The sequence below is a fragment of the Lepidochelys olivacea genome (assembly GCF_965140295.1).
Source record: "Lepidochelys olivacea isolate rLepOli2 genome assembly, chromosome: 4".
Classification (NCBI taxonomy): domain Eukaryota; kingdom Metazoa; phylum Chordata; order Testudines; family Cheloniidae; genus Lepidochelys; species Lepidochelys olivacea.
Window position 1 is genome coordinate 24,127,643 of NC_140414.1, and position 487,587 is coordinate 24,615,229.

General features: G+C 40.2%; 3 protein-coding genes across 6 annotated transcripts; 1 reads left to right on the forward strand and 2 right to left on the reverse strand.

The window, feature by feature from the left end:
- Positions 1 to 98,273: 98,273 nt before the first annotated feature.
- On the reverse strand, positions 98,274 to 104,636 carry NKX6-1 (NK6 homeobox 1). Of its 2 annotated transcripts, XR_014711472.1 has the most exons (4): positions 104,052 to 104,636; positions 102,379 to 102,551; positions 99,042 to 99,426; positions 98,274 to 98,924 (listed from the first exon to the last, which is right to left on the reverse strand). XR_014711472.1 is itself a non-coding variant. In XM_084627324.1 (3 exons), the coding sequence occupies exons 1-3, from the start codon at positions 104,614 to 104,616 to the stop codon at positions 99,175 to 99,177; spliced, it is 990 nt and encodes a 329-aa protein (XP_084483450.1). In that variant the 5' UTR covers positions 104,617 to 104,636; the 3' UTR covers positions 98,274 to 99,174. The 2 variants fall into 2 exon arrangements, 1 of the variants encoding a protein (XP_084483450.1); XM_084627324.1 differs by having other exon boundaries at positions 98,274 to 99,426.
- Positions 104,637 to 144,918: 40,282 nt separating this feature from the next.
- On the forward strand, positions 144,919 to 213,671 carry CDS1 (CDP-diacylglycerol synthase 1). 2 transcript variants are annotated; one of them, XM_084625794.1, is made up of 13 exons: positions 144,919 to 145,187; positions 173,173 to 173,300; positions 177,450 to 177,546; positions 187,455 to 187,552; positions 187,749 to 187,888; positions 189,696 to 189,754; positions 195,401 to 195,483; positions 197,971 to 198,058; positions 202,478 to 202,546; positions 203,414 to 203,566; positions 207,303 to 207,422; positions 208,632 to 208,735; positions 210,639 to 213,671. In XM_084625794.1, exons 1-13 carry the CDS (start codon positions 145,131 to 145,133, stop codon positions 210,766 to 210,768), a joined length of 1,326 nt encoding a protein of 441 aa, XP_084481920.1. In that variant the 5' UTR covers positions 144,919 to 145,130; the 3' UTR covers positions 210,769 to 213,671. The 2 variants fall into 2 exon arrangements, with proteins under 2 accessions (XP_084481920.1, XP_084481921.1); XM_084625795.1 differs by lacking the exons at positions 144,919 to 145,187; positions 173,173 to 173,300 and adding an exon at positions 175,142 to 175,162.
- A 4,863-nt stretch (positions 213,672 to 218,534) lies between these two features.
- WDFY3 (WD repeat and FYVE domain containing 3) lies at positions 218,535 to 479,630 on the reverse strand. Of its 2 annotated transcripts, XM_084627016.1 has the most exons (67): positions 479,371 to 479,630; positions 444,887 to 444,980; positions 416,988 to 417,198; positions 409,400 to 409,523; positions 401,504 to 401,613; positions 398,552 to 398,713; positions 395,274 to 395,466; positions 391,519 to 391,705; positions 382,568 to 382,734; positions 378,338 to 378,805; positions 376,854 to 376,955; positions 363,215 to 363,408; positions 355,934 to 356,391; positions 354,249 to 354,332; positions 351,546 to 351,723; positions 349,705 to 349,919; positions 347,540 to 347,652; positions 345,016 to 345,247; positions 340,514 to 340,614; positions 338,710 to 338,928; positions 334,796 to 334,977; positions 331,815 to 332,046; positions 328,472 to 328,632; positions 326,558 to 326,669; positions 325,944 to 326,134; positions 322,683 to 322,835; positions 317,270 to 317,343; positions 317,005 to 317,166; positions 315,348 to 315,442; positions 312,624 to 312,744; positions 310,546 to 310,763; positions 303,134 to 303,369; positions 295,584 to 295,718; positions 291,990 to 292,169; positions 289,254 to 289,487; positions 287,988 to 288,087; positions 284,328 to 284,488; positions 282,451 to 282,680; positions 281,330 to 281,439; positions 271,800 to 271,982; positions 266,079 to 266,236; positions 264,562 to 264,639; positions 262,664 to 262,891; positions 260,327 to 260,380; positions 257,772 to 257,940; positions 256,608 to 256,771; positions 251,685 to 251,833; positions 251,074 to 251,194; positions 250,544 to 250,629; positions 248,910 to 248,990; positions 247,333 to 247,387; positions 246,855 to 246,974; positions 244,844 to 244,961; positions 239,940 to 240,046; positions 238,951 to 239,104; positions 236,363 to 236,454; positions 235,825 to 236,037; positions 233,068 to 233,215; positions 231,530 to 231,684; positions 229,944 to 230,102; positions 227,810 to 227,989; positions 226,438 to 226,620; positions 225,650 to 225,749; positions 223,827 to 224,147; positions 223,044 to 223,155; positions 222,461 to 222,658; positions 218,535 to 221,864 (listed from the first exon to the last, which is right to left on the reverse strand). In XM_084627016.1, exons 3-67 carry the CDS (start codon positions 417,165 to 417,167, stop codon positions 221,744 to 221,746), a joined length of 10,581 nt encoding a protein of 3,526 aa, XP_084483142.1. In that variant the 5' UTR covers positions 417,168 to 417,198; positions 444,887 to 444,980; positions 479,371 to 479,630; the 3' UTR covers positions 218,535 to 221,743. The 2 variants fall into 2 exon arrangements, with proteins under 2 accessions (XP_084483142.1, XP_084483141.1); XM_084627015.1 differs by lacking the exons at positions 354,249 to 354,332; positions 444,887 to 444,980; positions 479,371 to 479,630.
- Positions 479,631 to 487,587: the final 7,957 nt, after the last annotated feature.

Consider the following 487,587-nt stretch of genomic DNA (forward strand, 5'->3'; position numbering starts at 1 on the left):
ATCACAAAACCACTACGCGGTTTGGCACGGTTTCTGTGCTACCATACCAGGACCGGAATTAGCAGAGGTTGTTTGCAGATCAAGAGTGAGGTGTATTGGCAGAACAGCATGAGGAAGCTTTTTGTCTGCCTGTATCATACTTAGTTCAGAATTTTGCTGCTGGTCTGCCATTTAAAAAGAAAAGCGATTTCTTCCCACCTCCATGCCCCCCTTTGTGCATGAACTCTGTATGGTAACATTTGCCTGTATAATCAAGGCTGCAACTCTGCTACAAGCTTGCTTACAGCAGTGTTCTTCCAGTATACATTCCCAGACAACAGCCCCAAGCTGGGGCTAAGAAAGTGGCTATCTACTTCATGAAGGTGAATCCTCTGTCCCTTTAACTCCCATTTTGTTTTCTCTGCTTGGGATCCCAGGATTTTACAGGCAGTCTTTCATATTCTAGTGTGTTTGCCAGATTGTCCCCTCACAGCCTCTAATTGTAGAAAGAACATTGCTAATCAGCTGGAATCCTTGAGTCCCTCTATTTTATTTTCATTCAGTGACATTGACAATTGACCAAAACAGCAACATCTGTTAGTGCAGGAGAGAATATAAGATTGCTAAGTACAGGGATTGTGTGCCTGTGATCTGTGCTGAGCTCTGGCAGTTTCAGAAGCCAATGGGTCATGTAATAATCCTACATAACCACTCCCTTCTAAAAACTAGTTTTCAGAAATCCATAGTTTCCATAGTTTTCAGAAATCTGTTTGTTTTTTTAAAAATGCATTTTCAAAAAACATTGATAAAGGGGGGATGTCCGCAAGGAGATTTGGGTGCAAGATTGAAAGCTATGATATTTCATGATCTATCCATGTCCCCTACATGAAGCAGCCTTAAAGGGAATGGTTTACGGTGCTTAACAGAGGCCTGCTCACCATGGAAAAATCCTACATTAAAAAAGGAGACCTGTGTCTCTCCCTCCCCACAGTTTCACAAACAATTCTCCCAAGATCTGTCCCGTGCCAATAAAACCAGTCATCGTTGATACACTGGCTACTGAGACACTTACCCTGCTCTATCGCCTTTCTGTAGACACCTGCCTGAGCAGCAGACTAAACAAACAGGGATTCTCAACTGCACAAAACTTGGCCTCTTTCACTAGGACTCCCATCTGTTAAAAACCATTGTCTGAGAAAGTGTTCAGCTAGCTGGGGAGGTAGAGCTATTGCACACTGAACTGCCCCCACTCCCCATAAAAAGTCCTCTTTAGCATTTTCTTTTCTCCCCTGTTTTCACTGCCTGATTTATTCATTGGTTTCACCTCTTCTCCCCTCCCCCTTTGGTTCATAAGGAGGGCCTCGTTGTCTTCTGTACCTCGGGGGTCATGTCTTTTCAGTCACTGGGACAATACCCGCTTCTGGCATCTGCTTCCAGATCCAATCAGCCATATTGTGATCACATCCTGCCAGAGAATTGTTCCTCCTTTTGCTCAGCTTTGTTGCCAATTTCATGCCATGTATTGCTCCGTGTTTTGTGCTTCATGAAGCTGTCACTGGCATAAAAGTGGCCTGACCAGGGTCGTAGTAAAAGGGGTGGGAATGAAACATCCACCAAAATGTTGAGCAGGCCACCCACTGGCCGCATGCGTGTGCCCACACACACCCACACAGAGGCATGCAGACACACAGAAACACACACACCATGCTGGGCTAAATGGGCAGCCTACTGAGCTGCTTTAAGCCGCTCTGAAGGAGTGAGAACTCCTACAAGGAACCATGGGGTTTATTAGGGGAAACAAAGATCAAGAGCACCTCATTTTCCTGCTACTTCTACTGGCTCTTTGCCCATCACTTACATCATTTTTATAATACTTAAAACTGAGTGCTAGATGGAATTGATTACAAGGAATGAGAGTCCTCCTCCCTCATTATAAAAGTTGAGTTAAAAATAGTGATTACTGTTCTGATGAGTTCAATTAATTCATGTTTTCAGATACAGAACTACTTTTGAATGTAAGGGGGAAAATAATATCTCAGTTGAAAAACAAAACAAGAAAAAATTGACACCAGTTGTTTGAATCCCTGAGTCCAATATACCAATATCCCTTCTGCTGTGCCACTCAGGGGTTTCAGTGGGATATGTCAGAAATCATAGATCTGCCTTCAGGGAAAGTAAGCTTTAGTGCTGCATTTTATGTCAATAAATATAATTGGCCAAATTTCTCTGCTGGAGTAAATGGATTCTTGCAGGGTGGGGAAGGTGTGGATTGTTTTTGGTTTGTTTTATTGGGGGTGGGGGGAATGAGAGGGTGAGCTAACATTCATTGGATTTTATCCTGTCTTTCTCCATTTGGTGGGTTTCCTGATGGTTCCTAATAGTCTTTCTATCTCCTTCCTTCTAGACCAGCCTCCAAACCTTTGGTTAAAGAGCTCCTCTTTCCTGAACATAAAACTAATCTAAGCAGGGTCAGAAGATTTTTACTCTAAGTCTTCCTCCCTTTTTACTCCTCCACCTCATCTCCTCTCTCTGGGCTAGAAGCTGCGACTCTTATTTAAATTTTGTAACACCTTGCAAGTACCCCTACTGAAACCAGTGGAGCTACATGTGGACTAGGGTACTACTCATTGTGAGTAAGTGGGGCAGAACTGGCCCTTTGCTAAATTACCTCATGTGAGCCAGTTCACCTACAGCTGAAAGTGAGCTGGGAAGCGCAGGTAATCCATGCTTTCCTAAGAAACAAGTGCTGACAGCGACCCTCATGGCACCAACATGAACTCAGCTCAGGATTGCATCCCCTCCATAACGCTTGTCGTTTAAACCTCCTCACAGAGCCAGAGGGCCTGATTCGCTTTTAACTTGCACAAATGTAAATCGGAAGTGGAGTTGTACCAAGGCTTAACTGTTGTAAGACAGAAGAGAAACAGGGCCAGAAGTTGGACTTTCCACAAACACCTGAGACCTTAATCGTGAACCACAGAAGTTAATGGGACTTTTAGGAGGATCAAGCCCTAAGAGACTTAGAAGAACAAGCCTCAGTGATTTCCAATGAGATTTGTGCTCCTAAATCACGTAAGCGCTTTTGAAAATCAGCCAGACTTTAAATCCCTCTCACTGAAACCAGTTTCCTGTCGGTCTGTGGCCACTGGCCACATGAGTCCATCTCTTGCTTTAATTATAGTTCTGGAGGAAAAGAAAAGGCAAACAAATACCAAACTCTCAAAATGACCAGATAAATGATCTACCTTCATGATTCTCACAACTTAATGCCTTTTAAAAGCTGACTGGCAGAGGACGCAATTACTGCAGAAACCTCTGATCTTCTCCACATGCTCAGGATTTCTAATCTTGGTACTGTAGGTTTTATTTATATTTAATAACAGCATTGAACCTGCAGCAGGAGACTTGAGGAGGAGTAGGAGAGTAAGAGACAGCTTTGTGTTCTCTATGTGGGTGTGCATGTGTGTTAAACAATTTCATGGACATCTGTCATGCACAGTTAACTGTGCATTGCTGCATTTTAAGTTGTGGGCCCAGGCTTGGCCGGCAGTGATAAAGTAGCTGGCAGTTTTCAAAAAGCCACTGGATAACAGAGCATGAATCATAAAACACACTACTGTGTAGCAATATCCAAGTTCATTCAATGCAATGAAACCATGCAGAGGACCTTTATTCCCAGCTAATTATGTGGAAACGTCTAAGACAATAAAGCATCTGGTGGTCTTTCTTCCCCATTTCAATTTTTCTCAATATTGTGACAGGGGAAAGCATTGTGCCTTTCCCAGGATAGTTGCTGTGAAGAGGAGTAAAAGCAAGGGTCAGGGAAGAGCAAATAGATGAATTTATAACTTTCTTTTTATTTATTCCTTTCCCATTGTTTCTCTGGAGACTCTTCCTTCACGGCTGTATTTTCAAATCACTATTCTCACTGCACTTAGCCTGAATAACTTTTTTTTTTTTAAATACCACCCAAACTGCCAAGCTCCTCTGTGTTCTCCTCCTTTTCCTTCCCCCCCGATGCTTCCAAGAATCAAAATCCAAGTTTGTGATCTATAGTAAAAAGAAAATAATGGATGAAGTTAAAGTGTGTAGATGCTTTTAAAAAGGAGTCTGTTTAGTTGAGTGGGGAATTTTACCTTTATTTATTGCAAAGGAGGTGTAGGCAATAGTTATCTTTCCATCAAGCACATTTATTACGCACAACAAAGTTGGTAAGTTGCCTGATCAGATGATTCTGAAGAATGACTAAACAAATAATATAAATGTATGCAGTGTTGTTATAGCCGTGTTGGTCCCATGATACTAGAGACAAGGTGTGTGAGGCTAATCTTCTATTGAACTAACTTCCGCTGGTGGGAAAGACAAGCCCTCAAGCTTACACAGAGCTGAAGAAGAGCTTGGAAGCTTGTCTCTCCCATCAACAGAAGTGGTCCAACAATAGACACCACTTCAATCACTTTGTCTCTCCAATATAAATGTGACAATCATTTATTTCTAGGTAGGGAATTACTTCTACACCACAGAATTCCCCCCCTCAAGCTATTTTGTTTGTTGGCTTCAAAGCCTTATGTAGGCACCAAATTGTTGGCTTGATTGTCAGCATAACACTTTCTTGGATCAGATCAGTGAATTTATTATTTTTCCATTCCACCCTAGAGCTATTATGATGAAAGGAGACAAACCAGTCAGATTCAAGCCAGAAGCTAAGCAGCAAAGTGAGAATCTTTTGGGAAGTGAATGATTGTTAAGATATCGTGCTGAAATTAAAAAAACAAGGTAAATTTGAGACCAGTTTGTGTGGTGCTATTGTAATATCACTGTAACAAAACCAGTGATTAGCATCCTAGCCTGGGACTCTGGAGGCCTGGGTTCAATTCCCTACTTGTCCACACACTGTGTGACTTTGGGTAAGTCACTTAGGGCCAATTTTTTAAAGGTATTTAGGCACCTAATGGGCTTTACAAAAGACCCTAGCATCATACCCATTGGTAGACACTTAGATGGTTTTGAAAAATCCCATTAGGTACACAAATAGCTTTAAATCCTGGTCCTTAGTCTCTTGGTACCTCAACTCCCCATCCATAAAATGGGGATAATGAGTTCCCTATGTTGCTGGGCTGTTATGAAGATAAATACATTAAAGGTTGTGAGGCACTCAGATACTTCAGTGGCAAGTACCTGAGCTAGAAAACAAAACTGATGTGCCTCAAACTGCTTAATCAATTGGTTCTTTTTGAAGCATAAATATTATCCCACATTTGTGTAGCGCTTCCTATCTATTTGGGTGACCCCCTCCCACTACCCTAATATCTGAATATCACAAACATCCATGATGTGAACCTCGCAACACAGCTGCAAGGTAGGAAAATACTTTTATCTCCATTTTACAGATGCAGACCAGAGCACAGAGATTAACACTTGACTTGTCCAAGGAAGTTGGGGAATTGAAAACAAATATTTAATTCCAGACTTGCACCTGAACCAAAAGACCGTGTTTCTTGGCTTTCATTATATTCTTCTCTTGCTTTCCCCCCTGCATTTGTCACCCCTTCTCTGGACTCTTGGAAAAACTTGCCTTCTTTCATTTTACCAAGAAACCAGGTTTGCAGCCTACAGACTATACAGCATTCAGATGTGCCATTAGTATTGAGACACCTACTGCAGCCAGATGTCCCTGATAACCTGAAATTGAAAGACTATGCTGAAAACTATATTGAAGATGATATGCCTGGTCCTCTTCTGAACTAAAGAACTTTGCCTCCATTCACAGCTGCCTGGTGCTGACTAAAGAATGGATGTCACGTCAGTGTGGACTGGGGCCTGATTCAAATCCCATTGGGGTCACTGGGAGCTTTTCCATTTACTTCAATGAGCCTTACAGAGCTAAGTGGAGCTGACAGGACTGGCAAAATGCCTGCTGCCTAGATGGATGCCCAAAAGGAGGGAGGGAAGGACCTGACTCACAACGAGAGCTGGAGTTCAGCTGATGGCTCCTGCTTGCTTGCTCTTTGTTTCCTTTCTCTTTCATTTTTCTGTGCCTTTGTCTGGAACTAAAGGTTATAATTGTGGTAAATAGTATGCATGAAGAAGGGTTGGCCTGGCTAAACTGTGACAGGACCGCATACTTGTGGTTTTCAAACTCCCCTACTGAATAACAGAACTGAACTCGTAATATCAACATGATGATGATAATACCTAGCTCTTGTATAGTGCTGTGATGGCATGTGTACCCCAGAGCAGCCCTGAATGGGCTAATGTGGGCCTGAGAGGCCAATTAACATACAAAACTGCACCTGGAGGGAGAGCCAGGCTTAATCTATCATGAAGCCCAGCTGGGCAGGAGCAAGCTGCTTCGTAACTTAGACTAAAGAGAGGAAGTTTGTAGCAGAAGGGGGCTTCAGGAAGAGTCCACAGTCACTTGTCTGGAAATAAAGAGGTAGTGAGGAGGAAGACCTAGGATCCTAGCCAGACTAGGAAAAGGCAGGGAAGAAATGCTGGGCAGCAGGGGAAGCAAACATCCGTGGATGGCAGGGTTGGGTGAGAGCTTTGACAATGGAGTTAAGCCAAGAAAGAAGAGTTAAGCCCAGTAAGGCTAGGAAAACTGTGCTATGGAAGAAGGCCCGGGGAAAGGGAACAATAGAGGGGCCTTCAGGAAGGAACTTGTACCCTGAGACTCTCCCAGGAGAGGAGGAGACGTCTAAAGCAGGCCTGGAAGAAGAGAGGCTCCAGAGAAGAAGCCCTGAGGGTCAGTGGCTTGGTAAAGGCTGGGCCTCCAGGGAGAAAGCTGTGGAGGCAGCCCTGGGTGACAGAGTGAGGAGGAACTCTGCAGAGCCCAGGAGCGGGATGAAGAGTGTGCAGAGGATTGATTCTGAGACAGATAGAGCTTTCTAGTTTCTTTGAGTTGGGACACTAATACCACCCAAGGCAACCAAACTTGGCTGGAGGGCCAAGCCACAGAAGAACCCAGCAAGGGGCAGATGGCCAGTAGGAGGCACTGGACATGAGGACAGCCTGCAACATTGCACCCTGACCCAATGGGGCACTATGGGTGGTGAGTACATGACTTACAAGTGCTTTTCATTATATGTCAAAGCTCTTTGCAAAGGAAGTCAGTACCATGATCCCCATTTTACAGATGGGGAAAACTGAGGCACAGAGCAATGAAAGGTCATGCAGCAGGCCACGGCAGAGCTGGGAATAGTATTCTGGTCTCAGGAATCCCAGCCTAGTTAATCCCATGAATCCCTAGCTTTTAGCTTGGTCATTTTAGCTAAACTCATGTCCCTGCATGGCCTGAGCTTATGAGGACAGGGTAACCCTTGTTCCTTTAGTCAATCGTTAGATAGTTAAATATATAGCTCTCCTGGGATTTTTCAAGACCGCTTTATTAGATAAGCAGCTGAAATCCAACCCTGAACTTGTGTGTCTACTGTCTGCCTCCCTGTTATTCCCCCCTCCCACTGCATACACTTACCTCCACTTCTCCTAGCCTCTATCACAGCTGAACACACCACTGTTTGCTCCATTCCAGAGGACCACCTTCAACTCCTCCCTCTTTGCTACCCCTCACATCCAGGTGATGTCCAAGTCTTGCTGCATTTTCACCCCATTTTCTCTCCACCCGCACTGCCTCTCATTCATGCCTGCCTCATGTCCCATTTTAATTACTGTAATCTCCTCCTCACTGAAGTCCCCAGCACCACACTGTCTATACAGAATGAGCCCCTAAGATCACCTTCCTTATCCAGGGTACCAAGCACATCACCCTCCCTTTGCCTGGCACCTGATAGAATTGTCCTGCTGGGTTGTATCTTGATGGGTGGGGGGTGTATGGGTGAGTTGGTAAGCTGCACCTCTCAATCCTAATTTAAAACAGCCTCTGTCCAATGCTTAAGTTTCACTACAGGAACACTCTAACAACCAGATTTCCAAAGGAGAATACAGCAGCTGCCCATGCAGAAATACTTACTCACGTGGCTCCTCAAAAGCTGCCATTTGCCTATTGGAGATTGTTAGTGAATTGGGAGAATTCACATGCGAGTTCCCTTTGCACGCCCCAGAATCCAGTCAGTACATAGGAATGGTCAGTTTTGTTTGGGTTTTTTAGGAGCATATTGAGTGACTGTGCATTTCTGCTGCTGGCAAACCCATTTCACCCTTTTTTTGCAAATTTGACCCTAAATGTATTAGTGTGTCACCTGTGATCCTCCCCCTGCCCTCTCTGAACATTTAAAGGGGTAGAATTCACGTTTCCTCTTATTTTGCTGTCTGTTCTCCCCCGCTGCCCCCATCTTTCCAAATGAAGAGCTACAATTCTTTACTATGTTATTTCTTGTCACAGAGACTGTGATTCCAATTAGTGTCTGCCTGGGAGGCTTGGGTGTATGAATCCGTTTGTTTGATGGAGCTACTCTCAGGTGATTGTTTCAGGTTAAGATATTTATAAAGCTTTTTGAAACTGTACCAAAGGGAAGTGAAAGCTCCCACATCCTGGACTAAATGAAAATTTCTCCTTTCAGTGGGCCAAAGAAGGCAGGTTGTTCTTAATTAATAGTGACTGAATGCAGAATACCTCTCCAGTGAGTGTACATGTCTCACTTCCACAGCAATCCAATGACAGGCAGCATCATGCTGAGCCTTGTTAACAGGCTCATGGCATTAGGCAATGGAGCACGAGCATATGTAACAGAGAATCTCATTACAATTAACTCCTTCAAGGCAGTGGGCAAACGGATTGGGAAAGATAATGAAGACCTGTGCAGTATGATGCAAAGTAACTTGGGGTTCCTGTAATGGGGGAGTCCTATTGTCACCAGCCTTGTTCCATTATAGGGTGGCATTATCGAATGTACTGTGGGTACACCAAGGACCTGATCCAAAGCCCATTGATGCCACTGCAAAGGCTTCTGTTGACTTCAGGTGGTACCTCTCTGCAAAAGCTGTTCTTTACCCTTAACTTTTCAATGTTTTTTTCCATGTCAATGTCACTTAAAGCCCAGTGCTGTGTTATCAAGCCATGGGAAAATGAGAAGCTCATACTAATGAAATGTAATATAACTCAAACCTTAAACCACTGAAGAAAACAAACTGCAAAAAATAATTGCTGATCTGCACTGCAGCTCTCCCATCCAGTACAGATCTCGCCTATGATCGCAGAATGAGTATAGAGTATGCATCATGGCAGATCTGGTGGAAAATTGTGCCTACAAGTAGAGAAATAATGGTAGACAGGGAGAAAACTTTGTGGAGATACACACTTTGGCCCTGTCTACACATTTGGAAGCCTTTCTATGAGAAGTGGGCTAGAAGGGTGACAAAATGACTTCCAAATGAAGAATAAGAAGGGTCAGCCTCTGCTAGGAAATCATTTTGAAAGAGGTTTTATAGCACAGCTGTGGCCTCTCTGTGTTGGCCAGATAAACCATCTTGGCACCTCTTGAGCAAGAATTGCAGTTGTATAGCAAATATTATTTGTTTAATTTTTCTAGATAGTCACCACCATGGAGCCCATCTGCTCCCACGTAAGTTGAATCAAACTCCCATTGACTTCAGTGATGACTGGGTCTGGGGTTTCCAGACTCAGTTTATACAGGCCTATCAGTCTAGACAACACTTCATATTTAGAAAAGGAGTACTTGTGGCACCTTAGAGACTAACCAATTTATTTGAGCATGAGCTTTCGTGAGCTACAGCTCACTTTATCGGAAGCTCATGCTCAAATAAATTGGTTAGTCTCTAAGGTGCCACAAGTACTCCTTTTCTTTTTGCAAAGACAGACTAACACGGCTGTTACTCTGAAACTTCGTATTTAAACTCTTTCCTTTCAGGCTGGGCTTTGGTTCATTTGCTTTCAGAGCTGAGTTTCATAATTAAATGAAGAACTCCATTCTCCTTGAACTTTCTAGTTGGCTATAACCTTGGGTTCTCTGAATCCTCACTTGCTTTGGTCTTGTCTTTGCCAGTTCTACTAGTAAAAGACCTAGTCGGCTTCTCCCATACACAGATGTGTACTTGTCTCAGAAAATGGGATAAAGCAGAGGTTCTCAGTTGGATTTTGTCTTCTCTCTTTCCCACTTGCTACTCAGAATTCTCCTAATCGTGCCCCGTTAGGTTTCCAGAATAAGTGGATGTACTGCAATTGCAGGTGAAGGCAGAAGCACTCTCCTGTGACCTCATTGTCCTAGCTATTAAAGATAGACAGTTAAGTATTATTGTCCTCAGCATTCTCACCCTGAGACACTCTTCTTCTAACTGCACGGGGGAAGGCGGGTACTTGGACTCTGTCAACACTCTCACAACACAGTTCTGTGTATCATTAATTGTCTCGACTTGCATGATACCGGAATGTTGTGTAATGGTGGATGAGCCATCATGAGTGGTGACCTCTCTGCTCTGCCAATGTCCTTGCTGCCTGCATTCTTAATACCTGCCTTTGGACATTCGCCACATTGGGTACTCTGTAGGATTTTTTTTGACCTGGGAACTAGCTGTTTGGAGTGTGTTTGGTTTTTTTGCTTAACAATCATAGGACTGGAAGGGACCTCGAGAGGTCATCTAGTCCAGTCCCCTGCACTCATGGCAGGACTGTCTTATAGGATGGAGCATGCTAATGGAACATGCTATTGGGCCACAGTGTCATCTCTCTATACGTGCAATGTGGTGCATGCGGATGAAAAGGGAGATTCCTCGGTGCTGGACAGCAAAGATGCTTCTGTGACTTTCACTTCCCTTCCAATAATGTAAGAAATATTAAAAGAACATAGACGTATTTAACAATGGTTAAAAGCCAGGGAATTCTAAGGTAATTTAAAAAAAAATTGATTAAAAAAGCAAAGGGGTTTTGAAGGGAAAATATTGGTACATGAGACATAAATTATTTGTTTTCCAAAAAGTACCTAAACTAGTTCACAGTTTAGTAAATAGCTGTTAATTAGTATATGGTAGTCTCTTGCCTGCTGGAATAACACCAAGCTTTCTTCTGAGTCCTTTAACTACGCTGGTTCTGCGTAGGAGCTCTGCAGGAATACTTTGGGCTTTAAGAGCTGCAGGAGTTCTATAGTCCTTAGAAAATCTGTGTCAGTACACACTGAGGTCAACATTTCTGTAACACGTAATTCCAAACATCCAATATTCAAAGGCACTATTTTTATAGAAGGCTGATGAATAAACTACACTTGGCATTTATGCAAATGCAACATACCTCTTCAAAAAGACATCAGAACACTTTTCAAAAAGTATAAAAGCCTCTTTTTCTTCTAATTCCTATATCTTAAAAACACCATGTCCAATTTATTTCAGTTTTAACTTATTTTTGGCCAAAATATATTCATCCACCCAAGGACCACACATGAGAGGTTTCAGATGGATTGGTTTCCTTCTGGCAAAGTGATGGGATGCCTGGGCATCCCAGTGATCACAATTGGGCCTATAATGGAAAGCTAGGTGAACATTACTTTTGTTTTGAAACCAGATGGCTTCCTCTGTGCCTTAAGAACTCGTGTGGGGTTCTGAAATCCAACAGTGGCTACATCTGACTACCCTAGATGTTATCCTGAGTTTAACAGAGCACCTAGAATGCCTGTAACTTGTCGATGGACTTTTCTGATGTTCCTATTTCTGTAACTTCAAAATATGATTAACTTTGGCAACATTTTGAAGAAGGTTCTCGCAGTTCCCAAAATCAAATGAATAAACCCAATGTGAAGCTTCTAAACCTCCTTGCTATGATATAATCAACACTTCCCAGTTGGGGAACAGGATTTTAAAAATTGTAAATTTCCTGATTTCAGCTATTTAAATCTGAAATGTGAGTGTTGTAATTGTAAAGGTCGTGACCCTAAAGGGAGTTGTGGTGCAGTCGCAAGGTTATTGTAGGTTGGGTTGTAGTACTGCTACCCTTACTGCTGCTGGCGGCGGCTCTGCCTTCAGAGCTGGACGGCTGGAGAGCGACGGCTGCTGGCCAGGAGCCCAGCTCTGAAGGCAGAGCCGCCACCAGCAGCAGCGCAGAAGTAAGGATAGTATGGTATAGTGTTACCACCCTTACTTCTGCGTTGCTGCTGGCAGGGCACTGCCTTCAGAGCTGCGCACCCAGCCAACAGCTGCCACTCTCCAGCCACCCAGCTCTGAAGACAGCACAGAAGTAAGGGTGACAATACCGTGACACCCCCCCACAAATAACCGTGTGACCCCCCCCCCCACGCAACCCACTTTTTGGTCAGGACCCCAATTTGAGAAACACTGGTGTCCCCTGTGAAATCTGTATAGTATAGGGTAAAAGCACACAAAAGACCAGATTTAATGGTGGGAGATCAGATTTCATGGTCCATGACATGTTTTTCATGGCTGTGAATTTAGTAGCTGTAATATTCATAAATGAGACTACTTTGTTAACAAGAGTGTTGTGGGAAGGACATACAATTTGGAGAGAGACTTCAGTTTGTAGACACTGCTGTTATTGTATTTGTTAACTTTACTGTTAGGATTTAGTTTCCTGATGTATCTCAGCTCACATAATAGTCTTTGTACAACTATAATGCGATGCCCTCACATTTCTCTCCTCTCTGCATTCTCTGTTGTTTGTCTCCCACTGTTTTGCTGCTAGAAAGCACTTTGCTCACTCTGTCAGCTACTTACTTATCTCTGGTTTCAGAGTAACAGCCGTGTTAGTCTGTATTCGCAAAAAGAAAAGGAGGACTTGTGGCACCTTAGAGACTAACCAATTTATTAGAGCATAAGCTTTCGTGAGCTACAGCTCACTTCCTCAGATGCATATCGTGGAAAGTCACTTCCTCTTATTTTACTTCTCAGAGTCCTCCACTTTTAAAGGGGTGTGTGGGGGGGTGTGAATTTTTTTCTCTTGCTGCTGCTTTAATAATAATTTTCAGTGTCTCCACTCAGGGATTGTTTTATGGGCTATTCCATGTTGTCTCCTGAAGTAGATTTTTGCATGTTTTTTGTATGTTTCATAAATGTCATCCTTGCTCCTCTTTCCCCATATGTCTCAATTCCACAGTATTCACACAGTCAGAATATTCACTGACTTCAGTGGAATTTTTGTTGGGATAACGACTGCAGAATTGGGTCCTCTGTTTATTTGTATCCCCTTTTCACCCTCTGTTAAAACACTGTGCTTATTTAGCTTTTTATTTCACTCTTACTTTTAACATATTGAGTCAGGGTCTGATTCTGGGGCTGCTCTGTGCATGGAACTCCTGTTTCCCATTGGCTGTTTCTACGCTAGAAGTTTTTTTCTATTCGCCCACCTCTGCACTGGAGCCAATAGTAGCAATATTGAAAGTATTAAAGTAAACAAGTCAGAGGTATTACAACCGATGTGTCACCTACCACTGCTCTGGATAACACAATGGCAAGACCACCATCTGCTACCATTGGGCACAAGTTAGACCTTATTTGCTCTAATACTGTACAAATTCAATTAGCTCCACTTAGCCTATAAGCAACATAGGGAACTATTTAGGTGAGTGTAGGTCTCTCTGCTCATGGGGCTGCTTTGGTAGAGCACTTCTGGTGGGAAGATTGTGCCACCACTCTCATCTCTAAGTAGTCCAAGGAGCCTGTGCAGCAGGCCATGGTGCAGCTCTGTAGGCTAGTACCATGGTAACAGAGCCTGGCTTATATTTTAATACCAATACCTGATCCTATTTGAAAGAAAAAGTAAAACAAGTGTTTGGTTTGAAAAGTGTCACCACACACAGGCAAGGGTTTGGAAGGGTAGAAAGCTCACGGCATTCAGTACCATGCAGTCTGAGTGTAGTGGTACAGAAGTCTACATATCCACACCAGCACTGCATTTTTGAAGGCATGGTTTTAGTCTTGAAATTAAGTGATGCAATTCTGGCTTTCTCAATTGTGCATGGAGAGACCATCCCTGGGCCTCAGTGGCCCATCTGTAAAATGATAAAATATTTGCCTTCTCTCACCCTTTGTCTTGTCTACTTAACCTTTTGGGGCAGGGAAAGTCCCTTTTCTTCTGTTTGTGCAGTAGCTAGCACAAAGGCATCTTGATCTCAGTTGTGGCCTTTAGGTGCCAGTGTACTGCAAGTAGTAGTCATGATTATGGATTGCAAAGAACGTTTTTAAAGGGAAATTGCTCAAACATGTAAGCTTTACTGACATATCAAAAGCAAAGTTAAGTCACAGGCCCTGATTTCTGGCTTACAACAATGTAATTCCACCAGCGTCAGTGACTCCTGATTTGCATACTTCATGCAGCATGTCAGACCCATGCTTCATTTCCTCTCTCTTATCCTTGCTCATGAGGGAATTTATGGGTTCTTTTACCCTCAGCGTTTTGCAGGTAGGGGGCTCTTTTACAGGGCTCTTACACTGTAGAAAGGTTCAATTTGTTTGTCTTTAAATTCTACACAATATTGGCTCTGACTTTCCTCTTCTACCACTGGTGTTTGAATAGTACTTAAGGCCCAGGATTTAACAGACCCCCATGGTGTGATGAATAATACTCCATATCTGGGACTCTTAATAGGTGTGGGGCCTATTCAAACTTGAATAAACCTTTCTAGGTGTTCCTCTTGTCTTCATAGCATGGCAGTCCCCCTTCAACAGGTGACTTTTTCAAGTGAGTATAACAAGGGACTGCATGTCAAAGAGTGGGGTGGAAAATCATGCTCCCCCTCCCATCCTCTGGAAGGAAAGAGGGGGCTAGTTGTAGTCTTCTCCCTCCCTTCCCCCAACCCCCAACCACATACACATCAAGATTGTGTGACTTGGCAATGTGCCAATGGAGGCGAGAGTCTGGCATAGTGAGTGCCCCTGTGTGCGTGGGTAGGGGAGTGAGAATGTGCCATTGTATGTCATGGAGAGGCATATGCACCCCTTGGCATGTGCACCCCTGATTCCCCCATTCCATGCCAAGACAGCTCAATGGGCCCAGAGAATCTGGTCTAGATCATCAACCTAACCTCACTCCTACAGGAGCAGACCAGACCTCTGGCTGGCGCATGCTCCCATCTCACAATCTACCCAAACAGCCGAGGCCTCATCTTGGTTATGGCACACTGAGCAACAATAGAACTGACAAAATCTAGCTCTCTGAAGTATTAGAGTGCTCATTCCCTGCTTCCTTCAGAAGCACCAGGGCAGTCCCTACCCCTTTCCCTTCCCTCTGCATCTGAGCTGCAGAGGGCAGGATTGTGTCCTTCCACAATTACACAGCAGCTGTGGGAAATATTTCATCATGATTTATTTCTATTTATGTATATGACAGTAGTACATAGAGAGGCTCAACGGAGATCAGAGCTTCATTGTGCTGCCCTCCATCACTGACGGACCCTCTCCTTCTAATTTGATTTCAGTGACTTTGGGGCAGAAAGTAAAGTTAGTTAGGTGAGGAGAAGGAGGGGTAGGAAGGACCAAGGGGGAAGAGAAATGAAATCAGGCAGGAAGGTTGCATGGAGTCTTTTATCAGGTACATCTTAGTTTTTCAAGTGCCTATCATATCACGCAAACTGCTCTTGAAGAGCCCTCCATTTACCCTCTCCCCTAATTAAATGTGCACTTCATTAATGTAAATTGGGGTTTTAATGCTCTTGTTGAAATTCTGAAGAAAGTGCTATGGCCTTGCGAAATGCTTAAGCATCATTGCAAATTAGATTAGGGACCAAGAAAGGCAGTAAAATTAGAATGATAATGGTTGATGTGGCTTCCTGACAGGCATGACTATTCAGGGATCAATGGGATGGAGAACAGTTTCCCGAGCCTAAAGTAAAAGGCAGGGACAAACGTCAGCCTACAGATGTGGCTTTTGGAAGCAATTTCAATTAGTTTAATTTGGTAAATGGTGGGGATTTAGAGGCTCTTAGCCAGTCATACAAGACAAGAATACATTGAAATGTTTTTCACTTTTAACATAAAATAGGATTGGCTACATTTGCATTTCTTAAAGCGGTGGGGGGGGTCTCAAGTGTTTTTGCAAACTTAAAGATTTAAAATAGAAATGCTGATTTCTGAGCTCGTTAGACTTTTTTTTTTTTTAAATAAAAAATGGAGGTAGGACCAGCAATTCTCCAGCTCTTCCTTTCTTTCTCGAATTCTCTCCTTAAGAGAGAGATCTGCTTATGGACCAACATCCCCTCCCAAGCACCCCAAAACCCTCAGTTCTCAGAATGATTTATTCTGCAGACCACCAGGAAGGGCTCCATGGACCATAGCTCGGGAAGCACTGATGCAGGGTATTTCTTCCAAGCTCCTTTCATTGCAATGCATGAGAAAATGAAACACAAATGCTTCAAGCATTAAACACGATGATGGGCTTAATCCAAGGCCCATTGAAGTCAATGAAAAAACTCCTGGTGCTATTTTTATTTTACTTAAATTCTTTAGCTTTACACAACTCTGCACAGCATCTGTAAATACGTTGCCCTTAAGATTCACAACAGCTCTGCTAGGCATGTAAGGATTTTTATACTATAGGTTCTATTTTCCAGATTGGTAAACTGAGGCATAGAAAAATGACTTTTCCAAGAATGCACAGCATGTTAGTGCCAGAACTAGGAGGAGGACCTAAAAGTTCTGACTGCTATTCTTACCCCAATCACTAAAAAATGCTATCACATGCTTTCCTGAAAAGCTAATGTCGCAGAATCTAATAGACTGTACATGCAACACACATCTTTGGAGGCTTGAGGTCTGGCAATAGCAACAGCCCGATATTCCATCAGAGGCACATGCATAACTCATTGAGATCAATAGGATTTGCATATGCCAGAGTAGGCTGGTGTAAATTGGTGTGTCTAGCTCCACTGAAGTCAATAGGATCTAGCCTTCAGAATTTAGCTCTCTGCGGGAGTTTGGCTAATAGTAGGTATCGCCCACCAGGCTCCAAGCCTCTCTTGACAAAAGAAATCAGAACGATGAGGATGTTTGCAAGCATTCTAGTCACAAGACTTGTTTCCTATCTGTAATTCTTAACTGAAAATCCTGACTTGCTGGATGCTGACAGTGATCCCTTAGCTTTACCTGAAGACTTCTGCATCTTTCATGAGAGGAGAGGTGGAAGACGAAGCATTGAGAGAAAGTAAATATTACCACCTCCCTTGTGGCTTCTGATACATGTTCAACCTCATGAAAGTCTTCACGTTTTGCCTCACCAATCCATATATTCCTTTTTACAGATTCACTAAACGTTTACTAATGGTCTCACCTCAATCTTTTTAAAGATAATATTACAGGGCTGCAACACTGAAAGAGACAAAGCACTAATTGAAAGTTGATTGTCAAACATCTTGAAACAGACACACACAGCTTAAAAAGAAAAAATGAGATCTTATCATGTGTGTCCAACTTGCCATATCTGACAACTAGTTCTCCCTTTATACAGTAACTTAACATACTAGCCTTTTAACTAAGTTTCAGATTTAGCTTTGGTCTCCAGTTAAAGGAATTAGTTCCCAGAGGACATTTAACCACATCAGCAAAGAGAACCTCCCAGCTGGCAATCTTAGCTCAGGAAAGGCCTGGGTCTAAAACAGCAGTATTTTTGCAGCTCAAGAATGAGATGCATTATCAGCAGAATGAAGGAAACTTGCACAGTGCCTGACTCTAACTAGCGCTATTGGTCTTTCAATTTCATTAGCACTAAATTCACCTTTAAAAAATTTAATTTTTAAAAACTGCTTGACTTGGCAAGGGCACCAGCTAAAAGATCAAGTTACTGTTTGTAAATGCCAGACATGAATTAATTCTGCAGTGCACTTGTTCTCTGACTTTATGAAAACATATCCCAATTATTGACTACCTTTTTTAAGCTTCAGTCCTCTGTCCACAATGAAGCTTCTATCTGGCACAATCAGCTGGCATTCTGAGTCATTTCAAACCTTTTCTTGGGAGCCTCTGGCTGTTGTCATCAAAGTATGTGCAATGAGTTACCAGATGTCTGCTGGCTACTAAGTCAGAAAATAAGGAGTTTATTGGTTGCTTTCTAGGGGCAGTTACTTTCAGGGCAGTTAGGGGAAACCCCAAGAAGGTGGGAATTACATGATCTTATAAGTTTACATTGAGTCAGAAACAGTGACTGATCATGAACTTGGAAAGAAAGTTGACAATAAGGGGGTGGGGGCGGGGTGTTCTCCATTTAGTTTGCATCTTTGAATTATTGAACAATGGAGGCAACTGGGGTTTTGCCCAAGGGCAGGTGCACTGGGTCACCCCCAGAGAGAAAACGGAGATTTAAAAAAAAGAGGCACATGATTTTTTTTTTAAAAAAAGCTTAAAAATATACAGCCTCCAGTTGGTCAGATAGAAAAGAATTTGAATGTGCTGTCTTTTGAGACAGTCACTGTGCTGAAAACCATTGCTACAGAGAGACGAAATAGGTGAACGTAAGCCATATACAACAACCAGCAGGCAGAGCAGATGGAAAAATAAAAGGAGGAAGGGGGCTATTTATCCTCAAGTGTTCTTTACACAAGTGGTAAATAATGTGCTGTTGTACTCTCTCCCCTGCTATCCTAGGATGGTCTGCTCTGCAGGACTGAGGTTCTCTCTTCTATGACTGGATGATTAGGTGTGGCCCTGTGGATCACTCTCACGTATTCAGCTGTTAAAGCAGCTTAAACCTTCATAAGAACATTATCATTTGGGTGCCAATACCAGATTGACCTTTATTCATAAAGTGCAAGTAGTTTGGAAGTAGAACAGATTGGTTGCCAGCGATTGCCTTTTATGTGTAGTTTAGAGGCTTTGATTTCGCTCCCCTTTCTTCCTTTAATCTGACATCACTGGCTTGAATATGTTTGTGCTCTAAGTAAACAAGGCCAAGCCAGGCCTCCCTTTTTGAAGAATAGGTGTGGGTGGTGAGATGACTTTAAAAAGGTTTGCCTTTGGAATTAAATGATTTAAGAATGGATTGGAAACACCAGCCCTGAATGGAACTGTGTGTAGATCTTCAATCTGAACTCCAAATAAGTCCTTAGCGTACCCAGCTATTTAGTGAAAATAGCCACGTACATGGAGAATAAGAATGTAAGGATTTATATTAACTTGCCTGAACTCTTTACTTCATGATATACACAAAAGAGAAACTGAGACATTAAGTATAACAAAAAAGCCAAAGTATTTGAAATTGCATAGAACAGCATTGCCTTGCATTCCTGCTATCTAGAAGTATTATGTTGCTTAGTTAAGTATGATGTGGAAGAGGCTGCTTAATAGAGGGTTTCATTTTGTTGTCCCTAAGGGCATATTTACGTTTACTGAAGTCTCTGACTTTTTAATCATTTTGCGTGGTCATAGGGCCAGGTCATGGCTGTCCCTTATGCAGCTGCCCACGGAGTCTTTGGAAGTCAAAAATACCATCCTGAGTTAACCAAAATTAACGATGACTATTGCAAAACTGATAAACACATTGGCTGGATTGTCAAACAGCCAATGAGAGTTAGGTGCTCAACTCCTATTGATTTTGTATGATTTGGGTGTCTACCTTCTAGAGGCTCCTCTAAAGTTCCAACCTTTAATAATAATTAATACCTACTTGTTATATAGCACTTTGCATCCATAGATCTCAAAGCGCTTTACAAAGCTGCACTTTGGCAGGGCTTGACTGTCTAGGAATTTACATGTGAACGTGCATTCTGCAGACAATGAAACTATTTTAGCGTGACCAGATGTCCTGATTTTATCGGTACAGTCCCAATTTTTGTGTCTTTTTCTTATATAGGCTCCTATTACCCCCCCGTCCCAATTTTTCACATTTGCTGTCTGGTCACCCTAAACTATTTACATGTTTGAAGTTAAGCATGTGCTCAAGTGCCTTATTTCACTCTGTTCTGGTTTAACTCAAACTGTAGGAATTTTTTCTCAGAATAAAATTCTATTTATTCATGCACTTTTGCAATGTTTTGCTCTTTCCAGTGCATCTAAGTGCAGCATCTGCAATTATCTCCAATGGGTTTTAGGTTAGAAAAGTGTCTTCACCACTTTTAACTTACAACTAGCTTTCTTAAGATCATCATTATCAACCCTTCTGACAAAAGCTTTAGGAGTATTGAATAATTTTGCCGAACATTTCATTGCAAGAAGCACATGGTAGCACCTGCCACACTTAAGGTTTGTTTCTGTTATAATCCCTCTATAGCCATGTGTGACGCTCCTTGGGGGTATGCATGGTTGTGAGGCATCTCGCTACCACCCGTTCTTAGTGGGTATAAACCTTGTCTGTGACTGCCAGATGTCAGCTACTGGCCACAGGAGCACAAGTTACTCCCCTCTCAGCCTATGCAGGCTCTGGTCTCTCTTTCAGGCTAGCAATAGGCACCCTCTAACCCCTGCATCATCAGAGCATCCCCCTGTGGTGACCAGCCCCTGCTCCATTGGACACTCACAGAATTTCCAGCTCCTCTGTTCCTAAAGGACCAGTGCACACTAGCTTACCAGTTATACTGCAGGCCAGGGCAAAGATCAGCTTAACACAGGGCATTTCGACTTGCTGTCTCTAAAGAAATCAGTTTGTTTAATGAGGAACAGAGATTCCAATGAGAGGAAGTAGGATTAATGGAAACACAGGGTTGCATATAAAATCATAACATATATTCTAGAGCCTGAACATAACTAACAAGATGCCCCTTTATCTGAAATGCTGCTTACCCAAAGTCCTTCTTTCAGCATTTTTCAGCCAGGATGGCTGAGACTCTCCTTTCACGACACCAAGACCACTGGCAGCTTGACTCCCCAGGTCAAGAATGTCAGAGAATCTCTCTGCACTCTGGGATAAATTAGACAAATCCTTTGTTCTTCCCCTGTAAACAGGGTCCTTTCTCTACCAGTTCTCCAGAACTCCCTGCAATCTTGTCATTTAGCATTTGACTTTGTATGCAAATAAGATTTCCATTGTAAGGGACACAATGGTCAGTTAGGGAGCTAAGGGATTCCCACCTGTCTGGTGGAACCTGTCTTAAGGTATGTTACCTGTAGTTGACCTTCCTTAAACTACAAGGCTTTAAGACATAATTTCCAATGTGTATACATATCTCCTTACATGTTATCTGTACATACATTTCACAAAGAAAATGATCAGTGGGACAGTGGCTTTCAGCAGAAACCTTACATGACACTTTTTGGTGAACTAGAATGTAAACACCAGATCCTAGGGATCCCTGTAACCCTTCTACATACCTCTGCCAGTTGACATCAAGGGGTCCTGGGGTCATACTGGGACTACAGCAAATGCAGCTGAAGTTTAATATTAAAGTATGGGCACAGTCTTCAGTGAGGTTCACTGCCTTTGTTTGGTTTATCAAAGACATGACCATCTAAAAAGTGCAGTGATTGTGTTGCTGACTTTTTTTTAAACAAACAGCTCAACCCAGAACCATTCTGATTAAGTGGAATATAATGTGATTTTTCTCCCTTTGATCCTCCAGTAAATTTTTTTTATTCCACTGTAAAAAAGTTCCTCTATTCCAAACTTTGGAGGGACAAGGGGGAGAGAATGGTTGTATAGTCATTGGTCTTTCTATAAAGCCTCTGCTCCTTATTTTCATTATAGATTCATAGAGTTTAAGGCAATAAGGGACCATTAGATCCTTCAGTAAAACACAGGCCATTAAATTCCACCCGGTTACCCTTGTCCTGAATCTTAGTTTGACTAAAACATGTCTTCTAGAAAGGCCTTTAATCTTAATCTGAAAATCTCAAGAGACGGAGAATACATATCAATTAGCTTTCTAGACCAGCTCTATGATAGTTTCTCTCTTGTTTTGCCTCGCAATGATATAGGAGTGATATTCCTTGCTCCAGAATTCTGTGGACAACTGCACAATGAATTATGAGATACAACCTTGACTCCTACTTTAAACCATAAGTCCTGCCCCTCCTTTCTCACCTCCACACACCCCACTGCTTTCTCAGACCACGTTATCCTCTGCAGATTCTTAACAAGACTGCTGTGAAAAATATTCATTCCACTAAAAGGGTTTTTTTAGAACTGAGGAAATATATCTACCTAGCTGAAGGGAAGGCTTGAATGAACATTTCAAGTCTTACTTGTCACAAGCCATTAGCTGAATTGCCTAAAGAAATCCCCTGACAAGTGTAAGTGCTGGTTGTGTGTTACAGAGCTTCATGATATTGCCCACAAGAAGAAATTCTTTTACAGAAGCCCCTTCTGTTTAATAAAGTGATTTGTTCCAGTAACAGTGATAATAAAATTGCTGAAATGAAACAGGATTGTTCAATGAGGACCTGAATCCAATTTGCTGTACTAGTACGATTACACTTTTATCTCTGTGTTTACTCATTTGTAGAATTGCTACCAGTCTTTTTATATGCAATTAATAGGATTAATGGTTCTCAGACCAGGAAGACACTATCCAGGAGTACAGCACATTAGTTTGCATATCAAAGACATGTTGGCCTCACTCAAGATATCTTGCTAGAGTACAGTGCAGAGTAACATGCTGCTTTCCTCATTACTGTCCATAACCAGTAAGAATGTGTCATGGAAAATTAAATTAGGCCAAGGAGATCTGGTCAGATTCTGTTCTTAGTTAGATCAGTGCAACATCAGTAGAGTCGTTCCAGATTTGTTCCTTTCTGCTGCACCTGAGAGCAGAATATGGCTCATTTTTATTAGCTATTAAAGGGGATAATATATCATTTTGGGAGGAGTGACTGGTTTTTCTTCTGTTTACTCCCATGGAAATTGCCCAGCACAAGACCTAGGAACCCCTTAAGTTTCCAAAAAGTGGAACTCAAGTGGTTCCTAGGCCTTGAGCTATCCTTCTGCACAGGGGTCAGTTTTACCCATGGTGAGTATGAATAATTGTGGGGGGTGGGTGGGTGGGAGAGGTTAAAGGACTTCGCAAATAACCTTTTATGAGAAGGAATTTTGATTGAACAGTATTACGCTGTAAAGTATGACCGTTCTGGTGGCCTCAATGTACATTGGAAGGTTTGGTAGCCTGAAAATGTGCATCAAAACTGCCTAGATGCGGGGAAGGAGACATTGGAGAAAGCTACTGGGTGTATAGGCACAGCTAGAAATGGTCCCATTTGCCCCTTAATCTTTCCCACAAGAGCAGGTAACCGTCAGTTATAGAGAGACAAGGGAACTGTCTCACCTAGGTGTGGACCACTGTTCCCTCTAAGCTGTGAGCATGTGCGCGCGGATACAGATCCTAAACCCCGCGCACACCGTGAAACACCACATGCACAAAAATTTGCACAGAAGTTTTTTGCACACACGGCCTGTCAAAACTTAGAGGGAACGTTGGTGTGGACTTAACCTCCACTGAAGTCAGTGGAAAGACTCCCATTAAATTCAGTGGTGGTGGACCAGACCCATAGGCTGGATGAACTTCCCAGCTGCTGTAAAGTGGTATAACTCCACTAACGTCAATGGAGCTATGTTGATCAGATGGTTGTTGGAGGAGATGATTTGGTCAAATAGGTTGGAGAGCTTTACTGGCTTCAGAAGGCCGAGCAAGAGCAAGCAAAAGTGCAGTATGTTATCCTGTGGCAGGCCCAGGTTTATTAGATTTGTTTCCATAATAAAATGACATTGCATATTCTCCCTGCAAATGCTTGAACTTCAGCTAAGATTGAATTTCTCCAATTTGGGAGCTGGAAGCAGATACACTTCACCTTCCAAGAATGCCAGCAACCTGTGCCAAAGTGTACTTATGTCTATGTTGTGATCCTCATCCAATATCCATTTGCTGGCCCACTCTTTCCAAGCCCAATAGCTATGGGATGGATATTTGAGCATTTAAGTTGGCAGCATTTGGGGCTTGAAAAATGAAAGTAGCTAATCTTATGGTATATTGGCAGAGAAATGGCAGCTCACCCACTCTATAAAGCTTGCTATGAGATTACCTTTGATACAAGACCTTTGTATTCCATCAATCCTTTGAATCCAAGCACAAATGTTTTTAGTTCCTAACGAAGGAATGGAGAAATATTCCAGTTAGTTATTAATATTTACTTATATTCTAATAGCACACTCAGCAAGACAGAATCCCTGCCCCAAGGAGCTTACAAAGTCAGAAAAAGTGAACAGTCCAAGAGCTTCAAGTAACAGACACCAACCTGGAGCTCCGATGGGCTCCTATATTAACCCTGGGTGCATGCATATTTAACTGTCAACTTGACAGGGTAAGCTGTTATCTTTCATAAGCGTACATTTGGGACCATATTTGCAATAGGCCTCCATACCCAGGAGCTGCCATTTAGGTACCTAAATAAGTGGATACATTTGCAAGAGCTCAGCACCAGCAGCTCCTGCTGAGTTCAGTGAGCGCTGTTGAATGCTGAGCACTTTTGAAAACTGCCCATTTCATTTGGGCCCAGAGCTCCAAGGACAGATGTTCAGACATGCTCGGCATTCAGTGGGATTTAGACACTGTGGGTATGTCTACACAGAAAAATAATAATAATCTACACTGGCCTGTGCCAGTCAACTCCAGGCTCAGAGGGATCAGGCTGCCGGGCTGTTTCATTGCTGTATAAACTTCCAGGCTCAGGCTGGAGCCCAAGCTTTGGGACTCTTCCCCCCTCGAAGGGTCCTAGAGCCAGGGCTCCTGCCCAAGCCTGGCAGCGTATTCAGCAATGAAACAGCCCTGCAAGTCCAAGTCAGTTAGTACAGGCCAGTTGTGGGTATCTAGTTGCTGTACAGACATACCTTAAGACACACAGGCCCGTTGGTTCAAACAGGAAAAGGGTTCATTGTTCTTTACAAGCAACTGACTTCACAAACTCACTACTACTAATACTCCACTTTCCCAGCATTTATTCATAAAGGGTAGGATGTGAGGTCTCTACTGAAAGCTTGTAAAGTATCTATTCTCATAATCATTGTGAGATGTGTGTACAGGTAGTGTTTAAGGACTAATGTAACTGTATTGACAATTATGTCCTTATGGTCTTGGAGTGAAAGTGAGTCACTAGGGAATCATGTGTCTTGGTAATGAGGGAGATGTCACCTCTCCCTGGCTAGCCAATTATGTAATGTGTTTCACAATTGTCCACCATTCCAACAACCCAGACAACTCAACGGAAAATCATCAAAGACAAACTATAAACATCAAAACCACTTGGATGTGAAAAGGAATCACATGACAGCAAGGGGAGTGCCGTATCTGTGAATAAAGACAAAAGGCTGATGCAGTATATCTTAGGGGAGAGAAAAACACTTTGTAGCCATTCACTGAGGAGACATCTTGTTGAGCAGGGTGGTGTTCCATAAAAGACAGGATCCTGGTCTCTGGAAACCCAGCCAGCTCTGCAACGCACTGACCTGTGTGTGGGGCGGGGGGAACCTAATTTATTAGATAGGAAATGTAACTATTAATAAGTGTAGGCCATAGTTTGCATTTAATAGTTTTGTTTAGTTTTATAACCATTTGTTTCCATCACTTTCTGTTTATTTCTAGTGGAACCTCTATTCTTTCTTAAACCTTTTGTTCTATTATAAGTACTCACAAATACTGCACGTATTACAGAAGCAGCAATTTAAGGTAAAACTGAGGTACACTGCTCCTTTGGGAGCCGAGGATCTGGGCTTTCTGAGAGTCGCCAGTGTCAGGGACTAGATATCACAGGGCAATGCTTCAAGGAGATGGGATGCACCTCTTGTTAACTTGCAAGGCATAGGCTGGGCTGGCATAGCCAGGAGGAGAGTACTTGAGGGGCTGAAAGGCTGGTGGTATTGGGGACCTAGTACCCAGCTACCATAGGCAAGACTCTCTCTCTCACTAGAAGCAGGACACTTGCAGTCCTGGTTACCCTGAGAACTATCACAGGCACTTAAATGTCTTTGAGGGCCCAGGCCTTAGTGTCTAAAAGTGAGCTGACTTTTTTATATATATAATCTGGCCCTATACATACAATGCAGCCACAAAACAAGACACTCTAATCACAGAGTTGCTTCTGCTATAATTATCCTATACTATGGCTCAAGTTTTTATTCAAACTCATTGTTGGCCTACACTTTTTTAGCAGGGAAACCCCTAAGATGCCCTAAACAGCTTAATATGGTCTCATCCAACTCACTGAAATCAGATTCCCAATGACTTCAGTGGAAGCTGGATTAGTCTAAATTACAAATTCCAAAATATAAAAACTGGGTTTGTGGTAACACAAGATGGGGATGTGCGATCATGCTTCCACAGCCTGGGCTGGCAGAAGATGGGAGTTCTGAGAAGGCAATGTATTCAGCTCTCTGGCAGAAGGAACCAATCAGATGAGCTGCCATTATCCCCCAGTCTCATGCAACATGTGCTTTTTTTCACTCCTCATTTTTCTTAGGCCTTGAACCTGGAATACCCTTTCTCACATGAGTTCTTACGTTGCTGAGTAGTCCTGTTAACCTATGGGACTGCTCACATGAGCTCTCATCAGTAGGGGTTGACAAGGCCATGGCCTCAGCTGTGAAGAAAATTGCTGTGTTTAAAGTCTACAGCTGTGACTTCCAAAAATGACTTGTGATTTTCAGTGCCCAACTTCAGAAGCCTGATTTTCATAAAGCACGCCGCTCACTTTTTTAAAATGTAGAGCCCATTAAGGTATCTAAAGTTGGACAACCAAAATCACTAGTCACTCTTGAAAATCTCGTCCTAACAACCTGCCTAGGCAGTTTAGAAAAAGAGGATTGCTTCAAAAAGCAATAAGGAAACCATGCCAACTTTTTCTACACAGAACTTATCTGATGGTGTGATTATGGAGAGTGGTGGCTTCAGGTAGTGGGCAAATAACTTGCCTGCTATATATTTACTACAAAGATAACTAAATGTTGTAGATGCTAGTTAGCTGCCAATATTTTCACTTGACTTAGTTTCAAGGACCTTAAAAACCTTTAGGCTTCTCTGGCCAAGCAAAGTGCATGAAAACCATGCCAATGCTGGAGTCCTATAACAAGGGCATATTACACAAGAACGATATTTGTTTTTAAAAAAATAAAAGCAATTAATAAAAACATCAGAAGCAGTATTAACTCAATGATGCTGAGGAAAATTCAGCAAGTCCTTAGAGAACAGGCAGAGGATAAAAGAAGGTAGGGAAAGAAACAGAAATCCATTCTTCACATTTTGGCTTGTAAGTATTGCATTCAGTGCCATTCTTTAAACAAATTCCTTCTTAGACCTCAAGCCACAGATTGGCCACTTCAGCTCTATTGATTTTAAACATACCTTTATGATTTGATCAAGCAGTGAAACATAAATATTTTTACTCATGGACAAGGGCAGAAAAAAACCTATTTGAGAAGGTTGATGTAAGTTTCTGAAATAGCCAAAAGGAAAATGTGTATCTGTAAACAAAATACGTATAATAAGTAGCCTTATTATTTCACACCACTAATAATAAAAATAAATCCCTTGATCCACTTTCTCCCTGAATGTATGAAGAAAAAATATGGGCTTTAATACATATCTGTAAGTCTAACGTACCTGGATTCAATTCCTTGCTCTAGCACATATTTTGTGTGTGACCTTGGGCAAGTCACTCTGTGCCTCACTTGCCCACGTGTAAAATGGGGATAATAATCTGTCCTTTCTATCTTCTTTCTCATACTTTTTGTCTGTAGAGCACCTAGGACAATGGGACCCCAATTTTGTTGGGGACCTCTAGATACATAACAGTATTGTGAACCCCAAAGGTTCAAACATCAACAATCACTCCCTACAAATCATGATAGGGACGGCTGTCCACCACTACACTAAGCCCTGTGTCCACCTGGTTAGGGAGCTGAAAGATTAAGTTGAGTAGGGAATTGCCCAGGTTACATTACAATTTGCAAATAGAACATCCTGGATATTTAGCGGGGGGAAGCTATTAGACTATGGGCTCAGGTTTATATGATGCAGCCAGACTTTGTCAGGTGGAAGAACTTGATTTGTTAGTTTTATTGCATTTCTGGCATGGGTTCTAACTTTTAAGTAGAGAGCTTGGTGGGGAAAAGATTTTTATGGCAGGCCACTTCTGAGTTTTGTTTTGAATTGGTTCAGCAATCACTGTCTATGTCAGGGCGCTCAGGCACCACCACTGAGGCTGCATAATAGTCAGAGATCACTTTTTACCATATACTAATTTCAGCTGTTTCTGTGCACTGGTAAAATGATTGCATCTATACCAGCTCATAGAAGTCTGCATGGAATTTCTCCCACAGTGAAAGCATTAGGTAAATCCAGAATGCTACAGAGGCGGAGAATCTATTGGGCCTGGCAGGACTTAAACAGCTCTAGAAGAATGAGAGAGTTTTTCACACTCCATGCTTGTTTGTTTTAGGATGAGTCAGAAGAACATCAGAACCATCTGTTTTCCAGCTACACTGAGATAATGGCTAGTAGACAGTCCCTGAACTCCCAGCTTCTTCACAGAATTCATTGGTTCTCTGTTGAGCCATGGGAAGTGAAGCTTCTGGGCAGGGAGCTGAAATATCTGTTGAAGGCATTCACAGTCTGAGGGCATACAGGCCATGCAAACATACTTAAATAGTATGTAGCTTGTGAGAGAGTCAGCAATTGCAAAGGTTTACCAATGGGCAAACTGGGGCACAAACAATTTTAGGGCCAGATTTTTAAAGGCATTTGAAAGCAATGGGAATTAGGTGCCTAGGTGCTTTTGAAAACTGTATGAGGCACCTATCTTCATCTTTAGAGGCACCTAAATACCTTTAAAAATCTGCCTCTTAGTGACTGGTCTGAGGTCATACAGTGAGCCACTGGCAAATATAGCCCAGGTCACCTGATTCTCTACTTACTGTCCCATCCAGAGTATCCATACTATTCCATGGAGCTTTCGTGAGGTTGGAGAGCAGCAATCTCAAGGTCAGCCCCAAAATTCAAGTTAAACCTACATGGTAACGTGATGTACTGAGCGAGCAAGCCATTGGGATAGGGAGTTGGAGCCTGCTGTCAAGAATTAGCTACATTTATTTTGAATAGTTTGTCCCCTCTCTATTTCTATCACTCCATCAAAGTTGTCAGCCAGCTCCAGGCACATGATTAGATATTCAAAGATTCCAAGCCTAGACTCCTAGGACTAAAAGAGAAAATGGGGAGAGAGACCCACTTTGTGCCTTGACATAATCCTCCCCCTTATCGCATTCTCTCCCAGAATGTGAATAATAATTTGATTGTCCAGCTCCTGAGTGGAAAGATGACACTTTATAAGGGTAAGAATATATGATGCCTAAAAACATGATAATTAGCTGCCTGAATTGGACCTTCTAAGATCTCACTGATTATTAAGCAGCTTGCTCTAGTTTCCCTTTACCTAGCATGGCAGGAATGGATGGTCCACACAAGGTAGGATCAATTGTAAAAAGTGGAATTAGTCATTCTAAATCATGCAGCTGTGGTCGAAGGGAGCTCTTCTAAAAATCATTAAACAATCATGTATTCCTATTGATTTATTCAAAATACCTTGAGGGAAAGCAGATTAAACACAAGGTAAAAGTAAACTAACGCAGATTAAATGGATGAAGGATGGGCTGATAGTTCCCTAGGTAGTTTTTTGTACTAATGAGAGGAAAATTATATGTACACTATTACCAGGATAAAAGGGTCTATTAGAGGTCTTTTGCTTGACATATTTATATATTTCAAATACTAAGTAGCACAGTGAATTAGGTTTACTCTGGACATTTGTTATTTTTATTGCAGCTCCAAGTGATAAACAGGGTTTTCTGTTGAGGGCAGCATGCTGCTTTGCTCAAAAAGCACAGCCCTATTTGCACAGCAAAATACTGAGACCACTACTGCTTATTGGAAATCATTTATTAGCAACCCAAATGCATTTTTATGGCCATCTCTTAAAGTTCACAAACGGTGTTCAGACTGGGGGTGGGAGGCGGGGGCGTGGGGGGGGGGTGTACACACTGTACATAACCCACTTCCTTTGTATTTCGTCTCCCACCTTTTCTTGTGTTAAGCTGAATTCATCCAAAAGCCTCCTGACCAATGAGATAATATGCTGACGACATCCTTTTTTTTTTTTTAACCCTCCACTTACAACACATCTCTGAAACACAATGGAATACTGATTAGATAACATGGTTTGTTAGAACAAAATGAAATTATAAACTTACACAAAATCTTTGCTCAACCACTCCTTGTGTGGAAGAACATCTAGTTCAAACCTTTGAAACGGCAGCATCAGCTATAACTACAAATAGTACTTATTTGCAGCAACTGTATTTAATAAAATCAAACTCCTGCTTTAGTTTAGCCACTTACAGTCTCATAGTTTTTTAAACTCAAACAGAATTTTCACTGGTTGTGTTCTATACATACCCTGATATTTAAATTCCAAACCTACCTGTCTGTTTTTGCAGAGTCTGGTTAAGAAGCTATACAGTTTCTTTGTTCTTCATAGAAGGACAGGTCAACATGACACTGCTTGCAACCTAATTGTTGTATCTACAGTATGTTGTATTTTTCAGCATTGATTATGAGAGTTACAAACTACAACAATCTGTTACAAAAGTAGAAAAACCTTAATGAAAGGAAATGAATACAGTATAGAAAGTAAAATCACCAAAAATGGTTAATCAGAAGTTACGTTTACCAAACATAATGAACACTGTCCTGCTGAATTAATCCACCTGAGTAAAGCCAGGCTAAATACTAATAAAAGTTGTATTTTAGCTCAAATGTTTCCCAGAAGCAAGTGTATGCCTGATTATGATTATCACAATTCATGTGGTGTGGATTAGTTACATAAAAGGTCCTCAAAGAATCAATCCTGAAGCACTTACATGAGAGGAAAGTGATCAGGAACAGTCAGCATGGATTCACCAAGGGAAGGTCATGCCTGACTAATCTAATTGCCTTCTATGATGAGATTACTGGTTCTGTGGATGAAGGGAAAGCAGTGGATGTATTGTTTCTTGACTTTAGCAAAGCTTTTGACATGGTCTCCCACAGTATTCTTGTCAGCAAGTTAAAGAAGTATGTGCTGGATGAATGCACTATAAGGTGGGTAGAAAGTTGGCTAGATTGTCGGGCTCAACGGGTAGTGATCAAGGGCTCCATGTCTAGTTGGCAGCCGGTGTCAAGTGGAGTGCCCCAGGGGTCGGTCCTGGGGCCGGTTTTGTTCAATATCTTCATAAATGATCTGGAGGATGGTGTGGATTGCACTCTCAGCAAATTTGCGGATGATACTAAACTGGGAGGAGTGGTAGATACGCTGGAGGGCAGGAATAGGATACAGAGGGACCTAGACAAATTGGAGGATTGGGCCGAAAGAAATCTGATGAGGTTCAATAAGGATAAGTGCAGGGTCCTGCACTTAGGACGGAAGAACCCAATGCACAGCTACAGACTAGGGACCAAATGGCTAGGCAGCAGTTCTGTGGAAAAGGACCTAGGGGTGACAGTGGACGAGAAGCTGGATATGAGTCAGCAGTGGGCCCTTGTTGCCAAGAAGGCCAATGGCATTTTGGGATGTATAAGTAGGGGCATAGCGAGCAGATCAAGGGACGTGATCGTCCCCCTCTATTCGACATTGGTGAGGCCTCATCTGGAGTACTGTGTCCAGTTTTGGGCCCCACACTACAAGAAGGATGTGGATAAATTGGAGAGAGTCCAGCGAAGGGCAACAAAAATGATTAGGGGTCTGGAACACATGACTTATGAGGAGAGGCTGAGGGAACTGGGATTGTTTAGTCTGCAGAAGAGAAGAATGAGGGGGGATTTGATAGCTGCTTTCAACTACCTGAGAGGTGGTTCTAGAGAGGATGGTTCTAGACTATTCTCAGTGGTAGAAGAGGACAGGACAAGGAGTAATGGTCTCAAGTTGCAGTGGGGGAGGTTTAGGTTGGATATTAGGAAAAACTTTTTCACTAGGAGGGTGGTGAAACACTGGAATGCGTTACCTAGGGAGGTGGTAGAATCTCCTTCCTTAGAAGTTTTTAAGGTCAGGCTTGACAAAGCCCTGGCTGGGATGATTTAATTGGGGATTGGTCCTGCTTTGAGCAGGGGGTTGGACTAGATGACCTCCTGAGGTCCCTTTCAACCCTGATATTCTATGATTCTATGAAAACGTGTGGTATCATTTCTATTTCCTTATTGATTGATTTCTATAGACTGATCCAAACAGCATAAATGTCACACATTGCAACGGAATATAGAATTCAGAATTCACACTGGGGTGGTTAGTTAAGTTTCTTACATAAGTTACAATTAAATTACTTACAGCTACATAAACTGAAGATGTTAGTTAGAGACTTGCTGTGTAAACTGTACATTATCTGTTACATTATAGTATTTTTCAGTCCTCCTCTCATAAAAGATGAAATTTACAGAGAGCCAGAACTAGGCCTATCCATCACATAAGCCCTCCCAATAGGGTAAGTATAGTAAATTTCACCCACGAAATTCAAGAATTATGAATAACAAATACATAAGTTGCCAACCTCTAAAGAAGACTAAGGGCCAAATTCTTACTACTTTGAGGTTTCATAGATGTAATTGAAAGCAGAAATTGGTCCTAAATTTGCCTCAATACAAAGAACTTTGCTTTACATGAAACTATGGCCCCACTGAAGTCAAAGGTAAAATTTCCATATCTCATTACAGTACTATTTTTCTCTTCTGTTAGCAAGAGACTTATTTCCCAGCACCCACCAGCTATATTTGTGACAAAGAATGAGAAAATGGCTCAAGACTTCCAGTGAGAATGGTTGGGGAATGTTCTCTCACACATTTTACCCTCGTCTAAAGCCATTTGGTAACATCATTTCTACGGCTAGTAGAAAAATTTCCACCAACCCTATTTTCTGATTGAAAACTGGGTTTTCATCTCAAGAAATATTTTCATTAAAAGTGTCTGCTTTCCATGGAAAACTTCTGAGTGTTCATTTAAAACTGAAAACTTTTTGGCAGAAAACCAAAACCTTTTTTCAATGCAAAGTTGAAATTTTCCACAGGGCAAGGACGGGAGGGGAACATTTTCTGACCAGCTGTAATTATTTCTCTAAATTTAAACTAAAATCTAAGGCCAGGTCTACATTACAAACCTATAGTGTATAACTGTGTTGTCAGGGATGTGAATTTTTCTCCTCTGAGCGATATAGTTATACCTAGCTTCTCCCGTTGACATAGCTATCGCCTCTCACAGAGGTGGATTAACTCTGCCTATGGGAGAAGCTCTCCCATCTGTGTAGGAACTTCTTCACATGCAGCGGTGCCAAGGCAGCATTTTAAGTGCAGACCTGCCCTAAACCTAATAGTTGGTGAGATGATAAAATGGTAGGGTTCTATAAACATGTGGCATGGGAGTATGGCCTGGTCTACACTAGAAAATTAGATTGGTTTAACTACATTGGTCAGGAGTGTGAAATATCCACACTCTTTTGTTGACCTAGCTTTTGCTCCCAGAGAGGTGGATAGGTAACGCTGATGGCAGCACCCCTCCTGTCGGCATAGATAGTGTCTACACTGCAGCACAACAGCAACACAGCTGTGCCTCTGTAGCATTTAAGTGTAGACGAGCCCTGAATCTTATGCAATATGGACAGAGTAACAGAACAGAGCAGCTGTTGCTGGAGCAATGTGTCTGCCCATCCCAAACATGCCATTGTTTTACCCTGTGTGGTGTTAGATTTTAAGCTCCCTGGGGCAGGAACTTTGTATTCTATATGGGAGCTAAATTGTTGCAGCAGTTACTTGGCAGGGCTGAGGAGTAAGAAGGAATAAAGCCCGTCTTGCTTGGTCCTGCTCAGATGGTGACTACAGCCACAGGGAGGAGAGAGAGAGAGCGCGCTTGACCAGTGCTTCCCACTGCTAGCCAGAGGGCAGGTAGGGAGTGAGAGGAGGACTGACTCCACCCCCATACTTGCTGATGGCTGATCAGGCACACAGTGGGGCACAAACAGCTCTATAGAAGGGGGTGAAATAAATTACTACTTCTGCAGAGCAAGAGGGGAGCAGGGAAGGAGTAGTGACCAATTTGTTGTCTGGTCTGCTCCTAGGGCAGCACAGCTACGCACTGCCCCTAATTCAGGACAGATGTAAAGTTACAATCTAGCTCTGTTCCCTGATGGTTCTTCATAAATATTCATCATAAATATAAAATTATACATAATCCTGTAAAGATGAATAGAGAAGGAAAGGTCTCTGTCGTGAGGATTTTACAATCTAATCTAACACTTTTACAATATGCTAGCATGATTTGTGCTGATTTCTCTAATTTATTCTACCTCATAACCAAGCTCTGGGAAACATGACAAAAGTAAAAATGTATGCAAAACAACTAATATTCCTGTGTATTTAGTGGAAGGCAAAAGCATAATAGACCTATATTCCCTTGTATCCCAGAGCATCTCAGACAGAGACCCAGTTGGAGGTGGGGTGGAATACAGCTTACTTCAGACTGTGAGATATTTAGATGAAATAATCTCCTTTAAAATAACACCAGATATAATCTGGTAATGGTGAAAGGAAAAATAACAGCAGCATTTGTGCAACTCCAAACAGCAACTTAGCCATGAGCACCGCCCCCATTTTGGGGAGTTGTGGGGAAACCAAGCCAGTTTGTAGGTCTAGATTTTTAGTCAGGTGGGGCCATTCTTGGAAGCTGTCCTGCCTGCAAAGAATCGGCTCTATTCACCACTGTTCTTTTTCAGAGCTTTACTGTTCACATTCCCTTAGAAGATCTCAGAGTTGTAAAATAAACACTTTCAAGATTGTTTTCTTAAAGAACTGGTCCAACATTACCTAAAAAAAAAAAAAAAAGCCACTCACTTTCCAGAGCCCTCTGTTCAAAACTGTTGCATTTAACCTGAAACACATCTTCAGTTTTCACTTCTTCAGCTTGCTCATTATTTTTGTTAGCTTAAGGGCTGGTATTTTCCATCAAGTTCCCTCAAATGGCTGTGTTGACCTCCTAAACTCAGCATCTCTGGCATTACTCCGTTGTGAGATATTTATTTATGTATTTAAGATCTGTGTACAGACAGATCGGGACCTTGGATTGCAGGAATTTAGTCAGCAAGCGAGATGTGGTGGCAGCAGCTTGAGCCATCACATGACTACATTCCCTGTGCAACACACAACAGGTATTACCATAAATTAGCAATTACAAAATATCTTAAAGGGGGTCATGCAAAACTTCGTGGCTGGTAGATTAGAATTCAGGATCCCAGGAATTCCTAGACTGAGAAAGTAGAATGAACAATAACAGCCACCAACCACCTTATTCAAATCTAGAGACAAGAAGAAGCAAGAGAAAAAAGGAGGAGTTTGGGGGATAATTAGTCAAAATATGTCAGCAAATCTGTAAAGAGAACAGCATCCCAATGGATCCTGGGATTCACACATCATAAATCACTTGCCTTTATGCAGCCAATCAGAATGCAATCATGCTCAACATTTGAAATTCATTTTTTAAAGGCCAAACTCCATATTAAAATATTTGAAACATGTCATTGCTTTTTAAAAAGTAAAATATATTCCAATTTTAACATAATTTATTACTGTGTCAGTGACGGTAGTTTTGTTTCTCTTGGCTGCTCGAGAGCCAGCCAGCATCAGCTCAGTTTGGTTTTGGTTTTTTCATGAAGCTAGGCTGTAGTCAGAAATTGCCAGATTGGGTTGGACCATTCAGTCAAGAATCCTGTCACCAACAGACCAAAAAAGTTAATTTTCATTTAAGGCTGCAAATTAACATTAAAGCTAACATGAATCACATTTTTAAAAACCTGAGCATTTAAAAGTATAGAAATTAATAGACCTTCCGACACCTTTCCACTCTGAATCATATGCATTTCTACAACCCCTACAAATCACCACCTACCCGCTACATATTACCCACATACCCTCTTCCAGTTGAGCCATTCATTTTGGACAAAAGAGACAAACATCTTTCCTCTTACCCTCCACATACAGAGCAAAGACTCAGACCTCCTCCATACCAAATTTACACTGTGATCATAAGACTGCAACATATCCTATCTTCTTCTCCATGTACAGTCCATTAGCAAGGTCATCCACTGTGAGGCAGAAATCCCACCCAGAAATGGAACAGCCCTGAGTGTATTGTTTATGTAGGTCTCTGAAAGGCAGTTTCAATGAAATGTACTGGTGTTTGTGTTTAAAGTAGAGAAGAGCTTGAAGAATCAGCCACAGGAGGAATTAAATGCAGCAACTGTTTAACAGTGCACAGCAACTTGGCATGTCAAGAAGTAGAGAGGCAGTAAGAGAATGTCATCCAATTAATCAGTTCATAATTAATAATACTTTGCACTTATATAACTGTGACAGGGTCGGACCAGATGGCTAAAGGAGAGTAATAGAAGGCAGATATATTAGCCCTAGGCTAAGTAGGTCCCTTTTCTCTGAGTAAGGTAACAGGGAAGGTTCCAGAACAATCAGGAACCTTCTGGAGACAATTAAGACAGGCTGATTAGAACACCTGCAGCCAATCAAGAAGCTACTAGAATCAATTAAGACAGGCTAATCAGGGCACCTGGGTTTTAAAAAGGAGCTCACTTCAGTTTGTGGTGTGTGTGTGAGGAGCTGGGAGCAAGAGGCACTAGGAACTGAGAGTGAGAATGCAGACTGTTGGAGGACTGAGGTATACAAGCATTATCAGACACAGGAGGAGTCGACCTGGATTGTGAATTCAGAAAAACGGCCAAGCTGAGGGCTGCCGTGAAGCTCCAAGGCGAGCAAATCCGCCAGTAAGTGCAAGACGCACCAAAGTAGAGTAGGAACTTTGTCACAATAACATTTACATTTGCACAACGCACTGTACAAAATTAATTAAAAATTTAATCCAATGGACACTGCAAGGGGAATATGGACATATAAGAGTAGGTAGAATATAGCCAAGATCACTCCGGCTAACCCTACTCTTGTTAAAAGTACAATGGAGATCTCTTTAATGACCCAAAAGCATCAGAACCTTGGTTTTATAACTTTATCTACAATAAGGCACTTTCGCAATAAGGCACTTTCTGCAGCATAGTGTCCCCGCACACCTTGCTGGGTTTTTATGCATGTTCATAGTAATTAGCTCAGCAATGGAATAACAATAGCTGGCAGTTGTTAGAGGTCTGTCATCCAAGTACTGATCTTGTCCGTTCTTGATTTGCTCATGAGATCTGCTAGGGATAGCATCACAAGACTAAGATTGTAGATCATAAAAACTGCCATGTATCCACATAACCAATTTAAAAAAAAATCATATAGTACAATTAACATCAGCTATATTTTCATGCCAAATGCTTCCTCAATCTCTCTCACGACAGCTTCTCCACTTCAGTGTACTGAAATGCCTTTGGGAGAACTGTCACAGCAATGTGAATTATTAGGAAACCTGAAGAATGAGGCTTGATGTTTGAGGGTATATGTTACTCAACATAACGCAGGCAGTAATTCTGTACACCCAGAAGATGTCATCCCAGGGCCTTCCATTGAAAGGTCTTAGGCAAAACTCATATTCATTGACAGGAGGTGTTTTGTGCCTTATGAGTGAGGCAGTAAGTTTGTCACAGCTGTGGATTCAATGACAAAAAACATGATATTTAGGGCTTTTTCATAAAAATGTATGTTTTTTGTCACTCCCACAGCTCCATGAATTTTCACAGATTTAGCCTTCTATGTGACCAGTGTACTGGAGCAGGTTGTTCAAATGGTTTTAAACTATTAAATATTGTTAAATGCTTTAAAATATTTTCATTGTAACACAAAGTAGATTTACTTGACTTTTCTTTTAATTTTCCATGACCATCAACTTGATATTAACTACAAAGTCATATGCCATGATTTTTCCTTTTGGTTAAAAACTAGAATTATGGCTTGTTTGTTTTTTTTTTCCTGTGACAAAGCTATGACTTTTCCCCACATTTGTTTACCATGGTAAACAACCAGACTTACTTATAGTCCATCTTTAGCAGCTACCTTATCAACAGACAGCACAGAACATATTAACAGCATGTTTTTCTCTGAGTTAAAACTGACAAGGCTAGTACTGTCTCTGTGACTGAGTCAGTGCCCGCTTTCCTTCTTATAGATGCTGTTCCTTTCTCAACACATGAGAAATTGAAGGTCCATCCACTCTGGCAGAACAACTATCCCAGTCTAAAAACTGTCCTATAACATCAGAAAATAAAGGAGTCCAATGCCAGAAAGTGTGTGCTGCCCCACCTCCTTATCTAGGTCAGTTTGAAAGAAGGGATGACATGATGCTTCTGGGGGAAATGATCAAACACAGCATGTTTAAATCCATTCAAGGCCTGAGCCAGAGCTTTTTTCTCCATTGACTTCAATGGGCTTTGGATCAGGTCTTTGTCTCTCATGTGGTTGTATGGTTTACTTCTGCCTTGTTGCCAATTTTCATAGATATTTGTGTTTGCATAGTAGTTTATTTTCCCTCTCAGACCATCTTTCCCTGCTACCCTGATCCTGTGGAGTCAGTTGCAATACCAAATGCTAAGATCCATTCATTTCCATAGTTAAAGACACAAACACATAGCTATGATCTCACTGAGATTTAAGAAGCAAAAGCAAACCCTGGCTTGTGTAAGGAACAGAACTAATATTCAAGCAAAACACCTTTAACAATGGCAAAGGAAAGTACTGAAAAAATGACTGGCAAAGTCAATGACTTCTTGTATACATAGGCTGTTGTTTTAAGTTTGTCACTTCACAAACGTCCTTCGTCAAAGTCATTTAACACCTTCTCCTGTTTGAAGGTAAAGACAAGCAAATAAGAGAGTCCCCTTTTTTGATGGAGAGGTAATTCTTAAAGCTCACATTCAACATTCATTGATTTTTGAATTTCCTGCTATAACTTTAATTCCACCTTCTGATATTCAGTCCCACAAACATGATATAAACTAGCTTGGTAGAGGACTAGTTTAGCAATGTTCTCAGTACTGAGTGGAAATGAGGACAGGAGATTGCTGAGGCAGTCGTAGGGGGGAAACAAGAATGGACAGTTAGCCAGTCTAAGCAAAGCACACTGAAAAGGTCAGAGTTGTAGAGAACATCACTGGGTCTAATGTGTAGAGAACATCACTGGGTCTAACGTGGGCATTACCAGTCTGGAGTCCTACCCTCATTACCAAGGCCTAACAAGGACAGAAAAAGCCACAACAGGACACCGTTCCAGTCCTAAAGAGAATTTGAAATTATGCTCATTAAAAGTGTCATCCTGCTCTGTAAAGGGACTCTCTAAAAATATCATAATGGGGTTCCCGATTTCTCTGATCTATATCAAATTTGCATTCAAGTGTAAAGTTTTTTTTTTTTAATAGCTGCCACTCAATACAACCTCAGTCTAGGATCTGAAGGACAAGCTGGATCCTTTTTCTTGCCCACCCATCACACACCTGAGCAAGGGCATATCACAAGGTGCCCCATTATTAGGGACAGGCTTTTAATCTGTGTGACAGTGTTACAAATACTTGTTCCAAAGACCATTGGTTATGTAGGGCTAGACTGTGACTGTACCCAGAGTCCTGAGTACAGCTGATGTCCTGGTTCTCCCCCATGGCTCCAGGGGACAATAATCTGCTGTTGGCCTATACCACGAACAGATTATTTCCTCCTCCTCATTGTATTCACTTCACTAGCCAGTGAGTTGGGGAAGGGAAGCCAGGTTGGGCTCAGATCCCACCCCTCCTTCCTCTGCACATGGACTAGTGACTCAGAGTGGACATGAAAGGGAATGTATGGGCACCTTACACCCTTGTGTTCCTTTGCATGGCAACTCATAGTTTTGCCCATAACATTAGAGTCAAGTAAATAAGGCTAAGCAAAGGTGTGCCGTTCTTCTTACCTGTATCATATTTAAATGGGTATGTGGGTGGGTGACTTTCATCTTTTTTCCAGTGCAGCACAAATTACATGGACATTTCAAGTAATTAAAAATAATAGAATAGGGAACTCGGGAGACTCTGAAGCCAGTTTGCAAAATCTCAGTTCTATTTCAGCCAGGCCGTATATTTTACGTTCATTAAGTTTTAACACCTCCCTGACGCACCTCAGCAGCTTTCATTTTCTCAGAATAAATTGTTAGCATTTGGGGAACGTTGAGCCAGTGCTTCAGGAAACTGGCTGAGAGCATCTTGCTATGAAGGGGCTTTTTTGCCTTTGTAATATAGTTAAAAGGAGAGTACTTGAGGGAGGGGGGATGGGGGGAATGGCTCCAGGAAGTGGATATTTATTTTATCTTATTTCAATTAATTTAGAATGTGCCAGTCTGGTGCTCTGGGTTCATATATGAAACTTAAAATAATAAGGCATACCAATTGGAACCAATGGCCAAAACCAGAACTCCTCCTCAGATCATCCAAACTGAGACTCTCCTATATACTAACACCACCCCACTCAACCCTCTTTTCCAGAAAAAGCCTGCAATGGGAAGAAATGCAAATAGGCAATGAAGATCAGTAAATTAAAGGCTCAGGTGGACCAAGGGGGCAACTAATTTCCAGAGCTTAAAACCCTTCACTAAAAATGCCCACCCCAATTTATCCAGGGTTTAACTGCCTAGAATTCTACTGTGGTGACATTGGGGGAGAGAGGTGGTCTCAGAGAAGCTCAGACCCTAAATCATTTAGGGATTCATAGGTTAAAACCCATTGTGACAGGTTCAGTCACAGAGACCCCCTTGGGACTGTCACCTGATATGCTTAGACTACCTCTGAGTCCGTTTTCTCTGCCAGTTTGGGCATCCAGAACCCTGCCTTGTTGAGCCAGATACGCCAGTCTGCTCCAACACAGACCCAGGGTCTGACCCACCCCTGCCAAAGCTGCAGATTTAACTGAAAATGACTTAGCAAGTGCTCCTGGCTCTAGCACCCAGACACCCAGCTCCCAATGGGATCCAAACCCCAAATAAATCTGTTTTGCTCTGTATAAAGCTTATACAGGATAAACTCATAAATTGTCCACCCTCTATAATACTGATAGAGAGAGATTCACAGCTGTTTGCTCCCCCAGGTATTAATTGCTTACTCTGTGTTAATGAATAAGTAAAAGTGATTTTATTAAGTATAAAAAGTAGGATTTAAGTGGTTCCAAGTAATAAAAAAACAGAACATAGTAAGTTACCAAGCAAAATAAAACAAAACACGCAAGTCTAAGTCTAATACATTAAGAAACTGATTACAGATGAAATCTCACCCCCAGAGATGTTCCCATAAGCTTCTTTCAACGACCAGACTCCTTCCTAGTCTGGGTCCAGCAATCACTCACATCCCCATAGTTACTGTCCTTTGTTCCAGTTTCTTTCAGACATCTCTTGGGAGTGGAGAGGCCATCTCTTGAGCCAGCTGATGACAAAATGCAGGGGTTTCCAGGGCCTTTTATATTCTTTCTCTTGTGGATGGAAACCACTTTGTTCTCCTGTGGAAAATCACAGCAACAAGATGGAGTTTGTAACCACCTGGGCAAGTCACATGTCCATGAATGATTCAGCTTTTTGCAGGCCGACGCCATTGTTTACATGTTAGTTTGAATGTTCCCAGGAAACCTCAGATATGGATTGGCGTCTCCCAAAGACCATTGTCAGTTAATTGTTTCTTGATTGGGCACTTACTGAGAATAGTCCTTTCTCAAGAAGCTGACCAAATGCTTCACTGAGGCTACTTAGAATCAAACATATTGAGATACAGGTACAGAGCCAAAATTCATAACTTCAAATACAAAAATGATATTCATATACAGACAGCATAATCATAACCAGCAAACTACAACCTTTCCATAGACACCCCACTCGGCCTTCTCTGTACAAGACTTAGTGCAACCATAGGAACCTGGTTGCAACAATGATCTATACTGTCACAGTTCATGTCATTAACGTCACACCCATCTCCTGTTTGGAGAGGTACATGCATCACAGTTGACACTAACAGGAATTCTCACTGTCGGTCTCACCGGCGATGCCAAAGACAGGATAGGCAGGGAGACTGATCTCTCCACTGATACCTTGCAAGTCATTCCTTCAGAAGAGAGTTGGGGAATGGTGGGGCAGTGTAAGGAAGCTGACAATACCCGTGCTTCACCTGTGGGATAAACGTCACTTCACTGAAGAATATCATGACACTAAATTGGTTCCAAACCAAAATCGGGTGATACTTTGGTGTTACTGAGTGGTGCTAGAGTGAAAACACAACTTGCACCTTCAAGCTCCTTCCTAGCTTTGCACCTCCCTGCTTGTCCATACTCTATCTTACCCACCCTTCCCGTGACTTTGGCAACACTGCAACCCTCTATTGCCTCACTTGCCCATAGTTCCCATAAATGCAGTCATCCCTTCTTCTAAGACAATCAGTTATGCATGGTATGCCCTCTCCAAACCAGTTCATAAAGCCATTAGCCTGTCCTCCTTCTCAAGTCTCATCTGTACCATCATGCCTTGGATAAACTGCCTGCTGATAATGGCTAAGCAGGATGCCCATTAATGATTCAACTACATTAAAAAAAGACACCTCAAAATTACATGTAGCAAAGTCTACATAACTTTGTGTTCCCATTGTTACTATGCTTGTCCTCCCTGCCTTCTATTCCCTTCACCGTGTGCTATGTATTGTCTTTGTTTAGACTATAAGCAGGGCAAGGAGCATCTTTTATTACACATTTCCACAGTGCCTAGCACAATGGGACACCAATCCCAAACAATCCCCTGGGCAACATATTATCAAGCTGGCTGGAGTGGATCACAACTGTGAGTGCCAACCTCAGGTAGACAGTTACATGCCCGGGCACAAGCCCCAAACTAGTTGTGTGTTCTACAGTTGGATTTCACCAACCAAGTGTGAACTCCTCAAGCACTGTATCAGCCTCAGCTTGGAGGCTTGGCCACTTCAGTCTGTCTTGCCACCCAGTCAAGTGTGCATGTTGTGATAGATGGTCCCTTTCACCAAAAAGCACAATAATATCTAGGTTACTCCCAGTCCCAAAGGACTAGTCACTTACCCCAGGTCAGTTGTACCTCAGATCTCATACCAAAGACAACCCTTGTAGTCAATCCTATAATAGACTGACTAAAGATTTATTAACTAGGAAAAAGAAATGAGTTATTTACAAGTTTAAAGCAAGTAAACATACACACACAAATGAGTTACAGTCTTATGTTTCAAAAGCACTAGAATCTTCTGTAATGTGCAAAATCTATATGTCCTTTAGGGTTAACCCATGCTAAATACCTGGGGATCCCTTGCGTATGCTTAGAAGTCTTGCTGGGAAGGCCAAGCAGCATAAGGATAACAATTTCTTGTTGACAGGGATTTTTATTCCCTTTCCCCAGAGCTCAAACTGATGGGTGAGCATTTGTGCACATCTCCTCCTCAGTGATGTAGAGGAGCAATCAACAAAGTCTTTTGTCCGCTAATGTTGCACAATTGTCTGATGCCAATGGGCCTTCTTTCGTTGGGCAAGAGATAACCCCTCTTCTGGTAAATTAGTATTTCGCAATTAGGAAGGCTTCTCTCCTGACTGTGCTGGCTTCTGGTTTCATAGCAAACATTTTATAGTTACAGAGCAAAAAAATATTACCTTATAACATGAGGTACAGATATTATAAATGAGATTAATGCATACAGCAATTCCCAAGTGTTTCATAAGGTCTAAACACATTCCCATATCTATTTTAACAGTACTAACACACAGGTGAGTCAGACTATTTTCCAGCTATGCATTTGTCAGTGTTCAGCGAGGCCTAGGCCCTTTGGCATGAGCTGACACTTGGTCTGATAGCATCACACACATGTCAATAGTGATATAAATTAATAATAATATACAATAATAAATAGTTATTATTCCCTTCAATAATGGTTGGTAGGTTGATTCCTGACACCCTTTCAATTACAAACACACACACATTCCCAAATGTATCTCTTCCATGAAACACTGTACTATCTGTAGAATTCTTAAATATCTAGCCAAAGTCTAGCTGTGGTGTCAACTTACTCTAGGACCACCTAACCCTTGCAACTGAGTAAATTTTCAGTGTAGATATTCTGGCAGAGACATCAAACATTTTAAGCTAAAAAAATGCCAATAATGCAAGTCAAAACTGGACTTTTCCTGGTGAACCAGTGGTGAATTTAATCCTTAAGTATGTTCCATAGCATTGTTTATTTGTTTCTGAGCCAAGTTCAAGATACAGGTGGATAGCCCTCTCTGCCTTATTGCTTCCTTCAAATCTAGCTGAAATGGCAATGACTCTGACTTAAAGGGTAGAAAAACTATCATTGAGTAGTAGAGTGCACCTTTAGACACTGTCTGATAGATTTTCTAAGTCTCAGAGCCATCATCCTGATGCATATGTCTCTGTCTGGAACTGTATCATTACTGAATCAACAAGACATGACATGATGCAATCTAGTTAGCACCAATATGATCAAATATATTAAAGGCAGGAAAGTGGGGTGTGGGGAAAAGCTGAAGTCACTGATTAAGGCAGGAAGCAAGCATTAATCTCTCAAGAAAAATATATCCTAATACCAAGTACGATTTTGCTGATAAATGAGAGCTTTGTGTTGTTAATAGTGTTAGTTATAATTACATGTGGCTGTGGACTATTGGGGTGGGTATAAGGAGGCTGACGTTGTAGATTTTCTACTCGTACATTCAATACAGTTGTGGCCAAAGCATGCACACCACATCTCTCTCACATGCATCTGAAAGCAGAAGAGATGCTGTATGTCAGAGAAGCTCACGCTGTTTGCCAGAGGTCTTAAGGGGATCTTCTATTTCATTCGGTAGTAATGCCCTTTTTGTTGACAAAAGTAAATTGATGACAGTCAAGAGGGAAGCATTTGGTGGAAAAATTCTGTTGACCCTTCTCAGATTGAATTTGACCACAGAACAGGATACCAGCAGTTGCAGAAATGATAGATTATTGTAATGACCGGCAGAATGGCCTTTTGGCATGTTTAAATGGCAATAAATTTCACCAGGAAGAGGGCAATTTAACTACTTTAGGGCAGCGAGGATCCTCTTTGTTTGAGGTGTAAATAAATTGCGGTTCATTAACAACACACACATTACATGCATGGCGCAATGCAAAAGCCACGAATGTTAATATTTAATTTAATTTAAGCAGATTTGCTTTTCCTGCTTGAGGTTTTCATTCCAGAGTGCAAATTTCCCTGACTTCTGGATGAACATTTTCAGGGGCCCCTTTCACCCCCAAGCTATACAGAGAGAGAGAAGCTGTCTGGTTGTCCCTAATATGGTAGGTTCGACAACAAAGAATAAATATGAAAGTTCAAATCCTCAGGTGGTGTAAATCAGTGTGCTCCATTAGCATCAATTTACACTAGCTGAGGATACGGCCCCAAGTGTATCTCATCAAATACAAGCTGAATTGCCATGAGAAATACTCTTGAGAGAAATTCCACTATCTGTTACACCAGTTTCAGAGTAGCAGCCGTGTTAGTCTGTATCCACAAAAAAGCCAGGAGTACTTGTGGCACCTGCGAGACTAACAAATTTATTAGAGCATAAGCTTTTGTGGGCTACAGCCCACTTCATTGGATGCATTGAATGGAACATATAGTAAGAAGATAGATATATATACACATACAGAGAAGGTGGCATTTGTCATACAAACTGTAAGAGGCTAATTAATTAAGATGAGCTATTATCAGCAGGAGAAAAAGAAACTTTTGTAGTGATAATCAAGATGGCCCATTTAGACAATTGACAAGAAGGTGTGAGGATACTTAACATGTGGAAATAGATTCAATATGTGTAATGACCCAGCCGCTCCCAGTCTCTATTCAAACCCAAGTTAATGGTATCTAGTTTGCATATTAATTCAAGCTCAGCAGTTTCTCCTTGGAGTCTGTTTTTGAAGCTTTTCTGTTGCACAATTGCCACCCTTAAGTCTTTTACTGAGTGGCCAGAGAGGTTGAAGTGTTCCCCTACCAGTTTTTGAATGTTGTGATTCCTGATGTCAGATTTGTGTCCATTTATTCTTTTGCGTAGAGACTGTCCGGTTTGGCCAATGTACATGGCAGAGGGGCATTGCTGGCACATGATGGCATATATCACATTGGTAGATGTGCAGGCGAACGAGCCCCGATGGTGTGGCTAATGTGATTAGGTCCTATGATGGTGTCACTTGTATAAATATGTAGACAGAGTTGGCATCAGGCTTTGTTGCAAGGATAGGTTCCTGGGTTAGTGTTTTTCTTGTGTCTTTTTCTCCTGCTGATAATAGCTCATCTTAATTAATTAGCCTCTTACAGTTTGTATGGCAAATTCTACCTTCTCTGTATGTGTATATATATATATATATATATATATCTTCTTCCTATATGGTCCATTCAATGCATCCGATGAAGTGGGCTGTAGCCCACAAAAGCTTATGCTCTAATAAATTTGTTAGTCTTGAAGGTGCCACAAGTACTCCTGGTTTTTTTGTTACACCAGTGTGAATCCAGAGTCACCTCATTGATTTCAATGGGGTGAGTCCAGATTTATATGGGTGTTAAGGAGAGGAGAATTCAGCCCACTATTTTATCTTAACTCCAAAATTCCCTCTGTCCCTTGCTCATTAATTTGGCACAGTTCTCTGCTGAACTCTGCCATCAGAGAAGCGGGGCAGAGAAAAGTACCCAATGAAGTTTGACATTTCCTCAAAAGTGATTGTATTAAAATCCACTTACATTTACATTGCCCTCTCATTTTGGAATGCTAATAAGTCATCGCTTCATCAAAGTAAAGGGAGTGAAATCTAATTAAGCCAAAGACCAGCTCACGTTGCTGTTAACTGTGTTCCAAAGCATCATTTTAAAAGGTTGCTTTTAAATATGGCCTAAAATGGCAAATTTAACAAAATTTTATTAATAACCCTGTTACTTGGTTGCTTACCTCCATCTGTAAGTTGAGTTTTATTTCTTTATCAAAGATCCAGGGGCAGAGTTTCAGACAGTATCTTTTGGAGCCATGACAATTTACATCAGCTGAGGATCTGACCCTTGGATTAATATTTGAGATATGCCAAAGCAAGAACACTTCACCAAGCCCCATTCCCACCATTCGAAACAACACTGCTTTTGTTTTGCAACACCAGAGCTCAGCTGAGGCGGCTTTTGGAACTCACACTGTTTCAGATCCAAGGAGTACAACTTGTGCAACCCAGGATTTTTTAATTAACCACACTCAAACAGAATCTATTTCACAGTGAATTTTGGATAGTAAATCATTTACATTAGTGCAAAGAATCAAATCAGAATGGTATTTTTTCACACCCCTTTGCACTAGTGCAAATAAGAGTTTACATTTTTTCCAGCAAAAAGGTGTGTGTGTGGTGTGGGGGAGTTTGGACAAAAAATGAGGTGGTTTGAACGTGGCATTTTTTTTTTGCAACAGCTAGTTAACATTGTTAAAATTATTTTTCAGCAAAAGTGTAGCACTTTTTAAAAATACTTTTTGTCATTTTTTAATTGAAAACATCAAAATAGTTATGAAACATTTTCAAAAAAATTGTGGACAATCATTTCAATACCATGCTCAATAAAACAACTGATAATATTATTTTTAAAACATTATGGACAATTGAAAAAAAATGAAAAGTGGTTCAATTTTGGACACTGAAAAATGAGTCTGAAAAATTGATTTTTTTTCCAAAACTGCTTTTGCATTTTTCAACCAGCTCAAGTGTAAATGACTCAAGAAGGTGCAGATCAATGGAAAATCAGGCCCAATTCCTGTAACTGGATAAGAAAAACAAAGTAAATTAACAACAAAAACTAATCAGATTAGCACAATGAACAATTAAACAGGCATAAACAGTTTGTTTTTTCTTTTAAATCAGGCATATGCATTTTCCTATTTTTTTACCTCTTTTTCCTTAACACATATTATTTGCCATCGCTACTGTGAGAAAAATCTGACCCATTTTGCTGATTTCCTCTCTGTCTCTCTTGCATTAAGCTACTTTTTCACTGCAAAAAAAAAATGTCTTTTTACTTTAAGTTAACTATCTTAATGGAAATAAGACACAGATAGTTTTTAACCTTGATGCAGCTCGTCAAGATCACCCCTGTACCCACTCCCCAGAGTTTCATTTCTATCTATTCTAGTCTAGTCTACTCCATTCTGTTCTGTTCAGGTGTTCCTACAGTGATGAGCACAGTACGATCTGAGCACCTTCTAGTAGTGCATTAAGTAATGAGCCTAACATCTGTCACAGATTTAACACGTAGTAGCACAGAAGTATGGGAAAGTGGGTTAGAAAGGCAGGAATGAGATTGTAGTTGAACTGTCTCCTGACCAAGGCAAACTTTTGAGCGGGAAGTAAAATCATAGCTCTGATTAATAGGGTTTCAAGCAGCTACTACATATAGATATATTCTCCCTCTGAGAAAGCCTGCATCTGTACCACCGCCCCTTCTCTCTTAATAGGAATCCACTGTTACAAAGTGTGTTTGGATTGGTAGCGGGGGAGCAGAGGATTGAAAAAGATAATATGTGGGTTGAAAGGCCCAGACTTAATGATGTCATTAGAGTTGGGCATGTGGGGATAACATGCAAGGTTACTTAGATAAGATAAATTTGAAGAGTCAGAACCTCATTTTTTTAACTGGAAGCCAAATGTGAATTCATCAATTTGGGAAGTATTCAGATACAGTCACTTGTATCAGTCTTACAAGCCTGCCTATGTTTTATGGACTGGCTTCCACAAGTGTCCTGGCAGTATCCTTTCCAGATTCCTGAGTAGAACTTTGCAACAACCTAAGTAGAGACTGCCCCAAGAGACTCCAGTGCATTTTGGGAAGGGAACAGCACTTTGGGAGCCTAGTCAGGATGTAAAAACTGTGCAGACACAAAGCTAATTTTTTTTTCTGATCTAGCATTGTATGATCATAATTGTGCATAATATTTCTTCTTTTCTTTTTCTTATCATTACCACAGTATCACCTAGAAAACCCAACCAAGCTCTGGCCCCATTTTGCTAGGCTCTGTAGATACACATAGTAAGAGACAATGCCTGCTCCATAGATCTTAACTCTAAATAGAAAAGGCAGACAGAGGGAGAAAGGAATGAGCATCATTCCCATTTTACAGATGGAGAACTTAAGACACAGAGAGTTTAAATGACATGCTCAGGGTCACACAGGAAGTCTGTGTCAGAGCCAGGAACTGAGTCCAGATGTCTCGAGTCCCAGTCCTGTCCAGGACCTTAGCCACAGGATCATCCTTCCTTGTCATTCTCTCTGTTCCTTTCCTGTTCAGGAGATCTGCCACATTAATCTCTCTAATTAACATGCTTTACCTGTAAAGCCAATAAAACTCTTTAATCATTTAAAAAAAAAAAAAACAACAAACACAAGTCTGAAAACTGAAGATTGCTCTCACAAAACTCCAGTCACTTGATGGCTTATAGTTGGGTGCCTTCTCTATAGTTCCAGTGAGGAAAATCACATTGTTAGACTCACATCTTTTTGTTGCAGTTTAATTTAATTCATTCTCTTTGTGCCTATCAGTCATTAAAGGCTTGTGCCATCTGAAAGGTCAAGAATTTTTATCCTTGATGATGATAACATATGCAACTTAAAAAAAAGAGAAAAATACTTGTATTTGAATTTAATTTTTTTCTTCTCCACATTTCAAGAGAAGAGAATAACTATCCGACATCTGAATATATGTTTTAAAAATCATTTTGTATTAGATTTCTGTCCTGATTCTATTCCATCTCATCTTGAAGTGTATATTTTGTTATTTATTGATGGTTTATATTTATATTAATAATTATTTATATTTGTTATTTATACTTATTGTTTATTTATATTTATAACACACTCATCATACAATATTAACCAAACTATAACATCGACACTGATGGCTGTTTTTTTTTCATTACCCTCTCATAAATATTTCAGATTAGACTGCCCAATTCTCCCATTTTATAAGAGCTTTCAAAAGTGCAATGTTATGAAATACTGTCAATACTGAGTCACATATTCCAAGTGTGGTTTGTTATACCAGTCCATTCTTTTTTACATGTTACATTATAAGCATTTCACACGCATTTATGCACATTATAGAATAATCTATAAAAGTGTCTATAATCAGGTCGCTATCAAATAATTTAAGATTTAATCACTTGCTCAGAAAACTCCTATATGGGGTGGGGGACTGGAAATCATCTACATACTTTTCTGCATGTTGATAAGAATAGAGGTTTTCATTGCAGACTCTGATTTCCTCGACAGTTCTATATCTTAAAATGTTTCAGACATGCTTTTGCTGTGACTTCAGCCTTAGTAACGTAGGAATTGCCATACCGGATCAGATCAGCAGTCCATCTAGTCCAGTATCAGCTACTTCCTAAGAAGATACAAGAAACCCTTCAGTAGACAGTTATGTCCCCAGGGAAAGTTCCTTCCTTACCCCCTCAGTTAGTGATTGGCTTATTCCCTGAGGCATGGGGGTTTATATCCCTTCCAGAAGTCAGTTGTGACTTTCTGAGCTGGGATTATAACCATGGCAGGTTGCTGTCCTGGTCCCTCTCATGGCATTTGCAGATTCAAAGCAGAGGTATCCTCTCCTGACACTGCTTAGCCTGTGTGCAAAATGCTTAGCTTCTAGTTTCAAGAACTGTTCTTTTAAGGTCTACGTTAGGCAGAGGCAGCAGCAGCCCTTATAAATTAGGTTTCCTACCTCTTTCCATGGTATAATACTATACTTCAATTATCATGACACTATCAACTAATCATTTGGGGCCAAATCCTGAGAGGTGCTGGGCACCTGAGACTCCATCCTACTGCCATTAAAGTCAATGGCAAAAATCCCATTGACTTCAGTGGGAGAATGATTGGACCACTGCTGAAATCAGTGAGAGAAGTTTAGCACCACTCCACATTCAGTGTGTTGCACAGATGTCGTTATTAGAATGTGCCAGGAGTATATGTGGTAGTATAGACCAGATGCGTCTTTGCAAATTAATGAAAGGCCTTTTGAAATGCTTTTAAGAAAATGAGAGTTAAGTTCATGCTAATTGCATTAGCCTCTATGGGGAGCCTTATCTCTTTAGGGTCCCATTTTCAGAGGTGCTGAGCAAATCAAGCTGTTTGTGCATCCAAGGTGTATTCAAACAGTTTGTGCATTCCAAAGGAGGGAGGGGGAGAGAGAGAGAGAAAGAAAGAAACCCTTTAAAGTTCATGGGAGTCTTGCCATTGACTTCAAAGAGCTTTGGATCAGGCCCTAAGAGATGAGGAGGGAGAGAGTTAAAAAGAGAAGTGGGGTGAAAGAGGAAGAAAGAATGGAAGAAACATGGGGAGATTCAAGAGAGAAACAAAGCGTTGGATCCTATAAGATGGTCAGCACTTCCTGCAAGGTCCTCAGCCACCACCATTCCAACGGAGGTCAACAGAAGCTGAGGGCATGAGCATCTCTTGGGAGATGCTCAGCATCCTGGAGGATCAGGCCCTGAGAGAAGGAGTGAGAGCAAGAGAAAGATGGAAAGAAGGAGAGCGAAATTCGATGGCTTCTCCATCACCAATGCCACCTTCTTAATCTTTGTCTTGGTCTACTTTCTTTTTTCAGATGGCACTTTGACAGAAGATTAATTCAAGTCAGCTGCTGAAAATAATTATTGCATTATGGGAGCAGTAATCATTATTTAGAACATGATTAAATATGTCTGCATCTATTGACTCTGCCTATGATTTATGTGTTTGTTTAGTCAATAGTCTAATGTAAATGATGTAATTAATTATAGATGGTGGTGTCAGGTCATTGGTAAAAACAATCTGATGAGAACAAGGACTCTGTTTTTTTTTTTCATGACAGACGCAGAGGGGAGGGAGGGAGGGAGGGACGGGCAGAGTTGAGGGAATTCCAGGGGAACTTTTTCATGTGTGAATGGCGGCTTGGCTCTCAATTTGCATGTTGTCTTTCTCTTGTTCAGCATTCGTTTAGAAATTGAAATAACTTGTTAAGCAAAGGGGAAGGGAACACATGATTGCAAAGAGGACACTTGGGACTAGTGACGGCGAACAGCTAAAGAGCCAGCTGCTCCCTAACATGAGAGAGCGTGCCACTATCATTTACCGCTTCATAAAATTAAATGTTTTCCAAATTAAATCAGTAGGCAGCATGCAGGAGGGCCTACTATCTCTAATAACAATTTTTCAATCAATATCAGGGGCCCTGCTGATATAAAATCAGAGCGGAGCAGTGTGGGATTGGCTGTAGGATGGGGGAAGGGAAGAGGTAGGTTGGGGGGGGGAAGGTCTGAGCACTGCAGCTTTCAATCAAACCGAAAGTTAAAAAAAAAACATATATGCATGGTGGATTCTCCATCACTGTGAGTCTATTCCCCATAGATTTTTCTCTTAACTGATAATTCGGTCAGTCACATTCCTCAGAGGGAGGTCATAGGTCACCCCAGCCCCTGTCAGGCCTCAGAGAAACCATTTCCATTTTAATGCCACAGCTATAATCTATCAAAGATGTGATGTACAAGATACAATGAATTTAAGTGGTCTTCATATATCACTGAGCTTTCATGCCTTCACCTGGGTAATAGTCTGAATTACTCTCCCTACCTCACAATCTGTCACCCCCAGTAAAATAACTGCCACACCGGTGTTAATGGCAGGTTTGTCCAAATTGGGGCCATGATAGCCGAAAACATTATACATCATAAACTTTAGCATTCCGTTCTTCGCCTGTAGGCATCAACAGTGTAAAGTTATTCTGTAAATACTTTTACAGAGAGTAATTCTGCTCATGATTTTATTTATATGAGCTAAAATAAATTTAGTTGGGCCAACACAGAAAATGTGTCTGCATGCATGCGCACATGTACACATAGCTGTACAGACATACATGGGCACATATCCATATGCGCGCACACATGCTTACACACACCCGGGTGCGCTCATGCACACACATACATACAAGCATGCACAGTCTTTGACAGAACTATCTGCTTTTCCCTACATTATTTCACTTGGATAGAAATATCCATTAGGAAATAAATTAATTGGAGTTTGCTGGACATGGGGCTTTCCTACCAATTAATCCCTCTTTTTAACTATTTAATTGCAAAAATGGGTTATCCCTGTCCATCAGTATCTAATATCAAACTTACTATCTTTATCAGTATCAACTAATATCAACATGTTGAGATGTTATTTTAGAAAATGATGGGATAACCCAGGCTGCCCCCCCTGGCACTTCCATAGTCCTATGCAAGATAAATTGATCCCAAATTCAGTCTCATACTCTGAGATCCCAGGGTTCTATCGCTAGGGAGATATGCTATGGCAATCCCTCCTATAATTACATATGGATGGATGGATTTGGAGTTCTAAACATTGAATAAGCTCCCATCCCAAGCTCTAGCCAACTTAATGCAGTTCAAAATTTCACAATATCAAAATTTTTCAGTGCCTCCTCTCACACAGTGGACTGGGCAGTTGGCTCTCAAGGGGGAACAAACAGGAACTAAAAATACAATTCTCTCCCTGAGGAATAAGGTAGCTGCTGTTGGATCACAGAAGGCTAGATTGTGTCTATAAAGCAAAGCAATTGCAGAAGCACACTGCCCTAGGGGGAGCACTGAAACATCCCACCTCTACACCCTTTCATGGGATTCAGCTTCCTTCCCTCTCTCTGCACTGACTTCATTTCTTACTCATACCTCCCCACTCTCTCTGAGGCACTGTATGCTCCTAGGGGAGTAGCGCGGAAATACAAACCTAAGGTAGCGTGGGGACTGCAATTTTGCCTTATACTTATCCAACTACGCAGCAGGCTCCTTGCACCACATCCCAACTTTGCAGCCATGTATAGGCCAGGCAGAAACTGTCCCACAGAGAGTATCCCAACATGCGGCTGTGGTTTTGTATCTGATGCTGGAGTTATGTTGCATGCACACCACCGACATCTGTGTACTGAGGATATTTCCAAATATACCATAACGTTTGTTACATTGATTACCACAATGCTGTTTGCTCCTTGTACATACTGTGAATATGGGCCCAGCAATTAAATGTCCCTGAAGTAAGGCAATAAATAAGGTCATTACTGTGAAAGGCCATAACTAGCAAAGACTAGCAAATTCTTTGGTTGAATACATTCCAATATAGTAGGGAGACACTGGGCCAGATCCTCAGCTTGTAAATTGGCATAACACCATTGAAATCAAAGGAATGGTGCCAGTTTACACCAGCTGAGGGTGTCTCTATGGGGGACAATTGCAAAGAGCTGCCAGAAAAGATTCTGTACAGTTTTTAATACTATTTAAGTAAAGGCGTCCTACAACTTTGTTGGTTTTGCTGAAATCCAGCCACCCCAGAAATGATATTATTTAATGTGGGTTTGGGCAGAACATAGAGCTAGAACATAGAGCTGATGCAGTCATCATCTTTATTTCCTGGTCTTAACCACTGGGTGTTGTAGCTGTTTGCTGGTAAACAGTTGCTGAGTTCTAGCCCAGATGTAGCTTAATTTATGTGGTGGATGAAGCCATTCTGATATATGCAGTTTGCAGAGTACTTAGGTATCTTTTCTGATGGAAGATGCTATAAAAATATAAGATTTTACTCTCATCATTTTATTTGTCACTCCATATTGAACTCAACGGTGCTGAGTGCCCTGATCTCCTATTGACTTCAGTGGGAGCCCAAACTGTCACCAGAAATGCTCAGCAACTCATGGGATTGGTCTCATTGTCTTGTGCAGTAATAAGGAATAGCAAATGAGCCAGTGCATTCCATTTTTTAGTAGTGGTTCTATTAAAGGTAAACAGTGCATTGGGCATGCTAAGACACTTCTGCAGTAAGCTCCATTTGTTTCCACTTTATCTGAGCTTCTGTATTGAATGGTAAACCTGAAAGTGACAAATTAAAAATATGCTCCCAGCTAGTCAAAACCAATGAAAGACAAGTTACTATTTGCCTCAGATTGGGGGTGGGGAAGAGAAGGGAAGGCTGGTAGAGTATGTCTTAGGCCAGGAGTAGTCAATTATTTTTTGTAAAGGTCCAAACTTCTTGGTCAAGGTCCAGGATGCAGAGAAAACTAAAAAATAATAATTATGATAATAAGTAAATACATTTTGGGATCTGTTCAAAAGTGTCTGGTGGTCCGGATTTGGCCCACGGTCTGCTTATTGACTGCCTCTGCTTTAGGCTCTCCATTAGCATCTCTGAACTCACGGTGAGAGCCACTAAAACTTAGGAAGTTATAGCTCCCTGGTATTTGGGCTCTATAAAAAAAAAAAAAGACCTTATAAGATGCTTGTATGCCCACTTCTATCTTACTCAAATTGTTTTAGGTGTACAAATATGTATATAGAATGATATATATGCATATGGATATAGATGCATACCAAGATTTTCATTTAATTTCTGGTGCCACACTTGAGACATTTCAAAGGGGCCTGTTTTTTTCAGAAAGTGCTGAGTACCCACTCCATTAAAAACAGGTCAATTTAAAGTGGCTCAAGTTGAGGCACCCAAATTTCCTAGTTACTTTTGAAAATCTTGCAGTATACTTATAATTCCATATTCCCTGGGCCTTATTCTTCCTCACCAACACCAACAGAAATCAGGAGTAACTCCTCTGATATCAATGGGTTTACCAAGATAAAACTAGTGGGAGGGGTGAACCAGGACTATTTCCACTCATATTTATTGACTCCAAGTCCCCCAGAAAGAAATAGGAAATAGAAACAAACTTTGTCTTGTATTAGCTCAAGGCCAGATTCTTAGCCCCTTACTCATACTGTGAAACACCTGATTCCACAAGTAGCCCTAGTGAATTCAAAGGAGCTACTGGTGGAGTAAGTTGCTGTTCAGAATAAGTAAGGGAATCAAAATCCAGCCCTGAGAGCCAACAGCTAACTCAGGAAGAAGAGGGGTGAGGATTTAGTTGGAAAGGCTACTCATGAAGAAACAAACTGGTTTGCATTTCCCCTGATAAACACACAGGTTGACAAAGACAACAGTGTGTGCTGATAAAGATTGGAACTTCCAGACAAAGTTTTTCCTGTGGGAAAAAAACCTTACCTTGTATTTAAAAAAAAAAAAAAGACACATGACTATGCTTCTTATGTGACCCCAATGTTTGCTCACTTTAGAAGTCACAAAGCTCCTCTCAGTCTCTCAGGGTCAAACCTGCAAACAAAAATCAAGCTGGATGCTGTGTTTTCATCCCCACAACTTTTACATAGGCCAGCATTAGATCCTGTTTCCCATTATCTGCAACAATCAAGTATCAAAGAAAATATTTGTTGTAACAAATGTGACTCACGGCTTGACAGATCTAAGACGTCTCTTGTCACAGCTATTTCCAAGATATTTTACATTGCCAATAATGTCAGGAGGTATTTCTGAGTATATAATGTTAGTTAATGTGATTATTGCAGCAGCAAAATAGTGTCAAAGTAAAAGATCCTTTGTAATTCTTTTTTTCCCATAAGTCAGGCTCCAATTTAGTTAAGCACCTACTTAAAATTAAGTACATGGTTTAGTCTTTCCTGATTAGTGATACTTTCCTGAATCAAGGCTTCAGTTTCCTCTGTTACATTCTTTTACAACTAGGATATTATTTACAATAAATTGAACCCTTTTCTCTCTTGACATATGACGCTGATCTATGACTTTGCTTTCATTTTGTCCTGTTAACTAGAAACCCACTTCATCATGAAATATGTTCCTTGTACTTTCACTTATGTAGTGAGTGAAAAGCATTGATAAGCATCATAAATTGTAAAACATTTCTCAAAAGCTTCCTACAGGAGAGGAAAAATAAATGCTAATCAATGGCCACTCACTCGATAAAATATACGCATGATTCATGGAGGAGTACGTGGTGCTGGGCAGTGGAGGGAGCAACCAGCGCCACACCCCGTCTCTATCTTTCTTTCATCTGGACAATGTAGGATGCTGTGGAAAGAGATCCTGTGTCACTGGATTAGGGGATGGTGTGAAATGTAGGATTGTCTCACATCTATCACATCTATCTATCTCACATCCCATTATGCTGTATGCAGTATGGGATTCCAACTGAAATCATATGAACAGTAGTGGACTTCTCCAAGCAGCCCTCCTCAGCATACCTGAATAATTCTGGACAATAAACAACCTGTAGTTCCTGTCAGGGTTGGCCTTTCACCCCCCCCCCCCCCACAGAATTTCAAGTGTAGGTTGTTTCTTTTAAAGTTTTAGGGTTAAACAGACAGATTCACCTGACTGTGTAAACCAGCATCTGCCCGGTTGTGCACCGATGGAGTCTATTCATGCTGCAGCCTCCTGGGTGGAACGCAAAGCTTCCCTGTCGCGGCGGGAACTCTGAGGGATGGTGGCAGTGGGAAACATCGCCTGCTCTCTCCTGGGAATGAATTTCACCTCTAACACCCAGACTCTCAAGGGCACAGGGTGGGACTGTCCAAACCTCCCTGCAGCAGTTCGTTTGAGTCTGCCCCCAAAGTTGCCAATAGACATCTATTTATTTACAACAGTATCATGCTTATGACTAAAAAGTTTGAAAATTAGGAAATTTGGAGTTCAGGTTAAGAGCAAATGTGAAATTCAGGGAACTAGAGCATTCAAAGACCAACATACCAAAAAGTCTAAAAACAGTGTGTTATGGCTCCAACGGCAATTGCAATTCAGCCACCTTTACCTTCACTTGCCCTTCTCATACTGTGGTGAGAGAATCCCACTAGCTGGCCTTCACCCACTATTAATTCTCAGGCAGCCAAAACATTTTTGGTATCCGGAAAACTGAAATTTGCTGTACACAGTGCAATAGAATGAAAAGCCAAGTTTAATCAATACTGTAGATCAAGCCTGTAAATCTTGGCCTTGAGCAAATAGGTTCCCTATAAGCTGTGGGAGGGGGAGGAAAGTTTGCAGAGCAAAGTCTATGGTCAGTTAATCCAAGCATATGTAGAACTATATACAGCCAAAATAATGCTCCTAGAAGCATGGGTTTTACTGCTAATTATGTTACTGGATGAGCAATATAACAGATTCATAAACAGAACTAACTTGGTGCCAAATGATGCCCAATCCAGCGCATTGGTGTGAAGGGAGGGACCCCTTCCCAATCCCTAACCTCCTGCACCAGCCCTGATCCCCCTCCGAACCCTCCCACCCTGAGGTAAAAAGGCACAGCTGGAGGAGAAGCTGGCTAAAGCCCTGCCACTGGCCTGAACCACAGTGCCAGCTCCACAGAGGAGAGCTGTGGGAAATTCCCACCTTAAGGAAGCCCATAAGGACTGCCTATAAAGGCAGTTTGGAAGACTGCCTGGTATGTGCCAGAGAAGCTGAGGGGGAGGCCTAGTTGTGTTTTGTTCTGCCTTTGGGGTTGAATAAACTAGACCCCCGAAGGAGTGCTGTTCAATATACAAGCCTTATTGAACTATTAAAGCCCTCACTCAGGCAAACTGAGGCAGGGACACAAATTTCAGTATGGCGCTGGGATGCCAGGGGGCATTGCAGGGGTGAGGGCCCCCACTACAGTCACACAGATTTAGTTGGGTGTTTTTTCTTCTCTCTTTATAAAACGCACCTATCCTTTAGGAGCCTAAATCCAGGGTCAGCCCAAGACCAAATGGCGCCCCAGGCAAGGAGCATCTTCAGCACTCCCTTCGCCTCCGTTTGTTAAACTTTTGAATACCTTATTTTTTATTGCATTCATAGCCCGTTTCACGTGATGTGTGATTTGCATGTATGATTTATCCCTGTCATATAAGATAATAAATTTTTGCATCCTAGGATCTGTAAATCTGTATTTATTCATGCCATATATAAGCAAATACAGAACACTTGAAACATATTACTTCAGACATTCTATTTTCCCTTTTGTCGCTAACAACAAAAACAGCATCGTAAGGCTGGAATCCTAGCCTGGGTCACCTGCCCCTAAATCCAGCCCTGCCTAAATCCCATTGAGAATCGATGGGATTTACGGTCCTAAATCACTTGTGAAAATGATCCTTAGGCTCCTAAATCAGTTAGGTGTTGCAAAGCTGAGCACAGCAACATCTTAATACCTTTAAAAATCTGTACCTAAAATCCTAAAGGACAACACAATATAAAAATACTTATTATTTAATATTTGATTATGATACCACAGGCGTACAGGGCACTGTACATAGCGAGTAAATACACTGCCCCATTGTCAAATTGTTTACAAACTAAAACATTGATTCTGTAAAGGGATCTGAACTGTTGGACACTTGAGCCCATGCAGAATCCCATTAAAGTCAATTGGACTCCACATGAAGTATGAGGTTCCACTCAGGTGGATGGTTCCCTTTGCAGAATTAGGGTCCAAATTGACTAATAAATACAGCACATTTGAAGAAATAAATATCTTAAGGAGAGGACAGAACACTGAAAGAAGATTACAGAGCTGCTAAGGTGGCATATGATGCATACAGTTCTGAGAGCTATTTTGTTTTAGCTCTAGCTGTAAGTTATATAAAATCTCCAACTCTTGGCTAATGTACAACCTAAAAACACACCAGTGAAGATAATAGCTATAAATACTAGGGCTGCTGGGAGAAACGTCCATGGAACCATATTTCATCAGAATATGCAGTTTTGTCAAAATCAAAATGCTGCATGAAATCAGGTCAGCTTCACCACAACTTCATTTCAGAAGGAAACGGGTGGGGGGGAGGAGTTCCAACAAAGTCAAAACATCCCATTTTGACATTTTTGGAACAAAACGTTTGGATTTTTCATTTTAAAATGACTTTTTGCTCTGAACTTTTATACAAAAGAAAAAAAATCAAATCTATGATATAAAACTTTTTTTAAAATTAAAATGCAACATTAGTTTGTTCCTTTTAATGTTAATTGGCCAAAACAAAACCTTTCAATCAACTCAACTTAAAATGGAAAAACATGTAGGGATTTCCCTTCATGAAGAATTTCAAAATCTGAAAATCATTCAAGAAGTGGAACTTCTGCCCTCCGTGCAGCTCTCATTGATACATAGATAGTCATTTCCTTCCCCATGGATTGTGGACATAGCACAGTTTTATTTTAAATGTTGGTTTTTAAATGCCTGAGAAAATGGGGCAGTCACAGAGCCATGGCTTTAAACAAACTTTATTTGGGCGCTTGACTGCCTGGCAATTGTGGGCAATCATTTTAGCTGTCACAAGGCCTGGAGAAATGTGTGAGATCTCTTCCATGAAATGTTTATATTTCATAAACAAAATGATGTGCTTAACTGTCAGAGCGATGGGAGGGTTCCGGCTAATGCATTTTCCAATGTGTGAGGCAGATTATTAATGCGCTCCAGTAGCTGTTAATTTCAGTTTGCTGGAATGATTTATGGGGAGGTAAAGGAAAGAGACATAATCTAATTGAGATCAGAATCACTGTTCTAGTAGAGGAGCACCAGCATGGACCTCAGCCACAGCAGAATGATTAATATCTAATAAGCAAATAATCCATTAAATTATTATAAACATCACTTTTGACAACTCTTTTGTTGGCAAAGGAAAAAAGCAAACAAACAACCAAAACCTGTGTGAATTTTTCAGATTTTTCTAATGTATTATACAAGGATAAATGTTTGCTTGAGAGGAGGCAGAGGGTATCCTGTTAGGAGAAATCATGTGCCATGATCAATTTTAAGTAAGCAGTGGAAGTATTTATGCTATAATATGAACAACAACTGAACGATCAGAACCAAATCAATCAAAAAGAGAGAGAGAAAATAATCCCTCCTATCTGGAAGCTCCATGGCTCAGTTCTCTGCCTGCAGTTCCCTGACGATTACTGTTCTAGTTAGCAAGACATTCCTATACCTTTTATGCAGTGCTCTTTGTCTGAGAGATGGAGGGATGGGGATGTTCAGTTTCTCTTTATTGCAGACCCTTGTAAGCAGCTGGTGGTTGTGCTTAATCTCACGTCTCTTCAATATGCTGCCATAAACGACTGTATGTGTACATATACCTGCAAACAAACAGTTCCTATCTAGTAAAAAGAAAACACTAGATCCCAGTGTAGCTAAGGAAATGCAGTTGCATGCTTTGGGCCAAATCCTTTTCACCTTCTCCTCAGGAATGTCAGGATTATTCACATTCGTAAGGATTACAGGATTGGCCCCTTGTTCAGGAACTCCAAACATATTACGTCCACTTCTGTCTCTTCCTTGGGTTCACCTCCATTCTATACTGAGTCTGGACCTGATCCTCCCCTGGCATACTCAACATAGCTCCAATTAAATCAATTTACTCCAACTGAGGAGCTGGCCCTCTGTTTTTTATACTAATTGATAGAGCCTTCCCTGTCACTGTAACCCAGCTGTCACAGAGAAAGTCCAAGTCATGTGTGTGCCTGCCTTTATTTCTCCATCTCTCTGTAAAGTTCCTTTGTGATGTCTATTTCTCTTACAAAGTTTGACACTGCATTTTATTCAGGAAGGACCTGATCCAAAGCTAATTGAAGACAATGGGAGTCTATATTTCCTACAAAAAGAAAAGGAGTACTTGTGGCACCTTAGAGACTAACCAATTTATTTGAGCATAAGCTTTCGTGAGCTACAGCTCACTTCATCGGATGCATACTGTGGAAACTGCAGCAGACTTCATATATATACAGAGAATATGAAACAATACCTCCTCCCACCCCACTATCCTGCTGGTAATGCCACAAGTACTCCTTTTCTTTTTGCGAATACAGACTAACACGGCTGTTACTCTGAAATCTATATTTCCTACTTCACCTGTTCTGCTTTCCTCATCTCATAGAGACATGGGACCTCAACAGCTTGCCCTGTTTCTAGTTAGTCCATTAAAAGGGAGCACTTTCATAGTTATGTTTTTGTTTTCATTCTTTGACCACTAAAGTAAAAAGGTGATTGTGTCTATATCCTACTATTAAAAACCCAACTCTTGAGAGGAGAGGAAAGGGGACAGAATAAGTAGACAACGGATTGTGTGAAATTCAGTTCCCTCAACATATCACTTGTCACTTTTGAAAATTCAGACCTCTAGGTTGATAGAGTAGTTTCTATAGAATCCTGTTAAATTACTGTAGAACTCTATTGGTTACATCTAGATAGAAGATGATTTTTTCAAAAGGGTAAGTAGGCCTGATAGAGAAGAGCATTCTGCTAGTGACTAATACATTTGGGAAAACTGTTGAAGAACAGTTTGTCTGTGTGAAAATATGATCCTTGTAATGCTGCCAAGTTTTAGGGGATGATCACTGAGCTGCCTCAAGTTGGTCATGGAAATTAAAATTTCCATTAGGCTGGTGTAATTCATCCACTTTTTATAAGATAACCAATACTGAAATAAGAAGGTAACTTGCTATTTTCCCCCTTTCTTATATCCCCTTGCCTTTTACCCAAACATTGTGTACCTGATAAATTTCCAGGGGCAGAGACTCAGCTGGTATAAGTCATCATCGCTCCAATATCACAGTTTATGCCATCTGAGGAACTGCCCCACAAAGCCATGTACCCTGTGTTAGAAAGGAGAATAGAGAGACTATTCAGCTTTAACAAGAGAGCTGCCTCATGCCAAATTTTCCTTTAAAATCATGCAAAAACCCAAAAAATATAGGGTAGAAATAAGATCAGTAAAGAGCTTAAAACAATCAAGCAGAGAGAAGGTAGCCTAATCCCAACCACAAAAGTGGCCTAATCCCCAGTAAAGGTTAACAAGATAAACAGCAAAATTTTGGTTATTGGTCCAAGCTTCTAGTCTGCTTTACATTAGCCGGATGAATACATTCAAAGAATGAAACACAGGCTTTGGACTAGGGATTAGGAATTACTGTTTAAACTGATATAATTTCACTAGCAAGGAACTTCCTTCCCTTGCACCCCATTAAAAAAGTCATTAGTAATAAAAATAATAAAATTCACACACCTTCTTTCTACCTGTGCAGATAGAACACAGGTACCTCGTGTTCTGCTACCTCGTACTTTGTGCTGAAAGAATCAGTCTTTGAGAGGGGTGGACAAGTAGGGCCTGATCGAAAGTCCACTGAGTTGATGGAATGCCTCCCATTAACTTCAGCGGACTTTGGATCAAGCCAATAGTCACCCCTGTTGACTATTGTCATCCACCGACTTCGAAGAGCAGAAGTGGAATGAGAAGAAGGGAGATAAGACCTCCCGGATCCACATTCCAGTCTTCTCCAATATTTTTTCTCTTCTTCTGTTATTTTTGTAGGGCTGTTGAAATTCAACTGAATGTATGTGACTTGAGTCATGGACTTTCCGTGAAAGCCTTTTCTGTGTTCTACTTACTGCCTTAGAGCAGGCCAAGGATTATGTTTTTCAGGGCTGCACATGAAGTAAGAAATGTGTGGGCCCAGGCATTTCCCTCCCCACCCACCCCAGGGTCCATCCTGCAGTACTATTGGTGGAGCTGTTGCTGCTGGGCCAGATGTGTACACATGGAGATGCTGGATTGGTAAAGCCCTTTGTGAGCAAATAGGGGCCAATCCCTCAAAGTCAATGAAAAGTCTGGTAATATATATCTGAGTCCCCCACTGCTTTTAAGATTGAACTGCTGCCCATTAAAGCATAAGTTTACACATTTTTATGTGGAGATGTTTTCTGAGAATCAAATTTCTCCCTTACCTTGGGTATGTCCCCATGAGATTTTCATTAGTTTTCAGTTGAATATTGAATCCTTGTGTCCCAACAATAATTAGATGCAGACAGTAATAGTTCTCTTGAGGTTAATAAGCAAAATAATTGAGATTTGAGCTCTTTAATGAGCAGCACTGTTAAACATACAAAAATAATGGCATGAATGCCAATAATACACATATTTTCCTCTAAACAGCAGGAGCATGCAGCTGTAATCAGACACTGGAATGATTATTTAAAATCAGACCCTCGCCTTGTTTGGGTTAATTCAGTCTCTGACCCAGTGTGTTGCTCATCCTCATATTAACTCTGAGAAACTTTTTTTAATCATGTGGAATTTCTGTTTATTATTCTGAATGTTGCATTTGGCTCAGTTTAGTGTATTGCAGCATCATACAATCATAGAGGTTACAGCTGGAAAAGACCTACTAAATCATTCAGTCCATTCCTCTGCCAATGCAAGACCATTCTGTGCAATGTATCTTGTAGTGTTTTGTCTAGTCTAATTTTCAAGCCACCATGTGATAGGTGCTATTGGCTGAACGTGAGAGGGGAATTTCAAAGTCTAATAGAGGTGTGAAGTGTCTTTCAGAGAGGGATTAGATGATTCTCGCAGAGCTTTCAGCTAAGCAGTAGGTCACTGGTTCAAATCCAGTCCAGGTTGCTAGTGGCTGAAAGTTGTTGCTATCTGATGACTGTTTTGGTGCACTCTGTGAAATAAGTATGGGGGTTTCGGTTTGGTTCCCCATAAAGAGTGTCCACATAGAAAAACCAACCACCACCATTGGCATTAATTAGCATCCTTTGTAGCAGCCTCACTCAAGAAATCAAGGAGACTGAACTACCCTCTCAGCCCTACATTAGTCCCTCTGGAACATAATGGGTATATTAGCAGATCATGGGGGAACAGAGGACTTCCATCTTCAGGACTTTCAATACACCACCTTGTCATGAGTACTTCATTCCACCTTTAAAAGGTTCAATTCCAACACTGTTGCACATTCAGAGCCAAATCTCACCCTTGGCTCTATGCGGGGCCCCCCCAAAAGTCAAAGGGACCATGCACAGATTTCCAATGGCTGAGGTATTGCTCACATAAAAATGAATTTTATCACTACCCACTACAGGTCCTTTATAGATAACATTAAGACAGGTTTTTCTATTCAAGATCATTATTGTTCCACTCAGACTTGTGATATCGATCAATTTTGTCTTCACTTTGCTGTACCCACAGATCTGAGCTGATGGACAAGACTATAGTGGTTTTAGTACTGAAAATAAGTGTTGGTCCATGCAGACTAAGGTAAGTGTATTTATGCACTAACACCGCTATTGAATGTTGCCCTTGAATGTAGCCTAGTGGTGGGAAAACTTCGCAATGTTTGTAGAGTTCAGGTCCAGTTTGGATAAGCAGCACACAAAAGTGCCAATGTTTATCCAAAGCTTTTACAAACTTTCCAGACCATTGGCATCTGCAAAATATGGCAGGATATCTTTGGACAAAAGGCATTCTTTAGTGTTTTCTGGTAGTATCTCATCCTGGTTTGGCCAGCGGCCAGAAATAATGAGGCTCAGGAAAATGTAAAATAATGAAATACTTCACTGAGGTTTGGTTCTGATTCATTTCTAGAAACGATGGTTCCACTAAATGGGGCATGGGGGTGGAGGGAGGAAAGGGCAGTCTGATTTTTTTCTGTATCAGTTCATCCGATGAAAGGCATTTTATCTCCTACCTATAACCCCCTGAAATGGAAGTATGCTGGGCACAAACTGATTCATAACAAAATGTAGGTGATTTGTGGTCATCAAATATACTTTGCCTGACAATTTTCTACATCCAGTAAACCAGTAGTTCTCAACCAGGTGTATGCATATCTCTGGGGGTACGCAGAGGTCTTTCAGGGGGTACATCAACTCATCTAGATATTTGCCTAGTCTTACAACAGGTTACACAAAAAGCACTAGCGAAGTCAGTACAAACTAAAATTTCATACATATAATGACTTGTTTATACTGCTCGGTATACTATACAATGAAATGTAAGTACAGTATTTATAATCCAATTAATTTATTTTATAATTATATGGTAAAAATGAGAAAGTACGCAATTTTTCAATAATAGTGTGCTGTGACACTTTTGTATTTTTATGTCTGATTTTGTAAGCAAGTAATTTTTAAGTAAGGTGAAACTTGGGGGTATGCAAGACAAATTACACTCCTGAAAGGGGTACAGTAGTCTGGAAAGTTGAGAGCCACTGTGCTAAACCAGTGCTTGTTTTGATTATACATTTATGGTTATCAAGAACAATGCAATGATCTTCAGTTTTCCCAAAGGTGCATATTTCTCTCACTTTTCATTAAATATCCCCTGCTGCACAAGAACCTCAGAGAATGGATGAAGCAAGGACAAACTTCAAGTTATATAAGAAAGCATATCAGAGGCATGAATGGATGTCCATTGGATTTAATTGTTTTAATTTTTAATCCTGATCCTTATAGAAATGCAGACTCTATAATATCAAGTACTAAAGTGATGTTCTCTTCAATTAATTCCTGACATAGAAATGTATGTTTGATTTATAAGTTTCAAGTACACCGAAAGGTAGAATGCTATTTAAAATATTGACCAGATATACAATAATAGCTCTGCAGAATGAATGCATTTCTAAACTAAAACAATATATGAATGCAGCAGAGCTTTCTAAAACAAACTCCTCATCAAAATGGAGGAAAGTCCAATTATTTAATGTTCTCCTGGAATGGTGTGTGGTCCACACAATTGAGAGAGAGGGTAATCAAGTAGTTATAGAGCAGGAGGCTGGGAGAAAGGACTCCTGAATTCTATTCCTAGCTCTGCCACTCACTTCCCCTGTGATGTTGAGCAAATCACTTAAGGCCAACTTTTGAGACGTGGGTGCCTGCAGTCAGGCACCAAAAATCCATATTTGGACACCTGAATAAGTGGCCTAATTTCCAGAGATGCTGAGCACTCATTGAGTTCAGTGGCAGCTGTTAGGACTCGCAGTCTCTGAACCCCTCCCCCCGCCCGTTATTTAGGTATCTAAATATGGTATTAAATGCCTAACTTTTAAGCACACACTTTTGAAAGTTTTGGCCTCAAATTTTTCATGTCTCAGTTCATCCATCGATATAATGTAATAATATTGAACCAGTTCACAAGGTACTTTGAAAACTGATATATTGATATTTGTAAAGTGCTTTGAGGGCCACATATATGAGGCATTATTGTCCTAATCCTGCATCTGTTGAAATGAATAAAAAAATTCTCTGGCTTCAACAGTGTATCAGTGGGCCTTATATAAGTGCAAAATGACATCATCATTGGTTCATCTAGGTATTTCCACTACACAAGTTTGCTAATACTGTCCCTCGTCCCCTGCATTTCTATATTTATATTAGGAAAATGAAGTACACTATTGATGGACATTTCCTCATGAAAAGACAGTTTTGTTCATGTGAGATTTTAAATAATGCCTATGAGTAACTTACACATTGACTTTCAATAAGGATGAGATTCCTAAGTCATTTATTTTCTTTTGAAAAATGTACTCTATAATTTTATCTTAGAAGTTGTTCTTAAGTCACTTAAATGCTTTAAAAATCCTTTCTCTTTGAATTCTATAGCAGGTAAAAAGTTAGAAACAAAAGGTTTCTTAATTAAAAAACACCTTTTTGAACAGTTAAAACTATTAAAAGAATACAGTTTTGGAGTTTGGTGGGTGTCCATGTATCAGATTCAGATTTGCATTATACTCACAAAGACCCCAGTTGACGAAAGCACTTCAGCATGACCTTAACTTCAAGCATGTGATCAAGTCCCATTGTCTTCAATAGGATTATTGAAGTGTTTTCCTGAAGAGGGATACTTTCCTGATTTGTGGCCAAAGAAACTTTTTAATTGATCTTGGAAATAAAACATGGGTTCAGAAATTCACACACTAGAACTTCTGATAGATTTGCCATGTGGGAAAAATTCCATCCTTATTCTAGGAATCTCACACACTATTTTTTTAAATAACCCCATTCTCACCTTAGCGTGTACAGCTCACTAGCACATACACACTGCACCAGGCACCAGGAAATAACACCATTTTCAATCCATAACTACTTTAATTAAAGTTGAATTTGACCTTTAAAATACTAAAAATACAGTTGCTACTAGTATAATTCTTCTTATTCTTAAACTAAACTGTTCCCATTGTAAATTATGGGGCTAACAGCTGGCTTCCAATGAAGTCAACTATTAATTGTATGTTCACTACACTGCCTCGTGTAAATCAATATGAGAAATGAGCAATCTCCTTCTACTATACAGCACAGATATCCACAGTGTGAAGTAATTTAAGGGTGGCTGTCAAATCGCTTGGATTAGGCATCATCCCTCGCTTCTTTACTATAGACATAGTGAAAACAAGAGAATGAAAAAACTTTAACCTAGAGAAAGCTTTCTGTAGTCTATAAATTACAACAGGATGCTCCTGTAGCTGTGACCATGAAACAAAAGCAAGGGTTATTTACACAAATATCTGTGTCATCCATTGTCCGTAAACATGCCATTCTAAGTCTGCTGGCTTTGTTGCCATATATATATCAGGCACATGTGATCCAAATAGACCGTATCCCTGTGGTGAGGAGGCAAGAGGTTTTGAAGTTTAATGCAATGGGTTCTGCTGAAGTCAATGGAGTTACTCCAGGTTTACAGCTGTGTGCATGTGACCAGAATCTGGCCTGCTGTGGTCCATGTGTTCTGTCACTATTTCATGCTTGTGGTTGAATATGTTTTATGTTGTTGTTGTTATAGTGGTAGCACCTAAGGGACCCAGTCATGGGTCAGGCCCCATGGGTCATAGCTGCTGTAACAGAGTGAAGAATCAGGCCCATCGCACTCTGTAGCATGTCTATCCTGAATTTGCAAGGAAGAGGTTACAGGCTAATTATATTACTACATCCAGTGCATTGCAGGCTTTTTCTAAAATGGGCCAACTGCTGAAGTTATAACTCAATTTTCATTCATTCTTTCTGTGGAAGTTTTGCCTGGAGCAAGAGGAAGGCAGGATCCAGACGGGGGCTCTCAGAGTTACAACCTGGCTCCTGTCCTGCTCCCAAGAGTAGCATTGCTACATGCTGCCAGTTCCTCAGGTTACAATCCAGCCCTCTCTTTTTCCTAAATTTAATTCAGTGCCCTGGGCAAAACGTCACAGAAATGTTGCTGCTGAGTCAACATAGTTTTTTCATCAGCCAAGAGCTCCCTGGTCCACTTTCTCAGTTCGAGGAGAAACAAAATATGAGAAAACTGTCAAGTTTCAAGTGAACCATTGTGATGTACCAGAGCATAACTGAATAAACCATGCTTTCCATAGTAGATTGGATTACCTGTATACTGTACAATACATGGGTTAGGAATACAAGCAGTAGGTGCACTCATCTTTTTTTTTTTTTTTTTTTTTTTTTGTGAAATTCATATGTCAAGAAGTCTTTGACAGACATTATTTCCATACTTAAATTGAGCAATGAGTTGAAACTGGCAAAGAGAAAAGGAGGGAGAAGAATATATTCTATAGCTATATCTTTTAAATTGCTTTATCTATTGATAGTTTTGTCCCATGCTAAAAGCAATTTCAACAGTATAGAAAGCACAGCCTGAAAAACTGAGCTCTAATTAAATCAGTAATGTTCCATTATTTCCTGTGAACAATGTGAGTCTAAAGTGATCTTTCCATGGAAAAATTAAATCAAGCTTTATATGAAAGTCTGCTGTTTCATCTGTATTTCATATCCTGTGTGTTCATAACAGCTCTGTGCTGTACATAACAGCATCTTTGCCTCAAAAATAGCCCTAGAAAAAGAATTCCAGAAACCAATTCTGACACCCTGTTTGGAATTTAATTTATGTTGTGAGCTTCTTAATTTTTCCAATACAGTACTAGAATAACATTTAATCTATGAAAAGGTGGTTCACCTATCAGAGATGTAATTAAGGCAGCTGCTAAATTACGAAATAGCCTTTTCTCGGTATTTATTTACAGAGGAACCCACTTGAGCGGTACTCAGTTATAGTGACATTTTTCTTAAGGTTAGTCTGCACTGGGAAACTACATAGTATGAGAATGCATATTGATTGACTAATACTATCTTAACATAACTTGATGTAATCCACTAGCCAGTGCATTCTGTGCCTGATCCACAGAGGATGTACATCTGTTACAGCCCCCAGCTACAGAGTCTGGCTCTTTACCTCAAGCTGTAGCGACTCATGCTTTCTGTTTTGGAGTTCCCTGGTATGTTGGCCAATATGACTGCCATCATATCAGGTTTGAATCCCAGATGAGCCCCACTTATGTGACAGTTCCTATCTTGCTAACATTGCTAACATGCTGGAAATTGAACCGGAGACCTGCTGAGCTGGAAAGCATGAGTTGCTACACTTTAAGATAGACAGCCAAGCTGTCGAGCTGAGAACCTGTAACAGAGTCCTATCCTCTGTGCATCGGGTGCAGAGGGAGATGTGTAATAATGCACGCTGATTAGGGGGTCCTCTTAAGTATTCACTATAGACAAGAGCTGTTCTGTTTAACTGCAGGGTGACACGACAGTCCTTGTCTACACTGAGTGTTTAACATATGTGCTAGTTAATGTGCTCCTACACGACGTCATCATTTTCCAGCTGTACACCAGCCCTTAGAGCAAAGTGGAGTGAAATTCAATATGTTTCAAAGCACGTTTGCTCATTTGAAGCCTTGTCTATACTGGGGATTCCAGACATCAGTGATCAACCATTGATATATTGGCACTGGTGCATACCCCTGTGTGATGGAGTTTACAGACCTCACATTAAGGCTAAGGGAGTGACACAGAAGTACTGGGCCAAGAAGGCCCCACCCTTCAGCTGCTGCAGAGCATGCTCCAAATGGAGAACCTGCTTAACAGGGGACTCAGAGTCAGGCAGGTGGAGAGAGACGGAGACATTGTCTGCAGGAAGGAAGGCGTAGATCCTGGTTTTGAGGCAATTATTCTCAGTGGAATGAGATTTTTTTTTAAATAAATAATAGTGTGTGTTAGTTACCACCTTTCATCCAAGAATTTCAAAGTTCTGTACCCACCTCATTTAATCATCTTGGTAAATGTGTTAGGTAACTAATTAACAGTGTTCCAATTTTATCTACAGGAAAACTGAGCTGTGGTTAAGCAATGTGCTCAAAGTAAAGGAACAAGACAGGCATTATTGGGAATGTAATCTAGGTGTCCTGCCTCCTGCTTTATAAACTAGAGTACAGTGCACATACATAAATTCAATAAGGAAGAAAAAAGTATAATGAAAAACAGAGACACTGACAAACTTCTGTATTCAGTGTCCTGAAGTTGCCCAAGCACGCTTGGTTTGCTAATTCTCCATTTGTGATTCCGCAGAAAAAGGGAAAGAAGGGGGAGTTCACAATTCACAAACCAATTTGTGTTGTTTCTGCAACACTGCAAAAGTGCGACTCATGAATATGCTAATGAAATTGCAATGAGAGTTTTGGCACCATTTCATCACGTCATCTAGATTAGAGAGTAATAATACTATGGCTTTACATGTCTTCAAAAAGTGCTGTGGTGGTGCAAAAAAAATTGATCTGCAATATTTATAATTCAACAAAAATTATACCTGTGCTACCATAAAATAATAATTTTTACGTGTAAGGACTGGTTTAGGGGTTGACCAAAGGGTAAAAAAAGAATTCATATTAAAACCATATTCCATACCACCACCACAAAATCTGTACAAACAGGTAGATTCTTACTTGAACTTTGTACTTGCTCAAGAGAGAAAGAATTCCCCTTTTATTTCTGTGCCGGCTACCTGGATTTTAGGTCTAGCTGCACAGAATTAAGTGGAAAAAAGAACTAGATAAATTAATAGAGGATAAGTCCATCAATGGCTATTAGCCAGGATGGGCAGGAATGGTATCCCTAGACTCTGTTTGCCAGAAGCTGGGAATGAGTGACAGGGGATGGATCACTTGATGATTACCTGTTCTGTTCATTCCCTCTGGGGCATCTGGCATTGGCCACTGTCGGCAGACAGGATGCTGAGCTAGATGGACCTTTGGTCTGACCCAGTATGGCCATTTTTATGTTCTTAGGTTCTTATGACCTACTCAATTGTTTATGCTCCTCCTGGAGTAAATGAGTGGAGAAGGGATGAGGAGGAGTGGAGAATGGGCAGAGCACTGACTCCAACCCTGCTTCTTACTGTCCAGAGTAACAGAGCCAGAACAGGATAGAAGAATATTTACTAGTGGGATAGGCCTGCAGAAAATTATTACACACGCACCCCTGGGGAAAGGAGGAAACAAAGTATGAACTGTGATGCAGTGGAATGTCAGAGATGCAATGCCTCCTGAGGCTACTCCTGGGCTGGTGCAACTAAAGCACCTGCTTTATACAGGGCTGTACCTGAAAGCCAAACATAACCCAAAGTTGGGAGAAGACAGTAGGCTGGACAAACATGCAAGAAATCAGAAAGCTTGTTTCAGAAAACAAGGTACAAGGATGTATAAGAATTACTGAGCCCTTGGTTCTGATTATTATAAGATATTCTTACCTAATTATAAAATGACTTGGATGAAAATTATGACTGGATTAATTGAAGAGGTTGTCAGCACATGTAATCATCTCCCAATAAACACTCTGCTTGGGACTATTCAGCCTCTTGCCCAATCAGATCACTATGTCAGAGCTGTCTCTCTGCCAAACACTACTTACATAAAACAATCCTGTTTAAAAAAAAGGCTAAGATTTTCCAAGATCAGGAACTAAAATTAGGCTTCTAAATCCATATTTAGGCACTAGAAAAGTAGCCTGAATTTCCAGAATGCTGAGCACTCCTCAACAGTGGTGGGGCAAGGTATAAGTAGACTAAGCAATTGCTTAGGGTCCCAAGCAGTTCAAGGGGGCCCTGATTTAGAATTATCCCCAAAATATCATTAATCTTATTTAAGGTGGACTTTTTAACAAGTGTACTAGTATGTGTTTTGTTGGCATGCTTTATGGGTTGTGGAAATAAAGCAATTAGTATTTTAGAGGGTGAGTAAGGGGGCCCCAAAAATATTCCTGCTTAGGTTCCCCAGTGGGCTTGTACCAACTCTGCCAGCATTTCCCACTGAGTCTCCTGTCTTTTGTAAGGTTAGAAAAACTAAAAGTACTTAAATTAAAATCCTTTTGGTAATTTTAAAAATTACTTGCCTGCTCTTTTCACTCCCTCTCTTTCTCCTTTCCTCCCTCACTAGCCTTTCCCTCTTCCCCACCTCACGCTTTCACTCCTTCGTCTGGAGAACCCTGACACCATCACAGGGCCTAATAACATCAGCCACACTATCAGAGGCTCGTTCACCTGCACATCCACCAATGTGATATATGCCATCATGTGCCAGCAATGCCCCTCTGCCATGTACATTGGTCAAACTGGACAGTCTCTACGTAAAAGAATAAATGGACACAAATCAGATGTCAAGAATTATAACATTCATAAACCAGTCGGAGAACACTTCAATCTCTCTGGTCACGCAATCACAGACATGAAGGTCGCTATCTTAAAACAAAAAAACTTCAAATCCAGACTCCAGCGAGAAACTGCTGAATTGGAATTCATTTGCAAATTGGATACTATTAATTTAGGCTTAAATAGAGACTTGGAGTGGCTAAGTCATTATGCAAGGTAGCCTGTTTCCTCTTGTTTTTTCCTAACCCCCCCCCCCCCCGATGTTCTGGTTTAACTTGGATTTAAACTTGAAGAGTGGTCAGTTTGGATGAGCTATTACCAGCAGGAGAGTGAGTTTGTGTGTGTATGGGGGTGGGGGGGATGTGAGAAAACCTGGATTTGTGCAGGAAATAGCCCAACTTGATTGTCATGCACATTGTGTAAAGAGTTGTCACTTTGGATGGGCTATCACCAGCAGGAGAGTGAATTTGTGTGGGGGGGTGGAGGGTGAGAAAACCTGGATTTGTGCTGGAAATGGCCCACCTGATGATCACTTTAGATAAGCTATTACCAGCAGGACAGTGGGGTGGGAGGAGGTATTGGTTCATATTCTCTGTGTATATATAAAGTCTGCTGCAGTTTCCACGATATGCATCTGATGAAGTGAGCTGTAGCTCACGAAAGCTTATGCTCTAATAAATTGGTTAGTCTCTAAGGTGCCACAAGTACTCCTTTTCTTTTTGCGAATACAGACTAACATGGCTGTTACTCTGAAACCTGAACAAGTGTGTAAGAGGAAGTCCCCACTGCTGTTCCCTCAGATGATCAGCAAGAACATGATTTCAAAGCCTATCCAAGATCCATACTGGTTAATGAACCCACACTCTGCCATTTACTGTTGCTTACTCATGCAGTGCCAAGAAATGGTTAGTCAATCAGACTGCTCAAGAACACTCTTGTGACTCTGGCAGACCAGGTGCCTGCTCATGCCAAGGTCCCTGTGCTCCCATATGGACAAAGAGATAGCTGAAATCAGTCTGGCTCGCCTGTGTGCTTGTATTGTTAAAATAGGTATTAGAATTATAAGAATGTCTGTGTTTATATTGTTTAGACTTTATGGAATGCTTGTGAGTTGCTGCCTGCATTAATCTCACTTATAACATCTATAGTGCATATTGATATTTGAGAGTTTGCAATGTAAGCCTCTGTAACTGTAAAACACCTGAGAGGAGAGAGAGACATTAACTAGTGTGTTACATCCTGTCTGACAAGGAAGGCCCATCAACAGCATACAGACTAGAGTGGAACATTAAAGAGGACAAAAGACTTGTTGACAGGTTTCAGAGTAGCAGCCGTGTTAGTCTGTATTCGCAAAAAGAAAAGGAGGACTTGTGGCACCTTAGAGACTTGTTGTTTACTATCCCCACCACACAAAGAAGATGAGTTTTGCAAATAAATTCCTCCCATCAGCTGAGTTTGCAGTTCAAAGCGGAAGGGGGAAAAGGAATAAAAACCCTAACAAGGAGGAACTTTCTCTAATTGCTGCTGGGACTCTGGGGGCACAGCTTCTAGGCATAAGCAAGGGATCTTTAGCTGCTGGTTATCCCTAAGGGACATATAGAGCTTGCTTATTATAGAAGCATTTGAAACTTAAGATTGGAACTCATTTATGTATGTATGTTTACCTGCTTTAACCTTGTAAATAACTCTCTCTTGTTTCCTTTTCCTATATAGTATCTTTAGATAGTTTATTATAGAATTGGCTACGAGTGTTGTCTTTGGTGTGAGATCTAAGGTGCAATTGACCTGGGGTAAGTGACTGGTTCTTTGGGACTGGGAGTAACCTGAATATTGTTGTGATTTGTGGTGTAAGGGACCATCTCTCACAAAGGCAAGCTTGCCTGGGTGGCAAGACAGATCAGAGTACCCCAGGGGACTGTCTGTGACTCCATGTTAAGGCTGTTAGTGCCTGAGCAGTTCACACTTGATAATGAGTTGGTGAAACCTAAGTATAGAACTCACAGCCAATCTGGGGTTTGTGCCCTGGTTCTTAACAGTCACCCTGAGATTGATATTCACACTCTTGAGGCACTGCGGGACAGCTTGACAATTCTAATACAGTACTGCTGTAAGCCTGGAGAGAGTTTGGTGTGAGAACCTCTGGTCAAATCTCAGACACAGAGAGTCTAAGACGCTGTGATAAAATGTGCAGGTCTAACAATAGACTTACATCTGTCTCAAACACAAAGGAGTGTATCAATAAATACAACATCAAGACTGTACAATTAAAATCAGATAATGCAAGTGAAGGTTCTTTCAGCACGCTGCAAATTCTGTATGTTAACTCTGCCACATTTCCTATCCTTTCTACATTGCACAAGGTGGTGAAATATATTTAACAACAAAGGTACAAATCCTGGTCCCACTGAAGTCCATAAAAAAAACTCCCATGGACGTCAGTAGGAGTAGATTTGAGCCTTTAGAAGAAAAACAGAAATAGAAATGATAATGTAGGTCAATCCTGCTCACCTTGCTCACACAAATAGTCCCACAGGGCCAAACTCATCCCTTTTACAACTGCAGGTCAAACAGTCGGGAAATGCAAAAGTTAAATTCCCATAGCAATATTCATTTGGCACATAAAGGCATGGAATTTTTTTCCTAGCCTCCCTTCTTGCACCTTCAATTTGCAGCTGTAAACACCCAATGGAGTTATACCAATGATGTGGTTAGCCCCTTTATTTCAGTGGTGCTACCCCCATGAGCAAGGGAAACTGGAATTGGGCCTCTGAGACAGATTTTTATAGCGTGGCTTCCTTTTTTTGCTCCACAACTTGTGAGTGTGTGCAATGGAGCAAGAGCAATTTATACCAGATGGCATCTAGCAAAAATATGTCTACACCAACATTTTTAAAAGTGATCACTAATTTTGAAGGCAATCCAAAAATTAAGACACCCAGAATCAGTAGTCCCGCTTGAAAATTTGGCCCTAATTTTTAACGCTATTATTCTATTGATTTGTTCAGAGTTAAATAGACATGCAAGCACACAAGACTTAGCATTATAATACTATAATGCTATGTGGCATTATATCTAATGTGCTGTTGTCATATCATTGGAGGTGAAAGGAGTCATAGGCTGAATTCAGAAGTGATATGCAAGGTGATGTAAGTGGAAGCAGGAAAAGCAACTAACTGGAGGATGTGCGAATCTGTAAGTCAAAGCTGTAGCCCCCTCTACTTTAAGTTACATCTTCTTCCTGTCTTTCAGCATATGAGGTGCACCAACTTAGACTACAGGCCTATTTCAGCCATGCTGAGCACCCACACATTAATGGGAGCTGCAGGTGCTCAGCATTTCTGAAAATTAAGCCCTGGAGGCCTGATTCTGATGTCGCTTACATTGGCATAGAAGCCAATGTAGTTACACTGGGCTAAACAAGTGTGTGAGAAGAATCAGGCCATAAGAAACCCTAAAACATACCTAAGACCTATTTACCAATGTGTAATTTACTTCACCTTACCCAGCACTTCTGAATTTGGCCCAAGATTGTGCTCTAGCTGAGCTTCTGATCTGAATAAATCTTTTATGAGCCAAGCAAAATTAACATATTCAGTGTGAAGAGCTGTGTTCAGTTGTTACTGGACACAGTTTATAAGGAGAAAGGTTGGACAATATACTTGCCTGTTCTTTACTTGGGGGTATCTGGGACATCTAATAGAATCATCCTTGGTGGTTTATTTACTAACCAATGTAGTTATTCTTTTCATTACCTCCACAATGTAATAGTTATTTTATGGAAGCTCATTAAATTTAATGAGACGCCACCAGATTTTATTGCCTTCTAATAAAATGCATAGGAGGAGTTGTTTTCTTCCTGATTCATGCAGCTCTAGAGTACCTTTTAAAAAAAAATCGGGTATTCAGCTGTATTGTGAGCAGGGCCCCTGGAATTCACTCTGGTGGTCTCAGTGGAGCTTTAACAATTAACAACCATTCAAATAAAGATGTGTAAAGGGTTATGCTATGTACGTATGTATGTATATATAAAATTTGAACTCCCTCCACATTAACAGTAACATAAACATTTTTTCACCCACGAAAGCTTATGCTCCAATACGTCTGTTAGTCTATAAGGTGCCACCGGACTCTTTGCCGCATAAACATTTTACTCTATCCTGGGGATCATTTCAAGCCAATGGAACAAACAGTTCTGCCAACATTGGAACCAAGTTATATAGGTGTACAGGAGACGCACAGTAAGGTGAGACTTATCAACCAGAGGAAAAATAAGTCACAGATCAGAATCCTCAGCTGGTGTAAGTCGTCATAGTTCCATTGACTTACAATGGTCTATTTGAGGTATTTACTGTCTAGTTTTCCAACAGCACTGAATGCCTCTTGTTAGTGAGGTTGTAGAGAACTTGATCTTTGAAAAATGCAGAAAACTAACAGAAAGAAATCTGGGAAAAAGCACACCCTTCAGCAGCTATGCAACAAAATGGGCATCTATGCTCAGTCACCCTACTGAAAAGTGCTACCACCCAGCAAGATGATTCTATTTAAAATCTACTGAAGGAACAGAATAAGAAATGTTTTCAGTATACTTGAATATAATACAAGCAGATTGACCTAATGAAAGTAGAGAAGTGCAACTTAGGCAAAATCTTAGTCCCAAATTGAAACAATTTATACCATAGAGGTGAAACTTCAGGGCATATGTACGCTTGAAGCTGTAGAAGTAGAATATTGCAGAAGAACTTAGGGGACCCAATCAGAAATCAGCACCCTATTGTGCTAGGGGCTGTACAGATACCCAACAAAAAGATAGTCCCTACCCCAAATAGCATACAGTCTAAGTATGAAAGAAAACACCATAGATGGATATGACAAGGAAACAATGAGAGAATATGATAAGCAGTGATCACAGAACACCAGCTGCTCGTGTATAAAATGATATTATTGTAATGAAGCCTTATGGGGTAATAAGAAAAAAAGTTCTGAAAAAGAAATCCACTTTTCTATTATGACTAATTTTACTGTGAGCTCCAGAAATCAATTTACTGAGACAAAATAGTGATATATATATATAACTGAACTTTACTGATCATGTTGGCAACTGTGTAGCAAAACAACTGAAATTAGGAAGAGAAAACAACTGTACTTAAACGTGCAGTGAAACACTCATATTGATTCCCAGGTGCACAGTCCAAGCAAACTCCTCTCTTTCATATAAAACTGGTTGAATTATCATTGTGTATATATTTTCCAATGAATTTAGCCCTTTTTGCTGATCAGAAATGGTTCACAAGCCAACCCTGATTTCTGCAGATGTGCTTGTTATGTAGGAGTATTCAGCAAATAGTTTATGTGAAGTTTCAACCTATGGGTTATTCCCAAATGTTTGTCTTTTGCTATTCTTTAATCATAGTATGTGATTGGTTGGGTAAGTAACATTGTTATGTTCCTGTTTCCTGGTCAGCTGACTCAGACTTTGTATACGGATAATAATGAGTAGTTATTAATTCAGTATGAACTTGGAAAGACAAAGTCATGCTAAAAATTATTCAACTTTGGGGATTCACATATTTGTGAATTTGGGATTCATAACTTATTCCTGTCCTAATTGGTTCCATACTATTGCTGTGTGATGTTAAAAATTTGCCACCTTTCATCCCAGAGATGGATTCACTTTCTTGATCAGCCCAATCTTGATCCCAGTAAAGTCAATGGCGCAACTCTTGTTGACTTCAGCAGGAGAAGGATGGGACCTAAAATGTTTAAAGTACCTTGGAAGTTCTTTACAATACTTCTGGCTGACAAGTACCATGTATCATGTAAATGTAAGATCATTATCATTGTATGTGAATAATACATCTGATGCAGAAAATCCAAAAACTGCAGTCATAAAAGAAAACAAATGCCTTATTTTTTAATCTGAGTATCTAAAATTAGGCATCTAAATCCACATTTAGACACCTAAATTAAAATGGCCTGATTTTCAGAGATGTAAATGCATTCCGCTCCCATTCACTTCAGTGAGTTGCTTAGCACTCCTCAATATCCTTATTTAGTTGCCTCAATATAGATTTAGATGCCAAACTTTAGGCACAGAAGTTTGAAAATGTTGGCCTGTGTTTTCACATCTGATTGTAACACCTCCTAACTCACAATAACTGTATAAGCGAAAGAACAGACTATGTGACAGAAATTATTATGAAAGGAAATACAAGGGGGAAACTGATGTGAAAATGAGCTTTTAGCTTCATTCTTCTGTGTATTGTTAAACAAGGAGGATTAAGAACAGTTTTAACAGAAGCATCATTTTTAAGATAAGAAAATGGGCCAAATGTTGCATTCACTTATATTAGTGTAAATCAAGAATAACTCCAGTACATTCATTCATTAATTGAGAGCAAGATTTTGTCCAACATTTATATTACTACCTGATCATAAAGGGGGAAGTTAAGAGGTATATAAGACAAACCTGTCCATCCTCATTAGAGTAAAGTTGAGTATAGTCTATTCTTGTTTTAATGCAGTGATCTAATTAACCTTTAGCCAGAATTAAAATGACCTTGATTTGGCCTTGTGACCTCAAATGCTTAATGTAGTTAACTTTAAAGAAGCTTTTTAGGACAGTCATGAGTAGCATCTGTTAAAATGGGCAAAAGGTTGAATCAATTTACTTACATTGCTGGTGCATATGTTGTTTATGTTTTTTTAAAGGGATATAATCTGTAGTTTTATTTTAAATATGACATGAGCATTGTGTTCAAGAAATTATGTATGAAAAATGAGAAGGAAAAATCATTGCTTCAGAATTGTTTGTATTGTCTCTTCTTTTGCGATCTTAGCAATAAGCCTATTTTCTTTTTAATCTTAAATTCTGCCTTATAACAAATATTTTAATGTGTTCTGCATATGCTTTGCCTGTTTTAAGAGTAACACATGAGGTCAACTCCACTTTCATTTGCACCAGTACAGCCCCAATGAGGCCCTGATTCTGGCAAGCACCCATATTTAGGAAGGGCCCTTAAGCATGTCCTTAATTTTAATTTTAAGCTCATGCTTAAATACCATTATTGTGGAAGCAATTTATGCATATGCATAAAGTTAAGCACATGCTTAGGTGTCTTTCTGAATTGGAGCCTCAATGTAATAGAGTTGTACTGGAGAAAGTGAGCAGAATTTAACCAGTACATCACCTATCAGGGGAAAAGCTTACTTGAAAGAAAAATGACATCCCAGTTGTTTTCCCTATTTGATATTTAAGTGTTCAAATGTAATGTACAAAGATCATTTTTATTTGATCATTATTAAGCCACTAATGAGCAGCATAAGCCACATTTATGTTGGGATATTGCCATAGGTAGGGATTGATAACTTACAAACATTGTACAGTACGTTTTAATATTTTTCCAGTCAATACAGATATGGAAGTTTATTGCATATTAAGGTGAGGATGAGGGTAATTAACCTATTTACCAAGGTCATGGTTTATTCTCCAACACTGACAAGTTTCAAATCAAGATTGGCTTTTTTTTTCCTAAAAGATCTGCTCTAGGAATTATTTTGGGGGAATTCTATGGCCAGTGTTGTACAGGAGATCAGAGTAGCTGATCACATGATCCATTCTGGCCTTGGAATCTATAAACAGTATAAGTACAGCAAAGTTTTTCTAACACACAGTTAGTATATTAAGAGGATTGGATTTTTGCAGGAAGAAGGACTGCAGGATTGAGTCCCAGTGGTGAAATTCATTGATGCTCTGAAGGGCTAGAGCGAGGCCTTCTGCTGTACTTAAAGTCTGTATAAGGACTCTGCAGAAGCACTGTGAATAGAACAGTCTCTCAGTCGTGCCCCCTACACACTGCAGTAGGGGTTTCAGCACCAGGCCCACATGGGCGGTGCAGAAGGCTCTAATGGGCCCAGGCCAAGGCATCTATGTTTATGTGCAGATCCAGCAGCCACAGCATCCCATGCTGCTGGTGTGGAAGGGCTGCAGTTCCAGTTGCAGACTGCAAGTTGAAATTGTGGCCTTGAAGGGTGTGGAGGCCTCCCACAATCCACACACACAAAGTCTGAACACTCCAGCTTATGTAAGATTTCATCCTAATATTCTGTCCATACTAGGCTTTTTCTGAAAAGATTCCCACTGTTGATACTATTTCAGAGTAGCAGCCATGTTAGTCTGTATTCACAAAAAGAAAAGGAGTACTTGTGGCACCTTAGAGACTAACCGATTTATCTGAGCATAAAGCTCCACTGGCAGGTGCAAAAGGGAGAGTACTAGCGCGGACATGGCTCCAGGTGGCTATCAGCATTTTAATTGCCAGCTCATGTAAGCCTGCTCAAAGCACCTCTATACTACATGGCAGTAAAAATGCCAGCAGATGCCTTGTTGATACTGCTCTGCACCAGCACTCCCACCACTGGTACCATCAGTGGGGCTACAACTGCATTGTCAACAGGGGGGAGTTTTTAATCGGACAGCTGAGGATAGACAAGGCCAAAGCAAGCCTCAAACACCCTTAATAAAAACATAAAACTATCGCGCCACAGCATGTATTTTATTCAAGATTTGAACAAATGTAGTTTGTTTTAATTACTTATGAGACTAGCCTGCTAATAAAGGTACTGTAGAGAGGCTAAGGCTAAACCCTCCTTTACATTACTCAGGTGAGCAGCCCCATTGGACAGCATCCTGCAAGCCCTCCCACATTCAGAACTTCCATTGCCTTCAGTGGGAATTATATGTCAGAGACTTTGCTGCATCAAGCCCAAACATACACCTAGTTTTGTGTGTAAATGGTTGGGTTACTGGGTTAGTGAAGTTAGAAACTGTTATACACAGTACAGACCTGCATACAAGGATGTATATCTCAAAAGAGAAATATTTGTAAAGTGCTGTAATATATATGTATTAGCCTGTGGGCCAGATACTAAATATATTTGGGCCAGCTGCTATAATATATATACATTGTGTGTATATATATAGAGAGTATATGATATAATATATATATTTGTAACTGTATAGCACCTTACTCAAAAACACAAGCAAGGTACTACTCAGTACAAGGGTAACAGGGATATTAGCCTTTGGGACATATTCTGTTACCCTTGAACTGAGTAGTACCTTGCCTGTGTATTTGAGTAAGGTGCTACAAAGCGGGCCTAATCCTGAGTTCACATACACTGATTTTGCAACATCGTAACTTCATTGCACCTCCTGAGTTGAGTTACTTTTGGTTATTATCAGTTTTAGTGGAATCACAATCAAGCATAGTATGTTTAATGGTAACAGAATCTGACCCAGTAATTTTCAAGTAAAGACCATGCTCATCTTACACCCAAAGAAACAGTACCATGACTGTGAGTTCCTGACATTTTCCATTCAAAATGGAACATTGATTTGCAAAACATGCCAAGTTGCTCAAACCAGTTTATCAAATTTCGGAGGACTTAATCCTGCTTCCATTGGAGCCAATGGCAAAACTCTCATTGACTTCAATGGAGCAAGATGTGCTTGTGTGCATGCAAGCTGAAAGATGAGTTTTGTTCAGTGGCGCTTTGTATAGTAATCATATGAAGATGCATTAAACAGCAACCTACCCATGAATCCTGCAGTCTTTACTCAGGCTAGAGCCACAGGATCTAGTCCTCCATCTAAAAATTCCATCCATGAACTACATACCCACTTCATTAAAAAAAAAAAATACACACACACACACAAACACCACAATGAAATGAGCTCACAAAAAAACAATCCCCATATGCTGTTAATATGTGTTTATAAGAGTTCTTATTTGACAAAATGTCCTCTCATGCTTACATATCCTGCTCCTACTGGAGTAATTGGGAGATTTGTCATTGACTGCAGTGGAAGCAATCTCTTGCCCAAAGCATCTGCTTATAGGAAACATATCCAGATTCTTCCTCTCCTCTGTAATAATTGTTAAGCTATTTAGTCAATATTTGGCATGTGTGTACTTGCCCACATTAGGCAGGACCACTTATGCCTACAATAATCATCTCAGGCCATCACTCTGGCTTCCTGCTTATCTTAGCTAAAATGTTTACATAATTATCTACATTAGCTTCATTCCGGCATCATTTATATCAGTTATTACTTTTAGACTGCAAATTTCACTCTGCCTGTTTTGATGGCCTCCCTCCCCTCCGCCCCCCACTACCAGACCTATTTTTTCAAGTCTATAGGCCTGATCTTTTCTTTTCTCTGCACAGTCAGACCCTAAACGCCAGCTATTTATAGTACATTAACATAGTACATTAACATTTGTAATGTAGCCATTCTTTTACATAATCGATACCATCAAGTCTCTTTTCTTGGGGACCCTCGTGTTTATTTACATTTATTCCACACACGTCAGTTTCCATCACGAGCAAAACCGATTTTCTTGTCCTACATCTGCTCTCAGGATAACCTTAATTCACCATAAATCTCTTTGTATTCGCTACATAGTTAGACCCCAGTTTGTTATGATGCTGTAATCTGAGGTGGTCTGGATCCTTATCTGTAAAACAAGTCTTTAGTGCACTCCAGTGTGAAAGAACAGGATGGTTATGATATTAATTGTTGTTATTATTTACTATTATTTATTTTGCAGCAGTTTCTGTTTATGATGTGATGCATTTGAGCCCAAGCACATTAGGTGCATTATTCATTGGGTACATTTGTCAGAACATGCATGTGTATAAAGAACTAATGATCCATATTAAATTAATGACGCTATAAAAAAGAAAAATACCCCCTACATGCAGCTTATGACGGCAACTCCAGACTTTGATAAACCATAGAAAAGACCTAATCAGATGAAGCATTGGACTGTTCTGTCTCCAAAATTACATTTCTTGATATGTGCTTGTACACAATGTTGGTTTTATTAAAACAAATTAATTCAGTCATTAAGGAATCATACGGCAAGTGTCTCATAAGTCAGGACCTCCAGTGTAACAAATTGATTAAATGACTGTGTAATAGTCTCTTTAAACAAATCTAGTGTAACAAGTTAATAGATCTGCTCAATTACCATGCTGGGGTGATGAGGATGTGGGCAACTCTCTCATTAAATCTAGGAGATTGTTCTCGGGTGTGTGTGTGTGTTGGTTTCTTGTTTATTACCCTTGGAAAATTGATTGCTGATCTGGCAAATAAAATAAAAAACCAGATTTGACGGTCCTGACCTGACAATGTGGGATGCGGAGGGGGAGGTTTATAGAGAAATCTTTTCTTGTCATTCTTGGTGGGGAGGGGGAACCGAGAGGGAAGAACAGCATATCAGAATCGAGGGAGGGATACATTCGGAAAAGAGATCGTAAGTTGTTTTAAAGTTCCCTGGGAGATTCTCTATACCCTTTGGGTTTTGCATCTGTGCCTTTCTTGTAAAGCCAAAAATCTCCACAGTGACCCTCCCTGTGCAATCCAATGAGACAGTTGTGCAGGTTTTACCTTCCTTACGCCTGTACTAACACTCTCTTTCTTCCCAAGTATATAAACTGGAGAGGTTTGTGTGAATGAAACAATTCGCCTGCGGCATGAAATAACAGGTTTCCTTGGGAGGTTAGAGGGGACCGTCCCTAAAACAGCACAAAGATCGCTAGCCTTTTTCCTGGTGTTTGTGGCCCTGTAATAAACACAAAAGCTACTGCATTCCTTAGTTTCTTTATTATTTTCTACCCACGTGCCTCATTTTTAACTCACTTTAGGACTTTCCCAGTAGGGCGGTGGGTCTAAAAGCAGATAACGTTTGTTTAGGTTCTTTGGTAGTGTTAATTGCATTCAGTAGACAGAGGATAGATAGATTGATTGATTCCATTGTTCTCATAGCAAGAGCATTTGGCTTTCCTCCCACAATCAATAAGAGCTGAAATTGACGTTTCTAAAGCTGTTTTTACTAAAAATGTAACGACGACTCCTTATGAATGCTGAAATAATTATCGTGGACAATGAAACGCACTAATGGCACTGGCGAAAACCAGCCGATTATATCCATGGTTCCTCATGACACACTAATCGATTCAATAGTAATATCTGTGTCTGAGTTCTGGGGAACGCCTCTCTTTCACACCATTCCTGCAGAATACAGAGCCATATGGCGGAATCAGAAGGGAAGGTCCCACTGATAAATCGATGGCAGGATCTGGCACAGTTTGGTATTTAGGCAATTTAGGTATTTTGCCAATAATGCAGCTTTGATTCCTTTGACACCCAATCTCCAAAGGCACGGAAAGAAAATCTATTACCCCACTGCCATTTTGTTAAGTGTCTGCTCCCTGTTGTGACCCTGCCACTTTATCTGTTGATTTTTATTTTCTGAGTGCATGTTGCCCATATGTCACTCTAATAGTTGCTATAATTCTTGAGCAATAGGGCTCCTATTTTACTGAGCTGAATTAAAAAGAATGCACTTTAATAAAAACCTGAGCAATACACTAATGGCTTGACATTGATGTATTTGCATAAAGATGAATTATATGGGCTTGCTTGACACGACTTTTAATAAATGATTGAGGAGGTTATTATAGGGATGCACTATGGTGTGTGTTAACAGGTTATTTTAGTACAGCCAGTGCAAAAACTGTGAGCAATATAGTGTGGTGATAGAGATCTTTTACAGGCTCTGGGGTCCTTTTTTCTTAAAAAAACAAAAAAACAAACTTATCTCTTATGACATTTATGGGGATGGCTTTGCCCCTATATCTCAGTCACAAACTGCATTTTATTAACCATTGAGAACATTAACTATGGGTAGAATAGAGAAAAAACAAATATAATTGTTTTATATGTGTGTGTATACGTGTATATGTGCACAGATACACACGTCTTATATGTGCACACACATCTTATACATGTATATGTATACCACATATATACAGAGGGAGATACTGTGTGCTACTAATGTATACAGAGCGACTTGTATAAACTCTAGATAACTAGAGAGAATTTTTCAGCTATGAATAAATAACCCAAGTAGTGCATATGTTCAGATCATAGCTACTTCAAGTGCCAACCATTGGTTGAAAAACCCCTTTGTGCAGCTTTGTCTTCCCTGTAAATACTTTGCTCAGTATATGAGGCAAGTGAATACAAAATCTTTTTCTTTTACTGCAGAACATTCAAACTTAACCATAACATTGTTTTGTTTTAAATACACTATTAACAAACTTGTTCTAAATTGTTATTCAGCTCAGCACACCCGAGCTATTCTCCTTGGTTAGATAAACTCTCGAGAATAAAGATCAGCAAAGTAGTAATACAAGACACGATTTCAAGGAACATTTTGCAGTGTATTTTCCTCTTCACTTGCACTACATAGCAATGCGCAAATGCTCTTTACTCAGGCGAATCTCACACTGAAGGCAGTGGGAATTTTGCCTAAGGACTGCAGGATCGGGCCCAGAAATTGTAACATGCCATGGCTGATTTGTGTGTGTTGTTGTGATGGATGCAGAATTTTCTTTGCTGCTTTTTTTTATTATTATTTCTTTTCAAAAGTGCTACACACCCAACTCACTATAAGTTAGCCTCTGTGTAATTTTGTTTCTTCCCATGGTTGGTGAGCAAGAGATAAAATAAAGAAGGGTGTGAATCAAAGTTTACATTTTCATGATGCCTCACTATATCGTTCTGATATAAATAAATATCGTTCTCATAAATAATATTTGATTGACTGAGGAACCTCTCCCTTGACGCTTCGGCTATGATTGTTCTGGCTCCCAGTAGCTCTGTACCAGCAGCACATCCACTCAGACTGCTACTGAACAGATGTTTGTATCCCTCGCAGAGATTTGTAACTGATGTTCAAGACAGCTGGTAAATGTTGCCAGAAACATGTATCTTAGAAAATACCTATCTGTGCAGAAGGTAGATGCTGAACTGAAATTAGAAAAGAACAGTTACTCTTACTTTTTAATTTGTTTTAAACAACCCTAGCTAGGAAACTGGAATATTCTGCATCTAGATTTCTTTTCTCCTTTGGCCTAAATATGGAAAATGGGAGGGGAGGGCGTATGACTAAAAGCTCTAAATGTGCATTTTAAACTCCGTTTTCTCTGGGGCACTGGGCAACTTTTGACACGATATGCTTATTAAAAATCAAGCAACCAGATGACTGTCAGGGGTATAACGAATGCCTTTAATGAAATGACATCACCCTCGCAAACATGGGAGCCCTGCCACGAATGTGGAGTGTGCTTAATATGTAAGAGTTACAAATTAATATCATAGAAAAGTGATAAATGATAATGGGATTTCAGTAGTTCATAAAAGGCAAACATGCATAAGGAAAGGGCGAATGAGGTCAGCACTCACTGAAATAGTCAGATCTGTCCTACCTTAGTTGTCAATCTAGTCATGTCTTAGAATATCAGCACTCTTTACATATGCATTAACTTTATATATTATATATGCTAAAGGTTATTTGTGAGAGTTGCAATTAGGATAAATGAATGTGAAGGCCTTGTCCTTGGGATTATGAATGCTCTGATTTAAGACTTTGAGATAATACCAAGGCATGCGGTTTAAAAGAGATATATGGCTAATTCATTGTGGCAATATGTTTATTGGATCATTTTGATATTGTGCTGCGCTGCAGCCATAAATGTAACTCTGCCGTCAATTTCGTCTGAATGGAATATTTCACTGTTGTGTTATTCTGACTGGTTCCATGGCTGACCAGCCTCTTTATTTCATGTTTCAGCAGGGGTATATTTAAAATTTCTTGTGATTTACAGTGGAGGAATTATAGAATAGTTTTTCATATCGCTCTTGGGAGGCTACTTTGATATAGCAAGAAGAGGGGAAACTTTGGTCATCTAGATTCATCTTTAATTTTTACATATCAAATATATTAAGAAAATGTATTGAACAAAACATTGTAACGAAACTAAAAATTTCTATCAACCATATTGATGTTAAAAATTCTGTCGAGGGCCTGCGTGTTTTGTGTTCCATTTACTGTGGACCTGAAAGGGCTCCTACAGTAGAGGAAAAACATACGTCGAATCCAGCACAAGCATACAAATTTCAAAGGCCTAATACTGAACTCAAAATGGTGTGTTGTATCTGAGACCAGGATTTGGCTTAATCTAGATTTCCTCGGTTTTAGGAAAGTAAGATTTAAAATTACTTCTCGGCTTGGACTAGCGCTGCTTGTGCTTTGAAACTTGCCCTGTGCCCTTTGCCTCAGGGCAAGCAGGTTTACCTTTTCATTATTCACTTAAAAAATGGCTTTCCAGGAAAAGAAAGAAAGAAAAGCCGATTGTGGGGGCTATTTCTAATTTCTTTTCTTAGATTCCCATTCCCTTGTTTCTCCAGCCTCCTAGATGTAAGAAACCAACCCTTGCCATCAGGGGGCTGGAACAATTTAATAGTGGGGGTGCTGAGAGTCTTTGAATAAAACTGTAATCTCTGGATATGGTGGAAACCATTTCAAGACAGGGGGTTCAGCAGCACCCCTCCTCACCCCTAGTTCCAGTACCTATGCTTGCCATGAGTGGTCTGCCCCTTCCGGTTGAAATCAACCACTCTAGACTTTACAGGTATGCGCTGGTGGGGGGGTGAGAGGTGGGGGAGGGGGCATCCCCACAATTTGTGTGTCAGAGATCGTGTCTAAAATCGTGGATTTTCTGTGAAAAGGCTCCGCTCCTGTATTCCTTGAAATCATGGAGAGCTTGGGGCTCGAAACGAATGCAGATTCGAGTCCCATATCGGGTCAGTTCTCTTTTGTGAATGCCTCTGCCCAGAGGGAATACTGTGTCCCATCCTCACTAATTGGAGTTATACCCTCCCTTGTAGTTCCTTCGGTGTCTGTATCATAACTATGTAAAAGGTCCGAGTAAGGCACTCAGTCAATAAAACGCCATCTGCGGAATAATATTTTGCTCATTTTTAAAACGTCTCTTTCTAGGATTTGCCCATAAAACTATTTATTCTGCAGCAGCCCCCCTTTCAAAGTGAACAGTCATCCTGGGGAGTGTACTCTTGCAACTGTGCGATTTGGAGGATAATAGAGAACAATACAGGCATGGTATAAAAACGTTATTCACAGTGGTGTCAACATTATTTACAGGGCTGGCTGCGTGCAGAGTACAGAGCTTGGATTTTATAGACAGCCTTCCAATGTGTGACAGCTTCACCTTATCTACCCAGAAAGGGACCGAATAAGGATTTAATTAAAGTGAGCGTTATTTATTATTTCCAGCAAAGCCACCCGCGATCCGATCTGAAAAGCGATCGCTTTATTTTTTGACAGCCGTTCACTTTCTCTCCTGGATTTCTAATGTAAACGTTCCCTATCCAGGGGCGAGGATTCCCAGAGAGCGTTTTCCCGATTGCCCACGGTGAGCAGACATGCTAGATAGTATTGCAGTGCTGCATGTCAGGATAGGCTGTCAGGTTACCAGGTTCAACATACCAGAGTTTGGGAATGAAAGTAAATTCTGTATGGGAGATGCTGGAGCCTGGTGCTGACTTACGGCAGTATTAGAGAGAGAGTATTAAAAATGAAATTGAAAGTTGAGGCTGTTAAAATCACAAGTGGCAGATCATATTGACCTCAGTTCAGGAGGTAGGAAAGTGTGGGGCGTGGGGGTCGCTTTTGTTAAGAGGGTAATATGACACCGTTACACATCACTCCAGCCTCCACTCCTTCCACCTAGAGTGGCTACAGCAGGACTCAATGTAATAATAATGGAGTGGCTGGTCATCTCTCCCATTTTTTGTCAGGGAGGAAATGCATTCGGTGTCAGGCAGCCTGTTGGAATTCCGCTAACGGGTCTTGGCAGCTGGCTAGTTGAGAGAGGAAATTGAGCCACTATTAATTGGCTCATATCTTTGATGAGGCACAATTATCTTCCCAGTTGGGGAGGGGTGAAAAAAGCGATCTTTGAATTGTTCTTGCAGATTGTTAAAAGAGGACGTTGGGTTGTAAAGTTAGGAGCAATATATATACAGCCAATATATATAATGGTAATCTTAAGGAAATGCCCTCCGCCCTTCAGAAATACATCCTTGGAATAGTCAAGCATATCTGAAGACCAAAAATTTAACATACCTCCCTTTTTTCTTTTTTGAATGGACTTGCTGGGTATTAGGAATGGAAAGCCTGCATTGTTAAGTAGAGATATTCACGAGAGTGAATCCTTCATTTTTCTCCATTTTTTCCGAAAAGAGCCCCCCAAATGAAATTCGAGTGGGGGGGGGGTCAAGGAAATCCCTCTAAGTCTTTCCAATGCTCACTATGTATTGCATTATACTTATAATTAAAAGCTGGGCGCGTGCGGGAATGATGTGCATTACTTCCAATAGCAATTGAAGATTGTATTTGAAATGGACTGTTTTATGGGCTGAAAAAAATCTGTATACCTTGCCTTCCGTGTCACCCAGACAGAACCGCGGCCATTAAGGTTTCGCAGGGAGCTATTTTTTAATTTTTCTCTTACAAAACACGGAATTTTAGAGCTAAGGAAAGAGAACTTCGTTTATGTCTTTTTTTTGTTTGCTTGCTTCTTCTCACTTATTTTCCATGTGCCTGCTCCTGCTAACTCAACTGCAAAAAGCAAAACAAAACAAAAACCTGGCTTCAAAGGAAGCAGGATCCAACATTATGGGGATGCATTGTATACGTCTACTATTTCGCTCAGTGGTTTGAGCATTATTGGCCTGATAAAACCCAGGGTTGTGAGTTCAATCCTTGAGGGGGCCATTTAGGGATCGGGTCAAACATTGGGGATTGGTCCTGCTTCCAGCAGGGGTTGGACTAGATGATCTCCTGAGGTCCCTTCCAACCCTGATATTCTATGATTCTATGAATTCTCTTCCGCATACAGAGGGGGCCCATCTACTAGACTAGCGGGCAAAAATGAGACGCAAATCAAGTAATGGGGCTTTTTATCCCACCATTAACAGGAGGTTGTACATCCAGAATTACTTTGGAATTGTAATATGCCCACTCCCAGTGAAGTCAGTGGGATCAGCAACTGGCCTGTAATTGCTGTTCACACCCTTTGATTCATTTCTAAAAATTGCACGAACAATAGTTTCGTCCCAGGGAATGTTATTTGGCAGCTCCTGGTTTCTCCTCTTCCTGTAGTACCGTCTTTTGGTGCATTTATTCTCCACTACTCCCAGGAATCGATTAGGGCTGGGAGGTTTAGGTGCTGCCGCCATATTTCCCTACGGAAAACCCATCCTCGGGAAGCTGTCCCAGAGCAGAGACGCACCCCGATCCTTATAGCTTTGTAACTGTATGTTTATTTCTCGTCCTCGGCTATGTCAGGACACGGAAGGAGTTTGCTGATCACAGCAGCAACAGCGAAACATGAGGACCCTTGTGCCCACTGACCTCAATTAGCATATAATGAACATGCTCCTGAAGGCGCTAAGCAACCCGGGCCTTCGTTCCAAATCGATACCCAGCTGTCTTGACTTCTGGGCCGCTGTTCTTCCTAGAGGCGCTCGCACGTCAATGACAAACAGCGTCCTCTGCTGGTAGCCCCATCCCCTGGAGAGGAAAACAAGCTTAAGCACATTTCCCCGCTACTCAGAGGAAGCGAGGGGAAGTTGAAGTTGTTGCTCTTTGAATAGCCACACATTGCAGCAGAGCCTAGCGTTTCTGGTTAAACAATCTGCTTGGACACAAGTTGATACCTTTTGGGATAGCCATTCCTTGTTTCCTAGAAACTCTATGGTCTGTTCCACTGAGAATCTATCCAAAGAGCAACAACTCCTGTGACCGAGCAGGATATTCCAGTGAACCTTGCATTTCCCAAAGAGTAACTTTTCTTTCACTGCGCACCACACAAGGGCTCGTTTGCATTGCGCCCCTATTTTTACTATGAAAAGACAACCCACCTTTCCAGGCTCTCAGCAGGCTGTGCATCCCCATTGGCAATAATGTGAACTTGGCACCGTGCAGGTCAGGAGTAGAGTTTCTTTGGATGACAGGATGAACTGTCCAGAACAAAACATTCGTATAGCGCTTACTCCAGTAATCACTACGTATTCTCATGGCTGCTCAATTCAAAATGACCTGTTGGCCAGTACAACATAGAATCTAGCACAGGAGATATAATATGAAGGACGTAAAATATAACTATAAAGTGCTATTTGGGTCTTACTCCACGAAGCTTTCGCCATTATTTTGCAAATCCGGGAGGCACTGACAGATTTTTCTCTTTGTTTGCGCGGTTTAAGTATAAGAAAATGAGTCACCTCGTTTTCCCTTTAGCCATAGTCTCATCCTCCAAAACATAAGAACGGCCATACTGGGTCAGACCAATGGTCCTTCTTGCCCATCATCCTGTCTTCCGATAGTGGCCAATGGCAGGTGCCCCAAGAGGGAATGAACAGAACAGGTAATCATCAAGTGATGGTAAACAGAGGTTAGGGACACTTCAGAGCATGGTTTTTACCCCATCCCACAATGCCACCGGGACACTTATTAGATAAAGATTGTGATTCGTGTCACCTTCACTTTAATCAAGTAGCTTGTTATTTTATTAACTCCAACAGAGAATGACCTGATCAGTTACGTTGCCCAACTTTAGGGCCAGATTCTGATAACCCATTACTCAGGATGAGTAACACTACTCCAGGTGTAAGCCCATAGAAATCAATGAGACTACTCCTGGAGTAAAGTGCTATTCAAGTTGAGTAAGAGTATCAGATTCTGCCCCTTGGTCTCCAGTGATCCCAAAGCTCCTTTGAGATCAGTGGTCTTCTATATCTCTTTATGCCATGAAAAACCATGGGCTAAGATTCCTTAGGCTTTATTTACCCAACCAAGGCCCTGCCCATGGGCCTACCAGGAGGGAACCCCTGGTCTGTAGTTGACTGTAAAGTTTTACTTCACCCCAAATGTAAACGTTAGGTCCTTCAACCCTGCTCTGTGCCTATGTTTTTAGGGAACCAAGGGCTACATTTTCCCCATCCTGTGCTGTTAAGGACTCCTACCATATGAACTATGGCAATCAAATTCCTAATCTAAACCATTGTTGTATGTGCACCAGGTCCTGAAATGTCAGGTCCATATAACTATCCCATACCACCCATCTTACAGAAGGTGACCCTGGCAGGGAAGGCATCCATCCCATCCCACAATTTAGGATGGGGGGACAACGTCTTTCCCACACTAACTCTGCTCATGGGGCAAAGACTAGGACACAAGTCCCTTTCTACGTACAGTAATCTTGCCTAGCCAAACACCAATCAACCACCGAGCTAGCCAGACTTGATCTGGACAGCAATGCAGAAGGAGTGGGGAAAAGTGACGCGGTAGAACAGAGCTTGGAGGACCAGATACAGCGCAGCCCCGATCCATTGCCCTTCTCACTCTGGCCAGCTAATATCCAGAGATCTGCCAGTCCCGGGGCAAATTCTGGTGCCTCTTGACTGGCTGGTCTGAAGATGGGAAATCTCATTTATTGAATGGGACCAGGCCACTCCCCGTGGAGTGCGAATCAGTCTAGTAGTTGTGATGGATCCTGAACATTGAGAGCCACCTTCCATAGATGCCATTGACTCGAGCTGGACTAGAATTTGTCCTCATTATTACGGGGGTGCTATGATGAAGTCAATACCAAATAACTCCTGAGCGCGGGATGTGTCTCAGCCTCTGATTTTCCGTTTTCATTTCTTTCCCCTAGCCTCCCCCTTGGCACGTTAGTTCCATATAAATATGTATGTTGTCTCCACGGGTGGCAACTACCTCGCACTGGGCTGAGTCCCAAGGCTGAGTCCCGGTCACGAAAACGGGGAGCATCTGTCCAGCCTGGCACAGCTTACAGAGTAGTTTAGACGGAGAGAGATCAAAGCAAAGAGGCCGCTCAGGGGCAAACCTTTTCACCGTGCAGTGTCTTTGCGTGTATGAGATGGGTCAGCTACGTCCGAACCCCTACAAGAACGGAGCGCTAGATGCCCAGAGCGAGGAAAGCACGGTTTTCTCTTTTTGAATTCGCCAGATCACTGGGACGTTTGCTCTTAGCTGTCAGTTCCCATCATAACACGTTTGGGGTTGACAAACAACGTGCCAAGAAGGGGATGCTTGTATTTGCCACTGAAAACTTGCCCAGGTCAGAGGCAGCTGGTTTCACACCTAACGCAAAATGGAACAGACAAGGCCAAAACCTGATCCGTTGTCTGTTCACTCCAGCAGCCCCGTGAAATTGGGGAAACCCAGTCAAGCGAGCGGAGTTTGGCCCACAATTTGAATTATGATTTGCATGCTTCACTCAGGCAGACGTTCCATTGAGTTCAGTGTGAGCTTTGCCTGAAACAAGAATGCAGGATAGGGCCGCCTCACATGGGAATATTTATTTAACATCTATATGTTATTCTAATTTATAACTTTAACTTTTACAGCTATAGGAACAGAGACATACTTATATAAGTTATACAGAAGCATGCTATAGATTTGTTCTATTTTGACAAATATTTTATGACCAAAGAGTAAAATAATGACTTTAGGAAACTACCTTTTCTAATAGACTCTCCAATATATTTCTGAAATAATCTCCATTGTTGCAGATAGCCCTGTATGTTGAATAATAATATTTGCGTTTGTCAGTTCTTAGATCCCGGGGTATATTTCATATTGCTGAGAAAGGCAGCCAGATTACAAACCCATTTTAGGATTTTAACACTAATGATCAGTTTTTCCTGCAGTTTTCCTTATTATCAGTGAGGGGCCTGAGAGCAGACAGATACCCAGGATATACTATGCAACACCTGTGTCTTCTGCGTAAGATTGAGTATTATATGTAAAAGAAAGGGATTTTTTTGTTCGGCTCAGAATATTATCGGTGGGTTATGGTTGTTTGATCAAAATAATACTAATTTCTTCTAGTTCAAAGATTAATTGGAAATTAAGGCATGAGGTTTCCGTTGCGACTTCTCTGGCTGATTTGTAAAATGGTCGTGTTAAAAAGCATGATGGATCCCATCAAATCCTCATGTTAAATAGTGAGAAGTTTATCTCGCAGTATCTTACTCGTCTGCTCTCAGGAGGATACAAATGTCAAAGAATAAGGCAGGGTAAATACTGAAATAACAGACTTTATTTCCCTCCCTCAGAAAAACACACAAGATAGAGAAGCTGGGTTTACATCAAAGGTCGCATTAAAAAAAAAAGTTGTCTGTAGACAAAGCTGTTGAGATTAGCCTGAAATAGGGAGTATAGATTAAATCTGCTATTTATCTCGGTTATTATTATACCGCGCTATTGTCAATGATTAACAAAAGAGTTACTGTCTCTTTAAACTGCCGAGTGCGAGAGTTCCCAAGTGGAATTTCACTCCTTTAGTGTTTGCGATGATGACAAACTCAATGGACAGGGAGATGTTGATCTCCCCTAAATTGACACTGTTTTAATGTACTCATCTACATAGGCTACTTGTCAGGAGCACTGTGCGAGAGGGCCATATTAACACCCCTTATTTCATTATTTATTTAAGTGTTACTTGGGCTGATTGTAATACAATAAATAGATATCCATATAACGCCCAGGTAAAATGTCAAGGAAAGTGAGAAGAGTGGGAAAACAAATGGCAACCGACATATTCATCTGCTCTCAATGGTTGGTGCCTCAATATACCATGAGAGGGGGAGGGAAATATATCTAAACAGGCACATCGTGACCTCTGTCAATCTCTAAAGGAGCTTTCCTCAAACCTCAAATTTTACTGGCTTTAAATTAGCTTAAATTAAACTCTACTTAAATTGAGACTATTCACGTGAGTTGAACCAGCAGGACCTTTCCCCACTGGTGGACAGCGCAAAGACACACTGGCACGTCGTGGAGGTGTTTGGTTTAAGCACGATTCTAGCTTATTTAATTAAGTAACATTCTAACTTGGTGGTTCGATTGCTCTCTTCTGTATGGCAAAGGGAGCGTCTATGCTCTGTTTTCCTGAGATCTATTCAGTGCCGATCACAGATTTTAAAATTTCAGCAGGTGAACTTTAAACCTTATAAAAACCAGTGACATTTATCCCTAGTTGTTAGCTAGGATATTTGTAACAATGATCGTGACATTATTTATTAGCTTTCTTCATAAAAGTCCTCTACTCGATGTGAAGGATGTTTTGCATCCCGCTCTAATCTCCATTTTGTTTTCAAAGCCTTAACCACAAAGAAAAAAGTGAGATCATATGAATAAACTGTTCTTTTCACAAATACCCTAGACAAAACCAAACTAACCAAGCGATCAGAGTTGGGCTTTTTTCCCTATAATTCTAGTTTTATAGTGCCAACTGCAACTGATGGCCAGCTGGGTCTCTGTGTAGAAGTAAATTAACTGGAAAGCCAAAGTCAGTGCTGCAGTCAACTGGAAAAAAAAAAAAGAAAGAAAGAAAGAAACCAGTACAACATGGCCCGCTGTATACAAACCATTGCTCAGTGACACACAAAGTGCGGTATCAAGAGATGTACAAAAGGCGTGTTTTTGTGTGATACAGAATTTTTGCTCTAGGCATATAGAATTAAAACTGCTCTAGCTTTTGAGGGAAAATAGAATCGCCTTGGAAAATAGAATCGCATATTTACAAAATAAAATAAAATGAATCCTGGTCTGGGATTTAATAAACACTTTAAAGCAGAAGCAGTTATCTGAGAAAGAAGTTGATTTATTGAAGCTACTCAAGACTGAGTAAAATGAACAGAATTTAAGACATTTGTGTGGGCATGTAAAAAAGGCAGCGCGAGTTTTGAAATGGTCACACATTTTTCTCTTCCAGATCTGTTGGCTCGGTGTTGTGATATCACTGAACAAGGGGCTTGCATCCAGTCCTAAGAAAGAGTAATATCTGCAACTGTAAAAAATGATCGATACGTTGACAACGGTGAATGGGTGGGTTGTTTGTTTTTTAAATCACCTTGTTTTAAGAATAACTGCAAAACTGAAAGTATTTTGACTTGATGCCCTGTAAACAGCTTAGCGTCTCAGAGTCAGGTTTTGTATACGTTATAAAGGTTTTAGGAAGAAGTGAAAATCTGAAGAGAATGGCAGGTTTATGCTGCAGATCGTGAACCTGCAAGTTTGAAATATTCTGCTTTATCAAAAGAAATATAGGCTCCAAAGTCACCTTTTGGAAGAGCAGAGTGAAATTTAGATGCTATACCTTGGAACCTTATACGCTGGTAAAAGCGTGGTGGGGAAACATTGAGAGAAATAAATGCACCTTATCGTTTATATTTGTAAAAACGTACCGGTACATAAATTCCTCTGGACCCGATCCTAAACGCCTTACTCAGACAAAACATCTACTCAATATACAGAGTCAGGCCCTCTAGAGTTTAAGTGAAGATGTTGCTTCAGGAAAGTGTTGTTTCCCTGCTTTTGTTTAAAAATCAAATACCTCATATAACCGGACACAATAGTAATATTTTTCTAAACTGCAGAATAACTGATTATTTTGCTCAACTCTCAGCGTTTATGTTTGCTTAAATTCAGCCATAAAAGAAATAACAATAGTTATCCACTGTTTAGATATGGAAATGATCATAGCTAAACAACGCGTTTCGATTTAAAACAGTTGTTTCTATATTGGGTCTAATCATTTACTTTAGACCCCTAGCTAGACTCATATTAATCGCTTTCTTCCTGGAAAATAGTGTCTTTCCCATAATAATGTTAACATGTCATCCCTGATAATGGCTTGTGTTGCTTGCTGCTTAAAAAGTTAATACACCCTATATTGGCCTGAGATTAACCTATCTCGGATATATATGGAAATTACGACTTCCTGAATTCTCCAGAGAGGTCCTACAAAAGGAAAAGAGCTCTCGTGAAAAAAAAATACACACCAGGAATAGCAACTTTATATTTTCCAAATAAACCATCGCTTATTTTATTTGTATTACTCTTGAACCTTCTGGAGGAAGTGATATTTTACATAGTTTTTTTTTTTTTAAATGTTCCTGGAAATGAACAAAAGAACCCAAGTTATCTTTTTTCGTACCGTCAGTTTTATTATTTAATCTCTGATGAGATCAGATGATCTGTACCCTTTAGTCGAGGCAACAAACGTCTTTAAATTGGTTTTAATTGATTTATCTTTTTTTTTTTAACAGAAAGTGCATTACATTTAACTGGTCTTGCAAAGGGCTCTTCTCTTTACAAACCGAATTATTTTAATATAAATTAATTAATAAATGTTAAGATGCTAATATATCATCATTATTAGCTTTAAAAAGAAAACAATTTACATTCTATAGTATTCTTTATAATACAAAAGAAAACACACTTTAAATTCAATTACAGCATCTAAATGATTTTTTATATTTTCGACTGAAAGTGGTTGTAACAATTCCCACCAGCTACTTTTAACACGCATTTTATTGGAAATGGGTTAAATTAAAGGAAACTATTTAAATTTGCCCCACCCCCACCGTCCAAAAATAGTATTTAAAAAAATACTAATAAATAGCATTCAGGGCGGGTGCAATTTCAGAATGGGAGGGGGTGTTCCAGCAAAGACTTCGTCATACTTGGCAAAACATCAGTAGACTGTTTGTTTCAAATCTCGTAATAGATGCCCTTAATGGAGGGCCTCAGTTCAAATTAGAAGGGAATCAAGATCTGCAGGAGAAAGTTCAGAATAAGCAGCGAAGGTGGGGGAAGAGACCACAAACTAATCCCAGCATTTATATTCCACAATTCACTATTCAAAAGAACAGATCTTTTTAAAAAGCCAGACAAGGGGGTGGAGGTGGTGGTGGGTAGGACCCAACCCAACCCTTTCTATTAAAAACAAAAGTATTTTACATTTTAAATATTCACAGTAAAGTAACTTCTATAGTCAGTGTGACTCACGATTTATTTACAAAGAGCCTTCAACAGGTTGCTTTAGTCGGCCCAGCAGGAGCTGTGTGGGTGGAAGTAGGTCCCTCCTTTCCCCCTCAGCTGCCCTGGAGTCTGCAAAAGAAGAGGGAGCACTCAGACAGCCCCCCTGCGACCCTACAACAACAGCACCAGCGGCCAAGGGCCAGGCCAGAGGAGCAGGGGGGCTGTTGGGTTTGGATGTTTGTTTACTCGCCGTCTTTTTCTGCCTCTTTCCTCTCCGACAGCTGATAAAGTCTAGAAAAATAGATATGTACAACATCTCAGAAAATAGCAAGTGTCCTCCGAGTCCGCCTGGGCCCCGGCCCCCTCCTCTGAAACCCCTTTAAGAGGAACTCTCGTTCTCAGATGTGTGCAGGAGCAAGCTGCTGCTGCTCGACTTGTGTTTCTTCAGCAGCTGGGTGATTTTCTCGTCGTCCGAGTTAGGGTCCAGAGGCTTGTTGTAGTCATCGTCCTCCTCCTCGTTCTCCGAGGCCCCCTTCAGCCTCTCGGTCTCCGAGTCCTGCTTCTTCTTAGCCGTGGCCATCTCGGCCGCGTGCTTCTTCCGCCACTTGGTGCGCCGGTTCTGGAACCAAACCTGCAGGGGCCCAGCCGCAGCGAACAGAGAGAGAGAGAAGGGGGGAATTACTGACCCGGGGCAGGTCAAAGTCAGCAACCACAGCTGTACTCTGCTTGTGACCCTCAGCGTCACCGGGAGCCTTAGCACCACCCAGGAGCTGCTGGTAGCACCAGACAGCCGGCAGGATTCCTACCAGAGCTCTTGTTATTTCTGCCACCACAAAATTTTTAGCCTCCGTAGCACAGCTGTTACGCCCATGGAGGTACCAGTCTCCCCATCACAGAGTTGTGGTGACTAGTCCTACCATCCACTTATTCGTATTCATACCATGCTGATCACCACTAGCGAACAGTGATTAATATTTGTACCATCGTCAACGTTATTACTACTACCGTGTTATTACCACTGCAGAGGTATTACTAGTCAGTACATAGTATTGTTTTCTTATTTCCATACACCTACTAGTGTTCATCCCATGTGTATAATTACTAACATAGTTATTTATATTCATTCCATAATTATCGTAATAGAATTATCATCAAACATACTATGTGAGTACTACTGTTGTCGCCTTAGTGTTGGTATCTTAGTTATTAATACTATGAAGTTATTGCTACTCTGGAGGGATTAATATCCACACCATAGTTATTACTATTAATCTTACCACAGTGTTATTAGTATCCCTGATATAATAGTTATTACTATGCTATATAATTATTATTGTTATTATACCATAAGGTATTCATAAATAATTATTTTATTACCACAGACACTTAAGTATTCATATAATAGTTATTAATCTAAAATTATAATTATCACCATACAGCTATTGCTACTGGTATTTGTGCTATACTTTTATTATTATTACTACAGATTAATATTCATACCATATCTGTAATTATTAATACTAAGTTACCAGTATGCATATCATACTATTATTGGCTACCATGGTATGCTTAGTATTCATATTGTGGTTATTATCATTATTATTATCATTCTAAGTTATTATAATTATTACTGTAGTGTTGTTATCACCACAGAATTCTTGCTTTTGCTACTGCAGAGTTATTATTGGTAGTTAAAGAATTTTTCAGGGTCCAGGCATATTTCAGTTGCTTTTTGTTCTGATGAAGGAGCATTTTGTGCGGTTTTGGTTCACTTGCTTTTTATTTATTTTATTTTATTTTTATTTTATTTTATGGAGTTTCAAAACGAGCCTTGGAGACTTTTAAACCAACCTTTTCATACTAATGTAGGGCAGGAATAATTTTACTCCTCTTAATTTTCTGTTAAGATCTACATTTCTTCTTTTCCTCCTCTCTTTCCCCTACTATGTTTTTGCCTGTTCAGTTTGTTTAATCAAAACTCAACTAACATGGATCAAACTTGATGGGACACCATCTCCCATGAAAACATATGCGTCTTTATTTAGATGTTGTCTGTAGTCCTAAATGTAATTCAAGTGAAAAGCATGTGTTTCTAATGTTCTAAATTCAAATAGTCAAATAGTAAGAGGTAAAGCTAACTGGTCTCAGAAACTTGCTCTGTGCTGCGTCATCAGGTTAAAAATGCAATTTTTTTATTGCTATGGCTTTAAAAGATGAAATCACATTTATACAATACATTAAAAATAGATTAAAAATTTGTTGTAAAAGAAAGGAACAATTTACAGGTTGTTTGGGTTTTTTCCTCTCTAAAATCCAAGTCACGAATCCTATTATGCAAAACATAATTTCAGTGTCGCAGAACGATTCCTATGCATGGAATGAAAGTGTTCATTTGAAAGGAAACAAATCTAACTACACTTCCAGTACACTCAGTGACTACACAGTACTTTAATCCTGCTCATATGTGACAATAAACATTTTACATTGAATAGTTCTCTAATGTCCCCTCTTCTGTTACATATTTTATCTTAGAAAGGGCAGAGTAAGAGGAGGGGGTTGTTATTTTCATTGTACGGGCTGTAACAATTTATTCACAGCCATTTAGACATATTTACAGTGACAAATGAGGGGCTCCAGATAACTCTGGGAGAATGAGAATCCATAAAGAGGCCCCTTAACACAGAAACTGTTACATTTGTTAAAAAGCAGCATAGAGAATTTATCTTTAAATACAATTCCCTGAACAAGAAACACGCAGTAGCCTGCATTAGCATTTTAACTTATCAAAACCGTATCTGTGTGAAATATTTCAGTGTTTAGCTAAAATAAACAGATTCGGGGAGAGAATGTGTAAACCATCCGATCCACTTTATGCTTGCTAAGCTCAATTCCTTTCCCATTCAAGGCAAGATCTCTAAAGTTTGAACCATTGTAAGCACACTGGATCCCAAACATGCACAAATTTGTGTTTTTGCCCTTAGCCAGAAGAACGATATCACATTTTAACTATTTGTCGTAATCATTTCAACATCTAATGACCAAACATTGCATGGCTACAGGGTCAGAAAATGTATTGTCCAAGTATTAGCCTTCTAACACAGACTACACTTGTTTGTATTTAAGTATTCAACAATATTACTCCTTACCTCTCCCAATTTTATGGCACAGTAAACATAATATTTTGGGGTAATTTTATAAGCATTCCTAATTTTAAATTATTTTAAAATAAATTACGGTTTTAAAAATTATGCCATATTCTCATAAATAACACTATTAATTATAAACTGCAAATAATTGCCAACCTAAGTGCCTTTTTTAATATACTAAAAGGAGCCATCTATGCAACGGATTTAGTTAGCAATAATATTTTGCAATGGCTTTGTTCTGGCAGTAATGGTGTATGTGCAGAGAGCATACGTATCCATTTAAGATTAACCTGATTTCAAAGGCATGCGCCTGATTCCTTTTGTTCATCAATATCTTATATCAGGGCTCCTTTGTATATGTATTTTTCACACTCCGCCCAGTCTCAGCAATGTGTGGGCTTGAGTCTCTTATCTAATGTTTGACATGATCATCTCACCTTGACTTGACTCTCTGTCATCCCCAGTGAATAGGCTAGCCTGGCTCTCTCTGGTCCTGCTAAATATTTGGTCTGCTCAAAAGTCTTTTCCAGGGCGAAAATCTGCTGGCCAGAAAAAGTGGGTCTTGTATGTTTTCTCTTTCCGTCTTTATCCAGCAAAATTGAACCTTGATCTGGAAAAGAATGAATGCATAGACAGATATGTTAATCTGTTCATTTGGAAAAATGCTTAGCTATGAAATTTGCTGTCAAGGGAAAGGTTTTTTGGTTTTTTTTCTATACATGGAGGAACGAATTCCCTATTAGAATGTCGCCAGTTTCAAAGCGATGCATATCTTTTCCTGACGCCCCTTTCTTTAGAGGGTCTAAATTCTGAGCAGGCAAAAATTACTCTCCCACAAAAACGGTAGTCGATAAAAGTAGGTTACTATAAAGGGTTCTTCTTGGGGAAAGTTTGTGTATGACCCAAACTCAAAAAAGGGGAAGGGGGAGGAGGAGTTGAATCAGAGATATTTCAACTTAAAAGTCCTTTTAGGAAAAATAAAATGAGAAAACTGTTTTTGTAAAAACTTCCCATTATTCGTAAGCAATAACTTGACATTTTCAATGCTTTCATAGACACATACACACACCCCAGCTGTGAGTGTCTAAATTGCCAACAAGCCAAATAATGCATGTCATATATTTTCATCATTTAACGTGCTTTCAGGTGTTCAGACAGTAACTGTTTGTTATTGTAAGGATTCTAGTATGCACAATGATCGAAACGGTTTTAGTAAAGCCAACCCTTTCAAATCTAAGCTTGGAACATCACTGTGCTCAGTGTTACAAAAGTAATCAGTAATAAGAAAACCGTTACAGGAACTTGGAAGTGTCGCAGCATCAAAATAAAGAGAGAGAGAAAAGATGAGGCATAAACGTCCCGAGTTTATAAAAGCCTCTCTCTGAAAGGGCAGGGGAAGAAGGGTTTGGCCTTTAAAACTTTTATCCCCGAGAAATCTGGGACACTACAGCTTTTCTTTGCCCTATTAGACACATCTCCTAACTAACCCTTCTAAATTTTTACAGAAGGTGCCTGCAATTAAAGCTGGGAGCAAATGCTAACTGGTATACACCAGAGGGCATTCAGGCAGCATGAAGTAGAAGTAAATAGAAAGTCAGAGATGAAGCAGGAGCAGGAGAAAAAGTAAAGGCAGCAAAAGCAGCACCGTGTTAACTGTACCAAGCACTGAACCAAAATGCAGCTAAGAGGATGGTGTGGTGAGTAAAACAAAAACACCTTGAATCGATTCACCACTGATCATACTACTTCCTACACAAAATCACGGGGGGCAGCATTTCCCCTTCTCACTCCCCCAAATAACAGTGCGATAGGGCGTCGGGGGGGGGGGGTAAAAGGATGCACTGAAGTACAGCAAGCCCTAAATAAGTTCGTTGCCTCTCCCGCTAACCAGCGCCCTGTGGCGTGCATTGCAAGCAACCAAAGTCTGAGCAACAGGACTGAGCGGGAGGCAAGGAATAGGGGGGGGGGGAGGGTGACCCAGGCCGCGCTGGAGCTGCCCCCAGGGCAGGATTCCGGGGGCTGGGATGTCACCCGAACAAGTGGGGGCAATTGCCTATGTTAGGAAAGCAGCCCACCCCCCTCCAGCCACAGCCGGGGCGGCGGTACTCACGGGGGGTGCAGGCGAGGCGCGCGTCTCTCCAGGGCGGACTCTGCATCACCCCGGGCCAGAAGATCGGGGTCCTGCCGGGCAGCTCGGCCAGGGGCTTGGGGTAGCGGCCCACGGCCACGGCGGCGGCGCTGGGGCTGAAGTAGAGCCCGGGGGGCGGCGGCGGGGGGCTGAGGCTGCTGAAGCGGGGCAGGCCGGCCAGGAGGCCGGCGGGGGACGAGGAGGAGCCGGAGGGCGACGCGGAGGCCAGGGCGGCCCCGGCCAGGGGCACGGAGGGCCGGCTCAGGATGTCGTTGATGCCGTGCGGGGTGGCGGCCGAGAGCTGCTGCGGGGGGCTGGCCAGGGCCGGCGGCTTGAGGCCGGCCGGGTTGGGGGAGCCCAGCGGCGGGGACGGGGAGGCCGAGGCGGAGGAGGAGGCGGAGGAGGAGGCCGGCCCGGCGGGCAGCGGGTACGCCGGGTACAGCGGGGTCTTCATCTCGGCCATGCTGTGCAGGGCGGCCAGGGGCGGGCTGCCGAGCAGGAAGGCGCTCTGCCGGGGGCTGCCGTCCATCTGCCCCACCGCCAGCATCGCCGCGCCGCCGGGGGAGGGCAGCGGGGCGCCCGCGGGGGGAGTCCGGGAAGGGGCCGCGGGGGGGGGGTGCGAGGGGAGAAGGGGGGCGGGCTGCTCAGCGGGGGGCTTGTCCCGCTGGGAGGGTGCCGGGGGACAGGGGCGATGTCCCAGCAGAGGGTGCGGGGGCTCCGAAGGCGAGGGCAGGTGCCCTGCGCGGGGGGAAGGACCCGGTGGCGGTACAGAGGGAAGGGGGAGCCGCAGAAGGCGGGGGGGGGCAGTAGGATCTCGAGTGCGGGCGGGGGGGTCTGTAAATGCGAAGGCGAGGACCGCAAAGAAGCAGCAGCAGCAACTCTTCCAAGTTGCTGTGTGTGTCTCTCTCTCTCTCTCTCTCCAAAGAAATGTTCTCCCGTGGTGCAGGGGGGTTTCACAGTCTCTGTCAGCCCCAAAGTCCTGTCTCAGCCTCCCACATACACACACACACACACGGGAGGGAGGGGGAAACAGAGTCCTCCTAGTCCCACAAAATACTTAAAAAAATAAAAAAAAATAAAAAAAACACCAAGCGCCAGCTGGTAGAGAATGAAACCAAGCCACAGATCCCCACTCGGTGCCTGTTTGGTTACGGGAGAGCGGTCAGTTCTCTGGAGCCGCCCCAGCAGCTCCCTGTCCCTTCCTCTCAAGCTGGTGTCCGGAGGATTGTGCCTTCCTCAGCATAAAACATCAAGTCCGAAGGGGTCTTCTGCTCCTCCACTCCGATCCCTGATCTGGATGCTGCATGCAGGAGAGATCCCCTCCTTTCTCCCGAGACATCAATGCCTTCCCATTGCTTCTCTCCCCCTCCCTCCGGTCCCTGACATCTGGTTGTCAAATACAAGTCGGGGGGCTTCAAGGAGAGTCTGGCTCTGGGTTTGCTGCTGCTTCTCTCTTCTCTGTCCCAAGCATCACTTCTGTGACTGTGTCTGGTTTGCGTTCGCGTCTGGATCCTCCTTTATCTCCTTCTCACCTTCCTCTCATCCCCTCCCCTCCCCTCCCCGGACTCCTTTGGCTTGGTTACTTTGGTGTCCTCCTCCCCTCCCAGCTAAAGTCTCTCTCTCTCTCTGTGGCTGGCTCTGACAGTTCACATGAAGCTCTCAAAGGTAATAAAACATTTTCATCACTCTCTGCCTCCTTTAGCTAAGGGGCAAGCCAAGAACTTGGAGAGGCGTCAGTCAGCAGCAGCAATCAGAGGAGGGGCCGAGGCTCACGCCTCCCTACAGGACCCGGCCCATTGTGATGCCCGGAGAACCAGCGCCGAACCCAACCCCCCCGCCCCCCAGTCTGACTGGCTGGAGCGGAGAGGGCTGGCCGAGCCTGCTCATCTGCATAGTGACCGCGGCCTCCGCGGTTATAGGGGCTGGGGAGGGGGCTGGGAGAAAAAACTGCTTGATGATCTGCTGGGGGTGATGGGAGCTGGCAAACAAAACGAAAGGAGTCAATTTGTGCTCAACAAATAGGGGGCTGGGGGAAGCTAAAAGAAAAGGGGGGAACCCAGAAGCAGCCATTTCATTTTGAATATTCCTCTTTCTTTTTCTTTTTCTTTGACAGACTGTCTGGTGAATAAGTAAAACAGACCCAATGGCAAGCAGCAGCAGGCACATCACAGGGTATAGATCCTTCTGAAAGGATTAATTAAGTGCCATATGGGGTCCCCCAGAATCCTGCAAATTAATTTGTTGCTCATTAAACAAACCTATAGATGCCCGAAGCTTCCTCTGAATGAACTCTGCAAAGCCGGAGCCACCCCCCTCACTCCTCATTCAATCGCTTTCATTCAGTGTCACCCTTCCGTTCCTTCTTCCATTTTCACCCTCTCTTGTTTAAGCAGAGGGATCATAATCATCATCATGGATGCGTTTATCCCATATTAGCGGGATAGGAACTCAGCCTGTGTGTATGTGAGAGAGAAGTTTGGCTTCTCTTCCGGATCCCTTTGCTTATACTTTCTTTTCTGATTATTTGTTTATACTTTGGTAAGCAAAATAACACAAGAATCAGATTCTTAAAAAAGCAGCAACAATGCAATATACACAACAAAAACATTTTTTTATCTGCGCCAAGCGGGGGGGGGGGGGTTTAGGAATAAATGAACGTGTGGGTAAGTGAGATGTGTTGTTGGCAATGATCTTGTCCCTTTTTTATTAGAGTTTCTCTTACCTGTGGCTGCTTTCTGTTGAGTCTAAATATGCATTATTATAATTATTTTAGTTAACAATTATCGAATGCACACCAAGGGATTGTTATTTCGGGTCTGCAGAGAAATCGTTATGTCGATACAAAGCAAATCATTGTGAAAACAAACAAAGTGCATATCTAATTGTGAGCCCAAAAGCGGGGTTGTTCTAAAGAATCTGTAGAGGTTAGACCTGGTTTTCCCTGCACCTCCTAAATAACAAAGTGCAGTTTTCTTGGGGGAAACACCGTCAACTTCAGAAGCATCTGGAGAGGGTTTATGAAGCATGCTTTGCCAGAACACTTTTGTTTGTTTGTTTCTGTACCTTTGTGTCGTGTTCTGTACATCAGCACGATTCTATTTTTCTCTAGCTCTCTTCGCATTCTATAACACCTGCTCAGTTTTTCAGATGGTCCATTTTATTTGGTCTCTTCAGGAGTGGCGGTCCAAAGATTTCTCTCCCCAGACTTGCACTCCAGTTATAGTAAGGAGGAAAAACAACAACGCTCTCCAGAACAGATAACTGTACCAGTTACAAGCACGTGTGTGTGTTGGAGTGGGAGGGGGGGTTGCTAAACATGCTCTACAGCCGAACAGTTTAATCAAGCAAAGAATCTGTTTGTTTCCCAGGCGGTGACTGTCCCCTCTGCCGATTGATAGATAATAAACATTTCAGTATTTCAGTTACCAGATCTGCGGGGCTGCATCTTTCTTAAACTTTCTGGTTCGAAGCTCATCAGACAATCTCTGAATCGTGTGAGCTTTCTTCTTCTTTCTTTTCTTTTTGCCAAACACCACTTTCCCCCCTCCGAACCTCAGCTCCTTGTGCCGGGGAGAGGAATTCAGCTGAGCGCCTTATTTTTAAACACCCTCCTCCCACCGCCACAAAAATAATAATAAACCCAGTGGAAACTTGACAGCGCCAGATCCCACATTGTTCTAATTTCACTGAACAACGTCAATATTTTGTTGTTCTTCTCAGTTATCTGGGGCCGAAGAAAGACATTCCCCATCTGCAAACGTTGCCTATGAGCAGAGTCCCATACAAAGACAAACAATAATACATGATCATCCTAAGCCATTTGAAAAAAAAATGCAGCTCCCGTAGTTAATATCTCAAGGATGGAAGAGGAGAAGGCGTGCTCGTTGCAGATCTTGGAGAAGGGGGGTGGGGTGGGGAAGAGAGTTGTTCCAGGGAGTGAGAATATATTCCCTTCTATTTCTGAATAGCCATTATTGTTCGCAATTAATCTGGTTTTATTTGCAAACTAGAGGAAAAAAGAGAAATCAAAATAATACTTGATCCTCAGGAAGATAACGGGTTATTTTATTGCCAGCGCTTGTGTGTCAACCAAACACCCATCTTTACCTAGTTTAATTAAAACAGCCACACTAACTTCAAGTGTGAAAAGATCAGATTTAAGACCTTGGTCTTGTCTGTGTATCACTAGAAGGGGATAGAGCACTTTTCAGACATCAGAAATTATCTTTCAAAGTCCTTAAGAACAGCAAATAAGGACATCTGACAAGAGTAAACATAGAAACAAAACCATGCTTGCCAGGTTTGTATTAAGGTTACATATGAATGACCCCCGCCCCCATACACACACTTCATTTAACTTGTAAAAGTTCAAAAGAAAATCCTAAGGAGTTTAGAATGTGGTCGGGCAACAATTTTTAAAGGGATCTTATATTTTAAAGTAACTGATCTGCATGTTAACTGAAAAAGAAATTAAAGAGGTTTTAGAATTTCAGAGACTGTCAAGCGACCGAAAGAATTAAAAGGTCTGGTTACTTGCAAATCTTCCTTGGAATCTAAAGGAGTTTCTTTGCGAACCATGTATTTTTTTAGAAATCCTAACTGAGGAAATCTGACTACCTACTCACCTCTTCATCCAGTGCTTTTGAATTTCATGAATCAAGGTTGACAAAGACATATCAGTCGGTCGTGGAGAGAAAGAAGCAACTTCATTCGTGACTTATACCTGAGCTTCCCTAAGAACTGGAAAAACAGAGTGCATCTTATGTTTACACCATACCAGACAACGTTTATTCGGAGCAGCTAAACGTATAAACTTTTTGCCATACCCAGAGTAGCTCCTATAGTTACAGCTGTAAGATTTTTCATTTTGGTATGAGAAATACCAAATGTTATTAAGGCTCCTAGGAATGAAATCAAGGTCTAGAAGTTCTTCTAGTGACAGACACGCCCCACTACCTCCTCCCCATGGTGATTGCTTTTACTCAAAGCATCTTTGTGGAACGTTTAATGTATTGCTGTTTGTAAACAGTTTTCATGAGCTGTTTCTGAAGACGATGGGGATATGGTAGAGCCGTTTATATCACAAATACTGTCACACGCTCACATACTGGCGTATTTCAACGAGGAGAAACCTGCAGGTTGCAAAGACACTGAAGGCATGACGGCTCCGTGACAGCCAAATATGGGTGTACACTTTTTGATTTTACTCACCTTTTTGATTCCAGCACTCTGAGACAGTGGCTGAGCAAAAGCGGGTCACTTATTTAATGATTGCAACTCAAAAGTAGGGAGAAAGTAGTCACCATATCTTCTAAACAGCATAAAAAATGGTCCTTAAACTTCTTACAGCCATACATTGTTAAGATGACTTTAATACAGCCTCTGGTAATATATATTAGAGAAACGTGGGAGCTGAAAGGGGGCAAGTGGACATCTTGGAACAAAAGGTGTGGTGTTTCGCCAAACAGGGAATACAGGAGCTCAAGAAGCTATGGAAATCAGGCATTGTAACCCAGAACAAGCGAAGCAAATTACCTGAACAGGAGGAGCTCTGTGTAGCTCGAAAGCTTGTCTCTCTCACAAACAGAAGCTGTCCCAATAAAAGATATTACCTCACCCACCTTGTCTCTCTATTAGAGAAAGTTTATTTTGAATTTCAGATCATCCCCTTGAAGTTGTCAGCTTGCTTAGGCATTCCCTACAGACATAGTAATATACATTTGCTCACAAGGGGCTCCACTGGAGCATTTCAATAAAACGTTTGGAAAATATAATCCATGGTGGAATGAAATTGGCCTTTAGAAAGGGACAGGTTTTAGATAGCGTGGTCTCCAATAAAAAAAAAAGTTCAGTGTAATAGTTCAAGTTCTATATTATCTTCCTTGAAAGGCAAAAATATAATTTTAATTGTAAATTGAGATCAAATATGCATCTTTATTATTTAAATGCTTTTATTGTCATCTTCCTTTGGCGGGGCAAGGGAGGGTAAGGGAAGGCACTAAGCTAAGGAAGCCAACTAAATTCAATTGTTGCCATGGTGGAGTAATAAACGTACCTTATACTAATATCCACATATTTTATTGTTTGAAGAGGAAAGCTGGTTTATGCCTGGGCACACAGTGTAACTTGTATGTTTCTGACAAGCCTCAATAGGAACCAGAATTCTCTTAATCCTGAACTGCTGAGTCCCCCTTGTGGGGAAGCAAAGGAAAACAATTAGTAAGCAATAACAGTGCTTAATGCCTTACAGCTTAGAAGTGTATACAGATATTAACTAATGAAATCCTCACAATATTCCTGTGCAGTAGACTTAGGGTGACCAGATGTCCCGATTTTATAGGGACAGTCCCGATATTTGGGCTTTTTTTTTATATGGGCTCCTGTTACTCCCCACCCCCTGTCCCAATTTTTCACACTTGCTATCTGGTCACCCTAAGTAGGCTGGTAAATGTTATAATAATTAATTTGCAGAAGGTGAAATGGAGACAGACAGGTTTAAGTTAGTCAACAATTGCAAAAGTATCTGCTAACTTTGAATGCCAAACTTCAAGTGCCCAGAGGCTGATTTTCAGAGGTGCTGAGCATCCACAGAGTCCTCTGAGCTACTATTGGAATTGTGGGTGCTCAGCACCTCTGAAGAGCAGACGTAAGGTGGGCATACAGAAACTGAGGCAATGTAGTGAACACTTGAAAATCTGGGCTCAGGATATTTTCCCAAGATCACAGAGCACTTGATTGACGAAGCTAAGACTAGAATACAGGAGTTCCAGGGTTGCAGGACTAGCTTTCCTGCTAACAGAATAAATATGTTCTTTCTGTAGTTCTAAAAGGTTTATATTTCATGTAATTGTGTTACTTTCATTCTAAAGGATTAGAGTTTGTCAAACTGCATTTTTTCCCAAATGTTATTAAATGTCCATGGTCTAAACCAGGAAACTAAATAGGCATTTTTTCTTTCTGTGCTTTGCCATCACCATATGTTCTTCCTTGCAAGTAGTCAGTTACTTTTTAAAAGTGACAGATACCTTTTTGGTGTAGCAGAACTGTAAAACCTGTGAATTATTTGTTGCCTGCCCTAGATACTGAAGACAGCCATGCAAGAGGAACCAAGCCAGGAAATCCTAATATTCTTCTGGGTGCTAATTCCAACTCTTAATCAAGATCTGATTACCAAAAAGGAAGACAGAACATAAAAATGCTATAAAGGTATAAAAATTTTCACTCTTGTCCATAATTCACACTGTAAATGTGTCCATTATGACAGTCACTATAGCAAGAAAATTGTGATGTTGTTGCAAGATTCCCTACAGCAGAACTCCTGCCAATTATGATGAATAATCTAGATCCATATGATAGCTCTATAATGCCCTATAATATCAAGGTACGCTAATTCTTTCCCTGCTTCCTCAAAAACATGGAATGCTGAAGAACACTAAAAGGTAATTAAAAATAGTTAATAGGTTAATCACACTTGGTCTTATATTTATCTAATACAGAATACTGATTCTTTAGTGATGTAGCTCTAAAGCATTATCATGAGCCAAGAAAATGAATCACACATTTAATGGAGATGTGGAAACGGAAATTTTCTTGTAAGATTACAAAATTGTAAGCCAATAATACACTAAAATATAATAAAGTTATCATTAACATTCCATGCATGAATTGCTATCCTGTGTGTCCTTTTTCACTATGTAGATGAAGTTGCTGCAACGTTCTTATATGGGCTGAAAATTATTCAGAATGAAGAAACAAAGGACCAGATTTACCAGTATGCTCTGGCTGCTTTACACCACTCCAGCCCCAGAGAATCTGCCCCCAATTTTTGATAACAGCTAAACTGAGCAGCACCATTTTGTTGGTAAGTTCACTGCAAATCCATGCACCTGTCATTTGGAGTCAAATCCCACAATGTGTGAATCAGGGCTAGTTTAGCCAAAGCTACCCCCCCATTTCACTGGGCTCCCTTGTCTGCAAAGCCCAGACTTCACAACAGAGTCTTCTCTTCAGCATCACTATGTTCCAAATTTCTACTCCATTTGCCTGGGGACAGGTTACTCAGTCCCAGTGGGGTGGGTGAATAGGTATTTTGTCCCAAACTGGAATACACTTGTCGGTGCAGGAAGGTAGGTGAAGTGTTCTTTATGAAAGAATGGGAAAACTTATCTGTGATGTGCCCCAGCCCAGATGTTCAAGTGTCCATAATTTTGGTTGCCCATCTTGAGAGACTTAGGGTCTGATTCAAGAGATAGTAAACACCTGCAACTTACGAAGTTTCAGTACTGGCCCCACGGTTACACATTTTATCCACTAAAACCATACAACTGTTTTTCAAGTTTTAAAAGTACAACCTGGCTTTAAAAATATCTAGCCCTGTTACCTTGATTGTAATGTAGAATTGCCAGTAATTAGTGATTGGGTGAACCCATTAATTTTAATCATTTGGCTTCGGTATTTGGTAAATACAGAATTCAGTTAGCCTGGGGAGGAGCACGAACAAGCAAATAATTGGAAAAAATAGAGTAGGGGAGTAAAGTTGATTTCTTACTTTTCTGGGTGAAAGCTAAGTTGTGGCATTTAGCCATAAGCTTTAAATAGGGTAGTGCAGGGCCATGCCACCCCTTGTAGCCTTGTGTGTCCCTCTGGCCGTGAACATCCCAGCAAGGACAGCACACAAGCTGACCCTTAAAGTCAAGTATAATTGCTCTTGGTGATATTTCCTTCTTCCATATGTCTCATGGGAATGAAATACTGCTGACACTTGAAACTAGGGGTTTACTGGAGACGTTGACCTGAGTATGATATTATGCATTTTCAGAATAAATAAGTAACATAAAAATGATAAGTGATTTCGAATCATAACAACTGAACATTTCCAATCAGTGAGCCAGATCCTATAGCCATTCATTTCCATGGGAATTTGATGCCTAACAGGCTCAAGATTAGGACCAATTTTGAAATCTCTTATGTTATGTAAAGATAAAAATTAACAGTTCACTTTAATTGTCAAATAATTGTGTATAAACAAATATCTAAGTAATTCTAGATGGGGCAGGTAGCGCTGCCTTTTATTAAGGTTGTCTGATGCTTCCCATTATAATAAGATCCTATTTTCAGTTGCTTATAACTTTGCCAAACTTTAAGCGTTCAAGCTGAAATTTTCTGTGCACCGTGTCTCATTTCAGTCAAAATGGTTCATCTATTTCTGAGAACAAGGCTAAGGAAAAATATGCTAGAGTGACTTAGCATGCTTCAGGCTCAAGAGAACAGCAGCAAAGCCAATTCTAGGGAAAGTCTGCTGGGCTGGGCTGTGGTAAGGCCGGGCACCAGAGCTGAGAACAGAGAGCCTGTCTCTCCTGTGCTCTTTCAGTAAGAGAGGGGAGGGTCCCAGGCCCCCAGCTCCCAGGTTCCAGCTGGAGTTCAAATGTCTGCACTGCAATCTTACAGTCCCACAGCCCAAGCCCCGTGAGCTCAAGTCAGGTGTCACAGGGCAGCTGCGTGTTTTTATCTGTGTCTCAGTTCCCCAGCTGTAAAATGGGAATACTATACTTCACACGGTTGTTGTGAAGATAAATTAATGTTTGTGAAGCACTCAGATACATACAATTGTGCACCGTAGACAGTGGCGGATTAGCCACTGGGCTGATGGCGTCCATACCCAGGGGCCCCAGGCAACTGGGGGGCCCTGGAAAAATGGGTGCCCTCACACCCTGGCCCCGCTCCCAGGCAGGAGCGCTGGGCAGGGCGGGGAAAGCCCCTGACCCCTCTCCCTGGCAGCAGTGCCTGTAGGGCAGGGGAAGCCTCCACAGCCCAACCCCACTCCCTGGCAGAATCGTCATCGGGGGAAGACCCTGGCTGAGGCCCTAGTATTGGAGGAGCTCTCACTACCTGCTGCAGCCTCAGGGTTGGGGGATCTCTCACTCCACGCTGCAGCCCTGGGCCATGGCGGGTAAACAGAACTTCTCTAGTTTCGGGCTGCAGTGGCAGGGGCAGAAAGGAGCAAACGGGTTGCAGGGCCACAGTGGGGTGGGGCAGGGACGGAATGGTGTGGGGCCACGGAGGGAAGGGGCAGGGCTGTGGGCGAGGCTGCAGCTGGAAGGGGTGGGGAGGGGCCCCTCACTTGCTCTGACCCAGAGCCCCACAAAACCTTAATCTGCCTCTGACCACAGAAACACCCATGAGGAAATTAATATTTCTATCTTCAGACCAAGGTTTGAATAGTGTGCAGTAAATAAGACCTATGGCTACACACTGAATAATGAGAAGAAAACAAAATATAGAATGGCTGCTCCTTAAGTGAGCACCATCTATCCCGTAGATGCACTGAAGTAGGCAGGAGTTCTGTAAAAAAGATAGTATGTGATAATGTAATTAAAGACTGTGATCATGTAATGAAAGACTGTTTGATAATGTCTATGCACAAGGCAACTGACTTAAGGTTGCACGTGCAACCTTAATTCTGGCATTTTCTAACTTTTGAATACTTCACTTTGCAACATCAATTTCTTTTACTGTAGCTTTTTGAGTGTGATATTGGATATAAATTACAAAACCAAATAAATAGCTGTCAACTCCCACCCCATTGTTTTTACTTTTTCTACAAGACAGTTGATGTCTAAATAATGCATCTTGAATTCTATATGTGAGCCTAATGTGATGGTGTTAAGCATGGAACAACGTAGATTTAAAAAGCCAAAAGTAAAATAATAAAAAAGGAAATGTAATATAAGCACGAAGAAGGTAGTTCTGAGTCCATATACAACAATCAAATAACATATTTTTGTAAAGAGTATTTTTGTTTAATTTTTCGAACAGTGAAACATTTGAAATATCTTCATCGGTATAGAAAGATAGCTATTCTAACATCTTGGTTGGGATTTTCAAAGCAATCTAATTCATTTAAGTAATTAAAAATTAATGGAAGATGTGAGTCTAGATTGTTTTGAAAATTTCAGACCTTGAGTGTTGTTTGTGCACACTGTCATCCTTTATTTTTAAAAAAAAAATCTGCTAAATTTAGTTTTACCTTATTGTTTAATTATTTCTGGGCCTGAGTCTTTATTCCTTGAGGATCCAAATGTTTCTGTGGCTTCTAAGGGAGAATTAGGTCCTCAAGGAATCCAGGACTGGGCTCAGAAATGAATGTTTAAAGTACTCTTCTGTGAGCACACTGATGGCAATTTATTGTTGCAATTTAATAGTTTTATACACAAGATTTAACCTACGGATTTAATGTTCCTCACTCTGTGGCCTAAACTATTTTCTCATTTACACTGGCGCTGAATCCCGAGTAAATCCAATTAAGTCAGTGAAGTTGTCTGGATTTACATCAGGGTAAGCAAGAGTAGAATTTGGCCCACTGTGTATAAAAAAGGAACATTTTATCAGCATGTCACTTTCATTTTTATATGTTGTAGTTTAAGTACTTCCTTCACTTTCCCTAAAATGGGATAAATATATTCATTATGAAGCACAAATATTTTATATAACTTCAGTCATACAGAATGTTTTTTCCTTGTCTGGAGCTTTTTAAATCTTCAGATAGTTCATACATTCTTACTTCGAATAATTACTTACTCCCTCTTTCTTTAATCACTTGTCCTGATCACACCCTCCTGGGGAGAAAACCAGCTGTAGGGGACTAAAAGGGAAGAAATCAGGAGGTTCTCCTTGCAGAGTTTCTCTCCAGTTAGGTTTTCAGGGGAGGGTAGAGTTTGTCTCCCGCATAGAATAAGCTGTAGGGCCTTCTACAAACTCTTTTGATCCCTCGGGATCTGCTGGGTTCATGGGAGATCTGCAAGAGGCTAGGGCCATCCATATGGAGGCCCTTCTCCTTCATACTGCTCTGGGACTGCAATAGTTCATGTCCATCTCCTTGGCAGTGGTCGCCATGCTGCCAGGGCTTCTGCAATTGATGGCTGGATCCATAATCTCTTTAAAGGAGGGGATCCTCAGCAAGAACGTGGGTGTGGGAGAACGGAGCAGGGATACAGCCTCAGGCTCTTTTAGAGGGAGGCACTGGTATTCTAGGCCCAATTCTGGTTTCAGTGGCAGCTGTGGCCTAGTGGAATGTAAAATTGGTCCCTTCAGTCTGTTTTATGGTATTGTATGGTTTTTTATTTTATTTTGTTTTCCATATGCAAAGCACAAAACATGCATGTTCCATCTAGGTGACTTTCATTTTAGAATAGGGAAGATGAAGTAAGAACAAATAGAAGCTCTCCATAAGACAGAAAGCTGGACAGGTCTCACTCTCCTTTTTCTTTCTTTCTTTGTGTTACCGTAGTGCGTCGGAACCCTAATTATGGACCAGGCCCCGACAGTGCTACGTCCAGTACAAACGCAGTACAAAAAAAGACTGTCCTTGTCTCAAAGGACTTGCAATCTAAGTAAAAGGCAAGAGACAATAAAATACCATTTCAGCAGCCAGGCAAATTTCTTACATTTAAAAGTGTAGTATGCAGAAATCAGAATCATAGCTACAAACAGTACCGTGATTCTAAGCAGTGCTTAATTTGTAATGAAAGAGGTGCTGGGGCTCAATCAATTTTTTTACATTCATAACTGGAAGGAAGGAAGCCCAAATGTGCCGGGGCTATGAACTGCCAAGTCTACAGGTTCCAGGGCTCAGCTCTAGCAAGACCTAGCACAAACTAAGCAGTGCTTCTAAGAAGTCTAAAACAAAGAATAAGAAATTGCAAGGCTGTTGAAGGAAATATACATTCGACTATTTTTTTCAGTTCGCCTTGATCTAATTAGTTACACATTCGTCAGCTGAAATCCTGGCTCATTCCAGTGCAACACAGTTAGCTCATTAAAACCATTGTTAATCTTGTGGAAGCTGCAGACATTCAGGCCTTGTTCACACTGTAACTGAAACTGTGGTACAATAACTGTGGTATTACTGCTTATCAAGATTCTGTTTATCTAATATAATTTGAGGATAAAAGATTGCACAACATGCCTATGTCAATTGTTCATAATTACACCTGTTCCTTCATGCTAGTACTGAGTTCTGCGTCAGAAACATTTTCATCTTTAGTTTTCCACAGTATGTATTCAAACATTTCTCTGTAGTTCTGCAGTTGGTATAGAAATAATCAGTTACAATAGAATGTCTCTTTGTTTTGTTAGAAACTTTGGAAAAAAGTTTAAATGATAGTCTCAGGAGACCAATAGAGAAAGTGTGAGAGCGTGTGTGGTTGTTTTTAGAAGTAAACCATTGGCAACTGTGGTTGGGGTATCTACCCCACATAAGGCCTGGAGGGGTTAAAGTGGCTAGGCAGGCCAACTACCTGCCCAGGCTGCACCTGAAGAAGGAGTCAGGGAGCAGGCCACTAACTGAAAATGGGTTCATCTGGGCAGGAACAGGAGGGGCCTGTATAAAGCTCAGGAGCAGTGAGCAGAAAGAGGCTGTAAGGAAGTAGTCTATAATTACTTTCTGGAAGGAGGGAGTTTGAAGCCTTAGCATAAATGTGAATGAGTTACTAACAAAGATCTAGAGGGGTTAAACTAACCAGCATGGACAAGCATATTGGTTATAATTCTGTTATAAAACCACACTATACACTTTCTTATATGTAGATACAGTCATCTACCCAACAATGTTAAAACAAAGCTATAAGAACAATATTGTTCTCCATAATGATCAGGGAAGCCATACTAGAAACCTGCTAGCAACAATCATGCTTAAACATGGTTGTTGCAAGCATGCTTTCACCATAGTGTGGGCAGAGCATGTTAGTATATGTCCTTCAGAGTACTCATCTGGCTATGAATCTGGAAAACACTGGTCTTCTCAAGGTTAACTTCTGCAATGTAGTGTTTTTTTTTTTAAATTGGAAATTCCTGTGCAGAAATTTTCAATTACACTATATATCCCACAAATTTGGGAGTTACATACGGAATATTTTAATTAGAAAGCATAAATTTAAACTAAGCATACCATACCAATTTAAACATAGCATACCAGTTACCCCCTGGAGCCTGGAGCCTGCAATTGCATTCACACAGGCACATTCCCTTCAACAAGGCACTGCATAGATGCCGAAATCTGCCTGTGTGGATGTAAGTATGGACAGGGGTATACACTAGCCTTATTACATGTGCAAACTTCATAAACAAGAATATTAGATACTTTTAGTCCAAAACTCATTTCTCAGTTTACACTGGCTTCACATTAATGGCAAAAATGTACTGTAATTTAAATTACTTAACTGGAACTCTATGTAGTTTCTTTTGTTTGGAAAAAAGATATAGCAGACCATATCTTGCTATCGATCTTTAAGCAGAGCCACATCAAAATCAATGGAGAGTTCTGCTTAGAAATTGTTGGCATGGTGTGGACCTGTGTCAGGCAACTGGAAATCATTAAACTGATGATCTAAGTGGTGTGTGTGTGTGTGGGAGAAGCAGACATCATATGCACTTTTTATGACTTAAAAAAATCATATTTCAGCATTTTCCATCACATTGGGGGCTCTGACAGGGCTGCATTGATTAGAACATTCAGACTAAATCATACAGAAAATTACTAATAGAGGCAGATTTATCTTATATCAGATGAATTCTTAAAGCAAAGAGCCTGTTTTCTTAGTTGCACATTAAGTGTAATATACTAAGAAATGTCAATTGGGTTTTGTTTTATGTATGGTGGGACAGTTGGTATAGATTAAGTCTGTGAAGTTTTAGAATGTTCTCAAGAAAGCAGATGTTACTTTGTAAAATCTCCGAACAGTGGTGCTAGATTTTATCCATTATTCAAAACTATGAATTTCCTTGCAGTTTTATTCCTTGGGTTATCAGTTCCTGAACCATTTGCTGCAAATATTCAGTTTTCAAACTTCAAAATTCACACTTCAATGTTTAGCTATACAAGCCATGTGGTATTATTTTTGTTCCTGGGTACGATGATTTATGTAACCAGCCAACACTTAAATTGTGAATCACAAATTAATATACAAATAGAAATCGGCTTTCAGCAAATATTCAAGGATTTGAGATTAAAATTTCTTTTTTGTACCAATGTTCATGAAGCCTGAGCACTTCAAGTGTAAATGGAAACGTTTCAAACATGGTGGAATTATTTTAAAATTTGAACAATATTCAGTTTTCCTCCGTTATTTATTCAATTATGGGGGTTCTTTATGTCTCAGCAGATACCAGCCAAAATGTTGCACTAGGTTAACAAAAGTCAATCCACATGATTGTTGGCAATTCAATTCAAAAGGCATTCTTCAGACTGAAGCTCCAGTCCATACATGTGCTTATTTTTACTCGTGAGGAGTCCTCAAAGTATGTATGTGATTGCAGGATTGGGACTGATGTATCTTTTCTGATTTGAATTTTTTTTAATTCACTCAACATACCTGGCAAGACAGGGAAGAAAAACTTTATTTTCCTATCTATAATTTTAATACTTTGTTTCTTCATTGTAGAAATAGCCACATAACTCTTAGCAGAACTATTTTAATTCTGTTTAAAATTTTTAACTATATTCAATAGCAGAATTTAGGGATACTCCAAGCCTTTGGCTTCTTTTGTTGTGTCTCATTATTTTACTTATACAGCTCCTAAATGACCTGTGGTGAAATTCACATGTAGGGTGATGTGTCAAAGCAAGGCACCATTTAGCAACGTCACAAAAGGCTGCACTTGGGGGTTGTGGGTAAAGTAGCCATTAAAAGGTACACACTGCAGAAAGGGCATCCCTGAAGGTCTCCCTGCATAGACTGCTACTTAAGACCACACAGGGTTAGACTGGGGACTGGCCAGAGGACAGGGGTACAGATCCATGTGTTCAATGGTCCCATAGCCCTCACGCAGCCGATGAAACTTGGGCATAAGAGACATGATCGCTATTCCAGACCATATGCTGGAATAGCAGTTGTGAAGGGAAGGGGAGCTGTGCAGTGGTCCTGCATCCTTACCTCAGTTTGAGGGCTGGATTCAGACATCCATTCACACAGAGCTTGAATCCTTGAGGTCTATGTGGTTGGAGTAAAATATACTGCATGTACAATTTGCATGATGACTTATTAAAGGCGTACACTCCTCCAGAATAAATTAAGATCTTGGAAATATATTTTATTGCATTTAAAATGTTTGTGGAAATAGCTAAATTTTAACTGAGAAAATAAAATACATTTTATAGCACTTGTAATTTAGTGTATCATTGGGAATTATGGAGGTTCTAGCATTCAGAGATTAATGGAATGCTATATAATTGTTGTAATGGCTCCACCTAGTGAGTATTTTTGTCACTTCCTATAGATTATTTATTTGGTTCTCTGTTTTCTTCAAATTAAATGTATCAAGTTCTTTGATATGTGCAGAGCTTTGACTGGTCAGGCAAAGCATTTACCTCTGCTCTGTGGGGTTTTGATATGAGTTGTAAAAGTAAAGTCCATTGTTTAGGACAGGAAGTAGTGTTGCTATGTTGTATCCTACCTCAGATGTGGGTATATTGCTTTTTAAGCTTATTAAAACAAAAAGTAGGAAAAAAGTATCTTAACCAGCTTAATTCACTTCCACTCTTGATGCTGCCCTGTGTCATAAGGGGCTGCTGTGTCCCAGAGAGGGACTTTATTCCCGGAGGAGGAGATGGTGTTTGCATCATTGTTCTCCACCAAGATATGCCATTGGAAGAGAAGCTTTAAACTGTGGTCAGAACTTTATAGAAGTCTTGCTGGTGGAGGTTGCCTAGGAGACGTATGAATAAATGAATCCTCCAGCATCCCTGGTTGTGTTCCTTCCTCCACTAGTATCACCTACTTTCTGTGTTACGCTGACCAGCTACAGGGCACAAGGGCATGGTACTGACACCTTGTACCATTGCATTATGGGGGTTCTTTATGTCTCAGCAGATGCCAGCCAAAATGTTGTAATAGGTTAACAAAAGTCACCAAGGATTTTTGCCACCAAGCACCAAAGGGGAAGGTTAGTGAGAACTTGCCAACTGTTTGATTTGCTGGGGAAGAAGGGGAAACTGAGGTAGTGGACAGGCCTGAAGTCAGAGTGGGTAATTCCCTCCTACGTGAATCAAAATCAGCTGCTACAACTTGCCAAGTCTTGTGGCTTTTTATTGTGACTCTTGTGTTCTTTCTTAAACTTCCACATTAGTTGAATGACACTGCACGTGACTTTCTCCAGGTGAAATTCTTTCCCCACCTACCTGATCCTCAAAAAAAAAAAAAAATCCATCATTCTGTATTCTCCTTCTCCCCCTTAAAATCCACTCGTTTCATATTATTTTCACCCAAATCCATGCACCCCTCCACACTCACCAGCTTTGATTTCCCTTCATGGTCGTAGCTGCCAAGTTTTGTGCAGCTTTGCATGTGACATTTCTCATAGTTACTGACTTCTCCCTTGGGGTGGCCTGGAGCAGTGGGAAAGAGAGTGGCAGGGAGACTATCCTTTGCTAAAGCCTGGGGTTTTTGTGGGTACCTGTAGAAGGTAGCGAGGAGCTTATTTTAGGTTGTCAGGGGCAGTGTCCCCCATTCTGCCACCACTTATTTGATTTTCTCAGTCTTACGACAAATAGCTTCCCAGTAGGGGGGCATATCTAGGGAGTTCACAGAACTTCCAGGAGGTGTTTGATGAGTGAGGACAGTACATGTAGAGGAAGGAATAGAGCTTTAATGTTGCATGGACTTGGTTTTATCTCTTTATGCTTTCACGCTGAATAATGTTCCCCATTCAGCTCAGTTCCCAGAGGTGTAGCTAAAATGGTGCGAGTGGGGCAGCCATGCCAGGACCCACAAGATTACGACAGCCCAATGAGACAGAGCTGCACTCCAACACTTCACCTGGCGCATGGCATCGCAATGCCACTCACTCAAATTTGGCCCAGCTGAGCCTTCACCAGACAGAGGGACCACCAGGCTAAATGTGACTCCCAGTGCAACCGGCTGCATGGGGAGGTGCCAGTACCACGCAGGGGTGGCCCACTTGCCCCTCTGTTGTGACGGGGGGATGGCAGAGCCAAACTTGAGTGGCATTACAACCTGATGCATGGGGTCACAGCACCACTCACAGCTGGCCTGGTTGCCCTTCCATCATGACAGAGGGTGGGTTAGGCTGAACCTGAGTGGGGCTGTGACCGGGTGCGCCAGGTTGCAATGCCCCTCATCGCTCAAATTTGGCCTGTGTGGTGTGAGTGCGGGCTGGGTGACGGGAGCAAAAGGAGCTGCTGGGTGGCCAGGATTGGGTGCCGCCCTTTCCCAGGATGGGAGCAGAGGGCTGAGTCAAGGGGGTACCAGTGAATGGCCAGGATGGTTCCAGGGGCAGAGGGTGAGCAGCAGGGTGGTGAGATGGTGGTGAGCTATGGGGTGAGCGGAGAGTTTTGGGGAGGTTGGGGTAAGCAAAATTTGACTTTGGGAATCAGGAAAGGGGTCCTTAACCTATTCTGCATCTGGGGCCTGGTGACACCAGTGTCCTGTCCCACCAGGCCCTGTTCTGTCCCTCAACCTCCTGCATTCAAGTCACTGCTTCCTCCATGGTCCAGCAGGGGCCACATTGAGAGCACTGGAGAGACAATCTTCTCCCCTTTCAGATCTGGCACTCCAAGCACCCATGGTGGCTAGCAGGAGCAAATGCAGGGAAATTGCTGCTTCCTCTTGCAGCATGCTAATTGCATGAGCTCCCAGCTGTGCTGCTGGGACACATGATTGGGAGGGGCAGTTGCATGTCATGCCCAATATGTGTGACACACAGGTCTACAGCAAGCTTCTTCCCCTAGATGCTTCTTGGAGGCTTCCCTATCAGACAGTGGTTCTCTGCAACAGCAGTAGCCGTAGTGGCAGATGGGCTTCCAGGCTGGCAGGTCACTGGCTGTGGGGCGCTTGGATGGGTGGGGTCCTCTTTGTTAGTGGATTGAGTGGAAGCCAGGGATGAGTCCTCTTTAGTTCTTGAGGTAGGTGGATCTCTCCTGACTGCTGGCTTTTCCTGGACCTGTGTTTGGAAGTCTGTTAGAGGAGTATGCTTCCCCTTGTTGGATGAGGAAGGGTGGTAACGGAAGAATAAGGTTCTGGGCTCCCTCCTCATACTAATCTTTGTATTCCACGTTGGGGTTAGGCAGACAGTCACTGGTAAGGAGAGAGAGAGAGAGGGTACAGCTGTCTACTGCAAGACAGCAGAAGCTACAGGAAAACCAATCAATCCTGCTGCCTCACCTCTTCCTGATTGTTTATTACTGTAAAACCTTGGCCCCCTTTAGGGTGCAGGTAATACATTGTGTGTCTCTAATGGACTCATAATTATGATGGAAGGGGTGAGTATATAGGAGGAAGGGAGTTCCCTTAGTAGCAACTGAGTGAGAAGCAGCCAGTTCAGTCATAGCCTCAAAAGGGCTGAAAGTGTTGAGCAGAACTAGTGTCTGTATTTTGGGGCAAGCTGCATAACAATTGTTTTTTAATCTTCTTGTGGCTGTACTGATATCTTGTTTGCTGTGATTACACAGGACTACAGAGAGGGACAGTTTAAGAATTTTGGGTATGGTTAGCGAGAAGCTACACATCCACTTCCACAGACACCCTTTATGAAATTGGGGGTGAAGGTCTAGATTAGTAGCAAACAACTTCTCCCATGAATCTCTGTGTGAGGGGGAGAAGCGAAGGAGCAAGTTAACAACTCCTTCACTCATGTAGTGGTGGCCTGTGGAGGGGAGATTTCTAATTTGTTTTGTGTGTTTTGAGCCTTGGTGGTTTGTGTTTTCAAGCTTTCTCTAACTAGGAAGGATAGAAACCTTTTAAAATGAAAGCTTAGGTTCTTGCATAAACATGATTCCAGGAGCCCCAGCCTAAAGAAAAACACCAAATAATACACTTTATTAGAGCCACTGTGATGAGGCGTGCTCCCCAGACTGGCCCTGCAAGAGCTGAATTGGGCCAAGTGGGCCCAATCAGCACATTAGGCTGCAAAAGGGGGAGTTTTAGGCTGGAGGCAGCTAATAAGAAAAGCTCACCTGCGAGAGAAAGGCAGGGCTTCTACAAAAGAGAGGAAATTGGAAGCACAAGGGGCTGTAAGGCAGTAGGCTACAGTCACTTCCCAGGAGGAGGAAGCTTGGGCTGGTAAACCCAGAAAGAGTGGAAGTCAGATAAGTAGGAAGAAGCCCAGGAAAACAGTAGCTAGGGACAGAAGCCTACGAACTTTGGCTGCTTCTTATAGGATTTGTGGGCTGAAACCCAGTGTAGAGGGAAGGCCTGGGTTCCCATATGAGCCATTGGGAATTGGTGCAGCGAATTGGAGATGTCAGACAGACAGCTGGTCCTGAAGGACTTTGAATTTCCCTGGAAGGGGAGGACCTTTGTGACCTGTGCCAAGTCACAAACAGGAAGCTGCAGCTGCAGGAGTGAGAGGGGCCACAGGGTGAAAGATGACCGGTAGATATATGCTGTCCTTCTCTGGTGGTGTGGCAAGAGCTAATGCCAGGAGAAGGTGCCACCAGCGGTAAGTGAACCCTGTGACAGTCAGAAAATGTGTAACTTCTTAGGAATTACTAATGTGTTATCTGTGACAAATTCATTTTGAGGTAAATCCCAGAATACTCATGCAAGTGAACTATAGTCAGAAACTTTTAAGTCTGTGTGAACTGAAGCAATCAAATATTCCTTAAAACTGACACATCATAAGAACTTTCTGGTTTGTGACAAAGCACTGTAATACTTTGCTTAATTATAACCTACTTATTGTCCTTAGTTTATAAAATACACAGCTGAGAATGCCATAATGCTCTTTGCCTTTTCCATGGGGTGAGAGAAGACTGTTTGTGTTTGTTTTTCCAGAAAAACAATCCTGTTCTATTCAGTGGTTTTGGCCACTTACACTTCAGTTGAATTTCTTTCAAAGACTCAAAAGTAATGTTGTAGTTTTTTAAAAACATACCTATTAGTGCCCACTAAAGTTTTTTGTTTGTTTGTTTGTTTTAACTTTTTGAATAATAAAATAATAGACAAAAGCCCAAGCTATGCTCTAAACACTAAATATAAACTTTTTATTGAATTTGATGTGCTAGCTACCTCAGCTAGGTATATTATGAGTAAACATTATGAGGGCTAAAGGCCTTCTTCCCCCCCTCCCCACATACAGGTGGCAAAATGCCCATTGACTTCAGTGGGAGCAAGAATTAGCCTATTAATTATTGCACAAATGAAAAAATTGAACACTCATTTGGCTAGAAGAGACGACTTCTACCAACAGAACATAGAAGATTGTTCCATTAAAGTCTAGTGTAAGAAAGGTATCTGGTATAACTTTGACAATTGCTTTAAGCTGAGCAACTGAAATGGGGTGCCTTAGTCCGATTGAAGTTATGCCAAAGGGATTTCTGTGCACAGCACTAGCAGGATCAGGACTATAAATTGTTACACCAGAGCATTTTGTTTTAGTTTTTATTTACATAATTGGTCATCCTTAACTAAAGTCAGATCACTCCCTCCCAAGATAGAAGACTAAAGTGAGGAGGAGACTCCATGAGGTTACCGTGGAAAGTTTCTCTGACATTGTTCCATCAGGAGTTAGGGGTTCCCCACAACACCGAATGAGTTGCAGGTCCAGGCCCTGCAGATCTTAGGGGATCCACAAATGATGAGGGTCCCATGCTGGCTCTTCTTTCTGGGAAAGATCTATGGAAAGGTCATGGGTTGTGGGGTTTTTTTGTTTTTTTGTTTTTTTTTAAAGCATATTCCGTAGGTGGGTTTTTTACCTATCCTATAGAATTTAATTAAGAATTATAACTTTGCTATGCCATCTCATAGGATGGTTCAAAAACCCCTGGAGAAGGATCTTCTTTCTATAGGACTTTCGACATTCTGTTGGACTCTATTATTTTATTGCTACTGAATTCTATAGGGCTTCTCTAGAATTATGCCTGTTCCCCTTTCTCCATGGCAGTTCTAATGGAACCAGACTGCAGAGTACTCCCTAGCTGTGACTCACTTTACTAGCATGGTGATGCATTGCAGAAAAGGTAGTAGTCTTTTCCTAACTAGTCTCAGCAGGACTGCTATGTGACCCAACCCTTTCAAGAGGGGCCCGCCCCTGGCTTGCTCCATAATGTCACAACCTCTGCAAAAACTGTATTGAGATGGGACAGTGCCATGGACATAGCCGACTTCCCCCTCTTCCATGCAGAATGAGTGGGTTCCATACAGAAGGTGTGGAAGGGTTCTTCTATGTGCAAACACTGGGGCACAATCAGGTGAAGAGTTTTGGGTTTTTTAAACCATTGGAGTTTGAGCCATAAGTTTGTAGCGTTCACTTTAATTTGATTTTCCATGCAGCTATTACACTTCTGGAGATGGTCCAAATTTAATTTTGGTGTCCTTTATTTAAATTAGGCTAAAACCGTAGAAGGGGGACACTTAGCACCCTGGAGAGTTGCAAGATAAATGACAGTATATCAAACAGATGTTTTTATTAAAATAAAAGGATCTGAATGAATAATACAATATACAGTGCATGTCAAATTCTACTGGAAGGGTGTGTTGTGAATTCACTGCATGTCCAGGCAGCCGGAATGAGCAATTTCCAGAATTAATTTCACATCTTACATGAGAAAACAGCAGACTGTTAAATGCCAGTCAGTTGTGAGTCATGTTTTCAGAAACCATGAAATAGCATTGATCGGAGGAAGAGATGGAGGAAAAATGTGTATTACCCAATCACCTTTTATGTGCTGGAAATAGTTAAATAGATATTATACAACAGATAGCTAAAGAAAGAACATCTGAAGAAAACTGTTCATCTGCAGTCAAACTTTCAAAAGTGGCCACTGAGTTGAGATTCTTCACTTCAAACACCTTGACTATGATTTTCTGTAATAGGTAGCATAATACTTCAAACACCCATCCCCCCTCCCGCCAAAAAAAACCCCAAAACCTAAACCAAGATATTTGCCTTAAGAGAACGTTAAGGTTGCAAAGCCACTCAAACTAAGAGATGCCAGAATTAAGGTTACCCATGCATCCTGACCAACATCACGCAGGAAGTCTGTGGCACAAAGCCAGGAATAGAACCCAACTCTCCTAGAACACAGTCCAGTGCCTTAACTATAATAGAATATCCTTTCTCTTCTTGCAACCCACTACCTTGTTCTGTGCTCTGAATGAGGCAGTAAGTCCTGTGATCAGGTAACTAAAGATATCAATGCCCACGTACAAGGAAGCTAAAGTAAGGTTGCATGAATGCAGGGTTCCACCTGCATGAAACAGTTGCAGGATCAGGGCCTAACAGACAAGACTAGTCAAGTACGATATAGCTAAAAAAGATGTGTGGTCACTGCATGGTAAAATGGTGATGCATGGAAATAATTGACTATAATCACTTGAGTGCCTTCTATCGGCCTAGTAAGGGGTGGAAAGAGAGAAACATTGTGACACATTTGCTAAACAAACTCTCACAATCAGTAAAAAGCCTTGGAATTCATCTTACTGAATTTATTGATTTTTAAAAATGTATAGACACTTATCCCATTCCTTGACAAAACACTAAAAGTACAGCAAGACGCATCAGAACTGACACACAAAGTACAAAAAATCCCTAAAAACTGCTCCCCAACACCACCTCTTTGAATACCCATTCAAAAGACTGGCTCCAGTGAGTGTAGGAATCCATCTGCATGCAGCTCCTTCCAGGATGAGGGTCTTATTAATTATGCCAATGGAGGGGACTGGATCTCTTACTATGTTGGTTGTATGATCAGAAAGCAGTCAGTGTCAGGTGCTTCCAGAGCATGTGAATTGAAGTTCCAGGTCATCCATACTTGCATCCAGCATATTTTGGAGCATTTAGTATGTTTTAGATTGTCAAGTGAATAATACATCAGCATTAACTGCTTGTTAGTTTATTGCAGCTGCAATACATCCCACAATATAATCTGAGACAGTGTTTTATGACTAATTTCTGACCGCTATTTTCCCTCACCCCATTTTTGGAATAGAGGGAATCTATTCTCTGTAGGGAATCTGATAGTCCAGAATGATTCCATCTAGTGCAATGTTTTACAGTATTAGTTACATTCAGTACTATCCCAAAGGCATAACATTGCTGTTTCCCTTTCCTCAGATGCAGACATACAACCACATTGCTGCAAGTATAATATAGGTAGCAGTATCCACTTTGGAAAAACTGCACAGCAGATGATATTTGTTGTCTCCACTCTGTGAGTAAGAAGCTGATTTGATTCTATATTTGGGTATTAAGAGGCAGATATTTATATTTAGTGCTTATTTTGAACCAGAGTATGGCCAGCATAGCTGAGATAGATGCCCATAAATTAGAACTTTCCATTCGTAAGAAGAATTATATTAACCTATAATTAGTTAGCCCGATGCCCCTATTTGTATTGATTTTACATAATCACTTCGACACAGGACTTGGGTTTTGTTTTGCCTGCCTACAGAAAATTAGGAGTTTTGTTTAGATAGCATCCTAGGGAGCCAATTTATTTTGATGAGACTTGCATGCCATGCACCACTAACATACATTCTGCTTAAAGTAGTTGCTTCTCTCTTAAATTTTTCACTTTTTGTGGGAGAGGAGATTCTTTCCTTCCTTCAAGGAACCAGCAGAATGGAAAGTATAATTGTTCTGGTGTCTTGAATTAGGGCTGGGGTAAAGCTAATCTCCTGGATCAGTTCGCTTGCTGGCATGTCTTTCAGGACAGAAGCTACTAAAATCATGTGGGGAATTTAAAGACAAGATAGCAACTAGAATTATGTAATTTTTAAGGTCTGATGGACAATAATGCTGATTTAGCATGATAAGTGAGAGGCATGAGCAGTGGTTAAGAGTTTGAGATCTTGATCTTAAACTATTTCATAAGGAGACATAATCAACGTATCTAGAGCTAGATTGTAACTTAGTCATAAGCCCTTTGTGTGGGGGGTTGTGTAGCTTTGCCACCCAGGATTGGCACAGGGAAGGAATCATGGCTCTGAGTCACAATTCCCAGCAGCAAATGTTCTGCTCCTGTACTGGCTCAGGTCTGCTGGCCCGTATATTGTCGGGAGTGAAGGCTCTGCCCAGTTCCCACGTTTTTTTTACCCTTCTCCTCAGAAAAGGAACAGCAGGTGTGTGGTGCCTTCTTAATTATGTCCACTCAGGGCCATGGTCCAGGAAGGCTGTTCAGTAGTGCAAGGGAGGGTTTTACTCTCCATGTGCCTGTGTGGGTGTGCAGTTCAAGGCACAAGCTAGCCCTTAATGTTACTGTACATATGATCTATGTACCTTCTGTCATACACTTAGCTGAACCCTAAAACACTCAGGTCATCCAAAAGACAGGGGAACCTATGTCACATTCCAGATAGTTATTGGAGTTCTAATTAACTTGACAGTCTGCAGAACTTGAGTAACAGAGTGTCACTTTGGATTCCTGTCTGACCAGTTTTACAAGGTATGGTAAGGAAATAAATATGACATCTTGAGATGTGCAGGGCAGTAGTGAGCTCAGGATGAGATGCAGGACGAGCACACCCTCATCTTACATTCTGCTTATTCATTTTTTTTTCCCTCCCTGATACTTCACCTCTCAATGTCCTCTCTTTCTTTCACCAGCTTGTTTAGATTAAAAAAAATCCTAACAAGGTCACTCTAGCTTTTGGTCATGTAATCATATTTCACCCAGTAAGATAACGGACAAGCAATACTATAGGCATGAGAGTGGATGATCAAATTTGGGACAACAGAGACCAGGCGCAGAGTCTGTGCTGGAGCCTCCAGTGTCTTCTACTCTGCTGAAGAAATCTGTACACACAGCATCTCTAGATCTGTCTCTACTCATAAATTAGCTCACTTTCTGATGTCACTGTCACCACTCATTCACTCACATGCTCTCTTGCCCCACCATCATTCATCATTCACTCACCTCCTTTGATTTGCCCCACCACAACTCATTCATTTGCTAGTTTTTTTCCCCAGCCCAACTCCCTTATTTGCTCCTTTTATCATCCCACCTCCCTGTTTTTCTTTTTCTCTTCCTTGCACCCACTCAATCATTCAGCTGAGAAGCCTCTTTCTCCATGTGGCTGCCTGGGAATTTTTTTTTCCCTTGAGCTGAGGAGGACATGGGAGAAATAGGGATTTTCTCTTTTCTGCGGGATGTAGATAGTGGTCTTCATGCAGACTTGGAGAAGAATTATTCTTTTTCCATAACTTTCTGTACACAGACAAACGGGGTCCTTGAAGTTCAGGGATAGGAGTAGGGGCTAGTCATACTCCCAGTGGTCATGTTTCCTAGATCAAAGAGGCATAAATTACATTATTCTGTATCCTTTAATTCCTTTGTGCCCTGTGGGATTCACCCTAACAAAAGGAAGACCGTGTTGCTGCCATTGGTTGTCCTCTGTGTCTTCTGCTGAGGGGAAAAAGCAGTGTCTACTTCTGTCATGCTGTCTTGAGTAGCTCATAACTGCGAATCCCAATCTCAGGTTAGACTGTTAGAAAACAGGGCCAACACCCCAAATTGGTGGTATATTCTATAATTATATTTCATCACACCAGTAACAAATGTGCACTCCTGGATCACTATACGAGTCTTACCTGAGACCCTCCAGCCTGTCTTGCCACCCAGACAAACTGAACTTAGTGATAAAAGGTTATTAAAACCTGTAGCTTACTCCTAACCAAAAAAGGGTCAGTCAATAGATACTCTCAATCCCTCACCAAAGACAATGCTGGCAGCCAATTTCTCTAGTAAACTAACTAAAGGTTTATTAGTTAAGAAAAAGAAATGAGTTATTGAGCAGTTAAAGCAGGTAAAAAACATTAACAGGTGAGGCCAGTGGTGTTTGACGGGCAAAAGTAATCACTGGGATATTGTTGTACCAATAAAATAAAAAACCAGCAGGATCTTATTAAAGGGAAAAAGGCAAAACACCACATTTATTGTGAATACAGAAAGAATCATAGTAAGCAGTTAGTTATAGCTATAACATTCCATTCAATCTCATATTTATTCACACATTCATTCATACAAACACACACACACACATACACACCCACACACAGAGGTTCTGCAAGGTTGTTATCATAGTTACCAGCCTTAGAGTTGCTCATGCCAAGCCACTGGCCAGGTGGCCTGGACATGAGGAGGGAGCAGGGCCTTGTCAGATGCTCATCTGATGCTCCTGGAAGTTGGTTTGCAGAATCAGACCCCAAAGTTCTCACTTTTTAGAGTCTATTTTTATAGGAATTTCTTCCTATGCCAGTCTATGGGAATTGCTTCATCATGCTGTTGCTGAATCAATCAGCAGATAGCACATTCCTGACGGCTCCAAGATGTTATCTTGTTCTTTGGTTCTCCCATTCTTGAGGCTGTTGGGTGGATTCCAGTCTGCCCTCCGGGGGGGGGGGGCGGGATCCTCTGGTTATTTCCACTTGACGCCTTCTTCAGCCGATGGACACTGGATTCTTAGGCTGGCACCTCCCTGATCATTCAGTTATTATCCACACCAAGCATCCATCCACATACATCCTCTATCTCTATTTTAATCACAATGGTTAATACAACAAAAGGGTGGGGAGTCTCTGGGTGCTGTTTCTGTTGTTAGAGTATTGCTTTGAGTCTCTCTCTCTGTGAATTGCTTTGAGAACAGACTCTGTCTTAGAATGCACTAACACAATTAGCAGCTTGCAAGTTTCACACATAGAGGGAGAGAAACAGTACCAAAAACCAAGAGACCTCTTAATTAGTAATACCCTGGAATTTAAACTCTGGGGAATCAAACTCATTTGTGATTTTAATACAGAACTTCTTTAATATGATCCAACATAATCCCCCTTTTGACACTAAGATTTATAATCATCAGTGTCACTTTCTATGTAGCCTATTCAAGAGAAAGTACTGTGAGGCAATTTGAGTTTGTGATTCCAATTCATGCCACATACATGATCCTAGTGATGTATCTTTACTACAAGGTTCTGGGGCAACAGGCAAGGTGAGGCACACCCACTTTTGAGGAGTCCATTCGGTACAACCTCTAGTGTCCAATAGCTTCCCTCCCTCCCCAGCCCACTGGCTCAAGGTCCAGGGTAGCCAAAAGGATCCCATGTGTAATATGGGGAGTGGGTTAACCTTCAATACCTTTGCCTCCAGGGACTGTTGGTGTGCAATTTTGACAACAATTTCTCCCATTAACAAGTCTGGTTTACAATAGTGGAAACATATTGCATCCATTCATATTGATAAGTGTCAAACAATGATCTTTCTTTTTTAACAAATGCATCAAACCCTTAATATTTCCCAATATGACCCAGAACATTTTGTGTTCCAAAGTAGCTAGTGCAAGTATCTGCATTTCAGTGCATCCCATAGCTATGGCTGTGTAGTTTCCTATTTCTAATATTTTTTTTTTCTTATGGATAAGCCATGTGGTAGTATTAAGCCATTACTAAAGATTCCATTGGCCTTTTAGGTTACCCAGACCAATTTGGACCAAGTCTACATTGGCATGTACTTGTTTTTGTATCAGGCTGTCCTGTAGCTGGGACAGAAAGCTTAATTTATTTTTAAGTTCCTGCAGGTCTTCAGTATTTTTTAAACACATAACAGTGCAAGCAACAACACAAAACACAAGACAAAACATAGAACACAATTTCTATTGTGACAGTAGATTCATGGTATTGGGTTGCTTTTCAGCTGGCAGCTTTTCCTGATTTTCTGAAAGACAAAAAGAACATGTTTCTACCCCTTTTGGGGTGGCAGATTATTGCTTAAAATATTTCTTTTACAAATACCCTTGCTGATTGCAGGCAAAACAGAGAAATTGCCCCCATATTTTCCTGTTTTTGTTCTATAGGCAGGCCAGGTTTCAAAGGCTTTTATCTTTTAAGGGTTATGGGGAAATTATCCCACTGTTTAGTCATTAAATCCCTGAGTTTTCCTTCTTATACAGCAGACCAAGTTTATAATGTTTTTCCTGCTGTGTTAAGCTTTAAGTTGTATTTACAGGTAATAACTGAGAAGCATCATTACCATACGACCTTAAAGGATTTTTCCAAAAATCATACACACTATACGTTGTTACAGGGATACTTATTATCATTAAATGTATTAAAATTATCTTGTTATCCCATGCCTTTTATTTAGACAATTTGTTTGCTGACCAGGTATGTCCTTTATCTGCAGCTCCTTTGTGCTGCTAGTTCTTTCCTTCCTTTATCATTTAAGTAATTTGCATTTTCACAGAAACTTCCTGCTTTTGGATTTAAAGCCATCAGCAGCTCAGAGACTCCATCTTAAAAGGGACACAATCAACTTTCACCAGAGTTTTGATTACTTTTAACTTCTGCTTCCAAAACACACAGCAATCTGAAAAAGAAAACCCAACCTATTGTGGCTCCCTTTGGAGCCCTAATAGCATTTTAATTAAGTAGCATGGTATGTTTGCATTTCTTTTGCCCCTTCTACAATATACCCTGCACATGTTCTGGGGCAAATGCACATTCCTTCCATAGTTTAACTTCTATAACATTATCCAGATCCATTTTTACATAAGGTGTCACTATTTCTTTTTTTGCTTACAGAGTTTTCATGTACCTTTATCAAAGTGACAGTCTGATTACTCAGAGCCATTTTAAGACTCAGTGTTTCTAACATTGCTCCTTTTTGTTTTGTGCACCTCACCCCTGCTGTTGCTTCAGAGAGGCACTGTCTTTTTTAATTTTTTTTTTACTACAACTCTCATCTGCTATTTTGTTACAAAAACAAACAAACAAAAAGAATCCAAACTTTTTTTTTTATATTCTCCTGATTTTGACTGCCCTGCTGCAGCCACAACTTAAAAACATTTTAAATTTTGTAAAGCATTGAGTTACCTTTTAAGGGTTAAATGCCAAATCCCAAAGCCAAACAACACTAATTACCTGTGTCTAGCAAAAAGGTCTGTCAGTTTTGCAACTTTAATTAAAGAGTCAAATGGATTTTTAGTGGCATTATTTAAAACAAAAACAAAACTAACTGGTCCTTAGAACTTTACATATTTACACACACACAGACAGATACATACACATTTCCTTTTCCTTAACATCCCTTCCACACTGCTCTGTTTTTTACATCTTACATTCCCTTTATACATTTGAGGCAGTTAAGTTCCAATAGAACCCTCTTATGTTCTTTTAGCAAATTTGACTAAATTGTCCAGTCAAATGATTTTAATCAGATAGTTTATTTTTGCCTGGCTAATTTACAGACATTCCTTTGGAAAAGGGCCCATTTTTCTTTCAGAATGGCTGCAAAGAAACCAAGAATGCTCTAACACTTTTCCTTTTTAACATTTTTGGTTAAAAGTTGTTTGGGTGAAATACAAAGTTTAACTGCTTAATTCCCTCCAGCCTCTGCAGAGTTAACTTTTTTTTTTTTTTTTTTACTCTCTTTTCTCTTTGTAATTATGCCTGGGGGTGCCGTACATAGGACCTTCTCCCCCTTTACCTGCCTCCCTCCAGCCTCTGCAGAGTTAACTTTTTCACTCTTTTTGTATTCCTGGAGTGCCTCTTTCACTATTTTCAGCTGGCTTTGGATATTTGTAGCCAGCACCTTCCAATTGTCTGCTCCCTTTTCCGTTTGTGCCTTTTCCTCTTTACATGAAGACAAGCGGAGGGAAGAATCCTTACATGCCTCCCACAACAACCAAATTGCTGCTGCATCTCTTTTGGCAGCACTAGAAGGTTTGTATATGAGGATATACTGAGCCAATCTATCCTCTAGGTCCGAAATAGTGCAGACATCAGCTAGGGCTTGTTTAGTCCAAGGACTGTGCCCAAATTTTTGAAGGATTTGTTTAAAAGGTGTAATTTCTTTAACAAAAGGTGAGGTTGGAGTTCCTTCTGACTCCATTCCTCCCTCTAGTACTGGCTTACCCTGTTTTCTTTTAAACATCTTAACATGGATATTTCAATCTCTTTGTCACTGCTGGTATTACTTAGCAAGTGACACAGCCTAGATTCTGAAATCATAGCTTAATCTATGCGTTTTTCCCCTGCTACCTTCCCGGAGGCCAGCAGGTCCCCTGCTACCTTCTCAGAGGCCAGCAGGTCCAGTTAACCTATTTCTCCCTGCTACCTTCTCGGAGGCCAGCAGGTCCCCTGCTACCTTCTCGGAGGCCAGCAGGTCCCCTGCTACCTTCTCGGAGGCCAGCAGGTCCCCTGCTACCTTCTCGGAGGCCAGCAGGTCCCCTGCTACCTTCTCGGAGGCCAGCAGGTCCCCTGCTACCTTCTCGGAGGCCAGCAGGTCCCCTGCTACCTTCTCGGAGGCCAGCAGGTCCCCTGCTACCTTCTCGGAGGCCAGCAGGTCCCCTGCTACCTTCTCGGAGGCCAGCAGGTCCCCTGCTACCTTCTCGGAGGCCAGCAGGTCCCCTGCTACCTTCTCGGAGGCCAGCAGGTCCCCTGCTACCTTCTCGGAGGCCAGCAGGTCCCCTGCTACCTTCTCGGAGGCCAGCAGGTCCCCTGCTACCTTCTCGGAGGCCAGCAGGTCCCCTGCTACCTTCTCGGAGGCCAGCAGGTCCCCTGCTACCTTCTCGGAGGCCAGCAGGTCCCCTGCTACCTTCTCGGAGGCCAGCAGGTCCCCTGCTACCTTCTCGGAGGCCAGCAGGTCCCCTGCTACCTTCTCGGAGGCCAGCAGGTCCCCTGCTACCTTCTCGGAGGCCAGCAGGTCCCCTGCTACCTTCTCGGAGGCCAGCAGGTCCCCTGCTACCTTCTCGGAGGCCAGCAGGTCCCCTGCTACCTTCTCGGAGGCCAGCAGGTCCCCTGCTACCTTCTCGGAGGCCAGCAGGTCCCCTGCTACCTTCTCGGAGGCCAGCAGGTCCCCTGCTACCTTCTCGGAGGCCAGCAGGTCCCCTGCTACCTTCTCGGAGGCCAGCAGGTCCCCTGCTACCTTCTCGGAGGCCAGCAGGTCCCCTGCTACCTTCTCGGAGGCCAGCAGGTCCCCTGCTACCTTCTCGGAGGCCAGCAGGTCCCCTGCTACCTTCTCGGAGGCCAGCAGGTCCCCTGCTACCTTCTCGGAGGCCAGCAGGTCCCCTGCTACCTTCTCGGAGGCCAGCAGGTCCCCTGCTACCTTCTCGGAGGCCAGCAGGTCCCCTGCTACCTTCTCGGAGGCCAGCAGGTCCCCTGCTACCTTCTCGGAGGCCAGCAGGTCCCCTGCTACCTTCTCGGAGGCCAGCAGGTCCCCTGCTACCTTCTCGGAGGCCAGCAGGTCCCCTGCTACCTTCTCGGAGGCCAGCAGGTCCCCTGCTACCTTCTCGGAGGCCAGCAGGTCCCCTGCTACCTTCTCGGAGGCCAGCAGGTCCCCTGCTACCTTCTCGGAGGCCAGCAGGTCCCCTGCTACCTTCTCGGAGGCCAGCAGGTCCCCTGCTACCTTCTCGGAGGCCAGCAGGTCCCCTGCTACCTTCTCGGAGGCCAGCAGGTCCCCTGCTACCTTCTCGGAGGCCAGCAGGTCCCCTGCTACCTTCTCGGAGGCCAGCAGGTCCCCTGCTACCTTCTCGGAGGCCAGCAGGTCCCCTGCTACCTTCTCGGAGGCCAGCAGGTCCCCTGCTACCTTCTCGGAGGCCAGCAGGTCCCCTGCTACCTTCTCGGAGGCCAGCAGGTCCCCTGCTACCTTCTCGGAGGCCAGCAGGTCCCCTGCTACCTTCTCGGAGGCCAGCAGGTCCCCTGCTACCTTCTCGGAGGCCAGCAGGTCCCCTGCTACCTTCTCGGAGGCCAGCAGGTCCCCTGCTACCTTCTCGGAGGCCAGCAGGTCCCCTGCTACCTTCTCGGAGGCCAGCAGGTCCCCTGCTACCTTCTCGGAGGCCAGCAGGTCCCCTGCTACCTTCTCGGAGGCCAGCAGGTCCCCTGCTACCTTCTCGGAGGCCAGCAGGTCCCCTGCTACCTTCTCGGAGGCCAGCAGGTCCCCTGCTACCTTCTCGGAGGCCAGCAGGTCCCCTGCTACCTTCTCGGAGGCCAGCAGGTCCCCTGCTACCTTCTCGGAGGCCAGCAGGTCCCCTGCTACCTTCTCGGAGGCCAGCAGGTCCCCTGCTACCTTCTCGGAGGCCAGCAGGTCCCCTGCTACCTTCTCGGAGGCCAGCAGGTCCCCTGCTACCTTCTCGGAGGCCAGCAGGTCCCCTGCTACCTTCTCGGAGGCCAGCAGGTCCCCTGCTACCTTCTCGGAGGCCAGCAGGTCCCCTGCTACCTTCTCGGAGGCCAGCAGGTCCCCTGCTACCTTCTCGGAGGCCAGCAGGTCCCCTGCTACCTTCTCGGAGGCCAGCAGGTCCCCTGCTACCTTCTCGGAGGCCAGCAGGTCCCCTGCTACCTTCTCGGAGGCCAGCAGGTCCCCTGCTACCTTCTCGGAGGCCAGCAGGTCCCCTGCTACCTTCTCGGAGGCCAGCAGGTCCCCTGCTACCTTCTCGGAGGCCAGCAGGTCCCCTGCTACCTTCTCGGAGGCCAGCAGGTCCCCTGCTACCTTCTCGGAGGCCAGCAGGTCCCCTGCTACCTTCTCGGAGGCCAGCAGGTCCCCTGCTACCTTCTCGGAGGCCAGCAGGTCCCCTGCTACCTTCTCGGAGGCCAGCAGGTCTGGTTAACCTAATAGAAATGCCTAGCTCACTAGAGCTGGCGGTGTGCACAGCAATATTTACAATAACTGAGGTTTTTTACCAATATTCCCCCTTTCGCAATTCTCCACCAAAATGTTGTACCAATAAAATAAAAAACCAGCAGGATCTTATTAAAGGGAAAAAGGCAAAACATCACATTTATTGTGAATACAGAAAGAATCATAGTAAGCAGTTAGTTATAGCTATAACATTCCATTCAATCTCATATTTATTCACACATTCATTCATACAAACACACACACACACACACACATACACACCCACACACAGAGGTTCTGCAAGGTTGTTATCATAGTTACCAGCCTTAGAGTTGCTCATGCCAAGCCACTGGCCAGGTGGCCTGGACATGAGGAGGGAGCAGGGCCTTGTCAGATGCTCATCTGATGCTCCTGGAAGTTGGTTTGCAGAATCAGACCCCAAAGTTCTCACTTTTTAGAGTCTATTTTTATAGGAATTTCTTCCTATGCCAGTCTATGGGAATTGCTTCATCATGCTGTTGCTGAATCAATCAGCAGATAGCACATTCCTGACGGCTCCAAGATGTTATCTTGTTCTTTGGTTCTCCCATTCTTGAGGCTGTTGGGTGGATTCCAGTCTGCCCTCCGGGGGTGGGGGGGTCCTCTGGTTATTTCCACTTGACGCCTTCTTCAGCCGATGGACACTGGATTCTTAGGCTGGCACCTCCCTGATCATTCAGTTATTATCCACACCAAGCATCCATCCACATACATCCTCTATCTCTATTTTAATCACAATGGTTAATACAACAAAAGGGTGGGGAGTCTCTGGGTGCTGTTTCTGTTGTTAGAGTATTGCTTTGAGTCTCTCTCTCTGTGAATTGCTTTGAGAACAGACTCTGTCTTAGAATGCACTAACACAATTAGCAGCTTGCAAGTTTCACACATAGAGGGAGAGAAACAGTACCAAAAACCAAGAGACCTCTTAATTAGTAATACCCTGGAATTTAAACTCTGGGGAATCAAACTCATTTGTGATTTTAATACAGAACTTCTTTAATATGATCCAACAATATACGCTATGTAAATTGTGAACTAATAACCCACAACAATCCTTCATTAGTTTTCATGAAGCTTACACATCAAGTAAATTCTCATCTTAATACTAACACACTTCTTCTAATCGAGGGTTAATTTAAGTACAGGGATATACATAATGTAATGGATAGCAATCAACAGGTTATAGATAAATGAAGACCATATCATTCACATTTCCTTTGAACTAAAGTAACATTTGAGTGAATTAGTATACTTAGCATTTCTTTGATATTCACACACAAGTTAAATGGCTTATTGCTTTGACCTTAGGTGGCTGGTCAGCATCACAATTTCTTGCTAAGGCTCCATAGGAGCCTTGATGCTGCAAGTTACTGAGAGTACACTAAAGAATCATCCAGGAATACTGTCCCTAAAACCAGCACTCTGGGAAGGCTATCTCTACTCACTGTGAAGTCAATCGCTATGCCCAGTGCAGCATCGGTATTGTTTTCAATGGTTGGTAGGCTTGGGAGTGATTGTATAACACAAGAAAAATATTTTTTAGAGAGAGATGAATATTTAAATGTGCTTGCATTTTAAGTAGTATTTAAAACTGTGTCTAGGCAAGTAGCCCCATCTTTACCTATTACCAACCTTTTATTTTCTCTAAGAAGTGCTCTAGTTCCGTTAATGGGAGCAGGGTTTATAATGTCGTCTTAAAGTCCTTAGAAGGCTTGCCAGTGACTTCAACAGGACCAAAATGTGGCCCAGAAAAGATTTATGAAAGAATCCAGAAAAGTTACTATTCACTGAAAGGAACCAGACACATACAATGTAAAAAATACATCTGTAGTGAGGGAGCAAGCATACAAGTATACCATGCTTCTGGAACTGAGAGGTGTGTCTGTTGTCTGGACTTAGCTTTTTCCAGTTCCTTCATGGAAAATTAAGGCTCAAAGTACATTCTGTTCAGTGTCCGAGAAACCTCTTATTGCTTTGTGTAAGTTACTGACGGAGAGCACAGATTTGTTCTGGACTTTTAGTTTCTTATACTTTCTAAATATACCATCTATGCAAGATTTTCTATCCTGATTTTTTTTTTCTTTCAGTTAACTTCCTACCATGAGATGGGCAGAACTCCAAGTGCTAAAAGAGGTTTGGCCTCTAAGGGAAAGGGTACCATTGCTATTAGAACCTTCCAACCAGTTCCTCCTTGACTATGGCCAGCGAAGGAGCTTCCCATAGGTGCTGTGCCTCTTCAGTCACCTTTTTAGCTCTTTGATCTATCCAGCTCTGACCTGCTTTTTGTATCTTCTGTTTTCTGCTTTCTGTTTGGGTTTGGTTGGATTTTATTATTATTATTATTATTGTAAATTTTCTTTGGCTTGCTTCTCTAGGTCTGTTCAGCATAAAACCTTTGGTCCCCGAACTCAGGTCTTTCTTCAGAAAGTCATCTTAGTAGTCTAGAGCTTTGTCTCAGCACTGTGACACGACATGTGCTTCAGTGCTTTGAAATGCTGTTCCTCAGTCTTCAGTGCATTTTTGCCTCAACACTTCAGTCTCTCTGCTCTGAAGCCCTTTCCTTGAATCTGCACTTCATTGATTGCTTTGCCATTCTTGAAACAACATACCTGTTTTTCAGGATGTCATCCACCTTGTATAGTGCCCAGGTTGCAAGCAGATATTCAGCATAGAAGAGCACACTTCCCACCTTCTGCCCGGATAGGCAGGGATACCAGATATCCCAAAATAGCACGTGTCATCAAGTGTCATGGGGAATGTCCCACATTCCTCCATAAGGCAATCACAAAGAGATTCCCATGAAGAAAGTTGTGCTATGGAAAATGGCTTCCACCCTGGCAGAGTCTCTTTCCTTGGACAAACATCAAGCACTTGAGTAGATAGTACATACCCTCATGTGCTTAAATTGGCATCAGGTGATAGGTGGTGATAGTGCAAAACCACTGCTTCAGGGCTCGTTGCCTGCAGATCCACCGGGCAGCAGGCCTTTGGATTCCACCAGGAAGCTCAGAAAGAGCTCAGTGAGCTGCCGTAGACCAGAGAACCTCTTTAGGGAACAGAGGTAGGTCTTAATACAAAAGTCCAATATGACAAAGACCAGCAATAATAAAGTTTACATACAAGAAAACATGATTCCTTTGTAGCAAAGTAGGGTTCAGTTTATCTTACCACACAGCGAGGAAGGGCTTAGTTCATCTTTGTACACAGTACGGTTTAGCAGCAAGGTATTCGTAGTACACTCCCAGCAGTTCACTAGCAAAACTGCCTCTGAGTTCTTGCAGACATTTAATAATTGATTCTAGAAAGCAGGCCAGGAAGCCCTGAATCTGAAGCGTGAATGTAATTTCATTTATGAAAATGTTTTCAGTACTTTGGATGTTTGGACAAGCACTCTAGTTTCCCCTCTCCGCAAAATCTAAGAGGGCATTTGAGTTCTGTGTTGCTGCTGTCATGAGCACTTCTCTTTCCATTTGCAAGAGCCCAGTGAAAGTAACTGGAGAAAATATTTAACTTTTTCTTTTAACGACTTGATCCTGTTCCCCCTGTCAACAGAAGTACTACCACCGATGGCAGTGAGAGCAAGGACTGGTCCTTTGCCCAATGATTTCTCCACTTAATTTCAGTGTCTATTGTAGTTTGTGTGTGCAACTGCATTTTTAAGGAACTTCTGGCTACAACCCCTCAGGGATGGCTTTGTGCCTCAGTCCTCTAGTCCTTTTACCTGTTTTTTGTTATGGTACTTCTGACTTTTAAGTTGACAACTGTAATAATGTTACTCCTTTACAGTATTCTTGGTGGCCTTTAATGGCCATCACATGGTTTAGTGATCCTTACAAAGTAAACGGTATTCCCCTTACTCTTCTAACCAACCAAGAATTAGATGGAAAAGGATCTGCTTCTGTTTTAAAATATGTAAATTCACTGACATATGAACAGACTTTATAGAAATGGTGGAATAAATTGGTGGGTTGAGATAAGATTCTCTGTGCTGAAGCCCTCTTTCTTTTCCTCTGGACCCTGTCTTTTTATTGCCTTTTGTCACTCATATTTTATTTTGTGTATAAAAATTAATTTTATTCTCTGTATCAAACTTCTACTGTGATGTTACATAATTTAAAAAAACCCAAACATAAAATAAGAATTTTGCCTTGTAGATGTAGGCAGAGTGGTCAGAGGAAAGGCTGTGTATGGGAACTTAGGGCCACGCTTCCTGACTTCCAAGTAGTTTTAATTATGTTCTAATGAGTCCCCCTGTTTTTAAGCATATGTATACTTCCAGCTTTAACACTCTATCTGGGAACATACTGTAAATTCATTGAATGCAAGGGATGATTACGGAACTCAAACATTCAGACCACTAATTTGCACTATATAAGGATTACAAAAACTTTGCTTGAAACATTTCCTCTTGGCACATACTCAATTACAGTATTACAATTGAGTGGAAGTGTTTTCTCTTATGTACAAGAGGGTTAAAATAATCTCTCATTAAGGACTGCAGAGATGATCCCTAGCTATTGAGGTGCCCCTTCCCTTTTTTTTAAATAAGTTTATGCTTTAGTTATAACTAAGATCTATTTTTCTTTTGTGTTACCTAAGTGTCTTTCCTTGTCATGTATGGTGAAAGAACAAATTTGTGTAACATGCTTGAGCGCACGCTTGATTCATAAAGTTTGCTTTCATTATGCTTGGACATTGTCTTTGGGTTTTAGTCCATAATTCTAGGGTCTTCTCATTAGTGCGTCTTAGATCTGTCTTGGCAGTGAGAAGGCAGGAGGAAACGGCTCCAATATCATTTTGGCCAGTAAGTAGCATAAGAAAAAGATTAGATGATGGGGGGAAAACAATGTCTGTTTCTCACCAAATGAAAGTTCTTAGCTAACCTATTTCTTCCTTTTCCTCATTCCTGGCAAAGCTAGTGAAACTGCAACACCATATCAGGACTCCTGGTGCGAAGTAGTTTAGCCTCCTACAGAGGAGGCAACTGCATTTAAACCTTGTACAGTTGCTTTTGAATGTGTAAGTGCTGAATATTTGTTACCCTGAGGGAATTCTATGAAATGGAAAGGGGAGGGTAAGAATTACTCTTTCTACCTTAAAGTTTTTTTCACCAGTGGAGCAAATAAAAAATAGCTACTAGTAGAGGAGGAAGGGGAATATTCTGCCACTTTCTGTCCTGTACAAAACAGTTTCCATCCATATTCCAGGACATCATCAAAGGTTCTTAACTTCAGACAATCAAAACTCTCTTCCAGACCCTCCTCACATTCTCTCTTGATTTTTGTAACCTGTTCTTCTCTGCCTTGAGTGTGCGTGCTCTCTCTCTCACATCCATCCTATATAAAACATACCTGTTTAGATTATCTTTGTTGTTTGTTTATTGCTCTGATCATATCCTCTTCCTGTTTTTGGAATCTTTCCAGTGGTCCCATTTCACCTCCTCAAGTTTCTTTTCCTCACCTTCCATGCCTGCCCCTGCTTCCTAACTGTCTCTTATGTCACCCTCTGCCACATCCAGTTAGCAAATCATGCCAGTCAGATGTCTTTTGTCATCTTCACTCACAAAGGTCTCTGCTTCTTCTGTGCATACAAGATAGAATAGAACACTTTCTTAAAGGCCAATAATCTCTCCTGCAAGACCCACATGTATCACACTGTCTTTAAGAGATCATCCAATTAAGAAAGGCTAGGGTGCAGGGCAGATGAGAATCAATGACACTTGGCACATGAATATTTGATTATATTCCCTCCCCCTCTTTTGTATGACACTTGTTTTTTCAAATTGTGAGCCCATTTGGGCATGAATAAGTCTTCATTTTGGGTTTGTGTAGCACCTAGCATGATGTGACACTAGTGCACTTAATAAATATTTAAATTACAACGGCTAATCCAGCTTTTCATAGGGACCACATGCAGAATTTCAGTACCTCTCCTAGCAGCTAAAACAGAATTCAGCACTGCAGTAGAAACCTCCATATGTGAATCCCCACTCCACCACTAGAGTTAGAACACCCAGTTGCAGGCAAGCATCCTATTCTGATGTTACGAGAGCTAAGGTAGACAGGAACTGGAGGCGGCCCAGCAGAAATAGTGTTTCAGTTCAAATACGTGTTTAGGGAATAGTTAAAAGCTATATTGATCAGGCAACTGAAAGATGTGTGGCCTGGAGCTGTGCAATGGTTTTTGAGGGATGAGTAGTGTACTTTATAGATTCAATCTGTAATGGCTGTGCTGCTCATACTATAAGAATACTCAGCACTTCTATACACTTTCCATCCAAAAATCTCCTAGCTTCTGTACAAAATGTTTTGGTTTTTTTTTAACATTGGCTACCCTTGTACCAATTTGATTAACAGTGCTAATGAGTTATGCGTATAGCAGTATTTATTCCTCTGCATTAGAAGTGCTACCTGTTCTGATATTTTTCAGGACTCAGTAGGACTGTTATACAAACTGGACACACAGGATGTGAAGTGTCCTCAACTACTATAAGTACTAATGTAATGTTGTCATATTTTAGGCATCATCTTCACTATGAAAAAGTTAAGTATAGTTAACTAATGGGAGTTAAAATCCTAGTGAAGATATGGTAGCTCGTAGTTTCCATATGGCCTGTCAGTGTAAACTAAAGATTTATTGTTTCTTCCTATCTCATCCTGCTAATTCATGTGAAGACTATGCCCTAGGTTCAGTGAGGTAAGAGCCTACTTTCTTGCACAGTAAAAACAGATTGCAGAGGTGCTATCCCTTCCATCTTTGCTGGGATGTTTTGGACACATTCCATGCGGTGGGCACCGGAAACTTATTTGGGGCCGTACATGAGCAAGACGGCAACTTCGGGGGCCTGCTTGCTATCTTGTTGCCGTGTGACGTTTGGCCCCGCTGGCATGAACTCTAAAAGATGCCAACCTTTTCCATGGGGAGCCAGCTGGCCTGCAGCTGGGGCATGAGTGTGGTGGCAGCTTTGTCCCTGCTCCGCCTCTGCTGGGTGGCAGGATGGGAATGTGCCCCTCTATTGCCCCAGCTGTGGGAGGGGGGACAGCCCAGAGGTCTATCAGGAGGAGGAGGACGGCCTCCTAGCCTCTGGCTGCAGCCCCGGCCTAGAGAGCATCCTGAGCTCACGACCCAGCCCATCACCCTTAGCTGGCCACCTCAAGGCCTTCCTGACTGCGCCGGGGCGGAGCTAGGGCCTGGGCGTGGCCTGTGACCTCACACAAGGGGGCGGGGCGGGTCGCGTCGCGCTGGAAGCAGGCTGCAGCCGCTCGCGCGCATAGTCGCGCCCCTCGCCCGCGGTGGCTTGTGCAGCTCCTTGCGCACCTGCGTCGCCGCGCCCCCTCCCCCCGGGACCCGAGGCGGGCGGCGAGCGGCCGAGGCACCCCCCCCCCCGGTGGGGCGGCCGGGGTGTGGTCTGGGGGTGCGGGTCCCCGGCAGTTGGACCCTCCGGCGGCGGCGGCGGCGGCGGCATGGCGGGGCTGAGGAGGCGAGGGGCCGGGCCGAGCAGCGGGAGTGCCGGCGACAAGGTGAGCGTGGGGGCGCGGCCGGCGTGGCGGGACAGGAGGAGGAGGGGCGAGGTGACTCTCTGCGTGGCCTCGGGCCGGCCGGCTCGCGCCCCCCCCCCCAACCCCCGCCCCAAAATCGACATCCCCCTGGCTGCTGCGCCGCCTGGCAGCCACCGCGCCCCTTTCCCCGCCGGCCCTGATGGCTGCGCCGGGAGGGAGGTGTGTGAAAGGGAAGGGGAAGGCCGGTGCAGAGACTGGTTCCTAAACCCCCTCTCCTTGCTCCCCCCCACATCACTCTCTCCTGGGGCGGGTGGAGGAAGAGGAGGAGATTTATCTCCACCCTAACCCCCCCCCCCCGTTATGAAATTGCTGTTCCCTCCTGACAGGGTCACACACTCTAATTTGCCCCAGCTGGCACCTTTCCTTAAAGTCTGGGCGCTGCTGGTGGGGCGGGTAAGGGTTCCCTGCTCTTCCACAGTCCCCTCCCGCCTCTTTCCACACAGGCCCGAGAGGTTGAGAGTAGATTTAAAAGGAGAATATTCAGCTCCTTTCTGGTTCTCTCTCTACCTGCAGTCTTCATTCATTCTGGCGGATTGTTTCCTGCAGTTAATCGCGCCTCCCGCTTCAGTGCATAAAGTAGTTTGGGAGGCATAAACTGCAAATTCAGGGATCTGTTGACCTGGTATGTTGGGAAGGAAGAAAAACATTTACTGCTGAACCTGCCCTAGCTAAAGGTTGTCAGCTCTTCTATGGCAACTCTCTGTATTTTATGGTTTTATAACTCTGATAAACATTTACTTCTGGGGTCTAATGTGACTCACAGTAAAACATTTCTGTTGAGGAAAAAAGTTTTCAAAATACTGAGTATCTATGTAGCAGGTTGTGTTCATTATATCGGCAACTCTTGCCCCTTTTCCCAAAAGATGCAGTTTTGTTCACCACTCTAAAACAGATTTAAAACCAGAATTATTATCATTATGACTAAAATTAAAAGGACACTCTAATTCTGAAAAACATAGATGTGTAAATGCGTTTTTGTCATTTAAAACCGCTTTGGATTTAAACATTCAGTGTTTGAAACCCAAACATCACAGCATTTTTGTAATATATGTGAACTAGAGAGTAAAACTGACTAGTGTTTTTGTTTTCACTTCAGTCACCTTGAACAATATTAGCAAGCAAATCATACAAACAAACAAACCTAACTCATTCAAAAAGAGTCAGTGTCAGGTAGCATAAACTGAAGGTATAAGCCAAGAAGAAAGCTAAATGAAGTAAAGACTTACTGGGGATCTATAGCAATCTGCCCAAAAGGCACGCTCTCATTTTTCTAAACATGCCCAATTCTTTCAGCCTTTTCCCATAGGTCATTTGTTTAAAAATAAACCTCTTATTTTTCTTGCTCTCATCTGGACTCCCTCTGGTTTGTCCACCTCTCCCATAAAGTGTAATGCACAAAACTGGACACAGTGTTCCAGCTGGTTCCTCACCAGTGTCAAGCAGAAGGGAACAGTTACCTCCCATGTCTTAGGTACAACACTACTTTTTGTACTTCCCAGGGTATGTCTACACTACGGAATAAGGTCGAATTTATAGAAGTCGTTTTTTTAGAAATCGGTTTTATATATTCGAGTGTGTGTGTCCCCACAGAAAATGCTCTAAGTGCATTAACTCGGCGGAGCGCTTCCACAGTACCGAGGCTAGAGTCGACTTCCGGAGCGTTGCACTGTGGGTAGCTATCCCACAGTTCCCGCAGTCTCCGCTGCCCATTGGAATTCTGGGTTGAGATCCCAATGCCTGATGGGGCTAAAACATTGTCGCGGGTGGTTCTGGGTACATATCGTCAGGCTCCCATTCCCTCCCTCCCTCCATGAAAGCAAGGGCAGACAATCATTTCGCGCCTTTTTTCCTGAGTTACCTGTGCAGACGCCATACCACGGCAAGCATGGAGCCCGCTCAGGTAACCGTCACCCTATGTCTCCTGGGTGCTGGCAGACGCGGTACGGCATTGCTACACAGTAGCAGCAACCCCTTGCCTTGTGGCAGCAGACGGTACAGTATGACTGGTAGCCGTCATCATCATGTCCGAGGTGCTCCTGGCCACGTCGGCTGGGAGCGCCTGGGCAGACATGGGCGCAGGGACTAAATTTGGAGTGACTTGAGCAGGTCATTCTCTTTAGTCCTGCAGTCAGTCCTATTGAACCGTCTTATGGTGAGCGGGCAGGCGATACGGACTGCTAGCAGTCGTACTGTACCATCTTCTGCCGAGCAGCCATGAGATGTGGATGGCATGCAGTCCTTCTGCACCGTCTGCTGCCAGCCAAAGATGTAAAAGATAGATGGAGTGGGTCAAAACAAGAAATAGACCAGATTTGTTTTGTACTCATTTGCCTCCTCCCCTGTCTAGGGGACTCATTCCTCTAGGTCACACTGCAGTCACTCACAGAGAAGGTGCAGCGAGGTAAATCTAGCCATGTATCAATCAGAGGCCAGGCTAACCTCCTGTGCCTATAAGAACGATAACTTAGGTGCACCATTTCTTATTGGAACCCTCCGTGAAGTCCTGCCTGAAATACTCCTTGATGTAAAGACACCCCCTTTGTTGATTTTAGCTCCCTGAAGCCAACCCTGTAAGCCGTGTCGTCAGTCGCCCCTCCCTCCGTCAGAGCAACGGCAGACAATCGTTCCGCACCTTTTTTCTGTGCGGACGCCATACCAAGGCAAGCATGGAGGCCGCTCAGCTCACTTTGGCAATTAGGAGCACATTAAACACCACACGCATTATCCAGCAGTATATGCAGCACCAGAACCTGGCAAAGCGATACCGGGCGAGGAGGCGACGTCAGCGCGGTCACGTGAGTGATCAGGACATGGACACAGATTTCTCTGAAAGCATGGGCCCTGCCAATGCATGCATCATGGTGCTAATGGGGCAGGTTCATGCTGTGGAACGCCGATTCTGGGCTCGGGAAACAAGCACAGACTGGTGGGACCGCATAGTGTTGCAGGTCTGGGACGATTCCCAGTGGCTGCGAAACTTTCGCATGCGTAAGGGCACTTTCATGGAACTTTGTGACTTGCTTTCCCCTGCCCTGAGGCGCATGAATACCAAGATGAGAGCAGCCCTCACAGTTGAGAAGCGAGTGGCGATAGCCCTGTGGAAGCTTGCAATGCCAGACAGCTACCGGTCAGTTGGGAATCAATTTGGAGTGGGCATATCTACTGTGGGGGCTGCTGTGATGCAAGTAGCCCACGCAATCAAAGATCTGCTGATATCAAGGGTAGTGACCCTGGGAAATGTGCAGGTCATAGTGGATGGCTTTGCTGCAATGGGATTCCCTAACTGTGGTGGGGCTATAGACGGAACCCATATCCCTATCTTGGCACCGGAGCACCAAGCCGCCGAGTACATAAACCGCAAGGGGTACTTTTCGATAGTGCTGCAAGCTCCGGTGGATCACAAGGGACGTTTCACCAACATCAATGTGGGATGGCCGGGAAAGGTGCATGATGCTCGCATCTTCAGGAACTCTGGTCTGTTTCAAAAGCTGCAGGAAGGGACTTTATTCCCAGACCAGAAAATAACTGTTGGGGACATTGAAATGCCTATAGTTATCCTTGGGGACCCAGCCTACCCCTTAATGCCATGGCTCATGAAGCCGTACACAGGCAGCCTGGACAGTAGTCAGGAGCTGTTCAACTACAGGCTGAGCAAGTGCAGAATGGTGGTAGAATGTGCATTTGGACGTTTAAAGGCGCGCTGGCACAGTTTACTGACTCGCTTAGACCTCAGCGAAACCAATATTCCCACTGTTATTACTGCTTGCTGTGTGCTCCACAATATCTGTGAGAGTAAGGGGGAGACGTTTATGGCGGGGTGGGAGGTTGAGGCAAATCGCCTGGCTGCTGGTTACGCGCAGCCAGACACCAGGGCGGTTAGAAGAGCACAGGAGGGCGCAGTACGCATCAGAGAAGCTTTGAAAATCAGTTTCATGACTGGCCAGGCTACGGTGTGAAAGTTCTGTTTGTTTCTCCTTGATGAAACCCCCCGCCCCTTGGTTCACTCTACTTCTCTGTAAGCTAACCACCCGCCCCTCCTCCCTTCAGTCACTGCTTGCAGAGGCAATAAAGTCATTGTTGCTTCACATTCATGCATTCTTTATTCATTCATCACACAAATAGGGGGATGACTACCAAGGTAGCCCAGGAGGGGTGGTGGAGGAGGGAAGGAAAATGCCACACAGCACTTTAAAAGTTTACAACTTTAAAATTTATTGAATGACAGCCTTCTTTTTTTTGGGCAATCCTCTGTGGTGGAGTGGCTGGTTGGCCGGAGGCCCCCCCACCGCGTTCTTGGGCGTCTGGGTGTGGAGGCTATGGAACTTGGGGAGGAGGGCGGTTGGTTACAGAGGGGCTGCAGTGGCAGTCTGTGCTCCAGGTGCCTTTGCTGCAGCTCAACCATACACTGGAGCATACTGGTTTGGTCCTGCAGCAGCCTCAGCATTGAATCCTGCCTCCTCTCATCATGCTGCCGCCATATTTGAGCTTCAGCCCTCTCTTCAGCCCGCCACCTCTCCTCCCGGTCATTTTGTGCTTTCCTGCACTCTGACATTATTTGCCTCCACGCATTCGTCTGTGCTCTGTCAGTGTGGGAGGACAGCATGAGCTCGGAGAACATTTCATCGCGAGTGCGTTTTTTTTTCTTTCTAAGCTTCACTAGCCTCTGGGAAGGAAAAGATCCTGTGATCATTGAAACACATGTAGCTGGTGGAGAAAAAAAAAAGGGACAGCGGTATTTAAAAAGACACATTTTATAAAACAGTGGCTACACTCTTTCAGGGTAAACCTTGCTGTTAACATTACATACATAGCACATGTGCTTTCGTTACAAGGTCGCATTTTGCCTCCTCCCACCGCGTGACTACCCCCTCAACCTTCCCCCCTCCCTGTGGCTAACAGCGGGGAACATTTCTGTTTAGCCACAGGCAAACAGCCCAGCAGGAATGGGCTCCTCTGAGTGTCCCCTGAAGAAAAGCACTCTATTTCAACCAGGTGACCATGAATTATATCTCACTCTCCTGAGGATAACACAGAGAGATAAAGAACGGATGTTGTTTGAATGCCAGCAAACATACACTGCAATGCTTTGTTCTACAATGATTCCCGAGTACGTGTTACTGGCCTGGAGTGGTAAAGTGTCCTACCATGGAGGACGCAATAAGGCTGCCCTCCCCAGAAACCTTTTGCAAAGGCTTTAGGACTACATCTAGGAGAACCGCAAATGCCAGGGCAAAGTAATCCTTTCACATGCTTGCTTTTAAACCATGTATAGTATTTTAAAAGGTACACTCACCAGAGGTCCCTTCTCCGCCTGCTGGGTCCAGGAGGCAGCCTTGGGTGGGTTCGGGGGGTACTGGCTCCAGGTCTAGGGTGAGAAACAGTTCCTGGCTGTCGGGAAAACCGGTTTCTCCGCTTGCTTGCTGTGAGCTATCTACAACCTCCTCCTCCTCATCTTCTTCGTCCCCAAAACCTGCTTCCGTATTGCCTCCATCTCCATTGAAGGAGTCAAACAACACGGCTGGGGTAGTGGTGGCTGAACCCCCTAAAATGGCATGCAGCTCATCATAGAAGCGGCATGTTTGGGGCTCTGACCCAGAGCGGCTGTTCGCCTCTCTGGTTTTCTGGTAGGCTTGCCTCAGCTCCTTCAGTTTCACGCGGCACTGCTTCAGGTCCCTGTTATGGCCTCTGTCCTTCATGCCCTGGGAGATTTTGACAAAGGTTTTGGCATTTCGAAAACTGGAACGGAGTTCTGTTAGCACGGATTCCTCTCCCCAAACAGCGATCAGATCCCGTACCTCCCGTTCGGTCCATGCTGGAGCTCTTTTGCGATTCTGGGACTCCATCATGGTCACCTGTGCTGATGACCTCTGCATGGTCACCTGCAGCTTGCCATGCTGGCCAAACAGGAAATGAGATTCAAAAGTTCGCGGTTCTTTTCCTGTCTACCTGGCCAGTGCATCTGAGTTGAGAGCGCTGTCCAGAGCAGTCATAATGGAGCACTCTGGGATAGCTCCCGGAGGCCAATACCATCGAATTGTGTCCACAGTACCCCAAATTGGAGCCGGCAACGGCGATTTTAAGCGCTAATCCACTTGTCGGGTGGAGTAAGGAAATCGATTTTAAGAGCCCTTTAAGTCGAAATAAAGGGCTTCATTGTGTGGACGGGTGCAGGTTTACATCGATTTAACACAGCTAAATTCGACCTAAAGTCCTAGTGTAGACCAGGGCCCAGAAAGATACTTGTCTTTCGCAAAAGCATCACTTTGACTCATTCAGTTTGTGATCCACTGTCGCCCACAAATCCTTTTCTGTGGTATTGCTTTGTAGCCAATTATTCTCCATTTTGTATTTATGCATTTGATTTTTCCTTTGTAATTGCAATACTCTGTATTTGTAGAGTCAGACGTAGATGTTGAGGTTCAGTACAGAATCTGCTATGCCAGCCCTGCCTTTGGCAGACTGTTTCAGACAGGTGTTCAACAGCCATGACATGAGAACATACACTTACATTTTTAGTTTACAAAGTGGTGGTAATCCCAATTCTCCTTTACGGCTGCGCGACTTGGGTGACCTACAGAAAACTCCCGAAAAACCTGGAACGCCAGCCCCAGCACTTTCTCCGGAAGATCCTCAACATAAACTGGGAGGATTGCTGCACTAATGTCAGTGTCCTCATGGAGGCTGACACCTTCAGTATTGAGGCCCTGATTATCTAGCACCAGCTGAGGGGAGCGGGCACTGTGTGCTCATGGCTACCAAAATAATTGCTTAATAACCCAACTTTCCAAAAGAGAAAGGAAACAGTGAGGCCAAAAGAAACGCTTTAAAGACACCCTTAAGACAAACATCAAGAAATGTGGCATCGACACCACGCGCTGGGAGACAGTAGCCTAGGTCAGGGCTAACTGGTGAAGACTTGTCAGAGAAGGGGCGATCACTTTTGAGGAAAATTGCATTGCCCTGGTCACAGAAAAATGCCAGAAGAGAAAGGACAGATGACTCATGTAGCAATCATGGCCCAACCCTGTCTTACAACATCACCCTCAGTGAGTTTGCGGCTCAAGGATCAGACTCCTCAGTCACCAAAAAAATAAAAACCTGTGGAAGAGATAATCCTTGACCCTGAGGGATTGCTGACGACTCTGTATTTGTGTTTTTTGAATTTCATCTTATTGGTTTCAGACCAATTATCCAATTTATCAAGATAATTTTGAATTCTAATCCAGTCTGTCAAAGTGCATGCAACCCCTTTCATACAGTTAACTGTCCTGGTCCTTGACGTGTTGGTTTGTGTGAAGCAATGAGACCACTTATAGTAGTCGTGCTAATTCAGACAAGTAAAGGTTTGCAGGCCTGTATTTGTAACAGAGGAGGCTTCTTCTGATGCTTTGGTCTGTATATTTAAGCTGTTAGAAACTAGAAAGAAATGGCAAGCTTTTATATTTGTTATTCTGATAGTACCTTATTCTGAAGTCAAGATGTTAAAACTATGTATGTCTGTCCAAATGTATCAGGATATGGCCTGATGTGACTTCTGATTTCTGTGGAATATTAGTAGAAAATAGAAGTGCTGCTGGACATTGGAGCGTAGGACAAGCATTGAAACACTTATGTCTTAATGCTGGTGGAATGGTAATGCTTTAATTTCTTTGTCTTCTAAAATTTATTTTAATCTAAGTAGTTGAAAAATGTCTTGCTTTATTCTGTTTGGTTGAATGATCCTCTTGTTCCCTGAGATGATTTTTGTTGTAAGTTCAGGAGCACTTTATTGTGTCCACAGTACATTCTAGCATTAGCAAAGTGTACAAAGGCCACAACAACGAGAGTATTTCTTGTGTACGCTTCAGTTAGCTAAATGCTTAATGTTGTAGGAAGGGTGCAGGGTATAATAGTTGCACTGCAGGAGTTTTGGGTTTTATTCCTGTATCTGCTACTGAATGTTACTGAGGTATTACCTGCCGAAGGTATTCCTGTCTCTAGAATGGGGAAAATACAGTGGGTGTTGAGATCTAATTAAACGTTCATGAGGTGCTTGATGTCTGCGTCTGTAAGCTTGTCTACACTTGAAATGCTACAGCAGCGCTTCAGTGTAGACGCTACCTACCCTGATGGGAGGGAATTCTCCTGTCTGCATAGGTAATCCACCTCCCCGAGAGGCAGGAGCCAGTTCTATAGAAGAATTTTTTCTGTCATCCTAGCGTTGTCTACTTAGGTCTTCTTAACTGTGTTGCTCAGGATTGTGGATTTTTCACATCTCTGATACGTGGCTGAGTCAATCTAATTTTCTAGTGTAGCACAGCCCTAAATAAGGGAGTGCAGTCCCTAACCTCTGTACTATGGAGAAGGAACTGGGGTGAATTATGAACCTTGCTGTACAGGGTCTGCTTAGCAGATCCCTGTGGCCCCCTAAAATTTGTTTTGGTTAGGGTATTTTATAAAAACAAACAAAAAAAAAACCCCCAACCCAGTTTGCCTCAGGACAGCCAAAGAAGGGCTTGCTTCACTTTACATTTAGCTCCGGTTACTCCACTCTAACTACCCTAGCTCAAGTGAGAGTGTGATTACACTGCCAAACACCACTCAGACTAGACAGAGTAACTGGATTAGCAGAGTGATTCGATTAGCAACTCTGAGTTGTAACTAAAGCTGTTGCATCTCCATTGCATTACTAGCTCCAGCGTCAGCAGCACTTGAGCTTCAACCCAGTCCACCCTGACAGCTTAAAGCACCACTTTAGCTGAGCTAGAGATTGGTGTGGACAGAAGACTGTGTAAGGGCAAAACTAGTGTTTACCGTTCAATCTAACAATACAGTAAAGACAAACACTAATAGGTGCCTCTTGTCCAGAGTCAGGTGTGCAAGTTTGTAGCCTTGTGTGCTTAGATGAAGCTTGGACTCCATCACGACTGTCATTTTTGTCTTTCTGTTATCTGTTTATTGTCACATCCTTCCCTGTGGGGCAGGGACTATGTCACACGGAAAGTCACAGGGTTCAGTTAAGAGAGTCCATGTGGTCCCTTAACCAGGTGGTGGTGAAAGCAGAAGTATGTAACGAAATATATGGCAGCCTGGGCCATGGTAAGCAGGAGAAAGAGGGAGGCACACATTTTTTATGCATGACAGGTTGCATCACCTATAATTTCTGAAATATTCAGAATTCTTGGGTAAAACCTGGAGTTGAGGTTTAAAGACCATCACTCACGTTGATTTTAAAAAAAAAAACACCGAGACTGTTGCAATTTGCACATAATTTCTCTCTCCTCACCCCCAATAACAAAATGTTGGAAAGTTTGGAAATTCAAAGTTAATCCATTTTAAAAAAACATTTAAACCAAAAATACTTGAAAATATGGAAATATTTAGGGTCACCCAAACATCCTTATTGTTACTGTTTCCTCAGCATGGCTATAATCCAGAAACCTTGACAGTATAAGCCACAAATGGCTGTTGGTTGTCTGATCAAATAAGTCCCAAATTAACACAATCTTGTTAGACTACTTTATTGTTGATCTAAGAGGGTTTTCACACTGCCATTGTTTACATTACAACCTTGTGTGACTTCTAACTTCTTTGGGGCCACAAACAGAAAGATTTTCACTTGACCACATTGAATTTTTAAAAAATCATATGTGGGGGAGGAAAGGAGAATCATTTGACCTTGATCTCCTTCCCCATTGCCACCCCCAAGGATACATCACAACTCCCCATCTAATAATAGTTTAAATCAGGGGTTCTCAAACATTCATAGTATAGATTCAAATTTAATAGAGTATCTAGTTAACTACCTCCTCTCCCACTTGTGACTGCCAATCAAATTCTTTGCCATTTATATGCATGTAACATACCTGTAGTAACTACAGCAATTTAATACTAAGAAAACGTTTAACATTTATCTCCTCTTTTAATGTAATCTGTGAACTGGAATTAACAATAGGCTGCACCATGTGACCAGACAGCTTTCTGTGTATCACTAGCAAGTGCTCTGTGGACCACAGTGGGGAACTGCTGTTATAAATAATATGAAAACAAAAGTAATTCTTCATACTTAACCTTGTTTTTATTCACTATGGTTTATTATAGTATAGTTGCTTGTACAAATTGTATCTCTAACGCAAATGTCTATCTTAGACTGTTAGGCAACTGCTAAAATAATTGTTGAGCAAGTCCTGCTACAGAGTGCCATCATACTAGCAAAAATAAATCTACAAACAAAAAATGAAACAGAACAGAAATCTCTGGAGCTTTTTGGACAGTGGTGTTTCTGTGGGAGTTTGGTCTGAGAAGATGGTGGTGATTTTGTGTGTTAAAGGTACAGTGATTTCTTCCAGATGTGTGGCTTTAGTCAGTGCTTGCTGATATCCCGTAACATGAGGGCAGTGCTGACCTAGTTTGACTAAGTTAAAAAGCCAATCTCTAGGGAACATTGGAGCAGCTAGCAGTTAACAGCAGAGTTTCTATGGGACTGCTTCCCCCCCCCCCCCCCCCCCGTCTAGGAATAGAAGACAGTGAAGCGGTGAGGTTACTGAGGCAGCTGTAGAAGTGACCCGAGGAGGACAGGAGACAAAGAAGATGCTTGGGTGCAGAAGCTGTGGGATGCACATCATCCTTGAGTGCATATCGTGATGGAAGCTATGTACGTGTGAAATGTCACCTGGAACAGCTCACGGCAGGGAAGATCCAAGAATTAGAGATGCAGTGGAGATGATGGAATTCAGATAGAGATTTGAAGGTATAATGCAGGAGAGGAGAGCAGAGGTGGTACAGACCTCTGAATATTTGTGGACACCTGGCAAACAAAAGGAACTGGAGGGCATTCTGCCAGAAGAAGAGGGTGATCCGTTGAAGAATGACCCTGAGGACAAAGCAGAGGAAGAGACCAGCTAGTAGTAGTGAAAACCAGTTGAGTAACAGATTTGCTGAACTATTGAATGAGAAGAAACAGGCAGAAGATGGGGTGGTGAGGAAGAAAAACAAGAAAGACAGTCCCTGCAGAAGAGAGGAACACATGATGGAGATACTTGGGGACTGGAGCCCAAGGAAAAATTAGGATGGTGTACAGGGGACTGCAAGAGAGAACATAACACCAAGAAGAATGGGTGCCTCGGGACCCCATAATCAGAATCTGATAGATTGGGGACTCCATACTCGGAAGAGTCAACAGTACTGTCACCAGATCCAAAGAACAGAAGAGTGCTGCCTGTTAGGAGCAAGGATATTAGATGTTGATATGAGGCTGAAAATGATCCTGATGGACGTGAGAGGGGGCAAAAACCCACTGATTGTGCTGCATGTCAGGCTGAATGACACTGATAGATTCCCACATGTATGGGGAGATGTGTATTGAAAACTGGTATTCTGCAATAAAGGCTGTGATAGATTTTGGGAGGGTGGGTGGGGGGAAGAGAACATCCATTGAGATAAATATGGAGTTTACACCTCTGGGGTGTCATTAACCTGAGAACATCCCATTGGGATGAATGGGCCAGATCACACCTCTGTCATCCTTTTATGTTTCAAAGGATTGGGCAGAGTTGCCTCCAGCTAGTAGATAGGCTCCTCACATTCCATGAATTACCACCTTCCCTTATCCTCATGGTGCTTCTGGCCCTACTGGGGCATGGGGGAGCCAGGAGATGGGCAGAGTTGGTAGCATTCCAAGGAAGACTTTTTGTTCTTTCCATACCCCAATAAGTGCCTGCATACTACCACCACTTCCTCAAAAAACAAGGGAAATTCACTCCTTGAAAACTTGATTAATGCAGAGTTAAGATTGACTAGCAATGCCTTGTACCCTTTCAGAATATCCCATGCACCTGAAACCTCTGAAAACCAGAAAATAAAGAGTTAAATTAAAACAAACACATCTGAAAATCAGGAAATGCAATGTTAAGGTAATATATCCGATGCCCTTATCTGTCCAGCTGTGCCTGTCTTCTGATGCTGACAGTAGGCAACCAAAACAAACCGGACATACCCCTAGCAAAATCTGCCATTTTCTGTGTTGTGTTGTATCCAACACAATGCTATACTATCATTCCTCTTCATACACACTTACTGACCCTCACTCTGTGTTACTAAGATTTTTGGGTAGTGAATAGAATAGTGGAAGCCTAGTGCTATCATGCTTCCAAATGCTGCTGAGAGAAAGGCATAGGACCAGGGCCTGTGCTGTGTCTGACAGGAGGCACAGAAGAGAAGGCTCATCCCAAGAAAAGGGGTTTTAAGCATCTTAAATTCTGAGATGCTGCAGGCTGTGGAGCTTTCCCTGAATAAGTTAGAGTGAACCCTGGGAGCTTTAACTTATGACAGCCTTACCTAGCTTCCAGCATAGAGCACTGACCATTTCCTCACAAACTCAGCAGGCCCCTGTGCTGGGGGTTGTGAGGAAAAGTGTGTGTGTGTGTGTGTGGTGAGGTGTGTGTGGCAGGATTTGGAAATCTGGGCTGGATTTGGAGTTAAAATTCCAGATTGCTAATTCAGATTCACTGTCTGTTTCTGGCTTTGACAATAGAAGTAAAGTGACTTCTTCATTGGTAGAACTGAGATAACATTTATGAGGCTATTGAAGATTAATACTCTGAATACAGCTCTCCCAGTGCTGTAAAAAAAACCCACCCCCACGAGGGGAGTAGCTATGGTCTACACTGCCACTTTACAGTGCTGAAACTTGCAATGCTCAGAGGGGTGTTTTTTCACACCTTGAGTGAGAAAGTTGCAGCGCTGTAATGTGGTAGAGTAGATAAGGCCTTACCCTTCAAGGTCAGGTATTCTGTTAATTTTTCAAAACACTCAGGCAGATTATATGGGCTTATCTTTATCACGGACTCTTTTTGTGGGGTTTTAATAGTTAATGGAAGGGGGTTGTGAAAATTTCACTTTGAATAAGGGATTTCCAACCTGAAAAAATTGACCAATGCTATCCTATGATATTACAAAGTCACATCTTAGATCTACACCAAGCGGTATGTTCCCGTAACTATTACGCTCTGCTGAGGCTATTGATCTGATCGTTGTTATAGTCTCTTTCCTGAGAATGCTGAGCCTTTTTTTTAAATGCTGTATTCTTATAAATTATCGCTGAAATTCTAGTGACAGCTGTGTTAAGGTGCTTATTAATTTACCTTTCAATCCTTGTTTCAGTCATAACCTTTTGTAAAGTTTACTTTTCAAGCTGAAACTTTCCAAGATGTCTCTGGTGGGGGGTTTTGAAAGTTAGATTCAAACTATAGTTGAACCCTTCTTGAAAATGAGTGGGAAAACGTTCTCCATTATATTAAAACAAAAGGATCCTTCCAAAACCAGCAACCCTCAAATATGATTTCTTGTAACTTTCTGAACAGCTGTTTTGCTGAAATGGCTGGGGCTAGAATTGAAGCAGTGATTGAAATGGAAGTGTTGACTTTTTCTCATTGGAAAACAACACTGCATGTGTGAAATGTTAGCACTAAGCTCATTCATAAAATGAGCAGCCAAGGGGCATGGTGTTACCTGGTTAATTAGCTGTGTACTGAAAAATGTACTGAAAGAATGCACTAAATGAGGTCTGGTTACACAAGAGCCCTTGTCTCATTCACCCTACATCTTGTACTTAGATGACTTTGTGGGTCACTGTTTACACATGCATTTGCAGAATACTACACCACTATAAGATTGTACACAGGAATTGACCTAAGATTTCTATACTAACCTATACATGAAACACTTCCTTGATTCAGTTATTAAAGGAAAAACTAGTTTGAAAGAGAATTAAGGTGAGCTACCACTTACGTATTTCTCGTAAAGAAGCTTCTGCCTCTGTTCTGCAGCCTTTTTGAGAGAGCATATCTGCCAAGTTCTATACCTTAGTCTTGAGATCTTATAATTCCTCTTAAATGCTTTGTATCACCGGTTGACTTTTCTTAAATATGCCTTTTGAACAATTTTTGCCTGTTTGTGACATTCACAAGTGAATGCAGTGCTTTTGCTACATAGCTATTTATTCAGTTTTGGGCAACATGAATCCAGATTTACATTTAAGAGTCTGTAAATGTGATCCCTCGCTCATTGCCTATGGAATTGCCATTATGTACAACACACTTTTTTGTCTTCTACCACTTCATAGGTTCTGAGCTGATAATTTACTGTTTAGTCGTTTATTATACATTCTGAGAGTTGATCCACAGAGCCAGCTGTCTGCCTCTGACTTAAGAATGTACAACACTCTGCTGGGTAAAAAAAGCTTATTCTAAATCGTTTGAGAATAAAAGCCCACATTAGAAGCAGTAGTGTCCTAATTACTGAAAACATATCGGATCAGCACAGAAGGCAGCTTCTTTAAACATTGGGGTGCATATATAAATTAGAAATGCATTCACCTAACACTTTAGATCAGCGGTGAGCCTGAGAAGGAGCCAGAATTTACCAATGTACATTGCCAAAGAGTCACAGTAATACGTCAGCAGCCCCCCATCCACTCCCCAGCGCCTCCTGCCTGCCGGCAGCCCCCAGCAATCAGCGCCTACTCCTCTCTCCCCCTGCAGTCAGCGGTTTCACGTGTGCAGGAGGCTATAGGGAGAAGGGGGGAGGAGCGAGGGCATGGCAGTCTCAGGGGAAGGGGTACGGGCCTTGGGGGAAGAGGGTGGAGTGGGGGCAGGGCTGGGGGCAGAGCAGGGGGTTGAGCAGTGAGCCACCCCCCAGCACATTGAAAAGTTAGCATCTATAGCTCCAGCCCCAGAATCAGTGCCTAGGTAAGGAGCTGCCTATTAACCTCTGAAGAGCCGCATGTGGCTCTGGAGCCACAGGTTGGCCACCCCGGCTTTTGATTCTAGAGATACCAGAATTATGTTTTGAATTATGGTTGAGATTTTATTAGATGGATGTGGAGGAAGTTTATATAGAATTTAGTTACTATGTTAAATGTTTTTAATAGGACCAAACTAAGCATTCATGTATTGAGTTCAGTACCTTTATAAATGTAGGGTTTTTTTATTTTTTTTTTATTTCTGATTCCCATCTAAGTGTTCCTCCCTTTCTTTAAATTTTATTTTTATTGTACTCTGGATAAAGTGTGTGCGGGACGGAGGGGGAGGGCACCATTAGGTCTTACTCCAGTAAAGAAGCTCTCTCAGGCCTGGTCTACACTGGGGGAGGATCAATCTAAGTTACGCAACTTCAGCTACATGAATAATGTAGCTGAAGTCGACATACTTAGATCTACTTACTGTAGTGTCTTCACTGCGGTACAACTCTTGACGCTCCCCCGTCAACTCCACCTACACTTCTCACTCCGGTGGAGTACCAGAGTCGACGGGAGAGCGCTCTGCAGTCGATTTATTGCGTCTTCACTAGATGCAATAAATTGAACCCCCCTCACGGGATTGATCACTCCGTAGGTAAGTGTAGACATGCCCTCAGTCTCCTCCCAGATCCTGGACTCTTGAAGAGTATGTCAGTGCTACTGATGGGAGATGTGATTTGTGGCACACGTAGCCATACCTGAGCTAGGTGTGTGTGTGTGTGTGTTTTTTTTTTTTAAATAAATAAAAATAGTGGTATAGCTCTGGCTGCATAAGCTAACTCCCCAAGTATGTACCCAGGGTACCAAGTGGGATTGTTCTCAGGCAGGGTGTATTGTTTTGATTTAAAGCAAACAGAAAACCTTAATTTAAATAATCAGTTTTAATCATGTTTTACATTTGTACTTTTCAGTTATTTTCCTAAAGAAAGGTTGATTTGCATTGATAACCATTAAACCGATAGTCAACAAGTACCGTAAGGGAAAGTTGAAAAGAACTTTGAAGAGAGAGTTCAAGCCTTCTGATCGAGGCACAGCCTGTGGACGGTGTGAGGCCGGTAGCGGCCCCCGGCGCGCCGGGACTGGGTCTTCTCGGAGTCGGGTTGCTTGGGAATGCAGCCCAAAGCTGGTGGTAAACTCCATCTAAGGCTAAATACTGGCACGAGACTTTCTATGAAAACATGTTGATTTACAACTAACTTTAGCCTTCACGCTATCGTCCTGGTTAGCAAAAAAACAAAAACACTATATTTGGTTTTGTTTTGTATCTACACACTTACTTAAGCAATTATATAACTTGATACCCATTTATTCAGATTATTAATGTTTATATTCCATTAGTTAGAAAATAGCGAATGATGCATTTCTTATATGTTAGGTTGATTCTTTTTTTTACTTGTGATTTGTGTCAAACTCTGAATGGAAATTAAAATTAAATTTAATGCACAAAACATTTAATTTTTATTAAATAAAACTAAGTCTTCAGGATGCATAAGAAAAAATGTTTATCAAAACAAGTTTTGCATTGAACTGAACATCATTCCTTCAAGATTTTAGAACTAGTAATCTCATTCTCTCTCATGTAGCTTTTTATTCATAGATTAGAAGAGGAAAAATAAGCTTTCCTGTTTTTTGTTTTTTTTTATGCCCATTTGGTTTCTTACCTGTGAATACACTAATCATGAACTGAGCTAGTTGAATAAACTGAAATGAAGTAGATATTCTCTCTGCACCTGCAGAAGAGGCTACTGCTGGCAAAAGCTGGTTTAATACTTCAACAGCCTCTGATTCTAGGCACTTAGTGAGTGACACAAACCATTAAGTTAATGGAACTTTCTTTAAAACTTGGTAGCAAACATACTGCTTAGTATTATTTATATTTATTTTTAACAATTTTAATTAAAAGTTCAGGCCTTAACAAAGGTTAACAATTTTTAATTTAGTTTTACTTGTTTATTTTTAAAAAATAACCTGTATTTAATTTAAGCATATTCATTTTTTTTTTAAAATCTACGCCGTTCTGGAGACTGTACTGCTGCAGTTACACAGCTATTTTTAGCAAGCTAGTACAAGTATGCATACAGATGATGCAGTCACACCTCTTGGTTGCAGGGCAGACACTCTCAGAGAGGAGTCACTTTGGCAGTTGCGAGATTCCCTTTTAAGGAGGTCTGGGTTCTATAACAGGAGTCTACAACTACACTCCATAATGAAAGAGTGGATTAAAAAGTAGAAATATCTACCACCAATAATCCTGACCAAATTGTAGTGACTTCAGACCACAGTTCTTTTAACTCAAAAATGGCAGCCTGCATACCTTACAAACTTAGTTTTTCTGTTCTTCTTTACCAGGACCCCTTCAATTGCCCTGACCTTCACAACTTTTATTTTACAGCCTGGAACTGCAGTCTCAGCCTTTTTAATACATGAATCCTGCTAGGAACTGGGTTAACTTTCTATTAAAATTTCAAAAATCATCCTTGATCTGCACATACAAGAGTGTGGCATGCTTGTTTACTTGGTACATAGATCTATGCCTAAATTCATTTCAGATAGCTTATTAGTGACCATCTCAAGGTAGGGTAAGCACCCATCCTGAATTGGTGTGGGACAGTCCTGAAATACAGAGTTCAAGTCCCAGTCCTGAGATGAATGACTCTGGGACAGCATTTATGCCAGATTCACTGAAGTGCTGCTCTGCACATGCCTGAGGCTCAGGAGTGGTGCCAACTTCTTCCTCGTGCGAGAAAGGGAGAGTGTGAGGTGGGCCTTGGTCCCCCCTTGCCATGAGGTCCGGCTTCCTGCTCATCCTCTTCCCTCCCAAGGCCTTGCCCCCTGTCCAGGCCAGAAACAGGAGATGGACAGTAGTAAGAGCTGCCCAGGGAGCTTGGGCTGCTGTGGGGTGTCCCCTGCTGTGGGGAGCAGGGACACGGGCTGCCCCTGCCTAGGGCAGATAAAGTGTCTGGGGCTCCCCCAATGGCTCGGGCTCCCTGGGCAGCTCTTACCATGGCCTGGTCAGGGTCGTGGGGCAGGGCAACAGAGTGGGCAGGGCTCCTGTATGTGTCCCTGCTTTTGCCTTTTGAAAATGTGGTCACCCTATCTTACGGGAACAATGAAATTAGTGGGAGCTTGGGTTTTCAGTGCCTCTGAAAATCAGACCACTTCTATTTAACACCCCCCCCCCCCTTATTTTTTTAAAGGGGATATGAGGGCAGCACTAGACATGAAACACAGCTGCAGGCATGTGAAGAGGATTTTGTTTAGGATGGAAACATGGACATTAGGAGTTGTCTATGAACTTTCATAGAGACTGTCTAATCTTCACTGATCTGCCAGATAATTGCTCCATGTACCAAGTCATCACTCTTACTAAAACTTTCTCATTCTCGTGTCAGAACAACCATTTCCAGTACAAAATGCTCATTCTTCTGCCTTTGGTTTCCATATCTTCAGTGGCATTGGTATAATCTAGTCTAGCTGGAATGCAGCACCTGAGATCTCCACACACATGGGTTTGTGCTAAAGCTAGAAAAAGCCTCATTTTAACAAGGCATTCCAGTTAACACAGCCATTCTCTCAGACATATTTTCAAGATGCAGGTGACAGTAAGCTATTAAAGAACAGATCCTCAGATTTGTCTCCTAAAATGATTGGGGGAGGATGGATTCAGGACTGAAGGTTATCCTGGGATAAAATATTCATGGAGGTACTCCAAAGGTGGTTCTTGCAAGTTTGGGACTGCTTTTGGAAATCTATAGCCAGAGAGTTGAGATCATCACTAAGAGGGCTGCAAATGAGAAACCATGGTATGGGGCATGGAAAGAGAGAAAACTTTCCCTGTCTGTTGTCTTAGCTCAGGGGTGGCCAACCTGAGCCTGAGAAGGAGCCATAATTTACCAGTGCTCATTTACAAAGAGCCACAGTAATAGCTCCGCAGCTCCCACCCTCCGCTCCCAGAGCCTCCCACCACTCCCAGCCCCGCCAGTTGGCGCCTCCCCCTCCCTCCCTGCACCTCCCGATCAGCTGTTTTGTGGCATGCAGGAGGCTCGGGGGTGGGAGAGGAGCGGGGGCACAGCAGGCTCAGGGGAAGGGGTGGAGTGGGGGCAGGGCCTGTGGCAGAGCTAGGGGTTGATCAGTGAGCACCCCCTGGCACATTGGAAAGGTCCAGGCCTTTCTGAAGAGCCGCATGTGGCTCCGGAGCCACAGGTTGGCCACCCCGTCTTAGCTTGAGTAATGAAATAAAAGCATATTATTAGATCTCTAATATTGTAATCATATGCTAGATAACATTTGATTGTCATCATTTCCAATTTTGAAATGCTAAGGTGCTAGATGGGACTATTAATTACTTTAGCATAATTAAATGATTTGATTTTTTTCCCCCCACCATTTGTCCTCTACACAATAGAAGCAATAAAGCTTTGAAAAAAGCACCCAGAAATGTCAGAGTCAGATAAGCTACAGCCTCAGAATGCAAATTTGCACACTGCTTGTACAGCTTTTTGACATCTATAGCAAGCCACTTTCACAACAAGTATGAATTTGACCAAGATCTTAAAAAAAATACAGCAAAGCATTAATTGCCTGTAACTAGGTAGCCTCTATAAGGCTGTCTGGAGTGGCTCATGACTGAGTGCCAGCCTCAGGGCAGACTGTCAAGAAGCAGAGCACAAACTTCAGACAGATTGTGAGTTCTCTAAATAGATTTCACCAACCAAGTATCAAGTGTGAACTTCTTATGCACTGTAACAGCCTTAACATGGAGTCACAGACAGTCCTCCTGGGCACTCCAGTCTATCTTGCCACCCAGGCAAGCTTGCTTTTGTAATAGATGGTCCCTTACACCAAAAATCATAATATTCAGGTTATTCCCAGTCCCAAAGGACCAGTCACTTACCCCAGGTTAATTGTACCTTAGATCTCTCAGCAAAGACACTGCTTGTAGCTAATCCTATGTTAAATTAACTAAAAGCTTATTTACTAGGAAAAAAGTAATAGTTATTTAGAAGGTTAAAGCAGGTGAAAGTACACATACAAATGAGTTACAGTCTTAGGTTTCAAGCAGTAAAAGAAGCTGCTATAATGTACGAGCTCTGTATGTCACTTTGGGCTAACCTGCGCTAAATAGCTTGGGGATCCCTTCCTTACGCATAGAAATACTGCTTTCTCCATATTCCAAGGAGCATAGTGATCAGGTTTTCTTGGCAGGGATTTTTATCTCCTTCCCCCAGAGCTCAAGCTGATGAGATGGGGGTTTGTGCACTCTCTACTTCATGGGTGTTTTGGGGGAGCAATCTACATAGTCTTTTGTCCACCAGTGTTCCACAAGGGTTTGTCTGATGTCTGTAGGCCTCCTTTTGTTGGGCAGGAGATGACTTTTACTTTTTTAGTAAACTAGTATTTCACCCTTGATAATGCTTCTCTCCTAACAGTGAAGGTTTATGGTTTTAATCTAAACATTTTTATAGTTACAAAGCAAACACTTTAATATTGCCTTAGAACATAGGATACAGCTATTATAAGTGAGATTAATGCATGTAGCAACTTACAAGCATTTCATAAAGTCTAAACACATTCTTACAGCTTAACAGTTGTTTTAACAATATGAAACACATGGGTGAGTCAGACTGGTTTCTAGCTGTGCTTTTGTCAGTGTTCAGTGAGGTCAAGGGGCCTTTGCATGAGCTGGCACCTGTTCTGCCAGCATCACAGCCTCTGTGCTTAATACTTCAGAAAGCTAAGCTTACTGTTTCAACAAACTCAAAATAATGGCTGCTGAACAGTAGGTTTGAGTACTTTTGAAAGAAAAGGCAGGCTAGCACAAGCTCATATCCCAGTTTCCCTTTCAAACAGTGGAAGTAAATTGCCACTTTTCTACACGTACCGCTATTGCAAACAGACTTTATGTAGGAGCAGGGGGAAAAAAACTGGGGGGATAAGAAACTTGAAGCAGTGGAACCACAGACTGCAAGACTATTTGATCAAAGTAGCTACTTTCTTAGCTGAACAGCCCTAGCTACCCGTTTTACCAAAAGTAGTGTAATTCTCTTTATAGAACCTCTGATATATTGGGTCCAGCATTCGGAAGTGAGTCCTCTAAATTCCTGAAAACAAGAGCACGGCTTGATCTAGTAAACTAGGTGTAGGATGCACACTGCATAGTTAATGTTTGCTTGTAAAACACCATGGGTACATGTAGTGTTAGATAATACAGAAAAAATTACCTTTCTGGAGGAGTTTACATTCTTAAATTAGATTTCATTTATCATATTTGTGAGTATCTTATTTTTATTTCATGACTATATTGAAAAGTACACCTTGATTCCTCTTTATGATGCTGAGATTCTCATATGTTAACTTTATTTACCTTCTTGAATACTGTACTTCTCTCGAGTCTCTATCCACCTTACCCGTTAATAGTGTCTTTCAGAGTTTTACTCTTCTCTTCCCAGCATTGTGTTTAACCTTTTTAAAAATTAATTGAAAAACTCTTTACCTAGCAAATGTGAATTGTGGCTTATGTGTTTTTGCTGCAACAGTTAATTGTCTTGCTGCAGAAGCCTTAAGAAAAATGGGTCCCTGAAGTTCTAGATTCCTTTACTTTTTCACTTAAATGACGTGTTGCCTGATTTAAGGAGCTGAAGACAGAGAACATCAAACTTATGAGAGAGATGAGGTGGTGAGGTAATATCTTTTATTGGACCAACTTCTGTTGGTGAAAGAGAGACATTTTGAGCTCCACAAAGCTCTTCTTCAGGTCATGTAATTTTAGTCTTCACAAATTCTGGCAATACTTGCCTTTATTGCTATTCTATTGTAAGGGATGGAGTTCGGACATAACTCAAAGCCCAATCTAATAATAGGGGATGGTTCCACTATCTGGTATCAACACAGACATCCTTTTCCCTTTTTCAAAAGTGACAGACACTTGGGAGCCTACATTTCAGTGAAACTCAGTAGTACTTAGGCTTCTACATGACCTTTGGTAAAGGGACTTAACAAAGCAGCATAGACCAAAGCACACTGTAGAACTTTTAGCGCATGACAACAGGGTCCACATAGACACTTAGGTCATCTCTACACCACAGAGTTAAGTTGACTTAAGTTGCGTCAATAATCATAAAGTCCTGTAATTACATTGCTTGTGCATGTTCACACAACACTCTTTGTGTTGGCAGAGCGCGCCCTCAGTTGGTGTGCTAGCAGTGCACCGCAGGTAGCTATCTCACTGTGCAAATTGTCAACTTCTGCCACTAGGGCTTCTGGGAATGGACCTCAGTGCATCATGGGAGCAGGCTCACTGCCTCATGATACAGTTTTCTCCATCCCATCATTCTGTGGGCTTCTGACTACATTTCGTGCCATTTTTCAACTGCCCCTGTAAACTTTGTGCCCGCCATCTGTGCCTGAAAGCATGGATCCTGCACTGCTCTCCAGTCTTGTGATGAGCATTATGAACATACTGCAGGATCATCCACATTTTTTCATGAGCTGCGAATCTGGAAATGAATCTGTGGTGCCTGCCCTGCTGTGTGCCATAGAAAGAAATAATTCAAGATTAATGTTGGCATTCATGAAGCAGCTGCACGCAGTGGACTGTTGCTATTGGGCTCGGGAAACAAGCACTGAGTGGTGGGATTGGGTCGTGATGCAGGTATGGGATGACAAGCAGTGGCTGCAGAACTTTCGGATGCACAAAGCTGCTTTCCTGGAAATGTGTGCTAAGCTCGCCCCTGCATTGTGGCGCAAGGACACCAGAATGAGAGCTGTCCTCATGGTGGAAAAATGAGTGGCGATTGCTTTGTGGAAGGTGGCAACTCCAGACTGCTACTGGTCAGTTGGGAATCAGTTTGGAGTTGGGAAGTCCACCGTGGGGGTTGCGGTGATGCAAGTGTTCAGGGCCATTAATTACCTCCTGCTGTGAAGGACTGTGACTCTGGGCAATGTGCAGGAACTAGTGGATGGCTTTGCAGCAATGGGATTCCTTAACTGCATCAGGGTGATAGTTGGCACGCATATCCAGGTTTTGGCCCAGACATCTTGTGATGGAGTGTATCAACAGAAAGGGTTACTTTCTGTGGTATTGCAGGCACTGGTGGATCACCGGGGTCGTTTCACTGCTATCAATGCGGGCTAGTCAGGGAAGGCTCATGAGGCATGCATCTTCAGGAACACGAGCCTATACAGAAATCTGGATGCACGGACTTTCTCCCCAGACCAGAAGATTCCAGTAGGTGATGTGGAAGTGCCCATAGTGATCCTGAGAGACCCAGCCTACCCTTTACTCCCGTTGCTCATGAAGCCTTTCACCAGAAACCTTGATAGCAGCAAGGAGTGCTTCAACAACAGGCTCAGCAGGTGCAGAATGACTATAGAATGTGATTTTGGCAGATTAAATGGTCACTGGTGCTGCCTTTTTGGCAGGTTAGACTTCAGTGAAGAAAATATTCCCATGGTCATAGCAGCCTGCTGTACTCTTCCCCCTCGGCTTCAAAAATGTTATGCAAAATTTTCCAAGGTGTGGAGCGTTGAGGTGGATCGCCTAGTGGCTGATTTTGAGCACCCAGACACAGAGGGGCTCAGCCGGGGGGGGGGGGGCATTTTCACAATGAGCCCTAGAAATGTCTTTCAGTAATGAATTCAGGCAGGCATTGTTTACTTGCCATCTTGAATGACCCTTGTACAGATTGCTGCCTGATCCTTAATCATAGTCTGCATATGTGCTGATTTGCCACTGTGTGTGAATTTCTGCTGCACCCACCATGTGTAGGACACACATTAAAGAATGATATTTCTGAGACTATATTTTTATTAAAGAGAAATACACAATTTCCATTTCTGTTTCCTACAAGGGACATGACACTGAGCAGCGCACTCTCAAATGAGGCTCTCACAGCTGTGTGTAAATCCAGCTGTTGTTATGGAACTGGTCCTTAGGGGTGAAGTGCCAGGGGTACTGTGATGGGCTGGGAACATGTCATGAATGTTTGTGGGGAGTTTGGCAAGGGCATGGAAAACAGTTCTGTATGGGCTGCAGGGGGAGTTGAGCACACGTGTTCCAACTGCAGTGAGTCAGGGACCTGAGCGTCTCTGTTTGGTCCTTCATGAGCTTTATCATCCACTCATGCTCCTCTATTATTCACTCCTGCCCTTGTCTCCTTGGCTGTCCTTTCTGAGTTTTTCATTTATTGTCTCTCCACGCTCTGTGCTTGCTACCTGCATGATCGGATTATTGCAGCACTTCTCAAAACATGTCCTCCTTACCCCTCATTCACCTCCTTATCTGACTGAGACGCTCTGCTGGTGTGTAGGAGCTGACCATCAAGGGAATATCTGCAGAAGCCAAAAAAAAAAAAAAGAAAATCAGTATTGAGTACACTCTGTCTTGAATCATAGAGGGTGCTTGTAACTTTTTTCTTGCTTTCCCTTGGCAGGCACGCAGCATGGTGAGAGCATTAAACATGGTGAGTTCTGCCTGGCGGAAAGGTGCACGATGGGACAAAGGATCTGGGTGGTTTCACAAGGGGATCACTACAAGCGCCTAGGGACACTATTCTGAATACTGGCACCATTTTCCACAGGCAAGGGTGATGGAAGCTGATATCTCTATTGAGGGTAACTGATGATGTAAGAATGCATCTCCTGCATGCGTGTAGCTTCAGACCAGGTCCATAGGCTGCTCGTCTGTGTGCTACTTTAGTTTCTACAGAAGTAATTGACGATTGGCATGGCAAAGTTTCATACAATGGGAGAAGAAACAAAACAGCTGTGTCAAGGAACCTTTGTTATAGGATTGCAGAGTATCTTCAGGAAAGTTTCCTAGAGATTTCTATGGAGGATTCCCAGGAGATCCTGGTGTGCATTAACAAACTTTTCTTCAGAACCCCCATTGTGTAGCTGCACGGGGGAATGAGGAACAGATGCAAACAGTACCTAGTGTTGGTAATTTCTATCCCTTTTCCCACGTGCACCATGTAACAAAATAAAGGACACTTGTACTTCATGTTACTGTGCAGTATCAAAGCAAATTGACTACATACCGGAGCTCCCCTCTCCTGCTTCCAGTGCACCAGAGCCAGAGTACTGAGACTGCCTGAACCCCTCTGGAGTTAGAGGTCCTAGCTCACCACACCACTGGACAACCCTGTCATCTGTCCCATAACCTCCTCCAACTAAATCTCCTCGTCCACCACTTGGTTCTCGTGGTTGATTCTGCTGGCTACTGCCTCCAATGTCCCTGAAGTATCCATGGGGCTTGTGGCGGTGGGGTCACTACCGAGGATGGCATGTAGCTCCTTGTAGAAGCCGCATGTTTTCAGTGCTGCACCAGAACAGATGGTTGGCCTTCCTTGCCTTCTGGTACGCCTGTCTCAGGTTCTTGATCTCAGCACAGCATTGCTGCTTGTCCCTTTCATGCCCCTTCTCCTCTATGCCATGAGCAAAGTTCCTACGGCTGGATTGGAGCTGCGACTGGACAGCCTCCTTTACCCACAGATTCAACGGATCCAATAAATTCCGGTGTACTCCAGGCGGGAGTGCGTTTGCTGCGGAAAGCGAGAATGGTCACTGGGAAGATGCTATGTGAACTCTCCATGCTGAGCAAACAGGAAATAGAATTTCAAAATTCTTGGGGCTTTAAAGGGGAGGGGTGCATGCATGTGTATCTGGCTGCAGGGCAGTGGAGTTGAAACTGTGGACCAGAGCGGTCATGATGGGCATTTTGGGATACCTCCTAGAGGCCACTGAGAGCAGTATAAACAAGTGCAGTGTCTGCGTTTCTCTAACTTGGTCACATAAAGGTCTGTGCCGCTCGTTGGTGTGTTTTTATTATGTTGGCATAACAGGAGAGTTTAATCGGCTGGAGGAGCATTGCAGTACGTACGCATCCACCGTTTTGTCGACGTGTTTGATTTTTGTTGACAAAACTGTGTAGTGTGCACAAGGCCTTAGTGCACAGCAAGGTAATGTAACGTAGATTTACACCCCAGTTTGCCGTGGATTAAGTGTTCATATAGAATATCAGGGTTGGAAGGGACCTCAGGAGGTCATCTAGTCCAACCCTCTGCTCAAAGCAGGACCAATCCCCAATTTTTGCACCAGATCCCAAAATAGCCCCCTCAAGGTTTGAGCTCACAACCCTGGGTTTAGCAGGCTAATACTCAAACCCTTGAGCTGTTCCTCCCCCCAAAGGGATATAGACAAGCCCTGTGCCACCTAGGTACTTCTGAAAATGTTAACCTGAGACTAAACCTTTTCTAGTTTTTAAATGCTTTGTTAAAAGTGAACTGCCATGTTTTTGGAAGCTGTAGAGATGGATAAATGAATAACTAAATTGCTATTTGATGAAATGTACACAAGCAGTGATCACTGCAGTTAAAATATTGCCGAAAGCTAGGCAAGTCTGTTCACCTTCAACATAAATTTTAGGACTGACTTGCTAACCTATTATAGAATACTGTAAAGTGGAGAACCCCTCTGATAATTCTGAGAATGTAACCACTTTACACATATATGGGTTCTTTCACAGCGAAGTCTTATAGATTAAAGAACTTGCTTTGGTTATGCTTTTTCTCCACAATAAATCAAGTAACTCCCCCAGAGTAAGAACTACTCTGTTCTGTGGCCTTGGGGTATAGAAAAACATAAACGTTGTTCACAAACATGAAGTAAAACAAACCAAAATCCAGTCAAGAATTATTCCTTAGAAAAGGACTAAACACAAACTGAATAAACATTTGCCAAACATCACTCTGTTATACACTCTTTTGTCTCACCCTTTGACTAATCTACTTAGATTACTAGCTGTTAGGCACTACCAAAATATAAATAAGAAACCTAGTGCAGGTAAGGTGGGTGAGTATATCTTTTATTGGACCCGTTTCTCTTGGTGAGAGAGACAAGCTTTCAAGCTTACACAGAGCTCTTCTGGGACTGACATGGCTACGTAACACTGCTTACAAATCTAGTGCAGGCGTTTAGCAGATAGGGAAAATAATACAATCCTAGGTAATATAACATCACTGGTGAGAGTGGCATGGTAAGGGAACCACCTATTGAGTGGGCAAAGGGTGATGAGGGCTGGTGCTTCGGTTAACTACCACCCTCTCTTTGTAGGGTGGGGAAGGGAAAGGATGGGAAGTTCCTAAACAAGACTGCAGTTAGAACTGAATGGGAAGCCAGATATGACAATGAAGATCTGTGTCAACTGTTCTCCCTCCCTGCAGCTCCAATTTCTCAGCTTTCACTTTCTTCTGCACCACTGAAAAACCTGTCATTGCCAGCATGTGGTTTTTAAACTAAGGTGTTTTTAAGAAATATTTTGGGGTAAGATTGAGGGATCAGAAGGCAATGGGACAAAAGGAGGGTGGGAAAGATTGGTGGAGTTATGAGGTGGGGGAGAGAGGGGAAAATGAAGAGATGGATAGGGGGCGTTAGAAGGTTGGGACGAGAGTGGAGTTTTAAAAAAGGGTAGCTAAACTGAACTATACTTGTTTGATCCCTCTGTTTATGGCATTGGAACAAACCCTAGTTGGCAAAATAGAATCAAAATTGTGTGTAGTTCTTGTAAGTAGCTGACATGAGCGGATGAGGTCAGAAAGATAGCAGGTTCTGAATCTGTTACAGGGGGAAATGCTGAGCTAAAGACTGACCGTGTGCCCTCTGTTTTTGCTGTTGAAGTGGGACTTGCTCCAGTGAAGTAAGGCACCTTGATCCTCGGAGCCGTGGGTAAAGATGTGGATGTTCTTGTAGTATATAAATCCAAATAAATAAGCCACTGCTACTACTGATTCTTTTGGGAAGAATATTGTCTATAGAAAGCTACCCTGTTATCTTGTAAGAAGCTGATTATTCACAGCTGGAGAGTTAGACTGCAAATTTTGCAGTCTATGTAGACGTGTCTGAGAAATTTATGGATACAGAGAGGATGAGACTACTTGAAGGTAGCAGGTACCATCACAGCAAGTGAATAATTTACCTTCTTATGAACTGTATAAGCACATAGTCAATAAGCCAAGTTTCACTCTGCCTAAAAATCTGTAGTTTTGCTGATCTGCCATTTACATTTTCTTAGAAGCAGGTATTTCCATGTCATTAGCCAAATGAATCTTTGAGACTAAGCATATACTACCTTCTGAAAGGTTAAACAATATTCTTTTATATGCTTTGTCGTAGGATGTAGTTTTGGGTGAAAGATGTGGTGATCTAGATCTCAGAAATGGTTCAGATATTCCAGAAGTGTCCCCGTCAACAGACAGCACTCCAGAAATTCTCAAGAAAGCTCTATCCGGCTTGTCTTCCAGGTATGCTAAAATAGGATTCTTAACACATTTGGGTTAAGAGTGTTGAGATAGCTGCTGACTAAAAAATAATTACAGACAAAATTGGAGTCAGTTTTTTATTTAATGAGGGAACATGGTGCCATAAAAATAAATAGTTGTTTTTTGGATTTAGTATTCTGGTATCTGGACTATATTAATGCTTGTGTAACAATTTTCATATAGTTACTGTGCTTTCAAAATATGCTACCCAAAAGTTCTCTAGCTGCACCCATTTTTAAATAACTAAGGTAGCTTTTAAGTTACGATATTTAACGATTATCTGCTGTTGCTCACTATTTTCTATCTTGGTACAACAGCACAAGCGTCAGTAGTTATAAGGGCTGATGTTGCAGGACCTTTATTTATTTATTTATTTATTTTTAAATAAAAGGAGAGCGAGAGAGAGAAATAAGAGGCTTTTGGTTTAATATGTGGATTTGATTTCTGTCACGGTTTAAATCACTAGTCAGGAAAACGGGATTTAATCATGGATTTTTACATAAAAGTGCATTCTTGTTGGTTGGTATAACCTTAATACATATTCTTCACAACTCAGAGTTAGATGTAGGTTTCATTTTTAGAAGGTACACACTATACATTTTTAAAGTGATTTATTTTGAAAACTTTTCAGATTAGTTTTACAACTATATCAGAAAATGAATGATTGTTTGGTTATTTCATTTACCAAAGGTAATTGAAGCAGATATTATGAAGTCATTGGGAGGTGACCTATCTCCACTTCAACAGGTTAATCATTAATATTTGGAGGATTTTCTTGCCATGCTGTATTAGGAGGAGAACATCATCAGATAGCTATTTTAATTGTTTTATTTAACTAAAACAACAATGTTATGTATTCTGGATTTTTTTCTTCAACAGCAAACATATAATATTTTAACAAAACAAGCATATGAATTTTTGAATTTAGTTAAACATTCAAGTTTTTCAAAATCAGGTTTGTTTTTGTTAAAATTGTTTTTAACTAAAATAGTTAAATGACATGTTTATTTTAAAAAACAAAAATTAAATAGACTGTCAGACAGGTCAACATGAGAAACTTAAAATATTGGCTTATTCAGCTAACTAAGTCATTTTCACCTTCATTTTCCTGTTTGTTCATAATCTGGAAAAGAAAAACAAGCTTTCCTGCTTTTTCAGGTCCCAAACGATTTCTCAATTTGGAATGAATTAGTCCAAAGGAAGAAAGTATTCTTTCTATATGGGCAGAAGCAGCTACTACTGTTAAAAGTGAGATTATCACTTCAACAGTCTGAATCCAAGTGCCAATTTCTTTAAAACATCATCGGCAAACATATATTTCTTGGACGGTTCACCCTTAGCTCTGAAGTTTATTATAGTTGGCATTGTGGAGGGTTGATTGCTGAATGTCCATATCATAGCCAACTCCTCTTCTTCAGTAGTTAAGGTTTGACCCTGGTACCGAGTATTGAGAATATTGGCAAGAAAATAAGCTGGAGATAGTGCATGTCCCATTCATTTTTTTAACGCTTGTAATTTAACGCTGTCCTTGCATATTTCTCTTTTTAAGATCTCACTCAGTTCCTTCCAAATTTCAACAGCGTCAGCAATAAAACAGCGATTTCCCTGCATTCTGTTCAAAGCTACAGAAACAGGCTTCAGGGTACTCAGCATGTGTTCAACATTTCTCTTAAGCCCAATGTTGAGAACTTTGGCTGTGACAGAGCCATCTATTTTTTCACGATTTTGTTCACAAACCAGGGTGGATAAAAATCAATGTTGTCGTTTACCCATGTACACCTAGATGTGTAGCAAACTAGTAACTGAGAAACATGACAGGAAGACAAAAGTGTGGCATGTCATGGGTAAGCACTTAGAAACAAATGTTAACCTTATAAAATCAGTTGTTGAATTGGATACTTTTCCTCTAGTCACAGAAGTTCCAGTAAGAGTTGGAGAGAGAGGTGCAGAGAGGCTCATGATGAAATTTCAAGGGTCCTTGTTCAAAAACTGAGTCCCCACCAGATTTATTGTTTGCCCTCTAATTAACTGTAACTTCATTTTTCATTAACCCATTGTCTGGAGTGCCATGTGTTCACATCTTGTTGGCTTCTCTGCTTCTTGTTAAGCAGAATTGACAGAAAGACTTCTCTCTGAAACATGGACACAAACTGAGCACTTCTGAGAGCGGACTGCTAATTTCATTGTACTGCCCTCACAGAATGAACAGGACCAGAACACTAACACTTTCAGGTTCACCTAACTAGGTAAACATCTTGCGGAACAAAGGCCTGTGAACCAGACATGTCCTAACTGGTATTCAGAGAATGGGACATTAGGAATTCTGGCTAATGCATGGATATAAAATGTCCCCTACTCTAGATATTTTTAATCGGTTTTCTGAAGGGCAAGTCCGTGAGTACTCTTTGTAGGCAAAATGCAGTTCCTGATGCTTTTTGAAGAGTGTATTCAAGATTATTTACTGGGATCATATCACTTTTGATTATTAAATATCTTGAGGCAACGCCGCTTGTATCTCACATCATAACCTGTATCCCAATTGGAATTTGAATGTTTTTTACAAGCATCTAGATGAGCTATGATATAAGCCACTGAAATATTTCCCTCCATTTTTATATTTGACCTTTAGAATCTTAGCTATAGATGCTACACCCTCTAGTAAAAGTTGATGAGGTAGCACACTTATCATAATTCTAGATGGTGGGCTAGACTCGCTGGGTTGCTCCCACCTATTTATCAAAGCTGACTTTCTAGATCTACGATGGTCAACAGGTGCTTTTACCCAGGGTGTGGAGCTGGGGCTGGGGCTGGTAAGTGTGTGTGGGGAGGTTGGTTGGTTGGTTTTTTTGTGTGGTGTGTGTTTTTGGTTTTGTGTTTGTTTTTTTTGTCCCATTCACCTTGAGGGAATTCTTAGGAAAACTTCTTTTTAAAAAAAAAAAAAAAAAAAAAGCTTTTGATAGCGATAAGGACATATCACTAAAATGAGCAAAGAGGTCCTTTGCTGTGGTTAATGCAGCAAACGGTACTGAAGTCCTGTTGTAGTGCAGTGGTTCTGCCTTTGTGTAAGTACCCATGGCAACTTCATTTAAGTAGCCTTAATGGGTACTCTTCACTTGCCAATAAATAAAATCCTTTAAAAGTAAATTACACATGTCTAACCCAAACTTAAGGTCAAATTAGATTTTTAAAATTGACTAAGTTGACAGTATCCCTTTAAGTTTAGTCATGTTTGTCTAGAAATTTTGTTACTTGTGCTACAAGATACATGTAAGATTGTTATGAACAAGAGAGTGGAAAGAATTTTTTTTTAATGTGCCTACACTGGGTAAATAGTTGTTTTGGTTTAACCTGTACAGCCAGTTTCCCCTGTTTTTCCTGTGGGTTTTTCATACCATAAAGAAAAGACAAATGCACTAGAAAATAGGACTATAAAACCACTGTTTTTTACAGGGATACTAGCGACTAGGTCTAGTACTGGAAACTTTAACTCATTGTTAAAAATAAGCTGGATTTCAGGCTGACAGTAGTCCTTTACTAATGTTCTACAACAATCTAGTTTTTTAATCCAGTTGCTGAACAACTGTATGAAAAGCAATCTCGATTTTTTTTTTCTTAGACCAGTCTGTTTGAATCCCTTTTAAGAAAAGAATCTTAAGTTTGGAGAAGAATGTTTACATGCTAACAGCAACTTTCCCCTTATGGACCAGATTGTGGCCAGATCCAGTATGGATGTGCAATAGGAGAACGGTAGAAATAGCCTACCCCATCTCCTCCCACATGCATATATGTCAGGGCTGATATTGCAGTCCTAGTGCTCATATGAGCACAGGATTGCTCCCTGCTAGTGCCTCTGTGTGTGGTGGTAGCCACTCCACAAAAGAGTCAGGGCTATTACCTTGGGTCCCTTCTACATCACCCAGCAAGAGCTAGCTTCTGCAAAGAGAAGCATATGCTGCACCACTTCAAAGCTTGTAGCGGTAAGCATGCTACCCATGTTGCCACAATTTGTAAATTGCCTTGTTAATTGTTCAGTTACTAAAGGAAATACTTACTATAAAAGATATCTATTACTATGAAGAGACTGTTAACTGTACTGTTTTCTTTAATTGTCCTAATATGTTTTCTTTGCAGATGGAAAAACTGGTGGATTCGTGGAATTTTAACGTTAGCTATGATATCATTATTTTTCCTGATCATATATCTTGGATCATTTATGCTGATGCTTCTTGTAAGTTTTCTAAAAACGTTTTCCTATGTCAGACTTACTCACCCTTTTTGTTGATCATAATACATAAAATGAATATGAAGGCAAATTATATAGAACTTTCAAATTGGTGAGCAATTTACCTTGTATTGAAGTGAATTAGTACTTGTGAAAGGTATGGGATTGACATTCACACACAGCTTTTAGGGACTGCTGGCTTTGTTGGTACTTCTATGTACTGTACGTTTCAAGACTTCTGTAATTTAATGTAAAATAAAATAATGACTCTCTAGTCCTTTTTGTTCTAGAGATCCTTGAAAATGGGACTGAAACTATGACAATAAATTTCCACTTCTAAAATTTATAGATCATTCTCGGCCCTCCTTTAACATGATTTTCCATCTCCTCATACAGAGTGGCCTGCTTTTCAGAAGTCATTGGATGTCCTATACTAAGCTTGCCAGAGTTGACGACCCTAAAGAAAACATTAACTTTGAAATCTTACTTGAATGAGCTGATTTTTGTTCCTTGACACTGTCTCAGCTAGGATAGTTCAATAAAGTATTTATCTGGTTCACTTTTTTTCTGTGAAGTTCTAAAATAATTAGATTTGTGGAAATGTATTTAACATCTCTTTTTAGGGTGTCATAATTAATAAACTGTTGGTTTAGTTCACTTCAGATTTTCTAGAAAAAGTTCACTGTTGCCTCAGTAACATACTTTAGGTTATAGGGAAGTCAGTATCAGGATTATAACAAACTCAATTGAAACTTTATTTATGGTATGACTGCCATTGCTCCATATGCATACAGAGACCATATTTTAAGGCATGTGTGCAAACAGGTAGGATTAAGGATACCTAAATTAGGTATTTCTGACTTCTGAGTGTTTTGACCTTATAACTCCCCTAACACATTTTTTCTCCTTATAGAATATACACAAGGGGTACAATCAATGGATTGTATATTCATGCAGTTTTTGAAAAAATTTTTGTAGAGAGCTATGCCTAGGTAGGGAGCCTAGGTAGGGAGCGTCGAATCGTGGAAGTCAACGAATGGCTACGCAGATGGTGTCGGAGAGAAGGCTTTGGTTTCTTTGACCATGGGATGGTGTTCCATGAAGGAGGAGTGCTGGGTAGAGACGGGCTCCATCTTACGAAGAGAGGGAAGAGCATCTTTGCCAGCAGGCTGGCTAACCTAGTGAGGAGGGCTTTAAACTAGGTTCACCGGGGGAAGGAGACCAAAGCCCTGAGGTAAGTGGGAAAGCGGGATACCGGGAGGAAGCACAGGCAGGAATGTCTGTGAGGGGAGGGCTCCTGCCTCATACTGGCAATGAGGGGCGATCAACAGGTTATCTCAAGTGCTTATATACAAATGCACAAAGCCTTGGAAACAAGCAGGGAGAACTGGAGGTCCTGGTGATGTCAAGGAACTATGACGTGATCGGAATAACAGAGACTTGGTGGGATAACTCATATGACTGGAGTACTGTCATGGATGGTTATAAACTGTTCAGGAAGGACAGGCAGGGCAGAAAAGGTGGGGGAGTAGCACTGTATGTAAGGGAGCAGTATGACTGCTCAGAGCTCCGGTACGAAACTGCAGAAAAACCTGAGTGTCTCTGGATTAAGTTTAGTAGTGTGTGCAACAAGAGTGATGTAGTGGTGGGAGTCTGCTATAGACCACCGGACCAGGGGGATGAGGTGGATGAGGCTTTCTTCCGGCAGCTCACGGAAGCTACTAGATCGCATGCCCTGATTCTCATGGGTGACTTTAATTTTCCTGATATCTGCTGGGGGAGCAATACAGCGGTGCATAGACAATCCAGGAAGTTTTTGGAAAGCGTAGGGGACAATTTCCTGGCGCAAGTGCTAGAGGAGCCAACTAGGGGGGGTGCTTTTCTTGACCTGCTGCTCACAAACCGGGTAGAATTAGTGGGGGAAGCAAAAGTGGATGGGAATCTGGGAGGCAGTGACCATGAGTTGGTTGAGTTCAGGATCCTGACGCAGGGAACAAAGGTAAGCAGCAGGATACGGACCCTGGACTTCAGGAAAGCAGACTTCGACTCCCTCAGGGAACGGATGGCCAGGATCCCCTGGGGGACTAACTTGAAGGGGAAAGGAGTCCAGGAGAGCTGGCTGTATTTCAAGGAATCCCTGTTGAGGTTACAGGGACAAACCATCCCGATGAGTCGAAAGAATAGTAAATATGGCAGGCGACCAACTTGGCTTAATGGTGAAATCCTAGCGGATCTTAAACATAAAAAAGAAGCTTACAAGAAGTGGAAGGTTGGACATATGACCAGGGAAGAGTATAAAAATATTGCTCGGGCATGTAGGAATGTTATCAGGAGGGCCAAATCGCACCTGGAGCTGCAGCTAGCCAGAGATGTCAAGAGTAACAAGAAGGGTTTCTTCAGGTATGTTGGCAACAAGAAGAAAGCCAAGGAATGTGTGGGCCCCTTACTGAATGAGGGAGGCAACCTAGTGACAGAGGATGTGGAAAAAGCTAATGTACTCAATGCTTTTTTTGCCTCTGTTTTCACTAACAAGGTCAGCTCCCAGACTGCTGCGCTGGGCATCACAAAATGCGGAAGAGATGGCCAGCCCTCTGTGGAGATAGAGGCGGTTAGGGACTATTTAGAAAAGCTGGACGTGCACAAGTCCATGGGGCCGGACGAGTTGCATCCGAGAGTGCTGAAGGAATTGGCGGCTGTGATTGCAGAGCCACTGGCCATTATCTTTGAAAACTCGTGGCGAACCGGGGAAGTCCCGGATGACTGGAAAAAGGCTAATGTAGTGCCAATCTTTAAAAAAGGGAAGAAGGAAGATCCTGGGAACTACAGGCCAGTCAGCCTCACCTCAGTCCCTGGAAAAATCATGGAGCAGGTCCTCAAAGAATCAATCCTGAAGCACTTGCATGAGAGGAAAGTGATCAGGAACAGCCAGCATGGATTCACCAAGGGAAGGTCATGCCTGACTAATCTAATCGCCTTTTATGATGAGATTACTGGTTCTGTGGATGAAGGGAAAGCAGTGGATGTATTGTTTCTTGACTTTAGCAAAGCTTTTGACACGGTCTCCCATAGTATTCTTGTCAGCAAGTTAAGGAAGTATGGGCTGGATGAATGCACTATAAGGTGGGTAGAAAGCTGGCTAAATTGTCGGGCTCAACGGGTAGTGATCAATGGCTCCATGTCTAGTTGGCAGCCGGTATCAAGTGGAGTGCCCCAAGGGTCGGTCCTGGGGCCGGTTTTATTCAATATCTTCATAAATGATCTGGAGGATGGTGTGGATTGCACTCTCAGCAAATTTGCGGATGATACTAAACTGGGAGGAGTGGTAGATACGCTGGAGGGGAGGGATAGGATACAGAAGGACCTAGACCAATTGGAAGATTGGGCCAAAAGGAATCTGATGAGGTTCAATAAGGATAAGTGCAGGGTCCTGCACTTAGGACGGAAGAACCCAATGCACAGCTACAGACAAGGGACCGAATGGCTAGGCAGCAGTTCTGCAGAAAAGGACCTAGGGGTGACAGTGGACGAGAAGCTGGATATGAGTCAGCAGTGTGCCCTTGTTGCCAAGAAGGCCAATGGCATTTTGGGATGTATAAGTAGGGGCATAGCGAGCAGATCGAGGGACGTGATCGTTCCCCTCTATTCGACATTGGTGAGGCCTCATCTGGAGTACTGTGTCCAGTTTTGGGCCCCACACTACAGGAAGGATGTGGATAAATTGGAGAGAGTCCAGCGAAGGGCAACAAAAATGATTAGGGGACTGGAACACATGAGTTATGAGGAGAGGCTGAGGGAGCTGGGATTGTTTAGCCTGCAGAAGAGAAGAATGAGGGGGGATTTGATAGCTGTTTTCAACTACCTGAAAGGGGGTTCCAAAGAGGATGGCTCTAGACTGTTCTCAATGGTAGCAGATGACAGAACGAGGAGTAATGGTCTCAAGTTGCAGTGGGGGAGGTTTAGATTGGATATTAGGAAAAACTTTTTCACTAAGAGGGTGGTGAAACACTGGAATGCGTTACCTAGGGAGGTGGTAGAATCTCCTTCCTTAGAGGTTTTTAAGGTCAGGCTTGACAAAGCCCTGGCTGGGATGATTTAACTGGGAATTGGTCCTGCTTTGAGCAGGGGGTTGGACTAGATGACCTTCTGGGGTCCCTTCCAACCCTGATATTCTATGATTCTATGATTCTATATTCTTGGCCTGAATTAAGGCTGAATTTTTGCTGCCTTAGCAGTGCAAATAGTCATACAAGCCATCCTAAAAGTTGCATTTGTGATTACCCTTTCTGTGCTGTGTAAGGGATGTGTAGATGGCAAAGTGTGGATCCTTGACTGTTACAGTAGTCCCAGTGGGTGGCTGTGGCTGGCATTGTCTAAAGCAGCTCCCTTAGTTTGTTCTAAATTATGCCGGGGAACATTTTGGCCCCAGGTCAGAGAAGTGAGAAGGTGGATTAAAACCACCTTTCCTCTTCGCTCTCCTCAACTGCATCAAGTTTGGACTTGGCTTAGCTGAGAGAGAATCCGACTGATAATGTTTTTCTCATCTCCCATTGTATCATGCCCTCAGTTTGTTGCTCTGTTTTAACCATTCATATTATATTTCTTCCTGTCCTTCTTTTCTCTTATAGGCATCCAGCATCTTTTTAATTATTGTGCATAATATATTTTTATAATAGATTTTACGTTCTCTTTCACCTTAGTGTCTTCTACCCTCCACTCCCTTTCATTTAGTTTATGTCAGACATCCCTGAAATATTCTTCTATGGCTGCAAGAGCTGCTGTAAGTGCATCTGGATAATACCACTGTCACTTATAAACAGTTGTTACTGGTTTGGAGAGGAATTTGATAGCTGTGTATGAAAGGTTAAATATTGAAAGATGTTACCTGAAACTAAGGTCTGATTCACCAGCAAGTGGTATCTCTTTAGTGCTTGAGATTTCAAGTCTTCTCTATTGAGAATTGTGCTCACAGTTTAGTCCTCCTCTCAAAGCTGCCTTGTTGTAAGGTTAAGTTTTGTTAACTATTCTTCAGGAAACATGTAACTATGTCCATGGTCATCTTTAAAGCTTTAACACAGTACATTGAGGTCTAAAAGCATGGGCAGCTACAGCTTGACCTAAAAGAACAGATCCATTAGCTTGCAGGCAATAGCAATCTCAAACTTTTATATGTGGTACAGCTACTGAAGGTCTTCTAAGAGCACTGATGAGACAGACTGTTGGAGTATGTCAAGTAAGCATCTTTAGAAACTGAAGGAAGCTTTGAAATCTCAGTGCAATTTCTGTTGTTTGCATGTAGAAATTTCTTTTTTGTACCATGACTTCTTAGAATCCTAAAGGATTTGTATGTCGAGAGTGTCTGAAGCCCTCTTCATAATGAACTACTTTAGATCAACATGTGGGATTTTCAGGCTCAGAGTTGGCTTACCTCAGCTTCTATTGAAAAATCAGAGATTTACTTGAGATGTCATGAAGGTAATTATGGCTGAGTAGGGTTGACACACTAGGAGAATGTACAATATGTGTTTGAGAGTCTTTCTGAGGAGGTGGGTGAGATTTTGATGTATGCAGATGTATAGTTTTACATTGTGTTTTGGGGTGTGTTTTAAATTTATTGTCCCTTAGCAACCCTAACTGGTTTTTAGTGTGTCTGAATATTATTTTATTTGGAAGCTTGCTTTTCTCGTGTTTAGTAACTTTTTTCTAACAACTGTTAGTTGCCAAACTTTATAAAATGCAGAATGCATTGGATCAGTTTTTAAGGCAAAGTGGTTAAGTTAGTGTTTTCATTAATTCGTAACTTCCAATATCTTTCTCTTCTCCATGATCATTCAGGTAAAACTTTGTTCCATGTACTGTGTACATAGATAGTTTTTGAAAATAGGCCCTAAAAGATGAGCCATTTTGTTTCACTACACTCCCACCCATTATCTATTGCTTCAGGTCATAGAGTTGTCCCTCAAGGAATATTTTTCTTCTTTGTACAGCATTGTACAATTGGTTAAGTGTATGATGGGTTTTCGCTTTCTTTTGAAGCATCAAGTGTGGCCTCCTGAGAGAGTTCTTTATATAGGCATGTTATGGCAGTCACCTCTAAAATAAACAAATACATTTTACTCTAGCTTTGAAACATGCCTGGTCTTACTCAAAGCTGTATCAGTGTCCTCTACAACCTTGCAATAGAGCAGTAGACACTGAGTGCTTCTCTTCTGTCTTATCAAACTAAATTTAGGTTAACCAATTTATTTGAGCGTAAGCTTTCGTGAGCTACAGCTCACTTCATCGGATGCATACTGTGGAAACTGCAGAAGACATTATATACACAGAGACCATGAAACAATACCTCCTCCCACCCCACTCTCCTGCTGGTAATAGCTTATCTGAAGTGATCAGTCTCCTTACAATGTGTATGATAATCAAGTTGGGTCATTTCCAGCACAAATCCAGGTTTTCTCACCCTCCGCCCCCCCCCACACAAACTCTCTCCTGCTGGTAAAAGCCCATCCAAAGTGACCACTCTCCTTACAATGTGTATGATAATCAAGGTGGGCCATTTCCAGCACAAATCCAGGTTTTCTCACCCTCCGCCCCCCCCACACAAACTCACTCTCCTGCTGGTAAAAGCCCATCCAAAGTGACCACTCTCCTTACAATGTGTATGATAATCAAGGTGGGCCATTTCCAGCACAAATCCAGGTTTTCTCACCCTCCGCCCCCCCCCACACAAACTCACTCTCCTGCTGGTAAAAGCCCATCCAAAGTGACCACTCTCCTTACAATGTGTATGATAATCAAGGTGGGCCATTCTGGATTTGTGCTGGAAATGGCCCACCTTGATTATCATACACATTGTAAGGAGAGTGGTCACTTTGGATGGGCTTTTACCAGCAGGAGAGTGAGTTTGTGTGTGGGGGGGCGGAGGGTGAGAAAACCTGGATTTGTGCTGGAAATGACCCAACTTGATTATCATACACATTGTAAGGAGATTGATCACTTCAGATAAGCTATTACCAGCAGGAGAGTGGGGTGGGAGGAGGTATTGTTTCATGGTCTCTGTGTATATAATGTCTTCTGCAGTTTCCACAGTATGCATCCGATGAAGTGAGCTGTAGCTCACGAAAGCTTATGCTCAAATAAATAGGTTAGTCTCTAAGGTGCCACAAGTACTCCTTTTCTTTTTGCAAATACAGACTAACACGGCTGTTACTCTGAAACCTAAATTTAGGTTGAGCAGTCATGCCACAAAACTCTTTGGAAAATATCTTTCAACCCCGCTCTCCCCCCAAAGCTGCAGTTTTCTTTTAATCATCTTTTAGAAAGCCTGGAAAATAAAAAACAGAAGTTCCATGTATATCAGTAATGAATCCAAATATTCTAATATTTTTGGTCAGAAGAAATTTTCCACTTTACAGTGGAAGAAAACAAGTAATGCTCAATGGTTATCTATTAGTTTTTTGTGGGGGTCCGTGAAGAAGGTGTTTTTTTGGAATGTGTATAACAGAGCCTGGAGATGCATACATTTGAAATGCTATACTATGGACTTTTGAAGAAATTAACCCAGGTGTTGACAGTGGTATCCCAAGTGTAGACAGTGTTCCAGCAGCTTATGGCGTTTTTAACACAGTACAGTTAAATCTGTTGAAAATCATCTTTAATTTACCTGATAGTAAAAATGGTCTGGTCGAAGGAGCTTTATGTACTCTTACAGGCAGATGTTTAAAAGTGATATTTAATAGTTCAAATGACAACTTCCCTGTGTAAATATGCAACTTTCAGATTATCTTCAGTCTTTAACAGTATATATGTGTTTCAGTTTTTTGTTACGATGCAAACATTATTCATTAGAAAAAATTGGTAAATATAACTTTTCCAACCATGAGAAGTAATAGCCTGGTATATCATTATGAACAATTGAAATGGGGTAATAATTGTACCCATTAATTCCTTTGAATTTGACCCTAAATAAATGTGTCTAGCTGTCCAGAAAAGTTGTGTGTGTGTGGCGGGGGGGAGGGACGGACCTGTTTTGAAACCTCTACGGAAGGTGTGACACGTAGTGACCCATTGGAATGTTGTGTTATCAGTATTATCATATCCTATATTTACATCTCGTAGATACTGTTTTTCCTCTAGTTTCTAGAAAAGGGGATCTGTAAATGCTATAATTCATTCTTTTAATGAATGGAGTTTCTTTCTTGTAATAACTACTTTGAGTGTAGTCGTCATCTTTGCATACGTGTTGATTTTTTCCTTTGAGTGTTCTCACACTATGCTGATAGGGTTATAATGAGGAAGGAAAAATAACTGATTGTTTTGCCACATGGTTTGGTATATTTACCTTTTGAGACATGCATGACACAGGCTTAACTGACAAGCCTTGAAGCAAAAAGTAACCGTATGAACTTATTCACGTGTTACACCACACAGCAGAAGTTTCAAGGCTCAGATCTTTTCACAATGTTATAAAGTGTGTAGAGAAACTACATTTGATTGACCACATATTCTAGCATCTGTTTTATAAAGAAAAATGGCTCATGCAGTGGAAAGACTGACAATTTTATTTCCAACAGAGGAGGAGAGAAATGTTTAAATTTTAACAGAGGTTGTGAGGTCAAAGATTTACTTGCTTAGTAGGGCTTAAAGTGTGTGGAGGGTTTGAGAGGAGTGGTATCAAAATATTTAAAAGTTTAGAGGGTAAACATTGAGGTTCTGTCTGTACTGTGAAAAAGCAACAAGTTAGTTAACATGTTTTTAACTATCATGACGTTAAATACAATGTTAAATATGACAACAAACGTTAGCCATGACCAGCTAACACACTTTAAACAAGTGTTGTCCACACTAAGACATAATTGTTTAACGTTGTGTTAGTTAAAATGTCATATGTGTGTTACCAATTTATGCTTTTGCCAAGTGTAAACAAAGGTATATGTTTACACATTAAGGAAGACAGCGTAGATCTGTTCAGCTTGTAATATTCTCTTAGTAGCCGGAAAGTCCTAGAAATGTAGGGTGTGTCTACACTGCACATGTAGGCTCTTTCCCTGGTTTTAGCCTTAGCCTCTCTGCTGTCTACATAGAAAAAATTCTGATCTGGGTTTTTAGGGCTAGCTTATCTGGATGGGGGTGTGGGTTACAATGGGGTTCCACTTTAACTCTGGCTGGAGCTCTCCTACTTTGCAATGAGGACACAGGCTAAATCACTCAGGTACTGATAGTCTCCAGTGTCTTCCTATGATCCTTCCTATAGGACAGAGAAGGTCACCTGCAACTGGTGCAATTGACTGGGGAAAAACAGTGACCCTAGGTGTCTCTGCATAAAGAAGATATGCCCCCAGACACACATGGGTGGATGCAGAGACAGTGAGGACACAGAATTAACTCTGGTAGGGCTTTGCAATGGGGATGCTAGTATGTGAGATAGGCTAACCCATGTTAACTGTGTAGCATAGACACAGATGTCCAACTCTTATTGCACTTCAGTGGGAAATGGGCACCTGACTTTTCTCTGAGCCTTTGAAAATCTCCCCTTTAAATGCGAAATTAAATTTGGTTTAAAAAAAAAAGAAAAGGTTGAAAACCCTATTCATCAAGGAAGGCTTCTTACTTGCCGTTTGTGAGTGCATTTACCAAACCTTTTTCTAAAAAAACAGTTTCCCTAAAAACGTTGATAGCCTCAGTAGGTTTCATGGTGAAGCAACTAAAATCAGTCCCCAGTGTTTCATTTTATAGAATGCCTCATTTTTTATTTGTTCAAAATAGAATGTTTGTTTGTTTCATCCTGTAATCGCTTTTGAAATTATCCAAACTGCTTATGCAATGACTGCAACAGATATTTTTAATGCAGGTATTATCATCTGTTAGTGCCTTTAGAGAACTGTGCACCCCGATAATTCTTCTTTCTATCTTAATTTCAGGTCTTGAGCATTCAAGTAAAGTGTTTCCATGAAATCATTACTATAGGCTACAGAGTCTATCATTCCTATGAATTACCATGGTTTAGATCCTTAAGCTGGTAAGTAACAAGCAAGAATTTCAATTAATGGAAGTATTGAAATTTTGTTTGTATTTAATTTGCTCATGAGCATCTGTTTTATTTGCCTCAGTTTGTACTTTTTGATGATTTTTCTTTTGTTGAAAGAATCTAACAGTACAAGAGGTATTTTTAATAGTCCAGAAAAAATAACCAGTGCCTGTTGTATATGTTATAGGTACTTTTTGTTGTGTGTGAACTATTTTTTCTATGGAGAGACAGTGGCAGATTACTTCGCTACTTTTGTTCAGAGAAGAGAGCAACTTCAATTCCTAATTCGCTACCACAGGTTTATATCTTTTACACTCTACTTGACAGGTGAGTTTTTGGTAAACCATTCCCAAATCCATCAATGGTTAATGTATTCTTATTCAGTGGTGTTGAGCACATTTTTACATATTTGTTTGCACTTCAAAAGTTCATTTTATTTCCTGTAGCTTTCCTCACATCCATTATTTTTTCTCTCCCTTGTTAAAGGAAACCAGGTGTCTGTATTTGTTTTGCCAATGAAAAAATTGAATATGAAATCTGATGGAAGGCAAAGCTTTAAGTGGTGGGTACTGCCTAAAAGGGGGTTGCTTAGAAAGCAGAAGATTGTGGGGGAGAAGGAATAAGCTTGTCATGAATGAACACCTATTATAACTGCTGGAAGTGTCAGACTACATGCTTTGTAGTTTTTTCTGTTTGGCTAGCCAAGTCAAGGGTGATGTTTCTAAATACTGTGAGGGCATAGTGATAATTGAAACAATCTGAAGGGAGTGTGTGTTATGAGCTCTTTAAGAACATAAATTATCTGGTTGAGGAACACTTGTGAAACACCTAATACTAGGTACAAAGGCAGGGTTCTGTTTTGACTTACATATCAACAGAATTTTTAACCTAGTTCCAGTTGCAAAGTTGCTTGTGAAAAGCCATTGTCTTCTAATTGTGCTCTCAGGAGCATAGAAATTACAATAATGGACCAGTAATCTGACTCCAACAGGGGCCAGTAACAGATTTGTCTGAAAAACATGCAAGAAACTGCAAAGTGGGTGAGTATGGAATAACCTGCCCACAGGAAGAGCCATTCCTGAGTAGTTATACAAAGAAAGGTGTATGAGTAGTTCAGATTATTACTTTCAATGTATATATTACCTTGCATTTGTCAACACTTAATTTTATCTGGCATTGTGTTGCCCGTTAATCTGTTTGCTTCTTTTGAAACACCACAGTCACCTTTCACCTTGATTTATGTTGTCATTTGCCTATTTTGCCATTTTACTGTTCCTTCTGCGTTTCAGATATTTCATAAATACACATTAAGCAATCTTGGTCTTAATACAGAACCTTGTGACACCTGACGGTTTAACCTTTTTCCAGGTTGAAAATTGACCCACTGTTACTCAGTAGTTTGTCTAAGAGACAGAACAATTATGGATCATGGTTTTCATCCATGACGCCTTACTTTCTTTAATAGCCTCAAGATGTGAGCTGTATGCAGGCCACTAAAGTATCCTTGTGGGGACCTAAGGGCCCCTGAGCTCTGCCCAAACTCAGATCATGCACAAGGCTGCCACGGTGGGAGGAGGAGGTACCGCCATTTCTCATACCGGCCAGGACCCAAATCCCTGTCCTCCATACCCCTTGGCCATGGGTTGGTGGTGGGGCTACGCTATAAATAAACAAAATACCATTTCTATTTTTTTCATACAAATATAACACTAAGTCTCTTGGGCGAGGGATCTTAAACCTGGCATTCTTCTTTAAATTAGCTCTAATGAAGTGAACATCGGAATAAAATAGCTATCACTTGTTTTGGAGTAGTAGATTTTAAAGGTAGTGTAAAATAAATATAGTAGATTTTAAAGGTAGTGTAAAATTAATGTATATGGTGACTGTTTTTTTGCTGATAACTGAAAGGAACAAAGTTGACATGAAATAATTAGTATTTTTATGCCAGTGGAATTAAATCTCAGTATATCATTTACTGGATATGCTGAAATCCTTTAAACTAAAAGCCTGATGGAAGAATAAGCCTCTTCAAAGTAAACCAATTGTTGTATATCCAGGGTTCTGTTTATCCAGTGTAATTAGAAAATAAGATTGCACAACATGCACCTTTCTTTTTTTGTTCTTTGTTGTACAGGTTTCTGCATGTTTGTACTGAGCTTAGTGAAGAGACATTATCGCCTGCAGTTCTACATGGTGTGTATTAACCACTTTTTATAGTCACTCGCTTTGTCATAGAAATCATCAGCTACGTTAAAATGTCTGTCTTGTAGTATTGCATGAAAGTTAAAAATATTTAAAAACAAAACTTTGGCTAGTATACTCAGAGTAATTGTTTGGAGCAACTATATTTGGGAGAGTTGAGTTAAGGTCCTTTCCATCTCTCTAACTTAATATTGTATTGTAACATATGGCCTCAGTGAATACAAGGCTGTAATTTGTGGTGAATTGTTGATCTAAAGTTTGATTTATTCCCTTTCAGTGACAGATTTTTAAAGTTAAAAATAGGTTACCAATTAAAACATGGAAGTAGTACACTTTTATTCTTGGCTTCCTAGACTGCGAGATATTTGGATTATAATGGAAGGCAACTCCAGAAGCCTCTCTGGTCTGGTCAAAGGGTAGTGGTGCTTTGAGGGAAGCTTAGCTCAAGTCATTGGCTGGAAGGTGGTTATTGTGATGATTAAAGGCGAGCTGGGGGTATGCTCTGCCAGACTAGATTGGTTCCATTTCTTTTTTAAGTGATTGACAGTGTTTTTATTTCCACCTCTGATTCCCCTACACTGAGTATCTGAGACTTCCACACAATAAACAATATCCAAAAGGCTGGTTTTAAAAACAAAATCACACAATCCCCACAGAGCTGTTAAACCATTCTTGAAAATAATCTAATTTCCATCTCTGTTAGACAGGGAAGCTTATAAAAGCCTGTCCTTTTCTTTTCTGCAATTACAAAAAGTTCTGGGACTGTGGTTAGCAACTCTGATCCTCTGGCACAATAGAACTGTCTTCTGCAAGGGTAAAGCTCATCTGTACAGGAAACAGAGCTTTCTCTAGGGACGGTCCCAGAATGGGGAATAAATTCCCACAGGATCAAAGAAGCATCACAAACCTCACCACTTTTCATTCTAAGTGCAAAGTGCACTCCTTCAAGAATACATATAATTTCACACTGCTTTCCACTAGGAAGAGGAAGGAAGAAAGAACAACATGTGACAAATGATAGTCATATCGCTTATGCCCTTCTGTAAAGTGTTCAGATGCTTTGGTGGTGAGGGCTGTTTAAGAACCTGAATAGAATGGAATTGGACATGTATGGAATGAGGAGTGTAGCATTTGTCTGTGGGCAGGAGCAATCTTAATTAGAGGGGGGAATATTTGCTCTTGGGCTGTATTCTGATAACACAACTGGAGAGTAATAAAAATTTTACTGGATACCAAAGGGGGAAGAGATCATAGTTCTTGGGTATGATTGTTACTTGAGTGCTGTAATTTAGATGTCTATCACACCCACAGATTATATTTTCCAAAGCTTCCAGTCACTTTGAAAGACCCCACCATCGCTCACCCCAAAACACACACTTGCTTGCTCAATCACACAAATGTTGAGCCCTTTAAAGAGGTACCATGGTCACTCTCACAGAAGAATAGGAAATAACATCTAGTAGGGAAACTGAAGAAAGTCCCCACAAAAATACCTGTTTTTAAAAGTTGAATAGCCTGTTAGTCCCGGGTGTCTGCAGTGCATAACCTTTTAAAAGTCTTAATTGGTCAGCCCGACCAATGATGAACTCTAATTAAGCCTTTTCAATAAATAAAACTTTAAAGCAGCTGTTTTCAGTAAACTTGTCTTGAAATCTGTGTGTGGTAGGAGCATGTGTACTAATGCTACAAAACACATGCTAATATAATATACTAGAGGAGATGAATTACAGTGTGCTTAACAAAATGACATTATACTCTAAAAAGTAACACATTTCTCATTCTTACTAGTCCTAGCTTTAGAAACCTAGTTTCAGTAGTCTGTAATAAGAGGGCTGACATTTTGTCTTGAGACTTCCATATCTATGTAACATGATACTTCCTCTAACTCAGGGGTTCTCAAACAGGGGGTCGTGAGGTTATTAAATGGGGTCATCAGCTGTCAGCCTCCACCCCTAAATACTGCTTCTCCTCCAGCATTTATAATAGTGTTAAACATAAAAAATGTGTGTTTAATTTTATAAGGGGGGGTTGCACTAAGAGGCTTGCTGTGTGAAAGGGATCAGCAATGTAAAAGTTTGAGAACCTCTGCGCTAACTCTTCATTACCATTGTAAAGTTGTAATCCTTAATTGTTTATTATATGTATATACAGAATATCACCGTATCATTCTTTTTTTTCATTCACGTTAAAATATGTGTACCTAGTTGCAAATAGAAATGTGGACATTTTTCATACTTAGGTATTGCTATAACCTGTGCTGTATGAGATAATTGCTCTCAACTTCCAAATTCTACTAAGTGCATGTCATAGGGCAGCCTCACCTGGGTGCCCTCTGGTGGTAGGCCATGGTATGACAAGCATGGATGCCTCAGTTTTCGCTTCAGAGACCCCAGAAATAGTCCTGAAGTATATGTAACCCTTTCAGGGTTAATTACAAAAGTCCTATATACATAAATCATAACAAAAGTCCCCCAACCATAGTGCGGACAGTACATTAAGTAGATCCATAGAATATCTCTGGATAGAAATTCCATGTTTGAATAATAAGAGTAGGAATATATTACCAGCCACCTGGCCAGGATGGTGATGGTGATTGTGAAGTGCCCAAGGAGATTAAAGAGGCTTACAAAGGCAGAATATACAACAATAATGGGCTATTTCAACTGTCCTCCTAGTGACTGGGAAGGGGATGCAGCAATGAAATTTGTGGACACGTTAAATGAAATAGCCAGTCCTGGAACCTACAAGAGGTGAGGCAGTTTTTGAGTTAATCCTACATGGAATGTAGGATCTGGCCCAAGAGGTGAATATAACTGAGCCGCTCGGTAATAGTGACCAGGATGTAATTAAATTTAACATCCTTGTAGGGGGATAAAATGTCAGATAAACCCACCACGGTAGCATTTTACTTCAAATAAGGGAATTATACAAAAATGAGGAAGCTAGTTAAATGGAAATTAAGAGAAACAGCCAGAAGAGTGAAATGCCTGCAAACTGCATGGAAGTTACTTTAAAACACCATAATAAAGGCTCAAACTAAATGCATACCCCACTTTAAAAAAAAAGGGGGGGTGGGGAACCAAAAAATGCAACCATGGGTAAACAACTGGGTAAATGAAGTGCTTGGAGGCGAAAAAGCGTTCTTTAAAAACTGGAAGTCAAATCCTAGTGAAGAAAATGGAAATGTTCATAAACCCTAAAAAGTCAAGGGTAAAAGTATAATCAGGCAGACAAAAAAGAATTTGAAGAGCAACTAGCAAAAGACCCGAAAACTGACAGCACATTTTTAATAAAATAAATCAGAAGCAGGAAGCCTGTCAAACAATCAGTGGAGCCACTGGACAATTAAGGTGCTAAAGGAGCACTCAAGGAAGACAAGGCCATTGCAGAGAAACTAAGTGAAATATTTGTACCACTGCAGAGGATGTGAGGGAGATTCCCATACCTAAGCCTTTCTTTTTAGGTGACAAATCTTGCGGAACTGTCCCAGACTGAGGGGTCAGTAGAGGAGGTTGTGGAAGAAATTGCTAGATTAAACAGTAATAAGTCACCAGGACCAGATAGTATTCACCGAAGAGTTTTGAAGGAACTCAAATATGAAATTGCAAAACTACGAACTGTGGAATGTACTCTATTGCTTAAATCAGCCTCTCTGCCAGATGGCTGGAGGGTAGTTCATGTATCACTGAGTTTTAAAAAAAGACTCCAGAGACAATCCTGGCAATTAAACGCTTGTAAGCCTAACTTCAGTTACTAGGCAGACAGGTTGAAACGATAGTAAAGAACAGAATTATCTCAGAGGATAAAGACAATATAGTGAGGAAGAGTCAATATGGCTTTTATAAAGGGAAATCATGCCTCATCAATCTATCAGAATTCTTTGAGGGTGTCAACAAGCATGTGGGCAAGGGTGATTCAGTTGATATAATGTACTTAAACTTTCAGAAAACCTTGACAAGGTCCCTCACCAAAGGCTCTAAAGTATAGTAAGCTGGCATGGGATAAGAAGGAAGATCCTCTCATGGATCAGTAATTGGTTAAAAGATAGGAAACAAAGGGTTGGAATAAATGGTGAGTTTTCATAATGGAGAGTGGTAGATAGCGGGATTCCCAAAGGATCTTTACTGGGGCTAGTGCTGTTTAACATATGCATAAATGATCTGGAAAAGGGGATGAATAGTGAGCTGGCAAAGTTTGCAGATGATACAAAATTACTCACTAGTTAAGTCCAAAGCTGATTGCAGAGAGTTAGAGAGGGATCTCATAAAACTGGGTGAATGGACAACAAAATGGCTGGTGAAATTTAGTGCTGATAAGTACAAACTAGCACACATGGGAAAAAATAATCATAACTATACATATAAAATGATGGGTTCTAGATTACTTTTACCACTCAAGAATGAGATTTTAGAGTCTATTGTGGATAGTTCTCTGAAAACATTATTCAGTGTGCAGTGGTGGTCAAAAAGCTAATACATCTCTACTGCGATATAACGCTGTCCTCGGGAGCCAAAAAATCTTACTGCGTTATAGGTGAAACCGCGTTATATCGAACTTTCTTTGATCCACTGGAGCGCGCAGCCCTGCCCCCCCGGAGTGCTGCTTTACCGTGTTATATCCGAATTCGTGTTATACCGAGTCACGGTATATTGGGGTAGAGGTGTATAATGCTAGGAAGCATTAGGAAGGTGATAGATAATAAGATAGGAAATACCATAATGCCACTATATAAATCTATGGTACGCCTACACCTTGAATACTGTGTGCAGTTCTAGTTGCCCCACCTCAAAAAAGATATATTGGAATTGGAAAGGTACAGAGAAGGGCAGCAAAGATGGTTAGGGGTGTAGAACAGCTTCCATACAAGGATAGATTAAAAAGTCTGGGACTGGTCAATTTGAAGAGAGACAGCTAAGTGGGGGTTGGGATAGAGGTATATAAAATTATGGCTGGTGTGGAGAAAGTGAATAGGGAAGTGTTATTTACCCCTTCACGTAATACAAAAACTAGGAGTCACCCAATAAAATGAATAGGAAATACTTCACACAACGCACAGTGAACTGTGGAACTTGTTGCCAGGGGATGTTGTGAAGGCCAAAAGTATAACTGGGTTCAAAAAAATAATTAGATGAGTTCATGGAGGACAGGTCCATCAATGGCTGTTAGCCAAGATAATCAGGGACACAACCCAATTCTCTGGGTGTCCCTAAACCTCTGACTGCCAGATGCTGGGATTGGACATAAGGGGATGGATCACTTAATAATTGCCATGTTTGCTGCCTCTGAAGCATCTGGCATTGGCCACTGTTGGAAGACAGGATACTGGGCTAGATGGACCATTGGTCTAACCCAGTATGGCCGTTCTCATGTTTCTATAAATCAAGTGTTTAAACTACAGGATGCAAAATTCTAGGTGCATGTTGTAGATAAATTTCAAGAGGCTTTCCATGATTGTGATTGCTGTGTTTCAGAAATTAATTTAAATTATTATACATTGTGTGCATACATCTCGTGCATTGTCACTCAGCCTGGTCTTTCCTTTGAGCTCCTATGCAGCTACTTTAGCTGAAATTCAGTCTTTAACTATGCGTATTGATCTGTGTTTTCACTAATGTTATGTTGTTGCACTGTTAACAGTTCGCATGGACTCATGTCACTTTGCTGATCACTGTAACTCAGTCTCATCTTGTCATCCAAAATCTGTTTGAAGGCATGATCTGGTAAGGGGACTGTAATAAGCAGACTTGTAACTTTATTGTATACGTATGTATTTCAATTTGTGTAACTTAAATCTTGTAAAAGCACTATCAGATATCTTCATCTATCTACTAGTAGAATGTAGTTCATTTTACAGTTTTATTGGCAGAAGTCTAGTAAGGACTACTTTTTATAACATTTTAAAATATCAGAAATTAGTAGAGGACCAGACTCTCTTGTAGGCTACATTTTTCTTGCAAATCTGAGGGCCTCTTACACTGTAAGTCCAGGAGTAACTCCAGTGAAATTAATAAATTTACTCTGGTTTTACAGTCCTGTAACTTTGTGCAAAATCTTGACCCAGAGAAAAATATGTCTGCTAGAGGCCAAGATAAAGATTTTTAAAAAATGGATATCCCAATTTAGGGTCCTAAATCCACATTTTGGTGCCTATGGTCCCATCAGCAAGATATTTAAGCACACGAGTAATCCCATCCCGATTCAGCAAAGCACTTAAGCGTATGCTCAAGTCCTATGAAAGTCATTGGGACTTGTCTTTAAAGTTGAGCACATGCTTAAATAATTTGTTGACTAGGGATGGTATTATTTGCATGTTAGGCACATGGTTAAGTAAGTTGCTGAACTGAGAGCTAAAGTAAATGTGTTCTGAGTTTCAAAATTATGAGGACCCAGCAGCTCTCATTGAACTAATTGGGAGCTGCTGGTTGCTTAGCACTGCTGTAAATAGGCCACTTACCTAGAAGCCTAACTTCAGGCACCAAATTTTGAAAGTCTTGGCCCAAATAATATATATAATCCTTATAAATAGACAGCCCTTCTGAAGCAATCCTTTATTCCCAATCTTCTTTGATAATTGTGCCAGAATGATTTTCAGTAAAAATAGTGAATTGTTAAGTGTCCAGCAAGGATAACTTTAGCACACAAACAAGCTTATCTTGTATTACTTGTCAGACTTTGTTTTGCTTGTACATGAAGTTGAGCTAAAATAACCAAAAAGTATTTCCAGTTTTTGGTACGCAGTGGTCATGTGAACAAGCCAAGCTTTATAGTAAATGATGCTTTTGTGCTTTATCAGACAATATAAGTTCTTCTTAATTTCATATATAAATAGTTCCAATTATCAAGAGACAAAATACTTCTGTTTAAATTTTAAGTGAAACTGGTTGGGCCATCAAATAAATCCCTACTCACTTCTGGGCTGGTGTTAAACTGTAATGATATACTTAAACTTTACTACTGCAAAACTAAATTGCTTACTAAAAATCCTTTCATTCTGCTGAACACAGATTGAATTTTGGGCTACATCTTCAGCTGTAAAAGATTAAGCAAGCACGCAGGAGCTCGTCTGTGGTCTTCAGAGTGCACTGCCTTGCATGAATTGCTTTTTACTTTCACAGTATGCACAAAATTGCAGTAATTGTGGGATTGTTTCAGATGAAAGATGCAGTTGGAAAATAATACAACAAAAAATCCCAACTTTGAGTGCACTTGCTTAACAAATCCCTTAACAAGTTTTAAAAGTTCCTGTATGAACCAGTGTTTGGGGATATTCCACAGCCTCCCTAGAAAACCTATTCCAGTGCTTCTAAGGGAGGTTGTGAAATCCCCACCTTCAAGAACAGGTTAGACAGATGCCTCTTAGAGGTGATCAAGGAAAACTTGGTTCTGCCTCAGTGCAGGAGGCTGGGCTAAATGATCTCTTGAGGTCCCTTGAAGCTCTACATTTCTATGATTTTTCCTAGTAAGCCTATTACTTATAATTAAGTGATTCTGTCAAAGTTTAGCCTGATTCCTTCTCTACCCTATTACAGCTTTTGTTGTTGAGTTCCAGTTACTACTGAAATAGTCGTGTTTTATGTCTGTTTGCAGAAGTGCCCACTATTGTGTCAGCCTGTATTTTAACTTTCAAAAGGAGAAAAGGAAGACTAATAGACCTAGAGGAGAAAGTAGGGAGAGAACTCACTGGAGAATGTAGAATATAGCATCTGCCATAATCTATTACAAGTATGGTATTGTTGCGGGAACAGAAAGGAGACCTTTTAAAAAAAAATTATAGTTGTCCTTAGATTTTTTTTTTTTAATAAGGAAGTTGCTTGGCTTGGTGTGATCGTGTCATTATCTTGTGACGCTGTTCCTGTTTCTTTCTGTTTTTTACCTGTAGTACTGATATTCAAATTTGTTATGATACAAAAGTCCTCCAGTTGATGTGCAAATTCAGTATTCAAGGCAAAGGTGTTATATCTAAACACTTCGGTAGGTCTTGTTGCGTTGTTGAATAGAAGCTAAAATAGGTGTAGCTAAACTTACGGAATTTGCAAAACCAAGTAGGTTGGCTTAACTAGAAGCTTATTACATGTTGTCAGTGCTTGCTGAATAAAGCAAGAGAATACTACAATTTTTGCCTTATACAATGAATATTCTATGTCGTCTTTCAGTTTTAGGTCAATTTCCCCCCCCACCCCCTGAAATGTTTCTATTTTATTCCTTAGGTTTCTGGTGCCAATCTCAAGTGTTATCTGCAATGATATTACTGCTTACATTTTTGGATTCTTCTTTGGGAGAACTCCATTAATTAAGGTATTAACATACACAATTCTCTACTTGTAGGATCTTTTTAATTTATTGTAAATAAGTAGATATAACTGTCCTGAATAGCAGACTTGCAACAATCTAACCTTGGTTTTCACACACACATTTATTTGTGGAATAAAATTTCTCTAGTATTTTGCCAAACTGAGTACTCATTTTAATTTATAGCTGTTATGCTTCTTTAAAATGTAGTCCATACTGTGGCCAGATGTAGGCTTTTTCCATAGATCACAAATGGGAGATTCACAGTTTTGTCCAGAATGACAGCTCCACCCTGTGGGGAGTGCCATCTTGGAACCTCATTGCCTCATAGGCAAACGAGAAGAATACCGCTGTACTGCTTCAGAGCATCTCTGGGCTAGGCTCAAAAAGCAACACCTTTCTGCTACCTTGGATGGACCACCTCAGATTTGCCTTTTCTCTCATCCCACTAATACCACGAGTTCTGTGAAAAATTTGCAGGCTTGGATTCTCCTCATCGTGCCCAACTGGCCGAGACTGTATTGCTTTTTGAACCTCTTGAAGATCTCAACTCTCCTCCCATTAGCATCCAGCCATTTCCAGATCTACTGATGCAACACAATGGTGTAACCAGTCAGCCCAACCTGAGCCCTCTGTTACTCAGGGCCTGGTATTTGGATGGGCATCAGATGTAGAGTGTTCATGTTTGGAGGCGGTTCAATCCATTCTCTTCCAAAGCAGGAAGGATTGTATCAGGAGATACTATTTGGCCAAATGGAAATGTTTCTCCTCTTGGTCACAACAGCATCAGTTATCTCCAAAAGCCATTGGGATTCCTGTCGTTTTAGACATTAGTTCACCCTTAAGACATTGGGCCTGTCCATCCGCTGTCTACGGGTCCATCTTGCAACAATCACTGCCTTTCGTTCTCCAGTTGAGGGCCATACTAACTTCACTCATCCAACAACAGAAAACCAACACCACAATTGGATCTTAATGTTGTCCTTTCAGTCCTTACTAGATTTCCTTTTGAATGAATAGCCCCCTGTTCCATGTCCCACTTCTCAATGAAAGTTGCCTTCAAAGTCACCATCACATCAGCCAGAAGGGTGAGCAAGTTGGGAGCACTCATGGCAGATCCGCTGCATACCACTTTTTTATAAAGAGAAGGTCTCTCTTTGCCTCTACCCAAAATTCATCCCATTAGTAATTTCTCATAGACTTTAAGGTCAGAAGGGACCATCGTGATCGTCTAGTCTGACCTGCACAACGCAGGTCACAGAATCTCACCCACCCACTTGTGTAATAAACCCCTAACCTATGTCTGAGCTAGGGAAGTCCTCAAATCATGGCTTAAAGACTTTAAGGTGCAAAGAATCCTCCGGCAAGTGACCCATGCCGCAGAAGAAGGGGAAAACCCCCCAGGGCCTCTGCCAATCTGCCCTGGAGGAAAATTCCTTCCCAACCCTAAATATGGCGATCAGCTAAACCCTGAGAATGTGGGCAAGACTTACCAGCCAGACACCCAGGAAAGAATTCTCCGTAATAACTCAGATCCCACCCCATCTAATATCCCATCACAGTCCAGTGGACATATTTACCACTAATAGTCAAAGATCAATTCATTGCCAAAATGAGGCTATCCCATCGCCTCCATAAACTTATCAAGCTTAGTCTTGAAGCCAGATATGTCTTTTCTGCCCACTGCTCCCCTTGGAAGGCTGTTCCAGAACTTCACTCCTCTGATGGTTAAAAACCATCTGATTTTCTGAGTTTCACATAAATCAAATCATCCACTTACTGGTATTTTTTTCCAAAACATCATGCTTCTGGCGCGGAGAGAAGGCTCCACTGTCTTAATGTCAACGGGTGATGGAGTTCTATTTGCAGAGAAGAAAAGCAACTAGGAAAACACCTAGACTATATATCTCCTCAGCAGAGTAATCAAGGGGTCAAGCATGAATTGCGCAGAGACTCTGCAAATGGATCTCAGGCTGCATCATCCTTTGTTACCAACTAGCTTGTATCTCTTCCCCGCCCCCTGTTCTAGGGCGTCTGAGCCTCCTCCACTAGAGCGCAAGCAGTCTCCACATCATCTCTACAAAACTTACTTCTACTATAATATATATAATAGGGTGACTACCTGGAGCTTTATCTATACCTTTACAAAACATTATGCATTGGTCCAGATCTGTACTGCAGATTCAGTGGTAGGAAACAGCACTATTACAGACATCCATGCTATCTGCGTCCTCACACTCACCTCCTGTTTGACCATTGCTTTCTAATCTCCCTTGTGTGGAATGCACATAGGCACCATCACTCGAAGAAGTGGAGGTTACTTACCTGTAACTGAAGGTTCTTGTTCTTCAAGATGCGTGTTCCCTATCTGTTTTCTACTACCCATCCTTTGTCCCCTCTGCTGTGGATCATGACCAGATTTGTGGTAAGAGAAGGAACTGGAGAGGCATTGGTGTGCACTGCCCTTTATAACTTCGATTCAGAGCACAAGGAGAGTAACCGCGCATCTGCACACCAACAGATGCTACTTATTGAAAATCTTGACTCAGGCACATGGTGCTCATGCCTGTCCACATGTGGAATACAGCTAGGGACTGTACATCTTGAGGAACCTCCAGTTACAGGTAAGTAGCTTTCACTTTTCTTGTGGATATCGTTAAATTCGAACTTGGTTGCATAGATACTTGTTCTTCATCTGGTCTCTGCTTTGTAGCTTTAGGAGGGGTTCAAAGCTCTATCTGAAGGACCTCCTACTTGTGATTGTACTTGCAAGACCCTACAGGAAGTATTGATCTGTGTTTTCACTAATTGTAGTGGTGGTGCAAAGTTAATAGCTTAAAAAGCTGCTGGGTTCAGAATTATGAATATAAATTTTTTTGTAAGCTGCTTAATACAGCTACATTAAGAGAGCAAATTTATTCAAATTAATGGCAATGTGGGAAATTGCCACAAAGCACAAAAGGTTTGAAAGGTGCTGCCTATTGGGGTCAGACAGGGATGGGTTTCCCTGTAACTTTTTGACGTGGTTTCCTGCAAAATAAGCTTTTATGACTTTGGACTTCCCTAAATCATCAAATATAGGCCACTGACCAGGGCATTGTAGAGTATATTGGACAATTTGCCATTTAAACAGGGTAAATCCTATGTCCCTGAATTTCCATACTCTGTGTTACAGTTAACATAATATGATGAGAGAGATTTATGCGATTAGCAGTCCAGAAAATCTAATATTTATGCTCCACAAACCAGCGGAAGTCTTCACTGATATTATTTCTAATTACATTACTTTCTTTCCATGCAGGCCACTCATTAGAACAGTTACTGGGTAAAATTAAGCCATGAAATTTTTTTTTCCCCACAGTCCACTTCTCCAATATTTGCTAGCTCTGGAAAACAAATAGCAGTCTGTTCAAGATCTTCACAAACATAAACACATTTTTTTCTCTTGGTAATAGATCTTTGGTATTTTACTCACTTGCCAAAAAAGCTTTTACTGTTCTCTAGTTCTTTATTCTTCAGTGTTTTTGTTTTGTTTTTTAGTCAATAGTCGGGTTCCCCAAATTGTGATTGGTGACATTCTTATGGAACTAAGTTTGCAGGAACTCTTTTCTTTAGGGAAGTGGTGATTTCATTAGATGAAACCATTGCTTTTTGAATATAATATTTTGCATTTAGCAATCTTAGCTCAACCTCCTCATGAGCTTGGGTTTTTATCATTATAATTAAACCTGCTCAGCTAGGGCTGATGGAAAGGAACTGATAGTTAGAAAATGACAAACCTTCTTTGTCGGTCTTCCTCAAGGTTTCTCCTTGTGTTAAGGAGCTGAGCTGTTAGATCTCAGTAGAGCTTTATGTAACTATCTTGATGCAATCCACTTGAGGGGTTGTGTGCTTGAATCACATGACCCAAATGTGTAGCTTTAGGTCATTGTTCTACTGGTGCAGGGCAGATAAGGTAGTTCCTCATATTCCAGTTAGCTGGGATAGCAGTCAATGAGAAGCCTTCTTTTGTCTTCCCAGCTGATCTTTCTTTGCTTGAAAGGGCATGTACTGTCTGTCTTGTTCTTGGAAATGGATGAACTGTTTAGCTGAAGCTTACCAAAAATGAAAAAAAATTCAGCCTGAGGCAAACATCTGGCATGGAAAATTTCAGCCCAAATGGTTTAATTTTTGTCAAAATTGTAAGTGACTGAAAACCGGTTCAGTGCTGGGCAGCCTTAACTGTAGAAGTCACTCTGTGATGTGCTTGTTCACTTAACTGTCTATGTGGGCATACATGTAGGTATTTGCATGGAAATGTCTGCACTCAGTAGTGCATGTATACTTTGAAAACCAAGCCCTGAGCGTTTAATTTGTTGTGCAGCGAAAGTATCGTGATATAAATTGTTAATTGATTATATCAACTCCTTCTCTTTTTGTGATTAGCTGTCTCCTAAAAAGACCTGGGAAGGGTTCATTGGAGGTTTCTTTTCCACTGTTGCATTTGGATTTATTGTAAGTAGCTGCAGGATTTTCCTTTTCTAGTTTCATCATTTGACATGTGATTCTTAAATTTGACAACAGGATTGTTTTAGTTGTCAGTCTGCTATTATGGTGTATAGAAGTAGTGATCTCTTGTTATCTAGAGAATTCATTTCACTGATAAGTAATGCAAAGCATATTTCATTTTCTAATGACAGGAAACGGTTGAGGAAAAGCTAAACTTTTTTGTACTAACCATATCTGCCAGATTACATACTTCCTATTCTTGTTAGAGTTTGTATCCATTATAAATGTTATAGTTCTGGTGCGAATAAGTATACACTTATTTTGTAATTGAAATCTATTAACGGCCTTCTTCACGCTCCGTAAAATGACAGTGAATTACACTTGTTTGATGTTTAAAATGCATTCTTTCTTGATACAGACAGCTAGCTTAAATTTATGGTATGCATGAAATAAAATAACTGTAGATTGTAGTTAATGTGTATAACTTCTAACAGAGGCTTGTGAAAATCACAAGCTCAGAATAATTATAGATGATGTGCTTTGTTTCTTTCCTTACACTTCCCCTTTAAATGAAATCTTGATTTCAAGAAACAACACAGAGTCACTATCAGTGTCTCCTAATGCATTATTGGTTGTAGTAAGGAAACAATCAGCTGGCATGACCTCAGGGGATCTAAAAAGAATAACAAAAGTTAGTGATATTTTAGTAATGTGCTGAATGTCCATTTAGCCTGCTTGTTGAGGAGTCGCCAATCTCAGAAGGGATGTTCTATCCACTTTGGAACCATTTTGTAACAAACATACTTTTTAACTACTATCAAGTGTGACTTTAGCAAGAAATGAATACGTCATAACTCTTGATTTGCCTTTCAGTTTGCCTACGTTTTGGCTCAGTATCAGTATTTTGTATGTCCAGTGGAATACAATAGTGAAACAAACAGATTTGTTACAGAGTGTGCACCATCAGAGCTCTTCCAGATACAGAGCTACTCTGTACCAGCATTGCTGCAGGCTGTGTTGGGAAGGGTAAGGAAAAATAAAACTTTGAATTTGACATTTGAATTGAATTTTTATTTGCCTACTTTTGTACATTAAATATTATTGTTAAAGGTGACCTAGTTTGTCTCAAAGGCCAGGGATTGAATTAATATGTAGAAGGAGGTAGTGTCACCCATGGGTCGGTGGAGGGTGTCACTCCAGAACGTAATTGAGGCATATTTGGTGGAGTTGTGTGGGGAATTTTGCACTCTTGCAACTCATGCTGTTTTACCTCTCATGGAAACAGAAGACTTCGATTTTATAACCAAAATATAATGTGAGAAAGCAATCTGGTGTCATTAACAAAGTTTATTTCTGCAAGTCAGCCATTCTGTCTTGTGATGAATTGTACACAAAGTTTTACTTTAAGAGTTAAGGCTTGATTCTTAGGCCCATTAGAACTTGAGTTAAAACTCTAAAAACTTTGGCACATTTTGTTTGGGAAAGAGATTGAAAAGGAAACAGTTACAGTGCTGGTCCAACACGTGGGCAACATGTGTGAGGCTGGACATCACCCTCCTGTCCAAGTCAAGCACACACAAGATGTTTGAAATCCTTAATGCTATGTAGAATAAGGGAAAATTACTGACTGGTAACTCTGTGACTCAGTGATCTCCTTCCCTCCTCACACCCATCCTACAGATTCTTTGGAGTGAGCTGTTGTACCTCCACCTATAAGGAAACAGCAGATTGTCAGTCAATCCAGTATAAAAAGCCCACCCAGCTCCATTCCCTTTCCTTCAATCAGAAAATTCCAGAGCAACCAAACAGGAACAAAATAGAACAGTCCATCACTCCCCTCCTTCGAGGGGAAGAGGAGAAGACTATGACAAAAACAGAATTACTGGTAAGTAATTTTCTCTTGTTGTACGTCACCTCCTCTTCCCCATCCTCAAATTCCTTATGCTGAGCTGGTATAGGAAGCTCTAACAAAGCACAGAACTTACCTATACATTGTTGTATCAACGCTTACCTGTCAAATGGAGCATTTTAAACAGAGAGCAGGCTCAACATATGCTACAAGATAGAACGTGTGAAGAATAACCAAGTCTCTGCCTTTAATACACATTTCTGCCAGGAAAGCTGCAGTTCTTTTTGTGGAATATTCTTTTATAGGTAGCAGTCCCCCACCTTGATGTTTTCTTCTTCAGTACAGTCCTTGGAACATAAATCATACTCTTCAGGGCATCTGGTTTTCTTGATGTAAATTGGACTTCTGAAATCTTTTGTCCTGGGGTTGTAAAAATTTGAAAGTTCCTTAACTAATAAATTAAAACACTGTGGGAACAAGATTGGAAGAATATAACTACAAACTACAGGTTGTTTCAGATGAGAGTATTAACTTTTGGATGAATGTCCAGTTATCTTCAAAAAATGGAAGACCGAGAGGCATTATAGCTAAAGCTGTCACGGTAGCTCTCATATCACTTAAACCATGATTATGGCTTTTAAAAAACAAACCTTAAGGGGGTAAAAGGAGTCATTCCAATAAACTCAAAGTGGGGGAATATATCATAGCTTTGAGGCCTAAAATAAATCTGCTTGAAGGACTACTTAATGAATTGCAGACCTTCATAAAATAAAAGCTTGGCCCTTAAGAGCAATATAAGGGTGAAATCTAACCTTAGTGTGCAAGCTGAGATCCCTGACTAGAGAGATGGCTAAGGGAATTTGTTTTCAGTTTCTTGAGAAGAGGAAGCCTTGCTTCTTCTACACAGTGCCACCCATGGGAATAATCTGTCATGTGTCACAGAAGCAGTTTGTTCAACGGTCCACCTCCAGCCCCACTTATGTATGTTACTCTGTCTAAAGGGTTATAGAATTGGCCCAGATTCATAAAGTGGAATCTGCCCTCTGTGAAAGGGTGTGGTCTTAGATGTGCCCTTGCTGCCAGATTCTGTACGTTCATGAAAGGAAGCCAGAATGGCTTCTGCCCAGTTCATTTGACCTTTCAGTAAAGAAAGAGGAAATGTAACCCAACCCTGCAGTGGTCCAATAGGAAAGTATATGTTTGCATTGACAAGAGACTATAGCTCCATACACGTTACTAAGTCAGTTTTGTCAAAGCTCTTGCAAGTCAGTTGATGGAGAGAGCTTTAATGTCTCACATGTCCTGTTGAACACAGTCATAAAGGCACAAACTCTGTTTATCTGGTTTTAAAATTGTTTGTGCCCAATTGTCCTTCTCTGCAGGCATCATGCTGCCTAGTGCCAAAGCAAGATGAGGTTTTGTTCAGAAACTAAACTGGATGATCTCTCACTACTGTTGGTGTTTTCCTGATTATTAATACTTAACACAAACACTATCACAGTTGTTAATTACATACTTCTGCAACAGAATGGACTTCCAAAAGAGTCAAAATCTAGAGAACTTCCTGTCATTCACTCAGGTTGATGCTTAGATCTTGTTTTGTCCTGACCAAAACCCTCTGCGTTGAAGCAGTGTCCTGTGAGCCCCCAAACCAGGAGACTGGTGGCTGTGATGCAAACTGGGAATATAAAATTTAGAAATTCTAGGCCATAGTCCATGTAGACACAGATTAGGAGGTCAGGAATTCTCTGGTATTTAAATAGGTCATCAAGAGCTCTCTTCTCTGAAGGACTTGGTGCCATGACTCAGTGTGATCATTGGGGACTGCAGGAGAGAGGCACATTTAGGATATTAAGTTGCTACAGAATATCACAGCAGTCTCTTAATCTTGAGGTAAGAAGGGAAGTATGTAGACTAGGAATGTCTGCTGATAGAAAAACATTCCTCTCTGACGTAGCTAACAGACCAGAAGCTTAGTTTAAAAAAGTGCGCATCAATCAACTAAATGAGTACAATATAACAAGTTTGAGTGCAAAATATAAGAGGGAGGAAAACCTTTCCATTCTCTATAGAATTCATGGCAGGTGAGAGTGGAAATCTCACCAGCTAGGAGAGTTCCTGCAGTAGCTGCTTTGTAATTTTTCTAGAGGTATCAAAAGGCATAAAGTACATGGCTGCTTCTGGGACCTGGAGGTTAAGGAGGTAATTATTCCCCTCCTGCACTGCTGGAATGATTGTTGCATGAGTCTGCCATACTGTCACCAGCAAAGCATTTGAGAGGCATAAATATGATAGATAGTTACCTGGAAGGGAGACTCTCGTTACTAGAGGGCTTTCACACACTGGCTAGAGTTACTCTTTCCAAAAGTTTGAGGGCTAGTGGGCAAGATCTTTTTTTCCTTTCCTGTAAGAGGAAGAGACATTAGGAAATAGGGAAACTGGAAAGAGCTGAGATTGAGAAGGTATTGGAGCTGCATCTTATATACTAGGATGATTAACTATACATTTCTTTCTTTCTGATAAACGGAGATACAAGTCAGTTTAAAGAATCTGTGGAATTGGGTAGGGAAGGGGAAATGTTATATTTGACAAATCCCTTGTTATGTCTAAGATAAATATTAAAATACTTCAGTACTACTGACCAGGGAATTCTTTTCACATTAGATAAAATATGTATTGGTGTGTTATATAACATGTCTATTTTTTCCCTATGCAATGAGGGCAAGTACCTTTTTATAATAGAAAAGTGGGAAATTTTCTGTGAATCATGTTGGCTTTGAAACAAAATGTATTTTCTCTGTTAGTAAAATAATTTTAAAGCCTTTATATATTTTAATTTTAAGGCCTCTAAATGTTATGATTATAAATAATTTTAATTGATGTATACTATTGCTAATAGTTGTTTTCTTGCAGGAAACAATCAATATGTACCCATTCCAGATACACAGCATTGCTTTGTCAACATTTGCATCTTTAATTGGGCCATTTGGAGGCTTTTTTGCTAGTGGATTCAAAAGGGCTTTCAAAATCAAGGTATGTACAGATTTTTGTAGATTTTAAAAAAACCTATGAAGACTTTGATAGAGCCAGTTCCTAGAATTTTAATTAGATGAGTTCAGATTATAATGATCTAGACACACTTGTTTTCTACTAAACCAAGATGATGTGATAGATAAAAAGCTACCATTAGTCTCTGAATCAGTATTCTTCTTAATCAGAGATACGGTGCAGAATATGCGTTGGCAAGTAATGTTCTTAAACTTCATATGTTATCAAGATGCACAGTGATTTCCTTTCTTGCAAATCTTAACACTTTCTGGTTTTATTGTACACACATTTTGGTATCTGTTTACCTTTTGCGAGTTACCTCTTTATACTTGTTTATATAGTGAGGTAAGAAATTGTGTTATACATAAGTATTTATATTGATGGTAGTATACATGAATACCTGCTGACAATTTGCTAGAATATATCATTTGCTAGATTATATCTCCAATAAAGTTTGCATGCCCTTTTGAGCACTGCTTCCATTTCAGATTTTCTTTTGTAAAATTAAAATTAGTGTTTGAATACAATGCTTATACAGAGAGTGATTGCTTATATTCAATGGATTTATAAAGACACAACATTCTTTTTAATTAAGGATATTTGGAAATCAATGCAACATACGGGGGATTTGCAAAGCTGAAGTAAAATAAACAGGAGTATGGACCCTTGGATCTCAGGGTGCCTTTTCCATTTTAACATTCAGGGAGCACCCTGTGGAAAGATGTTTTATGTTAAATAAATGCTTCAGCAGCTGCCACCCTCGTAGAAAAAGGGGATAGAAGTATTTAACTGTGGGAGGTATTTGAACCTATTCAGATAAGATGCTAGAAGATGATACTTAAAGATTAGAAGGCGTGGCACAAAATAGGACAATGTGTAGAGGTAGATGGTCCTGGTCTAGCAGTTCAGTGCCTAATTTGTTCCCAGTTCCGGCACTGACCTCTTGTGTGAACTTGGGCAAGTCACTTCATCTCTTTGTTCCTCTCCTCTTCCTCCTGCCCTTTGTCTGTCTTGCCTGTTTGGATGGTAAATTCTTGAGGACAGAGACTGTCGCTATGTGTTGGTACAGTGTTGGTAACATGTTGGTACAGCATGATGGGGCCCGTATTTCAATTAGGCACTGCTGTAAACAAACAATAGATTAGTGAGGTATTGTACGTGAATATTTATACTACTGCATTTTTTTCCTTAAAGGATTTTGCAGACACTATTCCTGGCCATGGCGGAATAATGGATCGCTTTGATTGTCAGTACTTGATGGCTACTTTTGTTCATGTGTATATCACCAGTTTCATAAGGTATTTTTTGCATATATAAATGTGTATAGTCAATATAGAGATCTAGCAAACTTTCTTCCATTACATGTAGTTCTGTTCTGCTGGTACAGTAAAGGTTAGCTTTAAACATAATTTATGCAGTTACATTTGATCAGAGGGATCTCTTGAATATTGGAGCCATTGCTAAATCTCATGAAACTTCTATAGAGGTCTTGCAACAGGCTACGTTATCCTCTTTTACTGCTAGGTAACAAAAAAATAAGAGTATGTACCCAACTGAATATAAAGAAAATGAATCTGAAATAACCCCTATAAATTCAGATGTTTATTTGTGGTAATTGGAGCAGTGGGAGTTCTGCTGTCATTCCCTTTATAGTGTCTGTGGCTTGGGGAGAATCTGTAGGCTTCAGGTAAATAGAAGAAACTATCAAACTTCTACATTTTCAATTATCTGACTTCTAACTTCCTGGTTCTGATTTTTTTTTGTTTTGTTTAAATATTGTTAGTTAGAACATCCCACTTATTAGAAACGTTGCCAAATTATCTCTCGGCCACAGCAATTTTGAAGGGGATGCTTTTAGAATGACAACTGTATTACATGGCAGCTTCTTTCACTGTAGTTTTTAAGATGCTTGGGGACAGACTTTCAAATTTAGGGGTGTCTAGTTGTATGCATCTCACTTATGCTCACAATATCCAATATGCATGTGTACATTGGGTATTTGTTTATAAGTTAAGAATATGCAAATGTGTGGACTTAACGAAAGGTGGCTGATACATGTTTGTCACCCTTTGTCATAAATACATTTAAAATATTTTAAAATACACTTGAGATTTCCTGAAAATTTATGGATTGATTGTCTATTTTATATTCTAGAATTGGAAAGTGTCCTGTTAAGGAAACTTTATGAACGTATTGGTCCTCTACCATGCCAAGGCTAGGTCCCATTTATTTGGGTAGTATACAGCTTATCCAACAACAGGTACAGAGCAGAAAATGGCTTTGTCAAAATGGTCTGCAAAAAGTGACCCCTCTCTAGCAAGAACTTAATCCCAGTGGCGAGTAATGAGAAAGGAGGCTTCAGATTTTGTTACAAAGGGTCAGGCATTACACCATGGAAAATGCTTTTTTCTGCCAATTTTTAACTGCTGAGAATTATGCTTGTGAAAAAGGAACATCTTGATAATCATGTCAGCAATCAACAAGCATAGCCAGCTATAATTGTGATTGTTTTTTGGTCACTGAAACATGATCTAACTGTATGTTTAGGAAAAAGTCATAAGAGACATGCCCTACCAAACACCTATGGGAGGGCCATAATCAAAAATGTCTGTTTTCCTATAATTGATGTACAAAACGTCATTTGAGGTTTTTGTAATATGTTAAGGCTGAGACTTGCAGCAGAAAGGTCCTCTCTACCCTTGGATTTCTTGTTTCAAGATCCTTTCCCGGTGGTCAAAAGACATGCAACAGGCATCACTTGGACACTCATCTCACGTCACTTGGCTCATTCTTTGGCATGCAGCTTGTTTGCATGAATATCCTGGAAGGTACATAGGGTGAGAGAGTCAAAGCAAGCGATTTTGGAATCGGTCACATTCTCACCGTGACCAGCAGCAGCCTTTATGCATATTACATTTGTGGCTTACCCAGTTAAGACATCTTATTACATTTTGTACAACAGATACAGTCAGAGAAAGCAGGTTTTAATTATGCTCACCAGACAACACATACGTTCTGGAGAGATCATTACACTAGAAAAATCAGTGTCTGTCTGTCTGTGTCTCTCTCTCTCTCTCTCTCTCTCAAAAAGTGGACATTGCATTTATACAGTAGGGAGAAAAACGAAAGATGTCACTTTTGTATGGTAGGTTTAGAGCTTTTATTGAATAAATTTTTTTTTCCCTTGAATTTCATTGACAGGGGTCCAAATCCCAGCAAATTACTGCAACAACTATTGGTACTTCAGCCAGAACAGCAACTAAATGTATACAAAATCCTGAAATCTCATCTAATTGAAAAAGGGATCCTTCAGCCATCACTGAGAAGATAGTTGGACTGAATGGTGCACTACAAAAAAAGCCCAAAAACCTACCAGAAAAGCACTGAAAAAAACAAGTTACAACTTTGCATAGTAATAGTGGTTGAACAAGAAGTAGATAGTAGTTTTGAAGACATAAATGTTTCTTTCCTGAAACTACTGTGAACATTTAATAAGACACATATAAAATTTAAGTTTGCTTGTAAAATAACTGTTTATTTAACGTGTATTTTAGTTTCTGAAGTTGATGGTGTGAGCTCTCCTTCGGTATCCAGCCTGACAGGTTAAATAGTTTTTAAAATAACTATTCCTTTTCAGCAGTTTTATATCACAATAACTAAACTGAGGAAATGTTAAGATTGTACTGGCACTGTGCAATTTTTAAAGCAACTTTTAATGTATCATCAGTACAGTTGTTGCTTTTAATGCAAGTTTTATAGTACTATATATCTTAGCAATAATTCCATCATACTTCGTCTCAAATGGTTATTGAAGAATAACCAAACTGCAGTAAAGAGATGCTGTTTTATCTACTGTGCAACTGATTACATCACTTGCCAGAAAACAGTCTGCCTTGAGAGTTGCTCAGAAAATTGAGGCTGGAATTTAGAATCGAATATATCAGGGTTACTGCTGGATTTGTACCATTACTGTTTTACTGCAAATGACTAAGGTTAGCAAAGTTTCTAGTAAATGGCTTTGAAAAAAATTCTCTAATGAAATCAGTGGGTCATTGCAAGATAAAGTCACCTTTACTGTTGAGATGCCCTGGCAGTAGTCTCCTCTTCTGGAAGAATCCTTCTGGATTACAAAACCACATTCATGCAGCCAGAGCTAGAGTGGAGATTAACCAACAGATAGGGTTCTCCAGTCCAGCAAATGGACATCAACAATCCTAGATTCACATCCCAATGATTGGTCACTCTCTGATATGAGCTCATTCTAGCCTTATTCCTTGTGCCTCAGGTTTTTTTCATCCGTAAAATGGTGATATTTCCCTCCTTTATAAAGCACTTCGAGACTCTTGGATGAAAAGTGCACTATAAGTGCTTGCTTACTTAATATTTTTATTATTATTATTCCCCTGAAAGCAGTCACTGTTATCTGACTGACCACATGCCCAAAGTTCCAGGTGGAGATGGTGAATGGTTCTTCTGCCATCTGTTATCAACAGTTGAGTAACTCTAGCTTCTCAAGTAAGTTTGGGTAACAATGTAAGGATTCAGCTGAGAAATATATATACTTTATAGACAGCTGCTCTTTCAGTAGACTTAATTAAGTATGTATGTGTGAAAACAGTTGACACTGTAACATGGTTAAAGTTAGCTATTTTCTAATTTCATTTTAGATAATATTCTTTTTATCATGTAATAAAATCTTAGTGGAAATGAAAATAATGTTTTTTTTTTTTTTTTAAACAAATGGAAATTATTTTGTTCCCATAATGTACAAAAGCACATGAATGCCAAAAAGTTTCTTTTGGTGTACTAGAGACTCTAACTTGATAAAATTTAATTCCCCCAATCCTAATGTAAATAGGCTTCTGCACTCTGAGTGCACTCTGACTGTATTATTTTTGTGAGGGGTTAAAGATGAGAATAGCTTGGTGCTACTTGAAAAAACAATGTAGAAAGCAGATAGAGATGTTAACAAGCTTTATGCTTGTAGAATTCAAATTTTTTGTTTACATTAGAATAGAATCTGAGACCACTGTATATTCTGTTTCAGGATTATATACTAATTGCATTTAGGCCAGGGTAATCTGTATATAATCTGTAAATAGTAAAATAGTCTTATATACTGTTATAAAAGAGAGATGTTTGTTCTAATTCCAAAATAAAGTTTCCTTTCAGTGGTAATGTAAACACTAAATAGCTGAGGGAACAAGTTAGTATACATTTTTATATTCTACTGTAAAAGTACGGTACTTCTGTCAAAAAAAAAAATCTTATAGAGCAAGAAATCAGCTTTAAAATCATAATGCTAGCAAATTGTCTTCCAGTAGTGATTAGCTGTGCTTCCTGACTCCCAATTTAATGTTTGTTTTTAATAATAATAATAATACTGAAACTAAGCACATATAGGACTCTTTAACTTGAAAACACAACACAACCTGAAGGTTAACAGATAGCACAGCCAAAATTATGAGCTATGGAAAGATGCTAGTAAGCAGCTCTAAAAAATGTTGAAAGGAGGTAGCGTTTGTTGAAGCAGGAAAGGGTGATGAAAAATCATCTATAAACACTGAAATAAGGCTTTAGTTAGGTAACGATATTTTGGTAGATTCTTCCAATAAGACACACAGCCTTACTAGAGTTGGGTGTAAATTTATCTTTTAGGTATGAGATTATATTTAATTTTAACATAAATAAAATGTTTGAACTCCTTTTAGTGTAATTTTTATATGATGTAATTAAGTTGAATATATTGTAGCATTGAGTACGGTGAATCATTTGAAGTTGATGGATCTTTATTTTCATTGTAAAAAGGACAAAGTTACAACAAAAAATCATTTTCAGAAGCATTAATGGTTAACCACTTACTCTACTGTTGTAAATTTGTTATCGCTTACTCTGGTAGGCCCTGATGTAAGTCTTTGCAGGATTAGGTCCTTAATTTTTCGTTTGTGAAATGCCAGAAATATTTCCTCTCACTGTTCAATGCTCCCCCCCTGCCTACCCTCACGTTTCTTATGTATTAGTTCCGTAAATATAGTCCTATGGCTTGAATTGAAAAGTCTAAATTTTACACCAATGATTTCTTGTCACTTTGCAGTTCTGTTGGGCAAGGCCGTTGTAATTATCTTGTTCAGAAAAACAAATATAGAAACAATGTATATACTGTAAATGGTATTATCATATTATGTGTGTTTTAATTGTTTCAATCTTTTATTAAAGCTACGATTGGGAAAATAAAGCTGGGACAGAAATCTTCTATGATCTGACCTTTGTCATTTTTTTTTTCTCTATAGCAAACACATTGTGGGCTGCTGATCTCTTAAAAATGCACCTGTCTGTTGTTAAAAGTAGGGCTGTCAATTAATGCCTGCAATTAACTGAAAACAAAATTAACGTGTTAATTGCATACCTCTGGGTGGGGAGGGAGGCATCAGCTGTGGAGGGACTTGACAGTGTCCGGTCAGGCATAGTAACCCAAGCTGCCACCAGAGGGCGGGAAGAGAAGAGCAAAGGAAGAAGGAAGTGGCTCCCATCGCAGCTCCAGCAGAGAGGTAGGGATCCTGACCCTGCCGTGCTCCATTCCCCTCAGCTGACCCCTCACTCTGGGGACTGACCACCCCCGCGCCGTGCCCCATTGCCCCGAGCTGACCCCTTGCTCCGGGGACTGACTGCCCGCCCCACACACTATAGTCCCTGGCCAGCGCCTTGCTCGTGAGGGACATAAAGTATGCTAAGAGTGGGATGATTTCTTGCTGATGGTAATCTTGTGATCCTGAGCAAAAATTTATACAATTAAGAAAAAGTGGTGTAAGAATGTAATATGCAGTGTAACTTCCACACTTGAAAATAAAATGTTTCTGATATAGTCTTGCCGATGATAAATGGTCCTACAGTGCTGTTGCAGCCATTCATGGCTGATGAAAATGATAGACAATGCACTTATTTGCACTGCAGTTATTTGTTCTTGCAGTAAAAATGTTTCCCTTTTGGGCTCTACAGCACTGTAATGAGACATTTGGAGGAAGTTTCTGTTGGCACTTGATGAGAACATCCTTTGTGCTCTGCTTCCAGTGTTCCTGATTCTCCCCACTTCTAACAATCTCTACTCTCAGAATTGGCACTGCCAGCTGGTCACAAAGTCTCTCTGAACTGCTCAGCTATAATGCGAAAACAAGTGTGGCCCAAACAAATACTAAGTGCTGCTGCTATGCACTGGGAGGGAGGAATATGCTCCTGGCTGAACTTTGCAGTGAAAAGCCCATATCTCCCTTTTCTCCTAGTCTATGTAAAGAGAGAAGGAACAATTGTATGCAGTGTTGTAGCCATGTTGGTCCCAGGATGAGAGGCACAAGATGGGTGAGGTAATACCTTTTATTGGACCAACTTCTGTTGGTGAGAGAGACAAGTTTCAAGCTACACAGAGCTCTTCTTCAGGTCTGGGAGAGGTACTCAGAGTCCTCTGGAGTCTGTTTTACCTCAGCCAGCCTGTTGCTCTGTAGCCCATCTAACCCAGTCAGGCTGCTGACATGACAACTGCGTTCTTTGAAGGCTGCATTCTTTCAGTGAGTTGCAAAGTCTGTCCAAATTAAGCAGCGCTTTCTAGTCTGATGGTCATCACATGGGGAAAAACAGCTTCTTTGGCTTCTGTAATTGGATGAAATAACGTATGTATCTGTCTAACTTGTGTTCAGGCCAATTAACCTGGTCCTTGAATTTTTTTTTTTTTGGTGGCGGGGCCAGGGAGGGCATTCTTATAGTGGCAACTACTTCCTGGCCAGTGAGGATGGAAGCATCTGTTGAAGTGGTTAAGACTGGCCTGCCATGTGGTCTTCCTCACATAGGCTCAAGCACTACCAGCTGAACAGTCTATCTTCACAGGACATCTCTTGCTTGCAGGGCACTACAGGATGCATATTAAGGTAAGCCTTCACCTATGGCATTATTTGCTGCAACTGCCACTTCTCCCTACTGTTTTTTCACAGTATAGGAGAAAAGGGATGTATATGACAAGTGCAGAATTACTTACCAGTAATTCTTTGTTATAGTCTTCCTTCCTACACCTTGCTTCTCTTCTGAGGGTGGGAGCCACTGTCTTGACCTCCCTCTGCTTTGGAAATAGTCAACTGAAAAGGGAAGGGAATGACTGGGCCTCATATAGGGAGAGTATTCTCAAATTTTTTGCCTCCTTGCTTTCAACAAAGAGGGAATCCAGGATGCCAGTTGTCCCTACTGTCTTCCGGTGGAATGGGAGAAGACAGAGGGAACTACCACTGAGTCATTTTTCAGGGTATGGAGGAGTAATGATTTGGGCTGTAATTTATTAGACACAAAATGTATTTTTAAAAGAAAAAAAGTAAAGTGGATTTCTGCAACAATGTAGCAAGCTGAAGGGATTCAAAATTGTATTTGGTCAGGCACTTGCTGTACCTTATGAAATTGGGTATGTAAGTAACTTCTCTTGTGTGAGTAACAAGGAATGTGTTTTCCAAAATAGGGTTTGCCCTTGAGCCAACTGTCTGACTCACTACTGAACACGTGGAAGTTGTGTGCATTCTTCGTGATTGACAAGAGGAGTTACTTTCAAAAATACTGGTTTAGTAACAAGTTAGCCTGCTGGCAGTAGCATATTTTGTGTGCGTTTCTTAGGTGAAATAGGGTGATATTTGCCAGTTAATTGAATTAGGATTAAACAAAACCTTGTGATGGACAAATCTTTTGTCCAGCTTTTACTGTAATCTGCTAAAATTTGGGTTTTTTTAAATAACTTCACCCACATCTATCTTCTCTATGTAAAATTGATACTAGATAGCCTCAAGCCTCTCAGTTTAATCTCCCTCCGGTATCAAATGTGTCCTCCCTTCTGACTGTGAACTTTGTTGCAATTTCAGATGAGACCCATGGATGCTGCGTTGCTAATCTTACGTGTTAAGTGGATAGCTGGCAAACCAGTGCACATTGTGTTTTTCATTTTTATAGATGTTAAACACGCCACAAACATAAACTTAAAAAAAGGTTCCGATAGCTGCTGGCGCTTGACTTATTTTGGTTTTGACTGGATTCTAAAAACCCTTCAATCTCACGTTAAGACAGGATTAAGCAGTTCTTCAGAAAAGGACCTCGGGGTGACAGTGGACGAGAAGCTGGATATGAGTCAACAGTGTGCCCTTGTTGCCAAGAAGGCTAACGGCATTTTGGGCTGTATGAGTAGGAGCAGGGGCATGGCCAGCAGATTGAGGGACGTGATCATTCCCCTCTATTCGGCACTGGTGAGGCCTCATCTGGAGTACCACAAGGATGTGGAAAGAGTCCGGTGGAGGGCAACAAAATTGATTAGGGAGCTGGGATTGGTCCTGCTTCTAGCAGGGGGTGGCACTAGATGACCTCTTGAGGTCCCTTCCAACCCTGATATTCTAGGATTCTAAAAGGAATGTTTTAAAGGTGCACCAACTTGAAAGGTAATCAGTTCAAGTTAAAAGAATTTTAGATTAACATTCATCTTTGAGTCCCCATGAGAACTCATGGTTTTATAATCATATTTTCTTTAATTGCACTCAGACAGGGGCAACTGACTATAGAAAAAGTTGGGTGAGAGAATACATTTTATTGGACCAGCTTCTGTTGGTGAGAGAAACAAGCTTACACAGACCTCTTCCTCAAGTTTGGGAATAATGTCAAGTTTACATTGTTTCCATAAAACTCACGAGGCCCCTTGCCAGGTGATTTGGCTGTGGAATGTGAGTGGCAGAAGGAGGTAGTGATGAAATAAATTCAGCCTGGCCAGACCCAAAGATGTTCATGTGTGTGAATGACGACTTGGAAGTACGTGGGAGTACTTCCAAAATTTGACCAGTTTAATATAAAAACAGAATCCCTGGCAAAGTATTATTAAAAATTGCTTATGCCACCAACACCATTCACCAAGGGCAAAAGAAGGACCTCTGTCTGAAGGCCAGTCTGTTCTCTCCTGAGGGCACTTAATGGAGAAGGGAGTGTGTATCTAGATTTTTGCAGCAACCTCATGGGTGGGAATTTGCAAAGCTGCCAACACCTTCATGAAACACTGCTTGCTCAAAAAATATTTCTGGGCCAGCATATAGGCTTCCAGAGTGGGGATACTTAAACTTCCTACAAAAATTTTCTTCTTCATAATCCTCCCTACACCTGTTCATTGGCAGCTGCTTCCCAGAGGTCCAGAATTGTTGGAGATGCTGGGCTGCAGAATGGAACATTTCTACTGGTAACTTCCACAGTTCTACCCATCCTAAGTGGCTCATGAGTCAAAGGTCAGATATTGAAGTGGGATTGTTACCATCTATCTTAGTCTAATGTACAAAGTTTTCGATAGAATATTTGTTGTTCATGATACGCAAGTTTTATAGGTTTGGAATAACTTCTCTTGTGGCAAGCAGGAGCAGAGGGGCTGTGGCCAAAACTGATACATTTCCAAAGCTGCAGCTCAAGAAGAGGGGCCAGAAGTGGGGGAGATACCATTACCAGTAAGACAATTTCTATTTCTCTCCCAGATCAATCATTCACTGTACCAGTTCTGGCCTCAGTGCATGTCTGTTGAAGTCAGCCAGCTATCTGGCAATATTGGAACACTTAATCCCGCAAGCACGTTTTAAGGGATAGCATGTGACTAATAGAAAGGAAAAACAAAAACTTATGTTTCACCAACCTTGATTTTGTCTTTACAAATGAGCTCAAACTGTTACTGGCAGGGGAAATTCCCGATGTTAACTTGTAAGACTGCTGAAATTCTAAGGCAAGGTTGAATTTTGCTTGGGGAAGGAGGTTATGCTTCATTCCTTAAGGAATATCCAATTTTAACTTTGAGAAGGGAATGACTACATTAGGGTGAGATACTTGTGTTCCCATCATGGCCAATCCTTATGATACTTGTAAAACAAAATACAAGGGTTTTCTGTTCTAATGTTTGTGAATTACAGTACTCGCATTTGGGGAAAAAAAACAAATAGGACTGGTACTCCTAATATATGGTCAGTTATTACTACCTAAAGTAAGTATTCAACTGCAACCATTGCTTCCTCATTCAAATTCTTTCAAGATAAATGCAAAACAAACAGCCTATTGGTGGTAAATAGCAGGTATTTATTTGAAATGAAAAAAATACGTAAGTACCTGAACTATTGCATTTAATCATGTATTGTAATTGTGTTACTCTACCTTTTTGCATTGGAGACAAATATACAATGAACATTCAGATATCACAGATTGCACACTAGATAGTAATTCTTCAGGCCTTTTACATCACCACCAAAAAAAACAGATATTGGATTCTGCAATATAGTACAAAATTCCACACTCCAGTCTTAGCCAGTTATCTTCAATTTACTCCTGTTGCTGTACAAATAAGTTGCCATTTACTAGGGCTTACAAGTTAATAATAGGACAAAAAAAATATACATTGCACTGACACAAAAAGTCAGCTGTGTTAATAGTCATGCAACAAGTAACCAAACTTGCTGAAATTAAAAATACTTTCTAAAAACAGTTTTAACTGCATAAATATTTTGTACACAGTTCATTTACTGAAACAAAAGGAATCTTTAAATGATACAAAGCAAAAATAATTTTCTACCAATTTTATACATAAGAAAGTGCAAAATAACTTATCTAAAGTGTTTTGCTATTGAATGTGGGCTGGAGGCAGCCAAACTCATCTTCATAAGCATGACATTACAGTTGCACACTACATACAAGTGTTAGAATACATGAATTAATAAGTATACTACAAGGCCCAAGAAGACATGTGAGGTACGCACAGAGAATAGAGACTGCTAATGTTAGTGTACTTCTGTGTTTTTGCTCCAACAAATTTTTATAGGGACAATAAAGCTGTTTGGAGAAACCAAAGTAGATTTGTGCATTAGAAGCTAAAAAGAAAAGACTGCCCCCAATTGAACAAACCAGTTGCCCACAGCACCAGTTGCCAGAGGAACCATGATGTTGGTACTCCACCTCCTAAATGCAAGAAGTTCTTTCAGAAGAGTTTTCTATACAGTGCAGGAGAGGAATTAAGCCTGAGGAGTGGGTTTTATTGGTTTACTAAATGTAAATTAGGATTAATACTACTGGATGCAGTGGGGGGGGGGGGGGGGAGGGAGAGGAGGGTAAATGACCTTGCTTTTTAGTGCAGTGCCAACTGTAAAAAGTGTAGAATAACACTGGTACAATGCATCTATGGTTGAACACAGTTAATGGTTTCAATGAAAGTCCTGCAGTCTTAACCCAGCATTAGTTCTATATGCAGATTTTATTTTAGTGGTACTTAGTTTACCTCAATCACCATTTCTGTGAGAAAAGCCCTGTGTTGGCTGTAAAAATTAATTTGGTTATGAGGTCTCAGCCCATACAAAAACAAGTTAAAAACCAGGGGAAAAGATTTCAATGGACTCAAGTGCATTTAAAGGTTTTAAAGCAGACAACATACAGTTATTAACCCATAACCTGGATTATAGCATCATAGAAGTATTAATACAGAAATGTAAGCTCTATGTACTAAAACCTTTTTTTTCCCTTAAGTTTGTCAAGCTGGGCATGCAAGGCATCTACAGGCTCAACTGATCTAACTAAACCTGCATTTACTCAATAGTGTGGAAGAGCTCTAAAAAAAAGCCTTTTTGTTCTGTTGGGGACCTAGTATACATTCCAAAACAGGAATTGTATTTAATTGTTACAGTCCATCACATCCTTAACAAATATGTATCAAAATACCTATTTAACTTTCAGTGCATAAATGTGTTCCAGGGTAAATAGTAAAATAACACAAATCAACAAAAGCCAGGTGCTTCAGTTACCACTTGACTCTCTTTTGGGAAATCTCATACCATCATAGAGGTTCTAATATTTTCAATGGTGCAATTTAAAGTTTGTGTTTGCTTTAGCTATATATATTGTGGGCCAGATTATACTGTCACTCCCACATAAATGAAGGTAATTTTATATTGCTCATGGCATATCCACTGATGCAAGTGTGGCCCGTTTCTTAGGTCATATTCTCACCATTATTTAAAAGTATTCTCTGTTTGTGAATATACCGAAATCTAGACCAGTTTTGTCACCCATTTACAAAATATATACATATGCTTTAAAAAAAAAAACCCAGAAAGTATGACTGTGGGCCTGTCTTCTGCAACTGTTCTCACTATGGATGCCAGTGTCGGTCTCATGTGGTGCAAAATAAGTTACTGATTAAAAATACTGTAATTAAATTAATGGAGAACTATCAATCACTGTCTTGTCACTGAATGGTGAAGACTTAAACACAGTTCTGATGTTGTTATCCAGTTATGTTCAGCAGAACAAAGGTGCCAAAGAGAAACATACTAAATTTTATGCAAGAGAAGTTAATTTTGAGTTACATGCAAGCCAATTTCTATTTAAGCTGGTTCTTGCATTGCATGAATCAACTGCTAACTATAATAAGTACTTAACAAAACAGCAGCTGTAACATATGTATAAAAGAGGCCTTATTAAATATGAACAATGAGGTGGTAAATAGGTAGGTATAAAATGCAACTACAGAGTGTATAACTTAGTTCCTAGTTATTTTACAATTAGAATAAAATATTGCAAGTCCTATTCCCCCAAAAAGTTTTCCTTTAAAAAAATCCATGTCATTTCTATGAGTAGCCTTGTTTAAATTAGGATATTGTGGGCAACTGAAAGAACAAACATGCACAGACTGAATTTTAAACAAAAATACAAATAATGCCATTTGAGTTTTTTACACATTCATATTTAAGTTGATTGATAGATGAGATAAAGATGCCACACAAAGTACAGTGGTTAGGCTGAAGACCCATGTAACAGGCAGTTAAGTTCATATTTAGATAAAAAGGCCCTTATACCTATTTACACTATACACAGTTGCTTGCAAAGAAGGCAGATTTACAACTATCTTCTAAAAAGCTTCTCCCCACCCCCAAATAAGGATGTCTAGCTCCACAAGAACAGATGGTTAGTAAGTGAGGATTTTTCTCTTGATAGCCATGTTAATAGGGAGATTTGGGTACTGTATTTGTGACTACCAATCCTGTCTTTCTGGTGCTTGCTGCCCATTTGAATATTTATTTGTTAGCCTTATAATTTCAATCAACATAAATTAAATCAATGATCCCTTTTTTTTTTTTCAGTGCTTAACACAGTACAAAGATAAGTGTAAACAGACAATATTCTAATCCCTTCCAAATTCACTGCACGATTCTGTAATTAATTCAGTGAGTTACTGTGGGGCTGAATTGGGATCTTGCAGAGTTTGGTCTTTAGTTTGTGTCAAAGCCTCATTAATTTCTAGGCCCCTCCTCAAAACCCCTCTCATGTTGTAGGTTGTAGTAACAGTTCTGACAGACTCTCACTGGTGATGAGATTTTCAAACGCTTGATTTCAGATTGAAATCGACTGCACCTGAAAGAGGAAAATAAAGACTGTAATAGTGTTCTTCCCCTAACCACCTCCTCTAATTTACAGTCCTAAAGTATCTTACAGTTAGTCACTGCCGGGACCAAAGACAAGCTGGGGTGGGGAAAGTAGCTTAAAAAATAGATTGTGATGGGAAATATAGCACCATTGCATTGGGAATAGAACAACTGGAACTTTTTGTCCAGTGACTGGACTAGTCCTTATTAAAATTATTCTTGTAGTGGTTTTGTACAAATAGTCTTTGTGTAGATAGAAGCTGTGTCCATTTTCAGAAATTGCATCAATTTGTGACTGTTTTAGAAACCTATTGTTAATCATATTCCAATACATGGCTTAAGTGCTGCATATATGGAGTTAATATAGTAATTATAGTTGAAGAAAATAGTTTGTTTGCTAGTTCAATTTTTAATCAAGCTGCTGCTGCATTAATGATTTTAAAAAGATGGATGGGCCCTGTTTTTTCCAACTATTTCCATTAAATTGTGACAGTGGTAGTGTTTTAATTAAAAAAACCTACATTTTCACTTTTTAAAACTCTCCTGCTAGGATGCGTTGTACAATGAAAACTAATGACTGCTTACTTCTGACAGAAGAGTTGTCCACAGTTTCTGCAGTGGTGACGTCTTTCAGTGAGAGAAAATCGGACTGAACAGCCTGAACAGCTGTCTCCCCCCTCATCTTTCACCCAGTGGTCAGCTGCAGACCGGCCAGGTTGGTCACTCACAGACCAGCTGAACACTCTTCCTCGACCATCACCGACTAGAATCCTGCTGTGATCCCTGCAAGAACATGAATGGACATTTGAGCCACAACACACCAGGTTTGTTCACCGTTACAATCTCATCACCAGTTTTTGGCTGAATTGGGGATGATCAGACGGTCACATGTGTGCTGTACATTTCAATGATTTGTTCATACCAAGTATTAAACTGAGACCAGAGATGGCAAACCCAGGTTAGCCTGGTCTTAATGGGGAATACAACTGTGAGAGTGCATAACTACAAGCTCTAGTAGTTAAAATTAATCAGGTTTTCAGCCATGTGCTTTTTATTCCAGGACTAGAATAAACCAGTTCTAAATGCTGCTCTTTTGTCAGATTTTCACTGTATCTTAGAGTAACAGAATGTAGCCTCTCCCCCCATCCATTTTGTTTGGGTTACTCACTTTGAGATGCCTAGTGCTGTGATCTCCGCTGGATGTGCGTTGTCTTTGCGATCAAATGCTGTGTGCATAGTTAGTTTGCTTCTGAATACTAACTGACGCTCCCATCTGTATCCTAGAAGTGGCCAGGAAAAAAGAACAGCTGAAGTCCTCTCGCTATTGCTTTGTCGTCACACACCAGATTTGTTCCTACTGACATACTCTCATGGGGATAGGATACATCTTCCTGGAGGGGCCCCGCCAGGGCAGTGTGTCTCCCCTACATGTCTGTGTCTGACTGATACTTTAAGTGTCAACATTTTAAACTATTTCACTGCACATAAGGAAGGAGAGGAAGTATCCTATTATGAAGCTCTACACCATTGTTTCCCAAAGGGAGAGGAGGATATGCAAAGGTCTAGCCAAAGAAAGGACACTAACACAGAGGAGGTATGACTTAAAATACCCACGTAGGCCTTTAGCACCACATGGCAGGGCTGCAAAGCCACAACTGATTTCACTTTTTCTGTAAGATGGACTGAAGTCTTCAAAAATTTGGGAAACACTTGCATGAAGAGCTGAAATAACATGCACCTTAATATACTACAAGTGACACCCTTTACTGACAATTTTTGGCTTATGACTAACCAACCAGAAAAGAAAATTAAGGGCTTCTGCCTGCAAAACTTTCATGCTTTACATTAGAGTGCCTAATGCAGCAGGAACAGAAGCATACAGCCTTACAGCTCATTGTTTACAGCACAGAGTTACATGAGAGAGAGAAAACGTGATTCTCATTTCCTGTACCTGGTTTAAGTTTGCTGTAGTGCCGTACTTCTACATGGTTTGGGTGGTTAACCTGAGCATGGGGATGTACTTTAGTTTGCCCCTCAGAATAGTTCACAAAGATAAAGCCATCTTTCTCATCCAAGCTGAGCTGGTCTGACCAACGTCTTGAGTCATCGGAGCCGCTGTCTGCTGACCATGCCGCTGCCCTGGATGATGATGGTACAGGCCTGTGGCTGGTGCTGTTTGGTTGACTCTGGCTCTCCTGCGGTTTAGCGTCTTGACTGATACACTGATCATCTGCTTCAGAGTCGCTGCTGTCCTCATCCTGGGCTTCCTGTCCTATTTTATATAGCACAAGAGAATAGAAAAAGTTAGCACAATACAAGTATTTATATCTCATTCTCTTTCCTTTTAAAGTTGCAACATCTACAGAAGAACCTAGTGAGTGTAACTGGAGTCATTCCTGTAACAGACAGGTATATCATCAAAGCAGTGCAGGGTTTTAGCTATGTGTGACCCATATCAGTGGCTATCTCACAGCTAATCGGTGTCCCACTGACTATTCACTCCATAAGACTACAAGATTACCTACATTCTGCTATTTTCCTGGAAATACCACTCTCTAGAAATAATGGATCGGATTTTCAAAAATGCCAAATTGACTTCCAATGGTATTTCTGCTTCAAAATCACTTAAGGATTTTGAAAATTCCACTTATCTCTTTCCCTGGATTTCTACACCACAATCTAAAACTTAGTTATACTCTTCCAAACCTAATTCTCTTTCCATTCCAAACGGAGACTGCAGGGTTGCAAGCTGTGTCAGGGAACACACTGCTCTTTCAGCATCATCCTTTGACTCTCTTTTTTGAGTCTCGTGTGTGTGATAGGGATTTATTTTCCCATCCTATCATTGTAGCATAAAAGCAGCAATCACTTACCAGAACATGCACCACTCTAACCCTTAATTTTACAGTTCTAAATCCTGTATTAAAAAAATTCATTATTTTACATGTACATACCACATAATGCTTGATGGAAAAAGAAACAGGATCAATAATTTCAGTAGTTTACAGCTGGCGTGATACAGAACTACAGATTTCAGCATGGTAGCCGACCTTTAATAGTCATTCTAACGTTTTAAAATCCGTATTAAAAAAACCCACGGCTAAGATCCCAGCTGCCTACTCTTATTTCAATGGGCTATGTTTGTAGCACTTTTTAATAATCACAGAAAATGCATGTGGATAAAGTCCTGGCAGGTGAAAAGTTCAGTTTAACAAACAACCCTGACAATTACTTTAAATGTCTCAGAGTACCTACAGTTAGAGACATTAATTACATTTGATCTCACAAGACATCTTAATCTAACATTTGAATAAAGAGATGAAAAGATAGCCACCAAGAAAATGGCCATATTTAGTGTGCACTGAATTCTTTGCAAAAACAAGAATAGTATCTACTCCCAAGGACACAAGTAATACTGTTAGCAGTGCAACGCTGCTTTCTTAAAAAAAAAAAAGTATGCTCTAGGAATAGGTTTTGGCTCAGGTATCTTATGATTAACTGTTTGTTATTGGGGTTTTTTAATACATCCACTGTTAACAGTGGAAACTGCACAAAGGGATCAGATAACAAGTTGGATTTTTTATATTAACTCATATATGAAACATGAGTAACCATTGAAGTCAATGGAATTACACAGGCATGAAAGGAGAATCAAGTCCTCTCTCTATTTATTAGTAGACACAAAGTGTGTGCTGTACCATGGTCTAAAATGTATCACCATTCCTGCATTTTACAGAGGTACTGAGAAAATTAAACAAAACAAAAGCAAAACACCTATTTGCGCTTCTGGACAATCCTCTTGCATTTCCAGGATCTCCACTGGGGGCTCTGGAGCTGGTGTTTCCGGTACTTGCAAAAACTCCATCCGCCAGAACTTTGGGGTGGGAGGGGGAGACACAGGAAGAGAAGCATAAGATAAAAATTTATATCTTCGTAGGCTGCCTGTAAAATACTTTATTAACTAAGTCACAGTATAAGAGCAGAATATCCACATTGCCCATCACCATTTACAATATAAATCCACTTTTTAGGGGGTAGGTACCACATTGGGTTCTCACCTCTGGAAATCAAACCCAGATCACAAATGAATGAATTCTGCAGTATCAGCCCAGTTTTCATGAAAAAGCCACAAGCAAGTCTCTGCTTAGGGATTGCAACAGAACAGGAGAGTTGTAAGTGGAGATACAGAGATGCTACTAGCTCTCCTCTTCTGCGAGAAAAACTGGCCCACTGAAGTCTTGCAAAATAAAATTAGGGAATGAGCTCCTCAGTCTTCCGGCAGAAAGGTAGTTCAGCAGTAACCAAAACAGACTGGAAAGGGGTGAAAATTTAAACACACACACACACACAGAGCTGTCAATTATCACCTCACCACACACATGCATCAAAAAGTAGAAGAAAAAAAACCTGTGTGCTACAGACTGTCAGCCCAGAAAGGGCTATGTCTCGCTGCAGTTTACATCTATACAGTTTACAGTATACTTTCTCTGCAACTTTGATGTTATTTTAATCCCTGGACGGCCTCTAGTGCGAGTACCTAAGCAGAGACTCCTGCTACTTACTCGGACCACTCCGTCTGAATGTCCTGTCACTATGACGTTCTGTATGTCCCACTCGTTCATCTCAGACACACAGCAGCATAGGATTTGCTGGCTCCGTCCAGTGAAAGTGTTCACACTCACAACAGGGTTTCCATTAATACTCCACACATGGATGTAAGTGCCAGCACATGACACAATATCACCCTGACAAAGGAAACAAAACCCAAATCCTTTAAATTTCAATCTGGATCTTGGGCATTTACAAAATTACTTCATTTGAGCAGAAACATAGGACAGGATTTTTTTTTAAATGGGTGCTTACAGTTTAGACTCCTAATCCATATTTAGACATCTAAAAAAGAAGTATTCCAATTTTCTGAGCACCTAGCAGGCCTCTGATTTAGGTACTTAAATACAGGCTTAGGGAGCCTAACTTTAGGCATTCATTTTTGAAACCTTCATCACAGAAATACAAACCTCACAGAGACCTATGATATGTAGGTAATCTAGTAAATTGATTTGATCTCGAGCCCATCATCTTCCATGGCAGGACTATTCACAACAGTACATGTTCAGTACCTTGTCCAGTCTAGTTTTACATGTCCCAACCTATGGGGCTTCCTTTTCTGGTTTGCAGCTTTGTATTACATTAACCCTCACTTGTTATCTTGCTTTAAAAGGAGTTGAGGCTTGTTTTCACTCTAAGTTACCTTGAATTACCCTAGCACTAAACTCCAACTAAAGATTTGTGTGTGTGGACAGGAGTCAGGTTAGGAGCAACACTTGAGTTATACCCCAAGCTAAGACTGCAGTGAAGACAGGCCCTTAGTATCTCAGGATTGATGCTTATAACAGAGCAATCTTCACTACTACATCATGCAAAGGGATAGGTCACGGTAGTTGCTATTTCAATAGCTACAGGATTTTATGATATGTTGCCCTTTCTTTATGGTTGTATAGGCTCCCTTCACTGCACAAGTATTCCTCTTTTGGACTACACTGCTCAGCAAGCATTTCGTATTTTCATTAGGCAGTTTGGAAGCAGCCAATTACATGGCTTTTGGGAGTAAGTTGTACAAATATCCCAAAAGCCGCTGAAGAGTTTGATGCTTTCCTTTTGTTTGAACAATATATGGAACAATATATGGCTTAAAATATGCAACCGTATAAAAAGGACTTAAATCAACAATGCTGTAGATATGTATATGCTTTGGAACTCTTGTGTGCACACACTCAAATAAAATCAATTAAAAAAGAAACTGGAGTGACCTTCGTGAAAAAGCCTTTTGTTATCTTGTAAGAAAAACAGTTTAGGAAAACGTTTGGAAAGTCTTAGTTATGATATGAATGTTTAAGTTTCTGAACATACATCATGCGGTGTATTGGTTCTTACCGTTAATTCATTGATACAAAGTGCTGAAACTGGAGCCCTGTGACCTCGGAGCTGGGTTAGAAATGATAATTTGTTCAAATCCCATATGATGCAGGTACGGTCACGTGAGCCACTCACAATTATGTGATAAGCTAGTGATGCTGTTGAGCACGTGACAGTATCAGTATGACCAAGCAATGCCTGAGAACAAAACAAACAAAAATTACTGACCATTTGAAATCAAGATTGGATGTTTTTCTAAAAGATCTGCTCTCGGGATTATTTTGGGGAATTTCTATGGCCTATGTTAAACAGGAGGCCAGATTAGATGATGAGAGGGTCTTGGAATCTATGAGATGCAGCACAGAGTATATATTTCAAGCACAGGAATTCCTTACAGTACATTAATTCAAGCAAATGGAATGGAAAAATTTATTTAGATAAACTGGGACTTTCAAAAAGCAAATGATATACATTTAAGATATAAATGGATTTCAGATAATAGGAATATTTTGAAAAGAAGGGTGTTATAGTATACTGTAAATTGTCAACCATAACACTGTGACCATTTTATTCAGTTTCTTACATAATTGCCTTTAGTACAGACTCATAACAAGACACATTATTAGGCTACTAGTACACACCTTGATGGTGTGATTCACCTGAGAACTGCACCAGTAATCCTCAACAGGGAGCAGTTTATTGCACACACATATATGGCATATACACAGTATGAGCTCATTTATTTAAAAAACAAACACACACCCTATTCAGTTTTTAGAGGTTTTGTGAAATAGCCTTCCACAATGAAACACGTAGGATTCTAACAAAGAGACAAAAGAAAACTCCAGGGAAAAGTTATAAACACATTTCTCTCTCCTTGTTTTATTATTTTAAAAAAGTTTGACACCTTCTGCTTCCTCCAAGCCCATACCAGGATCTCAGCTGTCTATTTTCAGTATCCATGTATGTTCCAGTGGCCATTTAAAATTTCCTATAATATAGCTCAATTGTGAATTTTAGATAGCTCCCTATTTAATTGTTAAAATAGAAAATTAGTTAAAAAGGAACTTTGGGCCATAAACTGTGAGTGAAAAAGCAGCTGGCAAATTGGAAGCAGGGGAAGATCAGAAGCGTCATTTTCTCTTCTGAAAACACTCCTGCCTTTACATCTTACTGTTATCCAAACAAGAGCCCTAGAACAGCTCTTGATTCAGGTTTTTAAGTAATAGTTAACTTAAAAGGCAGCTTTTCTAGTGCTCTAGATTGCCACAGCCTGAAGCAGCAGAGACCAGAGGAAATATTATCTTTTCCTTCAGGGATCCCAGCTGTGCACTGCTTGGAGTTGGTGCACCACAGTCATCACCGAAGTAGTACAATGGCCGCTATGGCTTTAGACAATGAGTGTTACACACCATATTCTAGTAGCAAATGAAAGTTCTTTTAACTAACTTCTGTATTTGCTCTTACACATTAGTTAAATTGTACCTCATGAAACACTCCTGGTTATAAAGATTAGTTACCTAGAACTATGTAATATCATTTGTAAAACACTTGGGAGTTGATTCAGAGATGCAGGAGATTTCATGCTAACTTAGAGATAGTTGGCTTAGTCTAAGTACGTTATACAAAAAGCGATGTACTGAGGCAACAAAGCAAGAAACATCATAAAGCTTTTCTAACCAAATACACCCTGCATCCCCAACACTACACTACCAGGACTGCCAGGTTTTTGTCCTGAAAACCGTTATTTTCAAATTTTGAAGAGAAGGGGTGAAAGATTTCAGTAAAATCTGACAATTCAAATGGTAGTGGAGAGTCTATCTGTGAATTTTGCAAGTTGCTGGATGCTATTTTAAATAGGCTAAAAATTGGTGCTTATACTCCATGCAGTATTTCAGAAAAGTGTTCTCTCCCTGCCCCCAGGAACACTTTCCAGTGACAAAATACCTTCACATTTTCACACATCCCCAAAACACTTTTTGCTTGGGATTCTTTTTAAAGCAAGCCACTGTTTCAGCTCCAGAGTGCTTTTATTCAGTGACTCTAGAATGGTAATCTGTTCAGTCAGAAGTTCTACTGCAATGTGGAGCCACTGAGTCCCCCCTTCCTCCTCTGACCTTGGAACATGATTTTATTTATCTATTTTTTTTACCTGTTTCAGAGTGAGTGTTTTAGCTTTTTCTTTGGAGGTGCCCATCTCCCACACACAAACCACTGTGCTTATTCCTCCAGTGATGACCAGTTTGGGATTTGGACAGATTGCACACAGAATCTGTCCCCATTCTGACAAACATTCATAAACAATCACTGCCTACAAAATAAAAAATAAAGACAAAGTGAAGAAGGCATACATCTAGTCTTGCAAGTTTGTTGTTGTTAGCATTAAGTCTTTTCAAGGAAACTTCAGCACAGTCACCGTCATTTAACTGATCTCAGAAGTTGGCTCAGAAGAAATACATGAAAGTAACTTCAGTAAAAAAAATATATACATAGTTTGAACACCAAGAATAAAACAAAACACAATTTACAACTGTTTAGGATTTGAGATTAATCTATACTAAATGTTTATCATGCAATTAAATTGGAAACAATGCCAAAGCATATAGTGAGAACATTACATATTTGTTCCCGATGAACACTGGCTCTTGCAGCTAAAACAATTGTTTTCCTTCTCTCAACTCCCCTCCCATCCTGCTGCAATTCCCAGACTAGTAGCCATTATCAGGCAATACTGACCACTTCTCCAGTAGCACACAAAAGGGTTGTTTTTGGCCAAAATAGGCCCGAACAAGAACCAGTCAGACGCGCCTGAATGTTAAGAAATCTGGATCCTGATCTGGATTTTAGGGATCAGGTTCCTTGCCAGGGCCAAATCCTGCATCTGTATTATTGAACAGGCAAGGCTACCAGATCGAGCCTATTATGCTAGGTACTCATTAATGTGTAAGGAATAACAGTCCCTGCCCCAATGAGCTAACAATCTTGAAGACAAGACAAAATATGTGTATGAAACGAGTGAAAAAAAAATAGGAGCTGTACAATTCTTAAGCCAATCACGAGCATCAGTTGCATCTCGCCACCGGCCTAACTGTCACAGGTTGCAGTTTTCTCAAGAGAGTGTTACATTACGCTTCCTGACATAAATGGGAATTTGCCTGAGTAAGAATTCAATAAAAAGCGAGTCTGATCTTCAATTTTTGGCCCCTAGTTTACTCAGGAGAAAGTTTCTCTCTCTTCTTTGGGTTTTCATCTCCTACCTTCAGTGCCAACCTCTGCCACAAGATGGTGCCAAATCAGATACTGTAGATTTACAGTAGAAACCCTGAAGTTCATTCTTGTTTATTGTATTATGGAAATTAACCTTTTAGTAGCAATCATAGAATCCTAGAATATCAGGGTTGGAAGGGACCTCAGGAGGTCATCTAGTCCAACCCCCTGCTCAAAGCAGGACCAATCCCCAATTTTTGCCCCAGATCCCAAATGGCCGCCTCAAGGATTGAACTCACAACCCTGGGTTTAGCAGGCCAATGCTTAAACCACTAAGCTATCCCTCCCCCAAATCGGTTAACTTGATTTTCCTATCATTCTTCAGGTGAACACTTCAGCATAAATACTAATAAAGCAGATACAGTACAGACAAAATTCTTTCCTTTGTATGCACAATATATTTTCAGAGTTAGATTTTAGTAGAGAACACATATTAAAACATCAGAAAAACTTAAAATTCAGATCACAAACCTTGTCCGACTCATATGTTCCCAGTCTACAGCTGAGGTCTGCATAGCCCCAAGCAAAAGTTTTATTCCAGGTAGGTGGAATGAGAACCTTATTTTGCTCTACTGCCAGAATTCCTTTATCTGTGCAAACTATCTGGCCCACGGGCTCCTTGAGTTCTGAACAACAAACAACAACGTGTTTTATGTTACTGAAAACACACAAAAGCACAGCCATCACATAACCCTGTATAATATTGTTTGTAATTATGTGACAGCCCCCTCTGATCACAGTACAAATACCGTGATGCACCATAGAAACTGAAATCGTACACTGCTTACATTATACAAATATCAGTTTAAACTGTAATGATGTCACGTGTACTATAATCCTATCAACTCTCACAGCTAGACACTATCAGTATTTGAACTGATGTCCTCGGGATGCCTAGGTACTGGCACTTCCATTGGTGGCACTCTTCCCTCAGTCAGTAAGGGACAACATGTTGCTGGATATGCTGTCTTTCAGACAAAACATGGAAGTAAGAGTCTGAACACCTGTGGTCATTAAAGAGGACATTGCATTTTTTTGTACAGCAAAAACATTGATTCTAAAATCCCAGCCAAATAATTTTATTTGCCACATTTCAAATTTGATAATTATAGTCTGCCTACCTAGCTTGCCCTAGCATTTTCAAATGGAGATGGCTATTCTTCACTTGCTCTCTAAGGTGACAGTGGAGTATTGATGTGCTCTGTTAAACAGCTGCTCCTTTCTACCCCAGAGGTGGATGCTTTTCAATCGTGAATGAAGTAATCACTAGAATATCCCGTACCTAACTCACATCGAGTTTGTAAAGTGTTCAATATCTTCAGCTGGAAAACATGATATACGTGCTAAATATAATTTATTAATGAATATTTTAGAACATGTCAGTTGGAACCCAATTAAATTTAAAAATGAGTTATTAACTATTTTTATAATTTTACTATCTTCTTGTGGCTGAAAAAATTAAAGCCAGACATGAGCAGGACATGACACTATTGCTTCTGTGTGGCTATTGACAGTACCATTTCTTGCCAGTATCCAAAATGATCCTTGGAAGTCTTGAGAAAGTACTTTTCTCCCATGGTAACACACAAAAACTGAGGTTCTGTGGGGCACTCAAGCTAGATTTAAACATTTTAGATTGTGGGTGGGGCACCCTCAGTAGCAGGTTCTCAGCTCTGGAATTTGCTTCCCTTGATGGTTTCAGACAGTTCGTTGAAATTAAACACAAGGTGTTAAACTTTAGGGTGTGGCTTAAGGCTCATTCTTTCCCCTTCAGGCCTTGTTTATGAAACAGTTAAATTTAGTTAAAATTGGTACAACTTTCTTGCATAGACAAGGCCTAACTCAAGTAGGGCCTCTCAGAATCTTAGAGGATTGGAGTGTTAAATCTGGAACTCTAGTGGAGTATGAAACCCAAGAGGTAAGAAAAATCAGAAAAAGGAACATTTATTTAGCAAGAACTATGAACACTCTAGCAAGAGACCAGGAGTAAGTACTGTGGTGAGTTTTACCTTTTACAGGTGCAAGGGAAGGCCTCAGGTTGTCTAAATGATGAAAAAAGATCTTGTCATTTGTGGAACCTGGGGGGACAGACATTCCAACTACATCTCCATTGATTCGGCTTCTAACTCGCTTTGGTGGGTGTGGTTTTTTAAATAGCTGCAATATGTGGGATAGGAAATCAAACACGAGTTAGTGACAAGATTCCCATCAGCAAAGACTTTTAAAGTTTACCAACAGTATCAGATTTACTTTAAAAAAATGCTACACATTAGCAAATGTATATAAAGTTCCGCTTATATTTTATACACGTTTTTGTTAAATATTCAAGAAAAATACAAACCCCAACTAGAATGCAATGAGCATACATTTTTCATCAGGATTTTACTTTTTAGAAAACAATTAAAATAGCCAAGTTGCTGTTTACAATGATTTTACATTCTTATTTCAGACAAACAGAGAACTTCCTTTTGGCTTTGTAACAAACTGCTGATGAAGCAGTATCATAATATTGCTATCAGTATGATAAATATACAGGTAACAAATATTGAAGAATGCATCCAGTTTTTAGAAGTCTCTGCTGAAAAATCTAGGGCAAAAATAAGTTATTCTCCATCCTTTCACTTACTGCTATTGTTGGATTTTTACATTTGAAGTATGCAGAATGAACGAGCAAAATTCTCTGTTGAGGTTATTAAAATCAGCTTCCTCTATAGTGCAGTCTGCGTTCTGGAACACATGTGCCTTGTATGTAGGACAGCTAAATTTTACTATAAAGATTGAGCTTTTGAACTCTGTTGGCCAAGGTATATCCAGTTTACAAGTGCATGTTTCAATGGGTAGGAACAACATATCATTGGATTAAGGACCATCTCTAAAATGCTAGCTAATAGCAGAGGGCAATTTTGTGAAGGGAAGACAGATAAATGAATTTAGGTCTATAAATATTACTACATTTATCATAATCTGAACTACAAACTGGTACTTTTTCAAAGTTAAACTATGTAAATATATCCCACAAACACCAGGTCACATTGTTGGAATAATACAGACAATCAAAGGGTAGAAAAGAGTCTCAGTGGGCAGGGAGGAGTTGATTATAGATGACACAGAAGAATCAGATTCCGCCTCACGATTGTTCTTAGCCAATCATGTGATGATGAGTCAGTAATTTTCTAATGTGTACCACCTTCTGTGTCAACACTGATCTCTTGAGCAATGTTAAGCAGACTGTGGTTGGAAATGGCCCATCAGAGGTGAAAACAGGGTCCGGGACTTGTCCTGCTCTGCATGTGCCGTGGCTCCGCGCGGCTTCCGGAAGCAGCAGCATGTCCCCCCTCTGGTCCTATGGGTTGGGGCAGCCAGGAGGCTCCGCACATTGCCCCTGCCTCAAGCACCACCCCCACAACTCCCATTGGTCGGGAACCGTGAGCATTCATGGCCCGCCATACCATTTCCATACCCAGATGTGGCCGTCAGGCCACAAGTTTGTCCACCCCTAGTCTAGTGGGCACCATCCAAAGTTCCTGAGTGGCATCCGCATTTTAGGATGCTTATCCAAACTCTAAATATTGAGGAATTTCCCCTCACTGGTTTTCTATGTATTTTTGCTTTACTGACCGTTGGGTTTGCTGCACTTCTGATTGTGAAATATGACAAACTGATGCAACCTACACTACTCCTCTGCCACCTTTGGGAAGGTATTAGAAGTACTTGTATATTCCCAGTCCAAGCATGGGAAATACCTGCTGATATCAATAATACCTCACCTAATGGTAACAAGGCAAAAGGAAACTTTTCAGGGGGTACCTATTGTACGTATGGCAAACCCGAACTCCTTTATCCAAGGGAAATTCAATAAACTTTCCTTTTGGTATTTAATAATTTACAATGACCTCTCAAAGAGAATTTCACCACCCTTCAAAGCTTCAATCCTTTTTGTTTTTAAAGGTTGTCTCTAAATTCTTCCATTCAATTCTAGCTAGTGGTTTATGCCAGCCCTGCCAGAACCAATGTTTTTAAAGCAATTATTTAATAATTTATTTTCAACAGCTACAGTACAAATAATAAGAGCATAAGAACGGCCATACTGGGTCAGACTAAAGGTCCATCTAGCCCAGTATCCTGTCTTTGACAGTGGCCAGTGCCAGGTGCCCCAGAAGGAATGAACAGAACAGGTAATCATCAAGCGATCCAACCCCTGTTGCCCATTCCCAGCTTCCGGGAACGAGAAGGTGCCACAGAAAACTAAGCAACCACGTTAAAAAGAAAAAAGGGAAATGATGTATTCCTAACTAAATTTACTACAAGACAACTTGAACAATTAAATTTCCTGTGCACTATGTTGCAACTGTATTCTATCACACAGCAAAAAGCCCGGGAAGAATTTATACTGCACTACCCTTTTGCAGTAACACACTAGCTCTCTGATGGTTTGTTGTTTTTTAAGCTCCTCCATAAGCTCTTGCCTCTACTTTTGGAGCATGAGGAAAAAGGGAGAAATCTCAAGTCTTACTGACAAAACCCAAAGTTGATGTTAGATGCATTGAGAATGGGTTCATGTGTAAGTGAGTCTCCATTTCTGCAAATGTATTTACAACCACAAAACTTGCACTTAAGTTCCAGACAAAAAACAGAAATGCACACTAGAAACTTAAATACCAAATATGTTTTGACTGGAATTACTTTTTTATATTAAAGCATTTGGAAATTCTTGGATTTGAATATTTTCTGGCATATAATTACAATAGGTTAAAGAACATCCTCACCTGTTTGGGTATCTGCCCAAAGTTATTAATGAATCCTATGGTAGCTGTCTCTTTTAATGGGTCATTTATGTTGTATATATCCACTTGCCCCTCATAAAAGAGATGATGGAAGACATTTACAGCTTCTACCGCAGCAGGGCCTTGCTGTTTATAACCAAAGATTAAGTCAATCCATTCATGCAGATGTGCGCTCACAAAATCACATTCCAAAGCCTGTAATTAAAAATGTATGCATTAAACTGAGCAGATAGTCACTGACCGAGTCTATTATCTGACTGTGGTGGATGAAATTACTCAAAGTATTTGATATGTTTAAAGGAAAAGCAGTATAATAGCACCTTATTAGCTGCCTCAGCCAATACTGATACCAAGAGCAAATGGAGGACCATTGGTTCTTTAGTCCATCAGCATGCCAGGGTACCTCCCCAAGATGCACTTCAAATAGAAAAGTCACCACAAAGGATGCATTGAGCTCCTTAGACTGGTATTTAAGTCCAAATAAACTTCCTACATTTTTTATTATTAAAATGTTTATTACCTCCCGATGAACTCTAATAAATTCCCGAGGATCTCCCTTTGCCCATGGGGGAAGTATCACATCTCCAAGCTTAGTGCCATTCTGTTTGCAACCTACAAAATAAATTGAAGTTTTAAAAGCAAAAAAGACAGTGATGCATCTCAATACAAGAAAAAACAAAAATCATATGAGTTACAGTGGCACATGCTTTATAAAGTTAGTGATTCAAGAAATTTCTCAGTATTTTTTACTGTTGTTTCTAATAGCCCCTTAGAAGCCCGAAAATTGTGTCCTTACTGGAAACATGTTTCTCCATTGGGTATATATTTTTTTATATAGCGTTGTTTGTGAGTGCTTGAACTATTTGTAATTTTTAAAAATATAAAATAAAGACACAAAGTTATTTCAGGGGACAGGGTAGACACATAGAATTCTATGTTCCTTGCGCATATATATAAAAAGAGATAATTTCAGTTTCCCATCCTTTAATGCCCCTTTAAAATGTAACTTTAATAGGTTTTTAGCTATGAGGATTTATTTGATGGGTTATCTAACCTTCTGAGAATTTTGAATAACGGTCCAGTTACCTTAATAGTTTTCACTACAGAGAAGCTAAACAGTCTTTAGCCCTGCCTAATAACAAGGTTTTTAGAACTTTAATTTCATCTTACTATAGCTGTATTTTCTATTTAAATGGTTCTGTGTCACATGGTAGATATTTTGTTAGGTATGATGTCTTTGTAGAATAATGGAAACAGCCCATGCAACACCCTCTTGCAGCCATACCACAACCAGGATCCTTTTTGCATATTTGGCTTGTACTGAATAATGACTGGGTTTTTTAAAAAACAACTTCAGAAAGCTCTACTCCATCCTTTCAAACACACATACGCACAAGTTTTAAAAATACAAAATGAGAAATATCAGAATATGAAGATAAATTTCTCCGATGGAGTGACCTTTTGGATGTTCATTTTAGTAGACTTTCTTTACAGTCACTTTTTGAAAGTTTTACACTTTTTGATAGTTTAAACCTGTCTGGTTTTAAGTAAGGGAGGACTAGCAGGAGTCAAATGACTAATTACTGAATTCAGTGCATTTTCAGTGATTTATATGCCAACAGGCTGTATAATAGAGGAAAATAATCCTGAGATGAAATGGTGCAACAGCAAACAGTAAAAAGGCATCCCACTGGTAGAATCACACCGTGATTCATTTTCTCCATATAAGGAAGACTTTTTAAACTACCAGAATATATTCATATTGTGTGTCCTCCGCTGTAAACCTTGAAGGACTGTTTCTTCAACCTTTATTCACATTGAGAAGAACTACAAAAGTCCCACTCTTGAGTTCATGGGATTATGCTTGTAAATACCACTTAATATAAATAAGGCTTGTAGAACTGGACCCTGAATCTTTTATTCACAGAAGTTTCAATTTTGTTGAAAAACACATTGAAAAGGGATAGAAATGTGAGTTTTAGAATATAAGATAGCCTGTGATAAAGGTTAAGAGGAAACTTTCCCTAATATCTTATGTCTGAATGCATCTGATGAAGTGAGCTGTAGCTCACGAAAGCTTATGCTCAAATAAATTTGTTAGTCTCTAAGATGTCAAAAGTCCTCCTTTTCTTTTTGCAGATACAGACTAACACGGCTGCTACTCTGAAATATGTCTGAACAGATACAGTAACTGCTATGTTCTTGGGTCTGAATGTGTCATTAGAGATCCTTGGTTCAAGCTTCTAAACTCTTAGGAAATATTCTGCACCAATGATTTTGATTTTTAAAAGATGCGGATGGTTAGTAATTCCTGTTATTGAATTTGCAGCATAGAACTTGAAAAAACTGAAGAGTTAATCTCGTAACAAATAATATGACGCTATGGCAACACTAATATTTATCTGACATCAGTTATTTTATCTTTCAGAGATCTGACCTGCCAGTAGTTGAGCAAAATTTCACTGCAGTTGAATAAATAACTAACAGTGGAAATTATCTATCAAGCTTTAAACACATTTCAGCTACTTTCCCTTAAAGAACTTCACTCCTAGAAGTCTAAATATCAAAACTGACAAACACATTATGCAAACCTTAGGTTATGTCTGTCCTTTAAGCACTTTTGGCCTGAGTATTGAAACACTACTTTAAGACGGGTAGATTGATTATATGGCAGAAAAATATAGTAATCAGAAATTCTCCTACCAAAGCAAGATTTGCTGAATGCATGAGTTCTAATAAAAATGCTTCCCTTGGAAATGTAAATTTATCGTTCAATTTAATTTCTAAAATGCAGTTTTATATGAGTTGTTAAAATGAATATTTGGTGTTTAAGAAAACATCTTCATTCATCGAAAAGAAAAAGTCAAGAGTTACAAACGCACTGTCCAGATTTCCCTATATAATTGCACACAAACACACAGCATTGGGAAATACATATTCCCATAATTAAAAGATAATTGAGGCCCAGTTCCAGTAAGCCATCTGCCATTTTCTTACCCTGTTACATAAATCTTTGTTACATACATTTTACTGAACTTGTTTTATGTCTGGACCCGCTTTCACTGTTTTCACATCCATAACATGATACGAGCAGCAGCTTTTGCCTACCTAGATCAAAGTTATTGGAGTTAAGCAGAAACTCCGGGAGGTAAAAGAATTCTGGGATGAGTTCCTTTACATCTGCCATGTTGTGCTTTGATGCTGAATACCAGGCTTCACGCACACTGTGAAACATTCTGTCAGCCAGGTCAAAGTGGCCACCCTGTAGAATGAAATGAGAAGCATCTTTATACCGGAACATTTTTCAGCCCAGCAGACTCAGCCAAGGTCTATAACACTGTAAAATAAAACCATTTGGTAATGCTTTATCTTAGTCAAATAAATACAATAATAAAAAAGGAAAAAACCTCTCCTGCAACAAAAGGGTCTAAAACTATGTTTTTTTCTATCAGTTGCTATAATCTTTCTTTGCAATAATGCTAAATATGAAGCATAAAAATATAAATCTACAGGATTTATCTAGCCTTATTCCAAATATTAGTCTTTTTGGTTGAAATGCTGGCCCAAAGAAAATAAATGTTCTTGCCTGATGGTTTCCAGCTAAGAAAATATTTAAAATGTAGCACTGTGAACCCAATTAATTTTCGAGCTCTCAGAAAATTCCAGGCTGTGCTAATGTTTGGTTAATTTGACTCTTAATACTATACTGACAAATCAGTTTAACAAATGAGTCATTAAACACTTGAGAAGCAAATAAGAGAAACTAATGCATGAGTTCTTTTAACAATAGATGAAGTAGGATTTGAACTATTACTTTATTGAATAAAAAGCTGTTTTTTCTCTGTTGAGTTTTCATGCAGCGTACATTTTCAAAACGTTCAGACTTCCATCTGAAGGATCATATACATTTGCCCATGAAATCTCTTTGCTATTCTAGAGAGAGTAACTATCACCAAGAAGAAAACAATGCCGCTACAGCACTTCCTTTCTTCTGCCATGCTCAGTGAGAATCAAGTTACAAGATGATTCACATTTTTACCCATTTTCAAATTTAAACATGACAGAAACAGAGAAAAATGAAATCTCACACAATTTACCTGTAACCTTAAGAATATCTGTGTAAAGGGCTCCATTCGGACAAGATAAGAGGCCACTATCATGGCAGATGAATAGTGAGTACCATAATGATAAGCTGGAGTTTCCCCTGATAAAGAAAAATTAGAAGTCATAAATGAAGAGGAAATAAAGAGGAAATGTTCATGATAAAATCTGCAGTAAATTAAGAAATTAATAGGTTTAAGAAGTGCTAGACTGTGAGAACAGTAAGACCCTGAACACATTAAAAATTGGTATTTGCAGCTTTCATATTTGCGGAACTAAGACTATTTAAACTTTATGATTTGACATTGAAACCACTTACTTAAACTTTGGCAGTAATCCACTAGTCATAATTCAACAGTCTTTTGCCCAGCAACACTGCACATTAAGCAGTTTTATACTTTGAATAATTGAAACATTCCAAGACAGTTACAATTACTTCTTCTAAAGGAGAATTTTTACTTTTAGTCTGTTCTAAGATGTGGAATTAAAGGCTTAGTGCTCTAATATTTCTCAGAATTGCTGACTACAGATTTTGTAAAGATTTTATTTTATTCATTTGCTGGCAACAACAAGCCATCTGTACAAATGTCTTCACACAATTCTGCTGGATGTTCAAAAATGTAACTCTGCCACCTGCTGGTACTGGACAGTGCAGTAACTTTAGAACAGTGGTCCTCAAACTTCTGGTATTGACCTATTAAAGTTGCAGTTAAACTAAGGGCTGGGGAAAGCCAACAGGTGTGAAGGAGCACAAGGTTTGGACAGATGCATCCCTCAGAGGAGGATTTATTAACAGGGATTCTCTATATCCTAGTAAAGAGGAGAGGATAGAAGCTGATAAAGTACAGTAGGAGCTGAAGAGAAACAGTCAAAAGAAAGAGTCCCATTCAATTACATTACAGGAAGGCAGACAGCTAAATATTGAAAAATTTGATAAGTGCTTGTATACAAATGCTAGTTGTCTAAGTATGAAGCCAGATGAACCTGAGTGCCTGGTATTAAATGAGAATGTCAGTGTAATAGCAATCACAGAAACTTGGCAGAACAATGATAATGAATGGAGAAGGTAATACCAGGGTACAAAATATATAGGAATGACTATATGAAAACAGTCAAATAGAGCAAAAGTCCTAAATGAATCAAGCTATACCATAGAATCTCTATTGTTAGAAATCCAGGCATCAATAAGAATATAGCAGTAGGAATATGCTACTGACCACCTGACCAGGATGGTGATGGTGAAATACTCCAGGAGATTAGAAAAGCTACAAAAATAGAAAATTCAATAATAATGGGGGATTTCAACTATCCCCCTATTGGCTGGATACGTGTCACCTCAGGAAGAAATAAAATAAAATTTGTAGACACCATTAATGACAGCTTGTTGTAGCAGCTAGCCATGGAACCCACAAGGAGAGAGGCAATTCTTGATTTAGTCCTAAAGTGGTGCACTGGATCTGGCCCAAGAGATGAATATAGCGGAGCCACTTGGCAAGAGACACCATAACGTAATTAAATTTAACATTCTGGTGGGTGGGAGAGGGGGATACCAAAGAAGCCCACCACCGTTGCACTGAACTTCAGAAAGGAGAACTATAAAAAAATGAGGAAGCAAGTGAAATGAAAATTTATAGGAACTGTCACAAGAGTGAAATGCCTGCAAGCTACATGGAAACTTTTTAAAAACACCATAATAGAAGCTCAAATTAAAATTATACCCCAAATAAAAAAAAATGTAAGAGGACCAAAAAAGTGCCACTATGGCTAAACAACAGAGTAAAAGAGGCAGTTAGAGGCAAAATGGCATCCTTTAAAAATTGGAAGTCAAATCCTACTGAGGAAACCAGAAAGGAACATGAACTCTGGCAAGTCTAGTGTAAAAGTATAATTAGGCAGGCCAAAAAAGATTTTGAAGAGCAACTAGCAAATGATAAAAAAAAAAAAAAATTAGTTAATTTTTGGAACTACATCAGAAGCAGGAAGTCTGCCAAATCATCAATGGGGCCACCACTGGATGAATAAGGTGCTAAAGGAGCACTCAGGAAAGACAAGGCCATTGTGGAGAAGCTAAATTAATTCTTTGCACTGGTATTCACTGCAGAGGATGTGAGGAAGAGTCCCACACCTAAACCATTCTTTTTAGGTGACAAATCTGAGGAACTGTCCCAGACTGTGGGATCAATAGAGGAGGTTTTGGAACAAACTGAGAATTAAACAAAGATAAGTCACCAGAAGCAGGTGGTATTCACCCAAGAGTTCTGAAAGAACTCAAATATGAAACTGCCAAACTACTAACTGCGATATGAAATCTATTGCTTACATCAGCTCCTATACTAGACAGCTAATGTAATACTGATTTTTAAAAAAGTCTCCAGGGATGATCCTGACAATTACAGGCTGGTAAACCTAATTTCAGTAGCAGGAAAATTGGTCAAAACCATAGTAAAGAAGAGAATCATCAGACACGTAGGTGAGCACAATACATTGGGGAAGAGTCAAACGGCTTTAATAAAGGGAAATCATGCCTCAACAATCTATTAAAATTCTTTGAGGAGGGTCAACAAAAACATGTGGACAAGGATGATTCAGTGGATATAATGTACTTGGACTTTCTGAAAGTCTTTGACAAGGTCCCTCACCAAAGGCTCTTAAGCAAAGTAAGCAGTCATGAAGAGGAGAGAAAAGGTCCTCTCATGGATCAGTAAGTGGTTAAAAGACAGGAAACAAAGTGTAGGAATAAATAGTCACAATGGAAACAGGATCTGTTCTGGGACCAGTGCTGTTCAACATATTCATAAATGATCTGGAAAAAGGGATAAATAGTGAGGTGGCACAGTTTGCAGACAATGCAAAAATCAACCAAGACAGTTAAGTCCAAAGCTGACTGTGAAGAGTTTTACAAAGGGGTCTCATGAAACTGGGTGACTGGGCAATAAAATGGCAGATAAAATTCAATGTTGATAAATGCAAAGTAATGCACACTGGAAAACATAATCCCAACTTTACGTACAAAATGATGGGGGTCTAAATTAGTTGTTACCACTGACGAAAGAGATGTTGGCCTCATCACAGATAGTTCATTATTCAGAAAGAAACAGGATAACAAAACAGTAAATATCATAATGTCACTAGATAAATCCAGGGTACGCCTAAACCTTGAATACTCCTTGCAGTTCTGGTCACCCCATCTCAAAAAATATATTTTAGAATTGGAAAAGGTACAGAAAAGGACAACAAAAACGGTTAGGAGATGGAACAGCTTCCATTAGAGGAGAGATTAAGATGTCTGGGACTGTTCAGCTGGGAAAAGAGACGACTAAGGGGGGGGATATGATAGAGGCCTATAAAAGCATGAATGGTGTGGAGAAAACGAATAAGGAACTATTATTTATCCTTTCACATAGGCAGCCAGTTTAAAACAAATAAAAGGAAGTACTTCTATACACAATGCATAGTCAATCTGTGGAACTCATTGCTAGGGGATGTTGTGAAGGCCAAAAGGTTCAAAAAAGTATTAGATAAATTCACAGAGGATAGATCTATCAATTGCTATTAGCCAACATGGTCAGGGATGCAACCCCATGCTCTGGGTGTCTCTAAGCCTCTGATTGCCAGAAACTGGGACTGGATGACAGATGGATCACTGAAAAAATTGCCCTGTTTTGTTAATTCCTTCTGAAGAACCTGGCTCCGCCCACTGCTGGAAGACAATATACTGGGCTACATAGACCATTGGTCTGACTCAGTATGGCCACTCTTCTGTTCTTGAATCAGAAAATTCTTATCTGAAAAAACGGCATAATAGGAAGGGAGTGCAGTATAACAATAATAGTTTAGACACATGCACAGATCATATTTTTAATATTTAAGGGAATTATTCTAAAATTGAGAAAAAATATCAAATCTAACTCAGTTCTAGGGGGCATTTTGCATACTTTAAAGGAGTAATATAAAGAGACTGATTGCATTTATTATCTTCTTCAGATGAATGAGTACTTAGTAAATACATGCACTGAGAACTGAATGTATAAGCTGTATAAGATCTATCTATGCAAAAAGATTCCTATTTGCCTTGTTTATTTTATTCAGCAGTTCTGAAGCTACGGTCTGTGAAGAGCTGCCTGGTCATATGACAGTGGTTTTATTTATTTCTAGCTGCTAGATTACATTAAAAACTGCTCAAAATATATTGCTTTTCTAATATTACTTTTTCATGTAAACAACTAGTTCCGCAGGGATGCTATGTGATCACAATCAGGAAGATAGGTGGTCCATGAGATACTCTCTCTATTAACATGTGTCTCTAGTATGGAAGAGTTTGAAAACTCCGGCTTGCTTTTTTTTTTTTTTTTTTTGGGGCAGCAATTAGGATTTCTTAATGTAGTATTCTGCATATCCTTGATGGACTGAATCGTGTCTCTCCTTTTTGCACTGGCACAGGCTGAAATGCCATACAAACCAAGTGAGGCATTCATCCCTGTGCTGGTGCTGAGTTTGGTGTTAGCACCAAAGGGGGAGGGTGTGTACATTCCCTAGAGCAGGTAAGAACAGCTCTGAGGGCTGCCTTAACTTGGGTCACTGTAACTACCAGGGAAGATGGGCATAGAAATAACCAAGTCTTTAGCAGCCTCCCACACCAGCGACACCTGTGTGGGAAGAGTAGATCTCTAAGCTGGGGTATTCCCCTGTGGGGGCCTCAGAGTTGCTGTGTGGCCACATTTAAAAGGGACACAGGCATAAAGTGGCCACACCACACCCTTTTTTGCCCTCCCACAGTGTCTGGTATGCACATAAGCAAAAGGTGTTTAGGGGGTTCTTGGAGGAAGAAGACAGGCACATTGACTAACTTAAAATGCGCCCATCTCTGCTCTTCAAGATCTGCATGTGTACAATCACTTACCATTAGGATCTTCCCAATCTTTGTATCGCTTTTTGTACTGTGCTAATCTTTCCTCTGTCTGTGCTCCCATTGGTTTGGCCAGGTTTCTGAACGTCTTGGGATTAGTAAGATCCAGTTCCTTTTAAAACAAACAAATACAGATTCTTAAAAGCACTCTGCACTGGCTGATCAAGACGAGCAGCCTTATGAGCTAGATGGTATTTATCGTTTCCTTCTAGAGCCTCATATTGTAAGCAGGAGCAATTATTTAGCTCATCCAGTTAGTTGTGCTTTTCTAAATAATTGTTCAGCCTAATTCAAGAAGATATCTTTACTACATTCTAATAGTGGGTGTGCTTTATATCTCCCCACTCTCCTCGCAAAAGCTACCCTCAGCAGCAAGTCTTCATCACAGCACCTTATGCCCACCCTTCGGTACAAAACCGACTAGCCAGAGGTATTGCCCAAACTAACATTAATATCACTTTTTCCCTTTTCCAAAACTAGGTTCATCACTTTCATAAGGTTGGGGCTAAACTCCCTGAGAGACTTTGCAATGTCTCCCAAACAGGGATGCTTCAGGGGTTCTCAATCTTTTTCTTTCTGAGCCCCTTCCCCACAAACGATATAAAACCTCCAGGGCCCAGCGGGAGAGTAGGAGCTCCGAGTTGGGTGGGGGCAGGCCCCTCGGGCATAGGGGTAGTTTGACTTCTATTTTGAAGGGGTGGGGGGCACAGGCCAGTTGGGTTCAAGCCAGCTCCACACAGCAGGGTCTGGGGAGGGAGCTCCTCCTCTACCCCGACTCACCTCAGCAGGCCACCCAGCCTATCTGGGTTCTGGGCGATGCAACCAAAAATTAGAAGAAAAGGGATGGGTGGGGCGGGGCGCTCAGTTCAAAAAGTTTGAAAACAGCTAAGGGTGCGCTGGGGGCGGAGGGAGGGCGGGGGTAGCTAGGAGCTGTGTGCCGGCAGGGGGGTAACTCCAGGTACAGGGAGGGGCTGGCTAGGGGCTCTGTGTAGGCAGGAGGATAGCTCAGGGTGCAGGGAGAGGGGTACCTAGGGGCTGTGTGCGGGTAGGGGGCTAGCTCAGGGTGCGGGCAGGGGGTAATTAAGGGCTACATGAGGGCAGGGGGCTAGCTCAGGGTGTAGGGAGGGGTGTAGCCAGGGACTGTGTGCGAGTTGGGGAGTAACTCAGGGTGCATGGAGGGGTGTAGCTAGGGGCTGTGTGCGGGCAGGAGGTAGCTCAGGGTGCAGGCAGGGGGTAACTAGGGGCTGTGTAGCCAGGAGCTGTGTCCGAATTGGGGGGGTAGCTCAGAGTGCAGGGAGAGGGGTAACTAGGGGCTGTGTGCAGGCAGGGGGTAGCTCATGGTGCAGGGAGATGGGTAGCTACGGGCTGCGTGCAGGCGGGGGTGGGTAGCTCAGAGTGCAGGCAGGGAGTAGCTAGGGGCTGTGTGCAAGTTGGGGGGTAGCTCATGGTGCAGGGAGGGGGTAGCTATGGGCTGTTTGCTTCAGCCCTGTTGGGGGAGCCAGTGACTGGGGGTTCAGCTGCACGGGGGGTGCTGGGGCTCGGGGTCTGGATTTCAGCTGCAGGGCTTCGCAGACCCCTGGCTGAGAACCGCTGCGCTATGTCACAAAAGCCACAGGGAAACAGTTTAGAAAATTATGGTGGAGATTTACAAGAAACAACTTTATGACACAAAGCATCACTGCATTTCTGTCCATGTCAATCACCAGGCCAGCATGCAAAAAAACTTGGGGCTGCAATGAGCTCTTTGTAAACAGTCCTCCTTGTCTGTGCAGAGCTGCATTAACTTCAGTGGGACTCTGCACAGTGGGACTCAGGGGTCAAAGCCTGCGTGGAGCTCATTGTAGGAATATGTGTAGTGGCATAAGAAACTAAACAAATTAAAGATTTGGAAAATGGAATAGGTCCCAGCTCCACTGGGGTAATGTGAACCAACTATAATGTTAGCACACCTTAAAAATAAGCATGTACAAATATTAGCATGACATAGATAAGTTTTCATATTTACCGCTGAATCATAGTCTGCAAGGATCCAGGGGAAGACAGGGTACTGCATGAGATCATTATAGGATCTGCCAGCCAGAGTGTTCAAGTGCATCAGGTACTGGAAATTACTGATTTCTCCTCTCTTAAAAAGGATAAATATTAGCATTTTAGTTCATTTTAGAATAATCAAACACTTAAATTGGCAGATCTTCACTGTGGTCAGTTCTCTAACAAGGTAGAAACTACAGCATAGAAGATTTGGGAAAATTCTCTCTCTCTGATATTTACTGCATTGTTTTGTCTCACACTTCTAATGGTGCAAACAGTTTTTGTTTCTTTCAAAATACTGCAAAACAATTTGCTATGGAGAGGAGTGTTCCGGGGTACTATATTTTTCAACCTACTGAACATGAGCAAATTTTATTCAAATATTTCATTGCATATGACTATAAATTTTGGCTCTTCCTACAATATAAGCACAGTAAAACCCTCATACTTACCTCCCATCTTTGTGTCACAGATTTCTCTCCCACTAGAGTGCTAAGCAAGCCAGACCTAATCGGAATAAGGAAGTGTCAGTGTTTTTCTATTGAGCAGCAATATTGTGGCTGCATCTTTGTAACATGGTACAAAACTTAAAGCATTAGAATTTGAATACCTAAATTTTAATCTGTAGAATTATAACAATTGCAGTATCAATGATCTGCTAGTGCTATACCTTACCAATGTTGTACAATGCCTATCAAATTGACGTCTACATAAATCAGTGCACAAATGTTAGCTGACTTCTGAACAAAGGTAATTAAAACATTTAACTATGCATTTCAGTGCAAGGACAAATTAACCTTATAACACCCACATTAACAGCAGCTATTTAATACCTTGTATCAAGTTCTTTTTCATGCTGAAATCTATTTAACAGTAAACAAATTAATTTATTAAGAATGTTAATTCACATAATATACATAACTTTTGTTGGAAAATAGTGGTGCCAACAGGATTTGTACGTTAAAGGCAATTTGTAAAATCAAAAGTTTTATGTGAATTCCCCTTTTCTTTTTCTCACTAACAACTTCCTGATGATCAGCATTTTTAGACCTAGCATCTCCAATCACTCTTGTTGGTCTGGCTCAAGGCAGTGCAGTTCAGCACGGAAGATGCATAGTTCTCCAGAAGATCCAGAACTTTAAATAACATAAGTCTCTTTATTTAAAGAGACAAGGTGGGCGAGGTAATATCTTTTATTGGACCAACTTCAGTTGGTGAGAGACATATGCTTTTGAGCTTCCACAGAGCTCTTCTTCAGGTCAGGAAAAGGCACTCAGAGTGGTCACAGCTAAATACAAGCTGGAACAGATTGTTTAGCACAAGGAGTTAACATGTTGTAAGAGACCATTCAAGGTGAAGTGGACAGTTAACACCTCGACACTCATAGGACAAAAAAAGGGGGTTAGTGGGTTTCAAATGGTTGTAATAAGGCATAAATCCCGGGTCTTTATTAAGACCATGATTTTTAGTGTCTAGCAAAATTATGAATTTAAGTTCCCAGGCTTGTCTTTTGAAGGTGTTGTGCAGGTTTCCTCTTAGGACAAGAGCTGATAGGTCAGATATAAAGCGATCACTCTGTGAAAAGTGCTCATCCACTGGTGACAGGGTATTTTTGTCTTTTATCATTTTTCTGTGAGAGTTCATTTGAGAGTGTAGCTATTCTCTGGTTTCACCTACAGCTGTTACTGGGGCACTTAGTGCACTGGATGAGGTACACCACATGTTGGGACAGGGATGTGGAGGGCCCCTGAATATTGAAAGGTGCGTTGTTTTTGTGTGTGTGGGGGGGGGCATTGATCACTGTAGCAGTGGAGACATGTCTGCAGGCTTTGCATCTGTTGTTACAGCAGGGACTGGTGCTTCTTTGAGTTGTAGGGAGCTTGCTTCTGATGATGAGCTTGGTGAGATATTACTTCACCCACCTTGCCTATCTAATACCCTGGGACCAACATGCCTACAACAAACACTGAAAACAAGTCTCTTCACTTGACATTCTGAGCAATAGATTTTTAGGACGAGAACCACATACCCTTGTTCTACACTGGTGTTAGGTCTCTGTCCAGATACAGACTCTGAACTGTCAGTTAAAGATGGAACCACAGCCAAAAACCTGTATTAGTTAAAAGAACAAAATTAATTTATATTTATGTTCCATGTGTACCTTTTATTTAAGAGAATCCAACCACCAAAACTCAATTCAAGTGGCAACTTGATTCCAAGCAGCCATGTAAATTCTTTTGAAAAAATTAACTACCCGCTCTCACTCTCCCAATCTCCTATCTGCAAACAAAGTTAGACATTTCAATCTCATATTTAACACGTGTAGTAAGTTTAGTCTTTCTGGATACCAATAGCAGACACTAACTTCCTCCCCATAGTCTCAATTATGTCCAGAAGAATTGTCTCTCTCTGCTTTTGATTGGGGTGAACATGATCCAAAACACAGAATTTCCCTTCTTCAAGAAAGCTCAGGAAAGATGACCAGGTGGGGAGTTTTTTTGGCTTTTTTCTTGTTTTCAGGCATTCTGAGAAGGATTCTCATTCTCACCCTTGGCGATGCACCAGTCTATTTGACTCAGTTGAGGTGGCAGGATTCCACCGGACCTTCATAAAAATCAAACCATTTTGGTGGAAAGTTTCAATTTTGATGAAATGGAAAACTCTGATGAAGAAGTGTTTTGTCAAATTTTTCTAACCATCTCTATTGTCTGCACTAGAACAGAGGCTGAGGTAAGATTGGAGTATTTTAGCTAACCACAAACCTTATCTCCAGCATAGATGTGGGTTAAAACTTTTAACCTTGACTCAGCTGGTTGAGGTCTGTAGGTCTACCTTCTGCCTGAAGAAGGACCTAACGTCAACCTCTTTTCTTGCACAGACAAACCAACATTCTTTTCTTTTTCAGAGAGCAAGATGTCATGGCATGAAAGGGTGGGCTCTCATTTTCTCATCCAACCTTGAGCTGCATTCCTTCAGAAACAGATATAAGATGTCTAGTGGCTTTCATTTGTTCTTCACATCTCACTTTTTGTCTGAAATCCACAAGCGAACTTATTTTAGCGGTACACACAGCCCTCTTCTTCATGTGCCTGGAGAAGCTCTCTGTGCAACAGCAAAATCTTCTTTTCCCATCCCAAAATTTTAATATTTAATTTATATAACATATCCAGGTCACCAGAGAGTAATCCAAACTCAGGTTTTCCAAATATAGAGACAATATATTCAGCCAACACTCAGGGACAGGCATGTTAGTCATTACAAGTATATCTATACTATGTGCATTACATATAAACAATGCAGAAAACTCATCAAATGTTTCTAGGTATTTCTGTTGTGCCCTTCTCTGTGCTACATGGGTGTCATATACAATACAGTATCGACAGACCATGGATTAACTAACTGGTACAGTTTCTCTGCAGTGCCTATAGTATGGTATTTTCAGAGCCTGATATATCCTGCAATGAAATTGATTAAACCTGTAATGTGGTGTGGTCTGCATTTTCCTGGGGCTTATGCCCATTCTAATATAGCTATCAAAAATAATTTCAAAATATGTCTGAGACTAAAAAACAGTAATACTACTAATCATGCTCAGTTTTTTTTTTTTTTAAAACTGTAATACTACTAGTTTAGATCACTGTAATTTAACTCATTTTGGAATACCTTTGATAGACTTTATTTCTAACTCCTTTCTGGAAAGCTAGAAGATAGTTCCGTCCATCTCCTGAGAAAACTTCAACAGCAATTGGCTGGAAAGAAAGGACAGAGGAAAAATATGGATATCAAAGGATGTTACAAACAATAGGACTAATGAATTAGTGTGTCACCTCTTAGAATCAGCTGTTGTAGCTCACAAGTGAAATAAGTTTGGTGACCTCAGTTTAGCCATAGTGAAAGGTTGACAATGACCACACCAACTAACTTAAAAACTGCCCGAATCAGTGCTGTAAGTCTATTTCCAGAACATTAAAATACACTCTGTCCTCTAGTAAAAAGTATATATGCCAACATTTTCAAACTTAGATGCCTAATTTTAGGCAACTCAATCCATATTTTGGGACTCCAAATGGCCTCACTTTCACGTTGCTGAAAACCTCCAGAAATTATTATTTTTTTTTAAAATGACACTTTCAATAAACAATGCTGGCTAAATTCTCTCCATCCTCATCCAATCCAAACAATACAAGAGTCACCTGTAATAGGTATCTCCTTTTATGTACTTCCTTGATATCTTCATAAGCAAAAATACTGCATGTTCTTTTAAGCTGACTTGGACCTTGCCTTGCTCCTCTTGGTATAATTGGCTCATGCAGACTGTAGGTAACCAGAGGAAGTAAAGTTAAAAATGACCACCAATGTATATCAAAAACTATTTTTCAACTTTATGGAGTTTGTTAAGCCAGGCAGACCGCAACTATAAATCTTATTATTTTTAAAGTCATCACAGAGGAAAAACTACTATTGTAACTCAGTGAACAAAAGTTTTAAACGATTCTCCAAAGGTTAACTTAATTATATTTATTCTGAACTACAATTTTCTATGATTTAGTATAAGTAATAAAACCAACAATAATAGAGCAAAAATCATGACATCAGTGCTCTGAAAAAGAAAGTAGAGTTCATGGCTAAATAACACATTATTTATACATAATTCTGTGCATATCAATCTACAATTGTGGAATCAGGTGCAGTTCACATGACTTTTCTAAGTTTGATACTATAGAGTTTTGTTCTTCAATCTTTCACAAAATTATTTCTTGTCTATTTACTAATCAAGCTAAACTGACTCTATTAATCCACTCACTTTGGAGGCAGTGTCTCAATATCCCGTATTTCCCTGGTAGCTGTCATCGTAAACCCATCGATCACATAGAAGTGTTCTTTACCAAAGAGAAGGAGTCCCTCACTGGTGTCTAGACCTTGAACTCGAGCACAGCGGTACATGTGCTGAATCTGTAATGAAACCCATAGGATTAGCAAAAGCAGTTTAATTTAGCTCAAGTTCAGTCTGTTGCCTTGTTGGAACTTATGCCTTGTTCTCCCAGACAATATTTTCTTATTTGTAAATACAGCAATTCTGTGCTACTTGTTTTATTAATTAAAAATATAATAAAGACACATCAGACAAATGAACTACAAATGGGCTATAATAAAACTGTGTACAATTCAGAACAAATGATATATATACATCAATATACATGAAATCATATACTCCCTTCTTTCTACTGTATTCTGTATCCATAAAAGAATAAAAGCAGGGATTCAATAAAAGGAAAATTTACTAGGATATAAGAGTCTGTTACTAATATTACCTAAAACAGTTGTGTTCCATTTGTTTAAACGATAACCAACAAAATGTAGATTAAAATGGGAGACTATTTTTCTCCATTAGCCCACAGAATAAACACCAAACTAAATTATGGTAATCTATCAGAAGAACCAGGAATGAAACAACACAGACACTGACAAAGGATTAATGGAACCACGGCAAGGCACAACAACTGATGTTCTTAAAAGATGTTTTAATCAGAGATTTGGGCAGTGTATACGAAAACTGAAGACTTTTCCAAGCTTAGTTTGATATGCAAATTAATTTTAATTCTACCTTGTCTACAAGCCAAGTAGTACTGGACTATGATCTTCAGTTAAGAGGTATTCTAACTACAACAACAGCAATAACAGGTTACATACTATTGTTAAAGAACTTCAATTATTTTCTGTTTCCCATATACCTTAAGATGAACAACATAGACTGGATAACAGGTGTACTGAAATAGTGTAGATTGTTTTTTTGCAATACTTCAGGCTAATTATCTTGAAGTTTTTTTTCCTCTCTCTTTTAAGAAAGTTGTTCAGTCACATAGTGAGCCAGTCCACTTCAACAGTGAGCGAAGCATTCCCATAACTACACAATGAGGACTGGACACAATGTTCATGTGTTAATGGAACCTCCTGCTCCAATTATTTACAATTTTTTTAAACTTAACTATGTTGAACCACCATTACAGTGAAAAATAAGCAACCTGGAAAGTTCCAGCTTGTACAGTTCAGCCATTTTTGCACTAAATTATGTGTATATGCAACTGTCTTTACCAAGCAGAAAGGTTTTTTGTTTTTGTAATTTAATCTAATCTAATTTAGAATTGGATAAACAGATTTTGCTTTAATTTTCTTTACAAAGGAACGTTTGACAAAGGAGGAGGAGTTTTTAAAATATATTTGGAACAAAAAGAATCCTGAGAATGGTATTGGTCCTAGATGGCAATGGAGAATTATCAATAATAATGCAGAAAAAGTGGAAGTGTTCAGTAAATATTTCTGTTCTATATTTGGCAAAAAAACATGGAGTAGTCTCATCATATGGTGATGACAACCCTCTTTCCATTCCATTAGTATCTCTGGGGGATGTTAAACAGAAGCTACTAAAATTAGACATTTTAAAATCAGAAGGTCCAGATAACTTGCATCCAAGATTTTTAAAAGAGCTGGCTGAGGAGCTCGCTGGACTGTTAACGTCCATTTTCATTAAGCACTTGAAGCATGGAACAAGTTCCAGAAGACCGAATGAAAGATAGCTAATGTGCTAATTTTAAAAAAAGGGTAAATGGGATGACCTAGGTAAGTATAGGCCTGTAAGCCTTACATCAATCCCAGGCAAGATAATGGAGTGGCTGATATGGGACTTGATTAATTCAGAATGAAGGGAGGGTAACGTAATTAATGCCATTCAAGATGGGTTTAAAGAAAACAGATCCTGTCCAACTAACTTGATATTTTTTTGATGAGATTACAAGTTTGGATGATAAAGGTAATAGTGGTCTGGAGTTCGGAGTATCCATACAAAGAGGTGCTCAGTACCCATGAAGAGTGGGGACTCTGGTTCATCGGTTATTGAGAGGTCCTTAGTATATCTGAACTTCTGTGGTACCCAGTAGAGGATCAGTACTGACACGGTAGATGAAGCCGATAGTACTGCCAATGGTGAGAGTACCGATGTGGACATCAGTGGCGTCTGACGTCATTGCTTGCTCAGTGACGAGGACACGGCATGCACAGGTACTGAGAGTTGGGCGAATTCATAGGTAAAGATGGATGGGCGGAATTCGATGGGGCCAGTCCCAAGCATCTATGTTTACCCTGCTTGCTAGTAGAAGGTACCGATGCCCTACTGGTGCCATCTCTCTCCTTTGTGTTCCAGGACTTTATAGCCCTGCGGTATCGGAGGAGTTGTCTTTTGACTCAACGGTATTGACCCGAGAGGTCGAGGCTTCGGAGACAGAGCTGGCTTCTTAAGGTGAGAGTCCATCCTCCTTTTTCTGGAAGCCTTCCCTGAAGCTTCCTAAGTTTTCCTTTTCTCAAGGGCAGCCTGCACAAAGGTAGAAGCGGCACTGGATGTAGTCGGAGACAGATGTACTGGAGGGAAGAGGAGTCTCCTGACCAGACTCAGGTGGTGTCTGAGTTTAATCTCCCTGTTTTTCCTTGTCTTGGACTTGAGGGCCAGGCAGAAGTTGTGCTCCTGGGAGACGTGGGACTCCCCCAAGCAACGGACACACGTAGAGTGGCCAGCACTCACAGGAATAGCCTCTCAGCAGGAGAGGCATCGTTTAAAACCTAGTGAGCCAGGCACGCCCTGCTAGGGAAAAAAAAAAAAGTCTCCCCAAGAGGAAAAGGAGGGGTAAAACAACCCTCCCACTACTTAGCTAACAAATTAACTATAAATATACTAACAACTAACTATAAAAATTACCTCAACCACTATAGAAATATTAGGAAAGTCAAGGCACACTCAAAGCAGACATGCTAGGGCTTCATCTCAGGCCCAGGCAGTTCAGAAGGAACTGAGGGCGGTTTGCCCGTGCACCCCTATATAGCCTCGGTACCCAGCATGAGGAGGCGTAGGGCACACGTGTGCGCTGAACACACACTGGTAACTGAAAATCTCTGATCAAGGGCTTGAGAGGCGGGTGCGCACCTGAAGTGGAACACCCATATGGACACTACGCGAAGAAGAATCAACATTCAGCACCATCACCCTGTTCAGCAAAGCAAAATCATACAGCATTCAACACAAGAATCATGCAGGAGTCAACAATCAACTGTAGACTTAAAGGGAAAAAATTCAAAGTGGTGTATGAAATTAGGAGAGAGATGCTTGCTAGTGAGGGTGCTGAAATCTTTCAGGAAAATTAGCGCAATACATATACTCCTTCCATAGGGAATAAGAACAAATTGTCCCTATTTTATGGCACTTGTGACAGTATGTTCATTCATATTTATAAACAATCACTTGGATATGTCAAAAAAACTAAACAAGATTTATAAGGTGATATATGCTACCAGACTGCTGTAGCAGACAGATTCGAGGAGAATTCATTAGTGGTCAGTTTTTCACATTTTGAAGGTAGGAGCAGCAGAGACAGTGTATGTATTCATGTGTACTCTCACATATGCTGGGGGCCACTGCAAAGATTCAACTCATCTCCCCCCAGCTCAGCAAGAGTATGGGAGGAAGGTCACCGATGGCCCTTTTTACCCTTTTCTTGAGACACCACCTCATATAATCCCCAATGCACACTGGTGAAGAGGCATAATGTGGCTTACATTTTGTTGCCCTGCTGGTACGCAGGTCTGAATCATACATATTGTACTAGTGCTATTTTCTTGCAAAGGTCTGCAACTGGACAGCATAAAAGCATCTCATGTTTTAAGCAACATTCAGTAACAGACAAGAAAAATACAACAGAATACAATCAAAGTGAAATGTCAGGGCTTGAATATATTTTTTTCAGTATTAAAACAAATCAGTCACGGTGAAAAAAAATACACTCATGAAGTTGTGTCCCATAACTGAATTACTGCAATAAAACAGATTTAAACAAAATAACTAGCTATGCTGTGATCACAAAATACAAGCTAAAAATATTTTTGTTTTTAAAATATTGGGGGTATTACACACGTACAACAATGAGTTTAATCATTGCTCATGTTTCCTGGGCTTCATTTTCAAGCTTTAGTCCATCAATGTGTTACCCATCCTTGATTACATGCTTGTTCAGAGGTTCTCATCAGACCAACAAAACTTGGAACCCAACGCAATCACAGAGCAGCCTTTTAATGTTCTTAAGAATAAAATACATGTTTGTAATGTTTTAACATTTGAGGCTGGTATAAGATGAAGGGAGATGAATTTGAGTAAATCAAGATTGTTATATTAATATTTTCATATCTATTGTATGTAGTTTTCTGTAAGTAATGCTTATTTGGCACATTGTTATTTAAATGTCCTAGACATGAGATGGTTTTCATTTTTGGTTCTGTGACAGATTCCTCTCTCCTTGTGTGATATCATGGTAGGTACAGACACCTGGGATGCTTAAGCTAACAACTCCTGGTTTAACAGAAAGGGGTCTGGAGGCAGAATGACCCATCCTTGACTAAGAATGCACTTGCCCACTGCCCACCAGATCTTATATTTGGTGACCATCAGGCCTAGTGTAAGATCTGCTTGTTCTCCAGGACTGACACTGGGAGGAGAGGTTTACTGGAGATATGTAGTGGATGAAAGGGTAGAGTTAGGGAGGTCATTTTAGGACTTTTTTTTAAATTTTCCTTTCGACATGTATGATCAGTGTTCGTGTTTTAAATATTCACACCTGGAGAAATCAGAGAAAGGCACAAAGTAGAAATCCAGATAAAGTAACTGATCAGTATTTCTGAAGTACTGTACCTTCTCTCCTTCCTCGAGCAGTCGAAGCAAAGTTGTATTATCAGTCTTTTCTTCTTCATCTATAGAACTACCCTCAGCTATTTGATCCTGCAGTTGTTCCTGGTTTTCCTCATCCCCTCCATCAGGTGCAGAGCGAGATCTCTTCAGAGGAGGCTTTACCAGACCTGCATAGTAATCAGAGAGGCAATCAATGTATTGACAAACACTGCAGGGTTTTGGGGGATATATATGGGGTGTCCAATAAGTGGGAATGTAATCAAACTGGCATAAGCCAATAGCAGTGCTAGTCAATACAGTGCAAGTTTCCCACTATACCTCAATCTTTATCACCAATACTACTGCCTTTCTACTGCGGGAGCAGGTCCTGAACTGACACTTCTCCCCTTTTTACCCACCTTGTTCTAGCTCTTACTTTTAATTTTACATATTCGAGCCTGAACATCTTGGCATCTCTGCTGTCCCAAATGACCATAGAGCTGTGTGCACGCATGGTGAGTGGATGGGGTGAGGTTCTGGCAGCAGAAACAGAGAACTTGAAAGCCTATCACCAGATAAGACATGCCAGATGGGAGAAGAGCTGTTAAACCTTAAAATCCAGCTGACACACTGGACACACTATTGAGCTGACACACTGGACACACTATTTTTTGCTTTTTTCTGTTCCGTGAAGTGTGTTGTAGTTGTGTGTTCTCTTAACATTTCTGTAATTTTCTGTGATTTCAAGCAGATTAGTCAGGACTTTTAGATCAAGAAGGGACATGACAGTGACTTAAAACTAACGTCTCCCCCAACTCTAACAAATGCTATGAATGTAAAGGAAAGGATTTTTTCCCCCAAGAACAACTGTTTATCTAATTCTTTCCCAGTTATTTTAAACTCAACTCCCTTGTGCATGTGTGCATACATACATTTTTAAAAGGTTCTTGTTGTCTGGTTGATGATAGTAGTAGCTGAAGTCACCTTTCAAAAACACGTGAATCTCAAAATTAACTGCCTAAAGTTGTGGCAGTAAAATGGGGACCTACAGGACCCTTTATGTTTCATTTATACAGCTCTGGTAATTTGAAGAAATCCAGACTTATTCAGGGAGAAGCAAGTTTAAAAAAGTTAAAAGTTTAACATCAAATAGGTTATTTCAAAACACAGAGAGAACGATGAATTTACCTTTAACTCTTGCAATAGTGTCTTCACCATGTTCTGGCTCCTGCTGAGTGGCTTCACCTTCTGAACTCTCTTCTATAGTATCTTGGAAAACAGCAGGATTTCCAGAAGCCAGGCGCATGTAGTATTCCTTGCTGTCATAGCTTATAGCTCTTCGGTAACGAGTAGGTTTCTTAGAAGTAAATGAATGAAATATTAGTAAGTCAACTCTCTAATAACTGAAATGAAATTTTTCCAAGACTACTGTGTGCACATTACATGCTCAACAATATCATGTATTTATCTGTGGTCAATCATAAGCCAGTTAAAACCTATGTATAAAATATAAGATTTAATTCCTAAGTGGATTTGCAAGGAAGCTATTCAGTCTCAGAAATGATGATCAGACTGGGAAATGATGACCAAACTTGAAATACAGATCTTTTAAATGTGGCCTGTGTGTTATGAATTGCCACAAAAAGACAAACTTGCATTTAAGATTTATCTATCTATTTTGTCATTCCCTACAATATATGCATTAGTTTAAATGCATACAACAAAGAAAGGTAAAAATGTGTACATACTGATGTGCATTAAATCACACAATAGCCAGGGAGTTGGATTTAAGACTCAGAAACATTTAATTAAGGAAACTAAAGTTTAACTAATATTCTGCAAACTTGTGGTGGGGCAGGAGAAGGCCTAAGATGTTAATCTTTAACTAATGTAACTAATTTGCAGACTGTCCCCTTGGGAGAACTATTGCAAATTATCTCAGTAACTCCAGCTCCTAAACGGAAATTCTGGCTACAAATGTATGTTACACAGGTTTCTTCTGAAGGTTAATTCTTGTGTTAAACATCTGATTACAATGACTTTACTATAATTAAAAAGACAGATAACAAAATCAGGACAGTAAACACACTAGGGTGGTCACAGAAGTAAAGTTGGGGATAAAAAGAGGTAAGGATGAAATGAGCAATGTGCCTCTTTCCGAAGTGAAAAAATGAACTAATTTATGTGGATGTGGAAAAGTTAGATTTGGAACCTGTAGTGAAGGTTTTCTTCTGTGGCTATTGCCAGAAAAAAAAATTGCTAAAACACTCAGCTTTTATATGAGTTAAGCTCTGGAACTTTAAAAAAATCTTTATTTGATCACACTTTTTCCATGAAAACAAATAATTGTTCCTGTCCATTCTAGAACTATTAGCATAAACCCAGTGTGGTGTCATACACTACCATCTGCCAATCTAATGAGTGTAGGTATTCCTTCATGTGCTCCTGTAATAATTATTGGGAAAAAAATGTGGTTTTCAATTACTCTTCATGTAATTTACCTACTGATATTGGGCAATACAAAAACTCATGTAGACAAAAATAGCACAGCTATGAACAGATGTGCTAAAATATTAAAAGATGCAGGGTACCGATATGGAGATTTTCCAGTTAATACTATCTACTCCAAAACGTAAAGCTGTTAGGGATCTGTTTAGAGTAGCTGACTCATGTAGGAGAAGAGTGACAAACCATGCGTCATGGTGCGTTAGCAACAGATAACTGGATTATGGCTGTTACAATGACAATATTTATTGCCATAGTGTTTTTCTGGAAATAATCATTGAACAACCTATGGGGGGAAAACCCAAACAATACCTCCACCCCCAAAAAAACCACCAAACAATTAAAATGACAGAAAGGATAATTGTAACTATATAAACCATTACATTTAACATCTTAAATAATAACCACTTTTATTTCACACATTTGAGCTTAACAACATGTCTAATTCAAAAGAAGTGAATGAATCCCACATACCATACTTAGTGATGGGCACGACTGAACACAGTTGCATATGAAAGCAAAATTACATTTATACTTGTATATAGAATGGCCAGTAATGTGTACGTTCCAATTTCTTTTGAGGTATGTTTGATATTTTGAAACATAATACCAGTTCATTACATTATACACCTTATTTTCTAATGACAAAGCTATAGAAGAAGGAAAGGATTTGGGGGAAAAGGGGAAATCAAAATTTTGATTTTAGTTCCAACAACAAAATGGTTACAGCCCCACTATTCCAAAAAATATTATTTCTTTTTTATGGGGAACACTTTCTAAACCCTCTACTAGCATAAGACACTATTGAAATACAGTTGGGATAGGCATGCTCCAAATAATCAACGACCAAATAAAAAAAGTATTTTAATAATGGTGTTAGTTTTCCTAAGTGACACAAAATTACCACATTGCCCATTACTAAACATGTTCCATAATCCATTAATTCAGATCCCAAGCCAATACACATGTACAGTGAAAACAGTGAGAGTAAGCCCAACACAGCCTGTTAGTGTGCAGCAAAGAAGGCAAGAGCTACAGAACATTATACGAAGTGAAGACTGAAGAAAACACAGCAACATCTTCTAGGTGTGAATATTGGAAACCTTTAATCCTGAAAATATTTACTGAAAGAACAACGTTGAAAGCCAATCGTAAAAGCCTTGTTAAGTTTGCCTAGCATGCAGGAAAACATTTGTATTTGTTTGACATTCTTTCAGTGGGTAATTTTGTTTCTTTACCTTTTGAGGAATGGTATCATCAGGTGTCTCAGGAGGTTTACTTGAGAAGTCAGACTGAAAACAGGGCATTAAGTATAAACATATCAGAAAAAATTACTTTTGGGAAGAATGCCTGATGGTATGTTCTCCTCTTTGCGTGTACATATAACTCCAACTAAGAGTGAAATATATTCACTATCTAAACTAGCCTAGTGTGGTCAGGACATTGCATTATTAATTGGTTTCATTCATAATGCTTAAATAAAACCTTGAATACTCATTTCTATATGATTAGGATTCTCTCAAGAAAAGAGCGACTTCCAAAATGAATATGGGGAACACATACCTTCTTTGAGAACCAATAATTGTCCGTGTTACAAAAGGGCACATGTACTTCTGCACATGGCCCACATGTGCATAAAAACACACTGATGCATATGTATTAGTATTTTCATGAGTGCAATTCAGGTGTGCACACTAATCTAGGTCAGTAGGCCTAGAGTTTGATCTATATTAATGGAATACAATACCCATTTTGCTCAGAATTACTGAAGTGGATGAGATAAATTACACTTCTCACCAAAATCTCTCATTAATTTACAGTGGTGTAACAAGCCTCTAGAGGGCCACGGTGCAATAACAGATTAGGGAACTCCTTCCCAACTCCAGAATCTAAAATTTTGATTACATCCAACATCATGGTTTCTAGCATCCCCCACTTGCCCCACAACTCCCCTCCACCCCCCTTCAGCACTCCCCACAGCCCACCAACAACTCAGCTCCCAGACCCTCGCCCACCATCCTGGGAACTTCAGTGAGAGCCAAATTTGAGTGATGAGTGGCATTGCAAACTGGTGCATGTGGTTGCAGTGCCATTCAAGTTTGGCCTGCCCAGGTTCCAACACCACTCAAAATTTGGCTTAGCTGTCCCTGTGATGATGGAGGGGTGGCTGGGCCAAACCTGAATGGCGCTGCAACCCCTGCAGACCCTATCTCAATACTACTCAAATTTGGTCTGGCTGCCCCTCTGTTGTAAGGAGTGGTGGCAAGGTCAAATTTGAGTGAGTGGCACAGTGACCCCACGCATCAGGTGAAGTGCCAGAGCGCTGCTCCATCTTATTGGACCCCAGCATGACTGCAACACTTGCACTGTTTTAGTTATGCCACTGGTAATTTAATATGCATGAAAACTTTAAGAACGAATTCCTCATGCAATGTTTTGAAAATGTACCACTCTATGAAATTAATACTACTAACAGACCTATACCTTTTATTCCTAATATACTAAAACAATTTTTATTGTCCTTAATTCTGCAAGCCACAGATTTCTCCTTGTGTCCCTTTCCTTCCATTATGAATTTTCCACAATTCATAGCTTCTAATTCGTCTTCATTGCTATCGACTTCTCCCTTTTCCCATTTATTTAATATTATTATTATTATTATTTTAAATTGGTTCTTTCACTTGCCCTCTAAGACTTACTGGATTTTTAACTAGCATAGTCTTCTTTTTCAATTGTGAAATTGTTGCTTTTTAAGCATCTAGTAAAATGGTCCTAAACATTTTCCAATTATAATAGACACTTTTTGTTTACAGTCTCAACCAATTTGGTTAAATTGTATTCAGCTTTGTGAAACTGGCCTTTTAAAGCACCAAATGTGTATATATATATTGCTGATTTGGACTTCACATTTATGATGTGTAAACAGCATGATCAAATTATGATCACTTGTACCTAAGTAACCACTAATTTTTATTTCTGTTACCAATTCCTCTTTACCTGTCCAGAGCTCTAATATAGAATTTGCCCAAGGTGGGTGCAACATTTTTTGCGTTAGGAATTTGTCATCTACAATTTTTAGAAATTCAAAGAGTGTCTTAGTATTGGTAGCATGAGATCTCCAGCATACATCATTTATATTGAAGTTCCTGTGACAACAGTTTTTTTCTGCTACACAATATAGACAGATGCTTAAGGAGTGGGTCATCCTGTTCTCTAGCGTCACTGGTGGTCTGTAGCAGACACCTAATAGTACCCCCGCTTGCACTTTATCTGTTCAAACATCAATCCATAAGCACTCAAGATAATTTGCTTCTGAGCTGTTAATGACTAGGAAAAACGTAGTATTATTTTTGACACAGAGCCGTTTCACTCTCTTTCTGCCCACTTGATCCCTCCCACATAGGTTATGGGCAGGATTTTTAACATTCCAATCATGCTAATCTTCCCACCAGTTTCAGTAATACCAACTAGACTGAATTCATGAATTGTGATGAGCATTTTTTTTAAACAAACACTGCACTTCAGAATAATAAGGCTTAAAAACTATTACAAACACTCAAATACTGTACACTTACCAGCAGATTTGTCTCTTGTTCAGTTTCTGGCATGTAAGGATACTGAATATAAAACATGTCATTTCGTACCATCTTCTTCCTCATTCTGCAGGGTCCCTCTGTCATCTCCAACATACATTTATCCAGATGGGAGCCAATGGGAGGACCCCACAAACCTCGCTCCCTTAATAGTTCATACTCAATTTGAGACCACTCTTCTGTCACATATTTTAATGCATTCTGCTGACGCTGTAAATACAAAGGTTTACACGTTAACAACCAAGGCAAAACAACATTTCAAAAGACCTTCTGGTTTCAAAGAAATGACTGTGGTTAACCTACACAATACTATATAGTTAATAGAGAGTTTGATTTGAAGTTATAGTAGCAGCTCAATGCTATTTTAATTACATTTCCAGCAACAATTTATTATGGCCAAGGTTTATAGTGCATTTTTTGTCAGCGACAAATGGGCCTGCTTCTTTTTTCTTTTTTTAAATTAAGGCTACTTGTAAATGATAAACATACAAGATGCATAACATTAATGCAAGTATTCTGGAAAGGGCTTTGTTGAATGACGAAATAAATTCTATTTTGAATCCCTTCTCTGACTGTTCATACATAAACATAATAAAGATATTACATTAACTATTAGCTCTATATTAATAGTTGGTTCCAAGTGGTTGTTCCTCTAGGAAGCTGTTTTCTCAAATTTAGAGCATGCTGCTCAGCAAGCGATCCTAACCATAAATGTGATTTGCTGGATGTTTGGCAGAAAATGCTAGGTTCTGTGATTTCATTTCAGGAGGAACAGATCTGGTAAACAGCTGCTACTGTCTATAGATACCATGATTAGAAACAACTGCTCTAAAATCTTGTTTCTGTTATAAAATGGTATACTATATGTATGGAATGTATGTATGTACTACTAGTGCTACAAGACTGCAGAAATGTTAGGACAGGATACTCTGTCCCAAATGTCATAAGAATATTTCTAAATACTGGAGAAAAAATATTTTGAAATCTGCTCTAAATCATGTATCATTTCCTGTGGATCACATTACTTTTCTTGTGGGACGGCCACACTGCAAACCCCAAAGCTTACTTCAAAGATAATTAAAAACAACCTTTCAGCTGGAGTATGATGGGATGTTGCTTTTACCCATGAAGGAATTGCTTCGCTGGTTCATAGATGTTTAAGTACTGCAGACATCCTTACTGCAGATTATTTCATTTTTTAAAGCATCTACATGTAATTTATAACTTTAACTTCCCATCTGATGCTTTGAGTATTATTATAAATATTAAAGCAAAAACTGTAAACATTAAAATAACCAATATGTAATAAACTCATTGTCCATTACAGAGAAATATTTACCCACCAGTACAATCTCTAAAGTGATCCCATGTCCAACTGACTACGCTTTACATGTATCCACAAGTACCACCATTGCCATGCATGGTTTATATAAATAAGTCAATGTCTAGAAAACTATTTTCAGAGTATACCTTTTCTTTATTAAATTACATGAAAAGGGCAATGACTGCTACAACAAAAAGGTTTTCCTCATTAATGTACTGAAAGACTCATGCATCTCTTTTTAATTTGATGCACAAACCCATGCTAATAATGGGCAGTGGTTCAGAGGATAGGATGCCAGATTGGGAATCAGGAGGCCTAGGGTCTAGTCTCAGCTCTGCCACTGACCTGCTGGGTGACATCGGGCAAGTTGCTTCAGCTCTCTGTGCCTCCATTCTCTCTCTCTCTCTGTCACGTTGTCTGTCTTATCTGTTTCAACGTTAAGCTCTTTAGGACATGGACTCTTTTACTATGTGTTTGTACAGTGTCTTAGGGAGACAGTATATGCAGTTTAATAGGCTCATCTTAATTCTAATTAATTCCCTGGATACTCCCTTACCTCTTGATACTCTTTGTATTGCATGTCTACCAAGTCCCGAACCACTGCAATGTGAGTGAACATCCACTGGGAAATTTCCTAATCATAAACGAGACAGAACATATAGAAAGCAATTTTACAAAGGTAGATTTTTACTGCAAAATATATGGATAAAACACCTTAACTCTCATACAGATCAATTTCTTCTTAAAAATATATTAGATTGATTTCAAACCATTTAATACAACTATATTCTTTAGTTTACTTATGATCAATTTTCTGAACTAAACTAAACACATGCTGGTATTATTTAATGGTGATCTGCAAATACTTAGAAAACATCCCAGAAATACACCAAATACCAAAGGGTAGGGGGCATTAAACAAATAAATGAATTAAAACTTCAGTTAATTTAAAAAGAAAAAAGGTAACTTATGAATGGTGCCTGGTTTGCAGACTATGGAGACTGAAGACCTCTGTGTTCTATGGCTTTCTGCCAATGCATGACTCTTCACCCTGTTCAGTTTTTGGCCCCTCTTCCACTCTGGACATCTAGGGTTCCAGTTAGAACACCTGTGATGTTTTTTTCTGGTATGGGCACCTGTCCACCAGGAAATGGACTAGACCACCAATTCATTTCACACAGGCCACTGAACACCTACTAGGCAACCTAGGGTTCTACTCTTCCACACCATGCAGAACATGAGTAGCTCCAAAGGAAGTCAGATGGAGTTACTTTTATCCCGCAGGAAGAAAGAACCCATTAGCAACCTGCTAAAACAACCAGATACACATTTTTCTTCTGTTCTAACATCCAGACAAATTCATGATAATTGAAGAGATACCATAGCATACACTACACTGGTAACAGCAAACAACAATGGTGCTGTTGGTTATCGTGAGGCTGAGTGGGTTTTTAAATGTATTTTATTTTAATTAAAAAAAAAAACCCCAACAACGCTGTGCTGTTTTGTAAAGTTAAAATCTTTTTAATATATTCTATGGTTGAGGTGCTTCAGAAGTCAACAATTTTATTGTGACATATACAGGGGGATATCATCTTTTATTGAGTTGTATTCTGTAGTAAAGAAAATACTGCTGGACAGTGTAATGCTTTTTAAAGGAAACCTACCATCAAACTTCACTAAACCATACAACACTGTTAAAAACCCAAGCACCCACCTTACTTCCATGGGTTGACTCCAGTTTACTGCAGCTGGATTTTGCAAATTGGGATGATGTAACATTACCGGTTTAGGACCCAATCTATTGAAGCCCTCAAGCACAGGTGTAACTTAAAGCATATAAGCAGTTCCATTGACTACAATGGAATAACTTGCTGCTTAAAGTGGCTTACTAGCGTGCCTTATGGAGCAGGAGTGAACAAGTCTGGATATTCAGAAAGGGGGGAAAAAGGTACTTTTTTCTCCTCTATCCCTTGCTACTTGGGGCATTCATCACATACAGTGAAGTGTGAAATTGCTGGATTTTTCTCCCAAGTATTTACAGGTGACCTTTAATAAAACAATACAAATTACCTGCGTAGAGAGATTATGTTTGTTGAGCCCACTCTCCTTTCGGTTTCTTCTTGATCCAGTTAACTTGGAAAGGCCAAACCCACTGCTTACCCGTGAAAGCTTCGATTGTGTGGTTGGAACTAAAGATTCCCCTCTACTGATACATTTCTTCTCATGGGCTATATTAAAGAGAGCGCTGATGTTATTTTTCTGATAGAATTACCACTTTACTTAGCTAAGCACGATTCCCATCCCCCTTTTCTTAAAATTAAAAAAATGACCAACAATTTTCATATACAATTAGATAGCGTTAACCATGAGTCAACGAGGTTCTTAACGAGTAGAACAACAGCCTTAAAGCATGATGGATCCACATAGAATCCTGAACTCTGGGGTAGGTTTTGTTCTATGCATTTATGTTCACCGTACCCAGGGACCTCTCTCAGTTTGTTCTTGACAAACATTTATACCATGGAAGAGAAATTCAATTACAGAGCTCTTTCCATTTACCCCCCACCCTTCCCCCCCAAATCTGAAAATCTGGCTTTCCTGTTGGCATTCCATTCTGTCCTGAAACATGATACGAGTTCCCCACACAGCTATTTCTACTTATCATACCTAATTCCATCCAAGTGTGGAAATATGGCACAGAAAGGTATTGCTAAACTAACAAGTTTTCTCAAACTTTACTATAACACATGTTCAAGGCAAATTATGAAGAAACAATCAAGAGTCTCTCTAGCAATAAGAGAAAAAGATTTCTAGATGCAATTGGTTTAAAAATAGAAATGGTGCATTTTGAAATTAAATTTGTGGAACAGATGCAGCTATTTTTTTCCTTTCTTTCAGAAATTTATCATTTAGGAGACAGCAAAAGTAGAATAATCAATTGTGTATTCAGTATCAATTTGAAGACTCCCAGGTAAAAATAATGGAGGTATGCCAAAAATATTTTTCCATCTAATTTTCGTTATGCTTATTTGCACCTCTCTTGAAGGAGTAGAGAGCATTTCCAAGAAGGCTTGTTTTGGGAGTCAGAAACCAAAAGGTAAGCTACAGAGCTGACAAGTTTCATTCTCTCTTTCACATTATAAACAATGGAAATAAGTACTAAGGAATGCTTCTAACAGATTTTGGATAGGCTGGGGCTATCAAAATATAAATAGCATATTTATATTGTGGCAATCCCCAATAAGCTGCTTTCTAAACACAGACAAAAACACACAGCCCTCTGCCCCGAAGATTTTGAGAATAGAAACTGACAGCTCAGCTGCAGTTCTCAAACACTTTCTTCATACTTTTGTTGCTTTTACTTTTATGGAGCCTACATCAATTCACAAATATTTTCAATGCGTAGAACAGGTATGATTGTTACACACAAGATACCGGACACAAAACCAGAAAAGCAAGGAAATGAGAATTGAACCCACTTAACAGTGCACAGCTTCTTGTACTCTATCCACAGGCACAGACCTTATAACTACTGTACAACACAGTCTACACACCCTTAACCATGCCCCCGAAGGTTGCCAGCCATCCAACACTCCTTTTACCAAACTACCCTCAAAACACACCAATTAACAACAACTAGTGTTACAATGGGGTAGCATGATGGAGGGGCTGTGCACGCAGGAGGGATGCTGAGGGAGTAGTCTGATGCTGAGGTTGGTATCCATAGGGGCCAGGGCTGGACTAACGATATGGTGCTTAGACATACCATGACACTGTCCCCTCTGACGCCCCAAAACTGTACTGTGGTTCTGCCAACTCCCACCTGAAGTGGAGATGACAGATGTCTCCTTTTCCTCTGGGAGTCAAGGGCCAGCATGAGGTCAGCTTTCCCTCCCCCAAAAAGGAGCAACAGGGACCATCTCCCCTTGAGAGTAGCAGCAGGGGTCCCCTTCATCTCCCCAGAATAGGGAGGGGTGGCAAGCAGACTGGGCCAGACCCAGCAGCCAAGACACACTTGTATGGGTAGGATGTGGGCCACCCGGGGGGGAGTCCTCTGTTGAGGTGGCATTGGTAGTTTCCCAGAGCTGTGGATGCACTTGGGATGCACCCCTCAACCTCTGTGAGATGCACATCTCCTTGAACCACTGTTTCAGGTGGTCTGCAGACTCAGGCAGAACACTGTTTCAGATATGCTTGGCTTGTGTTATCAAGCTTTTCCTGAAACTAGAAACTTATTTTTAATTTTAAATAAATGGAATCCTAGATTCTGACTTAATCACATGTCTGCAGGAGCTGGAGCCTAAGCACAGGTTTATAGTGTCTATGCCTTAACTCAGCCATGCTATGAAGGTTGAGTTCAGGCTCTGGTGTAAGGTCTGTAGTGTACTGTAATAGCAACGAGTCCTGTGTTTACACATGGAGGAATAGATGATGCATACTGTTAAGTAGCTTATTTTTTATTTTCCTTGATTTTATCGTTTTGCATCATATGTTATGTGCATTGCTACCTTAACCACGGAAAGTCTGTCCTACCCAGGGCTGTCTCAATAATGGAGCTCTGATTACCAAGGGAGCTTTGCCTGCCCCCTTCTTCTTACTGCTGTAGATTTTAGGAGGTGAGATATGGTGAAAGAGAGAGAACTGGGGGCTGTGGCAGGGAAACAAAGAAAGGTGAAAGAAGCAATATTGCCAAATCTAAAAATCATGTATTAGGCCCCCTGAAATCATGAAATTGACAAAAAAATAAAAAATAAAAAAAAAAGATCAGCAGCTTTAAAAGTACTACCACCACCACCACTCCACTTTTGTTGTTTGCTGTCTGATTTTTGAGCCATTGGGGGAAACAACTACCAAACGTGATCATTTCAGGTTCAATATTCAACCTTAAATTCAGAAATATGTGATCCTGCCTGTTAGTTTCTTGAAGGGGACTCCACTTACCCTCTCCTGACACCGAGCTTTGGGGAGCTGCCATTTTATCCCTCTTCATCCCCTCTCCACCAGCCTGTCTCCCTCCTAATCCTTCCTGCCTTTTCCTTGTATGTCCCATTCTTCCTCTCAGGCTTCTACATACAGCCTCCTGTCTACCCTGTTTTCTTTTCAAAAACTACCTATTGAGATGGATCTACTGAAGATTCACCTCTGACAATTTTTGCGTAAACACTCAATTTCCACAACGAAAGCCCAGCCAGATGTAGAAAACCAAGAATTTTAAGATTATTTCAGAAAGCCACCTTAATTATAGAGTCTCAACCAGCCTCTCCATAATTAGTTTTTAATGCCTGCCATTTATCATTTTAAAAATTAAAGTGATAGCATGGACTAATCAAGACAAAATGTTAATGAAAGTTTTGGCTGGGTTACAAAGTATTGCGAATGGCAAGGTGTGATGGAAAAAGTGAGGAAAAGAACCATGCAAACCGTTTTTACACCATGTCTGTCATCAAAGCCAGGTTACACTACACCATATTGGTACACAAGGAGTATTTGTCCATTTTTCCGCATCTTAACTGATTTCGCAACCATATTTAATATTCTCTGTTTCGAAAAGACCTAACTAAATTGTGAAAATTTAGCATTGAAATGAATGAGTGGGAGCTTGGACTCACACTGTCCTTTCCGGGATGCTAACAGGAACCTACTGCTAATCTGGATTGTTGTCCCGAAATTCCACTGGTCACTTGTTTCTTTTCAAATGTGAATAAACAATAACCCACAGAGATTAACCTTGTCCAATAAAACAAATGTGAAACCAGCAAATAGTTCAGTGCTATTGGCTTCAGATGCCTCTTTCAGTCTGCAGTTATAGCACCGTGATACAATGCTGAAGATATTTTAATTCCTATTAATACCCCAACCTTTGTTTAATTCCCCATCCTTATTTAGTGAACATCTAACACAGGAACAGTAGCGTCAGAGTTGCTGACAATGTGACTTACTGATGGTCAGGACCCAGACTTGCCTCAAATGATATTTTTGCAAAAACTATACTGGAATAAATTTTATGAAAACAATTCTGTAGATAAGAGTTATAACTAATGAGTATTAGTTATACTGGTATATTCCAGTATTATTCTGGAATGCACAGAATAATAACCATTGCTCTAGTTCTAGAACAGAAATCACCTTATAAGAAATAGTGATAAAGGATAAGAATATAATTAATGCCAGTCAACATGGTTTTATGGAAAACAGGTCTTCTCAAACAGACTTGATTTCAGTCTTTGAGGAGAATACAAGTAAATGTAATATATTTACACTTCTATAGGGATTTAAAGCAAAGTGGATTAAGAATTTGCCAACTGCCAGATCTCAAAGTAGCCTTCAATGGGAATCATCACCCAATGGGAGTGTTTCTAGTGGGGTTCTGCCAGGATTAATATTAGGCTTACATTTTTTAACATTTTCACCAACGATTTGGAAACAGAAAATCACTGCTGACAAAATTTGAGGACGACAAAGATTGGCAAAAAATAACCACGAGGACAGATTACTCATACAAAGAGACCTGAATCATCTAGTAAACTAGGTCCATTGAAACAAAATGTGTTTTAATAAAGTTATACAACAAGGAACAAGAAATGCAGGCCATATCTACAGAATAGAGATCTGTATCATAGAAGGTAGTGACTCTGAACAGGATTTAGGAGTTATACTGGACAAGCAAATCAACATGAGCTCCCAGCATGATGCTGTGGCAAAAAGGGCTAATGCAACCCTTGGATTTATAAACAGGGGAGTAATGAGCAGGAAAGGGGAGGTGATTTCACCTCTGTCTGTGGTACTGGTGAGACTGATAATGGAATATTACATGTAGTTCTGGTGTTCGCATTTTAAGAACAATGTTGAAAAACTGGAGAGGGTGCATAAGAGAGCAACAAAAATGATTCAGGGGTTGGAGAAAATGCCTTACTGGGAGACTTAAAGGAGCTCAAAGGTTTAGCTTATCAAAAGAAATCTTGAGAGGTGACTTCATCAAAAAAGAAGAAAATTTTCTCAAGGGAAGAAAACACCTAATACTAAAGGGCTCTAATCTAGCAGAGAAAGGCATCACAAGAACCAGTGGCTGAAAGCTTCACCAGGACAAATTCAAATGGGAAATAAAGTACCACGTTTTAGCAGTGAGGATGATTAATCACTGGAACAAACTACCGAGAGAAATGGTGGATTCTCCATTTCTTGATGTTTTCAGGTCAAGATTGGATGCCTTTATGGAAGATATGCTTTAACCAAACACAAGTTATGCTTTGGTCAAACAAAAGTTATTGGGCTCAGTACAGGGGTAACTGCATGAAACTTAATGGCCTGTGATCATATTAGATAATCTAATGGTCCCTTCTGACTGTAAACTCTACAAATCTAGGAATTTAGGATGTTTTTGCTGCCACAAGTACAGGATAAGTGCATTATTCACAAAAGGTGGACGTATGACAAATGAGTTGTACAGGTCTTCCCAAACAAGAGAGAATAAATTTTTTAACCCATGCCATCATATTTTATTTATGCTACAAGTGCATATTATTTTGTCTCTCTTTTATTGCTAAATATCTGTTTGTGTAATGGTCTGCAATTTGTACCATGGTTTGAGAAACATATGCCAGTTTGTTACGCAGAGGTGTTGGTGTGATTGTAGTTATATCTGCCAATAAGTGCTATAACGTATATACAGAACACAAACTTCCTAAATTCATTATTAAGGTTACAAAACACATGAGACTGAACATCTGGTGTAGAAGATAACAGACCAATTTGATATTTTTTGGAATACTATATCTTCACATTTATTCTTACCCAAGTGATTTTGCCAGCATTTTAAACTTGCTTCTTCAATAAAAGGTCTTGCTACAACTATATCCACATGGCCACGGTCATTGACAGGTAGTGTGACTTTGAATACTTCTTCTAAAACTTGTTTCTTACTGTGAATCAGCTCTGTCCATACTCTGTTTATGGCTTTTAAAAGAAGCTGGCGACCTAAACAAGGTAAAAAGATCATAAATAATTTCCGACCACATTTTGGCAGTTTTACAGTAAGTATTAATGAGCTGAGTGACTAATTCATACAAAAATATATATCTGACAAAGAAGGCTTTGTATTCCCCACATGCAGAATGTCTTTTTCCTCAAATTCTTTGCATTTGACCAATTTTTTTTGACAAATTTTCTCCTTCCATAGATTGGTGATCACAAACACTTCTCTCTGAGTAGTCAGCATTCCAGCTGTGTTGATTTAGTTGTGTTTTTTTCAGGTAAGTCACACAGCATTGCTTCTGTTTCCTGATTGGATGAGTGAGTCAACAAGTCCACTGCAAATATACTGACATGCGTATTCAAAATCTGGTTTCCAGAAATTCTTGCACATGTAACTTTTAAATTGACATTCGTTCTGTTAACCTTGAACTCATAACTGTTTGTGGGAAGCAAAACACAATCAGGCACAAACACAACCAAAGAACATTCATGTGACAACTCAAAAAAAATTATTTACAATATTTGTTCAGCGCATTCAATACCTATAATCAATCTGGGACTCAGTCTTGTTTTCTGAATCATGTCTTCCTTTCCACATTAAGTATTATCTTAATTTCATACTTTTATCTCCTCCTCAAACTGGCCCCCAAGTGAGGGAGGTAGCTTACATTTTGAGACTGTGGCAGTATATTTCTGGTTTTATTAGTAGTGATACAATGTTCTAGTTGAAGGCTGCTGCCTACATTCTGCCTATGAAAGCTACCAATGAAGAACACTGAACTGGTATATCATCAGTAGCATGAGTGGGATTAACTGAGCTCCCAACGAGACTTTCTTCACTAGTATTACATCTCATCACCATTAGTCTGTGTGATTGAGTATTCTGTGCCCTTAAGATATTCCAGGGCATAAGAAAGATGACAAAAAAGAATCATTAAGGACTTAAACTCCTCCCATTTTAAAATAATGCTTTAAGTGATATGGAGCAAGCATATTTGGAAAGGGTTTGGTAGCATATTTGGAAAGGGTTTGGTTAACTGGGAAGAGACAGGACAGGGGAGGGTTGGACGGGACACAGAAGAAGTGGTCAATTCCCTTTGAAACCTAGAATGGAACTCAAGATTCCAGAATTTCACCATTTCTCCACTGTCAGCAAAGAATTATGAAACCCACTGGGTAAAGTGCGTGTGTTTCCATCCCCTCCTAGTGCTGGTTCACATAACAGTAATGGGTTGTCATCCTCTATCAGTTACTCCAATAGTTCAAGTGGCACAGGTATGTGTGGTGGATATAAAGGTTCCAACCCTCATGATGAAGCATGTGGTTGTCAGTGTGATGCCACATAACTGAAAATACAAATTCAGTCTCCTTTTTTAAAAAGCTAGCAAATTACACCAAAAAAATCCTTAAGTTAAAAGAACATTACTAAGCTTGTAACGTCAAGCACTCAAAAATTAGGAAATGCCACTATTAAGAGTGCCTGTGCAACCTCAGTTCAGCCCCTTTGTGCATAAGCACTTTGATACCGTCTTTGATTACATGATCACATACTTTTATTTCCATAGGACTCTTGCTTTATTCAATGCATAGTACGGACCTGCTCTGGAGAGGAATCAGAGCTGTGTTAGTAAAGGAGGCTGTTGCCTATAAGTCCCCTGCCTCATTTGTTGTACAAGTTGAAAGGTGTGTAGAGAAGGAGGCAAGGGATTGCAGGAAGAAAAAGGATAATCTCATGGTGAAGGCCGTTGAATGCGACCCTGGACAACTGGATTCTATACCTGCCTCTGACATGGAGATCCAGTGTGACACTACGCAAGTAACTTGCATCAAACTTTTCCACAGGAAATCACTGATTATGTGTTTCTTATTTTCTCAGTGCCTGATTTGAGACCCTGGGGTCTGATGTGCTGAGCATTCAGAACAGCAATGGAAGCTGTGCTTTGAACATATGGAATTCAGGTTGTAGGTGTCTCAAAAGGGCCACCAAAAATTAATGGAAACTTCTGACCTTAGTCTCTCTATGCCTCAGCTCCCCAACCTGTAAAATGGGGATAATACCCCTTAGTCTCACAGAGATGTTGGGAAAAAGAAAGGTTACTTACCTTATAGTAACTGGAATTCTTCAAGCTGTGTGGTCCCTCTGGGTATTCACTGTGGGAACGCATATGCTCCTGCACCCAGAATATTAGCGTCCATTGGTCCACACGTGTGCCTCCTCATACTTTCAGCAGAGGACATAAAAGACAGTGTGAACCAACCACCTCTCCAATTCTGACTCTGCCATGAATCACGTGATGATGCGAGCAGAGGGGAAGGAAGGCAGGTCATGAATATTCATAGGGATCATACATCTTGAAGAGTTACTGTAAGGTAAGTAATTTTTCTTTCTTCTTTGATTGCTGGACCTATAGATATTCACTGTGGGTAACTCCCAAGCAGTATTTGTTGAGAATCAGGGTGCAAGGAAGCATGTTGTACCACAAAGTGGGGGATCACTAAGGCCAAGGACACTCCCTCCCAGCCAAAGCTTGGGCTAGTGCGTAATATCTGGTGACGTTGCGTATGGAGCCTCAGCTAGCTGCTCTGCCTATCTCTGAGAGGGGGATTTTCTGTAAGGAGGTTATTGATGCTGCTTCAGCTCTCATAGAATGGGCCTTGACAATTTGAGGAGGATGGGGTTTCATGAGATCATAGCAAAGGATGATGCAGGAGGAAATCCACTTAGAGACCCTTTGGCAAGAGATAGCTTTCTAATGGTGACAGACGACCTTAGGGACTTCTGAAAGGGAGCCGTTCCATGCTGTTAGAAGGCTACAGCCCTGCACACGTGCAAGGAATGGAGCCTTGTCTCTTCCATGTTGTGGTGAGGCTTGGGTAAAACACTGGAATGTGAACGTCTGGTTTAGGTGAATCTCAGAAGGAACATTCAGTAGGAACTCTGGATGGAGTTAGAAAGAAACCTTGTGAACAGCTGCAAAAAGGTAGATCCACCATAAGGATCCCAAGCTCTCCAACCCTTCTAGCAGAGGTAACTGCCATCAAGAAGGCGATTTTCAAAGAAAAGTGAAGGAGAGAACTGGAGGCCCAGGGTTCAAATGGTGGTTTCATGAGTGCAGAGAGGAAGAGGTTCAGATCCCAGACAGGGACTTGTTTTGAAACTGGAGAGAATGTCCTTATGATCCCTTCAGTCACTCTGCAGTAATACGGTGAATAAAGACTGAGTAGCCCTCCACCTGGGGCTGGGAAGTGCTGACGGCTGCCAAATGTACCTGTGGGGTAGCTGACTGATAAGCCGGTTATCTTGAGTGAGAGAAGATACTCCAGAATGACAGGAATACCCAGTGCCACTGCATGTAAGTGATGCTGCTGACAACAAAGGGAGAATTGCTTCCACTTTGCAGAGTAGCATTTCCACGTAGAGGGTCTCCTGTTGGTATTGAGGATGGACTGAACTCCCCCATAGCATGCTCTCTATGCATGCAGCCCATCAACAATGATGTTGTCAGATGTAGAGATGTTGCGCTTCAATGTTCTCTCATTCTGGGAAAGCAGGTTCCAGAATGGTGGCAGGTAGACACATGGGTGAGAGGCTAGCTGTAGTATGGCAGTCAACCAGATTTGCCTCAGTCACCAAGGCACTACAAGGATCACTATCGAGTTTGATCTTCCTGAATACACAAGGAAGCGAAGGTATGGGAGGGAAGGCATACATCAGTGGTTCTGACCACTGCACCAGGAAGACGTCCCTTCTAATAATGAGGCCTTGGGCTGGCTGGGAACAGTACGCAAGGTGCTTTTTGTTGTCTCAGGATGCAAAGAGATCCCAAGATGGGAACATTCACTGTTGGAAGATATGCTGTGCTATTGATGGGTGATGTTCCCACTCATGCTCTGTTTGCGAAGGCTGCTGAGACTGTCCACCAGTGAATTCATCACTCCTGAAATGTGTACTGCTCAAAGGGTGATTCCTTGCCTGATGCACCAGTTCCAGAGGTAGACCACTTCTCTGCGAAGTGGGGTGGATCTTGCTCCTACCTGCTTGTTTATATAATAGAAGAGGTCCATACTGTCTGATTTGACCTCTAAGTGGGTGGATTGAATGATGGGTAGAAATGTCTTGCATACCTTATGAATTGCTCAAAGCTTGAGTAGGTTGATATGTAGCTTGGATTCCTGAGGCGATCAGAAGCCTTGGCCTGTTTGGCTGTCAAGATGTGCTCCCCATCCTAGTAGGGAGGCATCCGAGATGACTGCATATATAGAAATGAAAGGGAACCCCATGCATACTTTGTCCTGGTTGTCCCAGCAGGTGAGAGATGTCAACATGTCCCAAGGAAGAGAAACTTTCTTGTCTAAGGAGTCCCTTTTTGAGGCACAGACTGACAATAACCAGATTGAAGGCATTGTAAGTACAATGACATAAGCATACACCACCATGTGGCTCAACAGGAACAGGTAGAATAGGGCTGTAAGTCTGAGGTGAAGCTGGTCAATGAGAGCCCTCATAGCAAGGAGCTGTTCCTGAGGTAAGTAAGCTCTCACTATGTCTGAATTCAAGTTCACCCCAATGAATTCTATGGTTTGTCTGGTGTGAACATGGACTTGCCTAAATTGGCTTGCACTGCAAGTGACTGAAAGAGTGAAAATGAGATGGTGGATGTTGCATATACCTCCTGGTATAACTGACCAGCGAACAGCCCGGTCATCCAGGAAAGGAAATACTGGTCTTCCTTGTCTGTGCAGGTAAGTGGCCATCACTGCAATAACTTTTGTAAATACCCCTGGGGCAGCCAAGAGGTTGAAAGGGAACACGCTGTAGTGAAAGTGTTCTTGGCTCACTACGAAGGACAGAAATCTTCTGTGAGCAGGGTGAACGTCCACATGAAAATGTGTCTTTCCAATTGAGGGCTATATACCAATTGCCTGAATTGATGGAGAGTATTATAGAGGCCAGAGTGGTCAGGTATTCTGAACTTTGAGTGTTGTATGAAGAAATTTGATTGTCTGAAGTCCAGAATGGGGCTCCAGCCACCTTTCTTTCTAGGAATGAGGAAGTACCTAGAATAAAAAGAAAGGGAGTACTTGTGGCACCTTGGAGACTAACAAATTTATCAGAGCATAAGCTTTCGTGAGCTACAGCTCACTTCATCAGATGCTCACGAAAGCTTATGCTCTAATAAATTTGTTAGTCTCCAAGGTGCCACAAGTACTCCTTTTCCTTTTACGGATACAGACTAACACGGCTGCTACTCTGATACCTAAAATAAAAGTCCATCCTTATGTGAGAGGGTGGTATATAGTCTCTACTGCCCCCAGTTGAAAAAGACAAAGACAGTCTGCCTCCCATTTCAGAATCCTCTCATGAGAGTGGTCTCTGAAAAGGGACAAGGAAGGTTTTTGTCTTTTTTTTGGAAGGGAGGGGGAGGGGAGAGGAGGGAGCCATTCTAGCATATAGCTATTTCATAGAACGTTCAGGACCCACTTGTCCATTGTAATAGCATGTCACACCAGGAGAAAGGGTGTGACAGTGGGCAAGGGAGACTGGCTGTCAACCCATAAATGTCTCATCTAAACAACTTTCTAAGACGTGGCTGCGAAGTGGAGGACAGGGGTTCAGGATGGTTCTTGGAGGTTCATACATTATCTGTAGGAAGACAGCAGCAGTCAATGCCAAGGGAGATGAGGCCTGGGTATTTTCTACAGGGTACCGGAGTATAAATAGCCAGAGAGATGAGGATAGCTTGTGAATCTGAGAGAGTATGGAGCAACTCATTGGTTTGGTTACTAAAGAGGTTGCTGCCATCAAAGGGAAAGCCCTCAGTGGTGGTCTGGACCTTTTTGGAGATCCCAGAGGTCTGCAGCCATGAAGCTGTCTCGTGGATTATTGAGGTAACCAGTGAGCCTATTACTGTGTCAAGGGATGCCTGAAGGGAACAACTTACTGCTCGCATTTCCTCCTCCAGAATGGCCTGAAAGTTAGGCCTGCATTCCTGAGGAAGTTTGTTCATGAACTCTAAAAGCTTGTTATAATTCAAGAGGCCATATTTCAACATCAAAGCTTGGAAGTTTGCTGTTCAGAATGAAGTGAGCTGTAGCTCACAAAAGCTTATGCTCAGATAAATTTGTTAGTCTCTAAGGTGCCACAAGTACTCTTTTTCTTTTTTTTGAAGAAAATAGATTCATTTGGTGTATGGAAAATGAAAATACGTCATTTGGCATTTTTATCTGGTGGAGTGGATTTGGGTTGGTGTAGCTGGCTTCTTTTATAACTGCCTGGACTGCTAGGGAATTGGGATTAGGGTGGGAAAACAGGAATTCCACTCCTTGGGTGGCAACAAAGTAATGTTTTTCAGCCCTCTGTGGGGTCTGGGCTCAGGTGGCAGGAGTGTGCCTGATCACTCTGGCAGGTTCCATGATGGCCTCTTTAAATAGGAATACCACTTTGGAGGGCACTGTAGCCTGAAGGACGTTCAGGAACTTATGTGCCAGATCCTGGATCTCCTCTAGTGGAAACCGGAGAGCATCTGCATTCTCCTGAAATGATCCTGGTACTGTTTAAAATCATCTGGGTGTAAGGGGGAGGCTGGTGATACTGCCTCATACGCAGAGGATAAAGAAAATCAATCTGGTAACTCTGGTGGTATTGGCGGTTCTGGCTCATCCTCCTCCATCAGCTGTTTCTGTGGGGGCCACGGTTGTTTACCTGGTGTTAAACACTTCTAGGCGCAGAATGTTGGGTCCCATATTTTTGTGAAAGTAGTAAGGGTCCCAAAGACCCCAATAAGAATGATGGGATGAGTCACAGGGATTCGGAGTTGGACCTCACAATGGATATCACTGGTCCTTGGGTCAGAATTACTGATGGTGGGGATGAAAGGGAAGGAGAGTGGTTCTCAAAGCTTCAGCTGGGCTGATGGCTCTCCGTTGGGTATCTGGAGAGACCATCAGTACTGGCTCATTTGCAACTGATGAACAGGACTCCTCACATTCCAATGGTGGGGCTGCTGGATCTAGTTCCAGCTGACTGGGACAACAGACAGATGGAAAGTGAAGTGGATGAGGCTGATCCTCCTGTTCCTAGTACCAGCATTGCTGGGGAGAGGACCTTCTGCAGCAGGATTGATTCTAAGAGAATCAGAGTCTCTGGGTCCACATACATAGATAAGTCCTCCAGGACAGCATAGTGAGGACCTCTCTGAGTGAACTGCCCATAGTCTTGTGCTTTGTCTGGACTGTATATGCCTTCTTGAAGCTGGCGGATCTGTATGGGGGAAGTACTGTCAGAGCAGGGGGAAATGATCCCTTCTGACCTTCCTGGAGTTCTTAACAGTCCCTCACTATGTGGTTTCAGGGTACTGCCTTTTCTCTACAAACTCCAGGCACACCCATTCCAGAGTACGGAGTCTTGGGCAGTATCAGACAAAGGGGCAAGATGGACTCTTTTTCAAGGATCCATCAATAGATTTATCCGTCTTCTTGCATTTGCTCTTATATTCCTCATGGTTCTGCTTGGTAAAGACCTGTGCTTGGTGAAGGACTCCAAACTACTGGTTCAGGACACCAGTGAAACATTGCCCAGAAAGGTGGAAGGGGAGAGGGAAGGCCCAGGATCCAAGCGAGGTCTCAGAGAGCTCCATAAAGTGTTTTCAAAGCTTAAGTTCAAAGTACATGGACAGTACATGGTACATGGAGAGAAGTATGGTAGACGCCACACCTCCAGGGCATGTTAAACTCCCTGAAGCAATACAGGCACTCACCAGGAAGACCTGGGGGGTGGGGCAGGCCAGGCAAGGCTGAAAGCCTGGTACTTAGGGCATAACAGGTACCTGAAAACAACAGGAGATAAGGGGACGTAGCACTAAAATTAAACTAAATTAATAATCCAAGCTAAACTATTATTTACAATATTTACAGATTCTGTGCAGGAGTAAAGAAGAAGAGAAGAATGGACACAGGAGGTTCCAACCAAACCGTGAGCCATAGGAAAAGAACTGGAGAGGTGAATCATCTGTGCAGCTGAAAGCATAAGGCGGCGCAAAGTGTGGGCATGGACCAACCGACACTGCTTTTGACGAATTTCTGGTCCCAGGCGTGCACACTCACCCACAGTGAATACCCATAGGGACCAGCACTCACAGAAGAATTAATGTTTGTGAAACACTCAGATGCTTTGCAATGAGTACCTTAGGGGAAAAAAACATGAGGAAATCAATAATTCTGTCTTCAGAGGAAGGTTTGAATAAATATGCAGTAAATAGGGCCTAGGGTCATACACTGAACAATGAGGAAAAACAAAATACTGAATAGCTGCTCATTCACTGAGCGCTGTTCACTGAATGAGGCAGGGGTCCTGTGGAAAAAGCAGGATGGGATCATGTAATCAAAAAGTATCATAATGCACATGCAAAAGGAGTGGAATTAAGGTTGCCAGCGCAACTTTAAATTCTGGTATTTCTTAAGTTTTGAGTCTTTGACTTTGCAACCTAATGTTCTTTTAACACAGTTTTTTGTGTATGTAATAATATATACAACCTTCATGAAACTAGAAATGCTCACCTCACTGAATCTTCTCCTCTAAGGGTTGGTTTTGTCAAACTGATACAGGTGAACACTGAGAAGGGTACAGAACAATAATAGGGTGGCCACTCTCTCTCTGCGATAAGGATTGACAGTGAACTTAACTTTTATATTCACGCCCCTGATTCCTAAAACTGCTACTTCCATATCTTCCTGTTTCACCTGTTTCTTTTCTTCATGTATCATTAGGGGCTCTTTGGTGGTTCTCTCTTACCTGCTTCTCAGGCATCCTACCTACTCTCTTTAGTGCTTTTCAACACCCATCTGTAATAATCCCAGTTTCCCTCTCTGGACCAAGTTGGTAGCTAATTTCCAGTAAGTGACAGATCCTGCTGTTTTCACTGAATTATATACCTTTTGCCTAATCATAGTTACTTCTTACCTCTGTTTACCAAGATCTAGCTGACATACACGAAACTATCGATTCATATTGGACTAACCTCTGTATATATAAACAAATTTTGCGTCTAATTAGTATTGTTAACACTTTTAATGGCCTTTATATCCATATCAGGAAGGGACTGAAATGTTCACACTGTTTTGATAAATAGATAGCTGTCACTGGATGCTCCTCAATATTTCTGTGAAGTGTTCTACATTTTTGATATGTTTACCATCTCAGATAACCACCCTCTCCTTCCGCCAACACCCTGCACCAAAAAATGGGAAAAAAGATGGTGGTGAGGAAGGGAAGGAGAAGAATAAGAACATTTTAAGAATCTAGTGGTATTAACAGAAATCTGATCTTAGCTTTAGCTGCTTTTTTAAATTACCTTCACTAATATCTTGATTGTAGACTCCATCTGGTTCAATGTCAGAGGGGATCATAATGTGCCAAGTGGTCATCCTGGCTTCCGCTTCCAGTCCAAATCCATCAACACCACTACAATAAATTTAGAATGAACAGAAGCAGATAGGGTTTAAGAACTGAAGTGGTTAATCTTTCTGTGGTATCATCAAACCGAATCAACGCGTACTGCTACAGGAGCAGAGACATGCTTCTGGTCCCTCTTGTTTTGGGGATATGCAGCCTCACTCTGAGCTGAAGTTTTATGAAGAAGGGCATGGTTTTCTACTAAAGTCACTGGGGAAAGATAGGGTGAAACTTGTACAATTCAAATTGATGACAAGTGTCAAATGGGAAGCATTAGATTTCTGCTGGTATTAATACTCAAGAGACAGATAAAATACAAAGAACCAGGAAAAAAAATTCACCGGAAGAATATGGAAATTCAGGAAATTCAGATTGGTGTTCCTGACCTTTACAACAGAGTGCAAGACACATTATTTGGTCAAGCATTTGCCAGACTGCAGATCATCAGTTATTTATAACGGTTCAGGAAGGTGATACAAAGAAGAGGCTATTTATGCTGCTGGTGTAGAGAGCTGATATAATGCCTGATTGTTTTTAACCAATGTTGTATGCCCAGATGCTAAGGCAATGAGTGCACCAAAAAAATCATTATTTGCAAAATAATTCTAGTTCTTTTCTCTTTGAAACTCACATCCCACTTTGATTATCAACCACACTTATTACAAGTATTTCACTGTTATTGTTTTCTGACATTTGCTGGCAATATCTTGCAGATATTTTACACTATTAAAGCTTAATAAGGCTGATGAACAAGGTATATTCGTGTACCAATACCTTAACATAGCTGTGGGAAAGGAGATGGGCAATACAGTCTGAGGGGTATAATCCTAATTGTAATTTTGTTCAAGATGAACCATTTCAGTTATCTTGAACTTTCCTGGCATCAAACATTATAAACAGAGATCCACAATTTTGCCAGCTGTTTGTGATTCATCAGTAAACAGCCATAGCTTAGAGAGGAAGAAGAAACACTGTACAAGACTGACTCTAGTATGATGAATTTAAGTTTGAGGCACTTACCTCCCCATATGCAGATTAATCAGGCAGTGAGCGAGACAGCAGATGAACTCCTGATCATGGTTCCCGGGTCCCAGAATTAGGTTTCTGTTTACCGTAAGGACCCTTAGAGAATCAAGGAGAGCAACTTGCTGAGGGACAGTTTTGTGTGCCCTTGAGAACTGATACAAGATGGTCCTATTCAGGCAGTGATAAACAGCATCCAGTGATAACCCCTGAGATCTTCTTTTTGACTGATGGAAAGCACAAAACAATTAATATAATGTCAGACAGTGAAATCTCCACACAAACTTATTTCTTCAAATCCGACACAGATTTTTTTCAAAAAACTTTCATTTTACTAAAAGATCTTTGTACTGATTAATTCTTTAGCTCAATCCCAGTATGTATTAATGTCTTGCTTGCCTGGAAATGAGAACTGAACTCATGTTGATAAATGGAGTGATAAGAATTTTGTTTTATGGCAACTTCTGTGGTAACTTATTGAAATGCTGTGTTCTAATTTTTCACAACAAAGGTTCTCAATGAGCTTCAGTGGAAGAGGAGGAGGAAGAGGAATCGTTGGACTCATCTTACTCCAGAAATCCTCTCACAAATTCATAACAGTTTTAAATCTAATTAATCTGAAATCAAGTTCAACTACTCCAGTTATAAAAATGGTTCCCAGCATCAGAGTCTTATCTATACTGCAGCAATGGTTTTAAGCCTGAATAATTGGGAAAATATCCCCAGAATAGACAAGACCTCTCTCTTCATCAGGCACTCAGACACCAGAGAGCTGAATACAGCATACTCAGACAGGTACATGAGTCAAACCCACTATCAAAACATTGTATCATAGCAGAACACTGATCCGCTACATATAAACACCAAAAGGCCATGCTATGAAGGTGCAGACTCAAAAAGGGGAAAAAAAAGAAAAAGGCTGAGGAGAAAAGCCCATATATTTCCAAAGACAGAGCACTAACATGAAAACTTACATTGCCTGCCCCCCCCACTGTTCCTCAGATGTTCTTGTCAATTGCTGGAAATGGCCCACCTTGATTATCACTACAAAAGCCCCCCCCCCCATCACTCTGGTTACAGTGTGTATGGTAACACCCACTGTTTCATGTTCTCTATGTATATACATCTCCCCACTGTATTTTCCACTGAATGCATCCGATGAAGTGAGCTGTAGCTCACAAAAGCTTATGCTCAAATAAATTTGTTAGTCTCTAAGGTACCACAAGTACTCCTTTTCTTTTTGCGAATACAGACTAAACACGGCTGCTACTCTGAAACATTGCTCTTTTAGTCTCCTCTCCCAGTTTGGCATGAGAATGTCGAAACACTGTGTAAAAAGAAAAGGAGGACTTGTGGCACCTTAGTCTCTAAGGTGCCACAAGTCCTCCTTTTCTTTTTGCGAATACAGACTAACACGGCTGTTACTCTGAAACCTGTCATTATGCGAAACACTGTGTACGCAAACTTGCAAATCCTTTGGTATGTAACAGCCTAATACATTTCTCTGGAATTTTCATGCACTAGGGGCTTGTAAAATGACACCTAAGATTGTTCAGATCTTCAATAATATAACTACAGAGTCTGACAAATAATTTGTGGATGGCCCAAGATGTTGGGGATGAAAGGGGATATCTTGTCCTGAGTTGTTTCCATTCGTCTAGGCATTTATATCATGTTTATCATCATCACACTGCCAAGGAGAAAGATAAGGTGCTCTGGACAATCTTTTAAAACTACACTAATTAAACAAATATGCTTTCTTTGGGGCTGGGACCCACCCTTTTGTTCTGTGTTTGTAGAGCACTGAGGTGTCCTGGACCATGACGTGCGCTCCTAGGCACTACAGTAATACAACTACTATGAAGAACTGTTACCTGTGAAATTAGCTGAATGATGAAGTCTACAAGAAGCTTGGATTCCTTGTTGAACATGCCCTGCCAAAGCTTATCCACCACACGCTGTGTGAAATAAAACACATTGTTCACCAGCACCTGGTAGCTGCCACCACTTGTAATAGGCAGAGATGCATCTTCACCTAAATTACAAAAGAACATAAAATGATTTAAACAACAACAACAAAACCCCTCTCCAATCACCTATTTGTGTTCAGCATGCCTAATAGCTTCTAAAGACTAATTTCTTTATTCTGCAACATGGTGAAAGTGCTACAGTCATCTGAATGAAATGCTACCTGGAATTGTCAATCAAACAAAAGGAGGTTAATGTCATATGCAAGATATTTATTGAACTGTAATAGTGACAATGTGAAGTGGGCACTGAAGGCATATTTTTAAGCACAGACCAAAACAAGGAAGGAAGAAAAACAATGCCATATGTGCATATTGAAGGATGTGTTAATATTTGTTGGGTAAGGCTTTATTCCACCAACTGATATCTCTCTAAGAGGACAGAGCAGAGCCACACAAGTACAACTCCCTGTGCTCATGACTGAGTTCATGAAGTTCATAACATGATCTTTTGTATCCGTTATTGGTCTGCTATAAGAGAAGCATCATGGACACCTAGTTTTGTTCACCTTCTGGAGCATGATGGCTAACAAGATCAACACAACATCTATGTCACATCCAAGTCTAAAGCTACTGAAAGGAATCCAGGAAATCTGAGGCCTCCACATAGTTGCCTCACCACAACCTCCCCAATAACATTTTTCCAAAAAAGGAAGTTCAGATAGGAGAATAGTTGATGAGACGGTTCCCATCAAGAGATGGTTCCTTAAGCATGGAGGCCTTCAGTCCATCATTTGAGGATTCCTGCATATTGGTCTCCCAAAGGAAGGCACTAAATCTCCATATATGATGCACCTCTATATTTCTCTCTTACACATACACAGCACCTAGCACTGGAGACCCAAAATTGCTACTGTAATACTAACCACCTCCAAGTTAATTTGATACATCAAGTTTATAATAGGAAGGCATATCTGTATTTTGTCTAATGCCCAATGGTGTATGTATTTACCTGCTAACACGAACACCTATACTTCATTTGCACAGGAACTAACAAACTGTTAAAAAAGCACAGAACACCTACGGCCAAAATATGCGCTTGTGTGGGTTTCTTCCTCATGACAGGAATAACAATTTCATGTCTGAGTTCACCAGCAACAAAAAGTTAGAGTGAATTAGCGTTCTCAGCAGGATGTACATCTGCTGACACAGATTCCGAGAAGGAATAAGAATTCAGACACGAATGCATGTAAGGAGCTGGGGATTTTCAGATGGAGTGTGCTATTTACTAGAAACTGTTCTGTAGACTGTAATGTTGATATTGTTCATATTAAACTAGTGCTGAACAAAACCATTTCCTAACAAATAACAGATCTTAGTTTACAACAACAGTCAAAGTCCCCAGTGTGTCTCATGCATTCATATGCTAAGCACGGCCCTTGTCACAGGCTCTGCTAGCAGCTTCCTGTTTCCTTTTGACCAGCTAGTAGCTAGCTCTTATACTGCTGATGAGTGGAGTAGAAGGAAATAAGGATTCCCCTTCCTGCTTCTGCAACCGCATGAGGCTGGCCATAACAGCAGTCCCGACCCTTACGGGAATACAGGGGCAGTGCCTCTAACTGCTTCCCCCCAGGAGCAATTGGGTGCGAGCCAGATGAAGCCATGGCTCTGACCTCCAACCCAAAGGAGATGGTCGGACACCCTGAATGGGGACAAGAGCATGCTACTCCCTTTAAATGGGTTTGGTAAATCACTTCCCCCTCAAAAACAACTGTCAGCCCGAAGGGGTGCTGCTGCTCTGAGTCACAATGCCTTCCAGTGCACGCCCACAACAGTAGGTTTATGCACTGCCCCTTACCATGGGCTTCGTGCACACAGTCCTTTTAAAAAAATCACTGTGTGTGTTTACAAACAGTTGGTATCTTGCTCCCCACTGGCCCTCACCTGGTAAAAACTGAGGATCAATAGGAGTTTTATGCCAACTGTATTTTATTTTTTAATATTGAACTTATTCTGAGGCACTGTAACAAGCTCACAGTGTTTGCCTCAAACTCTCCACCATTACCAGGTGTTCATATTGCTGCGAACCATTAAGTGGGGTTGTGTTCACTCACTGGTACAGTTGACTTGTTACCCCCACGTATACAAGGAAAGTGAGAACATTCCTCATCCAGACAGCTAGAATTTAGAACAGACAAGTCTTGAACAAAGAAATCCTGGGGCAACCAAGCCTGGGGAGAAGGCTTCAGTTGAACTGACGTAACTACAAAGGCAGGCAAACCTGAGGAGAAGGTTTGCTTTGGGGTTTCGTGTACTATTATTTTGGAATTACTCTGTTAATAAATTGGACCCTAGGAGGTATAACTTTTTGGATCCTGCAAATATTTAGTTTTGTTTAAAAAGAGGTAAAGTCCCACCCCTGCATGCTTCTCCATTCTCTCTGGTTCCAAAAGAAGAGACTGTCCCCTATAGATGACTTTACATGCAATAACCATGGAAAAGGGGAGCAACACTTGATTGAAAAGAGGCTGCTGCCATTTTTAATAACAGCCTCCACAAAATCTGCAATTGGTGAGCAGAGGACAGTGACAAATTTTTTCTTTTCTGACACTCTTAACACTGGACTAGGAGGAAAGGGGAGAACTTCAGTCTCACCCTACAGAGGTGAGAGGAGCTAGAGGAGTTAAGCAGAAAACCCACAGAGGCCTCAGAGATCCAAGTTTGGCCACAGAGGAGGGATCGGGGAATAGGGCAAAGTGAGAATTCCTATGGAGTTCAGCTAATGAGCATGAAGTCAAACTGGGCATCTGAGCAGTGACTTCCCTGGACTCATCTCAGAGCCATCTCACGATCATCTGCCTCTCCTCTGTCAGCCCTCCACACAGCTATCGAGATTACAAGCTTTTCATGGAAAAGGACAGTGTCGTGTTTGCTCAGCACTCTTCACAATGAGGCCCTAATCCCACAAAGTTCTCTTGGTTGTTGCAGTAACGTCAATAAAATAATAAAAGATGGAAAGGAAAGAAGGCCAACTTTTAGCAATCCAAGCCCCAGCAAAAACTAAACCTGGGGGAAGGGCAAGCCCTCTGTTGAGGGGAAGAGGGCATGACTGATGGTGCGGGTCAGAGATGGGATGATAAAATTCAGTCCCATTTTCTCTTGCTTCCTTTCTCGGCCAAATTTTTTTTGGTTCATAATTGTAAAACATGCTTCACATGTATAACAGTCTTTGAACTCCTAACGGTTCACAGATTGGGCATGATGGAGATTTGCTGTCATGAGTGTAAGAAAAGTAATACATCCCCTTACATATCAAGGGACAAAAAGATACGGAAGATAAGGCGAACCAAATCTTAAGGAAAGGGGGAAGAAGAAATTAAAAACAAAAACAAAACCACCAAAGACTGATGTTGGCTTTGGTAATGGAAAAAGGATGATTTAATTGGGGATTGGTCCTGCTTTGAGCAGGGGGTTGGACTAGATGACCTCCTGAGGTCCCTTCCAACCCCGATACTCTATGATTCTATGATACGTGCATCAATAAATGAAAAGGAAAGAACAAATTACCCAATAAAACATCAGCTGCAAGTAAGTGGTCCATCACACTGTCCAGAATGTAAGTCTGAAACTCTTTCTGCTGTGTCCTTGTTGATCTTTCAGGGGAAGCCTTCAACACAATCAATAGATAGAGTAAGTTGCTTTAAGGAAATAGCCGCAGAACAGAAAATGATACTATATGTTGAACTACGGTTACTCCATGGAAATTTTCACCTTGTTAGGTACATAAAATCTAAGAATGTTATCAATTATTTGTTATAAATAAAAACATCTAATTTTCTGGAACACACATGACTGGGACCTGTCCAGCTTTGGCAAGAGAGACTGGATGATCTTTCCCCCATTTCTGACTTCTAAGCCTCTTGGAGTACATGTGCCCAATTACAACCCTGCCTTAAATTAAAGCCACTGCTACAAAAGTAAGTTTAAGAATGGAGTTCAATCCATGGGTTGCACTGTGTCATTTTATACCGCATAGAGTGTTATTTTTATTTCCATAAGGCAAATTTCTGTTTTGCCAGCCTATTTTCTTTGTAACAGAAACTACTAAAATATTAATAAATAACTTATGATATTTGTAATGGGAAAAACAAACAGACTTATTTCCTTAGCTCACACTGGCATCCACTAGTGCATGGCACAATTAAATTAACTATTTGAATGAATATATCAACCCGAAAGACTTTTTAAAATTTCAATATTAGCTTTGGGATAGCTGCACAAACAGACTTCTGAAGCTCATACAGAGACACCATGAAGGTTATGGAAAGTGACACTGCATCCAAGGCCTCTTTTTCTACCTGCTCTTACAGAGGCAACAGTTTTATTACAATACATTGCTAATCCTACCTAGCTACTGTTCTCTTACTTCTCTCTCTGTTGGCGTATCCCAGGACTGTAATATCAGTACCCTTTCCCCCCAATGCCACACTGAGCGAGCTCATCAGCTTAAATAATCAATTAGCACCTACATACTGATGAGGTTTTAAATAACCTCTCCATGCTTGACTGAGATTGTACCTCTTTTAAGTTATTTTTAAACTTCAAGGTATTAAACAATGGAGAGCAAAAAACCCCCAAACATTTAAAAACATGAGTACATAACGTGTCTCTAAACTCCATTGGTGGGTGTTAAATGACAATTTAAAACCATTATATAAATCAACAGAAAACCTGATATTCAACGTTTATTACAACCTCAAAAACCAACTACATACGAAAAAAGTTTCATATGAAATTTACTCTGTAAAAAGAGCAGGAAAATAGCAGTCCTACCTCTAGCAGGAGGTCTATTAGTGGAGTCTGCTTGCTAGCAGGTGTGAGGCAGAGGTTATCGATTATGAGCACACGCATGAAGTCAAACACAAACTTCTTGGCAGGATGGTTGGTTAGGTATGTCTTGGAGCCCACATTGCAGTACTCCGACTGGCTCCTGTTCATGCCAGTGTCGGCTGCAAATGCTCTGAACTCTTCAGCTGGGGATCCAACTTCATCATCAAGATCAGTAACCTATGGAAAAAAAAACAACATGTTAAAACCCTACAACTTTGCCATTATTTCCTTAACTGCTACTGGTTTTGTTCCATATTATTTTATGTGAGAATTATTTATTTACCCCATAATTCTGTTTCTCTGAAGATACCTTTTTTGAAAGATGGTCATTCCCACGTCTCAGCTGCCCAGTGTGAAACAGGATGAACTCCTCATCTCTCTCGCTCTCTCTTTTGTTTTTAATATATACATACATACATGCTTTTGTGCTAATGAAGGGTACCATGGCAATGGTGAAAGAGTTCCCTGTAGTGTGCTATTACAGCAAAACTATATGAGCAACATAGCAAGATTCCGAAAATGAACTTTAAATTCAATCTAAGAGAGGCATTTCAGTTTAGGAGGATTTCCCCACCCCCACCCCAAATTCATTAATGGGTACAAACTGTCACCTTTTGACAACTGTTGAGATTTACCAAGTGAACAAATTTCTAACTCTAGCGAAGTATCATGCAGATATGGAAAGTGTAATACATATTTGTTACTTAAATGTAAGTTTTGAAAGACTGACAGGCACTGTTTTCACTACTATCCATAGACACTATTGAGGTTTTTTCAAGTTAGCTTAAGATCACAAAGGAGTTGGGAAGAGATATTTTTCTACTATTCCAACATTTCCCCACATTATACGCTAAGTCATTCCTATTACTGTAAACAGCCTTACAGATATTTCATTTCCATCATGCCTTCAGTGGGAAAAAGGTAAGAGAGCTGTAATTTCACAATTAGCAATCTGTTCTCTGTAAAGTAATTTACAAGACATTTATCATTTCATAATTAGCACTCTGCTATATGCAGTATATTTTCAGCTCGTGTTAACTGAACAAATCAGTTAAAGTGAATGAATTTTGAATGCACCTATTTCAAATACAAGTTAAATTTAAAAATGGAAAAGAGAATCTGTACCGAAGACACACTAGTCTGTACATTTCCAACTCTGTGCCTATACCTGGTGTGGAGACATTATGTCAATAGCTGCATCTACTGGAAGTAGTTTGTGAAGCGATATTATTCTCCATTAAACTTCTTCATATCTCTGGTTATATTTTTGTCAACGTTTCAATCAATAACACTGTGTTACAACATGTGCCATAGATAATCACTCTTTTCCTTTCCCTTTTTGCTCTGTAAGTATGATGGTGTGATCTGTAATGTGACATTCAGAGTGACGCAGCCAGCAAGAAGAAAATTCCAGCAAGCGACATGTAAAGAAGGCAACACAAACAACGTAACTCCTGCCTCCTCTTCAGGTTGGAACATAACATCTATTGGTAGTCTACACCGCACACTCCTTACAGCAGCACGTAGAGTATATACACTGCATATCTTCTTTCATGGCTATAAACAGCAGTGTAGACAGCGAGGCACTGTTAGGGAAGTAAAGACATGCCCAAACCCTTCGGGTCTGTACCCCACATAGCTCTCCACACACCCAAGCAGTGCCTCAGCTGTCCACATTGCTATTTTTAGCAATGTAGCGTCCCACTGCCGGGTGGCTTTCCACTACAGGGAAAGGCTTTGGCAGGGAGGAGGCAACAAGGAAAGTCTCCAGCAGCTCCCTCATGCTGGAGTCTTTTCCCACTGCCTCCCCACTGCCAGAGCCTTTCACTGACATGTGTAGCAACGCACCGCGGTGTGGATGCAGCCTGCTTTTCACTATGGCATGTGGCTATATGTACCTACCACCTGCCACTGCCAGTGGTTTGCAGTGTAGTTATAGTCTTTGAGTAACAGAGGAAGGATGGTCTTGTGGTTAAGGCATTGGAGAGGGATTTGGGAGAACTGTGATTGTAGTTTCAGGCTTTACCACATGCTTCTTCTCTGACTTTAGGCAAGTAAATTAAGCTATTTGTGTTACTTTCCCTACCTGTAAAATGGAGGCAATACTACCCCACATTACCCTGAAGGGGTGCTGAAAAGGGTAAATTCATTAAAATCCATGAGGTGCTCAGACAATGCACCAAAGAAAAATATTCAGTAAAATGCATACAACTCCCCCAGAGCAATGGCTTGAAATTTCATAGTGCAGAAACTGACCTCCAATTTAGCGTTAAGATTTTTTTGGTCATTTGTTCATATTTGAAGGCCTGATTAATTTCATCATCTAATTAGACATAAAATATTTTCTTTACATGGTGAAAAATAATACGCTCTTGGTCTAAGAATCTAGGTATAAAGGTCCAGCTCAGATCTCAGATTGGTAACAATTCCTTTAAAAAATGGAGTTCATAAAAGAAATGTCAACAGGACCTCAGAGAAGCAACATGTGATCCTGCTGTAACAACTACTACATACCTACTTCTATCTTATGAAGACGTCTTTAACTTGTAGCCTATTCACCGTGGCTATGCTGTCAATCACTGTAGCTACGCTGTCAACTGGCTTACATTTGAGGGAAATGACAGGCAAGTGAAAACTCAATATCCTGGCTGGAGTGTATTCTATTTTTCAGTTACCTACCATCTCAGAGTAAGGTCGGATGTTGAAAGGAAACACGGTTGCTGCCAATGCACACAGGAACTCTGGGCTCATCCACATGGAAGTCAGGTCTGGAACATTGTGATACAAATATCGAAAGAACTGCATCAAGGTGACTGGATATTCTCGAAGCCAAGAGCCTTCTTCCTCTGACTGCCAAGGCTATGTTGAAAAGAAATTACAAAAAATTATTGTAGATGGCAATAGTTAAAAAAGAACTCTCTTTCTAAAGTAGTGTATTTTCTTAAAGAGCAATAGCTATGTCACAGTGAAGTACAAACACTACTTGTCAACTACTGGTATGTATATGTTATGAGAGAGAGGAAATAACTTTCCCCATATAAATGTAACAATTTCCTAGCTAAGTTAATATTTCATGCCTATTGGCATGCAAAGAATATCATATGATTTTAATGTAATATTAGGATCTAAATCTAAATCTATGCTGCCTACACATACAATTATTCATAGTGGCTTGAACATGCAATTGCAGTCTCAGAATTGCTATCTGTTGGTGCTGTTGCACACACTGAAAAGAATACCAATACAAGGGGAGTAACATGAACAAAGGCTATCAAACAGGAGATAGAGCAGAAGTCTTAATGTAACCCCTCCCAAATAATATTACACTTCTCAAGGCAATTCAAGATGAGACTCAGTCTCTTGGATGGTGGGAAAAAATAGATTTCTTACTGATGAAGAAACCAGAGACTTGGTCTAGGAAGTCTGCTGGGAGATGCTTTCTAAGGGGGAGGGAAAGTGGCAATGCAGATGGAAGAATACTACCATTACCCAAAAGGGATCCAGCAGCTGTTGGAAGGGTACATTCTATGCCAGTAACAGCCTCATCTATGCTGTCAGAAGGATGAGTGGAAAGCTAATAACCTTCTTTACCCACATCCAGCTAAGCAGAATCTGATGGCTTATGCACCACTTAATATGTAACTTGTTTCTTGAATACGGGGCTTTAAGAAGTACTCTACTGCACTGAAAAAATAGCATTTATTATCCAAATAGGGTAAGATATAAAGGGGGGCCTGACAGATTTTACTCTCTTTTCAGAAAAGGCTTATATTACACACTGTAGGCACTGGAGTAATGAAAATATGTCCTCTATACTATATATATTAAATCAAAAGTCTGCAGGATAAACCGCAGAACAGCTAAAGGGGAGCTGTTCTGCAGTTTAAGTAAATTAACGACAAGTTAAGGTCGAAGCCAATGCTGAAAGGATAATAGGTGTCTGTCTAATAAACATTATAAGCCAGCAACCAATATCAAAGCTAAAACCTTCATTACTTCCTCTAAGTCGCACAGCTTGTAATTTCTATTATTCATAATGAACACTCAGTAATGAATCTAGCTTAATCAGAAACTAACTACAATGAAAACAGATGTTTCCAGTTTACTGATTTCTTCTGTTCAATTATACCATTTGTAATGGTTGGGTGAACTCCCTGTCTAGACTTTTTCCACAGTCACAGCTTGTTTATCATTAAGGTTCAGACCCACAGGTCAACAAAAGCGTGCTAGGTATTTTACAGACATGAAATCTTGTATTGAGAACCACACAGACAGACCTCAGTGCTAGTGCCTAAGTAAAAAGAAAAGGAGCACTTGTGGCACCTTAGAGACTAACCAATTTATTTGAGCATGAGCTTTCGTGAGCTACAGCTCACTTCATTGGATGCATACCGTGGAAACTTCATCGGTATGCATCCGATGAAGTGAGCTGTAGCTCACGAAAGCTCATGCTCAAATAAATTGGTTAGTCTCTAAGGTGCCACAAGTACTCCTTTTCTTTTTGCGAATACAGACTAACACGGCTGTTACTCTGAAAAGAGCCTAAGTAGACATACGAAGGAGAAGATGGATGAAGAAGGAAAACAATTTTAATTTTGTAATTTTATTCTAACCTTTGCTTATTTGCTCTTTTTGTGCATGTTAATTCCTGTCTATTTCACCCCTTTCTCCTCTGGTTTTATCCTTCTCTTCCTATGTAATTATGGCATCTTTGCATTCCATCAAGAACTGCCCCTTCATCTGCCCACCAACTTCCACTGACCACCTCTTTGCTATTATGTCAAGAGGAACAAAATGAGATCTGTCCCACAAAACATGTTAAAAGTTAGTCGACTGTTGCTGGACCTGGAGAATTATGTTCTCCCAGCCTAGGAGTCTCTTCTTGCAGCTCTTGTGGCCAGAATCCCTGGTGGACTAGCAGGGTAACGTGTATCCATTTAAACAATTCTCTCTAAAACGTAGATTGAATAATTTCTGCAAAAGTTAAAGAACTATTGCATGGGAGATAGTTTGAACAGATACACACACCATGCCAAAGTAAATATGGGAAGTCAAACTCTCTTTTGAAGAGTTTAGAATCAGCATTTAAAAAAAAATACAATACATTTCCTGGCACCCAGTGGATTTCCTCCAGCAGGAAAGCTATTAATAGTCAGTGGACTTGTCTGTATGTGGATGCTTCTTCATGCACAAATCTTTAACTCACATAGCTCCAAGCAGATGGGCACTGAAGTCTTAAATATTCCCCAATGATGTAAATCAGAAAAGAAATTTCCTAATCTCTGCCAAAGGCACTTTATCAGCTCCACTTTTTGGTTAAGTACAAAAAAAAATCCATTTTTTAATGTGCGTGAGTGAAAGTACTATTAATCTTACACCCACTAGCACAAATGAATGAATTGTAGGCCAAGGACAATTTTAGATGCATAACAGAAGGTCAACTATGAGCAGGCTTAGTAGGATTCGATTTAAATAATTAGTCATCGGTAAACATCGATTTCTCATGACACACAAATTGACGGCTGCGTAGGGAGCCCTCTGAAGTGCTGCTGTCATGGCCCCACTCACTCACTCATAGCCAGAAGTATGGAGGCCATCCTCGGGGAGGAAATGTTCAGTAGCAGGCTGGCCTCCCCCATGGCCAGGGATCCATTCTCCTCCTTGAGGCCCTGCCTGAAGTTCTCTGTTCTGCCCCACCAGGTCCGCAGCCTTCCCCACACCTTGCACTCTGCAGCTCCAGTGTCATGACCATGCTCATTGACTCATCGGCTTGGAGTATAGCCATCCCTGGACAGGAGCTGTTCAGCAGCAGGGTGGCCTCTCTTGCAGCTCAGAGCTCATCCTCTTCCTTGGTGCCCTAGGGGTTCATTGCTCCACCGGGCCATGACCACAGGCCCTTCCTGCACCTTGTGTGTGGGTTTTTCAGGCCCCTGGAGCCCTGTTGTCAGTGCTGGGAGCCCACTGCAACCCCTGTCATCTCTCCTAACCCCAATCCCAACCCCCTTAATTTCCTACAAATGTGAAAATTAAAATAGTTAAAAATTTTAAAAGATGCTTAAAAATAAAAATTGATAGTCAAATAAAAAAAACAAACAAAAAAACCCCAAAACACAACAAACCTCTGACAACCCAAACTAAGAGACAGATTTATAATTTTGGTTTGCATCATTGTTCAATGAAAAACTAACCTTTCTAATCTGTCTTTTGCATTTAGGAGTTCAGTAGAGACTAGGAGGTCTGTACGGATGGGCCCCAACAGGACTCTATACTTACTGAATTCAGCATGCTCCTGAGCATTCCCAATAATAAAAAGGCAGCTTCTGTGCAAACATTGTTGATTGAAGACACCACAGTGCCACTGGAGGCAGGAACTCCGAATATAAATGTCCAGATAGAATCTAAATCAAACTATTGGAGGTGAGAGGGAAGAAAGAAAGAGAAAAGCTAAAATTAACCTTTGTTCCTATGCAATTTGATTGATTTTCTGCTTTTCTCTATTACCAGTGATTTGTTCACTTATTTTGACATGATATATCTACCTAAGTACCCTAAACCATGTTCTCTCCAAGCTTCAGCCCCAAAGAACTGCATGAAAAGATGATGGAATTGTTTGAAAATCATCACAAGGAATTGTCTGAAAATCCCTCTCTCCAATGAACTGATAGATTCATAGATATTTAAGTCAGAAGGGACCATTAGGATCATCTAATCTGACCTCCTGCACAATGCAGGCCACAGAATTTCACCCACCACTCCAAAACCATGTTATCCCATCATACCATCTCCTCCATAAACTTATCGAGTTTAATCTTAAAGCCAGATAGATCTTTTGCCCCCACTGCTTCCCTTGGAAGGCTGTTCCAAAACTTCACTCCTCTGATGGTTAAAAACCTTTGTCTAATTTCTAGTCTAAATTTCCTAGTGGTCAGTTTATATCCATTTGTTCTTGTGTCCACATTGGTACTGAGCTTAAATAATTGCTCTCCCTCTCCGGTATTTATCCCTCTGATATATTTATAGAGAGCAATCATATCTCCCCTCAACCTTCTTTTAGTTAGGCTAAACAAGCCAAGCTCCGAGTCTCCTTTCATAAGACAAGTTTTCCATTCCTCGGATCATCCTAGTAGCCCTTCTCTGTACCTGTTCCAGTTTGAATTCATCCTTCTTAAACATGGGAGACCAGAACTGTACACAGTATTCCAGGTGAGGTCTCACCAGTGCCTTGTATAACGGTACTAAAACCTCCTTATCCCTACTGGAAATACCTCTCCTGATGCATCCCAAGACCACATTAGCTTTTTTCACAGCCATATCACATTGGCGGCTCATAGTCATCCTATCATCAACCAATACTCCAAGGTCCTTTTCCTCCTCCGTTACTTCTAATTGATGCGTCCCTAGCTTATAACTAAAATTCTTGTTATTAATCCCTAAATGCATGACCTTACACTTCTCACTATTAAATTTCATCCTATTACTATTACTCCAGTTTACAAGGTCATCCAGATCCTCCTGTAGGGTATCCCTATCCTCCTCTGAATTGACAATACCTCCCAGCTTTGCATCATCCGCAAACTTTATTAGCACACGCCCACTTTTTGTGCCAAGGTCAGTAATAAAAAGATTAAATAAGATTGGTCCCAAAACCGATCCTTGAGGAACTCCACTGGTAACCTCCCTCCAGCCTGACAGTTCACCTTTCAGTAGGACCCGTTGTAGTCTCCCCTTTAACCAATTCCTTATCCACCTTTCAATTTTCCTATTGATCCCCATCTTATCCAATTTAACTAATAATTCCCCATGTGGCACGGTATCAAACGCCTTACTACAATCTAGGTAAATTAGATCCACTGCGTTTCCTTTGTCTAAAAAAATCTGTTACTTTCTCAAAAAAGGAGATCAGGTTGGTTTGGCACGATCTACCTTTTGTAAAACCATGTTGTATTTTGTCCCATTTACCATTGACTTCAATGTCCTTAACTACCTTCTCCTTCAAAATTTTTTCTAAGACCTTGCATACTACAGATGTCAAACTAACAGGCCTATAATTACCCAGATCACTTTTTTTTCCCTTTCTTAAAAATAGGAACTATGTTAGCAATTCTCCAATCATACGGTACAACCCCTGAGTTTACAGATTCATTAAAAATTCTTGCTAATGGGCTTGCAATTTCATGTGCCAATTCCTTTAATATTCTTGGATGAAGATTATCTGGGCCCCCCGATTTAGTCCCATTAAGCTGTTTGAGTTTTGCTTCTACCTCAAATATGGTAACGTCTACCTCCATATCCTCATTCCCATTTGTCATGCTACCATTATCCCTAAGATCCTCTTTAGTCTTATTAAAGACTGAGGCAAAGTATTTGTTTAGGTATTGGGCCATGCCTAGATTATCCTTGAGCTCCACTCCTTCCCCAGTGTTTAGCGGTCCCATTTCTTCTTTCTTTGTTTTCTTCTTATTTATATGACTATAGAACCTTTTACTATTGGTTTTAATTCCCTTTGCAAGGTCCAACTCTATTTGACTTTTAGCCTGTCTCACATGTCCTGACCTCAATAAGGTAGCTTTCCTTGCTGATCCCTCCCTTCTTCCACTCCCTATATGCTTTCTGCTTTTTCTTAATCACCTCTTTGAGATGCTTGGTCTACAACTCCTGCCTATGAATTTTTCCCCCTTACTTGGGATGCAGGCTTCCGATAGCTTCTGCAGCTTTCATTTAAAATAATCCCAGGCCTCCTCTACCTTTAGATCCATAAATTCTTCAGTCCAATCCACTTCCCTAACTAATTTCCTTAATTTTTGAAAGTCAGCCCTTTTGAAGTCAAAAACCCTAGCTGCAGATTTATTTTTATTAATCCTTCCGTTCAATTTGAACTGAATTAGCTCATGATCACTTGAGCCAAGATTATCCCCTACAACCATTTCTTCTATGAGGTCCTCACTACTCACCAAAACCAAATCTAAAATGGCATCCCCTCTAGTCGGTTCAGCAACTACTTGCTGAAGGAATCCATCAGCTATCGCATCTAGGAAAATCTGAGCCCTATTATTATTACTAGTACTCGTCCTCCAGTCTATATCTGGGAAGTTAAAGTCTCCCATGATCACACAGTTTCCATTAGTATTTACTTTATTAAAAACATTAAAAAGGGCTCTATCCATATCCAAATTAGATCCCGGCGGTCTATAGCACACCCCAAGCACTATCCCAGGGGAGGCTCTAATAGTTTTCTTCCCCAATTTAATATTTGCCCAGTCAGACTCAGTCATATCCATTTCATCGCTTCTTATTTCTTTACATTCTATCTCATCATTGATATACAGTGCTACTCCACCACCTTTACCTTTATTTCGGTCTTTCCTAAACAGCACATGCCCTTCAATACCTGTACTCCAGTCATGACTACTATTCCACCATGTTTCTGTTATCCCTATAATATCTGGTTTCACTTCCTGCACCAGTAGCTCTAGTTCCTCCATTTTGTTACCTAGGCTCCTTGTATTAGTGTACAAACATCTTAATTTTTGCTGTTTGGCCTCACTCACATTCTGTACCCTATTAGGCACGGTCATTCTACAGCCAGTATACCCTATTAGACTGGTATCTACACTGCCCTTCCTCCTACCCACGGCTGTATCCACTCTTACTTCATTTTCTTTCCTCTCAATGCTAAATTCTGGCGTGGAGATTACCTGGACATCTCCCAACCATCTCCCCCTAATTCCTAGTTTAAAGCTCTCTTAATCAGTTGTGCCAGCCTCCATCCTAGAAGTCTATTTCCTTCCCTACTCAGATGAAGTCCATCCCGAGAGAACTGTCCTCTATCCATGAATGCCTCCCAGTGGCCATACATCCCAAAGCCCTCCTTATAGCACCACTGCCTAAGCCATCTGTTGATAGTCATAATCTTGTCAGACCTTTGTTGCCCTTCTCTAGGAACAGGCAGAATCCCACTAAAGATCACCTGAGCCTCAATTTCCTTAAGCGTCTTCCCCAGCCTTGCATAATCTCCCTTAATGCTTTCCAGCGAGAATCTAGCCGTATCATTTGTTCCCACATGAAGGATAATTAGGGGATTCTTTCCCACTCCCTTTAGAATCCTTTTCAACCTCAGGTCTACATCCCGTATCTTAGGACCTGGAAGACAGCACACCCTCCTATTCTCTGGATCAGCTCTGGTTACAGGCCTATCTATTCCTCTCAGTAAAGAGTCCCCAATCACATAGACCTGTCTTTTCCTAGTGACGGTGCTATTCTCCAGTCTATCCCCTGTTCCCTCTGGCTGCAAGTTCTTTCCATTCCTATTCTCCCTTGTAATCCTCTTTAACCCATCCTGTATCCTCCTGGGGCTCATATTTGGTGTAATCTCCATTAACTCTTCCCCTTTTCCTATAGGACAAGCTGCTCTTCTCTTCTTCCTTGCCCTTCCACCTTCAGTGACTACCTGTTGAGCCCCTTCTTCATTTTCCAACTCTGCAAACCTATTCCTGAGCTCTATTTCTCCTTCACTAGCCAGTCTTTTCCTCTGCCTGGTTCTTTTAGTCACATGCTTCCACTGACCACTTTCCTCACCCAGTCTCCCCTCAGAATTCCCCAGTCCTGCTTCCATCTGCAAGTCTGAGCTTTTCCCTTCAGATACCTCATGTCTTTGCTCCATAATCTGCTCATACCCCTTCCAAAACTCTACCAGACTTTCCACCTGCATCTCCAAACCTCGGATCTTTTCCTCCATCAGCTCTATCAGACGGCATTTCATACAGACAAAACTCTTACCAGGTGCCCCCTCCAGGATCATGTACATACCACAGCTTCCACATCCAATCATCTTCATTGTGTCTTCCACTACATGGGTCACTCCCACTGCTACCTCTGTATCTGTCATTGCCTTCCCACCTAAATCCTGTTAATCTGGGAAATAGAAACCACACCAAAACACCACCACCCACAGCAAAACACAAGCACCACAAGACAAAGTCCCACTCAAACTCCCCTATTTACAGCTCTGTTTGCTAGCTCCTCTGCCGCTGCAGCTGTCTGTGCCGCTGCCTGACTGGCTGCTACCTTTTAGGACCCCTAGTCAGAGAAGCCCTGCCCCCTAGTCAGGGCTCAGCTTCTCTCCCAACACGAAGCCCCTACAAGCCTCTACACATACAAATACTACCAATACAAAACCAAACACAAATACCTTCTCCTCCAACAGAACTCCCACTCAAACTCCCCTGTTTAGCTCCGTTTGCTAGCTCCTGTGAATTAAACATCTCTTTTTCTCAGTCTTTCACAACTCTGCTCCAAATCTCAAGCAAACCTGTCAACAGAATGCTGTACTAATGCTGTCACCTCAACTTACTTGATCAGTTTTCAGAACAAAATCCACAATATGCCGCATATTTAAAAAATAAACACATTTTTCCATCAAGTTTCAGAGAATGCTATTACAACACAAAACAAAAAAAACCATAATTAAACAGAAGACCAGCAAAAAACGATAAGGTTTTTAAAAACAAACACTGATCAAACTCTGATTTTAAATTGCAATTAAAAAAAAATTGATTGTGCCACCTTCAATTTAACGCTGTTGTACTCCTTTAACTAAATTCAAATTCATTTAAAGGAATTTTAGGGATTTACCTCAATATAGCATACAGCATTACTGACTAGGGCTATAATGCATTAATGATTATGCAAATCCAGATGTTCAAAAGAACATCTTTATCTACAGCTACTACTCAAATTTTTGTTTTCTATTTCCTGCTTGTAAAGGGATGTAGGTGCTAACTGAGTCCATTCTAAAGTGCAGTTTATCAGTTTAAAGTAGGAATTTTCCCTAAGGACCACAGAAACCTAATCATCCTAGGGTTTGGTTTTTTTTTTGAAATACACGAATCCCTGACATGCATATACTGTACCAAAGAATTTGAAGAGCAACTAGCAAAAGACACAAAAAATAATTTTTTTCTAGGTACATCAGAAGCAGGAAGCCTACCAAACCATCAGTGGGGCCACTGGACAATGAAGGTGCTAAAGGAATGCTCAAGGAAAAAAAGGAGAAGCTAAATGAATTCTCTGCATCAGTCTTCACTGCTGAGGATGTGAGGGAGATTCCCACAACTGAGTCATTCTTTTTAGGGTGACAAATATGAGGAACTATCCCAGATCGAGGCATCAGTAGGGGAGGTTTTGAAACAAACTGAGAAATTAAACAATAAGTCACCAGGACCAGGTGGTATTCACCCAAGAGTTCTGAAGGAATTCAAATATGAAACTGTCAAACTACTAACTGTGGCATGTAACCTATTGCTTAAATTAGCCTCTGTACCAGAAGATTAGCAGATAGCTAATGCAACGCCAATTTTTAAAAAAGGCTCCAGAGGCAATCACAGGCTGGTAACCCTAACTTCAGTAGCAGGCAAATTGGCTGAAAGTATAGTAAAGAAGAGAATCATCAGAAACATAGGTGAGCACAATATTTTGGGGAAGAGTCAACATGGCTTTTGTAAAGGGAAATCATGGCTCACCAATTTATTAGAGTTCTTTGAGGGGGGTACTTGGACTTTCAGAAAGCCTTTACAAGATCCCTCACCAAAGGCTCTTAAGAAAAGTAAGCAGTCATGGGATAAGAGGGAAGGTCCTCTCATGGACCAGTAATAACTTAAAAGATAGAAACCAAAGGAGAAATGATTGGTTAGTTTTCACAATGGCGAGAGGTAAGTAGCAGGGTGCCCCAAGAATCTGTACTGAGACCAGAGCTGTTCGACATATTCATAAATGATCTTCAAAAAGGGGTGAACAGTGAAGTGACAAAGTTTGCCAACGATACAAAATCACTAAAGATAGCTAAGTCCAAAGCTGACTGTGAAGAGTTACAAAGGGATCTCACAAAACTGGTGACTGGATAACAAAATAATAAATAATAAAATGTGCAGTGCTGGTTCCCCTATCTCTAAAAAGATATATTAGAACTGGAAAAAGTACAGACACATGCAACAAAAATGACTAGGGGTGTGGAACAGTTCCATGTGAGGAGAGATTAAGAAGACTGGGACTGTTCAGCTTGGAAAAGAGATGACTGAGGGGGGATAAGATAGAGGTCTATAAAACTATGACTGATGTAGAGAAAGTGAATAAGGAAGTGTTATTTATCCCTTCACATAACACAAGAACCAGGGATCACACAATGAAATTAATAGGCAGCAGGTTTAAAACAAACGAACAAAAAAAGTACTTCACACAACACAGTCAACCTGTGGAACTCATTGCCAGGGGATGTTGTGAAGAGCAAAAGTGTAACTGGGTTTTCTACATAAAGTTAGATGCCATTTTAGAAATAAGATTTTAATTTTTTTTTAACCTTTTCCTACTAAAAACCCAACACTGTATGTAACCCTAGGAAAACACTTATTTCTAGAAATAAAGCAATGGTTTCTGAACAGAGTTTCCAAAGCCACAGTCAATGACATCATCCCTTTGACCCCATTCCCACAATTGTATTTTTGCAGGCAGGCCCTTAGTGCCACCATAGAGCTGAGGACTCCATACAGGCACCAGGGTCAGTCCATACGGATCTGAACACAGAATCTGGGACTCAAGTTGCTATTTCTTACAGAATTCCCCCCAATATTGTTTCTTTTACAAGAAATCTATTCAGTACATAATAGCAGCACTTTTTGTCATCTGTCAGAGCATTTCATCAGAATTTGAATCCCAAACGTCTGAATATAAAGTTGATAAATTGACCACAGAATCAATTTAGGGGCAATTAATCCATTATTCTCTTTGGTGTTACACAGAATTATATTGATATCTTTCTCCATAATCCCTACCTGGCAACCCTGATTACATCGGCTGCTGCTGACAGGTGCACTGACCTGCAGATTTTCAGGCAGCTCAGTGACTGGCTGCTGCAGGAAAAGTGCCATGAGGAGGAAATAGAGTGCAGGTACATTAGTATGCTTAGGGAGAAATGACTGAAGAACCGGAAAGCCCGGAAAATGACAAGCATCCCGGTTAATTTCCCTGACAGTTGATCTGCCGCCAGCACTCCTGCCAACATTGAATCCTAAGAAAAAGGGACATAAAAAAGCCAGAAGTGTTAACATGCAAATTATCACTTTTTACTAAATTATTCAAGCACAGAAGGGAGCACTTTAGAAATGAGCAATAGTAACAATCAATTTATACATACACACCACATTCATATTAACACCAACTTATGTTTTTCAATTATTAAATCAATGTCAAAAACTTAGTCATAAAATCGTCACAGCATCAGGCGGATGTTATAGTACAAGTTTCTCAGTAAACACAGGAATTGTAACGCTACTTCAGATAAATGGTCCACCTAGGGTCTGAGAACAGCCAGGAATGACTCTTCAGAGGAAGGTTTAAAACTCCTATAAAGGATACCAAATAATTACATTCCAGTGGCAAGAGGGAGGAAAGTTTCATCGTAACCCCAAGTAGTTGGTTTATGTTGCAAAGCGTGAGTCTGACTGCCAGTGTGAGTGAATGCAATTTAAAGCATTTTTCCAGATATTTTATATATGACTAGTTTTAATTTTTACTAATTAAATCAACTTGGCACGAAGGATTAAAATACTCTTAATTTATCTTTATTTCCTACCAGAAAATGGAGCCAGAGTTAAGTAAAAGCTACCAGAAGCCACAAGAGCCAATTTACATTGCACCTTTAATACCAGTTCCTCCCAGCTCCAAAAAACGTTCAGTGATTGGGAAAAGTGCTGAATGGACAGCACTGGTAAATGTACTCTGAAGAAGGGTACAAGTACAGCAAACAACAGTGAGATGCTAGTTCAGTCTCCAGGACTACTCAGATACTTGGCCTTTCTGCTGACATCATCAGCAAGGCCAGTTAGTTACAAATATAATTTGTGATGTAAACTTTTGTTCACTAGAAACAAACTCATTTTACATAGTCTATCAAACAGCCATCACATAGTAATGAAATGTTCACTACTAACTCGTGAAATTCACAAACGTGACCCTTTAAGTGAATGGTTTCATATCCTATTTCATTAGGAACCTTTGAATGTTTTTTATGAAAAAAATTATAGACATATTCAGACAAGATAATCAGATACCACCAATATCACTCGTTTTAAAAGATTTGGACCAGCAACAATTTTACATCTCTCTATACCTGGAGTCTGGCTGGGTACCAATTTTGATATAATTTAAAACAAAAAGAAAAAAAAAAGCCCCCGCCCAATTTCTTTTTAAGTTTGGTCTCTATTTGTGATGTCCCCAGAACTTCCAACTGAATGAAAACTTACTATATAGTTGGCTTTCCACTGTATTTACAGTGAATACTAAATGAACAACAACTGCCAACACTCTAAAGCATCAACAGTTCTGAAACCCTAAGAAAAGAAACGCAAATACAAATTATGTCTGACATTTATATCTTAGAAATACAAGAAATTATGATTAAAGATTACCCAAAGAAATGGTATGACATGAATTCTAACAAAAATGCTCACTCTCACAACACAATTTCAGATACATTCTATTTTTCATAATTTTCTCCTACTTAATTAATCTTTTATTAATAATTCAAAGTTCAATTACATTTTTCCAGTTTACTACCCTGAGGGAAATGTTATGGGAAATAACTGTAAACAAAGAGACTTAATAGTTTTATTTTTGCAAGGAATAGCAATGTAACATAAAATAGTTTTACAGAGAGGAATGACCTGGGTTTTAAATTTCACTGATAAGTACAAAATATATATTCTATCTTGTAGGTAGAAGAAAAAGCACTACAAAGAAAAATTAAAAAAACAAAGTATGCTTTCAATAAAACTTCATACCTTTCCTTATTCAAAAAATGAGGATAAGTTCTTTAGTACAGAACGAGACATTTTATGATGTCTTGAAATGACTTCAGATCTAGAAGTGGTTACTTTAGCAGACAAACATAAAAGGCATTGCCTACAACTCTGTTAGGACTGACAAAATAAGGACTTGATCCCAAACCGATTAAAGTTAGTGGAAAGAGTCCCATTTCAATTCAACGTGCTTTGGATCAGATCCTAAACTGGGAAGTCATTTGAGAAATTCACTCTTCATCAGACTGGGAGAAAGAGCCATATTGGAAAGAATATATACCTGGCAGGGTACCAATTCAGACTTCATAATTACATGCAAATGCACATCAGATATACACTTTTGGTAGAGAGACAGAGTATGTCTCTACTTCAAGCTGGAGGCGTGATTCCCAGCTTGAGGAGAAATACTTGTGGTAGCTCTGATTGAGCTAGCGAGGTAAATACTGAGCGTAGCGGCAGCAGCGCAAGCAGTGGGATGGTCTAGCCACCCTGAGCATTTACCTGTCCAAGACCCTAGGTACATATTTGAGGCCACCAGCCCCGACAGCCACTTGTGCTAGTGTGGTTACATTCCATTTTTAATGTGCTAGCTTGACCAGATATACCATGAATATTTCTCCTCAAGCTGTGAATAGCAACTCCTGCTCAAGGTAGAGACATACCTATAGACTTTTCTTCTTTGGGGAGAAGGAGCAGAGTGGGGGAAAATAGTTTTTGTCCTTTTTGCTTCATTATAAAACGTCTCAAAGATTTTTGTTAACCACATAGAATATTGATTTTTACATTACAAATTCAGGTCTTGTCTAACCTGGAAAATTCTATGACTAAAGAATCAGTGAATAAAGACATAATTAGTCAGGACACTAAACAATGAGCAACAGAGGGGAAGGGATTTTTTCGTCAGCCTGTTTAAAAGAACTGTTTGTTTTGTTAAGTCCTACTTAACCTACTGTCTAACAAGATTTTTGTGTTTTTGTTAAAGATTCAACATCCCCACCTCTTTAATGAAGAAGCAAAAGGGACAAAATCCCAATTATTTGAAAATCCCTTCCAAGTCACCTCTTCAAAACACTGCCCAGATTACAATGAGAAGACATTCCATACATGGAAAACAAAACAAAAGATGACACCTGTAATTTAATCAGACAGCAGGACAGCTATGGAGTTGGAACCACGCCACTTGTCAGTGTCTCTTTTATCCCACATGACTCTGGTCTCTCATGGCCTGATGACAAGATTGATTCTTCAATGCTTGCCTTTTTATTTACCCCTTCAGTTATTGCAATAAAAAGATTATCTATAACTTGCCTTTGTTCAATTTCTGACTGCCACTGTAATTCAAAATATGATGGAAAAGTCCTATGCACACGTTTATGGTACAGCACTCAGACAATTATATCATGATAACCTTAACGGAAAACTGCACTGAAATATTAAGTCGTTCCCAATCATTAGAACTACTACAAAACTAGCTAGTGTTCGGTCCTATAAAGGTTCACCTGCACAGAACCCTTTGCAGCCTCATGGAATCCAATTATCTTCAATGCAATTCCATGAGGACATAAAAGATCTATACCCTAACAGATTTCCTCTGCAAGACTGGACTCAAAATTACTAGTAACTATTTATTTTTAATGCCCCGTATATAACGAAAATAAATGAGAAACAACAGTGATCTCCCAATCTCAACTCTCAAAAGCACCTCCCCGCTCTCATTCAAATCTCTCCTAAAACCCATCTTTCCACAATGCTCGTGAGTTCATAATAAATAGTTAAAATTATAAAAACAGCTTTTCTCTTTCCTGCATTTCCCTGGGTATCCTGTCTTCTCTGTGTGTCTAAGATTTTAAGCTCTTTAGGGCAGATATTTTATCTCTGTGTATTATGCAGTTCCTAACACAACGCCAGCATTAGACAAATAATATTAAAGCAGGAGACAGCCATATTTTCAGAAAGAGAATATGGATCAAAGACCGGAAGATCAGAGCCACAGACAGAGACATTTTGAACAGTTTAAATTGGAGCTATGGGTGCTCAGCACCTATGGAAATCAGGTCATGTTTACGTAGGTGCCTAACTATAGTTTGAAAATTTGGGCCAAAAATTATTTTTCATCTGCGTAATAGACCTTATTTTCTATTTTTTGGTTGATACTTAATGTAGAAATGGCTCTGAGGTATGAAATTCAGATCTAGATGCAAGCTTTCCCCAAGTATGGAGGTGCTCAAATGCAAAGTTTCAATTTGAGGCTACCTAAAATTCACAGATGGAGTTTGTGTCATTCCTCATTCAATAGCAGAATTTTAAATATGCCTATGACTTACCAGTTCACATTAGTATTATTAGGAAAGGCTGAGTACAGTTCAGCCCAGAATAAAAGAGGAGTGACTCGTATCCTGTTTCATGTCATTCTTACTCTCAACATATATAAGGAATATGCCATCTACATACTAAAAGACAAAAAAAAAGCCACACTGTGTATTCCATCTAAATTTTAACTCATTCTCCAAGTTATTCTTTGTAATAGGTCTTATTACTGAACAGAGGCTCACAGACAAAGACTGTAACCTTCACTTAGTTACGTTAACGGAGATCTGCTGATAACTAGTCTTCCATGCAGGGAGGCTGGAACAGTCTGTATAGTGGGGGTGCTGAGAGCCACTGAACCAAACTGTAAATCCCGTATATGATAAAAACCACTTCAAGCCAGGGGGTACCCCTCGTTCCAGCACCTATGTTTCCATGTCAACCACCTTTAAATCAAACATAGGGTATGTCTACACTACCACTTATGTCAGTATAATTTATGTCACTTACAGGTGTGAATAAGCCACCCCCAGAGCAACATAAGTTACACTGGCCTAAGCGCTGGGGTGGACAGCACTATAGCGGCTGGAGAGCTTCTGCCAACATAGCTTCCGCTGTTTGTTGGGGGTGGATTAATTAAGTCAACAGAAGAGCTCTGTCCCATCATCTTACAGTGGCTTACAGCGGCGCGGTATACAGTTTTAGTTTTTAAGGGCAGTACTTAAACAGATGAGATTTAAGTTTTAGCGCAGATTTTGCACAAATAATGGACCATGGACCAGCTGTGCAATGTTCTCTATGTTACTATAGACCACACAACCAGTCTGAAAATGTATTTGTCTGTCCATTAGAGATGAGTCACCTTGATAAGCAGGCAAGTCATCTTGTATATCTACCCAGTCATCTTGTGCTCTTCCTCTTACTTACAGAGTGCCATAGATATACATAGCACTTCATAAAGTACGCTTATGTGCCAAAGAGCGAGCAGAAAGGCATCTCCCGCAAGTTGGTGCTGAATACTTCCCTAATCCCTAATGAGAAGAGGGTTTTGTCACAATCTCCCTCTTTGACAGGAAGGAGAAAGGGGCAAACTTCCAGTCAGAGCACCCAGGAAGGAAGGAAAGAAGAAAAAATACTAGCTTCTTCACGATAGAATAAAAACAGATAACTACTCGGCATAATTCAGAACTGCAAAAATTTTTCCTTACCATTCCCACAAGAGTGTGTGTCAATACTTCATAAGACTTGTAAACTCCAAAGCTTCCCATGTAAAATTCCGTATTTCTGGACTGGGCAAATGGTATGCATACTACTAGATGACAGTCAATTTTAATTTTGTACATCGTTCTAGACTGCTTTATGAAAACTCTCTCTCACCCACTGAGCCAAATCCTAAAGTAACTTACACCGTGAGTAACCCCACTGACTTCACAATGGAAAACTGTGACTGAGTCAGAGGATTGCACTAAACAGTCGTCAATTGTACTGATTTTATTATTTTGAAATGTCTGAGATTTAGTCACAAACTTATTACTAAAACTCCTCTCTGAGGAGACCATTTCTACTAACTCTTGAAAACCAGGCAGATTAGTTAAACATTGTTATGTATTTACTAGCATACTATATAACAACCAGACACTTTTAGAAGAATTATAACACGGTTGCTTGAGAAAAAGAGAATGAAAGTTCTTAATCTGCTCAATGAAATGATTAAGGAATTATTTTGTGTTTTTGATATAATTACATCAGACAAAGGCACAGAAGTAACATATTGCTTTTCATCTGTTGATCGCCAAGTGCTTTGCAGAAGTCAGGTGAACTTTATCAACTGTATTTTATGCATGAAGTAACAGACAAGTTTCAGTGACTTACTCAAGGTCACAGAGTGATTTAGTTACAAAGTCTGAAATTCAATTTCAGTTGTCTGACTCCCAGCTTCATACGTAGAACATGCTATCCCTTAAAGGGATGCCACTGTGGATCCCATTGCAAAATGAGTTCAACTGCCATTGACTTCAAAGGGAGCAGAGTTAGACCAACATTAAGTGCTTTTGAAAATCCCACTCTTAAATTAAATTGTAAGACACCATGACTCTTTTCCCCTGAAGAAATCATAAACAGAACATAGGCATGTAACTTTTTCCTTTCATCTCGATTCAAAACCACTTTAACAAGTTAAAAGCGTTAAGCCTTGTCCACATGCAAAAGTTGCACTGGTTTATACTTAAATAAATTTTCAGACAGAGTTAATGAAGTGATGTAAACACATGTGGACACACGCAGTCTGGTTGAAGAATGAGCTTCAGTTTAGCTTAAACCTGTTCTTAATTAACTTAAGCTTAACCAAAACAAGCCTCATTTGAACCAAAACATGATTGTCCATACAGCCTTTCACTCTAGTTCTACTAAATCAGTTTCAAATCACACCTTAAGTTAATCAAGTGCAATTTTCTCATCCACAAAAGCCTGAAAGTGGCCTTTGTCTTCCTCCTCAGCTGACATGATTTACACTGTACAGCTAGCACTGTTTTCCTGTAAAGAATCACATTTGTAATGAAAGGAAATGCTATATGCTGGCATTCAAGTTGAAATTCCCCTAAAAGCAGAAGGCCAGCAAGACAACACAAACAGTGCAGTAGCACTAGTGGGAGGGCAATAATCAGATAGGACACCATGTTCACCTACAGAGAGTTGGTGTTGGCCATTGTGGGCAAGCTGGAGGTGTTCAAAATTGATCCAGTGGCCCACAAAATCTAGTTATTTAGACATTGTGCAGGGAGGTGAGGGGGCAATTTCACCCTAAGAGAAAATTGTATTGAAACCTGCATTATGATGTGGCCATACCACTTTTAAGAGTGGTCTGTAAAATATCTCCCTTTCACTTAAGAAAATCAAAATTCAATAGCCTAAACAAATAATGGGAAGGAGCAACCATGACAACCAACACAACAAACCTTTTAGTACTGAAAACTACTTGATAACACACTGTATTGCAAGATAAATTTTGTACTAGTAACACAATTCTTAGAAGATAAAAATATCAAAAGATACATCTTTAAATCATAATTGAAAGCTCATACCTAGCACAGTGCCAATCTTATTGGTCAAAACAGAATCTGTCTGATCAAGCCAGCCTCCACCACTGAGGCCTTCTTTAAACTTGATGAGTATAGGCTGATTACTTAGCAGGACCACAAGAATTCTCATGGCTGCAGTTACTGTGGTAGAGTGCAGATGTTCTTCCATAAACAACATAATCCAATCAAAACCCAGGGTCCTGACCAGTTCTTCAGATGCCCTAATAAAAAAAATAGGTTAAATATTTAAAGATTTCTTACAATGGATAGCTTGGCAAGAATGAAAGCTTCAAAATCAGACAAATTCAGACAAGAACATCAGAGAAAATTAAAATCAGTCAAAACATGGACTGGTTTCTCAGGCTACCTGCTACAGAAGGAACCGTCAATCAGATTTCTTTAGCAGTAACTGCTACAGAGTGGTCAGTATTTGTTTGGTTCAATGGGATGGGAGGATTGAGAATACAGTCATTGGGACTATTACAACTGGCTTTGAGGTTACTCTAAAAACTGATGTGACACTGGAGGCTAAACAGGAAATTTATGTCTACAAATTACGACTTCTAATATAATATATATAGATAATATAACTGTTTCTTATAGGAGTCATTTACAGGTTATAAAGACAGGTTTCAGAGTAACAGCCGTGTTAGTCTGTATTCGCAAAAAGAAAAGGAGTACTTGTGGCACCTTAGAGACTAACCAATTTATTTGAGCATGAGCTGAAGTGAGCTGTAGCTCACGAAAGCTCATGCTCAAATAAACTGGTTAGTCTCTAAGGTGCCACAAGTACTCCTTTTCTTTTTACAGGTTATAAAGTTATACAGATGTTATTCAAAAAATTGGAAAACATCAAATCTTTGTGCCATGCACAGGCAGAAGGAAAGTGTTAAGCAGACACTTACGAAAAAATGTAGCATACATCATTTACAAATTTGGGATGTACTTGAACAACCCAAGTTGTTGAATTCCCAGATTATGTTTGAGGTTAAGATTCATTGCCTAAAAGCTATGGCAGAAGTTGAATCTGCTACGTAATCCACAAAAATACATCAAACTGGCTCAGTGCAGCTGTAGCGTGATTGTTAGAATCCTTTAAACCAGAAGATTCAAACTCGACACACAGGGTTCAAGACCCTTTTTGCTCTCCTTTATGGCTCTTTTGTTTCATTAACCATAAATTGACAGGCTTTCACCTGAAATGTTAAATAGATTTTAATACTATAGAATTAATGAAGTTATTGAGAATTTTTTTATACTGGGATTATTTGATAATTAAATTTTAAATTTTCTGGAATTTGACTGCTGTAAATGTGGATGGCTTGTCTTTTTATATTTTGTATTTTCTCGATCATTGTATATGAAGTTGTTATATAAAAGTTGTAAATAAAGAATTAAGGAGAGCATTAAGAAATCTGAAACCTGGTTTTGTCGAGATTAAGGGTTAAAAAAACAAACAAACAGTGAAGTCACACAACTGAAAACCTCCTCCCTCCCCACCCCCACCTTTAAAAATGAACAGATGGAATCCCTACAATTGTTATTTCATGAAATAAAATACAAAAAACTTTTGTTTCTCTTAGGGAGAGTCCACATAATTCTTCTCCAGTGCAGCTCCATCCTGTGATAGCAACAACAGTGGACTTCGTAGCTCAGACATGATGCATGTGTTTTTACCATCATACTATCTAAACACAATTAGAGGGTGATTTGGAGGATGAAGAGCAAAGTTAGATGAGACAGTAAAAAAAAAAAAAAAAAAAAAAAAAAAAAACACACTTGCACACTGTGTCTACACTAGTGCTGCCACTGTTGCTACCACAGTGGGAATACATGGTTGAAGAATTACATATCTGATTTTTTTCTAGTGTAGCCAAAGCCAAATCCTGCTTTCAGTGACACCAGTGCATATTATGAATAATTTCACTTAATTTCATGGATTTCCTCTGGATTTATACCAGTATAACTAGTGACCAGAGTGTGGCTCAGCAGACTTTCTCCCCCTTTACCTGTTATCATAAATCAAACCCACTATTACAGTTACCTCCTTCTTCTCCATCAGATGAGTTATTTATACTTACTGCAAGTTAACACCTGTCTTTTCTTTAGACGTGTATACAAGTTTGAGAAGGATATCTAAAAGTCTGTTCCGCAGAAGAATAAGATTAGCAGAAGCAAGGCCTCCAAAATCCTCCTCTGTTCCTAAACATAAAATTCAGAAATTAAGTGGAATACGAAGCAGATAGCTTTAAACAAGTGCAGTCTAAAATAATAAAACCAGACATTAAAAGCAGGTTGAACAATAGAAAAACACAAAATACAGTCAGTTTGGATATATAGAATCATAGGACTGGAAGGGACCTTGAAAGCTCATCTATTCAGTCCTGTGAACTCATGGCAGGACTAAGTATTATCTAGAACATCCCTGACAGGTGTTTGTCTAACCTGCTCTTAAAAATCTCCAATGATGGAGATTCCACAACCTTCTTAGGCAATTTATTCCAGTGTTTAACCACCCTGACAGTTGGGACGTTTTTCCTAATGTCCAACCTAAACCAGCCTTGCTGCAATTTAAGTCCATTGCTTCTTGTCCTACCCTTTGAGGTTAAGGAGAATATTATTCCCCCCCTCCTCTTTGTAACAACCTTTTATGTATTTGAAAACTGTTATGTCCCCTCTTAGTCTTCTCTTCTCCAGACGAAACAAACCAAATTTTTTCAGTCTTCCCTCATAGGTCATGTTTTCTAGACCTTTAAATCATTTTTGTTGCTCATCTCTGGACTTTCGCTAATTTGTCCACATCTTTCCTGAAATGTGGTGCCCAGAACTGGAAACAATACTCCAGTTGAAGTCAAATCAGAGTAGAGCTGAAGAATTACTTCTCAGTCTTGCTTACAATACTCCTGCTAATACATCCCAGAACAAGGTTTGCTTTTTTTGCAACAGTATTACACTGTTGACTCATATTTAGCTTGTGATCCACTATGACCCCCCAGATCCCTTTCTGCAGTTCTCCTTCCTAAGCAGTCATTTCCCATTTTGTACATATGCAATTGATTGTTCCTTTCTAAGTGGAGTACTTTGCATTTGTCCTTACAGAGTGTCATTGAATTGAATAATATGCTCCTTATTATGAAGCCTCGACAACAAACCTGCTATTGCAAAATAAGGAAGGGGTAAAATTAGTTTCATTTTCTTTTAGGCACAGATTCCAAAGTATGTCAGCCCAGCTACTTCCATATCGTATTTGCACACTACAACGCATCAGAGTTTCAAAATGCCACCCCTAAGAAAAAATGTTCCATTTTTCTGCATGGAGTAAGCAGAGATATTGCAAGTATAAAATTCTTAACTGATTGTTGGTCCTTCAGAGCCATAAACATGCACGGTGCTCTACAAATAAAAAAGATCCTGCCCCAAGAAGCTTAAATCTAAAGCAACAAAAAAAAACCACACAAACACAAAATCCCCTATGAGGGATTCAGATACTGGGTAAGATGCAAGGATAGAAGGGCTAAAGAAAGAAGTTGATAAATGCATCTTAAGTGTCATTTTTTTTGTTAGTGTTTGATACTTTCTTTCGACTGTACCTTCCTTCACTTCAGCTTGTGAACCTATCCATGTGCACACAGACAAAAATCAAGTTTTTACATTCTGGAGAAAAAGCATGTTTTGAGGGAAGTTTTTAAAAAAAAAAAAGAGGGTGGGTTCATAAAGGTCCAAAGATAGGTGTTTGCAGAAAAAAGAAGAGTGGGAGTGATCTACTGCGATCAGGTGTTTCTGAAACATTTTGTTTGAATAGACCAAACCTTAATAATCGACCTTAAAATCCACTTGTCTACCGATTCATAATCTCCCAAATCACCTCTCCACTCATTGAATTGTGTAATATCCCTGTGACAGCTACAGCAAACACTTACTTTAAAAATAATGCTAACAGAAGATATTTACATATTTACTTCTCTTTTAATGCAATTTAGTAGCTGGAAACAAGGAAGAGAAACATGCCCAGTAACATCTCGCACAATAAATAAAAGATTCCTGTAATGCTAAACAAAGGATCTCCATAGATAATAAAGACAAATTCCTTTAAATAAGGGGAAAGAAAAACAAAATTCAGAGATAGAAGTACAATACATATTCTCTAATACCTCCTCAACAGAACAATCGCTACTACAATTGTACTGTTGTAATAGCAGCTTTTAATTATAGTTACTAATGATGTATCAATAAGATCTTGGAACTTTCAGGACAGGAGGAAGTTTAAGATGTCAGGACTATACAGTGGCTTCATTTTTCTGCTTCAGCCTTGTGACAGGAGTTTCACTGGAATATCTTACGTCTGTAGCTTTAAATAAAAAATGTTTTTGAAGTACTTAAAGTGTTCATTTGCAGAGGAGATATAGGCAATTATTTTTTCTGCATGAAAAAAAAAAACAACCCAGACCACACTAATTGATGCTTTCACTTCCTTTTACTGAGTGAAAGAGAAGCCACATTTGGAGGACAGATGGCACCAGTCATCTCTGTCTCATTAAAGAGGTGGAAATGCCCAACTGTTTTGAAGAAGTGAGTGGGAAGAAGTAGAAAGAAAATATAGTGTTAAGTGAAGGAAAACAAAATGAGAGTAGATACAAACAGGCTTTATTTTTGCACTGCTTGCTTTTCACGCAACGTTTAAAACTTTAAGCTGGAGCCAGTATACTAGAATTAAAATGTAGAGATCATCATCAACAATTGAAAAGCATTTAAGCACACAGAGTGTGTCCCAGATGATTATTTCTCAAACACTGGAAGCTACTTACCAGTTTCAAGCTTTTCTTCATTGTTTACCTCCATAACTACAAACTTCTCACAGACTGCAAATGTAGGCAAAGTGGAAGAGATCACCTGTCCAAACCTTTATGGATAGAGAATTACAATGTGTATTTCTGTGACAGATGGACTTTAATCTGTCAATAATTCACATCTAATAGAATAAAAATACTAGAGAGATGAAAGTATACCAAAAAAGTTAATCCCGTCACTTGTAAAAGACAAAATTTGCCTCAATCTAACATTGTTTGTCAACTGATATGGAAACCAGAATGCAGTCACTTTGACCCATTCAGATTGCTAATGTACTTACTAGGTAAAATATATTGAAAATGCTAGGTTTTAAGAGAGGAAACTTGGAAATATCTCCAGATCCAGACCAAAGGAATGTTAGAAGATATAGAGGACAATCATTGCTCAGAGACACTAATATGTTCCCCAAGATGGTATACCTTATCTAACATTACTCTTCAAAATGATAATGAAATCTTAACAGGCATGGATGACATGATAATGAATCATCTCCCCCCACAGGCATAAAAAATAGTCAAACACAAATGTGATCTCAGAAAGGGGGAAGAATGACAGCTCCTTGGAGGGAAGAGACTGTCTTAGTGACAGGACACCTACGGGAAGGGGCAAAGTAAGATATCGCATATCTTACTGTAACTGATCCAAGATGTACCTACCTATCTTAACTCTTGCAGAGTTATATATACACACATCATTTAATTTTTTTAAATCTTATTTTGTCTCTCTTTATTTTTGTTTTGATGACAAGTCACTGTGGGAAAAGTCACCACCTACCCTGGAGCTCTTAATTGTGGCAACGCTCTAGAAAATGCCACTGAGGTTCTGGCTGCTGTCCAAAGTACAGGGAAAGCCAGTGGCCATGACGAGTGGTAGGAACAGGGAACCAAATGTTACAACTTATTCATTTAGTAATAAAATTAAAGCTATGCCCTATAGTATCTGTGTAAATTCTGTCCTGCATAGTAAAAATGGAGCCAGGCAAGATGTTTGATCCTATTCAAATTTTCAGTTTTACTGGTTTTGCTCAAGCAAAAAATGCCAAAAAGCCAGAAAAACCAACCAGCCTCCCTACCACAAAATACCCAAAACACTGCAATTTTCTACCCATGTGCAATATCATAAGATACAAGTGGCAAACTTTATCTTATCAGAGAATTTTACCTGTTAGCTAGAATAAGTCTCTCAGATAAGAGTGATAAACGGTGGCAAATGCTGCATTTTAACAACAACTGGATTAACAACAACTCTATGGGTTCTGAAATATCACCTCAATTTAAGTAGAAATGAGGCACAGACTTAACAATATCCAAGGAAGTTTCATAATCTCTCATAGTAACTGTGGAATTAGAACATTGTGTTCCTCCATTAGTGCCCTACATACTGGAAAACATTTTAAGGAGTATCAGTATTCAGTCATTTCTGTTTTTACTTAGACTTAAGACACAAGTCGATGCACTGGCTTTAAACTATTTTCTATATTTGGTTCTGCCATTTCTACTGGAACTATTCCATACATAAACTCTTTACTTTAGTCACCCTAGAAGAATTACTATCAGCAGGTTTCTTGCAAAAGCACCAGTATCTTTAAAATAAATCAGTAAACGTTTGTGCTACCTGAGCAGGTCATTGCTGCTGGGGAAGCCCTGAAGCAAAAAGCTCAGTACATTACTAATTGCAGCAATAGTGGGCTGGGACAAAGACATATCTCGAAGAGTCAGCAACAGTTTGGGGATTAGCTGGAACTCCCTCATTAATTTAGCATTCTTTGAGGCTTCACTGAAAGAGAGAAAAGATTTAACAAACAATGAAAACATCTTCTGTGTATGTGTATAATTTGTTATCCCGTAGGCCTTATTATGAGGCCAGTGTCAGCTAATACCTGGATTCTGTGAGAAGTTCAATGAAGTGCTCAAATAATGAAAGATGAAGCTCATATGGTGCATGAAGCCAGACCTGAAATACAGAATACACAGTGGTACGTTTTATATACAAATCTATTTTCTTGTTTAAGTTAAACAAAAAGTTAACATCCTATTTAATATACCAAGAGATAGACAAGCCACAGTTTACTGCTTAAAAAAAAAAAAAGTCAAACAGTGGATTAAAATCCTTGCTGTACATTATAATTATCCTGTCCACTCTGTTCAAATGACAGGTTTCAGAGTAACAGCCGTGTTAGTCTGTATTCGCAAAAAGAAAAGGAGTACTTGTGGCACCTTAGAGACTAACCAATTTATTAGAGCATAAGCTTTCGTGAGCTACACGAAAGCTTATGCTCTAATAAATTGGTTAGTCTCTAAGGTGCCACAAGTACTCCTTTTCTTTCTGTTCAAATGCTGATTTCAAAGACATAAATTACATGGCCATCAGTCCCAAATAAAGTTCAAACAGATGAACAAAAAGACTGCAGAAGAACACAGGGCACCAAAAGTTCTCTCTCAGTGTATAGTAAAATGGGAGTACAGTTTAACAACATCAGAATATAGCAAAACTAGGCTGTGTGAAAAGCTCATCAGCCTGATTCTGATTTCAACTACACCCATCTTATGTCTAATGTATCTTCACTGGAATTACTCTGGATTTACATTGGTGCAAATGTTATCAGAATCAGGCTCTACATGTCTCTTTTAAAATACTTTTTAATGGACATGAAGCTATATTTGTTTGCAATAATTAGCTTAGTTTCTCTGTCAAGATTAAAAAATATCTTCACTGACAACTCTTCTCAGTGTCATACCAAATTTTGCACACAATGTTTTAAGTAATTATTTCTATTCTTTACTGCAGATTAATAGTTAATCAATGCAAACAGCAAGACAGACAAAAGTAAGTAAATTCAACATTAAGGCTATAAATTTTAAGTCTGGTTTGCCGCTGAACAAAAAACAATGAAGAGTCAGGCCCCTTTTAGCATCCTTGTAATATATTATAAAAAGGTTTGAAAGGTTTTTTTTTTGTTTTTAGTAAGTGGGTTTTCTTGCCCTTTGCATTTTTTTTTTAAACTTTGGAAGTATCGGGAAGAGAAAGTCTTCTTTTCCCCATTTAGCTGGAGGTCTCCCTTGGAAAACCCAAAGCAGACGATGCTTTCTCAATCCGAAATGAAGTGGTTGGGCAGTTGAATCTTAAAGACACTATCTTCCTACCGCTAGTTAAACAGGGTTTAAAAACAAAAACAAAGGTGTGTACAGTCTAAGTAAACCATCTCCCTCTCACTTAATTAGGTTTCCCATTTTTTATATCTTTAGTATCATTAACTTATTAGTTCTTGAGTTGCTCTAAGAGTCTTTCTTGAAAAACAAAGCAGAGATGACCCAAACTGAGCAGTTTCATGGAGACCAAGATCTTTGACACCACAGCTGTTACTTTGTTGAATATATTATCTCTGTGAAACCATTGAACAGCAGGATCTTCAACAAACTACTTTTTATTTTGATGATCTTATTCTTTGTGAAAGAAGACATTGCTCTGCTGAAGATCCTACTCTATGTTAATCTGTTCAACTGGCTCAAGACATCTACTGCTGAATCAGCAGAAGAACATTTGTTGAAAATTTTTTTGAACAAACTTTTTTTGGTTAAAAAATTACTTTTTTTAAAAAACAATACAATGTTGAAAAAGCTAATTGGTTTTCTGGAAAATAAAGGCAATTTGACAAAAAATTTTCAAACAGTTCTATTGTTGCTCTGATTCAGAAGTGAAGGTCTGCGGTGGGGGTAGTTCAATCTGTTCACATCTTTGCTTTTTTGGATTTAGGTTAGCTATAATATAAAGAACAACATTAACAGGCACACGATACTTGTGTCTATTAGCATATTGTAAAAAAGCAAAAATGGGCACACACTCATTTTTCTTTTCTGTGGATCACCTGTGAAAGGTTAAAGTCAAAGGATCAACTTTACATTTCCTGGCTACTTATTCATAACCTTAATACATTTAAAGCATGATAATACACCCGGATGGATTTTCAAAGCACATCACTGGCACTAATGAGAGAGCTGTAAGAATTCCATAAAAGTTAATTAAAAGGAAATGCTACAGGAACAAATAGCCTCAATTATCACACATGTCCCCAGATATGTATTTAGACACCTAAATTGACACATAGGGATGAAAACTGTGCACTTCCGTACCTTAAGAGCTGATTTGAGCAAAATAGAATATCCTATTAGGGAATTAATATTTGAAAATAGGGCTTCTCAATTAAAAAAAATAGCAAAGTACTACAGAAATAAGATTGTCAACTCAGCTTGTGTTTTGCATAGGTAAAAAGCGGAGAGAACTCAACAGTGCGTGATCAGAGTCCTGTGTATTAAGAACATAAGAACAGCCTTACTGGATCAGACCAAAGGTCCATCTAGCCCAGTATCCTGTCTCCTGACAGTGGCCAGTGCCAGGTGCCCCAGAGGGAATGAACAGAACAGATAATCATCAAGTGATCTATCCCCTGTTGCTCATTCCCAGCTTCTGGCAAACAGAGGCTGGGGCACCATTCCTGCCCATCCTGGCTAATAGCCATTGATGGACTTATCCTCCATGAACTTATCTAGTTCTTTTTTGAACCCTGTTATAGTCTTGGCCTTCACAACATCCTCTGGCAAGGAGTTCCACAGGTTGACTGGGCGTTGTGTGAAGAAAAACTTCCTTTTATTTGTTTTAAACCTGCTGCCTAATAATTTCATTTGGTGACCCCTAGTTCTTGTGTTATGAAAAGTAGTGAACAACACTTCCTTATCTACTTTCTCCACACCAGTTATTATTTTATAGATCTCAATCATATGTCCCCTTAGTCATCTCTTGTCCAAGCTGAAAATTCCCAGTCTTATTAATCTCTCCTCATACGGAAGCCTTTCCATACCCCTAATCCTTTTTGTTGCCCTTTTCTGAACCTTTTCCAATTCCAATACATCCTTTTTGAGATGGGGAGACCACATCTGCACACAGTATTCAAGATTTGAATGGATTTATACCATGGATTTATATAGAGGCAACATGATATTTTCTCTCCTATTATCTAACCCTTGCTTAATTATTCCCAGCATTCTGTTTGCTTTTTTGACTACCGCTGCATATTGAGTGGATATTTTCAGAGAACCATCCACAATGACTCCAAGGTGTCTTTCTTGGGCGGTAACAGCTAATTTAGACCCCCATCATTTTATATGTATAGCTGGGATTATGCTTTCCAATGTGCATTACTTTGCATTTATCAACATTAAATTTCATCTGCCATTTTGTTGCCCAGTCACCCAGTTTTGAGAGATCCTCTTGTAGCTCTTTGCAGTCTGCCTGGGTCTTAACTATCTTTAGTAATTTTCTATCATCTGCAAATTTCGCCACCTCACTGTTTACCCCTTTTTCCAGATCATTTATGAATAGGCTGAATAGGACTGGTCCCAGAACAGGCCCCTAGGGGACACCACTCTTTACCTCTCTCTATTCTGAAAACTGACTGTTTATACCTACCCTTTGTTTCCTGGCTTTTAACCAGTTACCAATCCACAAGAGCACCTTCCCTCTTATCCCGTGGCAGCTTACTTTGCATAAGAGCCTTTGGTGAGGGACCTTGTCAAAGGCATTCTGAAAATCTAAGTACACTATATCCACTGGATCCCCTTGGTCCACATGCTTGTTGACCCCTTGGAAGAATTCTGGGAGATGGGCGAGGCATGACTTCCCTTTACTAAAACCATGTTGACCCTTCCTCAACAAATTATGTTCATATATACATCTGACAATATTGTTCTTTATTATAGTTTCAACCAGTTTGCCCGGTACTGAAGTCAGGCTTACAGGCCTGTAATTGCCGGGATCACCTCTGGAACCCTTTTTAAAAATTGGTGTCACATTAGCTATCCACAAGTAATCTAGTACAGAAGCTGATTTAAATGATATGTAACAGACTACAGTTAGTAGTTCTGCAATTTCACATTTGAGTTCCTTCAGAACACTTGGGTGAATACCATTTGGTCCTGGTGACTTACTGCTGTTTAATTTATCAATTTGTTCCAAAACCTCCTCTAATGATACCTCAATCTGGGACAGTTCCTCAGATCGGTCATCTAAAAAGAATGGCTCAGATTTGGGAATCTCCCTCACATCCTCAGCCGTGAAGACAGATGCAAAGAATTCATTTAGTTTCTCCGCAATGGCCTTATCGTCCTTGAGTGCTCCTTTAGCACCTCGATTGTCCAGTGGCCCCACTGGTTGTTTAGCAGGCTTCCTGCTTCTGATGTACTTAAAAAAAAATTGCTATTACTTTTTGAGTCTTTGGCTAACTGTTCCTCAAATTCTTTTTTGGCCTTCCTAACTGTATTTTTATACTTCACTTGCCAGTGTTTATACTCCTTTCTATTTTCCTCACTAGGATTTAACTTCCACTTTTTAAAAGGATGCCTTTTTGCCTCTCACTGCTTCTTTTACTTTGTTGTTTAGCCATGGTGGCCCTTTTTTGGTTCTCATACTATGTTTTTTTTTAATTTGGGGTATATATTTTAGTTGAGCCTCTATTATGGTGTCTTTAAAAAGTTTCCATGCAACCTGCAGAGATTTCACTTTTGGCACTGTACCCTTTAATTTCTGTTTAACTAACCGCCTCATTTTTGTGTAGTTCCCCTTTCTGAAATTAAATGCTACAAGTGTTGGTCTGCTGTGGTGTTTTTCCTGCCACAGGGATATTAAATTTGATTATATTATGGTCCAGCTATCTTCACCTTGTGTAACATCTTATGTAACATGCTTTTGCTATTCTTCACACCATAGCATAAGATAAGGACAAAACAACAGCATTTAACTCTGAATTACTTTACTTTTACTGGTTTGAAACTGCAAACTTAGGGTTCTTTTTGTAGGCCATGCATATGGAAGTTTAATGGGGATCTGATACACAGATTCGGATATGCTGTACTGGAATTTTACCCCATTGTTATTTTCAACGTATCTTTTGTATCTCAATATATTTACCACAGTAAAACATACAGGTTAGCAGAAACTGCTGTTCAACTGCTAACTGCAAACCTCATCCTCTTCTACAGTGAAAAGGTATACCTTTTGTATCCAGTAATAATTTTATTTGCAGTGAAGCAACTGCAGTAGGAAGATTACCATGAGAATTACACACTGTGGTAGATCAGAGGCTCTCTACAGTTTGTCCGCTGTACTGAACTATGTATAAAGTATAATATTCTCACAATAATCACCTTCTCTGTTGTGATTTACTGCCAACGTATTATATTAGCACCTGAATCATTAACCGTCCAAATAACATTTGTAGTTGTCAGGGATGCTATACGTACTTCAAAATCACATAGCAGATCCTGGAAGGCAGTTGAATTTGGAATAATGGAGGTTTCATGCCCACTATCCACAGTTCCCACCAAGGAAAAGGTCAAATGTAGTATATGGCTGTTCAAAAGGGAGCGCTTCTTCTTTAGCAACATTGCCAGTAACTGGAAAAAAAATTTAGCAGCACATGAACATTCTTTCTAAGCCTTTGTTCCTGCAATAATCCATATTACAAACATTTTGCAGACAAAGAAAATATGAATCCTATCAGAGCACAATGGATCCAGTAGAGGAATGTGGACACAGTAAATCCACTTTAACAAAAGGGAGCTTTTATAAAATGTAGGAGCAATAAACTTGCTATAACCTTGTAAGCTTGAAGGGTGTGATGAAAAAGCAGGGAGATGGAATTGGGATCAACTGGAAAAAGCCAAGCACGTTGAGCTGGAGGGATATTTCCCTGCTCCTAAACGATCTAATATTCTTTACCACTGGCTGGAGCACACGTCTAGCGCTGCACTGAATTTGCACTGCTGTAACCAGTACCACCTCAGACAAAAGGTCTCCAAAAACATTGGTGTAATATGGCAAGTGAAAGGCCATTTCATGGCAAAAGCAAGGAGGGCTTTTCAAATCTGAAGTCTGAGTATTAGGAAGGGAATAACAGGGAATTCAAAGGCAAGTTACAGAAGTGCTTTATATCCAAAATCTGAACAGTCCTGAATTCTAACTTTTAGTGACCCTAATCTAGTAATCCCATAAAACTGATCATATGCTTTTTCTGTGGTCCTAGGATTGCCATTTTAAAAAAAAAGTATCTCTGAATTATGGTTCTTTATTAATCCCCAGCAAAACACTAGGTCAGAACACCAGTAGAGACTTTTTATATCCAGAAGTTTTTAAAAACATAATGGCAGATTTGATTATTACTATGCAATCAATAGCTCTAAAACCTAGATATTCTGGGTGTTGTGCCCAGTGAACAGAAATGGACTACTGAGCTGGATTGTATTAAATGTGTAAGATCCGTTACAATATTTGAAAGCAAACTAGAAAGTACAATACTGAAACAGCAGTCTTTTCTCTTGGGGCAGCCTTTTGGGAAAAGGCCACCCTAAAAAAGTGTTAAAATAATGTTAAATGTCTTTTTTAAACCCATCAAAACTGAAGATAGCTTGAATGAAAACTCGCACTCAGCCCTCAACTCAACAATTCAGGCTAAGTATTGGCAGGGTCTTATGTGATCAAATAGATTCTATAGGAACAACAGGACATCATTATTTGAAGATAGGGTGAATGCCTTAATAAAATATCTGGGAATTACTTCTAATTCAACAACACCCAAGGACTTCAATGATGACTTTAAAATGGGCTGGTACACAGTACTATGACATCCTAGCACAAGCTGCCATCTTGTACTCCAGAACTTCCAGTTACTATAAAGCAAGCAACTTTCTCTTCAAGTGCTGTTCCCTATGCATATTCCACTGTAGGTGATTGACAAGCAGTACTCAAATACGAGGTGTGTGCGAGATTGTAGATGGCAGAGCTGAACAAAGAACTGCTGTTCCAAAAGATGCATTAGTAGAGGAGTCTTGTACAAAGACATAGTGTTTCACAAACGTGTGAACTGAGCTCCACGTAGCTGCCTTACAGATATCAAGTAAAGACACCTTATGAAGCAATACCACAGGTGTTGCTTGCCTTTTTGTGGAATGAGCTCTTACCCCATAAGGGAGAGAAAGACTAGACAGCTGACAGAGCAAAATCCAGTCCAAGAAAATTTCAAAATTCTTTAAGAGGATATAGCCTGACCCGTGACCCTTTCTGCTTTGTCAACAAATAGTCTATGGGACTTCCTGATTGTTTTTGTTCCGTCAAAGTAAAAGGCTAAGGCTTATCCAACATCAAAGGAATGGAACCTCCTTTCTTTTGAGGATGTGTGAGGTTTTGGGACGAACACAGGTAAGGAGACAAGTCTGGTTCAGGTGAAACTCAGATGACTCTGGGGGTGAATTTAGCGTGTAAACGTAATGAAACCTTGTCCTAATGGAACACAGTGTAAGGAAAATCCACCATCAGCACTCCAAGCTCACCAACCCTCCTGGTTGAGGTGACAGCTACAAGTAATGTGACCTTCATGGATAGGAGAGATACGGAGCAAGAAGCTAATGGTTCAAAAGGAGGCTTAGTGAGTACTGAGAGAACAAGGTTCAAGTCTTATTAAGAAGTAGGCTTTTTTATAGGCCGAAATTTACTAATTAGGCCTTTTCAGAGTCTGCTATTCAGAGGATGTGCGAAGATCTAATAGCTCTATGAAGGCACATGATATACACTGATTGCTGCCAAGGAGACCCATAAGGAACTGACAAACAAACCTGGTGTCTTCAAGGATGAGAAATGTTCTTAATCCTAAAGCATAAGGTGGTAAAAATAAATTAATTAAAACCTACCTCGCTTTTTGTACAGGAATCATAAAAATTACAAGACAGACATATTTTACTATCAGTTTCATTAAAACAAAAATAAAGTCCAGAATGAGAAGAGGTTTCTGGAAAAGCGCACCCAGATAGAGAAATGCTTGCACTTGGCTAGGCAGCAATTCTAGTGGAATCCTTCCATTAGAAAGAATAATCTGTACAGCTCAAGAACATGATTGCTCTAAGGACAATCCTCATCCAAAAACCAGGCTCAGATGTGGTAGCCAAGGGTTGGGATGCCTGATATCTTGCTGCTCCCCTAAGTCAGTAGATTGGGAAACGTAAAAATGATGATCGGTGCCGGAGATGACATGTGTAGGAGATTCAGGTACCAAAACTGTCTGGCCCTGCTGGATCATGCACAAAATCTGAAGCAGTAGCGGAAATGGAGGGAAGGAATAGTTCAGATGATCTGACCATGGAGAAGTAGAGCATCACCCTATGAGTGGTGACCCAGAGCTCTTCTGGAACAATGTATGTTGCACTTAATGTTTATTTGGGAGGTGAACAGATCCCTGGTAGGGGTTCCCCATAGATTGAAGCCACACTTGTAGACAATGAAGGAGTGCTGCAAACTCTTGGCAATTAAGCTCTTAGTATGATGGAATTTAAGGATGTCCCAATGAAGTCCAAGACCATATTTATATTATTCAACTGGTAGTAAGATTAAAACAGCTATTGATACTAAATATAATAAATAAAAAGCAATTTTTAGGTGCATTGAAATGTAAGAGTGCCAAGTTACATGGAAATTCAATCTACCTGCTCTGCTATGTCTGACTTTTTAAGTACCTGATAACCTTTGATTCTTTCCATTTCTTTGCTGGCTAGTGGGTTGCTCTTTACGACACACACCAAGGCCTTCACAGCTGCATACAGTCCTTCTACATCGGATGCCATGGCTACCAAACCCAGAATAGCAGCAGCTCCACCAATGTATTGTAATGTAGTGGCAACAGGCTTTGGGACAAATGTTCTTACTCCTATGCATAAGGTGGTAAAAATATAATAATTAAAACCTACCTCACTTTTTGTACAGGAATAATAAAAATTACAAGACAGACATATTCTACTATCAGTTTCATTAAAACAAAAATAAAGTTGATGAATTCTATTAAGCCCATAAAAAGGAAGAGGAAGAATTGTGTTTAAGTTATTTAATTGGCTTAATGAAAGCATAGGTATTGTGGAAAGTCATTGTGATGTTTATATTTTTTAATGGTAGAAATTAAACAAAGAAAACATGTTAATAAACTAAATAACCTGTATTAATACAATAAAATAATGTAGATAATCTTTATTTGATGGATACTTAATCATATCCACCTTCTAGACCTTTGTTCCTATATACTGTAAATCAAAAATATTTAATGCAGTAAACACACATTAACATCAAAATATCTCACCCAAATATCCTATCAGAGCTGCACCGATGGTGCGTGCAGGTCCATTCAGATGTCCTGCTGAGTTGTGCAGTAGCTTCACTGGCGTGGCATTCTCATGAGAAGAAACAGCCAGCTGAACAAAATACCATGAAAGAGAGTGATTGAGTCAGAAGATTTTTGCTATTGCTGAAAATGATGTTGTGCCTCTGCGACAGTATCCTGCAACATTTGGGTAAACCTTATGGAATTAAGTTAAACCTTTTTGAATCACGTTTAATACCTTTAAGGGCCCATTGTATTGAAAATGCAAATGTTTGCATACTACTGTGGGACTGTATAGAACTTCTTTAGGAGCAAGAAGGATTAATGCAATCTCTGGGAAATATTAGGTATTTTAAAGCATTTTTGGGGACACTATGTGTGAACTGGATTTCCTAGGAAATATTTAGGAATGAGGGGAATGCAACTGATCTACTTCAAAATCCACTCTTTGGAAGCCATGCCCTGAGGGACAAAAAAACCTATTGTTTACTGATTACCTGCTCCTGGAAACTCCAGATCAAACACCCCTGAACTGAATAAAGATTGGACTACTAACTTTTCGTGTGTGCTAGTTCTCAGCTGAGACTGCTCTGAACTAGTGAAACAAAACAGACCCCTTTGGGGGAGGGGAGAGGTGAATCTCTGGTAAACTTATTAGCAAGTATGTAGGTTCTTTTATTGTTTTTAATAATTTTTTTTGTACTGTTTATACCTTCAGAATAAATATGTTTGTACAGGAAGTGCTGTGTGACACTTTATAACTGATGTCAATTACACTGTGTATCATCCCTGAAAGGAGAAGCAAGCAGGCCTGTTTACATAGATGGTCTTTTGCTGTGAAGCCAGGGAACCATGCAGCCTGGAAATGTTACAGTCAGAAGAGAGAGAGACACAGGTCTCCCTCCAAGAAAGGCAACGGCTGGGGACTTGGGTCTCTAATAGTGGGTGCGCTTCCTGGATTACTGAGGGGCAATACAGATGCAGCTGCCCTGAACTGTGACAGATGTGACAATTTCTCTCTCTTTTATGGTAAAGAATGGATAAGGTTTAAAAATAAAATTAACTTTCAAATAACCCAAAGGGGCCACTGAGATAACTTATCACAGAAGTTGGACAAGACCTAGGATTTCCACTGACCCTATTTCTATGAAACAAATTACAACACTTAGAAATGGTGGTCCCATAAGTAATCAATTCAGTGACAGGTTAAAAAAATTAAATTAGCTAAGATCATCATTTGTTAGACCGACTATCAGTTTTACAAATCAGAGTAAAAATTAGAGACATCATCTTGCTCCAAGTAAAGGAAATTAGTCAAAACTGCAGTTGCCCCCATGACATTAACTTAGAACCTTCAAACATTTATGCACATGAGGGTTAGTGGAACACCACACATTTGCACATTCAGAAGATCGGGCCATTAGTAATGTTTACTTCCATTACTATCAACTTTGTTGTTCTACAGTATGACCCTAAATATTTTCATTGGGAATTATAACGAGCATCTGCAACAAAGGGAAAAAAGGAATAAAACAGTCATTAGTAATTCTAATGGAGAGGATCATCTAAGATCATCATCCCATAAAATGGTTCAGTCCAGTTTAAAAAACTTACCTAAGAGAAAAATGAAGTCAGAGAACATTTTTAGTAAATAGGACCCAGATCCACAAAGGTATTTAGACACTTAACCTCCACAGATTTCAATGGAAATTAGGAGCCTAAATACCTTTGTGAATCTGGGCCTAGGTGATTGCTATCACAGCAGCGTAGAGCCCAAATGTCAGACAGAATTAAAAACAAAAATTAACAGTGAAAATATATAGAATTATAAGTCTGAGACCATTTTTAACCTAGCAAAATTTTGAAGTCAATACCATGTATTTTCTAACATACCTGTTTGGCAATAGCTTTACTATCCAATTTGTTGTAAACTTTCCTTATTCTTGCCACTGTAAGTGAAGAAACTGAGAGTGCATATAAACCAAAAGAGACTTTCTCCTCTGGTACCAAAGATACTGGAGATGGGCTGACTCCTTCCGATTTAGAATCTTTACCTTTAAGATAAGAAAAACTTATTTTAAAACCAGAACTATTTTTCTTTAGAAAATTTTAAAAGTAAAATTGCAATACACTTTACACTAGAGATATGCCTCCAATAATAAATTCAGTGGCTATGAATAACCTTTCTAAAGGTAGAGTTAGCATCCAACAGCACTATATAAACTCCTACTGTACATACAAGAAGTCATAGAACTTGCCCCTATTATTAAAAACATGTTTATTTTCCTTCCTATTCAAAGGTAAATTATATTAATCCTTAATGGCCAGTCTGCTGTCTGTGACCAACAATACAACTTCTGGCTTCCCCCTCCTCATTCAGTCAAGATGGGCACCAAGTCAGGCTGTTTCCCCCATTTCTTTCTGACCTGAAAGAGAGCTGTTAAGACCACCCTACTTACCTTGCTAAGAAGGCAAGTCTGTTATGAAAGCCTGGTCTTAGAAAAATCACTAGAACAGGAATATGCACTGCTGTGATCAAGCCATGGAAACCAAATTAGCCAGTAAACAGCAATATTATTTGCTTATCTGTGGCTTGGTTTGCGACAACATGACAGTACCTCTGCTAAGAAAAACACTCTAGGAAAAGAGAATGAGATCCAAGGCTGAATTAGAAGAGGGAGCTGAAGGCCCAGAGGAAGTCAGAAGGGCAAAAATGACCTATGACTCATTTATCCACTGCCCTGGAAGGGGATGCTTCTTACAAAGTTCTGCTCCACTCCTGTGTGGTAGAGCTGCATCTGCAATACCTAGTGAAAAAGTGCAGTGCAAATCCTGTTCACTTAATGTCTCCTCTCTCTGGGTCAGGAAGTGTCTAGGGCTCCACTGGAGCAGGCTCTAAAACTAACCTGACAGGGAATTCCCGTGGCCTCCTAAGCCTCCTGGATACCAGACTTGATCTTTTGTTCATGACATATTTTGATGCCTGGAGGTCTTTCCTTTAACCCACCAAGACAGTGAATAGAAGACTATTTCCCTGAAGATTTCTAATCTACGTGTATCTTGAGGACCCTTCTGGGGTCCAGACTGCACCAGGTTTTTCTCTTTATGGCTTCAGACTGGGACAGAAACTTAGAAAGAAGGCATCCTGGTTAGCTGAAAGAGGGACATGACTATTGGCAAAATATATGATGGGCAAATGACCTACAGCAGTGCTTCTCAAGCTATCTGATGTGGGGGACTGGCAAATTTTTTTTCCCAATGTGAGCGCAGACCAGTAGCCGATTGCTCACAGACCGGCACCGGTCCACGGACGACCACTTTGAGTAGCACTGACCTACAGAGACCAGTTTATCTCTCTGCAAGACCCAACATAGAGGATTTCAGGAAAACAGAGAGCTCTCCTGTTCTCCTAGGTAAAGGATTTGGCCTCCAACAACTAGCCTCAGGGAGAAAAATGCAAATCTGCCAAAAGGGCGGGCTGAAGGCAGTTTGATACAGGTTCAGACTATCCAGAGGCACTGGGAAGTTAACCAGATTGAGGGCAGAAAAAGGCACCTACCCTTCAGGAAATCTGATACCAAGGAAGAAGGCCCCACAGTTGTACAATCTACCAAACCCCTTACAGTGCTTAGCACAGCTCACAGTAAAGGAACAAGTGGCTAGGCCTTTGACAAAAACATTCTAGCCTGCCTAGCTGGATAGAAAAAAAAAATCTTTGCCTTCCATCACATGGAAAAACTCAGCTTGTACAGGAAGAAAGTGAAAGTGGTCACTTTTTCATGGGTGCAGTACAACCTAAAACACCCCAATGAAGAAGCTTAGCTTCAGTGAGATGGGAGAAGAGACTCAGGAGTCCTGGGTCTGAGTCATCACTGGACCCTACTGAATAAGCTCTTTGCATAAGAGCATAGGGATCTTTACTTCTTGCACCAGCAGGTCCATGTGCCAACCCTGCCTTGGTCACTTTTGGCAACTAGATTTTAAGAAGTCTTGTGCTGAGCAGTTTTCTTTAGGACTCACCACATGAGCAGGAGGACTGTAATCTAGAGAAAAGATTAATGGAATAGCAAATGGATCCAGAGCTAGAGTTATTGGGTCTGGATACCTGCTGCCAGGAAAAGGAGCACTTGACACTGAATTTTGTTGTGAACAGGTCTATAACAAGGATTCCTCAAATCTTGGGAACTGGTTGGAAAGCCTCTAAGATGAGCTTCTTTCCTCTTTGACTGAGTTTTGTCCTCAGCTCCAGACACCACTTCAAATGCTGTCTCTGTTCTAACTTTTGGGACAGCCTTTGGGATCACGTGAGAGATTCTTTCGTCCTTCAGGAAAGCTCTGTGGTTAGTTTTGTCTGTCACAGCTCATTTCACCCACTGCCTTACTCCTCTGAGATAATGGAGGTTTTTCTCAGTGACAGCAGAAAAATGTTAAGGTCGCTGTGGGAAAAAACTACTGTAAGAAGCAGCACGCTTGATTTTTTCTGTTGGTTTTTCATTTTTTCTTTAGCCTTTTGTGCTTGAGAGTTCTGTGACTATTAGAGGTAGCCATGGAAATTTCCTTCCTGCATGTTGCTTTCAGTGAGGTAGGAATCTGAATGCAGAGGCAAAAGAGGGAGCTCTACAAAGTAGAAAAATCCTGAATGATGGCTGTTCATCATCCTGCCAGAGCAAATGAGGAGGAACACACTGTCTGAGCTGTTCCAGACAGAGCTATTCAACATGTTTCTGAAATCAAGTGACCATGTTTTCCGATCACCACACCATCACCACATTCTATTTCCAAAAAGAACTCTCAAAAAATGGTTACAATACCAATGTAACCATTACTCTCCTTTGTTTGCAATAAACCGGTAATAATTTTGTATGCACTACATTTTGTCCAGTGTAATTTTATTCTCCGTTGAACTATGTTTAGGCACCATAAGCAATTACATTTCAATATAACTTTGTTTAAATCAGTGGATCAATTAAAAGAATTATGATATTCTATATTGATGCTGGAGACCAATAATTTATTTACAGTCCATATGTTAAAACAATAATTATGAGGTAATTCTGAGCTCTTAAGAGTTTGGTTCATAGTAACACCTTTTCCTATGAGTTGCTGGGCCCTCACCTTTCTCAAACAGTAAGTAAATGGGGGGCTTTCATTGTTCGTAGGGTAGATTCGGGATTAAAAAAGATCCAAAAACATAATCCTCCCTAAAATCATTTACAACAAATGTATTTGTACTTACATGGGATGTACACTGCTTGAAAGCTTCCAACATAATTTGGTCCCAGCTCATAAACGGTGCTAACGCTTGAAAGAGGCAAGACTTCCTCTACGAAATGCGTTGGTCCCAGACGCCAAACCAGGGAGGAGATCTGGCGTTGGGCAGGTGGTGTGCCAGTATAGGCATAAACTGTGCTGACTACGGGTGGATTAGTAGAACCTGACCCGCCTGGGGTACTGTGAACATAGTGAAGCTGTAAAAGAGAAACAAGTGACAAAGCTGTTAGGAGGAGTACAAAGCTGTCACAAAAAGAAAGTAAATAACTTGAAAATTTAGAAGTGTTTAATGTGTTCAAATAGATATGTAAAACTTTAACTAGTTAATCCTCGTGAGATAATTTTGCCTATGCTGCTAAAGGGAAATTGAAACACAGAAGTTAAGTAACTTGCACAAGATCACTGACTTTGTGGCAGGGCCGTGCTCGGTGGTGCTGGAACACTTTTCATAGTGGGGGTGCTGAAAGCCAGTGAAACTGCAAAGGCCTCTTTTTACCTTGCTCCCCCAGTTACCAATGTCCGCACTCCCTCTCCCACCCCCTGGAACTGCGGCTGGGAGCAGGGTTGTGGCTCTAGGAGGGGGGATGCAGACGGGGTAAGGGGGCCAAGGCTAGAACCACAGCTGGGGGCAGGCGTGGAGCCCCGGGTGAGGGGCTGGCGGGAGCAGAGCCTCGGGGCCGGAGGAAGCTGAGCCCTGCGTAAAACCTGGGGGTGCTGCAGCACCCGCCTCCCCTCCCATAGTTCCAGCACCTATGGCCATGCTATGTCCCATAACCAAGCTCTTTCTAAAAGAGTTTTAAAGAACACAAGTAACTCCTAACATTTGGCTTATTTTGAAGTTGTTACACACTGATAGAGAAGTTACTCTAGATTCATTGTTTTATTTACTGGCTCTTTTATTGCTCTCATCGCCATTTTATCTTTGTACCTTTAGTCTAAAAAACAAACAAACAAACAACGAAAGCCTAACATGCCAGACAAAATCACTAGAACACAAAATTACAGTTAATATTTCTGATATAACCATATTTTATACTCTAGTGATCCCTGCACTTATTCTTTAAAAATTTAAGATAACAGCAATGGTAGTTCACACCACTGATCATGCTGATGCACAAATAAGCAAGGTTATTTCATTCCAGTGACAGGGAAACAGAAATAAGTTTGCCTTTCTGATCTAAGGAATAAACACTGCCCCATATACAGTAAGTGCAACCACTAAACAGGTACTTCCCAATATACAGTACAAAGGTTTTTTTTAAATATATGGAACAAAGTCTGCAACAATGGTCTCCAAATTTGTATACTAAATGAAATTTAATGCTACAATTTGCTATAGACCCTTGAGGTCTTTACATAAAATCCTTAAAGTAAGGACTGCCATTATCAACCAATTTCCTGCTCAAATTCATCATTGTAGCTTCATGCAAAACTCTGGCATTTACATTTAAGGAAAATAGAACTGCTTAGAAGATAAACAGATTCTGTAGCACACAAACATACGTCTACAATTATACCCTGGAAGTTTCATCAGGCTCTGGGAAAGAAAAACATTTTTGGAAGACTGCCCTTTTACAATGGTTCCAAAGCTTTTTTGCACATTTTCTCTTTTCAGTAACATGATAGAGAGCTCTTTCAATTCTGCTTCTTTCAAATTTTGTATCAGGAATATTTTGCTTCACACCATTATAGCATTCATATAAATCCAATCTGGAAGGCTTAAAGAAGCTGAAATGTTGATCTCTCACTTCACGGAAGAATCTAAACAAGAGATTTGTTCTAGTGCCGTGCAACTAAGCTCTCCCTTACTTAAACAACACAAAAACTGCCATCTTTTATTTTATACAAATTAACTAGATTCATACAGCTGGAAAAAAACATCTTAAATGAGAAAAGTGGGTTACGCTTACATGAACATAGACAAATCATCAGATTAAAAAAGGGTAATAATTTGTATGAAATACTGAGGTTCATCAAAACTATTATATTCCTCATTTTGCAGGATTAGTACAGAGTGTCAGACATATGTTTATAGTTAAAACATTGTTTCACCTGTAGCGTTTTAGGTCTATTAGAAGGAATGTCATCTTTTCCTCAATACCGATCCAGTTCCCTTGAGGCCCAATCCTGCCCAGTGTTGAGTTCCCTCCAGTCCCAATGACTTCAGTACGAAGTGAAGAACTTTTAGTACACCTTGCAGGATCAAACCCTCACTGATATTTGCTACTCTGTCTTAGGCTTCATAGTTTAGTCACTTGGGTATCAAATTCCTGACCTGTACAATTAGGCATTCCTCACCCCTCAATAAAAAATAATGCAAGGACTGCTTATTGCAATCCTTCTATTTAAATTGCCTAATGCTTTCCATTATAAATACTCCTCCCGAATACACCACACTCCGAACCCAACATATGGTCCCACTGGGTCATTCCCACCGTTGAAGATACCACATGGGCAAAGTCTCCCAGAAGGAAAGGCAAGAGTGGGCCAAGCTCCCCCCCATTAAACTTCAGACCCAGGGCGTAGCCTCAACAACCCACTCCCTCCCTGGGGTAACAGCCTTCTGCGGTCTAATGTAGTTAGTCCAATAGTTTAAGATATGCTGCAGTTCTGAAGGTTCAGGATTCAAATTCTATCAAAACGAACGATGGGATTGTTCTTACAAAGCACATAATAGATTTTGCTTTTTACCTCTTTCCTTTTAATAGTAGCAGGACCGAATCAAGATTGAGTAATGAAGGAGGATGTTTGTAGAACCCCCTGCTTCATTTGTTACAGATGGTGTGTATAAGGAATGACGCAGGGAACTTAGAAAAAGTCTTCTCTATTTGGAAGCAATGATGCTCCATTGCCATGGGCATAAGTAAAATACATCAGTATAATGTAAAAGAAAATATATAAGCCTACTGGAACAACACAAGGTAAAATGTAAAGTTTTTACTCCACCTTCACAGTATTAACAAGCAGTCCATCAAGGTAAAGTGCAGCTGTACTGTTTTTCAGCATGCCTCTACTCATCACCAGAACAAGATGATGCCACTGGCCTTCCACTATGAGGTCACCACAGCGAAATCGAGCACAACAAGGGAGAATCTCATAGAAGGATGATTCTTCACTGAAGTCATCAACTAAAAAGAAAGGACTATTAATAGGAAATGGTGGCTATCATAACAGTCTACGCCTCTATTTCCTTAGACTTTACATTAAAATAGTATAAATCAATAAATTAAGGTTGACATTTCAGAAAGCAAATATATTTCAAGGCAACCAAAAACCCAATAAAAAGTTACATGATCTGAGTAAATCAAATATTCCTTTACTTTCAATTAAAATGGAAAGAGTGAACACAGAATTTTTCAAGTTTACTTTGAGCATGTATTTTCAGAGTCTGATAGTATAAATTCCCTTACAGAGTTGCAGAAAGAGAAATTGGTATAGCATTATTAGTTTTAACAGTTTCTGCACTTATGCTTCTTTACTTTTTATCCAAGAAAATCCTAAGGGCACTGATTAATTTTTTTGACTTCATTTCTCTTATTGTTCCTACCTGCTTTGAAATAGTAACTTGAAGCCCTATCTCCCTGCGGCAATATTTTTCTTCACTTTCATTGTGGAAGTACATAAATGACACAAAATGATGTACTATCAAGACTCTAGTACTTTCTGTATGAGTACTAAGGGTGGAGTTTTCAAAATTGCTCAACATTGTCCCAGCTCAAATCCCACTGAAGTCAAGAGGAGTTTTACCACTGACTAGTGGGAAGAGAAGTAGGAAAGCAATTTTGAAAATCCCACCCTAATTAATCTTATGCAAATTTATTAGGAAGGACCAACATTAAAAACTTTACAAGAGATGGATTAACTAGTGACCAAGTCATATAAAGATGAGGAGTTTTCATAAGGTCATAGGGAACTTTGACCTGTGATATTGGTTCTCTCAGAAATGTTGATGATGTTTTAGTGAGTTTTTTTTCTTTTTCTACTGTACAGAGGAAAAAGGAACTGCCAAATTAAAAAACCCTCAATTTTGAGAAACCTTGAAATAACAGTTCATTAATCTTTCATGAGATTCAGAAAGAAAATAGTATAAATCAGAACTTTAAGGCCACTGGAAAAGTACAAAATTTGGAAAAATTTCCTGAATAGTTTTTGCTTCAATCTGGAAATTGTCTTAAAATCTGAGACTTGTTCAATGCAAATTTGCCAAGTATAAATGAAAATAATAAGTTAGTTGTATCAATTTTATTTAAAACTATAAAATAATTACTTAAAATTCCATACAAATATTATGTAATCAATCTTCAAAATGTCTGTGTAACATAGATGAGACTTATTATCTCCAATTTATATCTGGGGAGCCAGTGAGTATAAAGTAATTTGCCAAAATTAACACTGCAATTTAGTGTTTTAGCAGGACCAGAACTATACTGTGCTCTTTCCTAGTTCTTAACTCTTCAAAAAGAACTGCTGATTTCATTTTCAAAACATTGAATGTGCTTTACTTTAACTGTAACATTGCTCATTTTGTGTAACAAGCATTTTAAATTTAATTTTGGAAGGCATGAACAATTCCCAAGACCCAATTACACTAGCTTCTTATGCAGTCACTGCTTCAAGCTCTATTTTAGATCTAGAGGGGGGAAAAAACCTTGAAGATTCATCTACCAGGCAACAACTTAATAGAAACTGAGTTCTCTCAGCCTTCCTTTCATCTTTGTCTATTCAGGCAAGAACCTACTCACTTCTCACCTTAGCGACAGCATCTGGGGAAAACTCTGATTTCCTTATAGATTTCAAGAAAAAGAAGGACAAAACCCAGGTGACCCAGAAATAACTTGTAAACACACACCATCTTTTTCAAACTTGTTTCTCACAAGCCAAACACTTCAGGGGTACACAATTCTTGATTACGAAAAGAATCCTCAAGTAAACACTTTGATCCAAAATACCATCACCACTTTCAAAACTGGAACCTCTGGCAGGCTTGTTATATCAGTTCTTAGGTACTTATTTCCTTCATACTTTACAACACCAACTAGCCAATCATCAGAAAATGGCAGGGTGACACTTTACCAGAGCAGATTTTCCCAGCCAATTAAACAACAGTGTTTGTAACTGGTCAAAAAGCTTCAGGTCTTCCCTGAAAATGCCTTTTCAAATCCAGTACTTCTTGGAAGAGTGAGAAACATACCACTTGAAGCTTGAAATGTTCAAGTTTGGCTTACATGCAGGCAAAAGCAATTATACAAATTTATCAAGATATATTTCTCCCCCAAGAAGAGTCTACAGTCTCACAAACAGAGGTATAAAACAATACTTGTGCGATTGAAGAATTTTAGAACCCACTGTGTTATGGCTATTAAGTTTTTCATTTTTATTTCTTGAACTTCTGACATTTGTAACAATATGAATATGACATTAATGTAAAAAAAGAGGAATACTACAAAGTATGATCTGCTCAACTTTCTACAAGTAATTCAGATCATGAAAGTGCTTAATGCATGCAGCTCCAATGGGAATAATATAAGTTTTTAGTAACTAGCTGAATTTACTTTGTGTCCATAGTCTGGATTACCTGTTCATATTGTTTCAAGACCACTTAAAAGACAATCACATTGTTAGACCTACCTGAGAACAATCAACCCTTTCATAGCATCTGAGTTCAATGCTAAAAGGATACCTTTTAACCTACTTTTGAACCATTAACCTCTACTACACATTTACAGCCTTGAAAGTTGTCCCTTTTAAGTTTAATCATCTCTTCTAGAAGACTAGGAATTTACAAGCATTATTGGCTCAATCTTCACATAAGTTCTAAAGAATTCTACATTAACACTCATTTAATCTTCTTACTCAAGGTAATTTCTAGTTTTCATATAAATTAAGTTTGAAATTAGGTTGAAAACTTTCTTTGCAGAATCTTTAGACCTTGGCTATTCCCCTACACTTGGTTTAATTATAGCATGTTTTTCAAGATAGTTAAAATTAGAGGAAAATATAATAGCAGCTTCCATATCTAATAATGCTACTTTTTAAAAGTTATGAAGAGTATCAATACAGACAGCTAACTCTAATTACTCAGATGCCTATCATTACCCTTACACCCCCAGTCACAGACAGTGCATGAGGCCACATGCCCTCTGCAGGCACTTCTGTAGAATGACTGTAACATTAAGACTGGAGGTAAATGGTTGATCTCTTCCAAATGGCCAGAAAACATTGGCATAGCCAAGATGAAAGGTTCCCCCACTCACCCTGCTCTCCTTCTGGTAATAGCTCACCTTACCTGATCACTCCCATTACAGTGTGTATGGTAACACCCATTGTTTCATGTTCTCTGTGTATATAAATCTCCCCACTGTATTTTCCACTGAATGCATCCAATGAAGTGAGCTGTAGCTCACAAAAGCTTATGCTCAAATAAATTTGTTAGTCTCTAAGGTGCCACAAGCACTTCTTTTCTTTTTTATATATATAACCTTTGTATGTCTTGTTAGCTTTTTTAGAGTAATGGTAGTAAGGTTTGCATTTCTGACTCACAGCACGAAGTCTGAAGTGAACATATTAGTTAATTTAGGAGCAGAAAGACTTTAAAAAATGGTGAGGTTCTCCTCCCTGAAATCTGTACCCCGAAGTTGGTGGTCATTTTATTTACATGCACACACCAACTTCTCAAAGATACCCTTAAAAATTCACAGAGAAACAGAAGTGTGCTTTGCATTTCATTTGTTGCAAAAGTCATTTAGAGAAAGAAATATTTCAGTGAAAATTCCATCAGCTGCAATACCTAGACATCAACTTAACTATTCTCATAGCTCCATAATACTATCAAAAATATGAGAATACAGCACACCTCTTACCATAGTTTTGAAGCAGTTCTTCTTTAGTTGAAACAATTAGTGATCGGTCTTTTGCTGAGAGGATAATGGCAAGGCATACATAGTGCTGCTCTGAAGAGTTCGCTCGTCGCACAACAGTAAATAGTCTGACTGGATGGTTATTAGGAGGTGTGCTAAAATGCTCAATGCAAAACCAAGTTGAATAGCTTAAACCAGATGGTGGAGGAAAAAACCTTTCCCCTAAAACAAAAAAACAAAATTTGATTATAGTTGTAGCAGCAATAGTTAAGGTTGCACAAGCATTTCCATTCTGAAGTTCCTTTTTGCAGTTGCTTATAAGCTTTCGCTTTCTGGGCTGACATTTTACAAGTCTGCTCTCTGGCTGAGGGTAACTAACACACACACACACAGCTAGCTATTTTTGAGAATAAGGAAAGGGAAAAGAGCTCACTTTTCCAGTTTATAAAAAAAACTCCCTCTCCCCCACCTCAACCCCCTGCCCCCAACACTCAGCGTCAGTTCTTCGGAAAAAATAATTGAAATTTGACAGGCTCACAGTCCTTAGGCACTTTCAGTGTCACAGTGAACTTTGTTTTGATTTGACAGGGCTATAATTATTACAAAAAAAAAATTACAATTCATCCACAGGTGGGAAACTTTTAATTATGAGACTGCTGTACAAAAAAAAATTCTAAAAGGAAAAGGCTGTAGTGTGCTTGAATGTGTATGGAATTTGGTGACTCATGCCTCAAAGGGCCTATCTGTATGAGGTTTACCTCATTTCATTTGATCTCTTAAAGTTCACATTGAATGAGGCAGTTCTTTAAAGCAAGTCCTTTAATCAGGGAAAAGAAGAGAATTTAAGTGCTGCCTACTAAACAGTTCTATATTATAGATGTGCATTCTTAACTCTGTCACATGCAGTTATCTATCGCCACAGGATTCTTGATTCATTCAGGTTGGACAGTATTCTGTCAGTGAATGTTAGGGGTACCTCATGACTAAGACAGGAGTCTTATGAATCCGTTTCCCACTCTGGGCTAACTCTGTAATTACAATAGTGTAGATTGTAGTACATCTAGTGAAATGAAGTTAATGAACTAACTCAATTTAAGCGGTACAACACAGCAGAATTGAGCTGTAAGTGTACCAACCGTATGATGTACAATGAAGGCCTGTGCTAACTGCCACTGAAGTCAATAGGAGTCTTTCCATGGACTACAATGAAAATTGAATCAGGGCTCACATGTGACAGAGGTCTACTCCTTAAAAAGGGACGACCAAAATAATACATGTTTCAACATCTGTTTTATTTCAGTACCATTTATTCTATGCACTGAGGGAGGCTGGGATCCTGAATAAATAACAGTATTGTGACGATGCAACAATGATTATTGCACAAACAATTAGGTTTGTATGTGTGACCTAAATTATAGCACTTCCTGAATTTTGGTTGTTTAACACTGCAATCTTAATGTTCTCTTAACATGTGTCTTCTGAAGGAATAAATTTGACTATGTCGTGTTCAGATATACACACACACACACACACCACAGTACATTTGTATCACATACATTCCTTTTACACAGTTCAACCTTCTGCTGAAAAATCTTTCACTGTAAAACATTTCTACATTTTCTATTTGTTTTTGCTGATGCAGTAGAAAGCAATAGAAAAGTATATAAATAAGATATAAGAAGAGCTCTAGACTATTTGAGAGGGGCGAATACATTCTGCTATCGCTTTGTGGTTAATAGAGCAATACAGCAGTCCTAAATAGTACAGTCATTAATATATAATATTGTAAACAGCTGTATGTACTTACCAGTTCCAATTCCACTGACTACAGCACCATCAACAAGACCTGTTGTGACAGCATTATTTGTAGGTGCATTGTGGGGAGCCAAACTTGGCAAGAATAGACAGCTGTTTAAACAAATAAAAGATCTCTACATTAGTGTTTGTGACAGCCAAATATCAATGCAATTTTCCAATCTCTATTTTATACATAAACAAAATCTAACCTGGAAAAAGGTACTGTAACATGCCCACACCGTACTTGAATTCACTTGCTTACACAGAGAATACAAAAAAATGTATTACCCCTTAATTTTCTTTCCAGGACTGACCTCTCCTCAAGATATTTTGTCAGTGTCTGTCTTACTGTAAATACCAGAGGCACTGGACACTGATCCATGAAGCTCTAGGGCCTCTATCCAATGGCCATTGGAAGATACTGCAGTCAGTCATAACTCCCCACAGCCTTTAGGACTGGTAATTTGTATTGAGAGCTGTGTCAGCTAAAGAATCAGAGGTGATTCAGGATATCACCCTAAATTCTTATTAGATTTAATATAAACACCTTCAACACTTCTTATTTTGTTATATTCCACTATATCTACCTAAACAACTTACACTGTATATGGCAGATACCTGGAGCACCTTTGTGCCAAAGTATACTTCTGCAGGGAAGTGAAAGTCAAGTCTATAGTGCTTTAAAAAGAACTGTTAATGGACGAACAGACAGCAGTTTTACAGATTTCCTCTGTGGTGGCTGACAACATTTCTCAGGATGCCACTATGGAATGTGTTGAGTGTTCCCTGACCCTTTAAAATAACCAGTTTATCTACAGATAAGTATGCTTTAGAGATGCATCTGGCTAACGAGCTGTGGAGGATTTATATGCGTTCAGGCCCAAGTATTTAGGATGGTAGGAAAGGAATAAAGTATTTTCCTAGACTGGCTAGTTTTGACAAGATGTATTTCCACTGCTCTTCCCACACCTAGCATGTGCTGTGTTTCTTCTTTCAATTGTTGAGGCCTTGGGCAAAGTGAGGGAAGACTGATTACCTCTGAAATAAGGAAGAGTTTATACTTTGGTGACTGTAGTGAGGTGGTGTGGTCCCCCGCCGCCCTGGAGAGGGACGAGCCCCGGCTAACTTCTTTAAAGTGACAAACGACTTTGGAGTCCAAATAGCTACTGTGTCCTCGGGTAAAACAGAATAAGGCTCATGTCTTTCAAGAACAGAAATTTATGAAAAGAAAAGGAGTACTTGTGGCACCTTAGAGACTAACCAATTTATTTGAGCATGAGCTTTCGTGAGCTACAGCTCACTTCATCGGATGCATACCGTGTATGCAGCCGATGAAGTGAGCTGTAGCTCACGAAAGCTCATGCTCAAATAAATTGGTTAGTCTCTAAGGTGCCACAAGTACTCCTTTTCTTTTTGCAAAGACAGACTAACACAGCTGTTACTCTGAAACCAGAAATTTATGACACTCTTTTTGCTGGTGTGATTACTACCAGGAAGCATATCTTCATGGAGAGGAATTACAGGGAATTAGATTCCACTGGTTGAAAAGGACTGCATGTGAGAGCATGTAGGCAGATCCCAAGAAGGGAAGATAGAACTACCTTGCTGGTTGAGATTGTCATGCTGCCCTAAGAAACCTTCAATATAATGAGGTCACCGAAGAGAGAAACAAGCCAACCCTGCATTTATGACACTGCTTATCTTAAAGATCAGCAATATGATGGTAGGTGGGTGGTAATCTTAAACCAGGTCTAAACAGTTTGGTGAAGAATACAGAAAAGCTAGAATACCTGTCCTTTTGTGGTGGTGATCATTTTGATATTAGTAAGATAATTGTACCAGAACAGTTGCATATGTTGAGGCCAGGAAAGATGCTATCTAATTTTGTTCAGAACTTGATACCCAGTAGCCAAGCTTTTCAGTTCAGGTAATCTATGTCTGGAGGCAGGAGCAAGGCCTGGGATAAGAGATCCTGCCTACTGGGAAGGTGAACAAAGACCTCTGTAATAGCTCCACTTGGTTTGAGTAGCATGGTCTCTTTGGCAAATTCTTGGTGAAGGAGAATGATCAACACACACCCGCCCCTTTCTAACCTTCTGAATCACTCTTCTTAATGGTGGAGAGTGAAAGTGTAGACAAACTGTATTAGGACATCTGTGAGCCAGGCCATCTGTCTCCAATAATCCCAGTTCTGCTTCCCTGACCTGAGGAAAAGTAGTTTCACGTTTGGGTTTTGACTTGATGCAAATAGGTCTAGCTAGGGTAGCTCTCTGGATATCAATTGAATAATTCTTGGTTCAGAAACATTTTCAAGTTGTCCACCTGCTGATGACATATCAAGTCTGCTTTTGTGTTCTGGTTTCCCTTTATATGGATTGCCTTGGTGCAAGTTAGGTGATCTTCTGCCTGCAAGAGAATCAGCATCTTGTTGACCTTTACACTTGAAATTTGGGTGACCCATCAGTGGTTTAATATGTTATGGCTGTTGTCATAAATATAAAGGGAAGAGTAACCACCTTTCTGTGTACAGAACTATAAAATCCCTCCTGGCCACAGGCAAAACCCCTTCACCTGTAAAGAGTTAAGAAGCTAAGATAACTTCGCTGGCACCTGACCAAAATGACCAATGAGGAGACAAGATACTTTCAAAGCTGGAGTCAGGGGGAAACAAAGGGTCTGTCTATCTGTCTGTGTGATGCTTTTGCCGGGAACGGATCAGGAATGCAGCTCAGAACTCCTGTAAAAAGTTAGTAAGCAATCTAGCGAGAAATATGTTAGATTTTCTTTTGTTTAATGGCTGGTAAAATAGCTGTGCTGAATGGAATGTATATTCCTGTTTTCGTGTCTTTTTATAACTTAAGGTTTTGCCTAGAGGGATTCTCTGTGTTTTGAATCCGATTACCCTGTAAGGTATTTACCATCCTGATTTTACAGAGGTGATTCTTTTATCTTTTTTTCTTCAATTAAAATTCTTCTTTTAAGAACCTGATTGCTTTTTCCTTGTTCTTAAGATCCAAGGGTTTGGGTCTGTGTTCACCTATGCAAATTGGTGAGGATTTTTATCAAGCCTTCCCCAGGAAAGGGGGTGTAGGGCTTGGGGGGATATTTTGGGAGGAAGACGTCTCCCAGTGGGCTCTTTCCCTGTTCTTTGTTTAACACACTTCGTGGTGGAAGCATAGGGTTCAAGGACAAGGCAAAGTCTGTACCTTGAGGAAGTTTTTAACCTAAGCTGGTAAGAATAAGCTTAGGGGGTCTTTCAGGCAGGTCCCCACATCTGTACCCTAGAGTTCAGAGTGGGAAAGGAACCTTGACAGAACCCATTCCCCAATCTGAGCTTCCCTCTGGCTTTCTGAATTCAAGTATTACTCCTGAAATAAGAAAGTTTTCCTTTTTCTTTTTTTTGTTTGACAAAAAGGTAAAGGAGCTACCCCTCTTGTCTGAAAGTCTCTAGTCCTTTCTGAGAGCAGCTTGTCCATGTAACTAGAAACCTTCTTGTCAAGCTTCTGCCCAAATAGAATTCCACCTGAGGAATTTGAGATAATGGATTTTCTTTGAATAATTATCCAGGGTTTCATTCAGAGTTGTCTGACTTGAGATCGCCGGGCAGTATTTTTAAGCCTAAATTAGCTGACATGGATCTCACTGCCAGCCAAGTGGAGTCTACCAGAAATGCAGAAGATAGATATTTTCCTTAGAAATTACTTGAATTCATTCATAGTGGTTTTGAAGGGGTCTGGGTTCTTCACAGGACAAATATGAAAAATGAATTTAAGTGTCAATCTTTTAAAAAGCAATCTAAGAGAAATGTTTTTAAAAGAAAATTGCTGAGTATTATAGCACCACATCTTAATCTTCCAAGCACTCATATAAAAACACTAGCTGATCCTCACAAACAGTCCCACTTACTAGATGGGAAAACAGCGTCAAGGAGGTTAAGTGACTGAACAAAGGGTACAGAGGGAGTTAAGTCCTCTACACGGATCACACCTCTAATTACTGAGATCAAATTGTTCTACAATGATTTGCACTTACTGGGTCAATTTCCTTTTAAATGTTGCTGCTTCAAAACAATTTTAGTTCTATTTCTACTTCGCCTATAATTCTCTATTCTACAACTCTCAACCAAATCCTTCCAGGTTTCAGGGTAGTTTAGGATAATTTTAGGGACCCAGGCTTCATTTGAATCCTGGCAGCTGGACTCTTTGTGCTAGTATATGCTTGTGTTTCTTCTTTATTTGAAAAGATCTCATCATGCACATGTAAAAGATCATCTAAGTAAGTAGTATTATCAGTGGCATTCACACTTCCACAGGTAACAAAAAGTGCTTCAAATTCATTAGTTGAATTCAGTATCCTTTGTCCGACGGCATTAAGTATGTAGTTCTTTCTATAGATCAACTGTTTTTGTTTTTCAAACTGCTCATTAAAAATTGCACACATTTCTTTGAAAGAAAAAAGGAATAAGATATTATTCTTTGCAATACACTATTTGAAAGTGTGGCAAGACCTTACCCAAATCCTTCAAGAGATGTGTCAAATTCAATAAATGCTGGAGTAACTGACGATCCATGAAGTCTGATATCATGTGGGGTTGTCATGGAGACCAAACACTTAACCCTGGTCAGGGGCACTGTGCTTCCTTCTGCTGGCTTTAGCAGGCTCCTGCTTATGCGGTAGTGGTTATCTTCATGCAAGCTGAACACACTGTCAGAACCCAGACCCTCCATTGATGTGACCATACTACCTACAATAGAAGCCAAAAAAAAAAAATAAACATATTGGTAGAAAAAAGCATTTTTTCAGGCCCTTATTTATTTATATACTTAATCATGCCCCTTTAACTGCAGTATGGGTGCTTAATATTTATCAACTCCTCTGTGACTAGCATTACCCTCATTTTAAAGATGCTAAACTAAACAAAGAGATTAAATGTCTTGCTCAAGGTCATCAGAAAGTTTGTGACAGAGATGTGACAGATCTCATAAGTCCCTGTCCAAACCCTCAGCCCCAAGTGCCCCTTTCCTTCTCTCAGATTTTGTTGAAACAGACTTCCTGATGCTCCTGTTCTGTACTCAGATTTCTTTTGGGTACTGAAAACAAAATGCAATTTTATTTTAAGATTGAGTGAATGAAAAGATAGTATTTTTCAAAGCTTCTTGAAGTCTTTTCTGAATAAAGTAAGTAACATACTGCTAAAATAAGTCAAATACATTTTCTCACTGTACAGTGTACAATAATTACTAACCAGTAGTTTTTCAAATTATACCAAGATGACAAACTGAAGTTTTTACTACTACTAGAGTTACTTGTGTTAGTCTCTTGAAAATTTTTAGATTATGCATGTGCCTGTCATCCAACAATGCCTAGCACATGCTACCCAAGACAAATTTAAAGTATGCTAATGATGTAGACTATGTTGAGAATGAATTGATACGGAATAACATTCTCTTTTATATTTCATGTATCATCTAGGATTCATCAGATAAATAATTTTCAGCAGAGATAGGGAAGTTATAAATGCCATTTTACAAAGCACTGGTAAAACCTCATCCGGAATACTGTGTATAATTCTGCTCACCCTCTTTCAAGAAAGATTAATTGAAATTGGAACCAGTGCTGAGAGACTACTAGAACGATCAGTGGAATGGAGAGCCCCTCTTTTGAGAGGAGGATAAAGGAGTTTGGTTTGTTTCACCTTCCAAAATGAAGGCTGGGAGGGGATAGGATTGCTTTCTATAAATACAACAAAGAGGTAAACATTAGGGAGGGAGAAGAGCTATTTCAGATAAAGGATCAAAGCCCTGGCTGGGATGATTTAACTGGGAATTGGTCCTGCTTCGAGCAGGGGGTTGGACTAGATGACCTTCTGGGGTCCCTTCCAACCCTGATATTCTATGATTCTATGATAATGTTGGCAGAAGAACAAATGGGTATAAATTTGCTATGAATAAATTTCAGATGGAAATTAGAAGAAGCTCTCTAACCATCAGAGGAGTGAGGTTTTGGAACAGCTTCCCATGAGAAGTAGTGGGGGCAAACAACCTAACTACATTTAAAATGGAGCTTGATACATTTATGAATGGATAATATGATGCAGGGCCTGAAATGGGGATGGGGGGGGAAGGGGAGCAGAGAGAAAAGTGGACTCAATGAGTCAAGATGTCCCTTCCAGTCCTATATTAGTATGTCAAAGACAATGAATAGTAAACAATTTATATTCTTGAACTTCCTAACTATTAAAAAGATATACCACCAATTTAAAAACTAAATCAGTTTTTAAAAACTGAATTGCAATTAATTTCATGTACTCTGCCAATTTCTATGGATTTTCAAATCACATTTTTTTTTTGAAAAAATGCTTTTCCAACGCCCCCTCGTGTTTTCCCTCTCACTTTTTGCAATTTGAAAGACAGAAGGAAGCTGACAATGGCCCTGATCCTGCAGTTATGCTAGTGCGCAATTTTATAGTCCCACAGAGTCCCACTTAAGCAATGGGACCTATTTCAGGGATCTGAGTTAGTGGACCAATTGCATGGCTGGAGCCTAAACAATTATTGCAGCAGAAACAGTGAAAGGTGATGATACACAAAGGGCTGTCACAAATACACAAAGTATGCATGTGAAATTGATCATATTTTTCTCTTATCTTTGACTTATTGTAATCTTAGATGCTATTTGTAAAGGTAAGACTAAAAATCAGAGATGAGTGATAGTTAAATCGATTGTGTCCCTTAAAATTATATATTCCTCACAGGATTTAGTTAGTTAAGTTTAAGTGGTGACAGGTCCCGTATTGTTGCTAAGAACTTTTGTGGAAATAATGTTTTTTAATTATAATTGGATAGCTATCTTTCCCCTTAGTGGGGTGTTTTTTTGGTGTTTTTTTTTTTTTTAGTTACTATCAAATCACTCGGATTATTTATTTCATTATGTGTCTTAATGTCTTTCCTGAAGTTTACCTATAAATTTTGATTAGATATAAATCAGATTTGCTCAGGAACACTAATTAAATATATTTCTGATGTTGAACACTTACTTCTCATCTCTGGTTCATAGCTTAATGAGCTGGGTTTGTGCACTCGGTACAGTTTCAACAGCTTTTTGTCCCAAGCGCCACAATTCAAAGGATTTGCCAAACGTAAAAATTCCCTGGTTAAGAGAGACAAAGAAATTATACAAAGCAAGTTGCTTACTTGTTTTCATTTTTGAAGTCTGCAACCAAACACAAAACAGAAAACATTAAAACTATTTAAATAAAATATTAATTCCAAAAACAAATACTGACAGCAAAAAAAAGGTATTTTGATTCAAAACTATTTCTATTTTTAATTAACTATTGCATACACAATGTGTATATATACACACACACAGAGAGTGTGGTGGTAAATTCACTCATTACCACAGAATGTTATGGTTTCTAGTTATTTGTGATGTGATATTTTGTAATAAACCATTCCATATTTTTGGATAACCACACTGCTAAAATATAGTAGTAATAACATATATTCTAGTCTTTAAAGTAAATAGACTTTTCTCTAGGATTTCTTTTTTTTTCGGTGAAATTATAGCTCATTATACCCTGAAGATTGAAGTCACTTGTTCCTCTTCCAGAAAGGTACAAAATGGGCTGCACATTTTATCACCAATGTGCTTCTATGTTGACAAAGGGATCACGTCAAGAAGATAAGAGCGTAGTTCAGTCTGCAGGCAAATTTAAATCCTCGGTCCCTCAGCTCAGAATGCCAACTGAAGTTGCAGTTTCTGATGTGGATACACACCACTGAAAACTGGACTGACACTAAATACCCTTTCTTACAACCAATCAATAATCAGACTGTAAACCAGTCAATCTGGGTTAGATCTGAATGGAAAAGTCCAGCAGGAAAAAGTTCCATACGTCATTACTAGCTACCTAGTTAATTGTGTAACTTACTGTTTTCAATACTGCAGGCACTACTCAATCTATCCAAGATACTTTTATTATTAAACAGGGAACAAACAATATCAAACTCTTTTCTATTGCTGGCTTTGTCCTGGTCTACACTACGAACTTATGTCTGTAGAACTATGTCGCTCACGGGTGTGGAAAATTCCGTTCCTGAATGACGCAGTTATACCAACTCAACTCCAATTGCTGACAGTGCTATGTCAATTGGAGGGCTTCTCCCATCAACACTGCTACCACTTCTCGGGGAGTTGGAATACCTACAACGACAGGAGAAGCTCTCCTGTCAGCATAGGTAGTGTCTTCACTAAGTGCTATAGCTCTGTTAAGTGTAGACAAGCCCTAAGAAAGGTGTACTAGAGCACCTGCATTAACATGGAGGAGGAAAAAAACTAACCTTAAGCTGTAGCAAACACAGTGCATTCTGTTACCAACAAGAAATGTCAATGATCAAAGCGAGGTCATCAGCCTTTCAATGTGTTTTTTCCTCTCAGAAATCGTGTACGTTACTCTATAGCAAATCTATTTTCACTAAGACCAGAAACTGTCACTAAACTATGGTAGTAAGCTAGTAATAAAACCCCACAGACTAGAGAGGTTTCTTCTCGACATCTTTCTTTTCAGGTGTCTCTTTCTCCCTCATACATAAACTAAAACAAAGCTAAAGAAAACGGAAGGTTTAAGTCTTATCTAGTTTAAGTTAGATAAGACTTAAACCTTCCGTTTTCTTTACTTTATACTGTTTAGAAAGTCTATAAAGAATCTTCTGTAGCAGTAAAAACAACAAGGAATCCAGTGGAACCTTACATACTAACAGATTTATTTGGGCATAAGCTTTCGTGGGTAAAAAAACACTTCTTCAGATGCAGTGGCTACTTCTTTTTGGTTCTTTTCACATTTTTAACCAAGTTTCTCTTCCCTGCCAGCCACATTAGAAGCTATAAGGACACACATTTTGACAGTATGATTTAAAAATATGAGAAAGGCAGCTTACATCTGAACCGTAAAAAAAAATACTGTATTCCCAAGGTATTAACAGCAGCAAGACTATATTAAAAAAACTGTTTTGCAAAATAAGGCTATATCCAACAGGGTCACTATCAAACACAAACCCATCAGCTATTTTTTTCTAATACTTTACTAAGAAATTGAAGTTGCTGAAACTGACCAGCCAACAACGTCTATACACCAAAATTTTTGACAGATTGGATCCACTCAATGTGAACATCAGTGACCTAAAAAAAAATGTTTCTGACCTCAACACCATTGGCTCCAGTGCCTGAGAGGCCAGCCTTTCAAACATCCTCTGGAGTGGGGGGTGCAACGAATGGTCCTCATCAGCAAGAGCTGCACTACATCTCTGCAGAAGACGTGCATGGAGTCCAGCTTCACACATGACTTGCTGGTTTCTTTCTGTATGCACCAGGGATTGCAATATGTTGGCTACTGCAAGCTGAAGATCCAATGCATGCTGCAAAATGTAATAAATACAAATACCCATACAGTAGAAAGGAAATAATTAGCACAGGATGTCCTGTAATGCAATTTTAAAAAAGAGAAAAGAGAATCTAACTTAAGTATTGTTTCCCTTCTTTTTGAAACAGGACAAATAAATTAAAACAATGCATTGATTTGAACTCTGCCAAGGAAATTTGCTCTGGTGCACCTGATGAAAATAACTTCTACTTTAAATGGAAGTGAGCAGACTTAGAAATATGTTCAACTTGCTTAGAACTTTTATCCTTATCAGCCTAAGCTATTGCCAAAAAAGTCTTTCCCACATCATCCACTGTAATAAACTTTGGGTCGTACGCAGCACATTTGTCACTACAACTGTGAACACAAAAAGGATTCCAAACTCAAGAAAGAAAAACAGCAAAATGTTGTCATAGCTGTACATGCCTGACAGTTTTTGGAGCTTAATTTTGATAACCAAAGATCTGTGGGGTAGATACCTGAACTGAAATCTGCTTAAAATAGTTAGCAACAATATCACATAAATCCTGTTTAGTAAGATGAAAAATTTATACAAGTATAAAATATTGTGTTTTAATACTTTTTACACTGTTAAACTTAAAGTTACCTAAGCTGTTTCTAATGGAACATAGCAAAAAAAGTTGCCATACTGGATTAGATGACTAGTCTATCCAGTCTAGTGTCCTGCCTTCTCTCCAGCAGCATACAGTATCTGATGCTTCAGAAAGAAAAGCAAAAAATTCATTACACTTGCTAACACTTTTACTTTATGAGATTTCATCAAAAAGTAAAAGACGACTAGGAACCAAAAGGATTTATACTGGTGAAATAATTTTTTATGTAAGCAATTATTTATGATGCTCCTTCTACTCCAGTGTATTGATTACCTTAGTTTTATAAATACAAGTATAATAAAGAGGACAAATAAAACTCAAAATACCATAAGTCTTTGTTATATTGACCAAAAGACATGTATTTGGTCTATTACCTGACTCGTACTACACCAAAAAGCATGAGTAAAATTATCTCTCTACCAAAAGCCATATTGCTTTTACTAATAAGGATTTTTTCCACTTTTTTTTTGTTTGTTTGTTTGTTTTAAATAAAGAGCTTGTAAAAATGCTACGTTGACAGTTTTGGAGACTGAACTCCTCTTACATAATCACTAGAACATGGGCAGAAGGACAGCACCTGTGCAAGCTTCCTCATGCTGCCCTTCCAATGTCTTTTACCCTGACCTGAAGCAACCAGCTCTAGGGGTAGGTTGGAGAGGAGCAGGGTAAAAGATTGTAGAGTCTGTGCCCATTTCCTTGAAATCGCTGCTGGTTCTTTCGGTAAGAATGGCAATTAGTGCCAGTTATGCATATGGTCTAATTATCTAATCACTTACTCTGATATCTGGACTATAACTAGCACATCTTAGGGGGCACTAAACCACCTCCAGCTATTAGCACTAAACCACCTCCAGCTATTAACTTTGATTTAATCAATACCTTCGTTTAATTCACTAAAACCTACATTAAATTTCAACTAGCAACATACAGATAAAAGACACTGTATCCTTTTACTATCTAGTCCCCTACTCAGATTCAACATTAAGGACTACAGCTTATTTGCTTACTTCTGGCTGTGCAGTTGATCCAACAGAGGCTAGAAGATCCAACATGGCAAGCATAGCTCCAGGGTGGATGATGACAGCATCAGAGCTTTGCAGCAATGTGGCTCCTGTGTGGAGCTTCAAATCAGCTATGTTTTTGGGAGGGTACACAGGAGGAGTTGAAACAGAATGATATGCATGCCTAAAGGACAAGAGAAAAGAGAGCTTTTATTATACCCATTCACTATTAGCTCTGAACTTCTCCATCAACTATTGTAACATTCTATGTACAAGTTGAAAATTCCCAGTTAAACATGCCAGGTGATTTCCTCTTCTCGAAATCACAAGCAGATATTCTTGCAGGACTGTTAGAGAATTTCATTTCCATAATATGTTCCAGCTCTGCAATGCCACTTCCTGTTAGAAAAAGAGATTAGACATCCCCCCAAAAATGTATTTCCTCATAAAAACGTTCACTTCCTTTAAATAGAGTAAAATACAATACACACAATAGTGTAAACAGTCCATAAATAATGTTTAGACAAATGTTTGGGACAAAATCAATTTTCATCATCCGTCACCCAGTTTTTCTCCTCTGTGACGGCGGCTTCGAAAACTCACTATTACAGAATTGGAGGCAATTTAAACAATTAACTCCCAAGATTAGGAAGTTTGTTCCACGATATACTCAGGCCAGCAGCCAATACGTTCTCACTCTTCCAATGAGTTCCTCTCAGCAACATTACATGGAGCTTCTGTGATCCAAGAGGACTTCTGCAGGTTCAGCATGTCGACACTACAGAACAGATGCTTTCAAGACATACGCAACCACTTATGTCTAGAAGTCCATAACCGCTTTGCATTCCAATGAGATTCTCAGCAGTAACATGACATGCTTCTGGATCCCAGACTATTGCAGATTCAGCAGCTTGAGCAGTAGGGCAGTTCAGAGGACAGATGCTTTGAAGGCAATGATTTAGATGCAAATATTGCTCATGTGGGGCTTCTTTTCTTGAAAAGGCTGATAGTCATTTACAAAAAAAATGCAGCATATTTATAGTATATGTGCATCTTCAAGTAGAATGTGTGCACAAAGCATAAATACTAGCTAACAATTTCTTTGGAGGTCACAATATTCCTAATACTTTATATCTAACTAGATTATCTAATTTTGCCTTCAGAACAATCTTCAAAAAGAGCTCTATCATTTCTTTCTTGGAATGTGAGCCTTTAAAGTGGAGGAAATTGTTAATATTTTGATTCCTCAACCCCTACTTATAAAAACTACAATATATTTCTTTTTTGTGATAAATCGAGTAATTCTATGGTAAGGTTAAAAATTAGTTCAAATACATATCCCTCCCAAGAAAGTTTTGAATGCTGTCCAAACCACTTCTGAAAGTATTTTCACAACTGTGCTGGACTCCAACCTCCATTTTTAAAAAACCTGGATCTCTAGTATGGCCAAGGCCCAAAACACATTATTTCAGGGTATTTTCTTATTAGACTAAGGGCTTGTCTACACTACCACTTAAGTCGATGTAACTTACGTTGCTCAGGGTGTGTAAAAGCAATCCCCTTGAGCAACTTAAGTTACATCAACTTAAAGCTGTGTCTACATTGTCATGTCAGCGGGAGGCGCTCTCCCGCCAACATAGCTTCTGCCTCTCATTGAGGTTGAGTAATTATGCCAACGGGAGAGCACTCCCTTGTCGGTATAGTGCATCTTCACCAGACATGCTACAACAGCACAGCTGTACCGATGTAGCATGGTAGTGTACGCTAGCCCTAAATTAAAAATGGCTAGCGGTTTTATCATGTAAATGTTATTAATATAGCACTTTTCTCCCTGGTTTAATAGGTCTCTCAAAACCTGGATGATTTTTTGAGGTTAGAGATATGGGTAATTCCTTAGCTGATAACGTTTTTCTGCTTACTAGGAAAAGTCCTGCTTCTGTACAGTAAACATTTGTAAATCTCAAGTGTCAGAGTTCACAGGCATTTAATTTCTTAAGGATTACAAGTCCACATATATTTAACAGTGTTATATTAAGACTTTTTGACCAGTATTTCAGAACGGATCCATAACTGAACTTTACCATCAGAGTAATTTCAAAAAATAATTTTCCACAGAGTTTCAATTTGCCTAGAAATCATTCCTTACAGTGCGGTCATATTCTGTGGCTGCCAACACCATCCTTTTGTTGTTGCAGTTGTAAATTATATTGCAGTAATGCCTGGAGGGCCTAGTCAAGATCAGGCCCATCATGCTAGGTTGATGCATAAACACAAAGATATGACCCCTGCCTCAAAGAGCTTACAGTCTAAGATGACCTTTAAAGTAGACTCACTTCCAAGCCATTTAACATTCACATGCCTCCACAGTTGTCAGTAGTATATGTTCAGAAGGTTTTATTATTTTCATTAGGCAGTAACTGTAGGCAATAGACATATCATAACAGTACTCAGTTTATTGATAAAGGAAAAAATATCTTTACTGAGAAATTCATTTGGGAATTTTTTTTTAAATTAATTTATCTACTACGGCATTCTTCTTGGACTAGCCACCTAATTCTTTTACAAGTTGACAAGTTGTTTTCCTCAAAGAACAAAGACAGACAGACAGTACACGCTGCACCACAAAAAGCAGCTTGAGAAAAAAAAAGCAACAAGAACAGTGACAAGAGAAACCAGAAGAGAGATCAACTTCTCTTAAAGGATCAGTACCTTTTCCTGGACAAAGCTGGCGTACCCCAAGGAGAGGGGAGAGAAGTCTCATTTGTCAGGCAAGGAGGGATCTGTTCTGCACGACTACAGACAAAACAGACAGGTTTGGGATAGAGAAGTTAGAAAAGAAAAGGAGAGGCCAGAAGCTTGTTAGTTTTACAATACCACCAACCAGTAAAAACCTTTATAGGATCCACCCTACAGAATCAGCAAGGACAACAAAGAATGCTACTGAGAAACATGCATCAGGTAAAACAAAGAGACGTGCACCATTCTACAATAATTAGGGAAACAAATGTTTTTGCTCATTACTCAGCAGATATGGTAATCTACACAATCAAACCAGCACATTAAAACATCCTTCAAGGTTAAGTAGAGCAGGAATTGACGATAGGTCATTTCTGAGCAAATAAAAAAATTTAATTAACTTGCATTAGATGGGATTAAAATAATATCCTGAGAATAAACTCTGCAAAAACATGACCATCAGATGGTTTAAGAAAGGAAGAAAAAGAAGTGTTGATTAAAGAAGAATGGAAAATAAAAGGAAATTAGAAAGGAATGCATTTGCAATGACACTAGAGATTCATCAGATTCCACAACTAGCCAGTATTACAGCATGTATTGTATACATCACCAATTGGTTAATTCAAAAATGTTTCTATCAAATATTTCCAAGCGATTTTAACACAAAGTAAATAGGATTTTTATGCTAATTTCTTTCGAGATGAAGGGATACAGATTTGTTCTCTTACAACATTAAAGGCAGTAGACAAACTCTGCAAAAACGAGAGCTTGAAGTTTTGCTCTTAAATTAATATTTAGGCACCTAAAGAAGTTAGGAAAATCTAACTGAGTTAAGAAAATCTAAGCACCCTGCAGCTCCTCGCTGACTTCATCAGAAACTGCCAAATGCTCAGCATTTTTATCAGGCCTCTTATTTAGCTGCCTAAATATTACTAGGAACCTAACGTGAAACATCTATTTTTGAAAATCTTGGCCAACATATAGCACATGGACATGGAACAGCAGCTTTGCAATTTAAGCAATGAAGCTTAAATCATCGCTGCTCTATTAGTTTCTTTAAAAAAAAGTTACAAGTGAGAACTACCTTCAAAAATAAGGGTTATTTTGTAGGGGACCATTAAGAGGTATATTTACTATATATGATTTTAAAATCTCAGGTAGTTAGCAGCCTCCATGGTCTCTCATGCTAAATTAATTTTAAAAAGCTAAATGGCAATTTCCAGGATGGCATCTCCACTGTCTAAAATAAATCTGTCATAACAAATGATCAAATGACTTGTTTTTAGTGTATCCCATTTTTATGGCAGTCAGAAGTTGGTATGTACTGCAAAGTAGCATATTTCTAATTTTATGATATAGTGGACAAAGATCAAGTACTTATGGATAATAAAAAAACTGGAGAAGCAGACTACTTGTTTACAGTTTTAACCCATCAAATGGTTTTAAACTAAATGTCTCTCTGTTGCTTGATGTCATGACCTAAGACATTCAACATTAGAGGTCATGTTGCCATTCTTGAAAATAGCAATAAGAGAAGTTTACATTTGAGTAGAGGAAAATGTCTTGCTCAACTTTGTGGATGAAGAAAAAGGTGGTAACATCAAATCCTGCAAACACATTTCTAAAACCAACCATTTTTTAGGGAAAACAGATCATACCTGTCAAAAGAATCTGTGGCTACTCTGTAGAGATAAATAAAGAGTTTACTGCAATGCCTTAGTGTGGGTGCCACAGAGTCCATGGAGATTAGGTCATCCTCCAGTAGTCTTTGAAATGGTTGTGTATTTGAGGGGAAGACATTCAAGGGGCTTATTTTTCTTGAGTCTGAGTAGCAGCCAAGCAATCGAACAGCATCTGCCAGCTTTTCATACTGGATCTCTGTTTTGAAGAAATGCGAGTTGGCTGGCTCATAGCGCATTGCTGCAGTCAATGTGCAGAACACAGTGTGAAGCAGTTCAAACACTTGATTCTGGTTTACTTTCTCCCAGCCATTCTTAGGCGGAGAGCACAAGGATCTTTCCATAGCAACAAGTAAAGATGTGACATACACAAATCCACCAACTTTTCTAAAAACAGTTCTTGTGCGATGACTCTCTCTTAGTACTGAGAGCAGGGCCTATGGATATTCAAAAAAGAAAAAAGCATTGTTATTAATACCTTATAGCAAAGCATATATCTTGTCTGATATGCTAGCACAATTATTTATTTGTATTATGGTACTGTTTGAAGACCCCAAAAGAGATTGGAATTTTACATACCAGACAGACAAATACAGTATAAAGTCCCTGGTCCAAAGAGTTTACCTGCTAAATAGACACAGACAAAGAATAGAAGAAAGAAAGCATTATCCCTTTTTTACAGGTGGGAAACTAAGGGCCAAGATCACACCGGAAGCATGAGACAAAGTTAGCAATTGAACCAAGAATACCAGTCCAGTCCCTTAACCATAAGATTAGGTATATAAAGCATAAGGCATTGGCATGTAGAGACAGACACAAAATAACAACCTTTCACGTTAAAGCATTGTAATTTATATATCTAGAAATAAAAACAAACTAAATGGTTGCCAAACTCTGCATTTGTACTTTAATAAAAGATCAGGTTGTGACTTGTCAAGTGACATTCTGTAACAGTGAGATCTCAATATTTTTACCTTCGAGTTTCCCATGTGGCTCCCATCGAAATCTTATGCATAAAGTTGATGACTGAGTGCTGTCAACTGTATAACCACATCATTGTCCTTAACCACTGTATTGCAACTGGTGCTAAAAAGGAACTGAGGGACTGTTGGGCCCACCCAGCCCTTTGAGCCCTCACACAAGGGACGTGAGAGTGTCCAGGGCACAGGTGTAGAGGCAATGGACACTGCTGGCTAAAAAAAGTCCAATCTCACATCCACAGGGCACATGTGCACTAAGAGTGGAATCCATGTGGACAACCACTCTAAGAAGGTGGCTTGATTTTTCTCTCCTTATGAGGTAACTATGAGTTTGGTTGAGTAAGTGCTGAGATACTCTATTAGGCTTGCTGAAGAAAATTTAAGTTTCCTTACTAAATCTGACTCTTCATCAAATAGCGTCTTTAAAGATTTTATTTCCCTTTTAAAAGGCTACCATAGAAGATGAAAAGACCATTTTGTAAAACTAGGTTGCTCTATGAATGTAGTACTTTGCGGCTACTCTAAGGTTTAGCTGGTGAAGGATGACTTTTTTTTATTTTATTTTATTATGAGCACATTGTGGAGAGCACAAAGATTTTGACTGCAGTAAAACAAGTATTAGTTTTTTGGAATTAAAAGGACAGGATGAACAAAGAGTTACTTTGTCATGATGAAACTGGAAGTTAAGCTTTATGCAGAAATAACTTACAACTTACTTTCTCGCCTGGCAAAGTGGTGGCAATGAGAAAGGAGTATGTGACTGACGGAAAGTATAAGTGTCACCTTGGAGCTGAAAAGGAGTTTGCATTATTGTTTGCAGAACTACAGAATGCCCCATTCAGGAATAAACTCTGATTTGAGGTCTAAGTCTTGAATTGGTATAAATGAAATGACACACATGATAGCAAGTCACAAGGATGCCTTGTTTCATAAAGAAGTCAAGAGCTTCTAAAGCAGCTACCTAAACCGTGAGATGGCTTCAAATTGGGTCTCAATTTAAACTAATGTACAGAAATTAAGAGAGATTTGTATGACACAAAGATGTACAATGCTCCAAACACTGAAGCAGCCAAAGGGTTTCCAGACACTTTGGAAGCCTCTACACACAGAATCCAACTCCTTCTCCCACAGCTAAAAAACAAAGGTAAAAAGTGTTAAAAATCTTATTTCTGAAACTTAAGTGAGCAGACATAATTCTGAATACTCACAGGAAGCAGGATGGTTGACTACAGTGGTGTCATTTTTACATAGATAGCTTTTAGTCCAGCCACATTAAAGTTTTTGTTCACTCATTTAATCCCTTGACTTTGTTTCAAGAGTGGAAGGAAATCTGACCCAGTGCTGGGCAGAGAACTCATTCATTGCTGATGCTGTTTGGATCATAAAAATCAGGTTCAAGGTCCCTTTTAGAAGCACTGCCTAACTTGCTTGCCAGCAGGGTCCTTTAAGAACAAGCTACAGGGTTTATGTTGAAATCACTAAGAAATGGAAGCATATACTCTGGGGACAGAAATGAGTTTCTCAGCTTCAATTTTTTTTGACTTTTATAATGATTATGGTATTCTCTACTTATGGACCTTTTCAGAGAAAAGCCAGAGTAAGATTTTATTTAAGGATTCAGAGGTTGGAAAACTATACACTTTTTAACCTCTGTTTTAAAAGTAACTACAAAAGTCACAGATTTTTCATCTTCCTACAGGATATCAGGAGACTATTCTCACTAAATAATCTGCCAATGTCATCCAAATATGAGATAACTTTAGAAAACTCCAAGAAAGACCAAAGAGATACTTGGTCTTCTTATTTTAATCAGAACTGTAATCCAACTCTACATCCTTAACCTTTGCTTTGTGCTTGTAGGTCACTGAAGGTGGGTCAGATTCCTCCAAGTCATTGGGAACGGTGCTGACTGAACACACAGATAGCAGGGAATCAGGTGAGTCTGAGTAAATTGAATAAAGAAAGAGAGCTCAGCAGGCAAAGTGTGGACTAGAACAATCAGACAATATGTTGAGGTACTGAACAACCACAGGTGGATTTAATGAAATTGAAATGGTTCAAGCTATTGAGCAGAATTTGTGGGAGCAGTGGGGGCTGAAGGGATTTCCAAGGCAAGAGGAACCAGAAATCTGGCAACCATTTTGACAGTGACACCTTGAAATGGAAGAACTGTACAAGACTCCCACAGTTAGCCAAGTGCTTACCGACCTCTAACAAAGCTATAAACACTTGGGCCGGACCAAGATGTTATGGTAGATAGTAGCCTGTCTTGACCTGCCTGCGGAGCACCAATACTGAATGGGGCAGATGGCTTGGGCTACCTGAGACTAACTTCTGCTGTTACATATGGAAGGACAAAAATTAGAACAGAAAGGAAAAAAAACCCCACTAGTTAACAGAAAAAAAAAGGAAAGTCGAACCTAACTATAGGATTGTGACACCAGCCCTTGGATTCTAGTACTAAATTACCTCTGTTGTACCATTATGGGTGAGAATTACTCAGTAAATTAATGCCTCTCACGGTGAATGAGAATTCCCACAGCCTATCAGCTAAAACAAGGTGATGGCTTAACTGAATGTTAGCACAAGCAAGTTCTAATGTAAGAGCCAAAGACTGCAAACTATGCCTGGTCAGTCTATAAATTACTTATTGAAAATGCTCTTAAAGCCCCCCTACAGATATCAAAACTGATGTTCTCCAACATAATTCGCTAACTTAACTAGTTTTCTGTCTTTCATTGAATTTCTTTTACTTGACATGCCAACTGATTGTCACAGAATCTTAGAATCATAGAACTGGAAGGGACCTCAAGAGGTCATCTAGTCCAGCCCCTTCCACTCAGGACAGGACTATATTATCTAGACCTTTCCTGATAGGTGTTTATCTAACCTGCTCTTTAAAATCCCCAACGATGGAGATTACACAACCTCCCTAGGCAATTTACTCCAGTGCTTAACCACCCTGACAGTTAGGAAGCTTTTCCTAATGTCCAACCTAAACCTCCCTTGCTGCAATTTAAGCCCATTGCTTCTTGTCCTATCCTCAGGTTAAGAACAATTTTTCTCCCTCCTCCTTGTAACAACCTTTTACATACTTGAAAACTGTTATCATGTCCGCTCTCAGTCTTCTCTTTTCCAGACTAATCAAACCAAATTTCTGCAATCTTCCCTCACAGGTCATGTTTTCTAGACCTTTAATCATTTTTGTTGCTCTTCTCTGGACTTTCTCCAATTCATTCACATTTCCTGAAATATGACACCCAAAACTGGACACAATACTCCCGTTGAAGCCTAATTAGTGCGGAGTAGAGCAGAATTACTTCTTGCGTCTTACTTACAACACTCCTGCTAATATATCCTAGAATTATGTTTGCTTTTTTTGCAATAGCGTTACACTGTTGATTCATATTTAGCTTATGGTCCATTATGATCCCCAGATCCCTTTCTGCAGTACTCCTTCCTAGGCAGTCATTTCCTATTTTGTATGTGTGCAGCTGATTGTTCCTTTCTAAATGGAGTACTTTGCATTTGTCCTTATTGAATTTCATCCTATTTACTTCAGACCATTTATCCAGTTTGTCTTGATCATTTTGAATTTTAATCCTATCCTCCAAAGCACTTGCAACCCCTCCCAGCTTGGTATCGTCAAAGCAAGACACATTTAATGTCAGAGCTTTCTAACAGACTAACTCCAAGAGAAGAATTTATGAGTTTTTCATTTCTACATGCTCCATTTAAAATTGAAACATCTGAATTCAGTGTACTAGTTCTCAGCTGTTCTCTACAGGGCTAATATTCAACATCTGACTTCAGGAAAAAGAGTGTTAAAATTTTAATCAAATCCTTGTACATTGTTAATTTCTCTTAAATTCTAGCACAAAATGAAAAAAAAATCTATTCAGTTGAGTTGAACTTTACGAGATGAATCATGGAAGTGTATGGCTGGAAGCGATCTCAATAGGTCGTCTAGTCCCGTCCCCTGCACTCAAGGCAGGACTACGCAATAACTAGACCATTCCTGACAGGTGTTTGTTTAATCCAGCGGTTCTCAAACTGTGGGTCAGGACCCCAAAGTGGGTCATGACCCTGTTTTAATGGGGACGCCAGGGTTGGCATTAGACTTGCTGGGGCCCAAAGCACCAGAGTCCCACAGCCCAAGCCCTGGGGCTGAAGCCCAACCCCGAGTCCAAGGGCTTCAGCCCTGGGTGGCAGGGCTCAGGTTACAGGCCTCCCACCTGGGGTTCAAGCCCTTGGTCTTTGCCACCCCGTGCAGGGCTTGGGCTTAAGGTTTGGTCTCCCCTCATGGGATCGTGTAGTAATTTTTGTTGTCAGAAGGGGTCTCGGCACAATGAAGTTTGAGAACCCCTGGTTTAATCTGTTCTTAAAAACCTTCAATGACGGAGATTCCACAATCTACCCAGGCAATTTGTTTCAGTGCTTAACTACCCTGACAGGAAGTATTTCCTAATGTCCAACCTAAACCGCCCTTGCTGCAATTTTAGCCCATTACTTCTTGTCCTATCTGCAAAGGTTAAGAAGAACAATTTTCACCCTCCTCCTTGTAACAACCTTTTATGTACTTGAAAACTGTCATGTCCCACCTCAGTTTTCTCTTCTCCAGACTAAACAAATTATTCCCCCATCCCCCCCCAATCTTTCCCCATAGGTCTTGCTTTCTAGACTTTAAATCATTTTTTGTTGCTCTCCTCTGGACTTGCTCCAATTTATCCATGTTTCCTGAAATGTGGTGCCCAGAACTGGACACAATACTCTAGTTGAGACCTTATCAGCCCAGAAGGGAGTAGAAGAATTACATCTCGCGTCTTGCTTGCAACACTCCCTAATACATACCAGAATGATATTTGCTTTTTTTGCAACAGTATTACACAGTTGACTTAGGGCTCCTTTGAGCAGCCTCTTTAACAAAGTAATTTTCAGATTCTGAGACAGACTATAGATTTCCCTTTGCTTCTCAAATAATCTGAATTGTTACCAGTAACAATAAAGTTCATTATCAGCCTGTTCCTGATGTATCAATATTTTCTGAATAGGTAAATAATTGCTTCTGTAGTTGAGTAATTGAAACTTGCAGTTTGATAGTATGGTATTTGTATTCAAGTGAAAATCAAAAACTCAAAGCTTTAACGTGATACCATTAAAGCTCTCTCGAAGGCACATGTTTTCAAAGATCATATTTTCATGTGCTACTACACCAAAAAAATGTAAACCATCACGCTGGACGGTAGATATCACTACTGAAAAAGTCTAACAGTGATATACACATCATACACAATTTCACCACTTCTCTCTATGTTTAATCTTCTACAACTCTAAGACGTCTACGCATTACCTAATTTCTATACAAGAGACCTTAAAATTTTTAAGGCTACATTAATATCCATCTCACCTAACCAGCAATCAGCTCACAAAATCTAAAGAGTATTTGTATGTAAAGCTAGTAGTGGAAGATGAATTCTCCATATTTTCTTATACTTATTGGACACATTTCCACCATGGTCAGGGCTTGTGGTAAACCAAGCTGGGCTGAGAAAACAGTGTTCATTCCATATCAGGTTTAAGTTAGAAGTTGAACCTCAAGGATGCATCAGGACTGGCTATGAAATGCTGTGGACAGTTTGGATTAAATGAAGGCCTCCTCTAATTGAAAACTCACAGGTGTACCTACTCTTATGAGATTTCAGCTGCATTTGAATCAGAAATTAAACCCTTTCTAATTTAGAATCCAACACAAATCAGGCTAAGATTAGAGGTACGAAACAAGCCTCCAGCGCAAAATCTGGGGGTTTGTTCTCTGTGATCCAGTTTTGGCCCAGATCTAGTTATAAAATTTTCATTTAACAACAACTCTGGCTCTGTTTACAAAAAATGAGATTTTGCCAAGGAAAAATTCAAGTATGGCACTAAAAATATGCTTCAGTTCCTGTGCGTGTTACGTTGTTTTTTAATTGGACCTAAATAATTTCTTAAAGCCAGATGGAAAGAGACTGCTTTTAGAACTTCATTTCCCATCCACCAGTAATCATTACACCTAATGATAACAAATGTAATACATACTGGTCTCTTTTTTGCCAGCTGTGTTTAAAAATTTGAGATCTGATTTGTATAAGATTTTAATTCTTAAGTCATTGAATTGTTTTCAATATCTGAATACCATCACGCATAAAATAAAAGTAGTTCTACAGTGTATATTCTAAATTTTTAAAGTTGGAATTTCATAAGTAGTTTAGGAGTGGAAAGTATTAAGTTTTATTGCACTTACCCGTAATATATCTGTCTTCAGTTGTAGTTCTGTAGGTGGAGCTGAGTGCATCAGCCCTAATAAAGTGCCCATATCATCATCCCCACTAGGTGATAACACCAGTTGCTGGATAATCATTAGTGCATGCTGTCGACACTGTGGATACTTCACTATATTGTGTACACACCTTGCACCACCAAACTCCCTGAAAATACCTATAGCATAAGAAAAAAAAAAAAACGGGAGAAAAAACACAAGATACTGTATCAAAACCTTGTATTTGTTCAAGTGCACTATCACCGTATAACTGAATATAAAATGCTTCATTCTTCACCAGTGCAAATTCAGTGACCATTTTCATCGATCACACAGAAGTTTACAACAGCTTTTTATATGAAAATGAGCTGATCACAGTTAACTGGAATTCTAATTGTATTCTCCCCTGGAATATTTTATGTTCAAAGTTACCATTGGGGTAATTTTATAGTCCAATTCTAAGAATTTCCATGTCACTCTTACAGAAGGCTTCAACACTGGTTATTCACTTCTTTCATGCTACAGTTCAAAGAGTGGTGGGATGGACCCATATTATTTTTTCTCTGACCCATGACCATAGAAAGGGTAAACTGTTAAAAAGCAGTGATTGTCATAATATGCTTGTACAGTTCTTAACACAACAGGGCCCCAATTCTAATTAGGCTTCTGGGTGTTACTCTGTAACAAATAAATTTGTAGTAGTAGTAGTGGTAGTAACTGAAGATGGGCTCAGTCCTTTTACAGTATTTTCTACAGCTTAATTCCCTGAACATGTAAAAATCTAATCATTCAGGGAGGACACCTACACTACATCTAACACTTTAAATAAATAACATAATATAATATCAATAAATTTAAATAAAAAAACCAGTTACTTTGTCTTATTACCTACCTTATTACCCCCCCCCCCTTTTTTTTTAAAGTAAGGGTTAACAAAAATTCAGAATTTTGTTTTATTGAAGAGGGGGTCTCAATCATTTCTCCTTTCATTTTCCCAATCGTTAAACAAAAACGTGTCACCTGTGCAGTAACTGACGTTCTTGGAGATGAGTGTCCCTGGGTGCTCCACTGTAGGTGTCGGTGCGCCACTACTCAGAGATTTTTACAGCAGTACCCGCATCAGCCGCACATGCGCGGAGCCTGCCTCACATACCAGTCTTGTCTTAATAGTGCGCATGCGCGGCCAAACTCCTCAGTTCCTTCTCTACAACGGAGACTGCCCCAGCTTCGAAGTAGAGGGGAGGATGGTGGGGAGTGGAGCACCCACAGGGACACTCATCTCAAAGAACGTCAGTTACCGCACATGTGAGTAACCTCCTCCTCTTCTTCTTCAAGAGGTGTCCCTATGGGTGCTCCACTGTAGGTGACTGAAAAGCAGTATCTCTCAAGGAGGTAGGGACTTTGGATCTGGAAGGAATGCAGTAGACAGAACAGCTCTGTCCACACGCGTATTGGTAATGGGTCCCTGTGTAAGAGCATAATGTTTTGCAAACCTATTTTCAAAAGCTCAAATGGCATCTCTGGCAATGTCCTTAAAGGGGGACGTTATGTAGAAAGGCCACTGCGGCCGCCATGGATCCCCAATTTTTGCTCCAGATCCCTAAATGGCCCTAAATGAACTCACAACCCTGGGTTTAGCAGGCCAATGCTCAAACCACTGAGCTATCCCTTCCCCCAATGGTTCAAATGGTTTTGGGTTAGGCATGTTAAGACTAAGGGGACGTCCCAGGACGGATTAGACAGTTTGATGCATGATATAAGGTTTGGGGTCCCTTAAGGAATCACTTATTAATGGGATGAGCAAAGATAGTCCTATCGTTGATGGCATCACAGAACATTGTAATTGCGGCCAAGTGGAGTTTGATGGGACTGAGGGAGAGCCCAGATGACTATCTATTATAGATTAAATTAACTATTAGTGGGAGAGGCACGGAAAAAAGGAGCGGTGTTTGTGACAACCCACCAGTGTATAAATCTTGTCCAGTTATAAAGGCAGGTGGTGCATGTAGAATTTGTTGTGCTATGAAGGAGTACATTTTGAACCTGCTCCGAGCAAGTTCACTCGGCCTGAGAGAACCATGAAGGAGCCAAACCTTGAGGTCTAACATGGTTAAATTGCGGTGGAGTAGTAGACCCTGTTGTTGGGACAAGAGATTCAGGCAGAGGGTAGTGGGATGGGTGCAGAAAGCGACATCATGGTAAGGAAAGGGTATCATGCCTGTCTGGGCCATGTGGGGCCATCATTATGACCCTGGTTTGGTGTGTTCGTATTTTTATCAATTATTTGTGTATGAGCGGTATCGGGGAAATGCATACATTATGTCGGTGTTCCATGGGAACATGAACACATCCCTCGAGGAGTGTTTGCCTAGTTCCACTTTGGAACAAAATCTTGGGCATTTCTTGTTTGCTACAGTTGTCAAAAGGTCTGCGGTTGGGTATCCCTATGTGTGGAATATGTCTAGTACTATATCCTCGTTTAGTTCCCATTCATGGTCTATGGGAAATCTTCTGCTGAAGTCGTAGTGGTGGTATTGAGAGAGCCAGGTAAGTATGAGACACCAATTCCATCATTTCATCGCTTATGTACAAAGAAGTGGGATCACCCCCCTACCCCCCGTTTACATAGAAGATGAAGGCAATGTTGTCGGACATTATCCTGATACGTTGGTTTTATATGAAAGGAGAAATTGGAGGCAGGCATTGCGTATTGTTCAGAGTTCTAAATGTTGATGTGAAGGGATGTCTCGGCAGGAGACAAAAGACCCTGGGTAGCATATTGGGGCATGTGTACTCCCTATACCGTAAGGGATGTGACTGTAGTTAAGACAACCAATGGGACGCCCTGTAGAAAGGGGACCCATAGAAAAGGTTGTGAGGCAATGTCCACCAGTAGAGAGAGTCCTAGATTCTGGGAGGTCTGTATAAAAGTTTGTTCAGACCATGGACATTCAGTCTGTAGACAGTGGAATCCAACTCTGGAAACAGAGGCGAGCTTTCCTGACTACAAAACTGCAAGAGGCCATGTAGCCTCAGAGTTGCAGGCAAGCTCGTGTAGCCACTTGTGAACTGTTGCACAGCTTGGGAATGAAAAGGTTGATAGTGTTAAGAAGGTGGAGTGGGAGAGATGCTATTCTTTTGCATGAGTCGAAATGTGCTGCTATGAACTCCAGTTGTTGGGTGGGAGTGAATGAAGATTTTCTTTGTTCATTCGCAGGCCAAGAGCATGGAAACAGTGGACTGTCCGTTGTGTGGACTGAATGGCTTCTTGGAGAGTCCTGGCTTTGAAAAGACAGTTGTCGAGGTAAGTAAAAATGATGATTCTTTATGAGATGAGCTGTTATGACTGCGACGAGTTTGGAAAAGACAAGTTTTTTTCCGGTCGAAAGGCCAAAAGGTAAGGACCCTGTACTGGTAGTGTTGTGAGCCCAGAACAAAGCAAATAAAATGTCTGTGGGCAGGATGTATGGTCACAGGAACATAAGCATCCTGCAGGTTGAGGGCTGAAAATCCAATCTCCCTGCTCCAGCGCTGGAATTATGGTTGCAAGTGTCACCTTTTAATTATTATTATTAATTTTATTTAATAAATTTATTGAGGCATCTGAGGTAGAGAATGGGTCGTCATCCCCTAGTTTTCTTTTGTGTTCAAAAGAAATGGGAGCAGAACCCTTTTCCTCTGTGTTGGTCAGGCGCTGCTCCTAATTGGAGGAGATGATGAACCTCTTGGTGGAGCAGTTGTTTGGGGACCAAGGGTGGGGGTGGGAGAAATGGGCGCTGAAGTAGGGATGATGTTTTCTATACTGTTGGTCACATCTTCACATTTGCTTGTTAGTGGGAGGGGGCTGACATGGAGCCGATGAATTGGTATGGCGACATTGATATCCTGGTCACGGATGTTGTTGTTCACATTGTCTATGACTTTCTGGAGTATACAGTGGGTAGCATGGATGTTGAGAAGGTTGGTATCTGTATGGTCTCTTCCTATTTGTAGGGTTTGCATACAGAGAGACCATAATGTCGCTCTCAAGTCCTTCATGGAGCGAAGCACATCATTGGTGTTACTGGCAAATAGTTTTATCATCATCAAAAGGGAGATCTTCTATGATATTCTGAACCTCACAAGGAAAAGAAGACTATGAAAGCCATGAAGCTCGATGCATCACGACTGCTGTAGCGGTGGACCTTGAGCTGTGTTAGCAACATCAAGTGGGCAACTTGTAGTGAGGTACGGGAGATGATTTGTCCGTCAGAGACTATGGTTTTAAACTGATGGTGTTGTTTTTTTTCCCCCCACTCTGGAATGTCATCAATAAAGTCCATGAGTTCCTCATAATTTCTGTGGTCATGTTTTGCCAGAACGGCCGCATAATTAGATATCCAGAATTGTAATGTGAATGAAGCCTACACTTTACAACCAAGCAGGTCCAGCCCTTTACTGTCTTTATCAGTTGGGGTAGATTTGGGAACTGTTCTTTGTTCTTTTGGTTAGCTACCTCTACTACCAATGAGTTTGGTGCTAGGTGAGTAAAAAGGAACTCAGACCCTTTGGAAGGAATAAAATATTTACAGTTAGCTCACTTACAGGTAGGTCTGGCAGTAGCCCGTGTCTGCCATATAGTTTTGGCAGGATCCATAATGGCTGGATTTATAGGTAAAGCAATCTTGGATGTGGAGGAAGGTTGCAGGATATCAGTCAACTCATGCTGGTTTTCAGAAAACTTCCTCCAGATTAATCCTCAACTCACTGGCGACTCTCTCGAATAGGTCTTGAAATTTTAAGAAATCATCCAACAGTGTTGGTGGTGAGGCAGTATAGCCTCATCCTGCGTGGATATGGGGTCCACAAGGGTTGGGGAAGCATGTGTAGCATGTTCATCAAAGTGTGGAGTAACAGCTTGTTGTTGTGTCTCATTCATAGCCATACGCACTGGTGGTGGGGGTGGCGAGGTGGCATTGCTCCTATTTTTGGCATCTTGGGGATCACAGTGGAATCACTTATATGGTGCTCATGGATCCCGTATTACCACTGACCGGGGAAAGGCATAGGTGGTGCCATCCATGGGTTTGTATACCAGAGAGGGAGGTCTTTGATGAACAAAGACCTAGATTTTCTGTGACAAGTGCTGATTTGGCTCTGTGACTGAGAGAACTGGTAGGGTGAAAAATCTCCCTGCACTATGGCTTCCTCATCACTAGAAAAGTGAGATACAGCCAGAGACAGGTGTCCGGACCGCATGCGAATGTCTGGAGAAAAATAGGTGTCAAGTAGAGGTAACTGTAGGTTAGGTGAACCAGGTCTGGTGAACCAATGAACTGTGGTGCCTGAGAGCCTGTGCGAGAGAAACCCTCTGTTAGGAGCGCTTGTGGCACCGGAGGGTCGTTCGGCATGGACGTTCTCTGCACCATAGCGCTCAATGCATTCGCTGAGGTCGGTGGTGCTGGGAAGGTAAGCGCAGCTGGGGTCTGTTGTGGCAAGGTCCTCTGTGCTGGCACAGTGTCCATTGGGGTGCCAGACGGTGCCATGAGAGAGGCAGGCAACTTGAAGCCTCGGCACCGGGAGCTTGCGCCGTCACCACAGCCAGAGGTGGGATTAGTGCGATGCCAGGGGAACCAGCACATGAAAGGTGCTGAGCCGAGAAAAGGTCTGCATAGAAGAAATAGACCTGCTCAGCAACCTTTTTGCTTGCATTGTTTCCCTTATGGGTAAGGGAGGCAGGTGTTTTCTTTTTTTGTCCTTTTTGGAGGTGGGAGGGCTGCGGTTCACTGAGGAGCCCGTACCTGGGTCAGAAGCAGGTCCGAGTGACTTCTGTCCAATAATCATTTTCAGGTGGAGTTCTCAATCTTTATGTGCCCTGGATTTTAATTTGGAACAATGGCACATTTTTGAGGAATGAGGGACTCCCCCAAGCATTTTATACACTGGGAGTGACCATATGAGATAGGGATGGCATCCCTGCATGTAGTGCACCGCTTAAATCCTGGGGAGCCAGGCATATTAGCGTCGGCTGGAGGCTGAGAGGAATAAGCAGGAACAAATTTTTTTTTTTTTTAAAAGGGATGAACTTATCCAGTAACTAAGTGCTAAAGTAAGGGAAAAAAGGACGTAGAATGGGTAAGAGAAAAAGTTTTAACAAGTCTGCTGTAGGTCCGACTCCGGCCGGGGACGGTAGAGAAGGAACTGAGGAGTTTGGCTGTGCACGCGCACTGTTAAGACAAGACTGGTATGTGAGGAAGGTTCCATGCAGGTGTGGCCGATATGGATACGGCTGTAAAAATCTCCAAACAATGGCGCAGGGGCGCACTGACACCTACCGTGGAGCACCCAGAGGGACACCTCTCCAAGAACCACCTTTGGTTCCCCTCGTAATACAATACATGTGTTGACAGAAGGCCACCTTCATAAGGCAGGCCAGAGTTGGGGAAAACTTCAACCTCATCTAATCTCCAACATCATTTTGGATTGCCTCTAGGTAGGGAATCCTAACAGTTGCTTTTTGTATTTTAAAAGCTCTCTTTTTTACTTTTGGGTCTGCCACACTTAGAGTGATGGACCAGAGCACACATACTGCACCAGCCCTGGTGACCGCCTGAGCAGTGGACAGTGCAGCTGTCCCCGGGGCCGCTCCAGCAGCAGCCGGCGTGGCTGTCCCTGGGGCCAGCTGCTCAGGCAGCCCTGGGGACAGCCACACCGACCTCTGCAGAAGTCACGGAAAGTCATGGAATCCCTGACATCTGCAACCTCCATGACAGACATGGAGCCCTAATGATGATTGTTTTATCACTGAAACAGACTGTCACCTTCAACAAGCAACAGCCTCTGGCAACCTGGTATGCCACCGGTCGAGAAATTGCTTTCTTAAGCTTTTGTTCTTCAAAAAACTGACTATTAAACCTAAGAAAAAATACAGTATATGTAATAACTTGAGATGATGTTAGGAACTTAGCAGGGGCCATACTGGAACTGATCAGTGGCACTTATTCTAATACTTTCAATAATGGCCTATGCCAGATGCTTAAAGTAAAACTCCCATAATGCACATGAATAACCATGAATAAACTAAGAGGGACAATTTTCTTCCTGACCCTCAAGGATGACTTGTTTAAGTACTGAAGCATGAGTATTAATAACCTTTGTAGCTAGGATAACAATTAGTTAACTCCAGATTACTTTCTTAATTAATGTATAAGAGTATAAACCTTCTTCTTTCTATCCATTTCCAATTTGTTCCCTCCAGCTCTATCTTATGTCTCTTGGATCTGATACTAATATTAATGGACATGGTAAAATGAGAGGCTGATTGGCCTTTGACACAGTCACAGAGCTAACGGCACCTCTCTCTCTTTTGTGGTCTCTGGATATGTCTATACAGCAATTAAAAACCAACAGCTAGCCTCTGCCAGCTGACTTTGGCTCATGGGGCTTGGGCAGTGGGACTGTTTCACTGCAGTGTAGGCTTCTGGTCTTGGGCTGCAGCCTGAGCTCTGTGACCCTCTCACCACACAGGGTTCTTGAGCCTGAGCACCAGCCTGAATTCGGAAGTCAGCTCTCCAATGAAACAACTCCACAGCCCGAGCCCCATGAGCCCAAGTCAGATGTCATGGGTCAGCCACGGGTTTTTACTTGCAGTGTAGACATACCCTCTGAGCACATTCCGTCAGGTGTCAGGCCTCGTGCCTTCACATATCCTGGGGTGGAATTTTGCAATTCTCCTACTTCTAGACCAGACCCTGGGCTACAGTATTTTATATGCACCATTCTGATCCTGCAGCTCCAACTAAGATCAGGCACCTAAGGGTCTTCCCTTCAGGAGTTGGTGACCAGGCAGCTTTCTTAAAATAAAAGTATGATTTTAGCAGTAGGAACAAAGCTTTGAGAGAAAATGAATTTTAAAAACTGGCTACATATATGTCATCCTACCTAAAGCCCTATCATCCTGTGATGGTGATCTAAGTAGGCCTACCTTTTAGAGACACCCCCAGCTGATGCTGTATCTCAGGCTGGTTCCCCTGAACTACCATCACATCTCTTTTGAGAGAGGGTGCCTTTCAAACCCTGATATAGTTCTTTGGTTCTTCTGTGTTCTCAGACTTTGACCCTTGTTGTCAAAAGCAGTCCACCTAGGCTTCCCAGGAAATCAAGCCAGAGTTCTCAGAGCCAACTGTTCCTGTTTTGTCCTTTAGCAGTCCTGTTTGTTGCGGGGTAACTTCTTGAGACACTTTTTCCATCCTCCTCATTTTTCAAGATTCATTCCTGTTCATTACCAATACAGTCACACAGAAAACACCCCTATCAAGCCCACCATAATATTAATAAATTATTACATACCAGCTAAAAATCCATCGGACACACCATTCATTATTATATACTTATACTATATCTCCTCTTAATCTCAAGTAATCCTGATTCTTTAAATCTCTCCTTGCATGGAAGCTCTCCATAACAAGTATTTTTTGTCACCCTTCTCTGGTTCTTTTCCATTTCTATTGTGCCTTTTCTGAGATAAAACAATCAAAACTGAATACAACATTCAAGGTAAAAGCGTATAATTAATTCATATAACACAACTGTAATATATCCTGTATTATTCTTGATAACCTCCTTAATAGAGCCTAACTTGCTTCTTTCATCCATCAAGTTGCTCAGCATGATTTTTTTTCCTCTTAAGAGTTACAACTTGTCAGTATGCTTGAGTAATCTAATTTTCTCTTCCAAAGTGTGCTGAGTCGCATTTGTCTGCTTTTAATTTTATCTGCTATTATATTTTCCAATTACCTACTGTAGTTTAATTAGTTTCTGGTGGAGTTCCTCACAATCTAGTCTTGTCATACTTAATTAATGTTAATAAACAGCAATTCTGGGCACCATACTAGACAACCTTGTCTTCCATATAATTGACCACCAAAAAACCTACAACAGACACTGGGATTTTCCAGTATTAACCTCTTTGCATGCTGACAAATAGGCCTACATTTACTACTTAGTTTCCTATGTCTTGATTTTATGTTCCACCTTACACTTTACCTTTTTCTTCACAGCCTCCTACTTTGCCTAAGTTACTATTTCTAAAACAATTTTCAGTGGATTCAAGGTTAGCAAGACCTATTTTACCCTTACAGTTATTTGGATGGAACAAAAGTCAGGAACTCAGATATACTAACTGCATTTCAGACACCTTGCTGAAACCATCACACATTATTCACACGAATGTGAGCAAGTGTTTCCCTTAAATTAATAAGGGAAAAATATCTGCTACATATACACAACATAATATTTTCAAATGATACTTAGTGTTCTAAATTGACAATAAAATTTTACATAAATTGTCTGACATTAATTCTGATGCTTAAGTTTTCAGTTTCCATTTTTTCTACCCCTAAAGAAACAATCTCAGTCATCCAAGTGTAAAATAGTACCTGTAACAACTTCTGACTAGCAACCACATTTTCACTTTTGCATATCTCCAAAATGGAAAAACAAAATTTTATCAAAACTTTCCAAAACAATACATTTATTTCTATACTTAGACTAAACAATGCAAGAGGTCAGCCTGATAAAGTAATTTTTAGAGAAAGCTATGAACACCTAAAAATACAGGCTCATAATGGAAATACTTTCTTAATCATAATTCAAATAAATCTGATTTGTAATCTGTAGAAAAACTGGTAGCCACCCAACACAACTCTCTGCCAAGATTTAATAGGAAGGTATTAATAAGATTTCCATTACTTTTACAAAGTGAACTTTAAAACACTTGAGTATATCACGCAATATCACATTAAAATGGAATTATCAAAACAAAGGAATTAACCATTCTGATGCATTACTCCAATTGTTTTTTAAAACACCTGTTTACTTGCTAATTTGCCACATTGAGTAATTCACAATATGTCTTCCAGACATGGTAATTAGCAAGGTTCTACTGTAACAGAGTTAGTGCTACAATATCAACTAAGGGGAAATGGGATTATTGTTTTGCACTACACAGTTTATGGAAGAAATTTTAATCTTGTAAATATATATTTTTTACACTGTATAGGGAATATCCAGTGTACTGAATTTAATTTTCTATTCCATAAGTTAGGGATAAATGTATGATTGGAAAAAAATCACAATTTAGTTATCAAGGTTATCTGATGTGAAACCAAAGACATATTCCATTCTGTACTTTGTCATTGTCATAAATATAAAGGGAAGGATAAACACCTTTAAAATCTCTTCTGGCCTGAAGAAATACCCTTTCACCTGTAAAGGGTTAAGAAGCTAGGATAACCTTGCTGGCACCTGACCAAAATGACCAATGAAGAGACAAGATACTTTCAAAGCTGGATGGGGGGAGAAACAAAGGTTCTCTCTGTCTGTGTGATGCTTTTGCCGGGAACAGAAAAGGAATGGAGTCTTAGACCTTAGTAAGTAATCTAGCTAGATATTCATTAGATGCTGTTTTGTTAAAATGGCTGATAAAATAATCTGTGCTGAATGGAATGTATATTCCTGTTTTTGTGTCTTCTTGTAACTTAAGGTTTTGCCTAGAGGGATTCTCTATGTTTTGAATCTGATTACTCTGTAAGGTATTTACCATCCTGATTTTACAGAGGTGATTCTTTTACTTTTTTTCTTCAATTAAAATTCTTCTTTTAAGAACCTGATTGCTTTTTCCTTGTTCTTAAGATCCAAGGGTTTGGGTCTGTGTTCACCTACACAAATTGGTGAGGATTTTTATCAAGCCTTCCCCAGGAAAGGGGGTGTAGGGTTTCGAGAGGGTTTTGGGGGGAAAGACGTTTCCAAGCGGGCTCTTTCCACGTTATATATTTCTTAGACGTTTGGTGGTGGCAGTGATAAAGTCCACGGGCAAAAGGTAAAATAGTTTGTACCTTGGGGAAGTTTTAACCTAAGCTGGTAAAATTAAGCTTAGGGGTTTTCATGCAGGTCCCCACATCTGTACCCTAGAGTTCAGAGTGGGGAAGAACCTTGACAGTCATCAACAAAATAATATACTCCAACTACAAACTGTTCTACATCGCTATGTAGTTTAAGCTTTCCTTTTACTAGCAACAAGTTGCAGGAATAAAACAGCCTGATAGTTACTGTCAAAAAGGTAATTTAGTGGGTAACTATTAGGAATGTTGTTGACAGGCTGCCAAGCAGAATTATGTCAGTTTGCATTTGGTGCAGGTGTGAAGTGATATCCACTGCAGAAACACGGTATGGTAGGTAACCTATTTTATAAGAAAAGGACAGAACATTAATACAGCATCAAACGAGATACTCATACCCTAACGGGGAGTGAAGTAAATTCACTTTGTTAAGGAAAACAGTATTTTTTTTTTTTAAATTTCAGACATTTATCACCTATATTCGTAACATTTATTGAGCACTTGAAACACTTCCATTTCAAGTAAGATACCACAAGCCACATTAAAGGTAAACAACATGGTGCAGTAATCATCCTTTATTTGGGTGGTTTTTTCATTTGTTTTGTATTTAACGGCACTGACTGTAGCTAGACACACATCAAAATTACAGAAGTCATCAATTTAAATACACAAGCACACATTCTTCAAGGTAAAATCCAGGGAAGCTTACACTTTCCTGCTTGTAGGCCAGAAGAAAGAAATCAAGTCAGGAAAAAATTAATTCTGCTTAAAAATCATTATGACAAGCACTGGAAATTTTTGAAGCTTTTAGGTAAGTTTCTATACATTTTTACAAGTTATTTCCTTGTAAATGTTGTGTTTATAACTTTTATTTTTATTTTATTGTTACTTAGTCTCCGCCAGTTTCAAATAAAACCTTTGATCTCTACTTCCCTTTTTTGCTTGTTATAAAGGATAGATCATTCCTTCAACAGTCATTCTTCCCACCCTAAGGCCTGACATCAGCTTTACCCCTCACACAGGCTTCCCATCCAAAGCCTATTGAAGTCAATTATTTCAAAGGGCAGGTGGTGTAGGTTACTTAAAACAGAAAGCGTGACATCCACAACCAGACAAAGCTAAAATACAGAAAATACTCATTGAATATTAAATATCACTGCAATTTCCAGGTTGTTCCCGTTCACTTGCAATTCATTCTTTCCCCCTACCCCTCAGGTACACTACAGGTTAGCAGCCAAACAATGTTTTATGAGCAACTGGTCTGCTTTCAAATTTATCTGTATTCAGAAAACCTAAATCAGAGACTGACCAATACACCCAGCTAAACTTTTTATACACAAAAGAATTCAGCTGCCTGTAAAAGGCTGCTGAACAAAGTACCATGACTGAAGGATTAACATAATGCTTTCATCTGACTGCAAACTGCTGTTAAACACAGAAGCTGAATTTCAGAAAGGAAAAGGAAACGAATAAGAAGTTACATTCTAGCAGTCCAGACAGTGTGCCACAACAGTGCTTTACCAACACAGCTGGGTTGTTCTCAAGCTTACTATAATTTAGAAAGTCAAATCAGGACCATTTTAACAGCTTCTAATTTCTCTTTGCTAAGTAAAAAAGCCCTAGATTCTTTGAAACAGAAGTGAGGGTTGAGGAAAAGAAATGGGCAGGATTTAAGACATTTTAAAGAGCTTTAGGTCTATATCTGCTAATTTCTGTAGTGTTTTTTTTTTTTTTTTCCAAAAATACATCAGCAAGAGGCAGGATTTAAAAGAGTTATCAGCTTCCTCTCCCTCTTATTTACATAGAGGGCACATATATGTAAATTAGATACATATTGAGGATGAAATACACAATGAACAACGAGGAGCCCGGTGGCACCTTAAAGACAAACAGATTTATTTATGCATAAGCTTTCATGGGGAAAAACACCACTTCTTCAGATGCATGGAATGTGAAGCTTCCACGCATCTGAAAAAGAAGTGGGGTTTTTTTTATGCCCAAATAAATCTGTCAGTCTTTAAGGTGCCACTGGACTCCTCGTTTTTGTGGCTACAGACTAACATGGCTACCCCTCTGATACACAATAAAGTAACTTACATTAAAAGGTGAGTTTAGAAATGGCCTAATTTTCAAAAATACACATGTAACTGAGCACACAACTGGTACATGAAAATTTGGAATAAGCTCAAGTAAATGGCAAGGTGTGTTTAGTCGACATCTATATATTCAGTTACTCGATTTGTGTGCATGTCCAGTGATTTCAGAAGCAAATAAGATATTCAGTAACGTGCTACTATTTTACAGTATAAACTATACATGTAGCTTATTTTTAGTAAAAAGTTGAATAGGTAAACCTAACCCTATAACTAAACGGACTGAAATTGTTCATAGTCCTTTCATTATATTGTTTTAACTGTATTATATAGATTTTTTACTCTTAAAAATATAACGGACACAAAGTAAAACTATGAGGTCACATTAAAGTATATTTTCAATTCCTGCAGCACACGACAGTCAATACATGACTCAGGTACAAGATCATCAGTAGACTTTGACCATAGAAACTGAATGTAATAACAAAGTGCTGTACTATTAATATGTTGTATTTCAAGGTCAAAAGCATTCTATTTGATGCAGACAATCTTACATTTAGCCCAATCAGTCAATACCACTCATTTAAATCATGTCTTTTAAGTATGCACTTCAGAGTCCACCATTATCATAATTGATGTAACTTCTATAATTACCTGCATTTGTGTTTGATCCTTGTAGTAGTACTGTCAAGGTCTCCATAACCAATAAAGCTAGCTGCTTTTGGTCCTCTAAAGAACTGTTGTTTCTTGAATCCCCTAGACAATAATATCAAAAGTTCATTGCACTGAAAACAACAAAGCTGATATTTTTTAAAGATTAAAAAATAAAGTTTTGTTCCTTTCACCAATCCCATTTTTTTTTTTTTTGATTCCACACAAAAACCATCCTCTAACAAACTTGTAAACCACATTAAGGACATATCCACACACACACTCAGGAAAGTTGTGACAAATTAACTTAAGGTGTGAAGTTAAAATACATTAAACCCATCTGTAGATGTTCTCATTCAGAAGTAAAATTGCCTTAGTTTCTTTTAGCTTAATCCACAGGGCATGCACACTGGAATTTAATGTGCTTTAACTTCACACCTTTAGTTAAGTCACCTTAACTTTCCTCAGGGCTTATCCAAACAAATATTTAGTTCGCAGCAAGATGGGGTGTGAATCTACCCTGCACAAGCGTAGAACTCTTAAGAACTGAAGTGTTTTTCAGTGGGAGCTGCAGGCTCAGGACTTCATCTAGTAGGCCACCACCATGCACATTAACAAAACTCTACAACATGGTGTAAGGCAGATTTTTTCATCAAGTATTTGATTATGAACTATTGCTGGTTACTTAGTGTGGTCTGAGCAGTTTAAAAAGGTTTATCATGATATCAGATGCTGAGATGCCACAGGCAACAGATGCATAAAATTCATTAGACATGTCATAGGCTGAATGGAGACAAGCAAAATATAGTTTCAGCCAGAAAACACAATCAAGTTACCATAAACTGTTACATGGCACAGGTGAGAGGTGTTCAATACCTGAGATGGATGAAGAGATTTGTTTGTGTGTTTATAGCAATATAGCCCCACAAAGCTTGAAAGGGCTCTGCAAACATGGACCCTTACTCTCCCATGGAGAAAAAGTGAATCACTGGGACTTCATGCAAGAATAAAGGTCTGTGCTTCAAGAGTACTTTACTAGGTTAGATCCACATTGTAAACTACTGCGATAACTGGGATGAAAGCCAATATATAATCAATATATAATTATACAGATGGCATTTCCCACTTGTTAATTTTTGCCGTGTACTAGAATAACTTAAAAATGTTACATTAAATATGTTTTTTTTAAAGTAGAAAACTCCAGCTATTATATATTTTTAATAAATACTTCGCACTTATATAGTACCTTTCATTAGAGGACCTTAAAGCACTTTCTAAAGGTGGATAAACATTACCATAATTTTACATAAGAAAACAAGCACAGAGAGTTTAAGTGAGCTTCGTAACATCACATAGTAATTCATTGGCAGTGCTGAGAACAGAACCCAGGTGGCCCAACTAACCAGAACTAGCCCCTGCTACCCAACACTAGTCTCCTTAACCATCCAAAAACATGTACATAAACAAAAACAAAGCAAACACTCTACCTTGATCATTGAGAGCCTGAGTGGGATCTTTCAAAAGGGCTGCATATTTGTGCAAAAGGTTTACCATCACTTCCAGAAGCCCCACCTCCCTGAAGACATCCTTAAAGATGTAGTCATGACGGGTGAACTTAAGAAGTGTTTTCATTGCAATGATGCTACACTGGTAAGAGGTGCTGGACTTTAAGAGGATGCTGACACTAATCAGTTCTTTACAAGGAATATAATTCAAGCTGAAGACAATAAACTCCAGCATCTCAAAGTATTTGGTCTGCACTTCTGGAAGTTTGGAAATTTTCTCTGCAAACTGGGACAAGGTGTGCTGTGATTCCAAGATGAAGTAGTTGGCATTGTCCGCTATGTAAATATTTGTAATGGCATCCAGAATAATTTGTGCAAGATAGTTAGTTTTTGCTTTCAAAAATGCATTCTGAAGGACGGAGAAAGCTTGAATATTCCTCACACTATGACCTACAATAGGAAACAAGGGGGAAAAACAGAATTCTTTATACTCATTTGCATTATGGGAGAAGTATGAATTAAACAAACAATTTGTTCTCTGTAGCCCAACAAGTAGAAACAAATTCTACTAATATGGATTTTTCAAAAAGCAAGAACACACTAAGACATCCTTTAAAGGAACTTATTTCACAATTCTACTTATTTCACAATTCTGAATGGAAAGATCTATTATTTATTGTTGCTTAAGATGGCATCTCTTTTTGAAAATAAACTTTGGCATGTGTAACAACTTAAAGATATAGTATTTTAAATGATCAAAGGGTAAATGAACATGAAAAAATCTAAATGCAATTTAAGCAATTAAAAATCTGAACGGGTAATAGTTGAGGTAGGAAATTTACTTCTTTGAAAAGCACTGTTTGATCCATAATGGAAAACTTTGCACCAACTCAGACTGAGATTGGAACGATATGCAGCAGCTCCCCCTCACCAACAACCACCCAATAACATCACAAGTAGTAATGTCAGTCAAAACAAAAAAGTGTTGACCAAATTAAAGCTCAGTAACATGCACATTCTTTTAACTTCCCCCACCTCGGAACAGTTTGGAAGTCACTTGTGGAACAAAGAGAGTTAGACCATATTTCAGGACCAGGGGGTTTGGCATTACATTCATGGGTGGGCTACAGATGCTGCCAGCCAGTGGTGGCCCTCCTTTAGGAAGGCTATTCTTGCTCGATTCCCAGAGATTCTTTCAAGAGCTGGGATTGGATGGCCAACAAAATGCCCTCCTTTAAAGTAAGAGCAACAGACAGAGAGCGTCCTCTTTTAATCCGCTCTTTCCTGCTGCAAAAAATCTATTTCCTTCTACTTTTTTTTCCTTTGTGGTTATTGTCGCAGAGGGCCATAAGTTGGCATGGGGTTATTTGCTGTATGGCTGGTTAAGAGGGGATGTGGAATTAATAGTCATAAGCCGATCACAGGCACTTTTGGCCTTCGACGCAATTGTGCTGTTCGCATTGTGCAAACACCTTGAGCTTTGAACTGACGGTACAGGCACTTGGTACAATTAACTTGTTTTCGATTCATATTATCTCAGTGTTGGGAGCTGGTCCTGGCAACATGGGTTAGACTTCCCTCAGTGGTGACAGAATTATAGTGTTTGGTGAGACCAACCACAAACAAGCTAAGGTTTTGTCGACATGGGGAAATTCTGTGGCACAATTATATGTCTGTAGTTTCATGAATCCTTGAGCATATGCACATATGCAGAATACGTACATGGACAATCACTTGCAGAAAAACAGGATAGTTTCTCGGTCTTATATCTGGGTACAGAAGGATGAGGAAAAGAGTATAAAGCCCTCAACCTCCATATCCAAATGGTTATAGATATTGAAAGTATACCCCCATTCATGAGTGAGTTTTGTGATATAGTCAAGGTTAAAAAATGCAAAATGTGAGCCAACATCTGCAATATTTGAAAACATTTTTCTTGCCATTAATAGTTTTGCACTGCATGGATACCTCTCTAATGCTATAATACTCTCATTAGTCCAATCATCAGAGTACACTGTGGTCACAGAAGATATAATTGCTGCAAACACTTTCAAAAACTGTGTTAAATTTGTGTAACACAATACTTGTCATGTAGTCTAACCTATCATACACAGGATTATACTGGTCTGCACTAAAAGCCTACATACTACTATTGGCCTTCTAACAGGTTTTCTCGTGCAGGGTGGGGATGTTTGAGAGGGGATGGGAAAAAATTAAAAAGGAATTAGATAGTAGTAAATTAACGGTAACAATTTGAGAAAGCCAAATAACCTTTTTATTAACATCTGTACCATGGCATGGACTAAATTATCTAAGTAAAGGCTATAGAATGTACAAAACAACTTTAAAACAATGTAATCAAACACTTGCAGCTTTTTGTGAAGAGTTCCATAGTATGAAGCCATCTTTAGTTTGAAAGCTGTGGCTTTGAATCTCAAGTATGAGACTGAAATCCAACAGTGCGGCATCCATTACAATTCAGTTCCAAAAGAACTTCACAAAATCTTCTAAAAATAAAAACTGAAACTACTATGCATTATATACATCATTGATCTTCAGATAGCCTGATAAAGTTTTATTTTAAAATACTAATTGAAAACAACATTTGTTTTAATCAACCTGTAATTGGTTTTTAGATTTTTAAAAAGAGAGACAGCACACAGATTTATAATGTTTGCACTGAATACTATCTTCATTTGTTACGCTCCTTTAGGCACTTGATTTAAAAAAAACTCACAAGTATTTTAATAAGAAAAGGAGGACTTGTGGCACCTTAGAGACTCATGCTCAAATAAATTGGTTAGTCTCTAAGGTGCCACAAGTACTCCTTTTCTTTTTGCAAATACAGACTAACACGGCTGCTACTCTGAAACCCGTCAAAGTATTTTAATGCCACATTTCATTTTTTCCTTGAAAGCTGAAAACAGAACCTTTTGAAATGTAATATGCAACAACTGTTTATTCTGTTCATCCAATAAAGCATCCAATAGAGAGCATTAATACCAATATTGCATTGCAAAGTCACACATTAATTTTTCTCTTCTAAATTACTAGCTTTTCATGATTGTTTTAAAATGAAAGATGTTGAAAAGTTAATTGACAGCTCATGAATTGTGCAAGGAAGATCGACAGCTACAGAACCTGAAAAAACAGTACTGTATCCAGGGAATAGGCATAGCACAAGCACCAGAAGCAAGACCCTCCTCCATGAAAATGTAAAGTATTAAACACAGCAGGAATTACTCTGCTGGGCAGAAAGGGACAAGCCACACATGGAGTAACTAGCAGATCTACTGCTAGATGGATCCACAAGCCTAACCTTCACTAACGTATGAGGCCTGTCAGGGTCCCAGGTCTTACTAAAACTTACAGACAATTGAATTGGACCAGATTAGCTTCTCAGCCACTCCTCACCAAGGTTCTAAGGCTCTGTTTACACAAGAATTTACACCAGTCTAACTAAAGGTGTGTTTTTAAATCAAGTTGAACTAGTGCAAAACGGATGTGGGCATTCTTAAACCAATTTAAATCTGGTGTATATCATTTTAGCTTCATTGAATAAGAAATCAATATTAAACTAAACTGACATTAAACAGGTTAAATGTCCACACAAAGGTGTTGAACTGGTTTAACTAAATCTGTTTATAAAATCAATTTAGGTCTAGATAAATAGATAGGGGGAAGAGGGAATATTCCTTTAAATTTCTGCTACTTCTTAAATGTCATCTCCTCACCCAAACTCATATTGATACTAACTGATACTAACCCCTCTGTGGACAATTTATTTCTGTTTAAGAGGAGATTTCAGTTTAGCATACATTTCCCTAATTGACTTAAGCTAAAATGAAATAAACTTGCTTTAAACTGAAAAAAACCAAAAACAACTAAAAACAGCATCCACAAAGCCTTTTGCACCAGATTAGATTAAAATCACACTTTAAATTATATCTGTCCAAACTCCTAAAATCTGCCTGGAGGATCTATTTAATTTGTACTTTGTAGAGGGGTGATTCAGCATTTGGAGCTAAATGAGGAGAAATTGCCTCCCTTATTTTCATCTGGACACTAGCAATTAAGCAAAATCACCTTTTAAAGTCAGTATTTAATTGCTGATGTTAGAAGAAACATGAACTGTAAATGGTTTCTGTAGCGTACCAGACATTTCTCCCCCAATAAAACTTCTGCTCTGTGTGATACAAACAGTAAACTCACCTTTGCCTGCAGGTTGTGGGACTGCAAATCCAGGCAACAGAAAAGGTGCCCCGGTGGTAATACCAGCTGGTTTTAATTCATTGACACCATATGTTGTCAAGGAAGTTATCAGATTAACCAAATCCTTCAAAGCATCCTTGGATTCTGCCTCTTTTGCCTGTTCTAATCTAAAGAACATACAGTACAACAACTCACATTAGCACATATTCACTTTAACATAAACCATCCACTCAAACTCATTTGAGGTTTATTTAGTTAGTTTTGGTTTTTCTTAAATTAAGGAGAGATGTTAATTTTAGAGGCACAGATTTAGTGACCTAGAATTCTGAAGCCAAAGGCTAGAGTTCACCACATTTTAAACTTTCTTCTAAGTTTTAACAGCATTCAATTGATTAAACATTATTATTTGTATTATGGTAGCATTTGGAAATCAGATTGAGATGGGGCTTCAATATGCTAAACACATAGTAAAAGGTTATCCCTGACCCAAAAAATACTAACCAGACAAGTCAACAGGGGGCATGAAAGGAAAGGAAGTATCATCATTTTACAGATGAGGAAATAAGACACAGAGTAAATACATAAAAGTAGTACTTCAAAGACAGCCGTGCGACATACAAAACTTCATAAGTACATATTTAGCAGAAGGGAACTGCAGAAGTCTTTACATAAAAACTCTCTGAAATGCAGTTCTTTGTAATAAAAAAATATTACCATACAAAGAATATAATAAACAATATAACTACTAACAACATTTGTACACACAGGTATTTTATTATATTCAGTTACTGTAAAAAAAAAAAAAAAGGTATAAATCTTCAGAGTGCAAAAGGCTCAGCATAATTAGGGACCAAAGAACCGAGGACAGCTTTAGGATGAAAACAAAATAATGTATCCTAAAAATAATCACAATATACAGTAGAACCTCAGAATTACGAACACCTTGGGAATGGAGGTTGTTCATAACTCTGAAATGTTTTTAACTCTGAAGAAAATGTTATGGTTCTTTCAAAAGTTTACAACTTGACTTAATACAGCTTTGGAACTTTACTATGAAAAAGAAAAATTCTGCTTTCCCTTTATTTTTTTTAGTAGTTTATGTTTAACACAGTACTGCACTGTGTTGGGTTTTGTTTTGTTTTTTTGGTCTCTGCTATTGCATAATTTGTGTACTTCCAGTTCCAAATGAGGTCTGTGGTTGACTGGTCAGTTCGTAACCCTGATGTTCATAACTCTAAGGTTCTACTGTAGTGCAATGTAAACTTTCATTTCAGCAATTTATATTTATAACCCACATGACCAGTCTTTTAACTTGTTTGTAACAATGACAAAAACACTAGGCATCATCCTTTCAATACATTTTGTCTGTTACATTGCTCCTAAATGAAAAATAATCACAGAATCACAGATATGTGAGACAGGAAGAGACCTCGATAGGTCATCTGTTCCAGTACTCTGCACTGAGGCAGGACTAAATATTACAGACCATCCCTGAAAGGTATTTAACCCATTTTTTAACACCACCAATGACAGAGATTCCATAACCTCTCTAGGTGATTTGTTCCAGTGTGTAACTACCCTTACAGTTGCGAAGTTTTTCCTAATATCTAACCTATATTCCCCTTTGCTGCAATTTAAGCCCATTGCTTTTTGCCTGTCCTCAGTGGATAAGGAGGAGAACAATTTATCATCTTCCTATTTATAACAACCTTTTACTTATTTGAAAACTATCATCATGCCCCCTCAGTCTTCTCTTCTCCAAACTAAACAAACCCATTGTTTTCAATCTTTCCTGGTCGGTCATATTTTCTACACCTATAATAACTTTTGTTGCTCTCCTCTGGACTTTCTCCAGTTTGCCCACATCTTTCCCAAAGTGTGGTGCCCAGAACTGTACACAGTTGCAGTTTTTTTAGTGCTGATTAGAGTGGAAAAATTACTTCTCATGCCTTGCTTATAACACTCCTGTTACTACATTTCAGAATTATGTTAGCTATTTTTTGCAACAGTGTTACATTGACGACTCTCATTTAGTTTGAGATTCACAATAACCCATAGATCCTTTTCTGTATATTCCTTCCTAGGTAGTCCTAACATGGCTGTTATTCTGAAACCTGTCATTATGCAAGGCACTGCATTTAGCCGTATGGAGTGGAAATCTATTAACTGCATGAAAAAACTTGTACAGATACAGACAGACATCATCTTCCTTTCCAAATGCAAACAGATGGACATCGTACCAAAAGGACTGAAGGTAAAAAATCCATTACAATCTACATACCACGCTGACTATGCTGACAGCTTGTGCCACATGCTCTCAAAGAAACTGCGGAATCACCTGATCAACATCCTCTACAGCAAACAGGGAAAGATTAAGAATGAGCTCTCAAAAATGGATACTCTCATAAAAAAACAACCTTCCACACAAACTTCCTCATGGCTGGACTTTACTAAAACTAGACAAGCCATTTACAACACACACTCTGCTTCTCTACAAAAGAAAAAGGACACTAAACTTTCTAAACTACTACATGCCACAAAGGGCCACAGCAATGGTTCCTCAACCTACCCAGCAATATTGTTAACTTAACCAACTATACTCTCAGCCCAGCAGAAGCAGCTGTCCTATCTCGGGGCCTCTCCTTCTGCCCCTCCACCCCCACGAACATGACACAGTTCTGTGGTGACCTAGAATCCTATTTTCGACGTCTCCGACTCAAAGAATATTTCCAACATACTTCTGAACAACATACTAACCCACAGAGACCTCCCTACCAACATTACAAAAAGAAGGATTCTAGGTGGACTCCTCCTGAAGGTCGAAACAGCAGATTGGACTTCTACATAGAGTGCTTTCGCCGACGTGCACGGGCTGAAATTGTGGAAAAGCAGCATCACTTGCCCCATAACCTCAGCCATGCGGAACGCAATGCCATCCACAGCCTCAGAAACAACTCTGACATCATAATCAAAAAGGCTGACAAAGGAGGTGCTGTTGTCATCATCAATAGGTCGGAATATGAACAAGAGGCTGCTCGGCAGCTCTCCAACACCACTTTCTACAAGCCATTACCCTCTGATCCCACGGAAAGTTACCAAAAAACTACAGCATTTGCTCAAGAAACTTCCTGAAAAAGCACAAGATCAAATCCGCACAGACACACCTCTGGAACCCCAACCTGGGATATTCTATCTACTACCCAAGATCCATAAACCTGGAAATCCTGGGCGCCCCATCATCTCAGACATTGGCACTCTGACAGCAGGATTGTCTGGCTATGTAGACTCCCTCAGGCCCTATGCTACCAGCACTCCCAGCTACCTTCGAGACACCACTGACTTCCTGAGGAAACTACAATCCATCGGTGATCTTCCTGATAACACCATCCTGGACACTATGGATGTAGAAGCCCTCTACACCAACATTCCACACAAAGATGGACTACAAGCCGTCAAGAACACTATCCCCGATAATGTCAAGGCTAACCTGGTGGCTGAACTTTGTGACTTTGTCCTTACCCATAACTATTTTACATTTGGGGACAATGTATACCTTCAGATCAGCAGCACTGCTATGGGTACTCGCATGGCCCCACAGTATGCCAACATTTTTATGGCTGACTTAGAACAACGCTTCCTCAGCTCTCGTCCCCTAACACTCCTACTCTACTTGCGCTATATTGATGACATCTTCATCATCTGGACCCATAGAAAAGAAGCACTTGAGGAATTCCACCGTGATTTCAACAATTTCCATCCCACCATCAACCTCAGCCTGGTCCAGTCCACACAAGAGATCCACTTCCTGGACACTACAATGCTAATAAACAATGGTCACATAAACACCACCCTATACCGGAAACCTACCGACCGCTATTCCTACCTACATGCCTCCAGCTTTCACCCTGACCACACCACACGATCCATTGTCTACAGCCAAGCTCTGCGATACAACTGCATTTGCTCCAACCCCTCAGACAGAGACAAATACCTACAAGATCTCTATCAAGCATTCTTACAACTACAATACCCACCTGTGGAAGTGAAGAAACAGATTGATAGAGCCAGAAGAGTTCCCAGAAGTCTCCTACTACAGGACAGGCCTAACAAAGAAAACAACAGAACGCCACTAGCCGTCACCTTCAGCCCCCAACTAAAACCCCTCCAACGCATTATTAAGGATCTACAACCTATCCTGAAGGATGACCCAACACTCTCACAAATCCTGGGAGACAGGCCAATTCTTGCCTACAGACAGCCCCCCAACCTGAAGCAAATACTCACCAGCAACCACATACCACACAACAGAACCACTAACCCAGGAACTTATCCTTGCAACAAAGCCCGTTGCCAACTGTGCCCACATATCTATTCAGGGGACACCTTCACAGGGCCTAATAACATCAGCCACACTATCAGAGGCTCGTTCACCTGCACACCCACTAATGTGATATATGCCATCATGTGCCAGCAATGCCGCTCTGCCATGTACATTGGTCAAACTGGACAGTCTCTACGTAAAAGAATAAATGGACACAAATCAGATGTCAAGAATTATAACATTCATAAACCAGTCGGAGAACACTTCAATCTCTCTGGTTACAGGATTACAGACATGAAAGTTGCAATTCTTCAACAAAAAAACTTCAAATCCAGACTCCAGCGAGAAACTGTTGAATTGGAATTCATTTGCAAATTGGAAACAATTAACTTAGGCTTGAATAGAGACTGGGAGTGGCTAAGTCATTATGCAAGGTAACCTATTTCCCCTTGTTTTTTCCTAACCCCCCTCTCCCCAGACGTTCTTGTTAAACCCTGGATTTGTGCTGGAAATGGCCCACCTTGATTATCATACACATTGTAAGGAGAGTGGTCACTTTAGATAAGCTATTGCCAGCAGGAGAGTGGGGTGGGGGGAGGTATTTTTTTCATGCTTTGTGTGTATAAAAGATCTTCTACACTTTCCACAGTATGCATCCGATGAAGTGAGCTGTAGCTCACGAAAGCTTATGCTCAAAAAAATTGGTTAGTCTCTAAGGTGCCACAAGTACTCCTTTTCTTATTTCCCATTTTGTATTCATGCAATTGAGTATTCCTTCCTAAGCTCAGTACTTCGCATTTGTCGTTATTGAATTTCATCCTATTTATTTCAGATTATTTCTCCACCTTTTCAAGATCATTTTGAATTCTAATTCTGTCTTCCAAAGCACTTGCAACTCTTCCCAGTTTGGTATTGTCCACAAACTTGATACGTGCGCTCTCTATGCCATTATCTAAATCACCTATGAAGATACTGAATATAACTGGACCCAGGACACATCCCTGGGGGACCCCACTGAATATGCCCTTCCACTTTGAACCATTGATAAACACTGAGTTCTATTTTCCAACCAGTGCACCCAGATTATAGTAGATTTCTCTAGGCTATATTTCCTGAGTTTGCTTCTGAGAAGGTCATTATGTGAGCCAACATCAAAAGCCTTACTAAAGTTGAGATATAATGGCTAAATAGAAAATATTTAGAAGTTGCAGTCTCTCTTCATTATTTACCAGTAGGAAAAAAAACTGCACTACTGAGCAAACCGTAACAACCTCAAGCACAGAAAACATCTAAAGCTTTCTCAGAGATTCAGAAATTTTAAACTTATGAGGAAACATTATGATTAAACTATCTGTCCTCTTGCATAACACAGGGTTTTGCCCATACTTCTAGCATTGAGCTCCATCTCTTGTAGAACAAAAGCATTTATTTCATAAAGACATTTAAAAATTAATTCTAGAAGCATGAAACTAAACAACAGACATATGTCTAAATATGTTGCCATTAAAGAAATTTGCAATTTTCTTACTAAATTTTCAAAGGGGTAGACATGACTATGCTGATGGGAGAGATTCTCCCGTCGATATAGTTCATCCACCTCCCCAAGAGGCAGTAACTGTGTTGTGGGAGAAGCCCTCCCATTGATACACCACTGTCTACGCAGGGGGTTGTGTCAGTATAACTATGTTGCTCTGGGGTGTGATGTAGTTATACAGATATAGGTCTGTAGTGTAGACCTGCCCTCAGTAACAGTCACTACTGCACCTCAACAACAGAAATGTATCTTGGAGTTTAAGTTAATAATTAATAATTATTTTAGGATCATTGTTTCTAATTATAAAAACAAGGAGTTTGGTGGCACCTTAAAGACTAACAGATTTATTTGGGCATAAGCTTTCGTGGGCTAGAACCCACTTCGTCGGACACTTGACCCCCAGATACTTGTTCCTAATTATAGTATTTTCTCTTTTAATGCAAGATGTAAGAGGGTAGAAGTTACATTGTTTAATTTCAATAATGGTTAATGCTAACAATTTAAAAATAAAAACATAACTCATTCTCCTGTTAGACCACACACAAATAAAAAAGAATACAGACCATCTCTCTCACCCCAACTGTATTACAGAAGAAAGCAAAGCTTTTCATTTATTCTTCACTGTTCTGGGATTCTAGTTTACCTGTTTTATTAATCCGCTCTTATTCAAGCTATCAAATTTCTCTAAAGTGAAATATTTTCAGACTATTTTCCTCCACCGAACAAAAATTTCAGGAAGACACCATAGATCAGGTGGTAGCAGTGATTCTAAAGTTTTCCGTGATTCATGACTATAAAAAGTTGAAAAGAAAATGTGGCTTAGTTGCTCGCCTTCTTCAGAAACTAAGCCTTATGATCCAACAAAGGCACTATTTCCAGAACCTGAGTAGACTAAAGTCACAAGAGAGATCTCCAAACCATACCTCTTATACAGGAACAAGCTGCAGCGTCATTGTGTTAAGACTAGAGATCAGAAGCATCAGTGACCGTGGAACCCTATCACATAATCAGGACCAGATAGAGAATGTATGGTCAAGCAGAAAGAGGCTTGCTGTTTCTGAAGTTCCTTTTCAAAAGGAAAATGATCACAATCTAAAAGTGTGGTTTACACTGAAAAATGATATTTAATAGCATCACAAGAGGAGGTTGGGGTTGTTAACATGTATTTTGTTTCAGTGACTTCCTTATCAAGTTAGCTCAGTTTAGAAAGCAAAGAAATAAGCTATCAGTACTGAAAATTCATTGTGGAATCTAACAGTCAATCTGAGGTTTTTTTCTAGGTATCATAACACCATGAATAAAGACTCATAATAAAAACGGGCAAACACTTCTGGTGTGCCAGCCAGAAAATATCCACCTCTCTTTGTCACAACTTCACTAGCTCTGCAGCGCTAACAAGCAAAAATTACTTAAAATGCTATTTTAATTAGAAAAGAAAGCAGATGTGACAATATACACAAGGAAGAAAGACAAATCTATTGAATAAGATGCTGCTATTTTTATGTAATCTTTTCCTGATGTAACTGCACTTCAGTTTCACTGAAAATTAAGTATATTCTAGAAGAAAGTTTTTAATTGCAATGGGCTTTTCTAAGACTCTGTTTATGACTGAATCTACTGAAAATGATTAATTTTGTGATACTGCTAATGTGAGAGGTTAAAAGGAAGAGATCAGACATTTTCAAAAGCAACATTTACACTAGAAGAACAATCATAAGGCATAAAGTTAGCAGCATTGGTGCAGGGTAGACAGCTTTTTGATTCTTTCATTGGGCCTAAACACTTCACAAACAAGGCTATACCTTCTGCATGATGCCCAAGTTCATGCAGCAGAAACAGCCAATATAACTGAAAACTTCAGTCAAAATTGTCATTTTGGGTGCCAAAAGCTTGAGAACTATATCTCTACGTAAGTACCTAAAATAACGGGCCTGATTTAGTGAGGTGCTAGCATCTACAGCAGGGGCTGACAACTTTTGGGACGTGCTGGCCGCTGCTTCCCAGGCCAGGAACGGCAAACCGCTGCCGCTCGGAGTTGCGAGGGGCCGTGCCTGCGGAGAGTCAATGGAAACAAAATGTCGCACGGCCCGCCAGCGGATTACCCTGATGGGCCGCATGCCAAAGGTTGTCGATCCCTGATCTACAGCTTTTACTGAAATCAACTGGAGCTTGGCTGCTTAGCACCTTTGAACATTAGGACAGTTATTTAGGTTCACAATTCTGGATTTTAGTGCCTAACTTCAGGCACCAAGTTTGAAAATTGTAGCTTTCATTTTCAAATAGATTTGGCTTTTTTATGGCAATACATGCTTCTTACAATCTGAACTTCCACACAGATTGGCACAATAGGTGGAGCTTGCCTTCAAAACAAATAGAGATGGTTTGCAACTGCAGGAGCCATTACTGATTTCTGAATTTTCTAACTGAGCATATGTAAACAAATAAAAGCATATAGAATGCTTCCTAATAAAATGTTGTTCATGTAGACAATTTTAGTTTTATGACAATACTTTCTAATGTACTAATAAAATTAGTATAGTTTATTTTGTAAAAAAAATGAAGTTTTAGTAACAAGACCCTTCATGGCAGCACTCTGCTGTTAAAGCTTTCTGTCTTGCAAGGTTCTACTATCATTGCAGATTAACTGGAATGCAACACACAGAAAAGGAAATAGAAAACTATTTTATGTATTATTTGTTAACTTTTTTGTTTACTGCCTTTTATTTGCTTAGCTAATTTGCACAAGCCATAATGTGTATCCCAAAACTTGCTGGCTTGTCCAAACTTTTTAGTAAAGATTTTAACAGATGCCATAACAACATCTTATAATTAAGGGCTGGGATGTTAGCGTGCACCAAGCCACAGTGTGAATCTACAGCACACTAACTTGCTATGCAGTAACATCCCGTGTGGACACTGTTACAGCACTTTGACATACTCCCATAACAGTGTCAGGATCATTATCCCCGTTTTGAATAAACTTATCATTTACAATATCCTCACTGCATTTTGTTAGATCCTAAAAATGGATTCAGGTATATTAATATACTCTCCATCTGTTAGAGAATCTGTTGAGGAAAAATATTATTTGCATACCTTAGCAAGAGATCACAGAGGAAGTTATATCCTTGCCATATCCTAAAATCATCCAACAGTGTTTGTGATACATCACTGGAATCTTTGAGAAAGCAAGAAAGCCCAGCAAACATCTCAACTATTTCTAGGGGAGAAAGGTCATCAGATTGCTGCATGTTCTGAACACAGGTGGACAAACATTCTTTTTCTGTAAGGACACAATTAAGAAACAGTTTTCCCCCATCATTATACATATTTAAAAGCATCATTTCTGATTTCTAAAATATGCTTAGAAATGAAGTAACAGTTACTGTAACAGTTTATCATCACACAATATTTAAAGGGACACTGAGCTTGAAATTGAGCCAGTTTCAGAAGCAGCTTCAGGATATGTCTGAACTCTAGTCCTGTTAACTCTCCCCCATCTCTCTCCCCACACCCTTCACTTTTGTCTTACAATCACATTTTCTTATATTTACAGAATAGGTGAATATTTTTCTCCCTCCTATTGCTGTATGGAAATCCTAACTAACAGACACTACAGAGAATAAAGTGAAATTGACTATACGCATTAAAATAGAGCAATTTATTTTTCACTTGAATCCCCTTTAGTCAAAATAATCTTACATATTACAACATAGAAAATTTCAAAAGAGAAGTATGACTTTTAATGAAGCCCCTTTAAAATGTTTAACAGCTCCATATAGCATTTATCAAAACCATCGAACTGTCCAAGGAAGCAGTTCTCTTTAGAAAGTAAAAGTCGATTAATCAAGAGGTTAAATACCAAGCATGTTGATAAAAACCATTACACACTTATTCCCAGAAGCTAAATCCAGAAGGGGCCCAGCATACATTTCATTTATTTGCACTTTAAATTTTAATATAATGAAAATAAAACAAAGATTGAATTTACTATTCTGAAGTAAAATGTTAAAGGAAAAAAACCCTGACAAATTACAATAAATTATAAAATATCTTCCTTCCTCTAGGTTGTTAAAAAACACTTTTTACTATTTTACTGACTCTAGAGAAAACCCTTAGTGTTGTCTTTTGCAATATGCTTGGATACGGTATCCTATGTCTTCTTTCATATTGCTATTCTGGCAGGGAAATAGTGTGGCTGGACCTTCTGCATGGCTAAGGATCCTTGAACACAAACAGGGCAATAAGTCTTATTTCAGCTCCCATCCTGCAGTGACATAGAACTGGGTATTATTAATCCATATTCACTTGTCACATGGAGAAAACTTGACCAACAGCTGCCCCATATTTGTGGCTAGATTTATGGGTGCATTCTTTATTTCACGTGCCTTGCTTCAGTTAGCCAATTCTTAGCTCACCATCACCTGGCAGATACAGAATATCTTCCTAGGTGGGTACATCTACACTGCAGCTGGGAAAGAGCCTCCCAACTTGGGTAGTCAGACTCACACTAGCTGAGCGCCAGGTAGCACACAAAAAATAGCAGTGTGAACATTGTGGCTCTGATGGATGCTTGGGCTAGCCATCAGAGCTCAGACCCAAGGAGGCAGGAGGGCTTGAAAGCCCAAACTGCGAGTCAAGCTGCAACATCCATCTCTCTCTCCTAGCTGCAGTGTGGATTTTCAAAACAGGCATTCAGAAAGAACGTTCCTTAAAGCATTATCTTGGATGACATTACACAAAATGTTATATATCAGACAGACCACAGATCACGTAACTCCCTTCCGAGACACTGTCATCTTTTAATCAGGTTTATGGTCATGAACAGGTTCGGTTCCAAAAAGAGACAGTAGAGACTTTTGGTTTTTTTAAGGCTGATACATGATTAATTATTTAAATGATAAAGAACACTACACTATCAATGGTGTCAAGTATCGGGGGTAGCCATGTTAGTCTGTATACACAAAAACAACCAGAAGTCCGGTGGCACTTGAAGACTAACATTTATTTGGGCATAAGCTTTTGTGGGTAAAAAACCACTTCTTCAGATCTGTGGTCTGATTGATATATAACAGATGCATCTGAAGAAGTGTTTTTTTACCCACAAAAGCTTATGCCCAAATAAATCTGTTAATCTTTAAGGTGCCACCGGACTCCTTGTTGCACTATTAATGTGTCTCTTAATATGCCAACCAGGTTATACCATGCAACATGCTATCAGTAAAACAACAGACATTGGTACAATCACAAACTAGACATCTTCTTTTCCTGCCACATTCACCAAAAAGATACATTACGGATGTAATTGGGAACAATTGTCCCCCCTTTGAAGTCATATTTGAAAATGCTTACCACTGTTGCCATTAGGCTCCTTACTTATTTTTTGTCTTTGAAAGCAAAATCAGGAACTCATTTGGTTCTGGTTTTTTGTTTTCTTTTTAGGCTGAGTTGGGAGTCTTCTGTAATTTGTGAATGGCTAGCGTGAGAAACATTTGTAGACCAAACTTCCTGTAGTGTTGCATGGGATATATGGAAGCAGGGTTACATATTTGAAAAGCTGCCAGCACAATTTCACAGAGAGTCTTAAGAAGACGTTCTCCAGGGAATATTCACAACCAACTTAATGTTACAGATTGCTAAAAGATGCTGTGCCTGCCTCTCCCACCCCAATTTAAAAGTTTAATTTATTTTAAAAGATTATCGCATTTGAGAGCTACTCCCTATAATTTAAATGATGAACCCTGGCAGAACCAGTATGTACTTTTATACTACTAACTAGTGTTTTTTTGTTTGTTTTTTTAAATGCACCAGCTCAATGTTGGGAATACATGTGTCAATCCTTCTGCCTAGTTCATCTGCATTCAAAGCTGCTGCCATGCATGTTAATCTATCTACTGGGTGGAGAATCTTTATGGCTTGGTCTGACAAATTCCATATCTGTTATATGATGGGCTAATAGCAATCACTGCTGGTCACAAACATTGCCATTTGAAGATCCATTAGGGATAACGTGAAGATGGTGTGCAAAACCATGGAAATCACAACTTACGCAATGGAACCACCTTGAGAAGTTATACTTCCATGGGCAACAGAGCTATTATTTGTGCTGCTTATCTCAGACAAGGCCAAAAAAAGATATGACTTTGCCTCATTACCTGGATGTATCTGAATACTCTCTCCATATTTGTTTGTTGGTGAGATTACACTGGTTGTTTTAAATAATGCACTGTTCACCTTACGGCAGCAGCTTTCATGGATCTCTCTGAATGTTCAGACAGAGCCTGCAGAACACAGGGCACTGGTTCCCACTCCTTGTGTCCAGCTGAGTTCACAGATGTCCAGGGACTTTATTTAAAAGTAGAGTGGCTGTACACCAGCTGGAAATGAGAGACACCTAGCCTGCCTGCCTCCACAAGGGGCTACTGCTACATCAAAAAGCAGGTGATAAATAGGAGCCACCCCTCAGAAACTGATGCCACCAGCACCAGTTACAATAATCACAAATAGCTTCTTAATATTACTTTTTCATGTAAGCACCCTCTTCACTAACATGTTCCACACTGTGAAAACATTTGAGAACCTGTGCTCTGCAACATTAAACTGAGGTGTGGAAAAAAACCTCAGATGACACCATGGGAAGTTGGTTTATGTACAAGAACCTCTCTAATCTTATTACAGAACAATTCTGATGACATTATTTTAACCTTAAGTCTACAGATGTACACAAATATTCTTAAATATTCCTAAGTACATTAGTTTTTGCTATATTACATACAGAAACTACAGGATGAAGGAAGTAATACATAAACTGGAACAAAAGAATAAAAACAGTATCTCTTTAAGATACACACCATGAATGTATTTCACTACATTGACACTAAGGCCATGACGCGATATGGTCATTAGTACTTCCCCTGCACTCTTCCTCCAAGGCAGATTACAGGGAGGGCACCATGAGGTTATTGCACTAAATAAAAGCTGGAGATCATCCTTCTGAGCCAGTTCTTCTGCCGGGGACACAAAACTGCACAATTTTACTAGGATCTGAAACAATAAGGCATTCAAATTATTAAAACAGCACAGGGACAGTAAAATATTTAACAGCAGAACTCTGTTCATTAGTACTTTTACACAAACTGATAAAAAAAAAGATCATCCAATTAGAACTGTTATGTTCATTAGCAAAGTAATGTGCAGTTCTTTACCTTGCATATTACTTCCTGAATAGCCTTAATTACCTTCATCCATGTTAAATAAGACTAAGATTTGGTCTTCAAATGTTCATGGTTATTCCACCCCTCAGGCCCATTAAAACGTAATGAATAGGGCTAAACTAGCAGACTACTTTAAGTGTTTTATGCTGCCATGTAGGGATCAGAGTTTGAGTCCTAAATATGCTCCATTAATGCACTGTCTGCCAGAGACAGAATTGTTCCCTAGATAGCATGTTCAACTCTTGCAACAGGAATAGAGGTGTTAACAAGCTAACCACCCTAATGCTTTCTAATGCATGAAGAGCACTGATTGGATGGGATGGGAAGAGCAGCATCCATGCCTCCTTGGCCAAACGAAGAGCAGGCAAATCATTGGGGCAAGTAAGGTTACTTAATATGGCTGTCTTCAGTGCAGAATTAACTTGGATAATCAACACCCAGGCCTGAGCACTTGAGTTAGCCTTGCCCAGGAGTGAGCAGCCACACTGCAAAGCCCTACTTGAGTTGCTGTGCTACCTTGTATGTGTTACTAGGACTTCTGGGGCCATATCACATGGTTCTTTAGTGCTGCAGTAAGTGAGACGCTCTACCATTCTTTCACAACAACCTGTGGGAGAACTTGTTCTGTTCTTCTGGGCACATGGGGTGAATTATAGGAAGGCAACAGAGAACCATCAGCATTTGAGTTATGTAAGCCTGTGTCCTCACTGGAAAGTGGGTAGATTACCAGCCCAAATGAAAGCAGAACCCAGGCTCTAACTCATACCCCAGTCATGCCAGCTAGTCTGGATAGAAAGTGCTATTTGAATTCAGGAAAGAGGTTTTCAAGAATGGATAGGAGGGGGTTGGGCAGCACTCAAATAAAAGCCCAGGCTAACTCTGCACTGAAGACATACCCATGTTGTACTTTGCCTTGTACAATGGGGCCCTAAGTTGACTGAAACCTCGAGACACTACAATATAAATGTTGAAAAATGATATCAACATCTAGCTTTGACAGAATGAAGAGATCTCAGGGGCCTTCCAGAAACACAACAAATAGGTACAACATGCAAAGAGTACCATGGGTATGCATTTTGCTTAGAAGCATATAGGTTATTTTGACCAAATGAAGAGTTTATTAAATTTTCTTAACATGAGAAATGTGGACTGGTCGAAGTGAAAGAAAGAAGCCAAAAGAAAAGGTACTCACAACAAGAAGTCTGAAGACAAGTAAGAGACATCATTTTTAGGAGGAAGAATAAATCTAAATTCAACCAACAAATTGGTTGTTAATAAGTAATGAGTACCACACTCAAAGAACCTTCGCTTGTTTTTAATTGTAGTAACTTGAGTGAGGAATAGGAATTGCTCTGAATTTTCAGACTTCATGAATGAGACAAGATATTCGTTTTGTCAAGTGTAAACTCTCTGAATTATAGCAGGGTGTTATAAGTCTATAATAACCAAAGCCTATCACCAAGTGAAAGAATAAGAACAATCTATGACTCAAGAGAATGAAGTTATTCTGTCAACACATAGAACATTCATGAGACACTGTCTAAAGCCACAATGGCTTACTGGTTTCAGTGTGGCCTCAAATATATTTATGTATGGCCAAACTGACAAAGGCTAAAATTTGAAAAGATCACTCGGAAGATGAAGCCTCATCAAAAAAAAAACCTTTTACAAGACAGAGAAACAGCCAAAGGTGCATTCATGATATTTCCAACTCTTTCAAATGGGAAGTTAGCTTTCTCTTTACAAACAGACTACCAAGTGACTCAGTCAGTTTTTTCTTCCATAAAGGTACAGGACCCTAGCTTCTCTAGGATTTCTTCCTTTTATTCAAAGTGTCATTCATAAAGAACAGCACACCAAAAAGTTGATATTCCAGGAACATTTGTTCATTATGTGCAAGTCTAAACATTTTTAATTACTCAAAATTTATTACCAATAAAAATGTATTGTGTTTAATGTATCTAGTCAGATATTTAAACCCATAATGCCAAACCTAAATTGTACTGTGTGCCAAAAGGAGTTGAGGGAGCACAGCACCTTGCACAAAAGAACACCGGAGCTAGAACAGATATATCAACTGACATATAATTGTCTATCAGCATCTGATTATAAACTAACATAATACAACCCTTTCTAAGGTTAAAAAAATATGCCGTCTACCCTCTTCCTTCCATTGACAAACAGAGTGAAGATAATTGTATGAGCTATATAAAATGCGGCGGTAAAATCCATCTTTATTTCTTTATTCTTATTATTTTGTGGGGGGGGTTTCAGTTAAAGCGGTGAAGTTAAATTCCAAGTCAAGTACACAGACTAAAACTGCAATAAGTTGACTGATTCGTTCTGTTCTGCTGAAAAGGACTTAAATTAAGTCATTCAGGAAAGCCACAATAGTGACTTCCCTTTCCTGCCACACAAAGGTGATTTATTTCCCTATTAGAAATAAAGGTGGCATGTTTTTAAATAATCTTCTAATTAATATCAGTGCTGCTGATTTTTACTGTACTTACTCAAATGACTGTCATGGCTAAAGACATAAGACACGACGGGGGGGGGAGGGGGGAGGTAGGGAGAGGAGGAGGAGGAAGTGGTCTGCATGTCATCCCTCTTAAGCAGCCCAGTTCAAGTACTACACTCATTTGTGAAGACAAAATATTTTCTGAGAAAAAAAGTACTCAATCTCAACTCTGCTGGCAGGGAAATTCATTTTGCTAACAGCCAGCTGTCTCTGTTAACAAACAGAGACAAAAAAACTTCCATGTATGAAGTCACTGGCTCAGATCAACAGCAATTTCTGGAGATACCAGATAAAGCCACCTCTTTCCATTTTTCATACCGCCCCTTCTTAAAAAAAAAAAAAAAAAAAAAGAGAAAAACGTCTGTCTACATACTCAACACCTATATTTTCTTTTTACCTGTACAAAGACTTTCTGTAGTAACGTTCGGCGCTCTGCTAGAGGTAGCTCATTCTGCGCTCCTCCAACTACCTCAGGCACATGTGGAAGGTCAAAAAACAGATATAGACATTTAACAAGCGTGGAAGGCACCGACATCGTCGTCATGCAGTCCACTGTTTTCTGAAAAACAGAAAAGCCAGTAACATTTCCCCATACTGTAACAGTGAATTTTTTTAAAATACAACATAATTTTCTTTTAAATTCAAGGTATTCTGTATTGTTTGAAAGAATGATTTAATTATGCAAATTATTGCCTTTAACGGAAGTCACAGAGATAGAAGCTTGCATAAAACTTTGACGTTTTCCTTCCTATAAATTTAACAAGCATCCAAACTGCTGTACCGATGAATGATGTATTCTTCAACATTTTCAAAACAGGAAAAAAAAAAATAGAGGAAAAACAAGACAACACTCAGAGAAAGGTCTAAATATATCAACAGTAATAAAATAACCATTAATTATTCATATGACAATAGCACATAAATGCTTCAATTAGGATTAGAGTCATTACTTTACACAGAGGAAGACAATTCCTACCACAAGACAAGACAACAATGTAACAAACAGTAAGAGAGAATGGAGGACAAAAACAACAACGATAAAAGCATAATTTACATCAGCTTGATAGATCTTAGCAATTACAAACTATAAAGCTTTTTAAAATAATGTAAAGATCAGCAATCCCCTCAGGCCCTCAATCTAGACCTCATCAGTTGGATATTTCTTGCAGTCATCATGGAAGTGTGATTGGATTGGAAGGAGAAGGTATTGGCTTTACGTTGTTTCATGCATACAGAACAGCGTGGAAGAAAATGTGAAAACATCTGGAGGAGAATGGAAAAGTTGGGAGGTGGGGTCTGGTATTATTTGTAAAGTAGGTAGGATGATTTGGTAAGATACATGAACAGATAATCAGGGAGCAGAGAGAAGACAGCATGCAATTGTCCAGTGTGTCAGAAGGCCAGCCAGCAGAGCCACAGTAATACAGCTCATGGTTGCCTTTGACTTCACTATCTCTTTATATAGTGTGGCCTCCATGAATGGGGTACTATTTATTCCCAAATTCTTTGTCTTTTAAGATGCTCCAAGTAGCCTGCAAAGATATCCATTTGGGACAAAATCAAATTCCACATGCTCTGCAGGAATCAGCATACTGAATGCAGATAGCCCTTAAATACCCAACTTAGAATTAACAAATTTAATGATCATACACAATTCAAGAGTATGGAAGGATATAGAATAAGGATAAGAGACAAGAACAGTTGGTCAAGGTGCCATCAGCATCTCAAAGACTAATATCTGTTACGGATATCTTAGGTTCTTGCATGTTCGTACAGACTTTTCTTTCATCTTCACAGTGAGATCTTAGTTTGGTAGCAAAGATCATTCTATTCTTCTCAAATATTCCTAACTATTGTTTTTCAAAATACACATTCCCCATTATAGGTGGTTAGATAACGAAAAAGATTTACATATATTTTTCCTAGTAAGCACAAGGAGTTCACTCCACTGTTATTCATGGGACCAAATTATTAATTGTTTCTGAGTGTTCAGACTGCTGATTTATCAGTGAAAATATTCCCAAATTCCAAAGGTTTCAAAATATAAAAGATTTTTTCCAAACTAATCTTACCAGAAATGTATTTTCTTCTATATTAATTGTCTCTATATAGGTCTACACTACAAAGCTGCACCACTTTGATGAAGACGCTCTTAGCCAACGGGAGAGAGCTCTCCCATCGGCTTGCTTACTCCGAGGTGGCAGTTAGGTTGGTGGGAAAAGCTTTCCTGCTGACACAGAGCTGTCTACACAGGAGGTTAAGGTTGGTATAACTACTCCACTCCAGAGTGTGGTTTTTTCCACACCCCTGAGTGACACCGGTATACCGAAGTGTGTAGTGTAGACCTTACCTCAGTTTATCCAGTCATGGAGAATAAACACCACCACGTGATTTACAACTTGCATAGAGGGTGAGTTAGTGCATGGAAAGCTGGGGTGTAAATCCTCAAAATATTAGTGGACCAAGAACCAGCTACCTGCACTAGCAGGGTCCATAAGCACTAGAAGTTCCCTAGTGCTCTTTGACCTACTTCCATTTGAAACAAGAGTAGGTTAAAGCACAAGGAAGAACTTTTACTGTGCAGAAGCAGGGTCCACATGGACAGTTAGTGTGCTGCAGATTTACACCCCCACTTGCAGCAAACTAACTCTGTCCAAACAAGCCCTTAGAGGATTAGTTATGCACTACCACAAATAATTAGCAGGGAAACGAACACTTCACGAACAACTTATAGGTTGAAATTTGTTTACCAACTATTCAGTGAATATTTTAAAACTTTCACAGAAAATGACATTAATTCAATAAATGATGCATTAACAGAAAATAATTTTAAAAAAATTCACGGTTATTTATATCTTTAACCAAATCTAGACCCCCAAAGAGATCATCATCAATACCTGGTCACAAGAATTTGTTTCGTTTTTGCTTCTAAAGTAAAGAATTTTTGAGTTATTCCAGTTTTAAAATGATTTTAAGGTGCAAAAAGCACTTTTTAGACTCTGTGAAATTTCTCTTAAGCCACTTCTGATTTATTACTTCTTTACCTAAAAATTATTTTACTGTGAGCTAAGAAAAGACATAAATTTCAGTGCCAGGGGACTTTTTTTAGGCAACTTCAATTCATTACAGCATCACTCCAGAGACACTATAATAAAATTAAACCTCAATATAGGAAGGAGATGTAAAGGACTTTATGACCTGTAAGCTTTGGAATTAGGACACTGTTCGATGTTCCCAGGGCCCCTTTTCACATGTGCTATTTAATGAGAAATGCTGCAATCCTGAAAACATTATTTTGGTTAAAACATTCTTCCTGCTTTGGTTTTCATTATCATAAAGAAGAACTAACCTGACCGGATGAAGCTAGTAAATTTATTGTAGTGAGCAGCATCCAACCTCTACTGGCTTCTTCACTTTGATTGATCTCCAGGAACTGGACTATGGCACGACTTGCAGCTTCTGTTGAAAAAAAGCAAGGCCAACTACGTGAACACATGCAGCATGGAAAGTGGATCTTCTTTACAAGCACCACACAGAATTTAAGTTAAATTCTGAATTTTCCAGTGTGAGTACATTCGAGAGTGTAGTGATTGTCTGGTTTCACCCATGTAGCTGCTATTGGGGCATTTAGTGCACTGGATGAGGTACACCACAAATGCACCATGAATCCAATGATTTATGTGATATACATCAATGACATTTTCATCCTCTGGACAGACGATAAAAATGATGAGAGAGAAAAACACCACATCACCTGTGGGTGAACACTTTTCACAAAGCAATCACTATATCAGACCTATCAGTCCTCATCTTCAGAGGAAACCTGCACAACACTTTCAAAGGACGAGCCTGGGAACTTCAATTCATAATTTCGCTAGATAATAAAAATCATGGGCAGAATGGAGACACTGGATTTATGGCTTATTACAACCATCTATAACCTATATAACTATAACCCCAGCAGCTTTGCCCCCCCTCCTTTTCTTCCCTATGACTAGAGGGGTATTAACAGGCTACTTCATCTTGAATGGTCCCTTGAAATATTTGTTAACTATTTATGGTAAACAATCTGTTCCACCTTGTATTTAGCTGTGACATCCTGAGGTCTGGCGTATACTTCGCGAATACAGACTAACACAGCTGCTACTCTGAAATCTGACACCTATGTCAGTAATACTTCGCTCATGGGTGTGAAAAATCCACACATCCCGAGCAACCTAGTTATACTTACCTTAATCCCCGCCCTGTAGACAGCGCTATGTCAACTGGTGAGCTTCTACCACCTCTTGTGGAGGTGGATTAACTACACCTCTACCCCAATATAATGTGGTCCTCAGGAGCCAAAAAATCCTACCGTGTTATAGGTGAAACTGTGTTATATCAAACTTGCTTTGGCCTCGACCATTTCCATTATAAATACAGTATTTCACACAAGAAGTTTTATTCTTGGTTTTGTTTTAGAAAGGGCGTGTCTGATGTCATCCTTCACATCAAGCCTGGGGTCGGGGCTCGCAGCCGCACGTCCCTGTCGGGGTCAGGGCTTGCAGCCCGGCACAGGGGTCAGGGTCGGGACTCACAGCTACACGCCGGGGTCAGGGCTCGTAGCCCCGCAGCTCCACACAGGGGTCGGGGTTTGCAGCCATGCGTCGCAGTCAGGGCTCACAGCCTGGCGCAGGGTTGGGGCTCGCAACTTGCGGCCACATGCTGGCCTTGCGGCTTGCAACCCCCCTCATAACTGGGTCGCAACCCCCAGTTTGAAAAACAATGTTGTAGACAAGACAGAAAACCATTTTTGCTTTACTGCGTTATATCTGAATTCGTGTTATATCGGATCGCGTTATATCGGGGTAGAGGTGTACACTGATCGGACAGCTCTCTCCCATTGGCATAGGAGCATCTTCATTGAAGTGCTGCAGCTTCACCAGTGCAGCATTTTAAGTTTAGACCTGCCTTGAGTAAGTTTTCCAGACCTGAAGAACTCTGTATAAGCTGGAAAGCATGTCTCTCTCACCAACAGAAGCACCAAAAGACACTCCCTCATCCACCTTGTCTTGCTTCCAAATACTGTAACTTCTCACTTAAAGTTGTCCCAGTTAGCGCTATTAAGTTGCTGATCAATTAGAGAACATGCTTGTTTAAAGTTGCACAATGCTCCCTTATAACATTGTTTTGCAGCTGCCTGCTTTGTCCACCGCTTGCAGGAAGAGCAGTCCATTGCAGCTAGCTGGTGCGGGCTTGGAACCATGGTGGACCGGCAGCCCCCTGATCAGCTCCCTGCTCCTCTAAGTTCCCTGTGCAGCAGCCGCCCAGCAGGCTATCAATTGCCAGCAGTTCAGCTGTCCCTCCCCCCACTGCCATGTGCTGCTCCTGCCCTCTGCCTTGAAGCTGCTCTCAAGAGCCTCCTGTTTGCGGGGGGGGGGGGGGGAGAGAAGGGGGAGGCTGGTAGCAGAGGGGGGATAATGTCAGGGTGTCCCCCTCCCCCCTGCTCCTGCACCCCACTTACCCCATCTCCATAGAACAGGGGACACACACGACAGGACAGGGCTCAGGACAGAGGGAGTTTCCTGGCAGCAGCTGCTGGTCTCAGCTTGCTGATAAACTTAACAAGATAGTATACCTAAGAGCGGGAAAATGCGCATCTCTCTCTCTCACACACACACTAAACACACACACGCACGGTGTGTGTTGCTGTCTCTGTCTGCCATGCTGTCTCCCCTCCCTCCATTTGTGCTGCCTTGTAGAGTGTGAGGCTACATTAACAACAAGTTAATCCTTGAGGGCTGAGCCAATTGCTAGTTCATCATTTAGCAGTAAGGCATTCCCTGGGAAATATCCCACTCTCTGACTCCACCACCTCAACCAAGCTTCACGATCGTCATCACTGTGTACAGTATTAGATTGTTTGTTTAAAGCTTATATTGTGTGTGTGTGCGTGTCTGTGTGTGTGTGTAACCTCCCCTATTTACATTAATTTTTATGGGGAAATTGGATTCGCTTAACATCGTTTTGCTTAAAGTCGCATTTTACAGGAACATAACTACAATGTTAATGAGGAGTTACTGTAGTAGCTCAAGCAACAAGATTGATCCAATCTGAAATTACTGTATTGGGAGGAACGTGCACACCTCCTTAAAAATAGTGCAGTGGATCCATCTTCAGGGAATTCAACAGAGGCTTCCAAGAAATAAAAATAAAAAGACAAGACTTATTTTTCTAGATTTCTTTGAAAGTGAAGGTTAAAGAAGAATGAAGAGCACAGAACACACACACACAGAAGCCTCCATCCATGATCTTAGGAGTAAGAATGGGGAGGGGAGGGGGGGGTTTCAATTTTTTAAACGTGTCACGTCAGCAATCTTTTGTCTGTGGCTATTGGTGAACAAAACCGAATTGGTAAGTCATAGAATCATAGAGTATCAGGGTTGGAAGGGACCTCAGGAGGTCATCTAGTCCAACCACCTGCTCAAAGCAGGACCGATCCCCAATTAAATCATCCCAGCCAGGCCTTTGTCAAGCCTGACCTTAAAAATATCTAAGGAAGGAGATTCCACCACCTCCCTAGGGAACGCATTCCAGTGTTTCACCACCCTCATAGTGAAAAAGTTTTTCCTAATAGCCAACCTAAATCTCCCCCATGCAACTTGAGACCACTACTCCTTATTCTGTCATCAGCTACCACCAACAACAGTCTAGAGCCATCCTCTTTGGAACCCTCTTTCAGGTAGTTGAAAGCAGCTATCAAATCCCCCCTCATTCTTCTCTTCCGTAGACGAAACAATCCCAGTTCCCTCAGCCTCTCCTCATAACTCATGTGTTCCAGTCCCCTAATCATTTTTGTTGCCCTCCGCTGGACTCTTTCCAAATTTTTCCACATCCTTCTTGTAGCATGGGGCCCAAAACTGGACACAGTACTCCAGATGAGGCCTCACCAGTGTCGAATAGAGGGGAACGATCACGTCCCCCAATCTGCTGGCAATGCCCCTACTTATACATCCCAAAATGCCATTGGCCTTCTTGGCAACAAGGGCACGCTGTTGACTCATATCCAACTTCTCGTCCACTGTAACCCCGAGGTCCTTTTCTGCAGAACTGCTGCTGAGCCATTCAGTCCCTAGTCTGTAGTGATGCATGGGGTTCTTCCATCCTAGGTGCAGGACTCTGCACGTGTCCTTGTTGAACCTCATCAGATTTCTTTTGGCCCAATCCTCTAATTTGTCTAGGTCCCTCTATATCCTATCCCTACCCTCCAGCCTATCTACCACTCCTCCCAGTTTAGTGTCATCTGCAAACTTGCTGAGGGTGCAATCCACGCCATCCTCCAGATCATTTATGAAGATATTGAACAAAACCAGCCCCAGGACCAACCCTTGGGGCACTCCGCTTGATACCGGCTGCCAACTAGACATGGAGCCATTGATCACTACCCGTTGAGCCCGACGATCTAGCCAGCTTTCTATCCACCTTATAGTCCATTCATCCAGCCCATACTACTTTAACTTGCTGGCAAGAATACTGTGGGAGACAGTGTCAAAAGCTTTGCTAAAGTCAAGGAACAACGCGTCCACCGCTTTCCCCTCATCCACAGAGCCAGTTATCTCGTCATAGAAGGCAATTAGATTAGTCAGGAATGACTTGCCCTTGGTGAATCCATGCTGACTGTTCCTGATCACTTTCCTCTCCTCTAAGTGCTTCAGAATTGATTCCTTGAGGATCTGCTCCATGATTTTTCCAGGGACTGAGGTGAGGCTGACTGGCCTGTAGTTCCCAGGATCCTCCTTCTTCCCTTTTTTAAAGATGGGCACTACATTAGCCTTTTTCCAGTCATCCGGGACTTCCCCGGATTGCCATGAGTTTTCAAAGATAATGGCCAATGGCTCTGCAATCACATCCATCAACTCCTTTAGCACTCTCGGATGCAACGCATCCGGCCCCATGGACTTATGCACGTCCAGCTTTTCTAAATAGTCCCGAACCACTTCTTTCTCCACAGAGGGCTGGTCACCTCCTCCCCATGCTGTGCTGCCCAGTGCAGTGGTCTGGGAGCTGACCTTGTTCGTGAAGACAGAGGCAAAACATTGAGTACATTAGCTTTTTCCACATCCTCTGTCACTAGGTTGCCTCCCCCATTCAGTAAGGGGCCCACACTTTCCTTGACTTTCTTCTTGTTGCTAAAATAGCCACAAGTCTTACTTGATCCAGGGCTGGTGAAAAAGAGACATGTAAGACGACTGAAATTTTCCATTTAAATAATTATTTTACACAAAGAGAAAGATTTATTTTCACATCTGCTCTATGCATTTAGGCATCTGCACCTAACTTTTAGAACTATACACAAGTCAATCAATCGACTTGTAGATCTAATATACTTAATAATTATACATTTCTACACCTCCTGCAAGGGTATAAAGTAAAGGAAGTAATTGGCAAGAATCCAAGTGATACATATACACTACTTTAAAAAAAACAAAAACAGACTCCTCAATCTTCAAAACCAAATCTTTTCATTTACAGTCTACATACACTGAAAGTCAAGAGAAAAAGGGTCACAGCAGTCCTTCAACAAACCAATTCTTAACCTGTTCACTACTAAACTGCAGCAATTTAAAAACAATAGTAAATAATGGAGGAAAGTAAATGTGTTCTCAGTGTGGCTAGAAAGATTTTGCATGTGGATGTAAATGGTGTATCAACATTACACAAAGGATTCTAGTTAACGAATTTTTTAAATTATTTTTTCATGCAGCCTTCCCTACTCTGACCTCCCTGTTCATTTTAACACTTGTAAAGAAGGAACTAGTAATCCATTGTCCATGGATAAAATTTTTCCACATTTACTGGCAACTGACCATCAAAACTGAGTAGAGAAAATACGAAGTGGAGTGCTTTTAGAGGCACCCCTACCGTTGCACATTAATTCTATTTACATAAATTTTTAACATCAAAAATATGCATTGAAAGTGTCAACAAAAGGTGATGGTTCTTCTAAAACCCTTAACCACAACTCACAATCTCTAGATTTAAAGTAACATTAAATAACAGGATTTTACTGATGTAGTAATTCTGGCAGAGCTTAGCTGTATTGTCTTTAGTTAAATAAATACTACGTGACAGATTTCAGATCAAAGTCTATTCCATAAAGAACTTCCCCAAATACAAAATTGAAATGAGAATATAAAACCATGACTTAGCATGGTTGATCAGAGCCCACCAAAAGCAAGAAATACAGTACGTCATAAGTGCGCTTTACTAATCCATGCATTTTATAATTCATTTAAAATAATGTCTGTCTCCGCTTTGCGCAAGATAGTAATAAACAGACTGGTATTGTGAGGTCTCCTAAGAATTCATTATTTTTATACACTGTAGTGAGGTACTTTCTCTACTACCTGTGATGCATTTTTTGTTTGTTCACTATGTGCAAAATTTAGTTATTAGTGTAGTTCAGTGTTAGTTTGCTGATGCACCATAGCATTCTGTATTGTCTATGAAAAGTCAGCATTAAATACTGGATACAAAATCTACAAACCAAATAGCATGCAAATAAGCCAAGTTCCATTTATAGAGACAATTGTTCAGAACTTTTATAAAAACAGATAAAGCAATTTCAATTAACTAAAGGCAAGGTTAGTACAGAGTTTTACTCAAAACACGCGCACACACTCCCCTCCCTTTTAAGGCACCAAATTTCTCTTAAAATCATTTCTTCTCATACCTCAAAGTGTATAGATTTTTACATAACATATACAATAATATACAACTAACAGCTTTTATTGATCTACAAGCGTGTTTACAAACCAAATTCTCTCAAGATAAACATGCATAACGTCCACTGAAGTACCAGACTCATCAAAACTCATAGAATCTTGGAAATTTAGGATTGGAAAGCAGTTCAAGTCCAACCCCTACATGCTGAGGCAAGACCAAGCAAATCTTAAACATCTGTGGCAGGTGTTTGCCAAACATGTTCTTAAAAACCTACAATGACAGGGATTCCTCAACATCCCTTGGTAATCTATTCAAGTACTTAACTACCCTTACAGTTTTTAGGAAAATCTTTCTATGTAACCTAAATATCCCTTGCTGCACATTAATTCTTGTCCTACCTTCAGTGGACATAGAGAATAACATATCATACACGGGGGGAAGGATAGCTCCGTGGTTTGAGCATTAGCCTGCTAAACCCAGGGTTGTGAGTTCAATCCTGGAGGGGGCCATTTAGGGATCTGGGGCAAAAATTGGGGATTGGTCCTGCTTCAAGCAGGAGGTTGGACTAGATGATCTCCTGAGGTCCCTTCCAACCCTATGATTCAGTGATTCAATGGACCATCCTCTTTATAACAGCCCTTAACCTATTTGAAGGCTGTCTTCTTTTCTCAAGTCTAGGTATGCCTAGTTTTTTTTGTTTTTGTTTTTTTAAAAACCTTACCTTATAGGTCAGGTTTCTAAACTACTTATTTTCATTGCTCTCCTTTGGATTCTCTCTAATTCCACATTTTTCTTAATACACAACCTTGGAATCCTGTTGCACTTAGCCATTTGGAGTGGATTACTGTAACTCAGTCTACCTGAGAAACAGAAGGAAACTGCAGCTGGTCCAACACACAACACCCCACTTCATAAATGGAACAGACCATAAGAGCATTTAATGTCAGCACTCTGCACTCTCTCTTCATTCACCACCAGATCCAAACTGAGATACTGGTCCTCATCCTTAAAACATTGAAAGGACAGGATCTTTTCTCTCTGTGCTGCCGCCACTCCTCAGTACCACCAGAGACACAAATGAGCCTTAGCAGATAACACATGGTAACGCTATTAGAAGACAGAAGCAGAGTCTTCTCAGCTGTGAATCGCCTGCTAGGCAACTCTCAGAGGAAAGCAAGAAGAGCTCAAGACTTCCCATATTCAAGGTACAATATAAGATTCACCTCCATGCAAAGCCATTTATCAAACAGAGCAGAAGAGAAGCATGGCAACATTTTTCTATGTCTGAGGATTTTTGTCTTATTTTGGAATGAACTTGCTATTATCTTGTGATAATAATTAGCTACGGTGCTTTAGAAATGCTTTTAGAGATAACATATCTGAGTGTAAAAACCTATAAATACATGCTGCACCCTCCCAATATTCATTTTATAAGCATCCATACAGCTCTCACAGAAGAGAGCTCATTGGCACATTACTGACTTCACTGGAATGCACAACACACACTTTACTAGGCCCAGTCTGTCACCCCATGCACTACCTGTGGACTTATTTGATGCTCTCCGTCGAATTTCTGTCACCATCAATCGTGACACTTGTGTAGTAAACTGTAGGAGGTCAGAGAATTTTTCTGTCATTGTACTTGGAGGAGCATTTCCAAACACCTAAAGACAAGAGAAAACAGATTTTGTAATGTGGTAATATCTGTTGCAGTTTTTCACTTGCAACCAAATCTCTTTTACCATTAGGAATTTAGCACACAATTGAACAGAAGTTTTTGAATTCAACACATTTTGTTAGATCAGGGCGTGACAAATCCGTCTGTCCCGGTGAATAAGCAAACCAATTTTGTCAACTTACGAAGAATCTGAACACCCATTTTTTTTTAAAAAGTTAAATTTTTACCCCTTATGGTTGCAAAGTTAGCTTTCTAAATATGAGTGAAGCCAATGGAGGGTTGTGTTCCTGAGCCTGCTCCACTATCTTTAACACTGCTCAGAACTTTCACTCTGACACAGTTTTTTAACTTGCCAATGCTTTTTTCTGTTTCTCTTCTGCTATTCGGAACTCTAGGCAGCAATAAAACAGAAGTACTGAAACTCAAGTATCACATTAGCTTCACGATGCAGCACTTTGGGAAGAGACAGGCACTACAGTTATTCACGAGAAAGGAGGACCCAAGAAAAATGGAAGCTAGCAAAGAAGGGGTAGACCTCTTCTCTTTGCAGCAGCAGTGAGGTCTGAGGGAGGACAAAAGTGAGGAGGATGCCTATTACTTGCAGTAGTTTGTAAGCTCTGCAAAAGGAAAACTAGAAATGTCAAAGTCTTCCAGTTTTGATGCCTAAACTCAGACACTTATGGCCTCATTATTCAAAGTTGCTAAACACGTACACCTCCCACTGACACTAATGAGAACTTCAGGTACACTACACATCTGAAAATCAAGCCATTTTCTCTATTTTCTAGGCATCTAAATAACCATGCTCTGATTTTCCCCTTGAATATAAGTGGTGTACTGGGTGTTCAGTCCTTTTGAAAATGAAGTTTTATTCAGATGCCCAAAACAAGGGCTATTTATCTGGCACTGGAGTTCTTTGAGATGGACTCTTCGTATTTACACTCTTGGGACAGGCACTGACCAGTGTAGCAGAACAGTGGAATCTTCTGTAAGCAGTGTCTGCTAGAGCACTCATGCACCCCTCTTATGCCTCCCCTTAATGTTCAAGTACGTTCTGAAGGTGAGGCTATAAAAACGGAGAAGCAGCAGCAGCAGCAACTGCCACCTCAGTTCCTTATACCGCTACTGCAGAGCATAGATTAACTAAGAGTCCACAGGCAAGAAGAAGAAAAGAGGGGAGTGTGAATACGTAGAGTCCGCCTCAAAGAACTCCAGCTACAGGTAAGTAACCTTCATTTCTTCTTCTTCATAGATCCTTTGCATATATCCACTCTTGCAATAGTTAGTTCAGCAGTATAAGAAAAACAGATGGTGGGACACAGTGTCCTAATTAAATGAAGACTGGATAACTGCCCTACCAAACTGGGCATCAGACCTAACAGCTGTGTCTTCCACATGGCCACTTTACAAATCCCAATTTGAGGAACAGGTCTAAAACATGCTGTATAAGTAGCAACTGCTCTAGTAGCATGTGTTCCATGAAACATTTCTATAACTCTCTTCTATACACTGTCTGAACCATCTAGATCAGTGTTTCCCAAACTTGGGATGCCGTTTGTTCAGGGAAAGCCCTTGGCGGGCCGGGCCGGTTTGTTTACCTGCCATGTCTGCAGGTTCGGCCGATCACTGCTTCTACTGGCCGTGCTTTGCTGTGCCCGGCCAATGGGGGCTGCGGGAAGCGGCGCGCGTCGAGGGACATAGTGGCCGCCGCTTCCCGCAGCCCCCATTGGCCAGGCACAGCAAAGCACGGCTAGTAGAAGCCGAGATCGGCCGAACCTGCAGATGCAGCAGGTAAACAAACAAGCCCGGCCCGCCAGGGGCTTTCCCTGAACAAGCCGTGTCCCAAGTTCAGGAAACACTGATCTAGATAATAGCTGAACAGCAACAGCGCTAACTCTGCAGTTACTCACATTAAAAACAAACAAACAAAAAACCAGCTTATATGAAGTCCTGTAAAGAATGACTCTGTTCAGCTCTTCTTGAGCTTTCACAAGCTACCTATGGGAAAACAAAAAACCCTCATCTTCTCAAGAAAGCTGCTATGACAGAAAGACATTTTGTAAAAACTCTGAGTGCAGTAGAAAGACTGAAGGGCAGGGGCCTGTACTGGAAATGTTCTTGACCCAAGGAAAATCTACAAGTATTTTCTGTGAGTATAGAAATAAGCATCCTTGAGATTTGGTTGGCCAATGCTCTAGATAGGTGAGTGAGGGTCTAGACAGGTGATAATTGTCACAAGGGTCACCATCCTGAACTGGAACGGTTCAAATGTACTTGACAAATCCTTGATCTGTGAAAATTAAGCAGGAACCTCCATCCTTCTTTGTAACAAGGAAATAATGCTAATAGAAGACCTGATTACTAAGACTTTCTAGAACTTCCTCTATTGTTCTGTAAAGTAATAGAGAATGAATGCCTGCTCTTAAAACCCTCTCATCAGAAGACTCTCTGAAAATGGAGGAGAGTGGGGTTGTTATGGAGGAAGGGTCTGAAACTGTATGGTGTAACCCTCTTTTATTATATCCAACACCCATCTGTCCATAAAGATCTTCTGCCAATTGCTGTGACAGTGGACAGACTGCTTCCAAAGGGTAGACAAGTGTCCTGTATTAGTTTGTGGCTCTCACTCTCTATGTCAAACAAGAGGTTTAAATAGTAAGTAAGGAACAAGAGGCAGACTTGCTCTTGGGTCTCATTTTAGATTTGCCTGATTGTTTTCTATATTGAGGTTGCTGTGAAGGATGCTGCTGCGATCACCGTTATTGATACTGATATCTTCTTTGAATGTAGTAAGATCATGATGAAAATGTCTTTGGTACCTAAACGCAGAAGTAGGAGTTCTCCTTCTAAAAGGCTGTCCAAGTCCCATAGATCTTGCTGTTGATCTCACCTCTTTCATTTTCTCTAAAACTTTGTTTCAGAATGGAAAAGTCTGTCTCTCTAAAATGAAAGACGCTCAGTTTCTGATTTCACTTCAAAGGGAAGAGAAAAAGAACGTAACCACATGCATCTTCAAGGAGTTATAGAAGAGAATACTAATCCTGAAGCAGTGTCCGAGACATCGAAGATGCTGGTATAAGAGCATGTTTAACCCCATTTTGTCCCTCTTTAATAAGGACATTAGCTAACTTCTGATGCTCTTCAGGAAAATTCTTTATAAAAAGTGAAATTTTATCCCCAAGATGAAATTGGTACCTAGCCATGACCACTTGACAGTTAGCAATCCTCATACTCAAGGAAGTAAAAACAAAACAAAACCTCAGCTTCCTGCTCAAGTAATCAATTTTTTCCCCTTCTCTGTCATTAGGAGCGTGTTAGATCATATTAAAGAAGTTCTGTATTAAAAACACAAATGAGTTTGATTCCCCATAGTTTAAATTCCAGGATATTATTAATTAAGAGGTCTCTTGGTTTTTGGTACTGTGTCTCTCCCTCTGTGTGTGCAACTTGCAAGCTGCTAATTGTGTTAGTACATCCTAAGACAGAGTCTTTTCTCAAAGCAATATTTTGTAACAACAGAAACAGCACACAGAGACTCCCCGCCCTTTTGTTGTATCTATCTCGCTTTGTTAACAATTGTGATTTAAGATAGAGATAGAGATAGAGGATGTATATGGATGGATGCTTGATGCGGATAACCGAATGATCAGGGAGGTGCCAGCCTAAGAATCCAGTGTCCGTCGGCCGAAGAAGGTGTCAAGTGGAAACAACCAGAGGACCCCTGGAGGGCAGACTGGAATCCACCAAACAGCCTCAAGGATGGGAGAACTGAAGAACAACACGGAGCCATCAGGAACGTGCCATCTGCTGATGGATTCAGCAACAGCACGATGAAGCAATTCCCATAGACTGGCATAGGAATAAATTCCTATAAAAATGGACTCTAGAAACTGAGAACTTTGGGGTCTGATTCTGCAAACCAACTTCCAGGAGCGTCAGATGTGCATCTGACAAGGCCCTGCTCCCTCCTTGTGTCCAGGCCACATGGGCAGTGGCTTGGCACGAGCAACTCTAAGACTGGTAATTATGATAACAACCTTGAAGAACCTGTGTGTTTGTGTATGAATGAATGTGTGAATAAATATGAAATTGAATGGAATGTTATAGCTACAACTAACTGCTTACTATGATTCTTTCTGTATTCACAATAAATGTGGCATTTTGCCTTTTCCCCTTTAATAAGATCCTGCTGGTTTTTATTTTATTGGTAAAACAAGTGGAGTGTAAATACCCAGATCTTGCAGAGGCATCTGCAGTAAAAACAACAAAGAAATTAGGAGGAGGGATCCACATGAAAACACAGGAAACCCTTATAAGGAATTTGATATAATTTGTCTGCTTTTTTTGAAATGATGGGTTATTATATACTGATTTCACTGGTTGCCAGAGACCTTCCAAGATTGGTAAGGATACTTTGTTGGTAGAAACAGTACCAAGAATATCAAAAGACTAGATGAGGTGCTTCTTCCAATGAAACAGATGGTAGATTTAAATTTTGTTACCATTCTGCTGACAAGCTCATGAAATTGAATAGTGTCTTCTAAGACAGATGAAGCTGATCCAATGCCCACCTTTTGTCCTCTGTAGGGGAGTCACCTTATAATTCCTGTTCATGCTGCTAAAGGTAAATCTCTTTTCTTTTCATAGAGTGTATCGTGGACAATGATAGGTGGGGGGGCTTGACAGACTGTGGGAGGAACAGCAGTCATGGGGTCAGGGGGAAGACACAACAGTAGACAGATTTAAGCTGTAGGCCAGCCTGGAGGTTTGCAGGCTCTTGAAGGCAAGGGAAAAACTAATAGAGTGATTAAAAAAAAAATAAAAAAAAATGAAGTGACGTGGTCTGGTTGACCTACACGAACACATTTTGGCTGTGGCATTCTGGGTGGCGTGAAGAAGACTGATAATGGTTGTCAATGATTCCAGATACAGGACATCATGGAGTATAGACAGGTGTTTTATTCACCAAGACAGAGAAGATTCAGATTTTAGAGAGGTTGTAAATAAAAGGTGACAACATTTGGCAATAGCTTGTATTTCTACTGGGAGAAAGGATTCCAAAGACGACAGATTAAAAATATCTGAGAGAAAAAATGGATGATGATGTCACAAGAAAATGGTGAAATAAGGAAAAAAGAAGGGCTTAAGAAAAAATAGGGAGCTCAGTAGAGCCCTGCGCAGATATTAAACTTGTACCTGCACCCAATCCGCGATCTGAAAAAATGGTCCACAGATATCCATGGATTTGCAGGTCAGAGATCAGTTATGGCTGGATTGAATTTACACAGCAGTACGCCCTAGAATATGACAAGCTGAAAAGTCGGATACATGAGACCAATAAGTTTATGAGACAGAAGAAAAGGAATGTGTATTCAGCACAGAAGTAACAAAACGTGGATGCACATGAGGTCATCAAAGGAAAAAGTGAGGGGAACATAGGCAGAACTCAGACTTCTACAGAGACAAAAGGAGAAGAGCCATATCAAAGATAAGGCTGAAAGAGCAGTCAGAAGAATTAACGGAGAACCACGAAAGGAGAGGCCCACGAAAACAAAGGAAAAGAGATGTCCAAGAGAAGGAAGTGATCAACACTAATAAAGGCCAAAGAGGATAAGGGTAAAATCAAGGACCAGACAGTTAGCCAGGGAGAACCATTTGAGATATTAGTAACAGAGGTTCTGGGGAGAGGAGAGGGCAGCATCCAAACTGAAATGGATTTTAAGAGCACATTCCTTTCAAAGAGATTGGAGTCAGTGACTAGTGTAAAGGAGACATGATTACAGGGAGAGATGAGGAAACAGAGACAAGAAGCAGAAGGAGCTAATGATGGATTTTGTTATTTTTCTCCTTCAAGTCTGCAAGGTCCCGGGCAGAGACACTGAAGACAGCTTGTTGTCTGTGTCTACACACAATTATTGTAGCTGGTTTTAAAAGAAAGTAACAGTTAATTTAATCAGCAATAGAATTTCTAGATAAAACAATGTACCATCATAGTACTCAAATCGAGTTATGGTACGGATCAGGAAGGAACTTTCTCCCCCACATGTTTACAACTAAGTGATTCATCATGTGTATAAGATATTATTTACTTTTTAAAGTATCACCTACTGATGGATCACAGATTTATTAGTATTACAGTAGCACTTACAAGCTCCAACCAAGATCAAAGCTCCATTATGTTGGGTATTCTACACACATAGTCCATGCCCAAAAAGGGCTTATAACAAGATAAAAGATGGGCTGTGAAATGGAGGCAAAGAGAGAACTCGGCCAAGCTCACATAGCATGATCAGTGGCAGAGCTGGGAATAGAACCCAGGGAACTAGATTGGGACTCAGGAGACCTATCTACTTGATCATGCTACTTAATAGGTCAATTCAATATTACAAATCCTTTGTTCCTGAAAGAAGAGTGTGTTGTATGGCAGCAAACTGTGGTGCCAATGTGTAAACTGCCTAGAAAACTACATTAAAGATGTATTTTGACATTGGTTTGGTCATTCTAAACAGCATGTAACCAGTTTAATCACACTGTACAAATGAAAACCTTTAACAAGCCAATTTTAGGTTATTTTATTTTTTTGAGTTTGATAAACAACTTTTCTTTTCAGGCTTGCTTATTGAAATGTTTGATCTTCAATTTGCTGATGCTTCCAATCCTCCCTAATAGTATATACAAGCATATACCTGCAAAAAAACCCAAACAATTGCATTCCTAGATCTCTCTCTAGTGGATAGGTAGTACTATACTTCAGAAATACATGGTGCCCTCCAAAGTACCTGAAACAGTCCTCAAAAGAACTACTTATATTAAAGTAGCACAATAACTGAGTGACAAAAGACAAAAGGTTATAAAGAAAACCTCTCTGGGCTGGGGACTTGGGTTTTTCCAGTGTAATGTGGCATCACAACTGGCACTGGCAACTGAAAGAAGTGTCAACATCAAGTGAATCATTTCTGAGTCTGAATATAACCTGGGCTTTTGAACATGCAGACTCAAACTCTCATGTGAAAGCAAGATTTTCAAAATAGTTCTGGGACAATCTAGAAGCTAGTTTTGATCCCTACTTTAGAATGAAGAGTTAATAAGAGGGAACATAACCTCAGGCTGTTGTGCATCCTTAGAGATTTCCTAACATAACATTACTTTTAACATCAAAAAAGGAAAATGTTGGCAACACAAAATTTATAATTTCTGTTGTGTTTCCACTGTATATTCCCAATCCCTTCAATTCTAAAGGAAAACAATCTCCACCAAATTTAGATTGTAAGTACTCTTAGGACTTATCTACACAAGGAAATTAGTGTGGAGTGAGATAGGGTGTGAATTTATCTTTGCAGCGAGTTAGTGCAGAGTAGTTAGTGCACATGAGCTACTTCACGCTCTCCTCCACTGTAGACAAGACCTTAGCCAGCACCAGAAAAGTCTCTCATCAGATCACCTGGCTTACCCTGTTAAACACTGGCAGCATCATGTAAAGTTTTTCTTCCTGTTCTTTCTGGGTCATGTGCCGAGGAGGATGACAAAGTTCTGTGAAGAGTCGGCGCAGGTGCATCAACCCTAGAGCATTATCCTGAGGGCTACACTCCTCCTGCCGTGGCCGGCCCATGATTCTCTTGACCATATTCATCTTTGCTGAATTCTGGAAATCTCTTTCTATCCTGTTTAGAAAGGAAAACGAACTACTTGAGTTAAACTCATACAATAATGACAAAAATATTTTTCACATTTAAAAAAATAAATAAAGCAAGTTCAAAAATGCACCCTCCCAACTTAATCATAAATACTGTAGCTAGATTTTTTTTAAAGGCCTATATAATTTCATGTACTATAGCAACTGGTATTGTGTGCGCCAAGATGGGGAAAACTAGATTTTATGTTTCAGGCTTCAAGTTGATAGCATTTCAGTACTGCTGTTTGTAAAATACAAGCTCTTTTGAAATGAAGATGTTACAACTTTAAAATGCTACTGAACAGTCCAATACTTTACTCCTACAAGTATACAGTATGCCAAGTGTCCATTTTAATTTGAGATTTTGTTCTAGAAAATAAATGTCCACACCACATTACTAATGTGAATTCATTCATTACTATATGAAAATAATTCTAATGGAATGTATTATTAGTATTTCACTTCCTAAAAGATAATGATAAAAGATTTCAGTCCAGAAAAAGAAAAAGCTGATATATTCTTCTGATAAACTGGACCTTAATATATTTTACATACTTAATGTACAGTCTAGTCAGACACTTTGAAAAATTGTACAGTTCTATTACATGTCAAGCCAGGCCTACTCAACATCCTGCCAAGCTGCAAGAGACCAAACATCAGGCATGGACCAAGACTGATGCTAGTAAATAATTTTGTACAATCACAGAATTCTAAACATGTAGAGCTGGAAGGGACCTGGAGAGGTTATCTAGTCCAACCCCCTGCGCTGAGGCAGGACCAAGAATACCCAGGGCATCCCTGGGAGTAGTTTATCTAACCGGTTTGTAAAAATGTCCAGTGATAGGGATTTCATAACCTCCCATGGAAGCCTATTCCAGTGCTTAATTATCCTTATAGTTAGAATATTTTTCCCAACATCTAACCTAAATCTCCCTGATTAAGCCAATTACTTCTTGTCCTACCTTCAGTGGATATGGAGAACGGAAACTATAATATGAAATGAAATAATTCAGTGGACATGGAGCACTATAGATAATATAAAAAACATTTACAAAAACAAGGAGTGAAATTTAAAAAGTCAGCCTTTTCTTTCAAATCTACAAGTCAGCAGTTGTCAGACCATGCTGGAGAGTCTCATTGACCCGTTGAACGTGAAAAGACGTGATATGACAAAACCACAGAAAAGTCTATAAATTAATTGAGTTTATTAAAGCTTAAATCAGAGTGATTCACACATAGTATTATTCAAATTGAAATAGTGTTAGTCAAAGCCCCAAAGCTATTCCCAAACTCCTGAATATGACTTAATTATGTTACTGTCATTAGTACAGTAATGTGAAAACTCAAGAGACACCAAAATAGAGTAGTCTGCCACAAACTGAAAAGGGAAATTGGCCCAAATGTTCAAAGTTTAACAGAAAAATTCATTTATTTCATTTTAATAAAACCATAAAAAATTATTTGCTTTCAATTAAGTCAGAGAACACTTGGAACTCTGAACAAAGAAATAAATCAGTTTCAGGCTGTCAAGCCTGATGGATAACAGCAGAGGAAAATAGTGCTATGAGGAAGACAGATTTGGACACAACCTTGGGCCTTTTGCATATTGACTTAGTGGGTAGTAGTGCCTTTCACATCCTTTTTAAGCATACACCAAGAGAAAAGACATCTAGACTGCCTTGTTAAACCTAGACAAACAGTATGCTATGCAAAACAGGAAGACTTGCACCTTCCTATTTATTTCACCTGCTGATTAAAAAAAAAAAAATTTGGTAATCAGAAGTCTTGATTAAGATTAGATACTGGAGTGAAGAAATATAGACAGCTATCAGAGTATGGAAGTTTGGTTAAAATGGAAATCACTTTAATAAGACTCTTTGAAGAAAAAGTTGTTTTACTGTTTTCCTCTTTGTCTTGTAAAGTATTTGTGAACTGGAAAGTGTTCAAAGAGGGACCTATGAAGTTTGGCTATTGTTTCAATATGTTTGTATCTTCATTTGGTACTTTGAAAAATATTTAACAACATGCCTCAAACGTTTTCAAATAAAAACTTCTATCTTATCAATATAAGGAAGGCAATGTTCAAAGTTTAGTTTTGCTGATAAAATAACCATATTACTCTCTATTCACTCTAAAGTCACTCTTCTTCCTAGAATGTGTCAGAAAAGGTAGGAAAAGACATTTAGATAGGTTTTTTAAAAATTTTCTCTTTTTACAATGGCCTATACCACAATCTCATAATTCACTTTAAAAAAACCAACACCCTAAACTTTACAAAAAACAGAGATATTGCTTGATAAACTAATTCAGAAAACCTTCCCCCTCCCCATCCTTAAAGCTAAAATATTTCAAAAGGCTCAACTGCCTTTATTGTTGGCAATATTAGCAATGCTATTTTTAAATTTCATCTGAACTCAATATCTTCCTATCTTGACCAACAAACTATAAATACATCAACCCATACTATTAAGAGCTTAGGGAAATATGGTTAGAAGGAAAAAAATAGAGCTACAAAACACAGACTCTACCAGAAGCCAGTCAACACGTAGAGTGAGTTTTTGTTTTGTTTTTTTTTTAAATAGAATTACTAGTGATAATGTGCAACAGCTGCCAATATTGATACCACAGGCCACACAATTAACAGGAAATCAATTCTACTTTATAGGGAAATGTTTTCCATTCACTGAAAGAGGAAGGCTACAAATGACACTGATGAAGAATTTTGCCTAGGGGGACAAAAGAGGAAAAAAAGAAAAAGTGGTATAAAATCCTCCCGTGTCCTGAGCAATAAGACCATAAGCATATGTTATTAAACTTTTAATAACCTCATATAGGTAACAGGGGAACTGCCTCATTAAAAATACCTGGTAATATATTATACATTTTAATACTACCTTAGAGAATTAAAATTAAGATATATTTTCATCAATTATAGCATTAAGTTTTTGCCCTTCATTCAGCCCAAACAATAAAAAATAAACAAATAAACAAAGTGTAGCTATTGTTACTTCCATTTATAGTCTGTTTCACTTTCTTACTCTCATGTACTAACACCAAACTTCTATGCTGTAGGAGCCAATCCTATTGGCGTATCCTGAAATCAATATAAAGCCACTTTTGGTGAAGTGTTGAGCAATACACGGATGCTTTTTATCTTGGGTTTTACTACTGGTAGGTTAATATAATTGCCTTTTCAAAGCTACTTTAAAAAACCTCCTAAAACTAGGGCCTAATATTACCTGGCAGTGCCAAAACATTAGACACAACACCGAAAAGCAGTACCTATCATTGACTCCACCACATCAGTGAAGCTGTAAATCAGGAGAATTTTTTTAAAAATTAACCTTTTTAAACTGAATTTTACAAATTAATATGCTATATTTCTCCATGCTTGAAGTACATGCACAGCACACTTCACACCATGAAGACTGAAGAGCACATGTCTCATAAAATAAATATCACTCTAAAGATGACAATAAGCAATTACAGACTTTCAGCTGTGGCAGACATTAAAATTCTATAGATAAAAATGTTATTGAAAAACAAGTTGATTTGTGTTCAGACATCAAATAAAACCTTCACTTTAAAAAGGGAAGCTATTAAATTTAGCTTTTAAAACAGAATTTCAACCTTTTTTTCATATTAGCAGCAGCATTCTTTCCATAATATCTGCTGGCACATTACTTACTAATTCTTGGGCATTGATTGTACACACAAACCTTAATTTTATTTTATTTATATTTTTAAGACGAAGAAAAAGACTTTTTCCTCCTGCATTCTGGCAGGGCTCCCATTTTTCAGACAGACAGACAATATCTTTTGCTTCTAGTCCGTAAAAGAAATCTACCAATTTCTATTCCAAACAGGAACTTGGAGTTAAAAATTGTAACAGTGCACACTTTTCTATAACAAATCTCTTGATATATAATAGAATATTTTAAAAGTTAGTGTCAGACATGTATAAATTTAATTACTTTTTTTTTTAATGCATTGGCGACTTCCATCCACCACTTCTATGTATTGATTTTGTATTCCTAAAAAGGGTGATAAATCTCCACCTCCCTGCCACTGTTCCCTCTAAGCTGTTCTAAGCTGCACACAGATCCTAAACACCACGCGCACAAAAAATGAAATACTACATTGGAGCCAGGCTGAAATATCATTTATGGGCGACTTTTGACATTCTTCGCCCGTCATCTATCAACACAGCCAGATTCTACTAGCTGGCAAGGGGGGGGAAGGGAAAGGAGGTTAAATTTCCTAAGTATTTAAAAATGACATTTATAAAACAACATGGTGTAAAACTATTATCACCACAAATTGCAACTAAAGCTTTTTAAATGTATAAGCATTTTACTCGCTTGGGCGCATTTTCCTCATGGCGCACAAATTTGAACTCTGCTTAAAAAATTTGTACAGAAGAAATTTTTTGCACACGCAGCCTGCCAATAATTAGAGGGAACATTGCCCCCCGCTTTTTTTTTTTTTGCACTTTTGTGATAACGATTAATTTTAAAAAGGTACTTGTGTTGAGCACAAAAATTCATATTTCTTGTATCAATGCTACACAGGTCCAAAGAAACTCCACTTAAATTTCTATCTTCAAATTTAAAGGCCTCAGTTTTCTTTCCAAGCAAATTTCACTTTAGATGATAAAAAAACCACACTTTTTTTATTTGGCCGAGTCGGACTATTTAAAAATGTTAATATTTATAAAAACACTACTAGTAGTTGGCAAGAATTATGAAATATTTGTTATTAAAGAAAAAATCTGGAATTATATATAGTTTTACACTTTAAGTATATACATTTAGCTCTTACCTTTTTCTTTGGTCTAAACATAATCACCAGGCTTTCTGGAAGCCCTTCAGTTTTTCAAAAGGCTGTAACTGCTTTTTACAATACCATTCATTGTTCTTAGTGAATCTGATATAGAAATCTCAGTGTTGGCACACCTTGAAATGATAAAACAGTAATACTTCTCATTTAAACAGGGCTCATCATCCATGTAGCTCAAAGTGCTTTTACAACTGAGGGCATATTTTCATAATCTTTCATTTGGCAAAACATGTTGGTTGCAAATTTTTAAGAGCCTGGGTCTAGCTTCCAAAATTGAACCATGTGGATGTTCAATTATGTACACAAGCAACCAAACTCATGTCCAAAAAAGTCAATTGATCAAACTGAGTAGATATCTAATCTGCACAGACTAAGAGTTGCACAGCATAAATTATAAAGCAGGGATTTTTTTATGTTAGCATTTTACTCCTGAATATTTTCACTTATCTATTTACGAATGGAGACAAGGACAAAGGCCTTGAACTTGATTCAGTATTCTAAGGGAAGCCAATGTTGGGAGCAGGAGAGGTTTAATGTGTTTGTGATAAAGGCCCTGTGTTGCGGAAGAAACATGCTGCAGACTTCTGTATCAACTGGATTTTCCTGCTGCCTCGCCAGTCTCAGAACTTTACTACTCAGCAAAATTAATTGCTCCTGAGCAAGATTTAGAAATCATCTGCTACAAACTAAGGAAACCAACTTTTATTTAGCCTAATTTCTCATCATGAGAGGTACTGATTTAGCTCAAATTACCAGAGTTCATCTCCGGGGCAGGGTCAACATGCTAAGGAATGATACCTCCACTGTGTGAATTTCATGCCACAGTACAGTTTTGATTGATCAGTTGGAATCCAACATTATGAACACTGAAACCTAACTGACCAATGAAAAAACAATACTGTAAAAATACCTAAGAATGACAGACACTCACAGATTTAGGGGACTAGAACAAGCAGGTAGCTGAGACAGCAGTAGCAGCAGGGAAAGAGATTCAAAAAGGATCCCACAAATGTCTCGTCTACCTTGTGAAGGGGCCATGTGCGTACCTTGGCTCCAACAGAGCTCAATTTAGCATCCAGACTCAGTCTAAAAGATAGGTTTCAGAGTAACAGCCGTGTTAGTCTGTATTCGCAAAAAGAAAAGGAGTACTTGTGGCACCTTAGAGACTAACCAATTTATTTGAGCATGAGCTTTCGTGAGCTACAGCTCACTTCATCGGATGCATGCCGTGGGGCATGCATCCGATGAAGTGAGCTGTAGCTCACGAAAGCTCATGCTCAAATAAATTGGTTAGTCTCTAAGGTGCCACAAGTACTCCTTTTCTTTTAGTCTAAAAGATACCATCAGAGATGCTTAGTTTTGCAGTTCTCAAACTGTGGATTTGTTTCTCCAGAGATAAACATGCTTGTTAACAGCAAAAATGTTTTTGAATAAATAAATAAATATATAGAGGTGAGAAATAACAGACCTCAACCCTACTGTCGCTGTGTAAATTTGTGTACACAGAGTCAATCCCTTATCTCTCTAAAAGTGCAAAGTTTCAAAAAGTTCAATGCATAGAAGATTGTTGGGGGTGGAATAGATCTGGCCAAGGAGAAGAAGTCTAGAGATAAATGGGAAAAGGGAGGGACAGGCAGGAGAAACCAAAGTGAAACTGCTTGGGCAGCATATTCCAGAAGTCTAGAGGTCTTTCTGAGTGTAGCCTTCATTGATTTGAGATCTACCATACCATTCTCTCATGAGAAGGGAAACCTATAATGCCAACAGGCTGTTAAAGAGACCCAGGTTGAGAATATTGTAACGAAGTTCCTCTACTTGTGGGTAGGACAGGCATGCATGCAAAATGCAAACAGAGCAACAAAGAAATGCAAGGCCTGGTTGCCTGAATGAAACATCATGAGAAATGTTCCGTCTCGGGAGGAAGCTGTGTTGAAGATGATGACAGGAACTTGTCTGAACATGCAGGATCTTCAGATTGGTAAACTTTTTTATTTCATACTTCTTTCTTAAGGACTGCCTGTCTTCCTTCTGGACTATTCCTGAATTCTCATGTTTGAGCAAAAAATATAGTTGTTATTCTATGGTACTAGCATTTTAGATGCAGTTATGATAAAACATAAAATAGCTGAAACAGGCAGATCTTCCTTTTACAAATTTCATCTTTAAAGTAGTACTGAGTGTCAGTGAATGCAATGAGTAACACTAAATGAGCCATATGGTTAGAATAATTAAATAACTGCATTGACTTATTTTGTTTATGAAAATCCATCCTCAACATACAGGATTCTGAAGACTATCCACCTTCAAGATCATCATTATTTTCTATAGTTTCAGAGTTATCTGCCAATGATAGTGTTTCAATCACATCATGTATGTCACAACCACACTATATCACCTGTAGCAAAAAGAAAAAAAAAATCTCCATCATCCAGAAACCACCATAGATAAATTTGTGATAAGAATCAGCAGGTTACAAAAAGAGGTAATTGATGAAGAAATTGCCCTGTTTGTTTATGCAACAAACTATCAGTATGACTGAGAACCCACACTTCATTAACATGGTTCAGTCATTAAGACCACCCAAGAGAGCAGATGTCGCAGGCAAATTGCTGGATGAAGTGTACGAAAGAAAAAACTGAGCAGCGTGCAAAAGGTCTAGAGGTTGAAATGGTTAACCTGAGTCTTGATGGGTGGAGCAATGTCCACAATAATCCTTTTGTATGTGCTTGTGTGACAACAGAAGAAAGGAAGACATTCCCTTACAGAAACAATTGATACATCTGGAAATGCACACACAGCAGAATACTTACAAGAAGTAGCAGTAAACAAGAAGTAGCAGTAAAAGCTATAACAAACTGTGGAAAAAAATTCAAACGTCTAGTAAGCACCTTAGTCACAGACAATGCTGCAAATGTATCCAAGATGAGAAGAAATTATTTAGAAGAGAGTCCCAAGCTAATAACATTTGGTTGCAGGGCTCATTTGATGCACCTCCTAGCCAAAGACTTCAGTGTTCCAGAAATAAAGGCTAATGTTGAAATTGCAACATACTTCCCTAACAACCACTTTGCAGCAGCTGCTCTGAAAAAAAGTGGGAGGAACCAAGCTAACTCGCCCACAAAACGTGCTATGGAACTCAGTAGTGAACTGTTTTGAACACTATATCAAGAACTGGCCTAATTTGATGACAGTTTGTGAACAAAATTGTGAAAAAACAGATGACACTGTCACAGCCAAAGTTCTCATCATTAGGCTTAAGAGAAACATTGAACACATGCTGAGTAGCCCGAAGCCTATTTCTGTAACCCTGAACAAAATGCAAGGAAATAGCTGTTTTATTGCTGACGCTGTTGAAATTTGGAAGGAACTGAGCGAGATCTTAAAAAGAGAAATATGCACTGACAGAGTTACATTACAAGCATTAAAAAAATGATACGACAAGCACTATCTCCAGCTCATTTTCTTGCCGATATTCTCAATACTCGGTGCCAGGGTCAAACCCTAACTGCCGAAGAAGAGCTGGCTATGACATGGACATCCAGCAATCATCCCTCCATAATGCCACTATAACGAACTTCAGAGCTAAGGGTGAACCAGTCAAGAAATATATGTTTGCTGATGATGTTTTAAAGAAAGTCACTTAAGCACTTGGATTCAGAGACTGTTGAAGTGATAATCTCACTTTTAACAACAGTAGCTTCTTCTGCCGGTGTAGAAAGAATATTTTCTTCCTTTGGACTAATTCATTCCAAATTGAGAAATCGTTTGGGACCTGAAAAAGCAAGAAAGCGAACAAACAGGAAAATGAAGGCAAAGACGACTGATTTAGCTGCAGAAGCCAATATTTTAAGTTTCTCATCTTGACCTGGCTGACAGAGTCAATTTAATTTTTGTTTTTTTTTTTTTAAATTTCATTTAACTCTTTTAGTTGAAAACAATGACAAAAACAAACCTCATTTTAAAAAAAGTGAATGTTTAACTAAATTCAAAAATTCATATGCTTGTTTTGTTAAAATATTATATGTTTGCTGTTGAAGAAAAAAATCCAGAATACATAACGTTGTTTTAGTTAAATAAAACAATTTAAATATCTGTCTGTTGATGTTTTCCTCCTAATATAGCATGGCAAGAAAATCCTCCAAATATTAACGATTAACCTGTTGAATTGGAGATAGTTCACTTCCCAATGACTTAATAAATATCTGCTTCAATTACCTTTGGTATTTGAAATATCTAAACAATCGTTCATTTTCTGATACAGCTGTAAAACTAATCTGAAAAGTTTTCAAAACAAATCACTTAAAAATGTATAGTGTGTACCTTCTAAAAATGAAACTTACATCTATCTCTGAGTTGTGAAGAATATGTATTAAGGTTATAATAACCATCAAGAATACACGGTTATGTACAAATCCATGATTAAACTGAGTCTTCCTGACTAGTGATTTAAATCACTCAAAATTTAAAAAAAAAAAAAAAACTCAAAATAGTTAAGTCCAAAGTTGAGTGAAGAGTTATAAAGGGATCTCATTAAACTGAGTGACCACGAAACAAAGTGGCAGATGAATTTCAATGTTGGTAAATGCAAAGAAATGCACATTGGAAAACATAATCCCAACTATCCATACAAAAAAGTGCAGCCTAAATTAGCTTTTACCACTTAAAGAGATCTTGGAATCACTGTGGATATAAAGAACAAGAGTACTTGTGGCACCTTAGAGACTAACAAATTTATTAGACCATAAGCTTTCCTGGGCTACAGCGCACTTCATCGGATACATAGAATGGAACAGTAAGAGATCTATCTATCTATATCTCTCTGTGTGTATATACACACACACACACACACACTGGAAGTTACCATACAAACTGCGAGAGGCTAATTAGTTAAGATGAGCTAAGATGAGACGTTTCCAAGCGGGCTCTTTCCCTGTTATATATTTTAGACGTTTGGTGGTGGCAGCAATAAAGTCCAAGGGCAAAAGGTAAAATAGTTTGTACCTTGGGGAAGTTTTAACCTAAGATGGTAAAAATAAGCTTAGGGGGGTTTTCATGCAGGTCCCCACATCTGTATCCTAGAGTTCAGAGTGGGGAAGGAACCTTGACAACTATTAACCAAGATGGTCAGGGATGCAACCCCACATTCTGGGTACCCCTAAACCTCAGACTGCCAGCAGCTGGGACTAGATGACCTGGGACTAGATCACTTAATAATTACCTTGTTCTGTTCATGCTCTCTGAAACATCTGGCACCCTCCACTGTCAGAAGACAGGATACTTAGTGAGACAGACTAATTTGACCCAGTATTGCCATTCTTATGTTTTTATGGACTACATGAATTCATTTTGTTTTTCCACATTTCTTCCTTCATATTTACTTACACTTACTTACAAAATAAATTATGTATTCACCTTTCCTCTCCTACCACTGCATCCCTTTCCAACACAAAAGGATAATTTTACGTTTGTAAAAACTCGACGAGACTCGTAGTCCAGTGGTTCTCAACCCATGGCCCAACCAGCACACAACCGCGGCCCATGTCACATCCTCAGGGCCATACAGGTTGTGTGTGTGTGTGTATAGTGTGGATGTAGCCCACAGAACACAGAGCACTGCTATGCAGCCCAGAACAGTAAATAGACTGAGAACCACAAGATTAGTCATTCATTTAAAAATGGCTTTTACCCAAGGTCAGGAAAGCATCATAAACTGTTTCCTCACTATTGAGGCCAAACAGCTTTTGTAATAAATCAGGTCCAGAAAAGAATAATCAAATTATGACAGGAAGAGTGAAAGATGTGGGAAGCTTCATTTATGACTCCTAAGTAAGGCCATATATACTGACCATCTGCACACGGTTGAAGGAAAGTAACATGGTCCAACAATAAACCTACCTCAAATCTGCACAGCTGGAAAGTTTTAGACAGCTCCACGTGTGACGTTTCATGCCAGTTATTTAATGAGCTATTTTACACATCATAAATTTAACCTACAAAAACTTGCGTGTGGATTTAGCAGTCGTGAAAGGCATCAGCTTCACAGCACTGGTAAATATAGCCTTCTGTTCATCTACAGGGCTGCACCTGGTCAAGATTCCCAGAAACACGTCAATTACCTCACCCCTGATGTTTGGCTGGGATACTTCAGACTCTATGACTCAAGCTGTTATTTCTAGTGAGTCTGCCAATAAGCAAAAAAACTAATTCTGTTGTACCAAAAAGTTGGTGCATAATTTCTGTCAAACAAATCTTTCTGGGGAAAGTACAAGAACACTGAATTCTCAGAGACGAAGAAAAATAAAATTAAATTTATCAGGCTACAGATATCATGCAATATTCTAAATTTTACATTTTAATCATTGAGTAAACACCATACGGAGTTCGAGTTCATCATATAGGTAAGGATACTCCCCCACAGACAAGAGGCCCAGAGAGACAAATAATGAAGATAAAAATAGACACTGTTTTTGCTGTCCAAGTTTTTCTTGGAATCACCTTTTCTGTCATTATAAAACAATTAAACCAGAAAAAATTAGAAGTATTGATTTAAAGAGCAAAATCTTTGATTTCCATTGCACCCAGTTTAGAACTATAATTAGCATAATGTCAAACCATGTTACATCTATTAAAGTAAGTTTACCAAATTAGTATTCATCTGCAACATCCATTTACTGACTACTATTGGGTTAATGGTCAGCATTCACAAGAAATCAGATGGTAAGACACTGTACAACAACTCCAAATTACCAGAAGAGTATTAAAATCCATCATTCAGACACACATTATAGCAAAGCAGAGGGACTGAAAAAAATGTCTGGTTTTAAATATATGCTCAAAGGCCTTGTTAGGAACATAATGCATTTGCACCTGAGCAAATTCTCTTTAAATAGAAAACTAAACTCATGTCATTATTGCTTATACACTAATATACTAAAGTGAACGTTATGCTTTAAAAAGCATGTGAAAACATAAATTTAACCTGTTAAATTAACAATTTATTCTAGTTATTGTTTTCATTACAAAGAAATCCAAATTATTTATGAAAAGGACAAAGGCCTGAAAATACCGACTTATTTTTGTTCATTTATGGAAGTGAACAGGTCACAAGACATAATAGTGCAAGTGTTCTTCTGGATCTCAGTAAGTATTCAGTTTACTATGACCTCAAAACATTTCTTACACAAGCAGTGGAAGCTTTCACAATTACAAAAGTAGGATAGAAATATTTCCGTCTAACTTAGTAAACATTTGGCATTTGTTTTTGCATTCATAGAAAGCAAGCTTGAATCAGCTAATTTGCATTAAACAGGACAAACAGAAGGCTATCTTAGATTACAGTTTATTTTGCCAACCCAAACAACATTGCACTGACTCTAAATCATTGGTACTCAACATGGGAAGAGCTGCTAACAATTCCTGGAAGACATTTTTCACTAGAAAAATCAAAGCAGGATAGGAAAACTCACTAGGACCAAAATGGATAAATAGTTTGGTTACCATACTGATAATGATAAAGCAGTAGAAAATAAAGCTTTCACAGGGAGTTTTTACATCAGTAGTAATCAGAGAAATAACAGGACTTAACCAGAAATTATTCTGCTAGCATGAAAAAACAAGACTTCTACTAAAGACTGGAATTTATGCTGTCGTCTACAAAAGTAAGCAATCAGAGGAAAAATATGTGAACTCTGAAGATGAGATAACATAACTCTTCACCGGTGTTGAGATAAAATTAACTGTGGTTTGCATCAAACTGTATGTACAATATCCAAAATATATTTTCTTTTCAGCTATTTTCAGTATGTCTGCTGAAAAAAGCAAGCAGATCTTTAAACTGAGCACAGGATTACAGAACTCCATTTTCCTCCTTTTCTCCAACACAAACACTTTTCTTCAAAACCATTTTCTCCTATATATCTGAGCTTTTCCTAGGATAGCAACAGCAGTTTAAATACCCGCACGCCCCCACCAAGAAGTGCACACTCCTCAGTTTCAAATCATGTCTGCCACTGGTCAAAATTTATGTAGTAATATCCGAGGGAAAAGTCATACTAACTGCAATGAAAAGAACAAAAGATAAAAATTCTACTGCCATGTCTGGCCACAGTAATAAATTTCCACTTGCTACTACAATTCTGTAGCTTTTTCTATCAGAAAGAACAACGGGGATGAAAAATCCAAGATAAAAATGAAATTAAATCCCTGGGCATAAAGGAATTTTTAGATAGTGCCAAGCCACAACAAGACAACCGAGCCAACATGGTGAACCATGGTGGCTGGCTCAGAGGCTAAGCCCTTTTTAAGATGTTGCAAATTCAGATTTCCCCTAAATTTAATGAAAGATAATAATGCAGAGCAACTTAAACATGGAAAAGTAGCTGAACTAACATTATAAAATACTAATCGTTTTCAGTCATCAGCTTGTTTAGCTATGCCAACTTTCCAAGGCATATATACAACAAAAAGAAAAAATTGCCTAATATCACCACACCTCAGGGGCCCCGTAGCATTTTGAAGCATCTCTAAGTAGCTTAAAGAACCTTATCAATATATGCCATGGTATTTAATAGTGTGTCTTTAAACATCTTTTCTAGACAGGCTGGAGCCCAGAATGTTTAAAATAATCCACAGCCCATTAAACTTCTAGGGAATGAATAAATTGCTCACGGGGTTTATTCCTTCTTGCTTCAAATTCCTAAAATACCACTATTGCAAGCCATCATGGTTCACCATCTTGGCTCAGGTGCATTGGCTTGGCACAATCTACAAATGGGTAAATTAAATTAAAAATTAAATTAAATTGTAAATTTAAAAAAAAAAAAAAAAATCACACAATAGAGGATTGCCCAAAGATTTAAATATATCTACCTCGAACCCAATGTGACAAACAGCAGCAGCCTGGAAAAGTTTAAGGGATCCCTGCCTATCATGTGGCTAGGTCGATTATATAAGGAAAAGGAAGCTAGGTGCACAGGGGAAGGGAATGTTCTCTTCACCACCCTGGCTGGCAGAAGCAAAGGGAAGAGGGGAAGCCTCTGGGGCCTATAGCCAACATTCCTGGACTTTATATTGTGTTTTTATATCTTTTGCTTTCAAATAATAAATTGTGCCCTGAGGCAAGGGTCTTTAAAGGACTTGGGTGTCCCTACCTGAGCTGTAAAACAGCCCACCAGCATATACTCAACCCACTTCCTAACAGCCTTAGGAAAGAGAAAAAAAGTTAATGGGTGTTGAGCAATGCAACAAGAACCTTTTCCCTCTACAGAGCAGAAGGATTATTACTAATCCAGCCCAGGGTTCCAGCGACCAGAAATTGTCACCATCAGACAGCTGTCTGGTGTCCTACTTACTTGTATTACTGTAGTGTTGAGGAGGACAGGCACAGACTAGAATCACATTGTGCGAGTCACTACAGAGTAAAAAGCCCCTGCTCCAAGGAGCGTACAATCAAAGCACAGAAGACCAGAGACAACAGGTGGATACCAACAGATGGGGATGCACAGGACACATTGAGACAACATTGGTCAGTATGAGAAGCAGGGGTGTTGGAAGACCAGCTGCTCCAGAAGTTTTTTTGCAGGCATCACAGAAAAGGAGAGTTCTAAGGAGCCTGAAGGAGTGCAATGACATAGTTTACTGACGGGCAGCATGGAAGAAAGCATGAAGGGACTTGTTTAACAAGTGGGTGAGGGAAGCTAGCATCATTGGCCAATTGGAGACAGGTGTCGACACTTCAATAGCATGAGAGATTGGCCTAGTGAAATGAACTGGTGGTTTCAGTCCTCTTCATAACAGGCAGGATCCACATCACAAAAATTACCACTACTACAAGCATTAATTGATATTCTTATTGGCAATCTCAGAGACACCAAGAACTGAACATCTCTGTATCACCATGCCCCACCTAGATTAGGATTAAAGAACATTTTCACAGAGCACTGCTGGAAATCTTGTGTTCGTGCAACTAATCTGCTGTTCTAAGGAAAAAAATAATAATTTGTACCACTTAGCTTTCTAACAGTTTTCAAGTGTTTTACAGATAAAGAATTTTAGCCTTAGACATACTTCTGTGAGGTAGGTGCTATGATCTCCAATACCAAATGGATGAACTACCATACCGAGAGATTACGTTTTTTGTATATTACACAGAATGTTTGGACCAAAACTGAAACTAGACCACAGGTCTTCTGATTCAGAATTCTGGACCTTAGCCACAAGATTTCAGTCCGTAAGACTGTCAGTTTCAGAGACAAACGAGAACATTTTTGATAAAGTAGATGTACAGCTTTTATATTGATATTGATTGCCTATAGAAAAGTATTCCTTAATGCAGAGTACAATGGCCATTGAGAGCAACTTGACACTCCATCCCTTAATCATTGATTCCTTCTTAATGCAAAATATTCAAAACACATTAAAATTGAAGATTTTCATACTGAACATAGCATTGCCTTCCCCCAAACATCATATGGTTAATCAGGAAACCATTTAACTCACTTTTTATTTTTAATAATTTAGTTTGTTACATGGGCTATTTACCACAGCTACCAATTTTTACAACTGGGTTAGTTGTCTAATTGCCCATTTTTTTCTCCTGCTTAATAATGAAGTGAAGTCAAAATGGAAATTATGTTCCATAGCAGAGGATTGTGATATCCAACAAAAGTTTATGGGGCTCACTGCAGGATGTAACAGAAGAAATTTGTGAAGGAGATCAAAGAAAACTGATTCAAAGAAAACTGAAGTCTGTCGCATCAAGAAGCAGGCACCGGAAAGGACTATTCAAAAATACATATCTATACGTAAGTGTTCACTTTTCAGCTGTGCTTCTCTTTAAGGTACTGAGGCACATTTTAGTTCCCAAGTTACAGTTATTAGGAAACTGAATTGTTCTTGCTGTAGTTTAGAGCTAATCCATGTGAAAAACTGAAGTTATTAATTCCCTTGGATTGTGACCATCAGTGCAAAAATCTAGTTTACTTATAAAGTCCCCCCATGTTTCTAAAAACATGCATAAAAAGATAAGCGGTAATATATTTCATCTCAATTTGTTGTTCTGCATTTCTGCATAATAGTCAAGACAGCTCCAAAACATGTACCTAACCACCAGAAAATAATATATGTTTATGAAAGCCATTCATGTACTAAATATTAAATGTCAAGTTCCAGGAAAATACCATGCAAAGAAAAACAGAATAATCTATATTTATTTATGTCTTATCCTACCTAGGATTTTTCAAATTCTCTGCAAGCATCTTACATTTCAAATCCTCTCTTTATAAGACATTAATAACAGTAGACTATTTCCTCTGCAAAAGCATTACATAGATATTCTGTGCCTACAAGCCACTGCCAGCCCATCATTAAGTAAACATCCTTCTGGCAAGTCAGGCGAATTCAGAGCTTTGCACTGTGATCCCCAGGAGCCTGTTGTACCAGCACACAGGCTGGTTTGATTGGAGAGGCATAGCAGATCTATCCATCACTAGTGCAGGATTCATTAGCCACTTGACAAGAAAGGAGGAGGAACCATCTGTGCTACAAGCAAGGGGTTTCTTTTTCTGCTTTCATAACATCCAAGCCATACTGATTGGTAGTGGTTTGTTTAAAAATAATAATAATAATAAAATAATAATAATAAAAAAATGGAAGCAGGAGTAGGATGACAGAAAAATTAAGAAACTATAATAGTACAAAAAGACATTACAACTATTAACTGCAATTAAGATTTACAAGGTATGGCGTACAAATAAAGTTTAAGACCTTTCCCCAACCCCCTAAAAACCAGAAATCCTTTCAAAGGAGAAGTTGGATTTTTTTTTTTTTTTAGAAAATTACTCTGAGAAGTACACAAAAAGGCAACCAATCCGTGTAGGTGTTCCAAATTCAGTTTTTGATGTAGCCAAGGAAAGGGTTTATTCATCTTAAATTTGCACTATCAATTTAATGTACAAAATAGCTGGCTAAGGTCAACTTGTGTACACACTGCAAGAGAAGACCTCAAGTAAGTGTTTAGATTTCCCCAAAAGGTTACTTCTCAATAATCGTATTTACTGAAGTGTATTGCTTCCACAATGCCAATTTCTCCTATCCTATTTCTCTTGTTAGTATTTGTTCAAGGGATAGAAAAGAAATTAAGAGGACTTGGGGCTGAGATTGCCTTTATAAACTTGGACACAAACTTTCCATTCCATGAAAAGGTGTTCAAACTACCCCAATGGCCACTGCTTTTCAGGTGGTCTTAACCAGCAGGCACCATGGTTAAAATCCTGGCTCTACTGAAGTCAATGGCAGACTTCCATTGACTTCAGCAGGCCTTGAATCCAACTTATGGGCACATTCATACTCAAAGTGAAGATCTGCATAAGAAATTCTCACACACACACACACAAACTCACTCCACAGGATTTTGCTAGAAAAAAGATTTACTATTATGAATTTCCAGGTTAGCAAAGCCTTTTCCTGAAAATATAACCCTAAACTATTCCGCTTCTCACTTGTACAACAGTGTACAATATTTTAAAAATAATGGTGTATCACATATGTTAATTACACTGCAAATGTAGAAATGCATCCCAGAATCACTACATTATGGAGCTTGCTACTGCATTAATACTTGAAAAAATGATTTCCGAGTGTTTAAAAAAAAAAAAAAAAAAAAATCCAGCAGCGAGTCCAGCCACATTTGGATGCAAAGGCCCTCAGGACAGCACCTGGGAAATGGATTTCTCTCAAGTAAGAAAATACTTCATTAGCTATTTAATTACTTGGTTTTATTCTTGTGTCTTATATTATGTTCCCCTCAGATTTTGCAATTAAGCATTCTTGTGAGAACGCACTTTTGAAAAAGCAGTTTTATTATTTATAATTTAACCTTTGCTCATTAAAATATGGTATGTGTGATGAAACAAAGGAGCAAGTTAAAAAAAAAACAAAAAGTTGCTAGACCAGAACAGTGAAATCTGAACATGAATAAATGATTTTACCTTTAAATGTCCCACACTAGGTCTCTAGAGTGGTGTTAATGCAGCAACCAAGTTTGAGACAAGATTATTCTTAAACCCATCTCTCTACACTCCCTTCTCCAGTTTTCTTTCCAGAAAGTTTTATGTGATTTGTAGGTACTTTCTACATAATATAACTATCCTGAGATAGAGAAACTATGGGAAGGAAGGTCCAGAGACTTTTGTTTACTATATCCTGTGAAACCAGTGTAACAAAGCTGAAGTGGTACGGCCATGTAACATCCTCCAAGGGACGAGAAGAAGAAGAGGTAGACAGAAGAAGAGATGGATTGACAACATAAAAGAGTAACAGGAATGGACTTCGTGGAGACTCAAGCACGGATACACAATCATCAGGGGTGGAGACAATTGGTGGATTGCTCATCAATGATGGTGCCCCAACGACCAATGCGGTTATAGGAGTGGTGATGATGACTCTTATTTTTAGCACAAAATTATTTTATTTCCTCACCTCTATGCTCTGTTTAGCTCTATTAATCCCTCACAACCCATACTCAACACCATTCTCAACTCCCCACCCATATGCCCAGACCAAAACTGGCCACTTCATTGATTCTGTTGATCATTTCCCCTTCAGGAACGCTTAGCCCCATTGCTATCCTATCCCAAAGAGTAATTCCTTTTAAAAATAATTATTTAATACTGCGGGTTATTAGACAGGATAAAGAAGGATGAAAGGGGTCAGAAACTAAGGCAGGTATATCCGTGATAAGTACATTGATGAGGAGTTCTGAGGGCAGTAGAAACTTGGAGGAGAAGGATATATAGTATCTAAGGTAAAGAGATTTGCATAATCATTTACGGTTACTTAAAAATAACCCTGCATATATTATACAAATACCTGCAATCTGACTGGATAATAATGGCCTTCAGCCAAAGTACATGGATTTACATTTTGTATGGTTGAGAAATAACTGTACAGTCATAACGCAAAGTTGTCTCTCATAACCAGAGTTCAAGGAATTGCATAATTCACACGTAACTGCACAACTGTGGGTCATAAATTGTAGAAAAGAATAACTGAACTCTGCTTTGCTGGGACAACTCAATTTCAGTGTAGGGTCCACACTCCTATCTCACAGCATTCTAAGCTTTCATTTTTAAAGGAAATGTTAACACAATGCATTTGATTTAAAACAATTTAGAAAGTGTACTGGTGGTTACAAGATGGAATCTGTTGATAGCAACCTCTATCATAGGACACAGGTATTAAATTTTTATAATCCTGATCCATGCCAGGTGACCTGGGAAAAGGAAATGAAGAGCAGCTTCTTACCAACATTCCTGTGTGTCATATATGTATTCCGTGGATGACTTCTAAAACCATACTCTATTAGTACGGAGATGCAAATATAAGTTTAATAAAATTCAATTCCAATAAAATCAAATGTGGGCAACAGCATGGACATCTGCCGTTGTTTCTTTGCTCTTCCACAAACGGCAGTATACAACACTTGAAGTTCCAGTATTTACAGCAGCTATAGCAACATGCACTTGATTACCTCAAGACAGCTCTTGGAGAAATATTTTTGAGTCAAGAGAACAAGCTGTCGGGTAGCTTCACTGCTTCTAGACCATTTTAATTGGTTCTGCAAAGGGAAGCATAGGACAGAGAGTTTATTTCCAGTAGATTGCCTGGTTGTTGAACCTGCCTTATATGGAAGTGTCAGTAGCAGCCCTGATTTTTTCATGTTCGAAAAACAAGATGTGGCATCAAATATTCAGAGAATCCATGTTACCTAGGTCATATAATCTGCACACAAGTTTCTCTGATGCCACTGTCTCCCCTCAAAAAGAGCTCGTAAACAACTTTGTTTGTAATTTTTCCAAAAACCATTCGCACAGGAAATATGTGCCAGCATATACAAGACACAGACCTAATAGGTCATGGGAAAGCCTTAGTGATTTCAGAAACAGAACCAGGTTCTTGAATATAAGCTTTAACAGAAATTCTTTTTGTACCTCTACCTGTCATCCATAGTTTAGAAGAAATCCAAAATGTGACACCACCAGTAGACAAATACAGTTACAAATATTAAACTAGCCCTAGCATGTATTGCTCTTAATGAGGTCATTCAAGTGAAATAGTGAACTTCTTGCTCTCTTGTATAATTGCACTGTATGGTGTGTGGGAAAGTTTGTTTACATAAAAGAATCTGGCAAGATCTGCTTTAATCTCACTTAAAACTAACCTAAAATTTAACCAGTTGTAGAGCCAATGACTACACCATCAACAATAGTCTGAAGTACAGTAGTTAGTAGCTCTGGTGCCTCTATATCATGAATACTCTTGTTCAACCCCTTTCTCTTAAGCACAGGCAGTCAATCATAAGTCTCCAAGGCAGGCTGTCATGGTTTGCAACAGGAGGAACTACCTGTAAAAGACATCTACTCTGTAGAGCAATGGAGCAGCTGGCAGCACCAAAGCAGTGAAGTCGATAAACAGATTATCTAATGTCTTTAAATAAGCAGGTTTGCCTGTAGTAATGTCCACTGCCAGTTCATCTATTATTAAGCATGAGTGCTCGTCTTGGAGTGCTACAGTTGACAGAAATGTTTGCAGATAGCATGTTGACGCCCTTCATTTGAACCGATGAGGTGGACAATGTCATCAGTTCATGCTCCAGAACAGCAGTTCTCTAACAGGAGTCCAGGGCCCCCAGGAGGAGGGGCGGGGGGGAGGTTTCAGGGGTCTGCCAAACAGGGATGGCATTAGACTCATTGGACACCAGGGCAGAAAGCCAAAGCTATGCAGTGCAGGGCCGAAGCCCAAGACCCCAAGCCCCACCACTGAGGTCTGAAGCCGAAGCCTAAGCAACTTGGCTTTATGGCACCCCCTGTGGCAGGGCCGTCCCTAGCTATTCTGAGGGCCTATGCAGCCCCCTCTACAGCGGAGGGAGGGGGGAGGCCTCTGTGGTGGCACAGCCCCAGGCCTCCGCTGGGGGGATGGTGGGCTTGGGGGGGCAGAGGGGAACCACCCCCCAGCACTCACCAGCAGCGTGGCTGGGGCCGGGTCTGCACTTCCCGTCACTGGTGAGTGCAGGCCCAGCCCTGCTGCAGAGCTCAGGGGAGTGGGGGCGGGGCTGGAGCAAAGCAGGAGCAGGGAAGAGGTGGGGCGGGGCAGAGGCCCTGGGGAAGAACCAGAGCAAGGACTGGAGCAGCACGCAGCTGTGCAGGACAACAGGAAATTTGGTACCCCAAAATTTCCTGGTGCCCTACGCAGCTGCATATTTTGCATATGGGTAAGGACAGCCCTGCCCTGTGAGGCCCCAGGCAATTACCCTGCTTCCTACCCCCTAATGCCACTCCTGGCTTTTATATGCAGAAAAACAGTCATTGTGGCACAGGTGGGCTGTTGAGTTTTTAATAGCATGTTGTGGGGGAAAAAGGGCTCAAAGAAAAAGGCTGAGAACCCCTGCTCCAGGACATACCTGAAATTTATTTGCCAAGAAGATTCTTTGCCAGCGAGGAAACAGAGTATGTTTGTCTGCTTTCAAAATACTTGCCTTTTTTGTTTGTTTTGTTTTGTTAATTACAACTGTGAGAACTTCATTCAACGTTTCCAACAATGAAATATGAGAAGGTAGCTAGTTAGCACGATTTCATCTTGCACAATTGATCTCTTGGAAATCTCACATTATAGAGTCCATACACAGCAACAGCAGCTGACACCACTGCCTTCCTCGTCCTAAGTTCAGTGGCCAGCTTGTATTCATAACAGCTCAAAAGAGAAGAAAGTACAGTATCATCCAGATCCCTTGCTATTGTTTTCTTCGATACAAAATCATCTATTCCTTCTTGAAAGCCATCTTTCTTTAAGAACCATGCCTGTTTTTCCTGACTCGGGAATTAAGAGAAACTACCACCTGAGTAGTCCATAATGAGGAGAACAGTGGTTCTTCGTATCTGCAGAAGACTGTTGAACTTTCTGGAGCTCTAATCCAAAAATGTGAAATTCTCTTTGGAAAGAAAGACAAAGGACTGTCTGCTCTGCTGACCACCACTGGAAACATTAGCCTGCCCTCGAGCTAGATGTGGATCTAGTTATATCGAAAGGAGTCTCACCTGAATGGCAGTTCCAATTCTAGAAAAGGTAACATCATGGCAAATTTTCAATGCTTTTCTTTGGCTTTAGGGAGTTTGGCAAACTTACACAATCATCTGACAACTGCTCTGGGGTTGTACACTGCATAGATGAAAGCCTGACTTGTGGCATCTTGAACCCCCACTAAACTCAAATTCAACCACTTTAGCGTGTTAAGGCACTGTGCCTTGCCTATGCTAGACTTTTAAAATGTTAGTCAGCACGTTAGCTAACATCACACTTTAAATTCAAGTCTACACAAGGCCTCAATGGGTAGCTCTCTCTTTGACTCTCTGTGTGAAGTCTGTCAGCTCTTCCTCTGTGAGGGGATGGAGGAGATCCTGCCCAGGAGGTGGAATTAAGAGTACGGTCCAAAACACGGCACAGGGAAGGAATGTTTCCTGCATCAGGGAACTGTGGCTGCTCCACAGCGAGCGAGGAATGGGGACACAACACAGCCACTTTTCTCCTCAACTGTGTCTGCAGTCAGACACGGAAGAAATCACACAGCAGAGCCTATAAATGGAGAATTTATTTTTGTTTTGCTTAAACTAAATAGCAGCCACTTAGAAAGAGGTGCAGATTCTGTTCTGTGCATATGGAAATGCAAGAGGAAAAAGGCACCAACCGCAGCCCGCTCTGGTCTTTTGGGATAGAGGCAGTGTTGCTGGAGGTGCTCAAGGGAAGGAGACAGAGCTACCTAATGAGATGTGCCTGCAAGCACGTGAAGAGAGGTGGAAGCCAGCCTTAGAGCTGTTGGGACTCTAACGGGCAGAGTGGCCTAAGCTCCAGCTATCTGTTCTTTTCTTCTGATCCCCAGTGGTTCAAGAAAAATTTGAATCAAACATTCTACACACATTTCATAAAGCTGTAGCTATGTTCTTAATATGGCTCAAAATTTCCTGACTTGAATGCAAAATATTATCCTTAAAACTACATTCAAGTTTAATTTCCTAGTACTTTTTGTTGTTTTTCTAAAAAAATAAAGGGTACCTTCAGCATTTAGCACATCTTTACCTACATTACAAGCTCTGCTTGTTACAAATTTAGGAGTCACACAGGATTTTTAAATTCTGCACAAGCAAGGATCAAAGTGTGCAGAATTTTGAAATTCCTCATAAACTACTGAAGGATTTTATCATATTGTACACAGTCTCCAACACCAAATAATACATTTTCTACACTAGTATTTGTCTATGAAGAGTTTTCTATGCAGGTATTAAAACCACAGTTCAGTACATTAGCAAGAAGTTGCTCACACATGTGCAAAACAGTTCTTATTGCGCTGCTAATTTACTGTTTTCTTCTGACAAATCAGTGAAGAGACTACTTTCAGTAGAGATTAGCTACATAGAAAGTTTCTAGGTATTGTGACAGACCCAGACCAGTGGGGTACAGGAGTCTGGTAGAAGGCAAATATACTGGCCACTGGATTAATAGTTTTCTGTTCCCTGAGTGACCAGAGCAGGGGCTGCCCTAGAGCAATCAGGAACCCGCTAGAACCAATTAAGACAGGCAAGCTAATAAGGACACCTGAAGCCAATTAAGAACTTTCTAGAATCAATTATGGCAGGCAGGCTAATCAGGACACCTGGTTTAAAAAGGACCTCCCATCAGTTAGTAGGGGGGACCGTAAGGAGCTCAGACGTGCTGCTGGAGGACTGAGGAGTACAAGCATTATCAGATACCAGGAGGAAGGTCTGGTGGTGAGGATAAAGAACGTGTTGGGAGGAGGCCTCGGGAGTTGTAGCTGTCACGCAGCTATTACAGGAGACACTCTAGACAGCTGCAATCCACAGGGCCCTGTGCTGGAACCCGGAGTAGAGGGTGGGCCTGGGTTCCCCCCAAACCTCCCAACTCCTGATCAGACACTGGAGGAGAAGACCTAGACTGTGGGTTTCACCAGAGGGGAGGTCTTTGGGCTGTTCCCTGACCTACATGGTGGATCAGCAGAGACTGCGGGGGTTGTTCTTCTCTTTTTCCCCCATGCTGGCCAGTGATGAGGTTATCTGAGTGAACGGCAGATTTGAGTGGCGAAACCGAGGGCTGTCATGAATCTCTGAGGCAAGCAAATCCGCCAATAAGCACAAGACCCACCAAGGTAGAGGAGGAACTTTGTCACAGTATGAAGTTCAACATATGCAAAGTTCATTTTAATAGTTTTAGCCTTTTTATAAACACTGCAGAAAGCATTTATTTCACCCTCATGTAACTCAGACACAACTATCATTTTGTGCTCCAAACAAGGAATGACCTTTTGGGCTGAGACAATGAACAAAAGGCTTTTGCCCAAACAGGAATTTTTTCTAGGCTTACAAATCACTGCTGGAGGTGGGGAAGACACATAATGAAAGTAACACCATAACCTTAAATGAAGCATTTGCTACCACAAAATCTTTTGTTCGTTTTTTTAAAATAAATAATTCATGCTCTGATCACCTGGGTCCAGTTCATTTTCTTCCAATTCAGGAAAGATGGTGGGAATGTACCATAAAAAGACTAAACCATTAACAGAAGTAGTTCTTTTGTGCTAGAGTAATCCTGCAAAAGCTGCAAACTTGGGCTAATAAGGGTTTTCCCTGCTGTTTGGACTTTTCCAGTATGCCACATCATTTTCTGTGAGGTGAAAGAGTGTCACATACTGTGGCATGCTACAGAATCTGTGTGATACAAAAGGTTTTCTTCTTTTGATCTGCAAAGAATCTGTGTATCACACATGATAACAATGAGGCTTGGCAGTTACTATTTGATATCTATAACATTCAGTAACACTAATACTGAAGGAACATTAATTTGGTCCATTTTGTAACATTTAATATACATTGACTGGAGTAAGGTTACCAACTGGCAATAACGTAGTGACGTTTATTTTAACATTGCTGCCATAGTGGCTCTCAGCACATCATTTACAAATGCTGTAAAAATTCAATTATCTTGCCAGGAACATTTTTATTATTATTGCACACCTCCTTTACTTACCAAGTTCCCAACAAATCTGATTTGCCTTATTTAATTTACATGAGCAAAATTAAGTGTTACTGAGTTAGATGCTTATTTAAGCTCCTCTTTGGCTTCAAATGCTAAGAAAAAATCCATCAGGTGAAAAATCCATTTAATCCCCTTTAGTATTTCAAAAATGTAAATTACACTACCTAAACATTCAGCTTTTAAAAAGAAGCCATTATGTAGGCTATCCTATTTGCACTCGGACTATGTGAATAATAAGAAAAATCCACATTAAAGGTCTAGCAATATTACAATGAATCCAAAGCAACTGAGACCTAAATACAAAATCCCAGTGGAACCTAAACTCAATGGGACCTTTACATTAATGACTTGGATGCTGGAGTAGACAGCACACTTATAAAACCTGCAGATAATACCAACCTAGGAGGGGCTGCAAACACTCTAAAATTTAAAAAATGACCATGACAAACTGGAGAATTGGTCTGAAATCAAGATGAAATTCAGTAAAGATAAATACAAAGTACAATACTTAGGAAAGAAAAATCAAATATACAAATATAAAATGGGGAGTAACTGGCTAGCCAACAGTAGTGCAAAAAAGGATCAGTGGATCACAAACTGAATATCAATCACTGTGATGTTGAGAAAAAGGCAATGTCATTCTGGGGTATATTAACAGGATATTAACATTCTGGGGTGTATTAACTACTCAGCACCGGAGAGACCTCAGCTGAAGTACAGCGTCCAGTTTTGGGCACCCCACTTTATGAAAGTTATGAAGAAATTAGAGAGACAAGAGGTTTAGGGTACATTAGCACCAAAAAGACCCATGGCAGTGAGTCTCATAGCCTGGGTTAACTGATTTTGGCTCACACCACAGAGCGAAAAATAGCAGTATAGATGCTTGGGCTCAGCTCCAAGACCCTCACCCCTTGACAGGTTTCAGAGCCCAGGCTCCAGCCCAAGCATCTACACTGATCTTTTTAGACCTGCAGCATGAGCCCAAGTCAGTTGACCTGGGCTCTGAGACTTGCTACCATGGGTTTTTCTTTTTGCTGTGTAGACATACCCTTAGAAAACATGAGCTATGAGGAAAGGTTGAAAGAACTGGGCATGTTTAGTGTCGAAGTGAGAAGGCTGAGGGGAAATATGAAAAGAGTCTTCAACCCTCTAAAAGGTTAATATGAAGAGGACTATCGTCAAGGTTCCTTCCCCACTCTGAACTCTAGGGCACAGATGTGGGGACCTGCATGAAAGACCCCCCTAAGCTTATTCTTACCAGCTTAAGTTAAAAGCTGCCACCACCAAAGCGTTACACAAAGAACAGTGAAAGAGCCCACTTGGAAACGTCTTTCCCCAAAAAATCCCCCCCAAGCCCTACACCCCCTTTCCTGGGGAAGGTTTGATAAAAATCCTCACCAATTTGCATAGGTGAACACAGACCCAAACCCTTGGATCTTAAGAACAATGAAAAAGCAATCAGGTTCTTAAAAGAAGAATTCTAATTCAAGAAAAAATAAAAGAATCACCTGTGTAAAATCAGGATGGTAATAAGACTCAAAACATAGAGAATCCCTCTAGGCTTAAGTTACAAAAAGACACAAAAACAGGAATATACATTCCGTTCAGCACAACTTATTTTATCAGCCATTTAAACAAAACAGAATCTAACACATATCTAACTAGATTGCTCATTAACGCTTTACAGGAGTTCTGACCTGCATTCCTGCTCTGGTCCCGGCAAAAGCATCACACAGACAGACAGGACACTTTGTTTCTCTCCCCCACAACTCTGAAAGTATCTTGTCTCCTCATTGGTCATTTTGGTCAGGTGCCAGCGAGGTTATCTTAGCTTCTTAACCCTTTACAGGTGAAAGGTTTTTCCTCTGGCCACGAGGGATTTAAAGGTGTTTACCCTTCCCTTTATATTTATGACAACTACGATCAATTGTTCTTTGTGTCCCCTGAGGGTATGACAAGAAGTAATGGGCTTAATTTACAGCAAGGGAGATTTAAGTTAGATATTACGAAAAAAACTTTCTAACTGTAAGGATAAACTATGGAATAGATTACTTAGGGAGGTTCCCTGTCATTGGAAGTTTTTAAGTACAGGTTAAACAAACCCCTGTCATGGAAGGTTTAAGTAAACTTAATACTGTCTCAGCGTGAGTGGACAGACTAGATGATGTCGAGATCCCTTCCAGCCCTACATTTCTATGATTCTAAATAAAAAACAAGCTCCTTATCTAAAAGAGAAGATATATCAAAGTAATATTAAGATTCCCATAGTATGGGCATTTTCTGTCTTCTCTTTTCAAAATTAGGAGTACGACTTGGTAGGCTGAGAAAACAATACCATGTGTGCACAGGGTATTGTATTAGCATTGCTGCCTGTCAATTAAGAACTTCAGAGTCTAACCCAACAGCCCTGGATCACTGACTTTGAGCATATAGAAGTTTAAATGCAGTGTAATATGTTAAGTGAGTAACTGCAGCCTTACCTATGCATTCTTAATGCTTTTGTAGGACTAAATTAGCACCCTAACCTTACTTAAGTGTTTTGGTATGCCAATTTTAGATTTTCTGTGTTTTAAGTTGATACACTTTTCCCTTCTCTCTGACAGGCAAATAAAGTCCTTAGAGCTCCAGGCTGCATGCAAAAATCAGTCAAACAATTGCGTGTGACAATTACAAATCCAAAGCAATTCTAGCAAAAGCTTCTTTAACACACACAGCTTCCCTTCCCCGTCCCAGTCACTGACCTCTATAGCATTCCTGGATCTCCGGTATTAACTTCATGAGAACATGGTCCATTCCTCTCCCAGGATTTTCTTCAAGACCAAAGCCGTGCTCCCACTAGTTAACACAAAAATAAAATGGAAAGAGGTTAGTATTAAAATCATCCCCACTAGCACCACACTAGAGAGTCTTGCCATTTTGATAGCAGCATCTGCCGGGACTGCTTGAGTGGTCACAAACCAAAGAGGTCTTTTACTTGGTCTCTTCCACAAGAATTTTAATGAAGAACATGTTCACTATGACTACATGTAATGAACAGCAAGACCTCACTGAGAAAATAAAATTGACCGTGAACACCTGAGCAGCAAAACGAGTTATCTTGTTTGTCAAGCCCAAATTTCTGTTTTAATTAATACAGTAGCAATCTGTGACTAGCAAGAATATTACACAGAGTAAATGAGGTCTGGTAGTTATAGCAGACTAATGGGAACCAGGAGATGTGGTCCTATTTCCAACTCGGCCACCGATTCCTTGTGACATTCAAGAATGCTGCCTATCTTTTGGACTTCAATTTGCCCAACTTCAAAATGGGTATCAGGTTCCCTCCTAAGATTTTAGAGACAGGTGGAAACAAGCCAACACACATCATTGGTCACCCAAAACTAAGGTAGATGGAAAAAATTAAAAATACAGTTCAAAAATATTTGTTTTGCTATTATTTTACACACAATTAAAGCTTAAAAGAAACAGGAAAACTTTCAGGGAACTGCATGCATGGAGGTAAAAAATTACAGCATAGTGGTTGCATTACCCTTTAAGACCGCTCTGGCATTAATAAAGCTTATCTAGCTCAGAGGATGTTGTGAATCAATATTTGTAAGGCACTTAGTTTTAAGTATTACTGTATGCACTCAGACAGAGTCACTTGTCTGGTTAAAGCAACAGTTCAGTATTAATGGCTGCATAAAGATATTCTCTCCCAATATCATTCTACAGGACCATAAAGTTCTTCACTGTTGGTAAGCAGGGTGAGAGTGAGTAACAAAGTGAGCCTCTCAGGAGCCTGCTGGGATTTTTTAGTTAAGTGATCCATAATATACAAAATTTCTATATAAAGCTCTGAGCTCTCACTTCCAGTACCATCACCACTCTACACAGAACAGTTGTCTTGTAGGCATAACAATCAGGAACTCTGATAAACAGGAAAGAAGAAACATTTAAACAAGAAACCTACAAAATATACAAGATATACTGATCAATAAAAGGCTTAACCCATAGTTTTAATTCAGAGAATTTGTAGCACCATTCTTAATCTGGGCTGAAAGAGGTAGGTATGGAACCCCTACTCTAAATAAAACACTACATTAAAAAGAACACAGATTGCTCAAGTGGACATATCCTCAGTATAACCATCACTAGTGATTTCTTGGCTGTATATGTGCTCTTCTCATCCTTGCAAATTACAGTCATGATTGTACCTCCTCTCTGTTACCTTACTCACCGCCACTACGCACTACACACATGGCCTCCATTGCCTATTGTTTGTCAGATAGGAGCTACACTCCAATGAGCCATCAGATTCAGCGAAGCAGGTCTCAACTATGACCTATGATCCTATATTAAATGCCCAAAAACTTCATTAAGGCAGAGTTAAGGTTGCCAACTAGTCCTTTGTGCCCTTCCAAAACTATTTTCAGCAACACTCAAACTTCTGAAAACCAGGAAATGAAGAGTTAGCACCCTTGCAGAACAACCTTAACTCAACCATCTTTGAGCAATATCAGCACATGGATGTTAGAGCATTCCAAATCATCATTATTAAACCAGAAATTTTGGTCTGAGGGCAAAACTTTCAAAAGTTGCTCCTGCAAAGTGAAGACAGAGAGCAAGGAACATACATAACACATATTCTTTGACGGATGCCAAGGGTAGGGCTCGAAATCATATGCATGCGTGTAGTTCAGGTTCAATGACCACAGCATATCTCCTTGAAACACTGAGTTGATGTGACAGACTACTTGGAAACCCTTTGGTTGTTGAAGAACCCTTAAAATAACCCACAGTTTGGACTATGGGAGTGTGAATAGCAGTGTGCACCCATGTGCTGCAGTGTAACTCTCCCGCGTAGTAATTGTGGGCACAAATGAAAAGGTTCCTAAATTCGCATTAATGTAATCCTGTTTGAAGAGGGCTACCTTAACATGAACTAGGACCCCCGCCATCCTAACTGCAGGGCATTGTAGACGTCGCCCGAGTCTTGCTACACATGCACATTAACATGCTTTTTGGCTCAAGCTACTGGTGCTCCAACTTGGGGTACCCAAGTTAATACTGAATAACTTCAACATCACACACACAAACACACAAAGTGGCAGTGAGTACTGTGCACTAGCCAAAATAAATCCCAAGCAGCTAAGGGAGGATCACAGCCATAGCTTGGGCCACGATGTGTGCAAAAAAAGTTACAAAATCACCTGATTCTTCCAAAACACATGATTTATTTTAGGGGAGTACCTCAGGAACTTCTTGAGCAAGTGGTCAAAGTGCCAATGGGACCACTAATAGTACCCAGCACACACACACGCACACACACAGAGCACAGAAAATTTTAAGACATCATATATACACAGAGAATATGAGTAAGTCTGCTGCAGTTTCCACGGTATGCATCCGATGAAGTGAGCTGTAGCTCACGAAAGCTCATGCTCAAATAAATTGGTTAGTCTCTAAGGTGCCACAAGTCCTCCTTTTCTTTTTGCGAAGACAATCTGAGTCAGCATGTAGATTTTAGAGAACTAAATAGTTCTATTATAAACAATAAGAAATGTTCACCCTATAACTACAGTACACCTGCAGCTTCACTATGATTGCCCACTTCACATCCCCAATAGCTGAACGCCCACTCCCGCCACCCCATGCTCTCCTCATACACCACTGATTCCTGACATCCGTGCTCACTTTTAACTGTCCTCTCTATACTGCCAGCTCCCCATGGTGCACTGTAGAAACAGAATCATCTTAACTTTCTATGGTCACTGTAAAAGAGTGGAGCTGGTAAGTCAGCAAAGGCAGAAAGAAATGTGTAGCCTGTGTCAGAGCTGTTATCAGAATATATGTTCATACGCGCACACAGTCTGAAGTTTGTGGGAACCCTGGTGTTTTATGAAAGAAACGAAAAAAAAAATTATTTCCTCTGTACAAGTTAATAAATATTTACTAAAAAGTCAAATACAAAATTCAACTGTCCTATGAAGACTTATTTCAACAAAATTTGGAGACAATATTCAGTTATGGTAATGTGAAACAGAGGAATTTTACTCAAGCTCTGTATTTCAACAATCACGCACATTTTCAGAGGGAAGGCTTTGCCTTCCTAAATCAAACCCAATCATTCCCAAGCAAGCACTCAAACACTTTGATCTAACTGTGATGGCTTCTCTTTCAAACAGCAGAGGACATGTCCTTAACTCAAACTTCTGTAGGAAATGAGGCCTTTTTCTTTCCTTTATCCAACGAGAATCATTCTTATCAAATGCCTCTCTAGTGCAGTCCTGTTTGCATGCATACACTGTGCTTCAACTCTGAACCTGGTTTTTACTCCTATAATGGTCTTCATGGAGTTTTCCCTTCACCTGTTCTATAATTTCCGATAATCACCCTTCATTCTACCAGCAATTTCACTCTCTTGTTCCCTCTTCAAACTATTTTGCTAGCTAATTTCCATTGCAACTACACTTAAAATCATACTCCAAACTCATCCTGTGATGTTAGCTCTTGCTGTTTTCTAAGAATATACAGTAGCTAGTACTTCATGAAAAAGCAAATATGACAAACGCCAAAAAATCTAATGTTGCTTCCATTAAAGGAATTTATGCAGTGCATGGTAGTGGCACTTTCTACAGAACAAACAACTTTACAAAAAGCTGAAGAGCAACTAGCAAAAGACTAAACAGCCAAAAAAAAAAAAAAAAAAAAAAGGAACAAAAAAAAAGTGAGTGCATCAGATGCAGGAAGCCTGCCAAATAATCAGTGGGGTTACTGGATAACCAAAGTGCTAAAGTCCACTCCAATAAGACTGCAGAGAAGTTCCAGATTGAAGTGTCAACACAGGAGGTTTTGGAACAAGTTGATAAATTAAACAGATAAGTCACCAGGACCAGATAGTATTCACACAAGAGTTCTGAAGGAATTCAAATGTGAAATTGTAGAACTACTAACTCTCGTGTGTAACCTCTCTTTTAAACCAGCTTCTTCTATACTAGATGACTGGAGGATAGGGAATGACACACCAATTTTTAAAAAGTCTCCAAAGGTGATCCTGGCAACTACAGGCCAGTAAGCCTAACTTCCACACTGGAAAATGGTTAACTATAGTAAAAAACACAATTATCAGACATATAGATTAACACAATTTGTTGGGAAAGAGTCAACACAGCTCTTGTAAAGGGAAATCATGCCTCACCAATCTATTCAAATTCTTTGAGGGGATCAACAAACATGTGGACCAAGGTAATCCAGTGGATACAGCTGTACCTGGACTTTCTGAAAGCCTTTAACATCCCTCCCAAAGGCTCTTCAGCAAAGTAATCAGTTACAGAATGAGAAGAAAGATCCTCTCATGGATCAGTAATTGATTAAAAGACAGGAAACAAAGGGTAGGAATAACTGGTCAGTTTTCACAATACAGAGAGGTAAAACAGTGATGTTCCCTAGTGCTGTTCAGCATATTCATAAAGGATCTGGAAAAAAAGGGGGTAAACAGATGGCAAAATTTGCAGACAATACAAAAATCACTCAAGATAGTTAAATCCAAAGCTGACTGTGAAGAGTTACAAAGGGATCTCACTAAACTGAGTGACCAGGCAACAAAATGGCAAATGAAATTCAAAGCTGATAAATGCTAAGTAATGCACACTGGAAAACAATCCCAACTATACATACAAAATGATGGGATCGAAATTAACTGTTACCACTGAAGAAAGATCTTGGAGTCATAGTAGATACATTTCTGAAAACATCTCCTGAGTGGGCAGGAGCAGACAGAAAAGGCTAACAAGGTTAGAAACCATTAGGAAAGGGATGGATAATAAGGCAGAAAATATCATAATGTCACTATATAAATTGATGGTATACCCACACCTTGAATACCCCCTGCAGTTCTGGTTGCCCCATCTCAAAAAGATATATTAGAATTGGAAAAAGTACAAAGAAGGGCAACCAAAATTACGAAGGGTATGAAACAGCTTCTATATGAGCAGAGATCAAAAAGACTAGGACTGTTCAGCTTAGAAAGGAGACAACGGAGACAGGATAAGACAGAGGTCTATAGAATCATGAACGGTATGGAGAAAATGAATAAGTAAGTGTTATTTACTGCTTCACATAACACAAGAACCAGGGATCACCTAATAAAATTAACAGGTTGCAGGTTTAAAACAAACAAAAGCAAGTCCTTCTTCACACACAACAACGTCACCCTGGGAACTCGTTGCCAGGGGATGTTGTGAAGATCAAAACTACAACGGAGTTCAAAAAAAGAACTAGATAATTTCCTGGAGGACAGGTCCATTCCTGGCTATTAGCCAAGAGGGTCGGGGATGCAACCCCATGCTCTGGATGTCACTAAACCTTGGACTGCCAAAAACTGGGAGTGGATGATAGGGGATGGATCACTCAATGACTGCTTGTTCTGTTCACTCCCTCTGAAGCACCTGGCGTTGGCCGCTGTCAGGAGACAGTATACTGGGCTAGATGGATCATTGGTCTGATCCAGTATGGCTGTTCTTATGTTCTTAACTTTTTATTCACAAAAATCTTCATATCATGGGTGTGCAACCACATAAATGCAATATTTAATATAACAGCTGTTAGCACTATCTAGAAACTATCTGATAATGCCATTAAAAAGCCATTTTTTGGTCTCCACTTCAGTCATTTTGTTTTCACTGATGAATTTTTACCAATTCACTTACTCTTTGATCAGAAAACGTTAAGTGAAATCTCATTAACCTCAACAGAAAAAAAAATTGATTGCTCGCAGAACGAAGTTTCCATTCTTCAGTAAGGCTTCCTGTTGCAATAACTTGCTCCTCTTGTATTTTTAAGCCAGGTAAGAAGTTTGGCAATAGATGTAGCCAAATTAAAGCCCAACTGCACCAGAAATTTAACCTTAGGCTTTAATTTCAAAAAGTTTCAGGCCCACAGATGCTAAAGCTCTGCAGCAAGGTGCTTTTTCCATCCTACCCACAGCAGTGGGAGCAGAGAAAAAAGAGCTGGTACTCTATTCAGCAGGAGTGGACTTCTGTGAACCAGTAACCCCTGAACTGGAGGAAAAATCTGCAGTAAAAAATGCAAACAGATTCAAGATCCATTGCTGAAGGATCTTTGGACCTTACAACGCTGAAGAAAGCCAAAGACTAGGGAAAAAAAAGAAAGGGAAATTTGTTAGCTTTTAAAAAACATGAAGATTGTCAACATGATAGCTCCTCTTTAAAAACAAAGATCATACTTGCTTGTGTTAGTTGGACAGCCAGGGGAAGCTGAAGTTCTCATAAAATGTATTTGGTGGTGAGGGGAAGTTATTTGCTGGTTTAGATTTTGCAGCCTGCATGTGAAGGTGAAAAATGATCAACAAAACAGATTTTTGTTCAAATAAATCTACCTGAGTGTATTTAGAGCCTGGGTTGAGGCTCCTTTAAATTTTGGCTATTAGAGCACAAAAGGCACCAATGCATCTTATCAATAGTAGCAAGGTTTGCATCAGCTTAAGTTACTTGCTTCAGGTGAGTCACAATCTTATTATGACAACGTACATGGACAAACTACCCTTACATTGCTTCACCTACTACTTAGTGAAGGAATTTGTTCCCTTCTTCCTCACTCCAATCTCTGTTTTAGTGGCTGATTACACAGGTATGAAGGGACCCAGTCCCAAACTCAGGAGCTCTCCTTGCTGCTCTTGTACCAGGTCTGGCCTTTGAAGTGTAGTTTTCAATATGCACACACAGAACAAGTAACAAATATCAGTTACAAAAGGCTCTTCAATAATGGACTCGGTAACAAATTAATACAGCACTTCCAGGCTTCTTGTCCCTAGACAATTTTTTCTACACAAGAGAAGACTTCCAGCCAATCTTTTGTCTCCCCGGATTTAGTATCTTTTGATATCGTGTCCACATCATATCATCTCTCTGCCACAAAGGCCACTCAAACTATAGGTAATATCAACATGAGTTTTGGGTGGTGTGCATCTCAACAGTGAGTCGACTCAAAGTTTCTTTTGGGTTGTGATTGCCACCACCACCCACTGAATGACTTTGTGTGGCAGGAGGAGGAGAAGGCAGTGGGCCCAGTCCATCCATCCTCAAAACTAGGAGTTCTATAGCAACAGCAGCACAGTAGTGCCCACAATGTGAAATCAATGGAAATCACAAGAGGTCCACATGTTTTCATGTAAAGGTTTGCTGCAGAATAGCAAAAATCCAGTCTCCTTACTGTGAATATATCACAAAGGAATTCAGATCAACCCTTAACTTCTCTGCACTCAATTAAATAAGACACTTATCTTACCTAATGCTCCTACAGCAACTCTGAATTTTGATTGACAGACTCCTTTACACTGACTATTCCCTGCCCTAACTTCTTCTACTCCCTCTTTCTTCCATCTCATTGATAAATACAGTGAAAGGATCTTAACTTGAGGGAACAAAAAAAAAAAAAAAAAAAAAAACACCAGCAGGTACTGGCCAGAAGAATACAGCTCTGCCACTAGCTAAATTCAATACTAAAACATATTTGTACATACTCAAATCCTAGTAGAGTCTGAGACAATGACCTGGTGGTCAACTGTGGCTGCACAGCTGGGAGCATGGGGAAAGCACTTCCGGACTCCTCTTTCTACTTCACGGCTGCAGGAGGGAACGAATTCCACTCATTCTTCCTTCTTTGTGTTGGATTGTGATGGGAAATACTCTCAACACTTAAAATGTTAAAAAAGCATCAACAGAATGTTACAATTAAACACCAGAAAACTCAATGCTAAAACCTAAACAAGTCAGAAAACAACAACATTTACAAACAAAGCTGTGGCCAACTCTCCATCCCAAAGATCTTACAACCTAAAATGAGACAAGACACTGAGCAATAGATCAGGAGAGGAAGGGTAAAGGAATTATTAGTGATAAGGGAGGCAGGGCTGCTTGAGTAGGTGAGTTTTATGGAGGTATTTGAAGGAGAGGCAGATAGCACATGAGAATGGAAGACTGCTCTGGGTTTAGGAGGCAGAAAGATAGAAAGAACAAGGCTAAGGCTCTATCTACAGACATAAGTTGCACCAGTTTAATTTAATCATTTTTAAAATCTATTTAGTTAAACCCTTGCAAACTCTTTTGTAAACACACTTATATCTGTTTACTGCTGGTTTGTATTCATTTTGCTTAATTCAATAAATGACCAAAGGGAGAATTAAAATGACAATATTAGGAAACATATAGGAAGCAGTGGAAAATAAAGATTTTTTTCCTTTAAGCACCTAATATTCCTTTGCCCAATTTAACAGAACGATGTCCCTTTGAAAGTTTGCTGCTTTCACTTCTGGATTACAAGGTTAGTGTGGCTGCCGTGTTTGGCCTTTTTATTTAATTTTAATGTAATAAGTTAAAAGTCTGGAGACTCATTCACCACCAAACATCAATGTCTAACTGAGTTAGATCTCACCCTTAGAAGTTCCCCTGCTGCAGCTAATTTAAGGAACCAAGACAAAAACTGACAAAACAGAGTTTCAATTACTTGTTCAATGTCTTAATGCCTTGATTTCCTGTTCTCCAGATCCTATCAAGGAAAGAGAATGCAACACAGGAAATCATGCTAGATTCCTTTTTCATAAGCAACAGATTGTGCAGAAATCACAGTATAGTCAACTCTACAAAGCTGAAAGAGAGGTAAATGCTAAATCAGACAACTATATGCAACTACTAGAATACAAATATATAAAAAATAAATATGAGTAATATACCATTTTCAAATTTGAAACACACTTGTCTTCTCAATTTCAATGCCATTAAAGATAGGACCAAATTAATTCATACATCAGAAACCGTTCTAATTATAGAAAAAACTACTTCTAAAGATCCACAAAAAGCAGAACCGAGTTTCAATGATGCATGCTGAGACTTGCACATTTCCCCTCCAATTAACATTAAATCCACATTCTTACTGAATCTTGTTGAACAACTCCTTACTCTTTCATGGTTTTGAACTACCTAGAGCAAAAGTAAAATTGATGGTATTTTCTGAAGTAAGGTCTTTCAAAAAAAAATTTTTGACACAAATTCCATTTAGTTATTTTAAGCATGGAACACAATAGACCATATCAGCATTCCTCGAGTCTCTGAGTCAAGCAACAATTCTGAGAAGAGAGATTTCTTCCCTTTTTTGAAAGCAGATCTAAGATATAGCATGTCCTTGAGGCTATGACAGAACAACAACAAAAAGTAATGTTAGATAAATAAAGTGATATACAAGGCACTTCTTCGTTAGAACATAAGATTTTATAAGTATGGCATTTCAGAACAGAGAGGGAGAATGAGAAGTAAAATAAGCATTGATTTAAAGAACCCCTCGTAACAATGGCAGCATAGCACCATAATTGCAATTATAATGGAGAGTAGAGGAGAAAAGGTGGTAAGAACAGTGAACTATAAATCTACAGCTGACCTCAACTCGGAAGCATCCAGATAAGCAGTACCATGGAGTCAAACAGAAGCATTTCCTTCTCTACCACAGGTGGTGCTGCCACCAAAAAAGATTTTGTAGAAGCACAAGACACAGAGGCAAAACATGAAGAAAACGATCATGAAGTCCAGAAAAATGAGTACAAAAAGAAAAGTAACCGGGAAGTAGAAAAGAAAAGAGGAAAAATGACAAGTGAAAGGAGGATAGGGCAGGAGTAATAAGCATACACTCTGGTGATGACTGAAGAACTGAAAAAAATAAGTGTGTGTGTGTGTGGGGGGGGGGGAGACCAACCCTCCCACCAAAACAAAAACAGAAAAACACCACCACCACCCCCCAAAAAAACCCCAAAACAACTATGCACATCTCAATGCCCCTTCCTGAGTTGTGTGAAAACAATCAATTGCAGAAACCTACTATGCATGACTGCATGCAATTTTCACAGGGTAATAGCTCAAGTTATTTTCTCCTTCACAGAATGACATCTCTCCAGAGAACTAATTCCAAACACATTTTAATGGTTTACCTTCAGGTTTTTTTCTGTGGCAGAGTGGTTCCAGAATAGGGGAGAAGTTGCACAATATTTTCTTGTAGGGGAAACAACACTTTTATTCTCATATCCAAAATTAATTATTTTTGGTCAAACTTTCAACAACAGAAAAACCCTCACACCTTTGAGCAAAGCCTAATACAATTCATCCTGAGAAGTGTAAATTTCTGAAAACAGAGGACTAAAATGAAAACGTATATGCAGCCATAATTATGACCTTCACAGTTACTTTTTCTAAAATATATACATTGATTTGAGTTTTCCCCCAGTTATTCTATCTGCCTTTTCAAGAGAAACACAAACTAACATGAACATACTCATTTATAACCAAGGCTGATTTGTCTCGTTAACCACATTAAATTGACACCTTAAATTTACCAGGTTGCTTTGATCACATTAAATGTACACCAACTCAACAAACCACACAACCAATAAACTAAACACAATTTTTAAAAGAATCAAAATTGCTCTAAACTACTTACTTGGGGTGTGACTAAGTGACTAAGATAGATCACTGGTACAGTGTGATCAGGATCACATGTGAAACTGGAAGCATTTCAACATCATGCATTTTCCTTTGGTCAAGTGCAAGGTCAACTTTTTTTTTTTTTTTTTTTTTTTTAAAAGATAGTGACCCTTCTAGCTACCACAAGAGCTTGTAATAAAGGAACAATTATTCAGAACTATTAAGGCAATCTTTTTCCCAACAGCATTTTTTAATTTTCAGATGTATACCAGAGAAATCGAATAGGAATGAACAATATCTGTGGTTATCTATCTTTCTATACTGGGACCATGGTGGCACACCTTTCCTGCCAGGGAACCTGCGTACGTGCTTGGGTGGATAGCAGCAGTGAAGTTGCCACACCCCGGGTTGACACCTGAGCTAACTAGATTAAAGCTCGCTCGGGTATGTCGAAACATGCTGCAATCACACCTCTGTCTGCTGTATAGTCATAGTCCTAGTCCCTCAGTGTAACGCAAGTTTTAATGACTGATTATCATTCTTCTACTTCTTTCCTGTACCTTCAACATATTTTTTGAAGCGTGGACTTCAGAAAAGGACAGAGTCTTCCAACAGTGGTCTGACCAACTGTGGTATATGGAAGTAGTATTTCCTACCTACTCCATATTAACTTCTTATACATCCAAAAAACACATTAATGCTTTTTGCCACAGAATTGTATAGGAAACATTTTGAGAGTTATGTAACGTAGAAAAAATAGTTACTCACCTTCTCATAACTGTTGTTCTTCAATATGTGTTGTTCATGTCCATTCCAATCAGGTGTGTGCATGCGCATTGTAGCCATAAGATTTTCCTATCGCAGCATCTGTCGGGTCCATCTCGGCACCCCCAGGAATCGCACCTTTATGACGCTCAATATATAGACCCCTGCCAACCCGCCACCTGCTCAGTTCCGTCTTACCGGCTACTCCAACGAACGGGTAGGAAGGGGGAGTATTGGAATGGACATGAACACATCTCCAAGAATGACAGTTACGAGAAGGTAACCGTTTTTTCTTCTTTGAGTGCTTGTTCACGTCCATTCCAACCAGGTGACTCACAAGCCCAAGCTCAGGAGGTGGGGTCAGAGTCATCCCCTGATTGGAGCACCACTCCTCCAATGGCCACATAGTCTCTGGCCTGCTGGGTGATTGCATAGTGTGTGGTGAAAGAGTGAATGGAAGACCATGCCATCGCTCTAGACTACTAAATGCGCTTGCTGAGACAAGAGCACAGGGAAGTTCCAGCTAACCCGTCACTGGCGATAAGAAGGAACTGAGCGGGTGGCAGGTCGGCAGGGTTCTATATTGAACGCCATAAAGGCAAGACTCCAGGGGGCACCCAGACCAACCCGACCGACGCTGCTATGGGAAAATCTTCTGGCTACCGTGCATGTGCACACACCTGATTGGAATGGACACAAATAAGCACTCAAAGAAGAATACTGGGTTCCAGAACTGTGGAAGTGGAATATGTCACCTGAGGCAAGGTGGGTCTCAGAGCTGACTCAATCAATGAGAACATGTGACATCCATTGACCCAGCCCAGCATTTATTACAGTCTGGAAGAGATGCAGGCTTGCGCACTGACAAAGACAAAAGTCTGGGACTATAGAATAGCAAGAAAAAGAGCACAAAATGTTATCCATTATGGAGGAGACAGTCAGTGTGAGTGTCTTGTGAAAAGTGGATCCCAGCTCTCTGGACTGGACAAGTATCATAGAATCATAGAATATCAGGGTTGGAAGGGACCCCACAAGGTCATCTAGTCCAACCCCCTGCTCGAAGCAGGACCAATTCCCAGTTAAATCATCCCAGCCAGGGCTTTGTCAAGCCTGACCTTAAAAACCTCTAAGGAAGGAGATTCTACCACCTCCCTAGGTAATGCATTCCAGTGTTTCACCACCCTCTTAGTGAAAAAGTTTTTCCTAATATCCAATCTAAACCTCCCCCACTGCAACTTGAGACCATTACTCCTCGTTCTGTCATCTGCTACCATTGAGAACAGTCTAGAGCCATCCTCTTTGGAACCCCCTTTCAGGTAGTTGAAAGCAGCTATCAAATCCCCCCTCATTCTTCTCTTCTGCAGGCTAAACAATCCCAGCTCCCTCAGCCTCTCCTCATAACTCATGTGTTCCAGTCCCCTAATCATTTTTGTTGCCCTTCGCTGGACTCTCTCCAATTTATCCACATCCTTCTTGAAGTGTGGGGCCCAAAACTGGACACAGTACTCCAGATGAGGCCTCACCAATGTCGAATAGAGGGGAACGATCACGTCCCCTCATCATAAGGACTGAGCACTGGGAGGGAAATACCTTATTAGACAGGGAAGTAACTTGTTAAGAAGTGTAGACAATAGATTGAGTGTTATGTTTTTCTTTTACCTGTAACCCTGTTTCCAAATCCTTTTACTTGCTTTTATTTGAATTGCTAACTCAAGCTTTATTAATTAAATTTCAATTTGCATTTACTCCAGACATATCTGAGTGCTGTGTGCTAAGGAGAGTGTTGAACTCAGGTGAAGCCAGTAAACTGGGGTACACTTCTTCCACTGAGGCACTGGATGGGTACATATTGTGGGTGTCCAGAGGATAAGGAACTGCACACTCAAGTATAACAAGTTGCGGTGTGCTAATTACTAGCCTGCAGAGGGAAAGAGTGGGGCTCACAGAGCCCAGAGTGGAGAGCTTGTGCTGCCAGCAGCCACTGGGAGGAATTACTTCACTGGGCACAGTAAAGGCTCCCTTACACTGAAATGATGTGGTCGTGGTTGACCCTGGACACTTTGGGGATACTCTGACAGTGTCACAGCCCCACTTCCTGTAAGCACATCCTACATGCTTTGTTCCTAGATGTATAATCTTACTTTTGATGAGTAGGTAAGTTTCTCTCACTACAAGTCCGAAAGGAAATGCAATCAAACTACTGTAACCTTGGTAATTCCAGTAAACTAAAGTAAAACTAGTAAGTTTTTAAATGATTGTTAGACAGTTTTCATTGGTTAGAAAGACATATGGAAGGCATGAACTGACTTCTTTAAATCCCAAAATTATATTACCTTTGCCATATATCATCTTGTAATTTTACTATTGCTCAAGTACCACTTATAGGTCTTATCCTGTGTGGTTCTTGGCTCCCTGAACTCCCAATTCCACAACTTAATAAAACATTTAAAGTTTCATAATTTCCCTGTTAATAAATCCAAAGCAGTTGGGCACAGATCAGCCATGAAGCTACTGCTCAAAAAAGCAATTGAGTTCTCCTGCCAATAACAGAATGGAAGTTTGAAGTTAATAAAAAGAACAGTGACAGTGAGGTTATCTATCTATTATGGTTGTGCCTAAGGGTCAACTGAGTACGAGAACCCATTGTGCTAGGCAAGGTGGGGGAAAGGCATAACACATACACAGTGAACATGATGCTTTACAAACACGGATTATTTTTAACTCTTTTGGTGGGGTTTTAATTAGTAGATTAGCTAAACAATGACAAAAGAAGGGAGAGGGGACCTCAGGCAGAGAAGGAGGGAAACATGGAGGATACAGAATTGGAATAAGGCTGAGGTGAAGAGAGAGAGAGAGAGAAGCAGCCAATCATCACAGGAGATCGTGTCCAGAGTGACAACCGTAGAAAGACATGTGATAACATCAGTAACCAGTTGTATGCTGCAATTCCTCCCGTAGTTGCCTCTTGTGATTGTTCCTGCTAGCTAGAATTTCTCTAGCCCAAGAGCTGGCTCCTCCAAGTCCTCATTTTATGGCAGGGCGGGAGGGTGGAGCACTGCATGGGCCCAAGGACCCTTAAATGAGGTGGGCTGGGGAGGGGAGCGTCATTCCTGTTGCTATCATCAGTGGTATAAATTGTTTTTAAATAATCCCAACTTCTAATTCTAATGAGTCCTGTGAGAGAAAAGTTCTTCACTCTCTCTTAAAAATACCTGGAGAACCTAATCTTAATGGGAAAGCTCTACACATATAAAACACGAGTTTTAGATTAAAACTACCTGGTGCCATTTTTGGAGGGGGAAAGCACTTTAAAGAAATAGATAGTTAAAGGCATAGATTTTCAGATTTTACTACCAGTAAAATTCTCACATGGAAATATATTATGAGGCTACACCTGTTTTAATCACACAAAATGTTGGGCAGATACCTACTCCAAATTTACTCTTCCATTTACTTGGTTCTAACTCAGCTGGACATGTTCAATGTGTAAGAGTGGTCAAAGAAAAAAAAAATTAGGCCACATAAGGAATGGGAAGGAGAATACTGCCAAATATAATACCATGATACAAATTCATGCGATACTATATTCAGTTCTGGTAATGCTGTCTCAAAAAACATGAATCAGAACTAGAAAAGATATAAAGGATGACAAAATATCAGAAACATGGAAAGCTTTAAAATTAAAAACAAAAAATTATGACTACTTTGGAAAGGATGAATAAAAACAGGCATGACAGAAGTATTCAGAATAATGACTATATAGAAAAGGTAAATAGAGTGCTGCCATTTATGCTCATTTTAAGTAAAATGGTCATTAAATGAAACTGAAAGATAGCATTATGAAAACTAATCAAAGAAAAAGTTATGTATAAAAAAAGCTAATTAGTAAAACTCATTACCACTAAATAACAAGACCTTGGTGGGATTCAAAAAAAGAATTAGCCATTTACATTCATAATGAATAGGTCCAGTTATAATGAATAGGTATTTAAAAAACAGGGATATAAACTGGTCTTACTATACAGTGCTGAAGCTTGGAGTCTTAAAACCTTACTAACTTCTTCCTTAGACAAATCCTCAATATCAGATGGCTGAAAAAAAATTCACAAACTAAGAACTCTGAAGGAAGACCAAACAGAAGCTGATAGGACAAGAAATTACAGAATGAAAATGGAGGTGGATAGGATATTCATAGAAGACCCAAACAACAGGTGTTGTACTGGAACAGTGCCAGAGGTGATGAGGCAGACCAAAGATAACACAGAAATGCACAAGAGAGACAGAACTGAAAGCTATCACAATGACATGAGAACAAGCTATGACTGCACGAGGAGACCAACAAAGATGGAAGTCAGTCGTAAAAGCCCTATGTTCTGCATGAAAAAGAGAGGCATTAGAGGCATCTTATCCTTTCAAGGTATAAACCAGTAACTGAGAAGGCCAGAAGTTAGAAAGCAGCTTCCCCTGTGGCAGGTGATTTAATAAGTTGTCCACAATGGCATTTCTTACATCTTCCGAAGCACCTGGTATTGGCCAGTGACAGAGCTGTGAAGGCCAAAAGTTTAACTGGGTTCAAAAAAGAATTAAGTTCCTGGAGGATAGGCCCATCAATGGCTATTAGCCAAGATGGTCTATCCTGTAGGTGTCCCTAAACCTCAAACTGGACAACAGGGTCGATCACTCAATGAATTCCCCTGTCTGTTCATCCCGTCTGAAGCATCTGGCAACTGCCACTGTGTCAGAAGACTGGATACTGGGCTGTATGAACCATTGGTCTGATCCAATAAGGCCATTCTTATGTTCTTAGTCAACAGAAATCTTACTCATAAGGATTAAATTCTATGTTTAGTTCCCTAAATTGTTCTTTTATTGAATTCACACAAACAAAAATACATTGTTATAAAACTAGGCAAATTTTATTCTCATACATTCAATTTAAGTGAAACTGAATGCATCTTAACTCTCAAAATTGTCAAATCAGAGAAAAGCTCTCTGTTCTGGTTCAGTTATACAGTCTATTATGTCAGAACCTAGTTGTTAATGTTCTTCTGTTTTTCTTTAATAAAACTGTTCCTTACAAATTTGTTTTATAAAACTGATTAAGTTAAACAATCAAATTACTGTAAACTAGGATGACCGGATAGCAAGTGTGGACAATTGGGACACTTTTTTCCCCCAGGAATGGAGGAAGGTACAGTTGTATGTGTATATATACCATATATATAAATAAGACTAAGCCCCAGATATCAGGATGGTCCCAATAATATTGGGACATCTGGTCACCCTAAGTTAAACCCCTGTTGACCAGTATAATTGGTGTGAAAAAGAATGGTACGATATATTTTTTTGAAAATACAAAGGGAAAGGAAACAAACATAAATCAAGCCTTCGCTTTGGATTTAGACAGAGAAGGTTATCTTTTTCTACTATAATAATGAAAGTTGCTAAGTAAATGAATAAGAAATTACATACTTAGACGATAAATATTCACAGTTTCTAAGACAACAATCCTTAATGCTTTTGAACAACAAAATTAAGCTTGTCCATTAATTCCTGACTGTAATTGTACTCCCAGCAAAATTCTGCGCCACTGCACAAGGCAGAATTCGAGCAGAATTCATGTTTTACACAGAATTTCATTTTTCCACACAGAATTGGTATTGTAGAGCTGCTGGCCACCATTAGAGGCTGCTGGATCCAGCAGAGCTCAGCTCTCCAACTCACAAATACAGGACACTGCCAAGGGGAAAAGGAGCTGCAGGGTTCTGGGCAGCTACTGTTCCAAACACATCCTGAAGAAAGTAGGCGGCCTGCAGGAAATGTCGTACAAGCCCAGGACCCAGCATCAGGCTCTCTCTCTCTCTGGATCCCTGGGCTCTGGGGTGTAAGGGATGCCAGTATCAAGGTCTTGTTATCTAGTGGTAATGAGTTTCACAGCTGGGCTCTGTGGGGGAGAGGGTGTCTGAGACTGGAGGGGCAGAGTTTCCCCCAAGATGTGCCCAGCTGGCATGTGTGACACACCCAGACTGAGGTGTCCAACAAAAGCATAAATGAGAAACAGGAACTGGGTTGTCGTAGCGGTTTCTTTAACTCTCTACTCCTGGGGGAATGTTTTTGTTTTCTGTATTGTTACAGATGTACTTGCTGACATATTTTGAAATCAATTACTAAAATAATTGACACTGGTGTGATTATATTGTGTTATTTTGACAAATAAAATATGCAGAATTTTTAAATTCTGTGTACATAATTTATTTTTTGGCACAGAATCCCCCCAGGAGTATAATTTCTCCTAGTGAACTTTAGAGGTTCTAACTAGCTTTAGAGGTTCTTTACTGTAATTCAGTTTCTCAAAAGCCTGATCTTATCTAATTCTCTCTTACAAAATATTAATGTTAATTTAATAGTAATTCCCTTCCAATACTTTTTCAACTCTATTCAAAGTTAGTATTAGGCTCAGAGCACAGTCATAATTTTTTGCTTGTACTAGATTTCACTTGTGCCCTGAACAACTTACATTCCCTGCTCCCCCTCCACTCCTATCCCCAAACTACAGGCAAACTTCCATGAAAGCATGCTTCTAGTGTGGGAAAGGAGAGTGAAAGAGTACACATGGTTCCTTAGATTTGTATTAGTTTGTTAATATTATCTACTCTCATCAACAGAGAAAAGGCCCCTTCACCTGATTGCACTGAATTCCCAACATTGTTTAGTTTAGTTATCATGAATCAGCTTGTCACAGAAAACCACTGTAAGTGTTCAGAGCAACCCAACAGACTGTTAGCAAAAGACACATTGATTAAGCTTCTTCCTCCCCTTTCATAAATTATGCTCCTTCTCTAGAACACAACTTGATCAAAAATTACTACACTAATCCACATTTTACAACCCAGTGATACAACACAATTACAGTCAAATATTTTAGGGGGTTACCAAACACCAGACATAGCGCGCTGAGGATTTCACCATCTCCAATATATCACATGCTTTCAGGAAAAACTGGAAGCACTGAAACCACCAGCCCTGTGCCAGGTTCCCTTTCAGGCACGCTGAGTAATTCATGGGGCTTAAAATTCCGGTTTTTAAAAACTTACTTTAGATTACTTCTGAAAACATAAAATAAAAGCACAATACACTGCCATCCTGGTAAGAGATTGGTCTTTTTTCCCCCCAGGACCCCAGTCATCTGACATGGGTCAGGTTTTCAAGAAGAGGTTAATACCCTGTCACGTAACAGGGGTCAGTATCAACTGACTCCAACAACTAGTGTTATTGATAGTCAAATTTGGCCCCAATTCTACACAAGAATTTTCTAGCCTGAACCTTGTGGAATTGCACGTAAGTTCTCAGGAACTTGAGGGTGCTTCTCACTGCAATAGAAAATCATTTTAAGTAAGAAACTGAAATTATAAAAACAAATACTGTTAGGGGGTCAAGTTAAAGCCAAGTCTAATACCTGAAACTATTAAACTTATTTTTTTAAACTGGCTAAATTTCAAGTTGATGGTGGGTGTTGCTTTAAGCCTAAAGTCACAGAGCTAAGCAGTGAGAATCAGGAGTAGAAAACCAAAAGCTAACACAAAAACCCCCGTGTTTTAACCACTAAGTTACATTCACATGAACAGCTACAAAACCACTCCATTTAAAGATGGGGACAAAAAGCTTAAAAATAGAGTTTACTCTTTTTCAAAATCAAAAATGTTTCCACTTTTCTTTGTATATCCTTTTTTAAAGCTAACAATAAATAGGAGAGAGAGGGAGAAATAATTTTTGCTAGTGGCTAAGCATGTTCTATCTTGCAAATAAACTGATTTGCAGCTAGCTCTGTGTTTAACTATTGGAGAAGTTAAGTAGTTATCAAGAAAATATTCAATGACAGCTAGATATTTTTATTTTAGTTTGTTTTTAAAAATAGTAAGAATTCTCCAATATCCCACCATAAGCTAGGTTTTTTCTTTTTTGGAGGGGGGGAAGGGGGGAGATTGAGGGCATGGGCTGAGGACATGTGCAAGGAATCAGATGCCATAACTGAACTCTGTGCTTCTCTGACCTCCTCATTGGATTAATGCTAAAAGAGAAAAAAAAAAAACACACTAACTACTTGGCCACATGTTCTGCAGTACCAGCAATTTATAATGAAATACACTGTAGTTTTCTTTTTTTAATTCAAACTCAAATTAGTATATTTGTATGTATTACAGTTAACACATTGTGTTCTCATTTGAAACGTTAACACATATGGAAAGCATGTTATGCATAATTCTTTCTAATAGAAATGAGAACTGCACATCAGTTTCATTTCCCCTCCCCTTCCCACTATTATGAGTACAAAAATCACTGTAGGGGAAAAAAAATATAAACTAAATGTTAGATTTATTCTACCCATGCCAAAATATTTTGACACCAATCTTCCTGATGTGCCATGTACTAAATATTATTTTAAACTGGATACAATTAACTAGCTTCCCATAAAAATTAACCTATCTTGGGAGAAAAAACAGCTACATGTAAACAAGGTTTTCAAGAGTTTGTAAACTTTTATTATTTAACACACACCTATTGCTGGGCAAGAACTGAAAATAAACAAATACACCACAATTCTGGTTCACTGCACAAATACTGATTGTGTGCACTTGCTCCATGTCTTCTCTTGTCACAGAAGTAATTTTTTCATGCAAATATACATATGTGCCTTTAAGTCAACAGTAAGCCAGAGCCTCAGCTGCTTTAAACTAGTCAGTGGAAATATTCTGATTTACACCAGCTGAGAATCCAGCCAGTTTCCTAGTATGTCTCGATTCCCAGAGCTCTATACATTCATGCTAGCATTATAAATTGTAAGGATATTACAGCAAAGAGATCCATTTTTTTCTGATACAGCACTTTAAAAAAGGCTAAATTAAAGAAGAAATGGAAAGCTGAATACTTAAATTACCCAAATGTATCACATTCAAAGTAAAATAGACTTAAAAGAAAAGGTTCTGATATTGTACCTTTAACTCTCCATAAAAAGGAAAAGCTTAAAGAAATATTCCCTTGTTTCTTATTGCCCCACTCAAAATCTAATTTAAAAATGCATCTTTAATACTTCAGTCTCTTTGCTTAAAATTGTGAACAAGAAACGTTAACAAACCTAATTAACAGGCATACTAACATCCTCTTAGATGAAATCCTCAGAGACTGAGGTTTTTATATCTGAATTGTAGTTCATTGCTAAAAATGTTGCTGAGTACAGAGCATGAGCAATTAAATTGTGATGGCATACCAAAAATACATCAGTTCCAGTATCCATATGACTATTTCAAAGAAAAACACTATCCAGTTTTATCTCAGAAATTATTTTTAGAGACTTATTTTTACCTCCACAAACCTAACTAAATTTCCTAATAATCTGAAGTTAAATATTTTCACTCATTATTAATGAGGAAACAAGTAGTAAGAAGCAATGTTGTCAACTCTGGCAATTTTATCATATATCTCAATTTATTCGGGGTTTCTCTTAAAACCCTAGAGCTTAGACTCATGTTATGTGAGAACCTCTGCTTTAATTTCAAAATAAAAGTACATTTCTAGATGTTGTGGAGAAAAGCTTGAAAATACGACCTGAGTGAGGCTTAACAGCTCAAAAACCAAAGGCAAATTAGAAGTCCACAATGTATTAGTTTTTTAAAGGGCACAAAAAGTAGGAACAATAGGGAACGGGAAAAAATGGAAGTTCTTCATGCAACATTTTTTTTGGAGGTGGGGGCACTCTCAGTATTGCCAACCTCAAGACCTCCAAAATCATGCCATCTTTTTGCCACTCAGACCTTTTGCCATCTGAGTCTGAGGCAAACAACATTAGTTTGAAATAAAAATATTAATCCTTTTTGTTACAAATTCATAGAATCATAGAATCATAGAATATCAGGGTTGGAAGGGACCCCACAAGGTCATCTAGTCCAACCCCCTGCTCAAAGCAGGACCAATTCCCAGTTAAATCATCCCAGCCAGGGCTTTGTCAAGCCTGACCTTAAAAACCTCTAAGGAAGGAGATTCTACCACCTCCCTAGGTAACGCATTCCAGTGTTTCACCACCCTCTTAGTGAAAAAGTTTTTCCTAATATCCAATCTAAACCTCCCCCACTGCAACTTGAGACCATTACTCCTCGTTCTGTCATCTGCTACCATTGAGAACAGTCTAGAGCCATCCTCTTTGGAACCCCCTTTCAGGTAGTTGAAAGCAGCTATCAAATCCCCCCTCATTCTTCTCTTCTGCAGGCTAAACAATCCCAGCTCCCTCAGCCTCTCCTCATAACTCATGTGTTCCAGTCCCCTAATCATTTTTGTTGCCCTTCGCTGGACTCTCTCCAATTTATCCACATCCTTCTTGAAGTGTGGGGCCCAAAACTGGACACAGTACTCCAGATGAGGCCTCACCAATGTCGAATAGAGGGGAACGATCACGTCCCTCGATCTGCTCGCTATGCCCCTACTTATACATCCCAAAATGCCATTGGCCTTCTTGGCAACAAGGGCACACTGCTGACTCATATCCAGCTTCTCGTCCACTGTCACCCCTAGGTCCTTTTCTGCAGAACTGCTGCCTAGCCATTCGGTCCCTAGTCTGTAGCTGTGCATTGGGTTCTTCCGTCCTAAGTGCAGGACCCTGCACTTATCCTTATTGAACCTCATCAGATTCCTTTTGGCCCAATCTTCCAATTGGTCTAGGTCCTTCTGTATCCTATCCCTCCCCTCCAGCGTATCTACCACTCCTCCCAGTTTAGTATCATCCGCAAATTTGCTGAGAGTGCAATCCACACCATCCTCCAGATCATTTATGAAGATATTGAATAAAACCGGCCCCAGGACCGACCCTTGGGGCACTCCACTTGATACCGGCTGCCAACTAGACATGGAGCCATTGATCACTACCCGTTGAGCCCGACAATTTAGCCAGCTTTCTACCCACCTTATAGTGCATTCATCCAGCCCATACTTCCTTAACTTGCTGACAAGAATACTATGGGAGACCGTGTCAAAAGCTTTGCTAAAGTCAAGAAACAATACATCCACTGCTTTCCCTTCATCCACAGAACCAGTAATCTCATCATAAAAGGCGATTAGATTAGTCAGGCATGACCTTCCCTTGGTGAATCCATGCTGGCTGTTCCTGATCACTTTCCTCTCATGCAAGTGCTTCAGGATTGATTCTTTGAGGACCTGCTCCATGATTTTTCCAGGGACTGAGGTGAGGCTGACTGGCCTGTAGTTCCCAGGATCTTCCTTCTTCCCTTTTTTAAAGATTGGCACTACATTAGCCTTTTTCCAGTCATCCGGGACTTCCCCGGTTCGCCACGAGTTTTCAAAGATAATGGCCAGTGGCTCTGCAATCACAGCCGCCAATTCCTTCAGCACTCTCGGATGCAACTCGTCCGGCCCCATGGACTTGTGCACGTCCAGCTTTTCTAAATAGTCCCTAACCGCCTCTATCTCCACAGAGGGCTGGCCATCTCTTCCCCATTTTGTGATGCCCAGCGCAGCAGTCTGGGAGCTGACCTTGTTAGTGAAAACAGAGGCAAAAAAAGCATTGAGTACATTAGCTTTTTCCACATCCTCTGTCACTAGGTTGCCTCCCTCATTCAGTAAGGGGCCCACACATTCCTTGGCTTTCTTCTTGTTGCCAACATACCTGAAGAAACCCTTCTTGTTACTCTTGACATCTCTGGCTAGCTGCAGCTCCAGGTGCGATTTGGCCCTCCTGATAACATTCCTACATGCCCGAGCAATATTTTTATACTCTTCCCTGGTCATATGTCCAACCTTCCACTTCTTGTAAGCTTCTTTTTTATGTTTAAGATCCGCTAGGATTTCACCATTAAGCCAAGTTGGTCGCCTGCCATATTTACTATTCTTTCGACTCATCGGGATGGTTTGTCCCTGTAACCTCAACAGGGATTCCTTGAAATACAGCCAGCTCTCCTGGACTCCTTTCCCCTTCAAGTTAGTCCCCCAGGGACTCAATTCAGGTCTCAAGGTAACTTTTTTCCCTAGCAGTGAAGATTCCATAGTGTCTAGCATCCAAATAAATTAGAGAGGAAAAAGACCTATTAGGCCAACTACTTCAGCCCCATGGCAGCACAGAACTGTTTGAGCACAGCGTCCAGTGCTTTTTTCTGTCTAATTAACAACAACTTGAGTAATGGTTTTTACTTCTCCAGTTTAACAAATCTTACTTAGTAAACTGTTCACCATGCTCAGTCTATACTGTGATTTGTTTGAAGTCATCCCATTACACCTGTTTTTTCTCCTTAATCCATTTTAATCACTTCTCCCTTATTTGCATTTTATACCATCCAGCTTTTTATACATCTGCCTTGAAAAGTTGTCATTCAAATTTACCATCCCAAGAATAAATTCCTCTCATCCACACTTTATAACATTTATGATGAAAATTGCATATAATCCAAAAAATAGGTGACAAATTGTTCTATCTCCTTTAGTTATCTTCTGGCCAACCTAGACCTACTTAATTCTTGTAATCTGTCTCTCAAAGCCTCCAGCACCTATGTCACAGTTCAGGGCAAATGCGCCTGTATTCCCCAACCCTCATGATCCTCCAAAGGCACCCCCTCTAGGCTGCTGGCTCTTCAGCCATCAACGCTTTTGGCTGGAAACCCACAGCTCTCTCCCTCCTGGATATTTCCAGGCTGCACAGCTCCCTTCCTACATTGTGATTTTCCCAGCAAGCCAGACTCCCTGAATAGGCTGGTAATCACCAGCACTCACAAAGTTACCACACAGCTCTAAGTAAGCACATTTATTCTTAAAGTGAAAGCATTGCAGAGAAATCATTTTTTAAAAAACTAATAAGACTTCCTATATGCATGCTAAAAGCTTGCCAGACGTCACCAATCAGTCTTACGGGGTTTCAATAGGCAAAGTCCTTCCAACCCCTTCCCAGGAAGGATAGCCCACCCCTCCACCTGTTTTGGACAGAAGGTCCTGTCCATTTGCTCATTCAGAAAGAAGGCCTGAGTCAGTTTAAATTCAGGCTATTTCTCCAGAAGTCCTTTATTTGTCTGGTGGTCTCTGCAGAATCCAGTTTGAGATAATATATGCAAGCCTCTCCAGATGGTGGTACTTATCTGTACATATCATATGAGTGAATTTGCTTAATCACTCCCCACTGTTCTTCATTTGTGGAGGACCTGTAGTCACTCTACCTCATGGAATTGCATACAATCCCTGGCCCACAATGATACATTAATTTATTACAGTAGTATCTCCCAAAGATATTGCAGAAAATGGTCATATCTTCTAACCAAGGTAGGCATATTTAGTTCCTGTAATTTCTCTTTCAAAAAAGTCCCCAAGCTGTAATCTTTCTGTCCTTAATTTTTAAAACTGCATCTCCCTATCAAGATACCCAATTAACCCAGTACAAGTAACATGGAGAGGAGACTTTATTTTAAAAACTCCTTTTTGGCCCTCCTCTTTTTAATCTCAGCTCATTTGTTGCAACTAATTAATCATAATGTTTCAGTTTCAGAAATTATTCTAAGAAGTATTTATCAGCTCCAATGTTAGAGACAATAAGCAACCTTTAGTTAACATGATATTCAACTTTATCAGCTGAAACAACATATCACCAAAAATGAGTTTAAATAAACCTAATTCATCACTGTTTCTTACAATTGAGAGTTTATAAACATACATGAATAATACTGTAGAAAAGCAGACCGACAAGCATGCTTACCCCCCCGCCACACACATATGCGGAGGGATGGTGGGAAGGAAGGTGGGGAATGGCAAAATGATCCAAGTAGAAGCAGATCCATTAACTTCTGCCCTTGCCCTCCCCCCGCAAGCAACATCAATACACAGGGTGCTTCAGTAGATCTAGATGCCTCAGCATTCAGTGAGTAAAAAGGCTCCCACAAAACGTCTCCTAATCCTGTCCCACCTTCACAGTGGGACTTCACCAGTTTAAAAGGGCCTGCCAAGACCTCAAAGAAACAAGGCAGGAATTGCCTCCAGAAAGTTCTGAGTAGCCTCCATTTCCCCTCAACCATCCTATCATGGACACTTCTGTCATTGCTTCAGCTTCATTGTCAAAACCGTTGTATCTGCAACTGCAGGAGCCTTCAGTCATTTTCCCCTCAACTGCCCACCACAAAATCCCAAATGTACTTTCAGCACTAAAGTGAATAGGATAAAATCTTCTAGAAAGTGACCTACTGGATGATTCATCAATTTCTTTTATCATCCCTGAAATTAGGGGAGGAAATTGCTGTAGGGTGGGAGAAGAGGAGAAAGCAAATAATGCCAAAATACAGAAGAATTGGCCTATTCTTTTTTCATTTAGAAATCTTTTCCTATACTTAGGAAAAAAAATCAAAATTAAACTAATAAAAAAATAATTCACACAACCTGAAAAAGGTAAGGAGTAAACTTAAATGAACATGCATAACAACATATTATAAACAAGATATGGGAAAGCAGCTTCTTCGGAAGTATGAAAACAAGCTGTCTCACACAGTAAGTTAGCCAGTCCCCATAACCAGTAGCTTAGTTTTCCCCACATTGTACTATAAAAAACATTCACATACTTTATTACAAAGTTCATTGAGGGGTACCAGCAGCCAACTGTTTGCATAAACTCTAAAAATGAAGGTATGTTTACACACACTGCAGTAATTAGCATGACTACTGTCACTTCCGCAGAATAGCAGAAATTCTGGTACTTCCAGGAATACCATGGGCCTGTCCCCGCCTGTATGACCCTGCCCGCATGACCTGCAAGGTCACTGTGGCAGGACAGAGTGTCACTCTCTTCAAAATGGCATTGTGTGTGTGAGAGATACCAGACAAAACCACACACAGTTTAATACCAATACCAGTACCAGAAAGGGAACAAACCGTTTAAAAATAGGACTGTCTGGATTAAAACCAAATGAACGGCCTGTCATAGAGTCATAGATATTAAGGTCAGAAGGGACCATTATGATCATCTAGTCTGACCTCCTTCAAAACGCAGGCCACAGAATCTCACCCACCCACTCCTGCGAAAAACCTCTCACCTATGTCTGAACTACTGAAGTCCTCAAATCGTGGTTTAAATACTTTAAGGAGCAGAGAATCCTCCAGCAAGTGACCCGTGCCCCATGCTACAGAGGAAGGCAAAAAACCTCCAAGGCCTCTTCCAATCTGCCCTGGAGGAAAATTCCTTCCCGACCCCAAATATGGTGATCAGCTAAACCCTGAGCATGTGGGCAAGATTCATCAGCCAGAGATACCCAGGAAAGAATTCTCTGTAGTAACTCTGATCCCACCCCATCTAACATCCCATCACAGGTCATTGGGCCTATTTACCATGAATATTTAAAGATCAGTTAATCTATGAATCTATGTACCACTGGTTCAAAAAGTACAGTAGGTGTTAGTTGTGTGTGCTACAGTAAAGGGTGTAGAACTGTTTCTACTATAACTCCCCTCACATGCTCATAATGAAGGCGGCACGGAAAGGGGGAGGAAGAGATTTGTTCACCAATGAAGAGTCTTTCCTAAGAGAGTGTGGTGGTCTAAACCTTTTTATTTTATTTTTTTTGGCAGAGTTTCAGCTTTAACTTAAAAAAAAAAAAGAAGAAGGTTCTAGCCCTCACCATAGCAAATTTCATTTTCCAAAAGTGAAATGAGTACTGTTTTCTTAAGTATGCAGACAGACGGCTCTAGTGCCATTGCTACTGCTCACAGCTTTGTTAAGGTGGTAAAGAAAAGTCAACAAGGTTTGCTGGTGTTATGCAGAACCCCATGGTTATCAGAAAAATTATCAAAAATTATGTCAATTTCACAGCCCCACTAAGCAAAGATAGGTGCAGCACAAGGTACTGGAGTTTATGGCAAAGACCAGCCTCAAAAAAAAGCACAGACAGAAAGGTGGAATACCCCCCTCAGTAGTTAGGATGATCTGGGGAGAATTGGTTTTAGAAAATCCCCTCAAGCTACTTTTTAAATTCAGGGTTAGTTAAAACCCACACCTCCCTAAGATTCTTACAGGTAAGAATTTAAATATATAAAAAGCATTGCCTATCCATAATGCACTCATTACAAATTTCTTCCTTACTATTTTTCCATTTAAAAAAAAAAACTACCAATCAAATTAGATACAAAAAGACCAGCAACAAAGCAATATAGAGGATTGAAATAAAATATTTAGGAGTCAGAAAATTCCACTTACTGAGGTTCATCAGCCAACACTGTTCAGCCAAATTAATTTTTTTAAATGGCATTTTTCTGTTCCTCTTTTAGTCCTCTGCATGAATCCATAATGCAAGATATGCAGCATATGCAAAGTGGCCAAATTCACATTGCTGGAACCACCTTAATTTTTGGATTTATTTTGATTATGAAATCATCATAATATTGATCTTGCAACATTAACTTTAATGTAATGCTATTTTTGCATTTAATAGATGCAACATCTAAGTCAAATGTGTTTAGGCATATTGTGGCAAACGTGTTGAGGCACTCTCTACCAACTCTACCTTTCCACAACGGAGATTACTCAGTAAACAGACTTCATAAAGAAAAATCTATGCACATATTATCTATTCGCATAAACCCAGAGTATCAATAAAACTCAAGTAACATTTCTAATCAGTTATCAGCTGATCCTATAGACGTTATGAGTATGCGTTGTCTTAACTATTCAGTAGGGAGGACAGTTCAAACCTGTATATAGCAATTATCTTAAACACAGCAGATGAACAAGGGGATGCCTACCATGTGAAAGCTATTAATTGCACACAACATATGGGTTGCTAGCAAAGCAGATATTCTCAAGGTCAAGAGCACAAAAATCACCTCCAACACACATTTTCCAAGCCTCACAGAGAATTCAGTATTTTTCTCCCAAATACAACTTTCCAACTTCAGTATCAATAGCCTGTGAAGAAGTTTCTTGCCAATACCTGCCAAGATATTTTCAAATGTTTAACCAGGTTCCATGCTTTTCATCAGAACTTATTCCACACACTTACTTTGACCACTCGTCCCCTTTTTTAAGACGAGTCTTTATTTCATTGATTTCTCCCTTAGAGAAGGATCCCTTAGTGTGATCACCCATCCCTTATTTTAAGATGTATTAAATGTTTTAAAACTAATATGCACTACTTTAAATGTTAAATTGAACCTTATGATAATTGTATTACACACTTGAAGGCAATAGATTGTACACTTGAGAGAAGAATGCACAATAAGCTAAGTGAAATTATGTTTCTCTAAAATGCCCTTTAAATTCAAGTATTGTCCCTTATTTTTCATGTGGTTTTCCCCTATTTCCATCCAACATAGGTCACCCACTAGAGTAGACAACCTCACAGATAACAGGAAACCAAAAAGAGCACCACTTTTTACACTGCAATGGTTCAAATACATCAAAGAATTTTTGTGCACAACCATCAAACTGGTTAACATACGAGTACATTTAAGACTTCATCTATATCACATCTTACAATTTTATCCTAGCTCAAACTAAGCAGAGTATGAAGTGGTCAGTATTACGGTGCAAAGCCTCCAAGGGAAGCAAACTGCTGCAGTAAATAGTATTAATGATTCAGTATATGGCACGGAGAGCATATGGCAATAGTTATGCCAAGACAACATTAATATAATGCCTCAATATGGAGTCTGAAGGAATTGAATTGCTGGACATGACACCTTTCAGATAATGTGCAAAAACTAAGTCCTGACTACTTTCGGTTATTGAAAATCCACTGTGCTTTCTGGAAGCATAAATTAATCCAAGCATCCCGGAAAATTCCAATTTAGGTAACTACAAACTCCCTATCTAAATATTACTCATGTAATTCCAATTCAATATGGTCATCTTCAATAAACTGCTGAATATGTAATACTGTGCTATATTGCACTGCAGAGGTGGCGGCATTTCACTTTTGGGCAAACTTATCCAAGGGCTTGTCTACACTAGCACTTTACATGGCTGAAGAATTTTGAGTTTCTTGATAAAATGATCTGAGTCTCTTCTGGTTCTTTGACCCTTGCTACGGGATAGTTATGACTGCTTGGGTAACCAAAACGATGAATTTCCTTGCTCACAAGTGTTTATAATTGAAGACTAATACTGCAAAACCCCCAAACATTTTTTAAAAAACACTAAACGTTATTTTAGGGTTTTTAGCTCCGGAGTCATGAAAGACAGGTACTTTTAAACTTTAAAAAATTTCTTGAAGATTGTCTGGAAATCATTAAGTGCTGTATCTCTTATTGCCGAACAGTTTGTGCTTTCTAGCATGCAACTCAATACATTCCTGGCATCTCAGCAGTGAATTGCTGAAGATACAAGTAGTGATCACTTACTGTAAAACAAAAACACATCCCCAACTCCCACCACTATTATAGATTCTTATGATGTAAACATCTACAGAGACTAGTTGAAGACAACAATTATTTGGAATGGTCTGTTGTCTTTTTTTTAAAAAACACATAAAAGGTATATGCTTCGAAGACGTCTACCTTAAAGATACTGAAAATGAAAATTTGTGAAGAATTATACTATCTAGTAATGTATTTTACAATACAGAAGTGAAAGATCTGATCACATTTTTCAAACTGTAGGTTTTGAAATGATTACAGTAGCTCAGTTTTAAGGGGCTGCTAAAAAGCTGTTCTGACATAGCATACTGATAGATTTTCCTACAGTTTTAAGTATCTCCCAGGCAAGTGTGATTATAAAATATTTTGGTAAATTATAACTAGGGCCTGTTTGTCATAGTAAACCATTTGAAAATAATCACTGTCTGGTCATGGAAAAAGAGGGAAGAGTCACATGCTTATAGCAAGAGGTGCCAAGAGTCAAAGACAACATTGTTTAAAACAAAGTGTCCTTTATTTTGCAATAGAAACCAATAAAAATAATTTACAAATATTTAAAAATCTCTACCCAGTGCCTGGAGGTTCACTCCAGCAGCAGCCAGTAGCACCAGACAGAACACCTGCTACTGCCTCCTTCTTCAGTGCTGCTTCCCTGCATAGTTGGTCCGCAGAAGCCTGACTGAATGCCATGACTTATCTTTAAAAACACATACATACAAGAAATAAAATTCAGGTCAACTCAATGAAAAACCATCAGCCATAGCTAACTGGCTTCTAAACACAACTACAAAATAAAGAGGTCAGGGAGAGAAATAAATTGTGGGGATTTTTCTCTGTGCCCAACATGTATGCACAAGATTCCTATTTAATCAAACATCCTGTCTCCAGCAGTACCAATACCTAATGCTTCAGAAGAGCTGCCCACAGCCAAAGACAGAGTCTATAATGCATATCGTCAGTTGAATGGCATTGGCCATGTCTTTTTCCACAAATGTTTACAAGCCTGGGCAAGGTTATTTTAGGAAGAGGATGAGTCTTCCAAAATGCAAAAAAACTGCAGAACTCAAGTATAATAAAAAGGGTGCCCATTTTAGCAGTTAGAAGCCTGTGCATACTATAAATCCAAAATCCAAAGCACATCTGATTCACTAAGTTTAGAATGAATATACAGCACTTAGCACAAGGAGATAACCCGATGCTCACTGGGCCTCAATGGACCACTCTAAAACAAATAAAAATTGAAGCACCACCATGTAAAAAGAAAAGCTTGTCATGAGTAGACTTAGAGTAGAAGCCTCACCAAACTCCAGTTGAAGTCAACAGTAAAGACCCCTATTGACTTCAAGGAGAGTCAGATAAAGCCAAAACATCTCCCCATCTCTGCCTTAGCCTATGCTAATGTTAAAATAACTGAAATTGTAACCCCCCCACGCAAGATTTGTAAGATTTAATTTTTATCTTATACCCTGAAACCATTAAAATCTTATTTTCCTACAACTTTTTTATTCACCCATACAACCAAGTGTAAAGTGGCATTTCCATGAACTTAAGTTTACACCAAGAAAGTCCTAACCTGTCCTGTATTTACCCAGCTATCAAACAAAATCAGACAAACCTGAACTGAAGGCTACTTAGCTCACCAACCACTTCTAGTTAGATACAATTGAATTTTAAGCAAATCTTAAGATTAAATAAAAAAAAGAAGAAAAAAAAGACAACCACAAATCAACATTTCAATGCTAAAACTAATGACTGAAAAACAGCATGGACCAACTAATGATGATCTGTCAACACATCTTGATATATTAAATATTAGCAATCCTAAAGGATCTTTATATCTTGTAAGATTTGTCAGTCTACACCAGCTAGTATTAAATCGTTTAGTAAAATTACAAAGTAGTATTGACTTATATCATTGCATCAACATTTGTTCAATAACATGCAACATGATTTAAAAACAAAAACATTGACAAAGTTAGCCTGTTCTTAATGCATAGTCTAAAACAGTATATTAGAGTACCCAACATATTGGAATCCAAAAGTTCCGTTAACTTAAAAAAAAAATAGATTCTTGATTCCAGAAGTACATCATTTTTCTGATATCCGGTAGTCTGGACTCTGGGTTTTTTGCTGTTCATGAAAACTGAGGGCTAAAAGGTGACTGCAAGTGTGTTAATCAGCAGTCCCTTTTTGAATCTCCAGACGTGAATTATTCAGGTGAGCCTGAGAAACAATCAAGATATTTATTATATGTTGGGAAATGGAACAAGTGCTTCCCTGACTACACTGCATCAAGTGTTAAGAGTTTTTAGGGGACATAAACAACCTCTGAAGAATACTAGATAAGATGCTATTCTTCTTGCTGACTGTGTATTTCCTATGGTGGACACACTTACTACATCTTCTCTGTAGAGGAGGCCTGATGCTTGGCAGACCAATAGGTGGAAAACAGAAGGAAGACAGAAGGCTCTGGAATTATGACTCAATTTTTGTGATTTATGCTAGGAATTTTAAAAAGTAATAATCGTCTTAACTGAGACATATACTCAATATAATACTGTGAACTTTAGCTGTGTATACAAATGGAGTCTCAATATTGCTGTCTGCTCAATGACATAGCCCTGCTTTCTAACTTTAATGAAAACACACATTTGTTTTGTCTTTGTGTGTACACCTACACATTCTGAGGAAGAACATGAAACCACCACATGGCCTTGTTTAGTAAATGATATACACTGCATTAGATTTAGGAGGACTTGAGGATATTGTCACTGAAGGATGCAACATAGCCACATCTGTCACAATTTAATACTTGATTATGTGGTTCTCCTAGACTGAAAGATTCTAAGGATGGGTGTTTAATAATACAGTAAAGCTGAAAGTGAAGAAAGTTACATATAACTTTATTATTACTAGTTTGGTTTGTTTTTACTCAGGGCTCCCCATAATTATGTTTTGAAGGCTTCTAACCACAGGAGATAGAAATGCTTATTTGAAACTATTCTTCCTATACAATCTAGTTAGACTAGTCCTACACACACTGCAAGTGGGTTTGGTTCATTTACAGTATTTATGCCACCATTCTGGATTTTTTACCTCCTATGCTTAGTGTACATTACCTTTGTCTATTGAAGAGCTTAAATAAAATGAGATATTTGTAAATGATGCCTGACGTAAAACACTTAACAATGGTCTTATGTTTTTAAACAGATAAAAAGCAAAACTAAAACAAAAAAAAGTCATTACACAATAATCTTTTACTATTTACACTCATGTGTCTGCTAAGGCTCCCAGGGTCTTCCATGTATTAAGCTTAAAAATATTTATCCAACCACCTGAAGAAAAACGTGCCTGAATATTCTATCAATTTTATCCATTGTTTTACAAATATTAATTAAAACAAGTAAAGGCAACATTTAGGCCCTTATTCAGCAACACATTTAGACATGTTTAAGTCCCACTTGCTTCAATGTACATGCAAAAAAAAAAGTTAAAAGGACACAATTTGGAACCCAAAGACAAAAACATTATGTAACGCCTAAGTTAAAGTCTTTGACCACCACACTCTTCAATGAAACATTTCACCTAGATGGAGTTGTGAAACCTACAGAGCAAAAGGAAGATTTTTTCCTTCTTTGCACTGCTTTATTTCTGCTTTTTTTAGGATGTTCCCCACATGGACATATCCAACACTCCCGTGCAGCCATCAAGCCTGCAAAAGGTCCTGTCCTAATCCTTCAAGTCGACCTATATGTGAAGACTCAACATCGACTCTGAAGCCAGCAGGGCTCTAGGCAGGTGCAAGGGTCAACCTCGGCAGTTGAGTTTACAGGATTGTGGCCTAGAAGTAAAGTTCCTCTGGAAGAAGCCAGACATCTGTAATTTATCCTAGAACTGGAACTCTGGATAACGACCCCCCATAAATGAACCCCCTCCAAACGACTCTTCTCTCACCTCCCTGTGGGGACGTGCATACAACTCCTCCTTGCTTTTAATCCAGGTTCCACTCCCTCCTCCCCTTCCAGGGCAACCACGCCAGGAGCACCCCGCGAGCCAAACACGCCTGTGACACCCAACAAAGTCCACGCCGTTTCCCACAGACCACATACAAAGGTACTGCCCGTTAGGCTGCGCGGGAGGGGAGAACGGGCCGCGAGGCACCGCTACCCCTGGGCTCTACCGGGCGGCACAACCACGCCGGGGAACAACAAAGGGCAGCAGGCAGAGGGTTAACGAAATCGCTGCAGGGCCGCGGCTCTGCCGGCCCTCCCAGGTCTCTCCCCGCCAGCGGAGCCAGGCTTTACCTGCCCTTCCCTGGGCAGGACACGCCAGGTTCGCCCCACGAGCCAGGCCCCGCTCTCCAGGGTGGCCAGCTGCCCCTTCCCCGGGTATCCCTGCGGCCCCCTTCCCCAGCCCGGGCGGCTGCAGGGCGCGGACGGATGGTGGCAGCTCCCGACGCAGCATCCCTGGGAACCAGGACGCGGAGCCGCCGCGGCCTATGGGGAGGGCCGGCAGGGGAGGCGGGGGGCTACCGAGACCGACAAAGCGCAGCCAGCCGCCGCCGCCGCCCGCGGGGGGGGGCCGGGCCGGCGGCACATGAAGCGGCCGGCGGCACTCACCGCGTGGGGGGGCCGAGCTCCGAGGAGGGTGAGGGGGGCTGTTATTATTTTAAATAACCGAGGCTGCGGCTCCCGCAGAAAATTCCCTGGCCGGCTCCCCCGCTGCGGCCCGGCGGGCCCCGCGCTCCGCCGCCGCTGCTGCCGCTTCTTCTACGCCTTGCTGGCCTCTCTCCCCCATCAGGAGCGGGCCGGGCCGAGTGGACGCGCCAGGAGCCGCCGCGGCCGCTCCCCGGAGCTGCCGGTGGCCATTTTAATCCGCCTCCGCTTCCCGAGTGCCCGGCTCCCAGCGCTGCGTCCTCCTGCCGCTCCGCCTCCCGCCTGGATCCCTCCCTCCCCCCGCCTCTCTCCTCCCCGCGCCGGAGCCCTCCCTGACCCCGCTCCAGTCCCGCAGCGCCCGGGCTCTCCCAGCGCCGCCTGGGAGCGGGCCACCTGCCCCCCCCCCTTCTCTCTCCTTCCCGCTCCCGGGGCCGGCTTCGGGAGAGCTCGGCAGCCGCCCGCTGCAGCCCGGAGACCGCCCCGCTCTGAGGGCTCGCCTCAGCATTGGTTTCGGGTGCCCCTTCCCCGCCAGGCTACTTACTGCTCCTGGGGGCGTCGAACTGCGCCGTAGCCCTCAGCCACCCTGCCCTTGCCTCACGCCTGTCGCGGGGGCAGCCCCGAGCGCTGCTCTGCAGCCAGCCCGAGCCTGGCAGAGCAACCGAATCAGCCGTTGGGTGACTGCAAAATGGTTGTTGAACGGCCTGGGGAAAGGACTGTGGGAGACGCAGATGTTGCCCTGCCCACCCCCCCGCAGCCCAAATCGCCCCTGCTCGCCCTTGCAGGGCGCCCTGGGGCCGTCACGTTGAAAAACACCGCATCAAATTGCTGCAGCAAGGAGGACGGTGAACAGGATCGCTTTCCAGCAGCTCCCAACGACCGAAATACATGCTGCTTTTCCTCAAGGAGGAAGCTAGATGCGCCCTCTTACTGTCGATACTTCGGCTGTAACTCCGTCTGACGATTTTTATATCTCTCCTGTATCCTCAAGGAGCAGGTTCTGCAACTCGAGCGCTTGCACATGAGCCCTTTTGAGCTGAAACATCCCGCAGCTGTTGAGGAACGGATGTGACTGAAAGAGATAGGACTGGAGGTACTGCACCTCGAGCAGAAACACCCTCTCTACAAAGCTTACGCAGCAGTACCTTCTCCTTAAGCAAGAGGAAAATGAAAATAGGGGCTTCCCCTAAACATACCATATTTCATATCCAAGTGATAAGAACTGTATTTGGTACACTAAGTAGTGAAAATAATTAGCTGAATATTTTTAAAATTTGATCTTTACACATGACAAGGTTAGAACTGTATCAGCTTTAGTACTATGCTTCTTTCTACATACTGATCTATGACATTTTAATACTTAAATTTTTATTCTGGTAAAAGTATGAGGACAGAGGAAAACTGGTTTCTGATAGGACAGCAACTTTAGTTACTTTCATGGTGAGACTACCTGGCAGTACTTAACAGAAATAGACAACTGAAACAGACATGAAATTAATAACCAAAGTTTCAGGTCTAAAGAACAGACAGACCCTCTCACTTACCAGTTATTGGTCAATGAAGAAAATTTAAGTCAAATTTGAGAAATTTGTTTACCAAGTGAAAGGGAGAGAAGAAATAAAAGCAAAGAGGATACCTATAAAACAAAAACAAGGCAGAAGCAAGCCCCAGTTTAACTTTGACTTAAAATAGTCCACCAATAAAAGGTGAAGCTTTTACAGAAAATTCAAAAGCAAGTGCATCTTAATTTTAAGAAAAATATCAGTTGAACATGATTAATGTTACAATGTAGAAATAGGACATTTATTTTTGTGTGTATGGCTGGGAGAAAACATTATGCCTGAGAAACTCCCATTAATCATACTTCAGTGTTATTTAGTATTTTCATGATTAAGGGGTAGATCCTGCCAGGTTCCATGCAGGGAAGTGAGAATTTTTAAGTGGGACAAGGCAGAAACTCTTATTAGTGCTCAGCTACCTGCAAGGCCTGAGGGATAGCTACAACATTAGGCCCTGTTTCAATCATTCAGGTGCTCCATTTATTAAGTATAGTTCCTAAGCAAGTACATTTGTTGCACAGGGTGTACATGTCCATCCCCCATCTCAAGTCACTTGAGAAATCTGGCACTAACAGCTCAGCTTGTATTGAATCACCTAAGTAATAGACTTTCAGAAGTGCTCAGCTCCCAACTCTCAGTTTTCCCTCTGTGGAAGCTCTTCTGAAAGGCAGATGTTATTTAGGCTACTAAATAGGAGCTGGGCTCTTTGGAAAATGTCTCCGCCTGTTCAGGCTGCCATGAACAGCATGTACTATGCTATTGTATACCCTGCTGCTATCCAGCCAAATCCTGATTCTATTAAAGGCAGAGGTAAAATTCCAATGAGCAGGAACAGGTTCTTGAGCATCACCAAAGTGATCCTCACTACATATCCACTAGATCTACACCATGGAAGCCTGTCTTTGCTAGGAGACTATTTCTATCAGAGAATTCATCTGCCAGAATCCCTGCTCTCAGTGTTCTGGCAGAAGCAAACTTTGGCTCTAAATCAGGAGAATAGACTGGCCAATGCTTTAGTCTCTTACGCAGAATACAATTCCCTCACTGATCTCTTACAATACTTGCATCTCTCCTCATTTAGACCCAAGAGCAGTAAGCATACTAATAAAAAGTTGCACAGTATGTTTATCATTTTTATCCTATGGCAATTTAAATATAAGCAGTGACAGAAAGCACTGTGTGAGATTAGACACAGGTTTTCTCAGCTGAAGAAAATGTCTACTACCACTGCCTCAGCACTTTCCCATTGCAAACTACTTGTTTTAAACTTGACAAGTGAGCAGATCTCTATTTTCTAATAGCTACATCTCTCCACTCCTTAGATGTTAAAAGTAAAAAGCATTTCATTTTGTAGTGGAAACAAGAGTGAGGTCTTAGCCACTGATAGCAAGGGATGTATGATCAGACACATGTATAAGTAAGGCAATTGTGAAATGTTATAAAATGGAATGCACTGAAAAAGGGGAAAAAAACTATGAGGGAACAAAACCAGGAAGAGTGATTTTTTGTTTGTTTGATGCAACAAGGTGGGCATTTAGGCCAGCTGCTGGCTAGTTCAAGCGATGGCTTTATACTGCTGTTTCCTAAGTGGAGCATGTACACATGGCAAACATTGGTTTTAACATGCACCTACATCCAATGCATGATCACACTGAAGACAGTTCCCCTCAATTGTAAGTCCTGATCAGAAGAGACAGAAAGTCTGTTCCTATTGAAGAAAACAGAACTACTGATTTCATCACTGGGAACAAGCCCATCATTTGAGGAAGGGAGCTTTGGGAAGGTCTGCACATGTATGTTACTCTTGTTACACAAGTCATGTTTAAAAATTTCCCCCCTAAAAGTTAGAATTTCTACAGCTATTTTCCCCTACTGTACGTCCCCGTTATCTAAGTTTATTAACAAAAGGGAGTCAGAGCACCAGCTACAATTCAATGCTTTTTGGAATAAAAATATTCAAAAAAGTAGGCCTAGAGAAAAATAATTTATGCCTATTGTGGTCAAAGTGCAAGGTAACGTGTATATTACACTGTAGCAAAAGTTTATTAACGAAACAAGTCTTAGTTCTATCACAGATGTGCTTAAAGATAGTTTCATCTTTTCAGACGTACATGAATATCAATTACTTTCCCAACCAACTTCAGGATACAAAAATCAAGTATAGAAGCACCAATTCTGTGAAATACTCTTGTCTGAATAGGCCAGATACAAATAAAGCTGAACAAGCGCACAAAACTCTCCAGAGAACAGTGGGAGTTGCATGGACAATTTATATACCAGTATAACAGTGCTACTGCATTCACAATGTGTTGTTTTACTCTCCTTGCTATGTAATGCTCTATTAATAATATTCCTATTTATAGTTCTGATATTTTGGTGAATTGTCACAACTCTAAAATAGTTAGCTGAAAGGGTCCTATTGAGTGGTACCAGACAATTTCTTTCCGATCGCCTCAACATCTCCTTTCCTCTTACAGAGCTCATTATGACTAACTGCTTATCTTTTTCAATTTAGGGTAATTAAAGTACTATAATTAGAGAAAAGAAGGTATTTCCAATAACAGTTTTTCCCCTTTACAAAGCAATTCTGCACAAGGGATTGCATTCATCTTCTTTAAAAAAATACCATCATAATGTAATTTTAAAATTCTTCGCCCATTTACTACCACCACCTTAAAAAGTTTAAGAAAGAACCAGTCCTATTGTCTAATCAGATGCAATTCCCATCAGTGTCACTGGGAATTTTGCCTTTTAAGTCACATTTATGTTTGCACTGTTGACTTGCAGTGCTTCATGTGGTTTAGTCAGTGAAACTAGAGCAGTCTGGAACTCATACATTAGCTATATTGTTGTGTTGGCATTCCCAAAACTTCAGGAAAGTTTGGCATTCCCAAAACTTCAGGAAAGAAAAAATGCTAAGTTTTAAAAAAGTCATTCGAGTATTTATGATAGGGTGAATGGCAATGACTCCTAAATGTAAGTTGCTTAACACTTTCTGTTGTAAAGGATTCCTGTGATTTTTTCTTTATGAGGCTCTCTCACCATAATTGTTTACAGACAGCCTTTGATATTTAGCTGGGGGGGGGCGGAAATCTGTCTTTGTGCCATGAAATTCCGAACAGATTTGGCCAAAATATTAAAATAATTTCCTTCTCACCTGTGTGCCTCAGGAAAGCCTTGGCAGCCTGCCAAAGTTGCTCAACACTCAGACCAAACTCATGCTATTACAAGATAACGACACTGGGAACACCAGGAAACTGCTAGAGCAGCAGGGGGACAGGAGGAGGAACAGGGAGACATAGGGCTGCTCCACCACTAGCAACCCAACTCCACTTTGGGTAATTAGTCTTCTGTTGCCAGCTAATGTTAGCCGCATAGCTCACGGAGTACTTGCTGAAGGGTCAGAGCTCAAACCCTGCTCATGATTTATGGGTAGAAGTTGTTCCAGTTGCACATGAAAGAAAAAAAGCTGAAAGGAAAAAAAAAATCTGTTAGCAACTCTTGGAAAATGATAAAAACAAAAAACTGTTCAAAAAAGTTGTTTGGGCTGCAAAGTCAAGCAGCCAGGATTTAGGAAAGGCCAAAAGTACAGTGGCCCCTGCCACTGCCCCTTGTGCATATTATTCTGCCTCTTGTGCATATACGATGTGATTCTGTCTTTAATTAAATGATCATATACTATTGTTTCCACAGACCCCTGCCTCTGTCAGTTAACACAGTGGATGCACAAAGGGGAAAAATTAAGATTGCACTGGCACCTGCAAATCTTTCCTTTCCTAACCATCACATGCTTGACTTTGCCACATAAATAACTCTTAATAACCTTTGTGTATAATATTCTTATAGAGCAAAATTGTGGCCTTACTGGCATTAACCCAAACCTACTCAAGTCAATACTGAGTATTGACTATAGGATTTTAGAATCAATAGGCTAATTTACGTAAGGGAATAATTTGAGCCATGTGAATTTAACAAAGGAAAAGAAACACCTTACTTTGGATTTAAACTGTACCCCACAGTGACAACGTCTATCAATGGCATATTCTTTTAAAATTCTGGACAAGTAACCATATAAAATGGTTTCCCCCTCAAAGAGTAAAATTCTTTATACTGCACAAAATTCTGATGATCCTTACTATGGAGATTCAACTCAAGACTAATGGTCAATAAATTTTAAAAAATTGAAATAATTAATTGTTCATAGAAACCAAGAAATTGTAAAGAAGAGATCCTGTATGTATCCATTTTGTCCCTTTTCGGGGACACTCATTGTTACTCAACAGGCAGCAGTAAAAACAAACTAGAAAAAAACCCCACCAAAACTATACTTGATACTGAAATTAGATGACAATGGAAAAGACTAGATATACAGTGAGAGCCTTCGGAAGCACATACTAAAGCAAATGGTCCACTTAGGCCTCAATCCTTTATTTTGTACACAGGCATTACTCCCATTGCCTCCAAAAGGGAGTTATATCTTAGAAGAGATCAAGCTCTGAATGAGGTAGAATACTGCCATCTGCTGCCTAGACAGAAAATGTGTTGTCTGCATGAGTTTGGTGTACATCCATGCTCAATTTTAAAAGCCAGTGATTTCCAATATGCAGTGTAATTGTAGCGGTGTTGGCCCCAGGATATTAGAGAAGAGCTCTGTGTGGCTCAAAAACTTGTCTCTCTCACCAACAGAAGTTGGTCCAATAAAAGATATTACCTCACCCACCTTGTCTTTTTGGAAAGGGATCCCATAAAACAATTTTCCTAAGAACAACTTCACTAAGCAGCCAGAATTCATAAGATGCACAGACTCCATAAATAAGTCACCTATAAGGTAGTTTTTGACTTCTCAAGCTGTGATCCTGTTAGCACTGAAACTAAAATAAGGCTAGGTAGAGTCACAGAAAAATCCATAATATTGCAAGAAATTATTTAGTGTCACGCTAACAGTACTAAACCAATGACTCACTATGGTAAGCCAAATTCTGTGGTCCTTAATTGATCAAACTTCCAACTGATGTCAATGGCAGCTTTGCTCAGTGAAAGAGCACAGAGTTTGGTTCAGTGTTAGGTAATGTGTATTTCACATTTAACTATTTAACTATTGTTTAAACCTGTGTATTATGAACCAGCTGTTACCTTCCTCTATTTTAGTGGTGGGTGAAGGATCTCTCTATAGAAGTACAGTAAACTGAAATTAAGATTGTATTTCAATTTACTGTAAGACGACATTTGGTCCAAATCTTGATAAATTTCTCTTCTCTGAAAGCTTCTCTGTTTAGCTTTTAAGACTTGTATGAACTTGAAGAAGTTCTACTCAGCTGCTTTTACAGTTAGGTGAGCAAGAATAAAAGTTTCTAGACCAGAAAAAGTATTGGAGACCTGTGAGCACAAATAAATGAAAACATAGACGACTATCATCATATAGTCAACAGCATCCAAGGACACTGAAAGGACCTACAAACTAAATTTGCTACTATGTAGTTCTTCTCTTCGGCTCTAGGGTGCCCCTTTGCAACTAAATGCAGCATTACATAGATCTTTGCCACTGCACCCCTCTCTAGTGATCACTTCCTTAATCTGCAATGGCTGTCTCAGCCTACATCTATAAAAGCCTAAATCCTTTCTGGGATAACACCAACAAGTCCAAAAATAAAGATGCAAACATGTCTTCAAGTTTACAGCCCTTCCACCCTTCCCAGACTTCACTATAAATCCCTTGTGGTGTGCCAGTTAAGCCCTAGTCTAGGGCTTCTCTGCATCAGAGACACCAGTCTTCTCTGGAGGGTCTTTTCAATTAGTCACTCACTCCTCTAGGGCCAGAGCATGACTAATTGGGTCCCTCTCCTGGCCTCACAAGTGATGGGGGTGGGAAATTTAAGCCCCATCACAGAGATAAAGTCAAAAGGTTGAACCAGAAATATGGGGTCAAAGGCAAGAAGAGAAAGACAATATAGTGTTTGTCAGGGTTCCCTCCCAACTCTGAGGTACAGATGTGGGGACCCGCATGCAAGACCCCCCTATTATATTCTACCAGCTCAGGTTAAAAACTTCCCCAAGGCACAAATTCCTTTCGTTGTCTTTGGACAGTGTTGCTGCCACCACCAAGTGATTTACACAAAAATTCAGGAAAGGGTCACTTGGAGTCCCTATTCCCCCAAAATATTCCTCCAAGCCTCTTTACCCGCTTTCCTGGGGAGGCTTGAGAATAATATACCAATCAATTGCCTTTGATGTAAGTACAGACAGACCCTCCATTTTTAGGGCACAAAAATTAATCAGATTCTTAAAAGAAGAACTTTTTTATACTAAAGTAAAAATCACACCTGCAAAATCAGGATGGAAGATAACTTTATGGGGTAATACAAAGATTTAAAACAAAGAGGACTTCCCTCTGGACTTCGCTTCACAGTTACAAAATAGGAATAAAACTACCTTTTAGCAAAGGGAAAATTCACAAACTAAAACAAAAGATAATCTAATGCATTTCCCTACCTCACTTTCAGTTTCTGTAATTCTTAGATGGATTATTCCAGGTACCTTTTTAGGAAATGTTGTATCTACCTGGTCTCTCTCTCTCTCTCTCTCTCTCCATCCAGAGAGGGAAGGAATGAAGAGAGCACAAACAGAA

Bases quoted from the DNA above. Each gene is read 5' to 3' on its own strand.
- NKX6-1 (XM_084627324.1), bottom strand. From the start codon at position 104,616: ATGCTGGCGGTGGGGCAGATGGACGGCAGCCCCCGGCAGAGCGCCTTC. The intron at 102,552-104,051 runs GTGAGTACCGCC...ATTCTTTTCCAG, and splicing joins GCGCCTCGCCTGCACCCCCC to ATCAAGGTTCAATTTTGCTG. The intron at 99,427-102,378 runs GTGAGATGATCA...GGGCCCCTGCAG, and splicing joins TGACAGAGAGTCAAGTCAAG to GTTTGGTTCCAGAACCGGCG.
- WDFY3 (XM_084627016.1), bottom strand. From the start codon at position 417,167: ATGAATATGGTCAAGAGAATCATGGGCCGGCCACGGCAGGAGGAGTGT. The intron at 317,344-322,682 runs GTACGTATAGCA...TCTGTATTTCAG, and splicing joins ATCTGCTATGTGATTTTGAA to GTCTGGCTTCATGCACCATA. The intron at 240,047-244,843 runs GTAAGTGATTGT...TTTCTTTATCAG, and splicing joins AGATTGGGAAGATCCTAATG to GGGAAACTCCAGCTTATCAT.
- CDS1 (XM_084625794.1), top strand. From the start codon at position 145,131: ATGGCGGGGCTGAGGAGGCGAGGGGCCGGGCCGAGCAGCGGGAGTGCC. The intron at 203,567-207,302 runs GTAAGGAAAAAT...GTTTTCTTGCAG, and splicing joins TGCAGGCTGTGTTGGGAAGG to GAAACAATCAATATGTACCC. The intron at 208,736-210,638 runs GTATTTTTTGCA...TTTCATTGACAG, and splicing joins TATATCACCAGTTTCATAAG to GGGTCCAAATCCCAGCAAAT.